The sequence below is a fragment of the Mustela putorius genome, unplaced genomic scaffold (genome assembly GCF_011764305.1).
Source record: "Mustela putorius furo isolate JIRA1106 unplaced genomic scaffold, ASM1176430v1.1 tig00003899_pilon_pilon_pilon, whole genome shotgun sequence".
In the NCBI taxonomy this organism is placed as follows: Eukaryota; Metazoa; Chordata; class Mammalia; order Carnivora; family Mustelidae; genus Mustela; species Mustela putorius.
Genome location: NW_025422048.1, coordinates 17,616,465 through 18,132,041, shown reverse-complemented (window position 1 = coordinate 18,132,041; position 515,577 = coordinate 17,616,465). Strand labels below are relative to the sequence as shown.

Sequence of the window (515,577 nt, the reverse complement as noted above, 5' to 3'; positions counted from 1 at the left end):
TTGCAGTTAGGTTGAGGAGCGGAGTGAATTCTCAGGCTAATTCTATTTTTTTAGTTCTGGGGACTGAACCCAGTAGAATCGCCCAGCTAACTTTAGGCAAGAAATCAATGTCTGTTTGTTAAATGCCAGATAATAGTAGGAGCGGGATCCTAATGGTTGAAAGGAGAACCCTGGCACAAACGGCCCTTTAAATAATTGAGGCACCCCTCCCCCCAAGGCATTTGGCAAGCCCTGTGAAAGTTACTGTACAATGTGCCGGGACAGTGTCTGATACTTTGGTAGTCATGGGTAGAATCCTAGCATAAGTCAAACAGAAGGCAGGAGATTCTACTTCTTTGAAAATAACTAGTTATTTTGCAAATAACTTGGCTGTCCTGTAGGAAGTGGCTTTGGCAGTCCAGGAACTACCATAACTAAAAGTAGGAGGTGTTGGCTACCACATTAGTCTGGAGAGAAGGGCAAGGCTGACTTATATAATTTTATACCCAGTGATGTAACAAATGAGGAACTGTTATCACAGTGAGTCAACAAAGTAGTCTTTATACTGAACGTAACCCGGGTCAACGCCGGTGCATTTACCTCTGTCCACCACTGCAAACCACATCTCCTGTGGGGCACTCCAGGTTTCCCTGATCCCACACAAGCTGGCTCGATTTTATTGTTGCTCCACTGGTGACATAATTGTCTTATTATAAATGTGTAAGGTCATAAGTAGGTCAATTTGCTAGCTCTAGGGATAGCATAGCTTCGACCTATTCTTTGGCTGGCTGTGTCTGACCAGCACAAGTTGCGAATGAGACTTTATTATTCTCTCTGGAGAGGATAGACTGGAGAGGAAGACAGCCTTGTAAACAAATTTTAGCCCCTTAAATTGTCCTCCTCGTTCCCAGGCTGCTGCATCTCCCCGTAAATGAAGCTAGGCAAATTTCCATGTCACCGGGCCCCTGGGGAGTGTTCTCAAAGACAGGACAGTGGGAAATTGCTGTCGCCTCCCCTCAGCACTATAAAAGGGCTTATTTGCTCTTTAGGGTGGACTCACCTTGGGAATTACATTCCACTTTAGTAGTTAGAGCTACCCAACATTTCTTTTCTTCCCCCTTAGGCATGATTGGGGGCAGGACCTGGGAACAATCAAGTTGTGCACTCACTGAGAACAAGATGACTTCTTAATGTATATACATTATAGTCTCTGAATTCGTTTTCTTTTTTAAAGATTTTATTTATTCGTTTGTCAGAGAGAGAGAGCGCCCACAGGGAGGGGGAGTGGCAGGCAGAGGAAGAAGCAGGCTCCCCGCTAAGCAGGGAGTCCAGTATAATGCAGGACTCCATCCCAGGACCCTGGGATCATGACCTGAGCCGAAGGCAGATGCTCAATGGACTGAGCCACCCACGAGCCCCTAATCTCTGAATTCTTTCCTTTGCTTCCCCGTTGCATTTTGGGCTAGTCTCGGAACCACTACTCCTGGGAGATCTTCAGTGGTAAGCACCTCCCAACACCTGGATTTAAATTTTCAGTCCTGTACCTCTGCCCCAGCCAGTCAAACAGAGGTGTGTAAAGCAAACATTTAAATACACTCAGGGAACACGCTCCTGTGCTCTCACTACGTCTTAATGCTTGAGCATCAAGTAACGGATGTTTACACAGACAGATGTAAGGCTAAAACTCCAGAATAGGAGATAGCAGCCTCTCGAGTGACACATTCTTCCAATAAATGTCATTAACTTCGAGGCGGGAAAGAATTCTCAAATTTACATAACGGCTTAGTAACAGAAGGATTGGTATAATCCACAACCTAAGGAATGTTGCTGTGTTTCCGAAGATGCTGGATCGGTGGGGTTCTTGAACTCTCCATCTATCCTACCAAAATGGCCCTTTCAATTCTGTCAAGGCATAGAACTTATTTATTATTCCCTTTAAAAGATTGTCAGTGGAAACTATTGGACATTCGGGCAGAGTCATGCTATGCCCAGAAGGTGAAGGATCTCCCTCCTCTTTTGAACCTGTAGAATTATGCTCGCCAGCTTAGTACTAATAGCAAATAGCTGAGCCCCTTTGCTGCTGCTCTGTTCTTGCAATGTCTCGACCAGCTGAAGCCTCACGCCAGCATTTGTGGTCACTCCACACAGAAACCTTTGGCCATTTAAGGGGGAAGGGTGAATAGCTACAAGACATCGATTATTCATCCATTTCTGGAGATCTTTTTCATTTGGAGTTGGGAAATCCGGGTTTGGGATTCATTCAAATGTTCCGACTTATAAACGGTGGGCAGGGTAGGTGGAAAGCAGAATTGGGTTGTCAGAAAGGTTTAGACAATCCAAGAAATGTGGACGTTTTAAACAAAATGCTTCTTCTAAAATACGGCAACTTATTAAAATAAATTTAAGCCTGGATCGAGTATTGTTTATCCCAGGAATGTACAGACGACTTCCACCAAAAGTCAGTATTATGGGGCCGCCTGGGTGGCTCAGTTGGTTGAGCGTCAGCCTCTTGGTTTTGGCTCAGGTCATGACCTTGGGGTCCTGAGATCAAGATGCCGGGCTCTGCACTCAGCGGAGAGTCTGCTTGAGATTCTCTCTCCCTCTCTGCCTGTCCTTCCTGCCTCAGATAAATAAATGTATCTTTAAAAATCAATATTATGGCAAAAACTCCATGACCATCTCAGTCAATGCAAAAAAGGTATTTGATAAAAATCCAGCTTCTTTTTTATGGTCAACATCTTTTAAGTACAGCAATAGTGAACTGCCTTCTTAACGTCGTAAAGAATGTAAATTCAGGGGCACCAGGGTGTCTCAGTGGGTTAAGCCGCTGCCTTCGGCTCAGGTCATGATCTCGCATCCCAGGATCGAGTCCCACATCTGGCTCTCTGCTCGGCAGGGAGCCTGCTTCCTCCTCTCTCTCTCTCTGCCTGCCTCTCTGCCTACTTGTGATCTCTCTCTGTCAAATAAATAAAATCTTTAAAAAAAAAAGAATGTAAATTCAAAAAGGAAAGAACTAATCTCCTACCAATTGGAAAAACAAAGCCAGTCCCTATAAAAACAGGACCAAAACAAAGGAGCTTTTATTCAATTATAAGTTCAGTGTTTCTGAGAAATTCTTATTTTGGTAATAAGGTATGAAAACAAATTAGACACAAATATTGGAAAGGAAGAAATTAAAGATAGAGAACATTTTAGACAACATTAGAATATACCTAGAAAAGCCACATACTTAACTTGAAGCCTTTAGACAGGGATACAGAGTTCACAAAACACAAGATAAGTAATCTTGGAAATATCTATCAATAGGCCAACAAAAAGGAGAAGTAACACATTTATAATAAAGCAAAAACATTGAAGTATTTGGGGAAAAAGTCAGTATACATAAGGATGTGAGAAAAAGACATAATATGACATCATCATTGCAGAAATCAGGAAAAACGTGAGTAAGTAAAGTCACACTCCATTTCTGAATGGGGGGGCAGTAGTATGAAGCTGATACTTCTTCACTGGTTGATTTATAGATGCAAACAATTCAAATGAAGACATCTCTTATTTCAAAAACATTACCACATTAATTTTCAGTAACAACTGCACATGACTATCCTAGTGAAAGCCATGTCTAGCAGAAGTAGCAAAGAGTAGAATTAACACCAGTTAAAATGGCAGAATTCCAACACAAATCAGAAATATCCATCAGTAAAGGCCATGGTAAGACCAGGAAAAGGCTGCAACACGCAGAAGAACTGAATGTTTGATGAACAAAGCCTAACAAAACAATGGGGGAAAGCACTGATTATTTAGTAAATTCACCTGGGGTAACTGGTGGTAAATATGGAGAGAAAATAACATAAGCCTTTATCTCTTACGATATGTAATGATTCTTTCTGCCTGAATAAAAAACTAAATATTTAAACAAAACTTTAAAAAACTAACCATAGATTAGAGTGTATAACTCAACTATAGGAATTTTTTAAAAAGATTTTATTTATTTGACAGAGAGATCACAAGCAGGCAGAGAGGCAAGCAGAGAGAGAGGGGGAAGCAGGCTCCCTGCTGAGCAGACAGCCCGATGAGGAGCTCAATCCCAGGACTCAGACCATGACCTGAGCCGAAGGCAGAGGCTTAACCCACTGAGCCACCCAGGCGCCCCAAATATAGGAATTTTTAAAGTTTTGTAGTGATAGAAAACATTTGCGAAGGAAGACTGGTCAGAGAGCACAACATAAGACAAAAATGTAAAACTATTATCAAAACTAAGATTAAGTGGTGGAAATGCTAAGATGATGCTGGATAAATGAATAGCATCCAAACTATATACAAAGGTGCTATCATTTCAAGACCATTACCAGATCCCAATGGAACAAAGGGTCAAAGAGTATCATCTCCCTACGAGAAATAGATGCAGTTCCATCTAGGAGGCATCATTCGGTACTTGAGGCCATGGCCAAAATAATTTTACAAAACCTGAAACTGTACAGGCTCTGGAAGAAAAGAGTCACTCAAGTAGCTGATGGCATTTTAAAATGGGTCAAGAATCATAAAAATGTTCGTAGTCCTCAAACCAAGGAGCCCAATTCTGGGAAATTATCCTAACAGAATTATTCAAAAGAAGAAGAAAAAAGCAGCCTTCGTTTTAATATCAAAAAGCCTTAAAACAACCTAAATATCCAATAATAGGGGAATGATTGAGCTATTTATTATATATTAATGCAGCGAAATTATTTGAACACTGTAGAAAAACAGAAAATTGTACAGGAAATAACACTAATGAAAGGTTAGGATGCAAAATTATATTTTCCCATTGATTGCATCCATGAGTATTCATAAGGATAATGATCTGGAGAGCCCAAAGATTTGTATCTAGGTTTTTTTTTTTTTAAACTAATACTTGGGACATTTAAAAGATTTTCTTTTAAATTTTGGCAATCTGTCTAATAAAACACTATTAAACTGGAGAAATAATTATTTCAGCGTGAGAATTAGACCTCTCAAATAAACTACTTCTATTTCTCTCACCTTCTGCCATTTATTTCTATCTTCCCTTGCATTTCTCAACAACTGCTCTTTTCTGGTGCATGAATATTTCTGTGGCTCTTTTCTCTCTCCCAGCTCTCTCTCTCTCTTCTCGCTCATCAGCCCCCTTACTCCACTTTTCTTCTTTTTAGCCTGAGCTCTATTTGTGCTTCTGTTCTTGGAATGGTTAAAATATCAGACAGAAATGTATTTATCTATTGAAGAAAACACTGCTTTTGTTCCTTTTAAAAGTGGATGAGCTGAATTCATTATTTTAAAAAGGCACCTGGATTGGATTGTGTTTTAATTATTTATGCATGGCCAAGGCCAAATCGAACGCTTCTGCAAGGCCCTAAACTATGTCAAGTGGAAAGCACTTATATCCTAATTCCATTAGATTTGTTACCACAGAAGGAACAACGAACATTAATGTAAAAGATACCTGTTTGCATGTATAGGAAACCCTTGCTATTCCAATTGCCACATTTTCAAATATTTGACTTTTAGTCATGCCAAAACATGCTCTAAGTTCCATGCAACACGTTGGTATAATAATTATGATCTCATTATCTTTTGCACTTATGATATTGTGAATGTAATTTGGGTAATGAATAGGTACCCTTAATCACAGAACCAGAGAAGAAACTGAAGGGTAATGAACCAATGCTGAGAAAGTGCAAGAAACTAAAAATTGTCTATTGGTCATGTAATGACCTTGGGCAAGTCATTTAATCTCTCCCCGTTTCCTCCTATATAAAAATGCAGGTAATTCTAGAATCTTCCTTATAGTGTATATGGTAGGATTAAATATGACAAGATTTTGAAACCACTTACAGTGCCTGGCACATAGCAAGTGCCCCATTAGTGAGAGAAGGTCACTGGCTCAGAGGCAGAAATTCAGATGGCAGATTGGGAACATAGAAGAGACGGGCTTGTCTGTAGTCTTGTGGAAGGGTTAATTTGGCAAATCTTACTTTTCCTTTTAGAAAATAGGATTAGTCACCCTTCAGGTGTTCCTTATCAAACCTTCAGAGCAGCCACATGGGTGAGGCATTCCTTCCCATTTTGGGGTAGAGGGGACAAGGGCGGGTTTTCGAGGTAGTTCCTCATCACTCTTGTGCAACACAGATTGATACCCGGAAGAAGGAAAAAGGTGCTATCAGCTCAAGAGTAGCTTAGGCTCCTATTAGCAACGTCGGAGCGTCACAGCACTTCTGTGTGTGCTCTGCTAAGCGGGGGTACGGCTGCAATATCCTGGATGTGGGACTAGAGTGTGTGCCCCGCTGGTGAGTCTCTGTGAGCCGATGACTGGGTCTAGTCTATCTGCCGACGCTCCGTGGGAAGAGGGGACTTGAACCTGAGGTACCGAGGCGTATAGTATAGTGCTTAAGGGCACAGATCCTAGAGCTACACTGCCTGTTTTCACTTACCACGAGTGTGAAGTGTGACCTTGAGCCGGTTACTTACCCTCTCTGTGTCCCGATTTCTTCATTTGAAAAGGGACCAGGATGGTACCTACTTCACAGGGTTTGTGGTGAGAATTTAACAAGAACGCTGCCTACCAGATCGTGAGTGCAGACTGTTTTCATCACTGTCCAAATAGCCCATTTCTCAGCTGTTCTTGCGATCAGGAGAATTTTCTTCCTGGGTCCAGGGAGGACGCCTAGGAGGATCATGCGTTTCCTCTTTGAGCCATTCTTGGCAGGGGTGGGACATAAAAAAAACCGTACGACAGCGGCTTTGGCACCAGGGAGACTTTGCAAATGACCACAGAAACCAGAATGAAGCTCATCGTGAAAGCCTGGGTCGTGGGAGGCACTCTCTCCCTCACTGGGTTGCAGTGAGTGAAATTTTCTGCCATCATGCTTAATGTCTTCAAAAAACCCCTCTCAGAATGAACAAATTACCTAGATAGAATAACACATTAACCTGCTAGCTGAATGAACACTTTAGCACAGATTACTTTTATCAGGTTACTTAGCTTCCAGAAGCTGGCCCCAAAAAGCAGCAGATGGCATTAAGAGGGAAGGAAGAGAGAAGGGGCACCTAGGGCCAGCCTGATGGCTACTGAGGACTAACCCTAACCCTAAAACCCCCACCCCTGCTGTCCTCCCCACCCTCTCTGGCCTGTTGCATTTTCCCTTTCTTTTCACCTGTCATACATCCCATATAGCACCAGGCCAGGCACACAATCAACAGAAGTCTCCAACTGCTTCCCAGATGTGTGGTCTTGAACACAACTAGGTATGGCTCTACAGTGGCTGACCGGGAAGTGTTCTATTGACCTCCTGCATAGGGTAACATGTACTAAGGAAGTACTCAAAAAAATAAGTGGGATATAGTGATGGGCACTAGAGAATCAAATCAGGGGTAGAAGATCCATGGCGGGATTCATTCCAAGAGCCAGCAAAAAGCTGAGTTTCAAAGCAAGAGGAAATTAAGAGAGGCAGCAGCTGTTTATCGAGTGTCTTCTGTGCACCGGGTACTTTTACTGACCTTTTCTAATTTCTTGCTCACGAAAAGGCCAAAAGGAATTATTTTTCTATTTTTTTCATAAATGAGAAAACAGATCATCAGAAAAGCTAGGCAGATTGGAGCATAGTGTAGCAGCTGAACTACCTAGGTTTGGATCTTGACTCTGCCCCTTATTAGCTGTGTGGTCTTGGGCAAGTTACTTAACCTCCCTGTTCCTGTTTCCTCTACAGTAAAAATGAGGATAATAGTGACTACTTCATGGAATTATTATAAGGCTTAAATGAGTAATTACAAAGCACTTGGAACAATGTCTGCTACATACGGAATGTTTTATGACTATTTGTGAAAGTCAATCAAATAAACTTGTCCAAGGTTATGCAGCGAGAATGAGAAAGAAGCAGAATTTGAGGCTGAAGCCAAATCCTTCAGTCCTAACACAATTCCTAACTCCTCCATGGAGGAGTCCCAATTTCCCTTCTCTGCAAGGACTCCTTGAGGTCCTCAGACCCGCAGGGAACTTTCTTTGACCACTTGCTACTTAAATTCACAGCTTCGTACCCAGTCACAGTCTGCAGGCCTAATAATTTGAATTGTTTTCCTGCACATTATTTTGTTTCCCAAACCAGCTTGGACGCCTCTTCTTAAGCATTTCACTTAACTTGTTTCCACACCCCAGAGTGCCTAGCAATTCTCTGTGTTTTGAACTGAAATCCTGCCCACAGCTCTTAAGCGGACGGTGGTCTTACAGACTTTTGAGTGGGACAAGCATACCACAGGCCGTGCAGGTTTGGGACGTAGGCCACATTTTCCACATCTGTCCATTCATAGTCACAGCTTCTGTTTCTCACTAACCAATGGCTGAAAGTCATGATATTATGGTTTTTAATTCATTCTATATGGAGCTCTATCTTGTCTTTTCACTAGTTTTTTTTTTTTTAGTATGATCCTCTCATTTTAAAGCATTTGCTGAAGCATAGTTTATAAGAGATAGAATCAGAAAGATAGAGAAGCACTATGGTACCTCCAAAGTTCCCATAAAAACAAAATTTTCTATGTTGTCCCTTTCCAGGCACATGGCACTGGGTCAGAAGAAATAATAGCAATGGAAAATAACCAAATGCACAACGGTGTACTTGAGCTAAGTACGAAAGGCGATGTAGAGTTATTTTTAAGATACAATCATTTCTAAAGTGCTTTCTGAGTCTTAAATATGCTGTACAGTCATCACTTGAAGGAAAAGAAAAAATGTACCTGAGTTCTAAAAACACTTGCTGAGATAGTAAATGAATATGCTAAGTTTCCCTGATCAGAGACCTTTATTCCAATTTGATGCAAGCCATAAATGAAATGACTTGGCTGATTCTAAGTCAGTCCCCCAAGAACATTTGTTTACCTCTGAAAAGCACTACACATAATTGCTGCCTCTGCTCAGGGGAGGCCCAGCTGGGATTACAAGAAGTGTTGCAAGGTTCTACTGAGGTGTGATCACCAGTTACGGCGCGAACCGGGCACTGCGCGTCCACACTCTGTCTGCCTTTGGTAATTGGATCCATCGGTCTTCCTCCTTCACGCAACTCAAAGTAGCCAAAACGACAGCGGAAGTATTGAGATCCCAGGTTCACTTTGCCCCTGATTCGTAGTCTGTAATTATGTGGCAGTTACCAGGTTACTTCCAAAAGCCAAAGATTATTCATTTTCATTGTCACACAGAAGGACAAGGTTGGAGATGAGTCAGGGTCTTGGACCATAGATACTGATTTCCCAGAAAATTGGAAATGGGCTAGTTTTCTTCGTCAGTTTCTTTTACCTGTTATTATTGTGAAAGCAATATAGGTTTGTTTTTTAAAAGACTTCCAGGGACACCTGGGCGGCTCAGTCAGTTAAGGGTCTGCCTTCAGGTCAGGTCATAGTCCAGGGACCTGGAATCGAGTCCCATATGGGGCTCCTTGCTCAGCAGGGAGCCTGCTTCTCCCTCTCTCTGGTGCTCCCCCTGTCTGTGTGTGCTCTCTCTCTATCTCTCTGACAAATGAATAAATAAAATCTTTAACATAATTAAAAAAAAAAAGAATTCTGGAGTTATGATTGGCATACAAAGCTGTACATATTTAATTGTACACAACTTGAGGAGTTTGGGGATATGTCTATGAAACCATCACTACCATCAAGGGCATAAACATAAACATCAATTCTCAAAGTTTCCTCTTTATTATTATTGCTATTGTTGTTGCTGTTTGGTGGTAAGAACATGTAATATAAAATCTCCTGTCTTGGCAAATTTTAAGTATACCGGATTGGAGCGCTAGGCACTACGCCTATAGTGGATTTCCAAAACATATTTATCTTACAAAGCTGAAACTTTGCACACTTTAACCATCACCTCCCCATTTCCGTCTTCTTGAAAAACCACCCTTCTTCTCTTTGCTTCAGTGAGTTCGACTATTTCGATTCCTTATATAGGTGGTATCACATAGTGCTTGTCGTTCTGTGTCTGGCTTACTTTCCTTCAGCATAATGCCTCCAAGGTCATCTGTCTCATTGCAGATGGCAATATTTCCTTCCTTTTTAAAAAAGCTGAATAATATTCCATTGAATGTATACACCACATTTTCTTCATCCATTCATTTGTCAATGGACAAGTAAGTTGTTGTTTCTATGTCTTGGCTTTTGTGAATACTGTTGCAATAGAATGTGTGTATCTCTTTGAGATGCTAGTTTTGTTTCCTTTGGATCTATAACCAGGCATGACATTGTTGGGTCCTGGGGTAGTCCTATTTTTAATTTTTGATGAACCTCCATACTGCTTTCTGTGATGTCTGTACTGATTGACATTCCCACCAGCAGTGTACAGGATTCCCTTTTCTCCACATCCTCGCCAACATTTGTTATCTTTTGTTGTTGTTGTTTTTAATAAGAGCACACCGTGGCAGGTGGAGATTTTGATTTTAGTATCCAGATGATGAGTGAGGTTGAGCACCTCTTCACATTTCTGTTGGAAATTTCTGTATTGTCTTCTCTAGAGAAATGTCTGTTCAGGTTTTGACCATTTTTCATTGGGTTATTTGCTGTTGAGTTGTATGAATTCTTTGTGTACTTTGGAGATTATCCTCTTATCACATATATGGTTTGCAAATGTTTTCTCCCATTCCATAGATTGTTTTTCCTTTTATTGATTAACCTTGCAGAAGCTGTTTAATGTGATACAATCCCACTTGTTTATTTTTGGTTTTTTTGTTTTGTTTTGTTTTGTTTTGCTTTTGGAGTTGTAGCCAAAAATCATCGCTAAGACCAATGCCAAGAAATTTTCCCCTTTTGTTTGCTTCTGTGGGGTTTATGGCTTCAGGTCTTAAGTTTAAGTCTTTAATTCATTTGCAATTGATCCTCGTGTATGGTATTAGATAAGGGTCCAATTTTATTCTTTTGAATGTGGATATCTAATTTTCCCAACAACATTTACTGAAGAAACTCCTTTTCCTATTGTGTGTTCTTGGTTTCTTGTTGAATATTAGTGAACCATATTTGTGGGGTTTATTTCTGGGTTTTTCTATTCTGTTCCATTGGTCTCTGTGTCTGTTTTTAATGACAGTGCCATATTGTTTTGACTATTGTAGCTTTGCAACATAATTTAAAATCAGGAACATGTGATGCCTCCAGCTTCACTCTTTGTGCTTAAGATTTCTTTGGCTACTCAGGAACTATTGTGGTTCCATGTAATTTTTTTTTCTATTTCGGTAATTATTTTTTCTATTTCTGTAAAAATTGCTGTTGGAATTTTGATAGGGATTACACTGAATCTATAGAATGTTTTGGGTAGAATGGACGTTTTAACAATACTAATTCATCCATTCTATGAGTATGGGATATATTTCCATTTATTTGTGTCTATTTTTATTTCTTTCATCAACATTTTATAATTTTAAGTGTACAGAGCTTTTACATCCTTGGTTAAATTTATTCCTAAATATTTTACTGTTTCAGTGCTTTTGCAAATGGGATTGTTTTCTTTATTTTTTAAATACCTCATTGTTAGTATATAGAAATGCAACTGATTTTTGTGCATTGACTTTGTATCCTGCAATTTTATTGAATTCATTAATTAGTTCTAATAGCTTTTGGTAGAGTCTTTAGGGTTTTCTCTATATAAAATCATATCTACGAACAGAGACAGTTTTACTTCTTCCTCTCCGATTTGGATGCCTTGTATTTCTCCTCCAACCCCTAACTGGTCTGGCTAGGACTTTTTTTTTAAAGATCTTATTTATTTATTTGACAAAGAGAGAGAGTGAGAGTAAGAGAACACAAGCGGGGGGTGGTGTGTGAGAGGGAGAAACAGGCTCCCCACTGAGCAGGGATTTCTGACTCAGGGCTCCATTCCAGAAACCTGGGATCATGACCCGAGCTGAGGCAGATGCTTAGCAACAGAGCCATCCAGGCCCCCCTCTGGCTAGGACTTTTAATAGTACGTTGAATGAAGTATTGAGAGTGAGCATCCGTATCTTATTCCTGATCTTAGAGGAAAAAGCTTTTACCTTTTCACCACTGAGTATAATTTTAGAGTCGAGAGTTAACTCTCATTGTTGAGAGATTTTTTTTTTTTTAACCATGAAAGGGTGCTAAATTTTGTCAAATGCTTTTTCTGCATCTCTTAAGATAGTCATATGATTTTAACCTTTATTCTGTTAATGCTGTGTGTCACATTGACTTATTTGTAGATTTGAATCATCCTTAGGATTTCAAGCATCCTAAGAATCAATCCAACTTGACCATAATATATGTCCCTTAAAAAAATACATTGTTTAATTTTTTATTTTTAAATTATTTTTTTATTTTTAAATACATTGTTGAATTCTGTTAATGATTTTTGCATCTATGTTCATTAAGGATAATGGTCTGATATTTCACATTCTTTTTTTTTTAGAAGATTTTCTTTATTTATTTGACACAGAGAGAGCACAAGCAGGGAGAGCAATAGAAGGAGAGGGAGAAACAGGCTCTCTTTATCTAGCTTTGGTTTTGGGGTAATGATGGCCTTGCAAAATGAGTTTAGAAGTGTGCCCTCCTCTTCAATTTTATGGAAAAGTCTGAGAAAGATTGGTATTAATTCTTCTTTAAATGTTTGGTAGTGAAGCCATCTGGTCTTGGGCTTTTCTTTGTTGGAATGTTTTGGATTACTCATTCAGTCTTTCTTTCTACTTTTTATGTTATTGATCTGTTCAGATTTTCTATTTCTTCACAATTCAGTCTTATTAGGTCGGATGTCTCTAGAAATTTATTCATTTCTTCTAGATTATCTGCTTTGTGGGCAAATAATTTTTCATAGTAGTCTCTTATGATCCCTTGTATTTCTGTGTTTCTTCTTGCATTTATAATTTCATCCAAGTCTTCTCTCTTTTGTTCTTAGTTTAGTTAAAGATTTGACAATTTTGCTTATCTTTTGAAAAAAAAAAACCCTTAGTTTCATTGATCTTTTCTATCATTTTTTCTAATTTCTACTTCACTTATTTCTGCTCTAAAATTATTTCCTTCCTCACACTAACTTTGAGGTTAATTTATCCTAAGTTTTCTAATTCCTTAAGATATAAAGTAAGGTTGCTTACTTGAGATCTTTCTTTTTTCTTAATGTGTTTATTGCTATTAACTTCCCTTTTAGAGCTGCTTTTGCTGCATGCCATAAGTTTTAATATATTGTGTTTACATTTTCATGATATTTTTTATTTCTTCTTTGACCCCTTGGTTGTTCAAAAGTGGTTTGCTTAATTTTCACATGTTTTTGAGTATAACCATTTTTATTGGAAGAAATGAGTCTACACCATTTAAACACTTAAGGGAGATCAATGTGTAACTGCTTCTTTTCTTTATTAACAAATTTAAATTTCAAATAAACTTGTTTAATGTTTATAGATTAGGGACATAATGTTATGTACCTCAACAGGTCTGTAAGGATTCAATGAGTTTACAACTTTTAGAAGTTTTAGAAATCTGTTTAAGCATGCAGGAAGCCTAATAAAAGTGTTTACCATATAATATTTAAAAATGAGAAGGAAACCTTATAAATACTACCATAATCTTTTATTTTCTACTGCTAGCATTCCCATTTAAGTGACAGTATGTAAAAAGAGACTTTTGTACAGTACTCCTCTCACTGGCCTCCTATAAAATGTAGATTGGTGACACATTCATTTCCATATGTTTTAAATAAAGATTTGTTTATTTATATTTGAGAGAGAGAGGGAGAGGGAGAGAGAGAATGTAGGGGAAGGAGGAGGGAGCAGGGGGAGAGAGAATCTTCAAGCAGACTTCCCACCAATCATGGAGCCCCATGTAGGACTTGATCCCACGACCCTGAGAAAATGACCTGAGCCAAAATCAAGAGTTTGATGCTTAAATAAGTGAACCATCCAGGTGCCGTGCATTTCCATATCTTATGCACTTTTACTTTTTAATTGTATGTTTTAATATTGTTTTACTTTCTGTATGTGACCCAAAGAAGTTAAATCCTGGCTTGAGAGTCTCTTTCATTGCCTTCCCTGTTGCTAATTTATTGCATATTCTTAAATAAATCATTCACCATCTTATTCCCTCTGATATTCATATCTTACCTCTCAAAAGGATATGATCCTATTTCACGAATATGCTTTAAATGTTCAAGGAAAGAGGTGAACTAATTATTCCTTACCCTTGCCTTTATTATGAGTAAATAATGATTAAAGCAGATCACCAGATTGGGTCTGTTATTGTTATTTTTCTTAATGTTCAAGCCTTGTGAAATAAAACTTCTGATGAAGCCTTTAAATAGGAGTCCTTTGAGGTTGGTCATGTAAGTAACTCTGGTAACATTTCCAGAAGGTGACATGGTTGGGAAATGGGGGACAGGGAAGATTTTTTTTCCCCATATGCAATAAAATTGGTTCTTCTCCATGTTGCCCCAACAGAGTCGATTCCTTCTTAATCCCAGATGAGGGTGACATGTGCACCAATTGATCGAAGCTCTCAGTTTACCCACCCACCCCCCGCCCCCCCTCCCCCAGACCATCAATCCTGGTGACAGCTCACTTAGAAAGAGGCTCATGAAGACTCAAAGTCCAGGCTGTCCTGGATGACTTGGGCAGAGCAGAAGAAGCCTGAGGAAAGGGGATGGAGCGCTGAATCGTTCTCTCGGATCATTCTCTCTAGCATCCCATGTTCCACGGGAGAGTGTGATTTTTTTTCTTTCTGTGGAGTTCTTTGAGTAAATGGTTCGGGTATTTTTAAGTATTTGCCGGGGCAAGGCCAACCTGTCACTGCTGTGCTGTGGTGTGACCCCAAATTCCTTCATGTTAATGGGAAGACGGTGTCCAGTTCTCCCTCCACACACACCATAGGTAGCTCACGTCCCCTCTCCAGGCCTTGTTTTCTTCATTAGGAATGCTGCCCCCTGCTCTTTGCATTCTTACTATCTAAACTCACTCGACAAACGTGATCATCCTCCCTTGTTGTACCCGCTCAGGACACTGGACATGACTCAGTCCCTGTACTTTCTACTCTGTCTGCTAATGCACTGTTCCATCTCTGCCTTCCCCCACCACGGTGTGAACTCTTTCACAAAAGGGACGAAGTCTTACTTCTGTTTGTATCACTAGCCCCTTGAATCTAGTGAGCATGCAAAAACGTTTGATGCGTAAATGAATGAAGAAAAGAACAATGAAGGAATAAAACAACAGTGGAAAGAGTTAGACTAGATGTCTTCCAAGAGCTCCGCAACTATAGGCTGAATCGATACCTCCCCATCCCAACTAAAACTGAATTTTGGGCGCGCCGGGTTGGCTCAGTGGGTTAAAGCTTCTGCCTTCAGCTCAGGTCATGGTCCCAGTGTCCTGGGATCGAGGCCCGCATTGGGCTCTCTGCTCCATGGGGAGCCTGCTTCTTTTCTCTCTCTGCCTGCCTCTCTGCCTATTTGTGATCTCTGTCTGTCAAATAAATAAATAAATAATCTTAAAAGAAAAAACAAAACAAAACTGAATTTTGTACAGAATCAAGAATAGATCATAGAATGCTTCAGAAGAACCTAGAAAACTGTAGGTGAATGCACTAATCTCTTGTATTTCATATGCTGCCCCTTCCCAATTTCCCTGTCTTTGTCTCCTTCATCCTGCGGATTAAGATGTGCTCTTCTGCTTCTTAAAGAGAGAAAAATTTGACATTGACAGTTCTCCATTAGTTCATGCCACTGTTTATTTTAAACAACAACCCTACTAAATAGACAAACAAAACTTCCCCAAACCTAGACTCCTTAAAGACAGCTGGTGATTGGTGCCATATTTTTTTTGGTAAATGCAGCATCTTTAAACTAACTTGCAATTTGCGTCCTTTCCAGATGCACAAAAAACAAAAATGGACCCCAGCCATTGGATCAGAGCCACAGAATCCCATCACTTTGAAATACCACCGATGGTTACAATTAGCATACACGAATTTTTTCTCAGCAACTTCCACCTCTTTCCCACTATGGGGGATGACTTAAGTGACCGGCTCTGGAGTGTGGGCCTCCTGGGCAGTATAGACTTCCCTAGATTCCCCGGTGACTGCAGCTTCTGCCAGTTGCTTGTAGATTCTGGTTGCCTTGGAGACAATTAAGTGGGAGTGTGACTGTAATCTGTTAAGACCTTTACATCTTACATAAGGCCAAAAGAAAAAGCAACTTTAAAAACAAATTATACTTAAGTGTTACATTACCAAAGTTACTTTTCTTATGTATTTCTGGACCTATGTGAAAGTTGAGAGGTCCAAACACTTAGGCAGAAATAGAAAGCTTGGTGATGCTAGTGATTTTACTAAAAAGGGGTGGTGAAAGTGAGAGACCGAGAGAAGAAGGGGCAGGGAAAGAGGAGAATAGGGAAATATAGAAGGACCGTGGTTTCTTTTAATACTATTTTCTATCAAATAATTCCTTTAATGAACCTGGAAAGGCAGACGAAGGAGAAAGGTATGAGGAAAGACAATGAAATTTAACTCAGTGGTTTGTAATGATGTGTAATGAATGACTAAGGCTTAGATCGTTTTCGGATGCTCATTCTTGCCAGACAATGCATTGTAAGAAGAGGCATCAGGGTTTCTCCACAAGAGTATGGAAACCTGGCAGCCTTCTAGAAAGGCATTGACAGTTCCCCTCCTTCTCTTTGTCCCAGTCCTGCTGTGCCCTGTGCTGTGTGCAAGTGGGCTTTGTGCCCTGCCACCAAGAGTTGGCTGCATTTTAGTAGCAAAGAAGAGAGACACCACAGAACCAAGATTACTCCTTGATACTCCTGAGTATGATTTCTCCTAAACCCCATTATGTATTTTTCAGCATGGTTCTGTTACTGGATCCTTGTTTAAAAGTCCTTTTTAACACTGTGGCCACCCGGAATTAAAAGGATGTTGAATGTTACCAATGACATGAATTTCTTGATCCTGAACTGAGCCACCATCATTATTCACACAATATAACCTGTGTGCAACCAGGTCTTCAGTTTTGGAAGAGATAAGGTAACTCACCTAGCTTTCAACGTTCCTCATGCCAATCAATAGAGGTACTTGTCTTCATGAAGATGCTTCTTACATCAGTAAGACATTCAATTCATTCTTCATTTTGATCCTAAAGGAATGCTTCCTAAGGGGACTGAGAAGCTAAGTGTTATTTAAGTAGGTGGGGCCTAGAGTTTTCAAAATGAGAGACTCCTGCCCAGTGGTTGAAGGCTCCATTGTGCCAAAGATGTGGTCAATGAAAGTACAGTGATACTTAAATCTTTAGGGAACAGGCTGGTCCTTTACCCTCTAATAACTCTGCCTGCCTAAAAAGCAATGAGACTATTTTGATTCTACAAAACTGTCAGCATGTACAGTATCCAAGTGGCTTTTATCTTTCAAAGGTAGCCTCTTCATTGTCAGTACATCACATTTTGGAATTCCTTCTGGAGAAATGCCTTTAAAGCCAGTATCTGAGTCACACAAGAAAAGCACACCCATTCCTTCAGATCCACACCTAGTCAATGAATGAAAACAGTGCCATTCAGTTTGGTCCATCCCCTATTGCTCATCAGACTTGGCTCTTGGAGATTATATGCCATTTCCAAAAATTAAATACACTCTTAAAAGACCACACTTTCACACCACTGAGAGTCATAAGAATACGCTGCAAAGACAGTCCCCAAAGAGAACGGTCAAAATGTTGAAAGTCCTTGAATCTCACTGGAATAAGTGTGTGGCCCTAAGGGGACAACACTTATTTCTATGTTTAAAATATGGCATGTTACTTAAATAATGGGGAAGGGTAAGAAATCTGAGTTTCAAGTGGATATAAAATCTAGGCTTTCTCATTTCTAAGGATAAAAATGGGGATAAAAACCAGTCATTACAAAGGACTGTTGGGATAAATAAATGAGGTAGATGGATACATTTTATGTGCCCCAAAGTGGACATTCAAGAGTAAGATGTCTGGTCATGGAGACAATAAGCCTAAGTATTTGCATATCTACACATCACATAAAATTAATGCTATTGTATTTCTGTCTTTTATCTATAAGGCAAACATGAAGAAGAGCTAAAGAGGATGGAAATGAATGGAATGAATAGTTGAGCTCAGATGGATTAAAAGAGCAGAAAGGTGAATGCAGAATTATAAGTAAAATAAGGTGGCTTGAATTTTCCTAATGATTCACTTTTTCTTTCTTAATGCCAAATGGCGCTATTTAAAAAAGGTTAAACCCTCTGAAGACAGGACTACATTTAATACAAAGAAAGAGGCATTCTCAGTAACTGCTAATGGTGCCTAATTACTCCCAAATTGACTTAAGATTTATTCTTATTATTCTTATACTGGAATTTCAACACAAAACACATTTAATCAAAGGAAGTTAATGAACCAATTGAGAAGCTTAATTTTAGTTCACTTGAACAAAATTTTCCTAGATGAGTTTCTTTTTCAGAAATACAATACTTGATGCCACTCAAGACCCTTAAAATAAAGTTAAATATGGAATTTATCACTGACCTTTGAGTGAGTGATTAGTTTTAATGCTTCTCTTTTCCTTTCAAAATTATGTACTCAAAAGATCATGAGGTTATTTCTCTAGTTTAACTCAATACTCAATTACTGATGGTAGGTAAAAACTCAGTTAACTGAAACTCAAACAACTAGAACTCTCACGTTATTATTATCCTCTGTTCTAGCCATTCTAAGCATCTGCCATTTTTAAAAGATCCGGACAACAACCCTATAAAAGAGACCATATGTTTTAATTTTATAGATGGGGAAACTGAGGATTAGTGATGTTAAGTAACCTGTCCAAGGACATGAAGATAAACCACTTGTCCAAGGTCACAGATCCAGATCCTTTTAATACCAAAGCACATATCTGAATGATAACCTTTGAACCTTGCAAAAATCCTCAGCCAAAAGAGAAATTTACCACTGCATACATTAGTGTCTATGTCCTGAGTGGTCTATGAAAGTTGTTAGTTCCTATACATAAGAAATATTTTCAACAAGAAATGGAAAGTGGCTTCCATTTAAACTTCAGTTAACTATAGTTTCTTCTAATTCTAAAATACCAAATTAAAAGGAAAACGTCCATCAATTAGCAGAATAAAGTTATTCATATGCAATAGGTGCTCAGATCCTAATGCAATGTCAGAAATTAATAAAAATATTCTCTCAAAACTTGATACTTAGGGAAAAATGTAAATGTCTTTACAGAATGAATCAAGAAGTAACATCAGCAAAAATGACAGTGTTGGGAACCTCTGAAATGATTTTCCTAAAAGCACTGAAAAAACTAGCAAAAACTTTAAGAATTAACTTTTACAGAACTCTGGATTCTTAAAAGCCTTGTGTTAATTCCCAGAGTTCTGTAAAAAGATATATCATGCAAATGGTAACAAAAAGAGAGCCAGAATGGTTATCCTAATATCAGACAAAATGGACTTTAACACAAAAACTGTTACTGGAGAAAAAAGGAACATTTCATAATGATATATGAGGCTAATTCTTCAAAAGATTTAATAGCTTAATAAATATGTAGGCACCTAAAAACAGAGGCCTAAGATACATAAAGCATAACTGACAGAACTGAAGGGAGGAATAGTTCAATAATAGTTGGAGACTTCAATGCCCCTTTTACAATCATGGATATAACAACTAAGATAGATCAATAGAATAATAGTGGATAGATCAACAAAAAGTAGGAGAGGAACAACACTGTAAACCAAGTGGACAGCTATAGAACATGCCACCCTATTACAACAGAATATACATTCTGCTCAAGAACACAGGGAACATTCTCCAGGATATACCATATGCTAGACCATAAAACAAGTCTCAAAAATTAAAAATGATTAAAATCACACAAAATACATTCTCCAATAAAAATGAATGAAAGTAGAAATCAACAATAGAACATTTGGGAAAACCACAAATATATGAAAAAAAATAATGCACACTGAATAAACAGTGAAATTAGAAATCAAAGTATTTTGAGATGAATACAAATGACAACATAATAAGCAAAAACTCATGGAATGCAGCAAAAGCCAAGCCTAGAGGGAATTTTAAAGTCATAAACATCTTTATTAAGTTGCCTTGGTGGTTGAGTCGGTTGAGGATCCAACCCTTGATTTTGTGTCAGGTCATTATCTTAGAGTCTTAAGATCGAGGCCCATATCAGGATCCATGCTTAGCAGGGAGTCTGCCCCCCAACCACTTGCCCCCTCTCTCTCACACTCTAAAAAAATAAACATTTTAAAAACAGGGAGGAACAAAAACAAATAACCTAAACTTCCAACTTAAGAAATTGTAAAAAGAGCAAACTTAAACCCAAAGCATGCAAAAGAAATGAAATTTAAAAAATTAGAACAGAACTAATGAAATGGAGAATTGAAAAATAATAGAGAAAATTAATAAAACCAAAAGTTGGTTTGTGCAATGATGGAGAAAACAGACAAACTTAGGTAGATTGCCCAAGTTAAAAGGGGAGAAGACGAAAGTCACTAAGCTCAAGATTAAAAGAGGGATATTAACTACCATTCTTAAAAAATAAAAAGGAGGGGCGTCTGGGTGGCTCAGTGGGTTAAGCCTCTGCCTTTGGCTTGGGTCATGGTCCCAGAGTCCTGAGATCCAGCCCCATGTCGGGCTCCCTGCTTGGCAGGAGGCCTGCTTCTCCCTCTCTCACTCCCCTTGCTTGTGTTCCCTCTCTCACTGTGTCCCTCTCCGTCAAATAAATAGATAGATAAATAAATAAATAAATAGTAAAAAGGATCATACAAGGATACTATGGACAATTGTAGACCAACAAATTAAATAACAGAGATGAAATAGACAGATTTCTTAAGAACACCAACTATAGAAATGGACTCAAGACAAAATAAAAAATCTGAATTGATCTATAGCAGGTAAATAGATTGAATTGGTAATAATAATAATAAATAAAAAAAAACACCACAAAGACAAAGAAAAGCCAAGTCCCAAATACCTTCACTGGTATAATCTCCCAAATGTTTAAATAAGAGCTAATAACAATACTTCACAAACATTTTCAAAATATCGTAGAAGAGAATACACTTCTCAAATCATTCCACGAAACCATTGACATCAAAGCCAGGCAAAGACATCATGACAAAAGAAAACTACAGACTAATATCTTAAAAGTTTGTTTTCTTAGGACGTCTGTGTGGCTCAGTTGTTTGGGCATCTGACCTTCAATCTCAGCTCAGGTCTTGATCTCAGGGTTGTGAGTCCAAGCCCTGTGTTGGGCTCCACACTGAGTGTGGTGCTTACATTAATTAATTAACTAGTTAATTAATTAATTTTTAAAAGTTTCTTTTCAATTTGAGAAAGCAAGAGAAGGAGAAGGGTGGGAAATGGGTGGGGGGGCTCTTGGATACAATGGACGAGCACCATACCGGACCTGTCACCACCCACCCCACTCTCATGGACTTCTGTAATGCGAAATCACAATGATCTCATTCAAGTTAGATTCTGTGTATTGAACATCCAATACAAGCCAGGTCTAGAGCAGCAAGGGCGAATACAGCCATTTTTGGCCTCTGGGAACTCATAGTTCAGTGTGGGTGACAAGCCCATGAGTGGATAATTACCCAACAGAGTAATTAGAGCTCTAATAGAGGTGTGAACAAAGTGTTGTAGGTTGGGGCCAGAAAGTACAGGGACATGACTGCATTGCAGAGGGTTGGTACTTTGTCCAACAGAAAGTCCTCGAAGCTTTGTGAGCAGGGAAGTGACATGGTCAGAGGAGCTTAAGAGAAAATCTGATATCTCAGGGGCACCTGGGTGGCTCAGTGGGTTAAGCCGCTGCCTTTGGCTCAGGTCATGATCTCAGAGTCCTGGGATCGAGTCCCACATCGGGCTCTCTGCTCAGCAGGGAACCTGCTTCCTTCTCTCTCTCTCTCTGCCAGCCTCTCTACCTACCTGTGATCTCTGTCAAATAAATAAATAAAATCTTTAAAAAAAAATCTGATATCTCTGTGTAGTCATGATAAGGCTGTGGGAGAAATTATAGGAAAGAAAGTAAGTAGGAGACCACTTGATTAATCCTGGCGTATTACAACAGAGATTTGAATGAAAATAGTACTGGTGTTAACTAAAATCAAAGAGGTCCATTAATTTAACAGAAGAATTGAAATCAGCGTGGCTTGGTGGCTGAATGGTCAGGAAGGACAAATCAAAGAATGGTTTTGTATGTCTATTAAAGGACAGTGTAGTCGAGCCATAAATAGAAGTGGAAAGTTTATGAGGGAAGCACATTCTGAAGGAGAGAGGCTATGTTGTGTTTTTGGCATGTATGTTTTGAGCGGCAATTGAGTATCTAAGTGGAAATGTGCAGCACACAGCTGGATACATAGGTTTGAGCATAGAAATGAAGTGGTTATGAATCTATATGTGTATAGTAACAGCGTTATGACATACATTATAATTGCATATCTCAAACTCAGAAGAAGGGAGAGGGGAAAGTTGGGGAGTATAACTGTAACTTTTCCAGCAATATTTTATTTCTTAAAACAGAAGAGAGTCTAGAGCAAATATGGCCAAATGTTAACACTTGTTAAATCTAGACAGTAGATACCTAGGTGGTTATGTTCTTTTCTACTTTCTGTGTTTAAAATTTTTCATAAGCAAAATAAAATAAAACTGAAAATCCTAGTAATCAAAATGTTCAATCTCCAAATTTCAAATACATTGACATTTTAACCCAGAAAGGTAGGCTCTAATCTAATCTGTTGCTGCCAATAAATTAACACAAATATTGTGGCTTAAAACCATACATATCTATTCTTTTATAATTCTGGATGTCAGAAGTCTGAAATGCCTCTTGATATGCTAAAATCAATATGTCAACAGGACTGGTTCCTTCTGGAAGGTATAGGAGAGAATCCCTTTCCTGCCTTCTCTAGCTTCTGGAGGTCACCTGAATTCCTTGCCTTTTGGTCCCTTCCTTCATCTTCAAAGCCGACAGAGTAGATTTTCTCTCTCTCTCTCTCATTCTCTCTCCTCCTCTCTCTGTGTCTCCCTCTGTCATGTAAACTTTCTTCTTATAAGGACCCCTATATTTGAGCTTACCCAGACAATTCAGAATAATTTTCCAATCTCAAGATCTTTAACTTAATCATGTCTTCAAAGTTGGTTGCCATGTGAGGCAACATATTCGTTGGTTCTAATGATTAGAATTTGGAGATATTTGGGCAAGTGGAGGGGTGCTTATTTTGTCCACTACATAACCTCTTATTTTTAAGCTTAAAATAATTATTAATGACAATACAAAGCTTTTTTAGCATAAGGGTTTTTTATAGGTTATAATATTCACTTACTATAGAATCAAAAAATGAATATAGTAACAATTTTCTGATCGACACAAGATGAGAAATAGTCTTATATCAGCTTCAAACGTAAACCTTAGATTTTAAAATTTTGGGTACACTATATCAAGACTGTTCTTTTTTTACAGCTTTATTGAGATACAATTGACATGTAACATTGTGTAAGTTTAAGGTATACAACATATCAATTTGATACACTTAGAGATTACAATCTGATTACCCCCATAGTTGGCTAATAACCTCTATGACATCACATAATTACCACTTCTCCTTTGTGGTGAGAACATTTAAGATCTCCTCTCTTCACAACATTCAAATATATAATACAGTATTATTAACTATAAACACAATGCTATACATCAGATTCCCCAGAACATTTTTTTTAAAGATTTTACTTATTTTGACAGAGAGAGATCACAAGTAGGCAGAGAGACAAGCAGAGAGAGAGGGGGGTGGGAGGAGGAAGCAGACTCCTTGCCTAGCAGAGAGCCTGACGCGGGACTCAATCCCAGGACCCTGAGATCATGACCTGAGCTGAAGGCAGAGGTTTAACCCACTGAGCCACCCAGGCAGCCCTCTCCAGAACATTTTCTAACAGCAAGTTAGAAATACTGTTTGACCAACTTATACTTATTTCCCTCATCCTCCAGCCCTTGGTAACTACTGTTCTACTCTCTCTATGAGTTTGGCTTTTGAAGATGCCACATGTGAGATTATACAGCATTTGTATTTCTTTTTTTTTTTAATTTTATTTATTTATCAGAGAGAGGGGGAGAGAGCGAGCACAGGCAGACAGAATGGCAGACAGAGGCAGAGGGAGAAGCAGGCTCCCGGCTGAGCTAGGAGCCCGATGTGGGACTCGATCCCAGGACGCTAGGATCATGACCTGAGCCGAAGGCAGCTGCTTAACTAACTGAGCCACCCAGGCGTCCCAGCATTTGTATTTCTTTATGTGAGTTATTGCAGTTAGTAAAATGCCCTCCAGGTCCATCCACGTTGTCGCACATGCCAGGATTTCCTTCTTTCTCGTGACTCAATAATGTTCTGGTATGTGTATGTGTATAAATAACATTTTCTTTATCTATTCTTCCACCAATGGACCCTGAGGTTGTTTCTGTATCTTGGCTATTGTGAATAACACTCCAGTAAACATGGGTGTACAGCTATCTCTTCAATATCCTGTTTTCATTTCCTTTGGATATATACCCAGTAGTGAAATTGCTGGATAGTAGAGTAGTTCTATTTTTAATTATTTGAGGCGACCCCATACTGTTTTCTACACTGGTAGTACCATTTTACATGCCCACTAACAGTGCATGATGGTTCCCTTTCTTCACATCCTAATTGACACTTGCTATCTTTTGTCCTTTTGATGATAACCATCCTGGCAGGTTTGAAGTCATATCTCATTGTGGTTTTGATTTTCATTTCCCTAGTAGTTAGTGATGTTGAGCATCTTTTCATTTACCTGCTGGTCATTTGTATATCTTCTTTGGAAAAATGTCTATTTAGGTCCTCTGCTCATTTTTCAGTTGGTTGCTTCATGGTGGTTGTTGTTGTTGTTGTTATTGAGTTGTATGACTTCTTGATATATTTTGTATATTTATATATACAATCTATGGTTTGCCAGTGTTTTCTCCCATTCCAGAGATTGTCCTTCTGTTGATTGTTTCCTTTGCTGTGCAGAAAGTTTTTAGTTTGGTCTGGGGTTTTCTTTCCCTGTAATGGCTTTATCTGGCTTTGGTATGAGGGTAATGGTGGCCTTGGAAAAACGAATTTGGGAGTGTTCCCTAATAAGAAATGATTAGAGTATTACCTAATTGCTGCCTTCTGTTCTAATGATGGTGCTGAAGGAAAAGAACTGATAGATAGGCACTAAGGAGAGACGGTAAGTTCTAGGAGACGTCAGATCTAGGAAATCAACTTTGTACCAAAGCAGGGACCATGCCAAATTGACTATTATTATTTTGTTCTCAACAGTAAAATATTCAAATTACTTTTTATATGTTTAAAAAAAAACTAATCAGAAAATGAAATAATTTATTTATTTGGAAGGGAAAAGAGCTAGTCCTCTCAGGCCAAAAGAGAAATATTTATTTGGAAAGCTATAGCTGAGTTGCTACCTATGTTCATGTGTTCTGAAGGCAAAGACAATGATAGTGATTGGTAATAATGATCATAGTAGTCATGATTATTAATGATTATTAATAATAATGATTATTTAATTATTGTCTTGGGAAACATGCTGCCAAGGGCTTTTATTTAATCTTCAACATAATCCAGTGCAGTAATTATTTAGGAAGGCCTCACTTTTACAGAGGAGGAAAGTAAATCTTAAGTAAATCACGTAACATATCCAAGGTCACATCACTTATAAGTGGTGGAGCTGGGTCAAGAACTCAGGGAGTCCACTTGCGACAACATGAACAGACCTTGCACGTGTTATGCAAAGCGAAATAAATCAAAGAAAGACAAATACAGAAGATTTGTAGTTACCAGAGTCACGGGGTGGTGGAAGAGGGAATTGGGGCAAGGTGGTCAAAAGGCACAGACTCTGGTTATAAGACAAGTAAGTACTAGGAGGGATGCGATGCACAACCTGATGACTTTAATCACCACTACTGTATGATTGATATGCAAGTTGTTAAAAGAGCAAATCCTCTATATATAGAGAGTGATGAGTGATGAGAACATCTTACATAAATACAAAAAAAAGAGAAAAAGAAATTTAAATATATATACACATATATATGATATATATCATATATGTGTATATATTTAATATATATCATATATGTGTGTATACATATATATAAATTTCTTTTTCTCTTTTTTTTGTATTTATGTAAGATGATGGATGTTAACAAAACTTACTGTGGAAAACATTTAATGATGTATGTAAGGCAAAACATTACGCTGCACATGCTAAACCTATACAGTGTTGTATATTAATTCTATTTCACCCAAATTGGTGGGGGTAGGGGGTACCCAGGCAGTCGACCCTAGAGTCCTCACTGGGGATGAACTCATGAGCTGAATCTGCCATGGTACCTGCCCTCATGGGACACACACTGAGAACTATCCTGTGGAGAATATGTGCTGGGGACCTGAGACTGTAAGTAAGAAGAACCTGGCCCATCTAGGGGATCAAGAAATGCTTTGTTGCATGAAAATCTGAAGCATGAATAAATGTTAAGTAAGCCAGGGTGGTACAAGATGGGGACATGTTCAGGGAAAGCATTTCAAAAGGAAGGCTTAGCCTTTATGGAGGAAAGAGCCTGGTGGCTAGAGTCCATCGCAGAAACAAAAACAACAAATGGTTATTGTGGCTGCAATATTGAGAGCATAAGGGAGTATGATCTATGCTGAAATCAGGGAAGTGAGCCAAGTTCAGCTCGGGGAAGATTGTACAGGCCATTGTAAGGAATTGGGGTTTACTCTGAGGTAGTAGTTATGAACTGGGGGCAACTTTGCATTTCTTTCTGACCCAGAGGATATTGGCAATGTCTAGAGTAATTTTTGATTGTCACAACTGGGGATGGGCTACTGCTGGCATCTAATGGTAGAGGTCAGGGATGCTGCTAACCCCCCCTACCATGCACAAGACAGTCCCTCTGCTGCAAAGACTTTAGGGCCTGAAATACCAACAGTGCCAGGGTGAGAATAACCGCGTTCTAAGGATAATGGGAAATTACTGAAGGGTTCCAAGTAGGTAAGTGGTCGAATCCTATGAGGATTTTAAGACTCATGTCTCATGTCTGATGTCAGGGTGGAGAATTGGTGTTGAAGAGATAGGACCGGGTAGAGGTAAACTACTTAAGAGACTCTTGTAGATGTTCAGGCAAAAGATGAGTACAGAATTGCCTATGTTTGTAGCAGTGGTAGCAGAGAAAAGTGAAAGGGTTCAACCTCTACTTAAAAAGTAGAGATTAGACAGACTTGCCAGAGGATAGAACGGAGGTGGGTTCAGAAAGAAAGAATAATCAAAAATGGTGTTCACATTTCTGGCTTTAGCTGTTGGGTGGATGGACGGAGGTAAGATTAAGTGAGAAAAAGATGAAGGAAAGCAAAATATGGAGGGAGGCATCACTTAAGTTTGCTCACAGTAGTGATGAAGTGCCTGTTTGGTATATAAATGAAGACATCAAGAAAATAGGAACAGGGGGTTGGAGCTCAAAGAAACTACGCTGAAGATAGATTCATGAATTTTCCATCTAGAATTGCAAGTGGAAAAGTATGGAATGTCTAGGGGCAAGTCTTTATCTTCTGAAATATGTATCATGAAAAGATACTCAAAGCTGTATCCTGTCCTCAATGCTGTGTTTTGGTGTCACTTACCAGAGACACTTGTTGTTGGTTGGGACACAGCCTCCCATGGCTTATATTCTGTAAGTCAACATTCATGTCACTTAAAGGAAAACCAAGCAGTTTTTGTTTTCAAAAACCACAAAGTGTCAAAGATGAATATGATTGTAGCGGTTTCCCATTTTGTGCTTGAAGACAATGATAAAGTTCTTTCACATCTCGTGTCTTCAGCTCTTCTCTCACTCTAGAGCTCAATTTGATTCCACTAGAAGCTGGAAGCAGCTAGAAGAAATGCTGGGGAGTGACGCACTATTTTCCAAGGCATAGCAGCCCTATGTTGCCCCAGATTTCACTACATTAAACAATCAGTGAACCTGTCTGTCTCTCTCCACTTCCACTGCCATTATGCTAGTGCAAACTACGGCCAGTTCTCTCCGGGACTTCTGCAATGGGCTCATATTGGGACTCCCTGCTCTCAATCCATTCTTCAGACAGCTGCCAACATTGATCATTTAAAAACATAAACTAGAGCTTACTTCTTAAGTCTTTAAAACTCTCCAGAGATTTCCCATGACACTGTACAATCAAAATTCTTGCCAAGACTCGACATCATGTATAACTTGCCTGATCCACCATCATTTCAGACATTCTCCCCTTCCTCACCGCTTTCCACTCAGGCGATCCTTCTCTCTGGGCCAACTTTGCTCTTGCCTCAGGGTATTAGCACCTGCTGTTACCCCTGCTGGGCTGGTTTTTCTCCAATATTTCTGCAGCAGTCGGCTTCCCACCCCGCCCGTCTCAGTCACTACTGCAGGAGGGCCATCTCTGACTCCACTTCGTAGCTGTGTAGCACTGGGTAAGTTGCTCGACTTTTCTAAGCCTCAGTGGTCTCATCAAGAAAATGAAGGTGGGTATTATAGAGGGCACAGATTGCATGGAGCACTGGGTGTGGTGAAAAAATAATGAATACTGTTTGCTGAAAATAAATAAAAAATAAATCAATAAAATAAAAATAAAAATTAATATAGTTATTAAAAAAAGAAAATGAAAGTAAAGGAGAGTTCTTAACAAGAAAGATGGAAATTTTAATAAATGGTTCTGAGAAAACTGGTTAGCCATTGGGAAGAAGGTAATTAGATCTGTTTTTTTTGCTTTTATTTTATTTATTTTTACCATGTATAAGGATAAACTCTATATGCATCAGAGAAGAAAATGTGGGTGAATTCCTCTTTAAGCTGGGTCTAGGGGAAGGCATACAGACTAGCTTAAGATGCAAAAGCAATAAAAGAAAAGATTGATAAATTTGACTATGTTAAAAAAATTTATGTATTAACCTATCCCCACCACAAATAAGATAAAAAAAAAATTGAGGGAAGCTGGGGGAAAATATTTGCAACACATATCATAAAGAAAAGGCTGGTATCCCTAAAATATAAAAGATTCTTAAAAATTGAGGGAAAAGCCCACAAAATGTGATAGAAAAATGACAAATGACACACAAGGAAGATTCCCTCCAATTTTTTAAAATGACCCTTAAACATATACAGGGATATTCAGTTTCCTTTACGGTAAGAGTAATGTAAAGTAAAACTACACAGGAATACCACTCCTTATGTGCCAGAGTGGCAAAAACTAAAAAGTATCTTGTGTTGTTGATTTCAGCTATTCTGATAGGTGTGAGGTGGTATCTCATTGTGGTTTTGATTTATATTCCCTGATGATGAGGGATGTTGAGAATCTTTTCACTTGTCTGTTGGTTATCTGAATGTCTGCTTTGGAAACACATCTGTCATGTCTTCTGCCCATTTTTGATTGGGTTATTTGTTTTTTGGTGTTGGGTTGTACAAGTTGTTTGTATATTTTGGATGCTAACCCTTCATCAGAGATGTCATTTGCAAATATCTTCTCCCATTCAGTAGGCAATCACTTAATTTTGTAGATTGTTTCCTTCAGCGTGCAGAAGCTTTTTATTTTGATGTAGTTCCAGTAGTTTATTTTTGCTTTTGCTTCCTTTGCCTCAGGAGAAGACATACCTAGAAATATGCTGTTATGCCAATGTCAGAGAAATTATTGCCTGTGTTGTCTTCTAGGATTTTTATGGTTTCGGGTCTCCCATTTAGGCCTTTAATCCATTTTGAGTTTCTTTTTGTGTCTGGTATAAGAAAGTAGTTCAGTTTCATCCTTCTGCCTATAGCTGTCCAGTTTTCCTAACACCATTTATTGAAATGACTATCTCTTTCCTCCTTTGTCAAAGATTAATTGACCATAAAATTGTGGGTTTATTTCTTGGTTTTCTATTTTGCTCCATTGATCTATGTGTCTTTTTTGTGTGTGTGTGCCAGTACCATACTGTTTTGATGACTACAGCTTTGTAATAGAATCTGAAGTCTGAAATTAGAAAACCTCCAGTTTTGTTTGTCTTCCTGGAGATTGCTTTGGCTATTCAGGGGTTTTGTGGTTCCATTCAAATTTTAGGATAGTTTGTTCTAGTTCTGTGAATAATGCTACTGGTATTTTGATAGGGAGTGCATTAAACCGTTAGTTTTGATGAGTATGTGGAGAAAAAACAACCTTCATGTACTGTGAGTGGGAATGCAAACTGGTGCAGCCACTGTGGACAACAGTATGGAGGTTCCTCAAAAACTTAAAAATAGAACTACTCTATGATGCAGCAATTGCACAACTGGGTATTTGCCCCCCAAATACAGAAACACTAATTCGAAGAGATACACGCACCCCTATGTTTATGGCAGCATTATTTACAAAAGCCAAATTATAGAAGATAACCAAGTGTCCATCACATCAGCAGACGAATGGATAAAGAAGTGGTAGATATATATATAAAGGAATGTTACTCAGCGATAAAAAGAATGAAATCTTCCCATTTGCAACAACATGGATGGAGCTAGAGAGTGTAATGTTAAACAAAATCAGTCAGTCAGAGAAAGACAAGTACCATATGATTCCACTCATATGTGGACTTTAAGAAAACAAATGAGCAAAGGGGAAAAGAGAGAGAGACAAAGCAAGAAACATACTCTTAACTATGGAGAACAAACTGATGGTTACCAGTGGGGCAGTGGGTGGGGGGGCTGGGTGGACTAGAAGATGGGGACTAAAGCATGTGCTTACCATGATGTGCATGGAGTCATGTATTGACTTGTTGAATCACTATACTGTATGCCTGAAACTCACATAACACTGAATGTTAACTACACTTGAATGAAAATAAAAAGCTTAATAAAAAAAAATGGCTTTGCTGTTGAAGCGTGAGTGAGCAGGCACTCTCATACATTACCAGTCAGAATGCAAACTGGTGCAAGTCTTAGGGCAGGGAACTTGGCAGGACCTAGCAAAACTGTGTATGTATTTGCTCTTTGCCCTAACTCTACCATGAAGGTTCACCTCCACCAGTTAAAAAAAAAAAAATGTCAGCACAAGGAGCGTCATCACAGCATTGATTGTAATTGCAAAATGTTGTAGTGGTTGAATAAACTGTAGTCCATCCATATAATGGAGTATCGTACAGCTTTGTAGAGTCATTTTTATTTTAAAGGAAAAGTTGTCTGTGGACTGCTGTGGAGGGATTTCCATAATACAGTGTTAGGTGAAAAAACACAAGGTGTAAAAGGTGTAAAAGAGAATGTGTGGTAGGTTTCATTTTGTTTAATAAAAAAAAGAGGAAATAAGAACACATGCCAGCATCTGCTCATTTGTGCAAAAATAAAACACAGGAAACACTTGCTAGGTACCAATGAGATCGGTTTCCTCTGGGAAACCGACAGACAGCAATGAAGTGCGTGAGACACTTCTCTGAGAATTCCTCTTTGAACATTTCTAACTCTTGGAGCCATGTTAATGCTCCATATACTCAAAAAAAGAATATTAATAAAACCAGTAAGGATTGGGGAAAACCTTAAAAGGGAAAAAAATTAAAAACAAAACACAACAAATGAATTTTTTAAAAAAGATTTCATTTATTTACTTGAGAGAGAGATAGAGTGACAGAGAGAGAATGAGAAGGGAGAAGGTCAGAGGCAAAAGCAGACTCCCTGCTTACCAGGGACCGCGATGCAGGACACGATCCCGGGACTTAGGGATCATAACCTGAGCCAAAGGCAGTTGCTTAACCAACTGAGCCTCCCAGGTGCCCCAAACTACGTTTTATTTTTAAGTGCCCAACACAACAGCACTGAAGAGTGGAAGAAGAGAACTCATTCAAATAACTCTTTTCTTTCCCGCCTGAGATTTTATTCGTTGTTTGAGGACCACTACATGGATATGATGTACAATTAATTCAAATTTTTATGTATGTGCCCCAAATCTAAAGAGCCACGTAGCTCTTCTTTTCTAAGCAGTTTCTCAGTGACTTTGCAGCTTAGAATTCGGAAGGGACATTCCCTAAGAGGATATGGTGTACAAATACCTTCAAATGTTTCATAAGCCACTATGTTGTAAGTTGCACTAATTTGTAATTTACTATCATTCATGCTATGTGCACAAATTTTCAATCTTCTCTAGCATAAAACAAATTTGTTAGGAAAACAGACTACCACAACCAAATACATCACGAAGTGCATGGAATTCTCACAGGCAAAGCCAAGGTGGCAGTGGTTTTCTTTTCTTTCTAAAGATTTTATTTATTATTTATTTGACAGACAGAGAGAGCACAAGTAGGCAGAGTGGCAGACAGAGGGAGAAGCAGGATCTCCATTGAGCAGGAAGCCTGATATGGGGCTCAATCCCAGGACTCTGAGATCATGACCTGATCGGAAGGTAGGAACCGACTGAGCCACTCAGACCCCCCGGGAGTGGTTTTCTTTAAAAAACAATTCTACTAAAAACCAACATGGAATAGAAGTCCTTTGAAGTGTTGAAGACTTAGTAAATGCACGACCATGACTCCAAATTACCGTTTCGCATGCTTTGCCTTATAGGATATCAAAACAAAACAAGAAACCCAAACAGCAAATGATTTCCCCTCTGGAATGAAAGCATTTACACTTAACAAATGAGGTAAAGCGCATTTTCTTCTTAAAAATATTTCTGGAGCAACTAGACAGCATGCATTCATGAAGTTGCCGATCACGATTCTCCTGTGACTCATGTAGGGCTTCAGGGACCACTAAGACACGGTACACGTCTTAATCAGACACAGCTGATTCTCTCCTGCATCATTAGAGGCTGGATTCTATGTCTTTTCAGTTCTCCGTTTTCTGCCTGTCAGTGTTTCTTTCGTGGTTAGCCACGTTGGGCTGTTTGCCCTTTGCTCCCCTTTTCCCTTTCGTTTGCACTTGTTTTGCCCAAGGATTTAGCCTTTCCTGCTCTTTTTGGGCTTCCTTTCTACCTTTGCAGGAGCAGGGTTCACAGACAACCTCACAGATCCCTTGGGCTCTCCCTTCACTGCCCCTTTGACTGCACTGACCTTTGTCGGGGGCATCTTGGCAATGGGGAGCATGAGAGCCAGGTGCCTACAGGCTGCTTGGTGCAGAGAAGCTTCACGAAGTTGGACTGCAGGGCCGCTGCCCTCCTCCTGTCCTCCAAGGACTTTCCAACACCGTATTTGGGCAGTATGACCTCGGGCTCAAGGCAAGAAGAACTCTAAAAACTATTGAACTTCAGTTTGTAAACTGCTTTTTCTCAGAGGCAGGGGTTAGGTGTACTGAATTACTTTCTGTGTATTCTAGGATTCACCAGATATTCCGAGATATTGTGGATCAAGCCAGCCAGGTTCCTCATTGCCAGAAAAAGGAGTCGCAGATTTGAAAAATGGGAAAAATAGAATGAACACTGTAGCACTCGATTGGATTTGAAGGTTATCAGTGCAAACTAATGGATGTGTATAGAAACAGACATAGGTGAATAGATAGGAATACAAGTGACTATGTGTGTCTGCTTTCTGGCTTTGTTGGCAGAGGGGGCTTAGAAGCAATGATAACCTACGGAACAATGGGCAGCCTGGTGTTAGATCTCGGTTTCTAAACACTCCAAGGAACCGGAGCTCCTTGAAGAAATGGCTGCTTTTAAGCCTGGGGCAGGAAAAGCACATAGTGAGTCTGTAATATCTTGGTGGGTCAGAAAATAACTATTCAGAACACGAGGGGAAGAACAACACAAAAAGAAACAGAGGCCACTCATAAGGGGCTTCCTCTGACCAAATGAAGGATAGTTTGAGCATCTAAATAAATGACAGCAATATATGTTATCCCATTAAATAAAATAAGATCCCATGAGTCCATATTGATATAATAGGGAAAGAAAAAAGAAATGAAAAGAGAAGGGGAAAGTCCTTCTTGGAGTAGAAAGCCAACTAATAAAGGTACAAGCAATGATGGAGGTAGAAAAAATTATCAGCTGGCAATCGTAAGAGTAATAATATTTTCAGGCAAGAATCAAATAAATCTAGCATGTAAAATTTTGAGGATATTTACATAATTGCAAAGTACTTCCCCCACGTGACGTTGATTAATGACAATGAGGAAAAAGAGGTTTTGGTGAGAAAACCATGGTGGATATCACCTTAACCAATGACCAAAGTTAACATCACCAGTAATGAGCCTGATCAGCCTCGCGTGTCTCCTGATCTGATGCACAGACAAGAATACGGCGTCACCTCAAGGTATCCCTACCCCAAAATGCATGACCAAAATAGAAGCCGGAGTCAACATCAAACAAACACATTCCTATTCACTTATCTATCTATATCCATATAAAAATCCATTACGGGGCACTGATACATCCAAATCTAAAAAGTGCTATTGAAATAAAAACTTTAAATAAATGCCAGTGTCTTGGCATGCCTGGGTGACTCAGTCAGTTAAGCATCTGCCATCGGCTCAGGTCATGATCCTGGAGTCCCGGGATTGAGTCCCATGTCAGGCTCCCTGCGGGGAGTCTGCTTCTTCCTCAACTCTGGCTACTGTTTTCTCTCTTGCTCTCTCTCAAATAAATAAATAAGACCTTTTAAAGAAATTTTTTTAATGTAATTTTTTTTAAAGATTTTATTTATTTATTTGACGGAGAGAGATCACAAGTAGGCAGAGAGGCAGGCAGAGAGAGAGAGGGAGAGGAGGAAGCAGGCTCCCTGCTGAGCAGAGAGCCTGATGCGGGACTCGATCCCAGCACCCTGAGATCATGACCTGAGCCGAAGGCAGCGGCTTAACCCACTGAGCCACCCAGGCGCCCTAAGAAATTTTTTAAAAATGTCAATGTCTTGGGGCGCCTGGGTGGCTCAGTGGGTTAAAGCCTCTGCCTTCGGCTCAGGTTGTGATCCCAGGGTCCTGGGATCGAGCCCCACATCGGGCTCTCTGCTCTGCAGGGAGCCTGCTTAAAATCTTTTTAAAAAAATTTAAAAAATGTCAATGTCTTGAAACATAAAGGAAGATTGTGTTTGGGGTTAAGTGGAGGTGACAATTGAAAGCACCACATGTTTCTGTATCTTATTGCTATAGAGGACATTATTGGGACAATCGGCAAAATCTGAATGAGATCCATACATGGATAAATAATACTGTGTCAACATTAATTTACTGATTTTGATCACAGTGCTGTTATGTCAGAGAATACCTTTGCTTTTAGGAAATACACACTGAAGTATTTAGGGATAATCAAGGGCTATCAAGTCTACAACCTACTCTCAAATGATTCCCTCAAATAGTATAATAATATGTATATAAAAATAAGAAGTATCGGGACGCCTGGGTGGCTCAGTTGGTTAAGCGGCTGCCTTCGGCTCAGGTCATGATCCCAGCGTCCTGGGATCGAGTCCTGCATGGAACTCCTTGCTCAGCAGGGAGTCTGCTTCTCCCTCTGCCTCTGCCTGCCTCTCTGCCTGCCTGTGCTCGCTCCCTCTCTCTCCCTCTCTCTCTCTGACAAATAAATAAATAAAATCTTTAAGAAAAAAACAAAAAAATAAGAAGTATGTGTATATTATATGTAAACATGTAATATGATGTCTATCTATCTTATATATGTATGTTACATATTTATATGTAGGATGGTCCCTAATTTGCAGAGATTCGAACTTAGTTTCTTCACCTCTGAATTGGGATTACTTATGCATTCCCTAGAGCGTATTAACCAAGCTAGTGTTTTATAGCAGTGATATGTGATCCTTTACTGTTCTCTGAAGAACTAAAGATGTAATTACTAAAATTATTTTAAAATTTTCTGAATACGTCCATAGTGTTTGTCGCTGAACAGTGTTGACCCACTTCATCTTCATAGCAGCTGTATTGAGGTAGATGCTATTACTAGCTCAGGTTCTAGGTGAGGAAGGTGGCCAGAGACAGGCACTAACTTTCCCAAAGTCATACAGCTAGTAACTGTAGATCCAGGCTTTGAGACAAGGCACGTGACTCTGGAGTTTGTGTTTATAACCATTAGGATATGTGGATTGTCACTTCTCTTGCTATCCACTTTAATGTCAGATATCCTGACCCTTTGCTCCCCAGGCAAAGGGGAAGAGGCAATAGACTGGTAATATTCCAGGGTTTGGTGGCCCTCTGTCTACTACTTAACACAGTGTCATGTGGGGCCTTATATAATTTCTATACCCTCTCTTCCTTTTCGTATCAAAGGAGCCTTTTCTCTCTTGTGTATCATGCTTCTACTCTCCCTCATGTGAAACTATGAAGAACCCTTCTCATTTCACTTGTTGTTTTTTTTTTTTTCTGACTCTTCCCCAGATCCACACTTAGTGGTCCACATGTGACAGAATAACAATTTTACACAAGAAATGGAGCATAATGTTTTCCATTTTGTTTCCAGTCCCATTTCTGAAAATGACCAGTTTTTGGTCAGTAATTTGAGAGGATGAGCTATTAGGCCTAATAGTTTTGTTGGACAAAACTGGTACTCTCAATCCTGTCTCTGGGCAAACTATTAAAATAGGACTCTGAAAGTGATTTAGGGGGGAGTCTAGAAATATTTGTTTCTCTTCAGCTTTAATTTGTGTTTACTTTGTTGGAGCTGGATTGTTATTTTAACCATTCTCTGTTTTATATTTTTTTAATGATTTATTTATTCATTTGAGAGAAAGAGAGAGAGAATGAGTAAGGGGAAGAGGAAGAGAATCCCCAAGCAGACCACTGAGTGCAAAGACCAATACAAGGTGTGAGCCCAAGACCCATGAGATCATGACCGGAGCTGAAACCAAGAGTTGGTCGCCTAACCGACTGGGCCACATGGGCTCCTCTCTCTGTTTTATATATTTAAACGTGATTAGTAAATTCTGGAAAGGTGACAATAGATACATAATAGCTACTGAAGTCTTAAAGAGATGCTGTGATAGTCACATTTATGACTTACCTAAGATTCTAAAATGTGAATTAAATTTTGGCAAATGGGCTTCCAAATGCTAGTCTTAGAAATCTACAGCTTAGCTCTACTCCTGAGGGATTGCGCCTTCAGTTCACAAATTGACAAATACTCAGGGCAATCATGGCCGCACAAAACAAATAAATCCTCCCTTCTTCTTTTAGGCCTGTCATGAAGCAGTTGTGTGTGAACTGTTTCTCTTTTAGGAAATTGAGAAGCGTGACTGTGTGTTTTCATCCTCTCTCTTAAAGAAATAGCCAGCATGAGAGCAGTGGGGAAACAATTAAAAACAACAATAGTGGTAGCTCGGTGTACCGAACGAGGTTTCATTTCTTCATTTTGAATTTCTCTGTGTTCGGATTGCACGCTGTGGTCCGAATGTTTGTGTCCTCCCCAAATTCACATGTTGAAATCCTAACCCCCGATGTGACAGTATTAGAAGGTGGGAAGGCATTAGGTCAGGGACGTGGAGCCCTCCTGAATGGGATGAGTGCCCTTATAAAGGAGAGGCCAGGGAGTTCTCACACCTCTTCCACCACGTGACAGCACAGTGAAAAGATGGCCGACGGCCATGAACCAGACACCAAATCTGCTGGCACCCGGATGTGGACTACCTGCCTCCAGAACCGTGAGAAATCAATTTCTATTTGTTTATAAGCCACCCGGTCTGTGGAATTTAGTTATAGCAACCAGAACAGACTAAGACATTGCACCATCTGTACTGATCCCTATTCAAATTCATGACTCTTTCTTCTGGTATCTCAGACCTGCTATTGTATCCCTCTAGTGAATTTTCCATTTTGGTTATTATAGTTTGCAACTCCAGAATTTCCATTTGGTTCTTTCAAATAACTTCTATCTCTTTATATTTGTTACTTGATGAGTCATTGTCATTGTAACTTCCTTTAGTTCTTTAAGCACAGTTTCCTTTCTTTGAACATATTTATAAGAACGGCTCTGCTGTCTCTTTCTGCTCAGACCAACCTCTGCGCCCCTTCGGAGTTGATTTATATGGACTGTTTTTTTTTTCTTTTTTCTCTTCTGTATTGGTCACAATTTTCTGTTTCCTTGAACATCCTGAAATTTTTGGGTTGGTAACTAAACCTTTAGGATAATATTGCAGCAACTCCGGACCCAGGAGGTCGTTTTGTTTTGTCGTGGTTACTGCTTGGTCATTTGATTTTTTGTTTAGTAACTTGACTAGATCTGCAAAGTCTATTTCCTCTACAGTGTGCAGTGTTTCTGATGACCCTACTCAGATTTTTCCCCTCCGGGTTTTTTCTTTTCTTTTCTCCTTTTAGCCTGGTTACCTAGTACTCACCCTTGGTGGAGCTTAAACCACTTACAGGTCAAAGGCTCTACTTAAGTACACTTAGTAACACCTCTTTTTTTCTACCATTGGATGTGTGTGTGGGGGTGGGTGGGTGTATGTGTGATTGGATGCTACTCTCACAGTTCACAGAGTTTACATTTTTTGGTCCATGGTCTACCAGCGACTAGTTGCTTTGAGGCCCCCTCTTTGATGGCTTCTGAGAAAGCGCAGCCTTGCGCATGCAAACTGTCTTACAGACTCTCAGGGATGACTGTGACATTATTTTTAGGCCTGGCTTCCTGGGAGTCATGCCTGGGTTAGAGCAGTCTGTGGTTCAGTGTCTGGTCAGAGGTGTGGTTAAGGCCCTCGAACCTGTGAGACTTCTGCCCTGTATTGGGGGCATCTGCGTGGGGCTGGGGGAGGCTTTCAAGTCTGCCTGTCATTCTGCTCAGACTGGTCGGCAGTGGGGGCAGCCCAGCACACACTCGCAGCCTTCCTAACCCACCAGATGTAACTGTGATGCTAGGAGGGCTTTTCTTAACTGTTTCTCCGATTTTCTCTCTTTAAACTTCTGGCTGCTCTGCTTTTTGCTTCTATCACAGAGTTAACCGGTCCCCTCTTACACACCACCAAGATCTCCATTGTTTTCGGTGGGGTTCTCCATACTCCAGTCCAAGTAAAGTTAGTCCCCTGGAGCAGAGCTGTGGAGCTCTCTAGCCTCCCTACCTGCCTTTCCCCGAGGGTAGAATCCCTATGGCTCGGCGCTGGAGCTGGAGCTGGAGCCAGGGACCGACTTTTCCTGGAGGGACAGCTCACCACGTGAGATTGGGACTGGGCATGGGCAGCTACAACTGATGTTCTTCCTTTGCCACTCAGGGCTGGAACCTTTGTCCTGTAAGTGCAGCGAGGCAGCGATGTTTCAAGCCAGTTTTCTTGGCTTGCTGTACCTGGGGTAGAGTTTCTGCTTGACAATTTGGGGCTTGGTGAGGGAAGAAGGACCCAGTCTTTTTGGCCATGCCTGCCTGGAATAGGTCTGCGTGAAGAGGCTTGTGGAGATGAGAACCACTACCATCTTGACCCTCTGAGGGTGAAACCAGAGCCTCACACTGGAAACTGGGGAGAGAAGGAACTCTTGCCTTTTGGGGTACGCATGTCCAAGTTAGAGCTTCTATAACAGAGCTGGGAAGGGTGGGCAATTCTTTAGCTGTTCTAACAGGGACATAGTCGATTTCCTTAAATGAATGCCCCTCCATTAGCTCTTCGTTCATCACTGCTCCCTTCCCTTCTGAAATGGAAACAGACAAATTCTGAATGGCTTACACAGTGAGGAGGCTGAGACCAGAACCCAAATACAGGGTTTCCCCCTCTATTCCAGGTGCTTCAAGCAAAATGGCCAGTGGTTTACATTTCTGCTTGTGTCATAATTGAGTAGATGGGATCCATAAAGGCTCAAAATCATAGCTAGGTCGAATTACCCAAGTTCAAAATTGGTTCACTAAAGCAATGTGTTGTCAAATGACCTTACTGTTTCCCTGACGTTTTTTCTTTTGATTCTTTTGTGCCTCATTGATCCTCCTCCCCCCTCCATTTTATCCATTTTAATCCTTGCATATACTATAGGCAGTCCTTGGGTAGTTGTGAAATTTCTAGAACAATTATGCTACTGAGAAGGCACACACATAGCTTTGAGTCCTTCCAGTGAGTATTGGTTTATCAATCACAAACTGATTGGTTTATCAATCACAAACAATTTATTTATCAATCACAAACTGATTGGTTTATCAATCACAAACAATTGAACTGGTGGGTTAGTGTGGTAAATAGAATCCAGGCTTTTACATCAAACTCAGTTTCAGAGCCTAGCTTGGTCACATCCTGGTTGGGTGTTCTCAGGCGTGTTGGCCAATCTTTCTGAAGCTCAGGTTCTGCCTCTGAAAACTGGGGATAATAATGCCCTACAGAATGTTGTAAGGAATCAAAGTAGTCGGGTGTGTGTAGGGTCTGGTATGGAACAGGGACTTTATCTGTGGTGGCTCCTTTCCTTCCTCACTCTTATTGCTGTTGTTAAAGAGAAGTTGGTGATGGGGTTTCACTCACTACTTCTTTTCTGCAGACTGTTGTTTAGTTTCTTGTTCTCCATGGTATGTCCTTTGGGTGTTAGGTTGTTCAACTGACACGTGTCTTTAGTACCTTACATAATGCCGTGCTTATCGCTTCTCGGCCTTTTGGCTAAGATCATGTGCCTAATGCCGTGCTTTACCTAATATTAAATTCAGTACTTTGCATACTATAAAAGGAGAGAACTACCGTGGAGATAGAGTCCGGATTTCTGGTCATTTTTTCCTAGTTTCTTGTTTTGGGGTTCCTACTTTTCCCCAGCTTCTTGCCTGTTGGTATGGCTGTCCCATTAACCTTAGTTATCAGAGCATCTAGAAATAGTGAAGTCATGCATTAAATTAGTAGTTTGTAGTTCAAAGGCTAAGTGTTTTATGTAAGTATTTTAAAAGATTCATATCCTTCCAAACGTAAGCAATTCAGTAAATCTGTCCAGTCTAAGTATGTTATGATTGGGCTAGATTAACCTCTTTCCCTTCCTCTTCTGTGCAGAACTCTGGACTGCAGCCAAGGGGACCTGGTTAATGTCCATCAGGGATGAACAACGTAGTTGGTTCTAGACTGACATTTCGTTTCCTTCGGAGTTTGTTCGTGATATTGGTATGAACCTGAGACTGTTGAGAGCGAATCAAGGGTGCGTGTGTGGGTGCGTGTGTGTGTGTGTGTGTGTGTGCGCGCATATGTGTGTTTGCTTCAGGAAGAGGGGTTTGAATAAGGCCTTGAAGACTCACAGAGAAATCATGACAAGTCACCATGAATCACAATAATAATTACAAATTACATTGTGTTTATAATGCTGAGGCCGTATTCTAAGTGCTTTGTAAGTATTAATTCATTTAATACTTACAACAATCCTGTGAGGTAGTTATGAAGATTATTCCCAGATTCACAGAGGAGGATACTGAGCTCCCGAAAAGTGACGTGCCCATGGTCAAACAGAGTTGGCTTAGAAACTAAGACTCCAGACACAAAATCAATACTGTCCATCACTACTCTGCCTCTTGTATGGTGGCCTGGGCTAAGAAAGAATCAGATGGCTTTTCATTCTTCTTAAAGCTACAGTCTTACGTTCTTCTTTCTTCAAAAAAATTTTTAAAAAATATTTTATTTATTTATTTGACAGACAGAGATCACAAATAGGCAGAGAGGCAGGCAGAGAGAAAGGGGGAAGCAGGTTCCCTGCTGAGCAGAGAGCCTGATGCGGGGCTCGATCCCAGGACCCTGGCACCATGACCTGAGCTGATGGCAGAGGCTTAACCCTCTGAGCCACCCAGGCGCCCCTCTTCAAAAATTTTTATTGTGGTAGAATCCATAGACTGAAATTTACCATCCTAACATTTTGAGATGTACGGTTCAGTAGTATCAAGTATTGCTTTCTTTTAAATTTTTTTTTTGTTGTTGTTTCTCCTCCCTGCTTTCTTTAGGTACAGTTGACGAATAAAACTTGTACATATTGAAGGTGTATGTTCTTCACACAAGCAGCCTAAGCCACCGGCAGTCGGCAGTCGGAGGCTGGGCTCAAGGAGGCCCATCCCGGGAGGGTTCTGTGGGCGGCTGCAGCGGGAGAACACACGTGTTCGACTCCCACACTCCCACACCTCACCCCGTCAGCCCCAGAGATGGGAGCAGAGGCCACTGTGAGGAAGACTGGTGGTGTGGTTGCCTGTGGAGAGTTCTCTGGGGAGCTTTGGAGCAAATTTTGCAGGGCAAGGGGCAGAGTTCAGGCTGATAATTTAAAAGTTTCCCAGAGGAGGGCTGAGCTGACATCGATGGGAAGGGGAGAAGCGATCCCCCCCCCACCCGGATCACGAGGAGGCCAGATCAGTGGGCGAGCAGCTGCCTCTCTTACAAGAACCTGTTAAGATGTCATGGGGAAAGCAATATTCGGCTGTTTACTGATTTAAATGGTGTCTGTAAGCATAGGATCCACTCTGCGTGGGTTGAATTTTCTGTTCCCGAGGCTAGTTGTTCTTCTGTTACTTCAAAAAGTATGTCTTTGCTGCAGTGTAGGTTCCCACAGAAAACAGCTAAAGAAACCAGTGACCACAGACCTCAGAGTCAACACAAGCACATGGTGATAATTTGTTGACCATCAGTGAAAGATTTTCATCAGCCATTTGCCCTACTGGGGGCAGGCTGGAGGGGAAGACCCCTCGGAAGATCCATCCTAAATTCAACAACCAGTAATTGTACCAAAACAAATGCAAGGAGAGGTATTTTCTAGCCCTAATTTCAGCCTCATGAGAGAATTTCGATCCCTTGTCTCCCCACTAGGAAGTGCCTCTCCTGAAAGGATACGGTATCCTGTGCCTTTAAGAGGAAAGGAGGGGAAAAAATGTGTAATGAGATAGAGTTACAGGCATAGGATGCCATTCTCAATGGTTAATTCAAGCAGGGGGCTTATCTAGCTCTTTGTCTAATCGAATGAAGGCATTTGATACCTTGTCTATATTCAAATTGATTTCCTCTTACAAAATAACCTGTGCAAATGACTGCTGAGCACGGATTGATTGATACCATACCCCAGAGGCCACTGACTGAAGATCCCAGTCATTGAGAATCTCAAAACACATTTTGGCCCTTAGGCCCTCCGTGCAATCCCAGCTGGGAGACGCGGGAACACAGAAGCACGAGAACTCGGGTTTATAACTGACCAACTGACCCTGGGCTGATCGGGCTTTCTATTCTCTTGCTTCCATTGCCTACGTGCTTCACTCTTGTCCTCCTCACTCTCTCTTCTTAACCTTTGCCCCACTGTCTCCATTTCTCCTCTCACTTTCTTCTTCTCCCTTTAGGTTTTCTCATTCTCACAAAAGAGTTTAATTTGCAATTTCCTCATAGGTAACAATGTTGAACATGATTTCATGGCTTATTTGCCATCCCTATATCTTGCCTGTCTTTTAATTTGGTTGGTTGTTTCCTTCTGTGGTGTTTGAGAATTCTCTCTCTCTTTCGCCCTCTCTCCCTCCATATCTATCCACAGACAGACAGACAGATGGATATCTAGATATATAAATAGGTATCTAGATAGATATAGATATGTAGAGATATATATACTGGGTATAAGTTCCTTGGCAAATATTTGATTTAAAAATATCATTTTCTCCCATTTTTGTATTTTCACTTTTTTAACATTTTTCTTTCAAGGAACAGAAATTTTAAATTTTGACGAAGTGAGATTTATTATCACTTTGTTATGTTATGGCTTGTGCTTTTTGGTGTCATACCTGAAACTCTGCCTCACCAAGATCCCAGTGGTTTTCTCCTATATTTCCTGATAGAAGTTCTTATAGTTTTACCTTTCACATTCTTGTTAATGATTTCGAGTTAATTTTTATGAATGGCACAAGGAATGGACAAAAGTTGATTTTTTTTTTGCATGTGGATATATAACTTTTCCTGAACTATTTGTGAAATGTCTTTTTTCCTGTGTCAAAATAATTTTGCCTTTTCACCTGTGTCAAAATCAGTCTAATTTATGTGGGTAGGTTTATTTCTGGATTCTCTATTCCGTTTTATTGGTCTGTTTTTCTGTCTTTATGCCAATACCACTCAGCTTTCACTGCTGTAGCTTTAGACTTTAAAAACAGGCAGTGTTAGCTCTCCAACTTTGTTGTTCTTCTTCAAAGCCATGTTGGCTATACTAGATCATGTGAATTACAAAGCAGCTTCTCATACTGCGAAAAGCCTGCTGGGAGTTTGAGTGGGATCACCTGAAATCCATAGATGGTTTTAAGAAATTTGACATCTTAATAAAGTTAAATCTTCTAACTCATGAACGTATCTCCCCATGTATTTAGGTATTCTAAATGTTTTATAGTTTCAGTGTTAGATTTATTCCTAAGTATTTCATATTTTTGATGTTCTTGTGAGATTTGAAATTTTTGATTTCATATTATCTGTTGCTAATTTATAGAAGAATAATTGTTTTGTATGTTGATTTTCTACTTTGCAGGCTTAGTCACCTCACAGTTCTAGTAGCTTGTATAGATGCCACATAAATGATTAGGTCATCTGCAAATAAAGACTGTTTTGCTTTTTCCTTTTCTAATCTGTGTACATTATGTGTCTTTCTTGCTTAGTGCACTGAACAGAACTCTTAGTACAATGTTGAATAGAACAATGAGGGTATATACTCTGCTTTTGAAGTAGGCTGTTACCCTCAGTTATAATGCTAGCTATAGGTTTTTGGTATATGCTCTTTATCAAGTAGAGGAACTTCTCTTTTTTCCCCTCAGTTTGTTCAATGTTTCTATCAAGAATGGATGTTGGCTTTGGCAAATCGTTTTACTGCATATGTTAAAATGAGCATGTGGTACTCATTTTTGGTTTAAGAGGGTGAATTATAATGATTGATTTTCAAAGATAAAACCAAGCTTGCTTTTCTAAGACAAATCCCACTTGGTCACGATATGCTATCCTTTTTATATATCATTGGATTCAACCAGCTCAGAAGATTAGGAAATGGTGTTTCTATTTATGCTTATGAGAGACATCCACCTGTACTGTTCTTCTCTTACAATGCCTTTTTCTTTCACTATTAGGGTAATGCTGGTGGTGTAGAATTAGGATTTTCTCTTATTCCGTTTCCTAGAGGAGACTAGGTATCATTGTTATTATTTCCTCCTTAACTGTTTGGTAAGATTCAGTAGTGAAGCCACCTGGGCCTGGAGTTCTATTCATGAGAAGGTTTTTAACTAAAAGTTCCATATCCTTTATAGATATAGGGCTATTACAGTAATCTGTTTAGCCTTGAAGGAGCTTTGGTAGTTGGTGTCTTCAAGGGATTTGTTTATTTCATCTCACTTGTCAAATGTATTGACATAAAGCTCTTCATGGCGTGTCCCTGTTATCTCTTTAATATCTGTAGAATCTAGAGTGATGTCATCTGTGTCACTCGTGATATTAATCATTTATGTCTTCTCTTTTTTGCCTGATCAGTCTGCCTAGAGAGTTACCTACTTTATTTCTTTTCTCAAAGAACCAGATTTTGGTTGCCTTCATTATCTTCTCCATTGTTTGTCTGTTTTCTGCTTAACTGATTGATAATCTGACCCATATTACTCCCTTTCTTCCGTTAACTTTGTTTTCATTTGCTTTGTTTTTTCTACTCTCTTAGAACCTGAGGTCATTGATTTGAAGTCTTCCTTATTTTCCAATGTAGGCATTTTGTGCAATAATTTTCGCCTGAAATCCTTCTTTAGTGACATCCCACACATTCTGACGTGATGTGTGTTTATTTTCATCAATGAGATTGAATCTGTAGATGGCTTTGGGTAGGACGGCTACCAAAACAATACTAAGTCTCTCAGTCCACAGGATGTCTTTCTGTTTATTCATTTACATTTTCAAAGAGATTAAGCATTTCCAAAGAGTATTTTGTGGGGGAGAATGTTTCAAATTTTTAACTTGCTTCTACACAGTGCACTGTAAAAATGCATGTATGAAAATGTAGATATATTTTGGCAAAACCAAAATGTCCTGTGCTGCCATAACATATAGAAAGCCACTGTCAATCTTTTGGGATAGGTACAGATCCAAAGTATTTTCTATGCATTTACACCACTAGGCATATGTTCCATTTTAAGCACTGGAGTCACTTCTCAATGCTGTGTGTATAACCTGGTCCCATTACTTAACAAAGGTCCATTAGTGTATCTGCAGATCAGTAAATACACATTCACACTGTTATTGTCAATGGCTGTACTGTATTCCATTCCACTGTCTCACCATGCTTCTTTGAATCAGCCTTTATTTGGGCCATTTAACATTATTTCAATTGTTCATTTCCAAACAAATCTGCTGAAAACATTCTTAAAATAGGTTCCACTTTATCTACTAATAATAGAGAACTGGACCCCAAATGCATTTGCATCTCGGAACCACAACCAGACACATGTACATGTTATCAAATGCACCACGTAATTGTGTGCCTCTTTTCTGGCATTTGGCTCTACTCTGCACAGGTTCATAGAATCTCCCCAATTAGTATGATCTGAGCATAGCACCAGGTCTATGAAAAAAGAGATTCTAATACCCTCCACTTCAGTGGAAAATAAGAGTAAATACAAAGCATAGATAATCCTACTATCTTTCAGGCAATCCTGAAACATTCAGTATAAGGTAGTATTGTAAAAGAATAAAAACATATGTGGCTCTTACTATTTTATTTAAAAAAATATATTCTCTTAGTTCTTCCATGAGTTTGATTCTATTTCAACTTATGTTTCATTATTAACATTTTGGGTGACCCCCTTCTCATATTTTTTAAAAGGGGGATTTCCAATCCAGGTTATTATCATGACATTAATGTTTCTCCAAAGCACAGAAAACACAGAGACTTACACTGGGACTACAAGGGGAATATAAGGGTAGTTTACCACTTAAAAATCAATCATTATAATTTACCAACTTAATAGAGTTAAAGAAATATTTATATGAAGTTCTTTTTTTTTTTAAACGAGTTTATTTGACACAGAGAGATCACAAGTAGGCAGAGAGGCAGGCAGAGAGAGAAGAGGAAACAGGCTCCCCACTGAGCAGAGAACAGGACTTGATCCCAGGACGCTGAGATCATGACTGGAGCCGAAGGCAGAGGCTCAACCCACTGAGCCACCCAGGTTCCCCTTTATGAAGTTCTTAATAGAGGCAGCAACATTACTTAACAAAATTCAAACCCATTCATGAGTTAAAAATAAAATAAGTAAGTAAGTAAGTAAGTAAATAAATAAATAAATAAATAAAATCAGAACTCTGCAAACTGGGAATAGAAGCAAACTTCTGGAACTTGTAGGAAACTTGGGCAAAATCTCAGCTAATATCCTGTTCAGTGGTAAAAGACTAAATGCTTCCTCCTAAGATTAGCAAGACAAGGAGCAAGACAAGGATGTCCACTCTCACCACCTCTGTTCCAGCATTGTACTTGACTGTTTTGGCAAGTACAACAAAGCAAGAAAAAACTTTAAAAACATCCCAACTGGGGCGCCTGGGTGGCTCAGTCAGTGGGGTAGCCAGCTCTTGATTTTGGCTCAGGTCATGATCTCTGGGTCTGGGGATCAAGCCCCGCATCAAGCTCCACACTCAGCAGGGAGTCTGCTTGAGGATTCTGCCCCTTCCCCCACTCTCTCTCTCTCTTTCTCTCTCAAATAAATGAATCTTTTTAAAAAAGCATCTGACTGATAATAAATTAAACCATTTTTATTCATATAGAACAAAATCATTTGCATAAAAAATTCCAGCTAACCTACAGAAAAGAAATTATAAGAGCACAACAATAAATGAGTTAGCAAAATCTCCATACAAGGTCAGTATACAAAAGTCAATTGTAATTCTGTAAACTGACAATGAAGTACTGGAAATTTTAAAATAAAATTTAAAGTATCATCAGTCATACCTTCAACAGTGGCATAAATAGGAATAAATTTAACAAAATGTGTACAAGACTATAGGTCAAAAGCAGTAAAACATTGCTAACAGAAATTTAAAAAGATCTAAATAAATGGAAAGATAGAAAGACTCACTATTGTCAAGAAGTCAGTTCTCCCCAGTTTTATCTCTAGATTTCACACAATTTTAAAAAAAAAAGTCCTAGAAGAGTTTTTTTTTTTGGTACAAATTTGCAAACTGATACTAAAATTTATATAATAATCAAAGGGTCTAGAATAGCCCAAACAATGTTAATAATGAAGAAAAAAATGTGAAGATTCATACTATCTGATTTCAAGACTTAGAGGAAAGAAGTAAATAAGAGAATAGATATGTAGATCACTGGGATAGAATAGGGAGTCCAGAAAAGGCCTAGACTTATATAACCAATTGACTTTTCACAATGGTATCGATGGGATTCAGTGGGGACTAGATCATCTTTTCAGCCAATGGGACTGAAACAATTGGTCATCCAGATGTCAAAAAAAAAAAGAGCAAGAGAGAGAGCACCTCAAACCTTATTTCATGACACATATAAAAATTAACATGAACTATATCATAATTTAAATGTAAGAGCTAAGACTATAAAAACCTTATAAGAAAACATGGGAGAGATTGTGTGTGTGTGTGTGTGTGTGTGTATGTGTGTGTATGTGACTTTGAATTAGGTAAATAATTTCCTAGGCCACAAAAACCAAAACCATGAAAGACTATCCAAAGACACATTGAACTTCATCAAAATGAAAGACAGCTCTCCTGCAGAAGTCCCTGCTAAAGAAAAGGCAAGGATTAACCACAGGCGTGGAGAAAATATTTGCAAAATATATACTGTCAAGGACTTGCATCTAGAACACATATAGACCTCTCATAATTCGCAGTTGGAAGACAACCTTAGGATTTAAAAATAGGTAAACATTTTTGAATAGACACTTAACCAGAAAAGATATTCAGGGATGATCAATAAGGCCATAAAAAGATGGTGAACTTCATTAGCTGATACAGAAGTGCGAATGAAAGCCCTGGTGAGATCCCACTGCATACCTACAATGACAAAAACCTAAAACAAGACAAAAACTTGTCACTACTGTCACGGATGCACACCAGCTGGAGCTTTCTCATACATTGTTGTTGGTGGAACCGCAAAATAGTAAGCCATCGGAAAAAAGGCAATCTGGCAGTTTCTTATTAAATTTAGCATAAAGCTGGGGTGCCTGGGTGGCTCAGTCGGTTGAGTGTCTGACTCTTGGTTTCAGCTCAGGTCATGATCTCAGAGTCTTGATCTCAGGGTGGTGAGATCAAGTGCCCAATCAGGCTCTATGCTGGGGGTGGAACCTGATTAAGATTCTCTCTCTTCCTCTCCCTCTGCTCTTCCCCTGCTTGTGCGCATGCTCGCTAGCTCTCTCTCTCAACTAAATAAATAAAATGTTTCTTAAAAAGTTAAGCATGCAGCTGTGACATACACACACCGACACACACACACACACACACACACACACACACACACATATGTATACACACACACATCAATCCAACTCCAAGGTAATTACCCAAGAGAAATGAAAACATATTTCAAAACAAAGATCTGTGTGCAAGTGCTCCCGGCAGCTGTATTCATTAAAAAAGACAAATCTGGGACAAATCAAATGTCCATCAATTGGAAATGGGTGAACAATTTCTGGCACTGCTGTACAATGGAACACTGCTCAGCAATAAAATGAATGAACTACTAATATAACAATAGAAAAAAAATATCAAAAGATTGGTGAGTAAAAGAACTCAGAAACAAAAGACTACATGTTATGGGATTCCATTTGTATAGTATTCTAGAAAAGGCAAAACTTTGGGACAGAAAACAGATCAGTGTTTGCCGGGGGCTTAGGTAGTGAGGAGGGGCTTGATTTCAAAGGAGCACAGATGGAGTCTGGTGGAATGAAGATATTTTGTATCTTGGTTGTGGTGGTGTTTCCATGGTTGTGAATTTGGTGCTCAAAACTCACTGGTCTGGATACTTTCAAAGAATGAATTTTACTTTGTGTAAATTATTCCTCAAACAAACGGATTTAAAAAAAAAAACAACACCTATAAAGTACGTGGTTTTGTTTGGGATCCTGTCCTCCATTTCAGGCCTCTCCTGCCTAATGGTCCATAGTACTTGACTGTCGAGGGCTCACCTGGTGAGACTCTCATCGTCCTGGTGACCAAGCCCAAGCCTATCCTGTGGAGGGCTCTGACCAGCCTTAGTATCCAACTTAACTGCCTCATGTCTCCTTCCCACATTCTCAGCTAGCTGTTAAGGTGGAGATATTTTTTTAAATTAACATATAATGTATTATTTGTTTCAGGGGTACAGGTCTGTGAGTCATCAGTTTTACACACTTCACAGCACTCTCCATAGCACATGCCCTCCCCAGTGTCCATCCCCGGGCCACCCCATCCTCCCACGTCCCTCCCCTCCAGCAACCCTCAGTCTGTCTCCTGAGATTAAGAGTCTCTTATGGTTTGTCTCCCTCTCTGGTTTCATCTTGTTTCATTTTTCCCTCCCTTCCCCTGTGATCCTGTCTTGTTTCTCAAATTCCTCATTTCCGTGAGATCATATGATAATTGTCCTTCTCTGACTTTTTTCACTTAGCATAATACCCTCTAGTTCCATCCACATCACTGCAAATGGCAAGATTTTGGTTTTTTGATGGCTGCATAGTATTCTATTGTATATATATAACACATCTTCTTTATCCATTCATCTGTCGATGGACATTTGGCTCTTTCCATAGTTTGGCTATTGTGGACATTGCTGCTATAAACATTCGGGTGCACGTGCCCCTTCGGACCACTACATTTGTATCTTTAGGGTAAATACCCAGTAGCGTGATTGCTGGGTCGTAGGGTTGCCCTATTTTCAACTTTTTGAGGAACCTCCACGCTGTTTTCCAGAGTGGCTGCACCAGCTTGCATTCCCACCGACAGTGTAGGAGGGTTAAGGTGGAGATTTTTACCTCTATTTGTTTTTCAGGAAGGGACCCCTTAGTGAGCCCCTGGTGGTAGCTGCTTTATCCACATCAAGGGAGGCCAGTGGGCCCTTCTGAAGAACACACCTTCAGAGAAGATATAAGCTCTGATATGAGCAAAGGAGTAAGTTGTGGGATGGTCTCAGGACTCCTTTGAACACATCATTCCGAAGACGAAACTCTAGGTGTATTTTCCATAAAACATGAGCTAATGGTCTCTGACTCCGGATGTGGAAGGTCCGTGTGAGGACACCCGAAACGGACTACATATGGAATGTCATTTTCAACTTGAAATAGAAACACGTCCTTGTTTTCAGTACAACATTACAGCCCTGCTTCTCTCTTAAATTCCTGACAGAAACTTGGAGACCCCACATTTCCTTACCCACGTTCCAAGGACATGTAGTAGCTTGGGTAGAAGCTAAAACTTCTATTTTAGGGGAGAGAACGCTGGCCTTCATGTGAAAGGTTAAAGGACATCTCTAGCAAGCAACAAAACCTCCATTACAAAAATCTCACAGCCTCAGCTTTTAAGGAGACAATACAGTGTATTATGAATGACCAGCTCTAAGCTCGAAGTAGAGCCATGGGATTTCCTCATCTTGCATAACTGAAACTTGGCATCCTTCGACCAATAGCAACCCGTTTTCCCCTCCCCAGAACCCCCGACAACCACGATTTTGCTTTCTGCTTTGAAGAGTTCGACTATTTTAGATGGCTAATAATACTGTATTGTATACTTCAAACTTTGCTAAGAGAATAACCCTTATTTCACGCATCCTCATCACCTAAAGAAATAATTAAGTAGGGTGGGAAGAAACTTCTGAAAGGGATGGAGATGCTTACTGCATAGAGTGTGGTGATGGTTCCATGGGTCTATCCTGATACCCAAACTCATCAAGGGTGTCAATTATATCTCCATAGAGTTTGTTTTTAATAGCTCAAGCTGGAGCTTATTTATTTCAAGCAAGAGTGGACAATAAAAGGCCAGACCCTCTGATTTCATCATCATTGGATTTGACCTGTGTTTTCAGGACTGCTCTGAGAGAGAAGAGGCTATTCCTGAATAAATTACTGAATTTCCCTGGAATGCATGGAAAAATCCTAAAGGGGAATATAACTATTTTATCTAAATTAAGATTTCCAATAAGTATGATTCTGTGCTAAAAAGTCAAAGATTATTATGTTCATTAAAACAATTCCAAATATGTACATATATAATATATATACTATCTCTATAATCTAATATATGTAAATATATATGTGTGTACATACATATATATTAGATTATGATTAATCGACTAAATAGAAAAACAAAATCCAGGCTACTTAACATACCTTACAAATTCCAGGAGCATTAGGCCCTGAGATGTTTAGGGAACATAATACAGAGGATACTTATGTCCCACTTTACTTGATGTTACCTCATCCTGTTTACATTATTCTTTGATGTATTCATAGGATTTATATTGCCTTCAAACATTGTTGTCAATAACATTTTCTAAAGAGAAGCCAGCGTTCTAGGAAATCACTATTGTACCTTGAATTGCAGGAATGTTTTAATCTCTTACAACTGTTTGCCTCTGATCAGAAACTCCCATATATTATGGAAGCAGACTCCGTGCAGATTCTTCTTTAAAAAAGAAAAAAGATTTTATTTATTTGAGAGAAAGAGAGAACGAGTGGGAATTGGGGGTGGAGTGGAGGCAGAGGAAGAGAGAGAAGCAGACTCCCAACTGAGCAGGGAGCCCAGCACAACTGGGGACTCCATCCCAGGACCCTGGGATCATGACCAGAGCCGGAGGCAGACACTCAACTGACTGGGCCATCCAGGCGCCCCCTGTGCAGATTCTTCTTATGCCATTGTTCAGCTTGCAGAATCTGCCAGCAATAAAAAGGAAATTCCTTTTTTAGGATGAGTGAATAAACATGCATTTTGGCTTAATTTACTCATCAGTTCTACAAATAGTCCAAACATATGCCAGTTACAATTTTCCAACCTAATCAATTTTTGTTCAATTTATAAAATTAGTGTAAATAGTTATAAGCATAAAATATACCTTTGGAATAAAATATACCTTGTCAGTTGTTTACTATGCAAAAGGCACTGTACTCTGTGCTAAGATGGGTGCTACAGAGGAGCATATGACATCATCCCTGGGATCAAAGAGTCATAGGAGAGAAAACATGTATGCAAACACATGTAATGAAAGCCCCAAATTATGGGTATGGCTCCAATGATGTACTATCGGGATCCACAGAAGGGATTAGGAAATTCCTAATGCAGGATGTGGTGTTCATTTAGGGAATGGCAGCAGCATATTGAGGCTGACATGGAGGTCGTGTGAAGGTGAATACATGGCAGGCAGGTTAGAAATTCATATTGGTATCCAAATATGAAAAATCTGGGGGGCGCCTGGGCGGCTCAGTGGATTAAGCCTCTGCCTTCAGCTCAGGTCAGGATCTCAGGTTCCTGGGATCAAACCCCACATCGGGCTCTCTGCTCAGCAGGGAACCTGCTTCCCCCTCTCTCTCTGCCTGCCTCTCTGCCTACTTGCTATCTCTGTCTGTCAAATAAATAAATAAAATCTTTAAAAAAAAATCTGGAATACCACAGGAAAGAATTCGGTGCTTCAAGAAATAAAATGCTTTGCAGTAGGGGAGATACTCAACCCCTTTTGCTGCCATTGGCCACTCTCTTCCTTCTTCACTGGAGACCTTGACTCACACAGCCTTCTTCACTGGAGACCTTGACTCACAGCCTTCTCCATTCCAAGTCCAGTCCTTCATCCTTGGTGACTTCGAGTGTTCGCAATGGACAACCTTTCCACACACAGGACTCTAGTTCTCAATCTTCGTCCAGTCTCCACTTCGGCTACCCACTTGCGTGTCAACACTTGGACTCTGTCATTTCCCGAAACTGCTTTATTTTTGAATTCTTAAATTCAGATTTCCCATTCTAACAATGGCCATTCATTTTTCCTGTTCTTTCATTATGTTGCTCTCATTAGACCTGTACTTTGGCAGCATCAAAACCTCTATCGGTCTTCTCTCATCACTTCCATTTCAGTGTAGCTTTGATCCTATTATCCTAACTTTTATATTTCTTTAGTATCCTCAGTTATTTGCACTGTAATTTTTTATTCACACCTCATGGCAAAAATTGGACGTTTCGGTCAATCTATCTGCTCTCTCTACGTCTATACAAAGGTTGATGAAAAAAAAAATCTCTCCAAAATACAGAAGAATTATATGACACTTCTCTAATTTTCAGTCTCAACTGGGGCTTCCACACTATTCAACAAGCCTGTATTTCACTGATCCACTGCTTTTCTCATTTCCATTCCAACTCTATGCTCTCATTTTCAGAATATGACCTCAACTTCTGCTTTACAATACAGAAAAACTAGAAGTCATCTCAAAGAAATTTTCTCAACATCCCTGTATGCCAACTGTAAACTCACCAGCCTCCACATCCAGTATGTAGCTGGTGTTTGAAGCCGCAGGAAAGACCGACATATTTCAGAAGATAGTGTGTCTATAGAATGATAATTTTCAATATTTAGAGTATATCTGGATCATCTAGGGTGCTGAATTGAAATGTAGATTCATGGGTGCTGTGAGCTTCTGAGACAGTAAGGGGCAATGACATTTACATTTTTACTGAGTGCTTTCGGTGGTGATGACGCATGACCCCCATGTGTTCCCAGAGCCAGACTTGGAAAAATAATTATGTAGAGTAAGAATAGAAAAGGTCTAAAAGCAGAAACTTGGGTCATACCACTACCTAAAGAGGAACGCATATGGGTGATCAAGAAGGGGATGACAAAGAGAAGACCCAGAAGAACATTAAATAACAATAAAAACAATAAATTAAATAACAAGGGAGGAGAAGAGGGAATATGAAGGGGACAGATGAGATCAATAAGACCAACTATCCGAGAGATGTTAACAAATAAAACCAAATAGGTCTATTGGATTTATACTTTAAAAAGTGAGGGGGGGGGCCTCTGAGTGGCTCAGATGGTTAAACATCTACCTTGAGCTCAGGTCATGATCCCAGGGTCCTGGGATGGAGACCCATGTTGGACTCTCTGCTCAGTGGGGAGCCTGCTTCTCCCTCTATCCCTGCCTCTCTCCCCTGCTCATTCTCTCTCTCTCTCTCTCTCTTTCTCTCTCTCTCTGTCTCAAATGAATAAATCAAATATTTTTTTTAAAGTGGGAGAGATAGTTGGTAAGAAAGGTTTCACTATCAGGGAAATGGTAAACTGCACTGACTTATGGATGGAATGGGAGATAAAGTCCAAGAGACATTTCAAGAAATGTAACTACAAAGGTAAAAACGTTGGGGAACCAATTGGAAGAGGTGATGATATTCTAGACTGAAGACTCTTGGAGGGTAGAGGCCTCGTTTGCTTTTATCCTTGGGACCCAGCCCAGTCCCACTAAATGTTTGTTGAATGAAATAATTTCTTCAGTTGTATGTGCTTATGTGTTTCTCTCCACAATAACAGTTTGACTTAAACAGTTCTCAAGGACTCCTGGTGGCAAACTCTGAGAAAGCAATTGGTTGGTTCTCCCTAACTGCTTAAGCCTACTAGTGGTCAGGGAAGGAAGATGGAAGGTATTTTGTTTTCAACAACTGAGGGGCTAAGGAGTGGAGTTCTGATGGTTTGGGGTTCTTTGTTGTTGTTGTTGTTCAATTAATAATTGAGTCAGAAAATATGTGGGAGTTGAAAGAAATGAGTCTAGAAATGTGGCTGGGTTCAGATGATACAGGGTTGTGAATTCCAGGTAAGAAATTGTTATGCCAGGCAATAAAAAGTTTTTGAGCATAGAAATGACAACATTCATAGGTATTTAAGTGGTTGTTTCTGACTTAATTATTTTAAAGCCTACCTGCCCAATAGGAAGTATACCTCTCTCTTTCAGCTCATGGTATCTCTACCCATTTGCTGAGATGCAGTGGAATGGACTGGTTAATAATCTTGCAATAACTTTGTATAGTGACAGATGGTGATTAGATTTATGAAGGTGAGCATTTCCTAATGTATACACATATCGAACCAATACATTGTATATATGTAACTGCTACAATATTATTTGTCAATTATAATTCAATTAAAAAAAGCAGAAGCTTGAGTTAGACTTGCTTGCAAATCTGCCTCTACCACTTACTCATGGTGCGTCTTTGCTGTGCTTGGCTCTCTCATCTGTAAAGGCAGGTTGTGAGGATTCAGGGAGCTAATGCTGGCAAAATATTTGACATAGGTTTAGCACAAAATACATATTGGCCTTTATTACTGTTATTATGGAGAATTATAGGGAAGTCCTGCAGGTGTTCTCTCTCTCCAACCAAAAACAAAGATTTTCTTTTCTCAGAGCTTTACACACTTGGAGATGGCAATAGTCAGATCCGTTTCACGGTTACATTAAATGCCTTCTGGAAATAGAAACCCAGGCCATGTTGGACACAGACATGCACAAACTGAGAAGGTTATCATGCCATCTTGAGTAATTTTGTTGACGGCTGAATAAAAAAAATACTCTCCTGCTGATGGTCTGTGTACTCCACAGCTTGAGATTACAAGGTAAGAATCCCTAATGCCTTGCTTCCGTATTAGTGACAGAAAAGGAGGCTGGGTCTAGCTTTGTATTTGGTAGGACTTTAGAGAATCTGCTGGTTATCCATCGCCTGTCACCAAATTTTATGTAATTTTTCAAAGGATTGAGCTATAAAATGCCTTTTGGGGGCACACAGCACTTAAAGTGAGCATCTTGTTAATGATTTGTTTAGCTGATTGCCTTTAGCTAAGATGACATTACCCATCAGGCTTTGTTTCAAGCCTTTGGACGTCAAATGGGAATTTTTCAGCAATTAGAATGGTAGCACCTCTTGCTTTGGAGATCCCTGAAGCAACAAATTGATGTTTAAACTATTTATAATTCAGTAGTAGCTGGGAGGACAATTTGCTGTGCATTTCTTGTAACACAACTACATCAAGTTTTTCCTTTAGAAATTCTTCAGTTGTGCTAAGGTGACTCCAACCATTTCCATTCCTGGTGTGGGTTCTAAATCTTCAAATAGCACTTAATGATAGAATTGATGGAGGTCTTTTATTGTAAATCCATTTTCAGTACCAAAATATTAGAAACTGGATTTTATGATGTGACTCATAAAAACAAACAAAACAAAATCCCCTAACAGCGAGAGAATGGGAAAATATCAGATTCGGGTCTTTTATCTAGGATGACTTTTCTAACACATAGACCATTAGTTTCAAGAACTGAACAGAAACTAGAACATGGGAATAAGAGCAACTTTTCATTACATTTGTACTTATTAGGCCTGTTTTTCACCTTTGCTTCTCTTTTTCCCCACTCTCAAAAATTTCTTGGGTGTGAACTTAGCTAGGACAGCTCTATAATTTACGGGACCCAGAGCAAAATGAAAATAGGAGCTCACGTGTTCAGAAACTATTAAGAATTTCAAGATGGTGGGGCACCTGGGTGGCTCAGTCGGTGAAGCGTTTGTCTTTGGCTCAGATCGTGATCTCAGGGTCCTGGGATGGAGCCCTGCATCGGGCTCGCTGCTCAGTAAGGTGTCTGCTTCTCCCTTTCATTCCCCCTTGTGCTCTCTTTCTCGCTCTCTCTCTCTCATATAAATAAATAAAATCTTAAAAAAAAAAAAAGAACTTCAAGATGGCAACAGGCAAGCATTAAACCAATTGCAGGGCTCTTCCAAGTGTGACACTCCGTGTGACTGTACAAATCACACACCCATAAAGCCAATCCTATTCTTAGCTTTATAGAATCCCAGTATGGGCAACCTAGCAGGTAAAATATCACCTTTGTCTTGAGTCAGCGATCCAGTAGTCTTCAACATTTTGCAATGACCAGGACTTTTGTCACCTCTTTCATTTCCTGTCCTTTTTGTAACATCTTTCATGCTATATCTTGAATTAGAGCAATATGCTTATTTTGACATTGTAATAATTCTCTATGCTTTACTTCCTTTCAGAATTTTGTCTTTGATCTTCGCTAAAATATCCCTTGGGTGTGCATTGAACTTTGATGATATAGCGCCCACTCAGTGTTTACTCTTATTGGGACTGGTCTTCCACTGAGTTGCAAGATTTGTGCTGACCAATTTGATATTAGGGTGCATATATGTTTTTTCTGTTTGTTTTTGCAATCAAAAAATATCCACGACTCTTCCCTTGTTTATGATTGTGGGTTTTTAAACTTGAATCTTAGAGCTATTTCTCGCACTTTTAACCTAGGAACTTCCTTAAAAAAAAAAAAAAAGATTTTACTTTTAAATAATCTCTACACCCAACAGGGGGCTTGAACTCACAACCCCAAGATCAAGAGTCAGACTACCAACTGAGCTATCCAGGTGCCCCAGTTAGGAACTTCCTTTTGAAACTAACCCTATCTTCATACTTAGCTTGATTTGCTCTCATTCTTACAGCCCAAAGCTTTGAGTTGATTTTCATCAATTACTCAACAGTTGGATTGAAGATCTGCTCAACTTTTCATATAACAGATTGGTTTAGCTGAATATCTTTTTAAGGTTGTGTTCATTTTCTCATGAGGAGCCCTTGAAATTTGTAGGTTTGTCCACATTGTTATATTCATTTGGAGAAGATTCTGATTGCATTGTTTATCGAGAAAATAGGAGTGTTCTTCATTTCCCTATTAACGTGTTTTCCACATTGACTGTATTTTTTTAACACATGTTTGTTTTAGAACTTTATTACTTTTCTACTCCATTTTCATCTTCACCCACACTACCTTATCATGTGTCTCAAGATCCCTGAAACTTTTTAAAAAATTAAGTCTCATTTATAGAAGTGCCTAGTACAAAGCTACACCACTAGAGAGTCATCTGGGAAGATTTCTTTTAAAGTATCCTGAAATTATGCAGTGATGCTCTCACGACAATCCTTTTGTGGGGACACTACTTATGAGAAGATGGGGTTTCTTGTTCTTCTTTGATATCATAGCAAAGAACCCAGACTCCACCTCTGCTTCAAGTCTGCAACCAGACCCTGTAGGTAGTTAAGAATTCATGTCTCTGAAGTGAAATCTGACTCACTAGTATTTCCGAGATGAACTCCATCACTTTCACTTTCCAGTACCACGTTTTTCCCTACCAACAGAAGAAACTCACTCTCAGTAAAAGTAGTAGAGCCTGGGCTGCTGGTCACAAGGGCGGAATACAAAGGCCAGCGGAAGTGGTGAGGTCTACAAATGAATCAGCCAGGGATCAGAGCTCCTTGTAAATGTTATGCGGCCCTAATTAATTGCTTACCAACTCTTATAGCACACTTGAGGTCATTTGGTTCCTTGCCGGCTGTCAGTTCAGCTTAGGTCTGCGAGGTTCAGCATGCTTTGGGGAGCAAGCAGGTCCCAACACGTTCCACAGCAAGTCTGATATTCTTCTAAGGATGAGTGTATATTTGGCAGAAGCCATGTATTTGTGTCATCTAAGAGCAAAGAAACAAGGACTCCAAGTTGTCCTTTGAAGATGATCCACCCCCCCACACACACCTTCTTGCTTTCCCCAGACTGCTAAGCTTAGGGCTTGGGGTGAACGTTCAGGTGAAGATTGATTACACAGGAATTCCATCCAAAGAACTGATAGCAAGAGCAGTCACTGAAGGTCAGGGAATTTCAAATAGGTACGAAAGATTCTGGGAACTGTTGACTACTCTGATTTCAAGGCAAAGCTACCGGAAAATGTCTAATTCTTATGACACTAAGTGAGATGCGGCATTTTTGGTTCTACCTAATGCAGTTTGTGTGATAAGCTGTCTGAGAGGTCTCCCAAGCTTGGCTCAACAGCTGTTGTTGATCATCCAGTGGAGCAGAGATGTCTCCATGGTGATCTCCCTGTTTCAGCAGGAACAGGGATTCCCATAGGGTTTAATGGCCTGGCATAGTTCTAGCATTCTTAATAAATAAAATACTGTATCACATAAGGGAAAATTCAAAACCTACTTCCAGAGAGAAGGTGACAGTAGTGATTTTTTGTTACTTTATAACAGTAGGAGGTAGATAGTGAGAAGAGATTTAAATGGGAGGTTATTAAAACACCTCTATTCTTTGAAGTGTCTCATTTTCTCCATTCTTCAATCATGTAAATGACCAATGAACAACCTTCCCGGGGGTATGCAATTGATTACACATTACAGATGATGAGAAGGATGCTACGTTGAGGGAGACAAATAGTAAAATAAGCAAATTTTATGGAGAGGCATTTTCTCATTTAACATCCTGTTAGTTTGGGAACATTTAGGGGAGGGGGAAAAATGACAACCATGTGACAATTTAGAGAACATCTGTAGCTGGGTATGGGTGAGTGTAGGCCAGGGATTCGATGATTTAAAACATAATGAGAAAGATATTAAATCTTTCTCTCCCTCCCTTTCTCATCTATTCTATGGTCTATTTCCCAGATGAAGCAACCAAAGTGGTACTGGTTTTGAGAAAAAAAGAGAGAGACTCTAAAGTGAAAGGCATGGTCATTGGAAACCTCTGCAAAAGGAACTTGTCCCTCGGGGGCAGAGGGGCAACCTATTGGCACATCTCAGTGATGTGTTGTCTAATTGTTACCTTGAAGATCACAGAGGCATAACTCTACAGAAGGGAACAGGAGACACCACACTGGAGGTTAGTAACAGGACAGGCCAAATATGGCTGTGGAGAGCCATGGGCAGTGGGCACAGAAGGGGAAGTCCAGACTTATTGGGGGCTGGCTGGATAGAAGCCCTAGAAATGCAATAGAACCACAGTGAAATAAAATAGTTACATCCGTGGCTGATAAAGAAGAAGACAGGGGTTCCTTGGAAGGGCGTTCACCCCAAGATAACAAATGAGGGCTTGATGACGTCCATGGGTCATTCTGGCCGGGGCCTTTCCCACCCTGGAGCTTTTGATTTAGGAGCCAGGGATGGGAATCAACAGTCCAGATTCTTAAGGTCTTTAGGAGATCCTAATGCTTGACGAGGATTGGCAACCACTGTTTCTAGAAGAAAGTAATTACTAAAATGACCTGAATTCTATCTAGGATATATTATCCCACAGTTTGGAAAACAGAGTTATATAATAGATAAAGAAGTTACAGATAATTTGCATTTTATTTTTTATATATTTTTAAATATTTTATTTAAATTTATTTATTTGAGAGAGAGAGAGAGAACAGGAGTGGGGGAAGGGTCAGAGGGAGAGAGAGAGAGGGATGAAGACTCCCCGCTGAGCAGGAAGCCTGACGTGGGGCTCGATCCCAGGAACCGAACATCATGACCTGAGCAAAAGGCAGATGCTTAACCTGACTGAACCACCCGGGAGCCCTTAGAATTCGTATTTTAAAATCTGTGATATTTTTAAATAAATAGAATCTGTGCTATTTGAACATAAAATCTCATCTCTTTTCAAGACAAAGCATAACTTTAAGACCCTAGAGTTTAACAGGTATCCACTGGGTCTACTGCTGTTTGGTGATAGGACACTTGAATATTCAGCGTTGGTTTTGCCTGATTGTTTCTTTTGGCTGTTCATGGTGGGATTGTGTGTGTGTGTGTGTGTGTGTGTGTGTGTCTGTATGTATGTGTCTGTGTATGGGTTGTTTACTTAAGAGGGGAAAAGACCAGATTTGGACAGTAAATCCTCTGTCCCTTGAGTTCAGACAGAATACCACACATTATATGTATTTGTACAAATGGATTAAGCATCAGATGAAAAAGTCAAAAACACTGACAGGCTCTATTGACAATATTTAAGAGATGGATGCAGCCCAAATGCTCACCCATGTATGAATGGATAAACAAAATGTGGTCTATACAATGGAATAGTATGTAGCCGGAAAGAGGAAGGAAATCCTGTCACATGCTATAATATGGAGGAACTTTGAGGACCTTATGCGAAATAAAATTAGCCAGTCACAAAAAACCAAAAACTGTGAGATTCTACTTATATAAAGTATCTAACATAGTCAAACTGAGAGAAACAGAAAGTAGAACGGTGGCTGCCAGGGGTTATGGGGAAGAGGAAAAAGGAAGTTAGTGTTTAATGGGTACACAGTTTCAGATGTGCAAAAGGAGGAATTCTAGAGATTTTTTCACAACCCTGTGAGTGTACTTAACCTTAAGGAACTGTACATTTAAAATGGTGAAGTTGATAAATATTATGTTATGCCCCCCCCTTTTTTAAAAAAAGATTTTATCTATTTATTTGACAGACAGAGATCAGAAGTAGGCAGAGACACAGGCAGAGAGGAGGCAGAGAGGAGGAAGCAGGCCCCCTGCTGAGCAGAGAGCCCGATGTGGGGCTCGATCCCAGGACCCTGGGATCATGACCTGAGCCGAAGGCAGAGGATTAACCCACTGAGCCACCCAGGCGCCCCTTATGCCCCCCTTTTAAATTAAAATTAAACAACAACAACAACAAACGTTGGCAATCCTTCACAACCCATCAAGCCAGACTGGGATTTCTTTCCAAGCATATGATAATTTTGAACTCTGGCATACATTTGTTCTGAGATTCCAATAGCTTGTTTTAAAATAGTCTTCAGACATCCTATAAATTATTACATGTACCAACTCCCCTGTTCAGTTTTTTTCCTTGACGTCCACATTTTTTCCATGGTTCCTCTTTCCAAATATTGAATGCACAATGGATTTATTTCTTTGCTCTTCTATTCTGAATTTCATTGTGTCGTGATCGCTCTGAAATAGGAAGGACCTGTGGGAAATGCAAATTTCCTGCTTTTCCCTATTTTAATCCCAGATAGGCTACTTCTTGCTTGTATGCAGCAAAATAATACTTCTGTATTCTTGGCACTTACATCTCCTAGGTAATCATGAAGCTCTCAGCCCCTCCCTGTGCTTATTCAAACTCGTGTCCACTTCCATTTTCTTTGTAAGAAGTCTCTGTAATCCATCTCTTATTTAATCATGCTATTGCACTTTTCAGAACTCTCTCTCTCTCTGATGTGTTCTGTTTTTGGTTTTGTTTTTTTTTTTTTTATGAACCTGAATATCCCTGAACAATTTATTTGCTATTTCACGGGTGGGAGTGGATTCTGAAAAATTATTCTGAAACGTGTTTCTGAGTGAGAGAATATTCTTTTGCATAAGGAAATGGTGGTCGTCTAGTCCAGAGGTCAGTGGCCCTTTAGAATGTGAGCATCAAAAAAAGTTGTCGTTCTCCATAATAACATTTTGAATGTTGGCTATCTGTTAAATGAGAAAATGCACAATGACAAAAAACAAAACAAAACCCTACTACAAATTTGTATCAGTCACACCATCTAGATGTATTTGAAGAAAAGGAGTATACATATGCGAGAGCCGTATTGTTTATTCAATCTCCAGACAACAGTTACCACCCTTCAAGAGCTCTATGATCTGCAGTTTCCAAGAGCTACTGCGTGGGCTAATTCCAGGTAGATTTCACTTGAGGAACTCCAGAGAGATTATGTAGCTGATCCTAAATTCCTCCAACCAAGGGGATCGCACAGACTTGCACTTCCCATCCCATAGGCACATGCGGCAGCACATCATAACTTCTCTGTTTCCGGCTCCCTGCCAGCCTCAGACATTCGTGTCAGCCAAAGGCAGTGACTGGTGGCAGTTCTTCATTTCTCTGGATCTGCCGCTTCTCCCCAGCTAGTCTATACAGTCAGTTCAGGGGACGGCCCAGGTAGGGGTCCCGCCCCCCATGCTGCGGAGGTGAGCAGCAGAGAGGGAGTTACAGGGAGTTACAGAGATATGGATCTAGAGACACCAGCTCCCTATTTATTATCAGTTCACCTGTTAATCTTGGACAAGTTGGTTAAGCTCCCCGAATTTCTTTCTTTCTTTTTTTTTTTTAATTTTATTTATTTGACAGAGAGAGAGAGAAAGAGAGAGAGAATGCGTGCACAAGCAGGGGAGCCACAGGCAGAAGGGGAGGGTGAAGCAGGTTCTCTGCTGAGCAGGACCTGCAACGTGGGGATCGATCCCAGGACCCCGAGATCACAACCGGAGCCTAAGGCAGACATTAAACTGACTGAACCACCCAGGAGCCCCCAGACTCCCTCAATTTCTAGAACCTTTTTGGGCAAATGGAGGCAAAAGCAGTTGACAGGCTACTGCGGACTTAGCTAATTAAAATAATGGCTCTAGATCTATGTTTTCTAAAGGGGTCACAGCTGGGGGATGGCTGTCCTCCTCTTTAAAGTCATTAATAGAAATTGTGCCAGTGCCGACCCCTTGGTGGACAGCTTATACCCAGACTAGAATTCTACAAAGTGTGTAGCTTTTAACTATGCTTATATTCTTTGAGGAACTTTAGAACTCACAATGATTTTCTTTACTCAAGTATTTTGATTTAAAAAGTACTGTGTTGTGTGTGTGTGTGTGTGTGTGAGAGAGAGAGAGAGAGAGAGAAACTGTAGCAAGTAGCACCAGATCTCAAGAGTAACATTAGACAATGCTTATGGCAGCATTATTTACAATAGCCAAATTATGGAAGTGGCGCAAGTATCCATCAGCAGATGAATGGATAAAGAAGAGTAACACACAAACACACACACACACACACACACACACACACACACACACCCTCTCTCTGATGGAATATTATTCAGCCATTAAAAAGAATGAAATCTTGCCATTTGCAACTACATGGGATGGAACTAGACAATAAAGTTAAATAAGTGAATCAGAGAAAGACAAATGCCATGTCATTTTACTCATATGTGGAATTTAAGAAACACAACAAATGAGCAAAGGAAAGAGAGAGAGAGAGAGAGAGATGAATCAAGAAACAGACACTTAACTGGAGAGAACAAACTGATGGTTACCAGAGCTGGAGGTGGGGGTGTGAGGAAAAATAGGTGAAGGGGATTAACCATCATGAGCATTAAGCAAGGTATAGAATTGTGAAGTCATTATACTGTACACCTGAAACTAATATAACACTGTATGTTAATTATACCAGAATTAAAAGAAAAAACTGAAATTTTTAAAGAAGAAAACAACAGTGGACAGAAACCAGATGATAGCTACTATTGGCTGATTTTATGATCTTAGGTAACACTCTTACCTTGTCTGAGCCTCAGTGCCTTCAGCTCTAAAACGAAGTACTGAAGTGGCCAGTCACAAAGGGCTCTTGTAGCTCTGCTGTCTCAGGTTCTGTGTGGAGGTCGGACGGCAGACAATTGAGATTAATGGCATTATTGTAGAAAACGTGTGTTTAAAATGTGGTTTATCATAAAAACTATACAATCGTATTAGGCAGTCACTCTCCAAACAAGTATTTTAGACCAAGCATCTAGAAACTAACGATTTGTGAGATCATAAATACTGGAGGGGCGCCTGGGTGGCTCAGTCATTTAAGTGTCAGACTGGTGGTTTCAGCTCTGATCATGATCTCAGAGTTGGGAAATCGAGCCCCATGTCAGGCTCTGTGCTGGGTGTGGAGCCTGCTTAAGATTCTCTCCCTCTCCCTCTGCTCCTCCCCTGCTCAGACTCTCTATCTCTCAAGTAAATAAATCCTTTTTAAAAAATTTGTTTAAAAAATTAATAAATACTGGAACTTTTTAAAAACCTGAGCCAAAACCCTAGCGTATAACATTATTCTCCACCTAAAGGCACTAGGGAAAGGGAGAAATGGCTGATTCTAAGGCTAGGACAGGGAAGGTACAAGATGAGCATGGGACATCTTGTCATGTCAGAAAGCGATGGGTTGCTCAAAATATAACCAGAATGGGGGCGGGGGGAGGCTGTCATAAAGACACAGGCACTAGCTTGGAGGAGCTCCCACCAGCAAAGGGACAATTTGAGCCTCAAGATATCTAAGTAATAATTATAAACCATTGTGGGGAAAGTAGAAAATTATGAGATCTTATCAATAATAAAGAACTCTGGGGACACCTGGGTGGCTCAGTTGGTTAAGCCGCTGCCTTCAGCTCAGGTCCTGAGTCCTGGTTTCGAGTCCCACATCGGGCTTCTTGCTCAGCCAGGAGCCTGCTTCTCTCTCTACCTCTACCTGCCACCTTGCCTGCTTGTGTTCTCTCTCTCTCTGACAAATAAATAAATAAATAACATTTAAAAAATAATAAAGAACTCTGGAAGAGGCAAAGCCCTTGCCTACAGTTGAATGCTGAATGCTGACTGGTAAATGTGGAGTTGAAAAGTCAGCGTGATGTAAGCATCACAATAAAGATTGGATAAAACTAAAATAATGGTTGTTAAACCTAGGTGGAAATTTTGGCAAGGAGCAGGATATTTGCATGGAATTAAAGTGTCTCCCTTCAGGCTGCCTATTAGTTGCAGGGGGAGAATCATAACTAGATAGTGGAGAAATTAGACAACTATTGGGCCAGGGGATCAACATTAACATCACTAATGATGAACAGATCATTGTGTACTTTCCGTATGATGCCCTGAGAAGATCACAATGCCTATGTCGTATTCCAGCCTAAAAGGCATAGCTTGAAGATAATTGTGTCAGTTAAACCCCCGAAAAAGAAACACTGAATGTGTCAATGTCATAAAAAAAATGAAGAAAGTTTGTGAATGTTCCAGATTAAAGGAGGCTAACGAAATATCCAACTAAATGCAATACCTGATCTTAAACTAAATTCTGTACAGAGGAAGGGAAACGTTATAAAGGATGTTGTCCAAGAACCTGGAAAAAGTTCAATGTGGGTATATGGATGGTAGATTGGATAAAAATAGTTTATCTAGTATATCAATGTAAATTTATGAAGTTGATAACTCCTGATAGAAGCATACACTGAAGTATTTAGGGTTAAAGGGACATGACGTATGTAACTGACCTCCGAGTGGTTCAGGGAAAGAGGGGACAGGATGGAGAGAGAGAAGTAAATGGTAGAGCAAATGAGGTAAAATGCTGACAAGAGGTGACATCCGGTGACGGTTGTTATACACATACGCTTTACACTGTCTTTTGCAACATTTCTGGATGTTTAAAATTATTGCCAATTAATAAGGTTAAAACACTTGAAGTGGTCACAGATTTCTTGGATATAATCCCCAAAACATGGTCCATAAAAATATTGGGAAACTGGAATTCCCCAAACATAAAAACTTCTGCTTTGGAAAGACACTGTAAAGAGAATGAAAAGACAACCTGTAGACTAGGAGAAAATCTTTGTAAACCATATGCAGGACTTGTAGCCAAGTAAAAGACTCACATCCAGAATCCAGAAATATTTGCAAGATAATAAATGTTGAAAACGTTTAAAGAGCTGAGACTCAGTCTTGTTCTCTAACACTTAAAGGAATGAAGGGAAGGCAGAGAATAGCCGAAAGTACAGAATGATAGAGATTTGGGGAGAAAAGTCTCAGAATGAAATAATGAAGCCAAAACCCAGTAAAAATGGCAAAAGTGTTAGAGCAGATACTTCACCAAAGAACATATACACATAGCAAATAAGCACATGAAAAGATGACCAATCCCATTAGTGGTTAGTGAAAAGCAAATGAAAATAACAATAAGACACCATATCAAGGGGTGCCTGGGTGGCTCAGTTGGTTAAGCAACCGCCTTTGGCTTAGGTCATCATCCCAGGGCCCTGGGACTGACTTCCGCGTGGGGCTCCCTGCTCTTCTGGGAGCCTGATTCTCTCTCTACCTCTGCTTGTGCTCTCTCTCTCTCTGTCCAAAAATTAATAAATAACTAAATCCTTTAACAAAAGACACCATATCAACTGTTGATGAGGATGTGGAAGAACTAGACCTCTTATATACACTGGCAGGAATTGAAAATGGTCCAACCACTTTGGAAAATGTCTTGACATTTATTAAAAAGTCAAACCTAAACTTATCATAGGATCCAACCACTCTACTTCTAGGTACTCCCCCAAGAGAAGTGAAAGTGTATTTGCACATAAAAACGTGTATGGGAACATTCATAGTAGCTTTATTTATAGAGCCCAAGTTGGGAAACTACTCAAATGTCCACCACTGGCTTAAGGCTTAATGTGGGAACAAAACACTCGGCATTGAAAAGGAAACAAGTGGGGATATAGGCACCAAGTTAGATAATTTCACAATAATGACTTGGAGTGAAAGAAGCCAGATGAATGTGAGTTCAGACTGTATGATTCCATTTATATAAAATTCTCGAAAATGCAAACTATTCATCAGCGACAAAAAGCAGAAGAGTGATTGCCTGGAGCAAGAGGAGAGGGATTGGGTGGAGGAAGGCATTAGAAAGGCACTTGGAGAAACTTTGGACAGTGGCTAATAAGGAATGTTATCCCGACCGAGTTGATGGTTTCGTAAATGTAGCCATGTGTCAAAACTCTGCAGAACACGCGTGTTAACTATGAACGACTTATTGTGTGTCAATTGTGTCTCAACAAAGCTGTCTGGAAGAGCGGCTAGCTGTGCGGCTGGTACCCAGCCTGCGTTCACCACAGGCAGGTTCTCCTCTTTCTTCCAAGAAGCCCCGCCCCCTGCTCGTCGTAGTTCGTAATGCCAAATAACATCGGTTTTCATCATAGGTTTTTTTTTTTTTCAGAAATTTAAAGACAAAAATTTAAAAAGCACAATACACACAGAAAAGTCGAGCCTCAGTAAATTCTATACACAAAGAGGAGTGACAATTGACCATTTTGTTTTAGACTCTAAGATAGGTAGATTGATAAGAGATAGATTTCTTCTTCTTTCTTTCTTCTTCTGCAAAGTCTTTCAGATTCTGTGAGAAAATAAAGCCTTCTTTAAAACTCAATTTTGAAAAAATTTAAAAAAAATAGTAAAAAAACCTCAATTTTGAAATTTGAAAATAAAGGCGGAAATGTGATCTCATAATGCAGAAAAGAGTTAAAATTACTAGATTTTTTTTTTAACCTGGTACAATGCTCATCCACTTTTCAAAGGCACCAAGACACTCAGAGAATCCTTCTACCATTGTCCCCAGTGGTCTCCAACCCCATCTTTCTACCTCGTGCCTTTGTCACTGTGCAAATATCCATCTCTTTGTCTTTCTCACCCAATCCTTGTTCTAGCTTCAGCTTCTCTGTTCCCTCCTTCCTCCTTTGCCCTCCTTCTGTTAATTGGCGATCATGCAGAACGAGGTTGAGGAGAAAAAAGGTCACAAGCAAGCGTAATGCAACTTTTTCATTTAAAAACCAGATGAATAGAAAATTGTACACGTGTTCCTCTTGGAGAAGAAAAAGATAACTTTTTATTTAGGTGAACTTGACTTTTTCTTTTTCTCCTGTGGGTCAGGGGTCGGAAGAAAAAGTTCTCTGCCCCTGATTTGATTTATGGAGCCAGTGCTGGGCTCTGACAAGGATAGCAGGATGAGGAAGCAGCAGGAGTCCAGGAAAACTTCTGTTCCATTCCCTGTTGTGAAGGTTGTTTCTTTATTAAACTCCTGCCTTCAACACACTTCCTGAGCCATGGAAGAAACAAGGCCTTGGAACTGCGATGTCGTTGTTGCTAGGGAGCGCTGTCACTACTGCTCTTGGTAGGAGGGATTTGGCCCCTCTTGACTGCATAAGGCTTTGGAGATGGAGCCTTTACGTGTCAAAAAAAAAAAAAAAAAAAAAAAAAAAAAAAAAAAAAAAAAAAAAAAGCAAGCAAGTCTGGTGGGACTGGCCATGGGATTTCCTATCCAGCAGCATCTGGGAGAGTTGCTAACCCTCCTGTTGTTTTCCTGGTCTCTCCACCTAATCTTCTGGCTCCCCCACATCCTGTTGCTGTGTTGCCAACAATTCCACAGGCCCCGGGACACTGACATTTACTGAAACGCCATCCTCCATGGGCTTGTTTGGGCTTTGAAGGAAATGTCACGTGGAGCTTTGTAATCCAGAGATGCCTGGTGGCTGCTGAACATGTTAAAAAACAACATTCTGTATTTATGCAGCCTTTCTCTAGGTGCCTGCCCTTGCTCCCCTGACGTCTTATCCTAAAGCTGACTCACTACTCTAAAAATGTATTCTTAGATTAGCTTATGCTTGCTACCCTTAGAATTTATCCAGCACCCATACTGCCCTTTTAACTCTGCATCATTATATGCTGTGAAAAAGAGAAAAAGCATTATTATCAATGGAAACCTAAGGCTGGAATAATCAGAGAATCTTGAGGTTATACGAGACCTTGTGATGGTTGCGGGGTGATGTTTTTTGAAGAGACCTCAGAGCTACCACCACAGGGCAGCCAATGGCCGGTCTAAAATGGGATCGGGGTGACAGATGCCTTAGTGGTTTTTCCTGGCTTTTTCATCCTCAACTCTGATTTTGGGGGGCATCCCCTCAGTTTGTACCATGGCCTCTCCTAGAGGCCACTAGGTACGGACCATGGTTCCCTCTCCAACCCATCTTCTTAGACCATGCACTGTACCCCCTACAGTCTGCGCATTCCTTGATGGCACAGAGCCCTCTGCTCCAGATTTTGTGGCTGCCTGAGTGGCAACCCACTGAGGTGTCAGGCTGGTACCACCATTTAACATGCATGCGTCCTAGACCCCACCTCCAGAGACCGTCATTTCGTAGGTCTGGGGGGAACTCAGAAATGGGCTTGTCTTTTAGTGTCTGGTTTATTTCACTGATAATCTCTACCAGGTTTATCCATGTTGTAGCGTGTGTCAGAATTTCATTTCTTTTTAAGGCTAAATAATATCCCTCTGTGTGTATACATATATATAATATATGTATATATATAATATATATACATATCACATTTTGTTTATTCATTCATCTGTCAATGGGCTATGTCTGAATTTTTAACTTTTAGGCCCTCGGTACTTACACCAAGACATGTGCCCAATAGACAATGTTTGTAAATGAGATGACCAAACTCATCTCAGAAATGGGCATTTTAACTCACTCTTCTGGTGATCCTGATAGAGTTACATCTCACTTTGAGGAATCCCAGGCTGCTGACACTGTGCTCCCATTTCTCTCCTCTCCCCCAGTCTTCCCTCTGTCCTCTCCTTTTCGTGTCCACTCTAGAAATAGGGGTTCCTCAAGAATATAATTTATAAACCCTGGGGTGAGCCTGGAAGTCTGCCTTTGGAGACAACCACTCAGGTAATTTCTGATGCATGTTGTCTTCAGACCACACCTTTACAAAGATTGCATTAAAATGTCTTCAGCAGGGGAAGGGTGTGATTATATTTGGCTTTTGGAAAAACCACCCCGGTAAGGGTGTGGGGAGCCCAATACGGAGCTGAAGTCTGGGTTTTGTCACTTCTGGCTCCGTGCTCCCTCTCTTTCACTGTCTTTTTCCTTCCCTCCCCTTCCTAGAAGAATGAATTCCGAGAGGCTCTGCCCTCAGCCTTTCTCTTGTCTGTGGATGAAGCAGCCAACTTCAAGCCTTCAAATATTAGTGGCCTAAGGATGGTTCCAAAGTCTCCGTGGCTGTCCTTTTTGCCATACTAGAGACCCTCATTACTGGATGCCGCACCTCAAACGCAGAACATCCCCAAATTAATTCCACATCTTTTCCCTAGAAGGCGTTCATCCACCTGTTTGCTCCTTCTGAATGCCCTTCCAGTTACCCCGAATCATTTTTTTATCCCTTCCTATCTCTTGTCCTTCGCATTCAAATCTTCTCCCTTCTACCTTCTCAAAATCCCTGGTTTTGCTTTCCTTTCTCTCTGGTTGCAATTTCATTGCACTACTTCATTTCTGTGTTTCAAACACTTCCATGACTGTTGATTTTCTTCATTCACTCTATTTGGTAGGTAGGCATTCAAGACCTTCCTTTATTGGGCCTCAACCTACTTTTCCAACCATGTTCTACTTCTCTGCTTTAGGACTTTTTAGTGACACCCAATGGAGTTACTCCTCCTTCTCCCACACAAACCTTGCCCCAGTCCTAGGAGATGTTTTTTGTTTTTTTTTTTTAATTAAATTTATTTATTTATTTTCAGAAAAACAGTATTCATTATTTTCTCACCACACCCAGTGCTAGGAGATGCTTTTGCTTCTGCATTTCACCTGGATTATCCTTCCCTCCATTTCCAAGTCATCTTTTACAGCCAGCCGTATAGACATCCGACAAAAATGTCCCCTCCCAGGGCACTCCATCCATCCCTAGTCTCTGCTATTTAACACTTTCAACTGTAAGTTGTCAATAATTTACATATGTCGCTTATACACCATGGAATACTTTGAGTTCCCTAAAGGCAATACTTGTGTTTGATTTTTCTTTCCTTTTCTTTTCTTTCTATTGTGGTATAATATACATACATGAAGCTCACCGTGTTAACCATTCAGTGCAATTGCTGCCACCATCATCCATCTCCAGAACTTTCGTCAACCCAGACAGAAACTCTGTCCTCACTAAACACTAATTGCCCATTTCCTCCTCCCTCCAGCTCCTAGAAATCACCATTCTACTCTGTGTTTCCTTGAATTTGATTACTCTAAGCACTCATACAAGTGGAATTACACAATGCTTGTCTTTTAGTGTCTGGTTTATTTCACTGATAATCTCTACCAGGTTTATCCATGTTGTAGCGTGTGTCAGAATTTCATTTCTTTTTAAGGCTAAATAATATCCCTCTGTGTGTATACATATATGTAATATATGTATATATATAATATATATACATATCACATTTTGTTTATTCATTCATCTGTCAATGGGCTATGTCTGAATTTTTAACTTTTAGGCCCTCGGTACATACACCAAGACATGTGCCCAATAGACGATGTTTGTAAATGAGATGACCAAACTTTGTTAAGTTTCTTCCTTTCTCTAGGCCTTAGTTTATCTATGAAGTGAGGAGTATGGATTACAAGACCTTTAAGGGACACTCTGTCTCTAACATTTAGTGAAAATATGTTTTGACTAGGAAGGCACTGGGACTCTAATCCTTCTGCATAGTGCAATTAGAAGTTATCTTTATGCCCCATATTTATTTAGATTAAAAATTCACTTAAGGGGGCACTTGGGTGGCTCAGTTGGTTAAGCATCTGCATTTGGCTCAGGTCATGATCTCAGGATCCTGGGATTGAGTCCCGCATCCGGCTCCCTATTTGGGGGGAGTCTGCCTCACCCTCTCCATCTGCCTCTTCCCTGGCTCATGCTCTCTCTCCTTCTCTCAAATAAATAAATAAATAAATAAAATCTTAAAAAAGGAAATTCATTTAAGTGGAAAATGAATTTACTGGAATGATATAAAGTAACTCATGGTATCAGTGGAGAACGAAGCTTTCAGAAAAAAAGGAACTACTAAGCAGCTTCAGGGATCAGAATCAGGAACTACTGGGTATCTTGTCAGAGTAAGCACACTGAAAGAACTGAGTTTCAGCCATTTTCCTATCTTTAGGCATTTCTTCCCAAGATTAATATTTCTTGGGACAGTCCAATTGGCTTAACTTGGGTTAAGTTGTCCACCTGTCGGGCAGAGTACCAGGACAGCAGGTTACAGGGGTAAAGATAATTCTCCATAAGAAAATCTAGACCCCAGGTAGCCAAAACCCAACAACACCTTTTAATCACAGGAGCTGAAGAGCCTATTAAGGGAAAATAATTTAACCTGTGTGCACCTTCTGGGTGGCCTCAAAGACCGAATGACCCTAATTGAGGCCATATTGCAAGGAGAAATAAAAGAGATTCCCAGAAAGATCTTAGAAGGAAAAGTAAGGAATTATTAATGATGAGCAAGTCCCCCCAATGTCCCTGCTTTTAGAGAAGAAGGACAATTGAAGATATTACCCTAACAGAATCTGTGTGCCCTACACACTGCCTGGAGTGGAACTTTGCTTTGGGTAGCTTCTCTGATCGAACTTTTTTTTTTCTTTTCAGTGTTCCAGAATTCATTGTTTATACACCACACCCAGTGCTCCATGCAATACGTGCCCTCCATAATACTCATCACCAGGCTCACCCAACCTTCCTCCTCCCCCCTCCAAAACCCACAGATTGTTTCTCAGAGTCCACAGTCTCTCATGGTTTGTCTCCTCCTCCAACTTCCCCCAACTCACTTCTCTCCATCTCCCAATGTCCTCCATGTTATTCCTTATGCTCCACAAGTAAATGAAACCATATGATAACTGACTCTCTCTGCTTGACTAATTTCACTCAACATAATCTCCTCCAGTTCCAGCCATGTTGATACAAAAGTTGGGTATTCATCCTTTCTGATGGAGGCATAATACTCCATAGTGTATATGGACCACATCTTTATCCATTCGTCCGTTGATGGGCATCTAGGCTCTTTCCACAGTTTGGCGACAGTGGCCATTGCTGCTATGAACATTGAGGTACAGATGGCCCTTCTTTTCACGACATCTGTATCTTTGAGGTAAATACCCAGTAGTGAAATTTCAGGGTCATAGGGAAGCTCTATTTTTAATTTCTTGAGGAATCTCCACACTGTTCTCCAAAGTGGCTGCACCAACTTGCATTCCACCAACAGTGTAAGAGGGTTCTGACCGAACTTAATAATGGAGAGAATGTTCTCACATTGCAAGAGTAGTGATATGAATCTTCAGTATCAGGCTGCCATATTGTATTTCAACATCACTGACATCCAGTGTAGGACATTTCCATCCCACCAATATCTGGGGGAAGGTAGTGAGGAAGGTGATTATAAGAAGCAGGACCAATTTGTCATCAGCTGTCAGCACTTGTGGGGATTCTCAGAAGAATTTGAGGTATCTGCCAAAGACCAGACTGGATAGATGGTCAGTAAGTGGGATCAGCAGAACTGGCAAGATTTTTGATACTAATGATACAATCTCAGGACAATCTGGTTGGTGAAATCTGGGGGAAATAGCTTATATTTTCATGAATCTTTGGAATCTAAGAGGATTACAGAGGCTGTTAGCAGTAAAGATGTAGGAGTGCCTGGGTGGCTCAGTCACTTAAGTGTCTGCCTTTGGCCCAGGTTGTGATTGCAGGGTACTGGGATCAAGTCCCAAATTGGGCTCCTCACTCAGTGGGGAGCCTGCTTCTCCCTCTACCTGCCACTCCTCCTGCTTGTGCTTGTTCTCTCTCTCTCTCTCTCTAAAATAAATAAAATAAAAACAGTAAAGAGGTAGAACAGAGAGAGAAAAGGAAATCTTTTTTAGTCCACTGTCTTTTTTTAGGGTAATGGAACAAAAAAAATAGCTGATATGTGGGGTTCACACCTTTCTCACATAGCCTGAGACAGAGTTTTCCAATTTTTCTCATTTTAGTTTCTCGGAGTTTCTCATAATTCAGATATGTCATATCCCTATCTGAGATTTTTCCCTGTTTATTTGTCTATTTGATTTGTTGTTTATCTTCCCCTGCTAGAAGGTAAACTCTAGAAGAACAGGATTTTTTTTTTTAAGAACAGGAGTTTTTGTTACTATTGTTCACTCTCCAACTCCAAGGACAGTATGTGGCACATGGTAGGTACTATATAAATATATTTATAAGTATAAATGAATTTAGTGCACTCTTTGGAAGTTTGAGCAAATTCAGCAAAAGTAATTCAAAATTTGATGGGTGGCCAAAATATGCCCCCCAAATCCAAAGTAATAGGGTTTTGGGGGGCAGTGGTACAATGAATTCTACAAGTATTATTTCATACTCATCTGACATTTATGTAGGGTTTGCTTGCTTGCTTGCTTTTGTACCTCAGAAACTAACGCTTCATAAGAGTATCACACAATCTGGATTTCAGAGACAAGGTCTTCTGAAGCATTAATCACCCTAAGCCTGACAAAATTTAATTAAATGTGTGTGTCTCTTGTTTCCACAAGGGAATGTAATAGGTTTTTTAGAACATTAACAGGAATTAGCCCTGCATTAAATTTCCTTATACCTTCTACTCCATCTTGCATAGTATTATGCATAGAGAAATCAACAGTAAATAATTGTAGAATGAAGGGAGGAAGCAAGGAATTGAACCTACCCTAGCACCAGGTGAATTCATATTATTGTGCTAAAGAAATTGAAATAAAGAGATAATCATGCATCTGATCTAATAGTAGCTCCCATTTGCTCTGGTAAGTGAAGTAGAAGGTATTGAGGTTGTTGGTAATACGAGTTATGTATTCTTCAAGTTTTCCCCACCCTCACTTCCTTCCTCCTCTTCTTCCTCCTTCCTACCCCCTCCCTTCCTCCATCCTTTCTGTTTATTTTTCTTTTAACTAAACAGATCTTTTAGGACTTTTTTTCCCCATGTCTATATACCTTATTTTTTAAAATTTTATTTTAATTCCAGTATAGTTAACATACAGCATTAAATAAAGTTTTAGGTGTACAATATAGGGATTCAACAATTATACATATTACTCAGTGGTCATCTAGATAAGTGTACTCTTAATTTCCTTCTTTTATTTCACCCATTCCCCTACCCAACTTCCTTCTGGTCACCATCCATTTGTTCTCTATAGTTAAGAGTCTGTTTCTTGCAGGGCATCTGGGTGGTTCATTCAGATAAATGTCTGCCTTCAGCTCAGGTCATGATCCCAGGGTCCTTAGATGGTGCCCCATGTAGGGCTTCCTGCTCAGCAGGGAGTCTGCTTCTCCTTCTCCCTCTGCTGCTCCCCCTGCTTGTGCTCTCTCATGCTCTTTTTCTCCTCAAATAAATAAATAAATAAAATCTTTTTAAAAAAGTCTCTTTCTTGGGTTTTCTCTTTTCTTTCTTTCTTTCTTTTGTTTCTTAAATTCCACAGGTTAGTGAAATCATATATTTGTCTTTTTCTGAGTTATTTTGCTTAGCATTATACTCTCTAGACCTGTCCATGTTGTTGCAAAATGGCAAGATTTCATTATTTTGTTATGGTTGAATAATACTCCATTGTATCTACATACCACATCTTCTTTATCCATTCATCTATAGATGGACACTTTGGTTGCTTCCATAATTTAGCTATTATAAATAATGCTGCAACAAACAGGGGTGCATGGATGCCTTCGAATCAGTGTTTTCATATTCTTTGGGTAAACAACCAGTAGTGCAGCTACTAGCTTGTAGGGTAGATCTATTTTTAACTTTTTTAAAAATTATTTTTATTAACACATAATATTTTATTTGCCCCAGGGGTATGGGTCTGTGAATCATCAGGCCATTTTTAACTTCTTGAAGAATCTCCATACTGTTTTCCACAGTGGTTGCATCAATTTGCATTCCCACCAATAGTCCTAGAAGACTGAAAGAACAAATATTATTAAAATGTCCATATTAGGGCGCCTGGGTGGCTCAGTGGGTTAGAGCCTCTGCCTTCGACTCAGGTCATGATCCCAGGGTCCGGGGATTGAGCCCCACATTGGGCTCTCTGTTCAGCGGGGAGTCTGCTTCCTCCTCTCTCTGACTGTCTCTCTGCCTACTTGTAATCTCTGTCTGTCAAATAAATAAATAAAATCTTTTTTAAAATGTCCATATTACCCAAAGCAATCTACATTCCAATAGAGGGTTTCTTTTTCTCCACATCTTCACTAACTCGTGTTATTTCTTTTGTTTTTGATTTTAGCCATTCTGACAAGTGTGAGATGATATCTCATTGTGGTTTTGATTTGCACTCCCTTGATGATGAGTGATGTTGAGCCTATCTGAATGTCTGCTTTGGAGAAATGTCTGTTCATGTCTCCTCTCCAGTTTTAGTTGTGTTCTTTGGTTTTTTGGTGTCAGGTTGTACAAGTTATTTGTATATTTTGGATACTAAACCTTCATCAGATATGTCATTTGCAAATTTCTTCTCCCATTCAGTAGATTGGCTTCTAGTTTTGTTGATTGTTTCCTTTCCTGTGCAGAAACCTTTTATTTTGATGTAGTCCCAATAGTGTATTTTTGCCTTTGTTTTCTATGCCTCAGGAGACATATCTAGAAAAATGTTGCTATGGCTGATGTCAGAGAAATTAATGCCTGTGCTCTCTTCTAGGATTTTTATGTTTTCAAGTATCACACTTAGGTTGTTAATTCACTTTTAATTTCTTTTTGTGTATGGTGTAATAAAGTGGTCCATTATCATTCTTTTGCGTGTAGCTGTCCAGTTTTCCCAATGACATTTGTTGAAGAGACTATCTTTTTCCCATTGCATATTCTTGCTTCCTTTGTTGAAGATTAATAGACCATATAATTGTGGTTTTGTTTCTGGGCTTTCTCTCCTGTTCCAATGATTGGTGTGTGTATTTTTGTGTCAGTATCATACTGCTTTGATTACTACAGCTTTGTGGTATAACTTGAAATATGGAATTGTGTTATCTTCAGCTTTGTTTTTCTTTTTCAAGATTGTTTTGGCTATTAGGGGTCTTTTGTGGTTCCATAAAAAAATTGGGGGATTATTTATTCTAGTTCTGTGGAATATGTTGGTATTTTGATAAGGATTGCATTAAATCTGTAGATTGCTTGGTTAGTATGGACATTTTAACAATTATTTTTTCTTCCAATCCTCCGAGATTTTCTGAAGGCTGTACTGGTTTCCAGGATACTTTATTGGGAGAAAGTAGTTTGTAAACACTATTCAATATTATTCCTTTTAGAATTAAAATATCACAACTTAGCCATCAGAAAAAAAAAACCAAAATCTTGCCATTTGAAAAGATGCAAATAGAACTAGAGGGTATTATGCTAAGCAAAATAAGTCAATAAGAGAAAGACAGTTATCATATGATCTCAATGATCTGAGGAATTTGAGAAACAAGACAGAAGATTATAGGGGAAGGGAAGGAAAAATGAAACAAAATGAAACCAGAGAGGGAGACAAACCATGAGACTCTTAATCTGGGGCACCTGGGTGGCTCAGTGGGTTAAGCCTCTGCCTTCGCCTTGGGTCATGATCCCAGGGTCCTGGATCCAGCCCCGCATCTGGCTCTCTGCTCAGCAGGGAGTCTGCTTCCCCTCACCCCCCACCTGCCTCTCTGCCTACTTGTGATCTCTGTCTGTTAAATGAATAAATAAAATCTTTACCAAAAAAAAGAGACTCTTTTTTTTTAAGATTTTATTTATTCATTTGACAGACAGAGATCACAAGTAGGCAAAGAGGCAGGCAGAGAGGAGGAAGCAAACTCCCTGCTGAGCAGAGAGCCCGATGCCGGGCTCGATCCCAAGACACTGGGACCATGACCTGAGCCGAAGGCAGAGGCTTTAACCCACTGAGCCACCCAGGCGCCCCAAAAAGAGACTCTTAATCTCAGGAAACAAAATGAGAGTTGCTGGAGTGGAGGGCGGTGGGAGGGATGGGGCGCTGGGCAATGGACATTGGGGAGGAAACCTCAATGGCGTCCCCTGGGGCACTGTCATACCTATCATGAACTGGGTGTTGCCTGGCTCACCAAGCCATACAGTTGACTGCACACAGTATCACTCTGTTCTCAAATGGAAGTGGTGTAGATGTGATGGGCCTGAGTAGGCCCTTGAAGGCACAAGTAGATTGCATGAAGAAGTGGCCCAAATAAATGCCCATGAACCCCACTCCTGCTACACTACTTTTCCTCTCCCAGCCTGCACCTATAGTCTCCTGGGTAGTCCTCTACAATTAGTTGACAGAGGAAGAGAAGACTTGGGTCTGATTTACAGATGGACATCATGGGATAGATTATGGGTTATGCATGGGCATAGCTGACTTAAAGATGGAGGATGGCCTCTGGAAGCTAAGAATGACTTCTGGCCATCAGCCAGCAAGGAAATAAAGACTTAACTGCTTGTGAACACTTGGATATGAATTTCGCTAACAACTTGAATGAGTCTGGAAATGGTTTCTTCCCAGAACCTCCGGAAAGGAGCACAGATCTGCTGATGCTTTGGTTTATATCTTGTGAATCTTGGAGCAGAGAAATTAGTTCAGCCCATCTGGATTTTTGATTTATGTAAGTGTGAGATAGTAGATAAGTGTGGCTTTAAGCTACTAAGTTTGTGGCAGTGTGTTACACAGCAACAGAAAACTAACACAGTTTGGAAATCTAAAGGCTGACTCAGGATCAGTTGGGTGGAGGGTGGAGGGTGGAGGAACTGGGGAGACAGGGTTGTTATAGGCCAATTGGGTAGTATGCACAGTCCTGTGGAGGGAAAAGGACAGAAAGGTTAGGACTGAAAGCAAACCAAAGTGAGTGGATCATAGGGAGAGGCAGATGACTGAGACATGAGGTTGGGGAGAGAGGTGGACACCAAGTCGTGGAAGGTTTTGTGAGCCATGGTAAAAGGTTTGGTCTGTTTTCCAAAACAGTGGTGATTCTCAAATTTTCAGCCTCTCTGGAAAACAGAGACATATTTTAATACTCTGAAAAATTATTGAAAACCCCCACCAAAACCACCAGAGCTTTTGTTTTTATATCTGTAGGTATTTATTTTATGAGAATTGAGAACTAGAAAATGTTGAAAAATATTTACTAACTGGGGTCCCCGGGTAGCTCAGCAGGTTAAGCATCTGATTTCAGCTCAGGTCATGATTTTGGGGTCCTGGGATCGAGCCCCACATTGGGGGAGTCTGCTTGTCTCTCTCCCTTTGCCCGTCCCCATGCTGGTGCTCTTTCTGTCTCTCTCTTAAATAAATAAATAAATAATCTTTCTAAAATATTTACTTACTAATTCATTTCATAACAATGGTAAACCAGTATACAATCACATTTAACTTGCTATATTTTCTAAAACAATACAAAAATCGTGATAACAGTGACATTGTTTCACAGTTTTTGCACCTCTCTTTAATGTCTGGCTAAGTAGGAGAGAGTTGGTTTCTTTTTTCTCCTTCTGACTTCAGTGTTTTATGCTGTGTTGTCTTGGTGGAAATATATGAAGAAAACTTGCTTCACAAAGATATCTAGTTGGAAAACAGAGACACATTTTAATAGCCACCTCAGGTCCTTGTGGATATTCTTCTTTGATATCACACCAAAATTCAGTGAGTGGCAGTTTCTAGAAAGTTAGCTGCAAGGTGAAATCTGAAACCATGTCAACGAAAATTTTATACTTATGTAAAAAATATCAGTCTACCTTGCACTTTGGGTCATTGACCCACGTGTGATTTGCAACACAGCGCTTTGGTCATTTGAAGGATATTGGTTCAGTGATTTATGCAGAACTTGCAAATGTTGATCTCATGTAATATCAGAAAATCACATTTGTTGATATGGCTACTAATCTCACTGGAAAAGTCTTGTGTATTGGAAATATTTCCTGCTCACTTGGCAGATGTAAGTTTTCCAAAGTTCTAATTTCCACTTGAAAGTAGGAAGTTCATCATTGGTTAAAAAAAAGAGAGAAAGAAAGAAAGACTGCCTTTTCCTTGAAGTGACAGGCACTTTTGTTTCATTTTTGAAAGAATGTCTGTAATACCCAAACCTGAATAACCATAGTGTTCTGCCAGTAGTTGTTTCAAGTCCAAATGGCATTGCATGGGCAAAAGCGGCTAGATTAGCTCACGACTCAGTTACAAAGGGGCTTTTCCTCAAGTCAACCATCATACTTGAGTATAGAACAGAAATGCATTTTGTACACTTTTCATTTTCTAACATTGAATATTAAAAAGACATGTACTCAGGGTCAATATTTAATAGAATATTTACTGATTTATCAAAGGCACTCTTAAGTGAAAAGTGCTCATTTTTTAACCATGAGTGTGTGGTGGTAAAGAATACAATTCCTAAGTAGCACAGTTTGATGCTACTGCCTTGATTTCCACTTCTGTTGCTCTGGCACTGTCAGGGAAAATGTCAACAAGTGAAAAAGACTAATAGTGCCTTAGTATTACTATGAATATAGTTTTGACCTAGTCAGTCCCATGACAGGATCTCAGGGGATGCTCAGGCTTCCAACAACAACACTTGAAAATGCCTGTTTACAAAATAAACATTGTCTACTATGGCTTGTAAGCAAGACACAGACATCATTAGAATCAACTATGACATAGAATTGACATCATTGGACTCGCCCAAATTGACCCCCCCCCCACAAGACTGTGCAGTAGTAGGACATATACCATAAACAGTACAATGGCATCGGGTTCTCAGAACCCTTAATTTCAACTGGATGTGTGTTTGCCCAACACCTTCTGTTATTTGTTTTTGGAAAAACAAAGGTGTAAATAAGAAATGTAAGATTGAATAGGGGTTTAAGACCAAAAAATAACCACAATGCAAGGTGAAGAAAGGCAAATTCTACTAAGAAAGGTACACAGTATTTTGTGCATTCTGAAGAAGGAGAGAGAGCAATCAAATCTAGCTAGGATTACCAGGACAGGCATCATCAAGTAGCTGTCCCTTGAGATGAGCCTCAAGATGCATAGACCGAAATGGGTGGAGGAATGGGGCATGGGGGGATTCTAAGCTAAGGAAACATTATCAGCGAGGAGGGACTGTATGGACAAGTACGGGGAGTAACAGGAGCCTGAAATAGGGAGAAAAGAAGCAGGGGACAGAAGACTTCAAAGGAAATGAGGTCAGATCGTGGAGGCCCTTGAATTCTAGGCTAAGGCACTGGCGTTTAAGTTGGCTGTCAAAGAGACCCATCATATTTTCTTGTTGTATCTTGTTTTGTGCAGAAGGCAGCAAGAGATGTGAATTTGTACCATGAACAGTATCTCCGGACTTGGTTCACATGCTTCATTACCAGACAAGGGCACAGTGAAAGACTTGCAGAAGTGGAGTATGGTTTTGTAACTATCAGGAAGTCAAGGGGAGGGTAAGGATCTTTACCAGGGTTACTTATAGTTATTTGTAAACTAAGACATTAGTAGCAAGTTATTTAACAAGTAGCTCCTTCATTAAGTGAATGAATCCTGCCAACGGCTGCTGCCCTGTATTCTTTGAAGACAATGTTCTGGATGGATTCTGAATTTCCTACCTTCCCTGGAAGACTAGTGAGAGCAAAGTCTTTGAAGTAAGACCTAGATTGGAATCCCAGTTGTGTTGTTCTGTGTCGTTAGAAATCTGAGAAGCTGCTTAAAATGCTCAAGTAATAGTATTGGTTCTATGTGCTGATTGTGAAGATCAAGTGTAATAACGCAGGAAAACATGCTTAGAATAGTGCCTGGCTCATAGCAAACACTCAATAAATGTCAATGATTATCATTATCATTATCCTTGGTTGAAAGTTCTAGGTTTTATCAGACTGAAAAACCTGTTGAAGTGTACTTTATTCATTGGTGAGATATTAATTGTGCACTCACCACGGGAAAAAATCACACGTGGGTGGCTAAGTGCGAGTGATAAGATGTTGTTGTCTCATAGAACTTTGTTTAAGATGAGGAAGAATGCTCCCAAGTATCTGAGCTGACTCTTCCCTCCTGTGAGCCCAGACTTCTGAGTATGGTGTACAGTTTTATGGATACCTCCATTGTTTCTCAATTGGAGAAAAGACTCTAAGTCTTTATGAAAGGCATAGTTTATATGTGTGTGTTAATGGCTTGTGATGGAAAATATATTTCTTATTGGAAAACAATGAAGAGATTTTGAAAGCTACTGGAATAAAGCACAAGCTTCCTGAGAGCTTCCTGAGGACCAAAACAGTGTCTTTTTTTAGGGCTATAACCTCAGTGTCTAGACCATTTCATAGATATGTGTATGGACTTGATAAGTGTTTTTAGACTGTGAAAACAAAAGAAAACAAACAGGCATATTTTAAAAGATTATATCATAGCTACATGTCAAATCCTGAAGCAAAGGGCAGGAGTTCAATACATCTGGGTTATAAATTCTGGCCATCTTACTTCCTAGCTGATTCATTCTGGGCAAGCAATGTAACCTAGCTGAACCTCAGGGTTTTTTTTTCTAAATCTGTAAATAGGAATGATACCAGTCAAAAAGTGGGCCAAAAACATGAGCAGACACTTCTCCAAAGCAGACATACGAATGGCTAACAGACACATGAAAAAGTATTCATCATCATTAACCATTAGGGAAATTAAAATCAAAACCACATTGAGATACCACCTTTTACCAGTTAGAATGGCAAAAATCAACAAGGCAAGAGACAACAAATGTAGGAGAGGTTGTGGAGAAAGGGAAGCCCTCTTATACTACTGTTGGGAATGCAAATTGGTGCAGCCACTTTGGAAAATAGTACCCTATGACCCAGCAACTGCACTACTGGGTATTTACCCCAAAGATACAGATGTAGTGAAAAGAAGGGCCATATGCACCCCAGGGTTCATAGCAGCAATGTTCACAATCACCAAACTATGGAAAGAGCCAAGATGCCCTTCAAAAGATAAATGGATAAAGAAGATCTGGTCCATATACACAATGGAATATTACTCAGCCATCGGTAAAGGATGAATACCCAACTTTTGCATCAATATGGATGGAACCAGAGGAGATTCTGCTGAGTGAAATAAGTCAGAGAAAGTCAATTATCATATGGCTTCACATATTTGTGGAACACAAAGGAATAGCATGGAAGACGTTAGGAGAAGGAAGGGAAAAATGAAGTGGGGTGGGGGAATCAGAGAGGGAGATGAACCATGAGAGACTATGGACTTCAGGAAACAAACTGAGGGTTTTGGAGGGGAAGGAGTAGAGGAATGGGTGAGCTTGGTGATGGCTATTACGGAGGGCACATATTGCATGGAGCAGTGGGTGTTATGTGCAAAACAATGAATCTTGGAACACTACATCAAAAACTAATGATGTACTATATGGTGACTAACATAACACAATAAAAAATATTAATACCACATACCCAGTAGAGCTGTTGTGAAGGCTAAATAGGATAAACCTGATTTGGCAGAGAAACTGCGAAGTGTACTGGCCCATTCTGTCACTAAGTGGATTCGTGAATACTAAGAAATCAAGAAGCAAGGCAGTTTCCTGAGGTTCATAAAATCTCTACTTCAAATCCATTTTGCTTTCCATTTGTGCATAGTTAGAGACAGGTACATTTTGGCCTGATTTCGCTGGCAAATGGTGATAATTTTCTCACTCTTCTGCAAACCCAGAGACACCTGGACTTTGCTAGAAACTTTACTGTCCCATGTTTGGCCTCACAAAATAGGCCATGTTCTCAATGTGCTGAACAGGAGCAGATGTGAAAATAGCATCTGATTCCAATTCTACAGCCCACAGTTCTTTCCAAGGGACTCTTGTTGAAGATTATATATTCTCGAGTCACAAAACTGGTACTTTGATTTATCAGGAAGGTTCTAATTAGAACTTAATATGTAAGTCTTGAATTTATAAAACTAATGATAAAATATTGTTTATAATCTCCTAGAATTGTTCCTTGCTTTGTGAATTAATTATGGGCATTTCATCATGAAGGAAGCAGGAAGTACAGTAAAAAGAAATTTTGTCTCGCTTTCTTAGCCCTGTTCGGTCCTGGGTCATTCCTCAAGCCTCACACCCAACACTCTTTTCCAGAGAAAGTAAATAATCAAATGAGTCAGTCTTCTTTAATTTTTGTTAATTTTAATAAAAACTATAGATTTTTAGACTCTTCTATTAATGCACAGTTCATCTGCCAAAATTTTTATTATCTTGCAATTAGATCTAAAACATTTCAGATTTTTTTTGAAGCGTTGGTTTTATTGATTTACTATCACGGTCAAGATTCTGTCTGAAAATCACTTTATAGCTTTTTGTTAGTCAGTTGGACATATGCCCGGTGCCATACGGTGCAGCCTGTACTTTGTGCACTTTTAAAGCAAAAGGAGAGCCAAGCCTTTGGGGAATTTCCTTGGCTCACTTTGCACGGGGCTGTCAAATTCTCTAACAATCAAACAATCATTCTTTCATTGATAGGGAGAGTTGTGTATAGCCCATTGATACAGAGAGTTGTGTATAGCACGTTTGGGCGTGCTAGTACACGATCCCTGAGAGCTCACTCCACCTCACATGCATGGCAAAACCTGCCCACTTCTACCTGTAGGCAGTTTCTGCCAAGAAATACACTTCTGCAACTGTCAGTGAACTTAAAGTAAAGACTTTTGAAACTGAGAGAAATCTTAATCTCACATAAGCAACCTCTTGGTTTTGCGGAGGAAAAAAAAGATGATGCTGAATTACCCAAGAACATAGAACGATCTAGAAAGAAGTAAAGCATTCTTCCAGCTTAGTTCTCATTCTTTTTTTTTTTAATGTTTTATTTATTGATTTTAGAGAGGGAGAGAGGGAGCACGCAAGCAGGGGAGGGAGAGGGACAAGTAGACTCTGAGCTGAGCACAGAGCCCAATGCAAGGCTGGATCCCACTGCCCTGAGATCATGACCTGAACCAAAATGAAGAGTCGAGCACTTAACTGGCTAAGGCACCCAGGTGCCCCAGTGCTCAGGCTTCTATATAGGCTCCATGAATGAGCCACATTATGACACAATATTCAAAGTCTGTAAAGGACAGGAGTTTTATAAACAGTAGTATTCCACAGAAATACTATCATTCCATAGAAATAAAAACTAGTAGCATTGTTATGGCATATTTGCCAAGAAGCAGCTCAAAAATGTCAATAAGGAACTTGAGGAAAGAGGGGAAATGTCTTTGGATAGTTGGGTTTGTTCTTGTTTTTTGTTTTGTTTTGTTTTTAAATGAGAGCTGAAGGTTTGGTTACTATTTCTCAGGCGCGGGTGAGTTTTCTGAATCATACAGCATGCTAGACTACATTCTTCTAATTGGTCATTGCACATTGACTTAGTTCTTAGTCTTACTTTCTTGATTACTAAGAAAAATGTAAACCTTGAAAGAAAGTTCAGCCAAATGATTTACAACTTCCTTGTGACTATATTTTTATTATGATAAAGCCACATTGCTGGTTATTTTCCCAGGATGAGGTTTCATGATATTTGGGCACATCAAAAATGATGCAATGATTTATATGTTGTCAGTTCAATTAAACATCATATTCTGTAGTTGATGGTATGGTAACTTGTGGGCTGATATAAAATCTTGAAAAAGTATTGAAAAAAATCTTGAAAAATTATTGCACATAGATTCTGAATGTACTATAATATTCACATGTCTGTGTGCAAATAGAATTTTCAATAACATTAAATTGACTTGTCAAAATAATTTTAATAGTACTGTAATCTAATGTAAATCTGAAATTATTTTGCATAAAATGTTAGACTTTGATCTGTATGTATACAAATGTTAGAAGAGGAGCCAAATATTAGACATGCCAATTACAAAGTTAATTTTGGTTTGGGACAGAAATTACCATTGAACCTATACATAAGGGCTAAGTTATAGTCTACACACATCAGAATGCTGGTATCTTTTTAAAAAAAATTAAATAAGTAACCTTTTTATTTTCACTGGCATACAGAGAAAGTCTAAGTTGAAGGTGAAGGAAAAGGAAGAATATTACAGCAAATAATACGAGAACAAATAGCTAGTCATGGGGGGGCAATTAAGTTATATTCTACCTGCTGCCTCAGGGCAAATTAAATGCCACATAATTTAAAAATTTAAATTTAAAAAAAAAAAAACACTGGAAGTACTTGAAGAATCTGTAGGTATTTTTATATATAATCTTGTAATGGACGATGCTTTTCCAAAGATGACATAAAAGGCAGAAGCTATAAAAGATTGAAAAATGTGAATACATAAAATGAAAAACATTTATTTATTGTTAAAACACCATTAAAAAAACCCACCATAGTCAAGCTAAATGTCAAACTTGGGGGAAATTATCATCACATATAACAAAGGGTTGCAAAGAGATCTTAACACATAAATGACAAATGAATATCCCAATAGAAAGTAGGAAAATAACGTACATAGCGATTCAGAAAAGAAGATACTATTCAGTTTCATGCATGAAAAGACAATGCCGGGACGCCTGGGTGGCTCAGTTGGTTAAGCAGCTGCCTTCGGATCAGGTCATGATCCCAGCGTCCTGGGATCGAGTCCCACATCGGGCTCCTTGCTCAGCAGGGAGCCTGCTTCTCCCTCTGCCTCTGCCTGCCATTCTGTCTGCCTGTGCCTGCTCTCTCCCTCTCTCTCTCTGATAAATAAATAAAATCTTAAAAAAAAAAAAAAAGACAATTCCACTAGTACCTCAGACCTAGGGGGAAAAGTGAGGATTTTTTTTTTTTTTTGGCTTATCAGCAACTTGAGTTTGTTTTTTTATTTTGAAATACTTGTGTCTGGAAAGGGAGTGTATTATTTGGGTTCCATTGTCATAGATGTCATCATCTTCGTTTCACTTTCTATAAATAGCCAGTTAACAGACTCGCTGAGGTCTGCTGTTAGGTATCTGAAAAACTGAAGGCTGTGATTATTTTGACAAAACCCCTTCTCTAACTCCTCTGAGTCCTGTGATACTGTGTAGAGCTGAGGAGGAGATATTTCCGAAGTCTGGACCTTCAGTTGGCGTTTACTCTACATCCCCATGGAATGATGTGCTCATTGGGGAATGAGTGAGCTGGCATGATATTGGGAAATTTCCCTCCACTGGTAGCTGGACAGATTGACACTGACGGTTTTACAATAATACTTGATAGTTAAACACAGTTGGGATGTGATCAGTCTTCTTACAAACCAGCAACCCCTGTGATGGGACACACACACTGCACCAAATCTGAACCATTCTAGTCAACTTTTTTCTTTCTAATTTTTTATTGTTAGATTTTTCAAACATACAGTAAGTTTGAAAGTAAGTAAATCGCTATTTACATGGACACTCATGCATCTACCACTTCCATTCACAAATTGAGACCACCATATTTTAAACACATTGAATGCCTGATTCTAAACACCTTTCTAGATCTAAACACATACAAATACATGGAGTCAAAGTGATCACACTTTCCATGTTGTTCTTCAATATGTTTTGGAAATTTCATTTAAAATATATTATAAATATCTTCTCAAGTTTCACTGAATATTCTTCTACAACCTCACGTCTATTGGCTCCTTAGTATCACTTGATTATAATTTATTATAATTTCCATAACCAATTCCCTATGATTGAACAGTGGTATTGTTTCCAATTTTTCAGTATATTGAAAGAAAAGATCAGTGAAATTCACGTGTCTTTTTGCCTTTGGATGAAAATCTCCTGGTATAATTCCTGGACTGGGATTTGAGTTGTCAAAGGACATATGCATTTTACATTTTGCTTAGTCTATTATTGAGGCAAAATTGATGGCAGACAGCTCTAAAGGTCTACTTGAGATTTGCTGGCATCATTTAAATGCTACCATTGAATTAGTAGTTCCTTGTAAATAAATAAAATTTATAAATACCTGAAGCACACCCCTTTTGATAACAAATAATTTTTAGCTATTTGGGGTAAAACACACTTTTAAAAAATTTATCTCATATTCCCCTGATTTCTTTTTTATTTTATTTTGTTTTATTTTTGCTTTATTTTTGAGAGAGAGTTTGTGTGTATGTGTGAGCAGGGTGGGGAGGGGCATAGGGAGAGGGAGAGAGACAGTATCTCAAGCAGGCTCCACACTGAGCACAGAGCCCAACCTTGGGCTCCATCTTATAACCCTAGATCATGACCTGAGCCAAAAATCAAAAGCTGGACGCCCAACCGACTAAGGCAGCCAGGTGCCCCTTCCGCCTGATTCCTTGCAAAATTTATACTCTATACAGTTTAGTCCATATTTTGTTATGTGAAGATTCAAGTCATGGTGAGTTTTTCTGGACTTTTGCTCCCACACTAAATGGTCCCAGACTCTCCTCTTTTCCTTCAATTATCATATCATCATGCGTGGGATACTATAACCACTCTTTCCATCTTTCCTCTGCCCCTCTCCTTACTTCAATAGTTGAATATAATGTTTCAATAACTGAAGAAAAAACAAAAATCAAACTCAGTAAGCCATAACTTATATCCATTTCCAAGCCAATAGACTCTGACCCGAGGTCACTCTCACTCCAGTATCGCACATCATTCCTCAGTCCTTTGACACTGACTTCCTTGTTGACATCTCTGTACAGCTGGTTGAAATTGGAAAGATCTGACCTGAAGATTATCAAGGTGTTTTCACCACAATGCAATAAATTCTTATCGATATAATTATTTCGGTCAAGGCCAGGTTTACATAAAGTTTATATGATTTATCTTAACTCAACTTTGTCTCCAGGACCAGACTCTCTAACAAAAAGAGGAAACTATTATTAGAGACAGAAACGTGCACTCCTGAACAGAAGTTTTCATTAAGCACTTCCTTTCCAGTAATTGTTTTCCATTATGTGTTAAACAGCTAGCTCTACATTTTATCCTATAAAGTGGTGGTTTTATCACTGAAATTAACTTACAAACATCGCGTTCAGGGCACATTTTATGGGAGGAAAAGCAAGATGTAAGGAATTATCTGAACCAGCTGCATAACGGTTGCTTAAATTCACTCACACTCAAGCATGAGCTGGGTCTACATAATCAAAGTGAAGTGGAGAATTAAAGTAATTTGAGATAATTCAGACCAGAAAAATCTACCCCAAACCTTTCACCTAATTGCATCAATTATCTAATTGAAGCAAACCTTGGGGAATTGGGGCTTAAATTATTCTGATAATTGATTTTAATTTTCACTTAGTTTTGTGTATGAAAATATACCCACATACACTCTACCTTGAAGCTTTTTATTTAGTGACAAGCTAATGCAGCCTTCATCACTGCAACTGACATCGTTTATCACTTGTCATTTCCTCACATTGGCATATCCCCACCATCAGATTTCATTGGCATGGTCATAATACAGCTCTAGGGGGAAAGTTTCAACTTTTTACAACTTACACCGTGCAACTGGATGTTGTGTTTTTGGAAGTGAGGAATGGAGAATTCCTACATGTCTGATATGGAGTTGTTTATCAATTTTTGTTTTTTACAACATGATTTCTTACTGTTTTGGTCTGACATGTTGCTAGAAAACTTTAGTTGGAAAGAAGAGGACCAGGGGATATTTTCACTGCTCAGGTCTGCTAATTTAACATGAAAGTATTGATATACTGTGTTCATACAGAACTCAAAAGATTCCACACAACACCAAATGTACATCTCCCCACATTGACTAAAACCTCTGAACTGGCATAGGGACCCACTAGTTAGTCCCTTAGCTCTTAAAAGCAAAACATTCTCCTTCTGTTGCCTTGCTCAATCACCAATCACTAGCAACTCTGAACACTTTAGAAGCATCAACACTTTGCCACTAATGGGTACCTAAAGACTATTCTATCCAAACCAGTATCACAAACAGAAACACCTAAGTACAGAAAACTGGAGGAGTTACTTCACTCAACAAACTTTTAGTGGGATTGAGCTGGACCCTGGAGATAAAGAAAAATATAGTTCCTGCCTTCTGAAAGTCTTCAGTGTAGTCAAGGACAGAGACAGGTAAACCAGCAAGTTTCAGTCCAAACCGTAAGTGTTCTGAGAAAAATCACAGGGTGCTACACACACACACACACACACACACACACACACACACACATCGGGGAGGCCATGGGGTTGGGAAAGGCATTGCAGACCATAGAGTTGCGCTTTTGTTTTAGGGTAACAAAATACCATTCGCGGGTTATAAACAGGGAAATGAAATTATGAGATCACTCTGGCTGTGTACCAATTACCAGGACACTTCAGTGGTTCAGGTAAGAGAAAATGCAATGGAGGAGGAAGATGAGTCAAGAAGGGTATTAGAAGTCAGAATCAATAGCATTTGATGATTGACAGAGATGTGGGCCAGAGGGAGGAGGAGAGGTAGGGACCCACTGAAGACTCCTTGGTTTCTGGTTTCTGGGAGGGGCAATTGGGTGGATGGTGGCACCGTTGACAGAGCCAAGAAATACAGAAAGAGGGGATTTGAGGCTGTTTTTTAAGATTGTTCAGTAAAACGTTGCTTTTTAACAGAAAAATCTTTAATATAACCTTAGGCTCACACAAACTTTTAGATGTCAATGAAGACACACAAGAATCAGAGATATTATCCCGTATCAAACTTAACTAATACTTCAAACAATGTCAGGTTATCTAAAGGATAGAGATACACATACCAGCAAAACAAAGACAAACATGAGGTTAGCAACCCTCTAGTGTAAGTGAAGAATATTTCTTTAATACAAATAACTGCTGACTCTGATTTATCCATTTCTTAAATCCAAATTTTATCACCTCTAATTTTTCTCAAATTGGGGCCCACTTCTAGTTATATCCCCAGCTACTGTTAAAATACATGAGTATTACTGATGTCATCTTTTTAAAAAAGATTTTATTTACTTGAGAAAGAGATACAGAATGAGTAGAGGGAGAGGGAGAAACAGATTCTCCATCGACAAGGAAGCCTGATGCAGGGTTCCATCCCAGGACCCTAGCTTAGGATCATGACCTGAGCCAAAGGCAGACACTTAACCAACTGAGCCACCCAGGTGCCCTGATGCCATCTTTTTATTACCACATTTGAGTAGATTTGTGGTAAAGTGGACGTTTAAACTGATTACTATAAATACTGCTTGCTAGTTATAAAGTAATTGAACATTTCTCTCTCTCACTTTTCTACAAACATTTACAAATTTGGCCTGTCATGACTTAGCCCTTAAAAATTAGCTAGAAGCCCCAAGGAAATCCCACATGCAATGTTGTTAGTATTTTTGGACTTGCAGATGATCATACTGGCTAATGTTTAATAAAAGGTAGAATATGAATGTAGCTTCCTGAGAGCCCTTCATAGTTGTGGGCAATCAGTGCACCTGCAGGCCGCTGGTCAGGATACCCTGACCACTCTTTGGCAGTCTTGTTTGGTGAGAGAACATGTATAGGGTCAAGTGGAGAGCAATTGGGCATGCCAGAACAAGGCAGGCTTCAAAAACGCACAGCCAACTGGAATCCTGAAATCTGAAGGTTTGGTTTTGATTTGAGAAAGCAAGAGAAGGAGAAGGGTGGGAAATGGGTGGGGAGGCTCTTGCATATAATAGACGAGCACCATACCGATCCTCTCACTACCCCCCCCCCCACTCTCGTGGACTTCTGTGATGCGAAATCACAATGATCCCATTCAAGTTAGCTTCTGTGTATTGAACATCCAATACAAGCCAGGCCTAGAGCAGCAAGGGTGAATACAGCCATTTTTGACCTCTGGGAACTCATAGTTCAGAGTGGGTGACAAGCCCATGAGTGGATAATTACCCAACAGTGTAATTAGAGCTCTAATAGAAGTGTGAACAAAGTGTTGTAGGTTGGGGCCAGAAAATACAAGGACATGACTGCATCGCAGAGGGTTGGTACTTTGTCCAATAGAAAGTCCTTGAAGCTTTGTGAGCAAGGAAGTGACATGGTCAAAGTGACATGGAAGTGACATGGTCAAAGGAGCTTAAGAGAAAATCTGATATCTCTGTGTAGTCATGAAAAGGCTATGGGAGAAATTATAGGAAATAAAGTAAGTAGGAGATCACTTGATTAATCCTGGCGTATTACAACAAAGATTTGAATGAAAATAGTACTGGTGGTAACTAAAATCAAAGATGTCCATTAATTTAACAGAAGAATTTAAATTAGCGTGGCTTGGTGGCTGAGTGGTCAGGAAGGACAAAGCAAAGAATGCTTTTATGTCTCTATTAACTGACAGTGTAGTCGAGCCTAAATAAAAATGGAAAAGTTTACAAGGGAAGCACAGTTTGAAGGAGGAAGGCTATGTTGTATTTTCAACATGTATTTTTTGGGAAGTAATTGAGAATCTAAATGGAAATGTCCAGCACATAGCTGATTGTGTAGACTTAAATTAAGCACAGGAAGGAGGGCAGGCAGGAGGGAGACTTATACACAGTACACAACTAGGAGACAATTGAAATGGGGGAAAGGATATAGACTTTGAGGAAGTGAGTGGAACAAGAGACACGTAGAAAGCCATAGGATAGAACCTTGGGAAATATTGATATTTATGGGGTAAGAGTAAGAAAAGATGGCAAAGGAGAAAGAATAGTCTTTTCAAAAAGTGGTCTTATGGACAACTGGATAACCACATACACCAGAATGAAGTTGCAGCTCTACCTACCACTATCTTAAGAAATTAACTCAAAATGGATCAAAGATCTAAATGTAAGAGCTAAAACTCTAAAACTCCTAAATGAAAACATGCAGCAAATGTTCAAGACCTTGAATTGGCCATTTTTTCTTCCACATGACACCCAATGCATAAACCACAGAAGGAAAAATAGATAAATGGAATATTATCAAGATGAAAAGCTTTTGTGCTTCCAAGAACGAGCACCATCAAGACAGTGACAAGAGCACCCACAGAATGGCAGAAAATATATGCAAATCATCCAGCTGATAAGGGACTTGTATCGAGAAGATATCCGAAGATGAAAAACACAGGCCCACTAAGCTCAGGAAAAGCCCCTCAAACATGATGAGTCATTAAGGACATGAACTCAAACTCACACCACACTGAGATACCAGTTCAGATACCAAAACTCAACCACAATGGGATACCAGTTCACTTCCACCAGAGCGACTAGAATCAAAAACAGACAATCGCAAGTGTTGCCAAGGATGAGAGACATCAGAACCATCATGCATTTCTGGTGGGAATGTAGAATTTTGCAACGGTTTTGGAAAACAGTTTGGCTTTTCCTCAACAAGTTAAACATAGAAGTACCATATAACCCCGCAATTCTACCTTCTGAAATACACCTCAAAGAACTGAAGCCAGGTATTCAAACAAGTGCTTGCAAAGGAATATTTATGGCAGCATTACTCAAAATTGTCAAGAAGTAGAAACAATCCAAATGTCCATCAACAGATGAATGTATAGTAGATTGAGGTATAGCTGTGCAATGGAATATTACTCAGCATTAAAAAGGAATGTACTGATTTATGATGTAATATGGAGGAATCTTAAAAACATGCAAGTGAAAATAACCAGCCACAAAAGGCAACCTATTATATGATTGCAATAATATAAAAGGTCCAGAGCAGACAAATCTAAGGAGCTCTAAAAGTAATCTAAAGCAGCTTAGTGGTTGCCTGAGTTGGGGGAGGGGCAAAGAACAGCTGCTTAATGGGGTTTCCTTTGGGGGCAATGAAAATATTCTGAAAATAGATCGTTGTACTAAGTTTATGGTATATAAATTATACACCAATAAAAAAAACAAATAGCATAAAACCTGAATTCAGAAGAGAATCAGAGGTAATCCTAAACCTCAACCTTCACTCCTACTGTGAACACATGGGCTTACACACACACACACACACACACACACACACAACTATGCCCCTGTGGTTTCTGTTAGCGCAAGCCAGTGAAGGGAAAGGGAGAGTCAAATGTAGGAACAGAATGGGAGGGAACTGGGAGCCTTGGGAGCAGGAATCCCACCCCAGAGGGCGATACTAGCAGAAAGTCTCCTTTGCAGAAGGTGGGCGGGAACAGGTGAGGCTGCTGGCTTAGGGAAGCAGAGGCAGGCAGACTGGTTGGCGCGGGGAGGGATGCAGCAGAGAAGAGGTGTTGACAGGAGTTACATGGCTAAGAGAATGGAGGTGACATCCAGGGGGTAGAATAAGAACCTGGGGCAGGAGGCAGCAGCGAGAAAGGCAGCACTCACTCCCAGAAGTCAGTGGAATACAAGTAGCAATCGCTGATCTGAAGCTGAAAGAACAGGGCTGGAGATTGCAGAGGCAAATAGGTGAGCCCGGAGGGAAACTGCCCAGAAAGCATTGCACCGGACCGGACTGGGGAAGGGCGACTTCTGAATTTTGCCGTGAGAATTCCCAGCAGAATTCCTAGCAGCCATCTCAAGGCTTGCTATACCTGTTTCAGAGTGTGAGAAAAAAAAATAAAGTTATGATAAAATATCTGCTCATACAAAAGTTCTGTTGCAACACAGAAAAGATTGTAAGTGTCTGAAAAACCTAGTTTAAACTAGTTCCCTCATCAGCTCCAAAAGGGGTTTGATTTGTCTTTGCCTTTGGCTATGGGCACTTCTGCTTAAAAGACATTATTTCTTTCTGCCTAGAGGTCCTTTTGAGATAGCATCATCCATAAGGGAGCTACCCTCTAGATAGTTGACATTTTTGTAATTACAAACATGGGCATAAAGTAAGTCAATATATATAAATAAGGACAAAGGCACTGATTGCTTTAATGCAGTAGTATGCTTTGGGTTTTCTATCTTAATGGAAATTTGATGTTTTACACTGTTCCTGGCTCTTCCCTCTGCCTGGAATGTTCTTTCCAGATATCTGGATGGCTAATCTCCATCCTTCTTGCAGGTCTTTGTCCAAGTGTCACTTTCTCAGTAAGGTCTACCCCTATTATTCTGCTCTATAGAGCAACCCGCCCAACACATCCTTGCATTACCAGTCCCTTTAAACCCTGCCCAATATTTTGTTTAAATCATTTATAGCCTTCTTTTTAAAATTTTATTTTATTTAAAATGAATTTATTAACATATAGTGTATTATTAGTTTTAGAGGTAGAGTTTAGTGATTCATCAATTGCATAGAACACCCAGTGCTCATTATGTCAAGTGCCCTCCTTAATGCCCATCATTTATAATCTTCTCACATCCTACATAATTTAGTTGATTTTATGTGTACTGCTCAATATATCTCGTTCCTTGATAGAAAATAAGCTCCATGGGAGCAGGGATCTCTGCCATTGTTTGCTCCCTGACGTATTTCCAGCCTCCAAAATAGAGCTTGACAGATAGCAGATTCTTGATAAATATTTGTTGATCAAATTAATGTATCACAAGTTCTATAGCTAGTTTCATATACTTTTGACAGTTATGTGATGTTTACAAGCATCACATCATTTTCTCCATCATTTGGGAGTTTGAAATGTTGAAATTCTCCCTCCCTTTTTCTTGACAGCTAACCCCACCCTACACCTGTAAACTCTAAGCTCTTCATTTGAAAGCAGTCAAATCTAATTATAGGTAGTGAGAGGAGAATTAAATACAGATTTAAAATGAAAAGAAAATGAACTCTCTGCTCCTGTACTAGAAAATACAGCCAAGGCTTCATAAGACCAGATCAAGAATGATAGACAGAACCATCATATATGTTTGAGGAAGGGAATAAGGTGTTAGCATTCCTATCAGATAAAGATAAATTGATAGTTCAACAGGCAGGCTTCTGTGTAATTAGTGAGAAGCTACATGTAGAATCCTATGTGATTATCCTAGAGAAGTCCTCAAGGAAACAAAGTGATTGGGGCACCTGGGAGACTCAGTGGGTTAAGCCTCTGCCTTCGGCTCAGGTCATGATCCCAGGGTCCTGGGATGGAGCCCGACATCAGGCTCTCTGCTCAGTGAGGAGCCGGCTTCTCCCTCTTTCTCTGCCTGCCTCTCTGCCTCTCTGTCTACTCGTGATCTCTCTCTCTGTCAAATAAATAAATAAAATCTTAAGAAAAAAAGAAAACAGTGATTAATGCAAATACCTTATTGCTGTGGTTAGCAGGATGACTTTATTCTGAATGATATAACTAACTCTTCCTGCTTTAAGAAAAAAAAATAAGCACAGAAAATAAGGGACCACACAGAAGAGGTAGACACTGAAATGTTAAAAAGTGGGGAACATTTCCATTGGTTTGGGAGGACAACAGACTTGAACTTGGGAGGCGGCTTGATGTAGTGGACAGAACATGGGCCCTGGGGGTGCCAATTATATTTCCACCTTGAACACAGTCTGAGGAGGAAAATGGAAGAGTGGTTTTTGTAACTTAAAGGAACAGAGTTCCATGGTTTATAACAATGGATATGGCCTAAGATGACTGCTTGTTTTGAAAGGGAAAAATGCTGAGGTTATGCTAGGTGAGTGCAATGTTCTACATCAACGTAGCCTATTTAGAACCAAGCTGATGGTATCCAGTGATCTTTCAGAGATCATAAACCAGTTCCGTTGCTGCTTGATAGAATCAGGTGGAGATGTTCAGTGGCATCAGAAAAGGAGTATAAGAGACGTTTAGATGTTTTATCCAAGCATTAACAAGGACTTCTAAAAGCCTCTAAAACTTTTTAATAGTCCTTGCTCCCCAACTGGATGTTGCAATTAGATTCTGGATGAATTAGGGGACATTAAATTCTTTAGCTAAAACTAATTTTTTAAAGATTTATTTATTTATTTGACAGACAGAGATCACAAGTAGGCAGAGAAGCAGGCAGAGAGAGGAGGAAGCAGGCTCCCTGCTGAGCAGAGAGCCCAGGGTCCATCCCAGGACCCTGGAATCCCTAAGCCGAAGGCAGAGGTTTTAACCCACTGAGCCACCCAGGCGCCCCGCTAAAAATAATTTTATAAAAGTATTGACAGTAAAGTGTAAATCACCCTTAGATCTCTACTGCTCGTTTGCTATGTTCCTAAGCTTTGTTTTCCATGCTGATAAGAAGTAGAAAGGCATCTCTGCTTGTCTTTGACATAGACAGTGAGGCGATCAAGCTCAGTCTAAGACGTTTCCTCAATAACAGAGCTTCATAAAGAATCAGGTCTTGACTTCTAGCTAAACAACTGTGACCATATTAACAAAAATATTGAGTAAAAATCAGGATATGCTATATGACAGAGGTATTGTGAACTACGTCTATATGTGGGAGAACATATAAGAGAAATACCTTGTACATAGATACGTTAGAAATTGGGGACCGTGTCCATGACATACAACCACAGAGAACAGGTCTTTGAAATCCAGAGTCAGTTTTCTATGGTAGGAGACAGTAAGTGTACATGGACAGAGCCCAACTTTGGAGTCATTGAGGGCTGGGTTTGAATCACAGCACTGCCACTTCCTAGCTAAGTAATCTCTACTTCATTCACCTATCAGCAGTGACATATTGCTATATATCTTACAAGTTTGTTTTGAGGACTAAATGAATTGATATTTTTTGAGGGGCCAGGACTATAATTGGTGCTCCAGAAATATGAGTTCATTGATTGATTCAGCAAACACTGATTGGATACTTTCTCTGTGTGGCAATCATTGCACCAGGTATTGGGACTACAAAGACAAGTGAGATGGAATGCCCCTTGTTAAGGGCATCACAATTAAGACAAGGAAGCCCAGAATCAGCCAATTAAAATACAGTAGGGGAAATCTGGCAATAGTCCTAGCTATTATGAAGGGGTTGAGGAAAGCTGCTTGAAGTAGATGATGAACCTTCATGGTTGATTGGGAACTCTTCCTGGTAAAGGGGAGTAGAAGGGCATTCTGCATAGTAGATGCAAAATGAGCAAAGGCTCAGAGGTGAGAAAGGTGAGAAAAACATGGTATGTGAGAGATACTATGACCATTTGAGTATTGCCAAAGCATAGTGTATGAGGGAAGGGGATCCTGAAGTCAAGAATGGAGATGAGCACAGGGAATGTATTGGAAGGCCCTCTTGTCCTCAAGACAAGAAGGGAATCCCTTCTTCCCTTCTTGAAACATCCAAAATATGTATCCACTTAAGCTATCACCAGAGAACCAGATTTCTATTCCTTTCCTGCCTATCTATATGGTACATCTGGTAAACAGAAGGGCCATTTTGAGACCCCAGCCTCCATTAACCCTTGGCAATTGGAGTGTGTGGAAGAAAAAAAAAAACAAAACAAATCTCTAAGACTCTTGGGTGGGGCTAGAAGACTGTAGCTGTGGAGTCTGGTTCTCATTGCAGTAGAGCTTAGGTGGTTGAGTGTGGGCTTCAGATTCAGGCAGACCTGAGTTTTGAATTTTCCTTATTATAAGCGTTACCTTGAGTTAGTTACTTAACCTCTGGGCCTTAGTTTCCCCAGCTGTAAAATGGGTTCAATGAAATGATGGACATAAAGCACTTAGTGCACTGCCAGGCACATACAAATGCATTACATAAATATGCTAGTGTTATCATCTGAACACCAGCCGCCAAAATTGGCATAAAAGAGCAATAAGTCTGGAATTTGGCCCCATTTTTCCCAATGATTATTTTTAACCTCCCCTTTACCACTATTGTTTTGACATCGTTCCATTTGAATCTGACTTGCCTACACTTTAGCGGGGCCCCCAAGCTCTAATATTGTCACACCTGCAACCCTAACAACCAGGAACATAGCCCATTACTTAGCTGTCAAATGGGAGAAGTTAGTTTCTTCTTCCCTCTTCCCCAGGCAAATTTATGTTAAGGAAGAACATCCAGGGAATCAACAAATTAGCTCATCCTTTATCATGCAAACAATGGTCTTGTCTTACAGAAAATGTATCTTTGTAGGATATTAAAATGTACAGATAGGAGCAATCATTTAATTTGGAGGCAAATCGGAAGATTCATGTTTTTGTATGAACTTGCTTCGAGTTTTAAATTAAACTTCACAAATGGTATTAAGAAAAAAATTAGCTTTTGTAGCATATTCATCTACAATCTCTTTAAATTCAAATAAACTTAGAAAAGAATGCTGAAAACCGTGGCTTAAGAACTCATTGGCCAAAATGCTAAACTTAGCATTATCAAATGAGCCAGCAATTACAATTCTTGGTATATACCCAAGAAAAAATGAAGACATATGTCCACGCAAAAAATTGTACACAAATGTTCATAGCACCACTATTCACAATAGCCAAAAAGTAGTAACAACCCAAACGCTCATCAACTAATGAATGAACGAAATGTGGTATATCCATACAATGGGCTATTATTCATTCATTAAAAGGAATAAAGTGCTGATACAACAGGGATGAACCTTGATTATGCTAAATGAAAGAAGCTAGACACAAAAGGTCACATGTCATATGATTCCCTTTATCTGAAATACGCAGAGTAGGTGAATCTATAGGGTCAAAAAGTAGATTAGTGTTTGCCAGGGGCTGTTGGGAGAGGAGGTAGGGAAGTTACTGCTTAATAGGGTTTTTAATTGAAATGATACAAATGTTCTATAATTAGATAGTGGTGATGAATGTACAACTCAGTGAATATACCCCAAACCCAACTGTACTCTTTGATGGCAAACTATATTGTATGTATATAGTGTGAACTGTATTCTATCTCAATAAAGCTGTGAGTAAACCCCATTGGCACATTTCATGTTTACAACTGACCGTCTTGGAATTTAGAATGTTTGTTTTGTTCCCGAACAGCTCCCTTCTCTACCACAGCTGCTAACCGTGTATGATAACATAACTAATCCAGCAGATGAAGACAGAAAGGCTGATCATTGTCATTACGTGTGTAAGCTATAAAAACAATCCCTTTGCCTTCTGCTCAAAGCACTTTCAGAATTAGTTCTTCATGATTTGTCTTTAGTTAAGTTAATTAATTTCCTGCATATTCCTGAGTGTTAGCTCACCCCAAGCGCCTTCCTGCCCAGTTTGTAATTATGCCTAGATCTGCTGCCACAGTCTACCATTACTTCAACAGCCAAGTATTAATGCCACTTTTTTTCCCTTTAGTAGTTGAAGAATTTCAAATTGCTACTAATTACCACTGTAACCATTCCCTAAATGGGTATAAATAAAAGGCATGCACTTTAATATTAAATGAGAAACAGGGAGATTGAGTTATCTGGCTCAGGTAAGCACTTACCATTCCCAAACTGGGGCTCAAAAAATCTTTTCTCTCCCAAAGCTAGGTTTCAGAAAGATCTACCTGATCACCATAGGCTGGAGAACGTCGGAATACAGTAAATGAAGATGAAAAGGTACATCTGTGACTCTTAGCTTTAAATGTCAAACAACGTCATTGTCATCAAAAAATGTATTCTCCCTTTTGATGAAAAGAATACCTGTTGGTGTTATGTAGGATATGACTTAACAGTTTGCAAATCATTTATCAACTGCTAAATCATAAAAAAAAAAGTACATTAAGACAGGAAGGGAAAGAAGCGAAAGCTACTTTAAAAGCTAGGCTGCCAGTTTAAAGGGATCACATTTTCATACTTGTAGCTGTCCAACAGCCATGCCCTATGTTCCGTGTTAGATAATTAAGAGCAAAATCCTAACTTCAGTTAAGCCCTTTTCTAAGAAGGGGGCAGATTATACATTATTTCATACATTAGCCTGAACTAGAACAGCTGCCTAAAAGCTCTGTTATCTCCAGATAGAATCCACTAAGAAAGAGACTTTCTTTACGGATTCAGAGGTAAAGGCATGTTTTTAGCAGAGGGAAGAGCAGCTCACTCCTTAACTCCCTGAGTCAGGACTTGTCAGCCTACCACCATTACGCTACGACATTCACAGGCTAACATAGTCATGTGCCAAAAAGGAGAGACTTCACAGTCTGGAGCTCATACCTGAGAACACCTTCAGGATCTGGGTAGAAACTCAGATAGGTCCCAAGGATCTTAATAATGACAATTTCTTTTAGGAACTCTCAAAGTCAGGTCTTTTAAAAGATGCTTTGGGGGTGCCGGGGTGGCTCAGTGGGTTAAATAAAGCCTCTGCTTTCATCTCAGGTCATGATCTGGGGGTCCTGGGATCGAGCCCTGCATCAGGCTCTCTGTCAGCCGGGAGCCTGCTTCCTCCTCTCTCTCTGCCTGCCTCTCTGCCTACTATGATCTCTGTCAAATAAATAAATAGAATCTTTTTTAAAAAATGCTTTGAACAAGGAGGTAGGAGAGTGTAAAGAAAGGGATTTTTGTGAGTGAGTAATCCTCTGGTGTGTAGAGAGCAAGGTCTTTCTTTTGTTCCCCAAAGATTTTATTTTTAAGTAATCTCTGCACCCAGCATGGGTCTTGAACTCACAACCCTGAGACCAAGAGTCATATGCTCTACTGACTCAGGTGGCCTGGTGCTCCACATCCAGGTTCTTAAAATAAGGATGAGCAGAATAAACTAGAGAGATTAATGCTTCCTTTTTGTAACTGGGTCTGTCTCTTCCACTGGACTATGGGCTCCTTGAGATCAATCTATTTCCATTTGATCAATTGCTAAGTTCCTCAGTATATACCACATCATAGGTGCTCTTTAGAATCTTCTGACCCTTAATGTGTCAGCAAAAAAGAAGCTTGAGAAGGGCTAGGAGTCCGTGTACCCGTGCTGTGAGTGCCCTTGAGTAGTTCCCTTGCATCCCAAGGGGAAGTAGGGGAGCGAGTCACACATCAGTGGTTTCCAGCCCTGACTGAACACCTAAAATCACCAGAAGAAGCTTTAAAAAATGCAAGTGCCCGGGCCTCATCCCCAGAAAATCTCATTTAATTGATCTGAGGTGGAACTGGCCATAGCTGCTTGTTATTAGTCTCCTGGGTGTTTCTAGGGTGTGCCAGGGAGAATTTGATCCACTGGTGATTGTGAGTCACATATGTTAGTCTGCTACAGAGTCATCTTTTTGTTTAATATATGGCTTTCTCAGTCCTACTGCAAGAAATCCTGAATCAGTGGGTTTGGCAAGATGCTCTGGCAAAGAATCTGTGTTTGTAACAAGAACATGATTCTTATGCAGTGGGTCCAAAGACCACACCTCCAGAAATAGTACCACAGAGCCACTGAAGGACCTGGGTTAACTTTAAGAATAGAAACCAAGTAAACAGCATGGGGTCTATTCTTAAAACAAAGTGGAGCTCTTTCTGTCCACCAGTCATCAAATACAAAAGTATTCATTTCTCTGGTGAGTGATGCTATAGTACCAAATTTTCACCTGCTTGAGTATTTCTTAGCTCAGGACCCATCTGAAATGCAAGCCAAAAACTACTAGTTGCTCTTTCTGCAACACCATTGGTCTTATTAAGGCAATTGTCTCAAATATTTTTGATCCAATGATATTAGAGGAAACACAGTTGTTGCCTTTGTGCCTGGCAGCCTTGCAAAAAAGTACAAGAGTACAGTATTCCCATTTTGAGAAATAGACAGTTTGAGGCAGAAACTGACCCTAAGGCAGGGCTATATTAGATTAGGAAAAATCAAAGCCTTTGATTTGATTTGTGTCAAAAGCACTTTAACATCTGTGACCTAATGTTTCCTTACTAATCCCCTTATGAAGAAAGGTGGGGCAGGTGTCATTCTCTTTCACTTTGAAGCCTCAGGTTCCAGCTTGAACAATCATTCTTTTGGGCTAAGCTTTGTCCTCTCCATGGGTCCTTTCATGTGATGATACTGTAGCAATAGGTTACATTGCATTGAATTTTCTTTCTTTCTTTTTTTTTTAAAAGATTCTCCTACTTATTTTAGAGAAAATACAAGAGGGAGAGGGAGAGAGAATCCCAAGGAGCCAAATGCAGGGCTTGATCCCACAACCGTGCGACCGTGACCTGAGCCGATACCAAGAATTGGATGCCCAACTGACTGAGCCATCCAGGTGCCCTGGATTGGATATTTTTAACAGGTGGCCTCTTGTTTGCTAGAGGAGAAAACAGGCAGGGAAAGGGTGTTGAGAACCAAGTAAAAGAGGACCATTACTCAAAGGGACAAGAGCCTCAAAAGAAGTAATTATGGAAGAAGGATGTTCTAGATCAGCTAGAACAGGCTTTGGTACCCAAGGGCAGATGAGGCGATTCCGGGACTTTGCCATGTTTGTTAGAGCTATGTTCAGGGGCACATTCCTCATTTATATAAAAATATTGAGATTCGAGAGAAAATAAATTGCTTTAGAATTAAGATACTATCCACCTACTGTCTTCTCCTTTAAAAATGTTGACCTTTGGGGAATTTGAAGTTTTTTAACACTAAATTGAATTATGCCCTTAACATAGGGAAGAGGCTCTCTTATTTTCCTCTTTGGAAAAGGAAATCTGTGCTCTATCATCCCCCCCTTTTTAATTTGAAGATTTATCTTTGCTTTCCAAACTTTCTTCTTCTTATCACTGTGATTTGTATATTCTTTGAAAGAAAAAAAAAAAAGAGGATGGTCAGGATCCAACCTTAGTAATGTGAGATGGAGTTCAGCAGAACCAAACAGAAAAATCTAGACTCTGAGTCTAGAGCTCAAGTAGTTTCTAGACTCTGGAAAAATCTAAATGTGTGTGCCCCACTGTGGAATCTGCTTTATGGGGGATGTTTACATGGAAATATGAGTTCACATGGCTAGGTCAAAGCAAGCTACTGGGCAATATGTACTCTTCACGGAGGTCAAGGTAAGGCTCAAGGGCCAAGAGTTCCATACAGTGTAACTGGGAGCTCAAGGTCAGAAAAGAAGGATCTTTCTAGATGAAAGGGTGTTCCAGGCAGGCAAATGCTTTACTGTAACCAACAGAGATAAGGTTACCAAGCTGTTCAGCAATAGGTGGGTATGCGTCCACATCAGCTGCCTGTGGATATCAACAACTGGCACCTTAAACCTGAGACACAAAATGGCATAAACATAACACAGAACTTGTGAGGAGCTGGGACACAAGGGAAGGAATGGAAACCCCTGATTCAAGATTCCTCCAAAGGACAGCTGAAGGCCTGAGGTCTTGGTCCCAGCTCTGCCATAAGCTCACAGCATGGGACTTAGGCAATTCACTCATATTTATCAAATGAAGGGCTCAAGCTAGATCATTTCTCTTTTTAAAGAGTTATGTATTTATTAAGAGAGACAGACAGGATCTCAAGCAGACTCCCTGGTGTGTGGGGAGCCCAATTCAGGGCTCAGTCTCACAACCCTGAGATCATGACCTGAGCTGAAACCGAGTCGGACGCTCAACCAACTGAGCCCCCCAGGCACCCCAAGCTAGATCAGCTTTTTTGTTTTTGTTTTTGTTTTTAAATCACAAGTAGATGGAGAGGCAGGCAGAGAGAGAGGGAAGCAGGCTCCCTGCTGAGCAGAGAGCCCGATGCGGGACTCGATCCCAGGACTCTGAGATCATGACCTGAGCCGAAGGCAACGGCTTAACCCACTGAGCCACCCAGGCGCCCCGCTAGATCAGTTTTAAACCATGATATGGCGCTAGTATATTTCAATGCTCTCTCATTTTTTGTCACTCAGAGTATGGAAGTTGTTCATGACACTAAACGACACGTGTCCCGTGCCAAACTGTCATCTAATGTGTGGGTGCTGGGGAAACGGCTGAAACTTATCTAGAGTGCAATTTCTCAAAATGTAATTGGCTTACAAGTCTTTTTTATTTTTTTTTCCTTTTTTTTGCCTTTAATTTTTTAAATTTATTTTCAGCATAACAGTATTCATTATTTTTGCACCACACCCAGTGCTCCATGCAATCCATGCCCTCTATAATACCCGCCACCTGGTACCCCGACCTCCCACCCCCCCCCGCCCCTTCAAAACCCTTACTTAGATTGTTTTTCAGAGTCCATAGTCTCTCATGGTTCACCTCCCCTTCCAATTTCCCCCAACTCCCTTCTCCTCTCTAACTTGTAAAAGGCAGATCCAGATTCAGTAGGTCTGGGGTGGAGCCTGAGGTTCTGAATTTCCCACAAGCTGTCAGGTGGTGTTGATACTGCTTGTCCATGGACCACACTATGTGTATCAAGTGCATAGAGGATCATACCAGCTCTGAAACTCTAAGATCCTTAGGTCTAATTCTTCACTATCTTGTCCCTCTCTCTCCCCACTCTACATCAGTATTGGCCCCAGATACCAGGCTTTGATGTGTCTGCTGCTGGGGCCAAGCAGATAAAATGAGGGACTAGGAGGACGATTGCCCCAGTCTGACCCCATATGGCAGTCCAGTTGATGGAGGGCTTTATATAATGTGCGCCAATAGTCCTGACTTGGTTTTATGAACCCACTAGCTCTTAAGTTTGGTAGTGTTCCTTGCTACATCAAATTGGTGGACAGTGTTGCCAGTGACATCCACTCTAGAGGAATTCATGGGGTGGGGGAAACCATTTTCATAAGAGAAGCAGGGCCTTAAAGGAAGAGAAAGAAACACTACTGGGGAGAAAGGGTGGTCAATCCATTTTGGAAAATTTTCCAAGACTTGTGGCATGAAAATATCCATCTCACTTTACCTTTATGGTTTCATAAGAAACCACATTGTCTTGGACAGTGAGTTCTCCTTGTTCAACACTGTATAGCCAGAGCCTACCACAGCACATGGCACAGAGTGGGTATTCAGTGAGTATGTGTTGAATGTACTACAGAATGAATGAACCAAGCAGTCAGAGCTACAGTTTGCTTAAAGGAAACTTACAGGGAATTCAGCAGGAGGAGCAACAGACCAGTGAGCGGCAGACAGCAGGAAAGCACACACTGATTTGTTGTTCTGTAATACGTAACAGGACGCACCTGCCCAGACAAGGGAGCTCTAGCTGGGTCACTAGCAAAGCTGATACAAAACCCCAGCTAATTAAAAAGCCTTTGCAAGTGGAATTGTCTTCTGGAACAAGGAGTGCCTGGCCTCCTGAGGAATTTAATGTCTACATGTGTTGAGAATATACAATGGACATTCTCTGCATTATTTTATAATCCTAAGGCCAGCAAAGGAAACAAGATGTATCCAAAGTCACCCACCATTCTGCTTTTTATCATGTCAAAACAAAAAATTAATTTAATCAATGGCCAGATGGCCAAGGAATCCAGGTATGATTTTTCTATGGGTTTATTAATGAGAATAATATTTAAGATTTTCAGCCTAATTTTCTCTGGTTTCTTATTACTTGGTCCTACCTATCTCTGAATTTCTAACCAAGTATCATTAGCACCAATGTCCATGCTAGAATTTTCAGAATGAGGTACTCAGGCAATTTACACCAAGCGTTGCAAACTCTAGGGTCTTTCCATTTTGAAAGAGGAACTAATTAAACCAGTGGCATGGAAAGAAGAGAAGGAGTGAGGACGGAGTGGAAGGGGACAGGAGGGAGTTCTCACAAATTGTACCTGTAAGTCATGTGGGTAGTGGGTAAGCCACCACACTTCTCTGCCTTGCCTGTTTACTAGGAGCCCTCTAGCCCCACGATGCAGATTTGCCATCAGGAGAGGAAACCAACAAGTCACAGCCGACCCAACACAAATCCAAATATTCTATAGTTGTTTTGGGAATTAGCCTCAGAAAATCTCTCCAGTCGAAATGCTAAGAGAGAGGCGAGCTTACGGAGGGATGCTTCTGTGGCCTTCTGGGTGCACTGTGTGACCTGGCCCTCAAGTCAGACACACCAAAATTCAGAAAGACCAGAGGAGCTGGCAAGTGTTTTTGCGAGCTTTTCATTGAGAGATCAGTGTGCTCTCCTGTGACCAAAGACCGTACTGCAGCCCCATGGGAGAAGCCCCAGAGCTGTGGGTCTTCCTGCTAAAACCTCACCATAATTACGGGGTGGCTCTTTTGTTGTCAAGGGCAGAGGCTAAAGGGGAGGCTATTTAGAAGGGCTTCAGAGGAAAATCTAAATTCTGCTCCCAGCATTACTAATCTTCCCTTTTGAAAATTAGCAACTCTTTAGTAAAACCCTTGATAGAGCTCCATTAGGGTTTATGTGTGACAAAGAGTAGCTACTAATGGCCCTTAATGATGAGTAAGTGGATTGCTCAGAATATTACTTACTTAATGAAAAGTAATGGCTGTCTCACTGCAGCGAGGAGAGAGATGCTAAGTGGCCTCTTCACATGTATATTCCTTTTAGTGCTAGCCTTTGTCAGAGCATACACACTTGAGATACTTTAAACAAAAAGGACTCATCTTCACCTGGTAACAACCACTACAGAACGCACCCAGAAATTGGTTTCAGCCCATTTTCCAAATGCTCCGTGGTGCTTCCAACCAAGTCTCAACCTCTTTGTGGTTCTAAAGGTTGGAGACCATTGATCTAATGGAAATGGACCAGAGAGTAAGGAAGTCTGAGATTCCCCACCCCACCCCCTGCCTCTGAATCCAATTTCTGCTAATAGCAGCATGATGTCAATGATGACATCTGTATCCTCATCCAGAAAATGAGAGGCTTGGGCTCAAGGGCCTTAGAGCTAGTCCTTGCAAATTTGGTGTCTCGTGTTCCCGAGCTTCTGTGCAGTTTGTAAATGGCAAGGTGAGATAACTGAAGCACACACTTGAAACCTGAAAGCGATTGGCTAATTGAAGGCAAAAAACACTTGAGAGGCTTGCCGGCTCCCGCACTGATTCAGCAGGCCAGTGTGAGGGAGTAGCATCCTGGCACTCTTCTTGCCAGAAAAGGATTAGCGAGCTGGTACCCCTCCATTATCTTACTGGATGATTCATGTCTTCATAGCATAGCTCTAGCCAGTTTGGTGATATATGTGCAAACACATTTATCAAAGTATAATACGAAGACAGCTGAAATGGCTTCAAAGTCCAACAATAGGGAAATTATTAAGCAAATTATAATATATCAGCTCAGTAGAAGAGTAGGCAGCCATTGAAAATGATGGACAAGAAATTGTGTAGCAACAGGAAGGAATATTTATAAAACATCAGAAACTTTCAAAGGGAGAACATGGCATTGTGGATTTGCCATGATCATCACCACAAATTATAGAAGTATATAGATAAAGTTTCAAAGGGAATGAGGGGAAATGAAAATAATTTTATTTAGTGGGTAGAGGTTGAAAACATTTTATTTTAAAATGTCCTTTACTGTGGTTATTACATTATTTTAACACTTTTTAAAAAATGAAATAATAAGTAGATCTTATCTTAAAAACAGATTGCAAACCTGAGGTTCATTTGTCAGTCAATGCTGGGCACACCAAAATATTTTTCGTAGTTGTTGTAGGGAGTCTCCAACAATTTCAAAATATCCTACTGAAGTTAACCAAAACATAGCCCAAACACTATGAATTTTCAGCTGAAAAAGTTGTATAAAACTACATTGTTGCAATAAAATGGAAAGGAGACATTTTTACTTCTCTTGAATGCTGGTGGCACTTAAGAAAAAGCAGGTTTAATTAAAGGAAGATGAGAAAGGTAGACAGGTGCTTCTGTTGACATTCTGAAGGGTCTTGGGACAGTTTCAAGGATGTTAGCAGCTTGAAGCTCTGGTTCTTTATATAATTTCATATCATAATTTATAAATTTCTTTGATTCAAGCACATCACCATCATTACTCATGCATTTTAGACCTGATAAGGGTCTTTTCTTCTTCTTTTTTTTTTTGACACACAAAAGAGATGAGTATAGAGGGAGATGAAAGAAAGAAAGTTTCCTGAGATAAACTCAGAGTTGAGAAAGAAAGAAGCAACTAAAAGGTGGCTGAAGCAGATGCACCCAAAAATTCAAGAAAGAGACTGAAATGAAATTACATAGGTAAAGACAAGGCAAAGTTTATTTCTGGTGATCTGGCAGAACAGAATAACTATCTTGAGTGATCCCCCTGCCTTAAGAAGCACACATACGTGTACTAAACTAAAAGTGTTAAGTTAAATATTCTAAACATCTTAAAAGCATCAAGGAGATGGAAAAAGTGTTAGTTGGTACCAGCCCCAAATGTGAATGAAGGTTGGAACACAGAAGGAGTGGAGAGAGCATCCTTTGTAATTCTGAACTAAGATTATTTACTGAACTTGGAGAATCTCAATGTGACTTTTCATGGCCTCCTGAGGTGTGGGTGACAGAAGATTAAGCTCAGAGCCATCCAAGGATCCAAGGTGGGGAATCCAATACTACGTATACAATTACAATGCCCTGTAGAGTGAAAAGAACAGGACAGAACTAAAAATATATATACAGCAAATATCTCTTGCTCACTCTATATCAGAAGAAGAAAAAAAAATGTAGTTAATGTTAGGAGGTCTAGCGATTGTCCACGAGAGTAAGAAAATGATCGAGACATTTTTGGTGGGTTAAGCCTGCACATATCCACTTCAAAACTAACCATTAAAAGCATTTAATGGTTAGAGCCCATCACTTCTAAATTAGTAGAAGAGAAAACAGAATGATAAAATATATTAAATTCATCTAAAATAATGGAGAAAGAAAGCGCACAGGTGTATAATAAAGAAACAGAATATCTGAGACCACCAGAAAGCACAAAACAATGTGGTAAATAGAAAACCAAAAACATCATTAATTATATCAAATATAAGTGGTTTAAAAGCTCTAGCTAATAAGAAAGATATTCAGGTTAGATTAGTAAAATGATCAACTAAATGTTGTTTATATGATCCACATCAGAAAAATAGAAAACGGAAAGTTGAAAGTAAAATATGGAAAATTCTGCCACAAACATGCTAAAACAAAGAAATATGGTGTAGCTTGCTTAATATCTGTGAAAATAGACTTTGAGACAAAGTATCTTTTTTTGTGATTTGTTGTAATTTATTTATTTTTTATTTTTTATTTTTTTATTTTTTATTTTTTATAAACATATATTTTTATCCCCAGGGGTACAGGTCTGTGAATCACCAGGTTTACACACTTCACAGCACTCACCAAAGCACATACCCTCCCCAATTTCCATAATCCCACCCCCTTCTCCCAAACCCCCTCCCTCCAGCAACCCTCAAAAGACACAGGGTATCAGAATGGATAAAAAAACAAAACCCATCTATATGTTGCCTCCAAGAAACTCATTTTAAGCCCGAAGACACCTCCAGATTTAAAGTGAGGGGGTGGAAAAGAATTTACCATGCTAATGGACATAAGAAGAAAGCAGGGTTGAGACAAAGTATTTTTAAAGATGGAGAAGGTGACTTTGAAATGACAATAAGCCTAATTTACCAGAATGAAATAACAGTTGTAGATTTGGATCTCCTCATGTCTCAAAAATATACATGTCCTGTAAAAAGAAATAGAAAGAAATCCACAATAGTGTAAGATTTTTAAACATATCTCTCTCAGTAAGACATAGAACAAGCAGAACAAAAGACAAAGGAACATAAAAGATTTAAATAATATACATAACAAATCATTCCAAGAGATGGGTAGAGATTGTAATACCCCCAAAACTGCAAAATACACATTTCTCTCAAGCATAAAACATTTATATAAAATTATATCTTTGACACATTTTCAATCTTCAAAACTACAATTCTCTTTATCTCATGGCAAAACAAGCTAGAAATCAATAACCAAAAGATCACTGGAAAATATATTTGTATAAGAAGAAACATGTTAAGTGGCTAAAATAGTAAGTTATAATGGAAATGAGAAATTAATTTGAACTGAAGGATAATGAAAGCCACAATGAGACTCTGCTACATATGCGTGAGGTTGGCAAGAAGGGAATAGTCTGACAATACCAAATGCTGGTGAGTCCTAGAACAGGGGGAACTCTCCTAGACTGCTGATGGAAATGTAAATCCGTACATAAGCATAAAAACAAAACAGTCACCTACTTGGACACAGTCTGGGTTCCAGTGATTCCACTCCTGGGAATACACCGTGGAGAATCTGTGGATCTCATATGTTCCAGGAGATGAGCACAGGAATGTTCTTAGCACTGTGGTCTATAATAGCTCAAAACTGGAAGTAAGCCCAAATGTTGTTCATGATGATGTCGACAATGATGCTTCTGATAATAATAATGAGGATGAAGACATTGTGAAATATTTTTGAAATGGAACGTTGCAGAGCCAGGAAAGGGAACAAGGCCCCTGTACATGCAGCAACATGGATCAGTCTCACAAATAGAAAGAGGGAACCATGCCATTCATAAATGCATACTGTATCATTCCATTTACATAAAGTTTTTTTTTAAAGCAGGCACATTAAACTTTAGAGATGCATACCCAAGGAGTACCACTAGAAACATAAGCAAGGGAATAATTAGCACAAAGTCAGCATAGTGGCTCCCTCTGTGAAGAAGGAATGTGATTAAAGCAGAGGGAGCTTCTCAAACATCGGCACTGTTCTGGCGTTCGCTTAGGAGAACCAAATCTACAACTGTCATTTAATTCTTCTGAATTAAGCTTATTGTCATTACAAGGTGATCCTCTCTATCTTTAGAAATACTTTGTGCCTCAAAGTCTATTTTAACAGACTGTTATTATTATTAAAATAGACTCAAAGTCTATTTTAACAGACTATTTTAAGCTGGCTACAGCGTATTTCTTTGTTTTAGCACGTCCGTGGCATATCTTTCCATATCTTACTTTCAACATTACTGTCTCCATCTTTCTGATGTGGCTCCTAATAAAGAACAGTTAGTTGACTGCTTTGCTAATCTAATCTGCACATCTTTCTTATTAGCTAGAGCTTTTAGCCACTTACATTTGATATAATTAATGATCTTTTTGGATTTCATATCTACTATATTGTTTTGTGCTTTCTGATGGTCTCAACTCTTCCTTTTTAAAAAAAAAATACCTGTTTTTGTGTTTCTTTCTCTATTATTTTAAACAGACTTAATATATTTTATCATTCCATTTTAACTGGGGTGAAAGTTGCATTGGTGTTCTCTAGGATATTATTCTTTAAAATATGCTTGTTTCACATGAAATTCTGCAAGTGTGATATACTTCATAAAAATTAAATATAAACAAATATATTACTTTTTAAAAGCATCAAGAAGGGATCAGTTCCTCTTTAAGATCCCTTTTCACTCATCCATCAAGGACTCTCTGAACAAATATGGAGTTCTGACTACATGTCAGGTGTTGTTCTAGAGAAAACACTGGAGATACAACAATAAAGAAGATGAGATCCCTGTCTGAAACCTTTGTGTTGCAAATGGAAGAAAAATCCACCTCAAACCAGCCACATAGCTGAAATGTGTAGAGACAGATTTAGTATCCAATAGGGCTTGAGGTAGCAATTCAACAATGTCACCCAGGTTCTTTCTGCCCCTCTGTTCTATCCTTTGTAGTATGCATTGTATCTTCGGATGTCCCCCTCCTGGCCATAAATGGCCTCATGACTTCACTTTCCCAGAAGAATAAATGTCCTGAGGTTTACCATAAGTGGATGAGTTGAAGCCTGGGTTATATTCCCATTTCTGAAACAATCAGAACTTCAGGAGGGGGACCAAAGTATGCTGTTGGGCTTGGTGTAGGTAACAGGGTTCAACATCTTAAGTCCAGACACATGGCTGAAAATCATATTTGTGCTATTCCCTGAACCATGACTCAGAAGCTGTTGCCAGCAGAATGGAAGTTAGAAAGGCCAATGAGGAGAGAAGCAAGAAGATGGAGGAGTAGGAGACCCAAACTTCATCTGGTCCCAGGAATTCAGCTAGATAATTATCAAACCATTCTGAACACCTACAAACTCAGCAGGAGAACAAAGAGAATAGCAGCAATTCTCTGAACAGAAAAGTGGCCACTTTCTAGAAGTTATGACATGTGGAGAAGTGAATCCAAGGCAATACACTGAAAGATGGACCACACGGGGAAGGAGCCTCTGTCAGCTGGCTCCCAGCAAGTGATGGAGAAGCAGAGCATGAAATCAGAACTTCTAGAAGTCTGCTCCATGGAGGGACATCGCTCCAGTGCCTAAGTGGAGGGTGCAACCCTCGCTAGGACAGTGCGGTCTCAGGAACCTCAGGGTCACAGAAAGACTGGGGGTGCCTGAGTGCAGCAGAGCTTCCAGGTATTGGAGTGGAGAAGCCAGCTGCAGAGATGGAGCCGAGGAGTGGGCTCTCAGCTCATGGATGCCATTAACCAGGATCCGAGGTACAGCCAGGCCACTGGTCATCAAGGCAAGTAGCATATCTGGGGAGAACCACCCACTTCACTCCACCAGGAGGAGCAGTGCAGGAGTGTACTGCAGGAATCTGCTGGGTTTGGAGACTCCAAATGGGGCCGTGTGCCAGATAGAAACACTCAGTCACAGGCTGGTGAGCATGGAGTGTGGCCGGAGACCAGGGAGATGGGAGGGATTGACTGCTTTTCTCTGAGGGTTCACTGAGGAGTGGAGCACTGAGCTCTCCACCCCTCTGGGCTGGAGATTGGGAAGACGCCATTTTCATTCCCATCCTCCAAAGCTGTACAGAAAGCATTTAGGGAACAAAAGTTCCTAAGACTGAAACCGAGCAGATTACTTAGCCTGGCCCCTGACAAGGGCAGTGCAATTCTGCCTTGGGCAAAGACATTTGAGAATCACTGCAGCAGGCACCTCCCCCAGAAGAAGAGCAAGAACATCCAGCCAAGACCAAGATTACCTATCAATGAGAACTGCAAAACTCCAGCACTAAGGGAATACAGCACATAGAATCCATGGCTTTTTTACCACAATTCTTTAGTCTTTCAAAGTTAAATTTTTTTAATTTTCTTTTTTTCTTTATCTATTTTTTTGAGGTTTCTTCTTTCCCATTTTAACCTACATCTTATCAATACCTTTTAAAAGATCTTTTTAAATTTTCATCTTTATAGTCATATTCCTTCCCTTCATCATATTTACCCTTATTTTTGTATATACAAAAGTTTTTCTTTCTTTTAAAATTTTGGAAGGCAGTTTCTTCTAACATACCAAAATAAACCCAAAATCAAGTGAGTGGCTGTGTTTTATTCACCAGCCTGATCATATTTTTTTTCCTTTCTTTTCCCCCTAATTTCAGGTCTCTTCTGATTTGTTTACTGTATATTTTTCTGGGGTCATTGTTACCCTTTCAGCATTTTGTTCTCTCATTCATCTATTCTTTTCTGGACACAATGACAAAGTGGAAAAACTTGCCTCAAAAAAAAAAAAAAAGAACAAAAGGCAGTACCAACAGCTAGGGAACTAGTCAATACAGACATTAGGAAGATGTCAGAACTAGAGTTCAGAATGACAATTATAAAATACTAGCTGAGCTTAAAAAAAGCACAGATACTAGAGAATCCCTTTCTGGAGAAATAAAAGAACTAAAATCTAACCAAGTTGAAATTTGGAAAGCTATTAATGAGGTACAACAAAAAATGGAGGCTGTTACTGCTAGGATAAATGAGGCAGAAGAGAGAATTAGTGACATAGAAGAGCAAATGATGGAGAATAAAGAAGCTGAGAAAAACAGAAATAAACTATTACTGGACCACGAGAGGAAAATTAGAGAGATAAGAGATGCCATAAGATGAAACGATATTAGAATAATTGGGATCCCAGAAGAAGAAAGGGTGGGGGGGGGCAGAAGGTATATTGCACCAAATTATAGTAGAGAACTTCCATAATTTGGGGAAGGAAACAGGCATCAAAATCCAGGTGGCACAGAGAATCCTCCTCAAAATCAATAAAAATAGGTCAACACCCCATCATCTAATAGTAAAACTTACCAGTCTCAGAGACAGAGAAAATCCTGAAAGCAGCTCAGGACAAGAGGTCTATAACCTACAATGGTAGAAATATTAGATTGGCAGCAGACCTATCCACAGAGGCCTGGCAGGCCAGAAAGGACTGGCGTGATATATTCAGAGCACTACATGAGAAAAATATGTAGCCAAGAATACTACATCCAGTTAGGCTGTCATTGAAAATAGAAGGAGAAATAACAACCTTCCAAGACAAACAAAAACTAAAAGAATTTGCAAACACCAAACCAGCCCTACAGTAAATATTAAAAGGGATCCTCTAAGCAAGAGAGCCTAAAACAACATAGACCAGAAAGGAACAGAGTCAATATACAGTAACAGTCACCTTACAGACAATACAATGGCACTAAATTCCTATCTTTCAATAATTTCCCTGAATGTAAATGGGCTAAATGTCCCAGTCAAAAGATACAGAGTATCAGAATGGATTAAAAAAAAAAAAAAAAACAAGACCCATCAATATACTGTCTGCAAGAGACTCATTTTAGAACCCAAGACACCTCCAGATTTAAAGTGAGGTGGTGGAAAACCATTCATCATGCTAATGGACATCAAAAGAAAGCTGAGGTGGCAATCCTTATATCAGACAAATTGGATTTTAAACCAAAGACTCTAATAAGATATGAGGAAAGACACTATATCACACTTAAAGTGTCTGTCCAACAAGAAGATCTAACAATTTTAAATATCTATGCCCCTAACAAGGGAGCAGCCAATTATATAAACCAATTAATGACAAAATCAAAGAAACACATTGACAGTAATACAATAATAGTAGGGAGCTTTAACACCCCCCTCACTGCAATGGAGAGATCATCTGAACAGAAGATCAACAAGGAAATAAAGGTCTTAAATGACACACTGGACCAGATGGACATCACAGATATATTCAGAACATTCCACCCCAAAGCAATAGAATACACATTCTTCTCTAGTGGAAATGGAACATTCTCCAGAATACATCACATCCCGGGTCACAAATCAGGTCTCAACCCATACCAAAAGATTTGGATCACTACCTGCAGATTTTCAGACCACAGTGGTTTGAAACTGGAACTCAATCACAAGAGGAAATTTGGAAAGAACTCAAATACATGGAAGCTAAAGAGCATCCTACTAAAGAATGAATGGGTCAACCAGGAAATTAAAGAAGAATTTTTAAAATTCATGGAAACAAATGAAAATGAAAACACAACTGTTCAAAATCTTTGGGATATAGCAAAGGTGGTCCTGAGAGGAAAGTATATAGCAATACAAGCCTTTCTCAAAAAAACAAGAAAGGTTTCAAATACACAACCTAACCCTACACCTAGAGGACTTGGAGAAAGGACAGCAAATAAAGCCTAAACCCATCAGGAGAAGAGAAATAAAGATCAGAGCAGAAATCAATGAAATGGAAACCAAAAGAACAGTAGAGCCAATCAACAAAACTAGGAGGTGGTTCTTTGAAAGAATTAATAAGATTGATAAACCATTGGCCAGGCTTATCAAAAAGAAAAGAGAAAGGACTCAAGTTAATAAAATCATGAAAGTAAGAGGAGAGATCACAACCAACACCAAAGAAATACAAACAATTTTAAGAACATATTATGAGCAACTATACACCAGAAAATTTGACAATCTGGAAGAAATGGATGCATTCCTAGAGATGTATAAATGATCAAAACTGAAGAAAGAAATAGAAAACCTGAACATACCCATAACCGTAAGGAAATTGAAGCAGTAATTAAAAAATCTCCCAGCAAATAAGAGCCCAGGGCCAGATGGCTTCCCAGGGAAATTCTACCAAACATTTAAAGAAGCATTAATACCTATTCTCCTGAAACTGTTTCAAAAAAAAAATAAAGGGAAGGAAAACTTCCAAACTCATTTTATGAGGCCAACATTACCTTGATCCCAAAACCAGACAAAGACCCCATCAAGAAGGAGAATTACAGACCAATATCCCTGATGAACATGAATGTAAAAATTCTCACCAAAATACTAGCCAATAGAATCCAACAGTATATTAAAAGGCTTATTCACTACAACCAAATGGGATTTACCCTTGGACTGCAAGTTTGGTTTAACATCCACAAATCAATCAATGTGATACAATATATTAATAAATGAAAGAATAAGAACCATATGATACTCTCAATAGATGAAAAAAAGCATTTGACAAAGTACAGCATCCTTTCTTGATCAAAACTCTTCATAGTGTAGGCATAGAGGGTACACACCTCAATATCATAAAAGACATCTATGAAAAACCCACAGCAAATGTCCTTCTCAATGGGGAAAAACTGAGAACTTTTCCCTTAAGGTCAGGAACAGAACAGGGCTGTCCACTATCACTACTGCTATTCAACATAGTACTAGAAGTCCTAGCCTCAGCAATCAGACAACAAAAGGAAATAAAAGGCATCTGAATTGACAAATAAGTCAAATTCTTACTCTTTTGAAGATGATATGATACTTTATGTGGAAAATGCAAAAAACTCCACTCCAAAACTGCTAGAACTCACACAGGAATTCAGTAAAGTGTCAGGATATAAAATCAATGCACAGAAATCAGTTGTATTTCTATACACCAACAACAAGAAAGAAGAAAGAGAAATTAAGGGGTCAAACCCATTTACACTTGCACCCAAAACCAGAAGATACCTATAAATAAATCTAACCAAAGAGGCAAAAAATCTGTACTCAGAAAAGTATAAAGTACTCATGAAAGAAATTGAGGAAAACACAAAGATATGGGAAAACTTCCATGCTCATGGATTGGAAGAACAAATATTGTGAAAATGTCTATGCTATCTAGAGCAGGCTACACATTTAATGAAATCCCTATCAAAATACCACAAACTTTTTTCAAAGAAATGGAACAAATAATCCAAAACTTTGAATCGAACCAGAAAAGACCCTGAATAGCCAGAGGAATGTTGAAAAAGAAAACCAAAGCTGGTAGCATCACAATTACAGACTTCAAGCTCTATTACAAAGCTGTCATCATCAAGATAGTATGGTACTGGCACAAAAGCAGACACACAGATCAAAGGAACAGAACAGAGAACCCAGAAATGGACCCTCAACTTTATGGTCAACTAATCTTCAACAAAGCAGGAAAGAATGTCCAATAGAAAATAGATAGTCTCTTCAACAAATGGTGTTGGGAAAATTGGACAGCCACATGCAGAAGAACAAAACTGGACCATTTCCTTATACCACACACAAAAATAGACTCAAAATGGATGAAAGATCACAATATGAGACATGAATCCACCAAAATCCTTGAGGAGAATACAGGCAGCAACCTCTGACTTCAGCCACAGCAACTTCTTCCTAGAAACATTGCCAAAGGCAAGAGAAGCAAGGGCAAAAATGAACTATTGGGACTTCATCAAGATCAAAAGCTTTTGCACAGCAAAGGAAATAGTAAACAAAACCAAAAGACAACTGACAGAATGGAAGAAGATATTTGCAAATGATATATCAGCTAAGGGGTTAATATCTAAAATCTATAAAGAGCTTATCAAACCCAACACCCAAAGAACAAATAATCCAATCAAGAAATGGGCAGAGGACATGAACAGACATTTCTGCAAAGATATCCAGATGGCCAACAGACACATGAAAAAATGTTCAACATCACTCGGCATCAGGGAAATACAAATCAAAACCATAGTGAGATACCACCTCACACCAATCAGAATGGCTAAAATTAACATGTCAGGAAACGACAGGTGTTGGCAAGGATGCGGAAAAAGGGGAACCCTTCTACACTGTTGGTGGGAATGCAAGTTAGTGCAGCCACTCTTGAAAACAGTGTGGAGGTTGCTAAAAAATTTGAAAATAGAGTTACCCTATGACCCAGCAATCACACTATTGGGTATTTACCCCAAGGATACAAATATGGTAATCCGAAGGGGCACCTGTACCCCAATGTTTATAGCAGCAATGTCCACAATAGCCAAACTATGGAAAGAGTGTAGATGTCCATCAGCAGATGAATGGATAAAGATGTCACACACACACACACACACACACACACACACAAATGGAGTATTATGCAGCCATAAAAAGCCCCCAAACCTTGCCATTTGCAATGACATGGATGGAACTAGAGGGTATTATGCTAAGCAAAATATGTCAGTCAGAGAAAGACAAATATCAGGATGCCTGTGGCTCAGTGGGTTAAGCCTCTGCCTTTGGCTCAGTTTATGATCTCAGGGTCCTGAGATCAAGCCCCGCATTGGGCTCTCTGCTCAGCGGGGAGTCTGCTTCCCCCCACCTCTCTCTTTGCCTGTCTCTCTGCCTACTTGTGATCTCTCTGTGTCAAATAAATAAAATCTTTAAAAGAAAAGAAAGAAAGCCAAATATCCTATGATCTCAATGATATGAGGAATTTGAGAAATAAGACAGTTCCTAGGGGAAGGGAGAGAAAAATGAAACAAAATGAAACCAGAGAGGGAGAGAAACCCTAAGAGATTCTAAAACTCAGGAAACAAAGTGAGGGTCGCTGGAGGGGAGGGAGGTGGGAGGGATGGGGTGACTGGGCTATGGACACTGGGGAGGGCATGTGCTACGGTGTGTGCTGTGAATTGTGTAAGACTGCTGAATCATACACCTGTACCCTTGAAACAAATAATACAGTATATGTTAGAAAGAAAGAAAGAGGAAAAGAAAGGAAAGGAAAGGAGAGGAGGCCACTGAAATCACTCTTCAGTGCCTTGACCATGGAGCACACATTCTTGGGAGGGGTGGGGAATCAGAGAAGTAAGTACACAAATAAACAAGATGGAAAGAGTGATAAATGCTATGACAGGAATAGAATAGAATGTGGTCTCCAAGAAAACAGAGATTTGTATCTGCTTTGCTCATTGCACTACCCCACCCGCCCAGTCTGGGGCCTTGCACACATCAGCCCAAAGTAAAAATTGGTCAAGTTGAATCGAACTGAATCATAAGCAGGGTACAATGATAATCATTGCTCCGTATTACACCCTTGCTCCTCCCAGCTATCCGCTCTCTTTGGGTTCCTTGCTGTTCTTCCCAGTGGAGCCCTTCCCCTTTCCCCCTGCATGTCCAGGTCCTAAACATCTTTCCACACTTAGCTGAAATTCCATCTTCTTCAGGAGTCCTCCGTGACACACCTGCTGCTCTTACCTGTCCCCTGACCAACCCCAATTCCAGCATGGCTGGTATCAGTGATGTGCATTTTAGCCCTAGGTTTTCTCATGCTTGGTCATTTGCCAAATGTTCTTTCATAACATTGGCTGAAATGATTTCATCTTTACATGCTTTTAAATCCCAAACAGGGAAAGATTTACCTGTAGATAGGCATGGGTTTTTGTTGGTTTGTTTCCCCTTGCTTAGCCATTTACTCGTTGTATATGGACTTAGGTAAATGGTTCGCTTCTCTGAGAGTCAGTTTTCTCATCTGTAACTCAGGGGTAGTGCCTCCCTCGGGAGGCTGTTCTGAACACCCAGGTTATGTATGCTGCTACCGCGTGGTAGGTCCTTGATAAACAGGAGGAAGGAGGAGGAGGTGGGGGGAGGAGGAAAGCTGCAGGCTTGGCCCCTCTTGCTGGTTTGTCACACTGGTGTGGGGAGCCAGCGCTAGCCCACTTTGCCTTCAGGGTTAGCAGGACGGAACTCGCGGAGGCATGCCCAGCTCAGTAACCCCACTGCTGGAATAAAAACGCCTGGAAAGAAGGGAATAGCAGGGGCGGAGGGTGCCCGGACATGCCATCAGTTACAGCCACAGCCATGGAGCACAAGCACCTAGCATCAGCGTGAACTGCTGAGGAGGTGCTCCGTAATTTTTGAATTGACTCTAACGATGGTCTGCCTGCCTGGGTGTGGCCTGAGCTGCCACCCCGGGGGCAGAGGTGCGGCTGTTATGCTAATTTTTGTGCATCCCATGGGTCAGGAAAGAACAGATACTTCAGCTGCCATGGGAAGAATGGCAGCGATGAAGTCTGTCACGCGTGAGGTGGTATTAACAAAACAAATGAGGACCCTGTCTCTGGATCAAATCACTCTGGTGTTTTGGGGGAGGGGGTGGAAAAAGCCCTGCCTAAGTAATTTCTGTTTACTTGTTTTGAGCTTATAGCCCATGACTGCTCGATTAGATGATTCATGAGCACGGGGTCCCCAAATGTAAAGAGCGAAATGGACAGGCTTTCCTCTAATTTCAGCCTCTCCACCAGCAGGCTTGTTGGGCTTGGAGTACACCTGCTGCCTTCTCAGCTATAAACTTTCCAAGCCCTCAGTCAAGTCCACCCCATCCCACTCTGCTTCCCGCCCCAGACGATGTCTGGGGCTAGGGGAGGTCACTGCAGAGCAATCAGGTGGAGTGAGCTCATGCCCGAGGTCCTGACCTGCATCTACCCTGGCTGGGAGAGCTTTCCCGAACATGTTTCAGGTATGGTCATCCTAGTACTTAAGAGCATAGATTGTGAAATGAGATTGACCCAATTTTATGTTTTCCCATTTAGGAGTTATATGGCTTTCAGCAAACACTTAACTTCTATGGTAGAAAAAAAATGGACCTACCTTATTATAAAGGAGTTATGAGAACCAAATAAGGGAACACATGCCTGGTGTCTGGCATGGGTGCTTGGTACCAATTAAGTATCAATAAATGTTAGTTTCTATTATAATTATTGGCAGGGGAAGTGGTGACATGGGAAGCAATGGTTTTGACCAAAGAGCTGGAGAGATTGATGTTATCATCCAAGTAGGTCTGTGGCTCCTCCATCAGGCTGGCTTTCAAGGAGAACTGGCTAGCTTCATGGACCACAAGTGTGCCAGGACACCTGCAATTTAAAAGAGCAAATTTTACTGCAAAGCCGTAGTTGTCAGCATGGGAGAAGTAGACTTGGTTCCTGCCAGCCCCAGGAGGTTAGCTGAACCACAAGGCTCTGACCAGTTATAGGCGGATCAGCACCCAGTGTAGTTCAAGTCTGGCACGGGTCAGCAGCCTGGTCTGACGGCTCAGTGGTGACTTTCAGGGAGATTACTCACAAGTGAAGTAGGCCTCTGACCCCAGCCCTCCCCTGCTCCCCTGTTAATCAGTTTGTTAGTGGGTCCTGCAAGAAACAGATACCAAGATGAGATTCAATGTGTCAGGATTGCGTTAGAGGAAACACCTGTAAGAGAAAATGGGGGAGTGGGGGGTGGGCGAAGGGAGCTGGAGAGGCTGGGGGCAGCTTCGGGTGGCAACGTGAACCTGAGCCCACTGAGCAAAGGAAGGAGGACAAAGGGTCCCAGAGCACTGCCGCCGGAGCCCTGGGCCAATTCCTTTCTCTGTGGCTGGAGGTCAGCGATGCGCGTGATCATGGCTGCCACAGTCAATGACAGGAGTAATATGTCAAAGGGAAAATGATCAGATTTGCAGTTGACACAGGTGCAGTGCTCGGAATATGAGTGTAGGAATGCACTCATTTCTTGGGCTGCCTCTCTCTCTCTTCTTTCTCGTCATGACCATTTGTGGTTGTATGATCAGAATATTCTGACAAGTTATAAGAAACTACATTGTGGAGGAATACGCAATAACATCAAGGTGTATTTTTCATTTAAGAAAAACAGGTTACTAAATCTGCATTTATAACATGAGTTCCGTTTTGTTCAAAGAACATACATGCTTCGGAAAAAATATAAAAAGAGATAAGCATAAGAATATTAACAGTGGGGGCGCCTGGGTGGCTCAGTGGGTTAAGCCTCTGCCTTCGGCTCTGGTCATGATCTCAGGGTCCTGGGATCGAGCCCCGCATCGGGCTCTCTGCTCAGCGGGGAGCCTGCTTCCTCCGCTCTCTCTCTCTCTCTCTGCCTGCCTCTCTGCCTAGTTGTGATCTCTATCTATAAAAAAAAGAATATTAACAGTGGTCATATTTATATATATGCATATATATATGTGTGTGTGTATGTGTGTGTGTGTGTGTGTATATATATATATTTTTTTTAACTTCTTTTTTTGTCTCTGTGCTTCCTGTTTTTCCACAGTGCTCCGGGACACAACTTTCACTGGCTTGGCCTCTTCATAAAGCATGAAACAACAAAGTGGTTTCTCTCACTATCTGTCGCCATTTTCAACGACATTCTTGGTTTTTGGACTCCTTACCTGCTGGGACCACTGAGGACCCCTGTCACCTAGTCTCGGTCCCAGTGCCTTCCTAGTATCCAAACCTCTCATCTGACTTAACTCGAAGCTACTGTGGGATTATTCCCCATTGGAATGATTAGCAGGAATAATATTATTAATGTTTGCCCCCACTTCCTCTGTTTCCTAGAAATAATGGCTAATGTGTATTAAGTGCTTATTGTATGCCAGGTACTCTAAGAAATATTTTAAATGGATTGACTGAATTCATTTTCTTGATAACACTATGAGGTCGGCACTATTATTATACATAGTTTGCAGAGGAGGGCATGAGGCAACAGAGGTGAGTCAGGTGGACTAACATAGGCGGTCAGTGAGGCTATTTGCCTACCTTTGCTGACATTTCTTGGTCCTGCCTCCAAAAGGCTAAGCCCTGTCACTGGCCCACCTGCAAGTGTGAAAGATGTATACATACAATTTCTCTCCAGGCAGGGCACCACCTAAAGCATCCAGCTGGGACTTGGGACAACTCATTAAATCCTCTGCATCTCAGTTTCCCCACCTGCAAAGAGGACTCATATACCTTTAAAAAGTTCTTAAGATGATTGATTAGAATAAGGTATGGGAGATACCTGAGGCTGGTGTCCGGTAGAGGGAGAGCAATCGCAGAGTGAGGTAAGGAAGCAGGAATATTCAGGTTCAGTTCATGGAAAAGAGGGGATTCTAATATGAGCACTTTGAAACATTCATTTTCAGAACCTGAAAAAAAAAAAAAGAAAGATTGTGTTCAGAGTGAGTTTGCAGAGTGGTGGCCCCCTGAGTTCAGGCCTTTGAGAATTTAGTGGAGGAACCATAGGACTAACCCTTTGACAGGAAAGGTAGGGTCACTCTGGTCAGCCCAGAGTGCAAAGGAGCTTCGACAAAGGGTGGGGGGAACTAGGAGACAGGACCTAGGAAAACGCTGTGGAAGGAGTTACATTTACACTAACCGAGAAAGGGGGTTAGGGTATGTCATGTGGAGGGAACGGCATGCACAATGGCCCAGAGGCAAAAAGACCATCATTGTCATTGTCATCATCATACCTAACTTTTGAGGGTCTGCTGGGTTGGAAGCATACAGTAGTTGCTTTCTATGTGTTATTTGAAATCCGCACACAAGCACATAAAGGAGACATCATTATGCACATTTTCAAGATGAGCAAACGGAGCTTTTAGAGGTTCAACAGCTGGGCGAGGGGTCAAGTTGAACCCGGAGAGCCCAGGCATGCTGACTCCGAAGCCCAGGCTCATTCTGCTACCCCAAGGCTCTCCTTTGAGACCCCAAAAAGCCAAGTCCAAGTTTGGGGAACCATGGACTAGTCAGTGTGGCAGAGACGTGTCAGGGGAGTCAGAGAAACAAGGCTGGAGGAAGAAGCAGGACCCAAGTTCCACCAGGCTCTGAAGGCCCACCTCAGACATTCCCTAGGAGTGGGGGAAACTCCATGGGGATTCAATGGGGGAAGGGAGGATCTCCAAAGTACTTATGGTGTTGGGGGTGGGCAACGAGATCCATTCTGTGGTATAGAAAGGTCGCTTTGGCAGAATTGGGGACATCGAATGAGAAGATGGATTTTGGAGGTAGGGACGCCCTGGACAAAGCTATTGCAGCAGCTCATTGTTGAAGTCTGAGAAAGGGGGGGTATGGGCACTGATGTACCTGCTGCTTTGCTGAATGAGTTTACTAGAAAAGTTTCAGAAGTCTAAGTCACTTGTCTCCAGAATCTTCCCCAAGTCTCTCCTGCTTCCCTTCTCCTTTCTTCTATTTTTTGTCCCCATTCCTCAGGGTGATTCTAGATCCCAAACAGGAGGCTGTCTAGGAAGCAGGTCATAAAGGAAGAGAAAGCTATTATTCATGTTGGGAGGCTGGCCCCTACAATGCTGTGGCAGGAAGGAAGAAATCTGTTTACAAGACAGTGGGGATGGGAGAGTGGTGGCCACCAGCAGCAATTCTGCTGGTGCCGCCCATGAGGCCATGAGGCCTGTCTAGCTGGGGGATGGGGAGCACCTCTTGGCCCGCCTGGCTCTCCTACTCAGATGCTTGCCCAGTGAGGAGGAAGCCATGGGTAACACAGGGATCCAGTTCACTGTAACAGGAAGGATGTACGTTTTGGTTGGTTACCTGCCAGCCCTTTGATTCCACATTAGCTACTTGAATGCACCAAAGGGCACAGATACGATGAGAAGGGAAAGCTCACTCACATGAATGTTAATAACTCCGGTCGTTTCCTTGTTTCCGGGCCTGGACTTGCACCCTCGCATGCAAGAAGCGCCATGTTGGCATGACTGCTTGGGCTCAGACGCCATGGCAGCACTTAACAAGCTGTGTGACCCCAGGGTTGGTTATCCTGCATCTGAGTTTCCCCACCTGTAAAGTGGGGATCATGATCACAGGGTTGTGATAAAGATGAAACAACTGAATATCCGTAAAGGACTTAGGATAGTGCTTGGTTATTTTTACTTGGTCAGTGAGGCGCAGGGACCAGATGTTCTCAAGTGTTTCTAGAGCCACCTTCCCTCTAACCTGAGCCTCTCCCTGACCATGGCTAGGTCCTCACCATGATGCCACTCAAACTCTCTAACATAACTGAAGGGAGAAGGCCTTCCTTCCTTTCAGCCTATCCCCACCCGCCCATCGGTTAGTTTGTTCTCAACTCCTATGCAGAACTTCCTCCACCTACCCCTACCCTAAAATTTTCTTATAATTATTCACTATAATCATTTGTGGTATGCATTCTGACATATCTATAATTTTGTCACCAATACAATTCTTGCCTTCTCCACTCCACTGTTAGGTCTCTGAGGGCAGAACGGTTTTCTATTTCTTAGATCCCCACAGTAAGCCCATGAAAAGAACCCAATGTCAGAAGAGGAAAGCTGCTCTCAGAACCATTCTCAATTCCAGTCAACTCTGTGTGTTGGCAGAGCTGGCGGTGGTCTACATGGAGGAACCAGCCATGACCAAGAAGTCTTCCTTGCACAAAGTATTTCCCTCACCAGGGCCAGGCACTCACCATCAGTGATCCGTGTCTGTGTCTTAGGCTTTCCCCTTTCCATAATCCTTCAAAACATATAAATACTCATGGGATCATGGGATCCTTATAGATGGGAAGGGCAGCAGGATTCAGGATGGGAGTACAAGGAATGGTGGTGGAAAAACACGTGAAACTGGGAAGTCAAGTGCCCCTGTTTCAATTCCTGGCTCTCTTTGTAATTCCCATGGAGAACTCTGGTGAACCACAACTTCTCTGTGTTCTTGTCTATACACAGAAATACTGTAATATATAGTTTTCAACAACCCTTTGGGCTTTAACCTTCTATAATTCTACAGAATCAAGTAGTGGAAATTCAGGTACACATTCAGGCAACCATGCAAATATTTCTTGCGTGAAACCCATTGCTCATGCAAGGATATTGTTGACTGGAGAAACCAGCTTGGAAAGCCACTGTGACGGCATTTATCAAAAACTTTAAAGAGGTTCACATTCTTTGATCCAGTCATTTCATTTATGTGAAATCATTCAAAGTACAGCAAAGCCTTATGAACAAACTTTAAATGTGGTGATACTTAGAATAATAAAAACAGAAACAGCTTAAATGCTGCATCATATGGAAAAGACTAAGTAAACTATACATTCCATTCATTTGGGTTGATTGATTGATTGGGTGACCAAGTAGCCTTTAAAAAAGAATGTAGCAGGGACAGTGTTTATGCTCTAGACATAAAAATTTTTAAGGTACTCCAAAATTGCAGGTAGAATATTCTCACAACTATGTAAAATAAACAAATCATTAAAAGTGATGAACAAAAGAAATACCAAAAAGGAATATATAAAAAGACGATGGGATTCAGGTATGAATTTTTCCCCTAATTTTCTAATATTAGCATATAGTTTTTCTTAATAATAGAAATAACAGCATTTATTTAAAATACTCTATTTAGGGGTGCCTGGGTGGCTCAGTGGATTAAGCTTCTGCCTTCGGCTCAGGTCATGATCTCAGGGTCCTAGGATCGAGCCCCGCATTGGGCTCCCTGCTCAGTGAGGAGCCTGCTTCCCCCGCCCCAGCCTGCCTCTCTGCCTGCTTGTGATTTCTCTCTCTGTCAAATAAATAAATAAAATCTTTTAAAAAAATAAATAAAATACTCTATTTAACAGAATTTAGTATGCCATAAATTGCAATGTGGTGCTATTTAACAGAATTTAGTATGCCATAAATTGCAATGTGGTGCTTATTTCATGGACAATAAGATATCACAAAAGTTATCTAAGATCCTTCGACTACCCATCTATAGTCCTACTAAAGAACAGCCAACTCTGTGACTCCTTACCTGTGTGGCTTTGGGCAAGCCACTTAACTTCTCTGAACTTCCATTTACTCCAAGTATAAAAAAGGGACTAATTGCATACAAGAGCTTAGTGCAAACCCCGGTTCATCGTAAACACTCAATAAAAGTTAGATATTATTGGTTGTAATGGTATTATTATGCTCTTTCCTCTAATTCTGATAGAGAGCAAAAATGACTAGAGAATGCTTCAAGGAAGAGGGTGGGGGGCAGGCTTGGGGTTTTTTGGTTTGTTTTGTCTGTCAAAATACAAAGATGGATTGAAGGTATGCATGCATCCCCAAAATTACTTCTCTAAGTTTTACACTTTATTTGCATTAATGAAAACCTAATCAGAATACAAAGGAGGGGGAAATCTGAACAGCAAAGGCCAGGGAACAGGCTCCTATTGTATCTTTACATTAAAAAATTTATTGTACATGCTGAGAAAAAGCATTGGGTTTATGTAACTGAGGATTAGTCATTTAAATTCTGAGTGCCAAGCCCCACTGTAGGATCAGAAGGGGCTTTCTCAAGCATTTCCCCCTGCTCAGCGTTATTTCCAGGAGCTAACAGCTGCAGTCCTTGGCTCAAGTAGATTGTCACAAAACTGCCTGTGTGATCACTTAGGAAGTAGATTTATTTCTTAATACCTTTCTCCTGCCCACAAAAGATTTGAAACAGCTACATTTAAAGATAAAATGGGGAGAGCCAAAGCAAGGAACAAGAAGATCCTGCTAGCACCAGATGTATAGGAAAATAGTATATATTGTATGAAAGGAAGAGGAAATAGGGTGGTTCTTTGATCATGTGGGAAGGTAGTTGAAAACATGACCCTAAAGTAAAAGGAAACTTTAATGCGGGCGCACGTGTGCACGCACACACACACATACACACTTACAATCATAGCAGGCGATGTGGGCTCCCTAAATCTCCAAGTGCATAAAACTGATAGTAATCTGAATTGATACTCAACAATAAAAACAGTCTCCTAGGACTTGCATCTTAAAGTGTTTAAAGAGGGGCTCCTGGGTGGCTCAGTCAGTTGGTGAAGTGCCTGTCTTTGGCTCAGGTCATGATCCCAGGGTCCTGGGATGGAGCCCTGCATGGGACTCTGCTTCTCCCTCTCCCTCTGATCCTGGGCATGCTCTCTCTCTCAAGTAAAGAAATAAAATATATTTTTTTAAGATTTTATTTATTTATTTGACAGACGGAGATCACAAGTAGGCAGAGAAACAGGCAGAGAAAGAGGAGGAAGCAGAGAGCCTGATGCAGGGCTCGATCCCAGGACCCCGGGATCATGGCCTGAGCTGAAGACAGAGGCTCCAACCCACAGAGCCACCCAGAAGCCCCTAAATAAAATATTTTTTTAACCCACTGAGCCACCCAGGCGCCCCTAATTTTTTTAAAAATAAAATATTTCAGGAATCATCTTGATTCCTTGAAGAGCTACTATACCACATGGGGAAATTCTAGGAAGCCAGAGCTCCTGGAGGGCAGCGAAAGGACAAGTGCCTCATACCTTTTATGAAATGGTACAGGATCAACATAGACATGAAAGATAAAATAAACCTAATTTTCCTCGCAGGATAACATTTAAAAAAAATAGTTCAGTAATAAAAAGAAAGGTAAGAACAGCACAGGATGACATCTAACACTCAACGCTACATTATAAAGAAGAAAATGCTGCTGACCCGATGTCATTTTTGTTGGTAACAGATGACAAACCTAATGGATTTGGGGTAGCAAACAACATAATATATTCTGACCTTAGAAAGGCTTTTGATTCTGCTCCTGGCCATGACCTGCTCATTAACTAGCTTGAAAACTATCGTTCAGACCATATCCAATTGGCACTGGCGGAAGATATCGACAGACTAGTTTTGATAGTTCAATAAGAACAAGAGGGGTGAAGCACACCGCATTGGGTTTCTCAAGGAGATGACCTAAGGCTGACACTACTTAATATTTTCATCAATACTTCAGTGGGTAGAAGACAAAATATGCTTGCTAATGACAGGAAAATACAGTAACGAAGAGTTTTAACCCAGAGTTAAGAAGTTACATGATAGATGATGGATGGGAAGCTATTTTCCATCTCCACCTCCAAGAGCCACAGAAAACAGATCTAGAAAAGTGTATGAAAGATGGGTAGAGAAAGAGGAAATAATAGTTCGTTAACAAATGCTACATTTGAGGATAAGACAAAAAGGAGGTCACAGAGAATTAAGGTGGGAGTCCAAATAAATGAAGAGGCTCCCAGAGAAGGAGTTATTTATAGATACACAGAACAGGGAAGCTAGTGGAAAAGGCTGAAAAGTCATTTACAAATATAACTGCAGGTCAGAATCTGATGGTGATATGTGACTAGCAATCTATATGCCTGTTGGAAAAAAAGTACACCAGACCACAAAGAGCTCAATATGCCTTAGGAGTGTGTTTAAGGCAACCACTCAGCAAAGAAGGTGAAATAATCCGCTCGACTGGATATCATTCATCACGGCAATTTTTCCTCTGAGGGTAAATAGTTAAGGAGCGGAATGTAGATAGAGCCTTGATGGATGCGAGAGCATATAGGATACTCCGAAATCAAGAACATTAAACAAAATGCAGTCTAAGAAGGTAAATGTTTTTAACAAACCAAAACCACGATAGAAGGCCCCAGGTGGTTGCGAAGGAAGAGGGCGGAAATTCTATGGGTCCAGGAATGGATTACATCATTATCAGTCCCTGGGAAGAAGGGAGAGTGAGAGGTAGAGTTGGCTGGAGTAAGAACTCCCCAAAGCCCTGAAAAGCAAATTGGAATGCTTTTGACAAAAAAAAGAAAAAAAAAATTCCCTTTACAAAAGTCCCAATCTAAGCAGATCACGAAAGTCTAATGACAAGTAGTAAAAAGCGCATGATTGTGTATAAATGTGATTTGGAAAGCCCTAAAATAAAAAAGGATACAAAAGGTAAAGAGGGAAACATTCTTCAATTAGTTAAGGCAACAAAGGAGGCTGAAGGAAAGAAAGCCCCCAGCCCCTCACATCATCCATTTGAGAGCTCCTGCCTCATGACAACCGGGGGAAACTCGTGAGCAAAGCGAATTCCGGGGGCCCTGCAAAGAACAAAATTAAGGGGTATTAAGAGCACGCAGTCTTTAATTCCCGTCTCATGTCGGTCTTAGCTTTTTGATTTGTTACTGAGGATTATTGGGGCACCTGCGAAGCTTTGAGAAGAGAAATTATAACTTTTCTAATCCGAGGAATATCTTTTAAAATAAACTTATTTTTCAATTTCATAATACGTTAATACCTGCTCATTATTAAAAATACAGAGGGGGCTACAGAAAGCAAAATCTGGTAGTGTTCCTTCACTTCGCCAACCCCAATCCCCTCCACAGAGCTAGAGCTAATTAGTATGTCAGGTTGGGAATACGTCCCTCCAGGTCTTTTTCTGTATATTTGCACGCATGTGAGCATGCACACCCCCACACGCCCACACACTCCTTAAATACACAGACTAGAGACTGGCTCAGGGCAGAACATGGAGTTCGGCCTCATTCCTGGTAGTGGAAAGGTAGTTTCTTATACCCCACAGTGTTGATAGGCCAGCTTACTGAAACATCGCCTTCACTGATAATTAGATTGTTTTCCATCTTTTCTAGCATAAACAGTCCTGTGACGGTGTCTCTATAGACACAAATTTGAACACTTACGGAGTATTTCTACAGAAGAGAAGGCAATATCCTAAAAGCGTAATTTTGGGGGATACACTTTCGAAGTTTTGATAGATGCTGCCACATTGCTATCCAGAATTGCTGTCACAGTTTCCTCTCTTTAGAGTATCTGAGAGTATGTCTTTCCCTACACCATCAAAGACCCCAGATGCTATCTCCTCCGCTCCCCATTTCAGAAGCCAAAAAGAAAGAAAGAAAGAAAGAAAAGCTATGTTTTGTTTTGATTTGCATTTCCCCATTATCATCATCTAGGGACTACTGCCCATTACCCAGTGAGAATGAGCCCCTTTTCATATGCTAATTAGCCATTTATATTTCTTCTGTAAATTGCTTATTCAAAGACTTATTCATTTAGCTATTGGTTTATCTTTTCCTTATTGGTTTACACGAGCTCTTTGTACATTATGGATATTAACCCTTTGTCATAGACAGTATAGCTGTTTTCTTCTAAACTGTCGCTGGTCTTTTTTTTTGGTAACAACTTAAAACTAACTTTATAATAGGGGTTTTTGAATGAAGATTACCAATACTTTTAAAAAATGATACAATTAAGTTAAGTCTTATTTTTTATCTTTATTTTTTTTAAAAGATTTATTTATTTTGAGAGAGAGAGAGAAAGAAAAAGAGAGAGCACATGAGCAGGAGTAGGGGCAGAGGGAGAGGGAAAACCCCGAAGCAGACCGCTCTATCAAGCGTAGAGCGGAACACTGGGCTTGATCCCAGGACCCTGAGATCATGACCTGAGACAAAATCAAGAATTGGACTGAGCTGGCAAGGCACACTTAAGTTTTATTTTTTTCATCCAATAAAATGTACCCCATTTTACAATCTGTTGTATTCATGCAGTTAATCTTTCTGACAAGTCTATCATTAAAGTCCAGTAAGGCTTTACCTGACCCTGTTTTTTTTTTTTAAGATTTTATTTATTTATTTGACAGACAGATCACAAGTAGGCGGAGAGGCAGGCAGAGAGAGAGGGGGAAGCAGGCTCCCTGCTGAGCAGAGAGCCCGATGTGGGACTCGATCCCAGGACCCTGGGATCATGATCTGAGCTGAAGGGAGAGGCTTTAACCCACTGAGCCACCCAGGCGCCCCTACCCGACCCTTTTCTAAAGCACTTAAAGCTAGTTTGTAATTACTTAGAAATCCTAGGCCCTCTAGGCCACTCTTAGGAATCAAGCCGTTAACAGCACTAGGAACCCCTCTACTTTCCTTAAGCCACATATAGACAAGGCAACACTTAGTTGAATTGAGACTCCTAAGCCAACGTGGACTGCTAAGTTAACCTCATAATTCAGATCTCAGAAGAAAAGCCCACGGTTAGGGGGCTACAAACTCTTACGTCCCATTCGACCCCACAGTCCATCAACACGTCCAGTGGCAACAGAATCTGTTCTATAAAGAGTGTCAATTTGTGCCCCAGTGTATTAGTTTGCTATAGAACTAGCAAAGCCAAGAGCTCGTGATTAGCTGACAGATTTACAGACTGCATACCCGCTACCCATCACGAAGATTTGAGAGACAAGTATGGCAGTAAACAGGGTTTCTTCGTTCTCAAACACAGAAGATAATATTTGGGAAAACATCAAATTCCCTGGCTCCCTTCCACATTTGCTCTCTTCCCAAAGCTTGGGCCCCACGTGAAAAAACAAGAAAACTGGACGTCTGTAAGGCCTTGATTCTCTCCTCCGGGCTCTCTCCCGCCCCCAGTGCACACCATGCGCAGTCACTACACCATCTTGTGGCCATGCCTGTAAAGTGCACGTTCCCGCTGGGAGGCACCTTGCCAACATCCTCTCTGCGGCCTTGCAAAAAGATCCTTCACCATCCTCCTGTCTTCTCGTTTTCTTCCTTCCAGCCCCGAAATTGGAAAGGAAAGGCCAGGCAAGCAGGCTTTACCCTCTGTGTCTCCTTCTCTCTCCACCTGCGTGCTTTGCGTGCGTGCCTGCGTGTGTGCGTGGTGTGCGTGCTTGCGTGCGTGCGTGCCTGTGTATATGCGCGCATGCCCACACGTCCTGCAAAGACCTCCTCCATGCCCCAACTAGCTCCCAGTGTCCTATCAGAAACCCTGGAAGTCTGATAAAAGGACTTCCAGAAGAAATTCTTCCCTAAGTTGCTGTTTCCTTCAATCACAGCTATCACCTACTCCAAATAGCAAGTCGGTGTTTGAGTTTTGAACAATTTCCCTGTAATACTAAGTCCCTGAGGAACTATTGAAAGGTACAGGCGGCCAGATACACTTTGCTTCATCAGTGAAACCACTCAAGGAAGGGCCTCGTTAAAAACAGCAGCAAGAAATCAATTAAAATCAGCTTAGACACTGCGGAAGGAAATGACTTTGTCAGGTTAGTAAAATGACATCTCTCCGAGGGAAGTGACATTGTGACATATTTAAAGGAGTACCGATGTTTGGATCAAAGTCCACGGGGGCTGAGTCAGTCAAAAGGGTAACTCTGACACGCACCAGCAGGGTTGACAGAGACAGGCTATGGTTTTCTGCGCTGAGGGAGTCAGGAGCATTTGATAGCCTATAGGATGCAAAGACTGAGGGTGAAATCAAGGCTACTATGTTGGCTTTATAATGAGTCCACTTGACTACATTTTCCAGTATTCCCTTACTCACATATTTTGGGTAGAGTGGTTCATGAGAGATTGGCGTGGGAGATCCGGAGGGCAGAAAGGAAGCAGAAACCATGACGTGGTTCACGTGTCTTGTTTCTTATTTCCTGGCTCCCCTCGTTGGTGTGAGGGTATGACTGGGCCTGCAATGGCTTCATGTTCCTTATGTCCTTCTTCAGCTTCTTCAAGTTCTGGACCAGATATGTGTATGTTTAGCTCTGTGACAAAGTGTCTTGGCCTCTACAGGACACTCGTGACATCAAGGTCAAGGTGACAGGTACTGATATGGGTATCAGTTCATCCTCATGGGGTCTACAGGGTTCTTGTCCACACCCCTTTCACATTCATCCCTTCCCAGCTGCTCCCCTGGTGGACTTCATGGTTTAGCATCAGGCACAAAGACAGCTACCTTCCAGAAACAGCTTAACCAGCACTCGTAATTGTGTAATGTCAGATCCTTGAAACAAATCTCCTTGTGGATAGATAATATGTCCTTAGAGGTCTGCTTCTCTGATTAAACCCTTGACTGATACAGCCACAAACAGAAGGGCCACACCAAGGAAAACCTATGACACCACAAACTGCTCTTGGACTTTAGTGAGGTTTTTCCAAAAATATAATTCAATGAAGAAAATCCCAATAAATTTCCTCACAGGAAAAATTTAATCCAAACATGCAGGTCTTGAGTGTCCATCATGAGCAAGTCTAGAACAGAAGAGAGAGAATGTCTTAAAGCCTGCTTTTCCCTAAAGAATATATTAAAGTTCAGTAAGGGAGATAAAGTTCAATTAAAAATAAAATTCAAGACAATCTGTGATAAGCTCTGCAAGAGAGGTTCAAAGTGTTATCAGAGTATCTTCCCCAACAGGGATCCAATATCTAACTTTGTACAGAAATGACCACAAGCATCCTAGTTTATCACCTCTGTGGTTATGTCTACTGCTTTCAAGTTTTTCAAAGTGTGTATAAATCAGATAAAACAACATCTTAACTAGTCACACACAAGGCTATTTATTGTTGGAACAGTGCTCTAAGAAGGGTTGCCAGGTTGGGAGGCTACCCAAGGCGAGGGGCCAGTCCACTCTGTCACGTGCATTGGGGCCTGGTAAGTGGGCTGAGTCAGGGCCCTTCCAGCTATAAGCGTGTGTCCTCTAATCCCAAGGCTACACTGATGTGAGACCCCTGCTGGTCCAGGGCTACCTGTAGAGGAAAATCCAAGATGGAGAGCGTGGGGTGATTCTTTCCATGACAAGTGGCCCTTTGTGACAAAAGCCTTTGCAGTAGAACTCATTTAAATATCATCAGTCAGTCATTCATTCAACAAATATTTATTGAATAACTCATGTGCGCTTCCTCTCTCTCCACACCCTGCCACTTCTGACCCTTCACAGGGAAATGTCACCTCTCTGAGTAACCCTTGTTGTTGACCCTAAATACTTCCTGTTCATCACTTTCCTCTATACGTTTCCTTCATGGCACTCAGCGCAGTTTGGCCTTCTCATGTGACTGGTAAGATACTCCGATTCATATTAGTTTCCAGTAGTAGACCTGAAGTTCCACAAAAGCAGCTCTCCTATCTCTTTTATTCCTATCTGCTATCCACTATGAGCACAGACAGACCCTGACAGTTAGTAGGTTAGGTACTTGGTAAATATTTGCCAAACAAATGACAACCAAGATGCTGAAATAAAGATGAGAGGCAGAGGCCACATCCTCGCTTTCCTGGAGCTCACAGTAAGCCGGTGAGGTAAACAGGCAACCCAAGAAAGGGGCGATGGCAATGACCTCAGGCAGCCTAACTCATCACCTCTCGAAGATACACCTTCCCGCTATATCAAGTTTTGGGAAATGCATATAAAATCAAAGAAGACAAGATCGTAAGCAATCACCTGGAGGGCTATTTACTGTTCTGGGCTGAGCACTGGGTTGGGGGTGGACACAGGGGCTGAGGTAAGCACTGAAGAGAGGTAACTAAATCTAGTTAAGAGAGGGCCAGGGAAGACTCATTGGAAGTGGTGACATTGAGTCAGAGTCTGAAGGAAGAACAGAGCTTCCATTGGCTAAGAGGAGCGTTTATGGGCATGTGTTGTTGTGTGGCAAGCACACAGTGCTAACAGAGAAGGTAAGAGTGAGGGGGATAAGCAGCAGAAGATTTAAGGCAAAGGGGAGAGCATGTGCAAATGCCCAGGGGTGAAAGGAGAGCCATGGGGAGGACTCAGATCACTCCTCCTGGCTGGTGCAGGGGGTATGCTGAAAGATGCCCCAGGCATATCGACATAAAAGGTCATGAATGCCAGACACAAGACTTTGGAATGACACTTGAAGACCTTTACTGAGTGCACTTTATTTACAAAGATACCTTTCGTTGGTTACATACCAGAGGTTACAATGAAATGCATGAAAGCATGCTAACATGTAGTGCTACTAGTGAAGCTCGCTATAGTTTTCAGATATAAAACTGGAACATATGGACTGACAATGGAATAGATTTGTAGAAATCATGATCGTTCCGGAAAATGCAGAGCATTTGGCTGATATGTGGTTTTTCTGTCCAGTATTCAACACACAAGGAATTCTGAGTACCAAGCAGCGTATGTCACGTGTTTGCTACATAGTGATTCCTAGCATTGTTGAGAATAAATAGACATTGTTCTTATCTATTAAAGCAAAGGATATCTGCCAACTTTAGACAGATATTACTATGTCCAGTGAAGTGCCCCGTATGTGTCTAATCCAGCACTGGACTCCATGAGGAGAGAGTAGAAGAAAAGTGTAAAGCAAAAAAATTTAAAAAATCTAGTTTCTGTAAGAATGGAAATATTTCCTTTTAGGATCGTGAGTCCAATTGCCGAGTAACTTATCAGAATACAGTGGATGGTCTTAATCTCACAAAACAAACTGAGGGTTGCTGGGGGAGGGGGGTAGGGAGAGGGTGGTGGGGTTATGGACATTGGGGAGGGTATGTGCTATGGTGAGTGCTATGAAGTGTGTAAGCCTGATGATTCACAGACCTATACCTCTGGGGTAAATAATACATTGTATGTTAATAAAAATAATTAATAATTAAAAATGCTATAAAATTGATGGTGATAATGACTGTACAACTCTGAAACTACATTAAAAAACATGTGGGACACATGGCTGGCTCAGTTGGTAGGGCGTGTGACTCTTGATCTCAGGGTTGTGAATTCAAGCCCCACATTGGACATGGAACCATACTTTTTAAAAAAATTGCATAAATAGGTAAATTACGTGGTATGTGAATTATAGCTCAATAAAGCTGTATTTTAAAAGACTGGAAAAAAATACAGTGGATGGGACAGGGGAAGAATGTAAAACAGTACCAAGAAAAACGGTGCCCATGTTTCATAAAAATTTAAAAAGTAATAATCAGTTGCTTCAGTGCCAGAAATGTTTACCTGTATTAATCCAAACAAAGCACAAAGCACCAGAACTCTGTTGTAAAATGCTTGGCGTGTTTTAACTCATTGAACCATTAGCACAAATCTATGGAGTAAGTACCATTATAATTGCAATTTTAGAAATGGGGAGAGCTAGGCTCGGAAAGATGAAGGCATTGACCCTAGGTCACATGGCTAATAAAGGGTTAAGCCAGGATCATGAACCCAGAGAGTTTGATTATTATAGTAGGAACCCCAGAAAAGATTCTGCTTTAGGTTGAAGGCCAATTGGCAATAGAACAGAGCACAATAGAAAAGGAAAGGGGGTGTTCTCAAAGTTTCTTATGAAAACATTAGGGTCTTGCTGGCTACATCAGACCCAGACAGACCTGAGATGAAATCTCAGCTCTGCCACAAATTACCTGTGTGACTTTTGGGAAGATACTTGCTGTCTCTGGGCCTCAAGGTAAACCTGTAAAATTGGAGAACGAAGAGTGGAAGTGTGATATGGGTTTGCCCTGGTGGTGTTAGAGCTGGAACAAGTTTTTAAAAATGCTTTCAAAGGGTGCCTGGGTGCCTCAGTGGGTTAAAGCCTCTGCCTTTGACTCAGGTCATGACCCCAGGGTCCTGGGATGGAGCCCCACACAGGGCTCTCTGCTCAGCAGGGAGCCTGCTTCCCCCTCTCTCTCTCTGCCTGCCTCTCTGCCTACTTGTGATCTCTGTCTGTCAAATAAATAAAATCTTTTAAAAATGCTTTTAGATGGGGCATCTGGGTGGCTCAGCGGGTTAAGCCTCTGCTTTTGGCTCGGGTCATGATCCCAGGGTCCTGGGATCGAGCTCCACATTGGGCTTTCTGCTAAGCGGGGAGCCTGCTTCCTCCTCTCTCTCTCTGTCTGCCTCTCTGCCTGCTTGTGGTCTCTCTCTCTGTCAAATAAATAAATAAAATCTTTAAAAAAAATGCTTTCAGATGATTTCAAAAGATGTTATGCTCTTCCACATGCATCTTACCCACTGAGTATGGAAACCACACATTCTCTTTAATTTATACTAGTATGTGTAGATGCTGTACGGTGATTGTCTTTGATAAGAAAGGCAGTCTATGAAATAGAGAGGGACCAATGCAGACAGGAAGCCAAAACCATTTTGTTGGACATTGAAAATATTTTCTAATGCCCCAGAATGGAACTGGGAATTATGCCTGTGGAAATCAAAGCACAGAGCTCATGGTCAAAAGACCTGAGACCAAGGGCCAAGTTTGGCTGCTTTCATTTGTGAGATCTAGAAGAATATTTATGGATCTAGTAATACTGAGTTCAAGGGTGAGGAGATCTCAGGCTGCCTCTCCAGGGGCAAAGGTTCCAGGCTGTGGACTGGGTGTCTGTGGGTCCAGGGACAAGTGCTGAGCAGACTGCAGTCTGAAGAACCCAAAGGAAGCCAGTTGCTTTATGAGTATTGCTAACAGGAAAAGAAACAGTGGTTAATTAAGTTTCAGAGAAGCCAGAAATGGCTTCCTAGCTTGTCTGTATCAGGAGGAGCTCAAGGTCCTTGATCCCCAGCTACTGGTCTGGAGGAAGCTTCGGCTAGGGGAATTGTGTGGCCAGGAAGCGACTTCCCTGAACCTCAGTTTGCTTCTCTGTATAACGGGAAACTAATAAAACGCACTTGTCTGTGTTTTTGGAAAAATGAGATGAAGCCTCTTTGATGGACGATGTCTGGGGATTGCTTCAGACTATTCCAGCTTGTAGGGCAAGTGAGTGAGGACATGGATGAAGCGCGATTGATCAGGAGTTGATGACTGCTGTAGCTGAGTGAGAGGGAAATGGGGCGTCGTGATGCTGTGCTCTCTATTTTTGTAGAGGTTTGGATCTTCCCATAATAAAAGGTTTTAAATAATGAATAAAGCAGAGAGATTGAGCCCTGGAGTTCCAACAAGGTTTGATTTGGGCTCCTGCTTCTAAGTATTGAGCATGTGAATTAAGCTCTCCTGAGCCTCAGCCTACTCCTCCATAAAATGTGGGAAGTAATTATTCCTGCCTCACAGGGTAGCCATGAAGATTAAGCGTGGTTGAGCATATAAATGGCTTAGTACAGCATCTGAGATAGAATGCAGTTCTGAAGGCATTAGCTACTAGTTCTGTCATTGTTGTTGTTTTTGGTGTTACTGTTATTTTACTATATGAAGGACCAAGAGGAGCTGTAGGCATGAAGTAGGTGTTTAATAAATGCTGTGGCTCCTCATGGTTATCCTCAACCTCACTAGGAGTTGAACTCTTCCCACCTGGTCGGAATACGCCAATAAGCTGCATTCCTGGTCTGGTGAAGAGATTGGCAGATGTGGGCATTGAGGTCTCTGGGCTGAATAAGAACTGTTTTCCCTTAGTGGAGTGGAGCTGGTATATAAAAGTTAAGAAATTTTCACCCAAGAGCAGGACCAGCTAAGTAGCCTCAAGTTGAGCTGTCAGATCCTGCCTCTGCAGAGCCTCCGGGAGCAGGAGGCAGTGGGAGGTTAAAGACAGCTGGAGACAGGCAGCTCTACCAGGGGTTTCATTCATTCAGGGGCTTAGAGCAGGCTCTCGGTCCTGGGAAAAGGACTCAGTTGTGAATAATCTTCTTTTCTTAAATTTTTAAAAGTCATCTCTATGCCCAACGTGGGGCTCGATCTCAGGACCCCGAGATCAAGTCACATGCTCCCCCCGACTGAGCCAGCCAGGTGCCCTGGAAATCATTCTCTTGATAACGGCCTTCTCCGACCTCCCTTCCTGGTTTCCTGCTACACTGGGCCTAACTCACAGTGAAGTGCTCAGTGGAGGTTAGTCAGCTGAACGGGCTCTAGGACAGGAATCAAATTGCCGGAAACTGGACATTGGGTCAGCAAAGCTGAAGCTAGTTAAACAAATGCCTCCAGACTCAGGATGGGCTTACTTCCAGAGCCTAAGGGCCGGCCTGGCCACAACGTGGGGCACAGTGGCCCAAAGTAGGGCAATCGAGTAGGCAATGAGAGAGCAGAGCTTCCAGCGTGACCCAAATGACCCATTTGCCTTTATGCCTCACAGAGGCTCCACTGGTTTGAACTGGTGACTATCTGGGGTCGGCTTCCTCTGTTCTGTACAGACACATTCAGGGTGGAAACTCTCACCTGCTCAACTTGCTTGCTCTAATTGGTTGCTTTTGACCCTAGGCTTATTAGAGTTCATTAAAACTCTATTAAGATGGCAATCGGCCGACTTAAGATTTTATATATAGCTTTTTTAGAGTCAATGATACTTCAAAAACTCCTATTCAAATTCATTTTGGAAGGCTCCTGCCTGAGACAAGGAGTAGAGAACTAAAGGACATTAGCCTGAAGCAAACGTTCAAATTCAAGTAAGATGGCATTCAACCATGAGCCTTGTGAGTCTCGCTCGGAAGAGTGGAGGTCAGATTATGGAGAGCTTTGTGCATTTAGCCAAGGAGTGTGGACTCGATCGGCAGATAGTGGAGAGTTGCCCGTGCTTTCTGAGAAGGGCAGTACAGTGATTTAGGACAGTAGGTCCCCCATTTACTTAACCGTGTTCGAATCCCATTTGAATCATCTTCGAATCTCACCAAAAGGCAGAATCCCTTGCTTTATACCCTGAGATTCTGATTCAGAAACTTGGCAGCGGGGCCAGGAAATCTGCATCTTTAAGAAAACGCATCACAAACACCTTGTGAGACTACAAGTCCATGGATGGCATTTTGAGATGCAGTGGCATTTTGAGAGTGTGGCGTTCAAGAAAGAGGCTCAGGACAGAACAGTATGGACACCTGACCTTGAGTGGGACTGGTGGAAATCAAAACAATGATCTCCTGCCAAGTTCCTGGGGGTTTGAGGGAAAGTGTGTTTTCAACTACAAGTGGGCTCTGGGGAGCCTTGGGAAACCCCTGATGCCTGTTAGAGGTCAAGATCACTCTTGATCCATCCTATTCATTTTGACTAGTCAGTGCTGAAGCTCTTTTCTTAAACTTCCTTCCTACCTGTTCTGCCTCTTTGATCAAATGCACGGAGTCTTTAACCATATAACTCCAAGGACCTTAATGGGTACTTGATCCCGCTCGAACTGTTTTCAGGGGCAGAAGGCCTTTCTGGGGCCTTTGGGGGGGGGGAGGTAAAAAAGAATGCTCTTGTGTTAGAATTAAGCCACAAAAAGGTTGGTTAGGGTTGGCTCCAGCTGGCTGGTTGGGCCCCATCAAGTTATGGTATAGCCCTCTCTTTGAAGACTTGACCGCTCCTCTCTTGAGTCACGTGAAATCCAGGAGAGCATTTTCAAGTCACAAAGACTGTTAAAGTTTTCTTAGGTCCAGTTAAAGCATCATTAAATCCTACCCAGATTAGTGAAGTCACAAGATTTCACCAGGCATAATGAAAATAGAATTTATAAAACTTAATGAGAATTGATGAGGATTGTTGAACCTTGTCCTGCCCTTAAGGCAACAAGATCAAAATTTAGAAATTCAAATGGGAAGAGAAGCAAAATATTCTTTTGTTTTTCTTTTTTTAAAGCCAGGCGAGCTACCTGAAGTTGCAAGACTTGCGTGGGTCCTTCGTGACTGCTAATCTTCTCGACTAGTATGAGCGAACTTTTAATGTGCTCCTCACCCTCCTCCTCCTCCTCCCAGGTGGCATACATGCATTTTAATAAGAGTCTTCTAAACAGGCTGCTTCCGCCCAGTGTAGCAACTTGGAGTGTGGGAATTGCAGGTGCCAGCCCAGACCCGTGAGACAGGCAGCTAGACTTTTGGGGCCCTCTCATGTGTCATGCAAACAGGCCCACGCACTGGCAATGTGGCGTGGGACAGGTGGGAGGAAGAAGAAGGGGGCTGGTGAGTGAGTCATCCTTGCTGAAGTGCAATAAAGTAGGTCTCAAATCAGCCAGGGACGTCAGATAATGCATTTTCGTTGCTGGAGAGAGTTATCAGTGACTCACTTGGCATTTTGTGGATTAGATCTTTCAGAATACTTCTGTCAGTGGCTGCATTCAAAATTCAAAAGCAAACCTCAGGATAGGTCTTTATATATTTCATGATGTGACAATTGTTATATGTATAGATATATATAATCGTTTCAGGAAAGTTTTGAAAAATGAGTCACAATGAGACATCACACCACTTCTTGCTTAGTTTCTTGTCAATATTTTTAATTCTTGATCTCAGAATCAGTGTTGAGCTATTAAAGACATGTGCATTCTCAGACACCTAGCTCTTTATCCTAATGGCAATGACCGTGATCACGATAATACTATCCAACACATGTAAGTCTTATTCTGTGTCAAGTTCTTTACAGGTATGACTTCATTGAATGCTGACAACGGCCCTCTGAAGGGGGAGCTGTTATTTCCTTCACTTACGGGGTGGGGGACGGGAACTGAGGCACAGAGAGGTTTGTGACTTCCCCCAAGGTCACAGAGCTGGTAAGTGGTGGGGCTGGGATACAGACCCAGCCAGTGTGAAGCCAGGTTGGGGGCCTCGGGTTAACCATCCACTCTATACTAGTTGTGGGGGGCAAACCGTGATACGCTGCTGAGCTTTCCCCCCAAAAGGGAAATTGAATAATAGAACGACATAGTTTCATTTTTGTTATCAACATTATGTGTATGTTGGAGACACACACACACACACACACACAGGTGGGGAGACAGAGGGAGATGAGATTTGAATGGGAGTAAGACAAGGAGGTCTGGAAGAAATCACATGATTACACTCGTTACTTGGAGGGAGGGAGATTTGTGTAGGTAATTTCACTTTTTCCTTCACATACCTCTATTGTTTTAGATGGAACACACACAGAGAGGAACTAATTAAGCTTTTCACTTAATGTCGCTCTCTGACACAGCCCTTGCTTTAGATTCCCATAATCCTGAGAGAAAAGATCAGGGTCTTCGCTGCTCTCACGCTTAAAGCCGCGACTTTCATGTAGTAAATATTCAGTAAATGCTGTTTGTGGTGTTTTATTATTGGGCAGCGTGTCATTCGTATCACACCCCTCTGTTCTCTCCGACTCTGGGCTCATTATAAAATCTGCCAGGACTTCACTATTTAGGACGCTTGGACTGGTCTGTGGCTCAGGGGTTGCACGATTTTTTCTCTCAAGGGCAAGGAAAGAAGTATTTCAGGCTCTTAAGGTCATAAGATCGGTGTCGCAATTTCTGCCTCCATCGTGTGACAGCAGCCGGAGGAAATATGTAAAGAAACGGGCATGACTGAGTTCCAATAAAATTTGATTTACGAAAGCAGGTGGAGGGCGGCCTTTGGCCCCAGGTTAGGAGTGTTCGGATTCTGGCTCTAGCTGGTCAGAACAGGGTCACTGGCCCCGAGAAACAGTTGATTTACTTTGTTCTCAGGATAGTTTTCTCCTGCAGTTCGGAGGGCTTTGCACATATGCGAAGGTCTGATGAATGGATTAGAAATCTATTTTGGAATTTTTCAGGTGTTGATGTAATTGTTTTGATGTTTGAAACTGTCAGGTTGCCTCGTCCTTGCCATGTGAGAGATTAGGATGGCCTTATTCCACAATCCCATGGGGTTCCCCTTGGAGCCGGCATCCACTGTGTCTTGTTATAATTTGTACAAAACTTTGTTTGCTTAGTTGAATCCTAGCGAGGATGAGAGAGAAGGAAGTCTTCCTTAGGCAGGATGGGAGAGCTGTGGGTCCCGCACACCTCACCCCCCCCCCCCGGACTACTCTGTTGCTTTTGTGTTTCCCAGGAGTAGGGAGACTAGGCTTCCTCGGACCCTCCACTCCCTGAATGAGTGCCCCCAAAGATCGCTCCATTCTACCTTGGTTGTAACTCCTACTGAGAATCCTAAGTCCTTAGGAGCTGGGCCAACTCGTCTTTTCTTCATCATGGCTCCTCTCTGGGCAACCTCGAGAGTCCATTTCCTAAGAAGCCAATAGTGATCTAGGGCTCCTATCCTTTCCCTCCTTCTGTGTGAGTGCCCTGCTCTCCAAGTGTACCCTTCTCAGGGGAAAAGGGAAACAACTTTTATTTCCTAACTATTTCACGTTCTTAGTCTGTTCACAGTTCCTCCCAAGTAACTTATAAAATCAAGACCATTGGCCACCCAATTCTTGCTCAATAAACGGTTGATGGGCAACATTTTCTAAGTATGAATAGTCTGCAAAGTAATAATGAAACCCTCCAGATTGGTGGCTTTTTTCCCTCTTATCCATGCAACCAGTATCTAAATTCCTTTTGGAAAAGGGCAAGGGCAAAGGCAAATCCCCCCAACGATGGTCCTAACCATAAGTTTGTTTGGCAAACTGGGTACCTCACACAGAACTGGATCATGGCATGTTTGACTTTAAGAGCCGATATTTAAATTCTTACCTTTAATCTCTATCCTGTGGACAGAGGGGATAGAGAAGAAATAAAGAGCCCCAATTTTCCTTCCCGCATGCTTTTAGGCAAGCGAGTATCTATTTCAATAACAGTTAAATTAAAACTCACACACATTTCATTTGCATAGAGTAATGGACTGAATGTTCAGGTTCCCCACCCCCCCACATCCATATGTTGAAACCTTAACCCCAATGTGATGGCCTCTAAAGGTAGGGCCTTTGGGAGGTAATTAGGTCAGGAGAGTAGAGCCCTCAGGGATTGGATCAGTGTCCTTATAAGAAGAGCAATCCTGTCTCTCCTTGACAATCTTGTCTTACCCAAAAGGGGAGACAGTGTGCGCCCCTGGAAGGAAGCCCCCAAAGCGAAGGCTGTTTCAACGCGGTGGATTAGATCGGATCATCTACTTCCACACCTGGTGGCCAGGAGTTCAAAACGAAACTCCTTGGGAGAAGAGAATTCTCTCTGCGGTATCATGATACCTAGCGGCTGTAACACTTGAAATCACGAAATGACTCCGAGTCCGTAATTTAAACTTTATTTCATATCTATTGTTAAATTACACAAAATCAGTGAATGGTTTGTAAAGCTACACCATTGGACGGATGTTTACAGTTGAAATCACGGGATTTATAGGATGATGACCAAAACATGTATTTATAACATCCCTTATATACAATAATCAGTATAGACAGAGAAAATGCACATAATCTCTGCCAGCCATGCACACCACAATAACACAAAAGGGTTTTTTTTTTTTTTTTTTTCCTGTAACAGGCTTTTCCACTGGCTTGGGCTCCATCCTGCTTTCTAAAGGTACTTATCTGTTTTAAGAGCAAATGTTGTCAATTAAAACTAAACAAAACTGAAATACCACAGTGATCTACAGGATCTTTATTTTAAAAACACAATGTACACAAAATAGTTTCACTCTAAAACACATTGACTTCAAGGTGTGTTTGAGTTTTTAGGAAAAATTCCTTTCAGGTCTTCAGTTCTCAGATTTCTCAGGACTGCAACACTGTCAGACAAAACAAACTTCAGATATAGTGATACAAGCTCAGCGTCAAGAAAACTTATTTTTAAACCCAAATACTCAGCTTCTCGTCCGGCTTGTGGCCGTAAGTATTACGGATGAGACTAGATCATGCAGATAAGCAGCGGATTGTACAAGATGTGACTTTATCGTCACACTCTTAAGCGTGTAGCTCCTGAAAACATCAATGCTATTTCCAGTTGTCTTGTTTGATCGACAGCCAGGGGGTTAGTGTAGGTCCCTACAAAGTAGAGCAAAACCCGTAAAATGGACACTGCCCAGAATCACAGTGCTTGCTAGCACAGTGGATGACTTGCTTATTCTCGTCCTGCTCGATTCATAACTGATCACCTATAAGTATTGTGCAGAGACTTAATATGAAATCACTTTCCTCAATGCATATGCCCCTGAGACACCCTCACCACAGAACACTCTTTCTCTTTGTTCTTTCTTTAAAAAAAAAACCGGGTGGAGGGTTAACCCAGAGTATTGAGATACAGCTTTTGGTGTTACTAAATCACTGGCTATCTTAATGCCTATTCTACTGTTTTTCCCCCCCATCTTGTAATTGTCTACGGTCTGTCAACACAAAAAGAACAAATGGGCTAAAAGCTGCCAGCCCAACAGGAAATGGCACAATAAGAAGGTACAAAAAGTCAATAACAATTCATTCACATTCAAGTTCAATTCTATCTGATCAAGAATAACTTCAGCAATATTTTTAGACACGTTATCCTGCTCAAGAGTTTCTTGATAAGGACCTCACTACACAAACATTGATAAGACAATTCTATAGAAAGAAAGTCCTGACTTGAATCCAGGATTCTATATCACAAGAAACTCAGCAACACACCATTTAGATGATGAAGAAAGATTCTATAAATGGGTTATTTTGGAATGAGCACAACTCCGAGAAGCCTTCAAATGAATGAGAAGCAGTGCCAAAAAGATTCCAGAATTGTTGAAATTACAGTGCCCAGAAAAGTGTTTTTGTTTACTATGAGATACACCCTGTTTAAAACCTTTAAATGGTAGAAGGTAGAAAAAGTTGAAAATTCTAAACATCTCTTAAATAACAAGATACGAATCCTGTTTACTTGAAAAGCCAATGTTTCTTACATAAAATTGCCCATATTTGGGAGAGAAAAATCTTCATTTCTATAGTTTGGTAAGATTTACCATCAGTTCTTATGCCATTTAGATAGATTCCTTGTTAAAATCAGAAGAAAATAAAAGGTTTTGTGGTTAATTTTAGTTTTTTTTTTTTAAGTGTCTATATTCGTGCTTACCCCTGGGAACAAATGTTTGCTTCCAAGAGCAAGTTTGAACAGTGTACCATGAATAATTTGAGTCTGTTTCTTAGCCAGAAGTCGAATGGCCACATTTTATGTTTTCATTTTGTCTCTATAGCTAATTTAAGCATTTCTTAAAATATTGAAACAGTAATTTCTGGCGAGTCTGGTTTGGCTTTTGGATTTTATAAATACTCCAACAAACCAAAAAGAGACAATTTAATTACATACTGAAAGTTGTTTTACCCACGCACAGTATAACATTTAATTGAAAGGCAACTGTAAAGGCAACATCTTAACTTTCCCTCTTTTTTTTTTTTAACCCTCCAAACTTAAGGAAGCAAGATGTGTTTGGAAACTCTCATGTTTTAAGATTTGCCATATCTCTACTGGCGCTTTGGGGCAAGTGCGCAAAGGCCTCTGGGAGCCACTTAACGCCATTTCTCTACGCTGCCTATGTAGTCATTGGTGCCATTGCTGGCGCTGCCATCGCTCTGCTCTTGACCTGGGCTCTGCTTTCGGCTTTCACGGTTCTCCTTCTGGCTCGAATTCTGGGTCAGATTCTGAATCAGATTCTGAGTCACATTCTGGTTGGCATTCAGATTTAGGTTCTGACTCGGATTCTGACTCGGATTCTGACTCGGATTCTGGCTCTGGCCCTGGCTCTGGAAGTGGGTCTGAAGGAACCTCCCCTTCAGAAATTTGCGTTGTTCCTGACGCTTCTGCCTAGCTTCCTGATGTTCCTTCTGCCTCATAAACTGATACCTTTGCAAAAAGAGGTCTTTTGCATAGCTGTACAATTCCATATCCAGAAAATTCAGTCCCTCGATCCGCTTTTGGATTTCCTCATTGATCTCTACACTAGAGGCCCTAGTGGTATTGTATTGGGTAAATGGCGAAATAAAGTTCATGTTGAAGGTTTTCTCAAACAGGTACTGGGTCTTCCGCTGAAACTCCGTGAGGCCGAAGAATGCCATGTGCTTCAGATTCGATTTGGCACTTTCCAGGAGGACCTTGTTTCTTTGCTTTTCAGGCATGACGGAGAGGTTGTAGCAGCCGACCAGGGTCAGGTCAGAGAGCATGCGCACCTGGCGGTTGTTGGCTAGGTTATAGGGACAGTCCATGAACTCTTTTAGAGGGCAGCCAGACCAGTCATCACCTGTATAGCAGCTGGGCAGCTCTTCAGAGGTTGGGGGCCTTCCATCACAGACGTGCAGGGATGCTTTCCATGTTGCCCCTCTCTGGACGTGCCTCCACTCACTCAAGTACCGGGACACTGGGTCTCGGAGGATGGTGATGTAGTGGAAGTTCCTATGGGCAAAGCACAAAGACCAGCACTCAGTGCCGTGGGTGACATAAGTGGAGTCAGCAAGATGCATGGCATCTGCGATGTTCTCTGATCAGTAAGGAGGGCAAAAGGGGAATGATAGTGATCTGGCAGCGTCTGTCCTGTGAAGTGTGCTGTAGACCACTGTCTGAGTCCCACGAGCCCATCCAGGTAGCTAACTCTTTCCCCCAATTTGCTGGTACTGTAGCTCATGAGTGTGGTTAGTTGCCTACTGAAATAGACATGGGAGCTGCCAATGGCACATATACAAGCAAGCACCTCGGTTTCAGCCTTTGCTAGCGTGATAATATTCCCAGCCCAGCCAAATTAACTCTATCAGCTCCAAAATGCCCCTTTTCTTTATGTACTGAAAGCATACTTGGGTGTCAGCAAGTGTGAAGCCTCTGTCATATGGCTATCTCCATTTTAAAGCTACAAACTGAAATATTTGTTTATTCACATAGAGGACTAGCCAACACTGAACCCATACAAGCATGCACCCCAGCCCAGAAATGTCAAAGCCTAAGATGTGATCAGACATACTCAAGGGGAGAAACGACCCTGGGGTTGCGCTTTTAATTAAGAAATGATTCCCCCCACGCCGCTGAGACTCAGGGGATGAAAGCTGAAGTCAAAGAGAGGCATGTTGTAGAAGGAAAACAACAATAAACACTATTAGCATTTCGTTTCTTAGAGAAAACCTGGGGAATGGCTGGCGGCGTTTGTGAAATCTATTCATTCCAATCTGAGAGAGTGGAAGGTTCCGTACACCTGCCAAAGGGAACCAACTCAATCATAGACAGGCTGGGTCTGTTGGCTGATGTCCTCCGCAGAAAGGTTTCTCCCGAGTCTCGGGCTTCCAGCAACTTGGACCCCTGGGGTCTATCCTGGGCATGGTGCTTCTTCTGCTGGGCACGATCTTCCTTCTGTGACCGGAAAATTCTAAACATCCTTCAAGTTACAATCTCTCCTCTGAGCAAACTTAAGCCCACCGCCAGCTGCCGGCCCTCACCTCTTCCTCGGTGGTCCTGTAACACGTCTGCACTTAGTCTTTGTGAAAAATTTTGATACTGAATTGTGACTATTTGTTTGTATTTCTGCTTAAACGATGTCTTCCAGGACAGGGACTCTGTGCTATTCTTCTAGAACTTCTGGGGAAGAGGAGGGAGAGAGTGAGGACCAGGAAGGCCATGCCTCATCCTACAAAAATTGGAGAATCTCCTAAGTGCCTTGCAAATATCACAAAAAAAATTTTTTTAATGACTGTATATACTTTTTTTTCAGACTAAACAAACATGGGGCACAGGAGGAGCCTCTGGGAGTGAGGATGGAGAGGACAGAGAGCCTATCTCACTGCTTTACCTACGCCCCCCCCCCATCTTGCGGGCGCCACAAAAACTCAGGTCTGCAAACACCCCCGGCTAAATGGCCCCATGGCCATTACCGACAAAGGTGACTGCTATTCCCGCGAGCTTCCTCCTTCCGCCCCTTGCTGTGATACTCATTCCCTCCTTCATTCAATACATATTTATCAAGCCTTTATGCTAGGCCGGAGGCAATAGCTTAGTGGCAATTAGTCTGATTATTTGGAAAAAAGAAAAGAAATTTACGAAGTCCAGTGACACATTTGGATTAACCTTTCAACCAGCTTTAGCAGGCATGCATTATAATGGGGGCTGTTGGGTAGTTTAAACCCCCATAATAAAGTCACCTTCATGCTTAGCTGACAGTCCCTCTGGCCCTGCCTCGTTGGACTGGGTTAAGACTACAGCGACATCTTCTGGTAAACCCTAGAGTGCAGACTTGTGCTGGTCCAAGGCTCTCCCTCCCAAACACGCTCTGTTGTCTTTGGGAACAGATAGATCCCAATCACCAGGGTAAACGTCACGACCAACATTTTGGAAGCACCAGCCTCACGTAGAAAGAGAGAGGAGGTACGCCAGAGAGGCAGAGACAGACGCCCAGAGTCTCTCACATGGTGGATGTGTGATTCCTTCCCCCTGAAGTTCTCCTTGTGCCCACATGAGATGACGGCCGTTCAACGTGGGCAGCCTCCGTCTCAACATGGCAGGGGTGGTCAAGGCCACGGAGAATGAGAGGAGCCCACAGCCTGCCTGCCCTAGTGACAGCAGCTGTCCTCCCCCACCACCCCACCCCGATGATAACAGATTCAGGGATTGCCACAGCCCACGTATTCCAGGAAAGCCAGGCCTGGTCTCCTGGGCTGCCTCAGTGGGAAACAGTCCATGCTGCTGCAAACAGATCAGCCCTGGGGATGAACAGGCAGCTGTGCTTAGAGGTCGGTGTGTCTGGGAGTGTCTGGTGCTCCCGCATACCATAGTGTGCTGGAGGCGGGAAAGCAAGTGTGGGTAACACCTGGGAGGTTTGGTTGGGCAAAAGATCCAGGAGGCCCATTATGCCGAGGAGAGAGTTGTTAGGGAAATGTCAGAGACGCAGTCTCTCCGGCCAGGCCACCTGAGGATGTGACAGCTCAGCCCAAGGGGAACGCGATGTGGGGGCGGGGGGCACTGAAACACGGGTGGCGCTCTTCCCGTGGCCAGTTCAGGGCAAGCACCTCACGTGTGCCTGGCACCGGGTGCCAACAGCACCAAGACATGGCATTTCGATAGCATGTGTCCTTTTTAAAAAAATAATTATTTATTTGACACACAGAGAGAGCACACAAGCAGGAGCAGAGGAAGAGGGAGACGCAGGCTCCTCGCTGAGCAGAGAGCCCGATGCGGGGCTCCATCCCAGGACCCTGAGATCATGATCGGAGCCGAAGGCAGAGGCTTAACCCAGTGAGCCACCCAGGCGCCCCCAACAGGATGTGTTCTACATGGTTGGAGCGAGCACGAGGTGTGATGAAAGCATCTCACTAGCCGGACAATACGGGCAAAAGCTTCTGCCACTTTATTTTGAAAACAAGTGAGAATGAGAGGAGGCAAGGAGAGAGGAATGGAGTATGAGGCAGAAAGGTGAGCGTGAGCAAAGTCACAGGACACAGACTAGCCTGTTGTGTGTGGACAAAGTGCACTGAATACCTCTTACTTGGGAGCGGGGGTGCCTAGGGGGCTGAGGTGGTTAAGCATCTGCCTTTGTTCGACTCAGGTCATGATCCCAGGGTCCTGGGATCGAGTCCGGCATCGGGCTCTCTGCTCAGTAGGGAACCTGCTTCCCTCTCTTTTTCCATACCAGTCCCCTTGCTTGTGCTCTCTCTTGCTTTCTGACAAATACATAAGTAGATCAATAGAAATAAGTAAAATCCTTAAAAAAGGAAAAAGAAAAAAAAACAAAAACCTCTAACTGGGAACGAAGGGCAGTGGCCGAGGTTGCAGCTGGAGAGGTAGCCAGAGCCCTGGGTGTGGAAGGCCTCGGACCCCCCCCGCCCTCCCAAGAAAGGACTTAGACATCTGTAGCTGAGAGGGAGGCCTCCAAAGGGTTAGTTTAAGCAGGGGAGCGATCTGATGAAATCCATGTTTTAGCAAGCTTATAGGGAATGGGGTGTGGAGGTGGAATTAGGGAAGTTCGCCTAGTTTACTGCAGAAAACAAGGCAAAAGAAGGAGGGCTAGACACAATTTTAGGAGGTGGCGTTAACTGAACTTGGTGTCAAAATGAACGCAGGGGAGAGGAAGGGCAGAAGGGCCTCAGGTGCGCTGGGACATCCAAAAGAGAGTTGAATGGCCAGATAGAGCACTCAGGGGGTGATCTGGCCTTAAGATAAAGATGTGGCATTAACAGCATAAAGCAGTCATTTCAAACCATGACAGCGTACTTGCAGATCGAATTTTAATTCTGCACACATGGCTTCGGCGCTTTGAAGACTGACTTTAAGGACCCTGAGGTAGCCCGAGGATTCTCTTCTTAATGCTAAATATGGTTTTCCACTATTCTGGACACTGCTTCAAGTTCCCTCACTGCCCTCTCGCTTCCCCTGAATATATTCCACTTTACTGGAATGTGTCCTCCAGGCACAGTCTGACAAGTGACAAGCAGGGACAGTCTGTCACCTCCCTCAGCCTCAACACCATTTCTCCTAGTGTGGCCTAGTATAGCACATCGACCTTTTTGGCAAACAGGCCACACCGCTGACGCACAGTCAACTAAAGTCTTTCTTTCTTTTACACGTAAGCCACTTTGAAACCCAATCTACTTTATCCTGGACCTGGAGGTAGTTTACTTGTGGCCCTGTTGAATTTCTCCTTGTTAGAGTAAGTCTGAGCCTGTTAAAACACATCTGGATTCTGATTATATCCCCTAATATCTTCGCCACATCTCCTTATTCCTTTCGGCAATGCCTGTATCCACGCACTGATCAAAACAGAACAAGATGCAGACGAGAACTGCCCAAAGTCTCCCTTCAGGTGGACATCACTCCGAAGGGTGCCGCTGAATGGACTGATCTAATTTTAAATGAGTGAGCTATTTAAAATAGCTCAGCCCCAGGAAAATCATCATCAGCCTGTTTCGGTTAGTGGTAATGGGGCAGATATATCTTACGACAAAATGGGTCACTTAATTAAGATGAACAGGTGTCACATCTTTAAATTGGAGTCATGACTCCCTACCAGTTACCTAGGTGAGTTTTATGACCATTGTCCAGTGTGCCTGTATGCCCCTGGTCCCTTACAGCAGAACTATATAAAAGTTAGAGTCCAGGCCAACTTTTTCCTGTCATTGCTAAGTAATTATAGAAACAACAATAGCAACCAACAAAGAGTTGTCCAAGCTTGAAACCTGGGGGCCACCTCCTCCATCTTGCTCACCACCACTATGTGAACTTTCCCCAAGACCTTTGCTGATTCTAGATCCTAGGAGCACTCAGGTCCATTCTTCCTATCGCTGCCTGGGGCCAGGCCCTTATAATTTCTCTACCAGGTCACTGCTGTGGGGTCCTGGCCCGTCTCCCAGCCTCTGGTCTCATGCCTAGCTCACCCCAGGCCCATATGACACACATCTGACATGCCATTCCTTAGTTAAGACCTCTTAATCCATATCAACTAGGACATGAAGTCCAAGCTCCTTCACACGCTAGACACAGCCTCATGGGACCTGGTAACCACCACCTTTCTTTCCCTCATCTCTTTCAAGCTCCTTCTACACAAGCCTTCCTCAACCACAAGGGATTTTGCATCTCTCTTTCTGCTCCCCTGGCCCTAGCTCATGTGACAATCTCTGAAGACGTTCTATTTGTCATGGGGCGGGGGTGAGGGGGAGTGCAAACTGCTTCCAGTGGATGGGGTCTAGCAGAGCTGCGGCACAGCCTAGCGTGCAAAGAATTATCCAACTCGAAATGTCAATAGTTGAAAAACCCTGCTCTCTTCTGTATGCTCCAGGTATAGACAAGTAACTTTGTTTTCCAGATCCGTTCCAGGCAATGATGCTACAGGCCCCTTTCCTTTGGATGTGGAATGCCCACTCTTTTGAATGGCTTGTGTATTTTCTAGGTTGCTTGGAAAGCTTCAAAACTCCGCTCTAAGATTGTTTCCTCCGTGAAACCTTCCCTGACCTTCCTAGGCAGAGTGAACAGCCCTGGTGTTCCTCTGTTCCAGCCATACTGGAACTGTAGCATTTACTGCTACGTGCCGTGACTGTCTAGTGATCCGTCTGCGTCCCACATTGGACTCTGAGCTCCGGGAGGGCAGGGACCGAGTATCATTGATCAGCGTAAGCTGATCCTCTGGGCCTGGCACAATGTTTGACAGAAAATTAGTGTTTAATAAAGGACTGTTGAATGAATATCTGCAGCAGGAGCCGCAGAGCTTAGGATAAGCTAATAGGAAAGGCATCTTTTTCATTGATAAGGAAAAGCCACTAGATGTCACTGTTAAATAACAGATACACCACTTTACCCCAGTGATGGAACATTTTAAGGGCATCTAGTGATAAGGAGCAGTTACCCCTGCCTTTCTGTGCAGTAGCCCCACGAGAAGGAAGGCTGGAAAATGTAAGGATATTAGATGTAAGTACATGGATAAACACGAGTACCATATTTTCATTTTTAACAGTTTATCCTGCGGCAAGGACCTGAGTTCTAAGTCACAGCTTCCTAGGCTCATGGGAGTAAGAAGAAGCCTTTGAGATGGCACAGCATCCTGGTCAGACACACATCCCTAACAGCCCTTGGAAATGGATCTAACTGCAGGGCGCATTCCTGGGCTGAAGGCGGACACTTATGCAGACCCTGCTTTGTGTCCGTTTGCATAATAAAGCAGGCCTGAAAGAACCCTCATGAAGAGGAAATGTTGCCTGCCAAGAGAGGGCACAGCCCGGGGCTGGGGGCACTGAGGCCTGGTGCTTCTATATGAACTCCCACCTCGACCGTGGAACTGATATTATTATTGTTCTCATCATGAGGATGAAGAAACCGAGAGAGAGATCATTTGGCCCAGTGTCACATGGTGAGTTAAGTAGGGGTGCTGAGACTGAACCCATCTCTTTCTAGAACCTGTGCTCTTCCCATCCTCGTACTGGGGCCCAAACCCAGGACTTCCACTTCTGGGAACAAACTAACATCCAGGTTCCAGAACCAGCAGCATCAGCGCCACTTAGGAACTTGTTGGAAAGGTACGTTCTGGGGTCCACTCACTGAACAGAAACCCAGGGGCTGGAACCCGGCCATCTGTATCTTAGGAAGCTCTCCAGGAAATTCTGGGGCAGTCTTGAGCACCGCTGTCCCAGAGCAAACCCAAGTTCCCTGCTGCACGCCACAGACAAGCCTAAGGACGCTCATTTCTGTCCAGGAAAAGCCCAAGGCACTTTGCCTGAGCAAAGCTAGGAGGACCGTGCAGTAAACATTTACTTCCCTTTTAGGTCCCTGGCTCCCGAATAAGGTTTTTCCTGCACTACTCAAAGGAAAAAAAAAATATCAAAGCCATCTCTCTTATGGAAGAAAGCCAATAAAACCGTACGAGTGAAGGTCACAGGAGAGATCAATAAAAAGTTAATTTAAGAAAGGAAACAAATTCTTAGCCCAAATCAATGACTGAACATTTTATGATACCTGTAGCTTAATGTTGTATTTTTTTTTTTTTTAAGTTCAGTCTTCATATATCTTGTTCTTGGAGGAATGATGAGTGGCCAAAAAATACGAACCACGTTTGGGGGTCCTAAGTGAACTCCGCAAGCAGGGTAATGAGGGACAGTGAGTCACTCATGCCAAAGGTCTGGTCGCCTTCCCTGGTTAATGATGCCTAAACCAGGAGCACGGATCCTGCCATCAAAAGCGGCTCCATCGTGCTCAGATCAAACAACATGAATACGTGAGCACCGACTAAATGAAAGCAGAGTTAACTGAATCAAAGGCAAATACACCTCGAATGGGGTTGGATCCCTCAAGCCCCAGAGTTGCCATTTTAACTGCTTTTCTCAGGTGACTCCAACGCTTGCTGACAGTCCCCACCGAGGGGCCCCATCAACGTGGTGATCTGCAGTGGCAGCAGCCTCGTAAGGAAATGTGAGATTTCAAGAGGGGACGACTTGGAAGTGGCGGGAACGCTCGCTTACATGTATTGTAGCTGGTACGTTTCTCAAGATCCCCTTGAAGCTCAGCGAGGCGAGGGAGCCTTTGCGTTTGTGCAAAGTGAGTTATTAAAGCAGTGGTACCCGGGATTTTATCTGATTGTCCTCCTAGCCTTACGTAGACCCAAGTGATCTGGACGCCGAACGTCTCCCTTTGCCCTTCAAGTTGACGCTACGGGCTTGTGACAAGGCCGGGCTCTTCTGGGCAACCCATGAGAGGTAGGGGCAAGGCCATCCCTCGGGAGCCCGCTGATGGATAAGGCCACCAGGACTCGGACTGCTTCTTTGAATGGACCGATTAGGGTCCTCGACAGGGTGGATGCATTCCAGGAAAAGCAACTTGGAAGAAACTGAAGATCTCACCCGCCACCGTGCACAGACCTTCCTCCCCCAAAGGAGCGGTTCTGTGTATATAAAGTAATACCTTCATTAACACCTTAATTAATGGAGCTTTTTCCTTTGGCTAACTGAAGTTGCTTCACGCATCTTCCTTGTGTTTATTTAAAAAAAAAATCTCTTTTTTTCTGCTCTCTGGATCTCCCTCTGCCCCCCAGTTCTCCCACCTTCCAGAAAGGTCAGCCTGGTGAGGGGAGCTGGCCTGGCTGGCTGAATAGGACCTTCTTCCTGTGTGGCCCCAAGCTAGGGCTGGGCCTGCAGCTATGAGAGAGAGAGAGAGAGGGAGAGAGAGTGTGTGTGTGTGTGTGTGTGTTCTGAGGGCACACTAGACTGATGGACTTTTGTTAAGCAGAAGGATGTTTTTCTAAGCCATTCTCCGCTTTTCTTTCACAAAACAGCAAAATGATGTTTCCTCCTTTGTCGAAAAGGAAGAAAAGAAAATTTCTGATGCTTATAAAGTCAAACCCAACATGAAATTCTTCACACAATCAGCCCTAGCGATATTTACTTCTTCTTCTTCTTCTTCTTTTTTTTTTTTTAAAGAAATCTAGGGCTCCTCCTTCCCGAAGCCCAGTGGGCTCCCAAGTACATAAATCTAAGGACTCTGCAAACAGTGAGAAAACAGAGTTCTTTAACAAGATGTGAAATTCCAGGCTTTATGACCCGTAGTCACCAGCCTTCACCCAGGGTCCACTCAAATGCTTGGTGGCATGAAAATTTCTGCAGCTTACACTGCCCCCTGACATTTTTTGCACTCTGAAATTATTCTGTGAGTCTTGGCTCATTAATACTCAGTGTGTTTTTGAGGTGTAAAGAAGTTTCAGAGAAAAACCCCTTCAGTGTGTAGATGAGGGAGTGCGGCCCCATGAAGGGATATGGTCTGCCCATGTTCTGCCACGGGCTATACAAACTCTACCATCGGGCCTTCCCTCCCTGCCTGGTACTTCTCAGCTTCCAGAGTGTTCCTATGGGGCATCCTTCTGTCAACGTTCATCTCCTGAGGTTTCTGCCTGGGGTGGGCTTCGAGAAGGACTGGTTCTCTTCTTTCCTTCAGCAGGGTGGGTGGAGGTGAGCAGTGGTGAGCCTTAGCCCGTAGAAGACAAAAGGAGGTCAGGGCAATGTCTAGATGTGCCATTGAGAAAAACATGCTTACTGTCTTGGTCTTCAGGTGAGCATCCTTTGAATCCTTTGCCCTGGAACTCTTGTTCGGGCCCTGCCTTTTACTGGAAAGCACATCCTTTATGAAACACTGCAAGTTCAAGGTTTCAACCAGGAAGTCATAAAAATGCTACCTTCATGACATTCAGCACAAAGTTAGGGACATGGTGTCCTTTTAGCCCTGAAGGCGAGAAGCTTGGCCTTGCACTGCAAGACATGTATCTACTCAATCCACAGTCAGTGAACCATCCCTCGGTGATCTAGAAGTTGCCGTACTTAAAGCTGTGGACAGAGTTGTGAGGAGCCCATATCTATACCGGCCTCTACTCTCAAAGGGCTTAAACTTTAGTTGGGGAGACAGAAGCACAGTTCAGTAGGGGCTGGGGTAAAGGCAGAACATAGTGAAGGGCTACTTGTGTCATACAGAGTCTAAATGCACAATGAATCAGAGAGAGGAGTTTATTGTGTTCTAGAGTCATCAAGGAAGGCTTCGTGGAGGAGGAGGAGGAGGAGGAAAAAGCTGACCAAGCTCTAAGGGGATAGAAAGGATTTAAGCAGGTGAGTAGTGTGGAGGGTTGCTGGTATTCTGACTTGAGCAAACAGCACAGCAGGGGGATACTCGGCAGTGTCCTGAATCAGTGGGTGCGGACAACATGCCGGGCACTGTGCCGGCTAATTTCTCACAGAACCCTACCGCATCGGTGCCAGTGCCTATGTAATGTATGTAATGATGAGGAGGGTCCATTCTTGAGCTGGACCATCCAAGATAGCCACCAGCCCCACGTGGCTCTTGAACCTCTGGAAATGTGGCTAATCCAAAAGATGTCGTGCCTTTAATGTTTTCAGGCAGACTAAGATTTCCAAGACTGAGGGGGAAGAAAGACTATCCCCTTAACCAATTAGGATTTATACAGCTTACGTGGTCGAGATGATGCCATTTTTGATACATGGGGTTCGATACATTAAGTTTAACTCCACTGTATCTTTTCACTTTCAATGGGGCTAGTAGGAGGTTTTAAAATGAGGAACGGGCCTTGCATTGTATTTCCATGGGACAGTGCTACTCTAACTTCACAGCCAAACTGCCTGGGTTCAAACTCCAGCTCAGGCAGTTACTATCTGTGTGGACCTGCGCAAATGACTTAACTTCTCTGTGCCTCAATTTTTCTCATGTATGGCCTGGGGGGAACCATAGGGTCTCAATGAAGATAAAAATTACGCACACACACATACACGTACATATATAAAGTGGTCAGAACCGTGCCAGAACATAACATTCTGCAGATCTTAATTAATATGATTATTGTTGTTGCTGTCATACAGTTAAAGGTATTCAGCTAAAGGGTGTTAATTGAACCTTCCTAAAATCACTCAGCTAGTTAGTGACCGTCTGTCAGGTCTGTGTGATTCCTGAGCCCAGACTCTTGCCCGCTGCCCTGGTCAATGCCCCGTTTGGTGTCTGAGTCTCCCGCTTGTGGGCTCTCACTGGGCTGTGTGGGCTCTCGCTGGGCTGTATGGGCTCCCGTGGGCCCCAGGCACTGAGCTCAACCCCCTGAGCCACCAGCCAAGGGCACCACAGGCCTGGCCAGAGCAGAATTTCAAACCAGAAGGTAGTAGGGGGGCGCCTGGGTGGCTCAGTCAGTTAAGCATCTGCCCTCGGCTCAGGTCATGGTCCCAGGGTCCTGGGATCGAGCCCGTGCCAGGCTCCCTGCTTGGTGGGGAGTCCGCTTCTCCCTCTCCTACTCCCCCTGGTTGTGCGCTGGCGCTCGCTCCCCTTTTTTTTTGTCAAATAAATAAATAAATAAATAAAAATTCTTCAAAAAAACACAATTTATAAACCAGGAGGTAGCCAAATATGCCAGGATATGAAGGGTGGTGCGGATCTCGTGGGTTCTGTAGGTTTGCTACTGAGCCCTAGAGATGGAAATGGCCACATACATAAGACGCGGGGGCTGGGGCGGGGAGTCCAGCTGGTGACCGTTCTGGCCCCAAATTCCCATTGTGCAGACGAGGAAACCAGATAGCCAGCTCCCCTGCCCACCCCAGATTGTGAGAAATCCGGAGACACATGGAAACATTTCTTTAGGGACCTCCACGAAGACAAGGAATCAAGTAACAGGGCTTTTTCCCGTGGTAGACAGTCAATAAATATCACTGAAGGGAATTGTGAGCAGACGGTAACCGGCTGTCCTCACTCACCTGGGCCTGCTGTACACGGCTGTCTGGGAGGCAGGCACCTCCAGCCTGCTTTGGAGAAATCATTAGAGGAAATGAGTCAAGATAAATGCCTGCTCTCAGTGTTGTGCGATTTTCCAGAACAGCGCGGAGGGAAAGTTTCCCCCTAAATGAAAGCTGCCCTTCTCAAGCCTCGGGTTGATTTTAATGAGCTCTAATATTGTTTTAAGGCATTGAGAGAGATGAAGTGTAAACCCTGGCTTTTGGTGGGGGGAAAGCAGATCTCGTTAACCATTAGCTGGAAAGAATTGGAGCCATTCAGAATTTCACCGGCTGGCAGGGTCGTGCCTCCTTCCCCCAGGAAAGGTTTTGCTGCAGGTATTAGAGCTGCAAAAGGCATGATTATTGGATAACATGGCCTGTATGTGTGTGGAAATAAGCGTTCTAGATGGTACCAGGCAGAGCCTTGTTTCTTTATAGTGATCACACTGGGAATAGAAAAATAACTCACTAATCCTCCCCACCAACCCCTTTACCTCCTGAAGAATCTGGTGTCACATTGAAGTGAGTATGGGAAGGGGCAGCGAAGCCACAAAGATCCTGCCTGAGCAGAAGAAGTTCTTTTGAAGGTTAAGTTGGTGCTAAGAGTTTACCAAGAGTCCTCTAAGTTCTGGGTGTCACTGGGTCTGTTTTTCATGGTGTCAACAAGAGACTTTGGACAGCTACATTTCTCCTTTTGGGCAAAAGGGGAATTTGGAATTGCTGGTGTGGTGGTTATTTTTGTGCCTGTCCACATGCGACAGAGTGGAAAAACATGGTACACGAAACCAGACAAGTATGTATGTTGTCAAATCTATGCCACTGTTCCAGTTTGGCTGGTGAAAGCAGAAATATTCCACCATTTTTGACGGAGCAGAAGCTGTTTTTTAAAAATGGCGCTTCACAAGCACCATCTTGGGTAAAATGGGGCCCAGATATCTCTGAGAAGGAAAAGAACCATCTCTGAGTCACAGTGGGGAGCAGGTCACCGAGTAGGGAGCCATGTCCTGTGTGTGTAAACCAGCCCACCTGCTGGAAGGCAAGGGCCCTGTAGAACTGATAGGGGCCACACATAGATGAAGGCAATAGACCCATCTTTGGCACAGAGTAGTCCAATGGCTTTACCAAGGAGAACACCCAAGCCCAGAGAGAAGTATGGGCTTGTCTGGGGTGCCCTGGCCAGTCTGTGGCAGAGCCGTGATCCAAAACCAAGTCTCTCACTCCTTCCCCAGGTTTCAAAATATCATGCTCAAGGTGACTGATAAATAAGGATCAGCTTCAGGAAAAGATAGCCCCTGGGGGTGATGCTCACTGATGTTCCGCTGCAGATCCAAAATCCATAAAGGAGGACTAAAAATCAAGGGAGATATTTGGCTTGGATTTTCCAACTTAAGGCAATCCCTTGGGGGTGGCCCTACCCTCGGACTCTTCCATCAGTCATTCACTCTGAAGACATGTCACTGGGGAATCAGATTCACTAACGTGCTACACGGGTCACCTCCACCGCCTTCCCCTTGGCTTGGTTTTTCTCCCTGGAAATGAGGTTAATTCTCTGAGATAGTGACCCACGGTTAAGTTGGATTTAAGGCCATAGAGGATTATTCTAAATGACATCCCCCTTCCCACAGTGACTTTTCAGAAAAGTCATCTGAAGAAAAGCACTGGTATCCCTGGGAGAAGGAGGGAGGGGTGGGGGGGTGCTAATAACAACCGGAAGTTTCATGGGACGGGCGAATGGCTCACAGTCCTTACAATTTTAGTTCCTCACACAATCCTTCTAAGTATACAGGATAAAAAAAAAAATAGAACTGCTATTTTTACAGAGGAAGAACCTGAACTTCAATCACGGGAAGTGACTTGCTCAAGGATACGCACTTGGTTGACAGTGGGTCTATGACTAGAACCCGGGTCTCTGAACTCCTGATTTGATCTTTTCCTCATGATTCTCTGCTGCCTGTTGGGCCCCTAAAGGATATTGGAACAGCCCATTCCTCTTGTTTTGTCTTCCTAACCAGGCTGTACATTCCCTGAAGGTCAGTACTGCCTGGCAATTGCCTCTTGTCTCTCTCGGCACTGGGCCCAGTTCCTTATGGGGCTACAGACTGGGAGGTCAGCAGATGGAAGGTCTACCGTGAAGCTTTGGAATTGGCCGGGATGCTCCTTTTTGCCCTGTCCTACGGGCCTCCGGGTTGGCCTTCCCTGCCCGGGAGTGACTGTTGCCCCTGTGAAGCCATGCGACTGGCCACTGGGGGTCAGGGAAAGTCCCAACCAGGATGCCTGATCCTTTCTGATCAAAGAAAACACAGGAATTGAAAAGGAGGCCATAGGGTGACAGTTTTGATCAAACTCCTTTTCCTTTTCAGAATCATAAATCAGTCAGGAACACACAAGTTAAAACAAGATCTGATCTTCCTAAAGCTGCTTTTGAAATCCTGTTGTTCCCCTAACATAGCTCTTTCCATTCTGCATTTCACATGTCATGGTGTTACCAGGAACGGGTGCGGGAGAACACATCGACCTTCACCTTGTGCGTGGTGGGAAGAATACGTTGACAGGTGAAATATGGGCGGGTATCTTTCGGAGAGGCCAATGTGGCTGCATTTCAGTGGAAGAGCACCCCGCGGGTGACAAGTATTTTTCAGCTCGTTCTCAAGGATTAAAGAGCTATTATTCAAAGTCTTTTTGGAGGCATAACACCCTCTGTCTTCCTCTAAAAAGTTCTCCGTGGCAAAGATGCTTTTAACAAAGCCCATTTTCTCCATCTCTTGTAAGAGCTTGCCAACGAATGTGCCAGTCCATTTCATAGATGCAGCTATTACTGCCCAGAGGGGGGAAGGTCCCGCAACTAGTAGGTGATCGAGTTACCTATGTCTGAAACTCGCGTCTAGACATCCAGACTCGTTTTGCTACCCCACGCCACTTTGCTCATTCATTCGAGAATGAAAGGAAAAAGTCACACACAGCAGCGCAGGGCTCCCTGCAACGCCCTGCGGGGGATGCAACAGGACCAGCCATGTGGGGTGGTACGGTTTTCAGGGGTGCTGCGGAGCACAAGCCCCTCCCTCTCACAGTTGGCCAGGAAACCACCAAGTGAAGTTTCCTCCTTTGGCTTAAGGATCTGCCCTCTTTGTGTGTGGCAGGAGCAGTGGGGAGGGGGGACAGGGTCCTAAGTCGTTAAGACTTAGCAGTCCTTTAGAAGGGGGAAGCTTTAATAACCAGCTTCTGCCTTGGGGAGGTGGCAGAGTGTATGCAGAGACAGGCACGCTGGGTTCTGAGGAAGGATAAGGAGGCTGAGAACAAAAACGGAGGACACCAATGGCAAATTTGGCTGCTTTATAATTTTGCTGGGGCTGAGGACCTGCCAGGAGTCTCTGGTTTAAAAGTCAATGTGAAGCAAAAATAGAAAGGGTAAAAGCACATGGCTTTGTAGAGAAAATCAGCAGACTGAGTTTTAGGTGAATAAGCCATGATTTGTGGCTCAGTTACTGGTCCAGTCATGTCCTCCATCCTGGCACTGCCCTGGCACATGCGGACTCCACACTCCGCGCACCGAACTCATCCTCCCTGTGCCTCATGCCTTTGCTCCTGCTGCTCCACCAGGCACAGCATTCCCTGGTCCTCACTATTCAGCTCTCCAAATGGGGCTGCAGGGCTGTCTTCTTGAAGCTTCCTTCCTCCCGATGTCCACAGCTGAGGCAGCCATGCCTTCCTCTGAACCTCCAAAGAGAGTTATCTGGACTCTCAGGGCATCCCGATCATCTGACATCAGAATGTAAGATATTCGTGTCTGATGGTTCTCTTCCCTGCAAGGCTGTGGGTGCCTCAAGAAGAGGGCAGGACCAAGCCTTCTTTGTACCTCTTCTCTTCTCCTGGACCAGCTTAGTTGGCCCACAGTCTCCAGAAACAGCCAGCTGTTGATAAATGCTTTGTAGTTAAGAGCTCTGTCTCTGGAGCCAGAGAGTTCTGGAAGCCAGCCCCAGCTTCCGTAACCTTGTGCAAATTACTTAAGCTCTCTAAATCTTGGTTTCCTTATCTGCAAACACCCACTTCCCAGTGGTGTGATTTTTGAACGAGATGACCCTTGCAGAGAGAGGGCTTAGCACCGTGCAGGATGCCAGGGTCTGCATCCCACGAATAGTGCCTGTTAATGTTATTTTCTCTTACTGAAATGTACAAGCCTCTCAGGCTCCCTTGATCAATAACCCCATAGAGCCGTTTTCCCAGAAGTGAAGGGAATCGCGATGGGGGGTGGGGGTTGTTAAATGTCCTGACTCGCACTATATTTACAGGGACATCTACCTCCATCACCATGCGGGGGAAGACAGTCCCTGGTTTCAACTGGAATCCAGCATTTCTGTGGCCCGCACGCTGAATGCCGCTGAAGCCTCCGTTCCCTGAGCAGTGGTTTGTGGAGATGGAATAGTGGCAGTTTTTCATTTTCTGGAGTCCACTCACCCTTCCAAGAATCTCAATGCCTCATTGATTCATAATACAGTGCATAAAGATTTCATTTTTCCTGCCCACAGTGATACATTAGGGAGGCAATGTGTTTTGCCACTGAAAAGTTTGCTTAGTAGAAAAATTTGGAGTTTTGACATTCAGGAAATTACAGTCATCTGTAAAACACGATTGATATGCCCAGGCTAACATTTTCATTGCACTTGCAGAGCCAGAATAACTATGGTAAAATATGTGTTGCCCCACACACATTTTGAGATCTTTTATGGAAACATTTATTAGGACCGAGAACCCCTCCCTGGGCTCCAGGACTGTCATGGCTGTGTGATCCCCAAGGGTACAGCCATTGACCAAACCAAGACCCTGGTTCTCAGACAAAGCAATGGCCGAACACTTCAGACCCGGTCTCGGGTTGGAGGCTGGAGCTATAGTTTTGTGTGTCACCATGTTAGGCATGAGAAAAAAAACAAGAAAAATGAGTTTGAAAATTCCACCTCATTTGTGGCATTGTGAGGCAGCTGTGAAACTCACGGGCATATAATAGGTAGAGCTAGAAGCTGAAGGCTTACAATAGAGAAATCAGTGTTCTCTATCTGCTTACATTTTAAATGTGCTTTGTCTCTTTTTTATGCTCTTTGTTTCTTCCTTGGTACACTTTTCAAAATCCAGTGGCCTGGAAGACCAAGTCTCCGGAGCTATCCACCTGTTAAAAATTGATTGCATTTATCATTCTGAAATCAAATGTTGAAATCCATTGAGCTGAGGAGCACAGATGATCTTCATGACCGTACTGGGGGGAACTGGTGTTAGAAATGGCTTAGACTAGTTCCCTACCCAACGTTGGGTCAGCTTCTTTAGGGGTTGAGAAAAACATTCTGCACAAAACAGCGAAGTCTGACTCAGGGATCAAGCACCCATAATGAGAAAATTACAGCAAGGGCACACTGCCCCTTTACCATGTGGCAGGCAGGAGTCTCGGTGATTAACCTGGGGTACTTTATGAGGCAGCTGATGGTATTATCTTCCTCTTTTTATGGATGAAGACACTGAGGCACAGAAAAGTTGGACAACTCTCCCAGAGTCACACAGCTCTTAAGAGGTAGAGCTGGGATTCAAACCTCCAACACAGTGACTTCATTCATTTCCTAAGAGTGGTTGAACAGACATGAGAGGGGCAAGGCTAATGTCAAGGGTTGGGGGAGAGTAAGAGAAGGGTGCCTAAGACACAGTTTGGCAGCGAGCATGTCTGCCTTGGAGCATTTGGGTCTTCCAGCAGGGGAGTCTGAAGGAAAAGTGACTATTCCGGGCAGCTCACTGAGGGAGACTGAGAAATAGAGCAAAGAGAACGCATCAGAAAAACAGAATGAGGGCGCCTGGGTGGCTCAGTGGGTTGGGCCGCTGCCTTCGGCTCAGGTCATGATCTCAGGACCCTGGGATCGAGTCCCGCATCGGGCTCTCTGCTCAGCAGGGAGCCTGCTTCCCTCTCTCTCTCTCTCTGCCTGCCTCTCCATCTACTTGTGATTTCTCTCTGTCAAATAAATAAATAAAATCTTTAAAAAAAAAAAAAAAGAAAAACAGAATGAGGGGAAGTAGAAGTAGGGAGAGGTGAAGATGGACGGAAACAATGGGGTGTCAAGAGGTCAGTAAGGACAAGACAGGATGAAGGGAGAGTGGGAAAAGGAGCAGGGAGAACACCATAGAATAAAAAGGAAAAGGTGACATCAGGGGTGTCCGGGAGGATTGGGATGTCCAAGGTGATGTCTCGTCTCCCACAGCTGTCCTTGACCACTCGGGCACCACCAAAAGACTCTTACATTGCATGGGGAGCCGTCCAGATGGCCTCACTCTTTCCCTTCTCTGAGCCCCAAGTACAATTAGAGTCTGTACGTGACTCTTTTCCTTAAATTTTTACACATGTGGGTGTTTTGTTAGTTTGTTCTTGGTCTGGAACTAGGCTGTACGCTCTTAGGAGTGGGGGCTGACACAGTGTGATTTCTATCCCCAAATCTCTCTCCACCATTATGGGAAATCCTCTCTGCATTAAGGTTACTGACATATTAAGCCTCTTACAGCCACTAGTTTATATTTATTAGGCTGTGTTTTATTAGAAAGTAAATTAACATCCTTACAGGTATGGGATACACAGGGCCATTTTCCATGGGAGGAAGGGCACCATTTGGAGATAGCAGATGCTGGGGTTGGGGAACCCAAAGGACACCCAGGGAAGGAGGGAATAAGTGCCCCAACATTTCACTCACCTAACGATTCCCCCAAAGTCTTCCTATTGTATAAACCAAGAGATCCCAGATATGTTCTTGTCCTTATTTAAGCATTCGTCTCTATTTATATGATACACTTGCACTCACATTTAAGAAATAGTGCTTAAATACTCCTGGGCATGAGTAAGAAAGCCCTGTGGAAGTCATTTCAAATCCTTTGTGGAAGTAGGTGGGATATTAAAAAAAAAAAAAAAAGTGGTGCAAACATAGAAAGCCTCTCCCCCTTGGTTTATCTTCAGGATGTCTTACAAATCTGATTTAGAGGGCTCTATGACTCTGTGACTCATACATTTGGCTTGCAGCAGGTTCTGAAAGCCAGAATCCATGAAAGGACCTCACATATTATGAGAAAATGGGAGGGGCCCTCTTCCCCAGAGGGTTCCCGTGCTCACCACCAGGTTTGCCTGCCTGCTGATCCCTCCAGAAACATGGAGGATGCTGCCAGCGCTATTCCAGTGCCTGCTTCCTGCAGAGTGAGGCACGTGACTGTCACCCCCAAGGGGCCATTTTCAGATAAGACTCACAATCGCTATGGGTTGTCCAGAGGGGGAAAGATTTGGAAGATGGGCAGAAGACAGGCATTCATAATGCCCTGATCCAGCCTGTTCTTTCTATCCCATCCCCCTCCACAGAGTCTCTAGCTACATAGATTCAATCCCTCCCTTACGCACTTAGCAATTTCCTTCATTCCCATCCTGAGACCATTTCTTTCACATCTCCCCTTATTGTTCTGTTTCCTCCACCTCCAGGGTGATCGATGACCCAATAGGCATTTACATTTACAAAGCAATTGCATTTACATAAGATAACTCTTATCTACAGCCCAAAGAGGCACAAGTAAAATACATATATAATAGAGAGAACGCCTATTCATCACCCACATTTACAGTGCCTCCGAACAGGAAAGACTGTTCTAGTAACTGGTGTATGAGGAAAGAGAGCCCTGTAAAATTTATCACTAATCAATGACTTCCAACTAATGCGCTCCACGCCTCAAGGTGAAAATATACCACAAGTATGGGGGAAGCATATTTACTCCTTAAAGTCTGCTGAATTTCATTTGAGCTTTCATTGATTTCATTTAATACAGGATTATATAATCAGGAAGTCCATAGCAACTGAAAATACCAAGTCTAGTCTTCACCCATCAGGGTATTTTGGTAATATCTACTAATGGCAGGAGACTCTCATTTAATTGAATTGGAAATGCAACATATATTAGCTTACAGAAACTTAATCAGTGTGATCAAATTAAAACAGGCCACTCAGACATACCATCCTGATTAAGGCACTTGCGAACACTCCACAATTATCAGAGATTTGTGGTGTTAATGATTTAAACTCCAGTTTTTTTTTTCCTCTGGGGATTCAGTCTTGGAACTTTTTTTTTTTTTTAACTAGACAATTAGAAAACTCCATCCTTTATTTTGAAAAATGTTACAATAGCATTATTAACATTAATTATCAAAGAACGCAGAATAGTAAATAGCATGTGTTGGGATTTTTTTTTTTCCTCTTAACATTCATTGCCTTCTCTTTGGGATGAGGACCATTAATCTCCAAGCTTTAGCTCTTACAAGTGGTAATAAAGTCTGGCAATGGTGAAGTGACCATTTTTAAATGTATTAGGGGAAAACTCGACTTTTCTGCTTTGTGCAAAGCAGCCCTGTGTTTCCCTGAAGGGGGTTTGCTTATGGCCTTACTCAAAAACCAGTTGGATTGAACTGGCCTGTTGTCCTGGGTAGAAGACTACAGAATTAGGCCATTTCTTTTAAATGTGTTCTTAATAGACCATTATAAACACTAGCTTGGGCGATGAGAATTACTCCCCACCCCCACCCCCTCAAACTCATCTTCCCAGCCCACCACCCTTAAAAGGTGTTGCTGTAGTAAATTACCTGGGAAGGATGTTGTGTTTCTAGCTCCATTATTTGTGTGGAGAGTGGTGATGGGGCACTGCCCAGCCACTTGTTTTCTACTTTAGTCAGCAAAACCAGTCCCTTCATTGAACGGCACAGAAAACAGAGCTTCAGAGGGTGACTTTCTCAAGGTGGCAGAGTTAGGATCAGATCTGAGGCTAGACCCCCAGTCATTTGACTCTCTGGGTTTTACTCCCCACTGCTGCTTTTCAAGTCCGGCTCAGTCTCGATGAGGACAAATTCCAAGTGACTGATCTCTGCCTTCAAAAGATGGTATACTATTGACTTAGAGACTCAGCTAACGAAGTTAAGGGCTCCCGTGGGGTGAGAGGGAGAGGAAGATGAAGAGGAGAAGGGGGGTTGTGTGCTGAGGGGGGGTGGGGGGGTGTAACTTTCCATCGGCCTGGCAGCAGTCTGCTATGACAAGATGGTTAGAAACAAGATGGTTCTGATAATCACCAAAAGCACCATCAGGCACAATTTCCCAGAAACTAGGTTTGGAAAGGCAGAGACAAGCAGTAGGTTGAAATAAAGAGGCTTGTGGGATTAAGAGCCTTCTGGAAATGCTCCCTGTACCTGTCTGTAATATAGGCGGGGAGGGGGGTGCAGTGATGGTTTGTAATGAGCCTCATGTTCGGCTCAATACGAAAATCCCCAACACAGTGCTCTTTGTTTAAAATAAGCCCAGTGATCTTTAAGGCTCAGGGAGAAGAATTTCTTATTTTTTATCTGTTCATTTAAAAGTTGGGCTAAGTCATTTTAAGGTCTTCACAAGACTAGGGGGTCTTTCCTGAGGTATGCTGAAGGCACATTATTCTGCTTACTATAAACACTTTACAGAAGTGTCTCACTCATATCGGTGTATATGCTGAGAGCTCATGATGTACTCTGGTACGCTCTGTGGAAGATAAAAGAATGGCACCCACTTTTCCTTAAAGAGTATAGCGCAAGTTAGCTGAAGAGATGAGCCAAGGAGGAAAGTTAACAATAAGAACGAGAGCTGCAGTTTCCAGAACTTTCTTTTTGATTGCTCGGCAGCTACAGCACTCCAGCCATGTCTTCAGTAGCCCCTTCCTGGAAGAGCACTCCACTTTGTTCCCTGGATTCTAGTTTTCTGTATATAGGAGTATCATCTCTACTAGAAATAAGATGCTTAAGAGCAGTGATAGAATTTGTGCCTGTTTCTTTCTCCCCTTCCCCCTCCTCTCATGGGTACCTTGGCTCCCACCCCACCCTAGCATCTGGAACTGCGCTCATCACATACTAAACGCACAACATTTGCTGACTGACTTAATGAACACATTATCAGTACCTGGTTAAATGCTAAATGGGTACTGTCCAAGAAAAAGCCGGGCGGGTGGGGGGGCCTGGGTGGCTCAGTCAGTTGAGCATCTGACCCTCGATTTTTGACTTGGGTCATGATGTCAGGGTCCTGGGATCAAGCCCTGTGTTGGGCTCCCCACTCAGCAGGGAGCGTACTTAAGGAGTCTCCCTCTCTGTCTGTCCCTCCCCTCTCAAATAAATAAATAAATCTTATGCAAAAAAAAAAAAAAAAAAAGAAAAGGGAGGATGCTTTCAGGCTGCATCAGGAGAAACAAAAAGGAAAGAATGTCATATTAATGGTGTTTTGTGATATGAGGAGTAACAATAATGCCATCGAATGAGCTTAAATATGGATCAGAATATTTACTTAAGTTACCTTACCCAATCTCTAGCCTAGAGGGAGCTCCAATTATTATCCCCATTCTGCAGATGGGGGAACTGAGGCTTGAAAAAATTAACTTGTCCAAGGCGTGAGAGCTTGGATATAAACCCAAATTGATCTAACTCAAAAGACTGAGTTCTTTCCAATAAGCTAGGCTTGGGACAGGTGTAGTTCAAGGGTGGAGGTCACTGCAGATGGGCACAATAGTATAAACTAGAGGACATTTGGCAGATAAAGAGATGAGTATAATCAAGGGGAGAGGATTGTTGGGGCTAATGGTGACACAATACATTTGGTGATAGATAGGGTTGAGTTAGTGAACATAAGACAACAGAAAGGGAGTTGAAAAATCATAACAAAATTGGGTATAGCCTGACTATTCTGTATTGTTAATTGGCATTCCAATATTCCTAATATATAGCTAATGGTCTTTTCTTTTTCAACAGTTTTCATTACAGCCTAGCAGAGAGGTCAGGTTAAGGAAGTGGAGTGGAAATAGCGTGAAGTGGAGTGGAAATAGTGTGTGTTCATTCAGTCTTTAGAGCAGAAACCAGTTGGGGAGCATCATGAAAAACCTGGGCACTATTTTTCATTATTTCTTCCCTGAGTATTTCAGGATGGGCCTGGGTTTAGCCTATAGAGTCATGTCGGTCTGGTACCTTTCATTGCTCAGAGCAACATAGCCACACGAGGGAAAATATTTCTATTTTTCTTGACTTCTTCTTCTCCCCCATCCCCTTCCCCTTCCTTCTCCTCCTCCTTTTATTTTTAAAGACCATACAGAATTGGGAAAGGGGGCTGCCAGACTGCCCAACAGTTAGAGCTGCTTTGCCTGTCCTTGGAGAGCGAGACCACACTTGCTAAAGGCTGCTGTCCCCCGCTACGTGCGCCCTGAGTATTCTCAGCTGGGTCTGTGTCAGTGGTTATCAAACTCATGCTGAGCATTAGGGCTTTGAAAAATGCACTCTAGCCAGACCTCAATATATATAATGGAAAAAAATGGAGTCACTCAGAAGGACATGGAGAGGAGGCCTGGAGTCCTGTGATTTGCCACTTCTGACTTCCCATCACCCTTACTTTTGGCAGGCTCCGAGGTCCTGCTTCAGAACCTAGATGGAAAAACCACTGATCTACACAAAGGACAGGCGTGGTGGGTCCACTGCAGTGGTTTTGGGAGCCCGGGTAGCTTCCTTAGACCTCTTTCAGTCTTTTCCCCCATCTGTTAGAAGCCAGTACAGGAATGGAGAATGGGGCCGTGCAGACAGACTCTCCTGCAGGAAGCATTTGCAGGGTGAGGAGTTGGGAAGGGAAACAGCTTTTTACCCTTGTAGGCACTGCAGGCATTTGGAAATAAATGGTACCGTGGACTTCCCTATCACAAGAAAGAAGAAAAAAATAAACAGTCATCCCCCATACTATGCATTTTTTCCTTGCCAGCAGGTGGGCGATAGAGACCCAGACACTCAGGTAAAGAAACCCACAGTCTCCAAACTGAACCTGTTTACGGGGGCAAAGCTGGTTATGTCTAACTGGTCTCCAAAACAAGAATGCTCAAGGAGACTGGAGAAATGAACATCAGGGACAACCGATGCAGATTTGGCATAAAGATGGGCGACTTTCTCAGGGAAAGACACAAATGCGTCGACTTCCCCTTTGTGGACTCACACTTTCTCCTCCAATTCCTGAAAACTACCAGAAAGTGTATGTGTGCCTAGTTATTTTTTGCAAGGTCTGCAGAGATAAACTACTGCTTGTTTTCATACCCTCCTGGCAATGCTGGGAGAGAGGACAGGCATGATCTGCCCTTCACAGAAGGGGGAGTGGCCCGGGGAGAGACATGCACGTGGGGTCCCACAGGCATGATGAAGGGAAATGGAGGTAAACATAGAGAGGCTGGACAGAGCATCCCATGAAAGCCCGGGAAGAACACATCTCCTCCCCAACAGCAATGAGAAAGAGAGCTTGTCTCTGCCAAGGAACCTGGCCAGCCCTCTGAGGGGAACCTGCCAATTTGGGTGTGGTCCATGGCACCTAAGCAGGTGATCAGTTCCTGAACCAAGGTCATGGGGAAGTTTCCAGATTCAATGAGAAAATGCCTGCCTTTAAAGCACTTCAAATAGGGCCTGATACATGGGAAGTACCCAGTAAATGGTCCTGCTTGTTTTTCCATTCCTGGCCCTTATATTTGGCTGTGTTTACTTACTACTTTGGTTGGGAAAGCATTCTGTAAGTTCTGTACCTGCATGTAAAATATGTTTTGCTGTTTCTATCTTTCTTTTCTTTATTTTTTTTAATCAGTACCAAAAATTATTTGACTTTAACTTCTGAGTAGCCTGCTCTTGAGCTCTATGAAGGAGAGAAAATAATTTAGGATTTAGAGAAAAATGGGCCCTGGGTTCAATCATGGCTCCGCTACTTACTATCTCCGTAGTTTTGGGCAAAATACGTCATTTCTTTCAGCCTTAGTTTTGCCATCTGTAAGCTGTAGATATTATTTGTGCCTCATAGGGTTGTTGGTAGAATTACATGAGATAATGTATGAGAACGCTCTTAGTGCACTAGGAAATGCTATACAAGTAATGATTTTTTTTTTTTTTTTTAATGAGACATTTTGGCTTATTCAGACTGGCTTTCCTCCTCCCTCATATGCATCCCAGTTCAGTCTGAGCTTTTGCAGACAGTCATGGCCAAACATTTTTCAGGTCTGCCAGACCACACAAGACTAGCCAATCAATCACTTTGATTAAATTATCTGGTCAATTCAAATAGCCAGTTTTCTCAATTGTTCCGATCTCCTGTCACATTCAACCCCATTCAAGTGACCCACACAGTGGCTTGGGACATGACACACACACTTATCCTCTGAGCCACGTGATGTTCCTCTCTTGGACCATCTTCTCCACCCACAATCCTTCCAGGGATCGAAGGCACTGCACAGTGAGAATTAGTGCTTCGAATGCACGTGACATCTTGGTCATCCATTACAAATGCTACTTTAAGCACTGACAGATGGTGGTCTGGATCTTCCAGCATCACCAGAATTTTTCAGACAAAATTTACCGTTCCATTATCAGTGAGCTGAATTCTGGCTGCCTCATTTTTTCATTTAATCTTTAGTAAGCAACCATCCTGAAAACCCAAGGCATGTTGTGTAATGAAGTAATGGCCATTGATCACTGACATAGTTTTATGTCTGCCCTCCCTGTTCATGATACATACAGCGCACAGAGTAATGGAAAGCTCAGTACCCCATTTTGGAGGTGGAGTCCTAGTCAAAATCATCCTTATCTTCAAGTTGGAATACTGAGGAACTAAGATTTCACCACATTTCATAGCTCCTGCAGAATCTCTACAGGCTCAATACCCTTCCCTCTGACTAAGGCCTCCATCAGCAGGATCAATCTCCCTATCTTTGTGAACCGAGGTCTCCTGCAGTCTCTAAGTACACAGGGCATCTCCAGAAAGGAAAGACAAGCACAGACATAGTCAGAGTCTTGGCCTCATCACCTATAAACAATGTGACCTGGAACAATCCAATGTCATCTCAGATTCCTCGTCGGTCAGTAAAAGGAGTTAATAATAACTTTTTTTTACAGACCTACTGTAATGATTAAACAAGATAATATTCTGTAAAGAACCTTGCATAGTACCTGAAACATAGAGAGCACTCAATAAATTGCAGCTAATAAAAATTATTATAAGCTTGTAATATGTGAAGAATGGTTCTAATTCCTTTACATTGGTTACCTTGTTAAATATGTTAAGTCTTTTCTCAAATGTCTCCTTCCAGTGAGGTCTTCCCTAACCACTTTATTTAAATTTACACATTTACTGCCTGTACCACTTCCTATACCCCTGACATGTCCCTGTCCCCACTTATGACTTATTCCCTTTTAAAATACTGTATATTTTATTTGTTTGTTTAAAGATTTAATTTATTTATTTGGGAGAGAGAGAGAGAGAACATAAGCAGGCAAAGAGGCATGCAGAGGGACAGGGAGAAGTAGACTCTCTGCTTCAGGACCCTAGGATCATGACCTGAGCTGAAGGCAGATGCTTAACCAACTGGGCCACCCGGGTCCCCCTATTTGTTTAGTGACAGTATTTCTCCACTAGAAGGGCCATAAAGGCAGGGACTGCTCTCTCTTTTGTTATTTGCTGTATCCTCAGAGCCTATAATAGTACCCGGTACCTAGTAAGCACTCAACAAAATGTTTGAATGAATGGAGAATTTCATCCTCAAGAAAATTCTATGAAGCAGACACTCTTAGTATCCTTTTTTTTTTTTTAGTATTCTCTTTTTATAAGTGAAAAAACTGATACACAGAGAGATTAACTTCCCCGTGGAAGTGTTGGGATTTTATTTTATTTTTTAAAGATTTTATTTATGAAGTGTTGGGATTTTAAAGGAGCAACTGGGCTCTAGAATGTGTCATCTTAATCATTACACTATACTGTTGTTTTTCAAGAACTCATGAAAGGAGAGAAGGGCAGAGAAAAAGAGGAGAGAGAGAGAGAGAGAGAGAGACGAAGAGAGCACAAATAAGAGAATGAGAATAATGGGAAGAGTGTATGAGATTCTATGAACTTTAGGCTTTATTTTTCATTGTGTTTCTTGCTTTTTGTTCTGCATCTCCATGAATAGGATCTACTCTCTTTCTGATGCAATTTCTGTGCAGTAGTTTGGGAAACTAGCTTTAGTCAGGTGATAAAGGCATCAATCATTTGTCCCCAAAATAACATCTTTAGGGAATACTATCATTGTTCAACTATCTCTCCATTTGTTAAATGTGTCTTTTTACACATTTTTGATAAATTTGTGGAAATTCTTTGCACAACAAAAAAACCCAAACCTAGTCAACATTGTACTAGAGGTTCTAGCCAGTGCAATAAGGCCAGAAAAAAGGCATCCATATTGGAAAAAAGGAATCAAACTTTTTATTTATAGATGCCATAACTGTCTATGTAGGAAATTCAAAGGAATCTACAAAAAGCTCCTTGAACTAATAAGTGAGTTTAGCAAGTTCACAGGACATAAGATTAATATACAAAAATCAATTGTACTTGTATATATGAAAAATGAGCAATTAGAAATCCAAAAAATACTTATCATAACATCAAAAGTATGAAATATTTAGGGATACATACAACAAAACATACGAAAGACATGTACACTGAAAACTAAAAAGCACTGCTGAGTGAAATAAAAGAAGATCCAAATAAATGGAGAAATAGCGGTAAGATGTCAGTTCTTCCCCAATTACTTTAATTGAGGTATAACTGACATACAACATTATGTTAGTTTCAGACCTACACCACAATGATTTGATATTCATATACACTACAAAATGTTCACCACAATAAATCTAGTTCCCCCATTACTATGTTATTACTACACAATAAAATGTTATTACTATAGTCACCATACTGTACAGTACATACCCATGTCTCATTTATTTTGTGATTGGAAGTTTGTACCTCTTGAATCCCTTCTCCCATTTTACATACCTCCAAAACCACCTTTGCTCTAGCAATCACCAACATGTTCTCTGCATCTATGAGTTTTAGTTTGTTTTGTTTGTTCATTTGTTCTGTTTCTTAGATTCCACATATAAGTAAAATCATGTGGTATTGGTCTTTCTCTGACTTATTTCACTTAGCACCATACCCTCAAGCTCCATCCTTGTTGTTGCAAACAGCAAGATTTCATTCTTTTTGATGCCTTTATAGTATTCCATTATACAGACATATGTAACACATCTTTTTTATACCTTCATCCATCAATGGACACTTTGTTTCCATATTGTGGCTATTGTGAATAATGCTGCAATGAACATAGGGGTGCATGTGTAAATATATATATATATTGGAGAGCATAATCTCTTTTATTTTTATTTTTTTAAGATTTCTTTTCAGCGTAACAGTATTCATTGTTTTTGCACCACACCAAGTGCTCCATGCAATAAGAGCCCTCCTTAATACTCACCACCTGACTCCCCCAACCTCCCACCCCCCCACCCCTTCAAAACCCTCTGGTTGTTTTTCAGAGTCCATAGTCTTTCATGGTTCACCTCCCCTTCCAAGCTTCCCTCAGCTCCCTTCTCCTCTCCATCTCCCCATGTTCTCCATGTTATTTGTTATGCTCTGCAAATAAATGAAACCATATGATAATTGACTCTCTCTGCTTGACTTATTTCACTCAGCATAATCTCTTCCAGTCCCGTCCATGTTGCTACAAAAGTTGGGTATTCATCCTCTCTGATGGAGGCATAATACTCCATAGTGTATATGGACCACATCTTCCTTATCCATTCGTCCATTGAAGGACATCTTGGTTCTTTCCACAGTTTGGCAACCGCGGCATATTTCTTTTTAAATTATTGCTTTTATTTTCTTCAGACAGGGATGCAGAAGTGGAATTGCTGGATCACATGATAGTTCCATGTTTAGTTTTTCAATGAACCTCCATACTGTTTTTCACAGTGGCCGCACCACTTTATATTCCCACCAACAGTGCACAAGAGTTCCCCTTCCTCTACATTCTTGCCAACACTTGTTATTTCTTATCTTTTTTATAATAGCCATTCTGACAAGTTGTGCAATAATATCTCCTGGTGGTTTTAATTTGCATTTCCCTAATGATTAGTGATGCTGAACATCTTTTCATGTGCCTGGTGGCAACTGAATGTCTTCTGTGGGAAAATGTCTATTCAGTTCTTCTGCCCATTTTTTAATTGGATTTTTTTTTTGTAGTTGGTTTGTATGAAGTCTTTGTATATTTTGAATATTAACCCCTCATCAGATGTCTGACTTGCAAATATCTTCTCCGTTAAGTAGGCTGCTTTTTCATTTTGTTGATGGCTTCCTTCACTATGCAGAAACTTTTCAGTTTGATGTAGTCCCATTTGTTTATTTTTGCATTTGTTTCCATTGCCTTTGGAGTCACATCCAAAAAAAAATACCCCTGAAAGCAATGTCAAGAAGATCATTGCCTATGTTTCCTTCTAGGAGTTTTGTGGTTTCCAGTCCCATATTCAAGTCTTTAATCCATTATGAATTATTTTCTGTGTGTGGTGTTAATGGTACAGTTTCATCATTTTGCATGTAATTGTCCAGTTCTCCCAGCACCATCTATAGAAGAGAATATCTTTTTCCCATTGTACATTCTTGCCTTTTTTGTTGTAAATTAATTGACAATATATGCATGGGTGTATACCTGGGCTCTCTATTCTGTTCTATTGATCTAGGTGCTGTTTTTATGCCAGTATCATACTGTTTTGATTACTATAGCTCTGTAATATAGTTTGAGATCGGGGGGATATGATGCCTTCAGCCTTATTATTCTTTCTCAAGATTGTTTTGGCTATTGGGGATCTTTTATGGTTTCATATAAATTTAAGGATTGTTTATTCTATGTCTGTGAAAAATGCCATTGAGATTTTCATAGGCATTGCATTGAATCTACACATTGCTTTGGGTAATATGGACGCTTTAACAATATTAATTCTTCTGATCACTTAACATGGAATGTATTTCCATTTATCTGTGTCTTCTTCAAATTCATTGATCAGATTTCAGGGTACAGGTCTTTCACTTCTTTGGTTAAATTTATTTTTAGGTATTTTATTCTTTTTGATGTGATTGTAAATGAGATTGTTTTCTTAATTTCCCTTTTAATAGTTTATTGTTAGTTTATAAAAATGCAACAGATTTTCATGTATTAATTTTGTATCCTGAAATGTTACCAAGTTCATTTATTAGTTCTAACAGTTTCTTGGTGGAGATTTTAGAGTTTTCCATATATAATTTTATGTTATCCCCCAACAGTGACAGTTTTACTTCTTCCTATCCAATTTGGAAGCCTTGCCCCAGCCAAGATTTCCAAGAATAAAAGATTTCCAAGAATAAAAGAATAAAGATTTCCTGAATAAAAGTGGTGAAAACAGGCATCTTTGTCTTGTCCCTGATCTTAGAGTTAAAGCTTTCAGCTTTTCCCCATTGAGTATGATGTTAGCTGTGGCCTTGTCATAAATGGTTCTTATTATGTTGAGGTATATTTCCTTCATACCCACTTCCTTGAGAGTTTTTTAAAACTCCCAATAAATCCAATAAATGGATTTTGAATTTTGTCAGATGCTTTTTCTGCATCTCTTGGATGATCATAGGATTTTAATCTTTCATTTTGTTAATGTGGTATATCTCATTGATTGCATTGTTGATGTTGAACCATCCCTCATTCCTAGAATGAATCCCACTTCATCATGGTGTATGATGTTTTTTAAAGTATTGTTGCATTGGTTTGCTAATATTTTCTTGGGGATTTTTGCATCTGTGTTCATCAGGGATACTGGCCTGTAATTTTCTCTGTTTTGTGGTGTCCTTGTCTGGTTTCAGTATCTGGGCAACATTGGCCTCTGAAAATGTTTGAAAGTGTTCCTTCTTCTTCAGTTTTGTGGAAGAGTTTAAGAATAAGTGTTAAGTCTTCTTGAATGTTTGGCATAATTCACCAGTGAAACCATCTTTTTCTAAACTTTTGGTGTCCTTGCTAGTAATAGATTTATTCAGATTTACTTTCTTCATGATTCAGTCTTGGAATGGTGTTTGTCTCTAGGAAGTTATCCATTTCTTTTAGGTTGTCCAATTTGTGGGCATATGCCTGTTCATAGTAGTCTTTTATGATCCTTTGTATTTTTTGGTATCAGTTATAACTTCCCTTCTTTCATTTCTGATTTTATTTTAACCTTCTCTTTTTTCTTAGTGAGTCAGCTAAAGATTTATCAAATTTGTTGATCTTTTCAAGAGCCAGCTCTCCATTTCATTGATCTTTCCTGTTGTCTTTTTAGTCTCTATTTCATTTATTTCTGCTCAGGTCTTTATTATTTCCTCCTCTTACTAACTCTGTGCTTTGTTTGTTCCTTTTTTCTAGTTCCACTAGATTGTTTGAGATTTTTCATATTTCTTGCTGTAGGCCTGTATCTCTATGAACTTCCCTCTTAGAACAATTTTTTGCTGCATCCCATTGATTCTGGTATGTTGCATTTTCATTTGTCTTAGGGTATTTTCTGTTTTCTCTTTTGACTTCTTTGTTGATCCACTGGTTATTCAGTACCATGTTTAATCTCTACATATTTGTGATTTTTCTTCAGTTTTCTTTTTGTGATTGATTTCCAGATTCATACCATTGTGGTCTGAAAGGATGTTTGATATAATTTTAATCTTCTTAAACATATTGAGACTTATTTTATCACATATGTTCTATCCTGGAGAATGTTTCATGGGCACTTAAGAAGAATGTGTATTCTGGGGCACCTGGGTGGCTCAGTGGGTTAAAGCCACTGCCTTTGGCTCAGGTCATGATCTTAGGGTCCTGGGATCAAGCCCCGCATCAGGCTCTCTGCTCAGTGGGGAGTCTGCTTCCCTTCCTCTCTCTCTCTCTGCCTGCCTCTCTGCCTATTTGTGATCTCTGTCTGTCAAATAAATAAATAAAATCTTAAAAAAAAAAAGAAGAATGTGTATTCTGCTGCATTTGGATGAAATGTCATATATATATAAACTTCATCTGATCTAATGTATTCTATGTATCCTTTAAGGTTGAAGTTTCTTTACTGATTTTCTGTCTGGATGATCTATCCAATAATACAATTAGGGCATTAAATTCCCCTATTATTGTATTGCTGTTGATTTCTCCCTTTAGGTCTGTTAATAATTGTTTTATATATTTAGAGGCTCCCAAGTTGTGTGCATGAATATTTACAACTGTTATATCTTCTTGCTGGATTGACCTCTTTATCATTATACCATGCTCATCTTTGTCTTTTATTACATTTTTTGTTTTAAAATCTATTTTTGTCTGATAGGAGAACAGCTACTCAGTTTTCTTTCCATTTGCATGAAACATTGTTCTCCACCTCTTCACTTTCAGTCTGTGTGACCTTCTATCTGAGGTAGGCAGCATGTAGATGGGTGTTGTTTTTTAATTCATTCAGCCACTCTATGTCTTTTGATTACAGAATTTAGTCCATTTACATTAAAATTAATTCTATATAGGTATGCGCTCACTACCATACCTGCTCACTACCATACTTGTTAATTAATTGCTTACTGGAGGTTTTGTAGTTCCTCTCTGTTCCTTTCTTCTCTTGCTCTCCTTCCTTATAGTGCATGGCTTTCTTTAGTGTTATGTTTAGATTTCATTCTCATTATTTCTTGTGTATCTACTATAGGTTTTTGCTTTGTCATTATCATGAAGTTTATGTATATCAGCCTATCTATGTATCAACATAGACTAATGGTAAGTTAAGTATGAACACATTCTAAGACTACATTTTTACTCTCCACATACACATGTGATATAATAATGTCACATTTTACATCTTTTATTTTGTGTATCCCTTAATTGTTGTAGTTTAGTTATTTTTACTAGTTTCACTAGTTTTGTCTTTTAACCTTCATCTAGCTCTATAAGTGATTAGTCTACTACCTTTAATACATACTTAGCTTTGCCAGTTAGATTTTTATTTTTGTATGTTTTCTTGTTACTAACTAATGCTTTTCAACTTAAAGAAATCTTTTTACATTTCTCATAAGGCTGGTTTACTGGTGGTGAACTCTTTTAGTTTTTCTTGTCTGGAAAACTTTCTTTCACCTTCAATTGTGAATCATAACCTTGCCAAGTAGAAAATTCTTGTTTGGAAGTTTTTGCTTTCAACCCTTTGAATATATCATGTCACTCATTTCTGACCTGCAGAGTTTCTGCTGAAAAACATCATCTGACAGTCTTATGGTGGGGGGGGGGGTTCCTTGTACATAATGGCTTCTTTTTATCTTGCTGCTTTTAAGACTCTCTCTTGAGGTTTAACTTCTGACATTTTAATTTTTAATGTGTCTTGGTGTCGCTGTCTTGGGCTTTGTCTTATTTGGAGCTTTTTGGGCTTCTTGGAGCTGGATATCTGTTTCTTTCCCTAAGTTAGGGAAGTTTTCAGCCATTATTTCTTCAAATAAGTTTTCTGTCTGTCTCTCTCTCTCTCTCTCTCTCTCTTCCTTCTGGGACTCCTATTATATAAGTATTGTTCTACTTGATGTTGTCCCATAGGTCTCTTAAACTACTTCATTTTTTAAGAATTCTTTTTTTCTTAAAAAAAAAAAAGAATTCTTTTTTTCTTTTTGTTGCTCCACTTGAGTGACCTCTAATCCCCTGTATTCCAGGCCCCTAATCCCTTCTTCTGTTTCATTTAGTCTGTTGTTGAATCTCTATAGTGTACTTTTCAGTTTAGTTATTTTATTTTTTAGCTGCATGACTTCTGTTTAGTGCTTTCTTATATTTTTCTGTCACTTTGTTGACATTCTCTCTGTGCTCATTCATTCTTCTCCTGAGATCAATGAACATCTTTACAATTGTTTCTTTCAACTCTTTATTGAGTAAATTATCTCCCTTTCACTAAGTTCTCCCCACCAGGGTTTTATCTTCTTTCATTTGAAACACACCCCTTTGTTTCCTCATTTTGTTGGACTCTCCATATTTGTCCTATGTTAGGCAAAACACCAATCTCTCCCAGTCTTGAAGGAGTGGTCATAGGAAAACAAGGAGTGTGTCTCAGTTTCTTGTCTGCAGTCCCCTGGAGGCAGTAGCCTGCCAAGAACTGTCTCTTCAATTGTTTCAGTTCTGTGGGGTCTAGAAACATAAGTTCCACCCCACTCCACTGACCACCAGAGCCAGGTGTTCAAAGGGTATTTCCTATATAGATTGTATCCATCTACTGGGTTTGGCTGGGTCACAGGGGAGCACGCAGCTGTGGTGAGCCCACCCAACAGGTTTGATGGGGCAGAGTCATGGGGAACAATAGTCCAGGGCATGGAGCACTAGCCAGGCAGAAGGAGAGTGCAGATATGGCATCTTCAAGTGACTCCATCCCCAGAGAGAGTTCCAACACATCTCTGTGCCTTCAGCAGACACTTTAAAATTAGCCAGTGAATCACCTTCACACATGATCTAGGCATTTTTCAATCTGCTGCTTTTGCCATGAGTCTCAGGGCAAGTGAGTCTGTACCTGAACCTGTTAAGAGCAGTCTCAGTTTCCTCCAGCCCTTTGGGTCTCCTGGACTTAAGCCATTTTTTTCAAAGCCAAAACATTTTCAAAGATGTTTTGGAGACTTGTCTCACTGGTGCAGGTCCCAAGGGTTAGGGTTGCCAGATGTGGGGCTTGAACCCCTCACTCCTCGGGGATATACCTTATGTTTGTGAGATCGCACCTACCCGTGGGTTGTCATGCCAGGGGTGGGGTTTTTGGCAAGACCATGTTTCTGTCTCACCTACTCATCTCAATCTGGTCTTTTTACCCTTTGCTGTGAAGGAGCTATTCAGCGTGTTTTCAGGTCTTTTTCAAAGAATTTTTCTATCTGCAGCTGTAGATTTGGTATGTTCATGGGAGCAGGTGAGTTCATGTTTTTCCTATACTGCCATCTTAATCCACCCTCTCCTAAGACTTGATATATAAATTCAACACAATCTTTTCCAAAATCCCAGCAGGGCTTTTTTCTTTTCCTATAAACGTATAGGCTGATTCTAAAATTCGCATGAAAATGCAAAGGACTTAGAATATCCCAAAGAACTTTGAAAAGAAGAATGAAGTTGAGGGACTCATACCATCTGATTTCAAGACTTATTATAAAGCCAGAGTAGTTAAGACAATGTGGAATTGGCATAAGGGTAAACATATCAATTAATCGAGACTCTAAAAATAGACCCATATATATATGTAGCCCCAAATACACACACACACACACACATACAATATATATATACATGTATATATATATATACCCATATATATAGGTAGCCATATATATGTGGAAATATATATATTATATATAAAATATATATATGGAAATATAAATATATATGGAAAATATATTCTTCTAGTGAAATGGTACTGGAATGACTGGATATCCATGTGTAAAACAAAACAAAACTTTGATCTCAACCTTGCACTATATACAAAATTTAACTCAAATTGAATAACTGCCCTAAATGTAATGCCTAAAACTATATAAAACATCTAGAAGAAAACACAGGTAAAAACCTTTACAACTTTGGGTTAGGCAAAGATTTTTTAGATACCATACCAAAAGCATAATCCAGAAAAGAAAAAAATGATAAATTGCATTTCATCAAATTAAAAAGTTCTACTTTACATTCTAGATTTTTAGTCACTGATGGGTTCATAATAATTATTTAGATAGCACATCAATTTTGCCCCATGTTCTCGTACTTTCTTAGTACTGAAAACCACAATGGGCCATGTTTAATAAGTTGGTTTTCTGAAAAACACAGATTTGACCTGGAGGCATTAGAAGATGCTATTTATTTAGCCTCTGTAATCCCCTCAGCTCAGAAAGAGCTGGTATGAGACCTAAGAATATTGGGGTGAAAGGTCAGATGTAGCATTGACAGGTGGGTGGACGGACAGATAGATGGGAGGTGGAAGAGAAGGAGGGCAGAAGAAAAAAGAGACAGAGACAGAGATTTATTACTTGGAGGAAAATAGGGGAGTCCTGTTTCACATCACTCTTCCTTGTTTGCCTGGGCTTTCTTGAGTGGGAGAGCAGGAGTGGAATTCTAGCCAATCCCTGGAAACTGGACATAACTCAGCTGTGCCAGAACAATGCAAGGGAGAGTTCTCAGTCTTGTATATTTCAGAGGAAAAAGAAGTTATCAAGGACCTGTGTTCTAGGGAGCAACATGTTTGCTCCATGATTTTGTACGGCAGGCGAGAGGGAGAAAGATGGCTCCTGCTTTCCAAAGCTCCATTAACAGAATCACTCTTCCTAATGAAGCTGTAGAGCCATGACCAGCAGGGACAGTCAGATATTTGGGGGGCATCTATTATGTTAGTAAGTGTACTCTTCATCCTAACCATCACAGAGATACATGTGGACCTGTTAGAAAATGTTTCCATGGTTGAACTATTTCTTCCTGGATCTACTAATAATATCTTGTCTAACCTAATCTTCAGGAATTACTTATGTGTTGCCGATGGTTCTGGGGCTTCTGCTTTCCCATTTCCAGAGCTGGCAAAGAAGATAACCAGGCAAGCTGCACCACCCAGAGCTCTCACTTGTTCAGAACTATACTGGCCAGGTCACAACATTCCCAGCTGCAATAGGTTGGCAGCTGAAACCAGCATAATCACTAGGTGACATTATTAAGTACTTGTCCTGTGCCAGGTACTGGGAGACCTTACCTTAGATTATGGCATTTCATCATCACAATGGCCCAATGAGGTTGGTACAAAGTTAATTGGCGGTGGAGCCAGGATTCAAATCCAGGTCTCTCTGATTCCAAAGCTGATGTCCTTTAGAATACACACAAGGCTACATGATTCATTTATTTCAAGCAATCTTTGAACAGCTCTGTGCTGCAGCCATTAGCTCTAGGTTAAACCTCAAAGTATGCCCAGCCTGTGTGTTATTTACCCCTTGTTATTGGAAATCTTTTTTAAATGTCTTAGGCTACTTTCCTGCCTTGTTAATGAATGCACTTTCTGGAACAGATCTGACTTTTATTTTTATTATGACCAAAAGTCTCACACTATCCCGGAAGGGGAATATTAGAGGAAAAGGCAATTAGGCTACAAATGATTCTCAGGCACACTTAGAGCCATTTTTAGGAATACATTCTGACATCAGTTTCTGTTTTTGTCATTTGCTTTTCCCTACAAAGGAGCAGTTGCAAAGAGAGACAGAGACAGAGAGAGCAGTCAGTTCAGCGCTTTGCTTTGTCACAAGCCTTTGTGATATTAGACATAGCCGTACAGCTAAACTAAGGCACTACTGCCATCATCAGCATGTAAAACAGTATACTAAGACTATCTGACAAGTTGAATACTTGGCTACCTGATTGTTATGTCCATATAGCACACAAACATTTTGAAGTGAACACACACACACACACACTTCCATATCAGAGGCAAAACTGGAGGCTTTAGCAATAGTCAGACTACTGTCTTAAAAGAAATGCATGGCTCTCAATTAGAGGAAAGTACATAATCATGAGATCATGGCATTCAGGGTTCAACCCCAGGAATGCACGTGTAAACAGCTCAATTTGCACTATATGCTGAGTCCATAAAGTCCATTTCCTTCCGTCCAGAAAGGAAGCAAGACTTCCCTTCTTATTAAAGCAGGAAATGTTTTCATTTGGCTCCTGCCAACCAAAACCAAGAGAGTGTTGGTGTGTTTAGTTTATTTATGAAGCTATGTGCTCCTAACTGAATAGATAAATAGGTCTGCTCATTATGAGACAACTTGGGCCAAGACAGGTTGGAGTCCATCTTCCTGTAGCATCTGCTACTAGGGTCAGCTCCAGGCAGATGTGTGAAGTGAACAAGGTTGACTTGGTCCTCATATTCCCCATCTGCAGTCCTTTTTATCCATTTTAGCATCCCTGGCTTAATTCATTTAAGGCAACATTTATGGTACTTAATTCAATATTTATGGCATCATTTACCAGACACTGTGCTTGGGTTCTCTGCCCTGGTCCTGTAATATTCATGGTCTTCACTAGTATCTGAAAATGGAACTTGGCTCTTGTCATTCCATAGCCTGAGCCTATGTGGAAAACATTTCAGACTGAAGGGGTGATTAATTTCCATAGTCGTCTGCAACTGCTTACGATCTAATTTTTAAACTGATGCCTCTGAATGTCACAGACACACATACACACACACACCCTCAACCTTGGATGGTTGATTTGAGGGAGATCTATGAGTTCTCTCTATTGCTTCCTTAATGAAAAGGTGTTAAAGACTTACGATCACTCAACAAGAATGTTGAAAATGGGTGACTGCCCAAACACAACAAGAATGATGTTAGTTTAGAGCAAAAGGAAAGTGTTTAAAAAGTGCACACTACTTCCTTTCATCATCACTATGGCTACATTTTTTTTTTTTAAAATGAAATGATTCTAATTTCCCCCCTAAGTCTCCATTTTCACAGCGGCTGACAGAACCTACCCAACACAGGTATCATAGTATATGGAGGGCAGAGCACTTAGCTGGACATCCTGAGATCAGGTTCTGAGGCTTCTTTGGTGTGATTAGCTGAAGTACCTTGCTATCTGGGAGAAGAAATGTAGCATACATTGTAGTAAAAAGAGCAGGGGACAAATATTAGACTGGGATTTAGGCTGGCCTCTGCTACTAACTGATGCATGTATTTGGGAAAGTGACTGACCCTTCTTGAGTCCTAGTGTCCTTATCTGTTCAGCAAAAGAGTTCGTCTCCTGTAAAGTGTGTTCTGATACAACATGAAAATTCACAATGGCTCCTTGTCACTGCCATGTATGCTCAGCCTTGACAGTTTATGTGCTGGCTAGGAATAACCCAATGGGTAGGTAAATGGATTGATTCCGGTGTGATGTGTTCAAAGGAATAACAGATCTGTATTACCAAAGGGAATCAAATGTGTGGTTAAATGTAGTGACCCAGCCTGGCTAGTCAACCTCTGCAAAACCTATGCTTCCAGTTATCAGAGTTATGGGGCTGCACTGAGGTTTTCTTTCTGCCTTGTCAATTTGGCTCACTGTTGGCATAGAGGAAAGTGCATGTATCCCCCTGAAAGTCATTGCCAGGGCGGTCTGGCTCTGCTGCTCAGATCTGTCCCATTCCATCTGTTCCTGCCTGAAACAGAGGGCTGGCTACCCAGCTTCAGATGCGGGCAATGAAACAGAGGGGGCAGAAGTGACACAATTTTCAAGTTGTTGGTTTCTTTTTTTTTTTTTAAAGATTTTATTTATTCGACAGAGAGAGATCACAGGTAGGCAGAGAGGCAGGCAGAGAGAGAGGAGGAAGCAGGCTCCCCACCGAGCAGAGAGCCCGATGCGGGGCTCGATCCCAGGACCCTGGGATCATGACCTGAGCCGAAAGCAGAGGCTTAACCCACTGAGCCACCCAGGCACCCCAAGCTGTTGGTTTCTTAAGCTACTCTGCATGCTTTCACTATATCTCAGTTGGCCTCTGATGCATTGAAGTCCCCCCAAAAGTGCAGAATTGGCCATTTGGTTTTAGTTTTTACCTAATTCGCAGCCCCAAAATGTTCTTTTCACCGGTTTGGGGGATTCTGCCCACCTTCGTGATTACCACACATTTTCCTTCTCTGACCTCACCTTGCTACCTGAGAAGAAAGTGGGCAAATGAAAGGGTTCCGGGGTCACTTCTCAGAAGCCTTCACTGATATCTCCACATAGCGTCTTCCCCACTGCAACCGTGGCACTGGTTAGGGGTGACAATTTGGGCTCCAACAGTAGCAGCCTGGGACTGCTTCACTGTAAATACCATCTTGTCATCCTGTCCCCTCTCCTCTCCACACAGAGACTGTGAGCTCCTTGAAGGCACATATTATACCTTGTATTTGTCTATGAGACCCCAGCGTTTGGCACAATGGCAAAAATAAACCTTCAATATATTTCAGTTGTCTTAAAGTAATTAAACTTAAAAAAGCTATTTACCGAAATTATCCATCTGGAGACCCCCCATGGAGGCACATACTATCCTCTCCAATTTCCTCATGTATAAAACAGAAATAAGAGTGCCTATTTCAAAAGCTTTGGTGGTTGAGGATTAAGGAGACAAAACTGTCAGGTGCTCGGTAGAGGTTGGTTCGGAACGCTCACTCAACACATATTAGTTACGTTTTCTCGAAGCCACAATGTGTTATCAGAGGCAGCTTGAATTCTGAATTTTTTGTTTCTTCAAAAAACAAGAGACATCATTTTTTTTTTTTCAGAGAAGAAAGGGCCGTGCCTTCTACCTCCCAGCCTGTTTCTGGTCTCAAAATAAAAACTATTCCACATCACACTCATTAGGTCAAATAACATGAGAAAAAACCAGCAGAACGGCAACTCGGATGCTGCGCGTTGAGACAGTGCATCATGGGAAAAGCTCCAGGGTGCAGAAATCTACCTCCCCACACCGCACACCACCCCAACTCCCAAACCAAGGAAGTATGTAGAAAATAACTACGCTCTCCAAATTACAACACGTGTGCCTAACAGCAATACACTGGTGTGGAAAGGGTGGAAAGGGCCCCCAAACCGTCTCACTATATGGAGACTGCTCTCTACTGCTCCTGTTAACACAGACAGCCAGAGATGCGAGAAAATGTGCAGAGAAATCATTTTTAAAACCTCCCAAAAGCTAATGGCACCTAAGTCAGATCAAGGGACCTGGCACATGAGTTCACAAAGAGTATATTGGAGAACTTCTTAGTTTTCATTAATAATCAACAAAAAAAAAATGAAGAATTACAAGGAACTCCCTCAATCCATGAGTCACGTACAGGGCCAATAAAAGGCACCCAGCTCCGAATGCGCGAGGGATGTGTCCAAATACAGTAAACGTGGTAGAAGATCACATTTATCCACGTAAGAAGGTGTTTATGTGGGCCTCCTACTGTTCACAACCTGGATATTCATTCTCTGTCATCTGAACCCAAATTTGGCCAATGCTCCCTTTGCAGCTCACGCTGAGATTCTTTACTCAAAAGGTAAGAGACTCAGTGCAGCAAAGTCAAAAGACACCAAACAGTGCCCCTTTCAAAGTGTAATAGCAATCAGGTACATCCTGCGTGATACATCAGGGTCTAATACATGGAGACTGTGCCCTGTAGTTGTCAGGGTGACAGGGGAAAACCAGGGCCCCAGATGTGGCCCGCCATTTCTGCGAGCATGGTGGTGAGAGCGACTCTCCAGTGCCTTATCTGCTCACTGAGCGCACATGCTGATGTTGAATTGGGACTAATTTGGAAATGTTCATCTGCTTGGGACTGTGGTGCATCAATCCCCTTCCTTCATCACTTATAGAGTATTTTGACTGTGGTGTGTGGTGATAAATCACGGAAATGAGTTATAAGTGCTTGGAGATTCAGTCTTACGTCTTCACCACTGCTTTCTATATTCTCCAATATAGACCGCATTTGACTTGATAGGCAAACTTGAAATGGTATTCAGGAGGAGAAGAAAAGGGGGGGGGGGAAGGCAGCCAATGGCTCTTTCACTTTGGGAATTGAATATAAGATCATATTCCAAATGCAGCTCTTATGGTCTGACACTGAATACATAAAATATATGACCATTACAAATTCACCTTCCATTGCAAAGCCATGCTCTTGTAGTGATATATCTTGTTGCTAGATTAGAGCTTTTAGCATGATGAAGGCATCTTTCATCTTCTCCAAGATGCAGGCTGGGTCCTCCTTCTGGACTGTATTTCTGCCTTTCATAGTGCCCTATGCCACTGAGATACGTAGCCTACAGAGAACCCAAGTCATTCACCAGAGGGCTGCAGCCACTTCGGAGGGGAAGCCCCTAATCGGAGGTATGTCACCTGCAGAGGACCACATTGTTACAGCATGCTCTGCTGAATCCAGTTGGCTGGATCAGCCGAGGCTGTTTTCTGGAATTAACCCAAAGAGGTCAATCTAACATCACAGATACTCAGCCAGTACAACTTTTGGCAATACCACAAAGACAGTTGCATGTAGGACATGGTACATGCTGGTTACTGGGAAAGGAATATATATATCACGTAAATCAGCGATATGGTTACAATGGAAATGTACTTAAATCAGAACATTCGTGGAATGGTTTTCCAGACTTTTCCAACTCAATCCTAAACCTTATGGGTATGGGTCAAAGAGTTTCATGGATTTTGCAACTCATACAATGACGAATCAGTGCTGCAGCTTCTTTCTTTCACTTTTGAAACACCTAGTCCGAATCTTGCATTGCTTTAACTCCTTGCCCTTCACACTCAGCCCGACTTTCCTATCCCTCTCCTCCTGCATCTTTAGTCCTTCGTATACCCGAAATTCTTGACACATGCCTTACTCATTTACATTCCCCAGTGACTAGCCCAGTGTGAGGCACACAGACGGCATTCCACAAATCTTTGTTGAATGAGCATGAATGAAAGACAAAATGAAGACAGCACAAGGCTTGGTGATATGCTATGCACAGGGACACTTTTCACTTACTTCCCACTCTTAGATGCATTCCGGGCCTTTGTAGATGATGGAGAGTTGGCGCCTGGATTAGTGTTTGGAGAACCCCGTCTATCCTTACTACACCCACAGAAGGAATAGAAAAAAATATATACAACAATGACCACAGAGACAAAAAGCAATTAGTCATTTCATTTAAATACTTTCCAGCTCAGTCTCTCTCTGTGTGTGTGTGTGTGTGTGTGTGTGTGTGTGTGTCTCTCTCTCTTTTTCTCCTGTCAAAATACAGCATGATGTTATCCAGTGGTGAGCCCTCCAAAGGTAACGAGAGTGCGAACCACTGGTCAAGTTTGAAGAAATCTATCCTTTTGGCATTCAGAGCTTGAGCTTGTGGAGTCCATTAATGATAGTACCATAGTCCAGACCCCAAGGGAGGCTCCAGTAAAAAAAAAAGAAAGAAAGAGAGAAAGAAAGAAAGAAAGAAAGAAAGAAAAAGAAATTGTAAAAATAACCAGTCTTTAACATAAAATCCTTTCTTTTCAGTCTCTAGAGTGTCTGCATTACAAGTTCAGTTCTGAAGCTGCTGACTTTTAGTGAAGTATGTGGATGTCAAATGACTTCTAAAAGTCTTTGGGAGATACTATCAGATGAATTAATAATTTTCCCTCATAATGTTAACACGGGAAGGCCGTGAATTCAGATATTCTTTCAAGAAAAGCACCACCTGCTTCATGAGTAATTGAATTTAAATCTCCACCTTTAATAACTCCACAGCTTATGTCAAACCTTGGAAACAATTACGAAATAAATCACTAGGAAGGTCTGCTTAATCTCATCAGGTTAATAAACGCAGACAAATTAATCACTTGAAGGTAAACAAAAAGGAATAATTGATTGGAGTCTTCTTGATTACTTTATTCTATTTTCTTTATCAAACTATTTTTACCATTATCTTCAATTCAGCTGCTTTGCCTGGAAATTATTACTTTACTTCATCTTCAGATTTCCATGGAAACCAATTCAAAGCCTTTCTCTCCACTTGATGATGTGTGGAATTATTTATGCTTTATCCTGATTTCATCAGAAAGATTTTTTTTTGTTACTCAGATCTACGTCAGCATAACCTTTTATGAAAAGTGAAGGTAAAAAAGAAAAATGCATATCTTGGCTTTCGGTGACGATAATGGAGCCTTCCAAAGGCATAGAATATTGTCTCAGGGAATGTCAAAGAGCTTTCCAGATACTTACCAATCTTTTAAGTACCTCAGAAAAAAGTACCTGCAAGTCACTGTATTTATATGTGGGGTTAAAGATGGGCTGCCCTGCACTCATCAGCTTTAAATGTCGACATGGATAGAACTGGAACAAAAGAGAATCATAAGTTCTGGAGGATCACCAAGGTAACACAGAAGGGTGTGGGCACAGATGAGGGCTAATCAGACAGATAGCAAAAGCCCCAACAGTTCTTGGGAGTAGGAGACACCAAAGTGAGCTCCTTCCGCCGGAGGGGGCAGAACTTCTAGAAAGAGGGAGCACGCATTCTGTCCCCAGGGGAAATACCAGAAGATTGCCAAATAAGACTGCTGGGATTCCTGCACAGTGCAGGGACCATTTCCTTGTGCTGCTCACGGATTCACAAGACTGGGGTTACGTTCTGAGTGGGGTCTGCAGACTCCATTATGCACTGGCCTATCTCGTATGACTTTCTAGCAAAGAACTCCTTAGCCGCACCTGGGACCATACCTGCTGCTTTCCTCATGCAGAGCCGAGCTCAGAAACTAAGAGATCATACCAAGCAATGAGGCAAGAGACTAACTTGGAAGAATTCAAAACCGTCTCCTCCAACATGTCAGGGCAGTCCCATGTGAAGGAGGCAATATGCTATGAATTGCCAAATCCAAGCCGGGCTCAATTTCCTCACTTGCACATCCTGGTCACTGGCCGCCAAGCCTTCCTCGGCCTTGCCCCTCAATCAGACACAAGGGAGTGGGAAACTTCAGTGGAAGCACTGTGGAACAACAGCTCTTTTGATCTTGCGAGCTATAGCAGCAGGGTGGGGGTGGGCTCCGACTAGGTGGTCATTCAAGTTCAGGCATCCACATCCTTTTCAATGCAAGAACACGCGTTCTCACTGCTAAATTCCCATGCCTGTGCCTTGGACACAAGAGTCCTTTATCATCTGTATGACAAGTGACCCCGTCTAAGCTCCATGCAGAGCGCGGCAGGACATCAGGGAAAGCTGGCAGCCGTCAGTGGCAGCTTTCTTATTGTTAACTGCTGCTCTAGACAGGAGTGGTCTGGGAGCAGTAGTCCTTTAAAAGATAGGAATAAGGACCCCTCTGACCTACTGCCAAGTCCTGTACATCCAGATCTGAAGGGAATAGAAACAAAAACTTTCTCAGAGGAAAATCACATACAGAAGGTATGGTACCATGACTGAGACTGAAAGTAATCAAAGAACCCAAAACGTCTCTTCTGGGCAAACAGCTGATGCATTGGTAGTGGTGAAGTATATCCGAAAGTGGGGCAGGGACCAGGCACAGTTTGTGGCAGACCCGGATCCCAGGAGGCTCGTTTTGTAGATATACTAAGGATTGTTGTCTAGAAAGGCTTGGGGACACTGAGGGAAAAGACTCATTGGTCTGCCCCAAAGTTCCAGGCTCAGTAGCTAAGTCTGAACAAGACGCTCTAATTCTGAAACCTTGAGACAGCAGGACCCTGCGTGTTCCAGAAGTGCCCCATGAGCCAGAAAGAGAAAATCCTGCGGCCACAGACCGTCTGGGAGCCTCAGAGATCTGGAAAAACACAGGTCAAGGACCTGAAGATTCAGATGCTGTCAAGAACGCTGGCCACAGGAACATCCAGGGATCTCAGGGACTTAGAGGAATCAGCCCTACCTGGTTAGGGTTATACAGATGATAATTTGGGACATGAAATAGGAGGGGAGCTGTGTTGACTCTGAGCTAGTTGCCAACTCATATATCTGAAACAGATCTACTCCTGTTGTCATTCTTTTGTCTCTTTACTTTCATCTCCTCTTTGGGTTGAGATCTTATGGGCTGTGGCCTGAAATCCCTGAGACTATGAATCCGGGCTTCCTCCACTCAGCCTCACAGCCAGCCTCATCAAAGGTCTATGGAGACTATTCCAGGTGAGCTCTTGATAGGAAAAGTTAATGAGTGCTAGTGCTCTTTCTGTCTGTCTGCCTGTCTGCCTGTCTCCATCTATCAAGTAAGCCATTTTTCCACAGGCTCCACAAATAATGTCTCCAACACTAGAAACTTGGGGGAAAATCTGCAGTATTATGCACATTGTATTCAGGTGGTAAAATTCTGACTAACCCAACTCTCCAGCATTTTCGAAGTGTTTTTGATTGAATAATTTGATGCTGAAATGGCATCCAGTGTACTTAACCCAAAATGGCAATCAGATCCACTCCAATCTGGATTTTTCTCTTAGATCAGAGAGGTACTTGAGGGAGAAGAACCTAGCAGTTTCAAACACACTCAGCTCACTTTCTTGATGGGTGGTATACAGAAACTTCTGCATTTCCTATAGTACTTCGTGGGCTCTTTATGGAATTAATTCATCTCGGACCCATGAAAACTAGTCGCACTGCGTTAACTGTAACAGCAATGAAATTTAAAAAATTAATTGTCAGTGTTTCAGGGAATTGAATTCCAGGAGAGTCGGGCTGCCATACTGGCTACGTATCTTTTGTTTGGCACTGAGCATATAGTGCTTGTAGTGTTGTTTATATTCTATTGTTGATCTGCCTAGCTCTTAAGAAAGCACTCAGAAAATACCTGTCAAACAAACAAACGGAAAGAGCTGCCTCTGGGCTCAGTAGAGAGAGTGCCGTGATCGATTATCAATGCCTGCCACTGGTGAGAGAGAGGAGGTGGTGACATACGTGTCACACACATTCCATTCCTAGATTAGAATGGCCTGGGCAGACTGTACTCTGGTTAGATTCCAATCTAGTTAGAATTGGCCTGTTGGTTGATCATCACGTGGACCCTAAGGACAGGTGGAGCTTGGAAAGGGTTCTCCAGCAAGCTTGCTTGAGTAGCTGGCTAGGACCTGTGAATAATAATAACCCTACTGCACTTGTATAGCTCTTCATCTTTTCCAGTGTGTGTTCTCCTAAGAGGTAACTGACATGTAACCCAAGCTGTCATTAAGAGGTTACTTCAGATCTATCCAGGGAAATGGTAGCTAACTGCTCCCTTGAAATGACTCTGGGCTCCTTGAAGCTCACAGGATGAGGAAATGCACTTAAAAAGTATAGATTCTACCAGGGCTAGAAGCTCGTCTGATCTGCTTCTCCAGCAAGCACTTGAGCTCCCTGTATAACATATCCTCCAAGTGGTCGTCTTTTGAAGGGCTTTGAAATGATGATCGCTTCTTCATCATGCTTGCTTCCCCATGCAAACTGGCTTTCCTATTTTCTAAGAGGCTCACATTTCTGAAGTATTTTTGTCCTTGTTCTGTTACTGAGCAAGACATTGCTTAAAATATTGATTTCCTTTAATTAGAGCTGATGAGGCTTCTATATGTCATTTTCCTATCTTGCTGGGTTATGTCCTGAATGCTTTTCTTTCTCTGCTCCAAAATTTTTTGTTTTCTTCCACCAAAACTGTCTCAATTCCTGTCCATACCCCTTGAAGTGTCCCATTCTTATTATCTATATTTCTGTGAATCACCGAGCAAAGAAAGTTCAATTCGCCAACCTGTGTTTTCAGTTAGCTTCCTTCCCTAGCATTTCTTTGCTTAACTGCAGATAATGACAGGCTTTCAGGGACGAGAACAGCTCATCTTTATTGCTAGGAAGTACGGTGTTAACTGTGATCTCTCCGGAGCAACCTCATCTTTTCAAAGCATGTATTCAAATATCTCAAGTTCTAATCTTGGCTGCCAGCAAGGCATAGAACTTCTTGCTGCCTTAAGATTCTTAACTACAGAGCAGAGGGAATTAAAGTGATCAGGTAAACCATTCACACATACGCTCACAATTACTTTGTAATTGCAGAGCTCTTGGAAGAGATAGCCGGGATGCTCACATTATCTTGCCCCCCCCCCATTAACTTTTCACTCTCACAACTCCCCACAGGGGCATCGGGGACTGGAGCAATAGACTCATTGATTATTTTTGCTGTTTTGCTCTCTTCACCTCTTAGCACAGCTCTTCCTGTCCAGGTCACCACCCTGAATGCCTAGCTGGGATCAAGAAAGAACATGAATCACTTCCTAAATTATATTATTTTCTCATTTAAACTGGCCATTCACTTGTATCTTTCCCAAGAGCTTGGACCTGGGTTACAGACGATTGGAGTGTCTTACAGCTGTTGCATTTACACCTAGCTCCAGTACTGCAAGATTTGGGGTGATGGAGCCCTGAAATATGATGGCAGCCTTGACCGGAATGGCAGTCGGGGGTGGGGGGGGGCGGAAAGAAGGAGACCAGGCAGGGCAGCAAAAGAAATGACAGAACCTGGCAACTGACTACATCTGAAAAATGAGATTGAAATCTACAGGAAAGCTGCTTGAGAGGGTCTGGAAGCTGAATGGCTAGGAAAACAAAGTTGCCAGTGAAAAAGACAGACTGGCTGGGAGGGAATCTGGATGAGACAAGTTGATGGATTCAGTTTGGAGCATCCTGAGTTAGGGTGTTGATGGAGAGTGTCCAGCGGGGGATTAGAGAGATGACACCTTAGCTTAAGGAGAAAGAAAGGGTCAGATGTATAGTCATTACTCCCAAGTGGAAGTCAAAGCTATGAGGACAGGCAACAAGGCCTGATGGGACAGCGCCGCATTGTGATTAATAAGCAGATGTTTTGAGGGAGGTGTTGGGGAGCAGCCTATGCCATCATCAGCTTATGTCCACCCCAGTTTATGGGGATTTACAAGTGTGTTACAAAGTCTTGTATCCCGGGGGTCCAAACAGAAGACCCTGAGTCATTTGACTTAATTATGTAGAGTTCAACGTTAAGCTTAACATGGGAAAATGCAGACCATGTCCTTTGTGTGGGCCAGTGACTTTCCTTACCCCATGACCATAGCTTGCTTCTCCCCAGCCTCTTAGCCCAGCCAGAAGGCTTACAGAAGATGAGGTGAGCTGGGCACCGAGAGGTGAGGTGGGTGACAATCACAGTCAACCCATTCCCATAACAAAAAGAGCTCATGAAGTTCATTCCGTGCTGCTGACAATGAACAAAACTGAGCTTGAAACCTTGGTTTCTGGGGGCCTGGGAGGTTCAGTCGGTTAAGCGCCTGTCTTTAGCTCAGGTCATGATCCCAGGGTCCTAGGATTCAGCCCGGTGTCAGGCTCCCTGCTCAGTGGGGAGTCTCTGCTTCTTTTTCTGCCTCTGCCACTCCCCCTACTCATGCATGCTCTCCCTCAACTCCATAAATAAATAAATTCTCAAAAAAAAAGGAGAGAAAACCTGGTTTCACTTGCAGCTCCTATCTTTTCCTTGTGGCTCCATTTACTGAGGACTAAGCGAACATCAGAGACTGTACCTCCTCCGATAATGCTACAATCTGCTCCTATTTTTTTTTTTTTTTTTGCCACGACTCCCTTTGCTGTGCTGTCTCTGCACTGTGCCTCACTAACTGGCACCCTCCCCTGCCCTCTCTTAGAATCCTGGGTGGTACATGATGTCCCAGCTGGGAACATCACCACAGCTGGAGGTAGGAGGGGCGTGTCTGGGAGCAAATCAAGGGCTTTGCCCTTGAGGAACCAAAGTATCCCAGGTTTCCTAAGCTGAGTTCATGAGGGCAATATTTAGGAAGTATGACCATTAACTTTCCCAAACTGAGGTAAGCTCTCTCCTTTAGCTCTGGGTCTGTAATCCACCCACCGGGTCACTTTAACTTCTCTGGATCTCAGTTCCCTTCTCTGCCAGGCTCACTTCTGAAGGCTATTCCATGGTTCTGAAAATTATAAAACACTGCACAATGTATTTACTCCAAACCCATTTACTGTGTGTGTGTGTTTTCTGTGCTCCCTTCACCGTGCTGGGCCTTGGGGAGACAATGATCCCTGTGACAAGGTCCCTGCCCTCAAGGGGTCCAAAGGCTAGTGGAGAAGGTGAGCAATTAACAGGGACATGAGATAATGTACCCAATGGGCTAAAGCAAGGGTGAAGAAGTGCTAGGGAAATAAATCAGGGAGGAAAACGGCTTATGTGTGGGTGAATCAGGGAAGGTAAAGAGAAAGCTGAATTACTACTAGGAAAATTATGATTTTCAGTGTGTGTTTAAAATGTATACATCAGAAAATAAAGCCTGGGTTACGAGAACGTTCACAAAATAGAGGGAAATCTGTGTATCCTTACTTAAAAAGACCTCCCAACAGCGGCCCGCAGCCTTAATCACAGCAGAATGACCTGGAGAGCTTGTAAAATGCGGAAGGCTGGGCCCCAGTCGCAGGGTCTAGATCCAGCGGGTCTAGGCCAGAGCTGAAGAACTTACACCTCTAACAAGTTTCCAGGTGATGGGGAGGCTGCCGGTCTGCAGAGCACACTTTTGGAACCACTGCCTCACAAGAAGCACGAGACAGCCACACTTAGTCACCGCTACGTGAGAGATAAGAGGCAGCAATATCCATTGTCCCTGCTTTCCAGGCAACACAATTAGAATCTGCTTGAATGAAGGGCTCCCCAGTCTACTGCTCCTGAGCCAGGAAAGCAGAGAATGCACAAGGGCCGCAGATGTCCCTCTCTGGAGAAACTCTCCCTTCCTGAGGAAGTGGCGATTCCTCCACAGAGAGGAGCTCGATAGGGTGGGATAAAAATTGGATCTGACAGCATTAATTGAGCTTGAATTTAATAGAATTGAGTTCTCTTTACTGAAGATGATCTGGCATAATTAAAAATTCACAAGTGGAGCCTACTTGGTGAACATTATACATTAGGGAGTCCCCAGAGTAGGCCAGAAAAGTCTCAGTGAACTTTTTAGGAGACGCCAAAGAGGCCAACTGCTGTGGCGGGAATTCATACACAGAGGGAAGAAAAAAAAAAAAAGGAACGTTGGTGAGCTCGTTTATTTGATAGTGAGATTCTGTCTTTCTACTGCAGAATGATATGAACCTAGGGGGTTGGTGAGGGGAAGGCCGATCATTTATCCATTTCCTTTTCTCTCATGAATAATCACTTAGTTTTCACTTCTTGATAAGTCTGCTCTTACTGATTATCAAGAATGTCCATTCTGCCTGCACAGTATGTGTTCAATTCTTTGAGGAAACAAGCAGATTATATTCATATCTGTTCATGAAGTTTCTTGTAACATCTGTCATGTAGAAGGTGATCAATACAGAGAGGCACCTGGGTGGCTCAGTCGGTTAAACATCCGACTCTTGATTTCGGCTCAGGTTATGATCTCAAGGTTGTGAGATTGAGCCCCGTGTCGGGCTTTGTGCTAAGTGTGGAGTCTGCTAGGGATTCTCCCTCTCTCTCTCCTTCTCTTTCTGATACTTCCCTGACACCTACTCACACACACACTTTCTCTCTCTCAAAAAATACTTTTTTTAAGAAAAGTTCATCAATATCCATTGACCAACCACCATCTTGATAAATCTGACTTCTTTTTTTTTTTTTACAAGATTTTATTTATTTATTTGACAGAGAGACAAAGATCACAAGTAGGCAGAGTCAGGCAGAGAGAGGGGGGGAAGCAGGCTCCCTGTTGAGCAGAGAGCCCAATGCGGGGCTTGATCCCAGGGCCCTGGGATCATGACCTGAGCCGAAGGGAGAGGCTTAACCCACTGAGCCACCTAGGTGCCCCAATAAATCTGACTTCTAATATATGTTTGTTGAACTCAACTGACTGACTAACAGATATTAGGTTACAAGTGAACTAACAGTCACATGGCTTTGGATTTTTTTGTTCAAATTTTTGTATGCCTAGAAACATGGCAGTCACTCGCAGTGCCATTTCTAAGCTCCAGGGCCCACAGGTAACGAAACTCCAGTAGGGTAAAAGCAGTGGGCATCAGCAAATTTGGAGAATATTGCCAAACTCATGGAGGGTAACTCTGAAGTTGTGCAAAGAGCATAGGAGCTAGAATCAGGCAGAGTCAGGTCATCTTCTGTCTCTGTAATTGCTGGAGTAACTGGGACAAATTGGGTCACTGAGCCAGGGACAGTCCTGCCCAACCAAGGCCTCAGATCTGAACACCAGGACTTTGGGACACCAATTCTCTAGCTACATGTTGGTGTCCAAAAGCAGGAGCATTCACAAATATTCTTGTTGCTGAACTTGGCATTTTCAGTGCTTTCTATGGGAGTGAATATATTCAAGATTGAAAAGGGTAGCTGTCTCCTTAGACAGTAGGTAGACCACGGCAGCAATGGTGCTGATCACGCTTTCTGGGACACTAGAGGAAGAAAGTTCTCTCAGCTGTGCTCCAGTGTGTCTCTTAATAGTCCAGAGCCTATAAACTGAAGGTTCTATTGCTTTTCTGTTTTATTTAGTGAGACAGTTAAAAACTTGAAACTATTTTCATTTTTAAACTGCTCAAATATCACTCACTCAGGTATCTGTTTCAGTGCATGCTAGTTCTAAGGACGGTCTCCTTTGCAAACATTATCCATTCTATGATGTGTAAAGACCATTAAGTTTCTTGCTTTTATTTAAAAAAAAAAAAGATTTTATTTATTTATTTATTTGTTTGTTTGTTTGTTTGACAAAGAGACTGAGAGCACAAGTAGGCACAGTGGCAGGCAGAGAGAGAAACAGGCTCTCTGCCTAGCAAGGAGCCTGCTGTGAGACTCAATCCCAGGACCCTGGGATCATGACCTGAGCTGAAGGCAGACACTTAACCCACTGAGCCACCCAGGCATTCTTTTCTGGATAAAACCCAACAGTCAGCTTCTTTCTGTTGTGTTAAGATTTGGAAAACCGAACATGGTTTTACCGGGTATGTTTGTGGACAATTATAATTCTGATAATTCAGAGAAACAAAATATATCTTATCTGTATGCCACCCAGAAATCACTGTTAAAAGCTAGGCCTTGTATCATTTATACCCATAGATTTCTCTCAATGAATAGGAGTTTTTAGTAACTGTCCCATCTAACCCAAGACATATAGCAGAGGCTCTTTATGAATGTACTGCACCCAGTCAAGGGAAAGGCTCATAGAAATAAGGAGTTAGAAGAGCACCTCAAGATAGCAAAGAAAGGTCCTGAGAAAGGAAGGGAGGTCTCCAAGGGATGTACCAAGGCTGGAACATGAAGTTAATGAGAGAACTTGGCTAGCACCTAGCAAACAGGGCCAGGGACCCCACAGAGTCCAGAACAAAACAGAAAGGCTTGGGGCCAAAGATGAAGTAACACGAATGAGTTGTGGCTCTATCTGCTAAAATAAATAGTACAAGAAGGGTAGACAGCCTTTTTGTGGGGGGGGGATAGGAAAGAGATGACAGGTTCGTTTTGTGTTCTGTTGAGTTTTGTGTGCTGTTGAGACCCCCGAGACTATGACTTTGGTTGACAGTTGGATATAGGAATGCCGAGCTTAGCTGGATATAGACATCTCGCTGAAGAATGATCTCCAGAGATCTGGGAATCTTCAGAATATTAGTGGTGGCTGAAAACCACCATTAGGAGAAGAGATTACACAGGGAGAGTGTGTAGAATGAGAGGAGCAGAGCCTGGGAAGAAAATTAAGGACAAGCTAAAGTGGAGAAAGTGAGCTCATACAAGCCAGAGAAGAAACAGGATCTAGGGCCATGAGCTTTACAATTGCTGATTATAAGACATTTGTGTGTCTTAAGTTTCCAGCTGCTTCCTATTGCTTTCTTTTAGTGGACTTTTCTGAGGAGTTGTGTTATTTCAACAGTCATGCCATTCTTTATAATGCCAAGAGTATTTGATAGAGAATAAACCTTCTTTATCACATGCAACCTGTTTTCTTCAGTTCCTGGAAAAGATGATCTGTGGTATGCTGAAGGAAGCATCTTGTACCAAACAAATCCGTAATTAGAGGCTTTGGACACTTTTTTCCTCCCCAGTTCGGCCTTGTTTATTGCAACAAAGATAAACAAAATAAGAAATCTTTTTAGTGCCTGAACTAGATAAAGCAACTCTACTCAAGTTTATGCAAATACAGCTCCCAAAGAAACCATTCTTTGTAATCTCCCAAAGAAACAATTAGTCTGCTTTTCATTATTGTTCCTGTTGTTTGTTCCCTCTATTATGTACAAAATCAAAAATGGGACTTAACTGTTCCCTTAGCTTCAAAACTTCAAGAACATCATGGCTCTTTAATCACCAGAATTTGGGTCATCCATATGCCAAACCCACTTACTTTGCACTTGGTGAAGCTGACATTTCCTGAGTCATGCTACTAGCTCTGCCACCTTTTTGTCAGATAGGCTCTGTGCCTTGAATTAACCAACCTCTGGTTCTCCCTGGCCACCAAACTACCAACTTAACATTTGACAAATTCTTCAAACCTGTATGGACTGGGTGTCCATACGCTGCTCTACGGCAAACACTGAAACCACAATGCGAGGCCTCATTGCCTGGGAGGACTTCTTGGCTTAGGGGAAATGGAGAAATGGGGGAGGGCCACCAGGAAGAGGGAAGGTTCTTCCTGTAGAATCTGCTCCCAGCCTCGGTGAAAGCCTAAATGAAGGAAAGAATAAAATCCTTGTGGAAAATGTCCTCATCGGTAGCTGGGAGAAGAGGCTGTGGGAAGACCCTTCCCTCTTCCTTATGTCCCTCAACTTTGTGAGAAAATGGCCCCCTTCACCCTGTCATTTACACTGTCAATGAAGGGATGCCATGAATGTTAAACCATATTAAACCATTTCCAGATCCCTCTCATTGGGGGATGTATGGGTTAAAACATCCCACTGATGAAGTGGAAAGAATGAGTCTATGTGAGATAGATAACTTAAGCTGGGAAGGGCTAGAATCTTCACTAGGGCTCAAGAATGTGAGCTAATCATCATGCCCATGGGAAGAAGACCACTGCTTCAGACTGCATCTGGAAAGGGAGGGTCCTAGAAGTGGCACAGAAGATTCCAACCAGGGAAAGCAGAGTTGACTCTTTTTTTTTTTTTTTAAAGATTTTATTTATTTATTTGACAGAGAGAGATCACAAGTAGACAGAGAGGCAGACAGAGAGAGAGAGAGAGGGAAGCAGGCTCCCCGCTGAGCAGAGAGCCCGATGCGGGCCTCGATCCCAGGACCCTGAGATCATGACCTGAGCCGAAGGCAGCGGCTTAACCCACTGAGCCACCCAGGCGCCCAGCAGAGTTGACTCTTAAAGGGAAACACGACAGCATTTACCTGACAGAAACATAGCATTTAGAGTAAAGGCACCCAGCTAGCTGCCTAAAAGGGATATGAACATATCATTTGTGGGTTAGGAACAAAAGAAATGGGCTTTTTGAAAAACTGTTCAATATTTCCCCTGGGATTCTTTGAATTATGGATTTTGTGACCCCATCTACTCTATGCTAATTATGTTTTCCTTCTTTTGTTTTCTGTGTGGTTTATGAAATTTACCTTTAATATTCTTAGCTTGTCTAGGGCTCAGGGGAGGGCAGTATAGCATTACAGTTCCAGAAACTCAAGAGGGAGATGAAACCCTGGAGGGAAGGTATGACCCTCTCTCTCTGAAAAAGTTCTGTCATTGTTATTTTCTTTGAATTTCTCTTAAGAGGTTTGGCTCTACTCATCTCTTGCAGTCCTGGGTGGGAGTTTTCTTTAAAGTAAAGGGACATGCCCTTTACTGCCTGCCTGTCAGGATGTCGAAACTCAGCCAGGCACTGTCAAAGCACAGTGTCCAGCTGCCCATGGCTCTAGAGAAAGGCCATCCATAACCTGTGCCCTACTGTGGACTGCGGGAGCTGGCTGCTTGCAGGCCTGGGCCTTGACCCACCCAGTTTTGGTTTCTGGACACAAGACAGAATCTTTGTTTCCTGAAAAACGCCTCTTCTGGAACAGGCTGTCCCCTTCAAAAAATGAGGAGACAGGGCAGAGTTGCGTTTTCATTCTGTCAAGTGATGGCCATAAGCTGAAAGTCAAGTAAGGCACCAACTAAAACCATCCTAGCATTGGTTATCGCCACAGGTCAGCAGTCCCCATGCTGGAAGGTTCTGGTTTAAGTGGAAATTTCCCTCTTGAACTTTTATACAACTGGCTCCAGAGATAAGAAAACAAAAACCAACAACAGGAAGGTCCATGCTGCTTTTGCAGCCCTTCTTTTCTGATACAGAAATGATGATTACAGATCTATATAGGGGGAAAGCATCCAATGCAGTGAGAAAAGGGAGGTCGTGGCTAACAAACAGAATTTATTCCAGGGAGCTCAAAGTCAGAGCTAGGAGCATGGGCCACAGAGAATGCCGGCTGGTGTTCCACCATCACAGATGAGGCCACAGCAGTATTTCTTATAATTGATGACCCACCACTACCCCAAATTCAAGGTAGCTTGGCCTAAAGGACACCTGTAATAGGAGCCTGGGGGAAAACCAGGATCAATAAAAAAAATGCTTCAAAACGAGAGACTTATTCTCAAAATCTTGGACAGCAGGGTTCCTGAAATTGAGAGGTAGAGTTAGCTTTGAGTTTCCTAGCAACCAAGGTCAGAAGGGAAACATGCTGGGTAATAGCCTTCTCAATGTGTGATAAAAAGGAAGGGTATCATTTCGTCAGGAGAGTCAAACTTATTCCTGGTGCTGAGTCTAACAGAGATTTTCCTGGAAATCCAGAAGTGTTTTCCACAGGACAGTGTCTTATACAGACTTTTTAAAAAATCAAGTTGGATAGAGGATATTTTCCATACTGTCAGGTTCACCCATGTTTAGCAGCTGAGGATACCATATTAGAAGTGAAGCCAGTGGCAGCAACCTGAAGGTAGCTAAGTTAGGTGCAGCCTTCCTGGTGATCTAAGCTGCTAGAGAAAAGGGTAGAAAACCCAGAGACACGCATTTGGATGTGGGCCTTCAACCAATGGGTCCCCAGACCACCCATTCACTAGATGGCAGGAAGGACAGCTCCCATTGAGTTGTCTTGTGTGAGTGGCCATGGGGCTTTCCATGACTTTCCTTCCCTAGCGTGGTTCATCTGTCTGGATCTTGCCCCCACATCAGCAGTTGTATCTGCTGATGACGTTCTTTTGGGAGCTAGGGAGACTTGGTCAAAGGCTGCAGAGAAGCACTTCTCCTGATTTCCCTTGGGCCTCTTTCTAATTGTTTGTTCAGGATTCCTGGGGCGTTGCTCTCTTGTCAAACTCTATCACTTGTTATCACCATCTTCTTCTTGTGTTGGCAATTTTCTTTCTACGCCTCCTGTCAGTGCTTCAGGGCAGGGCACTGGCTCATCACCTGAACTACATATCCAAAGATTTTATGCTTTTGCAGGCTTGGAGACCACTTTTTGTTTCCTTCTTGCCCATAGATTACCAAGGAACAGAGGAAGGAACAGACAACTTTCCCCAGCAGCATATTCACTTGTAATCAAAAAGGACATTTTTTTAAAAAAGGCACTGGGGTGAACAAGAAGGCTCCCTCTTCTAAGACCTTAACCAATTAAAACCCATATTAATTAATTCTTTAGTTCTTTAATTGTTCCTGGATTAAACGTACTGGGGTGATTTTTCATTCCAGCCCAGGTTGTCACAAGCTCAATAATTCACTTAGGGAACTTGGACAGCACATATTTGGCCCTGGTTGTCTATGGAGTCAAAAGGAATAATCATTATCAAGTAAGAGGTATCATTTAGATTTTCATAAAATTACACTCATGAGAGATGGCAGTTCCAGCCGGACTGTTGGAAGGAGAATCAGGATCAGAGTTACTTGGCAAATGAGAAGTCAGTGTAGGCAGTGTGACAAAGCCTTTAAAGTGTATCTTTAGCAAGCCAGTTAGGGTCTATATCATAATCAGTGCATGCTGGTCCTCTTAAAGTTGTTACCTGAAAAGGCTGGATACAGATTCCAAGGGTGCTGCTGGCATTCACATTTCCAGAGTTCTCCCCTGGGAACTCTGTCCATGGACAGTTAGGAAACATGTGAGAAGCACTGTCACACCTCACTTTTAGCCCCAACTACAGGGCCCGGCTTGACCATGCAATTAGGACCGCATAATTACCTTCTGATGACATTTGACAGATTCCAAAAACCAAATGCACCCTCAGAGAACAAAGATGTCTCCCTACCGAGCAAAGTCATGAGAACATGCTACAGGTGTCAGACGTAGTGACCGACGCTACAATGTGGAGAGCTGGACTATGTTGAAGAAGTGAGCACCATTTTCCCATATATTCGTTCTGCTATGTTTGCTTAAAAACAAATCTGTTTCTTTCCTGTATTTGCTACAGCACTCTGGTGTCATTCTCCTTTTGATTAGAAATGATGCAGAAGGAAATAGATTCATATGTCAGTGCCTTCAAAGGTCCATTAAACATAATGTTATTTAAAAGCACATTAACTATCCTAACCGGTGTCAGACAACAGCCAGGGCAGTGTGGGAGTTTGAAGACGAATGCAGAGTTTTAGGATGCCAAATGAGAATGTAAATCACTAGTCTCACTAATTAAAACTTTGGCCCTTTGATTGCTCCTGGATTAAGTTCACCAGGGTGATTTTTCATCCTGGCCTGGGTTGACACAAGCCCAATAATTCACTCCGACATTCTGACATCACTGGTTTGGCTCTGCTTGTCTATGGAGTCAGGAGAAGCATCTCATTAGAGAGTGAGAGGTATTAACTAGGCTTTTGTGAATAGTGGCCGTGAATGATGGGAGCCCCGGATCTCATCCAGCTTGGTGAGAGGAGCACCACATGGAGAGTTGGAGAATTGGGGTTCTTGTCTCAAGCCATCACACTGGCCGTCCCCTCCACTAATTCGTATGCCTCGTTTCCTGGAAATGAAATGTGGAATAAAAAAACAAGGCCGTCCTTCTACTTGACTTCATGGAATAAGGATGGTGAGAAATGTGAAATGACAGATTATAAGAATTCAATTATTTTATAATTAATCTGGAATGATGATTCTGATCTTCTACTCATCATAGCAGCCTAGGCCTTAACGTCCAAGTTCACAGCTCTAATCTACTAGGGTTTCAACAATGAGATGCTGACCACCTGCTCAGGACAAAGCTCTAAGTGATACAAAACATGTGTCACGTGTTCCCCACTCTCCAAAAAATTACTGAGCTGTAATACTGAACTCTATGACACTCGAATGAGTCCTCTTCCCTCTCCCCGGCAGCTCAGTCATGGCACATTTGGGAGCAACAAAGGACTCCTAAGTTCACAAAAATCTGGCTTTCTGCGTCCCTTATGTATCAATACAAGTGATCTGTTTGTACCACCATATTCAAGGTTCTCCCTTCTCTTCCAGTCTTGGGTTCCTTGCCCTGTCATTCGGACGCTCTCCCTCCACCTGTCCTTTCTCCTGGCAGGTCACCTGGAATAGGAGTTGAGGACAGGTTTCTTGGGGGAACTTGGCACTAGGGGAGGGTAGCAGAGGTCTGTGTGAGCCCTTGCACTTACTTCTTTCTCCTGAGAAGAAGCAGGATAATGGAAAGCGAGAGCCAGGGAGCCAGGGTTCATTTGGATGTGGAAGTTCTGCTGTGTTTGTTAAAGCAAGCCTCATGGCCTTCTAGTGTTGTTTGGTTTCACGAAGGCCTTTGCTGAATAAACAATCGTAGCTAGAGGCAACATGAACGTTCCTGGCCCACGAAGGACACTCTTCTGTTGGGGGAGGCGGGAATCGATGCGGTGTGATGGCTCAGGGATCAATACTTCTCTGAATGAATTTCATCCTAAGTGACACTCCTTTGGGATAAGGAACAGCCGACTGGAAATCATTCAAGGTTATCCACTGAACAATGCTATCTAAAGTATTCAGGGGAGACATTTGGAATTCAAACTGGTGGTCACACAAAGCACCCAAACAGAAGACACCTGCTGGCCTTCTCGATGACCCTCGTACAAGTCTTCGGTCTAGCCAATAGACCATCAGCCGATGGCTCTGTTTGGATTTCAGACAAGCCTCCCGAAACACAAAAGCAAGTGGGCTCTGATGACTTTAGCGGAGCCTAAGAAACAAGGGCTGGGGAGAGGGAGACCTTTCTCCCTGACTGCACAGGAGCCTGAAGCAAGAGAGCCATAGAAACCCGTACAAAATGAGCAGAGCTCCAAAATAAAGTAAGGTCATAATTGTATGAAACTACGGATTAGAACTCTAAGAAGCTAACAGGGAAGTGCTCAGGTACGATATCCATTAAAGAAATCTTGTTTCAAGAGGCAGTGGAGGAAAAGCGAAGCTGAAAAGGCCTCTGACTCTCTTAGCTGGGAAAAGGCATCAATTTCTCTTAGATCTAAGCTGCCCCGAACACAGGTGCTTAAGAAAGCAGCAGAAAGCAGAAAACTGCCTTCACTGTGCGGGCTTCAATGACAGCTAGTCAATGCAAAATATGTCCTTAAACTGCATGAGAAATGATGCGTAGGTCGAATGTCCCAGTGTGAAAAATGTGCCTTCCTGACCTTCCCGTGCTGATCCTTTCATTTTTCTCCTGAGCCTCTGTTCCAAGCCACGATCAGCGCCCTTCCATCCTCAGCGATGAGATCCAGAACAAAGCTCTAGGTGAGTATTTAAATTCTGGCCTGAAGGACATTTTTCCAAAATGTGCTTGGAAAGCCTGGCTCTGTATAGTGTTTTGGGAAAAGAAGCCACAATGATTAGATGAGGGGTTAGCCAGAAATTGGTACAAGCAAATAACGGCCCATCCCCACAACCTACCTAATAGCAAAGCTGTTGTTACAGAGGTATTAGAAACCACAGCTTTTTTTTTTTTAAAGACTCAAATTGCTGACTTAACCCTTCAGGCTTGAGCTACAGCTAATCGATACAAAATGTGTCCTCAAACAGCTGCAGACCCCAAATTGTTCACTGCTGGTTATATGAAGCAGGTCATGACAAAGGGCAAATGAAAAAATGTTCTGTTAATCTCATTTGGAATTATCAGGAAACTTGATATTACATTTTAGAAAATTTAAACATCTGATGTATCTCCAGAGCCTACAATTTCTCGTTTGATTGTAAGTCTAAGATTCCATTTTTCTAATTTGATTCTACAATATGGCGATTAAGAGTGCAAGTCATTGGGGCGCCTGGGTGGCTCAGCGGGTTAAAGCCTCTGCCTTCGGCTCGGATCGTGATCCCAGGGTCCTGGGATCGAGCCCCACATTGGGCTCTCTGCTCCGCAGGGAGTCTGCTTCCTCCTCTCTCTCTCTGCCTGCCTCTCTGCCTTCTTGTGATTTCTGTCTGTCAAGTAAATAAATAAAATCTTAAAAAAAAGAGTGCAAGTCATTGAATTAAGTGGTACTGAACGAGAATATCCCAGTGTCTTAACTCCCCTCTATTTAAGACCAGAAGAAGTTGTTTAACCCTTTCAGACCATGAAGCTACTTCCATTTAAAGTAGGAGGTGGGGGCGCCTGACTGGCTCAGTCCATTAAGTAGCTGCCTCTGGATTTCAGCTCAGGTCATTATCTCAGGCTCCTGGGATAGAGACCCGAGTCAGGCTCCAGACTCAGTGGGGGAATTTTCTTGAGGATTCTCTCTCTCCCTTTCCCTCTGCCCCTCGTCCAGCTCTGTCTCTCTCTCTAAAATAAGTAAGTCTTTAAAAAAAAAAAAAAGCAGGAGGTGAATCTTTTCACATAAAGGGCCAGACAATAAGCATTTTTGATTCACAGACTCTGCCGCTGCAGCCCCCAAACCAGCCACAAACAACACGTAAATAAATGCGTGGCCGTGTTCCAACGAAACTTTCTTTACAGGCGTTGAAATCTGAATTTCACATAATTCTGAAGCTTCACAAAATACTGTTTGTAATTTTTTTCAGCCATTTGAAACAAAAACCATTCTTAGCTCACAGGCCACTCAAAAACATGCAATGGACTGGATTTGTCCCAGGGGCTGTAATTTGCTGACTCTGATGTAAAACCCTAAATCAGCATGTTCCCGAAGAAATGGAAAGAGTCTTCAGTTTCCCAAGACACTAACTTCCAAGCTGCAAGTGCTTGATTCAGGTGCTTTATTGTTCAGATATCAGCCGTTTACCCAAGTGAATGCATGAGTTGGGGAAAAAGAGACACAACGTTTTATAGTTTCAATCTCCAACAAAGGTTTCTCCTCTGCCTCTTCCTCTCTCCCTTTCCCACTCTCTCACCTTTACCTTCTCTATGTCTTTTTTCCCCAAAGTCATATTTATTTACTTATTTATTTGAGAGACAGAGTGTTTGAGCACGCACACAGGGGAAGAAGGCAGAGGGAGAGGAAAAGAGAGAATCGTCAAGAAGGTTCCGCACTGAGTGTGGAGCCTGACGTGAGGCTCAATCATGTGACCCCGAGATCATGGCCTGAGCGCCCCCAGGCACCGCTGTATTTCTTTCTTCCATTTTGTTCAGTGACCACGGTTTCTTCTCAAGGTGTTCTGGGAGTTTAAGAGAAGAATCTGGAAATCTTTTAGCAGCATTTATTCCTGACCTAGAATCTTCTATGGCCTTGTTTCCTAGGATGACTCACTGTACCTTCAGTCCATTCTAATCCTGAGGTAATTTGGTCTCACATACAGACTATTTTAATTTTTATTTACAGATTCTGTTGGAAATGACAAGATTAATGAAAACCTTCGCCAGTCTTCTTTTTTTGCTTTAAGCAATTTAAACTCCTCTTCAGAAAAAGGATCCCAGTCTACAACACACTATCATTTTAAACACTACCAGCAAAGCCATTGATAACACCAGCAACTATACTCCAGAGGTCATGGCGAAAGGCACTGTGCACATTGTAAAACGCTCTGCCAGTGTTTCCTCTATTTGGTGGTATAGTTATGCCAAGCGTCAAATGAGTCTTTATGTGAGCTTGTCCAAGTGAATTTTTGGGAAAGAACCAGTGTTAGTAATTACTGGGCTACTGGAGCTGGTCCCCAGGGGTGGAAGAAGGCCTGCTGTCATCTAACAAAGCAAACCCCTGGGTTATGGACCCAACTGCAGCTCTGTTTCTGCTGAGGAGTAGCTGAGGAGAAAGTGGAAGTCACCTGACTTCCGAGTCCTCATTTTGTAAAATGGCAGGTTTTGGAGGGACCCTTCACGACCCTTCCCTGTTATGACTTCCTAGTGTTTTGAGCTGGGAATGATGACAAAGGAGAAAAGGGAGGCTTGCTACCTCCTGAAGGCAGAAGAACGATCCGAGAAAACCCCTGAGGCCGCTCCTGTCTGGTTGTCTCTGGGCCCCAACAGAGTGGACTGTCATTGCAATTTTCCTGCACAGCTTCACGGGACATCACTGCCTCATTTCTGCCAGTCTTTCCAAAACGAAATCTAGACCGTACTTATAATTTACGATAACTTATTCCATGGCTGGAAGGTTAAGCACAGTGCAGTCCCAGACAAGAAAACGTCAATAAGCCCTAAGGTTGTTTTACAGAAAGACGTATCTCTATGGGCTGTAGTATTGGAATGCCTTTGGCCTAGAATAAAACCCTTCAGGACAAAAACGACTTCCAACAAATCATTCGAACAGCAACAGTCTCGGAGGATTCTCTCTCTAACTGTTCTTCATCTTGAACTGCAGGCATTTTCTCTCCTCGGTTTCATTAAAAGTAAACCTCTTCCCCTTCACTAAACGAATCTTAATAAGTTGCATGTTTTTTTAACAGTTCACTCTCCCTGGGTGTCTTGTCTCAGTCCGACAAGGCAGAACATGAGTGGTCCATATGTGAGGGGAGAGGGGGCAGGAGGCCCGCAGGCATGGCTCTCCGACTCGGGGGCGGCCCCAAGGCACCCGCTAAAACCTCTGGGAGGTCAAACAACAGGAAGAGCATCTGTTTCCAGGTTTGTTACTCGGGCTGGGGGAGGCAGGGGGAAAAGCTGGATGTTTATAGAACAATTTATGGTTACAATTTCAGGGGTTGATTACTTGATTTCTTAATCCAGCTCCTCATCACGGATCAAACACGGGTTCCAATAATGAAGTAATTTTAGGCATGATTACAAACAGTCTCCTACTGAGGGCTTTTTGCCTTGGAACAAGGAGCTCCTGTCCCACGCTCAGGGTCACAGGCAGTGAGGGGGATAAGCGATGGGATGGCAGCTCTTCTGCCCAGGCGTATGTTGCCCGTGGACTAGAACAATGCTTACAGTTGTCTCGGTGTGGCCGGCGTGCTGGTGGTGCGAGGGCGTCAGAGCTCTCGGCGGCCCTGAGCCTTCCCCTCCCACCTTCCGTGCGGGCGCCATTTTGAGCTTTGGCCACAACAGCCATTTCAGCCCTCCCTGTTTGCTCACATTTGATGGCTTCTGACTGCCTACCAACTCAGGTCTGCACCACGGCCTGGCATCCAAGACCCTTCATGACAAAACCCTAGCCCCACAGATTTTCTACAGGGCACCGCACTGCCCTTCCTAGACCCCTGCGTGCTTGTCCTTGCTTCCGGGCCTTTACAAAGGCTCCCTCTGCCTGGACTGCGCTTCTTCAGCTTCTCCTCCTGGCAAACTCCTGCTTCTCTTTGAAAACCCACAGTTGTTGCCTTTTGTGTCTTGCCGGCCGCTCTCCAGCCCCAGGCAAAATCAATCTTTTCCTCTTGGCTCCACTTTGTTCAGATCTGATTTATCACATTGAATCATAAGATCTGTCCACATGTTTATCTTTATTTCCACCATTTGTGGACTGTGGGCACTTTGGGGGTATGTGGACTGTGTTTCATCTCTGCATTTCCCCCGTCTCTGTCCCATCCAGGCCGATGGGCACTCGGCGAATGTTTGTTGACTGCATCTGGATGGCATACAGCTATTTAGTATTCATTTTTTATTTGCTTTTTTAAGAAAGATTTTATTTATTTATTTGAGAGAGAGAGAAGGAGCAGAAGAGGGGCGGAGGGAGAAGTGGGCTCCCTGATAACAGGGAGGGAGCCGGATGTGGGGCTCCATCCCAGGATCTTGAGATCACAACCTGAGCAGAAGGCAGCCACTTAATGACCGAGCCACCCAGATGCCCCTAGTATGCATTTGATTTACAGCAGAAGGAGTTCACCGAAAAATCCTCTTTTGTAGGGGTGTGAAGTCACCTCAAAAGGAGGTAGAGTAACTACCTATTCTTGGCCACATGAGGCATCCTGTTTTTCCTCCCCTTACAGGCAAAAAGCCTTCCCAGCCACTGACCTAGAGCTCTCTGTCAGCCCATGCTGTAGGAGCAACCACACGCAATTCTCAGACAGCAAAGGAAAAGCAGGCTCTAGGAACAAAGGGTTTTGGGGAAGGCCAACCCTCTTTAGCTAGTGTTCAGGGAAGGATCTCATAGGTCAAAGAAAAGCCATTCCCATGCTCCTTTTGAACTTCAATACTGCTGCTAAATAAAGGAGGGAAGATAAAGGAAATGAAGGTTGAAACCAGTTTAAATTATGGGGAGAATATATTTAAATGTATTTAAATGTATTTTTTTTTTTTACCACCAGCTGAAGGTTAACTGTATGAATACTCCTCAAGTCATTAAGATTTTGCTTAACCCCAAGGATAGCTTATGGATCTAAATAACACTTCCAGTTGTCTCTAAAGGGGGAATTTCCAGGAGCGCCTGGCTGGCTCAATCAGTTAAGCATCTGAGTCTTGATTTCAGTTCAGGTCACAATCTCAGGGGCTTGGGATGGAACCCATGTCATTTGGACTCTGTGCTCAGTAGAGTCTGCTCGAGATTCTCTCTCTCTCCCTCTCTCTCTCTCTCTGACCCTACCCTCCAATATATACATATATATGTATGTATGTACATACGTGTGTGTGTGTGTGTGTATGATTTTCAAAGGGAAGTGAGTTAGTTAATGCACAAGCAGAGACTGAATTTTCTTATCTCCCTGAGAGAGCTAGGATGATCTCAGCCACCATGTTTCCTGAAACAAACTGCGGCAGCCGTCACAACATTCAGCAATTTAATGTGTTTTCGTCAAACCAGTTGTTTAAAAATAAGCCTTGTGCCCTCATTCCACAAATGCTGGCTGAAAGCCTACTGGGTGCCAGGTACTATGCCTGATGCTGGAGACATCAAGGTGAATGAGACAACAGCAGGGAACTCAAGAAGCACAAAGTCTAATAAGGGGCGCAGATGGTTAGAAAACAACCTGCCTCCTCTTCCAGCACCAGACGCAGCTGTTCTCTGCGAGATCAGCAGTGGCTGCCTGCTGGCTAAGTCCATTGACCTCTTTTTAAGAATCAGACTTCTTGGCAACCTTAGTCCTGTGACATTTGAGGAAAGACCTGATTTAATTTAAGGAATGAGCCCTGCCAATATCTAGGGGAAGAGCTTTCCGGGCCAAGGGAGAGGAGCAAAGGCCCTGAGGTAGCAGCCGATCTGGTATATGTGAAGGAAACCAAGGAGACCAGTGTGAATAGAGAGGAATGGGCACAGAGCAGAGTAATAAATATAAGGTCTGACAGGGAACAAGGGCCAGACTGGGCAAGGCCTTGCAGGCCTTGGGGAGGCCTCCATCTTGGATGGGTATCACAGTAGGGTTTTGAACAGAGGAGTGACAAGATGTGAATTAACATTTTAAAAGGACCATCAGCTTGGTTGTTGAGAAGAGAACAGCCTGCCCTGAACTGGTGGTGGAACCAGGGGAACCAGCCCAGGAGCCTTTTACAGCAGCCCCATGTTAAGAAATGTCAATGGCTTGGACAAGGGACAGTGGAGGTGGTCAGATCGCAGCTGTATCATGAAAGCAGAGTAGACGGAGTTTGTTAATGGATTAGATGTGGGCTGGGCGAGAAAAAGAAATGTGAATGATACCAAAGAATTTGACCAGAGCAACTGGAAGGACAGAGGTGCTATTTACTGAGATGGGAAAGATTGAGAGATGCACATTTTTGGGGGGGGGAAAGCAGAAGTTTGCTTTGGGGCAGATGAAGTATCAGATCCTGATTAAGCTTCCCAGTGGAGGTGTGGAGGAGGATGTTGGTTGTATGAGTGAGGCTGAAGATGCACAAGGGAGCCAAGGCTGTCCCCAGCCTCTCAGCATCCCGGCTAAGCAGGTTCCACATGGCCCAACTGACACCATCACCCAGATGGTATAAGTGCAAACTGGTTTGCAGCTGGCCTGGCCTCTTCACCATCGTCCTCACCCGTCATGCTCATCGCGGCCTTTGTTGTTAGGACTCTCTTGACCTGTGAAAGCCATGGTTCTCATCATGGCAAAAGAGGGTCAAGGAAATCCTATAGTGCTGGGTATGATATAGGTTTCGTTTTTCTCTTTCCATCTTTCACTGCTGAAACACATTTTTGATAGAGTTGCTTTTCTTCTAATCTTTGCTAGAATTGGAATTTGAAGATCGGCATACAAAATGGCGTCCTAGATGCCACAGAAGCTTCTCAAGAGATCGACATTGAATCCGATTCATGTGGAAGGGAACCTATTGTCAGGCCATGCACACTCAAGCTAAATTCTTGGGCTCTTATTTTAGGGGGAGAGGGTAAATTGTAAGCAAAGTAAAAAAAATTGCTGTGTTTTGTTTCTTGCAGAAACTAATGAAAGTAGGGGGAAAAAAAAAAAGACCAGATACTAAAACCTGCCCGAAGCCTCACCTTTTAGCTGCAATCAGTTTGTCTACTAGGTACATTGTTAGCTCCTTACTAAAGTCATTCGCCAACTGGAAGCCTGACAAGTACCAATTATTCTCATCACTTCCCTAACCCTGCAAGTAAAATTTCAAAAGTTTAAAAGCGGTACAATTTCAAAGCCTGGGGAACATACTATGCTCAAAATTATCTGTTGAGCTTTAGAAACACAGACAGGTAGGTATCCAGCCAGAAAGCTGGGCAAGCAAATGTAAGGTGGGTTACTTGGGTTTCCTCACCCTAAAGCCACTCACTTTCCACCCTTCCCTCTGACAGAATGTTCGATGGGAAAGCTGAGGCAATGTCACAATGTGCAAAGCCTGATATCCAAGGCCCTCCTTTCATTTGGACATTAGGGGTCATTTACAGAGCCTCAAAAACTATGCTTGTGAGCCTACAGTGGAAAGGGATGACCAAGCCAGTCAGAAAATGACTCTGTGGTGGGCCCCAGAAATCAAGGCCTACACCATGCAAGGGAAAGCTGCCAATACCTCAGATGGCCATGGCAATAGCTAAAGCTATGGGATGATTTCGTGGCACTGGCCGGTGCCCATCATGATTCACAGTTCACTGGCCCACCATAATTTTTGGTCTGCTCCTATTCTTGAGCTTGACAGGCAGCTGGCCTGTCTGTCTGTCTGTACACCTGCCTCTGTGTATTTGCTGCTTACTCACCTACGGGCCCTTTCATTTCTCTAGTACCCCCAGGGGAGAACTAGAGAGTTGGTAAATACTCCAGAATAATCTCCTACCACACCCCCTTATTTGACAGCTGAAGAAACTAAGGCCCAGAGAGAACTGACTTAACTGGGGTCTCACAGTGAATTTAACAGCACAGTCAAACTGTGATCCTCCCTTGGCTAAGTTTTCAGCTCTCCATCTCCATCCATCTCTGGCTCAGCCTCTTGCTACTTCACTGGTCTTTCTCTAGCTCTACATTTCTGCTCCTTTCTCAGTCTGTCTCTCACATTTACACACAAGTTTGGGGGAAATTATCCTTAGTTTGCATGTGTCCTGTTTTTTTTTTTTTTTTAAGATCTATTTATTTATTGCAGAGGAGGGGGATGGTGAGAAGCTGAAGGAGAGGGATAGAGAAACTCAAGCAGACTCCATGCTGAGTGCAGAGCCCAACATGGGGCTCAACCTCACAACACAGGAGATCGTGAACTGAGTGAAACCAGGAGTTGGACGGTCAACCGACTGCACCACTTAGGCACCCTGACATGTGTCCTACTTCTGTGCCATTTTCTCACAACTGATCACATCCTTGTAACGTAAAGACTTTGCTTCTCTTACTTTGCTTTATCGCCTCAGCTCCAAACTTTGGTAGTATCTCCTTGTTTTGGTAATATCTCCTTTTGCTAAAAGGTCAAACTCAGCACCTTACATTATTCTACAGATGCTGTTTTCACCTGTGGGATTATTACAACTAGCAAATATCTCAAGGGGTATTTCTTAAATTAATTTTTATGATACCTCTTCTACCACCAAGTTGACCCTGACCTTAGAGTATTTGAAATACAGCACATATTTCCCCATGGCAAACTGAGAATCCACTTTTAATTTGACCCATACCTTCTGATGTAACTTGTTGATAGTTTAAAAAAAAAAAAAAGAAAGAAAGAAAGAAAAAGAAGAACAAAGAAATAAAGAAAATTTCTTGCGTTCTCGTCTCCAATTTTAAAAAAATAACCCTATAATCTATTGCATATTATATACAAAATAGTTTTCAACTTGAAAAGTCACAAAAAGAGAGAGAATTCTCTCCAGAGGCCTTACAAATCTTGTAGAATGTGACATGATACTTTCTGTTTTCTTTGAATTTATATGAGAAGGGAAATGAGCATTTCAGGTGTGATGGATATTCTTTCCAGTTTGTTGTCTGTTTCAGATTATAAGCTCCCAGAAGACAGGGCTATCTTAATCCCCTACTCAGGCCTATTTACCGTCTTATGTAAACAGGCAATGAATCTGTGCTTTTGGCTGCAGTTGCTGCTAGAAATGGAGCTGGTTTTGCAAAAAGAAACAAAGGAAATGAAAAGCAAAGCTGGCTCCTCACCACATGTCATTCCACATTCAAGGAGAAACTCTAGAATATTCCCTCTAAGACCTACTTATTCTGAAGCTAGGTTGCACCACTGGATCTGCCTTCGAAAAAATGGCAAATAGATTTAATACGGACGCATGGGAATGATGCCAAGGCTGCAAAGAGATTTACTGGCAGCAAAGAAAATGAGCATCCCTGCTCCATCACTTGCTATAGCGACTCAGAGACTGGTTCCCCCACAAAGCCCTGACCCAACAACCTCAATCAAGGGCAGAGTCTCTGAGGAACTAACGGCAGACCTTTGGACTTGCATGCCTCGGATTCAATCATGTTTATTTGTCTCCCCAGTTCAACCGTGAGTGCAAATGAGGCAGGATCTCTCTCTGACTCACCTCTGTACCCCCAGGGCCTGGCACAATGTCTGGCAGGGCAGTTGCTCAAGTAAACACCCAAGGAGTAGATTAATGCTTCTCAAAGCAGGGGACTAAAATCACACTAAAGATGTGTGTTGCTTATAAACATTGTCTCTTTTCCCACACTCAAACCAACTCTATGTCATCCAAATGGTGTAATTAGCATTCTACAGATTTATTTGATCCAAAATGGCATAAATGAAATGTCATTTTAAATGAAAGGACTGAATTATAAGTTGTCATCATCAAATTTCACGTATTACAGACGTATTACATAGTTTGGGACATCTCTAAATGTTTATTTTATGCCCCACTCCTAATCCTATGGTAATTTTTGCCAACATAATAAAGTACATTTGCTAGTGATGACAAGGATTGGCCAGATTTAAAGAGAGTCAGGGAAATAGTGCTGTTGGTAGTTACAGACGCATAAATGTTCATTGAAGGACAATACCCATTGTCCTAATCCTTCTGCTGCATTCAAAAACCACAAAAGGGCTCATGACTACTCAGCACAGTATATACATTTCATTGGCACTTAGAAATATTACATTAATTACAGTGTAACCCTCATTTGGGGCCCAAATCATTACCAGTCAATTTGATCTTCTACTCTATTTATGAGACCTGGTTCCATATCATTTTTGATGATTCTGAAAACCACATACCCCACAAAGGACAAATTTTGTCCCCACTGAGTTTATTCCAAAGGCTACGCGTTCTCCTTCTAACACTGCTTTTTTCCTTCAAAACACCGATCACAATCTGGACACTCTTTTCTGACTTCCTTGTTTGGGATGGTCTATAGCTACCACTAGACTGTAAGTTCCCAAATCCTTAGCGCTAGGAATAGTGTTGGGTTATGGTAGAGGCTCAATAAATAATACATCTCAAATGACAACGAAATGACTGAATGGATTAGTCAATTAATAGTAAACCTTCAACCACAGTACAAAATAATCACCCAAGTTGAAGGTTCCCTCCTGGTGTCCCCAAATCTATTGAAGGCCATCACCTGTTTCCTCTGGTCTTGATATGATTCAGTGCCAACCAACCAATGATTGCACATTATGAAAATCCATGAACAAGAGTACTCATTGCCAAGATGGGAAACACCTCCTCCATGAGAAGAGGAAATCAGAGTTCTCGTGCTTTAGATTGTTGTAGGATGGAAGGTTGGAATGGGGACTGTCCCTTAGTTATTCTGACTTCATTGCATTCAGATTAGTAATGGAATGCTCAGGTACACACATTAAACTGTAGTTCATGTGGACTGAATTTCAAATCAGCCTCAGGAGTATTATTTTATTTATAAATATTTTGCTAGCATTGTGAAAGAGACACTGAAGGTGCTCACATAAAAAGGAATCAATGAAGCTTGAGGAACTTTTCTGGTGGATGGTTTAATACTAGATTTTATGATCACTAAGTGTGAAATCACATGGCTCTTCACTGGGGCAGCACTGTGACCTTTGCGGAGGATCTTCACTGTACAGCTCCCATCAACCCATCCTATTCCATTTTCTCACAGTTATCAGTAACTACTTTTTGGAGCTCTCTTGGTTTATTTCACTCTTACGAATTTCAGAAAATCCTCTGTGTTTCCTGTGGAACCAGAAAGTAACTCTCATTAATTAGTCAAGAAAGGCTATTTGTGCAAAAGAGTATCATGGTGACCCCTTTCCTCTGCATGGGTTCAGAAAGGAGGCGATCATGGGAAATGTGTGCGTGAGTCAGAAGACGGCTCCGGCCTAAGGCAAAGAGTGTCCATTTCTTCCCTGTAGCTTGTATTTCTTTTCATGCAAACAAGCTGCAGTGGGCTTAAGAAACTATTTTGCCTCATGCATCATCTGTGACGTTGTCAGGTTAATTCATATGAAAAAAAAAATGGTGGAAAGACTACGTACAGGCTCTTCATAAAGTCTTCTGTGCATTTCCATTTTAATACAGAAACAATCAGTAAAGGGCATTTAAAGGCCCATTTATGCCACTTTGGGATGACTCTGACATTCCATGGCTGCCCATGAACAGCCTCCTTTTAGGGCTCCTGACAAATGAGCAAGAGTTCCCAGAGAAGAGAAGGTAAACTGTGCCCTGTGGAGAGCAGAAATCAAGTCGGAAATTGTGGAAGCCATGAGAAGAAAGACCAATGTGCTGCCAAAATGCCATTTACACACGGTCTCTAGCATACCTACCACCCAAAGTATGAAAGTTTGAAAAGTTTTCAAACCACATAAGGCCTTGATGAAGGCTCTTATAATTTCAGTGTCTGGATGATGAGGCAATTCTGAGTGTCTAAAAAAATCAATGGAGCAAATTGGACGATAAGCCAATGAAAGGGAAGGGGCAGAGAGCCCCATAGTGACACAGTGACAGTCATTTTTTTTTTTCCTAGTGCAATTTTAGGATTTCGAAGAGGGGCCATTTGCCAAGTAGGAAATATTTTAACTCTGGAAGGGGAAAGAAATAATCTAGTAATTTCTAACTTGTGAAATAGTGTTCTCCATTTTATGTGCACATAAGATCTCCAGTGAAATGTAGCTATATTACAAATGCCCCAGAGAAGACATTGAGACCAAACGCATGGAAGATATTGCAGACCAAAAAAAAAAAAAAAAAAAAAAAAAATCTAGAATAGTGAAATAGAAAGATAAGGCAGAGGCAACAAATATACCTGGGAAAAGGATTTAAGGAACTGAGAACCTAAAATCAAAGACTTTTGCATCTTTCAATGGAGAATGAGCTCCAGCTGTAATAAAAAATGGGTATTAAAGCAATGGTGTATACGTTTGACTGTGGATCCCCAGCCTAGAGCCACAGTCTTCCCTTCAGCATTTGTTTCCAGTGAATCTTGAGTCTTGGGCTCCATTTGCAATCCAGCCACTCTCTCCTCAATGGCACCTTTTTCTATCAGTGACCCCAAACCCTCCAGATCAAAACATGCTTTACCTATTGCTAAGGGATTTCGCTCACCTTCATTGATATATTTCTTTGAGAATAATGAATTACAAGTGCTGTGAACAGAAGTAGCACCAAAGATTAAACAGCAGAAGGGAACAAAAAAGTAAGCAACCAAGAGCAGTTAGTATAGGCAACCGCCAGTCAAGGGGCCCAACAGGAGGCCGTTGACCTGGGCTCTTGTGTTGAGTCTGCCACTCACCGCGTGTACTTAGGTGAGTCCTGGTCTTGGTGGGCATCTGTTTCCTCACCTGCACAACATTACGGCCTTTTAAATTGGAGCCCTACGGGAACTCCCTCCTCACCTTTTCCCATAAGCCTCTTTTCCTCTTCTATGTCCAAATCCTGTGACCAGAAATTATGTAGGCACTTCCTGGAGTTTCTAAGCCCTCTTGGATCCTCTTCTCCTTCACACTCCCTTGCCACAAAAATAACAGCCAGCTTTTCTCTGGGGTTTTAAGAGACAGCACTCCCCGAATCGTGCTGTGTTCAGAACATGGTGGAGTGCTGGAATCAGAAGTGGAAGAGTGCCAACAGACATGAGAGTTCCAAGAGCCCTTGTAATGGTGGTGACTTCCTATCGGGTCTGCCTTCTCTGCAGCCACGCTTCCTGCTTCCCCATTTTCTCCCAAAAAGTCCAGGGCAGAAGATGCAGGAAGGTGTGGGGAAGTCAGGTAAGGCAAACCTCCCAACTTGTCCCTCAGTTCCTCACTGAGCTTCACCGAGGTGCCGGCAAAGATGGCCCAGTGATGGCTGGAAACATCCGAAGTGGCCCTCTAAGGGTTAACGTGCTTTTCCTGGCACCTGACTCAACTAGAGGGCAACACGCCTCATGTCATTTTGAAGACAATTTAACATGCCTTCCTTCATTTTAGTGGTATTTGGTTCTTTTTGAAACTTTCCTGTGGGCAAGCTGAAAAGACAGTGAACTTTCAGATATTCACATTTAAGAAGCTGACGGTTGCATCTGTGGTGTTAAATTGCTGCCCTAGCTGGCAGAGGTTAAAACAAGAAGCAATGTTTTAACTTCTTGTGACATTTACAAGAATTGTAAAGCTGCCTTTTGCCGGAAAACTTATGCTTAATCTAAGCAATTCTGATTATACTAGAAAATGTTCCTACACATCCACTTTACAAAATCACACAGACTGTTGGAAAGAAATTTTGGCCCGTGTCTCTGAAAACAACTAATTGTACCACTTTAGAGCTAGCACGAACCTTAGGGACCACAGACTTTGAACAGCGGTTTTAGAAGTGAAAAAACAGACTCAGAGAGGAAGTCATCTGTCTCAGCTCATATAGACCATTTGTAGTGGTGAAGACTGGCACTTGGGTCTTCCTACTCCCAGTCCAGGGCTCTTCCCTCTGCAGAAGTGGACAAAAGCCAAATGCCACCATAATTACTAACTTTCAATGCTCGTGTTTTTCTTTTGAAGGGTAGTTTGTCTGAGTAACAAAAAATGCCTTGAGTGATCATGTGAAATATCATTAAGGGAGTAATAAGCCCATTGACCTTCTAGGACAGGGGAGGGAGGAACCTGTCAAATTCTAATGCTGACAAGGACAAGAAAAGTCTAATAAGAGGGTATATTGGGTACTATTTCAGAACTAGGTAGGGGAAGGTAGTCCCAAGGATAGAGTACCCAGAAAGAGCAAAATCAGAATTAGTATCAAATCTACTATGAAATAGAGGAAACCAAAGGGCCCAGACAAAGTAATAGTGAGGTCTGTACAAAATGGACATAGGCAAAGAGCAAAATTCAGCCAGATCACTCCTTACCCATCCCATCATCATCCATCCACTTTGCTTTATTTTCTTCATGGCACTTATCTCTCTCTGAGATTAGCATATTCATTTACTTGTATACTTGTTTATTTTCAGTTTCCCTCCAACATACGTTGTATACCCCTTAAGAAACACAAGAATAGTAAGGCACCTGGGTAGCTTAGTCAGTTAAGTGTCCAACTCTTGATCTAAGCTCAGGTGCTTGATTTTGGGATCATGAGTTCAAGCCCCACATTGGGCTCCATGCTGGGCATGGAGCCTACTTTAAAAAAGAAAGAAAGAAAGAAAGAAAGAAAGAAAGAAAGAAAGAAAGAAAGAAAGAAAGAAAGACAAAAGAAAGAAAGACAAGGATAGGGACTGTGTCTGTCTTATTGTCCCCAGTGCCTAGAATAGTGCTTAAACATGAAGTACTCAGCAGATGCATACTGAATGAATAAATATGATCAAGGTAAAAGAAGTCAGACTATGGTTGATACAAATGACAAGAACAAAGACATCCAAGACTATAAATTCAAGTATGGTTTTATTATTCTTACTTTTAATCACAAGGGAAGTATACCAATGTTTCTAACTACTTTAGAGCAAAAATAAAAAAAATAACAGCAGGCAATATATGCAGCATTATTATAAGAGTTTCCAAAGGCAAGAGGTGCTGATGTAATTCCCATAGCAAGAACTCTGGGGGCATCAGAGTAGGTTTTCAGGATTACAGATGCCACAAGGATCTTGGGAATTAAGAATGATCATGAAGCAGACATTAAAATTGACAACTGGGACTAAGAACACTTGGATTTAAGACTTGCAAACAAAAGGAAAAGGTCAAGCTAAATTTCAGAAGAGGAGACTGGGGTACACCATGAAGGCCAAGATCTCACCCGCTGACAGAGCCCATTACAATTTGGATGCTAAGATGGCCTCTGAAGACTCCATGGGGTGGTAACTCAACTAGAAGGATGTCAGTAATTTTAGGAATGGGGTCATCCTTCTTCAAAAGGAATACTGTTCCCTGTGCTGAAGCTACAAGCTGGCTCAGTAGTTGCTGTGAGAACAGCTCATTTACGAAGAATTCTACAAAGAATTACAAAGAATACGATAAGAATTAACCAGAATTTGTCTATCCCTTTGCTCTACATAAATTTTAGAGTTCAACACAATCATTCTTACTCTGGCCTGAAACACTGAAAGCTAGCTAGAAATGTAAAACCCCAAAGTAATTCAGTATTTACCAAATTTAAAGGAAGTAATCAATTCCTAATTCGAATTTATGCATGTTCTTTCCCCACTTTAGCATTGTCTTATTTCCCTTAAGTTCCTCTTTGTTCATTAAGATTGTCCGCAAGGTTATAGTCATCGAACAGTCTGTCACATGCTGCAGATAGTTCTAGACCAAATTCAACTCTCAGTGTACTTGCATATATCTAAAGAAAAATGTATTATGAAGTTAAGACAGATGCTTTATATGTTCTATATTCACAGTCCCATTGGTCCACAGACAGCATGGCCTCTACCACGTATTCAATAAATACTTTCAGAATGAATCAAAGAAAAAAAAATCTACCTTCTGATAGAATTATGTTCACCCATTCAAAAATTTTGGGCCCATCTGACCCAACGTGTGTGTACCTATCTAGGCATGCACGTGCTCTCCAAATTCCCACATGCTCATCCTTCGGGTTGAATACATTATCCTTCCTCCTGGCGTGCGTGTCTGTGTAACAATACCCTGAAGCAAGATTAACCATAAAAATCATCTCTAGAAAGATATTTTTAATTAACATTTCCTTCAAACATGCCAGCCTTCCAGCACCTAAAAATTGAACTCAATCTTCATTAGGGAAGCTGTTCCCTTATCCCTAGAAAACATTTACTTTTAAAGTTTGAGCTGCAGTTTACATCTCCAAGTTCATTGTAACAGAAAGACACAGTTACCTTGTCTCGCTTTCCTTGGAAAATGCATTTTGAACCACTTTCTTAACCTAGACTCCTTTCACATCTGCTGGAACTAATGTGCAGGCCTTCTTCCGTGTTTTCGACTCTTCCTGCTTCTTGAAGCTAGATTCCCCCATCCGTACTCCTGAGTCAGGATGACAAAAGCCAGACTACACTTGCCTCCTAGGATATCCTGCCCTGGAGATGCTCAGCAGGCAATTGGAAATTGGAGTTAGCCTGGAGCTCCGGAACGAGTTAAAGATTGGAGAGGTCAATTTGGGAATCATTAGTGTAGAGGTGAAAGGTGAAGCCATGTGGGGAGATGAAGTTACCCAGAATGAGAACAGAGCAAGAGAAGAGAAGCAGATCAATGACAGGACCTTGGAAATGGCTCCATTTAAACACATGAGTGGGGAGGGAGAGGCTGTGTGAGTGTGTGTGTTTGTGTGTGTGTGCACGCGCTTCTAAAAGAAATCCCAACAAAGGAAACTTAAGAAGCATTGAGAAGAAGAGAGGTGAACCAAGATAAATGATGAATGCTTTCGGGCTAGAGAAGATGTGCAAAAACACCAGAAACTTCAAAGAGTTCAAGAAGACTGAGGCCACAGAAGAAGCCAGAAGATTTGGAAACATGGTGGTCAAAAATGACTATTAGGAAAGCAGACTTCCAATGTCGTTCTTGTGGACTTCGTGTGCCCACTTGCGGATGCGGTTAAGTGTATATGTGTGTACCCCAAAGACTGTACTGTGTCTGCAAGACAATGGTGGTAATAACCACTACCACGTACTGATGGCTTATAACCTGCCAAGAACAGTGCCAGGTGCTTGATAGGCCTGATCTCAACTTAATTTTTGCAACAAAGCTATAAAGTGATTACATTTTACATGTACAGAATCTGACGGGCCACGGAAGTTAAATAAGTTATGCACGGTCACACTTGTGAGAAAGTGGCAGCATCAGGACTTGACCGGGGGACAGACTGACTTTAAAGGCACTGGAGTGACGCTTGCACCATGCCGACGTGAGCTGGGTCCTCTGTGCACGAGGAGGAAAGAGCGGACAGTGGTTGACGGTCTCCCATTGCCAGGTGCTTTGACGTCCCTTCATACATATACAGTCAACACGATGGCTATGTTTAGGGTAACCTTACGGAGGCATATTTTTAAAAAATCTGATCCAGCTTTTTAGAAAAGAAGCTGAAGCCATAGGATTCTAAAGCATCCTGTTATCATTTAAATGTATTTGCTATAATAGCTCCCAATGGTTCAAACGTTAAAAAAAAAAGTGGGGGGCATCATTGATTCGATGGTTGTTCCTGACATCGAAATAATTGACAGTCCAACTCCTTTGAAAAGTGAAGGAATTTGACAGGTGATCTAAAGGTCTCCTCCAGCCTCGAGCTTTTGTGATTCTCATGGGTGTGTCTCATGCCAATAATTTTAAAGATATGGAGTATGGAGTGTGGAATGGAATGTCAAATGCAGCAGCAGAACTGGTTGGTATGTCAGCACCCTTTTCTTCCTTAAATGCATAGAGGCCAACAGTTAAAATCTTATAAAAATCATCTTTGGTTGTTCGAACTGTTGATTGCTAATTTAAACAGACACTTGGAAACTCCACCACAGAATGATACACTGAAAATCCAGCCAAATCATTTGCTTACAAGCAACTGCAGACCTTATAATATGGCTGGCTGTAGGAAAAAGAGAGAGAGAGAGTGACACTCTGGCAATTAATGTTTTTGCTGTCTATAGAAAAACAAATGAGGTTCTGGTGTGAAACAATTAGTATCACTGTTAATTGTGCATGTGTGTAGCAATAATACAAGACATTTGGGATGGCTTCCACTGATTGTTCCCTTCTTTCCCTGGATTACAGAATCCATTCAGACAACTAAATAATAGCAAGCATTTATGCAAATTGTTAATTATGAGGCAGAGATCATCATAATCTTGTATATTTCTCAAACTGCATGTGCAGTGGGGATTACCAAATGAATCGTTACTTTATTATTTTACTAGTGGCTGAAAAATATCCTAGCCTTGCAAATGGTTTTCATGTATCATTCAGCCCACCAGCATTAAAAATGGCCCCAGTGACATTTACCAAAGCTGTTTCTTCTCCATCTCCCCATCTATACCTTTCTTCCTTTCTCATAAACAAAGAGTAGGCATCAATTGCTCTGACAATGACTTCTAGTCAAACTCATCAGAGCCATAATCAAAACAGAGCACATCAAGATTCACTCTGTGATACAGCAAAACCGGTAGAGATACGTGCTTCTATCATGCAGTAAATTTTAAAGAAAAATGAAAACAAAATTCTCAACATTTCCCCCATTAAAGCAATTCCTGGGATAATAGACTGTATGTTATTGGCCATTATCTCACTGATCATCTACTCTCTGACTTTACAGATAAGGAAATCAGGGCTCAAAGCAGAGATGGGGCTTAAGCAGTCACCCCACTATAATCTTTAAATGCCCTCCCATACTCATATTGTATGACTAGGGGTCTATGTGGGTCAATACCATTTATCCCAAGGAACTGCAATCTGACCACAGAATTAAAGACTGAATTTACTATTCTCAGCTGTTGAATCCACTAAGGCCCTAATGAGAATATGGAAGCTCAGCTCCTGAAAGCCAAACTGGGCATTTAAGAAGTGGTGCATCAATTCTATCTGAATGAGAATCAGCCCCTTGTGGAGGAATCCCAAGGCTACCACTTTTGCTCCCTAACCCTTTAGGCCAGGGAGTATTAGGATGGGAATTCAGTGGACTGGAAGAGAAAGCAAAGACAATGGTAAATATTTCTGGTGCCAACAAACCTGTAATAGTCCAAATATAGCACTGGTGAGCATCATGATCTTAGAAACCTGCATGCCAAGCAACTAGTGCACACATTGACAAGCTAGCTAATGATTCTCACTACCCTCTTTAGCCCTGGTTGCGATATGAGGGTACTGCGAAGGTGCTGCTGTTCTGGAGTGTTCTTGAACATTTGTGTTCTGCATCCCTGCAGTTAAGAACTTTGCTGTGTTTGGTTAGAATTTGCTCTGCTGCAGAGTTCTTGTCATAAAGGCCCCTCACCTCTAGGGTTACTCTACATTGCAAGGCTCCATATTTACACACTTTTAAAGCCCTGATGTTTTCAAATAATTGATTTTTCCCTCGATGAAATGCTGACCTAGTTGTTTCCTAAACCACCAACCAGCCTAGTGACAGGCAGGCATGCCTGAAACACAGAGAAAAACACTTTGTCGATGGTGGCGTGTTCTTCGCAAAAACTACCATGTCATCTTATTTCAGCAAAGAGAAAAAGGAGCTAATGACCCACTGCCCGACTGTCTGGGGTGCTGGCCCTGAGCATCCATCCCACTTCTGCACTGGGTCAGCTTTACAGACCTGAAACTACATGCCTGGCTTGTTTCAGCTGATTTAAACTTAAAAAAAAAAAAAAAAATGCCCGGGAAAGAATTTGTCCAAGCCAAAACCAAACTATTCATTGTACTGCAATCAAACCAATAATTGATTCTAAAGTCTGTTTGTTCTAGCTTACTGGGGTTCAGTTAAACTAAAAATACATTTTCACTTACCTTGCTGCATCTAGAATCTGAAAAATCCTCCACCTGTTAAAGGAACAGTAAAACCAGGTGCTAGCAAGAACTTGGTCAGAGAGGAGTTAAAATAATAAACATTTTCCATTTTGCTTTGCTAGTGTGTTATTTTTCCAGTTTCCCAAACCACAAGGAAACAACTCATGGATGACTCCTCCACTTTGTTCCCTATGTGCTCCTCCCCAGGAGTGGGGGATTAGGAATCAGGGGACTCATATGGGCAAGACAATGCGAGAGCCAGACCTCTGGCAGGCTATTGGCTGAAGATGATCTGTCACTCGGTCATGCTCTTTCCTTACCCTTTCCCTCAAGTGATGGCGATCTAAGTGAAACACAAAGGTCAATAAACCAAAAACCAAACAGAACCAAATGCTATGGCATCACTAACATGGAAAGGCCTGATGAAAACGACCTAGGAGGAATTTCTGATATTTTTTTGATATCATCAGTCATATATGAAACACAGATAGCCGAAGGAAAAGAATGATTAGACTTTGCTGACGCTCTTCGAAAAGATGAAAACTCAAGGTGCACACACAGTGATACATAAATCATCCCTCCAGTCCCTTTCCCCAAATGCAAGTCATCCACCAAAGTAAGCAATGTTTCTCCATGCAAAAAAAAAAAAAAAAAATAGTCTTAGCTGTTTTCTTAATATACATCTTAAGAGTTACAAAATGCTAATTCTATTACATGAATTTCTGATATTAGCAGGGAATGAGAATGTGTGCATGGGTCAATTGTTAATTTAAGGGTTCAAGTGGACTCAAATTAGCCTTTCATTGTATATTAAGCCAGGACGAGGAGTATCACAATGTAATAACACATTTGTGCCCAAAGCAAGTTATATAGCCTGTACATTTTCATGGGACAAGCACTTCTTCACATTGGGTATGTCTGAAGCCTCTAGAAGTAAGCTAAGAAAGACTTTTAATTGCTTGGCCAGCAGCAGAGCTTTTGCCTCATTATTTGAGAATTAGTGTAAGACTCTTAACATCAGTTCCTGGATAAGGCCCTCTTCCCTGGTTCGGTGAGTTGTTAAGACTATGGGAAAAACTAATGTTATGAGAAACAAGTGATGTAGTTGGTGAGCTTGACAAAAGCTCTGGTAGACAAGACACACCCATTAGCTGACTTACCATCCAGGGCCCGATGTGCTCTTCTTCCATTCCAGCCGCAAGAAAGAAGTAATCTAGAATGTTCTGAGCTACCCCATGACCTAGTTTCCCTAAACAGTGAAGAAAGGCTAAGACCTCTTTCACTGCACTCAGCCTCATGAACATAAAGTAACACAACTTTGGGTGAAAAATTTTAAATAAAATGACAAAAAACACAAACAAACAAACCATTAAGGTGTATATTGATTCTCAGTACTAGGAAATTCCAAAGTCAAATAGGTAGCACATTCCAGAACCATAATTTTCATTCTACTGCACTAATAGAAATCCTCAAATAATAGAAGTATGCACATAATTGATTTATATGGGAACTGGACCACATTTAACTCGATCAGGGCAACTATTATCTCTTGAGATTTAAAAAAAAATTCTATGTAAATTTCTCAACTGCCTATGAAAGTTTGCCTGATGATTGCACTGAGAAGACTTTTGGAAGTTCACTGCCTTACCTGAGAATCCAGGTTGCCAGAAGTGGAATATTCAAGGGTGATCCAAAAAGACGTTACAGGTGCATCAACCAGAAGGGTGGGCAGTCATCAGAAGTGAATCAAAGGTCATGGGGAGAAAAGGTGGAGAAAAAAAAAAAAAGGAAAAGCATATTGATTAGAAAAAATGAATTAACTTTATGAACCCATTTTAAACTCACACATACACTCTTTGGGAATGTTCTTGAAGGGAATCTTTTGTTTATTTTTTGGGAATGTTCTTGAAGGGAATCTTTTGTTTATTTTTTTAAAGATTTTATTTATTTATTTGACACACAGAGAGAGAGAGACAGTGTGTGCACAAGCAGGCAGAGCAGCAGGCAGAGGGAGAGGGAGAAGCAGGCTCCCCACTGAGCAAGGAGCCCTATGCGGGACTTAATCCCAGGATCCTGGGATCATGACCTGAGCCGAAGGCAGCCGTTTAACTGTCTGAGTCACCCAGGCGTTTGAAGGGAATCTTTTGAAAGGGCTCTTAAAAAAAAAGATTGGTTGGGGTGCCTGGGTGGCTTAGTGGGTTAAGCCACTGCCTTCGGCTCAGGTCATGATCTCAGGGTCCTGGGATCGAGTCCCACATCGGGCTCTCTGCTCAGCAGGGAGCCTGCTTCCCCCTCTCTCTCTTTGCCTGCCTCTCCATCTACTTGTGATTTCTCTCTGTCAAATAAATAAATAAAATCTTTAAAAAAAAAAGATTGATTGATGGATTGATTTTAGACAGAGAGATTGGGAGAGGGAGAGAGAGAGCAGACAGTGTGAGTGGGAGGAGGGGCAAAGGGAGGGAAAGAGGAAATCTCAAGCCCACTCTGCTAAGCATAGAGCCCAAGACCCCAAGGCTCGATCCCAGGACCCTGAGATCAGGACTGGAGCTGAAATCCAGTCAGATGCTTAACTGACTGAGCCACCAAGGTGCCCCTAAAAGGGCTCTTTAAATAAAAAGAAGAGGTAATTATATAACGTGACAGAGATGCTAGATATCTCTACAATGGCAATCATATTACAGTATACATGGCTGTATTAAATGAACACAGTACATCTCAAATATTGTATGTCAAATACATTTACTAAACAAATCACAAACAAGTTTGGTGTTTCCCATGTGTCAGACATTATTATAGGGGTTGAGGATGCAGCAGCAGTGACTAGAACAGACACAAATCCCTGCCTTCAGGAAATTTATAATCTCATGGAAGATTTTTTTTTTTTAAGCCATCTTTGCGGACAAAAGTTCCACAGAAATGTACTGTATGTTATTAGCCTTAGAAAAGTTTCTCCCCCATTTTATGTCTTTATTTATGTACAAAGAACATATCCAATGGCATCAGATTCAACAACTGAATTAGAAAGAATTCTCTTTTTGATGGGAGGGGCTGCCATTATTTGCATTAGCAAATTTGCCTTGTGGAAGTCCACCCCCCAACATAAGGCTGAAATACTTCTTTACAGCTGGGCCATTTTTTGTCCTTAGAACTCCCCATGCTTGCATTTGGCAATGCTGTAAAAACACGAAGAGTTTTTCTCACTGTATGCTGTGGTGTCCTATGACAGCTAGCCTGGGTGGCACTCTGAGATCGGGCTCATCACCCCTCGGCATGTCATGTCCTAGGACAGCAGGTGGTGGACAAAAGGAGTTCTCATGACCATGACCCAGATAGAGTCTTCACTGGATAGACAAGAAGCAACAAAGAGTAACCACCTCGGGGCTGGGGTTTGAGAAGATGTGACTAAATATTCCTCAAGTGACAGCTATGGCCTAAATGTCAAATTAACAAGGAAAGGAAAAGACGAAAATGAAGGGGATACATATAATCATTGGAAAAATGGGAACTGGGGGAGACGCGGGGGCCATGGAAATCCACATGGTGATTCATGCTAACTGGAAACCTCCAATGGTAACACCAGCCCCCTGGGCTTTATATTCTCAGGGTAGATGCCCAGGGCTTCAGAAACTTAAAAAAAAATTAATAAAGCTATCTATTCACTTTGATATTAAGGATCCAAATGAAGATGTAGAAAACTTTCGAAAGCTGTAAAAATCTGAGATCCCTGGCCTGAACATCAGGATACCTGGTTTCTAAATCCTAGTTTTACCAAACACTCCTTTGATCATGGGCAAAAGTCTCTTCTGCAATTCTCTAATAGTTTCACCATTTATTTTGGCGCCAAATCTGTTAAGAATACAGCAATCTCTAGTCCTTTTCTTGCTGCAACATGCTATTAGGAGTTAAGAGAGAGCCCAACATTCTAAGAGCCCAGAGCCCAGCATTCTGAGCCGATGCATAAATGGGAATATGGCCGAAACAGTAATAGCCGTGTTGAAATGCAGCTGATCATCATTCTGTCCAGGGAAACAGCTTTGTTTATGTGAAATATACAATGGCCACTTCTTTAGGATAGAAAAGTTACACAAGGAAACTTAATTGAAAATCTAATTGATGCACAACTGACCCCCCCATTTCTCTTTCTGCTTATGCAGCTTCTTCATCTGCCAGGATCCTGGGCTGTTGGTGATTGCTGTCAATCTCAGCAGAAAGATCCACACACTCCCAGATAAAGGCTGCACAGATGCTCCGATTTTGCAAAGGGTAGTTTGGAGGAAAAAAAAAAAAAAACATACCGACATTGTTTTGGTCTGATTGCAAATCTGTGGTGGATAATACACTCTGTAGGAACCAATTACCTATCCCTGTGGCAGAGCTGCCAAGCAAATGGTCCATTCACCCACTCTAGTTTCTAACACTGGATTGGTTTTCTCACCCTCTTGACAGCCCCCATACCATGAGTTGCTGGGCCCCTGATTTCCCACCTTTTGCCCCATTTAGGATGCCTCCCCCAATCCTGGGTGTGATCTGGGTTTGCTTTGCTCAGTTACCCTCCACCTCCGTGCAGACCTTGGGCTACATCCTCATTTGGTCTTTGAAGGTCAAATACAGTATATCCTAGTGAAAAAAAAGCTTACTCTGCAAGCTATATTGGGTTCCCTAAATGGGAAAGGGGCCCATGGCCAAAAGGCCCCAGGCAAAGGATTCCTGTTCAAACTGGTGAGGGGGTGAGGGTAGAAATGGAGAAGACGGGGAAAGGCTCCAGTGCTTCTTAAGGCCCTAGGCAAAAAAGCTACTTGTCTTCGTTCCTTGAGTTAAAATGCTTGGCCTCAACTTTTGCTTACACACAAGCCTGAGACATGGTGAGGGACCACAGAATAAGTGCACAGACTGGGTTCGAGTCTGGTTGCATGACCCTGCCAAGGTGCATTAAGCTCCCAGCCTTGACTCCCACACCTGCAAAATGGGGACAAGTATTGTGCCCACACCAGTGATGACATTCAACATACTGAACAACCAGTATGGCAAGGGGCTGGTCCAACAGAGCAGAAAGCACCTGAAAATAACCTGTATAGAAAGGCCAATGTAAGGATTAGAAGGCATCAGGCATGGAATTCAGTAGAGCAGAGCAGGGGGTCCATAGACAGGACTCAAGAACTCTGATGCATGATTATTTTCATCTGGGGAAGAGACAAGTCAGAAAATGGTCCAGAAGCATAGGAATTTATGGCAGACCAGTGTCAGGAATCCCAACCCCCGTCACTACGCCGTCTTGTTACATCTTGTTATTCTGGGAACAGAACCGGCTTTTCAAACCAAGTGTCCAATGACACCTACAGGTAAAAGGCCAGGTTTCCTGGGTCTGTCTTGACTGCTCCTTCCACAGAGTCCTCTTCCCCCAAGATACTAAACCTGGCTTCCAGGACCATTTTCCTGGCCTACATTCTCTTCCAGTTGACAAGGATTTCAATCTTATCCTTGGCCTTTGGGCAACAGTATTGACTACAGAGTCTTCCAGAACCACAGAAATGACCTTTTAATGATTCAGTCTCCAGTCCTAGAACATTTAGAAATGACCCATTTTTAAAAAGAGGTGTTTATTTATTTTAGAGAGAGAAAAAAGAGAGCATAAGCAGGAGGGGCCAAGGAAGAAGGACAGAGAACCCCAAACAGAACTCCACGCTGAGCACGTTTCGGGGCTCAATCCCACGACCTTGAGATCACAACCTGGGCTGAAACCAAGAGTTGGATGCTCAACCGACTGCGCCATCCTAGGCGCCCCGAGAGGACACATTTTTGATAAGGATTGGTCCCTTCCATTTATACCACCTCAATGCAATACATACAACATGCAATATATGACACATGTATGTGTCATATATATATTATATACATATATAATATATATGATAGAGCTATTCTAGCTCTATCAAAAACACTTTGGTTAATAGCCACTGGTCTCTTATTCCCTGGAGTCACTGTGGGTGGGGAAAGGTACTGGCAGCACAAGGTAAGAGAAAGAGGCATGGACTAAAAGTCAAAAAGCTGTCCCCATGACAACTCTGTTGTGTGATCCTTGGCAAGGGCCTCCTCCCACAGGAAAGATGGCTCTCCGTTTCCTTGTCTACACAGTAAAAGTGCTGGACTAAGTGCTTTCCCAAAGGCCCCTGTTCATTATAACACTTTAAGACTTTATAAGGAATTTGACTCAGTCGGGAACATTCCAATGAAGTATAGCCTGGGCTCTTACAGAGGCCTAGAGAGAAACACTCTTGAGTGGTTCTTAGAAACTCTGAGACCAAAGGCAGACTGGACTAGTTTGTCTTCAGGGGCCCCTTCTTCCCATCAGATCACCAGACCACCCACTGGCTCCTCAGAAAACTGCACAAGGGCACGCCAGAGTGATTCTGGCCAGTGCCCAGCGCACAAGACAGGAATCACCTACCTCACTTGGGTGTAATAAGCCAATTTTTGGAGGGCGGGCGCTAAAGATGGCTTAAATGTGGTAACTAAGGCTATATTTGGACTGGGCAGTAAACCTAAAAAAAAAGTAGCTAACATGGGCATCTGAGCCCTTTGGGCTGGCCAATCCTTTGGGTCCCATCTCTACTGAGAGCATGGATTACTTTCTATCCCATGGTTAGATTTAGATCACAAGTAGCCAATAAATAAATGACAGTGGAAATTCTTCCTGTGATCATCTACCCCAGACTTTGAGCCACTGAAGGATGACTTTGGGTAATCTTGTTGGGACCACTGGTGTCTCAGGGGCAGGGACTTGCCACAGATCACAGAACACATGGGTGGCAGAGCCAAGAGCGGGCCCAAGCCTCTGGGTCCGTCCTCTGGGAGCGCATTCCCCACCCCCAGGTCCGCTGAGCACCACCACCTGGGGACAGCCGGCAAGCAGGCATCCACACTACACTCCAGACCCAAGCACACAACCATGAACCCCCTCGAGGATGTTAAATTCTTCTTTTTCAGTGGCTGTTAAATTGTAAACACATTTTCCTAAACTGCTCTCTCGTGTTCTGTTTTCTGCCTAGAGGCACTTTTATCGCATCACGTGGTGATAATCAGTGATTCTTACATTCTTTTCATTTGAGAAATAATGCCTAATACCTGGGTCTTGCATTGCCAAAAATACCAATCACATTTGGGAAACAAAGTGGATCTGATGAGGAAGATTGTTAAAACAGGCTTTTCAAAATAGTGTTTTCTCTGCTGTTGGCCAGCCAGTCCGTCCTAAGATAGGATGTTTTCTCCTTTGTTCCTTGTCTACAGCTCCTTACAGAACAGGCCCCCTCACCCCACCCCAACCTCCGCCCGCCAGTATGTAGTAAAAATTCTCCTATTTTGGCATCATAAGAGTGCCCTCTAGTGCTGATCTAATTAAGAATCTGGAGACCCAGGGATTCCTGTTTGGGTGGGAGATGGGTTTAACTATTCATCTGTCCTTGGCTATGTCACAATATATTCTTTCTGAAGGAATCTCTAAAGCACCTACTTGACAATTTAGTCTTGCAAAGAGCAGGGAAAGGAATGTTTTGCCACTGAACAAACTAAACAAAATATCTGTCCCACCCCCCCCCCCAAAAATGGAAGGCCATCAAAGAAAATCTGGCTTGTTCTCCGTCCTGAAAAGCATTCATACTCATGATGTCTGAATTATAAAATAAGGTGCACAAAGCCTGACTCCATCAATTGAAAGTTGACAGCAATTTTTCAATGTGTTTTAGAATTCTCCAGGTGATGCAAACACCTGCATTTGTATGGAAGTTTCCAGCAATGCATTTCCTCAATTTGATCACATATATACTTTGTCTTTGAAGGAAAGACAGACCGTTAAGAATCTCTTAGAGATTTTGGTATTAATAAGGGCCTGAAAAGGTTTCATTTCGAATAGAAATATAAATGTACGTATGTGCGTGTTGCTCATTTTGTCTCATTTTGTTTCCATATTTCAGATTTCTAGAAGGTCTACAGTGAAAGCTAGTGCAGCGCTGGTTCAAATCGGCAGGGAAGATTTCCACTCTACCTTTTACATTCAGCTCCATAAGGGGCTACTATTCTACTGAACCCCACGTATTTTATGCTGACACACACAAAGGATGGCAAGATGCCAACGCAAGATACAACTGCTTTGTTCATATTGTAGCATGTTTAAAATACACACCATGAAAAAGTCCCTAAGGAGTAATGATTTAACAAGTGCAAAACTAAGGATCGAGATCATTCTCGGGAAATACTCAACTGAGTCACTAATGGGATCAGAATGTAGAGAGACAGGTGGGATGGTATAGTCTGGATCATTCTGGACCAACATGTCACCTACTCTCAGCAAGGAGCTTCCATCTATGCTGAGTCCAAGTATGGCAGGAGCTGATGGATTTGGCCTGAACCTTTCCTTGAGCCAGCCCCAAAGGAAGAGTGAAGTGGCAGGTCAGTGGAGGGGTGATGTTCTTAGAGGGGAGGGGCGCACAGGCTCTTGAGTCAATAGAATTTTCTATGAAGCCCAGCTCCTCCACTTTCCTTGGGGTGTCTCTAACCTGTTTCATTTTGCTCAACAAAACTGTGATCTCCAGTAACACCTCACAGAGGATACAAACCAGGCCCTCGATCAAACCTGCTGAATGGAATATAACTAACAATTTTGGTGAAAAATGTTCCTCATTATCCAGATAGTCCCAAAGACTTAAGTGTCTGGGGTCTAGCAATTGAAACATCTGTATAATGGACTTCATTGTTAAAAATCAGTGCTAAGTAAGCAGAATAAATCAGAGAAAGACAAACACCAGAGGATTTTACTCATAGGTAGAATTCAAGAAGCGAAACAAATGAGGGAGAGAAACAAAAGAGGGAGAAAAAAAGAGAGAAAGCAAGGAACAGACTTTCCTTTTAAAGGTTTTATTTATTTATTTTACAGAGATTGAGAGCACAAGGAGGGGGAGTGGCAGGAAAGGGAGAGGGAGAAGCAGGCTCTCCGGTGAGCAGGGAGCTCGACGTGGGGTTCGATCCCAGGACCCTGGGATTATGACCTGGGCTGAAAGCAGAGGTTTAACTGACTGAGCCACCCAGGCGCCCCAGGGAACAGCTTTTAACTCTAGAGAACACACTGTGGGTTACCAGACAGGAGGGCGGTAGGGGGTGGGGGGAAGACAGGGGGGGGGGCTGAAGGAGAGCATGTGTCCTGATGAGCACAGGATGTTGGATGGAAATGCTAGATCACTATACTGCATACCCCAAACTAACATAACACTGTATGTTAACTGGAGTGAAAATTTAAAAATTACGGGCGCCTGGGTGGCTCAGCAGGTTAAGCCTCTGCCTTCAGCTCAGGTCGTGATCCCAGGGTCCTGGGATTGAGCCCCGCATCGGGCTCTCTGCTCAGCAGGGAGCCTGCTTCCCCCTCTCTCTCTGCCTGCCTCTCTGCCTACTTGTGACCTCTCTCTCTCTATCTCTCTCTGTCAAATAAATAAAAATCTTTACCAAAAAAAATTTAAAAATTAAAAAAAAAAAACTAACAAGTAAGCCCAGCTTTACCTATTAATGGATATGCTGCTTTTGGAAACATTGTGACCCACTCAACATTTTCGTGGGCTGTGGACATCTTTCAAGGTGAAGGTGGCGAGCCACCATTAGGGCAAATCCTTTATCTTCAAGAGGACACAGATCCCCTTTTATTACATGATTCTTAATTTCATGTCTTCCCGGATGTGTCGAAACCGGGTACCAAAAAAGACCCTGTGGGCTTCTGCTCCAAAGAATATAGAATATAGACAAGATGGCCAAACCGTCGGGAGGAGTACATGGAATATCTTTTCTAGAATCATTGGAAATGATCCCTAAGCAGCACATCGTAACAATCATACACTGTTAGCTTGCACTTAACGAGAGCTTTCTATATGCCAGACACCATGCACTTGACAGGAATGATCTCATCTCATCCCGAATGAAAGTCTACACTCATTGCTACCATCATGGAGCCTCTGAGGGGGCTTGCCCAGGTCTTAACTCAAATCCAGAGCTGTAGGATGCCAGCACCCAAGCTCATCAGCCCCTAAAATGTCCTGTGCCTGTGAGGCAGGCATCCTTCTTCTCATCTTACAGGTCAATCAGGTACAGCCCAGAGAATACTCAGTCGGCCCTGATTCTACATGTGATGCCTTCCCCACTGCACTGAGGAAGGGTGACGGTGCAGAAAGAAGCTCTCCGGCCAAGACCACCTGTCCCACAAGCCGGGTGGCCCTCCAGTTCCTGCACCAGCCTTGCAGCTCCCAGAAGGGATTCCTTGCTCGCCTCTTTTTAAGGTTCTCATGGGACCGTTTTTCATTTTGAATCCCAGGATAAACTTGCAGGCTGTGAGTGCCAAGCACTTGAATACATGAGGAAGAGAGGTCATAGCTCATTTGAAGATGAAACCCCGCGGTAAGTCTTCACCACAGCTGTGCTGTGCCCCTGGGACATAAATTGGGTGGCAGTGGGTGGGCCAGGTTGGCAGGCATATCGGGCCTTTCACTCCAGAGCAGAAGTGAGGGCTGTTTCTTGCTCTTACACCTGTATTTTTTTAATCTATGAGAAAACATGGTTAAATTTGATGTAGACGGAATCCTGAAGGTCCAAGATGACCAACGAGGGAGAGGAGGAAACCAGGAAGAGGATACAGTGAGTGCCTCATTCCAAGAAGGTCTGTGTAATTTATGGTGGTAAGAGGAGAGTTGTTGCCTTGGGAAAGAATTGTATTTGCTAAATAATGGAGCCGGTCCTCAGACATGGTGAGCCAGGCATTCACAATTTGACCTCGATGTAGCTGAGAAACCTGTCAAAGCTGGAAGGTACTCTTAGAGAACATAAACCCAACCTCTGCATTTTATAGGTCCTGAGAGAAAGGACATATCCAAGGTCACATGTCTCCTACTGCCATAGTGCTGCTGCTCTCCCCTTGGCCATCTAACAAGTGGTGATGGGTGGGCTACAGGGATGGGAGTCAAAGAGCCAGCTGAGAACCAGCAGCGGGAGATCCAGGCATGAGGCCTGGGCTCTTTGTTTAATGAGAACAATAATCTTGCAAGATGCTCTTTCTTATCTCCTCGTACAGGTGAGGAAACAGCCTCAGAGACAGGAAGCCACTTGCCAAAGATCCTACAGCTTTTTGGATAACTTGGTTGATTTGACCCCAAAGCCTATGTTCTTTTCACCCTCTAACTATGTATTGGCTCACTCTTGCTCTGTGGTCATCTGCCAAATAGAAAGGAGTTCCCTCCAACTGCCAAATGATGTGGTCATTTTTTTTGCAAGTAAGTGAGCTCCCAACCGCAAACCCACGTCCAACAAAACTTTGTCCAGTCCTGGTTCTTGGCTTCCTGAGAGCACCTTTGGCCTGTCCTTGGCCTTGGGACCCAAGGCACACACGAATAACCTATCAATTTCCTCATAACCACTGGCAGTTTTGTAATCCCTGTGCATGTGCGCACGCACACGTGCATGTGCGCACACACACGAACTGATGGGCTCACTTCTAGGAGAGGAGTCTCCCTGCCTGGGATCTGAGGAGCCATGGACCATGGCTCCAAGCTGTCAGCTAAGTGGCGATGATGCTGTAGGAGTTTCTGGGTGTCTAAGGCATGGGAAACAGTGAAGTCTAAGTGTAGCACCAGGCACTGCCCATCTCCACACACAACTCTCCTCAGCCCCACTGTGGGAGCGCTGTAGCAGCAAATTGGTGTCACTTCCTTCAAGAAGGCTGATAGGCACTGCAGTAGTAGGGATAGTCCCCAAGAGTAGAAGGAAGAATCAGGAAGAACTTATTTGAAGCTGGGCTTGCCGAATTTTTAATTGTCCAAATAGCACCTCATTAGGCTGCTTGTTCATTCCTCCTGATCAAAATGGGGGTGGGGCAGTGGGTGGTGTCTCTCCTAGAGGCAGCAGGGAAACCACGAGGTCGTTGGGTTCCTGCAAACTGAATCCCGGTTTCTCAGGGACATACATTCTGATCAGTCTCTAACTCCCAACAGTTGGCAGTTGCCCTTCACACTCTGGTTTTAAGCTACTCTGCCCTCAGCCCCTCATCAGGTAGGTAATGATCTAGAAACCCCCATGAGTTGATGCTGTAAGGGAAGCCCAATGTAAAGGAATCTTTCTCGGGAGAAACCCTCTGAATAGATCAGGAAAGTTATTTTAGGTCTTGGATGGAGATCTCTCCCCCAAACAAGAACACATCTGTCTTGGATTCACATTTATTCTTCACTCCTCCAACATATATCTAAATTTTTAACAGCTTGGCTGAAATGCAATTCACAAACCACACAACCCACTTCAAGTGGACAAATCAGTGGCTGCTAGCGTATTCACAGATGTGTGCAGTCATCACCACAATTTTAGAACATTTTCATCTCTTCGAAAAGAAAGCCAGCAGCATGCTGTGACTCTCACCACCATACCCCCCTATCCCTTTTAGGCCTTGACCACCACTGATCTACTTTGTCTCTACGGATTTTCCTATTTGGGAACTTTCAAGTAAATGAAATCATATAATACATTGTCTCATGTGCCTGGTTTCTTTGACTTTAGCAGAACATTCTCAAGGATCATCCTTGTTACAACATGGATCAGTACTGCATTCCTCTTCATAGACAATAGCACCCCACTGCATAGATATCCAAACTTTCCAAAAAAATGCATCAAAACAATTTCATCCCTACACGCTAGACAAGTCTACAGCGTCTGTCCTGGGCAGCGTCTGTCCTGGGCATCAGCTGTGTTGGATCTCTTATCAGTCTTGTGGGGGTACATGGAGATGAATGAGAAGCTGTGACGGACATATCCAATCATTCGATCGACAAACATCTACTGAATGTCTCTGGCATGCCAAGAATATGTTAAAGCACTCAAAAGGCCAGGATGAGCAGGACATAGCCACTGCCTTCCAAGAGCCAACAGGGGAGGCAGCTGTGTGGAAGGCCACACTTCATACACAGTAGCTCCACAGGACCTACAAGGTCTGCTAAGCCCATTTTCCACTCAGGACAAGTTCATGGCTAAAGATTGGGTTCCTGATTCCACAGACATTCAGGAATGAAACCAGCCCAAGAAAGGACAGCAATCAGGTATCCAGGTGGTTTTTTGTTTGTTTGTTTTGCATTGTTGTTATTGGCATGAGATTCACATATCACGAAATTAACCACTTGAAAGTCCACAGGTCAGTAGCGTTTGGTGCATTCACAAGTTGTGTCACCACCACTTCTATCTAGTTGCAAAACACTTTCATCACCTTTAAAGGAAATCCGTACCCTTTAAGTGGTCACTCCTTTCGCACTGCCCTCAGCTCTGGCAAACACCAATCTGCTTTTTGTCTCTCTGGATTCACCTATTTGAATAGTTCTTAGGAGTGGAATCATACGATACATGGCCTCTTCAGTCTGGCTTCTTTCACTTAGCATAAAGTTTTTGAGGTTCATATTTATCATAGCATTGGTTCGACACTTTAAACCTTTTTATGGCTGAACAATAGCCCATTGTACAAATACATCACATTTTGTTTATCCATTCATCCACTGATGAGTGTTTGTGTTGACTCTACTTTTTCATTATCATGATTAATGTTGCCGTGAACATTCATTTACAAGTGTTTGTGTGGACATGTGTTTTCATTTCTCTTAGGTATATACCTAAGAGTGGAATTGCTGGATCATATAGTAATTCTATGTTTAACTTTCTGAGGAACTGCCAAACCATTTTCCACAGCAGCTGCAACGTTTTACATTCCTACCAGCAAGTTGTAAGGGTTCCAATTTCTCTCAGAGATTCAGTTTTATTTCTTACTCCAGAGAAGAGTTCCATTAAATTGGAGACACCCAATTAGCCCAAATGATTGACCCTAGCGGTAGGCATTTGGGGCTGGGCTTCTTAATTAATGCTTAAGCTGGTGGAAGCAACAAAGCAAATGAGACCAGAGAGAAGAGGCCGCTCTCCCTTCCCCCTCCAGCTTCGGGAGGACCTCTGTGCTTGGTCACAGCCTAAAGGGAAAGTGGGCAGGTTGGAGAGATCGCTGTGGAACCGTCATCTGACCCACAGCAGTGGGATTCACAGCATCTTGCCCAGAAGAGAAGAGGGAGGAGAACATTCTTAGCTATAAGCCAAACCCAGCAAAACTCAGGAGATGATTTTTATGAAAGAAATGACATGAAATCAATAATGATTCTGGCAGTGAGGCATTCTCTATTAGACAAGAAATTGGAAGAAGTGTCAATGCGTTGTGAGGGCACTTAGATCCTGTGATATTTGGCACCGGCTCCTGTCCCCTGGAATAAAGATCTGACACACACCTAGGAAATAAATAATGATGATGAATGTCTAGCTCTAAAGATGACAACATATAAGTATATCACTGAAACTTGCCCTTAGGGCCTGTCACCCCCTCCCCCCACCCCCCAGTGATCAGACAGCTCAGCAAACAGTGAATCTACTCCTCTTCCAGCCTGTGTCACTCCCTTGGCAGGTCAGCTCCATGCTGAGGTGGCATTAAATCTCCCAAGCCATATGATGTCATTTTTCTGAGCTGAGACTGTCCATATCAAGATGACATGTTACTGTGTGGGAAGAACTGAGGCATGATCTCAGATCCCCCTCCTCAAAGTTTGGAGGTTCACAATATCAGAGAAGAGGAAGCCCAGGGAAACGATCTCAATGACCCCAATCACCTCTCAAATCCTTGGGTCTTCAGTATCCTAAGATTGGGGTGGGTGGGTTTCAAACACTTTTAGAAACAGAATCCTTTTTTCAAACAAAAGCCTCCCAAACCTCTATCATATAAAACAGATAAAGACCAAGTTGCTCTGTTTGAAGAGGGGATGGGGTGAAGGCAGAGGGGGAAGAGCAGAACCGCTATGTATCGTTGCACAGGATGAGCACTGTATAACTCCAAGGGATACCATTCATGTGGAGCAACAGTTCTCAAAGTGTGGCATGAGGACACTGGCTATCTTCAAGACCCATCCCTGAGGATCCTTGAGGTCCTCCCTTTTCCAAGCAGATGTTCGTGTGAGGCTAGACCTTCTTCACATACTTCAACGAGAATAATATATTAAAACAGCTCGAAAGCAGACACTGATATGAGAATCCATCTGTCTTCTATGAAGCCAGATATCAAAGAGATTTACAAAATAGAAAATAATACTAATAATTTTTTTTTTTGCTTTGGAGATCAGTGATTTTTCATAAAAATATGTTCCTCGTATTACTATGTAGTAGGTGACTTCTCGTGATTTTAAATAAGTTAGTACCTGGTTTTGACATTTTCTCCATTTTAAATTCAAACATAGTAAATAGCAACAGCTAGATCCCACATAAATCAAAGCTCTTCGGGGTCCCCAGTGATTTTTAAGAACATCAAGGAGTCCCAATACCGCAAAGTGTGGGAACCACTGACCTCGAATACATGAATGCGAGGCCTGCAAAGCCCCAAGGCCCCAGCGAGGTGTTGAAGGGTCTGCATGGTGCCTGCTCCCCCCTCCCACACCCTCCCCCCCCGCCCCCCTGCCACCTGAGGCAGCTCTCTGAATACCTCCTCGGATACCTCCTCCGAACCCCACAGGTGCAACTGATCAGCCCAGCCCCCTCAGCTGAGAGACCAGGGAACTAGGGAAAGCAGGGCAAGGTCCGTCAAGGCCAGCCGAGGTGACAGCTGGGGTGACAGCTGGGTCTTCGGCCCCCACAGCTCAGGGTTCAGATTCTCTTCCCTGACGCTGGGCTGCCACTAACCTAATGACAAGCAGCCAGCACTTGCTAAGCTCTCCGTGCTGCCACTTTATATAAAAAAAAAAAATCCAGGCCAAGCCATTCCGGGCCTCGCTTCCAGGTTGCGAGCACGGTTGGCCTGTCAGGCTCTGGGTGTGCTAAAGGAACCGAGAGAAAAGTAGGCAGTGGGTGGCCCTCCCTCCTGCCCCATCTTCATTTTAGAAGCAACCCAGCCCTGGCCTCCTCGGTACAAAGAATTCGAGCTGGCCCCAATGTCCTCGGCACGTCTTGAGAAGCAGCATACAAACCACCAGAGAGGGGATGTTTGAAAACATGCAAACAAACAGGCATCAATGAGGTTAATCAGGTTCCTGGACAGTTCGAGAAAGACCCACATGGCAACAACCCAGACATTCAGAACAGCGGTCTCTGTGGTTTGCCACATGGGCACTACACAGACCGTGACTCAGGCCCCTCGCCCTCCTGCCTGAGACACACCTTTTGTTCTTTGAAAAGACCAAAGGAGAGGTACAAAAGCAGAACTTCCTGCCCCAAGAGAGATCCTGCTTGAGTCAGTCAGGGATGGATCGAGAGGGCGCCCGGCTGACGGGGAGCCAGTGAGGACCATAATCTCTCACGAAGCAGATGGGGAAACTGAGAGGCAGAGAGGGAAAGAGCTTTACCTAGAACACAAAGAGTTCAAGAATCAGATGGGATGAGAATCTAGATGTCCCAAACCTTGGTCCAGTGCTTTTCCCACAATTCCAGGCTATGCTCAATTGAAGGGGAAGATTACTATGCCGGGGGGGGGGTGAGGGGAGTTTTGAAGAATATTTAGAAATAGTCCAGCCATTTTTATTTGATTCATGTTTTTCATTTCACATTCTATCCCTCTTCTTCCAACTTGATCACTGGATCCAAGCTTCTCACTGTATTTATAGATGAGGAACCTGAGGGTCAGAGTGGATTAGCATTTGATTCTGCCCTGGGTCAGACTTAGGATCCGTATCTCTGTGCTTTCTAGCCTGTGTTTCTTCCCACTATGTTTTGACCCCTAAGTCCTGTCCTAAGAGAAATATATGATCTTAGATTGTATTTCATTATTATTCCTCCTACGGAGAGGCAGACTTTGTTGGAAGCCAACACACTCCCTGACTGTATAGCGCCAGTGCCCTGGGAGGCACTCTGCTTATTTCCAATCTAAGCTCATATTTCAGGGCTGTCCTGGAAATACTGATAAAGCCAGCTCTGCTAATCTAGACAAATGACAGCAAAACTGAAGGGTAGTGTTGCAATGAAATAAATTATTCGCATAGGTGGGACTTCTCTTTTAATTTTACTATTTTAAGATACAAATTGTTTTCTGGCCTTTATGTATAATTAAATATAGATGTTCTCAGAGCTTAATGTCAGTTTAGATTTCAGCCCTTGGAAAGTAATTTGTTTGCATGTTCAATGAACAAACCATTTCTTATGGGTTTCAAAGACCCGGGCTCATGCATCATGAATCAAGGTTGCCTTTATCAAAGCTATAAAGGTCAGGCAAAGTGGGCTTGCAACTCCAGCTTAGCCACTCTTCCAAAGAGAAAAATCAGGCTTTTGGTTCTCTGTCTTAGATACACAAATGTCTTCATTTCTTTAGGCGCACCAATGATTCACCTATGCCCTCTCCACACACAAAAGACAAAATAGCCAGGGAAGTAGTGTTCATTATGCCACTGTGGACTAGGCCATTGGGAGGAGTCTGAACAATTCCCTTTTCTTTCTGGGCTTCGGTTTCCTCTTATGTATCAGGATATTTCTTTTCCTGTCAGCTCTAGACATTGACAGGCAATACCTAGAGATGATTTTAAAGGACACTGATTTGATCTAGAAAGCAATTTACAAAGCTTGAGGTCCTTTAGGTTAAGAAGTCAGCAGGGAAATTAGACCCATGGGTCTTTAGGCAATCTTCTACCTCTGGCTTTCCTCTCTCTATCCTCTCCCTTTCTTCTCATCCAGAGAGATGACAGCCCTTCCAGCCCCTTTCTCAATTGGTACAAGATTCTCCCCACTCCCTTAGACACCCCTGTGGTTCCAGAAATCTATTCTCCTCATGTATTTGCCAGTCTCTTGGTGTTCCTCTAGTAATCTGCACATACAGTACGGCTCGTGATGGGAACCCTGCTCATTGACAGCACATGACCAAGATCTTTTATTCATTGGAAGTAAGAGCAGGTTGTTAAATAGGCTATGTGGGAGGATGCTAGTGCCCCGATCCCTGTATGTAAACCAATCCGCCCATACTTTCTGATAGGGTAGAACTCTAGAGTAAGTAGGTGCCATTGCTCTTCCCTGCCAGTGCTACCAAAGGAGAATTCTGGAAGTTATCCTATAAGTACTTACTAAAGAGTTCTCTGTTTTGTCTTTCTTTGCTCTAATCCAAGGTATTAACATCAACAGATACTCTGTTTTTGAAACTGTGTTGAAATTCCCTGTTCGATTTGCCTGAATCCCCATAACTATATGCGCGTACCCCACACTAACATTCCAATGTGGGGATTCTGAACTGGAAAACACGATGAATGAGAAATGTTCAGGTTCAAAGCTCTGCTCATCATCATAGTTGGATCTCCCTACCTTTATCTGAACTCTTAAACTAGTGCTTCGTCTTATAATTAATTGCTGGACACAGCTGTCTCCTCATCTCAGCTGTAAGGTCCTTGAAAACAAATGGTTTCTTATTCATCCTGTATCCCTTAAATTGCTCTAATTATAAAAGGTCCCCAAACAAACAAACAAAACTCTAGTTAGATATGAATTCTCGAAAGATTAAGATAACGGAACTCAGAGCAGGAAAAGAATTTTGCTTCTAAAGGTTCCATATTAGAAAACCTAGATAAGATTTAACAGAGTATGGAGACTTCCAGAAGAGGGTCAGCAGTGGCTCTGGAATCGAGGTGACAGACTCAAGCCAATACTACGTGCTTTATGATATATTTTTCATTTAGTTCTAACAACAATGCCTTAAGATAAAGTATTACTATTTCCACTTTACCGATAAGGCACAGGGAGCTTAAACTGTTTACCCAAGTTCAGGTCTTGCGAACGGCATAGCTGAGTGGAGATTTGAACCCAGTCATTTGTTTCTAGAACCAAAGACCTTTACCTATGCTATATGGCAGTATGTGAAAAAGGCAAAGCCTAGGAATCTTGAAGCCTGGGTTCTAGTCCCCACCTTAATACTGACCCTTTAACTTTGCCAACTGACTAGATACACAGGCAGCAGAGAGATGGTGGTGATGAGAGTCCAAGACGACACGGAAGTTTCTATCTTGAAAGAAAGTGGCACTCTATTAACAAAAAGAAAGCACATGATGCTTGGTTTGAGATTGGTGGGTGGTATTGGAAGGTTGGCAATGCATATACTTATAGGAATGTCCCTGCAGCCTTTGAACTGGAACTTGGGAGAAGGGTCTGGGCTGGAGGTGCTGAGGCTTTCCTCATAGCAGCAATGGTCAAGGCGAACTCCAAATGAATAATAGACAGAAAGGCAGAGGGCAGAGAACTGAGCCTCTGAGGAATCCCAGTTAGATGTATGGACAAGGGAAACCAACAAAAACAGAGAAGATAGTACAATGTCTATCAAGCCAAGAGGCGAACTCCAAATGAATAATAGACAGAAAGGCAGAGGGCAGAGAACTGAGGCGAACTCCAAATGAATAATAGACAGAAAGGCAGAGGGCAGAGAACTGAGCCTCTGAGGAATCCCAGTTAGATGTATGGACAAGGGAAACCAACAAAAACAGAGAAGATAGTACAATGTCTATCAAGCCAAGAGGAGACAAGATTTAAAAATGGGAGGAGGAGTGAGGTGACTAGAGATGGTGAAAAGTAGCTGAAAGACAAGTCACTCCCTCTTTTGAACCCTCAGGCTCTTCCCCCCTCTCTGAAGACATCTCTTTCCCCTTGGGAAGGGCTCCCAAGGTGAGGGGGAGGCTTCATTTTCCCCCGGATGCCCTGCATGTAAGAGACACTCATTGTTCTTCCGCTGCACTGAGTCACACTGCTATGACTCGTTTAAGGGACCACAGTCCTACAGACTGTCTGTCTCTCCACAGGCCAAGGCTGACTGAAAAGCATAGCAATGGGAGCAAAGGGAGCTACAAACCAAAGCACAATTTTTCTGAAGGAATATGCCACTTTGGCCCTTTCAGCCAAACCCGGAGACCATCGTTAGCTGTGTCTTCCATAAACGAGAACAGAAAGAATAATGACACAAAGATCTGGAAAGACACAGGCGGTAGTAGAGAGCAGCTCTCCGGGGTGACCTCTTTTCCAGAGAGATCGTTGGTGGGAAGACGTCAAGGGGTGGGGGAAATGAGGAGAGGCCTGACAAAATAGGAGAAAAACAAAAAGTAACTAAAACAAAAGGCAATTTCATGATCATTTCAACTTGGGAAACCAAATTGTGTTGTTTTCTTGCTTTTTTTCAAACACGCTTGAAAGATGTAAGTAGAAGAGCAAACAATAATGAGATCTTGTCAGTGTCTTGAATCACTTGTCGACTGAGCCACACCTCATACACAGCTGTCATTTGGTGCTTTGGTTTTCCAAGAAGGAAGTCTGGATGTGCCCAGAATGGTCATTGTCACACTGAAGGGGGATGACGTCAGGGCAGAAAGAGTAAGGCAGACTAAGCGGTGGGCTCCGTAAACAAGATACCTGTTCAAGAGCCTTTGGGGCAAGAAGTCAAAGCGGACGTCAAGAACATGTAAAGACTCCAGGAAGTTCCAAAGGAAAGGGTAAGATATCAAGGGGCAGAATCCAGTCTGCAACAAGGAATTCAAGCAGTTAATCCTGTCTTCAGAGTCGGGCAGTTTGAAAAGGTCCGAGCACACCAGCAATCTGGAATAAAAGTATGTGAAGGGAGTTCTGGACACAGTCACCAGAGCTTAAAGAGGAAGCCTCCTCCCACGGTTTCATCCTCTGTTGCTGCATCCTATGGAGGTCCAAATGGAATTGGGGTATGGCTGTTCTTGGGCCTGAGGTCACAGCAGAGAAGGAGCAGTTGGAGCTGGACAGTGAGGGTCCCTTGGCTCTTCCTGACAACTCAGGATTGAACACTACTTGCCATCTTCCTAAAAAGAAGACTTTGAAGCACTTCAACTGTGTTCCAAGCAACCACACACCACATTAGAAATCACATCTGGTCTCAGTCTCCCTTGTCTGAAACGGGTAAGGGAGCAGGAGTCAGAAGAGGTCATTGAAGGCGTCTGACTCCACGTTTGATCTACTGAATCCAAGGAAAGGAGAATAACCCCATTAATACCAGGTCTGATACTTAAAATCTCCTAAGTGAGCTTGATACATGGCATCAGAATTCACCATGAGAATGAAAACACATCCAGATGGTTTCTCCTGGTTTATTTGCACAACCTTTCCTATGTTTTAGGTTAAACACTCTTTGAGTAATATCTACTCTAGTTTGCTTAGCCTAGAAATTAATTAGTTATTAAGGGTATTTGCAATACTCTTAAATAAAGTAGTGTTCCCAATGATATGCTGTAGACTTCAGGGTCCCCCGAGGACAGATTCAAGCAGCATTCATGGAAAGTCACCTCCCATCTGATAGCACTAATGGTGTTGCGTGCTCTTGTGCATACACCTTGCCCAACCCAGCACCAGCCACAAAGTATGCCCACCATTGATATTGTTGAGTGACAGAATGAATCAATGACTATACAAATGAATGAATGACCAAGCAAACCTAACCCAAGATGGCAGAGTGGTATCGGGTGATGGATCTGAGTGTCCTAGATAAATATAAGATTCCTCCTTCCCCTTCTTGAAAGTAAAAGCAGAAGACACTTTGTGAAAGAAACAAGAAAGGACCCCTATGTCCAGATTGGTGGGGTGCAAGGAACAGAGAGAGTTGAGTTTAAGAATATGAGAAGGAGACAAGACTCTTGAAATACAGTTTGGGCCAAAGGATGACACATCTAAACCCACAGAGTGAACATCTGAGCTGGAAGGCACCACAGAGCTCATCTGACTTGACTCTCACATTTTCCAGATGGAAACACCGAGGCCCAGAATGGAGATGCCACTTGGCAAAGGTCAAGTAGCTGGATTCTGGGCAGCCAAGGAAAAGAATCAGACTGAGGATAAGCTGGGCTCCAGGAAGTTGGACAAACTGAGGAACAGAGTGGAAAAAAAAAAAAAGAGGCTCCAGACCTCATCTCTCTATCCATGCCTGGGCCTGTGAGGCCCTTCTCAGCAAGTCACTTGCTGTGTTGACAACTTGTTGAGCAAGGTTGGGGCTCAGGGGCCTTGAGACAAGATCCAGCAGCTGGAGCTAGCAAACATGTTCCAAGCTCTCTGTGTCCCCATTTTGCAACAGGAGCCCTCCTTGTGGCCACTGGCCCCTTCCACATTCGGCAACACAGTGGGCAAGATGGTGGGCAGGAACTCGGGCACAAGCTCAGCCCTCAGAGCCCACCTTCCATTGCTCATTCCACCTAAACACCACTTTGAGGAACTTTCTAATTAAATCAACCCATCGTTTCTCTGAATCATTTGGGCAAATCCCTGAGGTCAGTTCTGGGAAAAGAGTCAAATTGGAGGAAGGGACAAGCACAGCTGTTTGGGCATTTCTCTGGCGAGAACATGCCCCATCCCCCGAGGGGACAGTGAAGGCCCCAGACTAGGCCAGGGCAGTGCCAGTTGCGGCAGCCAGTGGATTAAGCTCAGGAGGGTGGCCGGCGCCCCCTGCTGAGTCCCGAGATGGCACTACTGGAAAGAGGCCCCGCTGCACCAGCCAGGATGCCAGCTGGGTCAGGGCAGGACCTCAGCATTGGCTCCCATGGCCGGTGCCCATCCTGTTCTCAAACCACTGAGAGAGTTCTGTTCGGACCCAAGCCGGCAGTCTCAGTGACTTAGATCCCTTGGAACTCTCACTGAGGAGTTGGTCTATACTGGCTCTTCCGGTTTGTTTTTCCCTCCTCATGAGTTTCTCTTGCCTCCCCAGCTAGAGGAATGACTCCCACTGTGTCTGGTTCACCCTGCCTGAGAGCCCCTGGGAGGGAACGGGACCACCTGTATACATGGGATAATCTAAAATGGACCAACTGTCGGCATGCCCTCCCAAGGTCAAAGAAAGCTGTCTTCCTGCCTGTTGCTTTCTCGTGACCTTGACAAATCCAGACGGGTCCGTGACCAGACCTGGCTGCGCAAGCATACAAATGATTGACCAGGGTGGGCTGCTGGGCTGCGAGGAGAGAATGGGGCCGGCCTGCTGACGGCAATAAGGCGACCTCTGCATGTGGAGCTCAACGGTTAATCTACTGTATCCTGTCTCTTAGGAAACGAAACAAAATGCGGTTACTGCTCTGACATTGAAGCCATGATGCAAAAATGATTTTGTAGAGCAAATAACTATCTTATACTGGCTATTTTATGCCTTATTGAACAACCAGCAGTTTATGAAAACAACATTTCATAAATATGGTCGCGTGTTCCTGAGTGGAGATGCGTCAAGGGCAGGTCACTGGTGTCCCCTACCTCTCTGAGTCCATGTCACCTTCGCCCTACTCCGGGCGGGAGGGTAGCACGGAGCGCACACCCAGGCGCATCTTCCCGAGGTAGCACGGGGAAGGGTTTGAGTTCTAGCTTTACCAGGGCAGACCTTTGTACGGAGCGACACACTGGATCCTGCGGAGGGATGGAACCAGCCTCCCATTGAGAGACAGGACACCTGGCTTTCTGTTTGGTCTTTGCTACTGACCTGTGATGCAAGTCACTTCATCACGGGGAGTCAGTGTGACTCTCGGGACACTCCTCCGGAAAATGTGGATAATTGCACTTGCCCTTCCCATCCTCCCCCCGCAACCCCCGTAGCGCCGTGGTGGGGAGATAAAATGGTAACTGTGAAAGCTTCCTAGACCGGAAGTCACTTAGAAGCACAGAAGGGAGGGATGGGGTTTCCTCAAGCACAGTGTTTAAGGCGAGGCTGTCTGACAGGTGTATCGGGAGGTCCCCGAGGGGATTTTGGGGTCATCGGTGGGGTTGACACTGGGTGGCCTCCAAGGTCCTTTGAAGTTCTCATGAGAAGCCTGCACATTCCCCAAGATTCTGGTGTTTTTTGCTTTTTTTTTTTTTTTTAAATTTCTACCAGGTTTTTTTTGAATTATAAAAATAATACACACACTTTGCGGAAAACTTGGGTCATATAGGAAAGAGTAAAGAAAGAAACAAAATCACCGGTAATCCTCTGTCTTACAGATGATTGCTATTTGTGTGGTATATTTACATCCAATCATTTTTCTGTGCACTTTTTTTTTTTATTCAAAATTTAGATATTTTACAAAATGAAGCTAGGATTAGTTTTGTGTCTTGAGAGGATTTTTTTAAAAATAGGATACTTAATAAGCACTGTCCTATAACCTAAAGTCCTTAAATATTCCCCAAGAACAGGGTTTATTATAAATAGCTAAGCAATATTCTAGTCGATGATTTAATTAACAAACACTTTAGACATCGCAAGTCCTGTAGTTTTTTCGATTAGAAGTAATGCTTCAAAATAGATCCTGATACATAAATATTTGTATCTGATTGTTATTTTGGTGTAATTCCTAGTCTCAAAGCTCTAGAGCCAAGGCGTATAAATAATGCTCTTGATCACACTGCCAGCATGTTCTCCAGAAAGGCTGTGAGTAATCCTGACTTCAACCAGCAGTGTATGGAGACATACATTCTACTGCATCCTCCTTGACCGTGGCAGGTTGCATTTTAACATTTCTCATCCAATCTTACATAAAAATAATTTCCATCGTTAGATTTAGTTTACAGTTCATTGCTTACTAGGCGAAGTTGATTTTTTGCCTTTTGTTTATTAGCTATTATTTGTACGTAATCCATTGTGAATTGTCTTTTGTATTAGCCCCATTTAGAACCTACAATGCACACTGCTCTGCAGATGTAATCATTACTGAGTCATCGGTACCAAAGGAGAACAGGGGTGTTTTGAATGAGCCCAACCCCATCAGAAGCTCCTAGAGCTTCTCTGCCTGCAAACCCCTTACAATGGGGGGGCGGGTGGTGCTGGATAAGGGGGAGGTGTACTGAAATCCATCAGTGATTTGTGTTTCCCTGCATTTGTTTCTCCTGCTCTGCTTCTTGTATGAGAGCTAATGAGCAGCAAAACTGACAAAAGACTAGGAAAAAAGAGAAGAAGAAAGGGCATGGTTAATCCCTTAACTAGGATTGAGGAATGGAAGGTATTTGCCTTTAGAAAGGGGGAAAAAAATACAAGACTTTTTCTAAGTCATGCAGTTCCCAGTATGCACCACTTGATGGCAATCCTCCATTGGTTAGGGAAAAAGGTAAGTGTTCCCAAGGGAAACTGAGGAAGCCACTGTTGCAAGTGAGAGACAGGCACATTGAGGTGGCTAACAGTTTTGGGCTTGTAAATATCAGTAAGTACTGCATGCTTGTCTGGGGCTGTAGGGGGAAGATGCCGCACAACAGGGGCTCGGGTTGGGCTGGTAAGGGTGTTGACCAGAGCAGGGACCCCAAATCTCCTGGAACAAAGAATGGAAAGTAAATTCACAAAACCCTTTAAGGCTTGTTCCAACCCCAAAGACAGCCTAGTAGAGGAGAAATAGCCCAGGTATGGAAGCAGGCAGCTTCTGGTTCATTTCAGCTTGGATGCTTAGAGGTGTGTGATTTTTTTTTTAATATTTTATTTATTCATTTGACAGAGAGAGAGTGAGAGAGCATGCACAGGCAGGGGGAGTGGCACGCAGAGGGAGAGGGAGAAACAGGGTTCTCCACCGAACAGAGAGCTTGACGCAGGGCTCGACCTCAGGACCCTGGGATCATGACCCAAGCTGAAGGTGGATGCCCAACCGACTGAGCCACCCACGCATCCTTAGGTGAGTGATCTTGCGCAAGTGACTGCATCTCTCTGAGTCTCCCTGTCTTTCTCTATGAAATGGAAGATAACAGTACCTGGCTCACAGCATAAAAGAAAGACTACTGCAGTTATGATGATGATAATGATGATGATGATGATGATGATGATGATGATAATGATGTCCCAGTTCCAGCCAGGATGCAAAAGGCAGAATATATAACAGTTGTTGACAGCCTCAGATTTGGGTCCAACAGTCCTAGATCCTAACATGGGTCCACAACTTATTAGCTGTGAGTTATGACTCACACATCTAGTGCTGGGATGGAATAGTGTAGGAGCTAGTACAGGATCCAATCCTGAGACGGGATCTATTTAACCCCGTGCCATTAGCTATAATGGGCTTTGCTTTGTCTTGCTTTGCTTTGCTTTGTTTTCAAAGGTTCAAGGTTGAGATATAAGTTTGCCCATGGATGCAGCTGTTTCTCTTGAAGTCAGTAGAATGGCTAAAGACCAAATCTGAAGGGGAAACTTTGAAGCCAAACTCCCTTGGAAACTGAGACCCAGACATAGGCAATGGTTTGCCCCAAGTCAGAGAGAGTCAGTTGCATTGTAGGAAATGGGCTCCAGGCTCCAAGACTATCAAGAGGGGCTTTTCTCATGGCAGGCCACCCTATGGCTCATCCAGAGCCCATTACACAAAGGCCAAACAATGATTCTCCCAAATCTGGGTGAGCCACTGTTGCATATCCTCATGTGATTTCAGAGTCACCAGCCATAATTTGCTGCCACGGCCGGTGCAAACATGGGTTTAGTCTGTGCTTCTGTTCATTCAAAGTTTGACTGCCACCAGTTTAAGGAATCAATTACATGGTTAATCCAAACGTCACACATGGACACCATGCTTTCCATGGCACTAAATAATCTTCCAAATTGAACGAAGACTGGGTCAATATTTAAAGTTACACACATTTCTCACCTTCCTCAACCCCTAAAAGATTCAGGGGTTCAAGGCGAGCCCTCTGGAGTCCAGGCTAGACACATGGCAGCATTTCAGGTAAATGTCACCAGATGTACGGCAATGCCCGTCTGAGGGGAGAGACCCAGGTTTAGGTAGAAGCTGGGGAAGAGCTGGCTTCACAGCAGTCCTTACAGTAAGACCTTGGAGATACTAGTGTCACAAGGAGGCCAGGCTCCGGGGCAGTGTAATTCCAGGGTCTATTTTGTATCCCACACTACCCTTGGGAAAAAAATGACACGCTGAAGCATGACTGAATGGAAGAGACTAGAATGGTGAGGAGTGAGATGTGTCACGCTAAGGTGTGGCTAAAGAATGAGGACAATTTCTTAGCAATGAGCAGGAAGACAATGGTGACTGATAATCAGTGTAACCATCATTTATTGTCCACTTATATACAAGGTATAGTGTGAAATGCTCACATGACCTCACCCTGTGGCTGTGACAGAGGACAAAGGAAGTGGGACCTGCCAACAGATTTTAACCTGACTTGCTCAAGCCACTTGGTCAGGAAGTGGTAAAGACAGAATTCAAACCCGGGCCATTTGGCACCAAAGCTTGGGCCCTGCCCACAGCACTCACTACAACATTAGTTTTAATAAAAATCATCAAGGCTTCCACCTATTAGATGCTTTTGATATATAAGCACCAAGGGTTTTTCCTACACATTTTCCAGGCCTAATGTCATGGGGCCCTTCCAATGGCCATGCGAAACTTGTAGCACAAATAGAAGAAGCAATCAAGGCTCAGAGATGGCAAGCCATTCACTCAAGTGCACCCAACTAAGAAGCTGCAGAGCCCGATTCCAGAGCTGAGCTTTCCCCTCTCCTTTGCTCAAGAGGAAACACTGGGGGTAATGAAGCACAGAACCCCAGATTGGAAGGACTGAGGTATGATGGGGGGAGAAGATTCATCCATTCTCATGGTGCCCCAGGGCAGTGAATGTCACTCCTCCCATCTGGTTCCCATGGCTTGGGCCAAACAGTCTCCAATAATTGCTAAGCAGATGTTTTCAGTATCAGCTGGGTGTCTGGCTTCCCAGGCTACGGTGCTTTGGTTCAGACTTCCTGAGTGAATCTAGCAGCTCAACCAATCAAATAACCTAACTGTCCAACACTTGGTGGGCTGGATTGTTTTCTCACTCCATTGACCTGTTGGACTTCACAGAATACACTGATGGCTGCCTCAGGGTTATGTAAACACCGCCCCCACTCCTGCCCTGACCAAGAGCTCTCTCTGTAAGACCCAAACCTCAAAATCCTCAAAGTCAAAGATCTGCTTCTACAATGTGCTCACCACACATTCAGATCAAAGAAATGAGTGAATGGAGGGCAGACAACAAAGAGAAACTCACCCCAGTTTAAAATCACTTAAAACTGGCCATGAAACGTCTTTGGCCATGCTATTCTGAACGTAGTTTGGAAATAGTTTTCAAGTACACATGATATTCTATAATCTGTGAGGTTGAACCAGATGCTCTGATGGACCGATGGAGCCAAAGACAAGCTCATTAGTGCCCAGTGGCCTTCCCCGGCACGACAAGAAGAGAATTGCCTCGGCCAGACACCTTGATGTTGACTCAGACAAAACTCCAACTGAAGCAAAGCTCCAGGTAAGAGCAGACTTAACATCTCTCTCAAACTCTGTAGTGTCTCAAAGCTTCACAGAGTTGAGGCAAATCCTGAGAGTCCTAGTTTAAAGGATGACCTCTTTTTAGAACCCTCTAGAAAGTAACTGAGAATAAGGAGGGAACACATTATCACCTTCTACTTAGGCAGGTGGTTCCCAAATCTGCCCGCACATTAGAATCATCTGGAGAGTTTTTCAAGAACTGACGCCCAGGCCTGACCCACAAGATTCCAAGGTCACTGGCCTGTGGAGGGCCCGAGCACCATTTTTCCCTATTAACTCTGGTGTGAGTTTTTAATATTTCTCAATAGAAATATTAGAATATTCTTTTTTTAAAAAAAGATTTTATTTATTTATTTGACAGACAGACAGCACAAGTAGGCAGAGAGGCAGGCAGAGAGAGAGGAACGGAAGCAGGCTCCCCGCTGAGCAGAGAGCCGGATGCGGGGCTCGATCCCAGGACCCTGAGATCATGACCCGAGCTGAAGGCAGAGGCTTAACCCGCTGAGCCACCCAGGCGCCCCTAGAATATTCTTAATAGAATCTTAGCTTAACTTTTTTTTTTTTTTATAAAAGGCCTTGAATGTGCAGTTAAGTTTTAAGGATGACAGACACAGATGAGTAAGAATTTGAAAGCAAGCTACTTGTCCCGTGACCTATCATTAGCTGTCCCTCCTTCTAGAGCCTTGGCTATAGTGCAAAAAGGAGATGCTTTGCCCATTTCCCTGAAGCAAATGAGTCTACGCCAAAACCACTGCCTCCAGTGACCCAGCGTCCTGCAAGTACATGGCTTTTAAGAATAGGAATACCATTAAATACAAACCTTTAGAGCTCACTAGAATGTCAGAGAACCCACACCTCATTCAGGTAAAAGACAGAATATATTCTGACCTAAAGCTCTGGCATCCTCATAACCAAGCCATCCCCTCTGCCTTAGAAATGCCCCTCCTTGCTGGAATGTTTTGTGAAGGATGACAGAATTCAGCCACATGAACTGCCCCCATCCCATTTCCTGAAATCTACAATCACGGGCACTCAAAAGAAACATGCCGTAAGACTGCACTGGGCACCCCCAGCAGGCATACCGCCAAGGAGAAAGCTGATCAGGAGGTGAGCTAGGAGCGTCCCAGAAGTATCACGGCCAGCAAGAAACGAGGAGCTCATTGCATTTCCTATTTCTCTCCCCTGGAGTGGCCGGTTTTCCAATGCACTGGGGAGGAAACAAGAGTCCACTTTTGTAACCACGGGCAGCTAAGTCCTTGGTCATTCAGGAAACACTGATGGTCTCCTTTGGGCCAGAGAGTGTGCTATGCAGGGGAGCCATGCGGAGGACACTGGCCCATCTGCAGGAGGCTCACAGTCCAGCGAGGGAGACAGCTTTGCAAACCATGACACACCATGGACTAAGAGCTAAGATGACAAGAGGTTGTGCGGCTCTGTCTCGGAAATCAGGAAAGGCTTCCTAGAGGAGGTGATGCCAAAACTGAGTGGTCCCCTTCCTCCCTCCCACTAGGGAGGTTTGAAGACAAAACCTGTGCCAAAGGAGGGCTTAAATCAATAATAAGATTTTGTCCACTTACCTCTCCTCTGTAACTGAGGAAGTTCACTGATGCTCTACTTAGAAGGCAGAGCAAAGAGGCAGTCATGTCCCTGGTAGGGAACTGTGTCTAGAAAGAACCGAGGTGGTCTACCTGGGGGAGGGGAATGGCATGAAGGCCTGCCCCTCTTCTCCACACCGCTCCCTCCTGACGGTGATTCCGTCACTGGCCTGCTCCTCCGGGAGAAGGATCCCAGGCTTCTGTTCCCGTCTGAGAGGGCCTGCAGCACCGGCACGAGAGAGCCCCCGACCTCTCCTCAAATGGGAGGCTGACGCTCTCCCGCCATGACCACCAGGCTCGGGAAAGAGCAGGCCTGCCAGGTTTGGAAAACAAAGCCGCATGAAAGGCCTGCTCTTCGTGACCAGGGTCCTACAGTACTCTCTGCCGTTTAAAACAAATCTGGGGAGAAAAGGTTGACATGTTTCCAAATAAAGCTGCGGCTTCTCTGCCACCATGCATGGGCCGGTCAGCACGCCCATGAGTCACACAGCAAATATTTCCTTTCTTCCCCCACACGGCAGAGGCATTATGGGGATGACCCGGCGACATGGTTAAGCTGCAGTTCCAACCTGCCAATCAGAAAAGAAAAAAAAAAAAAAAACCGACTCCAAATCCCCTCGCCATGACTGTCTCCATCTTTTCTTTGGAAGGACCCTTTGATTTCTTTCTTCCTTTTCAACTTCTTTGGCTTTTCAAGCCAACCCTGAACACGTCAGTGATACTCAGGAGTTCATTAGGAGCTTGCCTCTTGTTAAGCCTCCCTCAGAAAAGGAGCGCCAGCCATATGACCAAAGGACAGCTTCTCGGCTTTAACTCATCTCTCCCACAAAGCTGCTGTCCTTGGCTGCCTCCACGGTCACCATCACATAAGCAACATGGCTCCCTACCACCCTTTGGCGCCCAAGGAGGGGCTGTCCACGACTACACGCCCTTAACTACCCACTAAGGCAGACCAGAGTGGGGGGCTGGGTTCCCACGGATCAGGTTAGTGGGGACGAAGCTTTATCAAACATTCGTTCAGACAAACCAGCAGCCCTGCATTCAGGCCATTCCCCGGGAAACCACCATCCACCAGAGGCCTCTCATCTCTCACTCCAGGCTCCCTAAATACACCAAACGTGTGCGTGCCTTTCCTGACACACTTCTCTTGGCTTGGAATAGCTTTCCCGTCTGACCCAGCTCAAATATCACCTCCTCTGAGCAGCCTTTCCTGATCCTCTCTCCTCGCGACCACAAGTAATGCTTCCTTCCTTGGGGTTCCCATGGCACCCTTTGTTTCTGCCACCGTCGTGGGGCTTACCACACTGGAGCCAACTGGTGGCCTGCTCGTCACTCCCGAGAGACTGTGAGCTTCTTGAGGACAGGGCCTAAGCTGTTAGTGGGCCACCTCACTCTGGGCTCAGCCCATAAAAAGTTTCAGAACTTGAGTCAAAAGCGGGGAGGGGGTAGAGGCAGCCTTCAGCAATGAAGTCATAAAATTTGTAAAAGCATGTGCCTCTAAATATGAAATGCGGACCCACAGACACGCCTGATCTTGGGGCTTGGGGACATAATGTGTTCTGGCCGTGTGAGACCATTAGCTAGACAGGCGACCCGGGCGTAGGCATAGAAGGAACAATTTCCTTGACCTAGCCCACCAGATACTCTGCCAAGAAGCTCCCGCATGCCATGGTTCAGGTGGACAGACAGGCAGACAGCTGGCCCGGGGACAGTTTGGAACTGGGCGATTCTCCCATCGTCACGGCAGTCGGGTGGGCGGAGTGCCGCGAGTTACAGTTGCTTGGCTGTAAATAAAATATTTTAATTTGCAATGACTCTATCGGGAGCAGCTGACAGACATCTCAAGAAAAGTGGCGGGGTTAAGGGGGAATGTCTCCACTAATCAGAAGGGGGCCTAGAAAGGCGCTAATGAAGTTTGAGCACGCAGCCCTGACCACGAGCGAGGCATGGTGGGATCCTGCTCAGTGGGTTTCAGAAACAAAGCAAATTAACCAGGGCAGAGCCTTAGGAGGCCACACTGCCCAGCTCCTGGAGATGTTGACTGACTTGGATTTTTGGAGGAGGTGTTTTGTTCCTTAGAAAGAAAGACGCCACTCACCAAAAAGAGCCAAAGAAAGCCTGCGAGCCACCTTGCCTGGTGGGTATCAAGCCAACCGGAAACAGGGTAAGCAGTAAGCTAGTAAACCAAAAGCCACAGAATCTATTTTTAGAACTATAACACTCTGTGGGCTGCTCAGTGGTACTGCAAGCTTTGTTTTTATCTACCGACATCTGTTTGGGGTTTCTTTGGCTCCCCTACTTGATTTCTGTGGTGTGAGGGGCCGAGGGTCGGAGAACTGGGTAGGATAACTTGAATGTGTAGGCACAGTTCCCCAAGCAGGCATACCACTGCTTGCAGAAGGAAAAGGGAACTCTCAAAATGCTGTGATTTAATAAGAACCTGAGAAAACTCTCCTGTCCCCAAATTCCTAACCGCCCCCCAACCATCCCCAACTTGCATCTGGAACCTAAAATTATATCATTAATGCATCAAGCCCTTGCTTTAGGTTTTCATCCATGTGTGTGGAGGCTTCATACAGATTTCTTGAATTTTTATTCAGTGACGACAGAGAGTATATAATAAGCCACAAACATCAGGTTGCGCAAACTTTTGCTACTCTGCTCCCGGAGGGCGCGGCAACCCGCTCCCAGCAGGCTGTGGAAGAGACAGTGGGTCAGCCAGGAGGTGACACGGACACGGACACTGATCAGAAAGTGGAAAGGAGACCAAATTGCAGGTAAATGGGTCCTCGCAGGACAAGGCTGACGGAGCATTCACAGGCCAAGGACTTGCTTTGGAAATGCTCTGCATAGTAATGTCCACAACACCCGCCCTTTCTCTCTCTCTCTCTCTCTCTCTTTCTCTTTCCTTCCTTCCCTCTTTCTTTCCTTCTGTCTTCTTTCTTTCATTCGTTTGTTCTTTTTTTTCCCTCCTCTACATGGTTTCTTTCTTTTTTTAATGAACATATAATGTATTATTGGTTTCAGGGGTACAAGTCTGTGAATCATGAGTCTTCCACACTTCACAGCACTCCCCATAGCACATGCCCTCCCCAGTGCCCATCACCCGGCCACCCCATCCCTCCCACGCCCCTCCCCTCCAGCAACTCTCACTTTGTTTCTTCAATCACAGTCTCCTCACCCACAGCTCAGCCCACCCTCTGGGTACACAAAGAAAGATCTGGTTGGAAGACAGCTGCCATCCTGGATCCATCCCGTCCCCCAAGAACCGTTAGGAGGAGTGTGCCCCACAAAGGGGGAGGGGTTGTTTGTTTCCTGTGGCGACAGATGCTACCATCCCCCGTCTTTTCAATGAGGTCATCGGATCTTCAGCTGCACAATCCAAAAAAGTCAAGAGTGAGCCCCTTGAATTACGATTGTTATTAAAACTGAACTCTCATCAGCACCGTCTCAGGACTGCACCTGGGAAGGCAGGTGCAGGATGTTGCCCGTTGTCAGGGCTGCCCCTGGCTCCTAGGGACCTGAGTGCAAAGCCCAGACTGGGGTCATCACACGTTCCGAATGCGAAGAATACAATATACAGCCTGACCGGGCAAGGGAGAAAGGAGGGCCAAGCCCCCCTCCCCTGGGGCTGCCCAAGGAGCCTTCCCTCCCTCTTGTGGGCCTGGAAAAGAAAGGATAGAAACTGTGCTCCTGTGGGATACACCACCTTGGAATATCATTATCTCTCCGTCCTGTCTCTTCCAGGATTGTTCTAAGAGCAAGATTCTGTTCCTGAGCTATTGTTCATTTATTACTCAGCAAGAAGTAAACATCCCTCCCACAGCGGCATGTCTCCAGAGTAACTCCTGGGCCCGAATGCTAGCAGAAGCGCCCCCTCCCTCCACCCCAAATGACAGTTTGGGTGATGGCGACCTCCCTCCCCGAGGCACCTCTCCTGTGCCAGGCCCCAGCTCAGCGTTTGAAGGAGCTCCTTTAATCTCAGGGCAACTCTACTGAGGGTCGCCATTTTACAAGTGAAGAAACGAAGGCTTCGTGGGGCCGAGCAACTGGCCCAGATGACACGGTTAGGAAATTCTGGAGCTGGGATCCAAACCCAAGCCTGTCTGAAAGCAGACCCGGTGTTCTTCCACATGACACCGGATGGAGCGTCTGGCATCCTCTTTCTAGCACTTCCCCCGCTAACCCCCCAGTGGCAGAGCTGCTAAAGAACAGACACCAGATTCAGCCACTCGTTCCACTGGGAATCACGCTGCCTGGCTTCGAAGGATCCTCTTACAGAGATGCCGGTCAGAGATGAGATGGGGCGCTGTGTTAGCGGCAGAGCCACTGACTCCCTGATCCCGAGTCCCCTCAAAAAAAAAGTCCAGGCAGCTCAACATTGTGCTTTCATGGCTGCGGTTTCCACTGAGGGAATAACGTGAAAGCAATGTCTCTACCCAGCTCTCTGCCCCTCGCTGACAGTCTCCCCAGTCCCTGGGAACTGGCAGGATGCAGAGGGGAGATGTGAGGAAGAGGGCTATACCTCAGACATTACATGGATACGTGTCCTCTCTTCTCAGCACTCATGCCCAGAAGAGAAAAGGAAAGACAGTAACAGGAAGGACGAAAGCTTCTGGAACACGGGTCCAGGCTTTCAGAGCTCTATCTGAGGGGCAGGCCCAAGGCAGAAAAGATGGGCTATACCTTTGTGAGGACAGCTTTCCTTGGCGGAAAGAAAGCAGCCACAGGAGAAAAGCTCTGGCTAACTGAGCACAAAATGGCCGCCCTTCTTGGACTACACGCTGTCTCTGTGGCGTATGCTTCCAGCCACCACCGGTCCTTGTCACAGGGCCGCAGGGCCGCAGCCTTTGGAGGTGCACACTAAGCTTTTTCTAAAGCCAGTCCGTATCAGAAGCCAAGGGGTGTAATTCAGTTTTCCCCTAAGGAGAAACTTCTGGACGGAAAAGTACTATGGTTTTAGTTGTATACAAATAAAGAGAATGCAAGCCAAGAGGTCAGTGAGCATGGTTTGGACCCAGGAAACAGAGCGTCACGAAGCATGTTTTGAACCTGAGAGCCAAGCAGGACTACTGTGAGGTGTGTGAGGTGCTCACTTTAGGGGCACAGTTGCAGGGGGCATCAAAACAGTCAGTGACCAGGATACTTTTCAAAATGAACATCTGTATTTCACAGTGGTTTCCGATTTACAGAAAAAATTGTGATAAGAGTACAGAAAGTGCCTATACATTGCATGCCCAGTTTCCCCATTATTAACATCTTAGATCAGTAAGGTACCTCTCTCACAGTCCATGAGCTATTACTGATCTGCCATTATTAACTGAAGCCTATTCATTCAGATTTCCCTTAGTGTTGCCTTTTTTCTATTCCAGAATCCCACGTTACACTGAGTTGTCAGTCTCCTTAGGCTACTCTTGGCTGTGACAGTTTCTCAAACTTTCCTCATGACCTTGACCATTTTGAAGGATACTGGCCAGGTAGTTTGGGAGGATACTCCTCTATTTGACTTTTCCTGATGTTTTACTCGTGCTTAGACTGGGCTCTGGATTAATGGGAGGAAGACCACAGAGGTCAAATGCCATTCTTATCATATCATAGCAGGAGGATGTGCTATCAATGTGATTTATGACTACTGGATTTGGTCTTGATCACCTGGCCAAGGTAGTGTTTGCTAAGTTCCTCTGTGGTAAGGTTGTTCTTCTTTCCCTTTCTACACTGTAATCTTTTGGAGGAACTCACTCTTCACTCCTACCTAAGGAGCTCAGAGTTAGGCTCCATCTCCTTAAGGGCAGGGAATCGATACAAATTATTTGGAATTTTCCGGCATACAGATTTGTCTCTTCTTAGTCATTCTTAATCACTTATTTATATCAATCAGGACTCAGATAATTCTATTACACTTTGGGTTATACTCTAATACAGTTTTATTTATTTTGTTTCTCAAATTTTCCTGGTTTTGGCCATTTGTAGCTCTTTCAGCTCTCTCCTGTTCCATACCCCTGTCAAGAGTTCTTCTGCTTTTTGTTTTGTTTGGTTGGTTTTTAGCACTTCTTTACTTTCTGGCACTAGAAGATGCTCCAGATTCCTCTTGGATATTTTCTGCCCCAGATCAAGAATCAGCCATTTCTCCAAAGAACCCTGGTTGCTTTTGCCAGGGAACAGTATTGGCAACTAAGATATGGGTGCTGGTCAGATCACTAAGGTTTAAGGCAATATTTTTTTTTTTAAAAATCAAATCAGCAAACTCTGGCGTGCAGGCTGTCTGCCTGTTTTTGTAAGGAAAGGTTAACTGGAATAAGGGATGGCATGAAGGTGGAGCGAATAAGGCAAGGACGGGCAAACGAAGGTTGGGGATCGTCTTTATTTAAAAACCTGACATTTTGCTCATCGTGGACGTCTCTGCATGAATTCAGAGTCTTAAAAATATATCCTTAAAATAGTCTTCATTTGGATTCCTGAGATTTTTGGCAACCCCTTCAGTTTTGTGCCCAAGGAGTGCCTCACTCACCTCACCTTAGTCTGGGCCCTGCTAGTAAGCAATCAGGCTTAAGGTCAGTGACCCAGCTGAACTTGTGACTGCTTCTTGAGAAAGGGTACAGATGAAGGCCTACGTCTGGCTGGCCATCAGAATCTCCCATGGAGCTGTGTGTTTCCAGACCCCAGTTTATCCCTCCTCAATCATACTTTCTGGGTGAGGGTTTAGGAACCTGTGATTTTCACAAGCAGTCGCTGACAATCTTTCAGCCATCTAACACGGGTCTGTGGGTGGGAAGGTGTGGGATAGAAGCATACTCGAAAATTCCCATGTTCACCTTTGTGTGTAAAGAGGACGCTTGTTTTATTATTTCACATAATTTCGATGGAGTGGTGAGGAAGTGTACGGGTGCCTCCCCTGGGGATCTTGGTTTTTAAAGTGCTTGTCAGATATGGATCCTGAGCGCGTATATCTGGACATCCCGGAAGTTCCATTTTTGGTTTCCGGAAGCTGGACTGAGTCTGGGGCCTGATCGTGTTTCTCTTCCTTTCTCATCTACTTACCTCACTGAGGGGAATGGTTGTTCCCTTTGGACTTTCTCTTCAGCAGCCCACAAATATGCACTTAACTCTCTTGCTGACTCATGTGTCCCTTGAGCACTCACTCTGCCTTCTCTCCCACTCCTTTTTGCCCCCCACTTCTTGCTTCAGTCTGTGGCCCCTGCCCCTGTTTCTCCCGTTGCTCTTGCAGGCACTCTCTTCTCGAGGTCGCTCACCCTGCCGGGTGTGTTCCTGTCTGGGCTTCCTCTGCCCTTCTAGTGCTCTTTCTCTGCCTCTCCCACGCGCCCCTGCCAGCTAGCTTCCAGCTCTTGCTGTCTCGCTCCCACGCATGACTGTGATGTCACTTTCTTCCTCGCTTTCTTGTGCTGTCCTCTTCCTCCCTCCCCTCCTTGGGGCTCTCTCTCTCCTACACTCTTGCTCTCCCATTCCCTTTTGCTTGTGTACCTGTGTGTCTCTTTTCAGAGGCAAAGAACCATTTCCCCAAACACACAGGGGGCCCCAGAGCAGAAGGATTAGAGCAGCTCCACGGGGAAAACAAGAAAGGTGGTTTTTTTTTTTTTTTTTCCATCCACAACAGGAAGAATGCCACTGGGTCCCAGGCTGTTAATAGTGATCTCAGAAAAATCTTAAAACCCTTTGGGGCAAAAGGTGCTGTTAAGGATGTTAGATGTGCAAGCTAGCATTGTCTGTGATAGACAAAGCAGGCAGCCTCATTAGAAGCAATCAAAATTACCAAAGGGGAAAACCTCTTCACCAGGAGTGTCTCCTGGGAAGCCCTAACAGCTGGGGCTCTGTGAGACTAATTGTCCAACTCACCCTTAGGAGCAGGAAGCTCAGGCTGAGGGCGGAAGATGTTTAACTCACCTCAAATGTGTGAGCAGCCAGAGAACTTCCAGCAGAGAGGAGAGCCCTAAGAAGAGTTGCTGGGGGATTTGAGAAACAAACCTCAAGGATCAAGTCACTGGATAAGCCTTTGACTTCTGGTACCAAAACAGCTTGGGAGGCTCACTTAATTACCTCTGGAAACTTAGAGGCCACTCTCTGCCAGGAAGCAGAGACGCATGGTTTGTGGCACTTGGGCAGATGCTGAGAGGGGTATGGGTGTGGAGAGATGGCACAATGGGGTGGGGACATCCCTGGACAGCAAAATGGGGAAGAAGGGGGGGAAGCAGCAGGTGGTGACTGGCCTACTAGGGATATGTGCACAGGTGTGTGCTGGGGGCAGGTGTGGGTGTCTTCACTTTCCTTTCATTTATGGTGATACCATAAATGAAAAGTTAGCTAATGACTCAGTTTTAGAAAGGGGAGATTTAGGGATGCTCCAGTGTTTTTATGATACTTCTTAAAGTCTTTTTGAGACAAACACATGCCAGGGGCCAAAATAATACTTGGGCTATTCAGAAACTTTCCCCTTTGTTTGGAATATTTGCCTTTTAAGAGAGATTTGGCCTGTTTGCTTGTGGCTCATTTATAGGAATCTAGCTAACTGTAGCAACATAAAAAAAAAAATCATTCAATTTCCAAAATGCAGTCTGATTTATACTAAATTCTTTCCTCCAGGACCAGAAACGACTGATTCAGTGGAAGCCACTGAAATCTCCTGCCCTGTGAACAGGAAACAAAACTCACTCTTAGCCAAATGAACAGGAGAAAACAAAATACCCTTGAGCATGAAACCTTCGGAAATTTCTATTTATTAAAATCCAGCGATGGGTCTTCAAGAATACACTTCAAATTTAATCTGTGGATGCAGTTAAAACTAACAGTGTTAAAACTAGTCCTATAACTTGATATTGTCAATCAAACATAATGGCCACTTACTTAAAACTGTCTCAGTAAAGTAAGAACTAGGTATGCATAAACAGAAATGAGTATGAAGCACTACTTCGGGGTTACTCCTTCTCAGTGTAGCTTTCCTGATACGACTTGAGTGAATAATTGGGTTATTCCGGTCCCTCCTTCCTCCATAGGACTCCTGAGATCGGTGTTTCTCCAAGATTGGTTCAAAGACCAATCACATTGGAACCACCTGAGCTGCTTGTTTGAGAGGTGTTTCTCTGGTTCCGCCATCATTCTGATTCTGGAGGAGCGGGGCCCAGGAATGTGAATTTTGAACAGCTACACGGGTGATTCAATGCAAGTTGAAGTGTGAGGATCACTGATTTAGACCAAGACCTGACAGAGAAGCACATTCAAATTACAGACATCTCTTAGGTATCTACTTCTAGAATTAATATGAGAGATTGCCAAGACGTGTTCATCTACCCTATAGCCTTTATCTGGTCTTATAAGCAATGGCAAAGTTGCTCAAGACAGGGACATGGTCTCTTAGAAAAGATACAAGTGTCCTTCCACAGACGAATGGAAACACCGGATTACTAGTCTAAGCCATAAAAAATAAGGAAGTCCTGCCATTTGCAAGCACATGGATGGACCTTGAGGGCATTAAGCTGAGTGAAATAAGTCACAGGGAAAGACAAGTACTGTAGGATCTCACTTACGTGTAGAATCTTTAAAAAGCAAAAAACTCACAGAAATGGAGATCAGATCTTTGACTGCCAGAGGTGAGGGCTGGGGGGTGGGGGGAAGGTGGTGAAGGTGGCCCCAAAGTACAGACTTCCAGTTAGAAGATGAGTGAGTTCTGGGGACATAATGTACAGGATGGTGGCTATAGTTCACCATACTCTATTGTAGCCTTGACAGTTGCTAAAAGAGTAGATCTTAAAATTTCTCCTCACAAGAAGAAAGCTCATAATCATACAAGTGACAGATGTTAACTTATTATATATATACATATATATGTGTACATATATATATGTAGGGTTAGCAGGAAATATACATATATATATACATATATATGTATATACATATACACACACATACATATATTTAGTGAAATGATCACTATATATAAATAATATATAAATAAATACATGTATATATAAAATTATCTTATGTATACCTTGACTTTATATGATATCCTACATCGATTTATCTCCAATTAAACTGGAGAAAAAATTTAAAAGTATAGCAACCAAAGAGACCCACGTAGAAGTTCTGAACCCCACACAAGGAGAAAACCCACCTCAACAGTGACTGACAAAAGCTTTCTAAGGAAAGAGCTCTCTCCTTCGGCTCTCACGGCCCCACAAGGCCAAGCGGCCAACAACATATAGGGCCTTCACATATACTCTCCCTCTCCAAGAGCCTTTCTGCCAATGTGCCTTCCTAAATGTCTGCCCTTCTTCCCACTTCTTGCTTGAGTACTGAGCCAGCTAGGGTCTCCTCCTTAGTCCTTGGTCCCTGACTCGCCAGGGCTGTCCCCTCCTCACACAGCGTGGCACAGGGGAGCCCCAGTTGTGTCCCACAGCAAGGAAGCAGCCAGCCAAACTTCACCTGAATGCTGACAACCTAGGCCTCTCCAGCTGCAGAAACAACCAGAAACTTCAAAGCATTGCGTTTTCCCTAAGGGTTATCTGGAAAGTTAACTCCCAAGACTAAAGTTCCGCTCCTGGAATGTGGCAGGACAGAAGGTAAATGCAAAGAGGCTGACCTGCTAACCCTCTTCCTGGGCTTTTCCCGTACTTTGTTTATGGGGTTTAGAAAGTCCAGCCCTCCCTTCGCTCGGAGTTTCGAGCCCCTTTTCTCTTGGAGTCACCACACAAAGAAAATAATGTGAAGTATGATGGACAAGCATCAGAGGGGCAATTTCTATGCTGGCCAAAGTGGGAACGGAGTTCTTCCCAGTTTTGACGCTGTTCTCTGAGAAGTCAGTCCTATAATATTCAGAGCTTATTTCTCTTTTTTGGGAATGCGTTTCTGATGGCCTTTTGGCAATTTCTTTTGGCAGCTCTCACTCTCCAGAATTCACCTTCCTGAACTCCTCAGATTCCTGGAATGGCTTATGATCTGAAAGAAACACACTGAAAAGCAAAAACTTTGGCTGGCAGAGGTGGGTTGGGGAGTGGGGCATGATTGCTTAATGGGTATGGGGCTTCCTTTTGGGGTGATACAAAAGCTTTGAACTAGACAGTGCTGATAATTTCGCAAAATTGTGAGCGTACTTAATGCTACTGGATAGTACAATTTAAAATGGTGAATTTTATGTTATGTGGATTTCACCGCAATAAAAATAGCAAATGATCTGGTGAAGGAGACGCTCGTTCTGAGTCCTGAGGAGCAAAGAAACAGAACCAACACAATGCAAAATCTTCAACAGCAAAAACAGCTAAGATCCCACTGCCCGTTGATAACAGCCCCTCTTTATGGATTACTACGGGCCGGGGACAAGGCTAAGTTAGCCGCCATATTTTACAGGGTCTTCACACACCAGTCCTCTCAGGTTGTTCCTGTGAGAAAACTGAAGCTCACAGAAGTGAAATGATAAGCTCAATGTCACACGGCTAGTGAGGAAAGACTTGGTACCAACTCACGGCTATCTGCTGCCAGAGGGCACACTTTTCAAGGGGGCATGTGACCCGAGGGTTTGCGCACAGAAGGAAAAGTGTTCTCTCTTTCCATAAAAACTGTTTTTTTTTTTTTTTAACTGAAGCATAACTGACACAAAACGTTACACTAGTTTCAGGTGTACAACATAATGATTGGGCAAGTCTATACATTCTGCTGTGCTCACAAGTGTAGATGCCATCTGTCGCCACACAACGCCATTACAGTGCCATTGACTATAGTCCCTATAAAGCTCAGGTTCTTTAGAAGAAAACCGAGGAGTGTAGGGTGAGTGCCTTGAAATGGTGCACACCACACAAGGCAGTGTGTTGGGGTGGGGTGGAAGAAAGGAGAATATACTCTAAGTGAAGAAGTTTTAGAAAAGGAAGTGTGAGTGTGTGTGTGTGTGTGTGTGTGTGTGTGGAGAGAGAGAGCAAGAGCATGAGTATGAGACAGAATGACATCTGTTGGATTCAGAGCAGGACAGGGTTGGTAAATGGCCACCTTCCCGCTCTGCTCTCAACACACACAACTCACTCACTCTTGAAGCCTGGACATTCCTCAGTTCTAAGTGTCTGTGTGAGGGAAAAGGCAACCTGAGGCCCAACAGGGCCAAAGGCACTGGCTTTTGAACAAAATGTTCCACATGTAACTAATAGAAATAAAATAACAAAACTCTGATAGCTCACAAGATGTGCAATTATTCCATTTGGGGTGACGTGCTTGGTATTCAATTCCCCTTAACTAATAAAGATATAAAATAAAATAAAATAAAATAAAATAAAGACACTGTCCCCTGGAATAAGATCGGGGAAGAGGGGAACTGCACTTTCTAGCTTGGAATCTTCCATCTTCTACAAGAAATAAAAGGGGGAAAAAAACCTCTGCCTCTGCGTTGGAGTTGGGAAGCCTGCAGAGCCCAGGCTAACTAACCCCAGAAAGTTTGGGAAAGAGGCAGGAAAAGAAGAAAAATGACCCTTTACCTGTCTGAGTACAATTCACTAAATTAAAGCCCTCCCCAGAGAAAATACATCTGTTCTCCCTGGTGTGGCCCAGTCTGCAAACTTCCAGAGTGAAAAGAACTTGTGCCTCTTTGGCACTGAAAGGACCCCGGGAAGTCAGCGGCCGGAAGTCAATAGGCCCGCTGGGAGGTGGGGGGGACAGACTGCCAGTGGGATCCCACTGAGAGAGAAGCCCCAGGAGCCGGGCCCTGGCAGGGGGCGAGTCCACACCAAAGCATTCTGGAAAGCCAATCCTAGAAGTGGGCCTCAAGTTCTCTGACCCTGAAAGTGTGGCCCTGCCATTTCTCAGGCCAATCACCTCCCCCCCAGCGGCCTCTCTACCTCCCCACGGGCAGAGGCAGAAAATGAAGTGCCTGCTTGGGCTCACGCTGCTGCTTTACAAAGGGAGTGTTTCGGTAATTGGTCCGCGCGCGGAGACTCATTGCATCTTCTGAGCGGTTGGGGCCCGGATGGCAATCCTGGAGCACAATGGCTGCCGTCGCCACCTTTGGAGACGGTACATTCACAGCCGCTTCCTGCAGAATGGCAGGGAAGCCAGAAAAGGCCAGGCGATGCGCACCCGGGACTTAATGAGGGGCGCTTCTGAGTCTTCCGCAAAAAATCCATTAAAGACACCACTGCTTTTCTTGCCTTTGAGTCCACACGGTAATTCTACCTCACCTTAATTTCCCGGGGCCGTACAATGGGGGTCATTATCCATACATCATGGGGCTATCAGCGAGCACTGAAGAGACGAGGGAAGGCGAAGTGCTTAACACGGTGGCTGGCACGTGGGAGCCCTCCAGGACCACGAACGATTATTGACATAAAACGATAATTTTCTATCCATTACCATTCAGCACTTTAAACAAGTTTGCCTCTTCTGAAGAACAGGCATCGCGCTGTTTCTCAGAACAGCCCTACAGAATCTATCCAGGAACTTAATAGACAGTTTTTATTGACAGACCCCTCGGGTCCCTTTGAGAAGTAAGCGGGGAATAAATAATGCCACATCTGAACTACTTCTCTACCACAGCTCGACGCTTCTCACCTAAAAGGGACGGGGGCACATGTCCCAAGAAGGGCAACAGTGTTCCTGAGGATCCAGAGGGAAGCACCATGGAAGTCGTGGAGGGGGGCCAGAGTGGTGGAGGACACAAAGGACCCAGCACTGGGCCTGTGGACATACTGGCCTATACTGGCATCACGTCAGCTCCTGGTGGCTCTTTCCAGAAGACTGTCATAAAACAGCATTTCCCCTTTGGGACCCTGTTGCGAACATAACCCAGGAAGTAAAGAGTTAAGTTCTGATTCTTAACCTTTTCAGAAAGGGCAGGGCACTGGGAGTCATCGTGTTAAGAGCCTCAAGACGGACTGACTGGGTTTGAGTCTGACCTCTGTCACTCACGCTCATGGAACCCCAAGCTGGTGTCTTAACCACTCTGAGCCTCCTTTTCCTCCATCCAGAGGTGGATGACAACAACAATACTGTCCTCTTGAGGCTGTTGGGAAGACTTGGTGAGAATTCTGCAAAGCAACTCTAGTTACTGGGTCTACAGACATTAGCTCGAGGCTTGGACACGTGGACCGTTCAGAAAGCAGAAAGAACCCTGGACTCAGCTGTGTGTTCAAATCGTGACAAGTGGAGGGTGGGGCCAAGGATCGGAGACGAGAACACATGACTAATTCCTCATTTGTAACGTGGTAAAAGCATAGCTTCTATTTCCCGTGATAAATCGAATGAGCTAATGCACGTCGAAGCATGTGGTGAAAGGCAAGCATTCTGGGAAAATGTAAGTGATATTCTCACTGGGCATTGCCAGAGAGAGGGAAACATATTTAGCTCATCAATACTTGGGTTTTAATCCTTTTGGGAGACTCTTCTGCTCCCACACTGGGCTGCAGAGAAGTGGCATCCAGTCCGACCCTAGATGTGCTTTCTGCCAGGAGCTGTGCTCTGCTCTCCAATCTTTCCGGATGTCCCGTACAGATGCTTTTAGAGGAGCCCGCCACGTTGAAAGGCTCTTGCCACCAAGCCATCAGTTTGGGAGTCGGCTCGCAGCTGGGACACATCTAATCTCACTTGCCGTGAACCATGCCTGGGCCACGACAGTGTGACGGAGGGTTGGGAGCAGACTGTCACAGCTAATGTCTCAGCCCACGAGATGTGGAAGCTGCCCGTGTCACCGCCTGTCCTCTCGTCAGATGAAGCAGTATAGAGAGATGTCATTCATCAGCAAGTAGTGTGCTGGTGTGGAACGTGAGTTGGGCAGGAACCCATGTCACTCGTCACCAAAACAAATTTAATAGGGGAAACATACTTCTGAATACATCCTTGCTTCTTACCTCCTCACAGCCTCTGTGACACAATTCTTTAGCACTGTCACCTGACTCGCTGGACTGCCAGCATTTCAACATGAGGAAAGACTAGATTTTCTCCCCCAAAACAGATAGCACAATTCTATTTGTGGTAGAATCCCCTGAATTCAGAGCTAAAAAAGACCTAGAGATCTTCCAACCTAGTTTGCACCTTTTATAAAAAGAACTGTGGCCACAAGTGGGCAAGTGACACACCCAAGGTCACACAGCCTGTCGACGGCAGAGCTGGGGTTTAAACCCAAGAAATAGTCACCATTTTGGAAAAGGACATGATTCAGGAAACCAGGAATTAAAGGCACTTGAAGGACTATGGAGGTTCTCATAGACACGCACTCTCTGTTGGCTATTCTAGACGATTGCTAATCTCTCCTCACGGACCACAGTCCGAGAGTGGCCAATGGGACATTTGCATTCCCACCCTCAGACACCAGATTCCTGTTCTAGGAAGTGTTAGATCTGGAGGCACAAGTTGCCCATAAGACCTGAAGCAGCCAACTGAAAAGCAGAAAACTCCACTGACCTCCTGTTTCATGTGTCCTGAAGGAAAACATCCCTCCTTATTTAAATCACCTAGTGAATTCTGCAGGTGCAGAAATCCTCCCCCTCCACCCCCATACCACCACCAAGTCAAGCTATCTCCCCAACCCACCAATATGGTCTTTTTCCTTCCTTCAAAACCAGAGGAGCCATTTCAGGAAATGTCCTCCGCCTGTGATTTTTAAAAACAACAGTAATTGTTGAGGTGCTTTGAAGTGGCGTTGCTGGCAGTTCTACTTCTTGTGGGCATTTCCTCCCGATCTTACTGCAGAAGAAACAAGCCAGAGAAGACCCCAACATCTTCCAATCTTATTCTGCCAGTCCTGCTGGCTCCCTCCTTGAAGAGGAAAGAGGTTTCCGGTCTGGTCTCTTTTGGTTCAGGATTCTCTCACTTCAAGAGCTTCAGCAGATGTGTTCTTGAGAGGTACTGAGTGCTAAGCACTGTTGTGGCTGCCCCAACCGGGCGGAATGGCCACGACAGCTCCTCTCTCTTAAAGGAGTGTGCAGGCTGGGGAGGGACGGATGCATACTTCTTACTAGAACCTTCTACACAGCACAACGTCTTCTGTGGGAGGTACAAATGGGAGAGGTATTAAAGGAACCATGATTCCAGTTGGGGGGAAATCGGAAACACCTTAAGGGCAATAGAGTGCCTTCACTAAGCTTCAAAGGGGGACTCAGTTTCCTTGGAGATGTCCATGTGTTCATAGAGGGATGATCTTCCTGTAGTACTAGTTACCATTTATTAAGAAGCAAACCACATCCTAGATTTTAAAATAATGCTAGCTAACGTTTCCTGGGTGCTGCGGGCTCCACATTAAGCACATTAAACACATTGTTTCCCACGGTCTCACGTCACTGCAGAGCAACATCATGTCAATACGCAAGCACTGTTATTCTCTTGGTGAAGTTGAGGACACTAAAGGCCCCATGATGTCCAGCAGGTAAGTGGCGCAGCTGGGAGTTACCCTGACTCTAGTGCTAGGCAGTTTCCCGACAGCCTGCTCTGCACCCTCTTTGAGTTGCTTAGAATCTCTTGGTAAAAGCACAGCCTGAGCCCCAGGTTGGACCCAGGAACCAGGACTCTTGTAGGTCGAGCCCAGGAGTCTGAATTTTAAACCCGCCTCCCCAGGTGAAGCAGAGGCGACTGAAGTTTGAAAACCACCACAACAGAGCATCTGTTAGTACCAAGAGAGTTGGGATAGAAGAGCCAAGCACGCCTACGGCAGTCACTACTTTGGCTAAAGGAGTTGTTTCCTCATTAATTTACTGAGTCCTTTAGATTTTGCCCTGATCCGCTTGATGGCACATCGAAGAAAGGCAGCACAGAGAGGCCCACCATCTGGAACTTAAGGGGGAAACAGGAGTGATAAATGGACGGCAGCCACGAGAAAGGAAAGCAGATCAGGTTGCACACGCAGTGGCTTCAGAGGGCAGTGTCAGGAAGTGGAATGCGGGGGCCTCAGCAGTCTTATCCGGGCCCTGCCATGAAGCAGTACATCTGACCCGGAGCAAAAGGCAGTATTTCTAGGGCTCACTCCCCTCCAGGAAACGAACATTACGAGGCATATATAACCCAAGAAACTGGAGCGGGAAGTAATCGGATAATGGTGACATGGACAAGGTACCAATAAACACTGCAGGGATGACAGCCGAGGACTCGAAGCCAATCGCCAAGGGACCTTGTCTGATTCAGGTGGACTGGGGTCAGGCCCTAGACCTTGCGTTTCTCCTGCAGTCTCACGTGATGCTCATGTGGTTATACGGACCACACTTTGAGTAGAAGAGTCTGGCCCAGTCTAGGATGAATACATAGACCTTAAGGGCTATAAGGAACTCCTATTTGTCCATATTGGCTGGAAAACACGCAGTTCTGAGCCAGAGAACATTCTGTGGTGATGTGGTTCCTGTGGCCATATCACCAATTTTCCCATAAATTTCATGCCAGGAAACACACTTGATTCTAACATGATACCACATGTTGTGAAGTCTCTTTCATACCTTAGAAGATAACTTTGATGGGCACTTGTCATGTTCTACTGACTCACTGAAGTACCTTCACATGGATTAACATATTTCATTCTCTCACGACACTATGCAGAAGATAACTGTTCATTATCATTTTATAACTGGCGACAGTGAGGCTCTGAGAAGTTAAGTAACTTGCCCGCTGTCACACAACTGGAAAATGACAGAGCCGGGACAGAAACTCAAATCTGTGTGACCTCAACAGCCTAATTACCAAGGCCATCTATTGTAGGCAATGCAAGAGCAGCAGGTTGGAGGGAGGCAGAAAAGGCCTGGGGACACTGTCTCCCTCAAAAAAAGCACCAATGGAGCTAACTGCTCCAACACACTTCAAGATGGCGGAGAACTTGGGTCCTCAAGGAGTGGTGCTGCCGCTGTGGGAGCACCTGCTGCTCCTCCCACCTGCCCTCTGGTGAGCCTCCGTACCAGGCACGCTGCTCTGTGCTGTTTAGCATAGGTAATCTCATTTAATCCTCACTGTGTCCTTTGTTGTCACACTTTTCAAATGATGAAATGGAATCACAAACAGGTTAAGGGACTTGCCCAAGATGACACGCCTAATAAACAGTCGAGCTTGAATTCAAAAGTACTCCTGCCTAAACACAAAGCCTTTGTATAAAACCATGATGTGGTGGGGTTTCCACTTAAATGAGTAGACCCAGCCAGACTATCCTGGAGAAGAACTGTCTTCCTCTTTATCCAGAAGGCTTTGGTCATGACCCAAGGCATCTGCGCCTACAATGGGCTCTGCTGGGTCGACCCTCAAGGTGAGCATGGGCTACCTGGTAAAAGAGATGTCAAATGCTTTATCAAACCCGCCATACCTGTGGAACTTCAACTCTAGTTTGAGGACAAAGTATTTTAAAAATATGAATAACATGTATTGGTCAGTGCTATAAGGAAAATAGAAACAAATAAAATCCTTCCTATCCCAATCCTCATGAGCATCCTGGGAACCAAGTGTGACTAACTAGCCCCATTTGATGAATGAAGAAAATGAGGACCAGGACATTCATTAGTGCAACAACTGAGCTACACATAACCAGGACTCTCTCACCAAAGCTGAAACTTCCTTCAAGGAAGCTGACGGACCATCCAGAACAAGGCACAGCACTTCAGCTTCCTTATCATGTTCAAGCTTCCATTTCTCTCACTTTCATTAGGTTTGTCCACTGGAATGATTCTGGTTTTTGTGGACTATTATTCTAGAACAATCTAAGTTTTCTTTCTCAGGAGAAACATATGCACACATAAATCCAAGCCATGGGCTTCTTCTAAGCGCTCCTTAATATTTTACTTTTCATCAAAATTCTAGGCATAAGCAACATTCAAATTTGGTCCTTTTATGTGATGTGATTAAAAGTCCTGAATAGTGTCTGTATGAATCATCAAGCCTTGTGAAAGCTTTTCTATAATAGCATTCCCCCTTTGAATAATGTGCTGAACCATTGATTAAATCAGTTCCAAAGGTTGAATCAGTGAGGTAAAATTGGCAGGCAGGAAGGTATTACCAGACACTAATTCTCCTTCCTCAGGGTAAGCTCTATAAATGCGTAGCAATCGAATAGCTTTGCAATCTTCAGGGAAGTCTATGGTACTGAAATGAAACCCATCAGGCAAAGAATACCTTTTCCCCACCACGAATTACCCTGTGCTTTATGAGCAACAGGTAAACAAGTAACTTCTGAAAGCAGAAAGACAATAATATTTTCCATTCGGCCAAGGTTTTATTTCACAAAGGCCTGCAGCTTTAGTATTTTAGAAGAACGGTTAATTTGTCCTCATTCTTCTTAAACCTGGAGGCATTGAATGTGTGGGCTTCAGGAGGGGAGAAGTCAGAACACATCATTGAAATAGACCAGCTTCCACCCCGTAACGGGAGAGTGGCTCAGGGGGAAGAGTGTGCTTATTAATTGCATTCTGGAGACATCTACTGCAACTTTTCCAGCCGCTGACTTCTTCTGCCAGATGCTTAGAGCTCTCGAATGCTCTAATTTCAAACTGCGAAAGCTATTCTTTAGTGATGGCGCAAGAGACGAATACCATCCACTCCTGAAAAGCTTCAGGCTTGGTAGAGCAAGACATAAAGCAGGAGGTAGGGACACCCTGAAAACTTCACAGAAACCAAATGTACCCTGGGTGCCTTGAATGAAGGTGAGTGCAAGGAGAGGTGATCAACAGCTAAGCGGATCAAAATTGGCAATGGCTCTGAGCAGCTGACCTTCCTAAGTCTCAGTGTCCTGGGACTTGGACAGCCAGTCCTATCTTCTGCAGTATGTTCCAAGACTCACTTCTCCCACTGCTCTTCTATGACTGGTGTAGCTCATGTATGTTATGTTTTCTTGATCTTCCCCCAAGGCTTGTCAATGTCATTGCCTTGATGTTGGTGTAGTAGTAAGTGTTTTACATTTATTATTTCATTGAATCCCCACAAAATCCTTGGCAGACAGGAAAAATCATTACCAAGCAATGGTAGTTATCACTCCCTGAGAGCCAGGATTCTGGCAAGCACTTGACACACATTGCCTCATTTCCTTCTTAGGATGACTCTGTTATTAACCCCATTTTGCAGATGAGGAACCTGATGATCGAAGACTGCCTAACCACCACCCCCACAAGGTCACTGCTAATAGAAGTAATAGAATCAGAACCGAAACCTAGGTCATTCGGATTCCAATACCCACACCTTTCCTGCTACTGGATTTTAAACTTTTTGAGGGCAACAATGGTATTCAGTTCATCTCTTCATCACTCACAGCACGTAACATGCTCTGACACATAATAGAGAATCAATAACTATTTGGATTGCCTCTCTGAGTTTATGCCAATACCACCTCTCTAGCTCATGCCAACACTATTGCTCTAGTTCACTCTTAGCTCTGTAAAGGTAATCCATAAACGTACACAAACAGCCCACACCATTGCCTCTTCTTGGCTCCAAATCACAATGCCACTAAACTGGGAGAGCTCTCGCAAGTGATGTTCAATTCTCCTAAGCTAACTGTCTTCCTCCAAGTGGTGACAGTCATTCTGACTCTGCTTGCAGGCAAAGGAATGGACTGGTAATTCTTTCACATCCTTGAGTCTGCCATTTTGTAATTCCCCTTAGTTGCATTTGAGAAATACTCATACACTGCGGGTACGTATGTAAATTGGTAGAGGTTTTCTGAAAGGCAGTCTGGCTAATAAGCCACACAAAAGCCCTAACAGTGGGTATGCCTTTTGACATGATGTTCAAACTGTTGATGATAAGTGAAATGTGTGATAATGTCCTAAATGACCAACAAGAAGAAAATAGTAACTTGTGGTAGAACTAGGATAAGGCCATTAAAAATATCATTTACATAGAATACTTAATGATTGGTAAGTGGTCACGGTGTGATGTTTAGTGTATAAGATGATCCTGGAGTTCAGAAACTAGGAAAGGAGATAGATATTAAACTGACAACTATACACCTAATAATTATGAAGAAAATGAGGACCATGGGTATGCATAGCACCTGGCATATTGTAGGTGTTCAGGAAATATTTGTTGAGTGAAGTAAAGAATGAATGAACAAACGCAAGTAAACCCAGAGTGTAGGGCAGTAAGTTAAAAATGGAGCTGTCTGGATCGTGAGACTGCAGGGGATTGTTGTTTTCTTTGTAATCTCTGGGCTTTTAAAATTGTTTTCTCATGTATTACTTTTAATATCTGAAAAAAACACCTGCCTGAAGAGATAGATATGATCTATAAAGGAGGAGGAGGAGCCAAAGCTGTTAGTGTGAAGGGAAAATGGGAGCGAGAAATAGAAGATCCGTCTGCAGGACCTGGGGGTGTTTTCCAGATCAGAAGTTTTTTCCATAGAATGACAAGAACCAGCTGTTGAAACTCCTTCTTTGTACTCTGCATATAACTTTAGAAAGAAAGACAAGTTTTAATTCTTCAGTGAGTCCCAAAAGAAAAAAAAAAAAAAAGGGAAGCAGATCACAAAAATGGGCTTCTTGTCCTTCATTCAATGAAGGATCAGATCTTAAGGTCTAAGTCCTTTGCTGGGGCTCGGGCCCCATGGAACCCTGTTCACACTGGAAGCCTTTGGCATGTAAAACTGGCAAAAGCCTTGGGGAAAATACTGTCACCAAATCATCTTTGAAGTAGCTTTTACAATGAGACTTCAGGATATTTTATTTGCCTAAAAATAAAGTGTGGGATGGGTTCACCACATGTAATTCATGAGAGCCTTTGGCATATATTTGACATCTTCATTTTGATCTCCTCTTTGATGTGACGTATAAATTGATTTTCTTTTCCACTCTCATTGTTCTTGGATTTGTACAACAGAACCCTTTATTTTCAGAAAAGCGATTAGCATGAAATGTGACTTATGGTGTCCTAAACTATGTGTTCTATAAATGGTAAATGGTTGCAATTACTATAAGATGAAAGCCATATATTGGATACATTCTTGTAATTATTATAAAGAAATGGCATGGTCATGGTCTCAAATCAAATTAAAGAGGCATAAAATTCAATTTCATTTTCTCAAGATCTGTGTAAAAGTTGAGCACATACAAAATGTGGTTCCAAATGTAACACACTGGCACAGAAGCGGTCTCTGCACAGACGTCATGAAATGACATATTTCTGGACTTTAACATGCTATCTTGAGGCCCAGTGTGTGTTCGCTTATGACCACAACACTCTGAATCAGAAAAGTGCTAAGATCTGGTTCAGCAGATCCCCGATCTCTCTTTTTCATTTCCTCTATAAGGAAATACAACACCACCAGCTCAGAAAGATGCAAGAAGGAAAATATAGCACTGGCAGGGCCATTTCCGATGCAAAGAAATAACAGTTTAAGCCTTTCACACTTGTATCCCATAGGTATATTTATGCCATACATTTATAATTCAAAAGTCAACATTAATCTAAACCACTAGGATGGCTATACTAAAAAAGAAAGGCAATAACAAGGACTGGCAAAAATGTAGAGCAACTGGAGCCTTTGAGCATTGCTGGTGGGAATGTGAAATGTTTTCCATGTGCATGCACTACGGAAAACAGTCTGACAGTTCCTCAAAATGTTAGACATAAATCATCCTATGACCCAGCAACTCCATCCCTAGGTATACATACACCCAAGAGAAATGAAAGCACATGTCCAAAGACCTGAGCGTGAATGTTCACAGCAACACTATTCATAATGGCCGAAAAGGGGAGACAACTCAAATATCCCTCGGTGGATGAATGAATGAAGAAAATGTGGTATATTCATATAGTGGAATATTATTACAGTCATAAAAAGAAATAAAGGGCCGATACATGCTGTAACATGGATGAACCTTGAAAACATTTAGCTAAATGAAAAAAGCGAGACACAAAAGACCACATATTGTATGATTCTGGTTATGTGCAATGTTCAATACAGGCAAATTCGTAGAGACAGGAAGCAGATTAGTGGCTGCCAGAGCCTGGGGAGGAAGAAATGGGGAATGCCTGCCAAAGGGTACGGCGTTTCTTCTTGGCGTATAAAAATGTTCCGAAATTGGTGGTGATGGTGGCACAACTCTGTGAATACACTAAAAGCCACTCAATTATACCTTTCAAAGTGTGAATTCTCTGCCATGTGACACACATCTCAATAAAGCTGTTATTTTTTAAAACTTGATATTAAACAGCCAAGTTGGAAATAAAGATGATTATTCAAATAACATCCATGTCAAAAGTTGAAAATTCATTAATTCAACAGCACATTATTCAAAGGGGGAAAACGTTGATGGTCTCATGTATGCCAGACACTGTTGCTGGTGCTGGGAATACAGAAACGAGCATAGCAAAATGGCTGCCTTGACGCAGGGGGCATTCTAAGGACCCAGCTTTACACATTCTGGTAGATGGGTGTGACTTCAGGTTTGGAGGAACTCCCAAGGAGAAGGTGTTGGGGGTTGGGAGAAGCGTTCCTGGGCCCCCTTGCTCACTGACAAAACAGTGCTATTTTCTCTCTTCCATTCTCCACCCCATACATTTATTTTTAGCACCAAGAGCAAACAGTCCTGCTTCAAGAAAAATAGCTCCTACAGACAGTGGCTCAAACCTGCTGTGAAGCCAAATTCCAAGGACACCTTATCTGTTTAGGGGAAGCCATAGAATGAGTCACTAAAGGCATGGACAATTGAACTTGAGGTCAGTTTCAAGCACCTTCAATGAAGTGATCAGCGTGAGCCATAGCTATAGGAATCATCACAACTCATTTTACTTAAACTTGGGTTATAGAACTCTCTAGAATTGTTCCTGTGTAAAAAGAGTTTCTCCCACAAAGGATAATTTTCTTCATGGCCCATTTCTGCACCATGGACTACACAGGGAATAGTCCTGCAAGGCCCTACCTTCAGAGTCAGGGGCATCCTGTCCATCCAGTCTCTTAATATACCACTTCTCTGGTCTAAGCACGCAGGGCATCCAGCCATTCCCTATAGACACAATGTTAGTTCTCTTCTGTGACTCAAAATGCCCAGAGCTTTTGCCCCATATTACTTCTCAAGGCCTAGGAGACCTCTGACCTCCCGCAGGAAACTTTTCCACCAATCTCCAGCCCATCCTAGCCTTGGTCTGTGCCATGCGGGACTTCTCAATGATCCCAGCTCTGCAGTGGGCTCCCTGACGGCAAGGATCACCTGCTTGGCACTTTTTCTCCACCTCCTTTAGCACAGCAGAAGGCATGAAACAGATTCAGGGCCCACACTGATTCTGTAAGCATACTTTCCCTCTAATACATGAAAGGGCCACTGGGGATTTCCTTTCCTAAGTGAAATTACTGGAAAGATTTCCTTATGGAATACAATCAAAGAGAGTGGGGTATAGTATCTTCTTCTTTCCTAAGTCAACAGAGCTGGAATAACACGAGGCTTTCAATGACACGCCATCTGCTGAGGTCACATCATTCCATTACTATTTTTTTTTTTTTAAGAGAGGGAGAGAAGGTGGGAGGGGCAGAGGGAGAAGGAAAAAGACAGAATCTTAAGCAGGTTCCACGGCCAACGGAGGGCTCAGTCTCACAACCCTGAGATCATGACCTGAGCCAAAATCAAGAGTTGGATGCTTAACACGCTGAGCCACTCACATCATCCCATTATGTAAATGAAAGGCCGACCGAGTTCAGATTCGTGGTACCAAACCACAAGGCTTCACTCTGTTCTCATGCCATTTTCTATTTTCACTTTTCCATTTTAATAACTTAGAGGTTAGTTGTAATAGAAATCATCTCGATCATGTTTTGGCTAACAAAGCAAGTGGATTTTTCTCTGTCAGCTAACACAGGCTTCAGTGACAGCAGCCATAGCATGGGGCTCTCTCATTTTCACTTGTCACAGGTCCTAAAAGAAAAAGTCCTGGGATTTTTTTGCTGCCCTACACTTTCATAAACTCACATGTAGCTGAGAATTACATATAGATGGGCTACCATACTCACCCCTGAGTCATTAAAATGTAAAGGCACCCATGATGTGTCTTCTGAATGCCCTACGTGCCATATAATCGTTCATCTCATCAACCTGAACATTACACACTTTTGACAAAAACAAGATAGGAAAGACAAGTTTTATTCAGGAGCACTTTACAGTGGTATGATCACAATGGTGTGATCAATGGATCTCAACACAAATAATGTGTGTTCATATTGTTGGAGGGAAGACAGAGCAGGTCAAACTGATGGAGAAAATTCTAGAAAAGGAGATAGGTGCAGCATAGCTGGAAAGAGAATTGTTGGAAGACACACTGCTGAACAGAGAACTGTCTGAAGACTATGGATTTTTGCCCCAGGAGCTAATCTAAAAGATCTAGTGAAGTCTATGAATGTGAAGAACAAGACAATTAGTTTCGAAGACAAATCTGCAGCATCTACATCTCCTGAGCTCTAGCATTCAGGCACAGGAGGGCAAGAAAAACAAAATCTGGAGAGCCCAGCCTGTGAGGTCAGTGATCTGATGCCTGGTGCTCACGCAACTAAGAGACACCACTGCCACCTTCAGAGTCTCTGCTGTCTGGCTCCACTTGCTTTGCCCTGTAAGAGTAGCGATTATGCTGGTTAGAGGCCTGCTCCCACCTGTCCTCCTCCATCCCATCCTACAAACTTCAGCCAGAGTCCTGTGCCTCCCATCACTCTGCTGCCCAGAAACCCAGTGGTTCTCACCCACCAGCCTATCTTTTACACTAACCAACCCACTTCATCAGCTCATGTCCCATGATCCGTGTACTTCCCCATCCTACCCAGTGTACTCACCAGGCCCTCCCACAAACCCACCAAGTGTGATTGCTCCATGGACAACTTGGGCCATTTTCTCCATCTGAAATGACCTCTCTGTTTAGTGAAATCCCACCCAGCTTTTCCTTGGGTCCAGCTGAAGTCTCTGACCAATCCAGCCCCTTCTCTCCAGCGAATTCCTGCCTCGTCTTTTACTTCCTCCTTTGACAGTGACACACAACTTTGCATGACAAACCACATAGGGCCGGAGGTCTTCAAAGGGAGGGGGAAATGTAGCAATGGTAACTCCTAGAGATATGTTTAGTTGTCGTAACTGGAGAGGGCTGCTGTTGGCCTCTAGTGGGGTGAGGCCAGGAATGAAGCTGAACATCCCACAACATGGACATCCTATAAGGTCTACAGGACATCCTCCCGTTAAGTTATCCCACCCAAAAAGAATGTCAAGTGCGCCAAGGATGGAAAACCCCAATTTACCCACATGGAAGTGTTGTCTACTCAATTGGATGGGAAGCTCTCTGAGCAGCAATATTATCATTCAGCATCTAGCACAAAGCTGAGTCCCTGTGATAACATTCTTGGATAAATGCATGTTGATTATATGTCACCATCTATCTCGTTGAGTAGAGAGAAGAAAATTTCATCTAAAATGATGGGTTTGGTTTTATCATACCTTTTTGTGTAATGGAGTTTAAAAATCACTTTTAAAGAAGGTCATTCTAGACTAATGTTTAGTGTCCTTTTTTCTTCAGCCTTTTCTGAGATAGATGGCTCTAAGTAAGGAAATGGGGACAGCAGAAGTCATGGGGCTTGTCTAAAATTGTCAATTATGATACACTACAGAGAACAGAAGTCTCAGTCTCTCATTTTCTACTCATTTTCTGTGGCTGAGCAGATTGTAGACAATTCACCCATTTGACAGACATGTAGTCAACTCTTATTGTATACAACAAGCACTGGGCTAGGCTCGATTCTCAAGTCTTGGTGATGCATTCACTGCTAGAAGCCATGTCATTGTCATGGCTTACATTTTGCCATGGAAGCAATACTATAATCTTTACTGGAGGTTCAGCATTAAGTACACCATACATAGGCCTATGCATGTAACATAAAGGCGATCATAACCAAGTCATAAGTTAGTCTCTATAACAAATTCACATAGAACATTGTTCTCCAAGTTCTTTAAATAAACAATGGCCTCTGGATACAGTGATGTATATATTCAACATACAAAATACAACTCCACTGAATTTATAAAGTCAACTCAAACATAATACAGTAGCTATAAAAATGGATATCAAGGGGCACCTGAATGGCTCAGTTGGTTAAGCATCTGCCCTCAGCTCAGGTCATGATCCCGGGGTCCTGGGATCGAGCCCCATGATCCCTGCTCAGTGGGGAGTCTGCTTCTCTCTCTCTCTCTCTCATTTACTCTTTCTCAAATAAATAAACAAAACCTTTTTAAAAAACGGGTATCAAATCCTGGGTTGAGCAATAAATGTGTTAACCTTCTACGAACTTGGAATGACTTAGGGAGTGGTATGCAAAGCTGAATTTAAAGTCCTTGATCTTTTTGAAAAGTCATCTTAAGAAAGCTGGTGTTGACCTTTTCTTGTTCTCCAGAACCTTCCTGACACTTGACAGCTACCAGCATATTTCACACTTCTAGAAAAACATATATATACATATATATATGTGTGTGTGTGTGCGTGTGTGTGTGTGTGTATATATATATATATATATATATATATATATATATATAAAATCTTCCACATATGGAAGATAAGGTTGATAAAGTGGGTTGGCTTATGTGAGGGCCAGGACGATAGGTAGGAACCACTTAATCTTCTGGGCAGCAGAGTGACAGGAGACCTCTGCCTCTCATTTGCAGAACAGGTTGGGGGCAGGAGGGCCAGGAGCCGAGCTGTAACCCCCTTCATCCCCACTTTTACGAAGAAAGGGGGTAAAATCAACATATAAAGGAGTGATCATCAGCACCACTTTTCTTTCCAGAACCTGCGTCAAAAACACTTTTCAAAAAAAATCATAGAAATAAGGGTACAAGAGTATCCTAGAGCCAAAAGATGAATACAGAGAGAATTGCTGTGTGGGTGGAGAACTCAGCAGCTGCCACGTGGCCCAGCAGCCGGGGCTGAGGTACAGGAGCACAGAAGTGCCTGCAGAGAAAGGGAGGGAGAGGAAGAACCTGCTGGAGCTCAGGTCAGGATCAGCACTGCGGGGAGCTGGGCAGTGGCTGCAATTCTGCAGCAGTTCAATCCATTTTGAAAACAAGAGACTCTGTCCTTTGAAACCTGCTTCACACCTCATTGATGATACTTTACATCCTTTCCCCAAACCCATGAGGACCATCTAGTAAATGAAGCTGCTCTAAAGTAGATTAAATGTGCAGGCTACATCCTCGTACTTAAACCCCATCTAATCTAAGAATTAGTGAAAACTCATAATTTTCACTAGATATAAATATCGCATTACGATTGTTTCAAGGAAAATGCCCGAAAGAGTATGGTGGAACTGTCAGATACTGATATCTTAGAGGATAGTTTTTAATTGGATCAAAACCTCTATAGTCTTTTAAAAAGCTCATTAAGATCTGAGCCACAAAATAAACTTGAAAGGAAAGAAGGCAAAGCTTCTTTTAATTAATGGAGGTAAATGCAATATTTGCAGAAGTCGATTTGGAGAAGATTCATTTGGGATTGTTCCACAAGCTCTCTGATCATCTACATTGGTCCCCACCCCCAGCCCCCACCACATCCAGCACACATGATGATGACAATAACTGTAAATTCTTAAGCCTTTACATTGTACCTGGTCTGCACTGAGTGCTTTACATGGATAAATTCCTTTATTCCATCCAATAGCCCTATAAACTAGGTACTCTATCTCCAGTCTACAGATGAGGGTGGGAACTGAGCCTCAGAGAGGTGGTGGGTAGCTCAAAGTCACACCGCTAACAAGTGGCAGAGTCACAGTGCCAACCCAGGCAGTCTGACTACAGAGCCCATTGCTGTAGTTCTTCTCCCCATTGGCCACCCGCTTGCATTTATATCCCTTCCCCCAGATGGCCCTTCCATATTTGTTAGCTGTAGCTCTTATAGGAGCCAGTGTAGCTACCCATATAGGGAACGCATTACAAACCACTACATAAGTGCACAGGTCAGCTGCCTGAAGTACGTACAGAGCCCATCTCTGATTTGCACTGGGGCCAAGTTTTACCAATCTGTTCCAGCCTCCGCATGACCAGCCCTTCTCCCAACAAAAGCTCTTGTGCCTGGCTGCCTTCTCTCCCACTGCTCTGAAAATGGGGCCTCTTTTCACCCCTTGAGAAGCGTGACCATCAACCATTGGGAGAAGCGCTCCCTCTTTGGTTTGCTGAGAAGCGTGACCTTTTCATAGTCCAAATAGCTGGGCTCAAACTCTCCTTTAACACAAAATGGTCCTCCTGTTTCCCTTCATCTTGGCTGAAAACAATGTCTCTGATGTCAGGCCATAATAGCTACCATTTATAGAGTGCTTACCACATGCCAGGCACTCGGCATCCAGCCTATCACTGAAACCTTATGACCCATTCCACCAGGTAAGCACACGTCTTATTCCTATTGTGCAAGTGAGAAAATGGAGACTTGGCTAGAGTAAGTGATTTGCCCACAGTAGCACAGCAAGGATGTGCTGCAGACAGGATTAGGGTCTGAAGCTGTAAAACCAACGTTGACAGGTCATTCCACTCAGCTGAACCTTCATGTCCTCATCTGCAACATGAAGCAAATAAGAGTTCCTATCTGACGGAGTCATTGTAAGGACGCAGTAAGACTGTGCGGCAAAGACTCAGCACCATGCCTACACAAAGGAAGCTCCCCGTGATGGGTATTTCCCTTTCTTCGTTGAGGAGTTGTCTTCATGGGGCAGGCCGTTACTCCCAGGCCTCCAAGCCCAAGACAACTGGAGGGAGATCCAGGCTAAGTAGCTGCAGGTAGGCCTTGAAAATCTCTCTCGGGAGCACGGGCTCAGGTGGCTCTGGGTTTCATTTCTGCACTAAGGCATTATTAGGCACTTTATACCTACCTACACTCAAGCCAATGACTGCACTGTCTAGGGGAGGCAACACACAGTGGGACACATCATGTAGCTGAACTCATTAGTAAGGACACTGTTTTAAGATGTGCTCTAGACCAGACTTTGTTATAAGGTCTCTCACATAAGCTGTTTTTCTAAAAGTGAGAAAGAATGGGACTGTTTTCCTGTTGGGTTAGTAATGAGAGCCCAAGCTCCCTTCAGGAGACAAGGATGGTGTTAAAATGAAAAGATATAGAAACTAATCCAATCCGTTTGAAATATGCCAAGCCACAAAGCAATGGAATGATTTCCTTTGTTCAAAATGTAACGTTCAAAATGTATGCAGACATTAGAAGTTAAAAAAGAGAGGTGACCAATTCTCCCTTGGAGAGAGTCAGAGAATGCTTCATAGAAGACAGCTGAGTCTTCAGTGATGAGTTGAAGGCAGGTAGAGGTGGGTGGGGGAGAAGAAGGGCTTTTCAGGCAAAAGAAAAGCAGAAAAAAACACAAAGGTGTGTGATGACAGCTGTGAGAGTTAAAGGGGAGGGTTGGCTGGACAGGTAAGCAAAGGTCGGATGAAGAAGAGCCTTACAAGTCATGCCAAGGAACAGAACGTACCGACTGTGGTTTCAAAGGCGTTCTGCAGATGGTTGATGGCACGCCCTACACTGAAAAATGTGAGTGTGGGGAGGAAGGGTGATTCCATGATGAAATCCATTCGGGATGCTGAGTCTACAAAGCTAAACAGGATTTTAACTGGATGACTTCTCGGGACATCCAATATGAACCTCCAAGAGGAGAAGAGCATAGTACATAGGCTTTCCCAAAGCTACTTGACCACAGTCCTATTTTTCACAGAGCATCCCGTAAAACCAGGGTGCAATGAAATGTACTTTGGGAAATGTGGGTTCAACAGTTTAAAAGGGGCCTTGAAAGATCTATCAGCAGCATGAAAACAGACTTGTACAGTAAAGTGGAACTGGAGAGACATTATGAAGCTCTTGAAATACTCTAAGACATGCTCAAGTAGTCACTGGCATGGAGAGAGGAGAGGTCATCTTTGAAAACTATTCATCAAGTGGAATCCATAGAACTTGAAGGATTGATTTAGACAAGTGGGTGAAGGGAAGGGTGTGCCCGAGTTCCCAGCTTGGTAGAGCATATGGAAGGCAATACCACTATTAAACCATGGTGAAGGGTATAGAGAGAAGTGCAGGATTGGGGTGGAGTGGTGGTTGGTGCTGGTTTCCATTTTGGAGTGCGTGGAGTTTGAGAAAAGTATGGGATATCTGAAATTTAACAGGCAGTTGGATGGATGGGTCTGAAGCTCAAGAGAAAGGTCACGGCTGCAGAGGTAGATTTGGGAGTTGTCATTATATAGATGGTACATCAATTGGAATGAATGAGATTGCCCAACTGAAGAGAGAGAGTGGCCAGCCTTCGTACTACATGCTATGGACACAGGCTGGATATAGGTTAATCAGGGCTGCGTTTGACAATCTGGTCATCAGTGACCTAGGGGAAGATAGTTCCACTGGAAATATTGGAAAAGAAGCCAGTTATCAGGAAACAAATGAAGAATGGAAGGTGAGACTCTGGAAAGGGCAAATCTAGGAAATGTTCATTAAAAATAATCTGAAGAAACAGAAGGTATTTATGTTAAAAAGAAGACATGGGAGAGGAGGGTCAGGACAGATGATGTTAAAGAGCAAAGAGAGTTATTCTGTATTTCCCAGGAAGGGACGAACTTCAATTACATGTTAGACTGACCTGGGTCCTTGTCCAGTCTGTATGACCTTGGGCAAGTCATGTCAACGATCTGAGCCTTGGTTTCTGAATCCACAAAGCAATAAGCATAGGTCTCTCATGGGGTACTGTGAGGATTAAATTAGTGACTAAAGTAGCATATGGGTGAATGTATGGATACCACTGTTTGGCATGTGGTAAGTGCCCCCAAAGGGTTCCATCTCACTTTCTAAGTCACAGAAATGTGAAATAATGCCAGTAATGCTTTGCAAACTCACAGTCGTGACAAAGACATCTATGGTGGGCGGGGAGCGTGTCTATAAATCTCTTTTGGAATTTTCACTTTGTCAGGACCCCGAGATGCATCCGGAGATGCATTCCCCTTCGTCTCCTCCCTCACTGCCCCCGACCGGGCCCTGAGGTCCCTGGCAGAGCACAATCCCTCCACAATAGGTTTCTTTCACCTCGGTGCACACCTGGGCCTCCCCAGGGGCTTCCCAGGGAGACTCCGAGCCAGGGAATTTCGGTCTGGAATTGCCACTCCAGGAACGCCCCCCTAAGGCCCCATGAGCTCTGCCTTCAGAAATCCTCTCCAGGAAGGCTGGCCAGGGAGAGCAGAAGAAGGCCTGCATTGTCTCAGAGCGTCCCGGGAATGAAGCCTTGAATGGAAGGAAGATGAGGGCTTCTTTCCTTGGGGCCTCCTAAAAATCCTTCCACACTGGGAAGTTACAAAGGCAAACAATCTCTCTTAAGGTGTGCAGAAGGCAAGGTTACCAAAAATGGGCTTTGGCAAAGCTGGAAATACCAGCCGGAAAGAAAGGCACGAAATGGAAGCCATCCAAACCACTGGTTGAAGGTTCCGAAGGGATTTGGCTTGCATATTCTGAGGATCGAGGCCACCAGACATACTTCTCACTCCTGTCACAATGAAGAATGGGACTCTCCCCCAAAGGTCAAAAGGGTGAGTGAAGCAGAGCAGGAAAAGTTCCCCCAAATTCAATGAGACCCTCTAAGTCAGAGATTCCCCACGTGGGCTGCTCCTTGGAATCACCTGGGGAGCTTTGAAAATTATAAATGCCCAGACCCCCACCCTCGACCAAATGAATCTGAATCTTACGAGATGGGGCATGAGTCTGAGCACTTTTGGAAAAGCTCCCCGGGAGATGCCAATGTGCAATATAGAGTGGGGAGCCCTGTCCCTATCTATGTGTGACACCCAAGCATGGAGTCTAGGACACAGTGCGTGTGGGAGAACCAAGAGGACCCTTTCTCCACTCCCGCAGCAGGCACCAAGCACACCACTGAATGAAACCACATTTGCTCAGGCTGGCATCACACCAAGAAACAATCCCACAAAATCCGGCCATTTGCAACATGGTTAGACCTTGAGGGCATTCGGCTCACAGAGATAAGTCAGACAGAGAAAGACAAACACTGTCCGGTCTCACTAATGTGTGGCATCAGAAAAAGTGAAACTCACAGAGAAACAGAGATAGGAAGGATGGTTGCCAGGTGCTAGGAGAGTGGGAAATGGCAAGATCCTGGTCGAAGGCTACCAACTTCCAGTTACAGGATGAACGAGTTCTGGGGCCATAATGTACACAGAACAAGGTGGCTATGGTTTGCTATACTGTATTGTATCCTGGAAAGTTGCTAAGAGTAGATCTTAAATGTTCTCAACACACACACACACACACACACACACACACACTTTAACTATGCAAGGTGACAGATGTGTTAACTAACCTTATCACACTAATCATTTCACTGTGTATGTGTATTAAATCATCAGGTTAAACAGCTTAAACTCACGCAATGTTATATGTCAATTACATCTCAATAAAGCTGGGGGGTGGGCAGAGAAACAACCACAAAGATCATAAAACGGTCCTAAAGAAATGACCACATGGCGTTTGAGATGTTGACATAACAGACTCAGCCACCCACCAGGCACCAGACACTCCCCTTGGGAAGGCTCTGCGGTTTCTGTCCTTTCCTCCCCCAGTCCACCTCCTCCCTGGTTCCGTTCAGAAAAGGGAACATCTTAGCCTTTCAATGTCTGATATAAACCTCTTTCAGTTATGCTTTTCAATTTTAAGCTGCATTTGAGTCTTTTCAACTTAATTGAGGCAGAAGAAAATGATTAAATGTTGTATCAAAAGCAAGCATTCCCGTGCAGCTCTCAACATCACACCCAGAGAGCCCCTGCACCGCGACTCCATCGTACAAGACTTCAGGATGATGCTGAGGCCCATGTGTGGCCCTCGGAAGTGTTCAGAAGACAGAAGTATAGAGAACTGAAGCATGAAATTGCTTCGAAATGATGAAGCAAAGAAGTGTTTTTCTTCCCAATCAAATCTTCTCTGAAAATCCTGACAGCAGGTTTACTCAACGCCCTTGAGATCCACTCCGTAGCATTGTTTTTCATACCTTGGTCTCCTGTTCAGCACATCACCCTCTAATGCCAGCCATTTACCTTTAAATCACTTACAAAGAGCCACATTAACAGGGCCGGACACTTGGAGGATGGCTTCGGAAGTGAGCACGGAATTGAAATGAAGGGGTAGAGACAGCTCTGCCAGCTCTGAACCACTCACTCACTGTCCAATTGGCAATGCCAAGTTGGAGGGACTGTTCTGGGCAGCCCAGCCCCAGTGATGGGGGGAAGGTTGGCTTGAACCCCTCCCAGAGGTAGAACCATTCAAAAAGAGACAGGGAGAGCGAAGAGTTTGTTTTCATACTCGTGGTCACTGTGGGACTGTAATGTTATCTGGGCCATCCATGCTCCAGAGAGGGGGCACCAGAGAGTTCTGGTTAGCACAGGAGAAAAGTCAGTGAACTGGGAGCCAGGAGACCTGGGTTCCATTCCTGGAACTGCACCCAGACGTCTAGAAATACAGATCAGTGATTATGCCCAAGGTCTATGGCAAGACTTCTGAGCTGTGTGACCAGAGGCAAGTTGCCGAACCTCTCTGGGCCTCAGTCAGTTCCTCATCTGTAAGATGGAATGACAATGGTTTCTACTTTTCGGCGTCATTCTGAGGATTCAGTGAGTTAAAACAAACCCTTAGAACAGTGACCAGCATATGGGCATCACTCTGTAAAGTTGAACTCTCGGTACTGGTTTTAGCTGCAAAACGAAAGCCGTCCTCAATGATTCTTAAGTCAAAGACTGTGCTTTGTTTATGTCATGGAGAACCTCTGTCAGATGTCGAAGTGGAAACAGCAGCAGGAGTTGAGAATGTCCTGGGCCAGTCTGCTTGCTTTTCCAGCAAAATCCTGGATTTGTGGCATAACTGGGGAATGAGTCACTGTGGTTAACCAAGTTTTCCAGATTACAAAGGTTTAGGACTTCAGACTTTCTCAGGAGTCACCAGCTGTCCCCCATCCACCCCGGCTAGCTGATTCTCCGCCCTGCAGCCCCGCCTTCCTCACAGCTGCGCCTTAATCTTTATCATTCTCTTCTTCACTCTCTTGGCTTCCTGCCTGTCTTTCCCGCTGATACTTTTCTTACTCCCTTTGCCTTCCCTTTTTGGAGTCACATATTGCCTCTACCCGGACCCTCTCCCGAGCCTGGCTCGTCCCTACGAGGCGCTCATCACCAGAGCGCTCATCACCACTGAAATGACGCTCTCGGAAGTATTTCTGAGAATTCTGAGATTTTCTGAGAAATTCTGAGAATTTCTGAATGGATGATATTTACTCATCTGTTTGTTCATTCATACATTCATTCATTCAATCCATCCTGTCAATCATCCAAGGCATTCTTTCCTTTTTGGTCATAAAACTAATTATAGGGCACCCTGCATAATCTCTGGAGTCAATATTTGGCTCTTTTTCATGCTGTTAGCAGAATCATTCTTTGCAGCCACAAATGAATTAAGAAAGTAGACACAGATCTCTAAAAATACCACCACTTTGGGTACCCAAGGGCTTTGAACGAGTGGCTGAGAATAAACTTCATAATGTATAATTGATTTTTTTTTAATTTGGTTGAATATTTTTTTTAAAGCCCTCTTCAAAGCAGATCTTATGCTAAGATACATTTAAGTGCAAAGACAGCGGAATGGTGACTACCACTTGTCATTATCTAAGCATTTTTGGTAATCTATTCAGGGAACCACATTAGGGAAATGGAGGGTTTTTGTTGTTGTTGTTGTTGTTGTTGTTGTTTTAAGGATTCATATAGTAAGTTTAGATCCAGAGTTAGATCCAGGGGCACCTGGGTGGCTCAGTGAGTTAAAGCCTCTGCCTTTGGCTCAGGTCATGATCCCAGGGTCCTGGGATCGAGCCCCGCATCTGGTTTTCTGTTCAGCAGGGAGCCTGCTTCCCCTCCTCTCTCTCTCTCTCTCTCTCTCTCTGCCTGCCTCTCTGCCTATTTGTGATCTCTGTCAAACAAATAAAAATTTTTTAAAAAGAGTTAGATCCATTTTTAAAAGAGACTGCACCTCTTAAAATGTTCCTTTTCACATCTGTTTTATGGATTAATTAAAACATCCTTCTTTTTTTAAGCTGTTGGTGTCTTATTATTAAAAAAGGTGCAGCGAATCCAAATCCAAAGTACATGGTCACCATAATTAGTAACCACCACTTGTTTTCCAGTGAAAATGGCCTGTTCTTCCCTGGGCCCTCCTCATAGTGGCTCCTACAGGGCACAAAGGTTGTGAACCTTGGGATGCTCTGTCCCAGCATGGCGCTAACTGGAAGTTCTGTGAAGGGCTGGAAGGCGCAGAGACCCAAGATGGAAGAAAGCAGGAAAAATGTTCTAAGTAGACCATGGTCTCTTATGACAAAAGCTTTTGTTTCCACCATCATTTTAAATACTTCATACCACCGTCAGTCTTTATTGAATAAATATTTTAGTTGAATTAAGGGCATATTGGCTTTCCAGCATGGGCCTTTAGCAACTTATTCATAATTTCAACTGTAATATAATCTTCCTAGAAATATGTGTTCATTGATAAGATTTTAACAAAAGGTACTTATATTCATCAACGATGGTTAGGAATCACTATCCAATTTATAAGAATATTTTCTCTTACAGGTGTCCAAATACTATTTCCTCCCTTTGGACTGCTTGCCTTTCAAGTCAGAAAGCAGAAGTAGCTTGGGGATCGAACAGCAAGAAAAGTCTTTCTTTTCCTTTCTTTAAGTACACAGGAAAAGGAGCTAGTGAGTGGAGTGCACAGCTCGATTCTCAAGTTTGTCATGCTAAACCAGGGTTAAAAATTCTACCCCCCCTTTCTTATGAAAGTTATAATTTCCTGTATGAATCATTTAAAAAAGTTCTGTAGAAGCTTTCATTAATAAAATCTCTGCACTCTTGTGGAAGAAAAATCTCCAGGTTACTTAGATCTTACAAGGAAGTGACCTGATCTGGGCTTGGCAAGGCCCCAGGAAAACAGGAGAATGGGAATAATTGGGTGCCAATTGTGACAGGAGAGTGCCTACCCAAGTGGGAGCAGTGGTTCTATGTAGACACCACTTGAATCTCAAAGTCTTTGTCTCCCCTCTTCCACCACGGCATCCATTCTCTTCCAGAGTGTTTTTTTGTTCTGGATAATAGAACTAAAGCTGGGGGAGAAGCAAGCTGGACCATGAAGAACCAGGAGATCCTACAATCTAGCAATGGGGTCAGGAATCTGAACTGGGACTCCCAAGCTTCTGAATGGGGAGGGCACACAAAAACCATTGGAGAGAAACTTTTGTTGGTAACAGCTTTATGGAGATATGATACCACCTATATACCACACCATGCACCCATTCAAAGTGAACAAGCCAATGTTTTTAGTGTATTCACACAGTTGCACAACTATAGCCACAGTCAATTTTGGAACATTTTCAACACCCCAAAAGGAAACTACATCTTCTCTAGCTGATCAACCAATCTCCCTCCTTCCCCTATCATCTGGTAACTGCTGATTGGCTTCCTATGTGCATGAATTTGCCTATTCTAGACATTTCATATACATGACATCATAGAATATGTGGGCTTTTGTGTCTGCCTTGTTTCTGGTATCATGTCTTCTAGGTTCATCCATGCTGTAGCATGGACCAGTCCTTCATTCTTTTTCTTACCGATGAAATCATACACCATTGTGTGGAGGTGTGTACCTCGGTTGTTTATCCGCTCGTCAGCTAAAGAACTTTTGGGTTGTTTCCACCCTTGGGCTGATATTTGTTTTCATGGTATAGATACTGACTTCTCAATCAGGACCCAAAATCATGTCTACAACAACTCCAAGAGAATCCCTGTAAATCTCCAACTTAACTCTCTCCACATGCCCTATGCTAGACGTTGGTCTTCCAGGCAAGAATTGCACATGACTGAGTATTCAGAGAGAGTTTGAGATTGAAATTGTGTGTGTATGTTTATGTGTGTGTGTGTGTGTGTGAGAGAGAGAGAGAGAGAGAGAGAGATGAGAGAGTGAGATGGGGGAGAGAGAGTTTCCTTCGATAACAGCCCCATCTTCTTTCTTTATCTCGGCAGGTCTGCTAGGGAATTGATCAGAAGTTTCTGTTTAGTAGGAAAAGGCTTTAACCTAAATATTTACATAGGGACATTTGGCTTGACTTCTATCTTGGTCCTCTTAGATTTTTTGACATATCGTACCCCAAAACATGGAATATAGATGTTAAATCACACACCTTTAGAGTCAGTGTGAAAACGTTTGATGTTTGACAATTCAACTTTTCTCAGAGCAAGTCAGTATGTTGCCAACAGTATGCCAAGGAAGGGACCTGAGAGAAAGCTAGCAAAAAGCAATCTAAATCCGACTTTGTTCACGTTAACTTATTCCTTTTGGAATTTCAACTACTTAATTATAATCCTGGAATTGTGTTTGATTCATTTTTGACAAGACCATATGTGCCTGTGTTGCCAGATTCTAGTAAAATAGATATTCCGTGCCATGTTTCAACACTGTGCCATTTGTAAAATTAGCAATTTCAAGGAAGCAAAAGGCTACTTGCCATTTTGCTGGATCAGCACCTCATTTGATCTGCTTGCATATGCTGTGAGTAGAAGTAAAGAACGCACGATTTTGTCTCTAGATAAATAAATTTGAATGCAAAATAGATGCAAAGCTGTGTCTTGAGAGACAGAGTTCATTTACATCTCAAACTAGCTCTCAGATCAGAAACGTGGCGCTTGGGCTTCCTTCTGCTCTGGAAATGTGCTTTAAAGACGAGGAAGCTTGCCCACCAAGGGAGGAAGGCAGCACCCACTGCCTCTCATTAAAAAGACAATGTCAGGGAGGACTGGGTGGCTCAATGGGTTAGGCATCCGCCTTCAGCTCAGGCCATAATCTTAAGGTCCTGGGATAGAGCCCCACATAGACTCTCTGCTCAGTGGGGAGCATGCTTCTCCCTGTCTCCGTTTGCCTGTAGCTTCCCCTGCTAGTGTGCTGCTCTCTCTCTCTCTCTCTCTCTCTCTCTGTGTGTGTGTGTCAAATAAATTTTAAAAAAATTTTTTTTAAATAAAGATCAATGTCAGGGCACCTGGGTGGCTCAGTGCGATAAGCCTCTAACTCCTGATTTAGGCTTAAGTCATGATCTCAAGCCCCACATCGGGATCCATGCTCAGTGCAGAGTCTGCTGGAGATTCTCTCTCTTTCCCTCTGCCCCTTCCCCCATCTCTCTCTCTCTCAAATAAATAAATAACATCTTTAAAGGACAATGTCAGTTTTGTGACTATCCTTTCTTAAGCTTCTCATAATCCCCTATATTATGTGGAGCTTTAGGCTTTTGAAATACTTTGACACATATCTCCCCATTTAATCTTTACAATGATCCAGTAATGGGAACATAATGGGAAAGGATAATGATGTTCACCGTATAGATCCAAACACTGCAGTTATGGGACTTGCCCACAGTCCCACACACCTCAGAGATGGTGAAGCTGACCTTGCTGTCCCCTCTTCTGACACTTCGCCCATGATCCTTTCCACTGCCTCCGAAAGAAGTCTCAGTTGGCTATACCCTAAAACCCAGTAGGTGATGGACTTCAGAGAGGACAAAGGGAAAGGAAGCGACACTGGAAGAAATGGAAATCTGTCTTCAGCTCCGCCCCCCTCCTCGCTGGGACCATCCTGTCCTTCTATGCCACTGAGGCTGGGAGGAAGGGGATGCCGATGATGCCTCTCTGTGGGTGTGTCAAAGCCATCTCTTCTATTCTTCTTTCCTCTCCTTTACTGCACCACTGGGGACTGAAGCAGTGTGGACAGATTGAAAACTTTCCTGTGAAGGAGACCCATGTATTCCCATTGCCAGAGCTGCTTAGGCAGACCCAGCTGGCTGCAGAGAAGACACAGTAGACGTGTGCCAAGCCCTGCCCTGGGAGAGGTTGTGATCCGTTGTCAAATTTACGAGTGCCTCTCTCTTCTTGTTGAACTTCCAAATAGTACAGAGCAAGGGCCTGGAAGTCAAGAGAGATGTGGAACTGAGTCTCAGCTCTGGGACTTCCTAGCCATGCAACCTCCATCAACTTAATGTCGAAGTTTCGATTTTCTCATCCAGAAGATGGGGATAATATCTCCCACCTCACACGATCCTTGTCAGAATGACGCGAGAGAAGGTAAGTAAAAGCCATTAGTGTGGTGCCAGGAATGTGGCACTTACTAACCCTTGGCAGATATTATTTTAAATAAACTTGCAATGCTCAATACTTCTTCGGCATGTTCCAGGGAAGGGTGGGGTGGGGTGGACAGACTTGGGTCAAGTGTGAGGTCCAGTACTGAGAATCCTCTCCAAGTTTCCCGTCTGCTAGGCAGATCCTGCCTGCCAACAGACCTGCAAATCACATCTAATTTGTTTCTGTTCTCCTTATGAAAGCTCGTTAACAATAAATATTTCCCATCCCACCTACTGAATTCCTCCTGCCACCTGGATACCATTTTCCCATTTTTAATGCCTGCTCTCCTTAATGGCACCATGGCTTGGCCTAGGGTTTGCTTGAAGTACCCACCATATGTTTTCAGTAAAAGGGGAACGACAATGTGTCCCGATTGTGTTGAAAGTGGCAATCGCACATGGATTGGTAAGTTTCATGGGGAGTACCCTCTGCAGAACTTCCGTTTGTACTTCCGGTGCCCATCGCATAAAATGCAATGCTGAAGTTGGAACAGCAGTGCGGCTTTGAAATAAACAAAGGTCAATTCATGAAATAAGCCTTCCCTGAGACATCTTCTTCTGAGGCATCGAGCCAGATGGTCACGATTAAAGTCAATAGGCTTCCCATGACAAGCAGAGCACTGGACTCTGGCAACTGCCTGCAACCATTTGCTCCACGGATGGCAAGAAGGCTACAGATACCGGCCTGGCCCACAAAGCCAAGGCAACAGACTTATTCAGGTCCCGGCAAGGGAAAAGAGATACAAGGACTCCTTGGAGTCAATTACATCCCATGTTTTCCGTGGGGGGTGAGGCTCTGGCAAGCCTTTTTATTCTTTGGCAGGCTACATTAAGGAACTGAGAGTTTCCCATAAACCCAAACTGCTAAAATCACAAAAAGGAGAGGAAACCAGGGCAGAGGTGGGAATGGGGTGGGTTTGTAGCTAAAGTGCATTATGTTCTTTGAGCCAGAAGACTTTAGGATGCCCTGACTTTAGGATGCCCACCTGCCTGTCCTTAAGGAGTGGATTCTGGGAAGGTAAATGCATCCTGACTGAAAGAAGATATAGGGCTGAATTCAAAAGAATAAAAGCAACTCCAGTTCCCAAAAGTCTGTGGTCCACCAATGCTACAAAGACACAAAAAGTCAATCTGTCTTGTCCTCCCTCTTTGATTGCCATGGGTACTGCGGGGATGCAGAGGACTACGCAATCGATGGAAAAAAGTAAGTTAACCTCAGAGCAAAGTCCCACGGATGGAAGTCATAATACCAAGCTCCCCACCCCACCCTTCCGCTTTTTCCAAGTCAGAGGAAAACCGAAGCCTTCAGACTGCCTAACTGCGGACTGATTACCTTACCACCCTGTGGAAGGTGCTTGCCAAGAACACCAGCACCATTAGAATTCTGGGCTCCTTCCCCTGTCTGCAACTTGACAAGGAGAATGGAATTCCATCTAATAGCTTAACTGTGTAAAAAAGTACAGCCGTCATTCGTGAGACTCGAGTGAAAAATAGGCGTCTCTTCTTTTTCTCCAGTACGGCAGGGGAGTATGTTCACGTGTGTGTGCACAGGACCACACGTGTGCATGAGTTAAGAGAGGGTGGGGGATGGAACAAAAGAGGCAAGCCCTCATTCATTCCTCCAAAAGGCTGATCCCAGGGGGTTGGGAAAAGCAGACACTAGAAGCCCTATTCACGAAGGGAGGGCTGCTTTCCCTGCAGTTCATCCCCAAGGCTGGATGCTCCTGGGAAGGCACTTTAGTGACCTGAGATTCTCATCCACCACCCATTCTCCTGACCAGGAAACTGAGGTCTGGACAGAAACGGGGACCTGCTAGGGGGACTCAGCAGCAGAGTCAACAGGGACCTGTGCCTTCCTCTTTGCAAGTAACTGTTCCCCATTGCCAGGCTGCCTCTCTGTAGTTTGTGATTTTTAGCATTTTGCTTTCCTTTATGTTTTTGAAGATGCAGTTGTTTGTGTGTTACTGATTCAGGCTTTGCCTCACACTGATGTATTCTGGTATTGTCCAATCCATGCTACTTTATAAAAGGATCCCCTGAAGCATGTCAAAACATATAGTTAGTTATTTTAAAGGGAAAAATAGTTCAGTAAATCTCTACAGAATACATCATGTGAGTTAGCATAATAAAAAATTGATTGTGTTAAAATAAAATCGTTTTCGAAGACAAGCATTTGGCCGGAGGCTGAATGTCAAGTCCAAGGTGGACAGGCCTCCAGATCTGCTAACAGGGCTGCCACTGTCCAGTCACTGCTCTGAGCACCCTCACCCCCAAAGCACTCAGGGAACAGAGCTGCAGATCTTCATGCTGGCACTTTTCCAAGGACTTTGTAATTCCTGGCTTACTTCTGTTATCCCCCAGCTGACTATGACCTCCTCAAGGATGAGAATTCCTTCGTCTTTATGCCCCCAACACTCTAGCAAGGGACCTGACTCAGGAAGCATTCAGCAAATGTTGGTTAAATAAATTATTAGGGCAGGGGCACAGGGTTGGCTCATTCGGTTAGGTGTCTGCCTTCAGCTCAGATCATGATCTTGGGGTCCTGGGATCAAGCCCAACATCTGGCTCCCTGCTCAGGTGGGGAGTCGCCTTTCCCTCTCCCTCTGCCTCTCCCTGCCCACCACCTCCCGCCACTGGCTCATGCTCCTTCACTCTCTTTCTCTCCCGCTCTCTAATGACTAAATAAAATCTATAAATAAATAAATAAATACATACATACATACATAAATACATAAATAAATGCTATTGCTCAACTTCTCTTGTGAAGACCTTAAAGGTTACGCTGATCTCCTTACCTGCCAGCAAAGGTTGAAATGAAAGGTGTAATAAAGATGAACGTAAGATGGGGCTTGAGAGAGAACCTATTCTCAAGAATCCAGAAGATGCCAGAATGGTGTTCCAGAATGTCTCACTGCTACCATCCCCTATGCCTGCCTCAACCTCCATGCCCCCAGCTTGCCTTGTGGTGCAGGTGGAATTCTCCTGTGATCACAGGCTCCAGAGGAACTACACAGCCGGCCCCATCACCAGAAACATCCCAATGCCACAGACGGAAAGGCCACAAGAACTCGGTTGCTTTCTGAATACTGTTCCTCCCTCCTGTGTCTGGTGTTTCGAAGGACAAACCCACAGAGAAGTGAACTCACGGGGAAAAAACCCACCCTGTGGTTACCAACATTCTCCCATTTTCCTGCTCTGCCCCATTTGCAATGTACTCATTCTACTTCCCTTCCCTTGAGCTGGATTCATCTGCTATTCTGATTAGTTTCACTGCCTTGAAAATTGAATATTGATTATGAGATAAAGTATCGAAAGAAATAGTAACATTTTTGAGTCGAAAAAGGGGCTCGTCTACCCTATGACCCAGCGATTGCACTACTGGGTATATATCCTAAAGATACAAATGTGGTTTTCCGAAGGGGCATGTGCACCCAAATGTTTATGGCAGCAATGTCCACAATAGCCAAGCTATGGAAAGAACCTAGATATTCATCAACAGATGAATGGATAAAGAAGAAGTGATACACACACACACACACACACACACACACACACAATGGAATACTATGCAGCCATCAAAAGCAATGAAATCTTGCCATCTGTGATGACGTGGATGGAACTAGAAGGTATCATGCTTAGCGAAATAAGTCAGTCGGAGAAAGACAACTATCATATGATCTCCCTGAAATGAGGAAGTGGAGATGCAATGTGGGGGGTTTGGGGGGTAGGAAAAGAAAAAATGAAAGAAGATGGGATCGGGAGGGAGACAAACCATAAAAGACTCAATCTCAAAAAAGAGACTGAGGGTTGCTGGGGGGAGGGGGACAGGAGACGGTGGTTGGGATATGGACATTAGGGAGGGTATGTGCTATGATGAGTGCTGTAAAATGTGTAAACCTGGCGATTCACAGACCTGTACCCCTGGGGATAAAAATACGTTATATGTTGATTAAAAAAATAAATAAATAAAATGCAAAAGTAAAAAAAAAGAAAGAAAAGAAAAAAGGGCTCATTGGAACTGTCCTCAGATGTATTACACAGTTAACTTCCAACAGCCCAAAGCCCCAGGTAAGCAGGATTTTGGTGCCAAATGGCTGCTGTTTCCTTCCTCTCTTTGCCCAACATGGGAAGAGAGCTCAAGGCGGCCTTCTCTTCGGGCCCTCGTGGGCTGCAGACCTCCCCTCTCTCAGAGAACTTCTGCTGCCCACACCCAAGGGCACAGCATTTGGTAAGCTCTCAGCATGGTAGTTGGAAGGAAAACATTCAGCATGTGAACCCTCAAAGGATGGAAACAAAGGATGGTTCAGGGAAGCCCTATGGAACCGCCCTGGCAAGGGAGGAATCCGACTCTTTTTTTAATCAATACCTAAGGGATCCAATTAAACATGTGTCTTTTGTTTTCATTAATAACAAAAATGGTACATACATCAGAGAAATACGGGATGAGATGTTTTTCCTCTCTAGGGTAAATATTAATGCTAAGCTGAAAGGTAGATGGCGGAGCTTTTAGAGAGGCTTAAACGGTTTATAGATTTTAATTGCAACCTGTTCCGAACGAATACAATTAAACATTGTTTGTAATACAAAACACCTGCATAACACGTAATTAGAGAAATCTCTTTAATGGGGGCATGTGTGGAAGGCTGGAGACGATGATGAATAAAGCCATATGTGGTACCAGAAAACGATTGTCATGCTGCACGGCTAACGGAAAACTCGCTGAATGAGCAGACAAACCAAACCTCAGACACGTAGAAAGAATGACAGTCATTTATGTCATCTGCCTACTGCTTCTGTCTAAAGACCAGGAGGCACAATGATGGCAACATAGCTCACTAAGTTGGTGTCACACTACTCCTAGCTGTCTTCGATCTGAAGGGCAAAGCAGAAGCATCTTGTCTCTGTCCTCACACTTTGTGCTTCTGCAGTAAAGCTTCCTGCCTTCTCATTAGTTGCACAGATGAGGGGGACCCTGGGAAATAGTAACACCTCCCTGGGAAAAGAAACCTTCCTTCCGACATAAACTTTGCGAGTCGAAAAGCAGAGCAGACAAGCTGTTCCCTCTCTGAGAAGACTTATTACTGAATTACTATCTCCAAGGACAGAGATAAGATGTGAAAAGTCACTCTGGGGGCTTCTGGGGGGCTCAGTCAGTTAAGTGTCTGCCTTCAGCTCAGGATATGATCCCGGGGTCCTGGGATCGAGCCCCACATCAGGCTCTCTGCTCAGCGGGACTCTCTGCTTCTTCCTCTCCCTCTGCCCTCTGCCTGAAGCTCTACCAGCTTGCACGCTCGCTCTCTCTCTCTCTCTCTCTCTCTGTCAAATAAATAAATAAAATCTTTAAAAAAGAAAGAAAAAGAAAAAGAAAAGTCACTCTGATGTTCCCAGGCCTAGGACACAGTGGATCACCAGGAAGACACCTTCAACTTGGCGCCCAGTGTTCTGCACACAAAAACACTAGACTGAGACATTCTGATGTCTCGAGGCCTAAGGAAGAGGGGCTCTGATCTACCAAGCAATGACAATGGCCAGAAGTAAACAGGACCAGATCAGGGAAGGGAGACGGGGACTGGCACACTCTCCTTTCCATCTTGTCAATGCACCCAAGTTTGGGATCTCCCTAGAGGATACAGCCTTACTAATTAACCCCACCCCCATTCAGTCCTTCACCAGAACGTGGTCGAGTGGCCCTGCACACTGGAGCTGCATGGGAAGGAAGCCAAGTGAAAGGGACGTTCAGAGGGAGCCAGGCTGCCCGCCCTGCCCACTTACAGTCTCTCCATTTCCTCCGAGGCCCAAGTCTCTCTCTACTTGATTAGTGAAGCCATCAGCTTCTCCCCTAAGTCTTGCCTTCTCTGGCCCCTACAAGCTAGAGCTTCCTTTTTGGTTTTCCTGGTCTCCCAGGAAATTGTTCCCTTTCACCTGCACTCTTGGTTTCCTGCTCTAGCTCCGGGTCTCCAGTCCAGCCGGGTCTGCAAGATACTTACTGCCCAATGGAGAGCCCTCCAAACAAATCTCCCCACAGAAGTTTCCAAACGTGGTGCAAAGAATGGGGAAAGAAGTCAGGCAGCTTTGACTTAGAATTTCAATAATTCCTTAGAATTATCAGTTGGTGTCCTGGACAAGTGAATCCCTGAGCCTCAGTTTCCCCATCTGTAACATGTGCCTAAAAAGAGGAGTGTACCTCACAGAACTACCAGTGGCATTAAATGAGGTCCCATTAGTAAACACTTCAACAATGCCTGACACAACACAAGCACCTGGAAAACAGGAGCTTTTCTTCATCAGCAGGCATGACTCTTAACACAGGCTCCCTTCCGAGAAGAGAAAACCTCCGAGCACAAGGCTCTTGCTGGCCAACTGTATAACTGCCACAGCAGAATGCAAAACTCCAGGCCATTATTTTTAATTCTAAAATCAAAACTATATTGAGAATTTATACATGAAAATCAATGGCAAACTCACGTTATGTTAGTTATTTACACCTTTGATCCTCTGCCTGTTATAAAAGTGTGAGTTCGGTGAACAAACATGGTTAAAGGACTAGTGACAGTCGGTTTTCTTACTCGGCCTTCTTCCCTGAGCTCAGGAGGCTCAACAGTTCTGTGGGCGTTGCCAACATTCTGGCCCAGCCACAGACTCACAATGGCCCGGGGTCAACTGTGTCCACTCCCACCACCCATTGCTCAGAACTCTGTACTGAGCAGGTGCAGATCCCTGAAAACCGACCACCACCTGGTCCAAAGGAAACACATGCCCTGGAGGCTGGAAGCCCAAGAGCTTTTCTTGGCCTCATCCTGGAGGAAGAGGTCAAAGCCCCTGAGTCATTATACTTCATGGTGTTGACATCCCTAGCTGTCCCCACTGCTGTTCTCCTGCCTTAACCATTCACAAGACAGAGTCATCAGCTCTGCTGTTCAAACGGAGTGGTAGTTTGGGCATTCAAGTTGATTACTTTATTGTTTTCAAAACTTTGTATTTGCATATAGTTGACACACAACGTTATGTTAGTTTCAGGTGTACAACATAGTGATTGAATATCTCTATGTATTATGCTGTGCTCACCACAAGTGTAGCTACCGTGTATCCCCACACAAATCTGTTACAACACCATTGACTATATTCCCTATGCTTTTTATCCCTGAGACTTACTCATTCTATAACTGGAAGCCTATGACTCCCACTGTCCTTCACCCATTTTGCCCACCCTCCCTTCCCTCTGGCAACTATCAGTCTTCTCTCTGTACTGTGTTATTATTTGTTTATTAATTTGTTTTGTTCTTTGGTTACACACATGAATGAAATCATATAGTATTTGTCTGTCTCTGAATGATTTATTTCACTTAGCATTATATCTTCTAGGTCCAACCATGTTGTTGCAAATCGCAAGATTTCATTCTTTTTATGGCTGAGTGATATTCCATTACACACACACGCACACACCACATTTTCCTTATTCATTTATCTCTTATTGGACGTTTAGATCATTTCTATATCTTGGCTATCATAACTAATGCTACAATAAATATAGGGGTACATGTATCTTTTCAAGCTAGTGTTTTGTTTTCTTTCAGTAAATACCCAATAGTGAAATTACTGGGTCTTATGGTATTTCTGTTTCTTTTTTTTTTAAAGGATCAGTATTTTTTTAAAAGATTTTACTTATTTATTTGACAGACAGAGATCACAAGTAGGCAGAGACGCAGGCAGAGAGAGAGGAGGAAGCAGGCTCCCTGCTTAGCAGAGAGCCTGATGCGGGGCTCGATCCCAGGACCCTGGGATCATGACCTGAGCCGAAGGCAGAAGCTTTAACCCACTGAGCCACCCAGGTGCCCCTATTTCTTTTTTTAATAGCTTTTTTTTTCCAAGAGAGATAGAGAGAGAGAGAGAATGCACATGAGTAGGCAGGGTGGGGTAGGAGGGGCAGAAGAAGAGGAAGAGAGAGAATCTAAAGCAGGCACCATGCTCGGCGTGGAGCCCAATGTGGGGCTTGAACTCATGACCCTGAGATCACGACTTTAACCAAAATCAAGAGTCAGACACTCAACCGACTGAGCCACCCAGGCACCCCCGCTGTTTCTAATTTTTGGAGGAATTGCTGTACTGTTGTCCACAATGGCCAATCTAAAATTTGATTCCCCCATAAAGCAGCTTGTTGAGTAGTCAGATTTCCACTCCGTACCCAAGCCTCATCAAAGTGGAAGTCCACCAGTAGAGTGTATAAAGAGGAAGCACTGGTGTGTACATAGCTAGTGACGGTGACAGATGTTGACTGTGCCTCCCTGGAGACAGCAGAAGGGGAAGGAGGGCTAGAGGGCAAAGGGGGCCAGGCCCAGTTCTATATGGAAGATTCTGGTATAAATCCTCAGACTGTAAGGTAAGACTACTCAATGGATTCTGTATCTAACAAACTTGAAAGTCAGTTCCATATACATGTGGCCACCTTTCAGCTTGGCCTGTTGGCTAAACACAGAATCATGGGGTACACCAGGAGAACATCAAATGTTAAAAAATACATCTCCCCTCTCACCAGTCCTATAAGTATAAAAGCAAGAGGTGGGGAGGAGTAGGAGGTTCTGAGATCCTTTCAGAAAGATCTAGTCCAATACCTCTTCTCATTGCTTCGTTGCCTTCCTCCTTCTCCTTGGGGCAGGCCATTATCTCACCCCCACCCCCACTCTCAACACACCTGCAGCTTCACAGCCTAGGATCCCTCCCTGACAGAGACACTCAGATTGGTATGCCTGCACGGCTCAGTGAAACACGTATCTTTCCCCCTAGGAGACTAAACTTTCAGATCTTGCCCTCACCTTTCCCCAGCCCCGTGCCTACCTCACCCCTACTGGAAAAGAATTTCATTAAGGCCACGGGCCAGGCTGAGGATAGACCCAGGGAAAGGCAGAGGAAATGCCCTAAACTGGCAACATTTCTATCCCCACCCCCACAATTCAAAATTGGGCATTATGTTTATGTGTCTCTATAACTGCACATTTTGTAAAGCATATGAAATTTAATATCTTACAGGTATTCAAATCTAGTTCCAATACACAAACACCCATTAAAGGCCATCCTGGTCGAACAGGCTGAAAGGACTAGGGCTTGTTCATTATACAGTATTTTGCCTTCAAACAGGATATTATATCTACATCAGCAGAGCGATATTAATATGAATATCATCTCTGTAGATCTCCAAGGCTCCTTCCACCCTGGATATTCTAAGATTTTCCATTTCTCTATAGAAATTGCCCTTTTTTGGGGAGATTAGGGTGTTAAGGTGATATTTGCTGAGATGAGACTTTGCCACATTCAGAACCAATGCCTCGGAATTACAGTACATCTAATAAGAGCAATTTAATCCATTTTACAAAGAGAAACTAATCACCCATTCTTGCCTCCTTGCCAAGAAGGTTCTGATGGAAGAAAGAAAAACAATAGAACATGTAAATGCATTTAACCAATGGTACCACTACTTTTAAATCCTTCCTGATCCCTCAAAGACACAAAGTGAACCCTTAGTTTAAAATGCCGCAGCAGCCTCATCTCATTTGTCCTGTGGGGAACCTATATAATTTCCTCCCTTGTAAATTACTCTGCACACACAAACACACACAGAGTTTGGGGATGTAAGCGGTGAGAATCAGCACATTATACCCAAATTATCCATACCTCTGATGATCCAGACAGGCAGCTAAATGTTTTAGAGCAGAGACTGGCAAGTAGTAAATATCAGAACTTTCAAGGCTATATGATCACTGTTGCAAGTACTGAACTCTTCTTTTGTAGAGCGAAAGAGCCTTAGACAACATGGCGCTGAACACGCATGGTTGGGTTCCAGTAACAGTTGATTGATGGACCCAGAAATATGAATTTCATATCATTTCCCCATGCCACCAACAGTACTCTTCATTTCTTTCAACCATTTAAAAATGTGAAAATCATTGTTAGCTCACAGGCAGGCTGGATTTGGTTGCTGCCCCCTGTCCTAGAGGAACAGTATGTCCTAGCATCCTGTACTATTCCTAATTGAGCAAGTCAAGGAAATAACTATCATTATGATGACAGCTGAGTCCAAGGATTATGCACTACTCTTTAAATAGAGTCTGTTACTAAATCCTCACAACTAACCCATGTTGTTTGGACTGCTCATGTCCCCATGTGTAAAACAGGGAAACAGACCCAAGATGGGCAAAATGACTTCCCCCAAGGCTGCACAGCTACTAAGAAGCAGAGTATGGACGGGAACCACATCTGACTGACTGCAAGGCCCACGCTGCTGACTACCACCTCGTGTTCTCTAGAACGGAACTGCCAGCTTCAAACGAGTTCGACTACCCCAGGAGTATGAACTCCTGTCCCAGGAAGAAGTAAATACAATGGTCCCAAATGCAAATACTATCAAGAACATGAACTGGTGGGCCTGAGGAAGCCATGATTCAGTTAAAGTCTAAGGAGTTGAAATTTGCTTTTCTGTGAGTTTTCAAGCAAGCATTTAAAATGTTTGGTTCTTGGGGCGCCTGGGGGGCTCTGTTGGTAAAGCGTCCAACTTTTCATTTCGGCTCAGGTCATGATCTCAGGGTCATGAAATCAAGCCCCAAGCTGGCCTCTGTGCTCGGTGTGGAGACGGCTTGAGATGCTCCCTCTCTCCTTCTCTCTCTGCTCCGCCTCACTCCGTCTCTTCCTCTCTTAAAAAAAAAATTAAAAGCAAATAAAAAATAAAGTGCTTGACTCTTTTCATAGCTGACTGAGATAAAATAATCAAGGCAGGCTAAAGAGAAAAGGATGGCTCATGCTTCCAGATACTCATGTATCTCTTTACTCAATTTTGGTAGCTCTTTATCGAGCTCACGTCAGAGCAGGTAAAACTGTGGAATGTGGCAAAATTGAAAATGTTAACACCCTAAAAGACACAAAATGATTCAAGAAACAGCCAATAGATCCTTTGCTGTGAGGAGCAAGCACACTGGGAATAGAAAAGTCATGAAGCACGATTTTGACTGAAATCCAGGCAGAACCCAAAGAACACTAAGAAAGTGACTCAAGACACAGGGTTCCAAGCATCAGAGCAAAATAGCACTAGCACTAAAAGGCTCACAGGAAGGTAATGTCGTGGCAGAGACTGCCTTTGCTTGCACTCCAAGAAGGCTGGAAGAAACTCAGCGTAGTGTATGGCCATTTGTTCCCAGAGGGAAGGTTCCTGAATCCTCTTATGCAAGCATACTTGAGACCCCTAACCTATAAGACACTTGAAGCTTGGCTGGCTTGGTGCATTCACTTTTAGTATGGAAGCGTCCCTCCAGCCCTTCTGGAAATCTTACCCTTATGACAGAGAATGGCTTTGCCTAAATCCTTGACTCAGGAGATCAGGCAAGTGAAGTAAAATCACTATGTGAATAAGACACAGGATGAACAAAAATAAAAGAAATACACAAAATGGGAGATGTTCCATTCAAACCCCCAACTAATCTCCAAAAACCTCTTTCACAGGTCACACATTTCCAAATGTCACACTCCGCACTTAAATAAACATGCCTTTCTTCCAGACAGGGGGAGAAAGTGTCCAGTTTGTTTTGATATTTTAAAACATTCTGGTGATAGAAGTGATACCTGTAATGGAAAATTATGGGGCAAAGGAGATTCTTATCTTGCAACTCTATAGCTGTTCATGTCCAGATCCCACATGACTGGGAGGGCGTTACTCAGTCGCTCCACTTCCCAGAACTCAGAACTCCATTTTCTCCAAAATCCCAGCACTAGGAAAGCCTACACTGTCAAAGACACTGAAGCAAGAAAGCCTTCTGGAAGCAACTGATACTTTACAGCTCAGGACTCCAAGATCCATAGTTGCTTTAGGGGTCAAGGGCCAACTTCTATCCCTGAGAATAAGGAAGCTGACAATATAGTATTAATTTAAATCTGGCTGCCCAGGGGAAAAGTCCTCAAAATACAAACTTGAGGAAATGAAAGCTAAAGAGCTAAGAGATGTTAAATGACTAACCCCAATCCCATATGAAGGGAGCTGGCCCGGCCACAGTCCTCAGATCAGTGTGCTGGCCCAGAGCCTACCCTGTAGAGACTGTGCTGGGGCGAGGGTAGAGGATGAAAATCACACCACAAGACAAGAATCACCCCTCCAGACAAGACTGAATTGGTGGCAGCAGTCCCTACTCAGGGATTTCACAAATGTGGAAAGTGGGGTCTCTCACGCATCCCATGCAGGAAATGGAAGGTGGGAACCCAGGCATCTGATTTTAAACAAACTCTGTAAGTGATTCTCATTCACATGGCTCAGGGACCACACCGTAAGGAACACTCTTCAGCCTCCTCATTCAAAAATCTCTGACAGTGGATCCCAGGAATCTGCAGATATTTGTTCAACACTTACATTCAGCCCTCAATATAGGGCAGGCACTGTGGTTGGCATCAGGGAGCCAACAGTATCCCGGTTCCCGCCTTGCTGAGCTCACCAGTGACCTGCATGAGGGCGGCCATCTTAAGTATATCTCTAATTCCCCATTTTGACTAAGGGTCTGAGGAACAAAAACCTCCCACAACTGGCTAAATAATGGAGTTTCTTCTTACAATTTCCCTTCTTTCCTGTACATGTTCTCATTGCTTGGATTACTATTCTAAGAAAGGTCTCGTCCAAGCAACAGTCTCAACTTTATGATCCTATCACATGCCCCATAAACCACCTCGATGCTTCATTTCCATTATACGAGCCTCTCTGGGACAGAAATACATATTATAACAAGCAACACAAAACAAACCAACAATGCCTTCCTGACCTGCATGAAAAAATAATACCTTATCAGCTTTAATCCAACTGCATTATTCTTTGTAAAAAGTAAATGACTGTATGAGATTGTCTGAAACACAGATAGAGCTTTAGTTAAGCTTCTGCCTCCAAGAGACCAAGCAGCCTGAATCATAAGCTGGAACTAAGGAAAGGGATATTTGTTCCCCAACTTGCAACCCCCTTTTATGATTGCAGTTGCAATTTTGGTGCCAAGAGACACTAGACAACATTTGTGAAAATGTTGTCCATGGATCACCCACATAAAAACCACTCTGGGAAGCTTGTTAAATGTGAAAATTCCCAGGCTTTACTTAAGCTTTCTGTAATAGATTAACTGCATTAGTATCCACAGTTAATGGCCTCTAAAGGGCCTTGCCCTTTGCCCTGTAACTCTGTAGACCCCTCCCACTGTGAATGTGAACTATGCCATATGACTTGCTTTGGCCAATGGGATATTAGCAAATGCGAAGCCAACAGAGGCTTGAAAAGCTTATATGCATTTTCACTAGCTATCTTATATAATTGATTTGCTTGCTTAAACCTGTGTCACATCATAAGAACAAGCCTGGGTTAATGTTCTCAAGGATGAGATGCCCCATAGGGTAGATACAAGTCATCCCAGATGAGGCCATTTGAGAAAAGCCAACACCTAGCTGACCCAACAGCTGACTTGCAGCTGTGATCAGCCAAGCCTGGCCCAGATTAACCAGACCATCCTGCCAACTTTCTCACCAGCAGTGCCCAAGGGTTCCAATCTCTCCACATCCTCACCAACACTTGTTATTTTCAAGATTTTTTGGTTCGTTTTTTGGTTTTGGTTTGGGTTTGGGTTTGGTTTTGGTTTTGGTTTTGGTTTTGCCATCCTTATGGGTGTGAAGTGTGGTTCTGATGGGCATTTCCCTAATAATTAATGATGTTGAGCATCTTTTCACATGTTCACTGGTCATCTGTATATCTTTTCAAGGAGAAGGATGTATGTGGGCCTTTTACCCATTTTTTAAAAAGATTTTATTTATTTATTTGATAGAAAAAGATCACAAGTAGGCAGAGAGGCAGGCAGAGAGAGGGAGGAAGCAGGCTCCCTGCTGAGCAGAGAGCCTGATGTGGAGCTCGATCCCAGGACCCTGGGATCATGACCTGAGCCAAAGGCAGAGGCTTTAACCAACACTGAACCACCCAGGTGCCCCTCTTTTACCCAGTTTTTTAGAAAGATTTTATTTATTTATTTGACAGAAAAAGATCACAAGTAGACAAAGAGGCAAGCAGAGAGAGAGAGAGAGAGAGAGAGAGGGAAGCAGGCTCCCTGCTGAGCAGAGAGCCTGATGCAGGACTCGATCCTGGGACCCTGAGATCATGACCTGAGCCGAAGGCAGTGGTTTAACCCACTGAGCCACCCAGGCGCCCTTGCCCATTTTTAATCATGTTGTTTTTTGTTTCCATAGGACTTTATATGGAACAAATGGAGCAAGGTTTCTTAGACAAAAAGACATTCTAAATTAAAAAGGTAACTAATCATGAATGCCTCACACATTTTTTTCTGTTGAAAAAAAAAGCCCAACTTTCTCAGCACTCTGCGCATTCTTTCCTCCTAACTCCATTTCAGAGGAAGGGCTCAAGTCCACAGCTAACGTTCTCTCTGCATACTGCCTTCCATTCTTTCCTGCTTCCTCCAAAATCTTTATCAATTATCCTCTGCTCTCTCCCCATTTATTAGCTACCTCCTTAGTGACTCGTTTCTCCCAAAATATGTGCTCAAATTTCTCCATCCTACTGAAAATTTCCTAGATTCTGCCATCACTCTACACACTCAGTGTATCCAGGTAACCACTTCAATTCAGTTTTCAAACTGCTGCCACATGATTTCTGCCCCTAATAGTCTACTTGACCTGCTTCATTTTCCTCAATAACCTCTTCAATCGCTAAATGGAAGGCACATTTTTCAGTCTATCTGACCTGGCCATTCCGGAGCACCTGACAATGCCAACCACCTCTTCCTTATTGAAATTCTCTTCCCCCGTGATTGTGATGACCTCTCTCACTCACTCCTGGTCCTCTTCAACTGCTTCCACTGGGTTCTGCTTATTTGCTGTATTTCTTCTGCCCAGAGTACATGTGTAGATATTCCCCCAAGGCTCTGTCTTTGTTCTCCCTCAAGCTTCAGACCCACATATCTACCTGCTTCCTGGACATGGACTGGGAAGACTCTGAGAAAACCAAACTGTAAAAAACCTGAACTCACTTCCTTCTCTAAATCCATGCCTCTGCCTAGGCTTCCTATCTCACTGAAGAACAGCGATGAGATCCACCATATCATACCAGATGGAAAACCATGGCTTCATGGTTGACTCTCCTTCACCCTTGCACCTGACCACATCCGACTGGTCATATGTCCTGGCAAGCCAGCCTCTCTCTCATACATGCCTCCTCCTCTCCATTACAATGGCCCTAGTTCAAGTCCCCCCCCCCCCACCTTTTACCTATTGCAACAGTTTCACAACGGATTATTTTTAGTCTCTGATCTCTCCTCCCTTTAAGCAATCGTCTATATTATCACCAGCAAAAGCAGTAAATAAATGAATAAGCGAATAAATAAGCTACAATGGAAAACGTGTTTCCTCCATATTCAAAAACCTTTGAAGCTCCCATTTTCCATAGTGTCCAACTGGTATGCAAGTCCGAAGGTTGATGTGGTATGCGGAAAGAGCCTGGGCATCAGGGTCGGAGAGTGATCTCAGTGTGAATCAGGATTCTGCCACTTGCTAAGTGTGATACTGATCGGTTTACTCTGCTTCTCTGTACCTGCTTCCTTGGGCTGATTGCAAGAACCAAATGAATTCCCATATACATCTTCAGTACCCAGTACCTTCAGAGAGCCCAGTATACAGTAAGCGCACATAAATATCACCTTTCTTCCCCTTTCCTACCGAGTACATTCCCAATCTCCATTACCCCCTAGGAACTCTCCCCAAACCATGCTCCAGACACACACAACATTCATCCTTTCCTCAATCACGACAAATACTTTCTTTCCTCTGCTTCTGCTATGTATTACCCTAGCCTGGAACAACTTCCGTCATTCCATTCAGCCTGATTTCAAAACCCGTATCAAATGTCACTGCCCTCTTGAAGCCTTTCCAACACCCTTGATTCTTCCTGTATACTTCATTTGGAGCAGTTCCTGTTGCTTGTTTTGCCTTATGGCTCCTTAGATCCGTTCACCTGCCATAACTGTTCCCTTGACTATGAACGTCTTAAGTGCACAGACTCTTTCTTAAACATATTTCTATTATTTATTTTTTAGAAGATTTATTTATTCATTTGAAAGAGAGTGTGTGGGGAGGGAGAGGCAGAGGGAAAGGGAGAAGAAGAGAATCTAAAGTAGATTCCCTGCTGAGCAACAAGCCCTAGGCAGGGCTCGATCCCATGATCCTGAGATCATGACCTGAGCCAAAACCAAGGGTCGGACGCTTAACCGACTGAGCTATCCAGGTGCCCCTTAAACACATTTTAATACCTAGCACCTAACATTCAAAAACACTTAGAACAAACTGTTATTTTCAAGTTGGAACACAGTGAAGAGAAATTACGTATGAGGACAGTCAGAACCCGAAGAACAAATATTAAAGCATATTTTAGAATCTAATGAAATACGTGTTTTCACATTGAGTAACTAAGTAATAAAATAATCATAACAGCCACTTGTATAGTTCTGTTGTAAACACCACTCAAAGTATTGTACATGCATTAGCTCACCTATTCTTCACAGCAGACCTGGAAGTGGGGTAAAATTATCATTTCGGTTCCACAAAAGAGGAAACTGAGGCTCAGATATATTAATTAACTTGCCTGAGGTAACACAGCCTATAAACAGTAGAGCTGAGATTCCAAGCCGGGAGTCTGGTCCTAGAATTCGTGCTCTTAAATGGCCACAATGCTCCAAAACATCACATCGCAATCCACGTTGAAGCTTGCTAAGATGGCAGAACACATGGATCTTAACCTTGGCCCTATTAGTTATGTGTCTTTGGGTAAATCCCTTTTCCTCTCTGAGCCACAATTTCCCCATATGTCAAATGAGAAGATCATATCCAATAAGCGGCTTGGTCCCCCTCAGCGTCAACATTCTAGGATACTCTGAACGGCATGCACGTACTTCCCAGTTCGTCGCAGGCACGCTGGCACCTTCTAGAAGTGTGCTCTACATAGTAATTTAAATAACCCTCTTGCCAGCTTCCTTTTTTCTTGTCAGAGACTTATCAAAGTTGTTCTTCGCACAATTGTTACCTCTCGTATTAGTGGGGGCTCAATTACAGAGGTTTAACTCTATTTCTGATCACAGTGCTCCCTGTTATGCTGCCCATAAATAATATCAAACTAGTGCCCAAGATTCAAAGGTTAGTGACTGCTTTGAATTCTTTGAGTGAGTGCCCTAACAGGAAAAGAGGGTGTCACTGCTGTCATTAGTACTTGGGTATAAAATTAGTTATTTGAACCAAATGAGTAGGGAGTCCTTGTCAGCACTGTTTTCCACCTCAAAGGAAATCAGCAAAGCCTATTAGTTACTGGGAAAATAGTCTGTGGTTTGTGCAAGTCTTCACCAGACAGCAGTTTTCTTAAAATATTTGCTGCCTTATAATTAGCTTATGTATCTGATTAATTTTGGAGGAAAAATACTTCAACTTGGAGACCAACTATTAAGCCACTGTAGTTGAGAAAACCCAACTCCAAGGCCAGTAACCTTGGTGTTCATTGCCAACAAAGAGTCATGAAGCTTCCAGGCCCTGGGAAGTCCCGCCACCAGCTGGGTTCTATACCTTAATACAAAGAGGCCCATCAGGCTGGGAGGCAGGCAGCAGAAGCAGCTTGGACTCGGGGCTTTAATCGGTGGTGATCAGAGAACAAAATGAAAAGTAAAACAAGATCACAGCAGGCCAAATTAGGGGAACAGTGGAGACCACAAAGTTAAAACTTGGAACGTGTAATCAAGGTGATTAAAAACTCAAGCCACTCCACCTTGTTATTCCCTAGCCCGCCAGCTTGCTGTGCCTGCTCCACAATCACAGTCAATCGTTCTGATAGCTCAGAATGCTTCATTCTAGAAACTCATCTATAGTCCCACTTGTCTTCGGGCAGTGGAACAGGATTTGTGTCTCCGTCCGCCCTTCCGTCAGTAAGGCTGACATGCCACACAGGGACCTAGATCTGAGTCATGCCAGTGTGCAAATGGTGTGCGTGCATTCTGCTTGCTCACCGGCAAGTCAGGGGCAGAGGAGATATTGTTGAGTGACCAGGACACGAAATACCACACAGAGGCACAGAATGTGCAAAGTCACCTTCCCCAGACTTGGAGGTCGCTTACAACAACTCTGAACAGCTAGTCAGCCTACTGGAGGAAGAATGAGCTTGGGATCAGTGCAACAGCCTTTCAGGGAGCCCTGATTAAAAGCAAAGAGCCTCAGGGCACCTAGTTGGCTCAGCTGGTTGATTTCAGCTCAAGTTGTGATCTCAGGATAGTGGGATCAAGCCCTGTTTTGGGCTCCACATTGGGTGTGGAACCTGCTTGGGATTCTCTCTCTCTCTCTCTGCCCCTCCCCGTGCTCACTCTCTCTCAAAAAAAAAAAAAAAAGAAAGAAAGAAAGAAAAAGCAAAGAGCCTATGTTTTGCCAAGCCATCCATCTTGAAAAACTCTGGTAAGTTCTCTTTTGACGATGTGGGTTCTCTCTGTTCATCCACTCAGGATATACAGAGTCCATACCACGGGTCTCAGACCTTTAGCACAGTTACTCATGCAAACTCTACACAGAGTCGGCAGTCTGCCAATCAACTCAATTCAACAAATACCAGTCAAATCAGCGAGGTGTGAGGCCCTGTGCTGGCAGACGGGCAAATGACTAAAACGGTAGGTGCAGTCAAAAGTGGTTAAATGCAAAGACCCAGGAGCCACGGTGCTTGAATTCAAATCAGATCCCTGCTGTTGCTTACTAGCTTTGTAACCTTGGGCAAGTTACCTCAGTCTTCGTTCCTCCCTCTGTCAAATGGGAATGCAAAGCCTCCCTCCCTCCCACATCTGTGGTGAGAAGGCAAGGAGTTTGCTTCTGTTCAGGTATATAAAGCACTGTCCGCCTGGCACAGAGCAAGGGCCGCATGCCCTCTAGCTATGTATGGAAGCCAGCAGCCATCTTTATGTCATGGACCTTTTTTTAAAATTTAAAATTTTATTTTTTCAGTGTTCCAAGATTCATGGTTTATATACCATACCCAGTGTGCCAGGGACTTCTTTAAGGAGCTGATGAAACCTGGCCCAGCGTCCCAGAATACATACATATACCCACGCATCTAATTTTAAGGGCCTTATGGATTTCCCCTCCAGGTCCCACAGGCTTAGGTGAAGGATGTGTGATTTCATGGGAGAAACCCCACAAAAGCTAGTGACACCTACCCCTAGTTTTAAGCATTGTATTGGGATTGCAAACCTCGTTGGCTTTCTCCAGAGACAAAGCAGTGTAGGGGTTCAGAACAGGGACTGGCGAAGAGGGGACCTTTGGGCTCCAAGCCTGACTCTGACACTCACAAGTTGTGTGACTCGAGGCAGGTGACTTACGTTTTCTGAGCCCCCGTTTCCTCCTCTGCAAAACAGAAGATCACGAGTATCTCTACCCCAGGGGATTGCTAGGAGAGACACTACAGGGGGAACGTTGGCACGTGCCTGGGAAACAGTCCATAACTGTCACTAGGACTGACAATATCTCCTAGGGATAGGCAACAACTCCCACCAAAACAAAGAATGGTGGTCAGGAATGGTTCTGCACTTGGATTCGAAAAAGCACCTGAGTATCTTTTCTTTTGAAAACGACAAGCTGAAGTTTCTCACTTACAACTACATCTCTATTCATCTCTAGTGGGAAAGTGGGCCAAACTCGGTCAGGGCTCACCATGGAAGAGGTTGGTGTCCGGTGACCTTCTCAATAAATCAAAGACAGTCTATTTTCTGTATCCATAGAGCTAATGCAACATGCCAAGAGAAATAGGTAGGTGTGACCAATTGGAAGTTTCTTTCCATAACACCAGGCTGCTGAATGTCTCACCACATCCTTTGTCCTCCGAATCAGCAGTGAAAAGCACTGTCAGCCAGCCCCCAGCACGTTCAGCAGAGAAGTTGCTTAATTAAATATGCTACTGAATGGGCTATAGAATTCTATTGCTTATTCTGACAGGTGAAAGACAGAAGGGGAAATTTCCTAGGTTTTTATTTAAGATGTATATTCAATGTATCTTCCGCAAAGAGTGTCCCAGGCTGCATTAATTTTTATGCTTTTTTTTTTCTAAACCCAACTTTACACAAAATGAGCTAGTTGATGAAAACAAGCCTAAGTCAGTAATTGTCCCTACACTGAGAACCAACGCACAAAGTGGGGGTTAGGCCAGGAGGAACGATTTGGACAATGATGCAAAGAGGTGTTGGGAAGCTGCCTCTCTTTCCACCGCTCTCGGTGGTAATGCCTTTTGGACTAGGAGCAGGGAAGTGTGCTTCACCACCAACTGGGAGCACGGCGTCTGGAGCCAGGACTGAGTTCTAAACATGCCGGATTTCAAGGCTCACCGAGTATTAGTAAATGATGACCTGCTTCATCTGGAATTCACCCAGCTTTGAAAAAACAATGCTGGAGCCGAGACAGAAAACACGAAACGATACAGCCGTCTTGCTGCACAAGCTTGCTCAAACACTGAGCTAGGAGCTCAACCGGGGCCAGCTGAGGCTTACCCCCCAAGAGTAGGCACCAACTGTATGTGATGTGCCCAAAACGCAATGCTCAGAGGACACAGGACTGGCCCCGCACCCTCTGGCAGCTGACCTTTCTGGAACAAGCGTCAAAAAAAGACGAGATCCCAAAAGCATTCTCTGTCAGACCAGTTTGAGAACTGGGAAAAAATCCTCCCTCCATTTTCCCACCTGGGGACAGAATCACAGTTGACATGTTCCAGGTCACCTGCCTTTCCAGAGCCAAGCACTTGACCTGACAAGAGAACTTACAAAGGAGCCCTCTCCAGCGCCTTCTCGAGAACCCTTCCTCTCTTCTTTGGTTTAAACTGCTGAATATGTGATAACACAGTCCTTATGGCTGGGATGGCAACAAAACACGCTGATGGGGCCACCCAGCAGCTTAGCAACTGTTTTAATGTCTTTAGGCTTTTTTTTTTTTTTTTTTGAGAAGTAGAGAAAAGGAAAAAAAGCTTTGTCAAAGTGAATGTCACGCCACCATATTTCTTTCTACTTCAGGGAAGCAGGGGCGAGGAGGGGGCTTGGTGAAATGGTCATTGTGAGCTGTGAAGACTTTCATTCTGTGGTAATGTAGGGGACAAGGCTCTAAGGCAACGGGGGGGGGGTGGCTCTTCCCTTCTCTTAGAAGGCATCGTGCACACTAGCTGTCTTAGAAGGCACCTTGAGCTCCCCCAGTCTGCAATCGATTGAAAGTAGGCAGGCTCTATCTCCTTGGGCTAGGCATTCAGAAAATCATCTGAGGGAGTCCCAAGGTCCCATTTCCTTGTTATTATCTTTGTAGAAAACAGCCAGATGATGGGGTGCTTGGCTGGCTCAGTCGGTTGGGCATCTGCCTTCGGCATGGGTCATGAACTCAGGGTCTTGGGATTGAGTCCCACATTGGGCTCCCTGCTTGGCAGGAGTCTGCTTCTGCCTCTCCTCCCCACTCATGCTCTATCTCACTATGTCTGTCTGTTTCTTTCTCTCAAATAAATAAATAAAATCTTAAAAAAGAAAACAGGTATATTGGGTGCCTGGGTGGCTCAGTGGGTTAAGCCGCTGCCTTCGGCTCAGGTCATGATCTCAGGGTCCTGGGATCGAGTCCCGCATCGGGCTCTCTGCTCGGCAGGGAGCCTGTTTCCTCCTCCTCTCTCTGCCTGCCTCTCTACCTACTTGTGATCTCTCTCTGTCAAATAAATAAATAAAATCTTAAAAAAAAAAAAAGAAAAAAAAAAGAAAACAGGTATATGAAAGATTTCAACAGACAGGGCCCAAGCTCAGGTGACCACCACTTCCTTCAAAGCCAAGAAAGTTGAGCACTGCCATGGGGCCACACGCCAGGGCACTCGGTGTCACTGCAAGTGGGGAAAAATAGCATCTATTAAGGTTTGATTGTGAAATTCAGATCTCCTCCTTGTCAAAGTGACTTGACCGATAATTCTTGTCACTTCCCATCCCAAAACCCTCACTAATAAAGATATATACAATTCCTTTTAAATAAAGGACCATTTCTTACTTGTAATGAGCGCAAGTCCACTCATCATCAGGGAAATGCAAATCAAATCTACAATGAGATATCACCTCACACCTCTCAGAACGGTTAATTAGACATATAGACAGATAGATATGATGGAATATTCTTCGGCCATCAAAAAGAATGAAATCTTGCCATTTGCAACAAAATGGATAGAACTACAGAGTATAATACTGAGCGAAATACGTCAGAGAAAGACAAATACCATATGATCTCACTCCTTGATGGAATTTAAGAAACAAAACAAACGAGCAAAGAAAAAAAAGGAGACAAAGCAAGAAACAGACTCTTAAGTATAGAGAACCAACTGATGGATACCAGAGAGGAGGTCATTTGGGGAATGGGCAAAATAGGGGATGGGGATTAAGGAGGGCACTTATTATGATGAAAATAAAATGATTTTAAAAATAAGTGGAAGTCAAAAGTAGTTTTTCCTGACTCTAATGAACTCAAAGCTCCTGCTTCCCATTCCCATTCTTTGGAGGCAAGAGGAGAGATCTGAGTGGCTCCCTACCCAGACCCTCCAACCCCCCAGGTGCTCAGTTGTCAGAGTCCAACAGTGGGGCTGGGAGAAGGCAAAATGAAGAGGCTAAAAGAGTTATGTTCTAAGGAATATCAGAGCTCAAAGTTAAAAAGCACACGCTATGTGCCCAATGATCTTCTAGCACTTGACAATACAACACACTTAATCTTCATAAGAACCCGAGGAAATGGGTACTATTATCAGGCATTTTACAGATGAGGGTGAACTGAGCCAGAAAAAGTTTAAGTGACTTGCCCAAAGTCACAAAGTTAATAAGTGATAAAGATCAAAATACCAAGAGTTCATCCCCAGAGTCTATATCCTTATGCCATGGTGTCTCAGAAGAGCTGGCTCTGTCCAGTAGGGCAAAGTGACATCTGTCTCCCTTCTGCACACTGGTCCAGAGTTACTTCTACCTCTACCCTTGCCTGTGGTCTTAGAGAGGACCAGGTACAAGCACCCCTCATGCTCTAGGTAGAAGCAAGGGATCCTGGCAGCTCCCCAAGATCTGCCTGGGCTCCCGATATGTGCTGTATCACTTTCAAATATATCCCGATTATTACCCCAATACTTCACCTGAACTGTCCTAATGAAATATGAGTGGATATTAACTAAGCTGTAAAATCCATAAAACTGCTGCTTTACAAGAGACATTTACTTATGAATCAGCAGTTGGGTTAATTCATTATTTAGTAGGCTTGTTATTTATAGCATATTACAGCTTGGTAAATTATTTATATGTGCTTGTTTCTGTGCATGATTTTCCCTTAAGAGAGGGAAAATGTTTATCAACCACACACAGGGAGGCTGTTTCAGTCAGAGGCCTGTTGTTAAAATAGGTTGGACCAGTTTCTCTGTCTTACTTCCCACTCCAGTCCAGGGGCTGACAGAACTGTAACCAAATCAGTCAATCAGTCAGCTATTGTGGGGAAGCAACCGTCACCGGAGGATGGCATTCCCCAATGGATATAGGTTATCAAATAAAGGCTCTGCCGTTACTACCAGGATAAAGTCAAAGTTTCAAAGCTGCAAGACCTCTAAAAGCCTCTAATATACCAAGGCATCTCTTAAATTTCCAAGTAGAGGGCATGTAATGAATTATTTGATGACAGAATACTTTTTATGCATAAAATGCATGGGGATAGAATGTATTTTACGAACATTCCCTTAAGGGGTGCCTGGAGGGCTTAGTTAAGCATCTGCTTCATGGTTTCGGTTCAGGTCATAATCTCAGGGTCGTGGGATTGAGCCCTGCATCAAGCTCCACGCTCAGTGGGGAGTCTGCTTGAGATTCTGTCTCCCTTTCCCTCCCCTTGTCCCTCCCCAACTTGCTCTCGCATGTGCTCTCTAAAATAAATAAATAAATCTTTAAAAAGAAGGAAGGAAGGATGGAAGGAAGGAAGGAAAATTCCCCTAAGAGGTATTCCTCATCCTTAAAGAGAACTTCCACTTGGTAAACAGGAGGGGCTGAACTCCACCATCTTATCCTTCTGTGAGACCAAAAAGGAAAGAGTCAATGCAGACCAATGTACTGACATAACACATAAGCAATCCAATCCAGTTACACCTGAGATCTGCACCACAACATTCGACACACTCTTGGATTGCTTTTGTTTGCTAATTGCTATGTGTCTTCCTTCTGTTCTCTAAAATGACAATGCTTAAGTGCGCCTGGGTGGCTCATTTGATTAAGCCTCTGCCTTCGGCTCAGGTCATGATCTCAGTGTCCTGGGATCGAGCCCCGCATCAGACTCTCTGCTCAGCAGGGAGTCTATTTCTCCCTCTCGCTCTGTGCTCTCCCTCCCTCTTTCTCTCTCAAATAAATAAAATCTTTTTAAAAAATAAAAAATAAAATAAAACGACAATGCTTCAATAGGCAACAACTGCTTCCACCTCTTCTGGTCCCTCCTCATACTGCATGTCGACCCCCGGCCAACAGGAGAATAAGCAGCAAACATTAAGTAGCAGTAAGCAGCAATCAACTACTTCTGGCCTCAGCTGTCTGGGCTGATATTTCTTCCAGGAAAAGCAGAAAAGCAGCAATATATCACGGGGTAAAGTCCATAAAGTTAAATGGTGACAGAGGTCAGAAGAAAAAGGGAATTAAAGGTGGTAGGACCTTTCAGGCCAAGCTTTGAGGGCCTCGCCAGCCCGCTCTATGAGCAGTTTGTCCAGTAAGGAAGCCAGCTGGCACACCGGCCAGAAACCACTCTCTCATCATCTGAGTTGGGTTTTTTTGTTGTTGTTAACTCTAAGTTTTTTGTTTTTTGTTTTTGTTTTACTCTATGATTTGTTCTCTAACTGGAACCACATGCAGAGTAAAGTTTTCATTGAAAAAGTCAATGCTTTTCTTCTGAACGTGAATTTTAAAGATTTGCTACATTCATAAGCCCAATTTTATTCCATTCAGCAGGGTCAACTTTTTTCCCATTTGAAGGACACCCTGATTTTATCAAAATTCATAAGACTATAGTGTCCACTTGCCAGAAACTCATTTGATCGTGGTCGTTGCTGAAGTCCTTCTCTCAATTCCGGTATACCTATCACCTATGATAAAGTTTTTCAATTGTTAAAGAACCACAGACAGCTAAAATAATTACTCAGAGTAATTGAAGTACACTTCCTAATCTGAATATGTTGCTTTCTATTGAGACCTTTGGAAAACATTATCATAGCTCTCTGGGTGGAAAGAACCAAGATGAAGGCCCCAGCTCCACCATGTCTAAAACTGTGTAACTCAGAACAAGTCCTTCTTCTCTGGGCCTCTTTCCTCTTTCTGTCAGATCAGAGCATTGACCTAAAAGGTGATCCCAGTATTCTAGGATGACCTTGAAGCATTGAGAAAGAAAAAACTAAGCCAACTAATAGGACATTGGCTTATGAAAACCTGTGTTTAATGGCACCAGTCAACAACAGAGACATCATACAAACCGGGCCCATTAGGATCTCTTCTGAAGAGACACTGCAAGGAATCTTCGGCTTAGAGCTCGTCCACCGTATGTCAAGGTGGGGGCCTCCCATCACACAAAGCACACACATCACTCCCCCAGCAGTCTTAGGAACATAACTGATAATGGTTAAGGTGAATGCTCTGGGCTCAGATCGATTTAGATTCAAAATTTTGCTCTGCCAACTTTCTAGACATGTGACTTAGACAAGCCCGTCAATCTCTCTAGAGATTCAGGCTTCTCCTTTTTAAGATTCAATGACGTAATACATAGAAAGCACTCAGTAGAGGAACTGATCCTTAAACACTCAAAACTTAGTTGATCTTCTTCTTTTTTAATATTTTATTTATTTATTTGACAGACAGAGATCACAAACAAGCAGAGAGGTAGGCAGAGAGAGGGGGGGGAAGCAGGCTCCCCGCTGAGCAGAGAGCCCAATGCAGGGCTCGATCCTAGAACCCTGGGATCATGACCTGAGCCGAAAGCAGAGGCTTTAACCCACTGCATTACCCAGGCACCCCTTAGTTGCTTTTCTTATTCTCACCATGTTATTAACTGAAGCATCTTAGACATCTCCCCATACAGCCAAGTTAATCTACTCCCTGTCTTTCCAATGCTTCCAGTACTTAACTAACCCTACACCATTGCTTGAGGTGTACCCAGAGCCTGAACTCTTTGTCTTCCATGTCTTCCATGAATTATCCCTGACCACTTCAACTAGCAAGGATTGTTTTTTTCCTCTAAACACACAGTCCTCTACTACGAAATCACTTGCTTGAGAACTAATCACAAAACTCTCTTGTGGTCAGACACATAATTAACAGGCAAAAATGGCTCCAGTTTTCACACATGACTCTTACAATGGCAGAGGCTGACTGTTGTCCTCTGGCTCACCCTTCAGTGTCAAGCATAGAGCATGGAGTCCAATAAATACATTGGGCTTTTTTATTTGCCTATGGAGAAACCCAGCTCCATCTTTACAGGAAAGTTTCCACTAGAAGTTTCTTCGGGCCTGTGCTGTCCAATATGGTAGCCAGTCACCACATACGGATGTCTATTGGGCACTTGAAATGTAACCAGTCCAGAACATTTGCTAAAAGTATAAACTGCACATATGATTTCCAAGACTTAATACAAAAATGAAAAGAATGTAAGATATCACTTATCTTACTTATATGTTGAAATGATAATATTTTGGATGTATTAAGTTAAATAAAATAGAGTATTAAAGTCAATTCCACATGTTTCTCTTTTCACATGTTTCTTTTTAAATTTTTAAAAAATCTTAGACACATGATATACAATAAAAAAATTTTGTGTATATATGTATGTGTGTGTGTGTGTGTGTGTGTGTGTGTGTATTCAAATAAACTCGTCACCCAATGTGAGGCTCAAGTCACCTGCTCTAGTGACCAAGCCAGCCAGGCACCCCCCCTTTTAACATTTTTTAATGCAACTAATAGAAAATTTAAAGTTATATATGTGGCACATGTTATATTTCAATCGTATAGCATGGCTAAGGCCTTTTGAAAATATAAAGCAAGTGAACACACAGATAATTAAATGCACTAATTATTTTACCACTGTTCTTTTCAGAGAACACCTATAACAACCTGCTAGTGTTTGAATTTCATGTCTATTCTGATCTAGCGCCATAGGTGTGAACTGTTCTGGGGTCCTTGGAGAATGGGAGCTCCCAATGCGTGTGCCAGATGGGGATCTGTCTGCAGGGTACACGGTAAAGGGCTGCATTATGGTCAGACCATCTCTTTCCTGCTTGAAATGCTTTTGTTATTAATTAAGAAGCTTAAAAGCTCCCTGGTGAAATACTAAAATAAAATATGGTCAAGTGGTTTACACATGCAAGTGGAGAGGATGGCAAAGGAAAACCTGAGTGATCAGTGTTGGATAATGACATTGATTTTAAGGCAGTAGCTGGGGAACTAAGGAGCTTCCATGGGTCAGCAATCACTCAGGAGCTCTTGGTACATTCAGGAAGACCATTTGTACCTTCGTGCCCACCGAGGCTATACAAGCAGCCTTCTGAATCAGAACCTCGTCTTCAGCACAGAATTATTGAAGCCTGCTAATTGAATGCTGTGTGCCTGCAACTTCTCCAGGTGCTAGAGGGCTATAAATGACATCAGATAGAGCTCTGACACCCAATAGTCATATGCTCATGGGCTTCTTATGGTCCACAGTGTCAGAGAAGGCTACACGGGGGAATCGAAGCTGGAGCTGACCCTGAAGGGGCAGAACACATAAGACAAGAGACCGTTCGTTATGGCACAAGGTGTTACAGCGAAGGACAAGAAGGTTGAGAGGGAGAAGGAATACAGAATAATGTGTATCTTGGGACATATCATTGGTGGGAAGAGAGGAAGTGGCAAAAAAGAAATGTAGCTGCGAGACTTTGGATGGGTTTCAATGTTCTTATCAGCCAAAGGGGATGATATCCATACTATCCGATCGTGAATCTTAAATGAGTTACTGCACATGATAGTTCCCAGCATCATACTTGGTCCATTGGAGACACTCCATCATTGTTCCCTCCCTCTCTCATCTTTCACGTTGGGCTTAGATCTCTTGGTTTCTGACACAGACACCTGGATTTAGACCTGCCACCACTGTTGAGCCCCCCAAATTTAGCCTAGGAAGTTCCTAACCTTGAGACTGATCTCTCTCTTTTGCTACTAGAGAGGATTTCAGGTGCTTGTTAACCCATGACGAGCCAATCCACCTCTGTAAAAACAAAGGTAGCTGAATGAAGCTCCCACAGAAAAAGAAGAGCCATAATTTTCATTACAACCAACAGCAAAATGACCAATTAGTCTCAGCAAGTGAGTATTCTCTCTCTGAACGCACATTTGAAGCTGGACTGACCCACACAAAGATACCATTTCCTCAGCCAATCCGACTCCTCCTAGGAGACTCCATTTTAAATTTATTTCCTAGGGATTTCAGTCCAAAGTGCAATGGCAAAGCATTGCAAGATTTGCAAAGCAAGCACTTCACACGCCCTCTGTTTTAAGGAAACAGACAGCCAGGAGGATGGGGGGGATTGTTTCTTTTAAAGTCAGCATCACTCCTGCTTTATTTCTGTAACACACCTTCTTCATCACCCCTACCTGCTACCTCACATGATTCAGAACAGATGGCAGTGGTGCTGTTCATTCCCTGGGGGGTGGGGGAGTGGGGGAGTGGGTAGGGGATCTGTTATGTACAGTCCCAAAGTGATGCTGGACAAGCGAGGCATAGAATAAGTTAAACTCACAGAATAAGCTAAACCATGGGCCTGCCAATGGGAGGAGACAGAAGTTTGGGTGGCTCTAAGGACATGACGGTCTTCCCTCAGAGATCACCTATCGAGTCACTTCAGATGAGAGGAGAAACTTTCTGAAATCTCTCAAAAATGAGGGACTTTGGGGCATCTGGGTGGCTCAGTCGGTTAAGCATCTGCCTTTGGCTCAGGTCATGATCTCAGGATCCTGGGATCGAGCCCCACATGGGGCTCTCTGCTCAGCGGGGAGCCTGCTTCCCCCCTCTCTCTCTGCCTGCCTTCTGCCTACTTGTGATCTCTGTCTATCAAATAAATAAATAAAAATCTTTAAAAAAAATAAAATAAAATAAAAAGGATTTTTTTTTTTTTAATTATTAAAGGAGCCCATGGACGGGCCTACAGGGAGACTCAGGCCTGGCTGCTGCCAGCCATGTCCACTGGCACAGAGCTATCAGAAAGCAATTCGCTACGATGTATCAGGAGTCTCAAAATAGATTCTGATCCTCTGATGCAGTAATCCGGTTTCCGGGTGTCTCTCCTAAGGAAATAAACTGAAACATGAGAGAAACTATGTGCAGGCTGATGGTCAGACAGATAAATGAATAGAAGATGTACTTGCTTGTGAGACACTAGACCTTGTCTGTGGATATCAGGTTTAAGAAGCAGGATATAACACCTCATTTGTACATGATAACTGGTCCTGACCAAAGAAACACAGGGAACAAAAAAGAGGGAAAAACACCCCACAATTACAGCAACATCTAGGTCATGATCACGGAATGGCAGATGGTGTCTTTTACGAGCCTCTATCCTAAGGTTGTCTTGGAATCGTTTGTATCTGTACACAACATGCCTAGTGTCTGTGTTTTCTATGAAATGTAACAATACTATTTTCCCCCAGAACACAAGGGATGGGGAACCTAAGGTTCTCAAGATGGCTCCGCTCTTCCCAAGGGCACCAGCCAGAGAGATGAACCTTAGCTTAACAAAATTATGCTTCCCAAGGTAATACCACACCCTACCTGGACCTTCTTATGTTAGTACCATGGTTTTCCATATTTTCCAGAGCACTTTTACATAAAAACATCAAAATCTGAGGCAGAGACAATATAAAAATGAAGATGTGTAGAGAAGTTTCTGGATCTTCCAGATCACACAGGCCTGGCGAGGCTGGATATGAGACCAGAGGCCCAGTGACTCCAAGCAGTAATGAGCACAAAGGTAAAGCCTCCGCTGACCAACTGTGTCCTTCAGATCCCTGCATTTCCTACAAAATTCTGATCTGGTCTTGATTTATTCTGGTTGGTGAGTGATCCAGAGGCAAGCAAATTGAAACTCACATTTTTATTCCATTGCCTGTAATAAAAGCAAGCATCTTCAGGTGTTTCTCATCATTCTCTGCTACTTCTTGCATTTCAAACCAAGATTTTGAAATTCCTGTCACTTCTCCAAACTTCTCGAGATTTTTCTCCTTTCTACCTGCATGAAGTTTGAGGACGATTTCACTTTTCCCCTCTAGGTTTTCCATTAGCTAAGGCCATTAGAGAGAGCCTGAACCCTGTCTTTATGAGGACTCCTTCAAAGTGGGCTGTCACTGGGGTTGATGGTCCGGTTACAAGATTGAAGACTTGGACTCTGTAAAAAACCCTGCTCTTGAAAAAAATCATTAGTCTCTTCAACAAATGGTGTTGGGAAAACTGAACAGCAGCATGCAAAAGAAAGAAACCGAACCACTTTCTTACACTGTACACAAATATAAATTCAAAGTGGATTAAAGACCTAAATATGAGACCCGAAACCATAAAAATCCTAGAACACAGGCAGCAACGTGTTTGACATCGGCCATAGCAACTTTTTTTCCCCTACGTACGTCTCCTGAGACAAGGGAAACAAAAGCAAAAATAAACTACGGGGATTACATCAAAATAAAAAGCTTCTGCACAGCAAAGGAAAAAAAAATCAATAGAACTAAAAGGCAACCTACAGAATGGAGGAGGATATTTGCAAATGACGTGTCTCATAAAGGGTTAGTATCCAAAATATATAAAGAACTGATACAACTCAACACCCAAAAAACAAATAAACCAATTAAAAAATGGGCAGAAGACATGAACAGACATCTCTCCAAAGATGACATCCAGATGGCCAACAGACACATGAAAAGATGTTCACCATCATTTACCATTAGGGAAATCCAAGTCAAAACCACAAGACATATCACCTCACTCCAGTCAGAATAGCTAAAATCAAAAACACAAAAAACAAGTGTTGGTGAGGATGTGGGGAAAAATGAACCCTCTTCTACCATTGGTGGGAATGCAAACTGGTGCAGTCACTGTGGAAAACAGTATGGAGGATCCTCAAAAAGTTAAAAATAGAGCTACCCTCTGACCCAAAAATTGTCCTACTGGGTATTTACCCAAAGAATATAAAAACACTAATTCAAAGGGATACATGCACTCCAATATTCATAACAGCATTCCTTACAAGAGCCAAAGTAGGCAATCAGCCCAAATGTCCATCAACTATGAATGGTATATATGAGACATACACACACACACACACACACACACATACACACACAGAAATATTATTCAGCCATAAAAAGAAAGAAATTTTGCCATTTTCAGTGAAATGGATGGAGCTAGAGAGTGTAATGTTAAGCAAAATAAGTAATCAGAAAACACGAATACCATGATTTCACTCATATGCAGAATTTAAGAAACAAAACAAGCAAAGAGAAGAAAAGAGAGACAAATCAAGAAACAGACTCTTAACTCCAGAGAACAAACTACTGGTTACCAGAGGGGAGTGGGTGGGAGACAGGAAAAAGGGGGATGGGGGTGAAGGAGGGGACTTGCTGTGATGAGCACCAGGCCATGCATGGAAGTTTTGAATCACTATATTATACACCTGAAACTGATAGAACGCTGTATGTTAACTAACTGAAATTAAAATTGTTTTTAAAAAGTCACTAGTGAGATCCCCGGGCCCAAGGTTTTACACCCAATGCAGACATTTCCGGGGCATTTTACCTCCAGCGAATACATAAATCCCATGAATCCACTTACACTTTTTTAAGTATGGGGAATTCGACACATGGGAATGGTTATGTGTGCAGAAGACAATCAGTAGAAGGTGGGGGGGAGAGGAGGTTACTGGGGGTTATATGGTTTTATTTTAAAGATTTTGAAGAATAAGTGTAGAGAAACTTCTCGGGATTTTCTTTTTTTTTTTTTTTTAAGAAGATTTTATTTGTTTATTTGACAGAGAGATCACAAGTAGGCAGAGAGGCAGGCAGAGAGAGAGGGGGACACAGGCTCCCCGCTGAGCAGAGAGCCCGATGCGGGGCTCGATCCCAGGACCCTGAGATCATGACCTGAGCCGAAGGCAGAGGCTTAACCCACTGAGTCACCCAGGCACCCCAGAATTTTCATTTTTCCAGAACTTTTCTTCCTTTTACATCTCTGAAACTTCACTATAAACCCGGTAACCAATCTGTAATTTCAGTACACCAGATTAAGGACAAAATCATAAACATGAGATATTTCCAGAATCTGACAATAAGCGGCCAAGAGACTACTCAGAGATATGGTGATGTTATTATATAGAGAGCCAGACAAAATGCCACCACCTGACTCCGTTGAAAGCAAGACACTTTGCTGAACTGGACAGCAGTCTCTTCCTCTGTAAAAAGGAAGGGTTCCAACAAAAGAACCTTTCAGCTTCCAGATTCTCTGGTACAAAATGGGAAACAACAGGGGATTCAGGAGGAAAGGCTCTATTGGGGAAGGCATCCCCCTTAGTGGCTCCCCCTTAGTGAGGTCCAGCCACTGAGACAGGCCTTGTCCAGCCACATTCTGGACCCTGCTCCTTGGTTCTCAGAACCAAGAGGCTTCAGAAATGGTTCTCATCTACTAAAATGTCTCCCAACAGCTGTACTTGAGGGCTGGGAGGAACGCACATGTTCTGTTCCAGGAGCAAACAAAGGGGTCAAGCCCGCCTCAGGCAGAAGCCACCCAAGGCAACAATGCTTCTCTTCACATGAGCTTTCCCACCTGTCAACAGATGCTTAAAGCAACAGGATGAATTCGGAACAGCTGAGTTGGACACCAAAGTAGAGCGAGGCAGCTGTTCCTTGCCTTTAAGTATAAAAAGCATGGCAGTAATGTGGAAAAGGGTCTGGTGACGTATAAATCTGATCGCTGTGCATATTCTCTTCTCGCCACACATTTCAGGACTAGAGTTATTTAACTGAAGAAACCGTAGACCCACCAAAAGCTTTATATATGGCGAGGCCGAAGAAGACAAAATTATAGGAGACAAGGGATACTAATGTGTTACCATGGGAAGGGGAGGGAGAGCCCGGGAATCACGACCCTTCAGAATCAAACTTCAGTGGGAAGACTGGATTTGATCACATTGTTCAGAAGAAGCTCATCTCCCCCCCCCCAAACTTAAGTACGAATCAGCTGAAGATCACTTACTTGAGTGTTTAAATAAAAGCTAATACAATTCTTACTTAAATTTAGAAAATGGATTTTAAACTCCTACATGTAAATTTGGGATGCATTATGACTATGAAGGGGATCTGAATACGCCACCCCAAAAAGCGCCACTTTGATATGGAAGGATTATATTGAGCTGAAGACACAGGAGACACGGAAGGAGCTCTCCACCGTCCCTCTTTCTGCCTAAAAGCAGGACATCGATTCCCTGTCGTGAAAGGGTTCTCTCTCCATGCTCCTGTACCAGGAAGAGGAGGCAAGTATTATCACTGGAGACAAAGTCAGCTCTGAGGTGGGTCTGTACCACAAACCTAATCGAAATAAACTTAAGTTTGCCCCATATATTTACCTTCCCATAATTTAACCCCCCCTAGATGTCCAAACCTCTTTTCCTTTGTCTTGCCAATTCTCCACAAGTATATCACCCTGTGCTGAAATGGCACATAAGCGCCTGGGTTTAACCACCTCTTTGGGTCTTTAATTCTTTTCTACAAAGGCCCCCTATGCCCTCTTATTTTTTAAAAAATAAAATAGTAACATCAAATAAAATCTGTATGCCTCTGCTCCTGTTTGTCTGTCTTCTGGTCAGTCTAATTTGCAGGTCCCAGGAACAGAACCTCAGAGGGTAAAGAAAAAGCTGTTTCGTCCCCTATACTTACAAAGATAATTTTTATTTTACATTCTAAAACTTCCAAAAGCTCTAAATCTAAACCATGCTAGACATCAATTCTGAGAAAAAGTTGTTAAGATTTTGTTATTTATCACTGACTTCTACTCTTTCCAATATTTATGTCTTGTGCTTTGTATCCACCATTATGTTTGACAATTTTATTAAAAGCTAAATTATTAATGAAAAGGCTGAGCATTGACATTTAATCCAAAGTACACGGGGCCATACAGTTTATGTTAAATGTTCATTTAGTGTAAAAATAATTTTCATCCCTTATATTTTATCATCGATATTTTAAATTCTGTGAGCTAAAAAAGTTGATACTAATTCACACTTATTTATTTGCCCTTTAAATAGGTTTTTCATTATAAAATGGTGAAGTATACATGTGATCACTATGGAAAATAAAAGAAAATGTAGAAAAAAGACCAGTCACAATTCACCACCAAATCATATCCATGGCTAGCCTCCTGGGAAATATCTTTTCATTCTATATCTCGACGTTTGTTCAGGTTTGTTGGTGCTGTTTTTGTTAACAGCTTTATCGAGATATAACTTGCATTAACATACAACTTGCCCATTTAAAATATACCATTCCGAAGACACAGAGATAAAAGGGACAGCACAGGGCATATAGTCAGCGGCACTGTGATAGTTGACACACGGTGACAGATGGCGGCTACACTCGTGAGCACAGCATAACGTGTAGACTCATCAAATCCCTACGCTGTACACCTGAAACTAATGCATCATCTGAACTTCCGGTGAAATAAATAAACAAATCACTCTCAAAATAAAATAAAATGTATCATTCAGTGTTCTTCAGTATATTCGTGGATACGTGCAACCCTCGCCACAGACAGCCGATATTAAAGCATTCACATGGTGCCCAAAAGAAACCCTGCACCCCCTACCCATCGTCCATCCTACCCAGCTTAACCCACCTCGTCTCTGTAGATTTGCCTATTGTTGTATTGGTTTCAGTTTCTAACAATACTATATATTTGTATGGTTTTTTTTTCAGCTCACATTCTAACGTGCATTTCCTAATTACTAAGTTTTCGTTTACAAAACAATGATTGCATAATAGTCCGACAAGTAGATTTATGGTAATATATTCAACGAGTTGTTATTGGAAATTCAGATACTTTCCACTTCTCTTTGTTCTGATCAGTTTAAGCTACCCTGTCCCTGCACAAAAACAATTGGTTGGGGATTCATTCTGGTGAATTCCAGTCCCCACCTGCTACTCGAGGGCAACGCCAGCCTTTCCGCCAGCCTCTATTTCTCCCTCTCTGTCAGGCTTTATGGCTCAGCTAGAATTCTGCCCACGGAACCCGTGGCATGAGTGGCTAACCTTGTCAAGGGGAAACTAGGGCTCAAAAGTGCCCCATGTGACAAGCTGTCAGATGCTGGAGGCCTGGTGTCCTGTTATCGTCCCAATCTGATCACTATCACAGTCGGAATACCAGTCCTCGGTTCCGCTCTGCAATCTGATACCGTCAGGCTGCAGCCAGAAGCACACGGCAATCAGGAAACCTGAAGAATCTAGTCCCCACTCAGGAAGGAAGCAGGCAAGAGGCTTCCAGAAGCATTCGCAGGAGAGCAAGCTGCACATTCTGCTCTCGCTGAATATGAAAACTGATGGAACAAAAAACCAGTGAATCTGCGGGGGGGGGGGCTGAGTTTTTCGGGTCATCCTCTGTAGTAATCCAAAACCCATAATGACTGCCATTAAAGATATCTCAATACCAACTGCAGGAAACACTCACCGAGCAGGGACATGTTTTTATAAGCACTATCTCATTTAATCCTCACAACACAAACTCGAAGTTACACATTTCTATTATCTACCCGCATCGGGCAGATAAAGAACTTGAGGTTCCCCTGCTCAGTAATTGGCCCAGGTCACACAGCCTACTGTGTTCCCCTCCCCTACCATCGCCCAAAAAGGGCAGAGACAGAATTCCAATCCACGCCTTCCCCATTCCGAAGTTTAAGTCCTCTGATTCATTTAAATGCCACCTAGTTGCTATGAAAGAGAAGGGAAAGGCACGATCACCTATTTACTAGAATGCCTCTTATGTCCCAAGACCCAGGCACTCTACTTCCCTTACACAGGGCCGCCCCGCACGTCTGTGACTGAAAGCTCTCTCCATTTTACACTTCAACAAACCAAGACTATGAGAGGTTAACAGATTTGTCTCAGACCTCGTAGCTACCTGTGATGGGACTTGCTGAAGTCCAACTAACAAACAAATTTTACTGCAAAACCCCAGCTTCAAGAAAAATGCCTTCATTGATAAAGTCGGGGCCCACGGTAACGACATGATTGGCAGACCCAAGTCTCAGGAAATGGCTCTTTGGCCACACCGAAGGAAAGCGGGTTAAACGTGGCTCAGGGGGCAATCCGTTTTGAGTACTTGGTTTCCAAATGTAAGATAAACTCAATGGAAATGATACAGTTTTCCTCACGATTGGAGAATTGCTCATCACGCGTAAATGTGCGCTTTGTCAAAGCTTTGTAGTTCACCTTTACGCTTAACAGACCTCTCTGGAAGCAGAAAAATATGACAATTATGCAAATAGCAGTGTTGAGCCAATTACGTGGAAAAGTGGGTGTACTTAAAAGGAAAAAAAAAAAAAGGTCTGGCAAAACGGGAGCGTCTCTCCTTAACAATGGAGAGTTTAAATTTAAAGACATTTTTGGCAAACAGGAGGGCATAGGTGGCTCTCGCTCTCGCTCTCTAGGTGTGATTAGCACCAGAGGGCTCCTCATCCTTTGTTTTCCGCTTTTAATAACCCAAGTGCTTTCTAATGGTATTTTAAGTGAGTTGCTAAAATGTTCAGGATTCATTTCCCCGTATTGAGTTCCCCAGAGATGATTTTCAGCGGGCAAATAAAAATAAGCATTTAAAAGATTTCTTTGCTCATCAAATGGTGGAGAAATCCATTCCTTTTAGCCTGCTCCATGCTTGAAAAGGTTAGTGTGGCCTTTGGAAAATACCAGGTTGTGCATTCCGTACACTGTTAATGATTCCCGGGATGCACTGACACTTGCAAGTACATCTTAACCTTTTTAAAATGGGGCCTCCATTGTCTTACCTTAATAAGCAGTTTGTTCACCTTATGTCTTACAAAGGCCACCGCAGTGGAAAATACATATGAGATGTAAAGCTGCAGAGACCAAGCGGTGCAACAGAAAAAGGATGGAGCGCGGCTTGCATCACATCCAACCTGCAGAGGGCGCCCGCCCTGCCTCCGAATACAGCCAGGGAAGGACAGCGCCTGGTTCCTTCCACACCCAAGGAGGACTCCTTCGCTCCCTAGCTCCCTAGATGTAGCGGTGTGCATTTCATTCTGGTACATCCATGTGTCCCCCGGTAGCCGCCCAGCTCCAGACTCACCAACTGGCCCCTGGGGTTTAGAGAACCAGACTGAGAAGACACCTGCTATATTCATTTGACTCTCCCGCTTTGACGCCTCCTACAGTCTAGCAGCAAGGGCCCTGACCTGCCCCTGTCTTTCCAGTTCTAGATCTCATGAAGCCCTATAGGTTCTTCAGCACAGCTCCAGGATCGCCTGTGTCAGGTGAGCTGGCCCTGCCCTCCGCACTCTCATGGCACTTTATTTCTTCCAGCAGCTTGGAAAGTGTGCTGGACATCAACCATCGGCGAACCTTGCGCTAGGCTCTGTGGTGACAGATTCCCACAGTCCCTGTCCTCAGTGAGCTCAAGACCAGGTTGGCTGCCCTTCTGTGGAGTTTTTGTGACATTAAAACAGTGAATGTAGAGCTCGCTCTCTCTCTCTCTCTCCCCGCCCCCCCCTTTTTTTTCTGTATAAATTGCAATGTGTCCCTGGCCATGGCTGACTCTCCAGGGTCCTAGACTGAGTACTTTGGAGGTGGCTGGAAGAAGGGGCATGTATCCATGAGGGGAGAGACAGAAAGAGAATTTATGAAGACCATTTTGGGGGAAAAGGCCATTTTGGAACTTCTGTGGTCTCTCCACCTCCCGGGCAGAGAACTTTTCCTTTCCAGCCTCCCTCACCTCAATACGGCTTTGACATAGTTTACAGTAAGTGGCCACTGGTGTGTCAGTCTTGCCCAGTGGCCTCTGAGAAGCTTCAATGCCGCACCTGAATTTATTTTTCCCCCGCATCCCCTCTAATAGCTAGCCCATCCGGTGGCACATTCCACACCCTCCCTATTACTTGCCGGAGAAACAAATAAATAAAGGCAAGTGAGTGTTGGTTAGTGGCAAGTCTTGATTATTAGACTGAGGAACATGAACTTGGTCATGCATCATTTTTTTCATGAGATAAGTCAGAAGAAACAAAGCCTCTACAAAGAAATGTATATTCATTTGTGTTTCCTATGGAATTAAAAATTCCAGCTCTTGCCATCTAAAACGAGATATTAAAAACTCTATTGGACAATCTGTTTGTGGGAAATGAGGAGCCATTTAGGATTCATCAGAGCAAAGAGGTTTACTTGAGCCTTGAGGTGGAGAGAAATGGTATTATAAATCCATTTTAAAAAGAAAAGCCAAAAACGCCTAGAAAGCATTTTGCAGTACAAGAGAAAAGCAATTTACTTGTTACTGCTTCAATTTCTTAAATCATCTGGCTTCATAGATCAACACTAACTCTCTTTAAATCTACCAAATGAAATTCCATCCAATGACTCATTACCCAGGGCGAGCTGCAAATTGTGATTTGTGATTCCAGTAGTTCCTCCCGGAAATGCGGGGAAAAGGGCTGTCCAGGAAAACAGCAAAGCCCTGCATGTGTGTAAATAGATGCCGTTCACACTCCTTCCCGATCCTGCTCCATTACGTCCAGAATTGGGAGGATGAATCCAAAATGGCCTCCAGCCTTCTTAGAGAGGTGTTTCTAACTGAATATTGACTCCTGGCCAGTGTGACCACAGAATGCAGGCAAGTTAGCAGACTACAGAAAGTCTGGCTTCACTATCATCGAGTTCCAGGAAGTAGCCTTGAATCCCTCACTCAAATGGGGACTCTTTACTGCAGTTTTATCTGGAACAGTCTTTGTTGGTCCCCTCATTCACGCTTTTTTCGTGCATCCAGGCAAACCATCCTTTGCAGGGTAGACTTGGGGCAAAGAAAACCCCAAAACTCAGATATAATCTCTCATTCAAACTGGTCTACACTATTCTAGAGCTGTGACTGCAGGTGCCCAATGGGGGAGTACAGAGTTTCTGGCTTGACCCCATTGCCCAGAATCATCCTCTCATCTCCAGAATGGCTGGCCTTACTCAGTGTGGTGTCTGACCCAGTCCTATGGAGTATGGATTTATTGTTTAAATAATGGCTTTGCTGCCAACTATTAACATGAGTATACAAACAGACATGGTATCCATGTTTTTTCTCCTCACCAAAAAAACTATGGCACTGGCACACTTAAGAGTCATCAAGGGGTGCTCTGGTCCAGTGCAGCAAATTTTGCCCTAATTATGCTTTCGTGGCTGTATTCTTCCACACTTACACAAAAGCATCATTTTAATTATCACAAGTTCTTTCACCATCTTACTCTTCTGTGAACACCCATCCCACTTCGCCAGATTCTGGAAAGCCTACAGCAAAGCTTCACAACACACTTTTCCTCTCTCCCCGGATACAATCTGTGTCTCCCCTTCCCTCCCCCTGCCCTTCCCTGCCAGGCAGAGTCATCAGTGCTGTTTTCGAAAATGTCACTCATCCAATGAGATTCGGGGAACTATCCCCTGGTTTCCCCGTATCCAAAAGCATGTAGGTCATTAGCGACGCTCTGGGTTTTGCCAGATGGTGACTGCAAACAAGGGAGCTATGAGATCCCCAAGTGATAGGCCTGGATTAAAGGAGTAGTCGAAGGGGGCTTTGGCTCCTAGGACGTGGAATTAGAAATCAGAATATAGGAACTGAAATTAGGCTCCACTTGGCAACCCTGAACTTACTGTCTTATCATTTTAACTTGGATTTTACTTTTTCCCCACTAAGAAACGGCTTACAGAAATTCCCAAATCACATATATTCCTTTCAAAAGAATGCAAAAAGATTTGTTTGTTTCTGAGTCAAAACTAAATGTGAAAAAAGTGATCCTGGATTTCTAAACCATTAGCTGAAAAATGGAACGCTTCACGAATTTGCGTGTCATCCTTGCGCAGGGGCCATGCTAATCTTCTCTGTATCGTTCTAATTTTAGTATATGTGCTGCCGAAGCGAGCACCCATTAGCTGAAAAATGTAGTTGTAGGTGATAAGTTAAGGGTAAAGAGCATCCAACCTCTTACCACCATTAACTGTTGTCTACAGTAAGGAAGAGTTGTTCGAAAAAATAATGTTCTGGAACCAGAATAGGAGGAGACAAAATAGAACCCTCGGAAGTGTTACAACCACCTTAGACGAGAGCTTCTGTAGGGTTAATGAGAGCTGTGAACGGGACCTGGTCCCTTTGCTCCTGACCATGAAACATGTCTTAGTTCTTCATTTTGTTTTGTTTTTTAAGTTTTTTCTAAGTCATCTCTATACCCAACATGGGGCTCGAACTCACAGCCCCGAGATCAAGAGTTGCATGCTCTTCTGACTGAGTCCGCCAGGCGCCCTGAGTGTCTCTTAGTTCTTATCCACCTTAATACCCACAAAAATCCAACTGCTTTAATAGTTGGATTGAGTCAGGCGAGGGAGGACTCAGAATACTGAGATCAATAATGCAGGTTGCCCAAAGTCCGGAAGTTTTGAAAACTTCCTTCCTTCTTCCTCTATCTTCTCCTCCTCCTTTTCTTGGTTGGTGTCTCTCTCTTTCCCTTTCTCTCTTAAAAAAAAAAAAAAAGTACCCCACCATTTTTTATTCATATTATTGGAATTTTTAACGTGTATACATTGCAAGGGCACTGGGAGGATTAAATGGGGGGGGGGGGGCTTGTGAAATCTCAGCATAAGTCTCCTGTTCTCCTTCCCTTGCCTTTCCCCCACTCCCCACACCCCCATCCCCCGTCCCCGTCCTGTCTGCCTAGTTTCTATAGCCATTGTGCCCTTATCCGGCCACGACTAGGAACTGAAGCCAATTCTAATATATACACGCAGGCACCAACATGCATAAATATCTGGACTTAGTCTTCCATCTAGCTGGATGCCCCCTGTTCTTAATAATAAAACGGTTATGTTGAACATTTTCTATTTCACCCTCATACAGAATGCAAACCATGTTTGTTTTTTATGAACTTCACAGGGATGGTTCATAAAAATCTCAAAGCAATTTTAAAACTGCAGCGGGTCAGTAGAAAGCGATAGGCTTACAGAGCTTCGTTTTTTTTTTTTTTTTTTTTGAAGTGCAAGAAAGTTGCTCTTAGGTTCTAGTTATAAACGATGTGAAAGCCCTAACAGGGGAAATAAAATCACATGATCTCACACACTCACCAGATTGCATACTTGGAAAGAAATTCAGTCCCTAAGTTATATTTACAAAAAATAATGAGCCAGTCCTCTTACGGAGAGCCATGGTAGAAACTTGTGATTTACCAGCTCTTGGAGAGTTCCAAAGAAGCCTATTAGATTTATTGCTCATTTCTCCAAAGGTCTCCAGTGAGACTGCTCTTCTTATCTGGAGTTTGTTTGGTTTCTTTTTCCCCCAGATCAAGGAAGTATCTATAATCAGCATAAATATTGGTTGGTGGTGCCATCCTTGGGCCTTAACCTGCAAATACTTCTCCGGCATCCCCCTAACATCTTTTGCATATTCTTAATGGTTATTGAACTGAGCAATGGAGGAACCTCTGATCTTTCTGTAGGCAACCACAGGCAGGATACTGATTATGGAGTTCAAGGGCATGGAGGCACTGCTGGCCATGAAGTTCATTATCTGGACTGGCCTAGGAGCCTTCTTGTTGGCAATGAAGCTCTCCATAAAACTAAGAGCAAACTGAAGTTAATTCCACGCGTGGGTATTTACCCAAAGAAAATGTTAACTCAAAAAGTATCTGTGTCCCTATGTTTATGGCAGCATTATTTACCATAGCCAAGATACGGCGGCAAACTCGGTGCCCGTCAACAGGTGAATGGATGGAGGAGTTGTGAGATGTATGTCTAATTATATATAATTATGTATAATGGAATATTGTATGTGTCTATAAAGGAATACCAGCCATCAAGAAGAATGAGATCTTGCCATTTGTGACAATGTGGCTGGAACTAGAGAGCATTATGCTAAGTAAATTAAGTCAGACAGAGAAAGACAGTGAAATATAGGATTTCAAACAAACAAACAAACAAACAAACAAATGAAACCGTAGAAACACACCCATAAATACAAAGAAGCTGATGGTTGCCAGAGGGTTGGGAAAAATGGGTAAAAGGGATTTCTTGTTTTTTAAAGAGCAAACTGAAGGGACACTGGCTGCCCCATGTACATGATTCTCGGAAGCAGGCTTGTGTTTAACTTGATATCCAAACAGCCAGCTGAAAAGCGAAAGAGGCAAGCAACCCCGTGTCAGGTTTTATTAAGACCAAAAAAAAAAAAAAGCTTTATTGATTTTTTTTTTCCCCACAAAGCACAGGTTTTTTGTTTTAATTTTTTAAATGACATCAGCTTGTTCTTACCATCTATAGGCCTACCATAATGGTTCCACCTTTTGTCGAGTATTTTCATAGACACAGATGGTGAAACCACTGGCCACACTCACCCCTGGGTCGGACACCAGCTAGGAAGACCTGCGACCGAACACACACAATCAAAGGTTGGGAAAACGCAACCCAATGCACTTAGAGGTTTTGTTTATATTCAGGGGCAAACCCAGAAACACTGGATAAATCTGGTCACGCCATCAACCCGTTTTGGATGAACACATGCTCTCAACCCACAGCTTGCCAGCAGCCAGACACGGCCTTCTCGGGCATTCCATGCAGAGCCAGAGCCAACAGCCCAGGCTGGCCAACGCTCCCCAAGGAGGTCCCCTGTGGGGACCACAGAGGTTCAGCGGGGGGTTTTGTCGCAATTATACGCAGCCTAACTTCAGCACGTTCATTTTTCACACTCGTGGTTTTATTTATTTACTTGCCACGTTCTGCAGATTGGTCCCTAATCACCAAACAGCTTGCAAGCAAGTACCTTTAAATATGTTAAGTCTAACTCCTGCTGGCTCCAATGCACTGCGCAGCTGCGGTGACTTTTCATGACCAGCTCTAATTAAATGTTTTGCCAAACTATCAGGAATGAATATATATATATATATATATATACATGTATATATATGTATATATACATGTATATATATATATATTCATATTCTTCTTTTTTCCATTTTACTCCCAGCGACCCCCAAGAGAGCAGGGTAGAGAGGAAAGAGCCCTTCGAGGCTGGCCTGCCCTGTGTCCCCTCTCCCCACGTGCTGGGGCCGATGTCTCTGCCAAGGAAGACGCAGACAGCTCTGAACACGCTCACTGGTAATCAGTGCATCCCACGGGGACAGCCACCGCAGGATTCAGATCCTGGTGACTCTATTCCCAAGGGTCCTTTCGCACCCGGGCTGATTAGATCTGCCCTGTCCTTACCCGCCATTCATTATAGATTTGGCAGCACAGGGAGCGCTCCGGCCCTGTCACAGGTGTGTGGATCTGCAGCTAATGATTTAAGAGCAATGCACTTACAAGGAAAGAACACAGAGAAACCATTCTGTTTCTCTAAGGAGCAGAGTCACCTCACGCCGGTGCAAGGATCCTCTGCCTTACCCTGCCAGCAGTGTGTGTACACACGGCGCCACGTGGGCTTCTTGGCTCAATCCAGTTCAGGCAGACCCTAACGGCGGTGGCCGTTTTTGACATCTGTAGACGGGTGTGTGGGGGGGGAGGATATCCACCTCCTACCTGGCTCACAGTGCCTTCCTCATTTAATAAAGGACGAGTGAGCATAGTCTACCACAAGGACTTCCTCACCATGATTATACCCATTAAAAGTCCTGCATGTTACCTGAAGTGATGTTGACCCCTGCATCCCTAGAACTTTCCAATTAAAAATGCTAAAAATTCCTTTAAAAATGAAGAGTTGATAGTATAATAAATACATCACTTATGCATTTTCATGGCTGAACATTCTTACTAAACACTGTACCCCTCACATGGGTTTCAGTGTTTGCCCTTCAGTGTTTTGCAAAGCGACGAGACTAATAAAGGTAAAATGAAGCTTTTATTTTTTTCCTGAAAGGAAGCTTACTCATCCACATACATGGGCACAACTGCCCCAATTTGGGCATCAATGGGATGCATTTTTTTTTTAATCTAAAGCAGTGGGTATAAACAGACCCATAAGCCAAACCTACAACAGGTCGAAGAATGTGCTGGCAAATCCTTCTCAAGAATCAGTAGTATGAAGTGGCCGTCATGAAGGTGAATTGAGTAGGCATTAATAGAAATATATTGTCTAGAACAATGGGGTGGCGGTGGTATTCTAACTTGGGCTGGTCAAAACACCCATGGAATGCTACCTTCAGTTCTAGATGCCATGACCTTACAAGGGACACTGAAAACTGGACCAAACAAGCAACATGGAGAAGTGCCTGGAAGCCGCAGGTAAATGACAGGAGTTTGGACAGGTTCTTTTTTTAAGGAAAGTCACCTTGAGGAAGGCATACAAACTTCTTATATTCAAAGCCTACAGCACAGAAGAGGCGGGCGGACTTCTTTTCAGTTGCTTCCGGAGGCAGAAACAAAACCAATAAAATGAATTGGGGGAGAGTTACACAGAGATAAACTACTCCTCAATGTGAGGAAGAACTGCTTCCCAAGCCCCATGGAACAGGCTCAGGAAATTGTACATTTGCCATCACTGAGAAGTTTAAAGGAGATTGTTCAATCACTGTTTATCAGGGTCCCTGTGGAGCGTTCACATAATCTTCTAGAGAGGGGTTTTTCACCTTTTGGGGATGGGGGTTGTGTCCTCGACTCCTCCCAGAAAATAATGAAAGCTCTGACTTCTCTCTCCAGAGAAAGGTATAAGCAGACACCTAGCTTTTTCAGGGAACCCATGGACTAACCAGCTTAAAAACCCCTGCACTAGGGGGCTGAAAAACGGGCTCCAAGGCCTCTTCCAACCTGAACCTTCCACGATCCTTCTGGACTCCGGGTCTTGATCTCCAGGCACAATCATGACACTTCTCTTCTAACAGAGTAAGCAAATGTTGAACCCAAGGACTGGGTCTAATTTTTACGAAGGGTCTGCCTTCTTCAACCAATTAGTCCCTTTCTCTTCCTCTCTCATTTGTCTTAGCTCCACTAATGCCTTGACCTTCCTCTCCACTTCCAGATGGGGTACCCAGCCAGGGTAGCTGTCCCCAGGGTGGGAGTGGGGGAACCGATTCCTCAACCAACCACTCTTTACTCACTCCTCTGGCCCCTCTCTTTACCATACAGACCCCAAAAGTGAAATCAACACCCACCTGCCTAATGCAGATCAAACACATACCTGCCCTTGACTGTACTGGTAGAAGTACAGAAAGATTTTCACAGGATGAGTCTCAATCCCTGATTAATCTAATTCAAGGGATAAAAATTATGTATGTGAATAAACTTCAAGGATATTCTTTCAATTAAAGTCAACTTAGTTCAATTCGATAAGCATTTAATGGGCATCTACTACTTGCTGAGCACTGTCTGAATGCTGAGAATACAAAGGAAATAAGTTATAGTCTTTGCATGTAAATGAACGATGGAAATAGAACATTCTGGGTGCTATAAATAGTCTCTCTGGGGTTTAAACCCAGTTCCTGAGGGGAAAACAAATATAAATTACACAGATATATATATATATATACACATTATTATTACACATATTATTACACATTATATACATATATGTGTGTAGATATATCTGTGTATATATATCTGTGTGATTTATATTTGTGTGTAATTTATATAAGTGTGTATACACATATATATGTGTATATATATACACACATATATTCTATATATAGAATTATATATATTATATATCTATCTTCATATATGTCTATATAGACAAAATACAATTACACATAAAATTGTACATATTATAATTCTATACATAATATATAGAATTCTATACATAATATATAGAATTATAATATGTACAATTTTATGTGTGTGTAATTGTACTTTATCTATATAGACATTTATGAAGATAGATATAAATACAGACATAGATTTATACAGATTGACTTCAAGGATGAGTTCAATTACTGAGGAATCTAAACCTGAGGATAAAAATATATAAAGAAATCTCAGGGACATTCTCCCAATTAAAAGTCATTTTAGAGGCACCCGGCTGGCTCAGTCAGTAGAGCATGTGATTCTTAACCTCAGGTTCTCGAGTTCAAGTCCCATGTTGGGTGTGGAGCCTACTTAAAATTTAAAAATTTTTAAAAAGTCAGTTTAATTTAAATCAAAAATTATATATGTGTGTATATAAAACAGGCAGGTGATAGTTCAAACTTCTAATTTCTCTACATATATGAAGCAGATAGCTAGCCATAAGCCAAGAAAAGAACAACAAAACTTAGCATCAGGTTCATCGCAAAGAAACTGAGATAGAAGCCCCCCCAACCAAATTCCACATCTAGAAAAAGCTCTAGCAAAGGTCTCCACACTGACTGAATGGCAAACAGAAGGTATACAAAAATCCTGTTGAATGAATGTGACTAATGGAACAACTCTTAAGACCTAGAGGAAGGAGGCAATCCTTTAAAATCCCTTGGATATGGAGCACTGGGTGTGGTGCATAAACAACGAATCCTGGAACACTGAAAAGAAATTTTAAAAATTTTAAAAATGCCTTGGATATCAGAAGTTACTGTACAACCCTAGATTAAGAGGTTGTTAAGTCTGCATAGAAAGAATCCAGAAACATCCAGTCCGGCAACTTCACTGAGCTTCTTAGAATATTCCTTCCAGCTTTAAGTCTGTGATTTTATATATAGTATTAAATGTCTTATTTAGTAGTTGAAAACTCTTCATAGTTCCTTCTTTGAGCCCACATTCGGATACCAGAAATCTCATATTAAAGATGTTATTCATAAAAAGTTTATTTTCCTAGCCCCCACGGATTAAAAGTCACAAAATGAAGAGTCCTGTACAAAATCTATGCTCCAGACCAGGCTTTAGCAAGCTTTTCCTGTAAAGGTCCACATAGTAAACGTCTTTAGGCTTTGTGGGTACTCAGCACAGCCTTTATTTCAAAAAAGCAGCAGAGGACACATAGAAACATAGGTGTGACTTCTGTTCTAATAATCCTTTGTATAAGGACACTGAAATTCAAATTTCATGTAGCTTTTACATGATCAGAAATCTTCTTTCAACTTTGTTCAGCCAAATAAAATTGTAAAAGCCATTCTTGGCTCATGTGTCATAGAATGGAAACAGGATGGCTGACCTCTATTCTATGACTTAGGAACCAAAATTGCACATTTGGCCCTTGGAAGCAAAACATTTCCATTATCTGTTCATTTCACTCAAGGGGAAAAGCTCATTCTCTAGGGATACCCAATAAATAAGATATCAAAACTGCCTTAGTAGGATTCTTACACCAAGCTCATCTCACATCATTTGTTCGTGGGCTATAACATAATTGAAAGCTGAAATGAGAGTCTGATGATCTTGATTAGCAGTGGAGACAATTTGGTCATTAAGCCAGCAACTGGAGCATTACTCAGCCTGATGCAGAAATCAGGACGAGGCAAGAAAGTTTTCCTTAAAACAGATCACAACAGAGACAGCAGGTCCTGGCCACCATTTCCAGTGATCCTCCATCTCCATCTAAGAATAGTGCTGGGAGGGAATGCATTTTGTCTTTTGCTGAGTAAACATTAAGTCATCCTATTTCCCGCCCCCCCCCACCGCCCCTCCACCTGGTTCTCCAGGCTCTGTGGAGGTCAACACTTCTTCTGCTGATGTGGCATTTGGAGATTCCATTTGCCAAGCAGTAGTGCTTAGCTAAACTCTCTCTTGCTGATCTGACTGAACGGCGGTGGCTACAAATGCCATTCTAGATCACACCAGGTCTCTGTAAGGAAATCTGAGTACCAAAAAAGCAAAAAAAAAAAAGAAAAGAAAAGGAAGGACGAAAGAAAGAAAGAAAAGAAAGAAGGAGGGAGGGAAAAAAAAAGAGAAGGAGACTAAGCACAGTATTTCCTAATGATCACCAGCCCACCTGCCACAGAAGCCTGTGTCAGTTCAGGACACCAACCTGATTAGGTAACAGGGAAAGTTTCTGAATGTGGTAATGACTGTCCATCAGAAGCAAGAGAGGCCCATGGGTGAAGCCAGAAGTACTAAAGATGTGCTGGCGGACGGTGTCTCATCTGGCCAGGACAAACAGATCTCAACACATGGTAGCAATGGAATTTCTAACTGTCTGAAATTAAAGAGTTATAAATGTAGGGTCCTGACTTGGGTCAACAGAACTACCTTCAAGAGCACAGCGAAGGAATTTAGAAGCAATGTGGGGACCTGTGGATTAGAGGAGTCGCCAGTGTGGCCAGGCCATCAGTAGAACACACAGGGTCTTGGGACTGCATTGGTAAATCAAAATAGAGTATAAAGAGGAAGAAGACAATCAGTACAAGTGAGACCATCTCTGAATTTTGTTAAGAGCAATACAGAAGAACCCGAGCTTATTTCCATCAGAAGGACCAAAAGGGAGAGAAAAAAATCGAAAACATGCTATTGGAGGGAAGGTCTGTGCCACTCCTCATGCCCCCCCTTTCTGGGATTCAGGCGAACCAAACACATTCTGCCCCGCAAGGAAAGGAACGCCCTTCTCCTGTTATCTGGAAGGCATCCTTTCATTCTTCTTTCTTCTTCTCTACTTCTTTAGAAGGGACGTCAGTGGAAAAGGACTCAAACCAGACGAGAGAGAGTGGGAGTTGGGTGTCACACACAGCTCTGACAGGCTGGCATTCTGCAGAATAAGAAGCCTTCTTTTGTGCAATTCCGAGAAGCCCTGCTAACACTGATGGATGGGAACAATAGGGAAGAAAGTTTCAACTCAGTATATGGAATGGGTTCTTGAGGCCTCTGTCTCTGAGAGCATCATGCGTAGGCAAGGATGACAATTTGGTTGTAGAAGGAGCTGGGGCATCAGATGGGGGTGGGTGAGTGGAATAGATGACTTTTAAGAGCTCTTCCAGCTCCAAGATTCTAGCAACAATGTAAAGAGAATGCTGTCAATGCTGTGCTCCCCCCAGAGGAGGCCAAAAATGCAGTACGCTAAGCCATTCATGCTGAAGATAACCAGTACCATGTTTCACGTGGGGTCGCAAAGATCACCCGTCCCCACTGCACCTTTGGAAGAATTAGGGTCTGTCCAGTAATCGAAACACAAAGCACCAATGAACAGGGCCTCCGGTTGGCCTCCCTCGGCCCTGCCTCTATACCTAAAGATGTGGTCCTCCAGGGTAGCTGGGATGGCAGCAAGCCAATCGTAGAACACTGTTTGGCACCAGCACATGCCCAACACCTACGCAAATGAAAACAATGGGAAAATCATTTTCCGGATCCTTTCTGCTCAAAGGAATAGCAACCTTTAGAATTCCTGGCTTTCTTCCACAGGGCAGTGTCTTCCTCTTCCCAGGCACTTGGCCTAGGTGGCACTCACCATACATTGATCTGGCTGTCACAGGACCATTTTCATAGATGTGTGCCATAAACCCTTGGGATTGCAAATGGGAGGTCTCTTCGCTCCCAAAACATAAGTAAGAGGCCCACAATGTACAACTTCTAATGACTCAAAGGGGACTATCAGGAAAAATTCTATGCAGATCCCAAGAGCATCCTGCCTGAAACCCATAACTGAAAGGCAACTGCATTCTAGTAGGAAACCCAAAAGTGGTGGGAACACAGAGGTGTCCAACCCTGGAGACAGCACCCTCCTTAAACAACAACATTCCCACAGATACAAGGGTCAGTCACAAGCAAGTAGACAGACAGGCCAACTGTGATTAGAAAGCTGTGTACAGACTCCTCTCTTCTTTTGAAAGAACACCAATGAATGTAGCTAAATTTCACATACTTAAATGTGCCCACGATCCTTTATAGCCTATCTTACAAAGAGAAATCTCGACGTCCTTGAGCTAGTCAGGCAAAGCAAAAAAAAAAAAAAAAAAAAAAAGCGCACATGGGCAGGGGGAATCTTAGGAACCAGATAAAATTCAGATGCATGGGTTTAAAGAGACCTACTTTTTCCTTCTTCATTAAAGGCTGAAAAACCTCAGCAAGGTATTGAGACAAAAAGCAAAGATAAAAATCTCTTTTTGGTATCCGCTTTTCTCTCTGTTATAATTTGTAATAAACCCCTTCTGATGATTTTTGATTGCAAAAATAATTTGTGCTTTTATTCCTTCAGGCAACACAGCATATTAACTCTCCAGTCCTCCCGCCGACAATGCAAAGACACAGTCAAAAACCTGGATGCCAGGAGCAGAAGGCATTCCAGCTACACATAGTATACCACACGGCTTCCAAGGAGCCAGACAAAGAACCGTATATGGAAAAAATCAAGTGGGGATCTTGCCAGCCAAACCCAACTGTCTTTTCAAATCCAAATCATTACAATCATAGGAACCCACGTGAGATCACAAGGGTGATGCTAACAGTATCAGACAATCATTCCTACCTATGGGAACTGTGCTGTACTGCAAATATTAACACTGAAAAGACAATACTTTTCAGCATTCGCCCTCAGCAGAACCCAAGTATTCAATAAAGTAATATCTGGAAAAGGCAGAGATGTTTCAATGGGGCACACTGACTTTATAAATCACTCCCTAGGTGACACCATGAATGTCGGCAGACCAGCTTGATCTAATACACAAATAATAAGGTTTGATATCATTGTGTGTATTGTATCTACCTCCTGTCATGCAAACACACTTTATTAGGTATTAAATGAACTTTGTCTACAACTACCTAGCATGGGGTGCCAGGGTGGCTCACTTGGTGAAGCGTCTGCCTTCAGCCCAGGTCATGATCTCAGGGTTCTGGATCGAGCCCCACATTTGGCTCCCAGCTCAGCAGGGAGTCGGCTTCTCTCCTTCCCTCTGCTGCTCCACCTCCTTGTGTTCTCTCTCTTTCTCTCAAATAAGAAAATAAAATCTTAAAAAAAAACTACCTATCACAAATCAGAAAACGTTTACAGTGATATCCAGAAATTAGAAAATAGTGCTACTGAACCAGGTAAACATTATAAGGTTATGAACCATGTGTCTTCCCATTAGCAGAGACATATGGAACAGTGAGGTACTTTAGAAATCATGCGGTTCAACGTTCCTATTTTGCAAGAAAAGATCTCAAAGTCCAGGGAAGTGATTTGACTTGACCAAGGTCACACGTCATGCCCGTGGAAAAACAAGTTAGAAGCCAGGTCAACCGAATCCTAGCAGCAAGCTCTCTCCATACACACACAATGACTCCTCACTCTCTACACCAAAAAGGGGCAATTTTTGGCATCCTAGAAACCAAATGTCACATTTAAGTGACATTTTGTGTTGGGGAAAAGGATTGTGTGCAGGTTTTTTTTTTTAAGATTTATTTATTTATTTGACAGACAGAGATCCCAAGTAGGCAGAGAGGCAGACAGAGAGAGGGGGAAGCAGGCTCCCTGCTGAGCAGAGAGCCCGATGTGGGGCTCGATCCCAGGACCCTGGGATCATGACCTGAGCCGAAAGCAGAGGCTTTAACCCACTGAGCCACCCAGGCACCCCTTGTGTGCAGTTTTTATAATATTCTCTACAAATACTATTATAAAAATATTTTGCCAGATAGACCTTCATCTTCTTTGAGTCCCTTTTCTTTTTTTTTTCTTTTTTTTAATTTTAATTTTAATTTTTTATTATTTATTTATTTATTTGACAGACAGAGATCACAAGCAGGCAGAGAAGCAGGCAGAGAGAGAGGAGGAAGCAGGCTGCCCGCCGAGCAGACATGGGGCTCGATCCCAGGACCCCGGGATCATGACCTGAGCCAAAGGCAGAGGCTTTAATCCACTGAGCCACCCAGGTGCCCCTCTGAGTCCCTTTTCTAACCCATGTATCATTCTGTAAAAAAAATACCATGCTCCAGGGAGCCAACTTTCCCCACTCTCAATTCTCATTGAAGTTTTCCTCTGGCTCTGAACTCTTCCCTGGCCAACATATTTTTACATTCTCTCTTTCCCTAAGAAGCCAAGAATCGGGAACAATGATGGCAGACCAATGACCTGACATGCCAGTTCTGGGCAAGCAATATGAGTTCCAGTTTGCGTGGCTTCTAGTGACCTCAATTTCTACATCTCAAAAGGAGGGGAGCACCTATCAATCAGTTACTCACTGTTCTGGGACCTCCTATTCCTAATTTTGTTTACATGCATCACTGCCAAGTGGGGAGAGAGAAAGGGGGGGTGGTTGTGTTAAAGGGAAAACACCTCTAAGAGCTCAGGTAAGAAATCTACACATAGAAATGTATGGATGTAATTTACTTGAAATATAAAGGCTGAAGTCCGGATAAGAAACAGCTATGTGTCTACATCAGCATACACTTGCATGTGGTACCCACCAGTGTGGACTACAGCCTGATGTATTCTCTCCAAAAACTAAGAAGAAGGAGCCTGGTTTTCCGTGCATAGGTGCTTCTCAGGCACTGCATGTTGTAAATCAGGGCAGTTTGGGTTTTTTTGTTTTTTGGGGTTTTTTTTTTTTCTGCTTTCTTAAATCCTGTGCAAAGAATCACTATTCTGTTGCTTGCCTAATGCTCTCTGCCATCTCTTGTCCTCCTCAAACTCCACACTAGGAAGTCAATATTTGGTAAAATTAAGAGCCGTTAATCTATGTAGAGATTAATAGAAGATCTATAAAATCGTGTTAAAAATATAATATCGTTTGGGGATGCCTGGGTGGCTCAGTCCTTTAAGCAGCTGCCTTCGGCTCAGGTCATGATCTCAGGGTCCTGGGATCAAGTCCCACATTAAGCTCCTTGCTCCGCAGGGAGCCTGCTTCTCCCTCTGCCTCTACCTGCCACTCTGCCTGCCTGTTCTCTCTCTCTCTCTCTCTCTCTCTGATAAAAAAATAAATAAATAAATAAATAATCTTAAAAAAATATATAGTATCATTTTAAAAAGAAGGAAAGAAAGAAAAAAAGAAAGAAATCACATCACTGACCCCTAGAGCTTTTCTGCATAGCTGTCAGTGAGGGATGGGGTAAAAAGAGGCAGAAGAAAAAAATACTTTCTTAGCAATTATTGGTGTTGGTAATCACCCATTGATCATGTAGAGGTAAGGATAATGAGGATGGGGAAGAGAATATCCCTGGTGGTTTTAAAACCCGAAGTGATCGAGTAGCCAAAAGACACTGGTTATTGGCTATCTGTGATAGAGTAAACTTCTCTTAGTGTCACCATATCACTAGATGACGATCTAGTCCAGTCCCTAAACTTGAGAGGCATGTTTTTCCATGAGCTGATCTGCAGCAGAAACACGAGGCCTTCCCTCAGCATCTCGCAGGCCTTTCTATTATGTCGTGTTTATCAGCGAATCTACTTCCAGGCAGCATTAGACATACCGAGATTTCATATTCATCAGTTAACAAAAGAGTTTGGCAACTTGGCAATAGAAACCTAGACTCCGTTAACAAGCAATACGAAAATGCAGCTAAGACAATAATAAAAGACTCTCCCAGACATGAGGGAAATTCTGTATTTCATAGCTTGTGTAAAGGTACTCCTATGCTGCAAAGAAAGAATATAATATTAGTAAACCATATCCAATGTGTACAATTCACTGATGTTCCTAGGATCACTGCACATATCAAGCAGCTAAGGTTGTTTCCAAATGACACTAAGAAACACATTTCAAATCACGGGGGGGGGAAGAGAGAGACAAAATTTTGTTCTAAATCCAGAGACTTCAAAATCGACTTGAGAAATAAATACCCCTTCTTTCTACAGAGACACACCTTGCAAGGTGGCCTTTAAAAAAAAGTAATGGCTCAGGCACATTAAGCGTCTGTCTTTGTTTCAGGTCATGATCTCAGGGTCCTGGAATCGAGCCCCAGGTGGGGGAAAAAAAAATCTCTGCTCAGAGGGAGTCTGCTTCTCCTTCTCCCTCTGCCTGCTGCTCCCCCTGCTTGTGCTCTCTCTCTCAAATAAATAAATAAAATCTTTAAAACAATTAAAATAAAATAAGTAAATGTTAGAAAGATCAAGATTTCTGGCCTTAGAAAGGCACATATGTGAGTTTGGTTCAAGCCACGAAGCCGTGCCCAGGAAGGATCTAACACATAGTCAGGATGTCACCGACACCATCGCCCTCCTACTGGAGGCTGCTAATGTGGGCCAAGGAAACAATATCCATAATAAGAGACAATTAAACATCACTTCATAAATTGCCTGGTTTCCCAGATCTATATCATGCATTTTCAGCAAGGACAATATCGCCCACAAGGGGAAGAAAACTGGTTCCTAGAGAGGATGAAAGACGATCGTAGCTGGTACAGTAGTGTGCAGCATTCACAGTCGGCTCCTACCCACCCCCACCCCCAACCCCTCCCCTTAGCCAATCTCATTCCTTAGTATTTCGTTTCTATTGTTAGGGATCAGTTAAATGGAATTTAACTTCCTCCTCACTGGAATGATCACAAAAAAAAAAGGTTGAGAAACACTGATCTATGGCCTTTGCATTGTTGAAAAGATACACTCTTAGACACTGTCCTAATTCCCTAGACTGGCACCCCAGTGCCAGGAGTAACCCCATGGGCCTTATGAGCACTATGTATGACAATGTGTGGTGTATAAACATGGGCCATTTTCTGTTTTTAATATAACAGTAAATTCCATTTGTTAGCATCTACCTTGATAAATTTTTGTCTGTCCCTCTTCCCAGCTTTTGATTGCCCTATTTTTAATACACTTCAGAAAGACAACATTAATACACTACTTTCCTTTTCAGTCAGGATTTAGGATAAGTAGTACTATATCCAAGCATTCTCAAGGCAGAAGCAGATTAAATAGGAAGTTTCATTCTTGCCTATTTGCACTGTGATCCAGCCATAGAAATTCATCAAGTTTCCAAGGGTGACCTCCTAGACTGAAATCCATCCAGCTATCTGTAATGAATCTGTACGTGTCAGAGTCCGCTCCTTTTTTTGTCATCAACTAATGAGCCTGGGGACCTATCCCAGTATAGGATTCAGATTATGACCCTGTAGTTACCTAGGGCCATTCTATAAAAATGGATAAATGGAGGCCACTGCCAGTTTAGTCCCGTAAGTGTCAGGATTCTGATTAAAGTGGGAGAGGGGCCCCGGATGGGAGGCCCACGCACAGCTGATAGCCCCAGGCTCCGCCGCCTGTCCAGGGTCTTCCCTGCCATCCTGCAGACACTACGTAACTTCAACTCAAGATTTATTTAGTCTTTCATTTAGAGCCAGCCTCTGATCATCTGTAGTCCTGGGGGACAGCATGAGCACAGATAATTGAAATCCACAATCTCCCAACACACCATAAGCAGGAATGCCAGCCCCCTCCTCCTTTAACTCCTTCACTTGCAAGAGCTGTAAAATAGAAATTCAGGCTGTCTCCATCCACCTGTCCCCTCCAGTCCTACACAGACATTGTACCTGGAGCTTACAAAGGTGAAAGGTAGGCATGCAGGCAGCAGGAAGCCAAAGGAGGCAGATTATTCCCCCATCAAAACAATCAGACTTTGAGTAAGAGTGGACCTTCCATTACCCAGAAACACCAAGTCTTCTATGAAACACCACGTCTTCTAAAATGTTATAACATGACTGTGAGTGAATTGTCTCCTGAGGGTGAAAGCACTGTGAGCCTTGAGCTGGGACTCTGGGAGGCATGACCCTGGAGCCCAAGAACCACTTAGGGGCTTAAGTGCATCCAAAGCACAAACAAGCCCCACAAACCACATTACCGTCCTCCTAGCTTGGAAAGGGGACCAGCAGCCTGGATTAACAGCATTCTGGAATCTGTGCCATTCTCACAGCTTTCTTTCCATCGCTAGTCACAACACTACTCTTCACTGAGATTCTTTTTTTCTTTTTTTTAAAGATTGCCATCTTCACGGTCTTACAACATCCATCTTTTTATAGATGGATATCTTGTTTGAGGAGGCTCAGACTTAATTACTTCTCATCTGTCTGAAAGCATTTGGGTGCTAACCTATTCACGTCAGTGAGAGTGAAAGAGCAAAAAAGTAGCGGCAGCGGCTCAGGGCTGTGCAAAAAGAAACAGTGCTTCTAGCCCACTCTCTGTCTCTGACAAGCGGATTTTCGACAAAGTGCCTGCATTTCAGCATCTTCACCTATGAAACTGATGTAATAATCTGAGCCCTGCTAGGCAGAGTAACGCGTAATAGGTGTAAAAGCATTTTAAAGAGCATAAACAGGGACACTGAGGTGGCTCAGGTCATGATTTCAGATTTGTGGGATCAAGCCCCTCATAGGGCTTCGTGTTCAGCTCAGAGTCTGCCTGTCCCTCTCCCTCTGCCCCTCCTCCCACTCTGTCTCAAATAAATAAACTCTTAAAAAAAAATAAAGAGCATAAGCCATTATATGTGTGTGATGTGTTTCGAGACCCATGACTCTACAAGTTTGGGTCCCCCCCACCAAAATTCATATGTCGAAACCTAACCCCCGATGTGATGGTATTTGGAGATGGGGTCTTTGATGTGATTAAGTCATGAAAGTGGAGCTTTCGTGGAATGGTGTTAGTGCCCTTATGAAAGGGACCCTATAGAGCTCTCTCCCCTCTCCTGCCATGTGAGGAGATGGCGAGCAGATGGCCATCTAAGGAAGTAGGTTTTCATCAGACTCTGAATCTGCCAGGACCTTAACCTTGGACTTTTCAGCCTCCAGAACCGTGAGGAACAAATGTTTGTTGATTGTAAGCCACCCAATCTGCAGTGTTTTGCCTTCCTAGCTGCCTGAATAGACTAAAACAAAGACATGGTAAATTTGTTGTCCCTTCCAATCTATGATGATAAGACCATAATAAAAATAATTTTAATGGGCACAGGGAAACCTCCACTTTTAAAAACTGCAGAAAGACTTTCTTTTATAGTACAAAGACTCTCTAAAAATATCCACCTAGAAGTGCTCATTATGGAAAAAAAAATAACATAGCTTTGTCATCCTTTTATAAACCTTTACCATTTATTTCGGACTCAGCTGACAAAAATGAACAGCTAGAGTTGTTTTGATTTGTTCTAACAGAGATGAACAGATTTTCAAATCCATCAACCTCACCTATGATCTCCTTCCTTCCTGGCAGCTAAGAAGGAAACTGCTCATTCCCTCTGGACTTTTGATAATTTCCAAAATGCTAGAGTAAACACCCCTCTTTACATCTCCCATGGTTTGTTCAAGAAATAGAATGTCTACTGTACTTTGTCCTCTCAGTCAAATGTACTTGAACTGAGCCTTTCAGTGCCCATATGAAAGCGCCTGGGTGTTGCTGTCAGATCAGCATCCAACCCATGATTTCGGCTCAGGTCATGTTCTCAGAGTTGTGAGATTGAGTCCTGCATTGGGGTCCCTGCTCAGCACATAGTCTGCTTGGGATTCTCTCTTCCTCACCGTGTGCCCCTCCTCCCACTTGCTCTGTCTCTCTCAAAATAAATAAATAAAATATTTTTTAAAAATGCCCATGTAGGAAAAGGGGCAGTTGAAGACGGCACATTAGAAGACTGGACTCGCCTTTTCCCCACGGACATGCCAAATCTACAGCTAATTATAGAACAATTCACTCTGAAAAAGACCAGAAAATTAGCTGAACAGCCCCTCCACAACAAAGGAGAAATAGCTAGATAGCTAGACAGCTGAGATACACAGTCTCACCAAAACCCCATCCCCAATTGAGTGACCCATAAGCAGCAAGAATCTCACAAATCTAGAGCATATCCCTGACACATAAAGGATTCAAGCTACTCACCAGGAAACCCAAACTTTGGGACCTACACTGGAGGAAAAGACCCCCAAACCTGGCTTTGAAAACAAAGGCTTACATCCAAGAGACTCAAAGACCCATAGGAAACTAAGATTCCACTCTGAAAGGAATCACACATAGATTCACTCTCCACAAAAGCAGCAGGTTGAAAAGTACATAGACCATATGTGAAGGCCATTCATTGGCTAGTCATAAAGCTTCTGCTAGAGGGGCAAGAGTCTGTTGGAACTCTTTCCTGGGATGGAGGCACCATTTTCCCACTCTTCTACCTTGCCATCACCAGCACTGGAGAGGGCCATCTTGTACTGTACCTTGATAGAGTCATATGCTCTGCCCTGGCACTCACTCAGGGACCTACATCCTAAATTCAGCAAGCAGGTTTGCCCTGGCCCAATGCTTCCCTGTGGTCGCAACAAAGCCAGTGGATGTACATGGTCAACACAAAGGATAGCCCTTGAATCTCCAGTTCTAGTGGCCAGGGTTGCTTGTAGTTCTGTGTCCCACAAGACTAAAACAACTGAAGAGAATTCTTGGGAGGTTACCATGCCCAGAGGGCCCTGTACAGACAGCAGACTGAAACACACACTTAGTCTTCCTACAACCACTCCTTCAAGACAAGATTAAGCTGTTTCACTTCTTTTCTCATAGAAAGAGAGAGTGAAGCAAAATGTGGAAACAGAGGAATATGTTCAAAATAAAAGAACAAGGTAAAACCCCAGGGGGAAAAAGTTAATGAAATGAAGAAAAGTAAAAGAGTTCAAAATAATGGTCATGAAGATGCTCACAGGGAAGAATGGATGTACATAGAAAGAACATCAACAAAGAGATAGAAAATATAAGAAAACAGAAGCCACAGAGCTGAAAAACACAACTGAACTGAAAAATGCACTAGAGTGGTTCAATAACAGAACATATGAAGCAGAAGAATAGATTATTGGCCTGGAGGACAAGGGAGTGGAACTAACCCACACAGAGCATCAAAAGGAAAAAAGAATTCTAATACATGAAGCTAGCTTAAGAGAGCCATAGGATAACAGCAAGTGGAAAGACAGTTGCTTAATAGGGATGCCAGGAGAAGACTGATAGAGAATGGATAAATATATTACATATTTATGAAAAATAAAAAATAAAAAATAAAAAAAATTTAAAAAAAGCTTATATGAACACATCATGGCTGAAACTTCCCTGACCTGGGTAAGGAAAGAGTCATCCAGATCCAAAAAAGCAAGAAAGTTCCAAATAAGATGAACCCAAAAGATCCTCAGCAAGACAAATTATAATTAACATGTCACAAGTTCAAGATAAAAAGAGAATCTTAAAAGCAGCAAGAGAAAAACTTAAGCTCAGGGAACCCCCAAAGATTATGAGCAGATTTTTCAGCAGAAACCATGCAAGCCAGAAGAAAGTGGCATGATATATTCAAAGTGCTGAAAGCAAAAGTTCCAACGAAAAATACTCTACCTGGCAACATTATCATTCAGATTTGAAGGAGAAAAAAAGAGTTTTTCAAAGAAGCAAAAACTAAAGGAGTTCACCAGAACTAAATGGCCTGTATGAGAAATGTTACAGGGACTCCTTTAAGTTCAAGAGAAAGGGCACTAATTAGTAATAAGGAAACATGAAAGTAAAATAGTTCATTGGTAAAGGTAAACAGATAGCAAAGGTAGTGGGCTAATCATTTGTAAAATATAGCATGAAGATTAATAAACAAAAGTAGTAAAAATATTATGACAAAATTAGTTAAGGGATACATAAAATAAAAAAATATAAAACACAATAACAAAAGTATAGAACTTGTGAAGGAGTAGGAATGCTGTCTTAACAATGCATTCAAAAGTAACATGCTATCAACTTAAAAAAGAATGAGATATATATAGGCTGATATATTAAACCTCATGGTAACCACAAAGCAAAAACCTATAACAGAGACACACGAAAAATAATGACAATGAATCTAAACATAACACTAAAGAAAGGTATCAAACCACAACAGAAAAGAGCAAGAGAAACAAGAAACAGAGAGGAGCCACAAAACAGCAAGAAAACAATTAACAAAATGGCAATGAGCAGGTACCTATCTACAATTACTTTAAATGTAAATGAACTAAATCCTCCAATCAAAAGACATAAAGTGGCTGAATGGATTAAAAAACAAGATTCATCTATATGTTGCCTACAAGACAATCACTTCAGATAGAAGGACACAGAGACTGAAAGTGGAGGGATAGAAAAAGATGTCTTGCAAATGGAAACTAAAAGAAAGCTGGGATAGCAATACTTATATCAGACAAAATGGAATTTAAAACAAAGACTACTACAAGACAAAGATGGAAATGGCATAACGGTATAGGGGTCAATCCAGAAAGAAGATATAAGAGTTGTAAATATTGATGCACCCAATACAGGAGCACCTAAATTATATAAAGCAAATATTAACAGACTTGAAGGGAGAAATCAACAGCAATATAATAATAGTAGGGAACTTTAACATCCTATGTGCATCAATGGATAGACCACACAGACAGAAAGTCAATAAAAAAACATCAGCCTTAAAGGACACATAGGACACATTGGACCAGATGGACTTCATAGATATATGCAGAATATCCCTTCCAAATGCAGCAGAATGCCCATTCTTCTTAAGTGCACATGGAATGTTCTCCAAAAAAATCATATGTTAGGGCATAAAACAAGTGTCGAGACATTTAAGAATATTGAAATCATATCAAGCAGCTTTTCAGAGAACAATAGTATGAAACTGGAAACCAATCACTAAAAGAAAACTGGGGTAAAAAAATCACAAATATGTGGAGATTAAACAACATGCTATTAAATACCCAATGGATCAACATAAAAATAAGAGCATAAATCAAAAAATACCTTAAGACAAATGAAAACGAGGGGCACCTGGGTGCCTTAGTCAGTTAAGCGTCTAACTCCTGATTTCGGCTCAGGTCATGATCTCAGGGTTGTGAGATCAATCCCCACATCAAGCTCTGCATTCAGTGGGGAGTCTGAAATTCTCCCTCTCCCTCTGACCCTACCCTCTTTCATGCACTCTCTCTCTCTCAAATAAATATATTAATTAATTTTTAAAAAAAAGACAGGGACATCTGGATGGGCTCAGTAGGTTGAGTGCCTGACTCTTGGTTTCACCTCAGGTTATGATCTCAGGGTCCTGGGATTAAGCCCCACAACAGGGTCTGTACTGTACAAGGAGTTGGCATAAGGATTCTCTCTCTCTCTTCCCTCTGCTCCTCCCCCTGCTCGCACTCCCTTTTTCAAATAAATAAGTAAATCTTTTTTTTATTTAAAGAAGACAATAGGAATAGAAAATTCAACATACCAAAATCTATGGGATACAGCAAGAGAAATTCTAAGACTGAAGTTTATGGCATTATAAGCCTATCTCAAGAAACAAGAAAAATCTCAAATAAACAACCTACCTTTATATCTAAAGGAACTAGGAAAAAAAAAAGAACAAACACCCCAGCCATGGCAATGAGACAAAAAAAAAAGAAGAAGAAGAAGAAGAAGAAGAAGAAGAAATAAAAGACATCGAAATTTGTGACAAAGAAGTAACACTTGCTACTTGCAGGTGACATGATACTATACATAGAATACCTTAAAGATCATCCAAAAAATCTACCAGAACTGATAAACAAATTCAGCAAAGTCACAGGATAGAAAATCATTCTACAGAAATCTGTTGCATTTCTATATACCAATAATGAAGCATCAGAAAGAGAAATTAAGAAAACAGTCCCATTTACAATTGCACCAAAAATAGTAAGACACCTAAGAATAAGCCTAACCAAAGAGGTAAAAGACATATATTCTGAAAACTATAAAACATCGATGAAAGAAATGGAAAGACAGTCCATGCTCATGGTTGGAAGAACAAATATTGTTGAAGTGTCTTTACAACCCAAAGCAATCTCCAGATTTAATGCAATTCTTGTCAAAACACCAACAGCATTTTTCATAGAACAAAAATCAGAAAATGTATATGGAACCACAAAATAGCCAAAGCAAGTAAGAAAAAGAAAAGGAAAGCTGGAGATATCACAATTCCAGACTTCAAGTTATATTACAAAGCTGAAGTAATCAAAACAGTATGGTATTAACCCAAATACAGACACACAGATCGAAGGAACAGAAGAGAAACCCAGAAATAAACCAACAATTATACGGCTAATTAATCTTCAATTAAGCAGGAAAGAATATCCAATGGGAAAAAGTCTCTTCAACAGTGTTGGGAAAAACTGGACAGCCACATGCAAAAGAATAAAACTGAATCACTTTCTCTTTACCATACACAAAAATAAATTCAGAACAGATTAAATGTGAGACCTGAAACCATAAAAAATCCTAGAAGAGACCACAGGCAGTAATTTCTCTGATGTTGGACATAACAACATTTTTCTACTTATGTCTCCTGAGGGAAGAGTAATAAAAGTAAAAATAAAGTATTGGGACTATGTCAAAATAAAAAACTTTTGCACAGTGAAGGAAACAATCAACAAATCTACAAAAACAGCCCACTGAATAGGAGAAGATATTTGCAAAGGACCTATTTGATAGAGTTAGTATCCAAAACATATAAAGAATTGATATAACATAACACCCAAAAAAAAATCCAATTAAAAAATTAGCAGAAGACCCAGACATTGCTCCAAGGAAGACATCCAGATGGCCAACAGACACATGAAAAGATGCTCAACATCACTTATCATTAAGGAAATGTAAATCAAAACCATAATAAGATATCATCTCACACCTGTCAAAATGGCTATTATCAAAAAGACAAGAAACAGCAAGTGTTGGTGAGGATGCGGAGGACAAGGGAACCCTCGTGCACTGTTGGTGGGACTGTTAATTGGTACAGTCACTATGGAAAACAGAATGGACATTCCTTAAAAAAAACAAAACAAAACAAAAAAAACTAGTAATAGAACCACTGTGTGATCCAGTAATTCCACTTCTGGGTTTTTATCCAAAAGAACCAAAACCTCTTATTTGTCAAGTATGTCCATCCCTATGTTCATGGAAGCAATAACAGGCAAGATGGAAACAACCAAAGTTTCCATCAATAGATGAATAAATAAAGAAGATGTGGTATATACATATACCTAGACACACACACACACACACACACACACACACACACACACCACACACACACACACAAAATGGAATAATACTCAGGCACAAAAATAAATGAATTCTTGCCATTTGCAACAACATGAATGGACCCTAAAAGTATGATGCTAAGTGAAGTAAGTCAGACAGAGAAAGACTAAAAACAGTATGATTTCACTTACATGTGGAATCTGAAAAACCAAACAAATGAACAACTAAACAAAACTCACAGATGCAGAGAACAGATTGGTGGTTGGCAGAAGGGAAGGGGGTTGAGGAATGGGGGAAGAAGGGGTCAAGACATACAAACTTTCATTCATTAAATAAATAAATCATGGGGATATAAGGTACAAGAACATCATATTACGCATTACATAACTTTGTACTAGGGCCCTCCAGGCCTCACCATGATTATAAGAACTGCCACTGATTGAGGTTCTACAATGTCCGATATGTCAAGCATCACACTGGTGCTTCAGAGTTGGGGTGCCTTTCATTCCCACAACAAACCTTTCAAAGTAGGCATTATGCCTACTTTAGGATGATGACACTGAGACTGAGAGAAATTAAACGACTTAGTATTTCATTTCCCTAATTGCTTAAGGATTCCAGACGGTAAGTGTCATGAGAAGCCATGTCTGTTTTGTTCACCAGCATATCTGCGGTGCCTAATACAGTACCTGGAAAATAGTAGGCATTCCATAAAGACCTGCTTACTCACTGATGCCACGAAGTGGCACATGAACAAATGGCTCTATCAACCCACAAAATCCAACAGGTTCAGGGATTGGAGAAGAGATAATGTACTGAGGTTTAGTGACTGAGTTTTTAAAATAATAAAGATGATAAGCCAATTACTATCTAGAAATTTGTGAAGTTGTTGGAGTGGCTTCAACTCTTCTCCCAGGCGCTGCAGAGCAACATGGCCCAAATCTTGAGACCCACATCCACTGCCAAATAGAACTCTTTTAAAACAGCATAGAGTGACTTCGACTGTTCTTTGCCTATGGAGAGAAGCATATTCTGAAAGAAAGCATTTCCTTCCCATTCCAGGTAACTGTATATGGTACCCTGATTTGGTCAGTGCTCTCCTTATCGCTAATTATAATGCTCACAGCATTCTGGAAACAACCATCAAAGACAGGCCATTATTAGAGTTCTTGGGTAAATTCAGCCTTGACATGTGTGGAAATTCTGGATCAAAAATAGAACTTTCACCTCCTTAGACCAACCCCATCTAATAATTAAACCTGAATCAGTACCCCTTCCTAGAAGAATGTAATCAGTTGTCTTCCTTAGGTAATATGTTGCTATTGTTCATACAGTAGGATCTTAAAAGTGATACTTACATAACATGTGAATGATCACTGGGCTGAAAACACTGTACACATCACATGGGATTAAATTTATCACATTTCCTTAAGGTTTTTAAAAATTAATCATATTTTTTGAAAAGTTATATTTTTTCCCAATAAAGACCAAATCCAATGCTACTGCCAACAAAGAGGTTTCCTGAGAGGTAATTACTATTAGTAAACTAATATTACTCCAGGAAAGTAGCCACAATCCTGCTGGTAGCCAGACAAGAATATGGAATGACATTAAACAAAGCTATTGTGGGAAACTCATTATAAAAGAAAAACGATATCCCCAAAATAAACACTCAAGCTGCGTCAAATCAGATACCAAATTATTTGGAAATAAAATTATCTTTGAGAGGATATTTACTATAAGCAGTCAAGGTTTAAACAAATAAAATTATAGGAGAAAAAAGACCCAATTTTCTCCTGAGGATTTATCATGGTTAAACAGGCAATCTCCTGCAGCTCGAGAAGGCTAGGCGATAACTCCAGGAGTTGCTCTCAGGACAGAAGACTAAAGGTTATAAGCACAAGAAGGTTATACTGTGTATTGAAAGGAAATCTAAGGTAGTACTTGAAAGGCTAAATAAAAGCTGATTGTGAGCCGGGTACTCAAGGTAGAAATAAAACAGCCCCTGCCTTTGGGCCAAACAAAATCTATCACAGAAAAAAAAAAATGATCTAGGCCATATTTGCCTACTGGGTATTTCTACCCCAAAATGTGAAAACTTCACACTCAAGTCCCAGATGGAGAAGTGATTTGGTGGAGACCACACCCAGCCAGTAAGTAAGGTGAAGACAGGGACTTTGGACTCTTCTGTTCATTCGAAAGAAGACTGACACAGGGTGTGCTCCAAAAATAATCTGTTCAAGGAGGAAGGAGAGAGAAGGAAGAAGGAAGAATCAATTCAGTAGAATTCAGAAAGTATGATATAAGCTGTCCTGTTCAGAATTACAGGAGCATACCTGGCATGGCACCTGGTTCCAGAAGTTTGCAGTCTATTTGGGGGTAAATAAGATGTACACAAGAAAGGTGGGACCAAACTACAAATGTTCCATGATGTTCCATGCTGAAAGCCAAAGGTATTGGTATGGATGTCAACCCTGCCAAGAGGCTGATGAACTCCTACGGTCTGTGAATTCTTGAGTGCAAAACAAGAACCTCTAGGAGCCAATGAAGACACTAATCTGACTGGAGTTCCAAGCACATTGACTACCTAACACAACAAACCTCTTCACGGTTTCCCAACTGCATCCAGCTGGCATTATTTCCTGCGGTCCTCCCAAAGCACTAGGTGGTAGGCAGGGAGTGGGAGGCTGATCTCCTCTGAAAAGAAAAGAGAAGACACATTCTCAGAAATGAGAATTCATTGGACCCAGCGCTGTACGGGCTGGCACCCTTCCAGGTCCGGGAAGTTGGCGGGGTCTTAAATGTGGACATTTGTTGCCTAGGTAGGATGAGAAGATGCAAGGTGGCCACAGAAGAGTTAAGAAAAATTGTTGGGTGGTGCAACAGAATCAAAGCCCAGCTGAGAAATGTGGAGATGATGGAGAGAAGGCAAGCACTTCCTCTAGTGCACAAGCTGAGCCCTGCTCCCCCTTGTTCCATAACAACCATTTGGACAGAAGCCACTACACCAGCTCCCCACTGGGGATGGCTGGCGCTGCCCCTAGAACACGTGGTGCCTTTATGTAGAAAACCGAAAGTGCCCTCTCCAGGCACACCTTCCTCCAGGATGATATGGCCCCCTTCCAGAGCACAGGGCTTGATGTGTGAAGCACAGACTGCAGTTCAGCTCCGATGTCTTTCCTCAACAAGGTGCTTTATACAATACCCAGCTGCACACCCCAAGATGCCGATCCTGGAAATCGCCCATTCTGTCTCTGACCTGCCGTACTAGAAGGCACTTCCTTGTACAGAGTCTAAATCCACCTCCCACTGGGATGTGTTAGGTGGGAAATATCAAACACAGGGGCTTTTGGGCCCCTCTTCAATCAAGCCATGGCAGGGAGCAATCTCCTCGGCAAGAAACCCAAAGGGCCCCAAAGCCACAGCATAACCACAAGTGTCGCCGAAAGCAGGCTTACAGAGAAGCTATCATAAAGGGACTGGAAATACCAGGAAGAACTCTCTACAGACAAGGATCATGACAAATTTTTCAACACTCTAAACGAAGCAGTCAAAACATGAAACGTGGGGGAAAGGAGAAGTTGCCGAATATGCAAATACATGCACTTGAAAGAGCCCCAGAGTCTGAACAACAAGGAAAGGGGAGGAACAGAAAGCAAGGCTGAGAGGGAAGAAGGTGAGAGTGTAGTAAAATGATAAATCATTCCAGAGATGGGGGCTTAAGGGTGGGGACTAGAACTGCTTAGGAAAGGAAGGTAAGAAGAGGCAGGTGGGGAGGAAGAGTACAGGGGAAAGGAAGGGAAGAAATAGCTAGATGCATGTCTGGTTGTCTGTGTTGGGCGCTGGAGTTCACCAATGAACGTGACTCCAGGGAAATCAAAGCCAACACCTTCTTATTAATTCTGCCTTTATCATATTCATTGAAACAGTAGCTCTGTCTAAGGGAGGGATCTGTGTATGTGTGGGAGGGGGTGGGTGGTTTGTTGATTTTTTTTCCCCCTAAGGGAAGTCCACATAGAATGTGGTCTGCAAAATCTGGCCTGAACGATGTTCTTCTTGGGCATGGGTGTATCTGAGAGCATATGAAAGGCATATTGTCAGTCTGCAGTTGACTTGGTTTAGAGTGCTTCAGCTGGGCTTTTCCCAAGTCTACTGCATTTGGATTTTCTTCTGCTATTTCATGTTCATAATATGCCGTTTAATTTGCCACAGCACATTTGACCAGATGGCCCCCTTTCATTTCCACTACCTCTGCCGAATCTGCCCAGAGTATTTGTACATCTTTCTCCTGCCAATCATCACAGAATAAATCTTTCCCCCTAAAGCAGCTTTTTCTTCTACTGACTCTGTTCCACAGAAGGCTGAATAATCCTGATGGCTCGCTGTTCATCTAAATGGGGAGTAGGTTTCTGAGGGCCAAGGGAGAAAAGGGGCAGCTTCCAACAAGCAACGGTGCCCAGTGACAGAATTCATTTCTGCCACAGACTGTTTGGGTTTTCATTTCTATTTTATTTATTACGAAATAGGATATAGGTAGATAAAATAAAAATAAGTCACCCATAAGCCCATGATCCTAACATAACAACCATTTTCATTTCCCTGAGCTCCCTTGCTAGAGGTCCACATGAATATCCTTAAACATGGTCAAAATACTATAGTCCAGGGTGCCTGGGTGGCTCAGTGGGTTAAGCCTCTGCCTTCAGCCCAGGTCATGATCTCAGGGTCCTGGGATCGAGTCCCGCATTGGGCTCTCTGCTCGGCAGGGAGCCTGCTTCCTTGTCTCTCTCTCTGCCTACTTTTGATCTCTCTCTGTCAAATAAATAAATAAAATCTTTAAAAAGATAAATTTAAAAAGTAATAATAAAAAAGAAAGAAATATTATAGTCCAGATACAAAGGCACATCTTACTGGTTTCCATTTGTCATTAATAAAGATGTCCCAAGTTGTTACACAGTGGTCATAATGATTATTTTCACAGATGTATAATATTCCAAGGAGTATGTGCAGCCCCCTAAATGACTGGGTATTTTCTACTACTTCCCTTTGTTTCCTTATTAGGGCTGACACTATAAATATAAAGAGTCACATATTCAATATACAAACTTTTCCCCCCACTTTAAAGATATGGTGGTAGAAGGAGGTAAATTTCATCAAATTTCCTTTCCAAATCAGAGTAATTTTAGCTGCCATTAGCAACATATGAAAAACCAGGTGTACCACCTCTCCCCAACGCACGGAAATATCATTTTTCTTAAATTTTGGTAATTCTAAGTTATGGGGTGCTGTCTCATCATCATCTACATTGTACCTCTTCAAAAGGCCCCATTTCCACTGCTCCCTATAGTTCATTCACTAACTGTATCACCTGATCTGTGAATTATCTGTCCAAATTCTTGTCCATTAACTTACCTGGGTGTCTTAAGACCAATATTCCCCAAATCTGTTTTCCTTTGTATTCTAAGTAATTTTTTTTTATTGTTCACAAGTCGTTTTTTTAAGTTTATCTATTTTAGTAATCTCTACTCAAAACATGAGGCTCGAACTCATGTCCCCAAGATCAACAGTCACATGTTCTACCGACTGAGCCAGCCAGGCACCTCCATAAGTCTTTGATTCTTAAGCAGCCAACATCTATATATTTTTTTGCTTCATGATTTCTTTAGTTCAGAACTTGCCACATAACAGATGGTTTCTCAAATGAATTTTCCACTGTTTTTTTTCTGTGATTTGATTTTTAAAATAAGTTTATTCTTTAATAATTGAATCATATGCCATTTGAAATCGATTTTCATATAATATATCAGGTTAGGGGCTTATGTATATTTATTTTGTAGCCAGTTTTCCCCAAGCCATCAGTTAAATAACGCTTCCATTCCTTATTTTTTGGTGATGTCCAGTTCATCACACACTCAGTTCTTATATATGAATGTAAATAGAACACACAAACATCTATTTTCATTTTTCGATATTTTTTCAGCTTTACTGAGGTCAAACTGACAAATAAAACTGTAAGATATTTAAAGTGTACATCATGATCTGGTATACATATATGATGTGAAACTATCCCTCCCATCTAGTTAGTTAATACACCCATCATCTCACAGATTTCTCTCTCTCATTTTTTTTGGGGGGGGACGAGAATATTTAAACTCTATTCACATAGCAAATTTCAATTTTACGATACAGTGTTATCTCTTTTCATATCCATACGCCGTTTTTTCCTGTTCCATTAGCCACACTATTTGGGGACCAGGGTCATGCTGTTTTAATGACTATTGTCCTTTATTGTGTATTTATCAGCTTTCTTCCTTTGTATGGTTAATTACAAAGGTACTGGCAGCGTTTTCTCACAAATCTGGATACAAGGGGAGCAGGCACTGTCTAAGAAATGGTCACAGAACAACGAGATAAGGACACTGGCTTCAGAATCAAATCCCCGCTCTGCCATTTACTAGCTCTGTGACCTTGAGAAAACTATTTAGCCTCCTTGATCCATAGCCTCTTTGTACCTCATATCCACATCATTCAATACTGTAGCTACTGGCCACATTGTCTATTTACATCTTAACTTATCACAATCAAAGCTGATGAATTAAATCATCTGCTCCTTGGTTGCACTAGAAACATTTCAAGGGCTCAATATTCACATGGGCTGTTGGAGTTAAATGGTGCTGGTATTATAGGACATTTCCATCATCTTGGAGATTTCTACTGGACAGACACACATGAGGTTGATGTGATGACTACAGAAGATCCTTCATGGAAAGCACTTAGTACACAACCCCGTGCACAGTAAACGCTTGACAGTAACTACAGCTGTAGCAGTAACAGTGTGAGATTCAACTGGTTTCAAATAAATATTAAAGTACGTACTACCTAGTAAAATGGAAAGGGTTGTCATCAAGTTATATTTGTCCCTGAAAGCAAGAGACCACTTATAAATCGGTGGTTGAGGAAGCAGAAGAAATTGATCGGTCTCTTCAAGGTGGACAGACATGGTCTCAGGCCTGAATTACAATTCCAAAGGCACTCGGATTCTTCAGGATTGAGATTTGGCACCTCAGCGAAACTATCTCTACCAGAAAAGAGACAATACATGTGGAAATATTTCAGTGCTGCTCTCTCTGGAGCATTCGAGAGTCTAGAGTTTGGTGTCCTGAGTGGAATCCCCCCACTAAAGTGTATATCTTAAGGGTCCGAGCAATCAGTGCCAGTTGTCAGTATCATTAATAGGTGGATGAAATGGCACTTGATAAGTTACAGCTCAGTGTCTGAAATACATTTGGTTAAAATCATTCCTCCAAAATCTGATAAGCTCTCAGGGAATCTGACATGCCTTAAGTTATCAGCAGTGTAAAGATGTCCACCTTGCCAACAGATGTGTTTAAGCCCTGGCCACTATCTTCTCTTGCCACCCAACACCTGTCTAGTGGTCACGCCTCACTGCGGTTGGTTGGTACATGGTAAAGATGTGTGCACATGCCAGTATTATTCTTAGCACAAACTCTGTAACTCCTGAGTGGAAGTGGGAGAGACCCTCGAACAACCCACATCAGCCACCCTTTATCAGTGTGGAGAACTGAGAGTTGGTCATAGTCTGACACAAGGAATCAGTTTAATTCCAGGACATACTTACTTTATAACTGGAAGTTTCTGCCTCTTAAATTCCCTTCGCTCTTTCACCCATCCCCTTGGGCAACCATTCTTTTGAAGAGTCCATTTATTTTTTGTGGTGGTTTTTTTTTTAATGTACTGCACAGGGACTATAGTCAATAATATTGTAGACTTGTATGGTGACAGACGGAGACCCCATTGTGTCACATACAGGACTGTCAAATGACTGTGTCGGTACACCTGAAACTAATATAACACTGACGTCAACTGTACGTTGATAATGAAAAATTAAAACAAAGAGAAAATAAATCCGTTCCAAATCCCATAGAGATAAGGTCCTTGTACCCGATTGTAAAAGTCAGCCTTTCAACTAAATTTCCATTTGCTTCAACCACTTTCTATGAATAGACTATCTTCTATGAGCTTTCTTAAATCTTAGGATATTAAAGCTGGTGAGAGATCCAGTGGGGACTGAGACGACTTGTCTTACAGTTCAGGACAAGTAGGAAGAGTGAAGAAGTGACTTACCCAAGGTCATAGCTAATTAAGGGCGGAGTTACTAGCACCCGGGTGCACTCTTTCCCAGAGGAGTGCTCCTGAAACAAACCAGGTGCTTCAGGAGTATTTTACATACATACTAACAAGTCTTGTCATTTAAGAAAATCCCTCAATATGATCATACAAACTGTCGGGTTTTTTTCATAAAGTTGAAGCTTGCCCCTCAAAAACGTTCACTGAGAAGCTACTCAAGACTGAATGTTGGTGTCTTCCCACCCCGCCCCCTCACCCTTCACCCCCTCCCCCTGCCTCCCACACCTGCCAAATTCTGATGCTGATATCCTAATCCCCCAAATGATGGTATTTGGCAGTAGAGGTTTTGATAGGTAATTTGGTTATGAATGAGATTAGCATCCAGATAAGAGGGACCCCAGAGAGCTCCCACACCCCTTAGGCCAGGTGGAGACACCTTGAGAAGACAGCTGGCCAGGAACCAGGAAACAAGTCCTTACCATGCACCTGATGTACCTTGGTTTCACAATCCCCAGTTTTCAGGACCTGTGAGAAATAAATATCTATTGTTTATCAGCGTCCCCTCCATTCCGGATCTATGGAGTTCTGTTATAGCAGGCCTGAAGGGACTCAGGCAGAGGCTGACTCCCTTTCCTTTTGGGATACTAAGAAATGACCCAGACTTTTGTGTTTCTGAAAGTGGGGGAAAAAAATAAATCAATGTGAGATCGTTCCAGAATTATATTACACAAAGAAGCTTTACAACAAGATATTTTAAACAATAAAAAAAAAAGATGGCCATGAAACAATCAATAAAATGCTCTCTTTCTGGGCAGGCTGATCAAAGCCCTGCAGAGTCCTCAGAAGCAGAGGCGATGCCCTGCTGAGTCCCACGGCTGAGTCATGTGAACATCAAGCCATCTTCCAACTCCGCTCATCAACTCCGGCAATCACCAAACTGCATTAGGGCCAATTAAACGTTTCGGAGATTTAAAAAAAAAAAAAATTAGAAAGAAAGGGGGAAAGATTTGGCAGCAGCAAGCACCGAGACACGTAACCCGGAAATTTGGCGATTGGTACACGGCGACAAGTCTCAGTAAGATATCAATTATTCTGCTTTGCTGTCTTGCCCCTATTGCAAAACCTCAGGATCAGGGTGGGTATGCTCCAGATCCCGCCTTCTGCTGTGTTGGTGACACCTCTCCCCATTCATCCTCTCACATTTCTCCCAGGGAAGCCAGGACACAGTTACTCTGGGAATGACAATGAGAGGTTTTGGGTCCTCGTTCATGCATCCAAATATGACGTGATTCCAGACTTTTCGTTCCTGACAATGTCCCCTTCCCATCAGACCTCTGGTGATGGGAAGATATCCAAATACTTTAGAAATGGAAGCCTCTGTGGGAAACTTCATGTTTGCTTCATGCTTCTACCTGAAACATCTACTCACGCTTACACAAACTACAGGCTCGGCATCCACGTAATTTCAAGATGCATCTGCTGAACGCACAGGAAAGTGAGGGGGTGAATGTATATATGGCTTTCATCACCTGAGCAGCCATCAGTGAAACAAACATATGAACCGGTTAAGAACTGAGGTAGCCGTGTACTTAATGATCAAGGACAAGAATTTGGTTCAGGACTCGAAGCAAACAGACCTAGATGTGGGATGAGTCTGTGAGCAGCCTCCAGGGCAGTCTCCTTGCAAGACAAATCCATGGTGACTAACGTAACATAAGAAAAAAAAGAAATAAAAATTTTTAAAACAGATGAATCCAAAGATTCACTGTCCTAACAGTAGACAAAGTGCCCCCCTCAAGGGATGAGACGTTGTCTTTATGCCTCTGACCACTTTCTAAGGCTTCCTCCGACTCCCGAATGGTAGTCCTGCACCACAAGTTTCCCCTTCAGCAGCCAGAGGCTTTGTGTAGGGCTCTCTGCCAGGTTTATCGATAACACTGAAGCTACAGAGCTGCCCTAGATCCAAGAGGGCACTGGCCCAGCATTCTTGCCCCGGCCTTGGGGATTCTCTGCGTGTACTTTGAGACAAACAATTGATCCATGAAACCTGGCAAGAAGAATTTCTCCTAGAGCTGCCCTGGCAAAAAGGAAGGATTTGAAGCAATAAACAGAACCATCAGTGCAAATGTATTTCAATTTTGAAACACTCTCCTTAGAGCACAAGGGAAGCCAAAGCGACGAGTCGTGGTAAAACCCTCCACACCAACAGCCCAGGATGCCGGATGCCGGATGCCGGCAGGACTCAGCGGTGCTGATGGTAACTCGCTCAAGGCCCAGACTCGTTTCTCCCTAATGCTACCACCAAAAGGACAACGCTCCCTTCAAGAGTCCCCAGAACCCCACCTGTGCTGCCACCCCCTCCAACCGGTTATGTGTGAATGGAAAACCCAAATCCCAGCCCGGTCTTCAGCCAGCACAATATCCGGGCCAAGGTAACTACCAAAGGCCTCCCTGGACTTGGCCAGCTGTTCCACCCCGTGGGAGAGGCTCTTCCACAAACCCGCCCCTTCCAGCCAGGAAACGCGTGGCAGAAAGTGGACAGCAGACAGTCTCGGGGATGCTCTTTGTCTGGGCCTCTGCCACCTCAGAGAGGGCAGGGATGCAAAATAGGGGTCCCAAGGTCCAAGGTAATGAGATCCACTTCCTAGAGACAAGAAGGCTGTTGTTACTTCTATCAAGAAGCCTGGCTCACTGGCAGAGCGATGAAACTGCTCGGGGTGCCAAAGCCTGGGACAGGGAACAGGTAGCTGGGGTAGGAGAAATATGGTCCCTGCTGGTGGCACGCATTGTCAACTCGTCCACAATAGCAGAACCACCGAGGCGCTAACCTGTTCTTGGGAGAAGCAGAAAGCGGGCGAGAAGTTACATTAATTTTTAAACAGGGTCACTTTCATGCTCCCTTCAGTCCAAGGTTTAATGTCAGCATTTAAAAGGTTTGGGGACTGTGAGTTCCGCTCTAGAGATGGAGCCCTGGTATCTTCCTGCGCAGCCCTGCTGGAGAGGCCATGAGCAGTCTCGAAGTCCCCCATCTGCAAAGGCTAGCAGGCTGGCGTGAGAAAGAAGTCAGGAACCAGCCAGCTGTTTTCCTTTCGCCTTCTCCATCTGTGTCAGCAGCACCCAAGATGCCCGAGCATTTTGTTAGGGGCTAGGGAACTGGTTAGCTCGCAATTAGCACAGACCTTTCTGGAAAGCTCCTCCTGGGGGGCACTTGATGAATGGCAGAGGAGACCTCACATAAATTCATTTTCATTAGCTGATAAAAACAAGGGTGTAACCCATCTATAGAAAGACACACTTCAGGCTCAAGTCCATAGTCCAAAGCTTGGAGAAGTGGATGTTTTATTTTTTAAAAAAACCAGAAGACTTTTAAGATCACAAAACTTTTTTTGTGGGGGAGTGGCAGGAGCGAGGAGATACTTGCTTTTGCACAAACTTTCTGTTCTCTGTTAGCCCACAGAAGAGCTGCCTGGCGCGGGGGGGGGGGTCCCCAAAAGGATGTGAAGTGAAAATCCAAAGGTAGAGTCATTAAAAGAAAAGAAAAAAAAACTCAACTTCTTTGGAAAAGATGCTTGAACTGAAAGTTTTGCCAGTTGGCCATTTCAATGCAGGGGACTGGAAAACAAGCACAGGCCTACAAGGAGGGCCTCCAGTCCTGAGAAAATCCTGAAATACCTCTTCTCCAACATGCAGGTCTATAATCACGTCTGTGACAAATACGGGCTTGCTTAGGTAATCCTCTGAGCCCCACTCCCCAGCCCCTTTGTGGTGAAAATATCGAGGGACAAAGAGGACTGGAGGATGGGTAATTTATGTGAGAATGGAAGGCCTAATCCCCTGCCACCTTAGGCAAACTTCATTAACGGGTCCCCATTTACTGAAGAGCTGAGATTCATCCAGGGTTCTGCAGGCGTCAGGTGCTAAATGAATTGGACTCGGGTGGGATCTGGATCTCCGGACATCCCCCCTCTCCCTTTAATAGTTCTTTGAATGGTAGAGCTTTAAATGAGGCTATTTGCGACCTGGAGACAGAATAACAACTCCTTTTCAAGTAAGCCGCATCGCATCTCAGGGGGGGGGGGTGTTTACACTGAGGCTTGCCTTCCCTCCCAAGTTTTTGTGTTTTTTGAGACTTGATTGCTTGTGGTCCCAGGGAAGAAAAACCGGCCATGGGGTAGAGAGGTTCTGGGAAGAATGTGTGAGTGGGGAAAAGAATTAGAGGATGGCGGGGGCACCTACCCCTTTAAGGTGGGAGGGAGGTGAGAGACAGCTTGAGAGGGCAGAGGAGTCAGTGGCTGCTAAGCCCTCCCCCGCCCCCCACTTCCAGCCTGATAGCGCCTTCATTTTAACCCTTGGTTTCCCTTGGCTAAAGGGAAAATCACACTCTGGGCTGGCTTCCCTGTTCCAATCCAGATAATACCTCGTGGTGGAAAATTCAGATCCAAGGTGGGAATCTGGGCAAGCAAATAGGATATTTCCCCCCACATCAAGGACAGGAATTTAAAAAAAAAAATTAGCCTGTTTTACTGGCTGCCACTCAAAGACCTGGAAACATTTACTAGCAAATGTAATTACTTTGCATTTTAGGAGCTAGAGCTAGCAAAGCTAAAAAAAAAAATTAATTTTTTAAGTCACGCAATCCAAGATACAAGCAGCCTGTCTTCCACACACATTCGTCAGGGGCTTTTAGGAAGACCGCCACATCAGGACAGTCCACTGAGGCCATTTTACCCCCAGACAGTATTTATTAAATACCCCCCGCCCTTTGCTAAACACTTACACATCCCTTAACAAATAGCCCAATGAGGAAAGTGGGCATTAATCCCTCCATTTTACAGGTGGAGAACTATGAAGCTCTAAATGTGGCAATTCAGTACCTGCTGGCACTCACTGTTTCTAAAATATCTACCCATATATGCTCTCTTTTAATCCTCACCGCGCCTTTTCAAATGATGTACCTCAGGTATGGGTGAGATTCATAATGTATGAAAGAAGGAGAATAAGCTCAGAAACTGTAGTGTGATAATTGAAGACCACACACCCAATCCGTAGCAGGCCCGGGGCTGGAATTCGGTCCTGGGACTCTAACCCCTCATATCAGGCAGCTTGCTATCCGAATCTTTCCCTCCCTGGCCATCTGGCTCAACCAGGGCTCCCTAAAAGGATTGGCTCGACATAATAAGGAAGGTTGTTCATGCAACAAAGCCACACTCCCCAGACGCTGTGCCAGATACTGTGAGGGAGTCAGGTCTGAACTGCATACCTGCTCTTCTCAAGTATCTGCCAGTCTAATGGCAACAGTGTTCTAGAACTCACTGACCTCCACAATAAGCCGTACCCCGGAAAGAGGGTCAGAGAGGCACTGACTAAGCCACCAATTCCGGATGTGGAGGGAGGGAAGTCTGGGAAGGCTTCTTGGAGGAAGTGGTCTGGAAATCAAGTAGGAGATGGAATTAAAGACAGTCCAAGACATGGGAGTAAGAATATCCGAAAGAAGATTGCGGGGAAGCAGGGGGAGAGCCATTTGGGAGTAGGATATAAAACCCTTTCTAGCAAGATGTATTCCTCTAAGTAATAAGCAGTTGTAAACCTACTGCAGCTACTAAGGCTATAGCAAGTGGTTCGGCTCATAGTCAATGTGAACTTTAAAATTGAAGAGACATTCTGTACCACACAAAGAATGTATTTGCTTTTTTTGAATACGCGAAGACAGTGAATTACAGCAAATGCCAATGAAATGCTCCTAAATGATGCTAGAAAGCCAAATAGAATCTCAAAGATGGCACAAAATATTAATTTAAAGAAAATAAGATCATTTGGAATATAAATCAAGGATAATCAACCCATCACATTGTCAAAATCTGAAACATTTTCAATAAGGTACCACATCTGAGGCCCCACGTACAATCAGACAATTTTCTTGGATAATACAACTTTAATACAGAGCATCACAAAATGCTTCCCTGGCACCCTGAACCAGTCCCAATCCTGAAATAAAAACAAGAAAAGCAGTAATGATGCCTGGGAAAGCAATATTTGAAAACCCCATTGCCAAGATGAAGAATGTCATAAAAAGAAATTAAATAAACTTTACCAAAGCCAGCAATGCCCCAGTGGCTTCAAGCTCCCCAAACAGATTGCTTGACAGAAAAAACAACACAAATCATGAAAATTACTAATTATACGCATTTAAGGAATGAACATCTATGTTTAATTAGCAAATTGGAATGGAAAACCCAGTTTCTAGGGCCTTCAGCCTCCTCTCGCTAAGCAGGAGACCAGTGAGTTCTTTGGTCCTGGTTTAAAACACATGCAAAGCAAGCAAGCTAGCAGTGCAAAGGCTAACCCCTCGAGGAATGCCTCCTAGTAACTAGAGAGTCCTGCTAAGGCAAGCCCAGGTTTGCAATGCCCCTCTCCCACTGCGTATCAGCTCCACCCCATGAAGAAATCCTGCCCATCTGAAAGAAGAATGTCTGTTTCAAAGAGCAACACATTTTCAGAATATGGTATGTATAGCAACTATGGCTATCTCTCAACTCCTGGAAACATACTATTTGCATCTTATTTGAAGTTCTAGCACTTTCTGGTAAGTAGGACAGGAAATTGACACCCTCCCAGGACCTGATTGAAAACCTATACTATTCAACCACAAAGAGGTGGTTAAAACAAAGGGAGCACAGGATTTCCCTCCAGGAGGCTTAACTAGAGCTGTCATGGTTGGAATCAGAGGGATTCGAATTTTCGGGCTAGAAGGAACCTGAGCAATCTGCTTTTGAGTTCAGTTCAATCTTCAATTCAAATTTTTTCTTAACCAGCTGAACACCTCGGAGGAAGCCTCTGCTTGGGGCACTGGAAATACAAATTGAAGATCCAACGCATTGTGGCGATCGTGCAGCAATATACACAAATATGAATCATTATCATGTACACCCGGAACTAACATATGTTATGTGTCAATTATGCCACAATTAAAAAGAGAAAAGATAGAAGAAAGACTCTATGCTGTGGAAGCACACGCTGACAGGGAAACAGTCAACAAAGAAGCAAAAGGACCTACAGGGCCATGAGACTCTTTTTCCATGGTTTGGAAGCTGAGTACCTACAATGTTCATGACTGTCTCTTGGCACACCTCCACTCCCCGCTCTTGCCCATAAGAACACAGCACTCCAAGATGTACACTGACCTAGACTTCAGGGGCCACTTTAGTCCAGCCCTGTAGCTAAACACATGAGCCCTTCTTCAGAAAGAGTGCCAAGTGGTTAGTGGCCAGCTTCTGCTGGAACACTCTAGGTGTGAGCCAAAACTTCCCCAGGATTTGCCACTACATCACAGATATTAACAAAATGTTTATTCACAGATGTATTTCTTTCTCTCGGGCACACCTTCACGCCTGCATCCTTCCACCTCCCTCTACCCCAAAATTAAATGTGGTACCTAAGTATAGAGAGAAGACGCTCATTTGAGAAGACACATTGTAAATTTAGTAGAAATTCAGTTCCATCAACTTTTCGCACGTCCCAATCCACAGCAGGGTGGGGAGTGGTTTTCAGTGGGGAGGGTTTCTGTTCTGAGTCAAAGGAAAGGGCATGAAGACCACCAAGTCCTGAAGGTACCAAAAGCAGACTCAGTAGGGGAGAAAGGAAGAGATGGGAGTAATCAGTGATGGATATGGTCAGAGGCTGAAGTCTTCGGAGTAGAACCACTTTCACGAAGTATAAGATGAAACGTTCCTGGGGCACCTGGGTGGTTCAGTGGGTTAAAGCCTCTGCCTTCAGCTCAGGTCATGACCCAGGGTCCTGGGATCGAGCCCCACGTCAGGCTCTCTGCTCAGCAGGGAGCCTGCTTCCCTTCCTCTCTCTCTGCCTGCCTCTCTGCCTACTTATGATCTCTCTCTGTCAAATAAATAAGTAAAATCTTTTTTAAAAAAGATGAAACTTTCTTAAAGCATGGCGACTAATGGTCACCAGTACTGGACTGTATACTTGAAAGTTCCTTAGAGAGTAGCTGCTCAACATTCTCACTACCCCTCCAAAAGTAACTGTGAGATGACGGTTGTGTTGGTTTACCTTACCGTGGTCCTCATTTCACAATATATACTTGTATCAAATCATCACGTTGTACACCTTCAGCTTACACAACATTCTATGTCAATTATATCTCAGGAAAGCTGGGAAAAAATAAAAATAAGAAATGAGAAAGAACATGGGGCACCTGGGTCGCTCAATTGGTTAAGCATCCGCCATCAGCTCAGGTCATGATCCCAGGGTCCTGGGATCAAGCCTTATGTCAGGCTCCTTGCTCAGCATGGAGCCTGCTTCTCCCTCTCCCTCTCCCTCTCCCTCTGCCTGCAGCTCTGCCTACTTGTACTCTCTCATTCTGACAAACAAATAAAAATCTTTTAAAATAATTTTTAAAAAAGGAAGTAAGATAAAATATGTGACTGTGCTAGTGGGCACATGAGTGGAGGAGCATGGAGCAGAAATGCATATCATCAAAGCTAGAAGAGTGGAGAAACAGTGACACTTTAGAGGTCATCAGTGTGCAAATAAGGAGATGATGGGTGGGAAAAAAGACTATGATCAGCAACACAAAGGTTTTGAATTTCTTCCCCACTAACCTAAGGAGTTCAGATGCATACGCAACAATAATCCCTCCTACCCCATGCACCTGTTAAAGACATTACTTTTGGCCTAGAGAGTAATAATGGCAGCTAGTACTCAGAGAATGCTTACTGTGTGCCCGGCCCTGGGTTGTGTGCTTTACAGAGATTATTTCATTTAATCCTCTAAACAACCTTATGGTCAGTACTATCAATATTACTATCATTATTCTCATGTCACAGGAAGAAGATACTGAGTCTTGGGGCAGGGCGGAGGACAAGTACCATGGCCAAAGTCATACAACTCTTTAAATGGGAGAATTACATTTGGATCCTTGCGGTCTGACTCTGAGGGCCATAGAGCCAAACTTTCGGCTTCATGAAAAAAATAAGGAAATAGGAAAACGGGAGAATGCTGGTTTCAATGTAGGCATTCACAGCCATTATCAAGACCAGAGCTGTCTCCAGGTTGAACCATCAGAATGGCTTGGTGTGCTTAGAGTACCCGAGCTCATACACATGTAATGTATTTATGACTTCTGATTTCATAATTCTGTATTTCCTGGTCACTAATCATCAAATATTGATCAGGCTCATTTTGTGGTTACAGAGGTGGAAGTGCAGATACCCTGGGTAAGTAGTGATGATCCCCGCGCCCCCACACCAGGCTGCTGGGGGAGGCTGGCACACACACAGCTCTAAAACCAATCATAAGAGCAAGGGAGGGAAGCTGAAGGTCACTGGCTTTCAAAGCCGGGGAAATCAGTGAGTACTTCTGCCTGGGCTTTGGCCAGCAGTCATCAGGAAAGTTATCTAAAGGGTCTAGTGCATTTATTTTTACCTAATTATAGCTATCAACTGGCATTTTCAAAGAGCTTCAATTATGCAGTCAGCAGCCGGGGAACTCACAGCATCTGATACAAATAAATTGCATACATTACTATGGACCCTACTTAGTCAAGGCTTCAGTAATAGGGAAATTCCAGAACCATTTTCAGGCGTGCATATTCCTGTTGGAGCAGTAGTTCTTAACCACCTTTAGTTCACAGGTGCAAGGACAATGTGATGAAAATTTCTTTGCTCCGAAAACACACATTAGTACATACTTGAATGATTTTATATATAATCTTGGGCAGGGGGAGTGTAAAAACTACTTGAAGCACATTCAAAGACCCCTGCTTTGAATGTTACCAATGCCAGGCTGAAGCTGGTGAGTAGGGCAGGAACCTTATAACCTGCTGCATTCCCTCACCTGATTTTTTACACAATGTTGTCAAGTGGAAGAACAAAATGTGTTGTCAATACAACGATGCAGTCCTTAAAAGTAAAAGAATATTTCGTCACATAGTAGCACTTCAGCAATATTTTTGTTATTGGAAGGGGAGGTGAACCATGAGAGACTATGGTCTCTGAAAAACAACCTGAGGGGTTTGAAGGGGCGGGAGTGGGAGGTTGGGGGAACCAGGTGGTGGGTATTAGGGAGGGCACGGACTGCATGGAGCACTGGGTGTGGTGCAAAAACAAGGAATACTGTTATGCTGAAAATAAAAATTTCAAAAAATTTTTAAAAATTTTAAAAATGCTCCATCAGGGGATAATATTCTTGACCTCCCTTACAGTTCTGAGAGTGGACACTCTTGTTAATCAAAATGTGGTCTGTGAACCAGCACTGATATCCCCGGAAAACCTGGTAGACATACAGAATCCCAGGTCTCATCCCAGAAGTCCTGGAGCAGAGTCCGTATTTTCTAAGATTCTCAGGTGATGTACATACATACATACATACATGGTGATATATTATATATATATATATATATATATATATATCTGATAGATATATATACATATATACATATATCATACAGGTGATATACATACATACATACGTACATGGTGATATATGATATATATAGGTGATACACACACACACATGCACGCACACACACACACACACACACACACACACACAACATCTAATAGGCAAATGCATACACGGCAGAGACATCAGGGCGTAAAGACACAGTGAGGTGTGGTAGAATGAGGACCTGGACTCTGAGGTCAAGCTCTCATGATCTTGGCCACATCCAACTTCTCTGGGGATTCTTCCTTAACTCTATCCATATATCAAAGGGGTTTTGCGCCTGACTGATAGTAAACACTTGACAAAGAGTACGTCATGTTCTTACAGTTAAGATTCTGATTACGTCTTCACAAATGTCCTAGTTCAGTGTTTACTAAACTAAAAAACCCCACTGCCATAAACAGATGGAAATGAGCAGGAGCAGTGTGCAACTGATTTAAATGGGATGGGTAGACTAGATTGCTCCCCCCCGCTGTTGCATGCAAAATTAGGGATCCAAAGCTCTACTGACCATCTCTCTGATGGGTGCCTCTGGGCATAGTGGGGAGGACTCAAGCACCGCCCAGACTATAAGATCAAATGCCAGGCAGACAGCATTGTCTGTAAAACCCAAAGGAGTTCTTCCCAGTCTGGGAGACCCCCAGGGCCTGGGTGGCAGTGGGGAAAGAGGAGGGGGTATTGCACCCATTTGGTCTGACTGAAGCCAAGGAAGACAAGAATGGAAAAAGAATGAAGATGGCTTTCAGGCCTACTAACTGCCACCAGAGGGTGTCCATTTACTATAGGCATCCGGGTTGCTGTGTTTCCTAACTACAGAGCCCTGAGACTAATTTCCAAATGGTAAAGGACCAGGGCAGGGCCAGAATGCAGGCCTTTTGACTCCAAATCCGGTGCTCTTTCTATGTCATTGCTTAAGTTTCATCCAGAACTCACCAAGGACCTGGGTTCTCCATGTAACATGCTGGGGCTTCGCCTAACAAGGGGCTGTTGAAATTCACCTGTGGACCCCCAGCAGGCCAACACTTGGGTGTTTCTGAGGGAATCACAGATTATGCTTGTGAAGTACATTTTGAGGCTACAGCGTCGCAACACAGTCCCAATCACTTCCACAGTACAAGAGAAAAAACAACCTATTTTTGTAATGGAAAGGATGACTGGGAAAGCCTCATACCTCATCTTCAAAGATGGTACAGTTTTCAAAGGGATAATAGAAGAGGCTGAAGGGCAAGAAGTGCAGTTTCGTGTCAGAAGCAAACTAAGGGAATGTATATTTTTAAATTTCACTTCAAGTGTAGCCAACTTTATTTTACCTATAAAATCAGAACACCTCTTCCTTCTTCTTGTCATTCAGTTCAAATTACATCACTGATCCCTTGGGTTTCACTACTCCAATAAACTAGGAAATTACAATTTTCCTCCTCCAATCCATTACCTTTTACTGTCACTTAAATTTAGCACAGAGCACATGCCACCAATAAGAAGGTAGCAATTGCATTATTTCATTTTCAAGTGTTCTCATTAATCTGACCATATAGAGAGAAGAAATTCTTATTTTATTAAATACGATGGCCCCTCATTTTTCTAGCCTCATTGGAAAGAACACTGTTCCATTGTGATAATTCAATGAACAAAAATGATTTTGAAATTCTAAGTGCTTCCATGCAAATAATTCTAAAATGCTATACACTCCTCTCACTTCTTTAATGTCTAATGTATATAATGATATATATGTGTGTGTGTGTGTATATAAAGTACAATAATCACAATTTAGCTTTTTCATTCATGTATGGGTGTATGTAACGTGTATACACACACACTTTATTTAGCAGTTTATAGGTGGCAGGCATTTGATGAGGGCTTTCTACATATTTTGTCTCAGGGTCTTTAGGAATATCTATTACTACACTAGGTTATACTAAGGTGATGCTCGGTGATACTGACACGGAAAGAACTCTCTGGAAGCTGGCCATACTTGCTAGATTCACCTGTCTCCTCCTTCTGTTATCCACTGTCACTTCTGCCTACCGAAGCTGGACTGTGCTTTCCAATCTGTTGCTCTACGTTTTATCAATGGACTGAGAGTAATTCTGCCTGCCTACAGTATATGGGGCATGAGCTTGATGGGACCTATATACACAACTCGGTGTCTCTTTTGCTTCTATATTCTCATGCTGCCACCTGACAGATCCCAACTATAAATCACTGGAGGAATAACAAACATTAAGAATGGAAAGACTGATTTCCTTGAAGGATAAGGGTAATGCTAAATTCAATGTTTGCTCATATTAGGAACTCAATGAATATTTCATGGTAAGAAATTGGAGGAAGTCATAATATAAACAGAGGGGTGCTACATCATAAACAACTAGAGAGTCAATGTACCACGTGACAAAGCCAGACAAACCATGTAACCAAATCCAAAGGAAGTGCTGGGGAGTCAAGTTTCAGAAGGGTTTCTGCAGGATGTGGTCCATCAAAAAAGAGAACATCGAAGAGCTGAGTCTTGAGCTTTGAAGGAGTTATTTAAAGGCAGAAATGAGCAAGGGCTAACCAGAAGACAATAAGGAACTCAACCACTTAACACAGAAGGAAACGACATGACAAACTATAAAATGAAACTCAAACAGAACACAGAACATTTTAGAGATCAAGATATATCTGTTGTTTAGAACACCCAGGTTCTTCCTGGGCCAGGAGTAATCTAAAAAAAGTATTGGGGGGAAGGGTACAGAGAGGGTCAGATGACACAGAAATTACGTGGAATAACAGGAAATTCCTAGCTTTTTTAACAACTCAGATGCAGATATGAGGGCAAAAGCACAGAGTGTGGCATCTTAAAGGCCCAGGTCCTAACTCAGCCGGTTACCAGCTGTATGGCTTTTAAGTAGATAATTAAACCTTTCTCTTTCTTTAAAAAAAAAAAAAAGATTTTATTTCTTCATTTGACAGAGAGCGTGCATGAGCAGGAGCAGGGGGGAGGGGCAGAAGGAGAGGGAAAGAAGCAGTCTTACTGAGCAGGGACTATGACTCGGGGTTCCATCCCAGGACCCTGAGATCATGACCCAAGCTGAAGGCAGACACTTAACCAACAGAGCCACCCAGGCACCCAGCATAATTAAACCTTTCTGTGTTTGAGTTTCCTCATCTATAAAATGGTAAGAGTAATAGTGCAATGGGAGGACTCAGTGAAAGAGAATACATAAAGTACTTAGCATAGTGCCAGGCGCTTAATAAACACTGGATGAATGGCAACTCTTATTTCCAGATATCACTGATATGACCTGGGTCTCTAAGCATGCAGAAAGAATAAAGGAGGGGTGCCTGGGTGGCTCAGTCAGTTAAGCCTCTACCTTTGGCTTACACCATGATCCCGGAGTCCTGGGATCGAGCCCCACATCAGGCTCTCTGCTCACTGAGGAGTCTGCTTCTCCCTCTGTGCTCTCCCTCTCTCTCTCTTTCTCTTTCTCTCTCTCTCAAATAAATAAAACCTTTAAAAGAAGAGACAAAGGAAGGAAATAAGGGTAAATGAGTAAGGGAAGACAGTTCCAGGAGTAGGGAACATAGAAGGAAATGGGAATGTGAGGGCTCGTCAACCAGGCTGATGTTCACCATCTCCCTCTACGGTCTTTCATTTACAATCCTGGTGACAGATGAAATTCAGTTCTCACTATTCTGGAAAAAAATGGTTTGTGGACATTGAACAATAGGCAGTACAGGACTCCAATCCCTGAGAGAAAGGGGACAAATAAGGCAAACATGACAACTGCCCCAGCTGACAGCCTGGAGAGGGTTCCAAAGCTGCAGCACAAGGAAGGGGAACACAAACAGAGCCCAGGGGTCTCTCTGTGGTGAGGACACAGAGATCAGAGTATCAGGAGGCCAAAGCAGTTAAAACTTGTGGGGAAAAACACACCAGAGAGGCGAGAGCTGCACAGGAGAGAGCTCTAGAGATCTTTAGAAGGTTCTCTTCATGTCTTTAGTGGAGTATTGATCTGCTCACATATGAAAAAGAAATTACCCTAGATGAAGGAAAGAATTACTCAAAAAAGAAAAGAAAGAAAGAAAATAATAAAGTAGGAAGTAGGGAGCATGGATGGTACAGTTGGTTAAGCGTTCAATTCTTGGTTTCAGCTCAGGTGGTGATCTCAGGGTTGTGAGATTGAGCCCCATGGCAGGCTCTGCACTCAGTGCAGAGTCTGCTTCAGATTTTGCCTCTTCCGCCTCTGCCCTTCCCACTCATGCACACATGCTCTCTCTCTCTCTCTCTCTCTCTCAAATAAGTAAATAAAGATTCAAAAAAAAAAGAAAAGAAAAGTAGGAAGAAAACCCCCCAGAAGCTCACAAAGGGAAAGCAGCAGAGTGGAAAGACGTTGTAATACATGGGGCATTAATTAGCACCTTCATAATTGTATGGCCTCAGTAGTGGGATAAAATTAGCCCTAGGCTAAAGGCTGAAGTTTTACTACCCAAACAAAGATAAAGCAAGGTTCAAAATGATTCAATTGATTGAGTTAGCTGCATCCCAGTTCAAAGTTCAACAGTATTTAAAGGAACAGAATAAGGACGCCTGGGTGGCTCAGTTAATTAGCCATCTGCCTTCAGCTCAGGTCATGATCCCGGAGTCCTGAGATCGAGCCCCACATTGGGTTTTCTGCTCAGTAAGGAATCTGCTTCTCCCTCTGACCCTCCCGCTTCTCATGTTCTCTCTCTCCCACTCTCTCTCAAATAAATAAATAAATAAATAAATGAAATCTTTTAAAAGGTGGACAGAATAAATCTAGCACCTAACAATATAAAATTTATAATATCGAATATCCAATTAAAAATTGTCAGATTTGTAAAGAACCAGTAAGATGTTACTCTTAAAAGAAAAAAAAAAACAGAAACAGATTCAGAGATTACACAAATCGTATAATTAGCATATAAGGATATTAAAAGAGCCATTATAAATATAGTTCATTTGATAAGAAAACAGGAGAAAAGAATGAGTATGTGAAATATAAACATGGAGGATATAAAAAAGACCCAAATTAAATATCTGGAGTCGAAAAGTATAATATGTAAAATGAAAACTACATGGGTTGGGATTACTCATGTACTGGACATTGCACAAGAAAAGATAGTGAATTTGAAGACAGCAAAAGAAACTACCCACAATGAAACAAACAAAGAAGAAATTGTGGTGTGAAGAGAATAATGCATCAGTTAGCTGTGGGAAAATACAAGGGGAGCATCTAAGGACACACCAGAAGATTTGAAGAAACAAGGACCAAAGTTTTGAAATTTTTATGAAAACAATAAATGTATAAATCTAAAAATTTCAATGACCCCTAGGTAGAAAAAAAGAAGAAAATCACACCATGTCAAATCATAAGAAAGTTAGAAAAAGTTTGTTGGAAACAACAATAAGAATGACAGCAGACTTCCCATCAGGAGCTATGCAAACAAAAGAAACAAACAACAACAGCAATAACAACGAAGTGACATCTTTGAAGTACTGAAAAAAAAAAGCTAACATCTTGTAATTCCATTCTTGGGAGGAAAAAGTCTTTCAAAAACGAACTCAAAATTTTTAGTATATGTGCTGCTGAAGCAAGCGCTCAAAATTTTTATATGAGTTAAAATTAAGAAATAACCCTAGAAAATTAAAAAATTCATTGCTGTAAGTCAAGCTATTTTCAGAAAAATATTGTTGATTACCCTCAGCTTGACTGTAATCTCATGAGAGACCTTGAGCCAGAGGAGCCAGCTAAGTCATGCCTAAATTTCTAACTTACATAAACTGAGATAAATATTTGTTGGTTTAGTTACAACATGTGTAGTTAATTCTGTTATGAAGCAACACAAAACAGAGAAATTTATAACATAGTTATAAATTATACAATCTAGTGTAATCACTAAGGAAAAACACAAAATAAAGAGTATTACCAGTGAACATCTAATAAGAATAAAATGGAATCTTAAAAATAATCAATCACTCCAAAGGATGGCAGAAAAAAGTTGAAAAGAACCAAACGTGTATTGAGCATCAACCATAGTAAAGAAAAGGGGTCAAATGCTGAGCATAGGAGTCCCTTCCTGACCTTAAGAAATTTTACTTCTCTGTTCAGGACAGGAACACAGGAAAGCCCAGAGAAGAAAAGAGTCCTAGGTATGGTACCCAAACACCCTATGCTTTGATGGTGTAAAGGCAGAACAATCTCTCAGGGATGGGGGAAACCAGGGGAAGACATGGGAGATGGCCCTAGAAGATGGAGAACTTTTTAGCAAATGGAAATATGGAAGAGAGACAAAATATCTCAAGCAGAGAGTACAAAGAATCAAAGGCTCAGTTTAGAAAGCTGGAAGGACATGTTGAGGCAAAGAGTCAGGGGAGGGAAGGCCAAAAAGTTTATAGGAGCCCTGGAATACTGTTCTGTAACATTGCTCTAAGGAAGAGAAGGTTGTATAAAGGAGTATGGGGCTATGAGACCAAATCCTGCAGAAGCAGCAAGGAAAGCAAAGACTAAAAAAGAGACACTGAAATTGACCAAGTCACAGGCAAAACCTACTTCAGGGATGGTATTTATTTTCACACTTCCCTACAACCAGATCAGGGGCAGGCATCACTAATTAATAACAGTGAGAGTGTACATAGCCTTAGATTCCTTCCCAACGCAGTGCTTCAGGAAATTAATATCAAAACATCAAAATTGGCACAGGAGATGAAATTTATTAGTCACCTTTGGCCTAATAATTTAAGAAGTCTGGTCCATAGGGAATGGAAAATCTAAAGTGCTAATTTTGCCATCCAACATGGAGGCTTATTATTTATACATATACAGCATGTGGGCAGACTTCCTCTAACTGGAAAGTTTGCAGTCTTTCCAAAATCATGAATCCCTCAGAGGGAGAAAATGGAGCAGGCTTTAAGAAAGAAGGCTGCAACTTCCAAAATAGCAGGACTTCCTAAATCCACCCTGATGATCCATGGGGAAAAACAAACAAACAAACAAACAAAAAACAAAAAACAAACTAACTTCCTCCACCTGATAAAGAGCAAGCACCTAAGAAAAAACTTCAGCAAACTTCATACTTAATGATGAAAGACTGAATGCTTTCTCCATAAGATCAGGACAAGACAAGAATGTCTATTCTATCCACTTTTATTCAACATTTTGCTGGAAGTTTTAGGCAGAGCAACTAGGCAAAGCAGTGAAATAAAGTACATCCTGATTTGAAGGGAAGAAGTTAAACTATCTCTATTTGCAGATAACATAATCTTGTACCTAGAAAATCCTATGGAATACACTAAAAATCTAGTAGGATAAACAAAATAAGTTAGGGTAGGTTGCAGGATGCAAGATCAATATACAAAAATAAATCATGTTTCTCTACAGTAGCAATGAACACACTGAGAATGAAATTAAGTAAACCATTCCTTTTAGAATAGCATCACTAAAAATAAAGCACATAGGAGTAAATTTAATAAAAGAAGTACAAACTATATACTCTGAAAATTAAAATACATGGTAGAAAGAAATTCTGAGGACCAAAATAAATGAGAAGGCATCCCATGTTCATGAATCAGGAGACTTGATATAGTTAGGATGACAATACTCTCCAAACTGATCAACAGATTCAATGCAGTATCTATTAAAATCCTAGATTTCTCTGCATAGACAAGCTGATCCTAAAATTCACACAGAAAGAGAAAAGATTCAGAATTTCCAAAACATTCATGAAAAAGAAGAACAAATTTGGAGGACTTACATTTCCCTGTTTCAAAACATTAACCCAAATAGTGTGATATTGGTGATAATGGACATATAAGGGAACCTGAGTGGCAGAGTCGGTTAAGCACCCAACTTTTGGTTTCAGCTCAAGTCATCTAAGGGTCATGGGATCATGCTCTGTGTCAGGTTCTGTGCTCAGCACGGAGTCTGCTTGGGATTTTCTCTCCCTCTCACCCCGCCCCTCCCACTCATTCTTTCTCTCTCTTTCAAAATAAATCAATCTTAAAAAAAGGAGTGGACATATAGATAAATGGAGGAGAACTGAGAGTTCAGAAATAAACTCTCATATTTATTATCAATTGATTTTTTAAAAGATTTTATTTATTTGACAGAGAGAGATCACAAGTAGGCAGAAAGGCAGACAGAGAGATAGGAAAGCAGGCTCCCAGCTGAGCAGAGAACACGATTCAGGGCTCAATTCCAGGACCCTGAGCCGAAAGCAGAGGCTTTAACCACTGAGCCACCCAGGCACCCCTATCAATTGATTTTTTTTTAAGATTTTATTTATTTTAGAGAAACAGAGACAGAGAGAGCACACAAGCAGGGATTTGCACCTGTATCATCTATTACAGGTGCGTTTTCCCATATGGAAATGGAATCCCACTTTATATATCCTTTTGTGATTTTCCTCTCTCAGCCAATATTGTGTAAGTCAGCCTCATGGGTTCTAAAGCTGGCTCATTTCACTCCTGTCTAGCACGCCATTGGATGAATATACCACAAGTTGTTCATGGTCCTGTTGATAAACATTGCCAGTTTTTGCTATTACAAATGATGCTGCTATGAATTGTCTCATTGTACATCTCATGGTGCACTATCTAAGATCTTTAGTTAGAAGCACCATTGCTGGGACACTGGGGGTTGCATAATTTGAATTTTATTAGATAATGTCAAAACAGTTCCCACCCCACTTCTACTGCCTTATACTCCCACAGAACCAAGTAAGACCATTCTCACAGTAGTGAGTCTGGGGGTATAAGACATTTTTATTTTTGCTGATTTTTTTATGGTGAAATGGTATCTCAGTGGGGATTCTTTAAATTTAAATTCGATTAGCCAACTTACAGTACATCATTAGTTTCAGTATTCAATACTTTATGAGGTTCATATAATGCCCAGTGCTCAGTGTGGTTTTAATTTGTATTTCTGATTACTAATGAGGGTGAACAATATTTTTGTTTATTGGCCATTTTATTTTGCTCCCCCCCATGCTGCTCTCTATGTATTCTGGATATTCATCACTGTGTGAAATTTTTGCATATATCTTCTTCCAATTCGTGACTTGTATTATTATCCTTATAGGATCTGCTGATGTTCCCTTCGGTGAAGCTGAATATAAAACCTTTCCTTTATGCCCTGAAACTAATACTACACTCTATGTGAACTAACTTGAATTTAAATAAAATCTTGGAAGGAAAAAAAAAAAAACCTTTCTTCTACAGTTGGCACTTTCTAAATGGCTTGTTGAGTAAGTAGTTTTCTGCCTTGAGGTCATGGAGACACTCTCCTATAGGCTCTTCAAAGGACTTTTCAGATTTGCTTTGCACCTCTAGGTTTTTAATAAATTTAGAAGTGATTTTCTTGTTTGTATGATAAGGTAGTAATCTGGGAAACTTTTTTTTCCCATATGGATATCCAGTGATCCTACTACCTTTACTGAAAAGTCTATCCATTCACCACTGATGCACCATGACCTCTCTGGAGAATGTCAAAAATCCATGTATTCCTGTATATACTTCTCAAATTCTGTTTTCTTGGCTATTTCCTCTCTTCTGTAAATTTAAAACGCAGCTTAACAAGTCCCACAAAAATAAGTGGGATTTTGCTTGCAAGAGAAGTACCAACTTTATAATATCAAGTTCTCTAATCCACGTATGTAGCTTTTTCCACATGCATAGGTCATCTTAATGTTTCTCCATAAAATCTTACAAACTTCAGCGAGGTCTTGCATAGCTTTTGTTACTCTTCCTAAGCATTTAATGTTTTCTGATGCCATGCCAAATGGCATCTTTTTCAAACTTTATCATTTATATGTAGAAATGGAATTGATTTTGTGCTAACTTTATATCCAACAACTTTGCTTAACTTTTATGAATTCAAAACATTGATTTGAAGATTCTTGTGGATTTTCTATCTGTACAATCATACTTGTGCAAAATGGCAGGGTTTTTTCTTCTTTATTGTTTTTTTTTTCTTTTTTATGCTTTACTATGCTGTCTGGCAGTTCCAGGGAATTATTAAAGAAAAATTGAATGTAGACAGCCTTGTTTTGTCACTTCCTCAAATCTCCTGTAATAACTCCAAGTTTAGCAGCCAAACCAAGGCAAAATTCTGGGGCAATAGGCAGAGCTGTGACATACCCATTGCTGTTCTTCCCTACACGCTGAGTCTTCCACTGTACCCATAATGTGACCCTTAACTCTCCACCACCTACCTCTGCAACAGTGAAATATTCTAGATAAGGAATTCCATAAGTTTCTGTAACTGGATCCCAGTAAACATAGTTGAGGTGGACGAGGTAATGTCAGGTAAAGACTTGGAACGTGGTTATTGGGCTGCCACCACCAAAGCCAGCTCACCTCGATTCCACATCTCCTCTGCTGGAAGTCACTAGACTGAGGCTGCTGCAGGGTGGTGTTGGGACCTGCCAACACTAGCCTTCCCAGGAAACAGTTCTGGATCTCCTCAATAGCCATATACAAAAGAATGAACTTGGACTCCTACCTCACACCATATACAAAAATTAACTCAAAATGGATCAAAGACATAAATGGAAGAGTGAAAAAAATAAAACCCTTAGAAGAAAACATGGCTGTAAATCTTTGTAGTCTTGGGTAGGCAATGGCTTCTTGGATATGACACCAAAACCATAAACAACAAAAGGATAAAAATAGGGACGCCTGGGTGGCTCAGTGGGTTAAGCTGCTGCCTTCGGCTCAGGTCATGATCCCAGGGTCCTGGGTTAAAGTCCCGCATCGGGCTCCTTTCTCAGCAGGGAGCCTGCTTCTCCCTCCGTCTCTGCCTGCTTGTGTGCTTTCTCTTTCTCTCTTTCTGACAAATAAATAAATAAAATCTTTTTTAAAAAAAAAGGAAAAAAATAGACAAACCATACATCATCAAAAGTGAGCATTTTTGCACTTCAAAGAATGCCATCAAGAAAGTGAAAAGACAGATCATAGAATGGAAAAAACGTTTTGCAAATTCTACAACTGATAAAAGACTCGTATCTAGAATTTATAAAGAACTTTTACAACTCACTACTATAAAGTCAAATAATCCAATTAAAAACAAAGATTCTGAATAGATACTTCTCTAAGGAAAATATAAAATGGCCAATAAGCAGACAAAAAGATGATCAATATAATTAGTCATCAGGAAATGCAAGCCCAAATCACTGTGGCATACCACTTCATACCCACTAGAATAGCTATGATGAAAAAGACCAATGATAACAAGTTTTGGCAAGGATGTTGAGAACCTGGAACCCTGAGCCATTGCTGGTGGAAACATAAAATTGTGCAGCCACTTTGGAAAACAGCCTGGCAATTCTGCCAATGATTAAACACAGGGTTACCATATGACCCAGCAATTCCATTTCAAAGTAGATACTCAAGAGAAATGAAGGCATGTGTCCACACAGAGTTGTACGCAAATGTTCATAGCACAATTTTTTTCACAGCAGTCAAAAAGCTGAAACAACCCAAATGTCTTTTGACTGATGAAGAGATTAAATAATATGTGTGCATCCATACAATGGATTATTATTTAGCAATAAAATGAAATAAGGTACTGATTCATGCTACAACAGAGATGAACCAAGAAACTCATCACAAAGGACCACATATTGTATTATTCCATTTATGTGAAATGTCCATAAGATGCAGGCTTGTCAAATCACTGTCCCAAACACCTGAAACTAATGAAATATTGTGTATCAACTATATTTCATTAAAAAAAAAATTCTAAAACTGACCATGGTTTTGGATGCACAACTTTGTGAATACATCCAAAACTATCGAATTGTACCCTTTCAATGGGTGAGTTATATGGTATGTAAATTATGTATCCAAAAAAATAAGTTTTTTTTAAAGGAGAATTTAGGAGAGGTCTTGAGAGGCCTATCAAAGTAGCTGAGTTATACATGCGTCTGTTGGTTCCCCTGCTTTCCTAAATTAGAAATCATGGAAGTGGCTCCAAGCTAGGCACACAAAAGAACCGCACCGGAATCCCAGGTTTGGGGTTAGGCCCTTGCAAAGCCGGCAGTGGGCAGACCCCCAACCAGCACGGAGCCAGTCACCAAGCTGCCTTTTCCGATTAGAGACTAGGAGTCGCCATGAGGTGTTAAAGCCAAGTCAACATATAAATGTGATTTTCTGCTTGAGCAAATCCTGCTCTAATTAAGTAAAATACTTTTAAATGATTATCAAAACCAGGCTACTACAGAGTGGTCTCAAAACATAGAAACGCCAGGATTTTGATGCCTAAGGGTTTTCCAAAGTAAGTTGTACAGGGTCTTGTTTCCTGAATCCAGGCAGAGAGATTTTTCAACTGTCTCCTGGGCACTGATCCGATTTATCTCATGGCCCAGTGGCCACACGCTGGTGTATTTCCCATAGCTAAAGTGGAATTAGCAATGCAAGACCGTAGAGTAAGGCCAGATGCAAAGAGATAAGCAAACACAGTGACTTCATTAAGAATCATTGATTTGAACTTTTTTTTAAAACACAACTGAACTTAAGGTAATTTTTTTTTTCCTAACCACATTTATGAAAAGAGAATGCTTTCCTGAGGCTGAGGAAGGTCTGGGGAAGGAGTGCTCATTGCGAAGTCATTCCTCAAGCCATAACAAATTGAGATCTGTGGTTTAATATAGAACCCAGATGGTCAGTTTTATAATGATTTGAAGTGTACAGTGTCTTCCCTTTTTTTCTGGGGCATTGTATTTCACTCAGCAATAGTTCATATCCTGATTTCCCACCAGGCACTTTTCAAAGTCACTTTCAAAGGCAAAAATGTACATTACTTCATCTTGTGGTTTCGTCCCGGTCTACGGAGTATTGCAGGAGGAGCAACGATTCCTTGTGACCACCCCTGGCTTGGAGTAAGATCCCTAGGGAGGTAGTATTTCATGCAGCCTAACTTCACCACCACCAAGAATGGTCATCCCTTGAATAGCTAGAAAGCTGGCAGTAAATGAGGAAAAAGGGAATCGCCACCCATCCCGGCCAAACACCATTCTTAAGGGGATAGAAGATGATGATGTGATCATGAGTTCCCAATATATTCACATTCACTTTGTCCTCCTGGGATCCTGAAATCCTTTAAATTTGGACCGATGCCTTATAATAGAACATTCCTCTCTTCTCTTGCGATAACAGATTGCTATGAATCTTGACTGTCACCAGCACATCTCAGAACTTCAGGCAGAAATAAGCAACAGATCCAAACAAATCTAAGGATCCCATTTTAGTAAAACACTCTCTGCTGTGTTGCTGGGGCCACTGATCTCAGGAAGAATTCTTGTTCATCAGTTTTGTGTGGCCAACAATATCAAAGAACGTGACCTTGAAAAGTATCACCACGAAAAAAAGGGAAGGGAACTAAGAAGCCAAGGTTTGGGCTCCATTATCTTGTCTCCTTCGGCAATGTGCACAGCAACTTACGGGCACTCTTTCAAGGACACACATTCCTCTGAATCGCTATCAAGGAACACCCTGAGGATCTATACTGCAGGGAATTTGGGTTTTGTGAATGCCTTCGTAAGCCCTGCGGATGAAAGTACAATCAGGTCAGAAAGGAGAAGGATAGACATGTTCTGCGTAGCCCACATAAAGAGGAAAAGTACAACTTGTAGAGTCCAAGGCCAGTCGGTTCCAGAGCAGGAAGGAAAATCCTGGACGTGGCGTTGCTTTGTTCCGGGGCCGAGCCCACACAGGGATGGTTTTAGGTTTCCAGCAGCAGTGGTTCCTTGCCTTTGATCCATGTGCCTCTAAATAGAAGCCTCTGATGGACACAGGGGAGAAAAAGACTTCTAGGAATCCTGTAGCATGATGTGTATGAAAAGTCTTGGAGGGGAAATATTTGCTAGTATTTTCCCAGGAACCTGGTCCTACAGGCACTTAAAGAGGCCACTCTTAACTAATTTCCTTCCTACTGCTCCTGAACTCCTATTGGAGGCCAATGATCCATCCTGCTCTCACCAAAAATCCAGCAGGTCAACAGACAAGTTTTAGGAGGTTTCATTTCATGAACTTCTAGTGCACACTCTTGAGTGAGACATACCAGCGAAGTAACACCTATCCAGTGGGCCTGTCAAACAATGACCCTCAAAAAGGGCTTACACAAAGAGCTCATCAACATTCCTTGGAGTGAATCAACCTCAGAACCTTTGCAGTTGTGACTGGATCAGCCCAAACTATGTTCAGCTTGTCCATGGCTAGTTCCTTCCCATTATTCTCCGGAATTTCAGCTCAAATGTAACCTCTGGAGGACAACCTTTCCTGAGCATCCCTCTTAAAGGGTCCTGTCCTCCTCCTGCCACCAAACCTGCTTTCACACTCTCCTGTAGTTAGATCCACAGGCTATAAATGAGACAGAGCCTGGCTTCTGCCCCTCACTAGCGTGACTGTGGCCAAGTCACTAAATTCTGTCTCCTGACCTTCCTCTGGGTGATCTCCACTGCAAAGTCACCATGAAATGTAAAGGCGGACAAACTCTAGATTAAGAATCCGGGGATGGGTGTGTTGTCTGCATGGCACAGTCAGTTAAGTGGCTGACTCTTGATATCGGCTCAGGTCATGATCTCAGGGTCCTGGGATCGAGCCCCTGCTTGAGATTCTTTCTCTCCCTTCTGCTTGTGCCCTCTTTCTCTCTCTCAAAAAAACAGAATCAGGGGGTCTCCACTTCAGTGTAGATTCTGCAACTCACCCAGTGCGTGACCTGGGACAAGTCACTTCCCCTCATGGAGTCTCTGTTTCCTCATGGGTTCATTGAGGGGACAGGACTCAATGAAGTCTATGGACCTTCCCCACCCCTGCTCTGAGAGTGGCTGCTTCTCCATCTAGATAGCCTATGTTTGCACACCCCTGTCCCCATGTTCGGCCCAGGTTAGGCTTCTGGGTGGTGCTTGAGCTTATCCCCTCTTTCTCCCAGACCACTCAATGCAACTCGGTAAAACGTGCAGTCTAATAAATGCAGACTGTGGCACCACACTGTGCAAGGTGCTGGAAAGGTGTTTATTGTCCAACCCACAAAGGGGTCAGGGACACCTGTGGTTTGTGGCTCAGAATAAGACCCTCTAAAATTGTGCTAACATTTCTCTTGGAACCTTCTCGCCAAATCCAAATGTTCATCTTTGTGCTCCTTCATTTGGTAAGAACTGTCCCTTCCCTTGACCCACTATGGAAACTCCTAACCCATCGCTTTTCCTCCGGCCTCTGTGGCTGCTAGTCCCCACCAACCCCCGGAACATCCTCCAGTACAGGGACAGTCCTCTGTACTTTGTCAATGTATGAGTCCCAACCCCGTGCCAAACCCTGCATGAGGATCTAAAGATACGGCAGTTGAAACCACCACAGGAGTCCCTGCTTTGGGGACTGAGGAACACATTAGGCATAAACAGCCTGTTCCACCAAGTCAAGCATGATTACACACCATCCTGGCAAATGTTGGTTGATTAACCGTTTCCTCTTTCTGCCTCTACCTCTCCCTCGGGCTCTGTACTATTTGCTCTGAGATGCTGTCTTTTTACCACCCTCTTATGTATCTTTTTAACGACTTTATTTATTTATTGGGCAGAGAAAGTGAGAGAGCACAAGCAGGGGGAGCAGCACAGGGAGAGGGAGAAGCAGTCTCCCCACTGAACAGGGAGCCCGATGCGGGACTCGATCCCAGGACCCTGAGATCATGACCTGAGCCGAAGGCAGACGCTTAACCAACTGAGCCACCCAGGCACCCCTACCCACCCTTTTAAACTTTGGCTTAAGTTGTCATGGAATTGTCTCGATTGAATTCAATACAACTCACTAACTAACCATCTTCTCTGAGATAGAATGTGAATTTTGGGCTTCAATAGTAAAAACAGGCCTTGAAGTTGACCCCCATTCTGCTCTCCCAAAGGGAGAAAATGATGATTAAGTTGCCATCACCTTGCTAACATTACTTCCCTGACAGTGCGCTTTCTGGGTGATCTCATCACTTTAACAACTACATACGAATGCTTCAGTTGACCAGGGAATTCCGGAATCCACTGACAATTACCACCCTGATAAACCCACTCAAGCGAGGCAAAGCTGGGCCCTCATCTGACAAGCACCATATCATGTAATACCCTTCTGGGTCTCAAGACAGTCTCTGTGCAGAACGGAGGGAAATCGCACTCCGCAAAATTGCAGCCGAACCACGAAATGTTATTGAGGATGACTAATGTTTGCAGAGTGGTTTACTTAAGATCAGGTACCTAGCTTTTTCCCCCATTAAGCGAAGTGAAATTAACATCATAGGTTTCTCCAAATGGAAACTTTCTGCTCAGCCACAAAAGGGAAACACAGGAGTGGGATTTTCCAGGCAGCCAACTCACCAAATCTGGCCCTGGCCCGGGGCCAGCACTGAGAAGAAGGTTCAGTTTCTTGGAGGGACCGAATCGTTGTCTTCTGCACCTCAACAGATATCCCAAGGCCCAGCAGAGTTGGGCCTGTGCTCCCAGATAGCCAACCTGACACCAAATCACTCACAGAAGGGACAGAACAAGTGGGTGGAGGTTTTCTTCCTTCCCATCACATTTTTATTAAAGTGTTAACATTTATAAACATTGCTATGCCAGCTTTAAAAAATGATCAACTTCCAAAAAATAATGTCTCATCCAATTTTTCCAAAAGAAGATATACTTGAAAAGGAAAAATTTCAGCAGGCCAAGAAGCAGCCAAGTGCAATGAGTCTTTGAGGTTCTTCCGGAACCAGACTGAACTGGAGACAGATTACCCAAAGCTACAGCTAATCCTCACATTAGCAGTTGGACCGTTGTCAGCCTTGCCCTTTGGGGCCAGCCCCAGCTCCTCCCTGGCTGGGCGCTCCCGCTGGTAATACAGAAAGCACTGCCATTGGCCATGAGCCCGCTGGTAACCCTCGGCTATCTCTGTTACCGTAAACACCAAGGCTCGGTATAAGGCAGTCCTCAGGGCTCGGGCTATGGCAACAACTTGGTGAAATTGCCTGAACTAACTATACGACCTTCTCTCTGGATTAGGTCAGTTTTCAAACTTTGTAGGAGCAGAAATCTGTCACATGAAACGGTATCTGTGAGCCAACAGAGGACCCGAGCAAAGGAACAATGTCTTTCCAGTGGTGTACACTTCCACTGTTTAGCAGAAACCATTACATCTTCTTAATTTTAAGCTACCTTGTATTTGAATCATAGTTCACATTTAAAATAGGACAGGTCGTAGAAGAGTGGCGTTCATTCTTTTAATATTCCCGAAGTGCCGACAGTAAATTGATGTTGACTACAACTAATGGCACCTTAGCATCAAACACTGCAATGAAGCTTTGGAGATTCCCCCAACCTTCATATGTCTTCTCCAAATAATTGGAATCCAAAGGGAACATGGTATGAAAACTACTGGACCAGAATGTTTCTAAGGGGCCTGGGAAATCTGACATTCTGAGGTTTGAATACCATATGTAACTATGAGAAATTGTGGCAAGGTCCAAGCATATCCAGTGAATTACTGTGTTGGAAGAGGTTTCCTTTGTGTCTAAAAAGACTGGTTCTGAAGGCCATTCTCAAGGAGGGGGCTCCCAAAAGTTCAAAGTCACCTCCACATGGTTGGAAATGTTGGGTCCTCCCAAGGTGACTTCTCCAAAGGCACACACCTCTTATTTTGAGGCCTCGTTGATAAAATGGAGCCACAAGTCCCTATGGGAGAGAATATTTCTTTGCACATTAAGGTAAGAAAAGTTTTGGCAGAGTCCTGCACCTGCCTGGCCATGGGCAAATGGGGAAGGCCTTCACTCTGTGTAAAGCTCTTTTACATCTGCCTCAACGCAAACCCAAGGGGTAGAGAAGGCAGGCACTGTCCTTTCCCCATCTTAGAAGCAAACTGAAGATCGAACAGGTGAACTAAATTGCCCAAAGCAGCGTCGCTAGCAAATGGCACAGTTAGGTTTTGAACTGCTTCATCAGGACAAGTCTGCATCATTTGCTATCATACCTGTCTGCTTGCATACCCTAACAGCATGTAGTCCCAGAGCAACCCCAGCTCTGCCTGGAATCAGGTTCTTTCCAACAGAGGGGCTTCAGGTGGTAGTAATTTACATTGCACTCTCTCTGCCAATAGCAGAGGGCTTCATCTCTTAAGTCTGTATCTCCCTTTTGAAATCACTGTGAGCTCTGAAGATTGTCCAGACGGTCCATCCTGGAAGAGCCAGATGACAGACACATCGACAGCCTCAGCAGCTCAACTCAGCCAAGGCACATGATGGCACGGAGTCTAAGAGGCTAGGACACGTGGTATCGAGAGCCAGTGATTTTTTTTTTTTAAACAGGCCACAAGCAGCCATGATTTTCCAGATGGGAGATATTTCCCTCCACGTCCGGAAGAAAGCCTTCTGAAGTACAGTTCAGTTGAAGCCCATCTGCCATCTCCTTGGAATCTGGTCAGGTAAGACCTGGTCTCACTGGATGGTTTTCAGGGAAGGCCCACTAGCTGTCCTGTTTACTCTGAAAAGCCCCCCACCCCCTCTTGCTGACAGCCCGCCATACTCTCACATTAAGTTTCATGGTCCTTCTTTTGGACTCACAGGACAAGATGCCTAAGTGTGGCTAACTAGTCCTATCACACCTTCAGATTGACCCTAAGTCCATGCGGTGCCTTTATGCAGCTGGTCCTTAACTTTTATGATGACAGAAGGGAATGGAAGTCAGGAACTGTCTAGAAAAGGATCTAATGAAGGGATAATTCATACAGGATAGTGGACCACATTGGGTGATACTTTACAAAATTCCCTTTCAAATTATGTATTCTTTAAGGGATCCTGGAAATAACTTGCTTTTCCCGGCTTGGCAGTAGCAGCTGCCTTCTAAATGTGTAGAACAGGGAGGGGATGACTCTGGACAAACCCCCAGCGTTCAGAGCTTGCAAACTGGACCCCTGCAGGACCTAGAAAGTCACTATGTAAAGGCAGGCCAATCTCTTCATGCCAGTGGCTAAAATATTCACTTCACCCTCCAGGCATGACCATAGTTAATGTCATAATTGAGGAGAAAAGGCGAGATGTGGTTTTCCAATTTCCTACACTCAGGTTGTACAAACTCTCCATTCTAAAGGTGTCAACTTACATGATCAACTTTTCCAAAGAGGGACTTCTAAGAACCCAGAGTTCAGCAGCCCTGAGTTCTAAGAGCCTAAGCCACACCCTCTGAAGTTTTGCCTGAAATACAATCCAGGTTTCAGGTTAGTTATTTCTTAAGCCCTATAGGAGCTGAAAAACTGGAGAAAATGTGAAATGACTGAAAAGTGGGATTTTGTGAGGTTTCCCCCTCCCATCATCCTCTCCCCTGCCCTCCCATAATGCACAGGAAGGCATAGTTTTTACAACTTTGATCTTCCATTAACAAATTCCTTCAAGTCAAAGGCACTTCACTTCCCCCTCGCTCTTGAGTTTTCAACAGTCATTTGAAATCTAAGCAGAACCGGACGTTCAGGCTGTTGTCCCTGATGGTGTGATGGCCCCGCTGCCTTCCCGGAGGTACTTCGCGTGCAAATTTCTGTCCTCAGAAGCATTTCGTCTCACTGAACAAAACAGAAGCTGCCTGAACACATTTGAAAACCTGATTGACCCTCTAAGATCTCCTTGGATTGATCTTCTCAGCACTTCTCCCTAGAGAAAGCCAGTTATGAGATTAGTCAGCATACAGAAAACCCTGGAAAGAGGAACAAAGAACAACCCCAGTGATGAGATGCTCAGTTAAAGGGGGAAGAAAACATGTTCTACCAAGTGTCAACATGGCTCCACGTTCTCCCCTGAATACAGCCAAGCTCCAAAGGTTGGGGGAGGCGCGGGGCCACAGCTCTGGCTGAAGACTGAAAAGTGGCATGGAGCTAAGAATTCCTGAGATAGATGCCCACCCCTACCCCTCCTTCCATCCTCCCAAAACATAAAATGTCTTCCCCATCTCCCTTCTCTCTCCACCTCCTAACGACTGGCCATCCCAGATACAGTAGGTCTCAGCAAGCACAAGTGGGCTTCTTTGTCAATCCAAAACTGAATGCCTAATCCTGGAAGTGTGACACTGTGCAGTAGCCACAGTCACCCTAGGTGCTGTGACAGGACCTATGCCACCCCCCCCCCGCCCACCTCACCCCAGGAAGTCTTTAGTATCAGCAAGGCTTACACATCACTGAGAACGTGCACATACTTACCATCTACCAATCCCTGGCTGAAAGCAAGCCAAGAGAAATTGGAGAGAAAAAGAAAATGGCAAGAAATACCTAAAAATCTTTTAGGTATGGGATTTGTAACACATTGCTATCTGATGCACAATAAAATCCTCAGTAACTCAAATGAAAAAAAAAAAAAAAAACTTGAGCAGGGTATTTTGGACTGACTGGGCACAGAACAATAAATATTTTGACCAGAAAACATTGAAGTGTCTCATTGCCAGAGAATCTAAAACAATGGATATCAAGTTATGGGGGTTTTACCATAAATGACATGAAGAAGCTTATCTGACTGTCTGGTCCAGGAGCCAACAGTCTTAGCATGTCGTGTTCCTGACCAGGTAGCTAACTGACAAATGCATGGACGGATGGATTGATGGATGGTTGGTTGGTTGGATGGATGGATGGATGGTTAGATGGATGCAAGTAAAGAACAGTATCTGTAGGCAGCCCTATCTGTATGACTTGGCCCCTAATACTGGTCAACCACCACTCTAAGCCCTTGGCTCCTCAAGCCTCACATTGTTTTGCCCTTGCCTCTGTTCCTACTTAATATAAAGACAAATCTAGCAACACATGGGATTGTTACTGTATCCTACATAGAAGGCTACAAGGATGAGCACCATCAGAAATGTATTTGAGAAACATCATCCTGGTTATGGTGTGTATAGAGAATGGAGTGGAGGGGACTGAGTTGGGGAAATTAGATGAAAGCTATTGCCATAGTCCCCACAAAACAAACAAACAAAAAAACAAACAAACAAAAAAAACGAGGAAGGTTTCACTAAAGTGGTGGCAGCAGGAAGAGAGATGAGTGTTCAGAGTTGGAACAGAAGGGATAGAGTCAACAAGGCTTGGTGATGGACTAAATTTTGGAGATGAGGCAGAGACCAGGGTCTAAATCCTTGTTACCTGAGGTGTAGTATGCAGGCCAATAGCATCAGCATCACCTGGGAGCTTATTAAAAACGCAGAATCTTAGGCCCACCCAAAACCTACTGAATTAGAATATGCATTTTAACAAGATCCCTAGGTGATTTGTGCACAGTCAAGTTTGCGAATGCTTTGGAGAACATTCAGGTTCCTTGGAAAGCTGGCAATGGTACCACCCGGTTAAAGACAAAACTGTGTTTAGCATTTGGAATATTGGAGTCATGATGCTTGAACGTTATTTTGCTTATTCAGCAAACATGGACCGACTGCTATGGACAATGGCTCTGGGAAGACAGACATGAAACAAAGTTCTTGGCCTTAAAGAATTCACATCAGGTGGAACAAAATTTTTAAATGGCAATTGTATTGTATTATGATAAATACCATGTTTGAGGTATTCCCAGGCTACAAGTTTGGTATACTATTCAAAAGATGGTTCAGCTACCTACATTCATCCTGGGCTCAAGAGCTAGCCAGGACCCCACCTGAGCGGGCTCAGGTTGAATGGGGAGGACCTCCCTTCAAGTTACTAAGCCAGTGAGAAGCCCACATCATCCTTCCGCCAGACATGTCAATTACATAGGGCCCTAGGGCTTCTTTCCTTCAAATCACATGCTTGGAGGTAGGAGGCAGGAGAATATTTTATGGAATGAATAATTTGGCTCAGAGGCTGAAGAGCAATCATCTCCATCAGCTGCCTTACAGGTCAAATCTCTGAAAAGAGTAAAGTCAGAAAGCTGTAGACTTAAGCAGCAGCAGCAGCATTTTAACAATTAAATACTCTTTCAGAAACTCACTAAGTGGATTTGGAGAGTATCACTTTGGCTCAGCTAAAAAGGATTTTCTCCTTTCACCTGTTCTCATAAATTCTGATTGCCTTCATTTATCACACCCCTCCAAATTCAACTCATTACCAAGAAGTGAGAAAAAGCCATTCAAGGCACTAGGCCATGGACCTTATCTAAATCAGATGAACATTTCAATGTCTCCCTTTTATTGGCAGAATAATACTTTCCTCTTCGTTTTAACACCATCTTTTCCATCTGTTTACTGATGTCAATAACTCCTGGTATTTGGTCTACATATTTTGCTCCCCCACTGATTCATTTCTTGACAATATATTGATACTTAAAAACTACAGACTACTTGAGAACAAGGTATTTCTCAATAGAACTCAAAGTGGGTTTTTTAAAGATTTTATTTATTTCTTTGAGAGAGAGAGCATGAGCGAGGAGAAGGTCAGAGGGAGAAGCAGACTCCCTGTGGAGCTGGGAGCCCGGTGCAGGACTCAATCCCCGGACTCCAGGATCATGACCTGAGTCAAAGGCAGTCGTCCAACCAACTGAGCCACCCAGGCGTCCCTCAAAGTGGTTTTAAGGCATTATCTATTAGTCCCGTATCTCTCTCTCCCTTTTTTAAGATTTTATTTTTCAGTAATCTCTGCACCCAGTGTGGGGCTCAAACTCACAACCCCGAGATCAAGAGTCACATGCTCTACTGACTGAGCCAACCAGGGGTCCCCCAGTCCTGCATCTTCATGAGTTCAGTGATGGTGTTCACTTCCACTTCGCCATTAAGGAGGCTGAAGCAGAAAACACTTTAGGGGTTTTGTCCAGAGTCAATGTGCTGAACTGGGAACGGAACCTGGGAACGTTTGCTCCCAGGTCTAGTTGCCATCCACTGAAGGTCCTCCCACTATGCAAAAGAATTCATAATTAGATTACTCGGGTGTGCAATAGGGAAACAATTCTCTAGGCATTGCAGTGCCTGCATTTCTGCAAAAAAAAAAAAAAGTAATTTTCCCCTCCAGCATCCAACACTAGTTTGAGTACCTTGCAAAGACAACGAGACTTCTTACAGTAACTCTTCCCCCGTTAAAATTCATCACTGGGTAAAGCCTTGTTCTTCAGCTGTCCCACATCATCAGGGGCAAGCTAAAATACCTAAAATCCTTCAGATATGGCACATTAGCTCAACCTCATCTCTTCCCAATATACCCAGCTCAAGCTGGAAACCAAGATATTTATGGGACATGATGAAAGCACTAATACATGCAAAATTCAAATAATACCCAAGTTTGGGGACCATTAAAACATGTCAAGCTAAAGCAAAGAGCAACAACAGCTATAAAATTGTAGAAGTTGATAGATTTTATGTTTTACATAAACATGTTTGAAAGAGTGGATGAATCAAGAGATACCCTCAGATGTGCTCCTATAAGATTGGGGGGCAATCTGGACAGAATCAATCCTTGGTTAGACTGAGATTTCGAACACAGTCATATGGACACCAATAACTTAACAATATTCTTTGCTATTAGGGGAAAATGGGTTAAAAGAGTTACTTTTAAGTCAAGCGACACATTCTGATATTAACAACACTCTCTCACTCCCCACGAGCCACACCTTTCAGTCACACATTCTTTCTTTGTTCTCCCTCCCAGATATTCCTGAAACCATTCACCTTTCCACGTGCCCCTAGCCCAGCCATCACCCCATCTGCCCTAGACTTCCACAGCTTCTAACTGGGTTCCCTGCCATTTTCTCAGCCCTCTCCTGTCCTCTGTCCACACAGGAGCCCAGGCGACGAGTTAAGACACAAATCAGATCACATTACTCCTCCATTTGACTGATGGCATTCAGGATAAAGTCCCAAATATGCTCCATGCCCTACAAGGCTTCCATGAGCCCTGGCTTCTCTAATTCCGAGGTCACCATTTTCATCCCAGCCCCTAAGTGCAAGCCTTACATGTTCTTGGAGCTGCGCTTTTCATTGTGCTGCGTTGTTGGGTTTTCCCCTGTGCCCTGCCTGGCTGTGGAGCCTTGGGGACGCAGCAGCCTGGATGTCACCTCCTCTTCATCCTCATGGCGACTTGTGCTCAGCTTAATCACAGTGCCCCTCACCCTATTTGTCTACTGGTCACCCCTCACTTGTCTAAGCAGACACCATCGGCTCTGTTGTCCCAACACCTGACCCAGCGCCTGGCACACAGGAGGCATTCACTACATACAGAATGCACTAGTTAATGAGAAGGAGTCCATCCTAGTCAAAAGGGGCAGTGTTACCAGTCCTACATCTTAGTGCAAGACAGTTTTTCATTTCTTTTCCTGCTGAACTTGTGACAGCAGGCAGAAATGTCCAGATCCCACAACGACCCAACTCTCCCGAAACCAAACACCTCCAAAGAGAAAGGAAAAGGAGAGATGGACACAACCAAAATAAGATAAAGGTGGGGGCCTATTTAATTAAAAATACTTGGACTTCAAGAGTCTGATCCCTGGAAATAAAGAAAACGGAGTCACTACAACACTCGATGTACAGAGAAGTTGACTTAGTAATAGGGGATTACCGCACTCAAATTAGGTATGTGCAACCCACAGCCTCGATGCCTTCAATAGCCCACCAGGCCATTGGAGCGAACAGAAACAGGTGAACTGTGCCTACTTATAGTTCTGGGTGGGTACACATTTCTCTCTATCCCTCCAAGTAATAACATATGTTATTTTAGATAACATTGATAGATAATAATAGTAGATAATAATAGATAATAGATATGCTATTTTAATGTATCCATAAAATACTCTAAAATAAGTGTTAGAAGGCACTGACAGGTAGACAGAAAGACATATCATGTACTCATGCACACATCAGTCGGGAGAAAGTGTAAGTGGCTATGTTCGCTTTGGAGAAAATAGACCTTGGGACAAAGAAAATAACCCAAACTGAAGGGAGGACATTACATAATGATAGAAGAGTCAGTTGACCCAGAACACGTAGCAACCCCAAATCTGTCTGTAACAAACAACAGAGCTGCAAAATATAGAAAGCCAAAACTGATGGAAGTGAAAGGAGAAAACAGACAAATCTATAATTATGGTTAGGGATTCTAACACCTCTCTCAACAACTGAAAGAACCATTATACAGAAAATCGACAAGGATATACAAAATCTCCATGATACCTTCAACCACAAAGACCTAATCAACATTGACCCAACAGCAGGACTTAATGAACTCCACCCAACAACAGTAGAATTATTCCCAAGTGCACTTCAAAATTATTTATGGTTAAGAACAATAATGTACTGCCAGCTTTGTAAAATACAGATGTAAATTTTATAACAATAATAGCACAAAAAGAGAGAAGAAGGAATAGATTGAGGGAAATATTTCTAGAAACATTTCTAACTATAATGTATTACAAATATCAAGTAGATTCTGAAAAGTTATAATGTACAGATTAAGCCCTAGAGCATATGCTAAAAAAATTACAACAAAATTACAGTGCAAAATCATTAAAGGAATTGAAATGTTATATTAGAAAACAGTAACCTAATACATCAGAAAGCAGTAAAGGAGGAAAAGAGAAATAGCAAAAAAAAAAGATATGAGATACGCAGAATTAAAAATAAAATGACAGGGGCACCTGAGTGGCTCAGTCAGTTAAGTGTCTGCCTTTGGGTCAGGTCATGATCTCAGGGTTCTGGGGATCAAGCTCCACATCAAGCTCCCTGTTCAGTGGAGAGCCTGCTCCTCCCTCTCCCTCGGTCTCCTGGCCCTTACTCTCTCTCTAGCTCAAATAAGTAAATAAAATATTTTTAAAAAATAAATAAAAATAGAATGAGAGACTTGGAATGAGCTATCAATAATATTAATGAACAGAACAATCCAATCAAAAGGCACAGACATGGGGGCCTGGCTGGCACAGCTGGTAGAGAATCCAACTCTTGATCTTGGGGTCATGAGTTTGAGCCCCACATAGGGTATAGAGATTGCTTTAAAAAAAAAAAAGCATAGATCATCAGATGGATTTAAAAAAACAAGATCCAAAAATATGTTGTTCACAGGAAACATGCATTGCATTCAAAGAAATAATCTGAACAAAAAAGGAGAAAAAGACATATATTATAGAAACAGGAACAATAAGAAATATGGAATGACTATATTAATATTACAGAAAACCAACTTTAATAAATGTTACTAGAGATAAAGAAGAAATTTTTATAATGATAAAAGGAGCAACACATCAGGAGAACATAACAATCATAAATATACATGCAGTTAATAACAGAACCCAAAAAAACATGAAGCAAAAACAGAATTAGAAAGAGAAATAGAAAATTCAATAATAATAGCTGGAGACTTCAATGCCCCAATTTCTTTTTTTTTTTTTTAAGATTTTATTTATTTACTTGAGAGAGAGCATGAGAGAAGAGAGGTCAGTGGGAGAAGCAGACTCCCTGCCAAGCAGGGAGCCCGATGTGGGACTCAATCCCAGGACTCCAGGATCATGACCCGAGCCAAAGGCAGTTGCCCAACCAACCAAGTCACCCAGGCGCCCCAATGCCCCAATTTCAAAAATGACTAGAACAAGTACAAAAACAGCAACAAGGACACAGAAGTCTTGAGCAGTACAATAAACCAAGACTTAGCGACATCTATAGAATAGTCCACCACCAACAGAACATAGCCTTCTCAAATGTCCACAGAGCAATCTCTAGTACAGACCATATGGTAGGCCATAAAACTCTTCTTGGTATATTTTAAAAGACTGAACTGCATAGCGTATGTTCTCTGACCACAGTGGAATGAAATTATAAATAATTTAAAGAGGATATCTAGGATATTCATAAATATGTGGGAATCAAACAATGCACTCTTTTTTTTCTTTTCTTTTCTTTTTAAAGATTTTATTTATTTATCCGACAGACAGAGACCACACGTAGGCAGAGAGGCAGGCAGAGAGAGAGAGAGGAGGAAGCAGGCTCCCCGCTGAGCAGAGAGCCCGATGTGGGGCTCGATCCCAGGACCCTGGGATCATGACCTGAGCCGAAGGGAGAGGCTTAACCCACTGAGCCACCCAGGTGCCCCAATGCACTCTTTTTTTTAAAAGATTTTATTTATTTATTTGACAGACAGATCATAAGTAGGCAGAGAGGCAGGCAGAGAGGCAGGCAGAGAGAGAGGAGGAAGCAGGCTCCCTGCTGAGCAGAGAGCCTGATGTGGGGCTTGACCCCAGGACCCTGAGATCACGACCTGAGCCAAAGGCAGAGGCTTTAACCCACTGAGCCACCCAGGCGCCCCTCAAACAATGCACTCTTAAAGAAACAATTGTCCAAAGAAGAAAGCACAAGAGAAATTAGGAAACCTTTCAGATAGATTAAAATAAGACAAAACATACCAAACTTAAGGATGCAACCAAAGCCACTCTTAGAGAATATTTTATAGCTGTAAATGTAAAAAAAGAGAGAGAGACTAAAAGGTCTCAATCAATAACTTAATTTTCCACAACAAGACACTGGAAAAGAAAAAGTATACTAAACCAAAAAAGCAGAAGAAAAAAGAAATATTATAGATTGCAGTGGGAATTGAGAGTTAAAAAGAATGGAGAAAATCAATGAAGCCAAAAGTTGGTTCTTTGAAAAGATCAACAAAATTGACAAATCATAACCTAGATTGACCAAGAATAAAAGAGTCAATTAATAAAATCAAGAATGAAAGAAAGGACATTAAAACCATCTTTTAAAACCATAATGGAGAGTGTCTGGCTGGTTCAGTCGGTGGAGGGTGTGACTCTTGATCTCAGGGTTGTAAAGTTCAAATCCCATGTTGGATGTAGAGATTAATTAAAAATAAAATCTTTTTTTAAATGACTATATAGGTGAATAAAATGTAATTAAGAATATAAAAAATAGGGACGCCTGGGTGGCTCAGTTGGTTGAGCAGCTGCCTTCGGCTCAGGTCATGATCCCAGCGTCCTGGGATCGAGTCCCACGTCGGGCTCCTTGCTCCACGGGGAGCCTGCTTCTCCCTCTGACTCTGCCTTCCACTCTGTCTGCCTGTGCTTGCTTTCGCTCGCTCTCTCTCTGACAAATAAATAAATAAAATCTTTAAAAAAAAAAAGAATATAAAAAATAAATCCATAAACTGATGGTCAATTGATTTTCAACAAAAGTACCAAGGCAATTCAATAAAGAAAAAAGTCTTTTCAACTAATGATGTTGGGACAACTGATATCCACCTGGAGAAGAATGAAGTTGGGTCCCCATCTTAAAATATGGATTAAAAAATAATTCAAAATAGCTCATGGACTTTAAGAGATAAAACTATAAAACTCCTAGACAAATATTGGGGTAAATCTTCAAGGTCTCAGGTCAGGCAAAGCCTTCATAAGAGACAAAACAAAGAACAGTTAAATTGGATTTCATGAAAATTTAAAACTTTCATGCTTCAATGAACATGAAGAGATGACTCACTGAGAGGAAAATACTTGCAATACATATATATGATAGGAAACTTGAATCTAGACTCTATAAAGAACACCTAACTCAATACTATAGAGAGAAAAAAAAAACAAAATTAATAATGGCAAAGTATCTGAATAGACATTTCTCCAAAAAAGACATTCAAATGGGCAATACACACATGAAAACATGCATAACATCATAACCTTTGAGGAATATGCAAATCAAAACCACAATAAGGTGCCATATCACACCCATAAGACGGCTGGGGAAGGGAAGAATGGACAGTGACTGCTAATGGGTGGAATTTACCGGCGGCAATGATCTCACAACTTTCTGAATATATTAAAAACCACTGGACTGTGTGCTTTACAAGTGTGAATATTTCGATGCCTGAACTGTATCTAAGTAAGAAAATAGCTTTAAAATGTTATCATAGACTTAAAGGTAAAAAATTAAAACTATAAAGTCTTTAGAAAAAACACAGGAGAAAATCTTCAAGATCTAGGGCTAGGCAAATTTGACACCAAATCATGATCCATAAAAGGAAAAATTGACAGATTGGACCTCATCAAAATTAGAAATTTTGCTGTGCCTGGGCTTCTGGGTGGCTCAGCCTGTTACTCAGCCAACTCTTGATTTCAGCTCAGGTCGTGATCTCACGGTCATGAGATCAAGCCCCCTCCCCCACTGGGGTCCACACTGGGTGTGGAGCCTGCTTAAGATTCTCTCTCTCTCTCTCTCTCTCCCTCCCTTTGTTCCTCCCCTCCCTACTGACATGCGCACTCTGTCTCTTAAAAAAAAAAAAAAGAAGAAAATTTTGCTCTATCTCATGCCATGTGAAGAAGACGAAAGGCAGACAATGGACATAGAGAAAATATCTGCAAACAATGCATCTGACAAAAGACTAATATACAGAATATATAAATAACACTCAAAACTCAATACTTAAAGAAAAAAGAATCCCATCAGAAAACATGCAAATAGCGTGAACAGGCATTCCATCAAAGAGGATGCCCAGATAGCTAGTCAGCCTGTGAAAGGATGCTGAACATCATCAGCCACCAGGGAAAGGTAAATTAAAACCACAATGAGATATTACTACACACCTATCAGAATGGCTAAAATAAAAAATAGTGACAACACCAAACGCTGGCAAGGATAGGGAAAAATGGGATCAACCATGCAAGGCTGCTGGGAATGTGAAACCATATATAGTCCTTCCATAAAAACAGTTTGGCAGTTTCTCATAAAACTAAACACATAATTATCAAAGGACCCTGGAATTGCATTCTTGAGCTTTTATCCTAGAGAAATGAACACGGATCATTCCACAAAAGCCTATACACGAACGTTTATAGCAGCTTTATTTGTGATAGCCAAAAATTAGAATCAGCCCAGATGTCCTTCAACAGGTGGGAGTTAAACAAACTGGTCTTCGTACTTGCCATGGAAGATTCTTCAGCAATAAAAAAAGAACGAACTGTTGACACAGGCAACAGCTTGGATGAATCTTGAGTGAATTATGCTGAATGATTAGAGGCACCCCAAACCAGCTCTCATCCCTAATCCAGCAGAACCATGGTGTCCCAGAATTCCAAGTTGACAGCCACCAGTGGCCCCTAGACCTACGGGGTTACTATTAAAGCTGGCAATGTGCACGGCACCACTGCGTCCTTCTAGGGCCCTGAAGCCGATGTGGGTGCAACTGATAGTTCCCAAAGCTATATCTGGGAAGGGGAGGTCTAAATCATTAAGAGGCAACCTGCCATTTAATTATGGCAATAATTTATCTTTATCCCCCCAATAGTATGTCTCTTCCTCAGACCCAACTGGAGCTTCCAATGTTTCAGTTGGAACTTCTACCATTTCGTGAACATTTCTACCTGCTTGAAATTGTGGGAGAACATTCACCTTCTTCCTTCTAGGTTTCTTGTGCTAAGAGATTCAGAGACCAACAGCCAAATAATAGAGCTGTGCATACCTCGAGCTTTGTGGCACTCAGATCTCGCCTTCTTAGCAAGCTCACTACATATAAGAGCTCCTCTCTGTTAACCAGAAAGAGCTGCATCCCAGAATCAGACCCCAGCAAACCAGAAGAGCTGGATTTTCGTGGTCCCTGGCCTGCCTGCTGCTGTCATGGAAACCTGACCTCTGCGACATTCTCTAGAGAAGATATTCCCGGCCAAAGTTCACAACCTGAGACCCCACACCCTGTCCCTAGATGCTGGGACCTATGAACTGCCTACAATGAATAGTGGTTACATCACCATGCTTGAAAAGCAAAACAAAAAATGGCATTCAACGGGGAGCATCACAGTCATGCTCATTCTAATCCAACCATATTTTTTAAAAGGGGAGAGACTGTCGAAGTTACTGCTCGCTTTCATGCATGCAAATCCCATATGCAGCCTTTCACTTAGCTTTTAGCTGAACTCTGGAAAATCACGAACCACTTTCCTACAGTCCTGTGACACAGGACTCCCTCCTTGAGCTGAGCTGAGCTCATTTGGCTTCACTGAACAGTCTAGCTCAGTCACATACATACCTTTAGCCCCCGCACCCCCAGCCACCCCATGTCAAAAGTATACCCCCTCTCATAGAGGAGAAACTGCTGCAAACCCAAGTGTGATTTCAATCTCATCCTAATGGATCTCGTGACATCCAGGTCTCTAAGGCCCTCGGTAATAATTTTTCAAGGCCATCTGGAATAAATAGAAATCTCACTCAAACCTGCATGTATGCAAATTTCTGCACTTTAAATGGATTCTGTCCTTAAGTGCATAAACCAAAAAGCATGGAAGCAATTGGATTAGAAAAGCAAGGTTTTTTTTTAACCCCCCTCTAATTGGCATTAAGTCACCAAACATTGTCAAACACATATCACTTGCTTAATTACTTTGTGTGCACATGTGTATGTCTTTATAACTTCATAAACATATAAATGAGAGGGAGATATGCAGATTTAATGTACACCCATATGGTGATAAATACAAAAGCTGCCAGAAGATTGTAAAAAGCTATACTAACACTAAAATGGTATCTTTTTTATCCTTTGCTTTGCTTCCAAGTCACAAAGAACAAACTAAGAGTGGTAGATGCTAAGCATGGATCCTTACCTAAAAGAAGAAATATGCACAGGCCATTTTGTTCAGTAACAAAATATTTTTAAAAATACCTTGCTTCAGAACCATAGTCAACATCTTCAAGAAATTGTCTTTCGTTAATCTTACGGTGTGTTTATGTGTAACATTCTTTCTATGTGTCCATTAAAATTTGTGTTGAAGTGACTTTTCCTAAATAGCCTACTAAGGTACTGTTCACCCCAGTGTGTTTCATTTCAACATGAGTTGGAGTTGACCTATTCTGCTCCTACAAGATTCTGTACCACCCTCAGCAAAACCAATCATGAAAATAATAATTAGTCCTGCCTCTAGCGTATCTACGAAGTAGGCTCCATTTTCTAACCTTAGGTATTGTCATGCCAGTTAATCTTCTACTTAGCAAAATCTTAACAGTGAGGTATCTGCAGAGATGGCCACCATTCCAAGGTCACACTGATCTCTGGTTATTGTGGGTGCCTTTTTCCCATGTTTCCAATGCCTCCAACCCAATTTCTTGGCCACCCACATTAATGTATGCCAGGCTGGAAGGCCTACACTAACTTACATGTTTTCTTTTCCAAAGCCACCTTTTCTGAAAGAGAGAGAAGACTCCTCTCTTCAAGATGAGCCCCAGGGATAAGAACAGGCTTCAGGATTCATCACTTGGTTTTGGAGAAAGTGTCTTTATTTGACTAGCTCCTCCTGTTTCAGGACTGTATGAACTGATCTAGCCAAACTCATTCACACTACCCTCCAAAGGCTGTGTCTATACAGACCAAATGCAGGTAAAACAAACAAACAAACAAACAAAAACAAAAAAAAATGCTTGTTTATAGAAACAGGCTGCGGTCAGAGCAGTGCAACTGACATTGCTAATGAACCAACTGCCAACATTCCAGAAGGACAAAGATGCTTTGGCCTCTTACAAATCTTATAGAGTGCGCACACCGTATTTTAAGTCCACATGGGGCATAAATTAAAATACAGTTAAGGTCCTCATTTTCCTTATCTGAAAAAAAAATTTTTTCCACTAATGTAACTCCTTTCTTTTTAAATTTCCTCTTAAACAACATTCTTCTGTGTAAATCTGTGTCGATTTTTCATTTGCATTTGCAATATCTTGGACATCTACCTTTTTTTAAATTGTTGGATATCTGAATCCTTATTTAAGAAGGGGCAAAAGAGAGCTGCAGAATTCACCCTTACAGAGTAATTTTTACTGAGCTTTTTAAAGATGCTTAAAAAAATCAGTTAACAGGTCTCCATTTTACTTAGCTCATATAGTAGACACAGCCAAAAACCAAGTACAGACTTTTGGAGATTTGTCTGCAAATTTAGTGAACATTAAAACATATCAGATAGGCCACATGGCCCACCTGATTTTAGCTGCCAGCTCCAATATTGGCTAGCTGGGTAGTTTTGGGTCCAATTCTGTTATTTTCATCTTTAAATGGGTTTTTAAAACATCTACCTTACAGGATTGTTTTGAGGATTAAATGAGAAAAATCCATGCTCTGCCCCTGGCATAGGGCCTGGCTTAATAAGTACCCCAAAACCTTAACAGGTCTTCGGGGTAAGTCAGGCCAAGTTACCTGAGTCAAACCATCACTTTCCAGCACTTCTCTTGGCCAAAGTATTGGAGTTCTACACTCTTGCATGTGAATTAGGAAACCTGATGTGGTTGGTGAAGGACTGGCAATACTTCCACATATATCAGACTACTAATGTTGCTTCTCATGCACTCAGATAGAGTCTGATCCCTTGTTCCTGCCTGACTGGTTACAACATACAGTGACTAAGCACTGCCTGGGCAGATAATATGGTCTGTAAGATATTTACTCACTGAAGTTTTTCCAGACTAACTTTACAGCTTAGTATATGGTCTATTTTTACAAGCGTTCCATATGTGCTTGAGAAGAAAGTACATTCTTCTAATTGGGTGCAGGTCCACTGCACTGAGCTTGTTAACCAAATCTTCTGTATGCTTACCCATTTTTGTGTTTGTTTCATCTGTCAATTTCTGAAAGAGGTTAGCAGATTTTACAATGTCTCCTTATAGCCCCATCAGTTTTTGCTTTCTATATTTTAAAACAATGGTATTAGGTGCATATGAGTTTAGAACTATCTGAAAAGTGGAACTTTTTGCCATTATTCAGTGATCCTGTTGACCCCAGTAAAAGTTTTGCTTCAGTCTATTTGTCTGATATCTGTTTAACTACTTCAGCTTCTTTCTGGTTAGTATTTGCATAGTATATCCATTCCAGTCCTACCTGTATTCTTATGTTTTACCTTTGTCTCTTATACACAGCACAGAGGTCAATTTTGTATTCTCCTCCAGTGTGATAATCTGTGTCGTTCAACTGGTGAGTTTAGTCAGGTTCTATTTATTGTAACAACAGAGAAGCTGGCTGCCAGGATCAAAGGACTTTTTTAAAGTATCTCTGAGTTTCCTGGCTGTAACCTGTTCACCCTAGTCAATTTCTAAATACTCTTTGCTTGCAGTCATTCTCCTGTGGGAAGTTAGCACAAGCTCAATGATTTCCATCAGTGAACTGGAGCTGGTACTATACTGAAGACTTGTCTTTATTAGTACAGTTATGGGAGAAAGTCAATTAATGCAAGGAATGGTGCACACAGGTCTAATCCATTTGATGTAAATCAATGCATTACACATTTCAGTTGCTCTGTATTCCTTCAGAAAAGTGCATGGAAGTGATTCATCAGAACTAAACTCTTCACAAGAAACAGACCAATTCTCTTAGGCTCACTAGGGTATCTCTGCTAGTAAAATATAAAAAGCAATCAAACTGAATAAGAAGTCCTTTTTGCAGACATTTACATTGGGGAAGAACATGATTCTTGACAATTCAGAGCAAATGAAGTGCAAATTATTCTCTTATAATATATCCCAGAATTGAAGCTGAAATTGTGACTAAAAAAGAATCCACAGTTTAATCAGAAAAATATATTTATTGGTAATTCCCATGAGCTGCTATTTGATACATTTATATCATAGGATAACAAGTTCATAACTACTGCTAAGTTATAAATATGGAGTTTATGCAGAATTTGCATGTATTGAATTTTATTTTGAATTTGCAAGTGTGCCTATATTTGAATATTTATAATATTCCAGAAAAAGCACAGTGGAATGTGCAAGACAGATTTATTTAGTGTAATGCTCTGAAATATGTCAAAGTCTTCAACACTGTTCTTAGAGGCAAAATGGCAGAAATAACAAATGGGATGCAATAAGACCAACAGAATAATCTGTGAAGTCCAATACCAAGTAAAACTAGAACAGCTCTTTTGCCAATAAATATTTCACTAAAGTTAGACAAATATTTCTGTAAGCTTACAATGGTATTGTATTAGAAGCTATAAACCATTAGTTGGATTCATCATTATGCTCTAAGGGAAAAGAGAACATTCCCACCCATACTTTTTTCTTTCCCCTAAACTCATTGACTAGAGATCTTATTTGTCATGGAATGCCGATATTAGCTTTTCCACGGTGAAGCACGTTCCTTACACAGTCAAAATAACGAGTACCAAGAATAGAAGTTCCAACAGAGTTTCAAGAATCAGATTATTCACCTCACTGTATCTAGTAGCCCCTCAGATACCCAGAGCAGTTGAGGAATGAAGTGTTCTAAGCAACTTAATGCATAATTTATAAATTTAATTCATAACTCTATGAATTAATTTATAAGCATCGTGTAATTCGTAGTTAATGGGGAGCGATGCTGTCATGAAGGAAAACTGCTCTGGGAGGAGGCTGCCCCAGCTGAGTGCACTCCCTTTCTTTCCAGAATGAGGGCAACACGAGCACCAACTGACCTAAGCTCTCAGTTGTGGCTGTTTAGAAATGGCCATAAGTCTTGACTCTTCTAGCCAGACCATTAGCTCGCTCTGGTGTCCGCTCAAAGTCCAGGCTGTCTTGGGGGAGTTCTGGCCGAGCTGAGCAAGTCTTATTATTTCCAACTGCCTGCCATTATTAATTTCCTGTTCCACTGAACTTTTAAACAGAGAAGAAACAATAGCAATAGACTCAAACATCTCCATAATGTATGAGTATAAGCATTCCATGGTTTCTTTGGCATAGGAGAACAGTCACTCATCAAAAAAACCAACAGCTGATTCCTGACGTGTCATCTCTGCCTTTCAGTCTGAGAGTTTATTAAGAACTCCCCCAGATACCGGGGCGCATGGGTAGCTCTGCCAGTTATGCGTCTGCCTTGGGCTCAGGTCATGATCTCTGGGTCCTGGGATGGAGCCCCACAGCTGGCTCCCTGCTCAGCAGAGAGTCTGCTTGTCCTACCCTTCCCTCTCTGCCTCTTTCCCTCTCTCCTCTCCCAGTGCTCTCTCTGTCTCTCAAATAAATAAATTAAATTTAAAAAGAAAAAGAACTCCCCAGATATCAAGAAGCTAATGAGATAGTCAGCCATGGTCTTCAGGAACCAAAAAGTTGACATGAGTATAATTTATCACAGCCATGATAAAACATCATTTTAAAAACTGTTAATGTTCACTTTGATTATAAAAGTAGTGCATACTCATAAACGAAATGCAAAACCTTCAGAGAAGCCGAATAAGACTCAGTCGGGGCGCCTGGGTGGCTCAGTTGGTTAAATGTCTGCCTTCGGCTCAGGTCATAATCCTAGGGTCCTGAGATCGAGTCCCTCAACAGGCTCCTTGCTCATCGGGGAGCCTGCTTCTCCCTCTCCCTCTGCCTGCCTGCTGCTCTCCCTGCTTGTGTGCTCGCTCATGTGCTCTCTCTGTCAAACAAACGAATAAAATCTTTTTTAAAAAGAATAAGAATAAATCACGAATTGATTTACTAATATCCTGGTATTTTTCTTTCATTCCTTGTATTTTTTTAATAAGATTTCATTTATTTATTTGACAGATAGAGGTCACAAGTAGGCAGACAGGCAGGCAGAGAGAGAAGGGGAAGCAGGCTCCCCGCTGAGCAGAGAGCCTGATGCAGGGCTCGATCCCAGGACCCTGGGATCATGACCTGAGCCGAAGGCAAAGGTTTTAACCCACTGAGCCACCCAGGCGCCCCTCATTCCTTGTACTTTACGCTTAGATTTGGAAGGCTGGGAAGATTGTGTGTGTGTGTGTGTGTGTGTGTGTGTGTGTGTGCGTCTGCCTCTCCCCAATCCCTCTCTCTAACATAGCTATAGTTATACTGGGTCTATAACTGTCTCTTTTCCCCTTAGCTTTAAATCGCTAACAATTTTCCATACCCTCTGAAAATATATTTAAATGATTTTCTAATAATCCTTCAAGTGGATGTACTGAGATTCTTCTCCATGTGGATGTCCAGATTTTTCCAATTTCATGCACTTACAAAGAACTCCAGCCAGCCTCCCAGTGTACCTTTATATCACCCTGTACTCCCCGCCCCCTGCAATGGCATTTCTCACAATTTTAAGTCGCTAATTGTTGGCTTCATTTCTATCTTCCGCACTCCATGAGGGCAGGAACACACAACAGGGCCCCCAGCACATAGCCCAGTGATAGCGGACACTCAGTAAATATTTGTTGAATTAAAAAGTGAAAAAAATGAATAAGTGAGTGAATGAAAAACATGTATATGACTATGATTTTCAGTAACATCCTGGAAAAGAAATTATGGGTCAAAGAAAGAAATATTTTTAATGATCTCCATTTATGTTACCTAATTTATTTCCAGAAGAATTGTTCAAATTTAAAAGGCCACTAACAATGTATGAGAATTATGGAATTGATGGTGGTGGTGATATATGTTGAGGTTTTTTTTTTTTTATTATTTTGTTTGTTTGTTTTTAAATCAGGGCTAATTAGAGAGGCAAAAGGTTTTCCAACACTTAATGACTTAAAGTTGCATAACTTCAATCCCAGTGGGACTACACAGTTATTCCACGTCTGTAAACTAGTTGTGGGTCCCCTGTTATAACTTGTCTTTTCCTATCCTTTGCTTTTCTAATCAATTTGTAGGAGTCCCTTATACAGAAAAGATGTCACTTTTTTTTTTAAGATTTTATTTATTTATTTGACAGAGAGAGATCACAAGTAGGCAGAGAGGCAGGCAGAGAGAGAGAGGAGGAAGCAGGCTCCCTGCTGAGCAGAGAGCCCGATGCGGGACTCGACCCCAGGACCCTGAGATCATGACCTGAGCCGAAGGCAGCGGCTTAACCCACTGAGCCACCCAGGTGCCCCAGATGTCACTTTTTTGTGTGTTTTATTTGTTATGCCTATTGTCATCAATTTGACAATATGCCGTTTCATTTTGGCTACTTTTTGACAGATGAACAGTTCTCGTTTTTATGCAGTCATAACTGTCTATCTTTTCCTCTCTTCAAACATCCTTGTCCTTGGCTATCATTTAAATAATAATGCCGATTGTGAAAGCAGAGTAACTGAGTTCAACAGACTCCCACTTACACAACTAAATCCTAATCAGCCCCAGATGGATTTCCCTTCCCAGGATCCCTGGCCACGACACATCCAGGCAACACAGACCAGTCACAACTCTTTAGCATAGTGCCCACCCCGCCCAAACTAGATCCCCTTGTGGACCACTCTGATCTGATCACTGGTACCACCTCCACTCCAGCCTAGAAGTCAGGGAGGCGCGTTCAGCTGGACTCCAGCCCTCAATTCCTTTTGTATTTCTTACATGCCTTTCATCCAAGTGCTTCTCCGACCCACCGGGGTTCAACCTCATTGCCATCCCAGGACCTTGACCATGAGGCCTCTCCCCACCTACCTCCCAACCATGACCTTCTCAGTTCTGGCCAGTCCTGTCTAGGTGAGGCCACTGAACTGCATGATGCCAGGAGAACGCCATGCCTGCCCACAATGCCTCTTCTCTTCTAAATACAAACCACCTATTCCCAGATGTCTTCCTGAATACATCTCTCCTTTTTCTGTCTTGTTCCTCATTCCTTAGGAAGGAATAGGCCTGAGATGGCTTCCTGGTTAAATCTCCTATTCTACAGAGGGGGATGGACCTGGCCCAAATCACAAGCCTCATCCCCACTCTGACCCACAGTTCTGCACTTTGCCCTCTAAACTTCACGGACTTGAGGATGAAGATGGTGACCCTGCCTTTTCCGGCTTTGTATAGGCTCTAATTACCCCTAACTGCTAGCACTGTGCAGAGCTCACGATTCTTCAGAGTTTGCCGATTAGACATGAACTTCCACATAAACAGATGGACTTTTCTCTCTGTTTCACTATATTCCTGCAAAGGTGTGACATTCTAACAACATCCTTGATATTCAGATCCTTTCCAAACAAAAGACATCTCCTTTGTTAAATGTCTAAAATACCAAATTACTTTGTTCTGTGCTAAGCTCTTGGAGAGAAAGAATGACGCACCTTCCCTGGAAGATAATGGGCAGTCTCACAAAATTTTGTTTAATGAATAACGACGGAAAAGGTGACTAATCTTCAATGTCACTTCATACCACCGAACTTGACGACAAATATCTATAAAAGACAAGCTGACATTCTTCTTGCCGCATAACACCACGGCTCTAAAATTACGATTGAGAAGTGCTAATTCTGAGGAGCCTTTTACACAACCCAGAGAACCGAGAGGTTTTTTTAAAAAAATTAATTTTATTTATTTATTTGAGAGAGTGAGAGAGCATAGGGGCACAGGGAGAGAGCACGGGGGTGAGGGGACAGAGGGAGAAGGACCCTGAGATCATGACCTGAGCCAAAGGCAGACACTTAACCCACTGAGCCACCCAGGCGGCCACCTGAGAACTGAGCATTCTGTCAGGATTCCAACATGTCTGCCATCCACGTGGCCATGCTAACGAATCCTGCTCAAGTTCCACAGATGTGACAGCGAGTGTCTCCCCGTCTCCTGAGAAACAGGTGGGAGAGTAGAGCAGCTTCTCTCAAAGGCAGCTGAAGAAACGCAGGCTGGGCCGAGAAGCCACCCCTGTGAGAGCCCGGTGGCCCACAGCCGGGCCTGTCAGCCCGCCTCATCGCCGAAGCCCAGCTGGGAAGGAAGGGAAGCGGGCCACCTGAGCTGTGAGTGGGCAGAGGCACCGTGGGCTTTCCTGCGAAGGTGGAGCGCATTCAAAATAGCCCCCTTTTAAAAAGGAAGGGAAAGAGAAAGAAGCTTTTCCCCATTGAACAGCCTTTTAGTCCTTTCCTGTCAGTGATAGCCTACTGGATTTCAGATGACAATTAATTACTCTTCCGTATGGCTGCTGGAAAATTCAGAGACACGGAAAGTCTAGGATGCAACAGGAATATCATGCCCAGAGCCTCTGACCTGTAGAGCCATGGAACCCGGCCGGTGCCACCTGTGTGTGCCAGCCGGCACGGTACCTGGCAAAGAAAAATGAGGCCCGTGCACGTTCTCTGTGCCCAATTCAGAATTCCTCCCACAGACCGAGTGGTGCTCCAGAGTTGGCTACAAACAGAGGGAATTTGGCCTGAGAAAAGCCTGCAGAATTCGGGAGTTTTAACAGCTGGTAAGCAAGAATGTTTTGATACATTTTCAAAAAATGGTCTTAGAAGTTCTAGAATGAACAGGACCCTTCTCTGACCCCAAACAACATATTGGCAGACAGATGCATGAAATGCAATTTCTAGTTTCTTTTTCTTTTTTTTTTTTTTAAGAAATACTCTCAATAAACAACTTGAACCTTTTGCCAGCCCAGCATTCTCTGTCTTTGTCCTCACCAGGCAACGCGCTCACAGTCATTTCTATTCAGCAGTTACGTATTGCCCGAGCTGGCGGCCATCAGCAGAGGCAGGCAAGCATGGCCAAAGGAGCACTGGGAGCAGGATTCAGGGTCTTGGCTTGCAGCCACAATGGCCTAGATGGCTGTGAGTCAGAATGTGGCCCTTGTTGCCGCGGGGCTCTCCTACTGTGGCTTATACACCAGGCCCCCAAGCCTGCTCCCATCCTGTGGGGCTTCATGGGGATTTCCAACATGGCAGCCAGAGGCCCTTCTACCACCCCAGCCACGAGACCCCATGCCCACCCCCCCCACCGCCGCCCCGGGGAGCAGAGAGCCTCAGGGAGCTGGAAATCCCTTCTCCCCAGGGGTGTGGCAACCCAGGTCTGATCCCGCGTCCAAACCCACATGGATAGCGTGACTGAAACAGGGGACGGTGTGGATGGTACCACTATCCATCAGTCCGCGTGTACCCAGGGTTCCCTCTGTGAGCGTTACTAACATGAACGGCCTCTCTATGCTTGGGGCCAGGACCCCCTGCACCGAGGCGCTGTGAACGGACCAGAAAGAACTGGAGCAAGATTCCTGCAGGGCCCCTCCAGAGCTCGACGACCTTGAGAAAGGCTGGCGGCCCCTTTGGCCTTCACTCTCATCTGATAAGTGGGGATACTTTTGCCCACTCCACCCTCTCCCCAAAGATATTGCAAGTTTATGGTGAAATACCAGAGATAAAGGGATGTGAAAGCTCATCAGACACTGGAACGCATGCTCCATGTATTCAAGGCCTGGACAGGCTCTGGTCCAAGGTCACACAGCTGGTTCATGGACAGCCTGGCGCCGAGGCCCAGGTGTCAGGACTCTCAGGCCAAACAGGCAGAGCCCTCTGTTCCCCTCGGTTCAGTGGAGCACAGAGACCACCAGCTGGCCCGGAAGGCCGCTCCACACGGGAACCCCGCATGGCTAACTCTCATCTCCCGGGGTGGGCTCCTCACCCCCATGCGGCCCTGCTGCCCCCGTGTCTCATTTTTCACCACACACACTCACACACATGCACATTCTAACTCACACACACTTCACGTATACCTTCCCTCTTCTAGATTATCAGGACTCACTGAACTTGTCCTGAAGGCGGAAAAGTATCAACGCCCTGGAAGATTCTGGAACCCTCAAGCTACCACTATTCTTCAAGAGGAAGGTTTCTGGAGGTTGGGTGGAACTTAATGAAATAAAATAATGCCTTTAGGGTGACAATGTGTTTCTCTAGCAAATTTTATTTCATTTGTGTAAATGGTGTAAGATCCGGTAACTCCGACTCTAAAAAGTGCTTCTTCCTTGATTAGACTAGATGGCACTGTAGTATCACCCTTTTTCGACCAAGTAAAATCTCATTTCATGTCAGATCATGTTGCTTCGAGTTGGGACCATCCAAGAGGGCGAACTGTCCCCTTGAGGGTCCTGGTTATCTTATGGAAAATTTCTGAGGGAATCTGCCAGAGGATAGGGGCCACCAAATACATAATCGGGGCTCCATTTATAAGGTGTGTCTAGAGACTGCGTCACACCCAGACCTACATGTCCAGAAGGATTTTCAAAGGTACACACGTCCTGTGGAACTCAACACCTACAAGCCCCAACGGCAAATGGAGATTATTTTCAATGCTGCCAACTTGTTTGGGATCTTTTTAAACCCCAGTATCTTATGGTGACAATGACTTACACAGTTCTCACAATGGACTGAGGCGACCCTTCCTGGAGCCAAGGTTCTTTTAGGATGAGGAGAAAAAAAAATCCCTTAGGGCTGTAAAGGCAATGAATATTCAACAGATTCTGCCAGAATCCCAGCCTTCAGGAAAGGCCACGGTAAACTGAGGGAAAGGAATGGGAGCATGGGTGACCAAGAGAGTCAAAGGGCTCCATTTGCCTCCCTCTAGAAGGAAGAAACTGCAAAGCCTTTTGTATTCCAGGAATTCCTGTCCCCCTTGCAAGGCACTTCCTTGTCCAAGGCACAGGGAGGAGCTGCTAGCAATGAGGGGTAAGAGTTAGAAGCCTGTCCAGGTAGGCAGCTGCTGTCAACAGCGGCCTGGAGGGCGCCTGTGGTCGCCTGATAGAGAGGCAGAGAGCACAGCCCTGTCCTTGCCTGCCTAAAGACACTTCCAGAGGCTCCAGGGCAATCAGACTCATCCCGTCCATTCCCTGGACTCCCTGCTCCAGCCCTGATTTGTTTCAGGGACAGTGGCATATTGGGAGCCCCGGCCAGAGCAACTCCAGCCCATCAGGCCCTTCTCCCCTTCCCCTTTTTATGGCACTCCATGACCTCCAGCAACCGGGCATTGAGGCTGCATGAAGGAAAATGCTCTACCTTCAAAAGCAACTGACTACAGCCTCTTCATAAATCACCATTTTCCGCATCAGCCCCGGGTCCTCGGCGCGGGGGCTGCCGGGCCCCCACGCTGGGTCTCAGGGTTTGTACATCTGGAGGTTTCTCAAGAGCGAACCACACACAGGGTCAGGGCACCGTCCCAGCCCGCCCTTCTGTACGCACGGTGCCCCCCCCCCCACACTCCCCGCGCACTCGCAAAGAGTGCTGCCGGTAGTGGGGAGCGTTAAGCTGGGTCCCATCAGCTCTCTCTGGGTGTCCCCAAACAGCCGCAGAGGGACACCCACTCGCCCAGGGAGAGCAGAGGCAGAGGACAGGAAGGAGGAGAGTGGCAAAAGTCAAGCAAAGAGAGAAAAATCCGGAAGGGTAAAAGAGAGCGAGAAGCAAAGGGAGAAGAGAGGGAGAAGGCAAGAGCGAGCCGCCAGGGACCGACAGGTAACTGGAGCAAGAGAAAGAGAGAAAAGCAGGAGAATGCGGGAGCGGGAAAAGGAAGAAAGGGCAGAAAGGAGGCTTTGGAACCGGGGTGCAGAGAAAAAAAGAGAGAAGACAGGAGGGACTCAGGGACTTCACACACAGAGACCGGTTCTTTCCGGCGCTCCAGTGCGGAGTCCGCGTGCGGTACCCTGTCCCGGCGGCGGCCGTGGCGGGGGGGCGCTCGATCGGGGCCTCCCAGCCACTCCCCCCCGCCCCCACCGCACGCTCTCCCAGCCACCAAGCAGGCCAACCAGCCGACAGACTAGCCGTCCCGGGCCGCAGCGGACAGGCTTCCTGCGGCTGCCACGGCGCCATGAGCGTGCGCGCCAAGGAGTCTGGCGCCCGCCCAGTGCCGGCGCACCCGCAGGGCCCCCCCACCCCCCCGAGGTGCGCACTGGGGCGCCGCCAGCGACCAGCCGCGCCTCCCCGCCCTCCGCCCGCCCGGGCCCAGGTCCGCTCCCGCGCTCCAGGGCCCGGCTCGGCTCCGGGCGCGGCGCACTCACCTGGACGGTCGCAGTCTGGCGTCGCGCTTGCCGTCCACCACGGCGGGCACGCAGCTGGTGAGCTCGGTCCAGTCGGCGTGCAGCCCGCAGCTCCAGCCCGTGGAGAACCTGGAGAAGAGCCAGGTCTCCCGCTTACCCGGCCGGTGGCAAGTGCATTTCTTCTGACCCACGCGGCACTCGCACGGCTGCTCCAGCTGGATATTGCGCACCAGGTGGCGGCCGAAAGTGGTGCCTCCGGTCTTCTGAATGTGCAGGAACACGATCAGGTCATCGCCCTTGATGTCGAAGTCTACCTTGCGCAGGAGGTCGCCGCGGCTGAAATTGTAACGGGGCACGAACCTGGCGGAGCTCTCATCCTCCGAGCGGTACGGGTCCGGCATCGGGGAGCTGAATGCCTGCAGGCGGAGGAGCTGGCATTCTGTGCCGGGGCACACGTACTGGAGGACGATCACGGCAAATAGGAAGAGCATCACCAAAGCCAGCAGCAGCTTGTTGGATTTCTCATCCATGTTCCCGACGCTGGGGGAAACCCAAGATCGTTACGTCAAGCCCGCAGCTCAGCCCGCGCTCGCCGTGCGCCCGCACCGCCCCCTCCCCCCGGCGCCGCCGTTGCGCCCCCTTGCCCCCTCCCCTCCACACCGAGTACTCCACCGCGGCGGCGGCGGCGGCAGCGGCGGCGGCGCCCTTCCCCGCTTCCTTCCTTCCCGGCAGGCTCAGCGCTGTGGCTCCTGCCGCACACCCCCCTCCCCCCTGACTCCTTCCCGCCCGCCGCCTGCCCTCTCCCCGCGCCGGAGCTAGCCGGAGCCGCGTCGCGGGGGTCTAGTCCCCACGGGACGCCGCCTGGCCCGGTCGCCCCACTCCCCAACTCACACCCCCGGTACGAGCCCCCGCGCGTCCCGCTCCACTCTCCGTGGTTCCCAGCCCCATCCCGCTTCGCCCACCGGACTCTCGCCGGCGCTAGTGCCCAGTCCCCTGGGCGCGCACGCCGCTGCCTCCCCGCCGGCCCGACTAGCGGGCTCCCTCCCCGTGCGCCCCGAAGCCCCGCTCTTGCCCGCGCCGGGTTGCCCACCTTGGAGGCCGCCTCGAGCGAGCTCCGAGCCGGGCGTTCGGAGCTCCCCCGGGGCGGACGAGTCCGCCGGCAGCCCGACTAGCGAGCGGAGACGCTGCGCTGCCGTTGCCCGCGGAACAGCGGGGAGGGAGCCGCAGTGTGGCCGAAGGCGCGCCGCGCCCCTCCGGAGCCCCCGAGCCTGGCCGCCGCCGGCCAGCGGGAACTTTGCGCCCTTCCCTTCCCCTCGCGGCTGCCTTCCCTCCCCGCACGGCTCCTGCGCGCCCCGGCCCGGGAGCGCGAGTCCCGCTTTCGCCTAAAACGTACCTGGCTAGGGGGCCGAAAATCTTGGAGAAGATCGCACCGAGCACGTGCTTCAGCGAGTGGCCCAGGGCGGCCAGGCCCCGAGTGAGCAGGGCCCGGCAGAGGGAGCCCAGGTCCCAGCGTCTCCTGAGGTCGTGCATCCGCCTGCGGCGGCCTCGGGGCAGCAGCGCGAAGAGAGGGGTGCGCGCGGCTCCCGCCAGGGAGGAAGACGCCTTTAGGGGCTCGTCCAGGAACGGCTGGGAGTTGAAGCCGCGAGACACACCCCTAGGAGGGCCCGCGCGGACTGAGGCGGCGACTGATCCGGGCCGGCTCGCTGCCAATTCGGCCTCTACTCTGGAATGCCGGCGGGGACAGGTGGTGCGGGCGGGCGCTCCTCGCTCCGGTTGCAGCGGCGGCCCGAGCGCCCGGGCTGCACACGCAGGCAGTGCCATTCCCCCCTTCAGGCAACTCAGGGTACTAAGGATCGGCAGCGAGCTTGAATTTATGTAATAATGCCTCACGCCTAAGAGCTCGAGCCACTTCACAAGCAGAGGACCTAGGTTTTCTCCTGTCTTGGGGAGCGGAGGTCACTCCAGTGAGCGCATCACTCCGCTTTGGCTGGTAATTTCAACCTCCCCTAAAATAGCAAAGGCGCAAATTGGACCTTTTCCCTCTCTCTTTGGCAATTTCCATTCTCCAGCGGAAGCGGGGGCATTTTCTGAAAAGGTAAGTCAGCATGAAGGAAAAGCATGAGAAAAAAAAAAAAAAACACGTTACAGAATGGGAATCTGAGCTTTTTCAGAGCAGAGACTCACCCTTACTCCTCTCTTCTGGCTGAATCCCTGGCATCCAGCCCTGTGCCTATAGGAAGGCTTCACTCCAATACGGTTTAGTGAAGGAGAGATCCATGACTAAATACTACATCAGAGTGGAGCCATCGAATCCAAGATGATAGGGTAAATGAGGAAACCGAGGCCCAGAGAGGGAAAGACGTTTGCCCCAGGTCACACAGCAGAGCCCCTAAGTTTGGACCCAGATCAGGCACCATCCAACCCATTCCCTGACACGGACACCATCTCCTCTAATAAGCAGGTACAGACCATCCTCAAGCCCTGAGGTTAAAAGGCTCTTTTTGGCTGCAGGAACCACAGGTGGAAGGATGAACAAGGAAAGAGGGGCTGTCCCTTCAGGACAAGGTCCCCAAACGCACGCAGACTGTTCCTATCTGATAGACCAGGTGGGGCTTGCTGTCTGCAAAGGGAACATGGGGAGGGGGGACAGCAACGTTCCAGAGCAGCGCTGGCTGTCGGCGCTGAGGGAAGGGAGGAGAGTGAGACAAGTAGGGGGCTGGGGGCAAGTCCCTCAGGGACAGGATCTCCCAGGATCTCCCTCAGAACATTTGGTCCGTCTTGTGCAGTGAAGCAGCAAGTATTGGTCTGAAAATCTATCATATCTGTGCTGGGCAGCCCTCAGATAATTATTAGCCCCTCCTGATCCTTGGGCCATTTTGCCCACGGTGTTTACCTGCTGCCCTGAGCTCGGATGTGCCCACTGTGTCAGTCACAGGCCACGTAAGGAAGGGGTCCTTCTCAGGCAACCTCACAGCTGTGCCCCCTGCCCTTAGCTCGCTCCGTGCTTCAGTTTCCGCTGGACTTCCGTGTGCCCCCAAACCTACCTGGGACAGTGGGGGACCTTTGGCTGGCTCCAGGCAGGAAAGGTTTGGGAGAATCCTTCATTTCGGGCATTCCACCTGTCCTAGGGCTCCAGAGGGACATCCTAACTGATGAACTTGTGTAAAAAGAGTCAGGCACAGCAGCTTAGAAGGTAGACATCTTGGCTTCCGTAAGAGCTCCCCAACTCCCCTTGCCCCCAGGCTTGTAGGACCTGCCTGCTCCCTCCCTCTTCAGCATGGGTAACGGTGTGAGCTAGAGGAGGGAGAAACCCTGGGGGTGGCCCCCAGCTCAGCTTGCTGGCTGTCCCCACCTTTTCTTCTGGGCTACCCACAGCAGTCAGCCTCTTTGGGCCAGTAGGTGGCTCTCCTCCCGGTGCCATATAATGAACCCCCTGCCCTCACACTCTTAAATAATGGCATTCTGGGGGGGTCCCTGGGAAAACAGTTCTGGAATAGGTGGGTCACACGTTCTTGCCCCCAACAACTACTTGGAGTTTCTGGGATTGGAACCTGGGCCAGTGCTTCGGGTAGAAATGCAGGGAGGAAAGGCAACCAGTACAGGGGGAAATCGGGGTTCACTCTTTCAGGTCATGAAAAGGAACATACATACACAGCACTCTGACTTCTCCGGGAAAGATGCGAATTGGTAGCTGCAGAGCACCGGGAGGGTCAGGGTGGTGTCGGAAAGCCCAGTTTCTTGGAGATCAGTAATGAATCCACAAAAGAGCTTGCTGGAAGATATTCGCTTTTACAAGCTTTTCCTCCACCCACCTCATGCTGTAAGAAAAAGAAATGAATCTCTCTTCCTATATCAGGGCTCCTGGAAGTGGAAGGAAATGTCTTTGAGGGGAGCCGGGGACCCCACAAGTCTCTGAGGACACTTCCTGGGGTGCAGAGCCTCCCTGCTAAGAAGAGGGAATTTTTCCTGTGTGTGTCCCGGGAGCCCTGTTCTGCTGAGGCTAGGCCTGGGCCTTGGCAGGAAGTTCCAAGGCCTCTTGCAGTCCTGGGCCAGGCCCACCTCCCAGAAGCCAGTTCTTCTCAGGAACTGAATAACAAAGATCCTAACACTTTAGAATCAGCCCTATTTTGGAGCTCAGGGCAGGGGCACAGAGTAGGGGAGGGCGGGCAAAGAGGAGAAGAACTGGCTGGGTTGTCAGGTCCTAGGTTTGGCTTCCCTGAATTTCTTAAACAAGCTGAATTTCTACGTGGGTGCCTGTATTTGGGATTCAGTACTTGGAAGATGCGGAGCACTCCGCAAGCTGATTCGGGCTTCTGAGTATCTCCACAGTGTGCTTTGCTTTCCATTATTTTTCCAGAACTGTACTTCCATGGTTTCCACGAAAGGTGGAGGATTCTGGGAGCACAAAGGTCAGCCTGGCTTGCATACTGAGCAGTGCACTTCCAGACATCTGTTTGGTTGCTGGAGTTGGGGAGGGCGGCAGGGAGAGCTGGCGGAGCATGGGCCCGGGGCAGCGGGGGTGGGGGGCCAGGGGGGGGTGGTCTAGAGACCAGGGTTCTTGTCTCGGCTCTGCCACTCACTCACGGCTGGCTCCTGGACTCAGCTCTCTGTTTGTAAGAAGGCGAAGTTGATGTTGTGATTCAAAGGGCACTTTTCTGCTCTGGACTTCTAAGTCACGTGATTTCTGGTCTTCCTCAAGGGCCAAAGTGCTGCCAAATCCTGAAGGCCTCCTGGGGGGGGGGGAGGGGGACCAGAGGCCTAGTGCTTGATTCCTTCCATCTAGTTGTGAGGGCCCACCGGGCAATCAGCAGCTGGACTTGTTCTGTGTTACTCGGGTGACAGCGGGGTCCCCTGTTCAAATTAGAACAAAACAGCGAAAATTTCCTGTGGAAGAAAGTGCTGGCAGTCTTTACAGAGAGCATAAAACACTAAGGAAATGTGCATTCTCTCTTATCCTGAGCATTCTCTTCCGCCCTGTCTTTCCAGCTGTCTCTCATCAAAAACGTTCATACTCTCAATAATAGGCGATTTTTGTCACAAAGATTGAAGGCATGCAAACTATCAAGTCAGTTCATTTCTGTTTTTATGCGTCTCTCCGCACTGAGTGAACAACAGTACTTAATGAACACGGCGTTCTGAAATTTAAGCTCTGATATTATAAACAGGTTGGGTGTGTTGGATACATTACTGTCAACAGCCAGCCTATCCGCCCCCCACACCAACAAAGCACTGAGTTTTCTTTGTTTTGCTTTACAGAACACGGGGCTCAGGGAATGCAAAGAGGAGGAGAATGCCAGGGTGCTGTGTACACATTTGGGGTGTTACGTGAATGTGGACTGCAGAGGCGAGATCAGCACCAGATGGGGGGCACAGGACGTGCTGAACATGCAAACCAGTGACCGCCCGTCCCCCGAGGATGGATCTCCACTATTTCTCTGACGGTGGAATTTCCACTTCTTGCGGAGTGGAAGAGTCCATTGATGCGGGCAGAGCCTTGAAAGCTGGGGAAGCCAAGGTATAGCAACCACAGACAGCAGGCTCCGCTCAGCTCCCGTGACAGCCACTTTACTTCTTCGGTGCCTCGGTTTACATTCTTATAAGCCAGCCTGACCTGGTACTGTCAAGAAGCTGGTTTAGGGGTATAGTAAAGAGGAATGCAATCTCAAGTGAGCTTTTCATTGACAAGAGAGAGCCGAGATTTGGAGAGGACGTCGCCCTGGGATTTAATCAGGGCCTCAGTTTTGTCGTCCATGAAAATGGGCCCAGTGACAGGCACCTCACTGGGTTGTCGACCACTGAGAGCGCTTAGTTTAGTTTCTGGAAAAGCAGATCTTCGGTAAATGTTCATTTCCTCTCCCTTTTAACTCTGAGTATCTTTGGTTCCAGCTCTTTGTTATATTTTCCACAACAGTAACACACACAGTTTGTTTGTTTGTTTTTTAAGATTTTATTTATTCATTTGAGATACAGAGAGCCAGCATGAGCTGGGGGAGGGGAGCAGAGGGAGAGGCAGAAGCAGACTCCCCACTGACCTTGATCCCCAAACCCCCGGCATCATGACCTGAACCAGAGGCAGATGCTTAATCGACTGAGACACCCAGGCGTCCCCAGCCTACACAAATTTAATGACAGGCCCTGGGTGGCAGGCGATAGGCCTAATTAGTGACCCAGGCTGGCTTTGCTGCCCCAACCCATATCTTTATACATTCCTTTATCTTCCCCTACCTCTCTCTACCTCTCCAGTGTTCTCCCAGCCTATATCCCATGGAGGAGGAAAGCCTCTGATCCATTCAATCACACCGAGGAGTGGGACATGTACATGTGACCGCTCCCAGGAGATACTCGCGAGGGAAGAGAAAGATAGCAAAGCTCGGCCCTAATGAATGATCCTTCCAATGAGATACTATGAACTACCTAATGTGGGATGCTATGTACAGTTGTTGGCCTTTGAACTATAAAAAGTTTAGAGGCACTGACCTCACACAAAGTCAAGTGTCCACATATAGCCTTTAACTCCCCCAGCACTTAACTACTGGAAGCCTACTGTCGACCAGAAGCTTCACCAATAACATAAACAGTTGGTTGATGCATATTTTGTATGTCATACCTATTTTTCTTAAAGATTTTATTTCTTTTAAGTCATGTCTACACCCAACGTGGGGCTCAAACTCACAACTCCGAGATAAAGAGTTGCGCATTCCACCCACTGAGTCTGCCAGATGCCCCTGTCATATGTATTATACTGTGTTCATACAACAAATTAAGCTAGAGAAAAGAAAATGCTATGGAGAAAGTCACACGGAAGAGAAAATATATTTACCCTACTGTACTGTAAACAATGTGCATATTGGTGGACTAGCTCAAACCCAAGTTGTTCCAAGGCCAAATGTATAACAGAGTACAGAGGAGAGGCTTGGGATGCTGAGGGGGAGAGCAGAAGAGGGTTTTAAAGGAGTGGAAAAACTGAGCGGAGAGGTGAATGGAGAACCAGCACTACTCTACAATACTGACACTAATTTTTAGTTCCTTTCCCTTCCAAACTTCACGATCGATCTGGCCAGAGCAGTTCGATTTGACCAGCCAATCAAACCACAGCAGTCACATTGAAAAATAAGGTCAGTTTCATGTGCACCCTGCAGGAGCCAGAGCTAGGCGAGCCCATCCATCCGTGGAGCCCTGGGCCGGCAGCATGAACTCACAGTGGCAGACTAGAAAGAGCACCAAGCCGAATGCCAAGAAAGCAACACTAGAATGTCAGCTCTGCCTCTGGCTCACTGTGTGACCCTGGGACAGTTGCTTGCCATCTCTGGGATTTAGTTGCTGACCTTAGTAAAATGAGGGGCTGCAGTGGATGACCCTGAAGGCCCGCCCATCCCAGCAGGACCTTTCTGTGATCTAAGCTGTGCTGACTAATGAGAAGGGCTGGGGAGGGACACGGCTCTCGGCTCTCGGCTCTCCAGCCTTTGTGTCTGTGAAAATGCACTACCGAAGATGGTCTTCCAGCTGGAAGCTGAGTTGAAAAGGCCAAAGGACTTAAATGAGGAGCAAATTTCCTTAGATCATATGGGTGAGACAGTAATGTGCAAATAAGCCTTCTGGGCTTCTCCTGACTTGGATGATAAAGATGGGGGGACAGTGTCAAAACTGACTTCCAGCTGACCCAAAAGCCCTAGGTAGGTTTTAATAATGATAATAAAAAAGGCAAGAAGAGTCTTGCCTAGGCATCAGTCTCACACTTGCTTCTGTACTCTGAGATCTTGGCAAGTGAAGAACACATTCATTGCTGATCTCCCCACTGATCTCCATGAGAGCTCTAGTTCTGAATAATAATAAAATAAAGAGCTAAAAATTATATCTCAGATCAACATGAAGGATTTGAAGAAAGCTAGCCTCGAGGCCAAAGTTGCTCCCAGGAAAAGGATTTCTTTGTCATTCGAACAGCCATGGCAGGGACCAACCCAGGAAAAGAGAAAATTAGTTTAGCGAAATCATACATGTCACAGACTAAATGAAAATTAATTTTTCATAAGACAGAGCAAGACTAGAGGCTACTAAAGCCCTTAAACTGGGTTTGATATCAAAACCTGTAGAAGGATTTACTTTATATGCACCTATTTTCAAAATCCATATTTTACCAAATAGCATTAAAATGCAGACAGCTACAACATTAGAGTAGCATGGGGGTTGGGGGTTAAACTTGGTAAAATACACTTTGCACCCTCATCTCCACTGAAAAAAGTCGCCTTTATGGCTATGATCTTACAGAAGATTTACCTGAAGCAGAAGGCAATATTCAAATTCCCAATGAAAAGAGAGAGAATGTGGTTGGTAGGGCCGAATGAAGCATCAGAAATGCAACGGGATAGTTCAGGGGAAGGCAACATGTTCTCCAGGATGCCAACTCCTATGCTGTGCCCAGTGATCAGGGATGGCTAGCTGTGGTGAGGTCTCCTGTAGGTTGACCCCAGAATGCTCAGCAAACAATGCCAAGTACAGCCCCCATACCAAACACCCCCATGCCAGGCACTTGACTAAACACTCTCCATGCCCTCTCTCAATTAACAGTCCCAGCAACCCAATGTTGTAGTTACTTCTGTTCCACTTATTTTACAGATCAGTAAACCGGGGTTCAGAGTTACAGCCACACAGTTAGGAAGTAGTAGAGCTAGGACTCGAACCCAAATCTGCCTAACCACACAGCCTGAAATAACTCTGACACCCTGGGGATCCTCATCCAGCTCCAGGATGTCTGGGCAGGAGCTGGAGAGTATAAGAGATCCTGTCCCAGAATAAGTATGGAGACTTAGATAATCCTCATCTTAGGCGGGAGATCTGGGCCGAGAGACACTGTGTAGTGTTGCGCATGCGTGCCTGTGTGCACTTGCACACATGTGCTATAAGAGCTCCGAAGGAGCTAGAGGGCAGGGGCCCCCGGAGCCTGGATGTTAGTAAAAAGGGAGGCAGAGATGGAGACACAGCCGGCTGGGCGACTCCGCACATCCACAACCTGGGATTTCACCTGTACCTCATCGGATGCTGTTATTTTTTGGGAAATGTCATAAGCCACTTTGTCTACTCTACTAAGCAGTAACTTTCTGGAAGGCTGGAACCTTGGCTTCTTTTTCTAAAATTCCCCATAGTGCCCAATAACAATAATATTTGGGTCTAAGTCTTCTCAGCTTACCAAATACTTTTACAGACACTCACTGGACCTTCCCAGCAACTCGGTGAGGCAGCTGTTACTGTCCTCACTTTAAACATAAGGAGACGGAGTCTCTGAGGGCCAAAGGAACTTGGCTAAGGGAACACAGCTTGCGTGGAGTGGCCTCTGCTGATCACTCCCTTCATCCCCCCCCCAAAGCACGCATGCTAACATGAGGTAATGGCAAGGTACCTCATGAAGGATCTGGCCCAGAGTAGGTGCTCGAGAGCTATTAGTTTTCCCTTTACCCAACAATGTAGGACCAAAAAAAAAAAAAAATGTTGGTTTCTGCCCACTAATGATATCTTACCAGGTACCCCAATATCTCCAAGAGACACTGGTCCATGTTCTCAGAGAACTTGCCATCAGTGCAGGGAAAGCCAGCTAACGTGCATGAACCCAAGGACAGTGAGTGACCAGCCGGTCTGTGGCACTGCAGCAAGCGCAGCCTGAACTGGTCCGAGAAGCAAATACTGCAGGGGTTAGAAAAGTCAACCAGTCCCCTCTTCCCCCCTTTTTGTCTTGGTCCCAGAAAGAAGAACTTAGGCTGACAGAAACTGTTTGCATCGCTTTTCCCTGTGCTCAGGGCATCCAGTCCCCTCCGTGTCGATGAAGTTGTATAAAAAGTGTCCTCGCTCTCCCCAACTACAAATCCCACCCTCGGTCTGTGGCGCCAAGAGCATGACATTGTGGGGTCTTTCATCAAGAGAGCAGTGTGTGGCCTCACAAGCACAGTACAGCCTGTGTCCACATCCACAACCCCGTTGGAGAACAAATAGTTGATTTTTTAGACCCAGTCAGTAAGCTGCTTTTTGCAGGGAGAAGAGAGCAGGAGGGAGACAGTTTAAGTAAAATAAAAGACACTCTGCATTTCACCCTACATGTTTCCCTAATTCCAAGATCTTGCCAGCGGTTTGGTAACAAGTCGAAGCAGAAACTGACATTTGGTGTTCCAGAGTCTTCTGGAAGACAGCCAGATAATGAATTACCAAATGAACGGTTTCTGGACCTCTGATCAAGGGCAAATCTTAGGCCAGCTGAGAAGCCAGGATACTGTGGCAAACTCACAACAACGACTACCACTAGACGACCCAAGTTGGGGGACACAGGACAAGACCATTTTCCTTGTTGGCAGCTCTCTGGAAATACAGCTAGACGTGATTTCTCGTCCACTTAGATGCTCACACCATGACATCCTCGACAGAGGCGTTTCATGTTGCTGATCAACTGAACAATGTTTTATCCAACATGAAATTCATCAAAAACTGGATAGCGGATAGAGCCAGATTTGTTCAAACAATCACGCACCCCCCATACCTCCCCAACAGATCTGAAATGAGAAGGCAGGCGTCCCTCTTAGGAATGCTTATGGACCATTCTTCGTGTAAAACAATGTAAGAACTCCCCCCCCCCCACACAAAGCCAAAGGAACAGGAAGACTCTGAGCAGGTCTTTTTCCTGCCTTTCCCTTCTCCAAAGTCCGCGGCGAAGGCTCCTGGTCAGTGCTGCCAGCGGCTACTTATCTCCGTAACCTGAGTGCCTTTGCTGACCAGGCCATAGGTCGGGTGTCAGGCCCCCTCTCTCCAGTATTTAGTGCATTCCCAGTCAAGTCCAGGCTCGAGTTAGCGGCCTCCATTGTAAGTCTTTTGCAATTGGATGGATGGCTTGGCCCCCATGTCTTGAGGATTGGAATCTCCTGTGTGGGGATTGAATTCCGCTCACCATGTCTACAGTGCTGGCACCAAGGTTATTAATATAGTCTATACCGGGGGATCATATTGACAGCAAGCTAGAATCTACACACTAAAGTCTGTGGCTTGAAGTGAGGCTGAGCCAAGCCCCTGGGAGGAGACTGAGTCACCCTAAGCAGACAGCCACCCCTGAGGAACTTTGAGAGGTGTCCAAGCCAACTCCGTCTGGGACACAGTGTCTTCCTTTCTCTGTCGACTCCGCTCTCCCAGACTCCCCACCCATGCCTGCAGCACCTATGGGGGAAGAATGTAACCTGACGAGTACTGGTTTCCACCAAGGTGTGAGGGGCTCAGAGGACTCCCCTCCCCAAAGCTCAACCTCAGATGAATGAATGAATCATAATACAGTGACTTCTACCAGCCTAATAATCAATCCGACCATTGGAGGAGCAGGTAATGGTCTGGAAAAGAGCATGTTCCCTGGGGTCAGACCAAGATTTGGATCTCTATTCTGCCATTTCCTGGCTCTGTGACCTTAGGCAAGTACTTAGCCATCCAGAGCCTGTTTCGTCCTCTCTACGATGAGGGCGATGCTGATTAACTATCTCAGAGAACGTGTGTGAGAAATAAAAGAGATAATGTATGTCAAGCACCTTTTACAGGACCTGGCGGAGAAAAGATATCTAAGAGATGGCTGGGTCCTTCTTAGTGTTCTTCAAATCCTGGGGATAATGTCTCTGTGCACTCCAGACAAGAATTACTCTGCTCAAACAAGTCATTGGACCTATACATAAGTTTTACTATTTCTTCTATCTTCATGTTTTTAATTACCCAAATAATTGATGACTGAAAATTCTGTAAAAGTTGTTTGAACATCATAGACAACACAGAAAATCTCTTGACCTCCATACAATCCCATTCTCTTCCCCTGGGGGTGATTACTGTTTTTAGCTTGTTTTGCAGGTTGGGGGGTTTTTTTGTAAGCAAGTTCACATATGAGTATGCATATAAAAATACACAGTGTTGGGGCACCTGGGTGGCTCAGTTGGTTAGATGTCTTCCCTCAGCTGGTGTCATGACCCCTGGGTCCTGGGATTGAACCCCAAGAGCCCCAAGTCCGGCTCCCTGCTTAGCAGGGAGTCTGCTTCTCCCTCTCACTATGCTCCCTCTGCTCATGTGTGCGCCCTCTCTCTCTCAAATAAATAAATAAAATCTTTAAAACACACACACAATATTCTTTGTGTGGGTTTGAAAAAACAAAATGCACATTTTAATATTTTATTGGAGTGCATATGGAAATAAGCGTATGGAAAAGTGAACACAGGATAAGTGTACAGTACAATGAATTTTCACATACTGAACACACATGTAACCAGCACTTGTGTCAAGAAATACTACCATTACCCCCCAGAACCCCTCTTCTACCCCTTCCCCATCACCTCCAACGGTGGCCACTATTCTGACTTACATCAGCACAGATTAGTTGTGTCTGCTTTTGTACTTCATGTAAATCGAATCACAGTGTATTTGTTTCATATTGCCATGTAAAAAATTACCACGAACTCCCTGTGGATTCAAACAACACAAATCTATCCTCTCAGTTTCTGTAGATCTGAAGTCCAGGCACAGTGTGGATGGCTGAACTCTCTTCTCAGAGCCTTTAAGGCCTCAAATCTGGGAATCAGCTAGGCTTGGGGTCTCATCGGGACTCGAGCTCCTCTTCCCAGCTCACTGATTGTTGACAGAATCCATTGCCTTGTAGCTGTGGGATGGAGGCCCCTGCTTTCTTGCTGGCTGGTTGACCAGGAGTCATTCTCAGCGAACAGAGTCCCCTTGCATTCCTTGTCACGAGGCCTCCTCTGCCTAAAAGCCAGCAACAGAGAACTTCTCTTCTGTCAGTCTCCCTTGTGCTTCTACTCTCTGACTTCCTCTTCCGCAGGCAGCCAAAGAACATGCTCTCCTTTCAAAAAAACCAGCGAATGAGGTCCAGCCCACCTACATGATCTTTCTATCTTAAGGGTCACTGATGTGGGAGTTCAGTGAAATCTGAAAAATTTCTTTACTATATTACCTAGATTTCTGTTTGACTGAATGACTAGGAAAGGTATGTATACCAGGCAGCTGGAAACTTGGAGGGTGATTTTGGAAGTTGGTCTACCACACGCAGTATTTACTCTTTTTTTTTTTTTAAGATTTTATTTATTTGTCAGAGAGAGAGAGAGAGAGAATACAAGCAGGGGGAACGGCAGGCAGAGGGAGAAACAGGCTTCTCACTGAGCAATAAGCCCAAAGCAGGACTCGATCCCAGGGTCCTGGGATCATGACCTGAGCTGAAGGCAGATGCTCAACCGACTGAGCCATTCAGGCACCCCAGTGTTTACTCTTTTATGTCTGGCTTCTTTCACTCAACATTATGTTCGTGAGATTCAACCATATAGTGAGGGACAGGTCTTTGGGTGAACATATGTACGTATAAGAAATAAACATTTCTTTGCTATAAGGAGCTAAGCTTTTGGAGTTCCTTCATCACAAAATAACCCAGCCTGTCCTGACTGACACAGAAATTTGGAAGTGGAGTTGCTATGATCAAGGGCAACGAATTAGCTGCCGTATTGTCCTCCACTGGGGCAATCTCATGAAAACTGTAGGAGCATACCTTGTGGGGCACAGCCTTACCAAGAAAGACATATTATAAATTTGTGTATATATATAATTTTGGCCAACCTGGGACTTATTTTGTACAGCTACAAAATATGGATTTTACCCCTGCCTAAGGATCTAGGAGAACATGCCTAATCTCCCTGCCTGCTTGAACTGCTAACATTACCACCAAGTATTGTGGCTATCTCTTTGTGAGCTCTATTTTCTCATGGAACTTATCACTCCCAAATATTCCATGTATTTATGCATTTATGATGGTTATTGTTTGCTTCCTATGTGCACCCACTAGGACATAAGCTTCTGCATGGCAGGTATCACTGTTCATGCATTGATATATTCCCAAAGTCCTAGAAGAGTGTCTGCCACATAGCAGGTGTTTCAAAATATTTACCAAATGGACAAATAAATGCTAACCCAAGATATAAACTTTAGTTATTATTATTAATTATAATACATTATTTTTACAGTTATAGTGATATTTTCTAAATCAAACAATAAGACACAGCAAAAAAAAAGTGTTTTCTGAAGTTAATTGTGGGAAAAGATTTAATTATGCATTTATACCTGTTCAAACTCCCCTACCTCATTTTTTATTTTACTTTACATGGTTGTATCACACTTTTTTTTAGAACACCCTAAATTCTTTTCTGGGTTTACCTATAAAATTGAGAATTGAGAAAATTCTCAAAAAATTGAGAGAAATGAGAAAAAAATGCTCTTTTCCTAGAGCACTATAAATCCATATCAAAACAATATGCATTTGCTCCTGCAAATTCTGTTCTAAAATATCTTCCCTTCTCACCACAACTAATGAATACGCTGCTTGGCCTTCAAGACTGGAGTCAGTTGGGGTCACAAGCAGAGTTGTCAGAGAACTTTCTGCCACAGCAGAAATATTCTATATCTGTGTTCTCTGATGCCACAGACACTAGCTACCTGGGGCTACTGAGCACTTAAGGTGTGGCTAGTGGGACTGAGGAATTATCTTTTAATCCAACTTAATTACAAGTCATTGTTATTCAATTTAATCTTAACTCAAATTTAAATGGCCACATGTGGTTGGTGGCTACCATGTTGGACAGCAAAGCTTGAGAAGAAAGAGGTGGAGGAATGGAATTTATTTTTGATCCTTTGATTATGACAGCTGGAGGGATCCTGAGACTCACAGTGGGAGAAAAAGGTGCCAGGTCTTGTCTCTTTCTTCACAGCCCCCTGTCCCCAAGTGATGACGAAGGAACAGTGCACTCTTACCCTCTCTCTTCAGGTAGAGGAGCTTGGACTAGGGGACAGAAGGACTCTCGCTCTTACAGTCATCAGACTTCACCTTGACTTGTTCTTCCATGTGGTCTTTGGCTTAGGCCGTGTCTCCACGGGCCCACTGACTCAAGCTGGAACTCTGAATGTGAATGGGAACTCTGGAGATGCGAACTGCGCATCTCACACTCGGGTTCCCAGCTCCCTCTGTGCTTTGCAGTGCCCACCCCTGGGGCAAGTGCAGAGAGGCCCTCAATCAACCTGCTGGAGGATTGGACATTTCAGAGGAGGTGGTAATGACTGAAGCAGGTAATGGATCACAAGGAAGTAAAGTCTAGATAGGTTATCCAATAAAGAAAATAACCAGACCCAGGGTTTCAAAGGAGCAAAGAAAAAGAATATTACCTACTTCGAGTTACTTCTTGGAGCAGAGAATATTTGGCTCAGCACAGGAGGGCTCTACTGTGCTGTTATGAAATTAATTTGAAGTTGAGAAACGGTAATATATTACAGCTATCAGTCTCTCTGGACGGTTTTACAATCAACATGTAGGATATGAAAAAAGAAAGATGCCAATAACATATTAATGTGGTATTCGGTGTTCAATCTTCTTTATGCAGCAGAATATTACAGCTGAGCAAAAAATGATCAAAAAGTTCGTTCTCTTTTATACAAAGAAACAGAAGAAGATAACCTGAACTTTAAATTATCCCATTTGTCACTTTCCATTGATTGAGTCTTGCTCATTAAGATAAATTCCAAGCCAGACTATCATTTTTATCTTTTGAGCTCTCTACAATGTATGCATCCCAGCTGCCTTGATTTCTTTCTTTCCTTCATTTTTTTCCTTTCACTTTTTTTTTTTTTTTTTTTTTTGGTATCTTGGCAGCTGTCAAGGAGGAATGAGACACTCTATCCCATGATGTTTCCCTTCCTGTTTCAGTTCCTCTGGAAATATATGTACCTGTCATGTAACACCTGATGTCCACCTGTAGATATACCCAAGCCAAGTCAGACATCCCCCCGCTTCTCCCTTTCACATGCCATGTTGGTACAAGAAGGTGGGGGGGGGCACCTGGCTGGGTCAGTTGGTAGAGCATACAACTCTCTTGATTTCAGGGTCATGAGTTCAAGGCCCACAAGGGGTGTAGAGATTACTAGAAAAAAATAAATATTTTTTTTAAATCATAAAATGTGCCTTAAAAAAAAAAAGGAGGGTGGTTCTCTACCATAAAGCGGGTTGGATCTTGGGGAAGTCATTGATGCTGATTCTCAGCTTCACAGGGAGATTCTCTCCCTGTTGAAAGGGAGATACTAACGAAGAGAACAGGACGGCTAAGGGAGCTTGCTTTTTATCTTTTGGCTGGTTCTCACTATCTTCTTCTGCCTTAGTTTCCCTTCTCTCTCAGCATGCCCTGGTTTTTCTCGGTAAGTTATTTCAGCCCTCTTCAAGAGCAAATGCTGAAATGACATGGAGACACCTCGTAACTGGCAGCTAGCAGGTGCTCAATAAATAGGAGCACATACCTCCCCTCTGTTCTCAGCAAAGCAGCTAGAGCTGGAAGTCAAACAGCAGTCCCTGTCCCTTCCCCTGCCCTTCACTGCCAGGGACAAAGGGAAAGGATCGCAGGAAGCACTCGTGATTCCAACATGTTTACAACGCTTACCCAGATCCAAACAGACCCTGTGAAAAGTGGAAAATCAGAAGTTGACGTTCAGTTACCTCATACCAATCCCCATCCCCTGTGGATCTACACTTCCTACCTCGTGGGCTCAGTGCCCTCCTAAAACCTCCTCCTTCATTCACACTGCAGTGTGGGTGAGTGGCAATCCCCCTTGCTCCGTGTACACTTGCACATGGGTCAGAACCTTCAGTTAAAACAGTGTTCTGAGTCTAAAATCTTGGGCATCGAGCAGTGGGAGAATATCCTCCATTTCAAAGGAATGTTCAAAGGAACTCTTTTCTGGAGCTCTGGAAATAAAGCATGTAATCACATGCCCATGGGGGAGAGCCAACCCCACAATGCATTCTTGAAGCCGAGCGCAGCCAGCTATATTCCCAATGGAGATTGCCCAAGTATTACCCACAGGAAAGCAATCCTCCTCGGTCCCTGTCGTTCTGGACAAGTGGGGGCAGCAGAGAGCAGTCTGCTGGAACCCAGAGCAGCATCAGCCACATTTTGGGATAAAATGTGGCAGTCAGAAGGGAGGTTTTTGAAAAGGCAAGTTGGAAATGAGAGCAAGGGTAATGCCAAGAGAACAGAACTGGGGGAATAGGTCTAGGCTTGAACAGACACTTTTGTCCCTGGGGAGGCAAAGAACGATGAAGAGGTCTGGATCTCCAGATAAAGTTTCTAGGCAGGAAGCAAAGGATTCTTCAAGAGACAAGAGCAGCCCTCCCCGACCCTGGGTGGGTTATGAAAGAGCCCAGGTTTGAAAAGCCAATGAGACCCCAAGGACTTCTCTGGAGAAAAGTAAACACACACATTTTGCAGTCAAATCCAAGGGGTCTTCAGCTCTCAACCCAAGCCCATGCTCTGTCTCTCTGTCTCTCAAATAAATAAATAAAGGTCTTTTTAAAAGAAACCTGCGGTGAAACCACTTGCCAGCTTCACAGAACCAGTCTGTTACAGAGCTGGAGTGGGCAACCAGCACGCTGTGAGCCTCAAGTCTGCATAGTCAACACTGTCTATGCCAATGATCAAATCCAGCCCAGGCTTCAGAGCGTTGAGGACAACACTGAAATACTGTTCTACAATGTTCTAGGAACATTGTTTAGAAAGTCAGTTTCAAGTCTTTGCTTTTCTTCCCTTTTTTTTTTTTAAAGTAGGTTCCATTCCAAGCATGGAGCCCAACATGGGGTCCGAACTCATGACCCTGAGATCAAGACCTGAGCTGAGATCAAGAGTTGGATGTCTAACTGACTGAGCAACCCAGACACCCCAAGACTTTGCTTTTCTAATGGTTAGTGAATGCTCCCAGTCACTGGGAGCCTTACCCAGTATTTGGTTAGAGAGGTAACACGCCCACCGGGGATGAGAGAGACCTATGGGGCTTGCTTTTTCGATACCCTTAGTTCATGTGTTGCTTCTTTAAACGCATGAGCCCCAGCTAACTGTCCAGGTCTGTGAGTGCAAAAAATGTCTGCACCAGAAATCCATATAACTTGTTGAATTTTGTAGAGACGAGCTGCTTTCTTCCCTTGTATGATGTTCTCTTAGATTTTCAGTTGATAAAATATATCTGTTAAAAGACAGGATGTGTTTTAGAGATAAAAAAAAAAAAAACGCCCCCCCTTCCCATAGGGTGGGCAACTTCTTTCCCACTTAACAATAGACATTTGGATCTAGTAGATCACGTGAAAACGTAACAATGAAATACGGATCAAATATACCTACTGTAGTAGTTGGCCTGTTTAAAACAAATAAATTTCCTTAAATAATCATTTAAAAAGATCATGTTTGTTAGCTTACTTTTTGAACAACCCCGCAGAACACAAAGAGATATGATCACAAATAGCAGGCATCTTACAGGATCATGAAGTCAGACCCTGCATCATATAAATAACAGGTTCCATGGGTTAATTTAATTTGTATTTACACAAAAAATTCCACTACCTTCCCTATTGTTCAGTCTGCTGTCATCTGAGATATATGGGCTTTTCACCAGCTTTGTAAATAAGTTGGATCAAAGCATCCTACAATAAAATGGAAAATAATTAAACATGATGTGTTTCTCAACTTCTCTGCAAAGGCACGGCATTATGGCTGATACCCATGAAATATTCAGTGTGCTGGGGTCTGGTCTACTTCCCAGATTAAAGCACATTTGTAAAAGACTTTTATTTATTTCTTACAGCTACCTTGAATAATGTGAGGGCCCAGTCACCCACTGATATTTTATCTCTAACATATATTTTCCCCAGAGAGGGTATAGTTCAGTGGTAGAGCGTTTGACTGCATATACTTTCCCTAGCCAAAAAAGAGAGAGAGAGAGAGAAAGAGATTCTAGTTGACTCAATTCCCCTGTATGCCTCCAAAGAATATGGCGGTCTTCCAATGACACTCTCTGTTCTGCCACACGATAAGAACAGCTCTACTCGCCCTTCCGGGGAGTTGCTTCCTGCAAAACAGCACAGTCCTGAGGAAGAGGCGGGAGAGGAGGAAGGGAAATGGGAAGGGGAAGAGAAGAGGGGAAAGAGGAGAGAAGGAAGAAGTGGAGGAGGAAGACAGAAGAAGGGAGGAAACGAAGGAGGAGGAGGAAGGGTGCAGGAAACAATTCTCGAGAGCAGCCCTGATACTGAACTTTGCATGAACTGAGTTGAAATGCGGAAGCAAAGAGTAATTAATTATCCTAGTGATTTAGTTTTCAGCCAGGAGATACTGAGTCACCTTAAAGGGGCAGTGTTTCCTAATTGCCTCCATCCATGGAAGTGAGGGTTCTTGAGCAGGTTGAGATCAGCCACGGAGAAAGAAAGAAAGTTACATGTCTGCACAGATGAATTAAATGAAATCACAATTCTGTTAGAAGGTGCCAATCCTCACAAAATTTCCAAGTGACATCAAAATGCTTGCAGGTCCTTTGGGAAATTTCTCTTCATCTATAGCTGACTCCACGGAATAGTGGTTTCACAATACATTATTGGCTATAACATAAAAGGAATGGTGCCATGGTCAAATAGAGGTACAAAAATCTTGAGTTAAATAAAAGAATAGGTACTTGCAATTGCAGGATTTCTTAAAAAAAATGTTTTTAAAGCTTCTTAAAATCTTTAGTGCTGATGGGCATTGTACATATCCCATAGGAGGATACAGCACATTATAAAGCGTTTCCTAAACATGTCAGGGAGTGTGTTATTCACAAAAAGCCTATTGAGGAGCTTACTTACTTATTTTTTTTTTTAAAGTAATCTCTACACCCAATAGGGCTCGAACCCATGACCCCGAGATCAAAAGTAGCATGCTCTTCTGACTGAGCCTGCCAGGCATTGCAATGTCTTTTAATCTTTCACTGATCTAGTGTTCCCTAAAAGAGTTTGGGAAGTATGTCTCAATAATTTTAGGTGCTTTTCATGGTACCTGGGCCAAGGATACAAAAGAGAAAAGATAAGCGGTCCCTAGAGGTTAGGCAGAGGAATCACAAAGACAAACTTACCCTCCTTCTTAGTTTGCCTTGGTTCGCCCTGGGCTGGTTGTGGGCATGATAAGAACTACTTGTTGGTTTCTCTTGAGGGTAGTGGACAAACCTCTGGGCTCTGCCCAAGTACAGCTTCTTTCCAAGTTTTCTCTATAGGTCTAGCTATGAACAGGGACTATGCTGGTCTAGTCCAACTTCTGGACCAAATTCAGGGGGCAAACAGTTGGGGTCTTCCAAACCACGAGGGGACCCCAGCCATGTACATCATGTCCAAAGACTGCTGCCTGAATTTGTCATAGTTGCTAGGCATTGGACCAAGAAGCAGTGACCAAAAGGATGGGGGCAGGGGAGAGAAACAGAGCCAGTGAAAATGGTAAAGGATTTGTCCGTTCTGCAGTTAAGAGTCATGATTGCTGGGGCACCTGGGTGGCTCGTCGGTTAAGCATCTGCCTTCAGCTCAGGTCATGATCTCAGGGTCCTGGGATCAAGCCCTGTATCGAGTTCTTTGCTCATTGGGGAGTCTGCTTCTCACTCTGTGCGCTTGCACACACACACACACACACACACACACACACACACACACTCTCTCTCTCTCTCTCTCACTCTCTCTCAAATAAATTAAATCTTTTTTAAAAAGAGTCATGGTTGTTGGAATTTTTATTTTTATTTTTATTTTTTTACCAAAAAGATGATGCTAAGGTTCAAGAATTTCAACAGGGATCTCAACGTTGGCTGAGAGATCAAAAACAGAAGAATCCTGCCATTTCATGTTTCTCTGACCTTACCTTACCCACGGATTATCTGGAAAGTGACATTTACTCCAAAGCCATTTTATTGTGCCTTTTCATGAATGTGGAATGTCCTGCTTTCCTGGAAGAGCTAAGTTGCTGTCAAAACTCCAGAGGACAGGAAGTTTGGTAACGGAGTGTTAGGTTAGTGAAATGTAATCTTTCTGCCCTACTTATGGAGCTCTCTCTGCTGTTTTCCCATGTAATCGTCTTTGACATTTAATTGAAAGAACCATGTTTTTTTTTTTTTTTACTAAGCAACTCATTTGAGCCTTTGGTGGTCACTTAAGACCCACTTCACTGCCATCCGGCACTCATCCAAAGCCAAGATTATGTAGTGACTGCATGGTTCAGTTCTGTTTGCTGTAGCCATCTATCGATCTTGTGATTCTTGGAGAAGTGGCATCTTATTCATATTTTCAAGTCCTAGGTTATAATGGAGGCTCCTTGGCTTCCATGCTTTCAGAGCTGTGAAATCAATTATGACTTCAGTAGCACTGACAATGTACTGTGTTTGTGAAAAGAAAATTGAAAAGTTATTACCTGGTAGATGAGAAATGATTTTGACATTTAAAAACAGAAAATGCTTCTCCATACCTCTTCTAAATGGTGTCTAATGTTGACACTAGCATTTATGTAATTCATCCAGTTGTGGGAGCCATCGTGTACTAATTCTTAATAGCAGTAAAATCTATTATAATGGAGAAAAATACGCTTTCAAAAGCTTTTATTCCAGATTTCTTCTTCTAGGCCCATCATATCAACTCTGTAATCATTACCTTATTTCGCTCTAGTTCTACTGCAAGAAACCTCGAGGAAGAAGTAATGGGGCACCTAGAACTCAAGCTGAAATGGACAGGGCAAAAGACATCTCAGTCCAAAGGTTTTGCATTCATTCAGGAAAGGCTTAAAAGGGCAAGATTAAAAATGGAAAGGTTTCAGGGCTTTGGTTTGGTTTTGCTTTTATTTTTGTTTTAGTTTTGGTAATAAGGTCCAAACCTTGCCTTAATTATCCAAGGGCAATTTTTTGATAAGGAGAGAAACAAAATGTAAAGTTTATGTTTCGGGCAATCTTAACAGAAAATTATAATCTGCCTTTCTGTGATGAGGACAGAGGAAAATGTTATTCTACCTCTGTTTCCCTATGGTGGTTAGCTTCAGAAGCCTGGAGACAAAGGGCTTCGAAAACGTCTATGGAGGGATGGGAGTGAGTGCATGCTGAGAAGCCATCTCTCTATGGAAAAGACCTGGGTAGCAGAACCACATCCCCATTAGGTTGGTCAGAAGATAGAGTGGAGAGCTCAACACCTGTGCCTACACCAGCTCTGAGAACTCTGTGGGAGTGTTGCTAAGATGTTCTCTCACCCTGAGTCTCCTTGCCGAGTTGAAAACAGGGCAATGAACATTTCAGGTGATAGGAATCATCCGTGCAAAAGAGAGGAACTGTGGAAGAGTGTGTTCTGGAAATACTAAGAAATGTTCAGTGAGACAGAGTATGGGACCCAGAGGGTCCCTTAGGTAGTCCTGGACCATATTTTACTTTACATTATTACTTTTTAAAGATTTTATTTATTTACTTATTTATTTGGAGAAAGAGAGAGAGAGAGAGAGACCAGGGGGAGGGACAGAGGGAAAGGGAGAGAATCTCAAGCAGATTCCTGGCCGGGGAATGGATGGAGCCAGACTCAGGGCTTGATTTCACAACCCTGAGATCCTGACCTCAGTCAAAATCAAGAGTTGGATGCTTAACTGATTTAGGCATTCAGGCACCCCCATCTGGGACCATATCTTAAACAGCTTCCCATGCCACACTGAGTTTGGACCTAATTTTGGAGAAAGAAAAATCCCAGAGCAGTGAGAATAGTCCTAAATGAGGAAAGATTGGCAAGGTGTCTTTCTTCTTCTTCCTTCCCTGGGGATTCCAATTCATCAGTATGGACTTAGCTCAAGCACCACCACCACCACATAATCTCTGTGAAACCGTCTGTCCAATCCCACCATTCTACGCGCACACACACACACACACACACAGGTGAGCACACCTGCACATGCACCACCATCACCACCAGTAGACTGCTCCAGCTACTACTTCATTTCGCCTTGTAACTTTCATCATCCTGACACCTGACACGATCTAGTGAATAAATTCCTATACATGTCTGCTTCCTCAACTAGAACATGCCATCTGCTCAGTGTGTTTTATTCATCTCTATACATCGAGTGGCACTTAGTAGGATTCCATATAGGTTTTTTTTGAATGGAAGAAATTGCCATTCTTTTTTCTGCTGACAGTTCTGCAGGTTTGGAGTTTGATTCTGCTCCTGTAAAGAGGGTATGGTGTTAAGATTTTCCTCCTTAACACACTGGGAGGGCATTACACACACTACTTACAACCACTGATTTCCATTCAATTGTGATTTGTGCAAACCCCACTCAGGGGGAGTAACATTTGCTATTTGTTTACAGTACATTATAGAGAGTGCTTTGGTATTCAAAATCCACTGAACTTTTGACTCATTTACTTCTAAAAGAGAAGCCAGGAGATATTTTTTTCCTCTTTAAGTAACGGGCATGGCAAGCCAACAAAAATACATTAAAAGACATGTGCATTCAATTTTCATTTGTCTTAGATCAAAATTAGATGTTTCTCCTCCATTATCTCATAAACATGCGTGATTTATGAAAGAAACCAAAGCAAGTGTCATTAAAACTGATTACCGTAAGCGAAGAGGGATGCGCATGTAGGATGCGCTCGTGATTATGATGTTAGGAGAAGTAATCTAATGATCAGTGGAATAACGTCATTTGCGGTGCTGCTAAAAGGCTAACAGCAGAAACCCTTGGTGAAATCGCACCTGCTGATCCAAAATGGGCCCTAATCATGACCAAGAGGACATTCGTCTTTGACTCAGCCCACCGATGTAGCCCCCGCCGCCACCCCCTGGGGTAGGGGACAGCATCCTTGGGGCCACCCTAGCCACTGAGAGACCACATTGTCTCAGACCTCAGTGACACCTGAGCCCTCCTGTCTTCTGTAGAACGCAGGAGAAAGAAGGGAGCACACAACAAGAAGGAGAAGGAATGTTCTCTCATGGAGGGGCAGCCCCAGCTGGGGTCCCCTGCTCGCTCACCCCTGATCACCCCATCCCACCTGCTCAGGGGCCAGCCACCTCAGGGATGCACGTCCTTCTAACAGGGCAGCACAGTCTCAAGGCTCCAGCAAATCCCCACTTCTCAGAGCTTCTCAACCTCAAAAAGTCTTCTAACCAGCCCTGTCCTTGCTCTGTCCTTCCATTCCCCACCAAACCAATGGGCAACATGCCCTCTCTTGGCTCCCTCTCACTGTCCCCTGACTCCTTACTCCTGAGCCTGGGTCTGATCCCTGCCATGGCCTGAGCTCAAATCCTCCCACTGGCCAGCTCCTGGCGAATGCTCAAATGACCTAAGTGGCCATCTTGGAACTGAATGCCGCTGCCTCTTCTCGGTTCTCCCACAGAGCTGGAGAAGCACGTGCTGACTTGGTGAAATTCTCTACCCACTTAGTATCTGTAGGATTGACGACTGCTGGTCTCTGCTTACCTTCCAACCAACCCCTTCTCCATCTCACACTGCCTGCATGTGGCATCTTCAAGACTGTTCTCACCTCTCCTCTCCTTCCCCTCAGAGATGTCTGCTTTCCCTGTGACTGAGGTGACCGCCCCTCTGGGGCTGACTCTCACATCTGGGACTCCAGCCCCCCATGCTGCCCCTTGCCCCCAGCTCCCGTCTGACTGCTGACAGCTTGCTTAAGCAGCCTGAGGCCTACTTTCCCCATCTGCAGAAGCAAAGATAATAACTCATCCTTGCCTCATGAGCTCACTGGCAGAATTACAAGAATTCGTGAAAATCACCTGGCCCATAATAAATATTCCTTCAGTTTCAGCTGTTATTAACATATTTGGTGCATGTTTATTGAATGAAGGAATAAACTATGGGGATGCTTCAGGCACCGCAGAAGGAAGGTGGGAAGTGGACATGAGGTTGGAAACCTTCGAGCCCCTCGCATCCTACAATACTGACTGTGGGACGCTCTTCCAGGCAAGCCAATGCGACCCAATGGAGATGACTAACCTTTGCAACATATTGCTTTAAAAAATATTTTCTGTTACAGAAAGCATACAAGGAACAGTTGTGTTTCAGCTCAAGCTGTTTATCCACCATAGCTTAGTGTATACAAGCCCCATCGTGCGGTTGTTCCAGTTTTTGCTGATTACTTAAATGGAATACAGTTACCGTCGGTGAAAATTGCGCAAACAGAATGTGCTATCAAAGAAAAAAAAAAGCATCATTCGATTTTCCCAAAATCAAAGCATCCTTTCCTCCCCACCCTAGCAGTCATCTCCCTAAAGGATTTTCCCCTCAGTGTGGGAGGAATCAGTCCTTTGATGAACAGTATCTCTTTGCTTCATTGACTGCTCTGGTTAGTTCTTACCAGAGCCTACCTCTTAAACAATCTTTTTTTTTTTTTTTAATTTTTTATTTTTTATAAACATATATTTTTATCCCCAGGGGTACAGGTCTGTGAATCACCAGGTTTACACACTTCACAGCACTCACCAAATCAAATACCCTCCCCAATGTCCATAATCCCACCCCCTTCTCCCAAACCCCCTCCCCCCGGCAACCCTCAGTTTGTTTTGTGAGATTAAGAGTCACTTATGGTTTGTCTCCCTCCCAATCCCATCTTGTTTCATTTATTCTTCTTCTACCCACTTAAGCCTCCATGTTGCATCACCACTTCCTCATATCAGGGAGATCATATGATAGTTGTCTTTCTCTGCTTGACTTATTTCGCTAAGCATGATACGCTCTAGTTCCATCCATGTTGTTGCAAATGGCAAGATTTCATTTCTTTTGATGGCTGCATAGTATTCCATTGTGTATATATACCACATCTTCTTGATCCATTCATCTGTTGATGGACATCTAGGTTCTTTCCATAGTTTGGCTATTGTGGACATTGCTGCTATAAACATTCGGGTGCATGTGTCCCTTTGGATCACTACATTTGTATCTTTAGGGTAAATACCCAATAGTGCAATTGCTGTGTCATAGGGCAGTTCTATTTTCAACATTTTGAGGAACCTCCATGCTGTTTTCCAGAGTGGCTGCACCAGCTTGCATTCCCACCAACAGTGTAGGAGGGTTCCCCTTTCTCCGCATCCTCGCCAGTATCTGTCATTTCCTGACTTGTTGATTTTAGCCATTCTGACTGGTGTGAGGTGATATCTCATTGTGGTTTTGATTTGTATTTCCCTGATGCCGAGTGATATGGAGCACTTTTTCATGTGTCTGTTCGCCATCTGGATGTCTTCTTTGCAGAAATGTCTGTTCATGTCTTCTGCCCATTTCTTGATTGGATTATTTGTTCTTTGGCTGTTGAGTTTGCTAAGTTCTTTATAGATTCTGGACACTAGTCCTTTATCTGATATGTCGTTTGCAAATATCTTCTCCCATTCTGTCAGTTGTCTTTTGATTTTGTTAACTGTTTCCTTTGCTGTGCAAAAGCTTTTGATCTTGATGAAATCCCAGTAGTTCATTTTTTCCCTTGCTTCCCTTGCCTTTTGCGTTGTTCCTAGGAAGATGTTGCTGCGGCAGAGGTCGAAGAGGTTGCTGCCCGTGTTCTCCTCAAGTATTTTGATGGATTCCTTTCGTACATTGAGGTCCTTCATCCATTTTGAGTCTATTTTTGTGTGTGGTGTAAGGAAATGGTCCAATTTCATTTTTCTGCATGTGGCTGTCCAATTTTCCCAGCACCATTTATTGAAAAGGCTGTCTTTTTTCCATTGGACATTCTTTCCTGCTTTGTCGAAGATTAGTTGACCATAGATTTGAGGGTCTATTTCTGGGCTCTCTATTCTGTTCCATTGATCTATGTGTCTGTTTTTGTGCCAGTACCATGCTGTCTTGATGATGACAGCTTTGTAATAGAGCTTAAAGATTTATTTTATTTTATTTATTTGACAGAGAGAGAGATCACAGGTAGGCAGAGAGGCTGGCAGACAGAGAGAGAGAGAGAGGGAAGCAGGCTCCCTGCCGAGCAGAGAGCCCGATGCGGGACTCGATCCCATGACCCCGAGATCATGACCTGAGCCGAAGGCAGCGGCTTAACCCACTGAGCCACCCAGGCGCCCCACTTAAACAATCTTTTTTATTTGGCGGTGAATTTACACCTATGGGGAAGTTAGAGAGTTCCCATATACCTGTCATCCAGTTGCCCCTAATATCAGCATCTTACATAACAAAGGTAATTTGTCAAAACTAGGAAGTTAATATTGGTAAATTATGATTCATTAAACCACGGACTTTATTCAGATTTCCCTAGTTTTCCTGCTAATGTCTTTTTTCCCACTCCAGAATCCAAGCCAGGACATCACATTGCATTTAGTCATCATGTCATGTTAATAAATATTCCACTGATATTGAATAATGCCAAATAATTACTGTCAGAAGGTTCTCTGCCCCATTGCAGTATATAAAACCTGTGAAGTTCAAAGTGAGGTGGGGAAAGCTGGCCAAAATAGATGTTAGGCCAGTCAGCCAAATAAGCAAAATTAGTTACAAAAGTTTGTTCCATGTGGTGTCATAGCAAAATGCTAAAACACTTTGTTCCTTCCCCCCCCCTCCAGAATGTTCTCTTGTTTTGTCTCTCCTGCGAGCCTACACTTCTGGTGGCCCCTCTATTTTCGTGGGTTGAATTTTGCAGCTACCCCGTTTTTCATCCAATCGGAAGGCACAAAGAGTCGTGTTCATCTTCACTGAAAACAACCGTACGACTTTGAGAGAGTCCATTAAAACTTTCTTGGACTCTCTTTCCCCATCTACACAATTTGGACTTGTCTGTGGCTGCCAAGTGCTAGCCAGCTGCCCGGTTGCATCAGAATCACCTAGGAAGGGGCACCTGGGTGGCTCAGTGGGTTAAGCCTCTGCCTTCGGCTCAGGTCATGACCTCAGGATCCTGGGATCCAGCCCTGCATCAGGCTCTTTGCTCAGCAGGGAGCCTGCTTCCCCCTCTCTCTCTCTGCCTGCCTCTCTGCCTACTTGTGATCTCTCTCTCTCTTTGTCAAATAAATAAATAAAATCTTTAAAAAAAAAAAAAAGAATCACCTAGGAAGCTGGTTGCTATGCTGATTTGCCTGTCCTACCCCACTTAACGAATATCTGGGCAGCTGTGCTTGGGGATCTGTGTTTTTGCACACACATGCGCACACACGTTCACCCCCCAGTGAAGACAACAGGGTCTGGGACACCCTGGGTTAAACTAGCCACATACTGCCTTAGGTTCAGAGGCAAAAGTGCCCTGGGGAGGTGCCCTCTACCAGGAGACCGAGAAAAGGTATTAGCCTAGTTGTGGAAGTAGATCTGGTGCTTCCTGGGCCCCCCAAGACTATCTTATTAAGAGACAACACCCCACATCCTAGCTTCTGTTGCATTCTGCCCTGGCATGCAGTGGGAAGATGGACAGGTAACCCTCCGTAGTCCAACCACCGGCTCCCTGTACATTCTCTTTAAAGCAAATTAGGGGAAAGTAGTTAAAGAAAATAAGTAATATAGATGAAAGTTTTGCAAAGACATTAGAATTTTGGTAAATGACAACTTATCTCTGTTATTTTTGAAATTTCTGTATTCATCCCCCACCTGAGAGCACAGAAAAATGAAAACGAATTATTTCACAAAATACAGTAACTTAATCTGCTTACTTTACCTGCATTCTGCCTTTTAAGAAATCCTCTCAGGGGGGCGCCTGGGTGGCTCAGTGGGTTAAGCCTCTGCCTTTGACTCAGGTCATGATCTCAGGGTCCTGGGATCGAGCCCCGCATCGGGCTCTCTGCTCAGCAGGGAGTCTGCTTCCCTTCCTCTCTCTCTCTCTGCCTGCCTCTCTGCCTACTTGTGATCTCTGTCTGTCAAATAAATAAATAAAATCTTAAAAAAAAAAAAAGAAAAGAAATCCTCTCAGGGGTGCCCCGGTGGCTCAGCCAGTGAAGCATCTACCTTCGGCTTGATGGGGAGTCTGCTTCTTCCTCTCCATCTGCCTGTTGCTTCCCCTGCTTGTTCGTTCTCTCTCTCTCTCTCTCTAGTTCTGTAAAATAAATAAATAAAATAATTACCCCCCCAAAACCCCTCTTAAACATATACCAACAGCCAAAACATAATAAGAAAAGATTAGTAAGTTGATTTTATCTGTGGCTGTAGCAACTTTCTCCATTTAATTCAGAGGGCCTCAGAGCTGAAATAAGCTTAGAGATCATATAAGCAAAACAGATGATGGGGTGCCTGGGTGGCTCAGTCATTAAGCTTCTGTCTTTGGCTCAGGTCTTGGTCTCAGGGTCCTGGGACTGAGCCCTGCGTCAGGCTCTCTGCTCAGCAGGGAGTCTGCTTCTCCCTCTACCTCGGCCTCTTCCCCCAACCCCATCCCAACTTGTGCTCACTCACTCTCTCTCTCTGTGTCATACAAATAGATAAAATCCTTAAAAATAAATAAGTAAGGTAATAATCAGAAATTTGGAAAAAGGGAATGCCTGGGTAGCTCACTTGTTTAAGCGTCCAACTCTTAATTTGAGCCCAGGTCGTGATCTCCAGGTGGTGGGAATGAGCCCAGATTTGGGCTCCAAACTCAGCAGAGTCTGAGATTTTCTCCCTCTCCCTCTGTCCCTTTCCACACTCACATGCCCCCGCACTCTCTTTCTCTAAATTAAATAAAATCTTTCTAAAAACAGAGAAACTTGGAAAGACGTTTATTTGAAAAAGTATTTACGCCAATAGTACTTTAAAATTTTTGGAAACTAAACATTCAAAATTAGATAATGAGTTAAATAAATGATGGTTCTCTATATGCCATCGTGTCACGCAAGCATTAAAAATGGTGTTTTAATGACCCGGGAAATTATTTATAGTATTGTAAGTGGAAAAAAAAGCCTGATCAAAATATTGTGTGTGCATTATGTTTCCAATTTTGTTTGAAGAAAAATATGTGCCTATGTAAAGAAACATTAAGACGGAAAGGAAATACATCAAAATATTTTAAAATGTCTTAAAAATGAAAAAAAAAAGCATTCAAATGGTTTTCTCTGCATGGTGAAATTAGAGTTCATTCTTTATTATCTTCTTTGTGCCTTTCTGAATTTCGAATTCACTTCAGAGGGAAATGAACCACTTTTATAATCAGAAAGAATACAGTGCTATTTTTTAAAAGAAATGAAAAAGTCAGATTATAAAAATAAGTACATAACACAGAGAATGTTATGATATGTTGAGTGAAAACACAGAAAAATTGCCTACACAGTAGACTTCATGAAAATACATACATAAATAATTATAACTCTGCAAAGGAAGGGCTAGAATGAAAATACAGCAAAATATTTAAAGTGCTTGGGTTCAGATGGCAAAAATAAAGTGGAATTTGTCTACCCCTTTTTTTTTTTTAAAGAAATCCCCTTAACTAACAGGGTATTAAAAATTATGTTCAAAAACTCCTCTATCTCCTGCCCCACCCCAATAAATACCATGACAACCCAGAGAGCTGTGTGGGTAAGAGCATGCAAGATCTATAAACACGTGTTCACTCCAATCTTGGCTCTGAAATATACTAGCTGTGTGTCCTTAGGTAATCAGCTTAACTTCTCTGAGAAATAACACAACACCTAGCTCTATAGATTACCATGAGCAGGGAGGGAGATGACAGATGCTCATTGCCTGTCATGTAACCTGTTGAAGGGACTAAAAGGGTTTTCTGGCCATTAGGGTAGGGAACATGATGTGTTTGGAGCTTTCACTACATTACCAGCAGCTGCACTCTTGGTCTTGCTTCACCAGGCCTCAGAAAAGGGAGAGTAGGTCGGCAGGCCTTCTGGGCCCTATGTGTAGCATGAGGAAAATGTGCAACAGTGTGAACAGGTGAACTTGGGGGAAAATATATTCTTCCAGTCCTGCTAATGATCTAACGCACACTGGATGTCACTATAGGTGATTGATTTCCTGCCAGGGAAATTTCCACGTTGGTCAGTGTGCTCAACCTCTGGTTATTAGACTCAAAGTTGCGTGTGTTAGGGGGACCTAGGTGCCTCAGTCAGTTAAGTATCTGCCTTCGGCTCAGGTCATGATCCCTGATACGGAGATGGAGTCCTACATTTTGTTCCCTGCTCAGTGGGGAGCCTGCTTCTCCCTCTCCCTCTGCCTGCTACTCTCCCTGTTTGCACGCTCTCTCTCTCTCTCTCTCTCTCTCTCAAATAAATAAATAAAATCTTAAAAAATTTAAAAAAAAGTGTTTGACTATCTGTTTTATCATTGTCTGCCCCTCATTTGTATAAGCACACCTTTAAAGAATAATGATGGGTGCTCCCACAGGTCATGGAGAGGAACACACAGAGACAGGCACCGGAATACACTGCAGTACCTCCCCGTTGGCCTTCCCTGTTATCTGATGACCCATAATTAAATTCAGTCCTTTGGGTCAGATTCAAACTCTCGTAAAATGGAGTATTTCCCCATATTCAAGCCCGTGTCGATGCCATTAATTTGTTAGGGACTTCCTCTAATCAGATACCTAGGAACAAGATCTACAGTAGATTTTGAAGATAAAAGGTAATTTCAAAATCAGGGACACTTAACTGAGGGTAGCCTAAGTGCACAGTCCAAGGTGGGGGGGCAAGGGTCTCAAGGATACTCACCACCCGGAAGAGGCTTCCTGAGACTCTCTGGGGGAGGGGGCGCACACTATGGGGACAGGGTACTGTCAGCGGTGAGGGCGAGCATAGCTGGGGAGGAGTGGCTCCCACGCCATGGACAACCCACTCATTGGCACAGAGAGGGTAACAATGGGGATATTTATCAATCCGGTTCCAGTTGCCATGGGAGACTGGGAGGTGAGGTTCGTTGCCCTCTGCACGCTGAGGAACCCCTCCCACAGGACAGGAGATGCTGCAGCTGGGGCCCCTCTTGACTGGACGCAAGAACACAGCTGCTCACGCCCACAGCCTGAGATTCTCATGAAATCTCAGGGAGAGCCCCATGATGTCCCACTGCCTACCTCCACCCCAGGGGGGCAACTTCAGGCAGAACAGACAGTCACAGTCTTGCTCTCCCTTCCCTCAGCGGGGTGGGATTTTAATGACAAAAGTGATAAGGCTATTTGACGAATGTTTGAATCACGGTAAGCTGCACAGAGGACATGCAATTTCAGTTCATTGGAAATGTTATACAAGTAGTGGGGAATGTACTAATCTTTTTGAGGGACAATGCCACAGATAATTGTCACTGACCTGCCTCTCCAGATTCTGCCCTAAGACTTTGTAAGACCAGATAGAGTGGCATAACAAGAAATAGTCCCAACTCAAGGGGCCAACATTCCACTATAAGCTTGACACGGTGTTGACTGTGTGCCACTGGTTGCTTCCTGGTCCCTGTTCCCATGACTTCCAGACTGATCTGCTGCACCATGTGGATCTGCCATTCCCCCAGCAGGTGCAGAAGACGCTCCTACCACCACCACAACCTCCCAGTATGCCTTCATGAAGTGGCCACTTCTCATAGGGAAGCATTAGATTACCTACTAACTTTTTTACTCTAACAAAAAAGAAAACTTCATCTCTGTCCTGGAGACCCCACAGCTTGCCGCAGAATCTCTGTCCCTGATGCGTCCGTTTGTATAACTGGGAGCTCTGTCCTGGAACATTGGGTGATGTTCTTGGCTGAGCCACAGGTCTTGTAGATCATGCTTGTATTCATTGTAGATTTTTCTATAAGCAGGAGCTTCATGACAATAACAGAAATCACTGAAAAGACATGAGCATTTTATAAAACACACACACACACACATACACACACACAAAAGAAGGAACAAATACGCTTCACAAGCTCAGAAACAAGGCGGGCTCAGGAGAACGTGGTGGTAGGCCTTCTCAATCATGTTCTCACTAATAATATGAGATTTAGCAGGCTATACCACTTGGGCCTGTGGTCTAGTTCCAAATTCCAAAATTAATATGACAAAGGCTGAGAAAGGTTCAGTCAAGGTAAGTGACAAAGAGAAAACCAAATAGCTGTGGCCAGGAACTCAGTGATACAGAAAACTGAAGAGAAGAGCTCAGAGAAGAGGTGTCTGCTGGAGACACCGATCAGCCTGAGACAACTGCCTTCCACCCTGTAGGAGCCAAACAGAGTACAGACACATTTTGACGTGTCCCCATATGTAACATTCTTTGCAAAAGCACAAGCGCACATATTAAAAGCAATGAAAACAATCCCATGTCCAAGCCAAGGCCAAATCCAAAGGCTCAGCTCCCAAAAGACTGTTATCACAAGGCCTCCTTGAGTTAAGTTCTTCTAGGTGAAGTTCATGGCTTCTGCACAATTGCTGTGATTCTTTGAAATTCAAAAACCTATGGACTGGGGGCACCTGCCTAGCTCATTCGGTAGAGTGTATGACTCTTGATCTTGGGGTTGAGTTCAAGCCCCAAGTTGGGCATAGAGATGATTAAAAAAAAAACTTAGGGGACACCTGGGTGGCTCAGATGGTTAAGCATTTGCATTCGGCTCAGGTCACAATCCTGGGGTCCTGAGATCGAGCTCCACACTGGGTACCCTACCCAGCGGTGAGCTTGATTTTCCCTCTCCTTCTGCCCCTCTTCTTGCTCATGCTGGCTCACTCTCTCTGTCCCTCTCTCAAATAAATAAATAAAATCTTTACAAAAAACCCTACAGACTAAAGGTTAATCTTAAACATCACAAATGCAAAATATTACATACCACCTGAAGGGTCAAGGAAGAACAATGATGTAGAAGTTGGAAGTGACATTTCCCATTTCCTCTAGTAGAAACATTCTTCCCCTTGGGTTCTGCAATCCGAAGATATTTGAGGAAAGGACTCAACTGGAATCACTGGAGGCTCAGTTCTCACCTCTCACCCCAGGTTCCCAAACCCATCTGATGATACCAGAGTGGTGTTTACAGCAGGCCTTCTGGAGTTCTCTAAGGACTGTTGTATCTAACCAGTGGTGTGGATTGAGAAAATCAGTGTATCTTGTGAGCATGAGGCCGCTGCAGTTCTTTGGTCAAGTTGATAAGAAGTAGTACAGGTCTTATCAACATTGCAAGTTGATAAGAAGTAAATATGAATGTGAAGGAACAGGCAAGAGAAGCTCAGAAATCCAACCCAAATACAAAGTATTAGCTGGCCTGGCTGGCCACACTGTGATATTGGAGTAAGCACAATGGACACAGGGGGCAAACCCACCTTCAGAGGCATCGAGAGAAGAACATTCCATTTGCCATTATATGTCATATACATGTCTACATTCAGGAAAAGTCATTAAATGACCCTCAAGTCAGCCACCCTACAACCCACTAAGGGCTGCAATGATGTCTGAATTAGTCATTAGCCAATAAATGCATGAGTACAACAAATCCTGTCCCACAGGTACCCATCAAATTACCCCCAAGTGATCCCCATCAGCTGAGTTAGGGCTTGAGGTAAATTTGAAGTAATTCATGAGTAGATAACAGCGTAGGGAGGGTGCCTGGATGGCTCAGTCAGTTAATCGTCTGCCTTCAGCTCAGATCAAGACCCCAGGGTCTTGGGATCGAGCCCTGCATTGGGCTCCCTGCTCAGGGGAGATCCTGCTTCTCCCTCTCCTTCTGCCTGCCTCTTTGCCTACTTGTGCTCTCTATCTCTCTGTCAAATAAATAAATAAAATCTTTTTAAAAAGAGAGAGAAAAAAAGATTGCAGGGAAAAAAACCAAATTACACATCAGAATCATGGGGAATCCTGCCTGAACGTCTTTCCTTTTAACCATTGACACAAGCACCCTGAAATTGGCCCAAGAATGTTGAGATATCCAGGTGTCCCCCACTGGCAGCCCTACGGCATGGGCAGTGTGATAAACAAGAAAATTGGCCTCCTTCAAGATGGAATAACAAAGTAAACAGAGGACCAACACACACCACCCTAACAGTCACATGGTCCACTTTAGATGCACCACCTGTGCTTGTATTGAAGAGGCAAAGAGAACCCCCTGTGGCTTCTAGTTGACCTCCCCCATTATGATGGCCTTTGTTGCATGGCTTCGGAAGCGAGGGTGAATTTTGACAAATGCTTAATATACACTCACTTTTTTGTTTCTATTATGCTTTAGATTATATCAATGAACTATGGATTATAATAAATACTGAAAATAGCTGAAGGAACTGCAAACTTCCTCCAGGTAAGTGATTCTAAATGTGCTGAAGATCTTATATTCCTTGACAGCGAGGTGTGAAAAGAACTGCAGAAAAATCTATAGGTACTGGGTGCCTGGGTGGCTCAGTGGTTTAAGCCGCTGCCTTCGGCTCAGGTCATGATCCCGGAGTCCTGGGATCGAGTCCCACATCGGGTTCTCTGCTCAGCAGGGAGCCTGCTTCCTCCTCTCTCTCTCTGCCTGCCTCTCTGCCTACATGTAATCTCTCTGTCAAATAAATAAATAAATAATCTTTAAAAAAAAATCTATAGGTACTCACAATTGCATGTGTTGTACAGAATTCCAGAAAAAGTGCTCAAGATTTGGAAACAGCATACTCAATTTCTATATCCCTCAATACCAAATATTCTAAGAAGAGTGTGTAATATCTTCTTCCTTGAAAAAAAAAAGGAATAAAAGAAAGAAGGAAAAACAAAATTTAAGAAGTACACAAAAGATAAAAGTGGACATTTTTTATCCTCTTTAAATAAACCTCATTGCAGTTCATGTACATGTGTCCAAATTCTGTGCATGGATTAAATACCGTATGCCAACTTCCCAAATTTTATATTTCATGCTCTACAAACTCTCAATGCAGAGAATATGAAGAACTCAAAAAATGAAAGCCCTCAATTTAAAGCAAAATGACCAGTATAGATTTCTCCACATATAAATTGAAACTATCAAAGACATATATTCACAGGTTAACAAATGTATCAAATTTAAACAATTGATATTTTGAATTTCATATTCTCTCCCACAAAATGATTCTTTTTTTAAAGATTTTATTTTTAAGTCATCTGTACACCCAATGTGGGACTCGAACTTACAACTCTGAGATCCAGAGTCTCATTCTCCACCCACTGAGACAACCAGGAGCCCTAGAATGATTCTTTATTTGGACTAGATGGAAAAAACTTCAGTTGAGTTCGAAAGAAAGAAAGGAAGAACACAAGCTGTTTTGTAACTCATCTTGAATATTCTAAAATATTTTCAAAGTGTAGAATTTTTCAACCCTTTTAAATATTAAGGATCTTTAGGGCGCCTGGGTGGCTCAGTCAATTAAGCATCTACCTTAGGCTCAGGTCATGATCTCAGGGTCCTGGGATCCAGCCCCACATCCAGGCTCCCTGCTCAGCGGGGAGTCTGCTTCTCCCTTCCCCTCTGCTGCCCGGGCCGTTTGTGCTGGTTCTCTCCCTCTCAAATAAATAAATAAAATCTTAAAAATAAATAAACATTAAGGATCATCAAGACAGCCACATTGATCTCCAAATAGCATTAATATGTTTCCACGAGGGTAATACAAAGTCACATTATCACAAAATGAAGAAAGTGGAAAGTAAAAGTCTCCTAAAAATGACTATTGCTATTTTTCTTATGTATTCTTTCCCAGACTGTGTTCTATACATATATGAGCTTTTTATTAAAAGTGGGATCATACCATACTTCCTGTTCTACAACTTCTTGTCTTCATTTGCTATTCCTTAAACTTTTTTCTGTAACTCGAGATACAGATGTGCCTCTGTCTTAAAGGCATCATGGTTTTCCATTGCCTGGTTGCCCTGAAATTTATTGCACGGGACCTGTCAAAGCATGGCTGCCCCAGCTAGGGCCTGGGAAATGCCATTCTCTGTTCACCATCACTCCCAAGTTTGGTATTTTAGTAGCTAAACAATTTCCAGTGTGGAAGGCAATCAAAGCATTCTACCGGTCTTTGAAAACATTTTCAACCACACCCCCGTCCCTAGCTGTCACCTTCTCTTTCCCATCCTTCAGATTTTTCTTTCTTTATTTTTGTGGGGGGAAGGGACAGAGGGAGAGGGAGCGAGATCTCAAGCAGGCTCCACACCCCAGCAGAGTCCGATGCGGGGCTCCATTCCATGATGCTAAGATCATAAGCCGAGCCAAACCTAAGAGTCAGATGCTTTAACCAACTGAACCACCCAGGAGTCCCAACCCTTCAGATATTTTTGAAACTTAAATTATCGTGCTCGTATCTTCCACTCCTCTGTTCTTCTTCTCCCATAAATCTCAATTATCCTCTTACCCTGAAGTGCTTTACAGTACAGACCAAATACCCTGAATTGAAAGAGACATGGCCAATTTATTTTAAAGAAAAGCATCAGGACTTTTTTTTTTCCTCTCTTCTTCTCCACAAAGAGAGGAGGCTGGTGAGTACTTAACAGGTACTTAGTGTTGCAGAACTGCCACCAACTGCACGATTTTAACACACCTAGAAAATACGCCATTTGCCTTATTCATTCGAAGCAATCCGATAGACATTTCACGGGAACCTGAGCCGGCCAGGTACCCTGTCCACAACTCACACCAAGTCCCGTGGCTCTGATCTGGCTAGTAATCCCAGGGTGTAATGATCTGAGTTCTGCACCTCAAACATGTCCCTTCATACTTTTCTCATGGGTATGCTCTCTGTCTGGCTTCCGATTTGGGTTTCTGACCTAGGCCTTGACCATGGGCTTATTTTTGACTCTACAAATAGAGCAGATGGGCCACAGAGCAGTTAACAACACCAGGTCCCCAGACCTGGGGCAGACTTCCCCTGGAAGGCCCGCTTTCTTTGAAGGATAACTAGGAAGCCATTCATTGTGTATAAACTACTGGTTTAGTGCCATCTGATAATCCATCTGTCTCTACTTTGAGGAGTTCACAGTTGAGTGAAATCAAACTATAACATGTCCCTACCGCTCTAATTCTAATACAGATAAGAAAGTATCTGTTTAGTATTTTCTCTATTCCCTTAGATATGTCTGCATAGTCCTCATCTCCATCATAAATAATAGTCAAAAGACACTGGTTAAGTCCCTCTCTTGAAGGGGCTTTTCTAGTTTTATCAATTATCTTTGAGAAAGGTCGTTACTATGCTTCATGCTTCTACAAAAGTTCTCACTAGGAAGGACCTGCAGGTGGTTTCCTTTCCAGGGACCGTACACCCTTTTCTTTACTTGCTTCAGTAAAGCAGTGCTGGTAATAACATCACTATGGGTGTGACCTGGTTACAAAGCCATGAATGGCCTGCTCTTGAACCCAGGTAGCCAACTAATTAGCCTTCCCATGGAAAGTGTGAGTAAGACTTTCAGTTGTACCTGGACAAGAGCTGGGCTATCAGATGAAATATAGGGAATCGCTGCAAAACACGTCAAAGCCTGGTGCACAACCCCTGTTAGGGCACTTGGTCCAAGATTGGTTTGTATGTGTCTGGAGCGGCAAACAGAACAGGTCCACAAATGGGAATGAGTTGTTGGGAAAATAGCCAGGTCTTCCGAGATAAGATCCTCCACCTGCTTTCTGGCCATAAACCATATATGTCACTGGCTGGCCTGTTAAGACCGATTTCCTTCTGGAATAGAGAAAAAAGTCCTCATGCTTCAAAGAAACACTAGAGTCAGTCTAGTCCAACAGCCTTATTTGACACATGAAAAAAACACATCCATTTAAGCTAGAGCCCTTTCTCTAGCAAACTCAGAACTGAGAACTCAGATCATTACACCCTGGAATGTCAAAAAACTAAAAAAAAAAAAAAATCACTGGCTCACAGGTCCTTCCTAGTGAGAACTTTTGTAGAAGCATGAAGCATAGTAACGACCTTTCTCAACCTATGCATCATTAGAGTGCAATATCAATTTAAAGGTTTTTTTTTTCTTTTTTTTTAAGTAGGCTTCACACCTAGTGTGGAACCCAATGCAGAGCTTCAACTCATGACATTGAGATCAAGACCTGAGCTGAGATCAAGAGGCGGATACTTCACTGACTGAGCCACCCAGGTGCCTCCAAAGATTTTTCTCTTTTGATGTGACTCTTCTGGAAGCAAATCTTCTATTTTCTGAAACTAAATCGCACTGACTTACATTTAACTCAGACCGAATCACCAGAGAATTCATATTTGCATATGCATAATGTATATATGATGTAAATGGATTTCTATCTTCCTGTCTTTGCCTTAACTTGACGCTTGGATTTGGCTGTATTTCTCTGTAAGCACCAACTAGCAGGAAATGCTGGGCCGATGAGAGGAACATACCACCTACAACCAGGGAACATACCACCACAATCTGGAGCCACGACAGCCTGGGTCTGTGGAAGGGGCACCTCCCTCATTCCATACCAAGCACAAAGAGACTCTAAATAAAATTCGATTTCCCTTCCATAATTCCCTTAGCAGCCATGGCAGACAGAGGCCCGCCATCTCTTAATGTGTCCCCGAATCAAACCTCACCTAAAGACAGTTCTGTTCTAGAAACTCCTTGGGAAGAGAATGGGATCAAGTATCCACCTAAGGAGCTTAGGACAAGGACAAAGAAAGCTCCTCCAAAGGGGATACCAGTCCCCAGCACGCACGCTGCAGAAGCGAACTCAGGGTTCCAGTTGTCTAAGCAGTGTGGTATGCTCTAAACCGCAAAAGTCACAAGAGAATCTAACCAAAGTACAAGCAAAACGGCATCACGTGACCTGGCCTGAGTGCAGAAGCACTGGGTAAGCGGTGTGTTGGCAGGGATAGGAATCCCCTGTCGAGCAGCAAGAAGCGTATCATCACCGGCCCTCACTGCCCTCAGAAGTCCCACGCCTGCAGTCCCAGAGACGACTGTACCCACAGGGAAATGGAATTATTGCCCAGCCTCTGGGGGACCTGTGTTCCCCCATCCCCAAGGGCAGGGTAGGCTGGCCATTTTGAAAGCAGGGTGTTTGTCAGCAAGTACCTATATTCACTTCAGCTTCCTGAAGCATTTATGAGTGCACATTAGTCATATTTCAGCCACGAGATGGGAGATAAGACAGCCAGGAGATGTCATAGGTAGGTTGTGAGGAATAGCTAATGAAAAAGCACTTAGCAAAGTATGAAGTATGGTCCTGACGCTCAACAGTAGGGGACACTTTACTTGACCATTAGCCTACTTTATCACAAGCTGCCTGGAAGGAAGGCAAATGCTAGACGTCATCAGCACAGCCTGTTATGGGTTAGGTCATAGAAAACAAAGCCACTTCAGTCAGAGCTTTCTCATCCCACATGAAACCAGGTCATTAAATTTTTCCAGAGGATACCCAGTTCTTGGGGTCTCGTGACCCCCATTTACTGTTCAAAAATAAACTTTGTAATAAGGTAAAAGCTGATTCAATCCATCCATTTCTTCTGGAAAAACACCACTAACAATGTATTGATTTCTTTTTTCTTCATAAAGAAGGCAACTTATTACCAGATACTCGAGCCCAGGATAGTCTAATAAAGAGGCAGGACAGAGTTGGAATTAGAAATAAGGGCCTTCCACTTGCAATTCATTTTCCAATCTTGAAGGCCAGAAACTAAGGCCATTTTGAAACATTGGTATACAACAGATAACAGGGAGGAAACAATGAATATGAGGCTGACACCACAGGAAAAAAAAAAACAAAAACACAACAACAAATAAACGGGAAATAATACAGGCCTGGAGTTTCTGAAAAACAACCAAAGCTTCTTGAAAAGCTAAAGATACAATTGTGAGCAAGATAAACTTTCTCTGTCCTTAGGGAATTTATAATCAAGAAGAGATGACAAATAAGTATGATATAAAGGACAAAGCCTTCTGTGAAATCTTATAGGAAGAAACTGTCATTTCGTCTCCCACCCCACCCCCACAAAGAAAGAAAACGTCCCTGCCTTAACCAGCTACTCACTGGAAATTGCATAATCAATGAAAGTCATTCAGGAAGATTCCTGTCCCTTCTTTTAAAAAGCAAGCTCCCATCCGAATTCACAGATGCTCCAATGAAACGTTACAATGTCCGGAATTTGCTCTAAAATAATCCCATGGCCTTAGGATAGGGGGAAGGGGCAGAGATCAAACCCGATTGACATGGGTTGATGCTTATTGTATACAGATTAAACTCGAAATTTTCTTGTACTGCTTGCCAATCGGCATGCGTTTGAACATTTCCAGGATAAGTCTATGAATTGCAATCCGCCTTGGAGTGCAACCTTAAATGCGGGTCATCATGATCGATACTCAAACCAACCTGACCACTGAGCATGGAAGGTGGACTCAGACAAGAAGTGTGGCTCACCAGACCCATCACCACCTGGTCAGGAAGGCAGATGTCAGGAGCTGAGGACACTTGATTCCTGGCAGGAGACCTCAGACCAAGGATTCCCACAGAGGGTTATGAAAGCATCTGGCTGTGAGTAACCCAGGCAACTCTAGCAGCTCTGACAGCCTCTCCAGAGACTTCCATCCCCAGTCACAAACATAAAACAGAACCATCCCGTGCAACTAAGACCATACGGTGGAAGCTGGCCTTAGAGGAAATAAGGATATGTTCCAAAGAACCCATCTGAGACCACAACCGTTTCTAGAAGAAACAAAGGAAACACAAGCACGTGCCCATTTCATGCTTCAACTCATTCTTTGTACAGACTCTGAATCTTGCTGATATCAGGAGTCAAATAACCATGAACAGATTTGGGGCTGATTGTTCCCTCTGTAAGTCCAAATCCCACCCAGCTTTTTCTCTTGCCTTTCTTTCTAGTGCAGATGTTGAAACGTTAAACACACCTCTGCCAGGACATCTTGCACCTATTCGCAGCCATGTGTGAAATATATTGTCTGGGGGTGCAGCACCTGGATTGAAAGGAGGAACCCTCAGAACGCTATGCTAAGGAAGACAAAGCAGAACAACCGTCTGCAATAGCCACTATGAGACAGATAGGTTTACCTCATTGTTCAGTTGGGTTCTTGGTTACATGCGGCCAAATACACTCTTACCTGGGTCAGGGACAGAATCATTGTCTCTTTGAGCAGAGGAGAACCCCAAAGGGATATGCTGTGCTGGTAAGTGTTGTAACAATCAGTTCTCCCAAAGACAAAGAGGAAAGACCTGATTCATAGTATTTGCCAGTATCTGTGGAGTAAACACACCCACCATGGCCAAGTTGAAGCTACCAGTGGGGTCATTAACGGCGGAGTTGGGACGGAATGCACATCTACATCTCCTACCAGTACAAACCTGCTCCAGCCCACCACTGCGGAGGTCCTGTTCTGGATTTCCCCAGAGCCAGGTTCAAGTAGATTGTTTAGAAACCACCTATAAACCCATAGAGAAATGGTACCAGATGGGGCAGGGTGCCTCAGGGAAGGGGGATGAGGAGGAGGAGGGAAATGGGAAAAGTCAAGTGGAAAGAGTTCATTTTGACTCCTAGCTCTCCTCAGAGAACAAGAACTTTGGAAGTCAATAACCTGGTAAGGAAATGTTTCGTGTTATTTGCTTATTCCACTTGACTTTGGAAATTTGTAGCCATCGTCGAACCCTAAATAAAGTGCAGTCACCCCTGTTTAACACTTTAGAGTCTACATGCTATTTTCACATAAGTTATCTTATTGAATCCCCACAATCATCCAGGGAAAAAGAAATGATTTTGTGTGTGTGTTTTACAGATTAGGAAACTGAGGCGCAGACATTAAACAGTGTGTTTAAGGTAAGGCAGCTTGAGAATTTACCTAGAATAAAAAATCTGTGATGACTCTTCTCATGACAATCCCCAACCAGTTTGGGGCAGAGTCACAGACACAGAAAAGGCTTCTCTTAGTGACCATTGGACCCCAACTTCTGAAAAGGATGGTGGTTTATAATCAATACAAACACAGTAACACGTGTATTTTTTTCACATATGTAAATCATGTTCCTAACACAAATAAGAACACCACCCACGGGGATGGCATGTGAAAAGTATTATCAGTTCTTACATTTATTCTTCAGACTTTGTAATTTTCAGTTTTCAGAATAACAACTCAGTTTCCTGACACTTCAGTTGTACTTATAGGTAACCACTTACAAAACGAAAAGGGCAAAAGAAAATTAGAAGCTTCTAAAAGAGGAAACTGAAAATCCTACAGAAAAAGCAATCATTTTCAGTAATGGTCATAATTACCACTAAAGGAGAGTCTCTGCTTAGCAAACTTTTCATTTCCTACTTGTATTTCTCTCTGCTAAACTCCAGCCTTTCCCTCAGAATTATTAATGTAATCCCAAATGGGAAAAAAAATATATAATTATGGCCATTAGAGCAAACTCCAAATGGCCCATATGACCAAGTAAAAAATGCCTTACACTTACTTACCAGACAGCAAAGTGATTTCAGACTCCCACCCCATCTCTTCACCACAAGACCCCAAATGTCCCCAGTGAGAGGGGAGAGGAGCTTTGATGGGTAACAATTCACCTGGATGGTGCCATTGCTATTACCTCAACCCCTGAGGTGGTATCCAGCCTCCTGAGGAAAGGAAAGTTTTGAGGTGCCCTAAGGAAACGTTTGGAGGAAGGAAAGAGAGGTAAGAGAGAGGAAGAGGCAGTAGGGGGAAAGGCAGCCTTGGCGGGGTAGGGGGGCGGGTAATACCAAATGGAGGACGCCAATAAGTGCCTAAGGTGGAGGCAGACAAAAAGAAAAGTGAGCTATGAAAGATGGGAGGAATTATCCAAATCAAAAGTGGTCTGTTATTTAATGGTGCCCATGCGCCAGGCTCTTCCATTCGGAGGGGCAACAGAACAATGGGCTTGCATATTTGAACAGAGTAGAAAGCTACCTGCCTCCAAACCATGAAGAGGCTTATGGGAATTGAGAACAATACTAGGGACATTTTGCTGCTGCCCTCAGCTTTCTCTGTAGACCCTGTTCAAGGGATACCAGTCATGCGCAAGAATACCTGCTATGTACTAGAGAACCTGCTCATGGTCGGAGCCATCTTGGAAGCTGCTTGTTCCCACCATGCCCAGGGGCCCGGGCGCCGGCTCAGTAGCAGCAGTAAAAAGTAAGCTTTAGAAAGCCATGGCTGCTGTGTCTCCTACTTTCATTACTGCCAGATACTCTTTCTTAATGCAGATCAGTCAACCTTCTCTGCACCAGAAAGACTGGAAGCAAAGGTGAGTGACAGATTAGTATAAAAACTCCCAATGCATTTCTTTGGTAGAACCTTAAAGCCTTAGGTCTACAGACGTGCTGCCCAATTTGGCTTTCTGGAGCAGCCAAGACTGTAGAACAAAAGTATAACTTGTTTTAAAAGTTTTAAACAGAGAAAGTCTTCTATGGGGGTAGAAGAAGGAAGGCTTGAGAATTTTAGGCAGGAATCTGAAGCGACCTATTTACTTTCAAGTATTTGTTAAATATGTTGCTGAAAACATACAAGTGTTAAGTCCTCAATGTTACAGGGGATCCAGCGGTGGGGAATACATCCCTTAAGCTATGTTCCAAGGATCAGAAAACTGAGGCTCAAAAATGTATTAGCTCCATGGTCACACAGGATTTTAACCCAAAGAAGCAGAGGCCTGGTGACACTGAGGTGAGGAGTCCATGCCAGTTACCAACATATGGTCTCTCGGCTCCGAATTCACCTGGCAATCCGTGCTCGGAGGTAACGGCCGGAATTCACGTACTTTTCTCCTGCACAGTGAGCGCCATGTTGGCCTTTGCCAGTAGAGGGCGCTGGAGAGACATTGCCGGAGAACAGGGGCTCTTGGCCGTTCTGGCAGCTGCGCAGTGGGTCTGGGTCAGGATACAGGGCTCCAGAAATGCGGAAAGTGAAGATGTCCGTCCGCTTCTTCCTCCAGCCACCCGACTGCTTGCTCAAGGAATTTAAGAGCAGAGTATCTGTGGTGGCAGGCATGGAGTCGCCGCGTGGGGAAGACAAAGTCAACCAGGTCCCCTCTCAGAGGCTGACCTGGGAGACAGCCCCTGCTGACTATGTGACCTGCTGACCACTGAGATCCACCCTCAGCTCGGGATGTGGTGCCATTCCGTGGTAGGCCCAGCCATCCACCTGCCGGCGGATTGGTTACGTTGGACCCCTTCCACCATAGGATGGATAGCTGAGTGTTCCTGCTGAAAGGGGTGTGTATTGCGGGTCTGTGTTTGACTTTCCTGCCAGGAGTGCCTCTGCTGGCCCACCGTCCATAGACTCGCAGAAAACCTCATCTAGCATCATGGCAGCCCACACAGCCTTGCACCTGATCAGGGAGCTCATCTCACAGCGAGCAAGTGCACCAGTGGCGTCCTACCCTTGGAAATAACTGGGCTTATGACATTCTCCATTACCCACCAGCAGCTGGCCTGATGGAATGGCTTACTGAAGACTCCGTCGCAGGGCCCATTGGGAGAAAGAAAATCCCTTGCCAGGAGAGAATTCAGTCTCACAAAATGCAGCTTATGCTTCAAACCACAGGCGGTCATGTGGTGCCGTGTCCCCCGTGCCCAGAATACATGGATCCAGGCGTCTGGAGAGTGGGGAAGGGCAGTGAGGGGGAGACCGTCTTGCAGGATTACACCTAATAACACACTTCCCGAATTCTTGCTTTCCATTCCAGGAATTTTGAGCTCTCCTGATTTGGAGATGTTAGTCCCCAAGGGAGGAATGCTTTCAACTGAGGCCACACACGTGTCTCCCCCAAACTGGACATTGAAAGTGCCACCTCGACAGCTCGGTCTCCCTGTGCATAAAGAAACATTAGTCTATTAACTGGAGTGATTGATCCCCATTACCAAGGGTCTATTGTAATAGGAGGGGATTGTTGCCATAGAGAGAATCTTTCAACCGTAAGATCTGCAGTGTCTCAAACTTCAGGTGGAGAAGAGTTTTCTTCTTTTTTTTTTTAAGATTTTATTTATTTCTTTGAGAGAGAGACAGTGAGAGAGAGCATGAGTGAGGAGAAGGTCAGAGAGAGAAGCAGACTCCCCGTGGAGCTGGGAGCCCGATGCGGGACTCGATCCCGGGACTCCAGGATCATGACCTGAGCTGAAGGCAGTCGTCCAACCAACTGAGCCATCCAAGTGCCCCGAGAGGAGTTTTCTTCTACAGGAAGGAATAAATAAGGCTAGAAAGAACTGAATGGGGGAAAGTGGGATGAGCATGTGGTACGTAATTGGACAAATGATCAGGGAATGTCTTTGTTTGCCATCAACCAATTTTCGCAAGGGGCTGCTAAGCAAGCGTTGTGATGCTTGCTCAGGCTGAGAGTGAGTCACAGCTCGGGGACCTGTGGCAAGGACAGAAGTGGGATTAAAATTTGGCCAAGGATAAAATTAACTGGTATTGTGTTCAGATTGATCAAAGGGAGCAAACAGTTCCATTCAACTCATGAGACAAAGACCGGGACTTTGGAAAGGTCTGTGTCTGGCCTCGTCATGGATAAACAAGGGAGTCATGCACAAGTCTTACCTAAGTCACGCAGGAAGGAGACATTTTTTGCAATAAGCCATTTCCTAGAATGCAAAAGAGTGTGGGGGGCATTTCTTTCCTTTTTTTACCCCCAGCTTTACTGAGATACAATTGACCTGTAATATTGAATAAATGTAAGGTGTGCAATGCATTGATTTAATACACATATATATTGCAAGATGATTACCACCATAGCAATAGTTAACCTCTACCTTATCACATAATTACCATTTCTTTTTTTGTGGTGAGAACATTTTAGATTTTCCCTCTCAGCAACTTTCTAGTACATAATACGGTATTATTAGCTATAATCACTGTGCTATACATTAGATCTTCAGAATTTGCTAATCTTATAATTGGAAGCTTATACACTTTGACCAATATTTTCCCCACCCACCAGCCCTTGGTAACAACCATCTCTCTAGTTCTTTTCCTTCTTTCACTTTTAAGGATCATTGTGATTAGGTTGAGCCTACTTACATAATCGAGGGTAATCTCCCATTTCAAGGTCACCTGATTTTTTTAAAGATTTTATTTATTTCAGAGAGAGAGAGAGAGAGAGAGAACACAAGCAGGGGCAAGGGAGAAGGAAAAGGAGAGGCAGACTGCCTGCTGAGCAGGAAACCGGATCTGGGGCTCCATCCTAGGACTCTGGTATCATGACCTGAGCAGAAGGCAGATGCTTAACCGAATGAGCCACCCAGACACCCCTCCAGGTCATCTGGTTAGCAACCTTGCCATGTACCATAACATACTCGCAGGTTCTGGGACTTAACATGGGGACCTCTCTGAGGCGGCCACATATTCCTCTACCTACTCTCAGGGCATCATGATTGTTGGGAATTGGGATGAAACTCATTCAAAGAAAAAAATGTGTCTTTTGGTGGGGACACAGTGTTGTCATTTTTGGAATGCAAGAAGTTGTTTATTTCAGTGGTTGGATGACGGGTGCCTATGTGGCAGTAGGGGCGAGTTCTCAAATGTCTTGTTATGTCTGTAGTCACCTGTATCCTGGGCGGCACCGCCTAGTTGCCAGCCGTTCTCCTGCTAAATGTTGTTCAGCTAGAAAGGTATCATTTATACTCTAGCCAGCTTCTCAGGGACATGGTGCTGGCTCTCGTGGGGATGGATCGTGAGTGGAACCCAGCATTGCTGTGAAAAGTAATCAGTGTAGATGAGCACAATGTGTCGTGCTGCTTCAAAACTTCATGGGACCTCAATGCATCTGAGAACATGTTGGCATACTTTACGAGACTACTATACAATTTGTGGAGGTCACTGGACATATAATAAGGAAGGCGGTAATACAAAGAGTAAATTCCCAGGGCGCCTGGGTGGCTCAGTGGGTTAAGCATCTGCTTTCGGCTCAGGTCATAATCTCAGGGTCCTGGGATCGAGCCCCGCATCAGGCTCTCTGCTCAGCAAGGAGCCTGCTTCCCCTCCTCTCTCTCTGCCTGCCTCTCTGCCTACTTGTGATCTCGCTCTTTCTGTGTCAAATAGATAAACAAAATCTTAAAAAAAAAAAAAAGGCGAATTCCCGGTAGGGAAGAGCTGCTCCTTTCCTTCACCTCCATTACCTGCCATGAAGATGACTGGGAGAGAGAAGAGGATGTCCTGTCTGGGCAGCGAAGTGCAGAGTTACATGTATATTCAACAGTGGCCTTTTAGGTGGGGGTTAGTTTCTAAAAGGTACAGCAAAGGAGAGATTTTTCCAGGACTTAGCTTGCATATTTTTCCTGCAGAATATTTTGTGGTTTGTGGGAGATAAGTTGGTACAGGTTTTTGTAAACAAACCAGAGATGTGTCACATTTTATTAATTTTTAAAGAATGTCACAAAAGCATGAGTGAACTGTAGAATCTCGTAGTGTGGTCTCAGTATGGACTCAGAAGGCACATTTCTTTCCTCACAGTGCATTTGTTTTCCCGAGGATGCCATTTTGCAAGGCGTGTGTATGGGCTGTCACTCGCTCCCCTCCCAAACTTTCAGGATTCTATTCTCTTTAGCCTAAGTAACAGTCTCCCTGGATACACGAGACCATTAATCAGTATATCCTTCCATATTAACTAAGTGTAAGTGAGCAGTCTAAAGGGGCTCCGCCGGCTCTCTAGTGATCACAGAGCTTGGGTGCAGGTCTGTACACCGCTCTTGATGGTCTACTTCATAGAGTTTTAGATACCGCTTTAGTCCCACGATGTGTTGTCATATAAGAATGAGGCATTCCTGGGACGCCTAGGGGGAATCAGTCGGTTAAGTGTCTGCCTTTGGCTTGGATCATGGTCCCGGGGTCCTGGGATTGAGTCCTGCGTCAGGCTCCCTGCTCAGCGGGGCATTTGCTTCTCCCTCTCCCTCTGCCCCTCTCCCTGCTTGAGCGCTCTCACTCTCTCTAACAAATTAAATCTTTAAAAAGGAAAAGAATGAGGCATTCCGTATGTTATGCCATCGCTAGGCCCATTCCCCTCAATGGAGATGACCCCTTTTCCACACGTCTGATTTCCCTGCCACACGCAAGGCTCAGCTCATTTGCCATGTCTGTCTGTCTTGAAGCTTTGTCTCATCAGCCAGGACCACAGCAAACCCATTCTCAGGACTTTTATCCCTTTCCATGTCTACTTGCCCCTTCAGCACCACATGGTTTCATCAGTTATGTTGTCTTATATACAGCATAGACTCAAAGGATTTTTAGTTGACTGCGTTGATTGATGACACTAGGAATGAATGAAAAGAAAGAGACAGGGATTGATTGGATAGACTGGGGACTGAGGAAGAGGGTGGAGCTGGAGTTGATGTTGTTATTTCAAGGTTGGCAGCCCCCCCTCCCCCATCTGCTAGGATAGATGAAGCCCTCTGTTACTCCTTGTTGAAGCTAGTTGAATTCATTTCAACCAGAACCTTTTCTCTCTTTTTTTTTTTTATTTAAGCCAAAGTGCTGTCTGTGTCACAGCTACACTGTGCCCCCTACTCTCTCCCTGATTCTACGTAGGTAAACTATCCACAGCCACTCCCTCTCTCACTCATGTCCTCTGCCCTCCAGCACCTCTCCGTGCCCCATCTTCCTATGACCCTCCTCCTATCACTGTGTTCACTTCTGCCCCAGCCTAAAACTTGGGAGAGAAAAACATCTGACCCTATGAACCCTGGGGTATTGTATCTGTCCAGGGTTTTTTTCCTTTAGCTATAGGAACGTTCCTGAATGATGTCTTCCTAATAGGGAATTTCAAGTACTAGAAGAACGATAGTCTACAGAAGAGTAAACTTTCTTTCTAAAGGGCAAGACAGGGTCGCCTGGGGGGCTCAGGTGGTTAAGTATCTGACTTTGGCTCAGGTCATGATCCTGGGTCCTGGGATGGAGCCCCAAGTCAGGCTCTGTGCTCATCAGGAAGCCTGTTTCTGCCTGCCACCCTGACTGCTTATGTTTTCTCTCCCTCCCCCCTCTCTCTCTCAAATAAATAAAATATTTTAAAAACCTCTCTAAAAAAATAAAGGGCAAGACTGTAAATATTTTAGGCTTTCCAGGACTTCTTACAACTACTAAACCAGGCTGCTGTAGTTAGAGAATATGTAAATGAACCGGCTTGGCTGTGTTCCAGTAATATTTACAGAAACAGAGGAAACCATATTTAGCCCGTAGACCACACAGAGCTGAATTCTGGGCCACAGGCTTATTTTTTTGGCATTCCCAATGTTCCTCAAATCGTAGCACAAAAGCAGTGACCATTTTCCTTTATCCATCCACCTAATGACCTCTCTAGCTCCCTACCTTGTGCATTTCTGGGGCAGGAAATTTTGGGAATATGCAGAAGAGGCAAGGGAGTATGCGTTGCCGTTGAGAACCCTGGTTGTGAGGGTTACAGGTGCTCTTATGGCAGAAAGAACTGCCGAGGCACGTTCCAGAGACCCCAGAATTGATGACTCATAGGTGTAGAATTAGAGACAGGAAATTAGGGGTGTTTCTTAGATGCAAAGACTCTATTCTTGGAAACCTGCTTAATTTTATGCAGGAAGTTGTATGCTGCAAAAGTGGTTTAGAACAGTGATACTTTTTGCAACTAACAAAACCGGACAGATAACTGTCTGAAAGTTTTATTAAGTAGTCCAAGAAACAATTTCCTTAGGCAGTGGGGTTTTTTTTTAAGTAAACTCTATCCCCAACATGAGGCCCCAACTCATAATCCCGAGATCAAGAGTCGTGCGCTCTACTGACTGAGCCAGCCAGATGCCCCTGTTGTTTTTGATTTGTTTTGTTCTTAATACTGCCCAATTACATTTTTTATTCCTAAGACTCTTTTGTTTATCTTATAGTGGTTTAGGATAGGAACACAAAATAGAGTGCCCTTTAACAAAACTGATGCTTTTGCTCATGCTTTTCTTAGGTACATGAAGTTTGTGGATTTACATAACACATGTGATGTTTTAGTTTTATATTGTCAACTTGTGTGGGCTGTAGTTTAATCAAACAGCAATCCAGGTATTGCTGGTAAATTATGTTGGAGACATGACTAACATCTACAATCAGTTTACTTTAAGTAAAGGAGATTGCCCTTGATGATATGGGTGGGCCTCATCCAATCAATTGAAGGTCTTAAGAGCAAATCTGTTTGCCAAAAATGAAATTCTGCTTCAAGACTCCAGCAGTGTCCAGCCTGCCAGCTGGCCCTGTGGATGTCACACTCCTGACTGCAGCACTGGCTCCTGCCTGTGTTTCCAGGGGCCAGCCTGCCATACAGAATTCAGAATTAATAACGGATTCAGTTTAAAAGAGTAGCCTGACTAATGGTAATCTGTGTGAAACTTGCAGATTTTTTTTAAAGTAGCGTACCTGGTTAATTTCTGATGCTGGTGAATCTCAGGACGGGGGCAGATTCCGGGATACGGCGGTGGCGGGGCGGGGGGGGGTGGGCATCAGGCCGGGGCCAGGGCTGGAACTGTACCTTGCAGGCAGGGAAGGCCTCGTCCTGCATGGACACAGTGCTGCTGCAGCCCAGCACCGTGATGCCCAGTGCCCAGCGCCGGATGTGAGCCTCCTTGTGCCACTCAGGCATTGCATTACCACTGAGTCAAAGTGGCAACCAGGGGTCCCCTGGAGGTCACTGTCTCACTGCTGCTTGCCAGCCACAGAAACTTTCAGTGGGGGATATAATCCACTCTGCTAGGTTGCAGAAACATACTTTGCTAAGAATTCTCTTGTGGAAGGGGTGCCTGGGTGGCTCAGTTGATTAAGCATCTGTCTTCAGCGCAGATTGTGATCCCAGGGTCCTGGGTTGGAGCCCAGCATTGGGATCCCTGCTCGATGGGGAGCCTGCTTCTCCCTCTCCTTCTGTCCACCTCCACCCCTGCTAGCATGCTGTCTCTCACTCTCTCAAATAAGTGAGTGAAATCTTAAAACAAAAAATAAAAGAATTCTCTTGTGAAATACTTTTACTGACTGGGGTCAACAAGAGAGCAGGAGTATAACCAGGTTGATAAAGGATGAATGTAGACACTAGAGTGATGTTGTGGCCCAAGGTCCCTGTCATTGACACGTGTGAACCTGTCTGAACTGCAGTCACCCCATAAAACCATCTTGCAGTTCTAATTGTTACTCACAAAGCAGATGGAACATTAAAATAAGAGGTGCTTTCCTGGTATCTTAGCCATCTCTTCCGAGCAACTGAAGGATTATGGTTCTCCATTCAGCCTTCTTTGCACCAAAAAGCAACACAAAATAAAATCAAATCAAAGAATCTTGCATTAAAATCTTTGGAATTAATTGGAATAGTAGAGCTAGATTACCTGACATGCTCAGCCTCTGTATCCATCTGTGTCCAGTCAGGGGGTAGAAACTAGTTATTTAAACAGGAGGAATTTAATAGAAAGAATTATTAACCTATGATAAGAGTAACTACAGGATATAAGAAAACTCTGTATTTTATCCTAAGGCTGAGGGAGAGTGTCCAAGAAAGGACTAATTTGGAAAGGGGCCCCAATATCCAGGGCCAGGGTTCAGATCTTGTTGATGACATAGTTGTGGCCTACTGAATGGCAGAGAAGTTTGGGGCTGGCCTGAGCCCGACACGGTCCCCGGTCCCTGGGCAAGCAGGAAGTAACCACCGAGGGTACAGTAGAACAGTCAGGATGCAGATGAGCCTCAGCCAGTGTGTGGATGCAAAGGCATGTAGAGAGAGCGAGGTCCTCAGTAGGGACCCTCCAGGGCACCAGTAGAGCTACAGCCAATGGCCAGGTACATAGTCATGCAGAGACATTAAGGGGGCTATGGCAGGAAGCCTGCAGTGTGTAGATTCCTGTCAAGAAGGCTGGGCATTAGAAGGGCAATGGAATACAAATCAGGGCCCAGGTGCAGACCAGAGCACTGGAAATCGTGGTGTCCAGGTTGAGGTGGCATCAAGAACATTGTCACCAGACCAGGTCGGAGCTGTGAGGTCATTAGGGACCACATATTCTGGTTCTGTAGCTGGGTTAGCACAACCCTAGACAGACGCGATCACAGCTCACGTTACTAACCCAACAGCCAGAGAGCCCCTTCCCTTTGCAGTGTGCCTCCCACACCATCTACTGAAAAGCTCAACAGTGGCTCCTTGTAAGGAAAGAATGCCTGAAAGAATTCGGTCCATTACTGCAGAACATGTGCTGAAGGCTAAGTTTGGAACTGAGAGGCAATATGTTGGTAACTGGCACAGCCCATCCCCTTGGTTACTAGCTTTCCTATGCACCCATCTACATACATTTGAACTGTTAGAGCAGCAAAATATCTCCTCTTTCCATCTACTAGATAGATATACCTATCCTTGTATATGTTTTCACTGTTCACCCAAATTAAATGATTCAGAGTCCTAAGTCATTGGTATCCATCATGGGCTTTAGTAATTACTCCTCGACTTTAGGCAGGCACCCATTGAATATTCTGTTGCCTCAAGGCTAAATTGTAAAGTTAACCTCCAATAGCTTGTGCATAAAATAAAATAAAATAAAATAAAATAAAATAAAATAAAGGAAGCAGGATAGAGAAAAAGAGAATGGTGAATATAGACTAACAGATGTATACATAAAATACAGAAAATCTGCAAAGCTGCTATAGCCCTTGTTTCTGTAATTGGTCTCAAGCTGTTTGTTTTTCAGTGACCAATTACAGTTTCCCTCATCCTTGGCCAAAACCTTACGTGCTTTGGGTTCTTTATCTGGTGGAGTGACCAGAACCATTTCCAGATGTCTAAGTTTTAGTCCTTAGTCCTGATCAGTCTGCTTTTTTTTGTTGTTGTTGGGACAAAATAGTTTTCCACTGACCATTAGTGGGCAAAGTAAGGGCCCCACAGAGATGTTCATATCCTAACTCCTGGAACCTGTAAATCTATTATTACAAAGCAAATAGGAATTCAGGTTGCTAATCAGCTGATCTGAAAGTAGGGAGACTGTCCTGGATTAACTCACTGGGCCAGTCCCCCCATGATTCTTAAAAGTGGAAGAGGAAAGCAAAAGAGGGAGAACGGGAGAACTAGAGATGGCAGTGTGAGGACTCAACCTGACACAGCTGGCTGAAGAGGTGAAGGAAGGAAGCCATGAGCCAAAGAATGTGGGGAAGCCCCTAGAAGCTGGGAAAGGCATGGTCCCTCCAGAGCATCCACAAGGTCTGTAGCCCTGCCAACATCTTGATTTTAGCCCTAGGATACCCATCTTGGACTCCTGACTTCCAAAAATGTAAGATATTGAGGTTGTGTTTTAAGCCATTAGATTTGTGGTAATTTGTTTCAGACGCAATGGAAAAATTGTCGAAGTTTTTATATCCATGGATTATTTAGAAATATGACCTGGGGGCACCTGGGTGGCTCAGTCAGTTAATTGTCTGACTCTGTCTCAGGTCATGATCCCAGGGTCCTGGGATCAAGCCCCATGTCAGGCTCCCTGCTCAGTGGACAATCTGCTTCTCCCTCTCCCTCTGCTGCTCCCCATGCTAGTGCTCATGCTCTCTCTCTCTCGCTCTCTCTCTCAAATAAATAAATAAAATCTGTTAAAAAAAATAATTAAAAAAGAAACCTGATCTGGGGGTGCTTGGGTGCTTGAGTGGCTCAGTCAGTTGTGCACCCAACTCTTGATTTCTGCTCATATCATGATCTCAGGGTCATGGAATCAAGCCCCACACCCAATGTGGAGCCCGCTTAAGATTTTCTGTCTCCCTCTCCCTCCGCCCCTCCCTCCCCCAAGTAAACAAACAAACAAACAGACTAATCAAATCTTAAAAAAAATAAACCTGATCTGTAAATTAGAGAATAAAAATGCACTGATAAGTAACAGCCGCCAAGTCACTTAGAGTTATTGTAATCTTTTATTTAAATAATCATGTAGCAAGACAAATAGTAGCATACAGCTGCTCATTGTGCACCCCAAATTTCTTCTCAGAGGGCAATGATGGGTTCCACCCAAACCATATGTCCAAGAAGACAGAGCTTCTCTGTCACAGATACCCCAACCATCTTCCTGACCTTCAGACATACCCTGCACTTTGGAGGTACTACATGCTGAAGAGCAGCAAAGGCAGGATGGGTCACACTCTGTGCCCACACCAGACATTCTAAATCTCAGAATTACTGGCATCTTCCTTCTCCTTTCAAAGCAAAATAACTTTTCACTTCCTTTTACCGAAACTCCTGCTTTGATGCCTATGTGACTGAGCTCAGACTGAGCTCTTCTAGAGAAGTCAAAAGCGTGAAACTGCGAACCTGAACTACCACTCCTCTCCTTGTAAGTTGTAACCCCAGCCTCAGCCTTCAGCCACTGCAGCTGCTGAAGAACTACACAAGTCAAACAAGTTTCTCGCCATTGTGCCTGCAGCACTTTCTTCCGCAAGACTCATTAATTCAATGTAGAAGGTGCCCCTTCCCACATCAATAATCCCCAGGTCTCATTCAGACCTCCTTCTTAATACAGTGTTGGGAACAGTAGAATTCCCTGACTTCTGAATCTGGTTTCCCCCTTCCAGGGCATTTTCTAACTTTGCCATGCCACTAAGTTCCAGTTCACCTCTTTAAGGGTCTCTGGCATTAAGAGTATCAACAAGCTGTTGGATTAATTACAGCCAGATCAAGACAATACAATGTAAAAGGGGACGCACACACTGGTATCGATGGAACCAAAAATTCAGTCCCTCCATGGGATGTGAGAAAGACTCTTAGTATAAGTATAAGTAATGTATAAGTAATTTGTCCCAATCAAACGGGCAAGGTGTTACAGCTTCCCTGCCTCAGAGGTGGAAAAGGGCGAGGGAACAGAGATAACACCTATGTACTATCAGAAATCCAAATTCCTAAATCATATGAAGTTCCAACAGAAGATGACCATCTTCTTGGGATCCATGAGGTTCTACCAAGAAGCAGATAGATCATCTCCAGGCACAAATTTTATGACATTGTATTAAATAGGCACAAGTTTTATGATGTTATCACATGGGTGCAAGTTTTATGATACTGTACAAAATCAGTAACAAGTAAGACTTCCAAAGCCTACAGGTCCACTTTAAAGTATACATTGTTTGTTTACTCCTTGAAGGAATAAGGCCAGCATTGCTAAAAGATACAAAGAAATAAAAGAAATCTAGAATTAGTCTTGTAATGTTGAATGCAGAGGTTTATTCAAAGCCTCAGATAAAGTTATGATAAATCAATATTCCTTTGAGGCAAAGCAAGTGCCTCTCTGAGACCAAAACGACACCAAAAACAGTTGCTAGCAAACAGGAATAATGGGTCAGGTTCTTAAGAGCAAATAAGTTCTCCGTCCTTAAGGTTTATAGCTTAAGTTTGTATAGCCCTTTTGGCATTGAGTAAAAGGAGTTTAACAAACAATTGGGAGATTTTTTTTTGGTCAGGCCTCCAGAAACTAAATTTTTTTCATCAAATCACTGAGTATGATCAGAAGAGTGATTTCTGTGTGTGTTGTTTTTTAAGTTTCTGAAGGAAAGGCATACATGAATGTAAGAGACAAAAAACATAATCAAACCCCTTTAGAAATATACATAATTCAAATATACAACAGGAAAATCCACCAAGATGTTCTAACATGCCAGTAGTTCTCTAAATTTCTCAAGCATCAGACAAAACCTCCATCAAATCTCTGCTTCCTACCACCAACCCGCCCTAACCAGAGTTTCTGAATTACTAGGTAGGGATGCGGTGGGACCCAAGAATCTGCATTTCTAAGAGGTTTCTCCATGCTCCTGCTGCTGGTTCAAAGACTGACTTAAAATCCACTGCACTCAAATATGGAAGGCACAATTCTAGCCTAGTAGAAAAGAATGTTTTTCAGGTGGAACGGTGGGATTGAAGTGTCTGTATTAGGGTTAGGAATGGAGGTTTCTCCCTGTTTCTGCTTGAACTTTGGTCATGGATGCCAACTGCCTCTTCATCTTTGGCTAGAGTTCAGAGTTTTTGTTCTGTGGAGAAAGTGGTGGCCAATAAGGCAGTCAAGCAGATGTGAGCAACCAGGAGTCCATTCCACTTATTTCTCCTGGGGGGTCTCCCTTGTCTCTGCTCTATGAGACTGGGAGTTCTTTTCCCTTTTCAACAGCTCTTCAAAGATCTCATTGTGCATGTAAAAGAAGATGTACCCGGTGCAAAGCCTAGCCTCCTGCATCAGAGCTTCTTGGATACTTGATACCTGGAGATCATTGTAAGTGAACCACACTTGCCTCTCAAAGTCATAGGCATCGCTGATATAATGGCCTGAATTTGGGGACTTCCCAAGATGGCTGACAACACCAATGAGCCGATAGGCGTAGAGATCTCTCATCTCGGCACTTCCTTTTGGTGTCTTGGCTTCCGTTTCTGTCTTTGTATGCAAAGCTTGTTTCTTTCCAGGGCTTTTATTAGAACTCGATTCACCTAGAGAATTCACATTGGCCCCCTGGAGACTTAAGTCTGTGTGTCGCCTGAGGTTCTGTGTGTACCACTGGACATGTGGCTTCAAAAGGGCTTGAAGCAGTGCCTGCTGAAGGGCTTGTTCATAGAGCCTCACCCTTTCTTGCTGCTTGGTCTGTTCAGCCAGTTTTTGGGATTCCTTTGAAATTCTGTTTTTTTTACCATCATAAAAGTCCTCAACGGTGTCAGCAACACTCTCAAAATCTACCAGTGTATTAGTTTTCTTGTATTTCTTTCGCTTTCGATTTTCAGATGCTTCTTGAAGATGAATGCCTGCAAGGTGTGTTTCTGGACCACTGCGGGGTTTACCTTCATTGTCACAGATCAGATAAGGGGACACTTGTTCCAGATCTATCATTAAGCCAGCGGCTAATACCTCTTTTTCAATGACTATTCCATCTCCTAAGTTCACCAATTTGGAATCTGTCCCATTCAGTCTGGAACGTTTTCCCAGGTCTTTTTTCTGCTGTTCTCTGCGTGACCCTTCATAGAGAATCCGGGATTTTTGTGGTTTAGACTCTTTGTCTGACCCAGCGTGTGGAACCCGGTGAACCCTGGATGCTGAGGTCAACTTTTGGGAAAGTGCTGATGGTTGGAGTCTTTCAGCACTCAACTTCTGAAAGACTTTTAGGACTTGGATGTCCCTATTATGTACATTCTTGCTCACAGGAAGAGGTGGTTTGGTACTTTCATTGCAGTGAGATGATAACTTTAAATACTTAGAAATAACAACTTCCTGGTCATCCTTCCTCAGCGACCAAAACTCGTTAAAGATATAACGTTTCAGATGAACAATGAGAACCCTGGGGAGCCTACTGAACTTGTGCACTGCGACAGAACTCCTGTGCTGACATTTCTCACATTTATACTCAAGTTCTTCTGCTCCGAAGAAGAGATCAAAAGCAGATTGAATAGACAAAGGGAGCGCTTTCATTCCCTGGGGAAGGTTAATGGAGAGATAATTGCTCACTTCTGTCTTGAGAACAACCTGACCACAAGCTTGACAAATAATAGAGCGCAGCAACTCAAACTCAAAATTAGTGATGACGGGACAAATGAGCACTCTGGTGGCAGCACTGTCAGCAAAGACCTGTTGAGCAGTGTTGTCCTCTTTGGATTCAATTTTCATCTTCCAAATTGTGTTTAATTTCCCCATGTTCTCTTTCATCTGATCCAAACAGTGGCCTAAAAACTCATGGGCATCATTTTGTATGTTGCCGGAGAAGATCTCTGCAACTGTTGAAATGGCTTTTTTAATATTTACAAGTAACCGCTCCTTGATTTTTATGTTATAAATATTTTTCAAAACAAACAGCTGTGCTAAGCACATGCTAAGAGCACCAAGGGGAATTTTATCCCATGGGAAATCCTGACTGAGTAAATCATCAGCAAATGATGGAATCGAAAATAAGGACTGTAAAACTGCATTCATGTAACAGGTGTTTCCCAAGTTGGGGAGGCCTTGCCATAATTTCTCTGGGTAGAAATCAAAAGTCATCTTGAGTTTGTCCCACTCTGGGTCATTTGCATTATATTTTGGTGCCAACAGAAACGCCAAATATAGTTTCTCAGTCAGCATCTGAAGAAGACCTGTGCCATCCAATTGAGGCTTTCCAGGAGAAGTGGTCTTTATTAAGGCCTCAAACTCTACGTTTTTTTTCTTTTTTAACACTCTTAATCTCAATTTTTTCTTCTCATCATGGCTCACATGCCTCAAGGGATTTGTCTGGGATTTCATCTTTCCTACAGAATTAGTCTTTTTGGGGGTATTCCCAGTCATCTCTGAACCAGATGATACCATCCTTTTCCTCTTCCCGTATCTATTCTCTAATAAATCTTTGCAATGAAGTTTTGATGACTTTGATGCAGATGAAGGCCTCTTCTGATGGTCAGGTGTTCGAGTTCCTTCTCCTATCTGAAAAGATCTACTACTTGGCTTCCTCTTCTTATGGTCAGGTGTTCGAGTTCCTTCTCCTATCTGAAAAGATCTACTACGTGGCTTCTTGCCTGCTTTGCGGAATGAGTTTTTGTTGATTTCCTTCGGTGCTGTCTTCCTGGCAAAGATATCTCCATCCTTCCCAGGTCTCACAGATGACTGAGTATTATTTTGATGGACTCTATCCAGGAACATCTTCAACTGTACAGCATCTCTGAAATATAATCTTTCCATAAACAAGAAGCTATTGTTTTGGAAAATTAAACGCAGGTGATTTTGCTTTTCTCCATATGATCTAAAGACCACATTTTTAATATTATTTAGTTGAAAAGTTACAGATTCTCCAGTGGTGAAACACACCACCAATTTGATCCTCTTCTTTCTTTCTACTGTTTCAATGTATGCTTCTTTGGTCCTAGACATCCCCATCTTCCTGTTCCATATTTGGACAAAACCATGTACCCTTAGAGTGGCCATATGTTCTTCAGAAATAAGTTACACGTATCCTGAATTATTGACAATCTCAAAGTTCTGATTTGTTTTGCAAGCTCACTTTTGGAGACAGCACCAAGAAATGATTCTTCAGCTCTCTATAAGAATGGTTCTACTTCTCGTATTGGTTTTATGCTAGTTTCTTCAGGTTCTAGATGTCTAACTATTTAGTGATAAAACCAATAATCTTCAAGAGCTGTACATGATGACACGAGGAAAGAATCTTGATTTCTCAGGCAAGACAGCTACTGGAAAAAAAAATCAAGAAAAATCATTTAAGCTATTAGAAAAATGCTTGGATAGAACTCAGATTTTACTCCTATGCACTAAATCTCCTTTCCACTACAACACTAGATTCCATTATGATTAATTTCCCCACTTCAGCTGAAATCATTAAACACTTGGAAGACTTTCAATATATAGCTGGAGAGCATAATGAACAGTGTCTCAAGCGTAAGCATATACTGTGTTAATTCTCCTGTCATAGAATGACCCTGCAGAGCAATCACAGTAAGTGAATAAGAGAGTGGCGGCAGTAGGCAGCCCTCAAACCAATAACAGGTGAACAGCTCTTAATGTCCAGAAATCTACAGGACTTCATACACAGGCCACTAAATGTAAATCAATCTAACCTCTTTCCAAATCCAGTTATCTTCCTTCCTCTCATGTGGCACAGTGTGAAGTCCATACATTCTATCCCATGTGGGCCCCTTAACCTACCACTAGGTACCAAAGAATTGACTATCTCCAACTCCAACAAGTCAAGATGACCTGGTATGCTCTAAGCAATCCCTATGCTTGTGATAAGGGTGAAGTAACTGAAAATTTAAAGCCATGTGGAACAAGACCATAAAAAGCAATTTTGAAAGTTGGTTAAGGTTATGACCGAGACTAAGCTCAAGATTGTGTTTACTGTGTTTTACTATTGAACAAGCAAATGCAGATAATAGAAACAATTTACAAGAAATAAGATATGATGAGTGGAAACTTTCCCATGGGCCCCAGTGTTGGCTTCACTGTTCCTATGGAGGCATGCCCCAAGTTTCAACGTTGGTGTCATCCATGCAGAATGAAGAATGCCCCGGGTTGAAAAAGTTACCAAATCAGTCGTCTGGTCTTTTAGCCATTATACCAGGGGTAGAACCAAGTCAGCATTAAGGGTATCTTATTAACACACATAAATTTCTTACTAAGTCCCAATTAACATCTTTTTTTACTTTCCATTTCTTACTGCACCATCATATGGCCTAGAGAAAAACTGGTTATGCTCAACATGGATGAATTATGTACTAGACAACACCATCTCCTGGATCTTTAGTCTTGCTTTCCTCAGACCTACAACTATTCTCACATTCACCTGTCTAAAGTAGAATCACCAATAGATTCTCTGGGTCAGCTGGGCTGTGGAGAACTGTCATAAGGCCTTGCAGCATAACTGGGCCACCAACCCAGGCAATGGGAAAATCATATGCAACAACTTCTAGTGGACCTTAACTTTTTCCAGAAAATACTATGTGGACACCTTTAGGAAATATTGAGCCATCCATGGACAAGTACAAGGCATTTTCATCCAGGGTTAATTATGGGATTGGACAGTCAGTGTGAGATCTGTTTGTCTTCCAGACTGCATGTAACTAATACTTTAAAGTAACCATTTTTAAAATCAGTCTAACACTGTCCTTCTGATTGGCTAGAGTTGCTTCCACATTCTCCTCCAATTGATTACCTCTTGCAGCTGACATGCAATGCCTGACGTGCACTTCCCACAAGCTAAATTAGGTCAATTTCTTGAAATAATCTCATCTCTCTACTCCTCAGGTGCCTTATGTACTAAACCACGAGCGATAACATATTTTTCAACAAGTTAGGTCTACCAAATCTACCTGACTCGGGTCATTTTTTTGGCTTGAGAACTTCAGAGCCATCCATTCTGAACTTCAGTCCAAGAATTCCCCAAGCAAGTTCTGAGGGTTTGCAAACACCTCACTCATGAAGGCACTTTAGCATCTTTTAATTCATTTCACAAAGTGATAAATCTGTAACACTAATTCTTTACATATTAACACTTCCAAGTACATACTGCCTGCTTTGGAATAAGCCAGGTACTCCAGGCTTGTATCCTGTAGGGTCTCTAACATCATCCCAGCAGAAGGTATATAAAAGGAAACACACAGCAAATCACTGATGTAGGGAAAGAAGTTCCCATCAGGTTACAAGGAACAGCACTGGGACAGTGCACTAAGGTCACCACAACCTACGTGTGAGAAGTCAAAGTAGAACTGAAAACTTACCACTAAATGCCATCAAATATATGACAGGAAAAAATCAAATTTAAAAAGCCCCACCATGGGTAATTCTGCTTATCATCCTGTATCAACTACAAATTACAAATGGTCAAAAAATACAGCCAAATGTCCTAGTTTTCCAAAAATGTCTCGAACATCCTATGTGAACACTTACTAAGCTTATAAGATTGTGTTCAAGGCAAGGAGAAACTCTTGAGTGCTAAGTAAAGAAACCATTCCCTAAACCCTAAATGTTCTAAGATGACATTAAAATGGACTTTAGTTATAGTGCTGCTAACAACCAAGACATCATCTGTTGGTAATGAACATTTCTCTCTAAAATAGAATGGATCCTCCCAGTGCCCATCAGCATATGCCCATTGGTATTGAGCACGGTACACATACATTTTTTGTTTTTTCAAAAAGACAAAATTTAGTGGTCCTCCTGACAAATATTTACCATTAGGCCAAGATGAGATCTTAGGCTTTGAGGTATCAGAGATCAATGTGCTGTTCCCCCCCAGCCTGACCTGCTTCTTCCATGCCTACCTCTCCACAGAACACACTAGTGACTCCAAAGTAGTTATATTAGTTAAAAAAAAAAAGAAGAAGAAGTTGTATTAGTGATTAGCCCACTGCCACCATGGTCAACTCTAGAGTATTGGGCTCATTGACAAAAGTAAGTCTAAGAATTTCTTGCCCCATCCTATGTAGGCTAGAGAGGCTCCTATAAACCAGCTTTGGTGACAGGGTGCACATAATCTGAGCTAGCTTCCTGTAACTCAAAACCAGAGAGGAAGGATCTGATGTACTTAGTCACTCAAAATTAAACTTTTCTGATTAACTCTATAGGGGACCGATCTGAATTAATGAATAGGTAAGCACTTAGCACTACAAATATCTGTTATCAAGAAGGCATGTGCCAAAATCCATGGGAAGCTGTATTTTCTCCCACATAGTTAAATACTCTTCCTAAATCTCGTCTATGTTATTAACTTGCTCAGCAAATCCTGTTTTTATGGATAATGCTAAAGGAAACTTCTGCTTGGTCTGGTCCCTGCCCAGATTATCAAAGACTCAAAATTGGTGGAGCATAAATTAGGGAGATTTTTGTTTTATCAAGTATTAATCTACCAAGTTCTGTTCAGTGAAGTAGGGATTGCACTCATCCATACACAGAAGTGCATATGCATCCAAGTGAGAGAATTATCATATTTATCATGGTGGAAATGGGGCCATAAAAACATTCAAGCACAACAGCAGATTCAAGTTGTCTGGATTATTTACAGTTCACTGTCCTACTGTAGATGCTACGTAAGAGTTTAAACTATTTCCTCTACACACACACACACACACACACACACACGACAAAGTCTTCATTGTTCTTAAGTCGCCCACTTGAAAGAACCTACAACCCCAGAAGGATTTCCAAGCTGCATTCAAAAATTTTGCGGTCCCAGCTCTGATCTGTATTTATCAAAAACTGTTGTCTGTTCTAATGATAGCTGAAACAATCTAAGACCCTCATGGCTTTTCCACTATCTGTCTTCAAGAGGGCGGTTAAGAGACCTATGTTTCCAAAAATGATGTCTGCTTTTATTGCACTTTCCTCACAGTTCAACGTGCATATTTTTGATCCCAGAACAAAGGTGACGTCTTTGCGCCCACTGAGAAGGGGAAGTGCAGAACAGGCGCCATCTTGCTGGCGGACAGCCAAGGGGTCTAACCACTGCTCACTTTCCTAGTTATTCCATCTTAAGTTGAAATCCTCTTTTTGATTCTGCCCCGTCACTCAAAGGCTTTTAGGGCCTCCTTGATTGCTTGTTCATAGAAAATTTTAAACTCAAATGTATCCGTTTTCTAAGACTCCACTCAAGAGCACCATGTGACTATTCTATGCAGACTAAACTAGGCTCCGGCAGTAGTGGTATTCCAATTCCATTCCAAAGTTGTGGAAGTCAAAGTGTTTTTCTCTCGTTTTACCCACAAACCCAGCCCACTCGGTCTGACTCGTCACCTCCGAGCGCAGCACACTAGGCTAGCTTCTGATCTCAGGGCAGAGGCAAAAATTCAGGGAGCTGCACTATTCTTGTCAGATTGGGAGGCATCACCTCTGGTGTCAAGGAGATGGCTATGTAGTTAAAAACTCCTGGTAGAAATCTCCTTCGCGGTTCCTTTACTAACTCTCTTTACATCGATCTTCATGGTCATTGAATATTTGCTGAGCGTCTGCTCTGTGCTGCGGATTACGATTTCCTGCGTGTTGGCCCTATGCTGTGTATTGTGACCAGGGCTCTCAAGGACACAAAGGATGGGAGTATTCACTGTACCTAAGCAATGTAGACTGTAAATGTCATCCTACACACATCACAAATGAAAGGGTCTTGCTTCCAGTGGGGACAAAGGATCTGGGAAAATATCTTTTCCCTGTCATTTTCTAGCGCTTGACATGAAGTCAGGGTGGGAGCAGTGTTTTGTAAAGGAGAGGATCTTCTAGACTGAGATTTCCCAAGCCCTCCCGCAAAGAAATTGGCCCCTGGGAAAAATGCCTGCAAGTCCAAGAAGCCAGAAGCCCTGTTAATAATTGTGTATTAAGATAACTTTAGAAGGATTTGATAGGCTTTTGGAGTATTTACCCTCTGTGTCCTATACTTCTATTTCCCACCGTTCATGCTTTCATTATTTCAAGAGCAAAAAATCCCTGAAAACCAATGAGAATACATCCTTCAAATCTGAATATGCATTTCTCATTTCCAAAGCATTCATTATAAAAGGAGAAAATGTGGAGGTATTTAGCACCTGGAGGCAGAAGAATAAAACCCCAGATGGCCCTTTTGGCTCATGGCTATGAGAAAGAAACATCTCTAGTGTCCGATCTTTTCCACTGACATCTTATTATACTTTGGATCACCTATAAAAATGCATGTATGTGTTTATTTCACTGAATAGGTTGCAGTCAAGGTGGAGAAGGTAGTTTGGTACAGGAGGTGACTTTTAGTTGTCATTTTAGTTCACAACTTCTTTAAAAAAAAAAAAAGATTTTATTTGTGAGAGAGAGCACAAGCAGGGGGAGCAGCAGAAGGAGAAGCAGACTCCCCAAGCCTAACGTGGGGCTCAATCCTAGGACCCAGGGAACATAACCTGAGCTGAAGGCAGACACTTAACCAACTGAGCCACCCAGGCACCCCTATTTCACAACTTCTCAAGTTTAAAAGCATGTGGAGTGAGGGATGCCTGGGTGGCACAGTCAGTTAAGGGTCTGACTCTTGGTTTCAGCTCGGGTCATGATCCCAGGGTCCTGAGACAGAGCCCTTGTCAGGCTCCACGCTTGGAATGGAGTCTGCTTAAGATGCTCTCTCCCTTCATTCTTCCCTCCCCTCCCCCTTTTCTAAAACAAATAAATACATCTTTAAAAAAAAAAAAAGACAGAGAACTTGTGGAGTGAGTGAACAAAGACACATCTAGCATATGGTGAGAAATCCTGCTCAGTCACCCAGGCAAGCCTCACTGGATAGAAGTGAAGGACCCGTGAGCTAGTGTGCTAGCCTCTGTACACGGTGAGAAAGACAGGGCCAGGCAGTCACTGCAGCGCTTTCTGATAATTTCTGGGTATCTCTAATAATCCCAAACAAGAGCCCTAAAAAGCCAAACAACTTCAAGTCATGTTTATTTTAAACTAAACATAGCCTAGTGACCTTGGATAAGCCAATTCCACTCTCGGGGCCCATTAAACTAACTGGAAAATGATCTTCTAAGATTCATTGGAGACTGTGATGCTAAATAGGATACACCTAAACATCACATTGAATTTCCCAAGGAAGTCCAAGTAAAAGACAGTTTGTCCACCAATTAGATGATGTGCAGTGAATCTAGGCTTGGAAACTATGGTCACCATAGGAAAAATAGTGGAGGGCGAGTAGGTGAATCTGCTGGGTTTGGCAGTTGGGAAGAGGGGACCCTCAAAACTCAACAGACCTTCATCTAGCCACTCTATCCTTAAACAAATACATGTGGCACACAAGCAAGCACTGTGGTAAGCTCTAGGTGGAAGGAAAAAAAAAAACAAACAAAAAAAACAAACCATGGTCCCATAACATGTTCTTTCTAGCGGGAAGACAGAAAATGTACACACAAAAACCCCACAGAACACCAGATGGTAGTAACTGCTAAAGAAAACATAAAGTCAGGGGCTCAGGGTGTGCCGGGGTGCGGGGGCATGCTTGCTGCCTTCTGCAGAGTGGCTGGGGCAGGCCCGACTGCAGACGACGGTGCTACTGCGGACCGGCTCTTGAAGCGAGTGAGGGAGCAAAGCAACAGATGCCGGATGCTCCAGGCAGGAGGAAGAGTCCATGCAAAGGCCCGCACCACGTGGGAGTGTGCCTGGCGGGAGTGTGCCTGGCGGGTTAGCAACACAGAGCAGACCCAAGCGGCTGGGGAACAGGGAAGGGATCTGAAGAGAAAGGAAGTGTGCGCCCTGTGGGGAAGAGCGGGAGCGTGAATGGACCAGAACGCTTGCGCAGCAGCGAGGTTTGTTTGGTCACAAACCCACAGCGGGACCGATTTGTGTTTTTCTCCAGCTGCCCTCGGCTGCCCGGCTGCCGCTGGCCGGACCTGTAACAGGCAGAACCTTGCATTTCACTTTGCTCGGGATGCTGCCATTCGTGAGGAACCACATAAAAGGAATAAGGGAGCCGAAGGTGTGGGGTGGGGCGGTAGTAATTACAAATATGGACCAGAGAGGTCCAAATAGGGACAGAGAACGGAAAAATGGAAAGGCCTAATCCCATGAGCTACTGGGTGTGGGGGGCCAGGTGGCAGAAACATCAGGGGACCAGGAGTTCAGCTCTCCTTTCGGACGCTGTAATTCTGCCCCCTGCTTCTAAACAGCTGTCAACTGCTTGTAGACTTCCTCCTGCTATTCTCCTCCCGCCTCCCCTTCTGTTCTATTCATTCCCATCCTGGCCCCGAAGCTGGAAATAACTAATGGGCATGGGGTGGGGGTGGGGGGCTTCATGTTAGGGGTATGCAGATAAGGGTTAAAAACAGCCACAATCAGAGCGGGGAGGGGGAGAAAGAGCAAGGAAACTGTGCCCTCTCTTTTTCACCCTCCCAAGTCCAGGTGAAAGGTCAGCACATCAAGAGGCACGTTGCCTCTGGAGCTTTAGCAATTAAATCCTGTCATTATGTTTGGTCCCAGCTTCAGTGCGCATGGCTTTTCAGAGTGATTGGATCAGGGCAGACTCTGCTGCTTTCTCTGGTTTAAAGGTGCATTTCTGCACTCAGCAAACGTCCGAGTCATTGTATAGCAGAGAAATGCCATTATTTTGCCTCTTGACATACACTGCACATAAATCTCTCCGTAGGAGGCCCTGACCAAAATGGGAAGAATTCTCCAGACTAGCAAATTGTTCCCATGAACTATTCAGGCTTTGAACCTTTTCTGAGAGACAGATTTGGCAGGGCATTTTTTTGGTTTTTCATTCTTTCAGAATGATTATGTTAACACTATTAATAAGACATAGTTGATTAGGAAAACAGAACACAGACTATTTTCCAGAAGTTAAATATGATTTCATTAAAAAAGAGTGGTCTTTCATGAGAAAGCGCATGCTTGTTACATTGAAATTATGATAAACGAGGGTTTCTGGAAATTCATTCCTTTTCCCCTACTGCAGCTCTCCTAGTATTTGACAGCCTTTTCTGCGAACTATTGGGTTCACTTGTTTATTCACTTCTAACCAAAATATTTGTTGATACTTAGTCAACTGTGGACAAGATCCAAAGACGAAGCAATAAAATATTCCTGACCGCAGATCAGGTGGAAGACAAATATTCAAAACAGGGCAGCCCAAGGGAAAATGTATTAAGTAAGATAAGGAGAATCCAGTTAGTGGTACCTAAGAGTCCCGTGTTTTCTGCCACCACAGGTGCTCGTAGCATTTCCTTTCTGCCTGGATTCCTTCCTAATTGCCTTCCTTTTGGCTTGGTTCTCTCTGCCTTTGAAGACCCTGCCGGAATCTTGCTTTGTTCAGAAGGTTGCCAGGCCTGATTTTTCCTACCTGAGAATTCACAAAGCATTTACCTTTTGCAAGACTTGTCACTTAGCCTACGCTACCTTGTACGGCTGCTCCCATGACCCGGCCACCAAGCGAATATGGAGTGAGGAGCAGAGTTTGTCTTCGGTCTGTGTGCAGTGAAACTTTCCTCTGCGAAAGGAAATCATAAAAGCTGGACAAGCAGGAGTCCTTTAAGGTTTAAGCCCCAAAGAGTCTCACTTTCTGTTCAAGAAAAGCGTCCAGAGTCTTTAAATAAGGGCTGGCTGGGCAGGAAGGGGAGAAATGAAATGGATTGATACTCTTATTGGAACAGCAAGCTGACCAGGACATGAAGACCAGGTCAAGGGACACAGGAGACTGTACTGACAAAGACTAATATCTATCAGTCCCAGTTAAAATGCGTACACACAGGGGCACCTGGCCGACTCAGTTGGTGGAGCATGCAACTGTTGAGCTCAGGGGTTGTGAGTTCGAGCTCCATGCTGGTCATGGAAGTCACTTAAAAAAGAAAGAAAGAAAAAGGAACAACAACAAAAATAAAATGCATATACACATTAAGGAGGGTGGTTGTGATGGGCACCGGGTGTTGTATGGAAGTGTTGAATCACTATATTGTACACCTGAAACCAGTATTGTGTTCTATATTAACTAACTGGAATTTAAAACAAAAACTAAAAAAAAAAAAAAAAAAAAGTGCATACACACAAAAAACACACACAAAAATAGAATGCGTACACACCTCAGTGAAGCAATTCTATTAAGGTTTGGTCCTATAGGTATAACAACAAAACGGTGGTAATCTTTTTAACAATCAGGATCTTTTAACTTACCTAATTTTAAAAAAACAATCTATAAAATGAGACTTTTTTCTTCTTGCAATATTGGCAAAGGTGCAAAATTGGTAACAAGAATCACATTACCCAAGAACTGCCATGTGTGTGAAGAATTTTGATCACTCTCAAAGATGATTGGAAGTAAGGAAATTCATTCATAGGGAGCCCTGTGGCATCTCCCTAGTTCCTGCGCCTAAGTCAGGTGCAGGGAGGGGACTAAGACTGGGGAGTTGACAAGAGAGACATGTCATGTCGTTTCATGTCGCGTACCCTGGCGGCATGCTTAGCAAGTAGCCAAAATGTTAAAGACCAAGCTCGTGTACCAGGGAGAGCATGAGACACTTGGGAAAATTTGGCAGGTTCGCCCAGGGTCAGGGGATGGCAAAGAAAGTGGTGCCTGAGTCCAACTGAAAGGTCATGACACAGGAAGAAGGGGCCCCCACGACAGGGCAGGAGGAGGCAATAGCAGAATCAAATCCCACCCCTGAGATGTGGAGACAAAATGGCACAAGGTCTGATGTAGTAAGTGGAAGATAACTGCACCACAACACCGGGAAGAAAATCATCCCAAAGGAAGTGTTGGCCAGAAAAAGGTGACCCTCCAAGAAAGAGGCTCCTGGATGCCCTGAAGGAGGAGTAGGAAGTAAAGCGAATCACAAAAGATTAGCCCCATCCTTCCAGTCCCCCAGAAAGCCGGAAGGAGACACTTCAAAGATCCTTAGGGAGCGGATTCGGCCGCCGTGGCTCCATCCCGGATGTTTTTGGCCTCACGCGACACAAGGGGGAGCTACAGCATTTTCCTTTCCAAGGTAAGAAGGGCCGCGATTCAAAGCGTCTTTCCTTACTTGAGGCTACACGTGACACAGCCTAGTGAGAGCTCTGCGGGAACGTGACACAGCCGCTTTTGCGGGGGAAAATGAACTTGAAAATGTACTAAGTGCCACAAGCACTGGAATGAAAATCTCTCATAATGGCTTCCAAACACCAATCTGTTCTCTCTGAGAGATCAGTTCCCTCAACAGGAGAAATGCAAAATTGCTTGAATTTGTTCATTATTATTTTCTTAACTTGTTCTGAAATATCCTTAAGAGTGGATTCCCAAAATCGAAATCATACCTCTAACCCTTAAGAAAGTGATTCTCATCCATCTCCTTACTTAAGTGCTTCCTCACCCTGCATACCAGATCTTTTCCCTCAAAAAAAAAAAAAAAAAAAAAGGTGTGTGTGTGTGTGAGAGAGAGAGAGAGAGAGAGAGAGAGAGAGAGTGAGGTAGGGGAGGGGGAGAGGTAGAGAGAGAGAGAGACTGATAGAGAGCAGTCCAAAATTTAAAAAAGTTAGTGTTTCCAGTTATCTAGAGCTCTACAGCTCTGGCTTCTGGGGTCTCTACCCTACTAACAAAAACAGGGCTCTGCTTTAGGCTCACTCATCTTGGAAGGAAAAGGAGCACACAAAGCACAAATAAGAAAATGAGCAGCTGCTCTGAACTCAGATCCTCAGACAAGTCAACAAACCAGCTCAGCCCTCCCTCATCTCCCTACTGATCTTTTAGTCATGTTTATGTGGTGCTGATGGAGGCCATCCTGAGGGTAGAGAAAGCAGAGAACTCAGAAGCTCTTCTCCAAGTTCTGAGGTACATTTGTAAAACAACAACAACAAAAACAACACACACACACACAGAGGCAAGGACACTGTGCTTCTGAGAGAGAGCCCTGGCCCTTCAAAAATAGGGCACCAAACCTCACGTGATGACTGCTTCCATTTTCCCTCCAGAAGACTATGGCAGAAGGGGAAAGTGAAGTCTTCACCTGCCCTGAATGAACTCTTTTTCTAAGTTTATATTCAAATTCCAGTTAGTTAACACCCACTGTTATATTAGTTTTAGATGGATGATACGGGATTCAGTGCTTCCATACATCACCCAGTGTTCCTCACAAGTGCCCTCCTTAATCCCCGTCACCTGTTTCCTCATCCTCCCCCCCACCCCCCCTACTGGTAACCAACAGTTTGTTTTCCATAGTTGAGTCTGTTCCTTGATTTTTCTCTCTTTTCTTACCTTTGCTTGTTTGTTTTGTTTCTATAATTCTGCACATGAGTGAAATCATATGGTATTTGTCTTTCTCTGACTGACTTATTTCACTTGGTATTAAACACTCTAGCTCCATCCATGTCGTTGCAAATGGCAAGTGTTCATTCTTTTTATCACTGAGTAATATTCCATTGCATATATACACCACTTCTTTATCCATTCATCAGTCAGTGGACTCTTGGGCTGCTTCCATATCTTGGCTATTATAAGTAAAGCTTGTTATAAACACAGAGGTGCATGTAGCCCTTTAAATTAGTATTTTGAAAAAAATAAATTAGTATTTTGTATTCTTTGGGTAAATATCCAGTAGGGTGATTGCTGGTCATAAGATAGCTCTATTTTTAACTATTGGAGGAACCTCCATGCTGTTTTCCAGAGTGGCTGCACCAGTTTGCATTCCCACCAATGGTGTGAGAGAGTTCCTTTTTCTCCACATCCTCGCCAACACCTTTTGTACATGCCCTGAACGGACTCTTAAAGAAGAAAGGTAGTCATGAGTAGCCAAACAGCAATAGTCTTTAGCATGAAAGACCAGGTTATCCCTCAGCCTCTCTAAAGGTATAACCAATGATAAGGGCCTGACTCAAATGTTACTTCCCTTTGTGAATTTGTCCATCATTCACCCAACTTAGTCATAGCCCTCCTCCCTCAATTCTTGTTTCTTATGTCTGTGAACTTTAAAATACATAAGCACCTGGAGAGTTGCGGGACACGTGTATTTCCAACAATATGTAGGCACTGAGAACCAAAGTCATGTACCTCACACAGCCTACTGACTAAACATGAGTTTGCCACTCCACTATTTTCCTCATTGTAACTGTACTATTTGAGAAGACTCTTACACAGGAAGACACAAGTTGTAAATAGCTTCAGTGTTCATTCCAGCAACTATTCAATAGAAAGCATCAGCTGACAGTTTCTACCCTGAGACTTTTTGAACCTTCTGCATCCAGATCCCTGTTTTGCCATGCCCACCTACACCCAACCCTAACCAAGTCCCCCACTCCTGTTAGGACAGACTTCAAAGTCTCAATCCCCCAGTCTTTCCCTTCCTCCCCTAAAACACGATTAGATTCTGTCAATATGGAGTTCTCCCTTACAGTGGTGAGCAATAACCTCGACTGTTTTGTTTTTGTTTTTGTTTTTTGACAACAGGCTGTTCCAGTGATATTTTGAGGAGCCAGTGTTTAACATGTCTACTTGACAAATGTGAAATCAAGTCATTTATTTGTGGGGTGAAATGATAGGTTGGATTAGGCAGGCATAGTACAACTCTAAAAAAAGTTCTTACACTGTGATTGACTTTGAAGTCACCAAAAGGGATTTGCATTTGATTGGTCTTGATGTCCCTATTTTCATAGGAACATGAAAGGTTTTACTTCTCCGTGGTTTTGACTAGACACATGAGAGCACATGTGACCGAGCCCACATAGCCTAGGGCATTAGCTAACACCTCAGTGAACAGTTGCTTTCTTTTCTTTAGAGTCTACTTATTTCCTCTCGATAATGCAAAATATCTTTGGAATTTGCGGAACCACCTATGCTTACTTCTCTGATGAGCTGCTGGACAACTTTGCATCTTCTAGATGTTCACCAGACAGACACGTTCACCATACAGGTACAGAGACTGCAAAAAGGAAAGAAAAACAGATTCATGGCAGCAGATCAATCAATAACACATTGATTTACTCAATGTTGCCTTCCAACAAAGTTTGGAATTCATGAGAATTTCTTCAGGAATTTGTAATTTCCTCATTGAAAGAACCCATGAGTTGTATTGAGCATTTTCTACTACAGCTGTTTTTAGCAATTTCCAGTGCATTTCTGTGCCATCTGGGATGGCATTTTTTTTTATTTAATTTTGTTTTTTCAGTGTTCCAAGATGCAGTGTTTATACACCACACCCAGTGCTCCATGCAATACGTGCTCTCCTTAATACCCACCACCAGGCTCACCCATCTCCCCATCCCCCATCCTCTCCAAGACCCTCAGTTTGTTTCTCAGAGTCCACAGTCTCTCATGATCCACCTGCCCCTCTGATTTACCCCAATTCACTTTTCCTTTTCTTCTTCTAATGTTCTCCTTGTTATTCTTTATGCTCCACAAGTAAGTGAAACCATATGATAATTGACTTTCTCTGCTTGACTACTTCACTCAGCATAATCTCCTCCAGTTTCCTCCATGCTGATACAAAAGTTGGGTATTCATCCTTTCTTTTTATTTATTTATTCATTCATTCATTCATTTATTTATTTATTTAAATTAATTTATTTTCAGCATAACAGTATTGGGGTGGCATTTTTAATGATTTCCAAACACTGCGGGGCAAGGATATTTCCCATACAGAATCAGAAAATTTGTCTCACAAAAAAACTTGTCCAAGCTCCTCATTTCCAAAGGCAGAAACTAAGCCCACAGATAAATAACTTGCTCAAGAACACAAATCCCCTAACGTTTTTTAAGTACCAGAATATATGCTATCAAAACATACAACCTCATTACTAAGACCTAAACACAGATTCTCCATTGATCACCTGGGTGGTATTTTTCCAAGACACAAGGAGGATTTCCATTTATGCCTCCTGGATATGTGAAAACAAACAAAGCACAAACCTAGAAGGAACCAATACCTTCCCAACCTATAGATGCTTAAGCTGGTTAATAACTTCCTGGCCAAGGGCTTGAAAAACATGCACAGAGACTTCAGGGACCAGGGGAATGAGCTATGGGGAAAGGTGGATTTCTTTGGTATGAAAAAAACGAGTCTAATACTCAAGAATACTGGATATGGCCTCACTAATGTGCTAGAGTGGGTTGCTGCCAAGTATTTGGCTTCCAGTAGTGTGGTTTTCTGAGTTAGAATTGAAGGCCAGCTACGAGAGGGAGATGTATATTCTTCTGAGATGCCAACTTTCAACTCTGGCTGTAGCCACAAGGCGATTAATGATGGATGGCTAATTGAGGCAGTACAGGCAAACCAAATTAATTTACATTAAGAAATTAAGGTTGACAACAAAAAAGCAGATAATGTGCTCATGTAGGTTTATTATAAGTTTCATATTTTCCGCATCTACTATTTCTGGAATAACCCAGTTAATTAAGTAAGTGATGGACCCCCCCCTTCAAAATCAAATGCATGGCTACTTTTAATTACTTCTGATATTCTTTGTTTTTCTAACTAACACCTTTTCTTTTGTCCCCCTCTATCACCCAAGACTATTTACACATGCTTGAAACCAGGTGTTACCATTTCTATCTAGCTGTTACCTAGAATCTAGGTGATACCAACCTATCTCCTCTTTATTAGTCTTACAACAGTCTTATCTTACTTCTCTCCTCTACTCTAGCCCTTCAGGCGGAGGATCTAGGAAGATTTTTAAAGTATTTTGTGCCTCTAGCTATTCCTCATTCACTCAATTTAAGCAGGTGACTTTAGTATCTGGTTTCTTAAAGGGGCACTGTCTTTTAGCTATCACAGTAAAAAACAGAATGAAATCTTTCACAATTCTTATCTACTCTCAACTGACTTCTTTATGGTCGTTTAGGTCCTTGCTATATGGTAATGTTAAGTGGCTCAATGTATTAGGAAGGGAAAACACTGCAGGATACCCAGATCATGATTTTTAGGTACTCATTTATACTAGACCATAAAAGAACAACAAAATAGAGGTATAATTTTTTGAAAATAAGAAGCAATATTAAGAAGAAAGAAATATACAAAAAAAAAAAACCATGCTATCTACTTAAAAGAATAATAATCTGAACATTAGAAACCCAGGTATTTGGTCTCTGCTTCACCATTGGCTAACTCTGAAAACTGGGAGCTAACATTGTCCCTTCACTGACAGTATTTCACCTAGCCCAGCATTGTGCAATAGAACTTTCTGTGGAGACGGCAATGTACTGTATCAGTGCAGTCTACTATGGTAGCTATCAGCCACATGTGGCTGTTGAACACCTGAATGTGGCTAAAGGAACTGAGATCCTGGATTTTTCATTGTATCTAATTTTAATCTTAATAGCTACAGTGACTACAGCTACAATTAACTACCATATAGGACACAGATCTATGAAATAAGGTGATTATAAGCATAGCTTAATACCTTGCCAGTTACGGGAATTCTACTGTAAAATTTACTACCAAGTGGCACATGGGTTGGCTGACCCCAGCTCCATCCATGACATTTCCCTTTCTGACCCCTCTTCCAGAGTTGAGGACATTGGACATAGCTGCCAATAGAGAGCAGCAGGAGTTTACTGAGTTTGTGTACCTGATTTAAAAAGAGAGAGAAAGAGAGAAGGAGAAAGAGAGAGATGGCTGGGAAGACCAGTTTTGCCATTCAGCATTCACTCCTTCCCTTCTCACCAGCTGAATGCAAATATGAGAGCTAGAATAGGGAAGCCTTCCTATCTCATAAGACAATAATATGAAGATGAACGCTGCAATAAAGAAGCCCTTATTAGTTCCAGGAGACAACAAATATGAAGATGAAATATAACCAGAATTGAAGAGTGAAAAGATCCCTTAAAAACATGGCTCCTTGAAGATGTCATTGAGCCACTGCAATAACTATGGTATTTATTTAAGCAACTGTAGTTCTGTTTTGCTACTTGAAGTTCAAAGCCCAGGACTACTGGATATGGAAAACATGAGGCTTAAGTCCAAAGGTTGGGAGAGGAAAAGTAATTTTCCTTTTTATATTTTTAATTTTTTTTAAAGTAAGTTCTCTGCCCAATGTGGGGCTCAAACTCATGACTCCAAGATCAAGAGTCACATGCTCTACTGATTGAGCCAGCCAGGAGCCCCCAAGAGAAGTCATTTTAGATTAGCTGAATTGGAAAGCTAACCAGTTCAGTTCATGGCGGAATAAAATGGAAGATCCTAAGAGCATCGATCTTTAATGATCTGGAGCTCCTACACAAGGAGGAAATTTACCACCAACACACTTTCTATGCTGTAAACTTGTAGTTGTGGTTACATGCAATAAAACTTTTTGTTATATGCAGTCAAACATGCCTGAATGATACTTAATTTTAATCATGAACTCCATACTCATGTTGGGAAGAAGCCTGAAGTAGAAATTTTGGAAGCCCAAGATATAGTTGTCATGTGAAAAAATAATTAAAATAACTAAATGCCTACTTATTTAAGCCACTAGGGCACTTCCAATGAATGGTTTCCTGATAATCTGTCCAAGTATTTCACATTCGTGTCTGCTTCTAGTATGAAATGCATGGGATTTTAACAGCCAGTGGTGGAGTGATAAAAAAAAAAAAAACCAGAGAGGTGAAACTGTAGAAATAAATGAGCAGCATCAATAAGGGTAGGGCAGTGGCAAAGCATGAAGTGTATTGCCAGAGCAGTTAATATCCCCTTTGGTTGGCAAGCTTGGTGCTACAAGTCAATAGGATGTGGAATTTAGTGAGTCCAAAGTATGGGCCCAGAGATGGAAGATGAAAAAGTGTTTTGGGACAGTAGAGTGTGAGGTCAAGTGAGATTGAAGTAGATAATTGGTTATACATTCAGGCAGCTCGGACAGCACACCTGGGTGGGAATGAAGATGACATTCAGATGCCATCTTTGTTACAACTGAACACAGGGGGTTCAAATATTTATAGGGTCTCAGAACCACTTGAAGAGCTGACTGAAAAATGCAGACAAGGGAGTGAATGTGTCTGTGACTACCAAAAGGTGAAAAAAAAGTGTAAAGCTTGATTTTTATTCTTGTTAGAGACTTCACAAAATGAATTCCACAACTGGGGAATGAAGCCCCTCTACAGATGTCCCTAGAAACATCAGCTTGATTGTCTCTTGGTTATATTCCCAGTTGGAAAGAGAGTGAGTGTGTGTGTGACTCAAGCCAGGGGATTGTTTGTACAAAGATTCCCAGGAAAAGGAGGGAGACTGTCTGTCCTTTTCGGTGGCAGTGTGAGTGCAGGGCAGACCGGAAAGGGAATGCCAGGGACTGCTGTTGACTGTCAGTCATGATAATTCATGTCCCCTGCCCGCCAAGATCTGGGCAGGTGATGCACGTAAGCTCTGAGGAGACAATCGGACCCCCCGAGTCAGAGTCTCTCTTCTTGGAATGCAGACAACCATGAGCACTGGTAATTGTCTCCTCTTGTCACATGAAAAGGGCCTTTCTGTGTCAGGAAAGAGCCAAGACTCGGTGAACAAGAGAAAGCAATGCTGAAAAGTCAAATGAAAACGAATACTAGACGTGGAACTAAGAGCTACCGCAGGATTTCTCAGTAATGTACCATAAATTTGCTTTCTTGCTTAAAAGCTGCTTTGAATTGCTTTTCCTTAGGACATTTTTATATTAGTGACTCCACTAATATACTATGTATACAGTACTTGGTTCAGAGTCCATTGTCATTATCCAAAGCCCACGACAGGGATGTTAAGAAAACAGGATATTAACCATGAATATAGTAGGAGCTCATGTCTTCTTTCAAATATGCCTAGGAAAGCTGTAGAAAGCTAGTATTTTCTACTCCTGAGAGAAAACAGATTCATACTTGAGACAGGCCAAAAGTAAGTAGGCTTTATGTTTAATGTGAACATTCAGGAGCTGGTCAGTGCTCTTTTCTAGATGGGCTCCTCATACCAATGGGTCACAGAGCAGGAATCTCTCTGAGGTTGGTAAATGCACAGACTTAAGGACTTTGGGTACTGATGAGACATAAAAGGTCATTAGCCTCGTAGCCAAATTCATCAAAGGACATTCAGGTCAGAGGCATTTTAAAGTGTCTGAGTCTAGTCTGGAACCCAAAGCTCCTGCCTAAGTACCTAGCTAGGTACCGTCCCCTCCCTTCCAGTCTGTTCATTAAATCAAATGGAGGCGGGGCACAGTCTAGGGATGACAAGCAGCACAAAGGTCCAAAGCACAGATTGGAGGAAAGAGTTGGGGTAATGAGGATATTCATTATCTCAGTAACTACACTCTCCTGGATAAACCCCAAGGACTTCTGCCATCCTGAGTTCTCTCTTCTAGTCCGCAGAGTTAGAGTCTGTTCCAGGCGTTACACTTCCTACATGCAGACAAGAGGTTAACAGTCTTCCAGAGATTCAAAAGAAGTGACTCATTCAGAGTCCGCTAGACAGCATTTAATTCTTCAACCGTGGATGCGGCAAACGGGTGGGAATGTCATTGGTCTCACAGCTCCAATTAATTTTCCCCACCTTCCTCCCTTCCACTCACTTTACTTTTGCCCTCCTGAGTGTCAGTGATGCAAACAGCACCGAGGCGCCATCATCTTCAATACCTAAACTGAAATGGGTTCACGTAATAGTTTTACAGCACTAGGCATTCAAGTCACAATTGCTGTCTGGTTCCCCTTGCTGTCTTAATGGCCAACAGAAAATACTCTCAGAGGCCTTTATAGGAAAGCAGAGAACTTCTTAACATAATAATAGCATCTTAACAATTCACAGGAATGCATTATGGGCTTAGCTGGTTTTAAGATTCCGTTCCTTCCCAAGCTTCTGATGCACTTTTTTCTCTTCACTGCCCATAATGAACCTCATTCTCTTAATTTATCAGTCATTCAAAATCTGTGTGACTTGAAAATTGAAGACCATCCACTTGGATAAATTATTTGGTGTAATAATGCTTAATGTTGCAACCTAAATAACCTCACCATCGAAACCCTAGTCCGACATTCTATTACCCCATTCAGCCTAGCCCACAGAATAACTGGGTCTTAGGTACTGTCACTGAACTGCAATGTTGACAATAAAATTACAGGTGTTATTTATCAGCTAAAACATCTGTTACAGTCCTAGAAGACAATCAGAGGGATGGCTGCTGCTCACATGCAGATGGCTGAGCCTCCCAGTTTCAAAGATCATCCTGAAGTACGGTAGCTAGTTAGGGAGCTCAGGTACTAATGACATCCTTTAAAGGACCTATTTGAAAATTTCAACAGAGACATGCTCATGAATACTTCAAGTGAAAAAAGAAAATGCCTAAAGTTTCAATGATTGATTGCACAGCCAAGTTTGCATGTACTGAAAGAGGGGGGTGAGATAGGAAAAATATTGCTTTCACTGAGTTTCTAAGAGAAGCGATGTGTAGCAGTCGTTGAGGTTGGGGTAAAAGGATGTAATTAATTACACACAGCGCTAGTTTCTTGATTGAATGTGGTGGGGGGGGGCAGCTCTCAGAACGTTGCCAGTGACAGATTGGAGCTACACAGACACAGCAATGGCCCTCATCGTGGAAGTCATTACACTAGGTGTCAGGCAATGTAAATCACAAGCAAAGAATGCAACCCCCCCAACAGACCTAGATTAGGGTTGGGTGCGGAGTTGAATTATTACATGAAATGACTTTCTGCTATTAAAACACAAAGAGACAAGCCAAATTGCCCTTTAAACAACTGTAAACAGCCAAACTTCCCACACAGGGAATTTCTTTACCCATGCTTTACATGCAGGCAACACTCTATTGTCCCCACTGATGCTCCATGGCTAGAGAGAGAAGGAAAGACGGTGTCCTAGTCAGCTGGAGCCACCATAACAAATACCATAGACTGGATGGCTGGGAAAAAAAAAAAAAAAACCACGAAATTTCTTTTGTCACAGTTCCAGAAGCAGAGTTTGGCTTCTGGTGAGAACAATCTTCCTGTCTTGCAGATGGCTGCTTTCCTGCTCTGTTCTCATATGGCCTTCTCCTGGTATGTGCGCATGGAGAGAGAAAGCTCTCTCTCTCTCTTTCCTTAAAAGGCCACCAGTTCTATCTGATGACTATCCTTATGACTTTATTTAAGCTTAATTATCTCCCCAAAACCTCTATCCTCAAATAGTCACATTAGGAGTTAGGGCTTCAACCTATGAATTGTGGGGAGACACAGTTCTGTCCACAGCAGAGTTAATGCACTTTGGGTCTATAAGCATGACTGTTCTGTTCCAAAGAGACCTGTTATTTCTACATGGGAATAACCCACAGGATCTAATAAGCAAAGGGCGGGGTAAGCAGGGTCCTGCAGATGTCTATCAGAGACACTGTCCCTACTAATAAGTAAGTAAGTACTCAACAGCATGTGGTAACAGTATTGGAAGAGATTAGGACTAGAATGAATCTTGGCAGTAGCATTCAGATGCCATCAAACTGTGGCCACTTGGGGCGCCTGGGTGGCTCAGAGGGTTAAGCCTCGTCTTCAACTCAGGTCATGATCCCAGGGTCCCGGTATCGAGCCCTGCATCGGGCTCTCTGCTTAGCGGAGAGCCTGCTTCCTCCTCTCTCTTTCTTTCTCTGCCTACTTGTGATCTCTCCGTCAAATAAATAAAGAAAATCTTAAAAAAAAAAAAAAACCCAAAAAACCTGTGGCCACTTGAGTTCTCCTTTCTGAGTACCCGAGCACTCCTGTTTTCTACCTCTTCTCTCCCACAATCCCTTACTGCTGTGGTGGCAGTTGGTTTGGGGCGCCCTCGCCTTCCCGCCACCTCTCCCCCCTGCCCGCCCCCACCTGAACCTCTTCACATCCCTCCCCCTTGCTCCTTTCTGACCCAAATGAATTTATTTTCTGAAAACAGAGCTCAAGTCCTAGGAAAAGTCAGTTAAGGGATTTCTCTTTGTTAAGGGCTAGACTAGCAGCCCAGTGACTCAGAGGCGGGGATTTGGGACAGGAACGCAGTATTTGAAATTGCACATAATCATAAGGTTTGCCTCAGGTGAACCATTAGGTAATGTAAATTTAAAAAGCCATTCACAAGTGATTTTCTTTTTTGCCCTTGGGATGTGCAGACAGGACCCCGGCTTGGGCAGTTTAGAAACAATAGATATGCACTGTATAACTGGCTAAAATGATTGTTATCATTATATTCAATCTTTCTGCCTTTTACTGACCACAGAAGGCCCATTTCTCTTAAGGGAAAATGAAAGGCAACTCAGTCTCAACCTTCAGAAATTTTGCCTCGGTTGAGGTGAACACCCATATTAAATCAACAGTATTCCTGAGATGAATGAATGACAATTCCATTTGGCCCCCAAACACAGTCACAGGCCTGGCTTAAGCCACACTCTGACGTCTTTGTCCCGCTCTCCACTGTAGCCACAGTAGATGAGAAACGGACCGCCAAACTCAACCAGGCCTTCTGTGAATGGATCATCTGCACAGACATCCCCAGCCCTCAGCAAACCCCCAACCATTCTTCATTTTTCAATTGTATTTTGAATAGACTTTGCTATTTTAGAAAGTTTCCGATGAAATCCATCAGATCTGTAGTGATAGTCTTCTTTCATTCAGACAGTAGTGATTTGTGTTTTCTCTCTCTTTTTTTGAAGTAGCCTCTACACCCAACGTGGGGCTCCAACTCACAAGCCCAAGATCAAGAGTTACACGCTCCACCAACTAAGCCAGTCCCCCTTATGTCTTTATTTTTATTTTTTTTTTTTGTCTTTTTACCTTCATTACCCTGGCTAGAGATTTATCAATTTTATTGCTCTTTTCAAGGAGTTTCTTTGATCGTCTCTATTATTTTCCTGTTTTTAATTTCATTTATTTCTCCTCTAATTTTTACTATCTATTTCTTTTCTTATGTTTGCTTGGGGCTCAAATTGTTCTTCTTTCTCTAGTTTCCTAAGGTATAAGCTTAGATTAATTGCCTTTAAATCTTTCTTTTTCTAATATATGCATTGAATGCTCTAAATTTTCCTTCAAGCACTGCTTTTGCTGCATCCCTACAAATTTTGATAAACTGTATTTCCCTTTTTGTTTAGCTCAAGATATTTTTTAATTTCTCTTGAGACTTCTTTGATCTATGTGCTATTTAGAAGCGTGTTGATTCGTCTTGAAATATTTGGGGCCTTTCTAGCTATTTTTCTGTTATTGATTTTTATTTTAATCTTCCTGTGGTCCAAGCATATACTATACATGACTTCTATTCTTTTAAATTTGCTTAGGTGTTTTCATGGTCTGGAACATGATCTGTGTTGGCGAATTTTTTTTTTTTAAGATTTTATTTATTTGACAGAGAAAGACACAGTGAGAGAGGGAACATAAGCAGGGGGAGTGGGAGAGGGAGAAGCAGGCTTCCTGCCAAGCAGGGAGCCCAATGTAAGGCTTGATGTGGGGCTTGATGTGGGGCTCGATGTGGGGCTCAATCTCAGGACTGGCATCATGACCTGAGCCAAAGGCAGACACTTAACTGACTGAGCCACCCAGGCACCCCACTGGTGAATGTTCTATGTGAGTTTGAGAATATGTATTCTGCTGTTGTTTAATCTATAAATGTCAATTAGATCAAATTGACTGATGGTGTTTTTCAGGTCAACCCTATCCTTACTGATTTTATGCCTGCTTGATCTATCAATTTATGAAAGACGGCATTGAAGGCACCAACTGTAAAGGTGGGTTTGTCTAGTTCTCTCTGAAGTTCTATCAGCTTTGCCTTACATATTTTGACAAACTGTTGTTAGGTGCAAACATGTTAAGGATTGTTATGTGTTCTTGGAGAACTGACTTCTTTTTATCATTATGTAAGGCTCCCTTTTATCCCTGGTAATTTTCCTTGCTCTGAAGTCGGCTTTGTCTGAAAATAACACAGCTACTCTGGCTTTCTTTTATTTAGTAATAGATCTTTCTCCATCCCTTTCTATAGGAACTACTTGAATATTTATATTTAAAGTGGGTTTTGAGGCACCTGGGTGGCTCAGATGGATAAGCATCCAACTTTTTGATTTTTGTCTCAGGTCATGATCTCAAGGCTATGAGCTCAAGCCTCACATTGGGCTCCACCCTCCTTGGGAAATCTGCTTGTGATTCTCTCCCTCTCCCTCTGCCCTCCTCCACTCATGCCCTCTCTAATAAATTTTAAAAATTGTTTTAAAAAACAATAAAGCATGTTTTTCATAGACAGCACATAGTTAGGTCTTACTTTTCCATCCATTCTGAAAATCTGCTTTTTAATTGATGTATTTAGGCCATTTACATTTAAAGAAGTTACTGGTATAGGTGAATTAATACCTACTATGTTAGTAACCATTTTATCCCCTGCTCTTATTTTTGTCTTCCCCTTCATTTCTGCCTTCTCTGATTTTAATTGAGCATTTTATACAATTCCATCTAATCTCCTCTCTTAGCATATCAACAATACTTGAAAAGAAAATTCAGTGATTCCTCTAGAGTTTACAATCTATTTTAGTTACTAATACGGTTTCATATTCTAATAACACTATACTGCTCCACAAGTAGTGTTAGCATTCCTAATTCCAAACTCCCATCCTTTACAGTATTACTGTCAATAGCTCATTTATCCAAATGCTGTAACCACCCACTATTCCATTACTATTATCAGAACAGTTACTTTTTAATTAAATTAATAATATTTAAATTAAAATATTATATGTTATCTTCATTTATTCCCACTCTAATACTCTTCCCTTTTCCCCCTTTTTTGTTTATCTGCTTTTCTTTTTTTTTTAATTTTTTATAAACATATAATATATTTTTATCCCCAGGGGTACAGGTCTGTGAATCACCAGGTTTACACACTTCACAGCACTCACCAAAGCACATACCCTCCCCCATGTCCATAACCCAACCCCCCTTCTCCCAACCCCCCTCCCCCCAGAAACCCTCAGTTTGTTTTGTGAGATTAAGAGTCACTTGTGGTTTGTCTCCCTCCCAATCCCATCTTGTTTCATTTATTCTTCTCCTACCCCTTAAGCCCCCCATGTTGCATCACCACTTCCTCATATCAGGGAGATCATATGATAGTTGTCTTTCTCTGCTTGACTTATTTCGCTAAGCATGATACGCTCTAGTTCCATCCATGTTGTCGCAAATGGCAAGATTTCATTTCTTTTGATGGCTGCATAGTATTCTATTGTGTATATATATACCACATCTTCTTTATTCATTCATCTGTTGATGGACATCTAGGTTCTTTCCATAGTTTGGCTATTGTGGACATTGCTGCTATAAACATTCAGGTGCACATGCCCCTTTGGATCACTACGTTTGTATCTTTAGGGTAAATACCCAGTAGTGCAATTCCTGGGTATTTACCCTAAAGATACAAACGTAGTGATCCGAAGGGGCATCTGCTTTTCTTTCTTTCTTTTTTTTTTTTTTTAAGATTTTACTTATTTATTTGATGGAAAGAGAGAGAACACAAGCAGGGGGAGCAGTAGAGGGAAAAGCACACTCCCCGCTGAGCAGGGAGCCTGGTGTGGGTCTCCATCCCAGGAACCTGAGATCATGACCTGAGCTGAAGGCAGATGATTAACCAACTGAGCCCCCCAAGAGCCCTTGTATATTTGGTTTTCTACTGAAATCACTTTCATTCTCCCTGAAGACCTGCTTTTAATACTCCTTGCAGGGCAGGCCAGCTAGCAATAGGAGACTAAAAACTTCAGACACTCCTCAGACTTACACAAGTTGAGTCTCTCTCAAGCATTGCACTGTGGCAGGAGACACCATGACACACCTAGGTGTTAAGAGCATCTGCTCTAGTAAGTGTTGAATCACTAAACTGTATACCTGAAACTAATATTACACTGTATGTTAACTAACCGGAATTTAAATAAAAACTTAAAAAATAGGAGCATCTGCTCCAGAATCCAATTGCTTTGGTTTGAACCCAGGCTCCATGGGGTAAGCAAAAACTGAACTGCTTTAAGGTTCAGTGTCTTCATCTCATATTTATGTGGTGAGGCTTAGCCCTCCTCTCCCAGGTAGCTGTCAAAATTTAATGCTATTTACACTTTGGCCGAAGCATACTAAGCACTCAACAAATGTCAATTATTATTTTTTGGGGTGACAGCATTCACAAAACCGAAATCTGGGAACAAAGTTGACAATGGGAAAGATAACATTCCAGGTACTGTAGATTTGGAGGCTCCCTATGATCACCAGGTCCATTGTAGTAGAAAAATGGTCCACCAAGTTAGTTCTTATAACTTCTCTCCCCCTAAAGTGAAGATCTGGGACTGCCACTCTTTGAGTGCCATCAACCCACAAGAGCCAAGACTGCTCCACCAATAGTCAAACTAGCTAAAGACTTCTCTCAACAGAAGCATATGGTACATTTGCTTGTTTGATCCCCACTCCTCCTCTTCCTTAAAAGCACTGACAACAGTCTCCAAGAGATTATGAAAAAGCAAAGAATGATCCAAGATATAAGATACAAGACAGAGACCTGTAGAAGTACATGAGTCCTAATAATTCCTAAAACTCTTATCATTCTGCTCTGTTGAAATTCACCCTGTTAAAAGAAAGAAAGAAAGAAAGAAATTCACCCTGTTGAGCAGATTAGTGTAAGAGCACAAAAGAAAAACAGGTTATGGCCAATTCTTTCCCTGTGGCCCAGCATTTCCAAGTTCCAAGATGTTGAATGCTATATGACAGAGAGTGGTATTAATCAAAATGGAATTCAATCTTGCAGTGAAATGGAGATTTAGTGCATGAGAGGTCTGGGGCTTTATGCTAGCATTTCTCTAAGAACTTAAAGCACTCTTCTGCTGTGGCAAGAGACAGTACGACCCACAGAAGAAGTTCTAATAATTCCTAATACTCTATTATTCTGCTCTGCATTGAAATGCAACTTGCTCAACAGATTAGTGTAAAAGCACAAAAATATGACAACAGTCCAGATACTGGTCTTGCTCTCAAAGCAGACAAAAATTTAAAAAACATTATTCACTACCATAGGAACATTTTACTTAAATGATATTTTCCCAATGCTAACTATCTACAAATTTGTTTTTTTCTTCCTGGATTGTAAAAATCTTTCTTCCTGAGTTGCTTTGAGTGCTTATCACACTGCACTTGTGGTTACAGTAAAAATTGGGTGATTTTTAAAAAAGTTGCATCAATTCATGGAAGACTCACTAATAAATGTACTGGGGTAATCATAATGGCATACCATGTCCAATCCTGTACAAGCTAAGTTTATCTTAGCCTTGCTAGGATTGTTTAGTATCCAGCTTCAGAACATGGTAAAAATACACAGTTATGGTGGTTTTCTAAATATGAAGTACAATAAGATGTTTGCTCTACTAATAACCTTGACACACATTAAAAAGGAGACTAAAGAAGAGCTGATTGGAGTTGTTGGTTTTTCAAGTCTTAAGATATTGTTCTGGAATGCCCTCTCTGCTTCTTAAATCCAGATACAGAGAGGCACGTTCTTTGAGTCTTTCGTGAGTGCTCCAGTGAGGCAGAATGAACAGCAATGTGTGTTGAGGGTCTTATTTCCCTCACTCACTTCTAAGTATGAAAGACATGACCCCATCTGTCACTTCCAAAATTACAATCTGTGTGTATGATTTCACAGGTGGTGAAGTAAGGAATGGCATGTGAAACTTCTGCCCTAATAAAAGCAGCTTAAGTGAACAATGAATGGAAAAGAAGATATAGAAAACACTTCTTCAAAGAAACAGTGCCCTCTAGCTCCAAATTCTAAGATCAAAAGCCTCACCTTTAATCTCACAGACTTGTTTGGGCATCTTGAGATAGTTTAGGGTTGGGAAAAAAAAAACAAAAAACTTTCTTCATTTACTCATTGCCTGTACCCACTGACAATATGGACCCTCTGCGTGAAAGCAGAAGAATTTGGTTAATTACCAGGCAGTAGGAACTGGTAGAGCTAAGTGGGCCAGAAATCTTGCAGCAAGTGGGAGGCTGGATGAGCCCATCATCTGGAAGGTTTCCACTTAGCACATAACATTATTGCAGGAGAACTCTCAAGAATTTCTGTGACAGAAGGGATGCTATATATTTCAAAGAGTAAAGTTAAGTGCAGAGCTTAAATAAGTGACTTGTTGATATGTATTAAAGCAAAAACTATTTGGAATATCAAGACAGTATTTTGGGGGTGTTCTGCCAATTAAGAATGAGCTGATTAGCAACTCATATGAATGCAGTGCTTACTATAGACTTTTAAATTTATAATTTTCTGGATAGGGAGACTCCTACACAAGTAACCTCCCTCTTTCCTTCATTTGTTGCTTAAGATGTTTTTAAATGGCTCATTTAATGGATGACCTTGTACTATTTTTATTTACCCAGATTCAAAAGTAAAAGGTGTAGAAAACAGCTGTGGAACAAGTCACAAAATAAATTCTATTCAAAGCTTAGGCATGGCATTGTGAAAGGCAACCTTCATGATGTTTTGTCAAATAGACAAGTCTATAATTGATGACTTATGCTGCATAATGATATTCCAAGGGAAGGAGAATATACATTTTCATGAGAAATTAAGCGGGGGTGACAGGGAGGAAAGGAAGATTATTATTTTTTATTTATTAGAGAGTACATTTAAAGATTAGAAATAATGACATCTGTGTCTATTATCATCATAGTTGGAGTCATCATTGTGAGTGAGAAGCTTTAAAGGGTCCATCAAGAATAGGACCCAAAGACCAAGGGAATGAGGGGTGTGGTGCCCACTGTGGCCCAGAAAAGGGTGTCCAATGAATCATGAGTTTCACAATATTGAGAATGTGTTCCTATAACATACAGCAAAAAGCCAAGGAGACAGATATAAAAAGAAATATAAATGTCAGAAGATTTGTCCAAGAGATCCAGTATCATCCTAATGAAAGACCCAAAAAGGTAGAAGAAATGGGAAACAACCAACTCTGGGCCCATGGTTTTGAGCCTGGAATTGTATACCAAGTTATCAATCAAGCGTGAGGTCTGAATAAAGATTTTCAAGTAATTAGCAGTTCAGAAATTCTCTGCCATCTGCACACATTTCCTAGGAGCTTACTGAATGATTTACTCAGCAAAAGAAGGTGATCATAAAAAAAGAGATGAGTGCTTTTAACAACCCTGACAATGGAAAAACAAAGGTATATCTGAGAGTGCAGAATGTAAAAAGGGAAAGAAATGAAAGGACAGAAGCACAAAATGAAGTCCTTGTCATGTATGGACTCTTGATGCAACAAGAGATAGATGTTGAAGTACAGTGGCCAAAGTTGCAGAGGTTGCTAGTAGAGAAATTAGTTGTCTTGTCAATTTCAGGGAAAGAGAGGAGGGAGAAGATGAGGGTAGAGTAACTGGGCTATTACAGCAGAAGACAAGAGACAGTATAGGATAAAATTTTAAATAATAGCTATTAAGATAGTGTATGTAGTAGATAGGGAAATGGTCAGAACAACTAAAAACAGGTAGTAGGGAGGGCTGGTAGAGAAACATGGGAGAGAAGGCTCCTGGTCTTCATCACAAACTCATCCATATGTTTAAAAGCATTTCAATTTTTTATTCCAAACTGTTTTTAATTTAAATAAAAAGGAGTAAGGCCAACTTTTATGGTATCTATCCTCTTCTCCAATGTACTGACATATTTTAGGTCTAGCCACCCACTGTTATGAATCTGGATACTATGAGCTGTCCCTCTTTCCACAAGGACCCTAGGGGAGCTTACGCATTCATCACACCCGCCAGCCTAGTGTGTCTGCACTTTCTCACAGGTCTTTAGGAGATGGTGTTGGCAGCACTCTTGGTGTGTCGAGTGTCTTTGTTGCTCTTCTAATAAAATTCTTTCCCCTATAACGTTTAATTACTCTAATTTTCCAGTTGATCTGATGTGTTTAATATGAGTTATATAAATTTCTCTTATGAATGATAGAATGTGGATACTGATTTATCTTCCAGACATATTAAAACCAGCTAATTTTCTCTTCTCAGAAAATCATGAGTGTTTGGGTGGCATTTGATGATTATTGGCTGACAAATTGAAGCTCCAGGCTGAATATAAAGATATTTTCAATTTAATAAGTTGAATATGTCATTTTTCGATGTTGATGAATTTCTACTGGTTAGGAAAAAGTCTCCCGGGATTAATGAAGCTGTTTGGACAACCCAATATAAACTTGAAGCCTCAGTTATACAAACTTTGCATGTAAAATTAAATCATATTGGATAAAAACTAAAACAAACACACATCCCGACATGAGCAAATGAATACCTGAAGGCTGAATAAATACAGACAGAAGCAGCCTAAGAACAAGTTTACTAAGAGTTTTTGGAATGTTTTTCAGTAGAGTCTGTAATAACATAAACATTTTAAGTATAATTTACTTGAAAAGGTTTGTGTGAAACCATTCATGGCTTCCTCACACACGGTATCATCTCCCCAACATCCCGCACGTCCAAAGCAGCAATGTGACCCATTAAATACTTAGTTGAAGGGGATTCAACTTTAAAAAGGTTAAAAGCAACCCAGCAATAAAGTAAAACAACTGTGCAATAGCCAAAAAGGATTAGTTACATGAGAATTATTATTGTAATATTAAATGCCACATATAGAGGCAGACGTGGTGCTGCCATTCCCTCATGCAAGTGAGACAGTTTCTTTACCTAACTGTGTGAGCTTCAGATGGCCTAATAGGAGCCTTTGTTCCATTTGTTCCTTGCTTTTGCCTGGGTCTGATCACTGGCCTATCTTACTGGGTGCTTGGATGGTATGTTGCCTTCTATGCTTAGAACAAGGCTGAGTAAATAAAGCACTACATGGGAACTTAGAAATCCTCCCATTGGAACATGATAGTATTACTTTATTAAAAACTTGGACTTAGGAAGGTAAAGGTATGATCCAAAGTTCTCATGGCCAGTTAGGAGGAAACTGATACTAGATAGGTGTCTTGCATCCAGCACTGGGCCCAGAGTACATGGTAGGCAACCAAATGTTTTATGATCAAATAAGGAAAAATTGCTTAGATAACTAACAGGAATTGTTAGCCTAGGTAATACGTTGGACTCCTGAGGTAGTCCTTGAGCCCCTAAAAAATTATAAAAGTCTATGGATATGTGCAAAAGCCTATTTTTATTGAAGAGATGGTATAAGATATCAACAGGTTATCAAATTTATCTGTGGCCAAAAAAACCCATTAAGAACCACTGCTTTTGAACAAATAAAATGCATCCCTACAAATAGAAGTCTTGGCTTACAGATGGTAGGGGCTACCATATGGTCATCCTCCTCTGTATATGCATGTGTGCAAGTACAGACACTAGATAGGGATTAGCATTCTCCACAAACAAGTGCACCATCAAGTTCCTTTAGCTTGACCTCCAGCTATGGAGTAGGAAACATTTTTTCACTATCCTTTAAGATTCTAAGAATTAATTGACATGAGACAGATTAACGGGAAAAAATCAATTCAATTTCATACCTACAGGTCTCCATAAGAATATGAGGCATGCAAGTAGGCAGTCAGGCAACTGAGGCTTATATGCCATCCAGGGCTAAGGAGTACAGGAGTCTGGGACTTAGAAGAGAAGGAAGACAATTCACAGGAAGATGAAAAAAAGTAAGTGTTTTGTAAACAAATGTTTGCTGGGCCTTCCAGAAGCAATGGGACACAAAGAGGAATTTTAACAAACAGACTTTGCTAGGTTCCTCCCTGTCTACCAATGTAGTTCATATTATAATGTAGTTATCTGTGGTGATAGCTCCCTTCCTAGAGCAGGTCCTTTATATAAAGTCTTTTAGGCAGTTAGGGGGTAGGTCAAAGTTTCTTCTTGAGCCTTCTGTTTCTTGAAAATGATCAGCCTAAAATAGTCCACATGCCAAAGAGACACATTTTGGGGTGGCAAACTTTGCTCCCATACACAGCCATTCCAAATACATGCATTCACATATATAGAACCTCTTTGAAGTCCTTGTCTACTTTTACCCTTCAATATCCCAAGGGTTAGGCATGGCGGAGCAGTCTGTAAATGGCACATAAAGAAAAATATTAAAATTTAAAGCAATAGCATCATGAAGTTGAACATAATACTCTTATTATTTCAGATCCTGTGACAAATGAATAATGTCTACCATAACAAGAAGGTAAGCTGTGCCCTTTGGCAAGAAGAATTTTGATCCTTACTGGCTCTAAGAAAAAAAAAACCCAAATCTCTTTAAATGTCATTTGCAGATGGCTTCCATCCAATCTACCACCAAATCATATACTCATGGGTGGAAAAGACCTTATAGATCATCTGAGCTAACCTCCCATCCTTTTCAGAAAACCCTTTCACAGAATTCTTGACAGCCTGTGAACACAGATTGGTCTGAATTAGAAAATAAGTGCAAATAACAGACAGCCAACTTGGTCATGATTGTTTTCACACCACCTTATGAAATGATTTGGAATATAGTTTTCTGAAAAAAAAAACTACAAACACTTATTATATTGTTGATTTGCATAGAATTCCTTCAAAACCAGGATGAATAATTCAAATGGAAAGACTGTCAAAAAAAAGTACAATTAGGAGAGGGTGATATTTTACTGTAAGCAGTATGGTAATCAGTGTACAACAGCATTCAAACTAATTGTAGGTTTTAGTGGGAAAGCTGAGATTGGAAAATGGTTTCTAAATAGCAAACTGGTAGTCCAGGCACAGAGTTAACACTGGCTTTGTACTTCACTCTCATTGCTCATTTGAATACATACTCTAAGTAGTGAATTATTAAATGCCCCCAATCTATTCTGTTAATATAATAGAATTCAATACTTGTTTGCTGAGTTAATGAAGGAAGGAATGATGGTTATTCCAATTTGTTTTGTAGGTTCCAAAAAAATAAATAATATACTCTCCTCCAAGGGCATCTAAAGGTTTTTTTATTTCCTATCTTATAGTCCAATGATTTCCCCAACTTCACAGAAAATATGTGCCTAAGAAAGATACTCTTGTGTCTATGCCTTCTAGTAACAAATGTGAGTTCAGATTTAAAGCATTAGATCCATATCCAGACCTCAATCATAGCACTTAGTACTTTCTACCTTCCAATTACATGCTTATAAAAGACTTAGAAATATGTAAATTATAAAGCATGCTTATTACATGCTAAGAGGCTTCTGGAAGGTTAAACTCCTGTGGGATTCTATGTACACTCCATCACTATCCCCTTTCCACCTTTAATACCTTAAACCTAAGCCTGCTCTGTGGACACATATGTAAGAAATTGCTATAAAACTCTGGATTCTGGAAAGATGGCAAAGACTTCCCAATGGTTGAACATCACATGCAGTACATACCAGTTGGTCTAAGCAATAAAAATTAACCACCTAATTACATGACATTTCCTCCTAAATATTGATGCAGTTATCAAACAGGGGTGTGGCCATAGCACAGTGACACAGATTCTTGACCTAGTCCTTTCTTTGGCCTTGTGACTGTGGATAAATCATTTAAGGTCACAGTGGTTCTGTTCCTCCATGTGGAAAAGGGGCTGATTTACTGCCTTTGTTTAATTGTCAGCTACCTAGAGATGGGAATTTTGAGTTCTCCATAGAGAAGAGGTGCACAGTGGAGCAAAACAAGGGACAGGATTGCAGTGTCAGTTCAATCACAAACTGTGTGGTCATTGCTAAGTTGCCATTTCTTTACTTATACAGTGGAGAGAGCTCCAAGGGCCCATCTGTCTCTGACAATCCCTAAGGACCAAATATTAGGGGGGAGTATTGAGAAGCCCCTGAATGTGGCCTGAACTGATCTTATGATTCACGTGTTCCATGTGAATGATGACACAAATGGTCCTGTGTGTTCATTTCCCAGTATTGGATGCAATGCCTCTTCTTTACATGAATACGCCTCCTTAAGCTTTAGGCACACTATGCCTTTTTCATTTCTAGGGTGCACTGGAATAGTTCATTGAATACTTTGTTAAGGGATTGATAACACACACACACACACACACACACACCCCTTCTTAGAAAATCTCTTTTAACAAAAGAGCTTGTTTAAATTAGTAACTGGTTTGGGGTTACCTGGGTGGCTCAGTTGGTTGAGTGTCCATCTCTTGGTTTCAGATCAAGTCATTATCTCAGGGTCATGAGATTGAGCCCCATGTCAGGTTCTGTGCTCAGTGGGAAGTCTGCTTCAGATTCTCCCCCTCTCCCCTTCCCACAGCTCAAGTTCATGTGTGATCA

The 515,577-nt window shown here is 42.8% G+C and overlaps 3 protein-coding genes and 1 non-coding gene across 7 annotated transcripts; all 4 read right to left on the bottom strand.

Annotated features, from left to right (window-relative positions):
- Nucleotides 1–145,592: 145,592 nt before the first annotated feature.
- HS6ST2 (heparan sulfate 6-O-sulfotransferase 2) lies at nt 145,593–424,773 on the bottom strand. Of its 4 annotated transcripts, none has more exons than XM_045068108.1 (5): nt 424,328–424,773; nt 422,956–423,474; nt 227,728–227,760; nt 190,405–190,491; nt 145,593–148,709 (listed from the first exon to the last, which is right to left on the bottom strand). In XM_045068108.1, exons 1-5 carry the CDS (start codon nt 424,753–424,755, stop codon nt 147,830–147,832), a joined length of 1,947 nt encoding a protein of 648 aa, XP_044924043.1. In that variant the 5' UTR covers nt 424,756–424,773; the 3' UTR covers nt 145,593–147,829. The 4 variants fall into 4 exon arrangements, with proteins under 4 accessions (XP_044924043.1, XP_044924046.1, XP_044924044.1 ...); XM_045068111.1 differs by lacking the exon at nt 424,328–424,773 and adding an exon at nt 423,595–423,667; XM_045068109.1 differs by lacking the exon at nt 190,405–190,491 and having other exon boundaries at nt 424,328–424,772.
- Nucleotides 293,571–293,774, bottom strand: LOC123388460 (cytochrome c oxidase subunit 7C, mitochondrial-like). Its single transcript, XM_045068074.1, has one exon. The coding sequence runs from the start codon at nt 293,772–293,774 to the stop codon at nt 293,571–293,573; it is 204 nt and encodes a 67-aa protein (XP_044924009.1).
- On the bottom strand, nt 337,853–337,959 carry LOC123388523. Its single transcript, XR_006603013.1, has one exon. It is a non-coding gene; the product is annotated as a U6 spliceosomal RNA (small nuclear RNA).
- Nucleotides 424,774–478,852: 54,079 nt separating the features above from the next.
- Nucleotides 478,853–482,424, bottom strand: USP26 (ubiquitin specific peptidase 26). Its single transcript, XM_004780521.2, has 2 exons — nt 482,012–482,424; nt 478,853–481,951 (listed from the first exon to the last, which is right to left on the bottom strand). Exons 1-2 carry the CDS (start codon nt 482,422–482,424, stop codon nt 479,593–479,595), a joined length of 2,772 nt encoding a protein of 923 aa, XP_004780578.1. The 3' UTR covers nt 478,853–479,592.
- Between the last annotated feature and the right edge of the window lie 33,153 nt (nt 482,425–515,577).

Excerpts from the sequence above, each read along its gene's own strand:
- LOC123388460 (XM_045068074.1), bottom strand. The coding sequence starts at position 293,774 with ATGCTGGGACAGAGCATCCCAAGGTTCACAACCTTTGTGCCCTGTAGG.
- HS6ST2 (XM_045068108.1), bottom strand. The coding sequence starts at position 424,755 with ATGGCACTGCCTGCGTGTGCAGCCCGGGCGCTCGGGCCGCCGCTGCAA. Across the intron at positions 423,475-424,327 it reads ATTTTCGGCCCCCTAGCCAG|CGTCGGGAACATGGATGAGA; the intron begins GTACGTTTTAGG and ends GGTTTCCCCCAG. Across the intron at positions 148,710-190,404 it reads AATGCATCTAAGAGTGGGAA|GAACTTCCACTACATCACCA; the intron begins GTAAGTGAAAAG and ends CTTTGCCCATAG.
- USP26 (XM_004780521.2), bottom strand. The coding sequence starts at position 482,424 with ATGGCCACTCTAAGGGTACATGGTTTTGTCCAAATATGGAACAGGAAG. Across the intron at positions 481,952-482,011 it reads TTCCGCAAAGCAGGCAAGAA|GAAGCCAAGTAGTAGATCTT; the intron begins GCCACGTAGTAG and ends CCATAAGAAGAG.